The sequence below is a fragment of the Chlamydotis macqueenii genome, chromosome 13 (genome assembly GCF_036417535.1).
Source record: "Chlamydotis macqueenii isolate bChlMac1 chromosome 13, bChlMac1.mat, whole genome shotgun sequence".
NCBI classification, from domain to species: Eukaryota; Metazoa; Chordata; class Aves; order Otidiformes; family Otididae; genus Chlamydotis; species Chlamydotis macqueenii.
In genome coordinates this window covers 15,082,102-15,531,441 of record NC_141568.1, presented here as the reverse complement: position 1 = coordinate 15,531,441, position 449,340 = coordinate 15,082,102, and the positions used below count along the sequence as shown (strand labels likewise).

The following is a 449,340-nucleotide window of genomic DNA, read 5'->3' as shown; positions in this document are numbered from 1 at the left end:
TGGCCCGTGGGCAGACAGGCCGCTGCGGGTGGTTTGCACTTGGAGTGTGTAGGATTCTTGATTCTTACCCCAGAAATCAGCATCTGAGGGGGTTTGCTGGCGTGGTGGCGGTGAAGCTGTCGAAATGTACAGCATTCCTGTACGCTGGGAAGGGCTTGCTTGCCCAGGTGCCGTCTGCAGAGTGGCGTGGGGAACCTGTGTGAGAGGTAGCGCTTGCTGGGCAGGCTCTTCCATTAGGCTCTCCAGAGGTATTGCGTTGCCTTAGCCTTGTTGCGTCTTTTCCTAAGTTCCCATGTTTTTTTAGTCCTTGAGCGGATGCTGAAAGGCTTGAATAAAACTGGTGTTAGAGAAGAGGGACTTCATTGTTCATGTTTAATAATCTGAGGATCAAATTAAGGCAATCTGTTCAGGAATTATGTTTCCTGATTCAGGAGAGTGTGTTACAGTGATTTTCACATCTATCTTTGCTTGACTTAGTTTCTTCTTATTTTCCCTCTCTTGTTTTCTCTGTGCTGACTTCAGCGTCCAGATTTGATGTGCCTTGCTGGGCAGTCTCTTACTGTTATTTTGTGGCAAGGAGAGGAGGTTGTGTAAAACTTGCGCTGCATCTCTGAGCCTTGCTGCAAGACTGAATTCCTCCTTCCTGCTGTTGCATTCAAGCTGCCACCGATCATGTTGGTGTTCTGCAGCACCTCCACGCTCCAGCCTGTGCTGCTGTAGGACCTCTCGTGCACAAGGTTCCTCTCTTCATTCCAGCAAGGGCTTCGTCGTCTGAGCCAAGTTGGCTCTAGATCTGTCTGTCTGCATGGATGTGAGCTCTTCAGCTTTCAGATGGTGCAGGTACCAACATCCGAACTCCCAGGAGAGTTTGTGGCCGCTGTGTATTCCATCATTTAACCCTCCCTCTCCCTGCCCCAGGGTTTTCCCACTTCTCTTAACGCTGCCCGATCTCCGTCCTCAGGCAGCTGAGCGCATTAGTTCCTCTTGCCCATCAGAGAGTGAGGCTCGGCGAAATAAAAACCGACAAGGGGATGGCAGAGCGGCTGAGCTGAGGTGGAAGGAGAGGCGTGATTGCGGTTTGATCCTTTGCCCATTACTCAACCGCTTAAGCCCATCCTTGGAGAGATGATCAGCCTCAATTCCCAGCTCGCTCCCAGCTGGACACGCGCTGAGTGATAGCGATGGCTCTGGACAGAATCAGGACAGCGTTATCGAGGAAGTGAGAGCAAGCAGTGGCACTCATTTTCCAACATGAATTTTCCCTGCTCGTTTCTCATGGCGATGAAGGAAACCGTGCCGCACGGGGAGATGGGGAGTGTGCGCACTCAATTGCTTGAAACGCTTGTTTCTGGCACATTCTTGCAAGCGTTGTCTGACTGTAAAGGTACGGCACTGATATTGCTGACCTTGTCCTCCCAGCACACTTTAACCAGAATGGGTACGTTTTGTGAAGAAATCTGAAAAAACAAAGTAATTTCCATGTTTGTGGAGGGGGAAGTTGCTTGCAAGGGCAGAAGTCGTTCTTATTTCAAACAGAAGACTGAGCTGCTGCTGGTAACATCCAGCAAAACGTTCACAGCCTTCAGATTTGTCTTCCCAAATGATTTTGTTGTAATACTTGGTCAGGTTAACTTCCACCCATTTCAGGATGCTTTTCTGTTTCAAACTGCCTTTTCCTTAACTGATTGTTTGGATTTTTATTTAAAAAAACCCAGCATTCAGTCAGGGAACAGGCGCTGGGGAAGGAGGAGGTTAGTGTCATCAGGTGACTTCAAGCTGTCTCTAAAAAGCATTTGAAAATTTTCTTTGCACTTTAAACTTTCCTTAAGCATTATGATTGTAGCGTGCTTACAGCCCTCGTCAAGAGCAGCCTTTGCCTTTGAGGGAGGAAAAAAACCTTTAAATATGTGTAAATGCCTTAAAGCTTTAGGTGGGGTGTTTGGGCACTGTTTGTGCCTGCCATTTGGTTTTCTTCCTGGAGAGCTGTGTGCTGAATGTACAGAGCAGACACAAATGTTGGCAAATATTTTTGAGCAAGTGCTGGGGGTGGTGGGAGCTGCTGTTGCAATATGCTGCTGGTCTGAGGCTGCAATTTTTATTGAACTAAACTAAATGAGCTGGCAGCCGCTGTGCCTGTACAGCTGTCTGTGCTGATGCCTTCCCTCCACCCTGAAACGGATTTATTCACTGCATCGCTCATGCTCTAATGGGTTTTTGTCTTTCTTTAAAGAAAGAAGCCTGGGCTGGTGTAGAGTGCTCTGCGAGTGTCCCGTTGCATTAAAGGAAACAAAATTTCTGCTTGAACGCTTCCCTGCTGTACCAGCCAACATTTGCAGGCAGGAGTCAGGAGAAGCGGGAGCGGAGGGGATCTGCTCCTGCCCGTAATGTTTGTTGAGATGGCTCTGAGACTTCTCATCTCCCATCTGTCTCAGAGCTCTGCTGAATTCCTGATGTCAGGCTGGCTTCTGAGTTACAGCACAAAACAGAGTGCTGCTTTGCAGGTATGACACGCTACGCTGATTTACTCTGTTCAGAGACGTCACCTGCTCGGAATAAGGTATCTCCGTGAAGGGGAGTGGCAAATTATAATGAAAGAGGCACCGGAGAAAGGTGTTCACATTAATATTTATTGATTTGTCAGTCCTAGTAACAGCCCATCTTCCCACACCGATGCTTGACACCCGCTACAAGCAGAGCGGATCCCCGAGAGTCATCAGCCGTCCCAACTAGGGCGTGATCCATTTTGTGTGCGTGGAGAAAAGTCCTGCGCTGTCATCTTTGACTGTGGCACCGCTGGGGTTTCTTCCACACTACAAGTAGTTTTCCTTGCTTTTCCCGTAGTTGAACAGGTTTCACTTAGGCCTTTCTTCTAGTATAACCAGAGGCCGATTGATGTCCCTGAAGTTGTTGACGGGTTCTCCTGTGCCTCGTGGTCAGGCTTGCGGCAGGGTGCGTCCATGCTCGCCACGTGCTTCTGCCAGAGGTGACCCAAGCCACGCTTGGGGGAAAGGAGCGCGCCTGTGCTGTGAGCGCAGTGGATGCTTGCCAGGCAGCCGGGTGGTGGAAATAGTTCCTGCGTCTTTGGGAGGAGTTGGGGAAGACCCTTTTTGACCGAGATCAACTCCTTGCTGCTCTTCGTGAGACAACGTGCTCTCTTTCTGCCACTTGCTGCTCTGTTCCTAGCTGTGCACGTGTGACGGCTCCTGCCGTTGCCGGTTTTGCGGGAGACCTGAGCTCTGTGGGAGAAGGGCTCCCCGCTTCTTGGACAGGTACCCGGTGCAGGTCTCCTAAGCGGGGAGTGCCATCTTCTGAACTGCGCCAGTAGGTCCCTTCTCCACCATTGCTTCTGGCTCTCAGGTGTACCAGTTTAGGTGTCCAAAGCCCCTTCGTGCTTTTATCAGTCTCCCAAAACGAGATTTTAAAGGGCTGGGCGGACTTCTGAAATGTCCTGATGCCGAAATTTTAAGAACAACCGAAGTTTGAACCTGTGAAAACATTTTTCTAGTGCCTTATGCTCGTGAATGTTGTGCAATGGATGTAGCTGAGGTGGGACAGAGCAAGGAGCAACTTCAGCAGCGTGATTCCCTGTCCACTACAGCCATCTCCCTCTCCCCTCGCGGGGTCTCGGCAAGCAGACCCCAACAGATCATCCCTAGCAGCTCGGGGATGCTTTTAAATCCCCATTGAGATCTGGGGTTGTAGAAATGTGAAACTGTAAAACCTCGCACTGGGTGGTCTGCCTCTGAGGGGAACGGTGGTCTCACCTCTGCCGATTTTGGATTCAGAGGGGTTTAGGAGAGACGGGGCTGTTCTGATGGCCAGACCCCGTGGTGGAGGACGCGGACAGTTGTTCCCAAGCGCACAAGTCAGGGTGAGTTTGCTGCTCTCCACTGAGGCCATGTTGTTATGTATGCTGTATTTATATCATGCTTCATTTCATTTAATATTTTGGTTGGCCTAAATGTTGCTAGGTTTGTATATTAATAAAGAGGCATTTTAACTACTCCCGAATTTGGCAATTTGTTACACAAGAGCTGTGTGTGTCTTTCAGGATCCAACCCCCGCTCACAGAATCATAGAATCATAGAATGGTTTGGGTTGGAAGGGACCTTTAAAGCCCATCCAGTCCAACCCCCCTGCAAGGAGCAGGGACATCCCCAACCAGATCAGGTTGCTCAGAGCCTCGTCCAGCCTGGCCTTGAATGTTTCCAGGGATGGGGCCTCCACCACATCTCTGGACAACCTGGGCCAGTGTTCTATAACTCGCATTGTAAAAAAAATTTTCCTAACATCCAGTCTAAATCTACCTCACTCTATTTTAAAACCATTACCCCTCGTCCTATCGCAACAGGCCCTGCTGAACAGCCTCTCCCCATCTTTCCTGTAGGCCCCCTTGAGGTACTGGAGAGCCGCTATCAGGTCTCCCCGGAGCCTCCTCTTCTCCAGGCTGAACAGCCCCAACTCTCTCAGCCTGTCCTCATAGGAGAGGTGCTCCAGATGCTCATCTGGATGCATCCTGCGGGGATGCTGGGCCTGTTGCAGTGTCCAGCCTTTGGGCAGTGGAGGCTGGGACCTGGAGCAAGCCCTGGCCCTGCTGGGTCACCCCAGGCAAAGTGTGGGACCGGAGCCTTCTTTTTAGGGTCCAGGGAGGATCAGAAGGGCCATCCTGTATGAGACACAGGCGAGGATCTGGGCTGCCTAGCTGTATCCCAAATGGAGAGGAGAGGATCTTCCCTGACCCCACAAACCCTCCCGCTCCCTTTCCCTTCTCTCCTGACCCCACCAACACCGGCGCTTCGGGTGCAGGTGAAGGCACAGCGAGCAGGACTGCTGGAAGGAAAACACAGAGCGGTTCTGATGCATGGTTTTTATTGACTTTTAAAAAAAAACCCAAAAAGTTGTTTTAAGACAGTTGTGTGCAGAAGTACCCATGTACACAGAGGCTATGGGCGCGGCCACCCGCCTGCTCCTAGCCCTGGGTCGGAGCACGGGTGTCTCCCGGCGGGGCGGGAGGCGACGGGTGCTCGATCAGGCACCGCGTGGTGAAGACACCTCTGCCAGGTGGGCGAGCCTGGCGCCTCCTCCCTGCCTGCCCCCCGCCCGTAGCCTCTGCCTACATCTCCTGTACGTACAGTACAGTGGTGCTCATCGGCGCAGCATGCTCCTCGGGCGTGTGGCCGGCGGCCGCTCTGCCAGAGAAAACAGAAGTGGTTGCAAGTCCTAGCGGGACAGCTTAAATAAAAAATAATAATAATAACAACAATAATTAAAAAAAAAACAAAAAAAAAACAAAACAGAAAAGAGAGGGTAGGGGAAGGAAGTTAGCAAAAAAAAAAATACTGTCAGGGCAGCAAGGAGCCGCAAACGCGCTCTTTGCCGGATGCTGGCACCGTGCTGACAGCAGGTTTGGTACCCGGGTTTGGTACCCAGCGTCTCCGCTCACCCCGTGATTGTCTGGCCTGGCCTGGCCCTGCTCAGCTGGGACAGGAGCTGGTCCAGCCTCATCACGCTGGATTTGGCCTCTCCAGCCACCAACATGGTGGCCTGGATGCATCCCTGCCTTCCCCCAGCAGCACTTCCAGCTAAGATCCAGCCTGATGCAAGGAGGGAAGCGGGTACGACTGCCAAACAAATCGGCCAAGCCACTACCGCCGGCACGGGAGCGGGCGTAGCTTGGCGTAGCCGACAGGAGATGGTCAAGGCACTCATTGTTGCTCGTGGTTTTGTGGTTTTTATTTTTCTTCCCCTAAAAAAAACAACCCAGGAAGGTGGAGACCAGGGCTCGCTGCAACTTGCCTCTGCGTCCTGGGGTTCGGGGCTGGCCATGGCGGCACCACTTCTACCAAAACCCACCACAAAACTCAGGGGTTTTAAGCCCTGGGGAAAAAAAAGATCAGTTCCCCCAGACCAGGGGATTCTCAGTGCCTGCTCCAGGTGACCCAAACCCTCGTGTTTCACGATTGCAGAGAGAAACCTCAAAAGAAAAGAGAAGAAAACCCTGAAAAACAACCAAACCGAAGCAGAGAAACAGGTAAGAGGCTGCTACAGAAAAGCCAGATACAAAAGGGTAAAAAAAGCCTCTCCAAGTCCAAAAAACCCTGTGGTGATTGTTCCTCAAACAACTATTGCAACCAAGCGGCGCGGGCAGGGCTTCCCCAGCCAAGCTCCGGCCCCGCACCACGGGCTCTGCCATCACGCCAGGCACCCACCGCTGCCATGCATTGGCTTTTCCATGATTGCCTTTTTCTTGAGCTTTCCAGCATCTAAAAAAAAAAAAAAAAAACAAACCCCACCCGCTTGATTTGACCCAAAGACAGTGGTTTTAATTACACCTCAGGGGAGGCAGTTTCCTCCTGCACCTCCCCGTCCCGTGCCCCGGGGCGGCTTCTCCAGCCCGAAGAGCCCCGCGGGCACCGGCTGCACCGGACTGGTGTGAACCGAGCCCCGCTCTCAGAAACGGAGCAAAGACTTTGGGATTTCAGCTTCTCACCAGGGCTGTCTGTTCATAGCAACGCAAAAGCAAAAAGCACGCTTCATTCACCCGCTAAAGCTATCTCTAATCTGGTTTTTCCCAGCCCGAAAGTGAAGGGAAATCTCATCTCCTCCCCTCCAGCGGGGCTGGAGCCGCTGATGCATCCCGCATCCCTCGAGCATCCCGCAAGCACTCGCAGGGCCCAGCCAGAGGGACCGGGCTGCCACTTCCAGAGAATTCTTAGCTGCCTTTTGCCCGGTCACTCCCAAAATCCATCCTACCCTTCCTCAATCCTCAGGTAGAGGAAAGGGGATGCCCAGCCCCGAAGTCGGGCTTCCTCTCCATCCCCCAGCCCGGCGTCGGTCGGCTTCCCGCGGCTGCCGGCTGGGGTCTGCGTGCTTGCAACCACGCCAGGACCTGCCTGCACGCCGGGAGCCTTCCCCAGGGAAGTGACGGCAGCAGCTGCCCCAGGTGGGTAATAAAAAATTAATAATAATATCAAAATAAAGGAAGAAAGAAGCAGCTGGTTCCACTGGCGAGGCTGCGGCACCGGGGAGGGAGGAGCCGAGCCCTCAGCCACCACATCTCCCTCGGCCTGGGCACGATCCTTGGGTGCTCCCCAAAGTCACCTGGCTTCGGGGTTGGTTTGTTGGTTGGTTTTTGTTTGTGTTTTTTTCTGTCTTGTTTTAAAAAGAGCAGCATTTGGTTTGACTGTAAAGAGATGCAAGGCGGACGCCCCCGCCGCCCGGTCCGTCACTGATTGTGTTTACAAATCCTTTCTCAGCTGGGTTTCTTCATCATCGTCATCATAATATAATAATAATAATTAAAAAAAAAGCAAAAAGTCTCCTTTAGCTCTGAACCTGATTGGCTGCTGGAGGCACCAAATATCACCGTTGGCGGCTCCGTCGGTGGCGCGGGGCCACGCTGCCCACCTGGCGCTCATCCATCACCCGAGGCCACTGGGGAGACCCTCGCCCTCCATCCCCGCGGGACCCGGCCGGCGCAGGGCAGCCAGAGGAGGTGCAGCTCTCAGTTCCCCCGGTAAACCTCGATCTTGCTGGTTTTGGCCAGCATGTCGATGATGTGCGCCTCGAAGTCGGCATCGTGCACCCCCGTCTTCCGGAACTCCCCGGCGTAGCGGTTGTTCTCCCAGTAGTGGTGCCAGTTGCCCCGGCTGTCGGCGCCGAACCCGAAGACGTTCACCTGCAGCGGGGAGGAGCGGGGATGAGCCATCCACAGGACTGGAGACCCTCTTGGCTCAGCACCCACCGCGCTGCCGAGGGCGTTTCGCACCCTGCTGAAGGCGTACATCCCTCTGCACAGCTCCAAGGGTGCCCATCACCGTGGTGTCAGGCAACCCAAGTGAGTGAAACTGCTGTGGTTGGATCCAAAGAAACCCCCTCCCTCTTAACCCTACAAGGCTGAGGATCCCAGAACGCACCCCATGGCGGCCAGGACCCCGCAGCCCAGACGGGGACCCCGAGGAGCCATCACCCACCTCGTCGCAGACATGGAGGGCGAAGAAGAGCACCAGCATGCCGGTGGAGGGGTAGCGCCCGTGGTGCTCCGTCCAGCGATCGTGGATGTACTTGAAGAAGGCGGGGTTGTAGATCTGCACCTGGGAGGACAGACGGGATGGGATTAGCGCCGGAGCCCCAGCCGCGCTTCCTTCAGCATCGGCACGCCGGGAAGGAGCAGGAAGATGTGCACGGGGACCACAGGAGAAGATGGAGTGACGGGGCTGTGGCCAAACAGACGCCCATCGCAGAGGTAGGAATGAGCCCCTCCTTACCTTTTCTTTGTCCACCCGCAGAAACGGCTTCACGGGCGCGTACGTGCTGGGGAAAAACGCAGAGAGGCAGGTGAGATCGTGGGGGTCCCACAGCCCCCAACCCCAGCCTGAGCTGCTGAGGGACTGGGCATAGGGGGATGCTCCAGGACGGAGGAACCAATGGGCCCTCACCGCTCCCAGGGGAGCTGCCCGGTGCCCGCCGGGTACTTACAACCTGATCTGGCCGGTGGAGAGGGCACTGGCGATCCAGAGCAGGTCCAGGGTTTTGAAGGGCACCAGCACGAAGCTGACGTTGGCGGGCAGGTTCTTGGCACTCTCGGGGTACATGAAGTGGTGCGTGGTCCGACTGCCCACGTCACCCTCGAAACCCACCGTGGGGGCCTGGTTCATCCTGGGGAGAGAGCGGGGAAGGTGGCACACCCCTCCCAGCCACCCTGTCCCTTGTAGGTGGTACGGGCGTCCCCCATGCGCTGCTGAATGCTGCTGAGGAGCAGTTTCCCATCCCACAGATGCTGAGGGCACTGGGATAAGCGCCAGCCCAGGGGAGCTGGACCCACTCCCACCCATCCCAGCTCCCTGAGCGGGCGGGCAGCGCTTCCGGCAGCAGTCCCCTGCCCTCACCGCATGATGAAGTCGTGCCCGTCGATCTCCGGCCCATAGCCGGAGCCGCGCAGGTTGCCCGAGTTGCCGACCACGGCGCAGCGGCGGCAGTGGCGTGGGTCACGGGAGCGGTAGGGATCCTCGCCCGGCACGATCTGGAAGAGCTTGCTCAGGACCTCATGGGTGTTGTGGGACTTGAACTGGGGCTGCAGCATCTGCGGGGAGGAGGAGGGCAGGGGGCATCAGCCAGTGGCCCCCTCCTCACCGGCAGAGGTGAAAGCAGTGCCCCCCATGCCAGAGCAGGCTGCAGGGGGACCCATCCCCTCGCTCACCATCCACCACCTCTGGACATCGGGCGGCAGGTCCATGTTCTCCTTGGTCCACACCGGCGAGACGGAGCCGTCGTAGCGCCCGTCAAACCAGTCGGCTGCCCCGGCCTCCTCGGGCGGGCAGCGGCGGCAGGGGCAGCCCCGGGGGTACGGACCCCCCTTGCTGAGCCGCTGCATCCCCGCGTAGCCGGGCACCAGCTTCACCCGGTGAATGCCGCCCAGCCCGCCGGGGTCCAGGTAGGCGATGCTGTGGTGGGAGTAGGTGAAGAGCAGGGACATGACGAAGACAAGCAGGAAGGCAGTCGAGAGGAAGCAGAAGCGCAACGAGCACTTCATGGTCGGCAGGCGGCTGGGCCGGGGAGGGCGCCCGCTCCGGCATAGGGCTGGGGCATAGGGCGTGGGATGGTGTCAGCCGGCCGGCGAGGCTCCCTGTGGGTCCAAGAGCTTCAAATCACCGCGGCGGCGGGGGGATCACAGCCCACCCACCAGCCGCCACGCCGGGCTCCTACCTGCCGGGTTGCAGCTTTCCATCCGCGTGGTCCGGCCGTGGCGAGGGCCCCCGGCGGCTCCGCGTGCCGGGCAGAGAGCATCCGCGTGGTCCAGCCGTGGGGGTCCGGCACAGCTCGGCACACCGGCCTCATCCACGGCACCGCACCTCGGTGGCTCTTCCAGGTCCTGGCCCCGGCTGGCTCTCGGCCATAACAGCGCTCATCGTCTGCGGGCTTTAGCTGACCCGCTGGCACGCTGCCCTCGGCCACCGGCCCGGGGCCGCGGCCGTGAGGATACTGGCCTGCAGCGGGAAGGAGGGGACGGCAGGTTAGGGGACAGCAGAGCCGGGGGGCTGCACGGAGCGGGACGAGGGGCTGAGGACTCTGTTCCCCACCAAGCTTTGCAAAATTTGCCACCCAGCCCATCCCAGCACGGAGCTGTGGGGGGGATGAGCAGTCCCCAAAGTGGATGCGGGGAGAGCCGGGATGCCGGCAGCGCCGCGGGAGCTCCCAGGCTGTGCCCTCCCCATCGCTGCCAGACAAAGGCTCAGCCATGAACTCGCCTCCGGAGCCCAACCAGCGGCTCCTTCCTGCAGGCTCAATCCTCCTCCTCCACCAAACCGCCAGCGGCCCCTCCAAAACCCGCTTTACGGGCCACTGTGGAGGCAGCTGGGAAACAGCCGCTTTCGCAGCCCACGGGTGCCCTGGGCGGCGATGCCGGCGGCTGTCCCCCCATCCTGTGTGGCTGCGTCCCTCGGGGAAGGTCACCCGCTCACTCGTGATCCAGGCGGGTAAAAATAGCTGGGGCAGAGGTGCTGGCGCCTGCGCCCACGCCCGGGGAGGGACGGGAGGAGCAGCTGAGCCCCTCAAGCTGGGGGGGGCAAAAGCAGACCTCCCCACCTCCTCAGCTGGGGGGAAAAAAAAAAAAAAAAGGCTAAAAATCCTCTTTTCACACAGCTGCTGAGCTGGGGCAGGATCTATCAGGCTGGGGGGATGGAGATGTGACACCCTCCCACTTTTTGGGGAGGGGGATGCTGGGACAGGACCCCCCCGCAGCTCAGCCCTGGCCCCAATTAAAAAAAAAAAAAAAAAACCCAAACATCCTCCGGAAGATGCCAGCTTTCTTACCGGGGATGGAGGCTGCCGAGCCCCCCCCAAAAAAGCTCCTTGCCGGGATGGGGGCAGACCTGAGCACAGACCAAAAAACTCCCCGCCCCAGCCCATCGTGCTGCCAGGCAGGGATGGCCCCTGCCCAAACCATTAACCCACTGGCAAATATTTGTCCAGGCAGCGACCGGCAGCCAGAAAACGGGTGCACGTCCCAGGCGCGATCGTTGTCCCAGTCTTTTTTCCCGGCTTGGGGCGGCGGGGGGGGGCGTTTAACGCGCCTACGCAGCCCACGCACGGCCAGCGAGTGACCGCGCCGAGCTCCTTGGGTCGCTGCGGGCGGAAAAAGCGGGGGCGGTTGTGAAAGGGAGGGTTTGCATCCAGGGGAGGTTGAGATAAAGCCAGCAAAAAGCTATAAAATATCCCCCCACCACCACCCCCCCGCCAGATGCCCAACGCTGGAAGGTTTTTGGAGGTAAAAAGGTGATTTTTGGGGCTCTTTTTCGCAGCGACGTGGCCGAGCAGGATGGGCCGATCCCCCTTCCTTCCCCTGCTCCTGCCGCTCTCCATCCCACGCTCTGCATCCCACGGGGCTTGTTAAAGGCTGAAGGAAATCCGCTATCACGTGCCTGCAGTATTTTAGTTCCCGGTGAAAGGGGGGAAAAAAAAAAAAAAAAAAATCCCTTTCCGGCTCCCCAGCTCAGCTCGCTTCCCGCCTGCCGCTTCCCAGCCCCGCTGGCATCCGGAGCGCGTTTTGGGCGGCCCCATCCTGCAGCCTTGTTTCAGGCTGGCTTCAGCGAGCAGGATTACTACCGAAAAAAAAATTCATAAAACCGCTGAAATTGGCTTTTTTTTTCCATGGCCCAAGCGGCTGCCCAAGCTTGCGCCCCCCCAGCCCACCCGCCTCTGCTGTCAGCTCGCGTGAGCCAATTTCGTGGGTTATGCCGTCGCTGTGCCCTGACGGCAGCGAGGACCTGTAATGTCCTTCATCCTTTTAATTAATCATAATCAGCCAGCTCAGCCCGCTAACGGGGCCAGGCTAACGGGTTTCCCCCGCTTCGAACCCGCCTCGTACCCCCGGCTGATTCCAGCGTGTCCCCGTGGCTGGCATCTTGGAGGGGTTATTCCAGGCCCAGCCCTGGGACAGGGGCCAGGAAAGCGCTCGGGAGGCCAAATCCCCGTCGCGGAGCTGGGACGGGGCCAGCCAAGGCTGTTTCCTATGGGATTTGGGGGGGGCGCTCGGGAGGGGTCCCAGTAGTGGGAAAGCTCCAAAAGGGACGCTCCCACCCAGCAGCACCCCAAGCCCCTCGGCTCAACCGCGGCACAGCAGGGACCCCACGGGAAAAGGGGACCCCCCCCCCCCAGCTCCCGCGCTGCGGAGGCGTCAATGCGTCCAAGGACACACGAAGCGCGGGGCCAGCGAGCAGGCGGGGGGGCTGGCCCCGCACTCACCCTCCGTCACCGGCACCCCCCAAGCCTCCCCACCGCCACGGCAGATTTTACCGTCAGGGTCACGCTCGACGCCTCACCGGGGGGGGAAAAGCGCAGGACGGTTTCCCACGCCGCTGGCCGTGGGAAAGAGAGCAGGGGCGTGAGACCCCCTCCCGCCTCGCCGTCCCCTTCCCTGGGGTCCGGCCGCACCCAGGACGGGCGGCGGTGGAAACCCAAAAGCTGGTTGATGGGTGCTGCGACCCAAATCCACCCCCCTGCTTTCTCTCCCCCAGGACACAGCCTGAGCAGAGAACGGCAAGCTCAGTGTACGCTGTGGGGCGGGCCGGTAAAACCGCCCGGGGTTTGCTCCGCTTGCGGGCGGCGCCGAGAGGCCACTGAACTCGTTAGGAAAATTGCAGCTGCGAGATCCGATCATGGCAGGGAGGTTACGAAAGGCGCTGCCGGCCACTGATCCCAGCGCGGCCCAGTTACTGCCGGGGATCCCATTAAACATAAAACCAGAGCAGCTTCGCCGGCCAGGGAACTCAACTCTCCTCTCCACTAGCTGGGGCTCCGCTCCCTCGCTCAGGGAGAAGGGGGAGCGTTTGCGTTTCGTTAATTAACCCCGTTACTGCTGCCGATCACAAGTCCCTTGCCGGGGACGCGGCCGGCACCCGGACCGAAGCGACTGCCGCTTGTTCTGGTTTCCCGAGAGCGACTGCTGCAGGGGATCCTGTTTTAGAGCCCCAGCACTGAACTGTTATCTGGTAAAAAAATAATAATAATAAAAATTCTTATATCACACATGCACGTGTATATATAGAGAAATACATGATATATATTAATCCATGTGTGGTTTTGAGGGGATCTTTGGGACCTTCACTACAGAGCCAGGGCTCAAATCCCTCGCGGTCTCCGAAAAAGCTTTCAGGAGATGCCGACGGCAAAGAGCGACGCGGGACCCAGAGATCCGGCAGCCTCTGCGGCCGCGTGCCAAGCCCTCGGGGAGCCGGCGGGCTCCCGTAAATCACCATTCGCTGGGAAGCGCCAAAGCCGGCCGGGCCACCAGAGAGCAATTAGCAGTTTGCGCTCTTGCAAGAATTAAATGCGACGGGAAGAGACGAGAGCCACGAAGCTGCCGGGTCCTCAGCGCGGGCCAAGCCGGGCGGCATCCGGCGTGCCAAGAGCTGGAGGGGGGAAACCGTCGCTCCCCCGGTGCCGCCGCAGCCTTTCGCCGGAAAGCGCCAGTTCGGAGCTTGTTTGGGCGTGAAAATTCAAGCCCGAGTGGGTTCGGCGTGTGGCGGCCGGGGCTCTCCCCACCTGCCTCGGCGTCGGCGAGGCGTGGGCGGGCGAGCGGAGTGCGTCTCGCTGTTCTCGAGAACCGCCACCCGCTCCTCGGAGGGGAGGGAAAGGGAAGCGCTCTCGATAGGCAGCTCGATACGCGCTTGCCAGCTGGGGACAGACGGACAGACACGCGCACGGTGAGGGCTTGGGACGGTGGCCAAGGCAGCCACCCCGCCCCGGGCTTCGCCGCTTCGGACGCAACATCTGGCTCTGATAAAAGGGGAAGAGAAAAGGAAAACCAAACCGAAAGCGCTGAGCAACTTCCTCGGCTCCCGCTCACCGCCCTGGCCCGGATGTGGCCGGCGCTGCCGCGCAGGGTGGTGCTAGAAATGGGGGAACTCCCGATCGGGGGGCACAAAACCGTCTCCGCCGGCTTGCGGCCCACCCATCTTCCCAGAGCGAAGCCCAGCAAGTTTTGGGGGGGTTTGGTGCTATTTGGTTTCACCTAGCCATGTTTTTTTGGCTTGTTCACAGCAGGAGGGGACGCAGCCCTTCCTCCAGTCTGAGCTCACCCGCTGCCGGGGCACCGTCCTCCCCTCCCAAAAATTGCCCTGCTGGGATTGGGAGCCCTCGCTCCGGGGAAATATTTGGGAGTTTCGCAATAAATGCTCTGGCTCTGCGGACGGAGCCTAGGCAAAACCTCGCCTTCCCCCGCCACCGGCAGCACCCCAGCCCCTGGCACGCACGGGGACCCCAGACCCCAAAAGCTGGGATCTGGCACCGGAGCGGGGTGCAGCCGTCACAACAGCGGGGCAGGCGTTACGCCCCGTCGGGTCGGACGGCAGTCGGACCCCGCGCCAAGGCCCGCGCTGGCACGCCGCAGGCCCGGGCGCAGGCGAGGGCCGTTCCCTGCTCGGTGACACCGTTTCCTACCCCGACCCCCGCGGAGGCTCTTTGTGAAATCCCGGCTGCCGCTGCCCGGGCGAGGGGCGTCGTGTGACACGCAGCCATGTGTCACGCCGGGGACACTGGTGGGGACCGGGGGCACACGCAGCCGGGTCCCCTCTGCGGCCACTCCAGCTCTGCATCCCCCCCCCCCCCCACCGGGGGTCTGGAGCCCCACGGCATCACCTCGGGGGGGACGTGGCCGGAGAGGGGTGCGGGGAGCAGCCCCAGCCCCGACGCCCCGGCCAGGGGCAAGCGTCCTCCCCGGGGGCCGGCATCCAACCAGGGCTGCGGCCAGCGCACCCTCCCCGGGGGCCAGCACCGGGGGCCAGCGCATCCTCCGCGGGGGCCAGCATCCCGGGGCTGAATCCGGCGCATCGCGGGTGGATGCTCCCCGAGGCCAGCGCCCCGCACCGGGGCCAGTCCCCGGCCAGCCTCCCCCCCTGCCGCAGCCCGCGATCGCGCCCCCCCTGCCGCCCCCGGGCCCGCTCTCCCCCCCCGCCGCGGTACCTGGCTCGGCTCCGGCATGGCCCCTCCGCCGGCCGTACCCGGGCCCCGCCGCCGCCGCCGCCACCGCCCCCCGCGCCGCGCCCTCCGCGCCGTGCGGGGGGGGGTGGGGGGTGGGGGGCGGGCCCGGCAGCCTGGGAGATGTAGTCCTGGGCCACCCGGCGGGGCTTGTGGGACTTGTAGGAGGCGAGCGGGGGCGGTGCCGAGCCCACCCGGCCCGCTGGCATCCCCCGTACCCACCCCGGGACGTCCGCATCCCCCGCTGCCCACCCCCGGTGCCCACCCCGGCACTCACAGCGGCGCATCGGCAGCCACCCCCTCCCGGTGCCCACCCTCCGCACCCGGGCATCCCCCCGCCCCGCTGCAGAGCCCCTGCTGCTGAGGCCGGGCGGGCTCGTGACAGGGATGACTTAAAGCACTTGGGGGTGCGCGCCGCCGGCGGGACCCGTTTTGGGGCAGAAAAAAACGTCAAAACTCCCCTTCCCCCTTTGCAAGCCCCTCCCCGGGGAAGGGGGGGGGCTGCGGGGGAACAGCTCCGGGGTAGGGGCGCGCTGTGTCTTTAAGTAGGCCGCGCAGTGCACGCTGGGAGATGCAGTCACTTGCTGAGGAGCCGCCCGCAGCGGGGGCGGGGACTGGACTACATCTCCCAGCAGGCAGCGCGCCCGCCACGGTGGGGGCCGGGCAGGAGCGTGGGGAAGCGATGGCGGCAGAGTGGAGCGTCCTCCTCCTCACCTGTCAGCGCGGCGGCTGCGTCGCCGCCTTCCAGCGAGGCAAGCGGTGGGGCTGGCGCTCGCCCTCTCCCCGCGGCGGGGCGGGGGGTGCCAGCCCTCAGCGCCCGCGGCCTCTCGCTTGGCAGAGCTGGAGGCCCGGCGGCTGAGGGGCGGCCTGGGCCCGCGCCCCCCGCCGCTGCTCCTGGCCGTGGAGGACCCCTGGGCCCGGCTGGGCAGCGGCGGGGCCACGCTCAACGCTTTGCTGGTGGCGGCCGAGCACCTCAGCGCCCGGGCGGGCTGCACGGTGAGGGGCCCTGCCCTGGCTGCGGACTGGGTGGGGTGAGCGAGGTGGCAGCTTCGGGTGGGCCTGAGACGGGGTGAGGGGCGGCGGGGGGGGGTGGGTCGCTGTCCCGTCCCCCCTGAGCGTCACCTGCTCTGCCCTCCCAGGTGGTGACCGCCGACGTCCTGAGGGAAGCCCGGATCCTCATTCTGCACACGGTGAGAGCTGACCTGCAGCCTGGGGACCCCCCCCAAGCCCCACCACCAAGCCACCTCGCACCTTCTCCCTCCCCGTGACCCACCCTGTGCTCCCCGTCCCACCAGGGCCGCGACTTCTCCTTCGATGACTGCGGCCGGGCCTTCACCTGCCTGCCCGTGGAGGAGGCCGGTGCCCCGGCTGAAGCTCTGGTCTGCAACCTGGACAGCCTGCTGGCAACCATGACGCACCAGGTCCGTGTGGCCTGTGGGATGGGGCCCTGGGCTCGTGCCGAGCGCCTTCGAGGTGCCTTCAGCGGAGCGGGAAGGGTGCTGGGTGCCCTGCGAGGGCCAGGCCCCTTCCGTGCCGTCCCTGGGCACGGGGCCCTTCTCTCTGCAGCTCTGTGTGGGCTCTCCGCCTGGCGTGTGGGTCTGCAGCACCGACATGCTCCTCACCGTGCCCTCCGCACCAGGTGAGTGGGTGCCAGCCTTGCCTCCGGTTGCCGCTTCGGCTTGGGACAGGGCTCGGAGCTTGCGGTGGTGCAGCCGGTTCAGCCCGTGCTGTGCCCCCATGAGGGTGTGGATGCTCGGGCATTGCTGACCCTTGTGCAGTTGGGAGCATCCGTTGTCCGGCAGCGAGGTGGCCAAGGCTGGACGCTGCTGGCACTGCCTCTGCCATGGGCCCAGTTTTCAGGCAGTTGTGCCCAGTGCGGGTATGTTCACTGCCCCAGCGAGCACTAGTCTCTGTTTCTCTCCCCAGGGATCGACTGGGATGGCTTCCAGGGCATCAGAGTGATCGCGGTGCCTGGGAGCCAGGCCTACGCCAGGAACCACGGGGTCTACCTCACCAATGAGCAGGTCAGGAGCAGCTCCCCCTTCAAGGGGTGTCCCCCAGGGGGTCCTCACCCCTTTAATCCCTTGGGTGCTGAGGTCTCAGCCCTGCCGCAGCTGCTTGGCTTGGGGCGCCCTGAAGAGCTCATTGGAGCAGTCTCGCTCCCAGGGGCTGGTGCGCGACATCATCTACAAAGGCACAGAGGCCCAGATCCAGCAGTGTGCGAGGCCTGATGGCACCGTCCCGCTGGTACGGCACGACTCGGGCATCTGTGGTCCTGCCAGCTCTGTCCCTCATGTTGCCGTGGCCGTGGCCTCAGCCCCGCTGTGCCCTGGCAGGTCTGTGGGGTGGTTTTCTTCTCCTCTGATGCTGCTGAGCAGCTGCTGGCTACCCACGTCATCCCTCCTCTGGACGCCTGCACCTACATGGGGCTGGACTCAGGGGCACCACCCATCCAGGTGAGAGCCCCTCTGAGGGGCACGGGACCCCCTCACCCCACAGGTGTCACTGCTGTAGGGCCTGTTTGCTCCTCTGCTGCCAGACTGGGGCAGCAGAGGTTGCAGAAGACAAGCACCCTGGGAGCAGGGTGGGGGTCAGGGTGGCTGTACCGGCCAGCCTGGCCACCCTCAACAGGTCCCTTCTCTCCCCAGCTCTCCCTCTTCTTCGACATCGTGCTGTGCATGGCAGAGGGGATGACGGAGGAGGAGTTTGTGAAAGGTGGTGGTGACACCAGCGTGAGGAGCGCCCGTTCTGTGCTGTGGACAGCTCTCCATGCCTTCCCTCTCAGTATGGGTGAGTGATGCTGCAGCAGGCACAGGTGACACGACCCGTCCCTGAGCACCCTTCCCCTGCATGGGGAGAAGTGGGGTGGTCGGGGCCTGGCACCCGGCTGTTTCTCCCAGTTACTGTGGGTGCCCAGGTCTTCTCTCCCCACCCCTTTGGCTGGGGTTATTCAGCCTGGCCGCCCTTGGCTCGCATGGGTGTCAGACACACCCATGTTTGCCCTCGGTGACAGCTCTCCTGTCCCCCTGCAGCCTGCATCCCCGACGCGTCCTATGACTACATGACCACCTCTGCGAGCGACCACATCCGCAGCCTGACGCTCCTGCCCGGCTCTGCCAGCCACCTCCGCTTCTGCAAAACGGCTCATTCCCACGTGGACGTATGTCCTTCCGTCCCCAGCCTTGCTCTCGCACATTTTTTGGGGGTTGCTCCGGGCTGTGTGGCCAGACCCTGGTCCCACATGCCTCTGTGCCCTCTGCAGCAGCCCTCTCTCCTGGAGGACGGCTCTTCGGTCACCAACTGCCTGCTGGAAGGAGCCGTGCGGCTGGCGGCCGGCAGTGTCATCCAGCACTGTCACCTCCAGGTACGGCTGGGGTGGGGGTCACCCCGAGTTCTCAGTGCGCTGAATGGGCAGCAGGGTGAGGTGGCTCTGGCTGGGATGGGGGACCCACGGCTGTGACATTTGGGGTGCTTTTCCTCTTCAGGGCTGCCTTTGGGTTGGTGCTAGGGACCCTGGTGTCTGTCACCCTCCCCAGGCAAGGGGAGGAGGCTGGCACTGCTGGGCTGTCCCTCCCTGGGGACCAGGGCAGCTCCCTAGGGCCTCTCTCGTGGCTGTGAGCCCTGGAGGCTGTCGCCTGGCCTGAATTTCTGCAGTCAGTGTCCCTGCAGCCCTGTGACAAAACACAGTGTGTCCCTCTGGCATCTGGCTCCTGCTGGGCCCAGCTTGTCTCCCGGGATCATTGTCCCCTTTGGAGTTCAGGATCTGGCTGTGGTTTGGGGGTGCTCTGGGCCCAGCTGTCCCACTCAGGGCCCCACTGCCTCTTCCGCAGGGTCCCCTGGAGATTGGTCCTGGCTGCCTCCTCTCAGGCCTCGCCACAGGCTCCTCGCCAGCCCTGCAGAGCTGTCCCCTGCAGGACGTTGTCCTGCAGGGCCACCACGTCAGGCTGCGTGACCTGCCCTGCCGCGTCTTCACTCTCACCGGCCGCCTCGACGACTGGCAGGTATGGGGGCAGCGAGGTGGCGTGAGGCTCCCTGCGAAGCTGGGGCATAACCGTCCCCTCTGTCCCCCTGCAGAGCCCTGCCGACGAGGCCACCTACCTGAACGTGCCCTGGGCTGAGTTTTTCCATCGGACAGGCATACAGTAAGTGCCACGTGCTGGGCTGGGACAGGAGGCTTGGCTCCCCTCCTGGAAGGTGTCCTCGAGCCCCAGGGCTGCGCTGATGGGCCCCTCTTCCATCAGGGAAGGGGACCTGTGGGACGCCGAGACACCGCGGAGGAGCCGCTGCCTGCTCAGCGCCCGACTCTTCCCAGTGCTGCACGCCTGCGAGGCGCTGGGGCTGGAGGACGTGCTGTGGCTGCTGGCCCCGGCGGCGGTGGCCAGCGAGCGGCTGGCGCGCTGGCGGGCGGCCTGGCGCATGTCCTGGCAGGAGCTGCTGCCCTGCCTGGACAAGGCGGCCGAGCTGGACGCCCGCCGGGCCCTCTTCTTCCTGCAGGGCCAGCGCAAAGTGCGGCGGGTGCTGCTGGGGCGCCGGGACAGCAGCCTCCTGCCCCTTGCCCGCAGCGCCGTCCACGAGGGCTATCACGAGGCCATGCTGGGCACGCTGGACGAGGGTGAGCTGGACTCTCATCTCTGTGTATGGGGGCTGTTTGGTGCTCCCCACTCCTTCCAGTGACCCCCCCACAGCAAGAACCTCTGGGGCTGCACCCCCAGGGCGTCCGACAAGGCAGGGTGGGCACAAGCCAAGCAAGTCCCTCTGCCCTGGAGCCAGCTTGTCACAGAAGTGGGCTCATTTGAGGCAACCCACAGCCTGGCTGCAGCTTTGCGACATCCTTCTATTTTCTAGTTGCCTCCACGGCCAGCGATGCTGGCATTGCGGCACGGGCGCTCGCCTGCATCGCCGAGGTCCTGGGCTGCATGGCTCGAGGGGAAGGGGGCTTGCGGAGCGGGCCCGCTGCCAACAGGGAGTGGGCCTCGGCTTTCAGGCTCCTGGAGAGCGGGGACATCGCTGGCGGTGTGCGGGAGCTGGCTGCCGAGCGGCAGAAGTGGATGAGCAGGTGAGGCTGGGGCTGGAGAGCGGCAGCTACCCGGTCCCGGGCATCGGCACGCGGGGAGCTGCGGCGGCAGGCTCAGCATCTCTCCTTTCCCAGGCCGGCTCTGCTGGTGAGAGCGGCTCGGCATTACGAGGGGGCCGAGCAGATCCTCGTCTGGCAGGCGGTGATGTCCTCGTGCCAGTTTGTCACCGTGGGGCAGGCAGAGCTGCCACCCTTGGGGCACTGGGTGCAGGTGGTGTGTCCGGCTCGCCTGGACCTCTCCGGTGAGTGCATCCCCCCCGGACAGATGATCCGTGTCTCACCCTGTTGTCGCGGTGCTGTGGGGAGCTGATGGTGAGTCTCGGCAGGCGGTTGGAGCGACACCCCCCCCATCACATACGAGCACGGGGGGGCCGTGGTGGACGTGGCGGTGCTGGTGGATGGATGCCGGCCCATCGGTGCCCGGGTGCGGCGCATCGGTGAGCCAGAGCTGCGCCTCATCAGCCTCGGCGGGACGCCACGGAGCGAGGCGGTGGCGGAGCTGGTGTGCCGGGAGCTGGAGCACCTGCAGGATTACTGCCAGCCGCACGCACCGGGTGAGGTGTCACCAGCCGCACGGCCTGGCTCCGTACCCGCAGTGTCCTGACCCCGTGGTGCCAGGGTGGCCCTCTTTGGGAACGATGGGATGAGGGAGCGGGTAGCACAGACATCAACTTTGCTTTCTCTTTTTCTTTTCAGGAGCCTTGCTCAAAGCTGCCTTCATCTGCACCCAGGTCGTGCAGTTCCCCTCGCAGAAACCCCTCCGGGCCCAGCTGATGGAGAGCTTTGGGGGCGGCTTTGAGGTGCACACGTGGTCCAAGCTGCCCCACGGCTCTGGCCTCGGTAAGTCTGCAGGGAAAGGGCTGGGGAGTCCCTCACTGGTGCTGGAGAGTCCTTCCTGCTGCCAGCACTGGATGGGATGGGGTGGAATGGGCAGCACCCCTCACTTGCCCCCCCATCTCGCGCTCCCTGCAGGCACCAGCAGCATCCTGGCGGGAGCAGTGATGGCATCGCTGTACCGGGCGGCCGGGAAGGCTGCCAGCACCGAGTCCCTCATCCACGGCGTCCTGCATCTGGAGCAGCGGCTCACCACAGGTACTGGCTGGGGGGAGCAGCTGGCCCACGGGGTGGGGAGCCCGGTGGTGGCTGAGGACCCTCTGCCCTGCAGGCGGGGGTTGGCAGGACCAGGTGGGCGGCCTGGTGCCCGGCATCAAAATCGGGAGGTCGAAGGCACAGCTGCCGCTCAGGGTGGAGGTGGAGAAGATCCCGGTGCCTGAGGGTTTTACCCAGAGCCTCAACGATCACTTGCTGCTGGCGTACACGGGGAAGACGCGCCTGGCCCGCAACCTGCTCCAGGTAACGCCTGGGCGCCCCCGAGTGCCGCAGGCTCCGGCCTCTGCTTCCCCCCACAGCCTTTAGCCCCCATCCTCTTCCTCGGTGCAGAGCTTTGCCACCTGGATGGGAGCTGGCACCGAAGGCTGTGGGTGCTGCTGGAGCCGGGAGGATGGTGACAGGGACGTTCTGGCCTCTTGCAGGACGTGGTGAGGAACTGGTACGCCAGGCTGCCCTCCGCCGTGCAAAATGCCGACGCGCTGGTGAGCAACGCCGAGGAGTGTGCCCAGGCCTTGAGGCAAGGTGTGAGCCCCTGAAGAAACACAGACTTCCCTGGGGGAGAGTCTGTGTGGCCCTGGGGGGCAAAGGCTGCGGGGCTGCAGGCTCTTGCAGCTGCAGAAGCCTCAAATTCACCCCCCCAGGCCTGGCATATTGCTGGCAATGCCTGAAAACCAGCGCATTACAGGCAATGCCCCAAAATTCAGGCTTGAACGAAGATTTTGAGGAAGGGGAAGGGTTAGACACTCTGAGTCTGGTTGATTTTCCACGAGCCATCTGTGATGGGGCTGGGGGCTGTGCCCTAGCCTGTGTGGTGGATTCATTTGGCCTTTGGCTGCTGGGATGCTGCGGAGGGGAAGCTGGAGCATTAAAGCAAGCAAATTCTCCCCCTGTGGAGGATTAAAAATAAACGGCAGTGTGACAGGGCTGGGTTTGCTTGCGCGGCAGGCAGAGCTGGGAGGAACTGGGGAGATGAGAAAGCAGAATTTAGCTTGGGCTGAGCAGTAGAGGCTCAGGTTTCGGCTCCATGGGCAAGAAATAAAGGGAAATAGTTTGAAATACCCTCTCTCCTGCAGGTAACTTGCCGCTCCTCGGGAAGTGTCTGGACCGCTACTGGCAGCAGAAGAAATGCATGGCCCCTGGGTGTGAGCCCCTGGCCGTTGGGCGCATGATGGATGCTCTCCAGCCCTACGTCTACGGGCAGTGCTTGGCTGGGGCTGGCGGCGGCGGCTTCCTTTACGTCTTAACCAAAGCCCCTCGGCAGAAAGAGGCTTTGCACCAAGTTCTGGCAAAAACCGAGGTGAGATGTGAGCTCCCAGGCCGTTTGCAGTCGCAGGCGGCCTGCAGAAGCTTGCTTTATATAGCACAAGCACTAGGAGCATCCCACCCCACCATGAGTGGGATGAGATTGCTTGTTGTTCTCCTGCCCCAACCCATAACTTTTTGTGGTGGTTTTTGTTTGTTTGTTTTTCTCTTCTCTCTAGGGACTGGGCAACTTCAGCATCCACAGCATCGAAGTGGACACGGGCGGTTTCTCTGTAGAGGTAGTGGGATGCGATCCAAAGGATGGTGCTCACCCTGGAGAGGACATGGCTCTGTGAAGGCCCTGACCTGTTCCTGGCAGATATGCAGGGCAGGGGAGGGAGCAGCCAGATGCCTTCCAAAGCTGAGAAATCCCCGCTGCTTTAGAGGCAGCTCCTTCAGTTGACTCTAGGAGGTGCCTTAGGGCTTGATGTGGCCTTTTTTGTGCTGCTACTTGCCCCACAAGTCACAGAGGCTGGAGAAGCTGTGACAAGGTGGGCAGGCAAAACTGTCCCCAGAGGGTGGCCTTGCTGGAAGGACAGTCTGCTAGAGCCTCCAGGCTGATTTTGGGGTTTCACCCTGGCTTTCATTGTTCTCCAAAGGGGAAAGAATAGCATTTGTGATGCTGCCTGTTAGCCGGAGCCTTCCTGCTCTTGCAGCAGCAGGGGCCTGCGCTGCCCATTCACCATGGAACACTCCTGCACCAAGGATGCACCTGGATGTGGAATCAAGTCCCTGTCCTGTGCTGAGAGACCATTTCTGCAGTGAGTTACTAATCCCTGCAGTGTCTTTGAATAAAAAAAGACTTGTCCCAGTTTGTGTTTACGCCCCTCTGTCCCTATCAGGGCTTTTCCCTCCCCGTGGGATAGCAAGGGCCAGGCAGTGCAAGGGCAAAGCCCTTCCAGGGATGGGTAGGGCAGGACCTGCACGCAGGGGCTGCTCATCACCCCCACAGCCCTGGGTGCCAGGGGACAGCAGGAGACAGCGGGCTGGCACCTGGTGATATCTCGGGGGGGGTCTGTACTCACGCTGTGCCAAAGCCAGCTGGGGTTGGGGCAGGAAGGTCCTCTTGATGCCGTGGCGCAGGGTAGAAGAGCAGAAATGGCAAACAGCTCTCGTCCCTCATCTCTCCAGCCCCACAGACGCACCCAAAGCTGCTGCTCAGCCAGGCGAGGTTTATTTACAGCACAGCGGTACAGGGCACAGCAAGCCATCAGGGACACAGCCCCGCTTCCTACAGCAGCTTCCTAGGGATTTTCCAAGCACCCTCCCCACAAGGAAATAATTCCTTTCCCTTCCACAGAACAGTCTCTGTCTCCCAGGTCTCCCAGGCAAGCTCTAGGGCTCAGGATGTGTAGGACTGCAGTAGCTGACCCTTAAACTGGCAGCACAGAAAGAACAGGATTGTGGCCAGCAGCACGGGCAGCGTGCTCTGTGCAGACCTGTATTTAACACAGCACACAGCCCCCAAGTTCCCAGACCACCTGCGCTTTCCGCAGCACAGCGGAACAGGGCGCTAGCACAAGCTTGCCCTCAGACTAGCACAGGTCCTCAGAAATAGTGTCACACTGCTCTCAATGTGAGAGATTGCTGCCTTGTTTCTGCTCCCGCAAAAGGACAGCAGCTCTTCCCAGGCCCAGGAAAGCCCTTTGCTCCGAGGAACACGCGCAGAAGGGCAGACATCACCACATCCCCACACCTCTAACGGCTGGCCCCAGGGCAGGACGTGGGCAGGATCCAGAGCTGCAGCCTTCCTGCTTTCCTCCAGCGCGGCACTGACCCAAGCACCGACCAACTACAGGCGCAGCCGCTTTATGTCCTCGCTGCGGAAGTCGATACGGAGGGCCAGCACCTGCCGTACCTCGGCGGGAGTAAGGCGCCACGTGAGCGGGCCGGAGTTTGGGCCCCAGTAATCCAGGATCTCCGTCACCTGGAGAAAGAGGAGAGCTGTAGGCGACAACTCGGCACCGACCGCCCTCGCAGGTGAGTTCAGACTCTGGCTACAGTCACGGTACTCCCTGCCACTAACCCTCTGCAGGCAAACGTCCAGCAGGCATGGGGCAAACTTTGCAGCTTCTCCCTCCACCATAGGTGTGACAATGTCTGGATGAGCCCAGTTAAATCCATGTGGAGTCCAGCTGGGGCTCCCACACTCCCCCAGTAAAAGCAGACAAAGTGCAGCTCACCCTTTCCAGATTGAGGATGGTGGCCATCTGGGACAGCCGGGCAAACTTGTCGCGGATGGTCCAGGTGGTGACCGTGGTGAGATAGGCTATGAGAGACCTCAGCTCCTTGTCAAACTGCAGACCGCCAAGCTGTGGGGACCAAGGGAGCCCTGGTAACTCCAGGCAGGCCCAGGGGTTGTGCCCAGCACACAGTGAACAGAAGTTACAGGGGCAGGTCTCTGAGCAGGAGGGTGCCAGTTAGACCATTTATTGCAGGTTAAACTGACTTAGGCTTAGACCCACCTTAAAAGCCAGCCCCTCATAGATGCAAGCTCTTCCCAGCCCCATCACAAAAATACACTTTCTGTGCTAACACAAGGTTTCCCTGAGCTGGCCACCAGCGGTGGCAGAGCTTCTTTGAGGGTAATATTTGCCTCTGCCTTGCCCCATCCCTTTCCTGAGGGTTTCCTGGCAGAGCATCTCTCTTACCCTGCTGAAGGTGGATTTGAGCAGCACTTTCTCCAGTTCGATGGCTATGAGACTGGTCATAAGACCAGTGAGAGTGTCGTAAATCACTGGAGACAGTCCAGCCTGGAAGCAGAAACGCATGTCACTCTTGTCAGGAATAACTGAGCAGAAGTCCACAAAACCCAAGCCTATGAGAGCTTTCAAATAAAGATCCATCACTTGCAGGCTCAGTGAGTGCCGCAGAAGCGATGCAGGTATGTGGGGTGTGCAAGCAGGCTTTGAGAACTGTAGAAGAAGGGGGTGACTGGGTCTCTAAGAGCTCTGCAAGGCACCGGGGGACATCTCTGCCCACTGTTCCTGAGCAGGAGAAGAGCTGGGAGACGCCACGTGGAGTTCTGGCCAAAGCCTGGCGGGCTGCCACATCCCTCCCTCTCTCACCTTGAACTCTGTCATCTGCTGTTCCAGATTGACGATGAACTGCTGGACCCAGGGATCGTTAGCTTCATAGTCACTGAACTCCTCCTGACATTGAAACACATAAAAGGCTTGTTTATGTGGCCTGCCAGGAACAGCAGCAAATGGCCCAGAAGACAGGGAGGGAGGCCCCTCCTGGAGCAGCACTGCACCCCATTTTCTCGAGCTCCTCTCTAGCCAAATATCCCTTTCCAGGCTTGGATGCAGAGCAAGTTCTGGGTATTTTACTGTTGCTCTGTGCTGAGGAAAGAGCAGAGAACTGAGGGGAATGAGACAGCGGTTGGTCTGACTGTGCTGCTGAGCAGAGTGCAGAAGTACAGCTGGAAGCAGAGAACAGAGCCTTACCTCCTCAATGTTGTGGGAGACAGAGAGGAACAGGTTGATCCAGGGTTTCACCTGAGGTTTGATGGCTGTGCTGTTCAGCTCATTGAGACCTTCCTGAAGGGGACAGGAAGAAGGGAGGACACTGACTGAGCACAGCTAACATCCAGCGACACACAACCTTTACAGCCAGGCTGTCCCCAGTGCTGCCTCACACCCTCACTGCAAGCTGGGGAAACTGACCCACACAACTTGCCAGGAAACTGAACTCAGAAGTCCCAGATCCCACACTCTTCCAGTGCTGGAGGGCTTTGAGGACACCACAACAACAAGAAGCAGAAGGAAGTTGGCCCAGAAGCTGCCATTGTGCTGACTTGCAGCCTGAAAGGTCCTCGGCTTCCTCAGCCCTGCCCACACAGCTACAGGTTTCCTGGCAGGAGAGAAGCGTCCAGTTCACATCCCACCAGGGCAGGAAAGGATGCAAACACCAGCCTTTCCACTCAGTGCCAGCCAGGAGGACACCGTGATTGGACTCAGCTGATGCTGCCCACCTCCAGTGCAGCTCAGCTTGGTAGGAGAAGCTAAAAGGAGGAAAAAAGCTGTAACCACAGTGAGTTCCCTGCATTAATCATAACTCCAGCACGCGCCATCTCCCCCAAGCAGCAGGTTGTCAGCAAAGGCTGTTCTGTCCACTTGGATGCTACAGAACTCTCTGAAAGCCCTCTCCTGCCAGCCACCCCCATTTGGCTCAGCAAGACATCAAGAAAGCTCACCCAGCATGAAAACTATTCAGGTACCAACTCTGCCTGGCATTTGATAGAAGTTTTTAACTCAGAATGGCATTTCTGAACAGGCCCTGCTGGCAATTGCCCTTTTCCAAGGCAAATTCAATGTGCGTGTGACTCAGCCCGGGAGCTCGCTGCTCAGCCTCCTGACGGCTTTGCAGCCAGTTTTAATACCACACTAGCGCTGGACTGGAGTTTTACTCCTTACTGATGAGCTCTTTGGTTTCCATACTGACCACAAGTCTCAAGAGAGTTCACAGACAAAATGACCCTGAAGGCATCTGACTGCAGTGAACTGCAAAGCCAAATGAAAAATGATCTGGTTCCTCTGTGAAGTACAAAGTTGATGGCAAACTTGGGTCAAAATATTCTGTTTTGTTTGGCTTCTTTCCACAGGAGATAACAGGTCTTCCTGCTCTCCTCTCCCTGCCAGAAACCACTGTGAAATTTCAGGGCATCAGGCCCCAGCGTACCACACAAGACAGTGGATTTAGCCAGAGAGCCTTCTACCCCATGCCAGGAAATATTTCTTCTGTTTGGGAAAGGAGGGAACATGAGAGAAGAGCAGCTCTTTTCTACCTTCAGCATTGTCTACTGAGGCTCTGGACAACTTGATAACGTGCTGCACCACGAGGGACGATGGAGGAGATGGAAATGGTATTAACATTTCTTCTCCTGAAAATGCTGAACCAACTATGACTCTGTGCTGAGTGAGGACAAACGGAGCAACTTTCCTTCTGGCTCTGCAGCTGCTTCCAGTGCTTTTTACGCAGCCGCCAGCTGGTGCAGCTGCGCAAACGGGCTGGATGTGTTTCCATGCCTCAAAGCTTGACTGATTTGCTCCCTCCTGCACCCCCACCCAGCACTGCTGGAGTTAAATGTGGCCCAGGCCTTGCGCTGAAATTATTCCTGCCTGAGCTCTCCCTGAAGACACCGGACAGCCAGTGTTGGAGGCCAGCGGTTAACGCAGCGAGACACTCACCTGCAGCAGGTCACGAAATTTGTTGGAGATGGCGGCCATGTCAGAGAGGCAGCTGTCAATCTTGGCCTGCGCTTGCTCACCCCCGAAGCCTTGGCTAAGCAGTTTGCTGCAGTCGCTCTGCAGGGAAGAGATCCATGAGCAAGTTGCAAATTAATAACCCGGGCTGTTTCTATCCCTTCGTGTTGCTGAGCTCTGGCTGCCCAACCAGCACGCTTGCAGGCTAGAACAGACGCCGAACTCTTGCCCCCGTGCAGGGAGAGGCTGCTGGCTGCAGCTAGGGAGAGGACAGCAGGAAAGGAAGCCAGGGGCTATCTAGCCCATCACCAGAGAACCACAACCTCTCAATGATGCAGTGTTATTGCACTGGCTCCTGGCCTGTACCAGGTTGGTCAAGCTGGAGGAACTGGTATTTCCAGCTGCTGCTGACAGAGATTGCTCTGCCAGCTCAAAATTGCTTTCCTAAGGCTGGAAGACAAAGACCTCAGGAATTTGAACATAGTGAAGTCCAGAGGGTTTATTTGACCCCCCGCCAGGGAGGATATTACAAATCTGATTATAGAAAAAACAGTAAAGAATCCAAACCACACCTCCAAAGTCTTCTTTAGGGTCATGATGTTTTCACTGCAAACTTCCACATTGTTCAAGGTCACCTGGGAAAAAAAACAACAAAACAAAGCCAAGTGGAGTTCAGTAGAATCTCCCAGCACCTCAGCCCCAAGTCCACGATGCTGCAGCGAAGCCCCACTTGCAGGTGACTGGTGGAAGACAGGATGTACCCCCAACTTCCTGTGACAGTGCAATGAAGAACAACAGACCCGGAGTGGCAGAAGGTTTATACGCTATGTCCAGAGAAGCACAGGAGGCAAGAAGGCATTTGTATATAGGCAGGAGGAATCAGCACCCCTCCTGCCAGATGAGTAGCTGTTCTTCACTAAACAGGCTGTTCTCTACCTGCTGAAGCTGAACAAAGTGTCAGTATAAGGCTGGGGTTTGTGCAGACAGGGAAATGAGGCAAGCTGACAGGTGAATGAGGAATTCCAGCAGAACTGACATTTCAAGGACTTTACTTCAAGAAATGCAGAAACCTGTAACCAAGAATTTAATGAAATGGAAGAGTTCAGTCCCTCCCGTTCTGTTTGTCGCCTTCTCTCCTTGTACAAAGTCCCAAGGAGCCTCTTCAGCACTGGGTGCTCACAGCAACTTACAGAGAGAGAGACAAGGCAGGGTGAGCCAGCCCCTCTCCAGTACTCAGAGACTCTGCCCACAGGTCTGCTCAAACAGTGGGGCTGGCTGAGGGGAGGGAGCAGATCCAAAGTTGCTCTCCCAGTGAGATCTTTTCCAGAATGCAAGGCCTATAGAGTGTCTCACCACGGGGAAGGATGTGTTATCCTACAGAAGACAGGAGCGACAGCCCTTCACATGCTCTCCAAGGGGTCTCTAATGCCCACTGCCATGTTCTGGCCTGCTCAAGCACACAGGGAGTTGCAACACTGCTGTCAGGAGAAGGCAGCAGCAGGATCTTGCAGGCCGAGCAGAGCAGACAACCCTGCTCTAATGGAAACTCTCCAATCTGATAAGTAAAAATGAAGGAGCTGTGAGCTTGGGCTAGGAAACTTTTTGATCTAGATAAAAGTGTGGGTGAGATGCTCTCCAACCACCTTTTGTGCAGAGCCTGTGAAGAACAGGATTGATGGACACCTCCAAAGAGCACAGAATCTTCCCCAGTCTGCAGGGAATCATCACTGCAGCAGCCTAAGAGGCAGTCACAGGATCCTATCTGCGAAGGCCTGGTGTGAAAGCCCTACAAACACGAGGTAAGGCAGAAGCACCTACCAGACATCTTAAGTCAGGCCTGAATAGGTGTTCAGGTTCTCGGAATATGTGATAGTTGCACCAATCCTGTTCCCAAGAGCTCCCCGTTGTCTTTCCCCTCACCCCAACTCATTCTACACCAGAACAGCCACCAAACTCACCAGAAAGGACTGCTTGGCCTCGTCGGTGCTTTCGATGCCTTTGGTATCGAACTTGCCCTGCTGCAGGCTGCTGTGCATGATGTTCACGGCACTGGTCACCCCTCTCTGGAAGTCCTGGAAGGTCGTGGCCGGAAAGCCCTGCTTCAGCTTGTTGTACAGAACCTCCCTATGGTGCAAGCAGAAGATACCAGGGCTTAGAAGAAATACTGCAAGCCACAACAGAGTGGCTGTGTGACACAGGACAGCGCTCTGGCTGAGCTGTGACCTGAACAAGGTAAATGGAACTTCACAGGGACAAAAAAGGGCTGGCAAATATCTCCTGACAGTATCCAGAAAAACATAACCACTCAATTTTTGACCTTTCCCAAAAATCCTGCCTGCAGCTGTCTGCTGTCTTCAGTCACAGTTCCCTACTCCTATGTTGGGAAGAAAAACAGGAGCAGGACAATTTCTGCAGGCTCACCCCAAGTTCAAGTTACTAAGCAATCTCACAGGCAACCCAGAGAACAATTAGGGGTGACCGTGTGCCATCAAGCAAGGTAGCACTCCAATGCTACGTGGTGATTCAGTCTCAGAGGGATTTGGGGTCACGAGGTTCCTTTTTCTGTCTGTCCTGCAGGTGACCACCACTACTGTGAGAAAAGCATGCCTAGCTCCAGCTTCTCACCTGATGCTGCTTCCTATGAGCACCTTCCATGGAGAAAACAAATGCCGGTTCAAAGGCAAAGAACATGAGGAAGACCATCTGACAGCAAACTGTTTGCAGAATGTGAGACGGAGGCAAGTTACAAGGAACCTGGTCTATTTTCATTACCTGAAGTCAGACTCCAGCTCAGTGGTGGAGTGGTTGATCATGGCACAGAGACAATCTATGCTGGAGCTGGACAGAGCACGCCCGATGCACTTCTTCACTATATAAAACACGTCATCCACCATGCTGGAGGTGAGCTGGCCCTTCTCATAGCTATCCATGGCAACAGCCTGCAAAGAAAGCTCTCTCAGTGCCCTGAGCTCAGCGAGTGAAGGTGTCCTCTGAGAGCAGTGCTGTGAGACCAAAGTGCCAGCCTACCCACTTCACCCTGAGCTGAACTGTACCACGTGTGTACTGGCACCGCTCATCCTCGTTTTCAGTAGCCCACAGACCCAGAAGATCTGGCTCTGGAAGATACTCAGGAGCATGTTTGCAGTCAAAGTTCAGAAACAGCTGCTTGCTTTTCAAGGCCAAGGGAATCAAAAACCCTTCCCAACAACTGCAGACCTGCCATGTACTCATCTCCTTCCCTAGGGATGCTCAGCAGAGGACTGTGGAGCGCACACAGAGGTCTCAGCCACCGGCAGAGAGCGGAGGCTATTGCAAGCAGCAGTCTGAGCCCTACCTTGTTGACAGTCTCCCTCATGAAGTATTCTTCCATGGTGATGTAGTAGCCAATGAGCTCCTGCATGGTGCGGCTCAGCAGACAGTTGTTGAGGAGCTTGTCCAGGTATTTTTGATGCTCTACAGAACACAAAAGAGAATCATCTGCAGGGACCAGGTGCCAGAAAGCAGTTCCACCTAATCCCCTTGCTGCCTGTCTCATGAGCACCCAACAGACACACACCTGCAAAGCCCAACTCAGACTAAATCACAGGCCTCAACTGTGGAGCTGAAATTGCTGAGCTGACTTTTTCAGGTGACAGAAGTGACTTCCAGAGCTCCGTGGAGTACCAAAACCCTGAGTCTGTTTTCCCTGTGGCCTCCACCTTCAGGATCTGCACCTGCAGCGATCAAAGGGCCCTCCTTCTCTTTGGGGACCTTGTTTATTATGCTCTCTAGTCATTCCTAAGGTTGGTTTCCCTGTTAGAGGGAACAGCCAGTGCTGAAAACAGATTTGGTGAGGCCAGGCTACCCAATCCTCTTCCACAGAGTGCTCCCAAAGGGTCTTTACTGATCCTGTGTTGCCCTGCTCTGCTACTAACTCAGATTTATCTCCACTTCTGGCTGCAAGGAGCAGAGAGTCTGCAAGTCTTGGTATTCAAGGCGTTACCTTGCTTTACTTCCTCTGAGGCCATCGAGTCTCCCACCTCAAAATCAGATATTATTCGTCTCTTGATGAACCTCAAGTAGAGCTCACTGCGGGCATTCATCAGGGTGACTTCTGTTAAAATAGGGTCAAGTTCCCTGGAACGGACACAGCAAGAATCAAGGTAGCAAGACTACAAAAGGAGAGGCACTAATTTAACTGAGTTAAGTAGTGTGTTCTCTGTTGTCTTATTATGAGATCAATACTGCCCCTTTTCATCTGTGCCGTCGAGTGGCAAAGCTCAGCAGAATAACTGGTATATGCAAAGAATGGATATACAATCAAAGCGTCCTGAAAAAATCGTTACAGAGAAGCTTCTTATTCCCTTGTGGATGTGAGAACAACCACACTAAAATCACAGCAGTCAGGACTGTGAGACTCTAAGCAACCTGATATAACTCCAAAATGAGCCCCGTTTAGAGTGCAAGGTTGGACTAGAGACCTTTGGCAATCCTCTCCTACCTGTTTTGCTATGATTCTGTGAGCCCTATATGGCCAGTGCTAGAAATGTCTGGTCCCTGCCACCTCCATGTATGTGCTCTTGCCCACAGATTCATGTGTTTCTCTGAAAATGATGAAGAATCTGTTTAAGCTCAACAGCTCAGGAAACATGAGACAAAAAAAAGCATGTGACAATACAGAACACAGTATTCAGACTACAGATGACTATGAAAAAAAGGACTGTCACATCAGTAGCTTTTTTATCGGTGTGCTCAGAAGAACTTTACAAATCCTGCTCAAAGCCTTATGACACAGGAGTGGGACAAGGAACCATTAGCTTTACTTCACAGATGAAAAAGCAAAAGCTGAGAAAACCTGGGATGCACGCACTATTGCTCAGGTCAAATAGTAAGTGGATCTCTATATTATCGCTGAAATAATTAGTCTTGTAGGCTCACAGACAGATCTCGGGAACTTAAGTTTTCTTTCAAGGCATGTTTAGAAGTCATGCAATGCTAGAAGGGCACATTCAAATGGCCTTACTTAAGTGCTATGCAAATACTCCATTAGCAAGAAACTGACGTTACAGAGTTGCTGCAGCAGCAGTACAGATTAAATAAGACCCAAAGATTTATTCGTGATTGTGTCACAAATTATCTGCCCAGGGAGCTGCTCCATTTCATGGGCTCTGAGGTCTGTACTGTGACCATCAGAAGGCAGTGGGCACAGGCAATTAAAGTCTCAGTCCTTCGTGTGCAGTGATATTGTCAGCCAGCAATGTTTAGGGCCAAAGCTTGAAAGTAATGAGTAAGCAAAACAAAGCACCACCGCAGAAGCTGCCTTTATAAAAGGGCAGTGAAGGACATCTAACAATTGGATTTTATGCTTTAGTAGCCATAAAGCCTCTGGAAGACAGCGAGAGTTATCTAAATGCTAAGTAGTGTTAACAACAGCTCAAGAGTGGAAGGTTAGAGAGCAAAAAGAGGTTTTGTTTGTACCTTGGTTCAATCTTCTCTGCAGAAGAACTTCTCATCATGCTATTCTGAACTTGCTGGAACTGTAATTACAAAAAAAAAAGGAAGAGTCATCAAAGTCTTTGCTAGTGACTTGGAGTTAACAGCTGCTTCTTGTGCTGTAGCCTAAGGAGGTGCTTACTCAGGGAGGGCGACAGGAATGCTTTGCGGAAAGCACTGCCAGAGATGGGAACTGCATCAGGGAAGGCGCCCTGCAGAGCAAAGAATCCTGTGCTCATGGTCCATTTACCATGCTCACAATGAATTCTTCCCTCCAACAGAAGGGATAGCTACAAGCTGGACCCCTTCAGCCATCAGCGCAAATATAGAGTAAAGCAAGGTTTCTCTCAATACACAAGGTCAAACTTTGCCACCTCTATGGCAGCTGGAGCCCCACAGAGCTGGATGCAGGCTGCAGTTGGCTGCGTCAGGCTGCATCACACCCCTCTTACCTGCCTGTGATAGTCCCTCTCTTTGATGAACTTGTCCACCACCTTCTCCACCTGCCGGTCGCACTCCACTTGCAGATGCTTGATGAGGGTGTAGAGCCTCCCCGGCCCGTAGTAGGTCTCCACGATGGGCTGGTGGGTCTCCACAACGCGAGCAATCCCTGCAGGGAGAGGGGAAGCATAAGAAAGAGACTCGAGCAGGAGTTCCCATCCAATCTGGACCCAGAGCAGAGCTACAGAGAGAGATCCAGAGACAACACCTAAGAAGGGATCATTCAGTCCCCAGATAAACAGTTTAGACTGTCCAACCACTCTAGCACCTCACTGAAGGCCTGACATTACCAACCCTTGTTCCATGGCATCTTCTCTCTGCATATGACACCTTCCATCCTCTCTGCTGTTTATTGCAAGGCTGTAGTGCAAACCTCCTGGACTAGAAGCCATCTCTCTTCCTAAAGAGAGCTCCCGCCATGCAATGCATCTGCTGCCCTCCTACCCAGCAAGATACAAGGTATGAAGCTTCCACGGGAGAAAGCTGCACGAGCTAAATCTGGCAGGGGGCCTAACTCCCATCCAAATTCAGTCTCAGCTTTCAGCATTTACCAGGTTACAGAAGAGCACTGCTAGGAAAATCAGCCTAGGGAAAGTTCTGCTCTTATCTGTCATGCAGACGCCCAAGAGAGCAAGCATTAGTGAAGACAGCACCTCCTTGGAGAAAAAGCTCATCTCCAAGGAGGTATGTCTAAAATATTGCTTTCTCCTCACAAACTCTCTACTCCAAGAGTTAGCAATGCTTCCTCTCTTTGGACACGACTGCCAAGAAAGCCTCGGTAGCTCTAAGGACCTTCAATAGCAGCAAGGGTGCCAGGCTCGGAGAGTGACTTGGCAGTGGTGCAGCCTGGAATTATAGCAGGCTTAATAAAGAAGGCAGTTAATCACCATGGGATCTCAATTACTGTCTTTGGCGACATTCCCGCAGAGCATTCATATTCCCTCTCTCTCTTCCCTCTCTGCTTTCAAGCTCCTGTGGTCCTCCTTGAAGAGCAAGGCCTGGAGGCATCAACAGCTGCTCGGTCTTAAGGGATTCGACTTGTTTGTCTGGGGAGCTGCACGTCTGCAGAAACCTTCAGGGAGCAGCCATTTGTTTTGGGGATACAGAGAACAGGAACGCCTGGAGGCCAAGCCAACAAATCCTTTGCAAATGCACTTTGTGCCTTCGCAAGCTGTACGTAGGAAAGCTTGCTTACTGTAATGCCCTCTCCTGACTGGGAGGCTATTAGTTGTGTCCCTGTCCCATAGCTAGAAAGGGAAGGGAGCATTTTGTGATCTCCCGGAGCTAAAATTAAAAGTGTTTAAACTGATGGAGAATCTCATCACAGACTATTTTCAATCCATCAGCAAAGAGGAAAGGACAATTACCTTCGAAGAGAAGTGTAAGGGTGTCCGCAAAGATGACAGCAGCTCGACGGTCACTCATGTCTGTCCCCATCACCAGCTGTAGGTTCTCTTCTGCTTTGTTGGCCACCTGTGTGACAACAGGACCAGTTAGCTGGTAACACTCAACAATACTCTTCATCCCATAGAGTGGTCCTCCATCCTCTGCCCCGCAGGGCTTTTGCTGGCCTTCCCATTGCAAAAGCTATTGCTGTTGTTCTTCCATTGAACAGAGATCCTTTCCTCTCTTGTGGAAAACTCAAGGATCAAGGAGAGGCATGTTTCATAGAATCTCTTACCTGCTTGCAGAGGTACTCTGAGAACTTGCTCAGCCCCTCTTCATGTAAGCCTAGCAGAGGAAAGATCTTGAAGAACCGTTCCACCTGGGGCAGGTCTCCCTGCTTCATAGCTGTGTCGAATTTCTCTGTGACAATCGTCTTCAAGCGCTGCTCTGCCTCCTGCAGGAGCTTCAGGTTGGCATCAATTACACCCCCTGGCCAAAAGAACAGAAAAGTGACAGCACAATGTCAGTACCGTATCAAGAGCTACATTTTTTTCCCAGCAGAGAGACTAACACTGTGCAGCCCCAGGGTGAGAAGGCAGAAGACGCTGGAATTCCCCTACAGGCAAAGAAAGATAGGTAGGTGTGCGATCTACTGGAAAGGTGGCTGATCAGCATATCCTCACAAACAGTTCTTACCTTCCTTGCCCTGACGACTGAGCTCAATCACCGATTTGTCCAGAGACAGATAGCGATGGATATGAGCTGCGGCTTGTTCGTAATCCTCATTTCGCAGGGCTGTTTGAACTCCATCCATGCAGAACTTCAGGTCAAGGATGTCATCAGCTCTCTGAATGGCCTGATAGAGTCGATTCTGCAAGAAAGGCAACCAGTAAGGCTTCCTGCTGTGGGCTGGACCAGAGAAAGAGAATTATGAGGAGAAGCCAGCATGGGCAGGGGAAAAGGAAGAAACAGACTGAAGCAATCCTTCTCTACGTGATAAACAACTGCGTAAGCAGAAACACCAAACTACTTAAAAAGTCATAAGACTAATGACTCCAAAAGACAAACAGCATTTACCTGTCAAAACTCAGCTTGAACTTAGAAGCCATACCTCACTTCGACAAACAGGCAGAGACCAGAGAGACAACCAACACATTATCTGTTTTGATTTGAGCAGCTGTGCTGGGCGCTGGGACTCGATGCCTCTTAGCCTACCTCTGTACAAAGAACATGACAGCCTGGATTCCTGACCACTCCTGGGTGACGTGACCATCTCCACTGTCCTCAGCACTGCAGCAGTTGACGAAAGAGCCAGAACAAAGACTAACCTCAGCTTATTCACTGTATTCTACCAGGAGCTGCAGGGACAGAAGGGGATGCTGGAGAACTAGCCGCTACACAGAAAGCCCTAGGCATTATTTATTATTGTACTCTGCAACATCCAGGAGCCCAGCAACATCCCATTACCTAACAACACTAGAAAATACTAAAACAAAGAACAAAGCAGTTGCCAGCCCACCTGCCCACTGAAGAAAAGAGTGCATTTCTCTATCGCGCTGCGAGCACACAAGCAGACAGAACGTGGCTTGGTGGTGACAAGTCTCAAACGCCCCCTCAGTGCAGTTACCTTGGCAAGGTCAAGCTGGCGGACTTTACTGCTGACGTTCTCGGCCAGGTTACAAGTGAAGGTGATCATCCCCGCCAACTGCTGGGCATCGCCCTCGATGAGCTGCAAATTGGGGCTGGGAACACAAGCAAATTGAACGTGAGATGCAAATATTAAGTAGCTGGATCGTCTACAAGAGCAGGATGGTTCTTCCTCCAAACCCAGTTGCTCCTGTCAGCAACAGCATCTCTCATTTCATGCCTCTTTTGAGCAAAGCATCAAAACCAAACAGACTGCTTTGGAAGAAGCTGCACAGACAAACGGCTGTCTCACTACCAGCCAGGGTATAAACGAGGCACTGAGGCTTTAAGATACTCCCCACTTCTGAAGTGTAAGGTGAAGCCTGTGAACTTGTGCTCCAAGCTTCTACTAGACATGACAACACTTACAATGACTTCCCACACAGCCTGCACAAGCTCACCGTGAAGAGGCACTAATGTCTGTCCACACCTGTAAACAGCCTGACACAAGACATCTGATCCAAGCACTGATGCCAAAACCTGACAATATCTGGGGTGAGACCTTCAAAGAACTGCTCAGCCTACAGCAAAGCGGGTTGGTGACTGTGAGGATGGAGCAGTTCCCTCTGTTAATGCTGCTGGGAAGAACTGGGATGAGTTTCCAACTACTCCTCCCTACCACAAACTGATTTAAAGTCCAGTATTTTCTGAGAATGAATGTGCTTTCCTCACAACACTGAAAGGAATTTTCACATCACGCAGTAAGCGGAGAGGTACTGAACAGCGTGCAGAAGCAGAAAGATAGGGAGAGGGTGGGGATCACTAACCCCATGCGATGAAGTGCAACCATCTTGTTTTCTATAGTGCTTTGCTGTTCCAGGAGGGCATCCAGCTCTTCCTGCACAACTTTCTGAAAGAAAAGGACAAAGAAAGTCTTGTGTGCCTTCAGCTCTCCTCCAGGCCAGCAACTTATCACAGACCCTACATCCAAATCCAGGACACGCAGCTAGCAAGGCGTAAGTGCTTCCAAGAGTTCATATGACAACTAAATCCCTCCTCTCACCACAGCAGCGGGCCGGAGGGGGCTGGAGCACCGAACACCTCCGGGGTGCCGCGTCCCGGGCCCCCCCAGCCCGCCCCACCGAAGGCCACACCGCCTGATGGGCCCTCCCCCCACACACCTCCTCCTCACACAGCCGGCTGTAGGCGGCCTCCAGGTCTGACAGATCGGTGAGCGACTGAATCCGCTCCATGGAGAGGGCGGAGGCGGCCGAGCCGCCACCCTCTCCTCCCGGCGCCCTCGGGCCCGGCGCCGTGGCCGCCGCCATCTTGGGGTACAGCTGACGCGGTCGATACCGCCGTGAGGCCCGTCGGGGCTGCCCGCGGTGGTGCCTGAACATCTGCGGCCGCTCGGTTCAGCCTGACATCGCGGGAAACTCACGGTCCCCCGGCGCTCTAAGTAAAAACCGTCAGAATTTCATTTTTTTTCGGAGGTTCTTTGTACGGGGAAGGGCAGTCGTCGCCGTGTGATCATTCAGGCGCCGCTTAAGGCAGCCTTCCCCGCCACAGGGGGCGCGCACGCGCTGGGCCTCGCGGGAAGCCCCTGCGGAGAGGCGCGGGAGCTGATGGCGGAGCGGGCCGGCGGTGCCCCCGCCTAGGCAGGAGCAGCATCCGCCGCCATCCGCCTCCATCGGCGCGGTAAGGGCGGCCCTGCTGCGCCACGCCCGCCCTGCGGCGGCTCCTCGGCTGGGGCGGCGCGGTATGGGCCGCCATTTTGGCTGGGGGAGCGGCCGCGGGCCCCTGGGGGCCTGTGGAGGGGCGGCTGGGCCGGGCCGTTGATCCGTGGCCGGTTCCCGAAGCGGTTTCCCGGGGGGAACCCGCCCGGCGTGCGGGGCGGTGCTCGACTGCGGGCTCTGCGAGGGCCTCGGGGCGGCTGAGGGCCGGTTCCCCTGGCCTGCGGCCCGCAGCAGCCGGGGGAAGGGGTGCGGCGGTCTGTGCGCGGCTGGGATTCCTCCCGCGTCAGCCCCGGGAAAAGGAAGCGACTCCGGCGCTCGCTCCAAGCAGCTGTGGGTGGCTTGGCTCGTGTTAAATGGAACGGTGGGATCAGTGGGCTGTAACGGCGTAGGGCACCTCTAGAGGCATTCCCTAACTTTGGTTTCTGAACAGCTAAGACCGTTAGAGAAGTAATTAGCTGGAAGTCCTCATCGGTCGGGGGGCAGTAGGGAGCTCAGCCGATACTCGGCAGCCCGTTTGTGTTTGGGAGAGCTTTTTCCACCGTAATGTTAATAAATACCAAATTAATTCAGCCTCGTGGCAGTCAGTCTAATAATGTAAAGCGACGTGTGCAGGCAAACCAGAGGGCGGCAGTTCTTTCTGTGCTTTGGTTTTACAAAGTGTACGTTCTTGTTCTACTTGTTGCAGACTCAGTGGAGCTACGATAAGGTGAAGCGAACCTGTTGCCGACATGTTTCTCTACAACCTGACGTTGCAGCGTGCCACCGGCATTAGCTTCGCTATCCATGGCAATTTCTCAGGTAACTTTCCTCCTCCCTTGGCACTTCTTGGCTTGAGCCCTTTCGACTAGTAGAAGAAAAAAAAAGTGTTTGTTTTTTATTTGCTTTGATTGCTGAAGCTAGTCTGCTTCAGTATAGCGTTAGCGTTTTGCTCACGTATTACCGTCTGCTCTTGAATGTGTTACCTGAGCTGTTGTAACTTGTGGAAGGATCAAGACACATTTGGCTTGATTAGCTGTAGATTTAATTTGGTATCTTGTCCACTTCCTTGGTCTGTTAAAAGATGCTCAAACAGTAGCGGCACCCAGCGTGATGAATAAATTGCTTTGAATTCTTCCATAGTAATCATAAAACTCTTTGGCATTTAGTAGTCGTGAGGTTTTATCTTCTTTCTCATAGTGCTTTTTGAAATTGCACGTTCTGCTGTGTTGTTTATAACTCTTCTTCATGTTTTGGGTTTTTTAGGAACCAAACAACAAGAAATTGTTGTTTCCCGGGGCAAGATCCTGGAGCTGCTCCGCCCTGACCCCAACACAGGGAAGGTTCACACCCTGCTGACCGTGGAGGTGTTTGGAGTCATTCGCTCCCTCATGGCCTTTAGGCTGACAGGTGGCACTAAAGACTATATCGTCGTGGGCAGCGATTCGGGACGCATTGTTATTCTGGAGTACCAGCCCTCAAAGAACGTGTTTGAGAAGATTCATCAGGAGACCTTTGGCAAGAGTGGATGTCGCAGAATCGTGCCAGGCCAGTACTTGGCTGTAGACCCGAAAGGCCGTGCTGTCATGATCAGTAAGTTAGTTTATCAGCTTGTCAGCTTGTTTTATCTTTTTTTTTTTTTTTTTTTTTCCTTCTTCCCCTCCTGTCTCGGGGATATTTGTTTTGGAGCAAGTCTCTGCCAGGTGTAATTGGAAGTGTTTCCTCTGGGGCAGTTCGTTAGGCTATGAGGCATGTCGAGGAGAATGCAGGCATTCAGAATAGTTCCTTGATGCTGATGAAATTGCACGGATTAATTCTAATGGTGGGCCAAAACAATTTGGAAAGAGGCCAGCTTGCTTAGCAGTGCACAGGGCCCTGAAGTGTGATGTCTGGGAGAGAAGTTGGGATTGCAGATGTCCGTGCTCGAGCACAGTCAGTCACCTCCCGTAGCCTGAAATGATGGTATGAGTCCATGTCTCTTCTCTGAGATGTGTCTTGGAGACAGCTAGGTGCGTTTCTGATCAGGCTTCACAGGTAGAATTACAAGATTTACAGTGAGGTGTTACTTGGAACGTGAACTTCCGCAGTTTACTGCTGCCGGCTTTCTGCGATGCTGCTTTTCTGTACACTGAGAGCCAGGACTTGCAATGATAAGTAGTTTAACAGTGTTCATTATATCGGGAATAAAAGTAAGTAATATTGTTCCCTTTCTAGCAAGTCTTGCTTTCGTGGGTGAGAGGGTAGCACAGTCACAGTGTTTGTTCTGTTGTGGATGCTGTGTATTGGGCCAGAATACGTTTTTTTTAGTTAAAATATTTCTGAGGAAAGGTCTTTATTTGCCAAATTGCTTAAAATCGTAGAACATCTGGTTTGTTTTTCGTTCCCTGCAGTCTGTCATCTCTCGTGTGGTGGAATGAGTGAGTAGATCTGCCTGGAGCTGTTGTAGATGTATTGGGCTAGATGGATGTAGCCTGAAGGATCAGTCAGCTTTACGGAGCTGCAGTTGTCGTTTGTGTTTGTGGCCTGAACCATTAAAAATTAGACGTTCAAAGTTAATTGGTGGCGCAGAGATAAATATGAGTGGTGAACTTCAGCAGAAGTAATCTGACGTTGTCTGGCATAGTCTTCCATTGATATTGGACTGTAGGTGTGATCAGATTTGATCACCAAGTGACCTGCTTCAGGTGCCGTTGTCATTTCCTTGCAGGTGCGATTGAAAAGCAGAAGCTGGTGTACATCTTGAACAGAGACGCTGCTGCTCGTCTCACCATTTCCTCTCCGCTGGAAGCCCACAAGGCCAATACCTTGGTCTACCACGTGGTGGGAGTGGATGTAGGATTTGAAAACCCGATGTTTGCTTGTCTGGAAATGGATTATGAGGTGAGAAGAACTTGATCTCCCTTTGCTGTCTTTTGACCTTTGTCTGTCCTCTTCTGTTCTTAATTTGCCCGTGGAGGTGGGGAATGTTGTCTGCTTCTGTCTTGGTGGTCCCCAGATTCTTGCTGTTCAGCTGCAGAACTGCATATTTTCTTCCTCTGAACTTTTTTTGGTGCATCATCTAGCAAGTCTTCTTTTGGACTTGTGTTCTAATGTTGTTCAGAACTGCTTCCTGATGCATCAACATTGCTGGTCCTTTAATACTTTTCTCAAAAGACACCTTCATGCATTCTATTTTAGGAAGCTGACAATGATCCAACAGGAGAAGCAGCAGCCAACACGCAACAGACATTGACGTTTTATGAACTGGACTTGGGTTTGAACCATGTTGTTAGGAAATACAGTGAGCCCTTGGAGGAGCATGGCAACTTCCTTATAACAGGTACTGCCCACCTGGCTGCTCAGTCATTTTCCCGTAGATCTGCTTGGTTCCCGTTCCCCAGGGAAACAGAATCAATGTGCTTTACATCTTAGGAGTTGTTTCGATGGTAGTCTGAGCCATTAGTGTAAATTAATTGACCTTGGAGTCAGGTAATAAGTGGTGATTCACAGATGGAAATACGCAAGAATTCATAGATACAGCTGCGATTTGAAAGCGCTCCTCGTATCTCTTTTACATTATTCTGGATATTCTCTGGATTCCAAAGCTAAGAGAGAATAATTGAAATTAGCTGGTAGCAGGTGCAAAACCATGTATTTTTAGGTAATCCATAGGTGCTGTTGTACTCTCTTGCATGAGATTCCAGTAGCTAATATGCAGTCGGAAGGCAGTAGATGAATCCATGGACTAAAAGCCCACTCACAGGGATTGGATGCAAAGCCAGCCCTGAAACTGCTGAACTGCTGCAGATTCCTCTCTGAGCACAAAGGAAGCTAAGCTAGGAGAGCATCCTTGTATGCTTGCCCTGTTGTTGCATCTTCCATAGTCAGCTGACAGACACTGAATATTAGGCTGGATCTGACAGCTGTTCCTATTTTGATAGGAAATATATTAAAAAAAAATAAATGTTCTGTGGGCAGTCAGTCAAATCTGTAGTAAGGGCTTTCTTCGTCATTGTTTCTTTTTTGTGTTTCAGTTCCTGGGGGTTCTGATGGACCTAGCGGAGTGCTGATCTGTTCTGAAAACTATATTACTTATAAAAACTTTGGTGACCAGCCTGATATCAGATGCCCAATTCCCAGGAGACGGGTGAGAATTTTGGAATTACTACTGTTTTTTTTAAGATTATCTTCGTCAGTGGTAAATGAATGCTTGCTATTTGCCTTTCAAGGTTAAAGGCTTCAGGGAGGTTTTACGGTAAGAAAAAAAGCAGTTAAGTGTATTGGCCTATCATCTGCCGCCTTGGCTGGGGGTGGGCCTAGCCTGAAGTGATGAGCTTGGTTCATGTCTCTTCTCTGAGATTTATGCTGGAGATACTCCAGAGACTCTGATCAGGCACCGCTGTGGCAGTGCTGTTGGTGTACAATAGGATTACTTGGGATGGTGAATCATGGTTGCTTTCGTGTATGCAGGTGAACTTGACAGCTGCTCTGTTGCATCTAAGGCAGCTTCCTCCTCCTTTGGTGTTGCAAATTGTTGTGTGCTTTGACAGTGCTTTGAAGGCCTGCCAGGGTTCAGGTGCTCAAAACCAGCTGTGTGTGGGTTGCAGCCCTTACCTCTGTGTTTGGCTTTGATATGTGAGAGAGTTGTCTGGGGAGGGGCGCAAAAAAGATAGGAGGGGTAGTGTTTAGGCACAGTGTCTTAGAAATGTACCTTTTTGGGGGGCGGAGATGTACCAAGGGTAACTACAGGTGTAGTGGAGGGGATGTGCTTTGTGTTAAAAGCCTCCTCACATCCTGTCAGCTCTTAAGGCACCTGTGAAATGGAAATGCTTCAGTCAGTGAGATCACATCTGTGCTTGCCGGATAATTCCACCAATGACCCCCGCTTTCTTTCTTGATAGAATGACTTGGATGACCCAGAGAGAGGTATGATTTTTGTCTGCTCTGCTACACATAAGACCAAGTCCATGTTCTTCTTCCTGGCCCAGACAGAGCAGGGAGACATCTTCAAAATTACTCTAGAGACTGATGAAGACATGGTAAGCATCACGTGATGTGAAGAACAGCAAAAGCATTAATTGAGAAGAGACTTTATTCAAGTATTTGGTTCTCTGAAGTGATAAATACTTAATATTGTGGTTTTAGCTGTGTAATGACACGTGTTTTAGGTGACTTGTAATACAGTTGTACCCGCAGTTGCAACTGGTGTTTACTCATTTAGAGACACGGTGCAAGATTTGCAAAATCCTGAGTTGTGCTGCAGAGTCGCTCAGACATATTTCAGATGTTCTGCAGGCACTCCTTTCTTCAAAAGATGTAAAAGTGCGGTCCATGAACCTGCTAGAGGGTGCTCCAGAAACTAATTCTGGGGAGCTTAGTTTCTTTCTCTTGATCACAGTAGGTGCTCTCTATTTCATCTCTTAATTGAATGTTTACATGCTGCAAATCAATATTTTTGCAAATGGAGGTAGCTAGCTTGGTACAGCTGGTCCAGGAGTCGAAATAACAGACTTGAGGTGCTTGCTGTTGATTTTCCTAGTATTTTGCAATGAAGAGATCTCTACTGCAGTGAATCAGTTGGGTTTTTTGAGTAAAAGTTGAAAGTTGGTTCCTCCTTCCTCTAAGCATGTCAAATTTGATACAAGGGATGATTGCGTAGCATCTTTAAGTAGCTTAACATTGGTTTTGGATCTTTCACCAAGAGCTGTTGCAACCATATCAAATGCAGAAATTGGCTCAGAACAGTTAATTTTTCGCATGTTGGGGAATGGCTGGTGTTCAGTGAAGCAATTTTCTTCTTTCTTTTAGACGGCTTGCTATTTTCACAGCTGTTTTTGTCCAAACTGACTCAGTGTTACCAAAGCCAGAAGTCTTAAAATAAAAAACAGCCTGGCTTCTGTGTTCAAAATAGTCAGCAGGATTTTGTGATTTATAAACTACTGATGTGGTTAAGCCTGGTCTGCTGTCTTACTTTCTTTGAAGTGGATAGCTAGGCAGCTTTTTTTTTTTTTTTTTTAATTAAATCACATGTACAGCTCTAGTACTTTGCTAGCACAGTCGCATTGTCTTCTGCTTTCAGGTAACAGAGATTCGACTGAAGTACTTTGACACTGTTCCTGTCGCTGCTGCCATGTGTGTGCTGAAGACAGGGTTTCTCTTTGTGGCATCTGAATTTGGAAACCAGTGAGTAAACATTTTTACATCAGCATTGTTCCCTGGAAACAGACTTTCTGTTCAGGACTGCAAACTGACCCTTGAACTTACTGAACATAATAAAGACAACACCTCTGTTTTAATGGGGAAATTGATGCTTTGTTCACACAGCTTGAGCAGAACAATTGGTTTAGACTATGACTGAATGGGGGAATTTTCATGTTGTTTGACCCCAGGTTAGATATGATAGTGCTGAGAACAGCAGATTGCACTGTTGCAGTACATTTTGGAAGAACTGAGCATTTGCAGTTCATATAAGGTCCATCATACATCCAGATGAATTATGTTCTAGTTAGTTTGATAGTTTTCATTGAACTTCTGTGTGTTACGGCCCAAGTAGATAAGGATTGTTATCAGTAATTGTGATCCTTTCCCTAATGGGTATAAACTTGAGGGCTTTCTCAATTCATGTTTGGGGTTCTAGAATATTCTAAAGGTTCAAAGAAGACTTTGCACAACTTTGAACGTGGCTTAACACTGTCTGAGTGGGGGATTCGCAGGAATGGAGGGTTATACTCTTGCCTGACCACATCTGCAGTCAGCCACCTGAGGGAGCTCCAGCCAGTCTACTGGAGTGAATCTGAATGGGTTGTATAAACCAACCTCTTGAGGAAGCCATGTTCATTTGGGCTTTATTAAAACCAGGAAGTTAAATAAGTCTATCTTTCTGGCTTTATTTTTTTCTTCTGAAGTTTAACTTGATTGTTGTGATATTTAGGCTCACAATGACAAATAGGGAATGTGGTTTAAAATAGCGAGGTGAGAGCATTCCGGTAAAATAGATAACTGTGGAGTTGCAGTCTTAGCCATTGGCCTTGCTGGTGGCCTCAGCTGTCTTTTGGTGCTTTGGCTCTAACACAGGAATATCCAAAAGGTTCAAGGGTAAACAGAGAAAACACTGAAACTCTGTGATACTTGCCAGTGACAGCTACAAATGAGAAGATAGAAGGCTGTGGTGTGTTTTTTGTTTGGATTTTTTTTTTTTTTAAAGACCTCTGATTTAGTTTAAATGTTTTGTCACCAAGAAGACAATTCCTAAGGCTAAATTTTAATAGCTGGATGATGTAGGGAAGGATTTCTCTCTTCCCTGTTGCCTACTGAATATTTGGTAAAGGCTCTGGGAGCTTTGCACTGAACATGCTATTCCTCTTGCTTTCTGTCTCAAGTTACCTGTACCAGATAGCTCACCTGGGTGACGATGATGAGGAGCCAGAGTTCTCTTCTGCCATGCCTCTTGAGGAAGGAGATACATTCTTTTTTCAGCCACGACCTCTCAAGAACCTGGTGCTAGTAGATGAGTTGGACAGTTTGTCTCCTATTCTGTGTTGTCAGGTGCGTTGCCATCAGCAAGCTCCCATTCACCGTGTAAATAAGTCTTTCTCATTTACAGAGGAATTGATCGTAGATGCATTATTTTTCTTTGCTTTTCTGCGGAGTATTTGTGTGTAAGCAGAGTCACCGCCGCTACGTTATCCTAGGTTTCTAGAAATACTGCTCTATACTATATGCTGATAGAAAAGCAAGTCTGCTAAAGTCTCGGACAGCTGCCTGAGGCTGGTACCTGACTTTGCAACCTTTGATTCGTGTGGTGACAAATAGCTGTCTGGACACAGGGTGTCAGCCAGCAGTCCTCGCTGCTCCTCTGACTGTCAGACCAGCTCTCCACTCTGCGGAGAGTTTGGTTAAAACTTGACGTTACTTCAGGGCAGCGAGTGGTACGCCCTATGGCATCCTGACTGGTTTTAGTGTCTGAAAAAGACAATCTTAAAGCAGTAGTGTGGCATATATAGCTTGTTTTTACTTTCTCTTCCTGTGGATACTGTTTGACACTGTTTCTCCACGCAGATAGCGGATTTGGCCAATGAAGACACACCCCAGTTGTATGTGGCTTGTGGTCGGGGGCCCCGGTCGTCTCTGAGGGTTCTAAGACATGGACTTGAGGTGAGAATCACAGCACTTTAGAATAACAGCTTGAGAAGCGAGGACAGTGGGAGAAAATCCTTGAAATAAGGGTGCTGAAGTGAAGGGATTTTCCTTTGCAGTAGTTGGGAGAGCAAGCAACTTTCTCTAGGCTTGCTTCTCGGAAATTGAAGAGTTGTGCTGTTTACTCTTGCAGCCTAAAAGGCTTTTTTTTCAGTTGACTCCAGCCACCTGCATTTTTGTATCTTCTAACGTGTAGTGAGCTGGAAAATTTCCGGTGTCTCTGCCAACTGCTGCTGCTGATCTCTGCTGGGGGCGAGTGACCTTGTTTTAAAGCTGATCATCCAGAGCTCTTATGTCACTGTAGCATTGCTGAAAGTATTCTACCCTGTAGCACATCTGGCACGGGGAGGGCGCATCAGAATTGGGAATTACTAGCTTTCCTGCCCAGTTCTGGGAAAGCATAAAAACTGCTGGTGGTTTGGTGACATACTGGAGTAAGTCTAAATAAACATCTGTTTGCAAAAGAACTTTGTTCCTGTTTACTCTTAGGTATCTGAAATGGCCGTCTCAGAGCTGCCTGGTAACCCCAACGCTGTATGGACTGTGAGGAGGCATGTTGAAGGTATGCAGTATTTTCCAGAAGCACAGGGAAGTGCTAATGGGTTTTGGTGTGGGGTTTTTTTTTTGTTGTTGTTGTTTTTCTGTCCAAGGAGATAGGAAAGGTGCTGCATGATGGTTGTGTGCCATCCCTGAAAGTTGTGTTTTAAATCTGCAGCCACCTGTTTGTACTTAGAAGCCACTCTCTGGTCCCCTAGAACTGTCACATTTCCCTTTTGACAGAGAAGCACCTTCTTGCAGCTGCATTCATCACCCAGTATGCTGACAGCTGTTTGTTTGCAGCCTGAAGCTGCTGAACTTCTCATCCTTTCTCTCTTCTCATAAGTTCTTTCTCCAGCATCAGCAGGCAGTGATTATGCTTTTTGTTGGAGCATACTCACTATTCTTTATATGCGTGTTGACAACTGCAGTAATCAGCTCTTTGTGAGAGAGTGGGATTCAAATTATGGAACAAAGAAGATAAATCGACAACAGTGTCTGTATTTTATTGCTTCCCTCTATGCATATCTGCAAAGAAAACAGACTGTTTAGGCTAGGGCACACTCCCTGTTTGGAAACCCAGCAGTGTATAGGATGCTGCTGATTCCAGGAAGGTCAAGATTTGAAATTGGCAATGTGTACTGGATTGTGGACTTGGGTTTTTTTCCTGATTTGAAATAATGGGTTTGGCTTACTGAAGTACAGGAGGAAGTGTAATCCCTTGTCCTTGTCCTTCTTTTCTCTTGAGGGAGAGAGAAACACCTAAAAAGCCTGAATTGAATCTCTTCTGGGTACCGACAGTCTCCGTGATTATTTCTGCGGCAGTGCTTTGTATAAGTCCCGCAAAGACTTCCAGTAGGTTTTTGCACTGGATACAGAAGTGCCAGGTTGTTGCAGTGGAGACTTTAGCCTGCTGTGGTGGCATGGTATCTTGTTTTTAAGAAATCACAGAGTAGTGTGTCTTCCAGGGAGCCAGTCACCCTGTGAGAATTTCAGACATTGCTGTGGGATTTACCTTGCCATCTGAGACTTGCCATCAGTTCCTCTGCTCGTGTTCTGAGACCCACGTACTGTCTAAGCAGCATGGAAGGAGCTTTGAGCACAAAGTGCCTTCCTGTTCCCCAGAAATAAAAGGGTCAGAAGGAAAATATTTCCACAGTTCATAGCAAAAATATGTGCTTTTCTTAAGAAGCATTCCAGTTTGCTAGAGACAAACCTTTGCTCCTGCCTTCTGGAGGAGGAGTTGGTAATGTTTGCTCCCTGAGAGACAGAGGCTTCTGGCATCACCTTACAATTTAAAAACCTTTTCTCTTGGGGTTCCAGACGATGACTTTTACTTTTCAGGAGATGGAGGACCATTGCTAACCTACATGAAACAGACCAGTCTCACTGCCCCTTTTGTCCTCTTTCCAAGTTCTCCAGGTTCCAGCGTGGAGACCTCTATGATTTCAGAAAGGCTGTAATCTGTAGCTGTTGTGTACCATGCTGCTTTTTGAATATAGTTGAAAGTTATGTGAAACCAATCCAAGTTACAATTCTTTGAATTCAGAAACTGTTTTAGTGGGTTTAATGAGTTTTAATGAGAGAGACTGCCGAACCTTTTCAAACATTAATCTTGAAACTGCCCGAGTCCTGTTTTTTCGTAGTGTTTGCAGTGTCGGGCTGCCTGGCTCTGCCTCGATGCCATAGTGTGCAAGTGCTGCAAGGCCTCTGTAAGACATGTACAGGTTTGCAGCCTTCCAAGCAAATACTAACCTTGGCTGGTACGTGGTGATACACACTACCAATACCAAGCCTCTTTTTTTCTTCCACAGGTGGCTGGTGGTGGAGGTGCTGATCACCACAGGTGTGTACCTACTGCCAGGGGCTACTGTACCATCCCACAGGTTAACCACAGAGAATCTCAAAATCATGGGGCTATTTTTGTGCTAAGCTTTTCAGTAAATGATTTCTAGAACCTCTGGTGTAGTTGGAGATTGTTGCCTTTGGAGTTCAGTAGCTGAGGAGTTGAAAGCAACTCCCAATCCATCTTACAGTGTTTGGGGAACAAAATAAATGACTGTGTCTCTGCAGAATGGTCAGTTCTTGCTAGAATCAGAGGTGTGCGTTTCAGGGGTGCTTCCAGCTCCCTTGTAGACTGAGGGTCGGCTCCCAGCTGATTTGTACAGACCTCCAATTGCAGATCGAGTATGCTGGAAGAGCCTGTAGGTATTGCTGGTGTGGGATTCCCTGTGGTTATGGAGTGTGTCTGCCCATCAGACAGGAGCAAATGGGATTTGGACCGAACCCTCTTTTGCAGTTAAATATCGAGGTCTGGGGAGCTAGATGGCTGTGTGCTTTGCTGTGGAGATGGACGTGAGCTGAGACCTGACAGTCTGCGTTCCCTACCCAGTGCTCTTGCGTGAAAAGCAGTGTGCAGTGAGTCACAGCTGCGGAGTTTTCATGCAGTAGTAAACGGAAGCCCAGGAGGATGTACTATCATCCCATCGATATCTGTTCAGTGAGAATAATCCTGGATTTTGTGACTCCTCATCTGTTTTTTTCACTAACTCCTCTGAGCTACTGGTGACTGTGTTTGTATCAGTGCAAATTCAGATGCTGTGAAGCATGAAAAAACTGTATTGGGTGTGGACTGGTGTATATGAATGGAATTCTGATGGTCTAACTTGAACTGAATTCAGGACAAATAACAAAAAGGACAGTAGTGTAGGGTTCATGGACTGAAATGTGATGTTTTCATAACCGATCATGACGTGTGCATGAAGCTGCAGAAAACTTGTAATGAAGGCACAGGAGAATGAGTCCAGCTGTGGTTCTTCAGAGTCATTAAAATGTCTCTGTTACTCACTGAAAGGAGCTAACTGGAGCAATTAGAACAGTAATAAGCATCTCTGAAGTCTTGTGTCTGCACACAAAAGGATGTCAATATCTGTTCAGAACTCTGGGCAGCCTGATGTTATGCTTGGGATTCTGTGGAGCTAAGTGGCTATCTTTTCATATTAAAATCTATAGATCTTTTATTTTTCTAACCGAGAATTCTTCTCAGTGTGCCCCAGGGATTTAGTCCTCTTAATTTCAACTGGCTGCTGTATTTTCTAAACCAAAATTGTGGTGTTTGAATCTAGATGAATGCGTCTTGCTCGCTGACTTCATTCTGGTAAATCAAGCCCTTTATTTGAAAAGCTCCAGCAGAGAGGCATTAAGTAGCACTACTGGACTTCAAGCAAAAATGCACTTGTCACTAGTATTGACATAGACTTAACGGCACGCTCTAGTATAACTGTAAGCCAGTGAAAAGAGAAAGCTGAAAAAGTATTAAGAGGTAGGAATGAGTTTTCAGTTTTTGGAGGACTAAGGGAATCTGTTTTGCTTTCAAATGGGAGTTCTTTGTCCTGCTCCAAATCACATGGCTGAGCCTCCAGCTGGGACATGGTGGTTTATCATGAGAATGACAGTCCCCAGGGAGGAAGGCAGCAGCCCTCAAAAAGTTTGGAAATGATGGTCTTTGAAATGAAATTTTTAGAACATCCTGTCTACAGGATATTTATGAATTAAATGCTTAGCCTGTGAACTGCTAGAATCTCCGTTGAAAGCAATCGAGGAATACTTGTAGACTTCTGGTGTTTAAAAATTTGTGTAGGTTTGTAGGAGAAGTTGCTGTTCAGTGTAGAAAATAACCAATGTGTAGCGGTGTACGGCTTGCTGAACTCTTCCCATTTGCCGTTAACATTACAGGAATTCTCCTGTTAAGCCAAGTGTTTAAATAGTTGGCGTTACTGATCAGTTTCTGTGTGCAGGTTCAGTTCTGGTTTTCTCATTTCGCCAAGCAAACTCACTCCTGTTTGGGGTTTGGTTGGAGGTTGTAAACTGTGACCACATAATAGAGTAGTAACAGATTTTATGCCGCAGACCGGTACTGGAATTGCTTTAATTATACAAAGCTCTTCAGTTTGATCAGAGCTGTGGTCTGTATACCAGATGTTGGAGAGAAGAATGATGTTTCTTTTCACTTGCATATTTTCAGCCGTATGTAAGAACTTTCTGTTACAAACGTGACACAGCAGGTTTGGCAATGCCTCCCTCTAAACAGGGTGGATAAGAAAAGCAGCAGCATTTGTTTCAGTTAACCCAGTTCAGTTTCTTTAAGCTACCGCATGATATTTGCTGGTGTCTTGTATTCATCCCAGTGAGTTCTCAATTTTCTTTATTTCTACTTAAGAGAGTCGTTAGCCACTTCTCCATGTCTGCCGCATTTGCAGATTGTTGAGAAACTCTGCTCAAGTGCCAAAAGTGTGAGAGCTCTCTTACACCCTTGCCTCTGCTAATTGTCTTGTGCTGTGGTGCGTAAGTCTGAGCCTTGGGTTGAATTGGGTTAAAATGGGAAATTTTTTCTTTTTAAGAAATAGCCCTTGCATGACAACAGCAGCAGAAGTGGAGTTGCCTCTCTGAGGCAATCTTTGTTTCTCCACTGAGGTTCCTGGCTCCATTTCCCAACAGACTTCATTGTTTCTGTTGCTTTTGTTATTCTATTTTAATGAGGCAATCCTCTCCCCTGCTTCAATGCCTGAGCTTTCCACAGAATGAAAATGGACAGCAGTAAACTGGAGCATTCCCTTTACCCAGTCCTACTACTCTTGTTTCCCACAGTTTCCCTGGTTTTCCATTAGCAAAGCCCTTCCATGTCCAAGCTACTGGACTCTCCCAAACTGTCCCCTTTGGGAGAAGCCAGTACTAGAGATAGTTGCAATACTGTCACTTATCCAAGTAGAAGTAAAGGTCAATATTTAGTCTAGCTTAAAAATGTAAGTGTTTCTCATCCCAGGAAACTGCAGATGGCTGTGTGAATGCAAGCTAGTTGAGCTTGTGGATGAGGGTAGAGCAGGCTAGCCCTGAGCTCTGCTGTGCACCCTAATCGTTCTCTGCAGCCTTTTATTACGTGAATACTAGATAGAGAAGTGGTCCTCTAACCTTCTGTTTGTAGCGTCCGTAGTGCGGTTGCTGCGGATGGGTTCCCTGCATTCAGGTTGTTGGAGCAGAGCATTTAATTTGATTTCATCGGGCGTTAAATCTGGATTCAGCTCCTCGTGTGACGTGGGCTGAGCATCTTAAAGGCTTCTAGGCCTTGTGCTGTCTTTGAAGAAAGTAGGCAGGAGTCTTGCTTGCCAGAATTCAGCGTATCATGAATTGACTCTTATCTGGATCGTCATTTGATCCCTGGCTCAGTCTTGTGTTGTTTGGAGTCTAGCAGTGGCTGGCTTTTGGACAGTGTGTCCTAGAACGAACTTTCACAATACTGCCAGCAGATGTAATTATCACAGGAATTCTGCAGAAGAGTAACTACTAAACATCTGTCAACTGCTAGTTTTGCTGGGAAGTCTTGCATTTATTTAATCAGCACCATTTTCTCCCTTGTCTCCCTTGACCAGATGAATTTGATGCCTATATCATTGTGTCTTTCGTAAATGCCACGCTGGTGCTGTCTATCGGAGAGACTGTAGAAGAAGTGACTGACTCTGGATTCCTGGGTACTACACCCACCTTGTCCTGCTCGCTTCTTGGTGATGATGCTTTGGTACAGGTAATGGAAAGCTGCTTCTGACATGTCTGCTTGTGTCTGCCACTCTCTACTTGCTGCTTGGCTGTGGTTTTTACAGCAGTGCAACATATGTCATGTCTAAAGGTGTGGACTGGCAGAGAATGACACTTATTCAGCCTTTCCCTTTTTGTATCCTGCTGAGTGAAACTGGACCAGCTGAAGATGGTGCTAATCTTCTTCAGCATTTTCTCAGTAGCTCCTTGCTGCAGTTCAAAGGTGCGATGCTTCCAGCTGGCGAGTGGCCTCCTGCTAGTTCAGCCTTGCATAGCTAAGGGATCACCACTGCCAGGAGCGCTGCTTGCCTTTGGCTTTTTCTGTGTTGGAATCACCAGTGAGAGAGAAATTGTGAAGGGATGGTAAATACAGAATTAATGTGACTTTTTTTTTTTTTTTTCTTCTTTCTTTCAGGTTTATCCGGATGGGATCCGGCACATCCGAGCAGATAAGAGAGTAAATGAATGGAAGACACCAGGAAAGAAAACCATTGTAAAATGTGCTGTGAACCAAAGACAAGTAGTGATAGCACTGACTGGAGGAGAACTGGTTTACTTTGAGATGGACCCGGTATGTGTGTTAGTGTTGTGAATGAGTTTGGAAGAGCAAAGCAGAGTATGGGGCATGCCAGAGATTGATCCTTGATCAGACCTGAAGGAAAGGATTCTATAGTGAAGCATCCTTCTAGAACAGATAGATCAAGGCTATGCATATCTGGACTTGTGTGTATCTGAGATGATTTAGTGGCTAATTAAAGTGTCTGAAGCTCATAACTGAGGCTGCTGTGTACTTATCCTATTGCTATTCTGCTTGTTCCAACTGTGGCTGAAATAAGGCCTTAAAGAAATTATTTTTAAAAATACAAAAAATCCAAAGCACTAACTTAAAGAAAGAGAAAAAAAAAAAAAAAAAAAAGGTGAGGGGAAGGTGCAGAGAGACTTTTTGGTGCTGGTTTGCCCCATTGGCTAGTTTGTGAGTCTCTTGTGTTTCTTCTTTCCCAGTCAGGACAGCTGAATGAGTACACGGAGAGAAAGGAGATGTCGGCTGATGTTGTTTGCATGAGCCTGGCCAATGTTCCCCCTGGGGAGCAGCGCTCCCGGTTCCTTGCTGTTGGGCTGGTGGACAACACTGTCAGGATTATTTCCCTTGACCCTTCGGTGAGTAGCTGTTCTGTTTCTGCCTCTTCCATCAGCTTGAAGTGTTCAGAAGGATACTCCAGAGGTGGGCGGTGTCCATCCAAGCTGTCTTTCTGTATTGAGCTGGATGACCAGGAATGAATAACTCGCATGGCTTTTCTCTGCTGGTTTGGCTCTTGATGCTAACCTGTAACAGATTCTCTTGTTTTAGCTGGTCTCACCTGTGCCTGGAGGTTCAGCTGAGGAGATAAGAAAGCATTTTCTTTTTTTTGTTTTGCTTTAGAGTTTTACTTTTCCCCTATGTCACTGTTTATACCTGTATTAAAAGCAGACTCATTCTGCAAGCGGGTCAACAGCAAAGTAAAGTTATCATTCCTCTTCCTGCAACAGATGAGTGTTCAAAGGATGACTGAAGTAACCTAAACTTTGCTCAGATGTCTCCGTGCTAAAAAGCTGCAAACTGTGCTAGAACACTTTGGAAGTATTCAGTTTATCTTCTCCAAACCCCAGGACTGCAGCCGCTCCTGCTTGCCAAAATCCACAGAGCCAGCATCTATTGTGACTTTTTTCTGTGCTGAATACTTCTTTATGGAGACTTAAAAGGGCATCTTTGAGCTTCTTAGATGGAGCTTGAATCCCCTCTTGCCCTGCCAAGCCTTGCTGACTGGTGTGGTACCTCTTTTCTGTCTCCCACAGGATTGCTTACAGCCACTGAGTATGCAGGCCCTGCCTGCGCAACCCGAGTCACTGTGCATTGTGGAGATGGGTGGCACAGAGAAGCAGGACGAGCTGGGGGAGAGGGGCTCCATTGGCTTTCTGTACCTGAACATTGGACTGCAGGTGAGAGGTGCCTGCCTGGTTCTGACAGGCGTGTCTTAGTCAGCTTTCGCTTGAAAGATGGATTGCTGTGATAGCCTTGTCATCACGCGGCATGACACAAAGCCTGGCTGTTCCCTCTTTGTTACAACATGCCTAAGAACTATGACTGGGGAATTCACTGCGTGACTTAGCAGAGGTGCAAGTTTTCCCATACATTCCTGGACTTAAGACTAGTCAAACGTCAGCGTATTGTCCCAAACTTCATGTAGGACAAATTGTGATTTTCCCCTTCCAGAAAGAGGGCATATTCTAAAAATACTTACTGGGTGAAATGTTGTTGGGCAGTTCTTTAAAAACTGCCTGTAGGACAGAGTAGCAAAGAAACTGCCCACAGCTGCAGGCTCTGCTCTAATAACTCTGCTGTTGCAGAGCTTTTTGTTGCATCCAGTACTGAGTCTTTGATCTTTGACCAAAAAATGTTGTTTTGACCATTCAACATGTGGTAAAAATAACCAGAGCAGTCTAGGTTCTTCCACATGCCTCGAGTTTGAAGTCGCAGTGCCAGCTCTTCTTAAGTAGCATGAGTTTTTGGGTAAATACTTTGTACCAAGAGGGATTAGGATCTGGAATCAGCCCTCGGGTTTTTATTGTGCATGTGATGTACCAAACTTCTTGGTCTGTTCTTTGGGTTTTTTACTCAGGGGGCAGGGGGTGGGGTGTGTTTGTTTTACAGTAATTCCGTTCTGCCCCTCAGGAGTGTGCTTTTTTAGTATTAAGAGCCAGTTTAGATACAGCGTGATTCTAGAAGAGAATTGTACTGGAAGCTAGGAAAACAAACACCAAATTCCTCAGAAATTGCCTCTGTTGTTTTGAATAATGGCTGTAGCTCCTTATTTCTTATCTGCAATACTGATCTAACTTTCTGGTTTGCTAATGTCAAGAATGGTGTGCTGCTGCGAACTGTCCTGGATCCTGTTACTGGCGATCTTTCTGATACCAGGACCAGATACCTTGGCTCGCGACCTGTGAAGCTCTTCCGAGTTCGAATGCAAGGCCAAGAGGCGGTAAGTGAGGCGAGCTCTCAGAGGGGTGCAGATCCAGTCTCCAGATGCAGCATTCCAGTTTTCCTTATTGGTGGGCAGGGTGGGGAAGCATCCTTGCAGCACAGCAGGACCTTCTGGATGAGGGTGGGAAGTAGAATGACTTCATTATGGAGCTGCCTGGCTCGCAGCTTGCTCTTTCACAAATACCCTTGTTCTTATCGGTATTCCCCTTACTTTTAAGGAAGTAATGTATAGTCCTGCCCTACCCTCTTTGAATTAGGACTCATCTGACCCATCGGCTGCGTTTGCAGTGTGTCTGAAAAGCTCTGAGCAGATTCTTGGGCTTGGAGGCACTGAAAAACCTCATCTTACCTGCCTTAGCACACAGGGACGAGAAGAGCCCTGTGCAGAAATCTTAGCCCTTGACTGCTTGGTGCAGTGGATGGTCGTCATCTCCTGTGCGTGTTGAGAATGGCAGCTGTCCAGCCCCTGGCTGAGCCATGCATGGTTCAAAGGAAGTATTTGCAGGATTTGGCATAGAGGGAAGAAAGTGTTTCATCTGAAGTGCCATTTCCAGCCCTTCTTATGTGGCACTGGGGAGATCAGCCACCCCCTGCTTGACTCATTTTTGGATGACACCTTCAGAGTTGAGAAATCTTGCTGGTCAGCGTAGGGGGCTGAATCTGGGAATCTGAGCTCTGCTTTCGTGTTGTGGTACACTGGGTGAATCTCAGCTTGCTCCTGCCAGCTGTAACTTGGAGATGAGGTGCTTTGCAGCTCTAGCAGAGAATGCTTAGAGAATAAGCTGAGTACTTTTCTTCTTTGAGACCAGTCTTGGTTCCTTGTCTCTTAATACGGGGAGGAAAAACATCCTGGTTATGGCCAGTCAGTGATGGGCTTGGAGTAGCCAGTGAGTGTTTGGATGTAATCACAGCGTTTGTCACACAGGCAGAAAGTAAGGTTGCACTAGAGTTGATGTAGCCAAATTTATAAAGCTGAAGAGTTTAAAAGTCCATCTGCTTCCTTTGTTTCCGTTAACTTGATTAAAAATAGGCTACTGATTATTTTAAGTAAATTTAACTTAAAGTGCTACATTGTGACAAAGCAGTTAATACTTATTTTCAAAGACGTGTTCCCAGTAGAACCGGCTATTGTTTAAAAAAAAAAACCCAAAGAGGTTGAAGTATTTGTTGATCTTGGCTTTTACAGATAAGTGTTTATTGCACCTCAGTTTGAGTATTTGTTGTCTTGATAGTGCTTTAAAGTTCCTCTTTGTGCCATGCGCAATTTTCAGATAAAACTATCTCTTGAAAGCAGGCAGTATCTCCAAAGGTATGCTGTAAGCTGGATGGAGTCCACCCACAAGAATTCAGTTGTTCTAGTGGGTGAGAGTCCGGCACTACATTCATATTGCAAGAAGTGAGCTCGCCTCCATCCCCAGACCTAATAAATTTGTTGTCTGTCTTTCCCAGGTGCTGGCCATGTCAAGCCGTTCCTGGCTCAGTTATTCCTATCAGTCACGCTTCCACCTGACTCCCTTGTCTTACGAGACACTGGAGTTTGCCTCTGGTTTTGCTTCTGAGCAGTGCCCAGAGGGCATTGTAGCCATCTCCACAAACACACTGAGGTAAGAACTGGTGGGGGAAAACAAAGACCTGGTGAATTCTCACTAGGCGTTCAAAAGGAAAGAGGCAAAGTGTAAGGGGTTTTTGAGGTTATTTGATTAAGGATGACAATTTGTTAGAAACACTTGGATGGGTTTCAGAAAACAAACAGAATACAAGGATAGTTATGTTGTCAAAAAAAAATAGGATGTGCTTCTCCGTTTTGTACTTTCTTTAAATAATAAGTGTAATTCAAGTTTATCCTTACATTCTCCGATTCTTAGAGAGGAGGGAAGCTTTTCATAAATGCGACCCTGTTGTGTATTAGGATCTTGTGGTTTGTGATCTGAATTGGCTGCTTTGCAGAAAATAAGCCACGTTATTTAAGAAATCAGAGGCATGACAGGGATGTATTGCCTTTTTAAAGTTCAGTTTGGATATTAAAAAGATAAAATAATAGGGGAACACAAGTTCAGGAGCTCTGTTTTGTGCACTTGAACAGGCACTTTTTTCATATCTGTCCTCACTGAAGTATTACACCATTCACTGCTTTTAAAGGATTCATTCTTTCTGGAGAGACTTGTGGTTTTTAGCCACCAAATGCCAGCAGAACTGGCATTTCAGCTGGCAAGTCACAGGAAGAAAGACTTGGCATTGCGTTTTTTGTACTCTCTTGAACTGTGTCACGTTTAGATTCAGATGATGTGTTCCCCAAATGTGCGCTTTCCCTCTTCCATGTGCTCTTTGTTCCTCTTGGAATAGACTTGCTTCAGCACCACAGGAGCCTGTCCAAAAGGGACAGGCACTCGGAATGTACCCTGGGACAGTGAGAGCCCTCAAGTCAAGGACCCCGTGGTGGAGAGCACACCTATCCCACAGCATAAGCTCCCATTTAGGGCGCTAGTTTTGCCCTCCTCCCTGGAGCTGTTTGCTTGTTGCTGTCTGGCCTGAGAAAGGTGCCACTTGTCTCCAGCACTAGCTGGTATCACAGACATAAAGTTCAACTCCAGTTGCTCTCTTCAGTTGCTTTCAGACCTTGTTTAACACACGTCACGTCTTTGTCCCTCAGGATTTTGGCACTGGAGAAGCTGGGGGCAGTCTTCAACCAGGTTGCCTTCCCATTGCAGTACACACCCCGAAAATTTGTCATTCACCCAGAGAGCAACAACCTGATTATCATCGAGACAGACCACAACGCTTACACCGAGGCCACCAAGGCACAGAGGAAGCAGCAGATGGCCGAGGTAATTGGGGTGGAGGACAGGTACACACTGCCGTTCCCCAGAGGGGACTTCTGCAGCTGGAAGTCCTTCCTGCTCACTAGTTCCCAGCTGCCAAGTTTTTGTGCTCAGTGTGAATGCCGAGGCTGAAGGGAGCAAAGATCTGCCTCAAAATGCAAATTTAATCAGAATATACTACTTCCCAGTGCTCATTTCTTTGCATATTATTATGGCAGGCTTTAAGAACCATGTATTGGAGAACAGTCTTGCTTATGTAAGGCCATTCTCTGGGTTTTCTGTAGCTGCTTAAGGATGTTTGGATATCAGTGGGTTATTTTCTTCTCAATGTTGTTTCCAGAGTTGTTGATTTGGAGAAATAGCTCCCCTAGACATCTGCCTCTTGGGCAGAGCAGAGCTGGCGCTGCTGTGCTCTGAGCTGTAGAGGCTTCCTTGGGAATAAGCTCAGGTTGGGTGGAAGCTTTGGGATTTGGTGGCTTTTGTATCTTCGCAGGCAGTACCTTGCCCTGGAATCCCTGGGCTTAGGGGAAACGGGGAGGCTCTGTTCAACGTAGAGGACCAGCATGTCTGGAAAGGAAATCCACTGAGCTGTTGTTTTCTCCTGTCCTTTAATATGCCATAGGAAATGGTGGAGGCTGCGGGGGAAGATGAGAGGGAGCTGGCTGCAGAGATGGCTGCAGCCTTTCTGAACGAGAATCTTCCCGAGTCCATCTTTGGTGCTCCCAAGGCAGGCAACGGACAGTGGGCTTCTGTTATCAGGGTGATGAATCCCATCCAGGGAAATACGTTAGATCTGGTCCAGCTAGAGCAGAACGAAGCTGCCTTCAGGTAAGAAGCAGTGCCGGATGCAGCAAGAGTTTCTGCTTCTGATGAGTCTTACGTGGTTTTTTTTTCTTTTTTTTTCCTTATTTTGCTCAGCTGTTACTGCATTGAAGTCCAGATGCAGCGTGTTATCAATACTGGCTTGAAATTGCAGAAGTGATTCCCACACGCTTAAAGCTTTTGTCTTACCTTTCCTTTTCTTCCCACCCTGATGTGTCTGCATGTGACACTAAGAGCTGGTGCTCCAGCTGTGTTTGTTGAACCCCAGTGCTTAAAGAACAACACAGGGATGTACATGATAGATGAGAGAGCGAGGAACAAGAGAATGTGCTATCTCTCACTTCCCGTTCTCATCCAGATAAACTGGGCATAGATTAAATGGAAAGGAAGTGTTAGAGGGACTGGAGGGGAAAACCAACACAATAACCACGAAGAATAGCGAGTGCCTCAGCAGGTGAAGTGGGGTTAGGTCATGCTAGTCTGAAAGGCTGACTCTGTCCTGTTTTGTCCAGGATTCCCAGCCTAGTTCAGCTGGGCACCGGGAAGGAAATAACACTGGAAGATGAGTGAAGTTATATGTACCTGTCCAAATTGGAACAGCCTTTGAAAAACAACTTTCAGTAGAGCTTTGCATAATGCTAGGCAGTGTCCAGGCTGTGAAAGTGTAAAACCAAGGCTTTGGGCTTATGTGACAACTGGAGCACATCTTTTTATACGGGAAATGTGGAAGAATGAAGGAATTGGCCTTAAAGATTTCTGCAGGGAGGAAAAATGCCCTCTGAAAATGAAATGTTGGTGTTGGAAGGGCTGGCTCCCAAATCTCTGCCTGGCTGGATGCAGGTTCTGCTGTTGGGGAATCCAGTCCATGTGCGCAGCATTGGTTTGTGTCGCGATCACGCTGATCTCCTGGCGTGTCTTGTGTCTCCCCAGTGTGGCTGTGTGCCGGTTCTCCAACACTGGTGATGAGTGGTACGTGCTCGTGGGAGTCGCGAAGGACCTGATTCTGAACCCGCGCTCGGTTGCTGGGGGATTTGTCTACACGTACAAGCTGGTGAATAGCGGTGAGAAGCTGGAGTTTCTGCACAAGGTGAGAGGGATGACCGGGTCATACACAGGCAGAGTGTTGGAATAGCTGTCATTTCACCCTCGGTGCTGTAGTGGTAGTTGCAGTATTCAGTGAATCCTGGGCCAGATCGTCATGCTGATGTTAAAGACTGGAAGCAGCCTCAGAGAAAATAAGCTGCTGCCTCCAAAATCACTTGGGACATCTTTTGCAGAGCTGAGAATTGAACACAGATCTCCTGAGAGATCTGTGTCCCAGTCATTTGCCTTAGCTATAGTTTTATCCATGCAATTGGTAAATGGGAAAGGAGCAGGGGTTTTTATGGCCTCATTGGGGAAAGGAGAGAAACAGCTCTGTTTCGTTTTTGGAATATGAACTCGGAGAGCTGCTGCGAGTGCTTGTTTACAAGGCTAATTCATACTTGGGTCACTTGAGCCCTGGTGCTCAGGCTCTCCGTCCTTGGCTGGCCACGTGGAGCTGGTGTGAGCTGTCCTTTTTTTCTCTGATGCTGTTTTGGTTGCAAGTAGAAATAATTAGTCACTTAGTGACTGACTTGCTTGACAGGCCTCTGGGGCTTTAGCGAGAGTTTCACCAGAACTCTGAATACAAAATTGAAAACAATTTTAAAACAAAATTCTGTTCTCCTTCCCACATGCTTCCAGCATGGCTGAGATTTGAGCAGATGAGCACGTGGAAAGGAATGTTGTGGCTTATTCACTTCCTACGGTCCTGATGCAGTGAGTGGGTTCTGTCCTGGACCAGGGCCTTTTCTGGTGCTGCTGAACACCCACTTGGAAGTTGACAGAGCTGGTGATGTGAAATAACTTCTAGCCAGTGCAACCAAGCTCTCTATGTGTTCCCATTCTCTCCTGTGGCTGGTACTTTTGGATTGATGAGTGGTAGGAGATTTTTCAGCCCTGTCTGAGTAACTGGAATTGTGGGCACACTGTAATTGTTCAGATTTAACACTTCTTCAGTGGCAGCTTCAGAGCGTCTGTGGCAGATGGCTGAATTAGATTCATGCCTTTGTTTTAAAAACAATCTGGGTGGCTTTAGGCAAAGTATAAAGTCTTTCTGTTGGGTATAAATCAAAACTAAGATCTGAAGCAGCAAGATCCTTGTTTTCTGCTGCCTGCCCAGTGTGGGACTCTTACAGCAGTCCTACGCTTTGGTTAAGGTGCGCTGCCACACAGTGTGTTGTCTGTGTAGTACCCAGACTGTTAGCACCGTGTGTGATACGTGCTGCTGTCGAAAGGCGTACAGAGAACTGACCTTTTGCTCCTCACGTAGAAAAGATTGCAACTAGCCTTTTATGTTGGAAGCCTTGGCGCAGGCCAGTGAGCTTCAGCCAGACCGTCAGCTGAATCCATTCTGAAGCTTGGTGTAGGGTTAGCTCTGTTAATGGGGGTCTCACCATCTTCCTTTTCCCTCTCTAGACCCCTGTGGAGGAGGTTCCTGCAGCCATTGCTCCGTTCCAAGGTAGAGTCTTAATTGGAGTTGGAAAGCTCTTGCGTGTATATGACCTGGGCAAGAAGAAACTGCTTCGGAAGTGTGAGAATAAGGTACTGGCTTTTGTTCGTGACCAGAGCCGATAACTTGGAGTGAGTGATGCTTTGCAACAGGAGTGAAACAAGGGTTTAGCTGCTACTCCAGCCCAAGTGTGTCTGTGCCTTGCTGGTGTGCGCTGGTGCGCCTATCTAGAGGAGTGTTGGCAGCGCTGGCTGGACTGGGCTGTTGTGCTGCCCCTCTGCACCCTGAGCACACATTGCTTTCCCGTTGCCGTTCAGATAGCAGTGTTGCAGGTTCCTCTTTGTACCAGCTCAATGCAGGCTGCTAATGGACACATGCAAGAGTTTCACAGGCCTGTACAGACCATGCCTTTGGCCATCGGCTGCGAATGTGGGAGATCTTATCCGGATACGAAAGAGCAACTACTGGAAATGCATCCTTAGGCTAGGTGACCAGCATGCTGGGGACAGAAACTGGAGGGTGCATATGAGCACCTCTTCAGGTCCCCAGAATCTCAAAAATGGGATTTTCTACTTGTAGATGGTCCTTGCTGAGCATCTCTGGTGCTTTAGGAAAAGAAGTTGCAGAGCATGGTTTTCTAACTCTTAATTGCCTGCTCCCCCCTCTCTCGTGCAGGCTGCAGAAGCTGTGCTAGTTGCTCACTTCTGCACAAAGGAACTCCAGCAAGCTCACAGGCAAACTGGGAACTTGTAGGGGAACATATTTTTGTGTGTATTGGGTGGTTGGTTGGTTGTGAGTTTTGGGTTTTGTTTTTTTTTTTCCTAAAATATGACTCGCATGAAAAATTGAAGCTTTCCTTCTTGGTGGTCTCATGACCACAGTAGTGAGGGGATGCTGAAGCGATGCCTGCTTGCAGAACTGTCCCTGACATCCCAGTTCATAGGCTCACCAGCAGTGCCTGTTTCTCTGGATGTTACTCATATTCAGCAGGCTGAGAATGATGTGTGGTGGGTGCTAGGTTGCAAGGTCCTGTGTTGACAGCATATTTAGATTGGGTTATACTCCCCTGTTTGAAGCACTCGGGTTTTGTCCTTTCTCTCTCAAAAGCACATTGCCAACTACATCTGTGGGATCCAAACCATTGGACACAGAGTGATTGTTTCAGACGTTCAAGAGAGTTTCATCTGGGTGCGCTACAAAAGGAATGAGAACCAGCTCATCATCTTTGCTGATGACACTTATCCCCGGTGGGTCACTACAGCAACTCTCCTGGATTATGACACTGTGGCTGGAGCAGACAAATTTGGCAACATCTGCGTGGTGAGTGTGCCTCGGAGAAATCGGGGCTTTTTTGTATGCGACATTTTTCCTTAAAACATCCATGATTTGTTTTAAAAGAATGAGAATCTGTGCTTAGCTGGAGACAACGCCCTGTACCATTCACTTGTTTTTACAGTGTGACTAGCTGTCCTCATAGCAGTCGACTGCAGTTTGTCAGCTCGTTAATTAAAGCAAACGAGTTAAAGCATCAGCAGGTCAAAAAACACATTTCTGAAGCGTTCAATAACTTGTGTTGAAATTGCCCCAAAGCTTGCTGTGAATAATCCTTGCAGCAAAGCTTGTGACTGTGAAAGGGCCCATGAGAACTTGTGTCGGGGTTATCGCTCTTACTTTCCCTGGCTGAACCTCACTGCTGGCATTTCACTTTCTCTGTCACTTCCTCTCAGAAGTTGGCTTTGTCAGTGCTGACACTTCCCCACTTGGCTGCATTTCAGCAGGGGAGGAGGAGGTCTTTCTGCCAGAGCTTTGATCTCTTTCTGAAGCGTGCTCTGGTGCTTTGGAGTGCAGAGTTCAGCAAGTGTCAGCCACTGCGCCTGCAGGATTTGGCCAACACACGCAAATCAATCCTCTTTGGTTTTCCTTCCCCGCATCCATCAAACCATGTCCTTAGCGGGAACCACCTTCACGCTGTTTTGACCATACCTCCCAGGATGATCTGCGGGTGCCAGGCCAGGCGCAGGCCGGTCGTGAGGTCCCTGCCCGTGTTTGTGTGTGACAGGCCGTCGGTCCTGACAACACAGTTGTCATTTAACTCTGAAGGCCTTGCTGGAGGGGTGAATGGATGGTTTTCCTGTAACTGTAAAGTGATTCTTGTAGAGTCCACAAACGCAGCCTTTCAGAGAGCACAAGGATTCTCCAGAGATAATATACTGCTTCTCTGCAGCTTGTTGATTCTCTCTTCCTCTTTCAACGCAGGTGAGATTGCCTCCCAACACCAATGATGAGGTAGATGAGGATCCCACAGGCAACAAAGCTCTCTGGGACAGGGGGCTTCTTAATGGAGCATCGCAGAAGGTAATGCTTCATTGGAGGCACGTCATTATTGTGGGAAAAGAATATGCTGCTTTTCTGTGAAGTCCTCTGCAGCGTGGTCCAGGAGATGTTTTGGCAGTTCTGCTCCCACACATTCACCGTGCTGTGGGTGATCGGCTTTCGCTGTCACTGGGAGCCAAATTCAGTTTCTGACATGACGGCTGACGCCTGTTCAGTGATGTTTGATTGAAGCAGCACACTCGTTTTCTATTCCTGCCTTCCCTCATTACTTGCATCCCTTTGTCCAGCTCGAGAGCGTAATTCAGCGGCGTGCTGCGTTTTGCCAGCTGGTCAGAGGTGGAAGGCAGTTGCTCTTTAGAAAGGTGTTTCAGAGCTAGCAGGTGGCTCAACTTACGCGACTTTATTTTCACAAGACTTTTGATGCTTTTATATAAGCTAAAGGAAAAACATCTCTGCGGTTCACTTCCAGGCTGAAGTGATCATGAATTATCACGTGGGAGAGACAGTGCTTTCCTTGCAGAAGACCACGCTGATCCCGGGAGGCTCCGAGTCACTCGTCTATACCACCTTATCGGGAGGGATAGGGATCCTGGTCCCTTTTACTTCCCACGAGGTAAGCAAGCCCCGTCACTATGGTGCAGAGTTGCTACTTTTCTGTGCGCTGGTCCCCAGCCAGCGTTTTCATGTGCTGCATCCCTGGAGGGTAACTGGGGCTCTGCGCTGGTGAGGGGGTGACTGTGACCTTGGCTGCCGTGCGCAGGGCCGCTCTGTCAGAGCCTGGTGACGGCAGCGCTTCAGCCAGCACAGCAGCACCTGGCTGACGGCTGTCACCTTGCCTTGCCGGTCGCATTGACGTGTAGCCAACTGTTCTCTTATCCATTCTTCATCTTCCCAGGATCACGACTTCTTCCAGCATGTGGAAATGCACTTAAGGTCTGAGCACCCTCCTCTCTGTGGACGAGACCATCTCAGTTTCCGCTCCTACTACTTCCCAGTGAAGGTAGGGCTGAGTATTTAGGATCAGCTGGGTCATGGGGGTGCAAAGACTTGCTCTGGGACACAGAGCTGCTCCGAGGCGTGGCAGAAGCATGCTGTTGCTGTTCGGTGGGGAAGGCTGGGGCGACGTAAACTGCAGCTGGTGTAGCGACTGTAGCAGGAACTGACGCTGGCTCTCAAATAGCACTCTGTAAGGAGAGCAGTACTTGGCACTTAGGACTGTGTCTGTTTTGGTTTCTTAACCCTTGTATCAAGCCCTCTGAGGGTTGGCCTTGAGACCCAAGCCCAGAGCTGCTCTTGGTGTGCTTCTCTACTTCCCCCAGCATCTCCTTTTTCCGTCCAGAGAAGCAGCATTACGTAGCTGTTTGCGTGGCTGGGTCAGACTGCGTATTGCATGGGGGATACATTATTTCCACCAGCACTGGAAAGGGAAATCTCATAAGAAACGCTTGTTCCTGCCTATTTCTGCTTTTGAGGAGCTGTGTTTGAAGATGTCAGCTACTAAATGCTGTGACCAGAAGGGTCCAGAGTACTGGACCAGGGTGAGCATATGGTGACTACAATTGGAGTAACATGTGGAGTGCCAGTCAGAACGCTGCCCGAGCGCAGAGGGTGTTCTTGTTCTTGCTGAGCTTGGGGCTGATCTGCAGCGTGCACAGTCTCGGAGACATTTCACGTCTGACTGCAGATGCCCTTCACCCATCTCTCGGCAGCTTTCCGAGCACAGTGCTTGGACCCGGGTTGGCTCCGTCTTCCCTTCCCTTGTGCGGTTCTTCAGCTGCACCCAAGCTTTTGGGGTTTCTTCTTTGTTAACCAAGCTGGCCAGTACTTAATTTGATGCTAACTGCTGCTGTTCAGCAGATGACGTCACCGAGCATGGTCTTGTTTCCAGGACCGGATTAAGAAGCTTCTGGGAACAAACTGTTGCTGTTTTTCCCCATTTAGGCAGGGGTCAGTGCCTCTGTGTTGTGTCGATTCAGTGCTCTCCTCTTGCCCCTCCAGAATGTGATCGATGGGGACCTGTGTGAGCAGTTCAACTCCATGGAGCCTAACAAACAGAAAAATGTGGCCGAAGAACTGGACCGGACCCCGCCCGAGGTGTCCAAGAAGCTGGAAGACATCCGCACGCGCTACGCCTTCTGAGCGGCAGCTGGCAGGAGCAGAGCTTCTCGCTGGGCTCCTACGGACGGTCTTCCAAGCACAGTTGGGAGGAGGAATGTGTGCTTTTTTTTTTTTTTTCCCCTTTTTAAATATTGGTTTGCTCTTGGTTTATGTTTCAAGGTAACGTGACTCCAGTAAATGCAGTATCAGATATTAGGTCTCCCAACACATCCCGCTGCTCATGTGAAGGCTCCCGACAATTCTGGCTTCCAGCCGGAGAGATTCCCTCTCGGGGTGGGGGGGGTGCCCAAGGAAGGGCGCAGACTTGACCCCCTTTAGGACGGGGGAGCCCGAGGGTGTCTTGTGCTGGCCTTTTAGGGCAAATCCAACCGAGCTGTTGTAGGATGGATGAAGTGGGTTTTGCAATTTCCCAGCTTTTTGGAAAAGGAAATGGCTGCGGTGTGACTCAGGGTTACCAGGCTCCTCTCAGTAGTCAGTGGCGGGAAGCTCTGGGCTTCCACCAGCCCTGGGAGCAGCCAGAGGGAAGCCTGGCTGCGTGGAGGCCGTAACTGTCACACTTGTCTCAAATGTTTTCTTCTGAATTGCAAGGGGTTTTTGGACTCACCATTTCTGACTGTTTTCCCTGTAAATAGAGTTTTGTACACTGTTGGCTCTTGGGGGTGGGGAAGAGCGAGGCCTGAGTCTGGGACTTGATTTGTTTCATAATAACTTTGGCAAGAGCGGTGTCTCCAAGCTGACTGTGAGCAGCACATGAAGAATAAAAGCCTGTTTTTTAACTACTCTGCCTCTGGGGCTCCTCTCCTTTGCAGCAGCTGTTGCTGACCTGGCGGCAGCAGGAGGGGTGGAGGAGGAGTACCGAAACGTGCCCACCCTCAGCCCTGTGCCCTGCCTGCTTGCTGGAGCTGTGCTGCAGCCCCCATGTGTTGGCCTGTGGGCCCCTCTCTGCCCCCCTGCCCTGCCTGCAGCTGGCCCTGAGCCCGGCAGCGCGTGCTGCAGCCAGAGCTACTGCTCTCCAGCGCTGGTCTGGTCTGGTATGTGGAGAAAGGGGTCTTCTCCCCCAGCTACTGTTTCTCTAGCCCTTCCAGGGCGTGGCTGCAGCTCAAGCCTCCGTTCTGTTGCTCTCCGCAGCAGCGGCAGCTCTGGCAGGAGCAGCTGGCTGCCAGGACAGCTCGGGGAAGGTGTTGCTGCCCGCACGCTGGCTGTGAAGGCTCGCAGCCGGAGCTCACTGTGCAGCCCGTGCTTCCTGGCCTTGTCCCCAGCCTCAGCTTTGGTCCCCAGCTTATCCCCGCTGGTGGGTCTGTCCCAGCGGAGCTGGAGCCCTCCCTTTATCTGTTGTATCCTGTGAACGGCCTGGCCCCCTCCAAAAAGCCAGTGGCCCCTGGCCCTGTGATGCACTTGCACCGAACGGCTGGCATGTTCCTCCTCGTGTGCTGCGTGTGGTGAGGATGAACACGCACCCTCGTACCCTGTCCTTTTGCACCCTTCTTTCCACTCTCCCGCTTCAGCTTGTTCCTGCGGGACGCCACGGGCAGGGGCTTAACCCAGGGCTGCACCCTTCGGCTCTCCTGTGGCACCCAACCACCGCTGCTTGCCGCGGGGGTGAAGGGCTTTGTGCTCCCTGCCCGGCAGCGGCTGCCTCTAGCTGAACGTGGAGGGTGTGTCGTGATGTGGGGTGCTCATCCCCTGCTCCCTGCCTTCCCCATCCCCTTGTCCCCTCCCCTGCAGGGTGATGCCCACTCTGGAGCAGGGAGTGCTTCCAGGAGAGCTCCAGCAGAACTTCCTGTGGGGTGTGTTGGAAATCCCTACGGATGAAATCTCACCGGGGGAGCTCAAACTGGTTTGAAGGACAAGGTTTTGCCTCCTTGGCCAGGCCTGGGTAAATAAACTGCACAAGGGAAAGCCTGGGAGGGGAGTAGGTGGGCTGCACCGGGAGCCCCCAGACCCCCTTTGTCTGGGGGGTTCCAACCTGGGACCCCACCAGCCTCTGTGAGGTGGAGCTGCAGGGGGCCGGGCTCCTGCTGACGTGTGGGAGCAAAGCTCCCGGGGCCGGGGCTGTGCAGCGGGTGCTGTTTGCCTTGGGCTGGCACCAGCGGTGATTTCCAGCCCGGCGCAGCCAAGGAGGGCAAACCGCCTCCAGCACCGTGCTGCGTGCTTTCCCTTCGCCTCCTCGCCCCATCCCGCCTGCCAAGCTGATGACTACGTGGGCAGGGAATGCTATTAAATGGCTTCCTCTAACGCCTGCAGCGGGCAAAATCCCTGCAGGCACCGAAGCGAGGAGCTGGACCAGCTCCTTCCCCGGCTCGGGAAGATGCTGGAGCATCTTTCCTCCAGCCCGGAGCCGCGAGGACGGTGAGGGCTGTGCCCAGGAGCAGGCCGGGGCCGGGAGGAAGCTTGGCAGGAGACCGGCCGTGGCCCTGACACTGTGCCAGGGGAATCCCAGCGCGCTCTCTGTGCACGCAGAAGTGCATTCCTTCCCACGCGTTTCCCGGGGAGCACTGACCTGCTCTTTGATAGCCGGTTTCTCTCGCTGACCCCTCAGATGCCCGGCAGCCCCGAGCACAGAGGCAGCCGGCTCTCCCAAGGCCCTTTTTTGGGGTGGAGGGAGGACAGTGTCCTGACCCCCTCATCCCCTGCTGCTGGCAAGGGTTTGGCCCCAAAGCATCCAGAGGAACCAGCATGGGCTTGGGGCTGAGGGAGTGGGAGTTCTGCTGGAATGAGGGATCCCCAACACCCCCGGGGAGCATGCGGGCACCCCACTGGATTGGGTGAGCACCCCAGGGGCTGGCCTAGCGCCCTGAGGAGTGGGGTAGGGGGCCACTCAGGTGGGCTAGCTGAGCATCCCAAGGAACACTTGAGTGGGCTAGCTGAGCACCCTGGGGACACCCAAGGGGGCTAGCTGAGCAACACAGGGACGTACGGGTGGTCTGGGTGAGCACCCCGGGGACACTCAAGTGGGTTAACTGAGCACCCTGGGGACACCTGAGTGGGCTAACCAAGCACCCCGGGGACACTTGAGTGGGCTGGCTGAGCATCCCAAGGACACTCAAGTGGGCTAGCTGAGCACTCTAGGGACACCCGAGTGGCCTGGTTAAGCATTCCAGGGACACGTGGGTGGGCTGGCTGAGCACCCTGGGGACAGCTGAGTGACCAACTAAGCATCCTCGGGACAGGCGGGTGGGCTGGCTGAGCACCCCGGGGACACCCGAGTGGGCTGGCTGAGCACCCCGGGGACAGCTGAGTGGCCAGCCAAGCATCCCGGGGACACGCGGGTGGGCTGGCTGAACACCCCGGGGACTCCCGGCCGGGCCACCCGAGCACCCGCGGCGGGGCCGGGCCGGGCCGTGCGGGGCGGGCGCTCGGTCCCCGCTCCCCGCCCGGCCCCCGGCAGCCGCCCCGCCCGCTCCCCGCTCTGCCGCCCCCCCCACGCCCGCCTGCCGGGAAACGCGGGCCCGGCCCCGCCACCGCCGCCGCCGCCGCCGCCACCCGTGGGGGACACGCGTCCCGCAGCCGGCGGCCCCGCGCGCCGCGCCAGGTGGGTCCGCGGGCGCCTCGCGCGTGGGGGGCGCGGGGAGCGGGGCGTGGAGGGGGGACGCGGGCTGGTCACGCACGGCCCTGCGCGGGGACACGGCCCGGCCGCGTTTGCGTGGGGAGATGGCGCGGGGTTATGGCACACGAGATCCCTTCGCATGGGGACGCGGGGTGGGGACACGGCGTGGGGACACGGCGTGGGGACACAGCATGGCCCCCCTTTCCGTGGGGACACGGCGTGGGGACACAGGAGGGGTCCCTTTTGTGCTGGGACATGGCACGGCCCCTGCCACGCCGTGCTGGTACATAACACACCCCTCTTCGCGTGGGGGCGTGCTGTGGGGACACGGCGCAGGGACACATTGTGGCCCCTGCCCGTGGGGTGACAATGTGGGGACATGGTGCAGCCCCCTTCACATGGGCTTGGGGACACGACATGTCCCCCTCTGCGTGGGGACGCAGGGTGGGGGTGGCCTGGCGTCTTTGCCGGCCCCGTTTCCCAGCGCTCCTTCGCCGAGCTCCTGCTGAGGCCGCACAAACTCATTGCTGGGATAACAGTGCTGGGCTGTCCCCCTCCGCATCCCCCCTACCCCCGGAAATCCTCGGGGGCGGAGCTGGGGGAAGCCCTGACAGCCTGGGAGTGGAGGCCGTGCCTTCACAGCTCTAGGGCCACCCGCAGCCCCCCACGGCCACCCGGGTCTCCTGTGGGGCCCTCCCTGTCCCCCAGCCCCGGGGACATGGAGCGGGTGCCCTCCCTGGGGGCTGCAGCTGGGGTTCTCTCCCTCCCCCAACCCCCCCACCCCCCAGATCCCCTCTTGCAGTGCAGGGAGGGGGGGGTCCCATGCCCCTGCCCCTCGAAGCGCAGCCCTGTGATGACCCTGCAACCTGCCGCTCCCCCCCGCAGCCAGCCCACGAGGAGCAACCAGCCGGGACGGCCAGTGAGGGGGACTGACCCCCCATCCATGGCAGGGGGCAACAGCCTGGGGCTACTGGAGAGCAGCACCCACCCCTCATCCCCCCGCCACGTGCGCCGCCGCCCTACAGGCTCCCGGCGACCTCCGGCCATGTAGGTGCCACCTGGGGCCCCGCTGACGGCCGCCGTCACCATGCAGCAGGGCTACGCAGCCGTCCTGTGTGAGTCCAGTGTGGGGACAGCCTCGGTGGTCACCCCAATGGGTGTCCCCAGGGTGGGGCAGGGGGTGGCGGGGGGATGAGGGCACTGAGGCCTCTTTCTTTCGGCTGCCCAGGTGTCCTGGCTGTGCTGGGGCTGGACGCCGCCGCGCCGGGCGAATGCGAGCTCACCCGCCTGCTCCAGGACAAGCTGCAGTACGAGATGCGCCTGCGGTACATGGTAACCCCGGACTTGGGGGGAGTGAGGTGGGAGGGGGACACACGTGGCATTGCAGGGTCCAGGTTTGCTGTGGGGAGCACGTGGGACGGCAGCACCCACTGCCTCCACAGTGACCGGGTGCTGGCGGGATGTGTTTTGTTTTTTTTTTTTTTGTGTTTTTTTTTTTTTTTTCTTTTTTACTGGGGGAAACTTGTGCCAAACTGGTGCCAGAGCTGGTGCGTCTTCAGGGGTGTTGGCCACATCCAAGGGTTTTTTCCACCGGTTCTCTGGCATCATGCCAAGGCCAGCAGGGACGTCCCCGCCGCTTTGCTACCAGCCCCTGTGCTCCTCTCCACTTTTCCAGAAGCACTACTTCCCGCTCGACTACACCGTCCAGGTCCAGTACGAAGAGGTGCTGAGGCCGTCCAATGTCACCCGCCTGGTAAGACCATGGTGGGAGCTGCTCCAGAGACCTGTGCGGGGTTTGGGGGTCCACATGGGTCTCACCCAGGGCACCCTCTCTCCTACAGCGCAACGGGACAGTGTCGGAGGCGGCACTGCGGTACCTCTGGTTCCACGTCAGCTCCCAGGCCGTGCTGCGGATCCGCGAGGTGCTGCCGGAGAAGCACCCATCCTGGCGGTACACGCAGGAGCTGGGCCAGCTCTTCGACGCCCTGGGCAAGGAGTACAGCCGGTACCGGCAGGTGGGGAGACCCCCGGCCCGCGCTGGCCCCCAGCTCATGACACGCAGTGGGCGAAGATGTGACGCCTGTGCGCCTACAGGGCGCGTGGGACGAGTCACCTGTGGGTCTGGTGGGAGGGCTGGCGTGGGCAGGCTGCGGGGGGGGGGGTGGGGGGGGGGGGTGGGGGGGTGCAGAGGATGGCACCCTGCTGGGTGCGGGGCCGTGGGGCCGGGCTGCGGAGCGTTGCACATCTGGCATTGGTGGTTCAGTGGTAGAATTCTCGCCTGCCACGCGGGAGGCCCGGGTTCGATTCCCGGCCAATGCAACAGCACTTTTTCTTGCCCGCAACCCCCCGGGGGCCTGGGGAGGGGCAAAGGGACTGGAGCGGGGGTCCTGAAGAGGGTGACAACTTTTAAATTAAGCCCGGCGGCGGTACCTTGCTGCAGGCCCTGCCTCTCCTCCAGAGCCTCTGCAGCCTTGGTGGAAGTGCTGCAGCCCGGAAGCAGCTGCGTTTGAGTGCTGCGGGGGGGTGGGCTGTCACAGCTGGGTCTCCGGGGTGAACCCGAAGTGTGGCTGGGTTGTCCTGTGCCATGGGGCAGGTTGTAGAGCCCGTCTGAGGTCTTTCCGTTCTGTTGTTAACTCTGAAGGCTAATGACAACTCCCCCTTGCAGCAGGTGGTGTGGGAGGCAGCAGGAAGAGTCACTGCTATGGCTGGAGCCTCCATTTCTGGGGGGGGGTCCATAGCCGGCAGTGCCTGTCCCTGCTGCTGCCACCTTGCTGAGTGCCGGGCCGTGGGGCAGGGCTGTGGAGTGCCCCACATCTGGCATTGGTGGTTCAGTGGTAGAATTCTCGCCTGCCACGCGGGAGGCCCGGGTTCGATTCCCGGCCAATGCAGCAGCTGCAGCTTTTGCACCCGGGTGTTCTGAGGGGGAACTCAGGGGCTGCTGGGGCGCCCAAGGTTGCTCCCTTGGGCACCAGCACCCCTTGGTGACCCCCGTGGGGCTGTGGGAGGGAGCTGCCCAGGGGGCTTGGTGGCCGGTAGGGGCACTAGGGGGGTGTTTATGATTGTCCCTGACTGAGGGACAGTGGAGGACTCAGTTTGGTGGCTTTGAGGGTCCTGGCTTGGAGGCAGTATGTCACCCTGGCTCTCAGTGGCAGTGAGGGTCAGTGGATGGGCAGCAGTTAGGGTCCTTGGTGTGGTGGCAGTGAGGGGCCCTGGCCCAGGGCAATGGGGGCTACTGGGGGCTGGGAGGTGCTGCTGCACCTAAGAGGCGGCTGGGTTTGGGTGATGGGTGCGGGTGGGCTGTCACAGCTGGGTCTCCAGAGTGAACAGAAAGCATATCTGGATTGTCCTGTGCCATGGGGCAGGTTTTGCAGCCCCTCCATGGAGAGAGTGAGCTTTGCTTGGTCTTTTTGGCAGTGTTAACTCTGAAGGCTAATGACAACCCCCAATTTGCCAGAGGTGATGTGCGAGGCAGCATGAAGAGGTGCTTCCATCAGTTCTGATGCTGGGCTTCCCTCTCTCTGGAGGGGGGTTCACAGCCCTGTCCCTGCTGCTGCCACCCTGCTAGGTACAGGGCCGTGGGGCCGGGCTGTAGGGTGCCCTACAGCTGGCATTGGTGGTTCAGTGGTAGAATTCTCGCCTGCCACGCGGGAGGCCCGGGTTCGATTCCCGGCCAATGCAACAGCTGTCATGGCTTTTGCACCCTGGTGTCCCTTGGAGGGGACTTCGGGGGCTGCTGGGGCGCCCTTGGGGGGCCCAGGGTTGCTCCCTTGGGCACCCTGGGTACCCTCGGACCTGTCCGGGTGCCTCCATGTGGGTGCAGGATCCGGATGGGACCGTTCCTGACTCCGGGGGGCTGTTGCAGGGGAGCTTCCAGGGGGCTTGGTGGCAGTGAGTGTCCATCTCTTGGTGGGGTGAAGGTCCCTGTCCCAGGGCAGTGGGAGCTGAGAGGAGCCGCTGCAGCCAACAGGCAGCTGCTTTTGGGTGCTGGGTGTGGGTGGGCTGTCACAGCTGGGTCTCCAGGGTGAACCCGAAGCGTGGCTGGGTTGTCCTGTGCCATGGGGCAGGTTGTAGAGCCCCTCTGAGGTCTTTCCATTCTGTTGTTAACTCTGAAGGCTAATGACAACTCCTCCTTGCGGAGGTGGTGTGGGAGGCAGCAAAAAGAGGAGCTGCCATGGCTGGAGCCCACCTCTTTTGGGGGGGGGTCCACAGCCGGCAGTGCCTGACCCTGCTGCTGCCACCTTGCTGAGTGTGGGGCCGTGGGGCAGGGCTGTGGAGTGCCCCACATCTGGCATTGGTGGTTCAGTGGTAGAATTCTCGCCTGCCACGCGGGAGGCCCGGGTTCGATTCCCGGCCAATGCAGCAGCTGCAGCTTTTGCACCCTGGTGTCCCTTGTGGGGTGGGGGGGAGGCATCTTGGTGACTCCGGGTGTCACCTGCAGACCGACGTGGAGGCGGTGGTGGCCGACCTGGTGAAGCTACTGCACAGCGCAGGCACCGAGAGCCGGAGGAAGGCCGTGCGCCCCAAGGCGCTGCTGGACAACTGCCTCAAGGTCATGCGGATGCTCTACGGGGCACCCTGTAAGTGGGGATGGGGTGAGGGGGGAAGTACCGCGTGAGGGGGTCCCTTCCCACCCGGTGACACCTGTCCTCTCTGCCCAGGTCGGTGGGAGTCCACCTAACGCCGCAGAAGACCCCTAGCTCGACGCCTTCTCCTTGCCCTGGAGCCTGGGATGCTGCCTCTGCCCCCCGCCCCCAGCAGAGCCCCTTGAGGGCCGTCCCCCAGGAAGGTGCAAGGGGCAAATCCCTCCGGGACCAAACACCCACCCCCTCCGTCCAGGACTGTACTTGGCCATGGGGTCGGCCCCATCCGAAAAGCCAGGCAGGGGTGTGGGCTCTGGGGGGGGGCTCGGACGCAGCCCCCTGCAGCGGGGCGGAGGCCATCGCCCGCTTCCTCTCCGTTCGTGGTTTTTTTTTTTTTACTTTTCCCCTCAGCTTTCGTTAAACACCAGGTAATTCTCTAGCGCTCGGCTTCCAACCGGGTCCTGGGAGCTCCCAGCCTTACCCGAAATAAAGGAGCGGCAGAGAGACCCCCCCCTCCGGCTGCCTCATCCTTGCTTTGTGGAGCGATACTCGCCCCGACGCAGGGACCCCCCCACGCCCCCCCCCCACCCCGAGCCGTCGCCTCCCGAGCCGCCCCCATCAGCCCCGGCGAGAAAACATCTGGATTTGTTTGTTGTGCTTGGCGACGCCGTGCAGGCGGCTTGCCGGGGGCTGGGGCGGGGGGAGGAGGGGGTGTTGCTGGCCGGCTGCCTCCCTTCTTCCTATCCCAGTTAATTAACTTAATCAGCTATTACAGCCCTTAATCGGTCTGTTCCTGGCTGCGGACTGCTTGGGATTAAGAGTCCGTGAGAGCGTGCAGGTGAGGCTGCGGTGTGAGCGGATGCACTGCCGCCTTCCTCCTCCTTCTCCTCCTCACGCCTAGCGATCATTCACCTTTCTATAAAACCCTCACGGAGCTCGGATCAAGCCCACCAGCTGTGATCCACTGCTTGACAAACTGGAGGGACCCCCCCTCGCCCACCCCTGCTAGCATATGGGGTGGTCCAGGGTCTCACGTGGGGCTGCCCAAGCCCCCCCCCCCCGCCCCGGGACCAAGCTCCCACCTCCTGCTCCCTCAAGCGTGGGAACGGTCCCACCACGGTCCTCCGCAGTGGGAAAAAAAAAAAAAAACGAAGCTGCCCCAGCAAAATGACCCTGTCTGGGCTTCCCAGAGCAGCCCCACAGCGACCAGCTGGGCTTGGGGCGCGCCACAGCCCTGCGTTTCCAGCCCAAGTGCCCACTTGAGATGTTGTGACATTCTTGTTATTATTTTTCCGATCCCTCTTTCGAAGGATGGCTTCAAAAATGTCAACGGAGAGCGGAAATGCGCTCGCATGATGGGGAATGGGAGCCTGTTTGCAATATCTGGAGATGTCCCGTGAAATGGAGTAGGTGCAGGGAGGGTCAGCCCAGGGCCAGGTGCTACGGTCCCAAAAGATGTCCCTAGGGATGTGCTAGGGCTTGGAAGAGGCTCCTGCTGTGAAAGCCCCAGCTGCTGGAAAACGGAGAGCCTGCGCTGAAAAGAAAATTCCCATCAGCATCCTCGGGCCGGCTGGTTTCGGGGCAGCCAGGGTCAGCAGGGCAAGAGCTGGGCTTTGGTGAGGATGGCCCATTCCCACTGTTTCAGGGCTGTCTAGGGTGCCCCTGGGCCACCAACCAGCGTGGCTTGTGGCCGCAGAGCAGGGCCATGGATCCCTCTGTCCCCTGGCAGAGCCTTGCATCAGGATGCAGGACTGCACTTGGAGCATCCTTTCCTCTGCTTCCCCGGCCCAACGCAGCATCCCTGGGCAGGGAGGCGGCGACACCCAGCTCTCACCCCACAGAACCAGAACGAGCCTGGAAATAGCAACTGATTAATTTTACTGAGCTCTGTGGGTGGGCGCCGCTCTCACCAGGGCAGTCTCTGCCCTCTCCAGTCCCAGAAGGTGCCGTTGCTGGTGGCTGAGAGCCCGGCCAGCAGACGCAGGACGCCTTGCACGCTCTCCTCCACCGTCACCGGGCCCTCAAAAGCATGGGGGGAAAAAAAAATCAGCTAAAACCCCTTCCCAGCACCCCAGCCCCAGGAGCAGTGGGATGCCAGGCTCGGAGAAGCTGGAGATACCTCAGCAGCCATGGGATGCAGCTTTGCACAAATGAATCGTCCCTAATTTGGGTGCCCTAAGGATGGAGGTTGATTTTACGGTTCCTAATTAACAAGGGACTCCCTCTGCAAGGCAGCGTGGGGAGAAGCCACGGCTACGCTGCAAGCGGCTGCTGGGCTCCAGCTTCACCTGCCCCCCCTTGGCAGGAGCTGAGGAGAAGCCGAATTTGGGCTGACCGCGGCCCCGGGGTGCTGGGGAGGCCGAGCGCGGGGCCGGAGTGCCCTCTGCTGACACGGGATCGGGATGGGAAATGAAATCGTAAAACTGGGAGGGAACCGGATGGTTTAGGGGCAGAGCTTGGAACTGGTCCTTTGCTGCGGTGATGCGGGGTGGGGGGTGGGGGGTGGGCAAAGGAAGGAAGGGGTGTCTGTGGGAAGGGGTGTCCCAGGAAGGCGTGCCCCAGGAAGGGATGTCCTGGGAAGGGGTGTCTGTGGGACTTGCACCTCCCGCCACTCACCGTCCCCTGTCCCGAGGGAGGTGTCACACAGCCGGGGTCCACGGACACGCAGAGGATCCCGCTGCCCCCGTACTCCAGGGCCAGGCACTTGGTGAGCATGTTCAGCGCAGCCTGGGGACACAGCCACCACAGCCACTGTCACGGGTGGCACTGCCACGGCTGGGGGAGGTGACACCCCAGGTCCTCCCGTCTTCCCGGGGCTACCTTGCTGCAGCGGTAGCTGATGTCCTGCCTCTCCTCCCACGCTTCCACCACCTCGATGGAGCCCAGGACGCTGGAGATGTTGACGATGGCAGCTCTGCTGCAGCTCATCCCGTGCTGCTCTTTGGCCTCGGCCGCCTCCTTCAGCAGGGGCAGGAACGCCTGGGGGGAACAGGCATCATCATCCTCCTCCTCCTCCTCCTCTTCCTACCCTCTCCCAACCCCCAGCATTTGCAGAAGGGGTGCTGGTGGCCTGACCTGGCTGGTCTGCAGGGGCCCGATGGTGTTGGTGGCGTAGAGGAGGGTCATGTTCTCCGCTGTCTCGGTGGCCAGTGTGCTGCGGCGCGTGGCGCCGGCGTTGTTGATCAGGAGGTTGAGGCCAGCGCTTCCCACCTTCTCCCGCACTTTCCCGACCGCCACCTTGATGCTGTTGGGGTCTGTCACATCTGCGAGGGGACAGGAGGGCTTGGGAGGGGGTCACGTCCCAGGCAAGAAGCACCTGGCCATGGAGCGTCCTCCTGTTCCCAGCAGCGACCCAGCTGGGCTGAGCCGAACCGAGGGACTCGCCTGCTCGGGTGCCATTTTCCGGAGCCACCCACGGGTGCCATTAAACCGCGAGAGGCTTCGTCCCCAGCACCTACCTAGAGGCAGGACCACGACGTTGGGGCTGCCCAAAGCCACCTCGTTGATTGCCTGCACGGAGAAGGTTGGGGGTGTCAGCGGGGGTGGCCCTGCTCCACGCCGGAGCGGGAACCAGGCATCCCTGTGTGCTGCGGCTGACGGGTTTCGACAAGCCCGGGCAGGAGGGAGATTTGGGGCAAGATGCTGCTCTCTGCGCCTGGCTGAGGCCTCAGTGGCGGCAAAGCTCCCCTCTGCCGGCAGTGATGCCCCCGGTGTGAGGGCTGCCAGACCACACCACTGCCCTGCCCCCCCCCGCCACGCATCCATATATGAGATGCAAAATAATTAAATATATAAAAATATAGGTGTTTTTCCATGGCATTTGCAGCGTGGGATGTTGATGCTCAGCCCCCCAAAGCCAAATAGGGGACAGCGGCACCACGAGTCACTGCGTTTTCCAGCCCATCCCGGGGCGGACCTCCCCCCCCCCCGCCATCCCCACCCTGACACCTTCCCTACCTTCCCTTGGGGGTCCAGGCAAGCGGCGAAGATGTGCTGGGGGGGGCTGGCCTGCTCCAGCAAGCCCTTCAGCAGTCCCAGGCCAAGCCCCCCATCACAGGCGGTGAGCAGGACGCTGCCTGCCCCCAGCCCCTCCATCCCCAGCGCTCACCCCAGCCGGTTGCGCCGCCCCGGCAAGGTTTGGCAATGGGGCTCGGGTAATCCGGGAGGCGTGGGTGCGGGTGCTGCTGGGATGGGTGGAGGTGGTGGTGGTGGGTGGGGGGGGTGCACCCCCCTGTCCTGGAGGGGATGGGGCAGAGGGGGGATGCTCCTCTGCACCCCAGGGGTCACCCATCATCTTGACCATGGGGCTGTGTCCCCCCACAGCACCCACTGCCCCCACAGCCATGAGCACCCGAAAGCGGTGACGGGACCCTCCCACCAGTTCCCCCATTACTGGGGTGACCCCCAGGGTACCACACACCCACAGGGCCGCAGGTTATTAATTACAGTACAACCTTTATTAATACTGGAATCTTCACAGTGCATTCGTTACTCGTAGCAGTGACTATGGAAATCGGAGGGAAAGAGGGGAATTACCACAAAAAAAAAATTAGAAAATAAAATTAAAAGAAAAGAGGGAATGAAAGAAAGAGAAAGAAACCTGGTGGAGGGATGGGGAGGGGGGAAGCGGCGGCAGAGGCGGGAGCACGGAGGGGAAATAAATTAAAAAAAAAAAAAAAAAAAAAAAAGGACCAAGTTAACAACAGCACCAGAAAAGTTACTTCAGTCGAAAGACAGGTCGGTTTTTTTTTCTTTACCAAGGAATTTTTGTTTTCTGTACAAAATAAGAGACCCTCCCTCCCCCTCCCCTAAACCCAAACATTTGTCACTTGGCATCAGCGGTTCTGGGCAGGAGAAGGGGTGGGGGGCACTAAATCGTTATTCCTAAGGGGGAGGGAAAGGGGGGGGCTGCGATGCGACAGACAGCGGGGCAGCAGGGGGGGGCTATGTACAGCGGGGGGGCCGGGGGCGTTGTGCTTTCCTCCAGCCGCCGGCAGAAATCAGCTGCTTCGCTTTGGGGGGTCGGGGTGAAACCCCCCCATCCCCTGGACCCCCCCCACAGCAGGACCCTGCGCAGGGTCTGTGGGTGCTGAGGGAGAGCGAGGGGGTTTGCGGGGCCTGAGGGGGGTCCCCAGTGATCCCCAGGGTGGGGGCAAAGAGGAGGTTTGGCATCCTCTGCCGCTGCGTCCCGGTGCCCCTCCAAGTTGGAGGGGGCCGCAGTGCCTGTCCCTCCGCCGTCCCCCTCCATCCATGTGCGCCCCCCCCCATCCCCCACAACCCCCTCCCTGCTACTTCTGACCCCCAAAATGGGGCTGAGCCATGCCTGCCCCAAGCACAGCTGGGGGGGGGAGCTGGGAACAGGGTCCCTCTGCTCCTGGTGCTGCTCCTGCTGTGGCCCCCGCTGGCACCGTCCCCTCCCGCCGGGGCTGGGGACACCCAGCTGTGCCCGAGGAGGGAGAGGGGGAGAGGAAACACAGCGGAGGAAAAAAGAAAGGAGGAGAAAAAAGAGGAATGGAAGGGGAAGAAGAAGAGAAAAAGAGAAGAAAAAGGGAAGGAAAAAAGGGAAGGAAAAGGGAAGAGAAAGAGAAAGAAAGAGGAAGAGAAGAGGAAGAGAAGAGGAAGAGAAGAGGAAGAGAAGAGGAAGAGAAGAGGAAGAGAAGAGGAAGAGAAAGAGAAGAGAAAGAGAAGAAAGGAAAATAAGAGGAAAACAGAAGAAAAGAGAAGAAAAAGAAAAAAAGAAGAGGAAAAGAAGACAAGAAAGAGAAGAAAAAGAAAAAAAAGAGGAAAATAGAAGAAAAGAGAAGAAAAAAAAAAGAAGAGGAAAAGAAAAGAGAAGATAGACGAATAAGAAAAGAATAAGAGAAGAATGAGAAAGGAGAAGAGAGAAGAGAAGAGAAAGAGAAGAGAGAAGAGAAAAGAGAAGAGAAAAGAGAAGAGGAGGAGAAGAGGAGGAGAAGAGGAGGAGGAGGAGGAGGAGGAGGAGGAGGAGGAAAAAAGCCGAGGAGAGGCCAAGTGAAGGGAAGACTCAAGAAAAGGAAAGGGCTGGGAGGGAAGGAGGAGACAGAGGAGAAGAAAGCGGGGGCAGCAAGGGAGGGGCAGGGGCAGCAGGTGCCGGCGGGTGGGGGGCTCCCGGGAAGGTGCAGCGGGTGCCCCCGGGGGTCCGTCGGCCGCGGCGGGCGCATCCTCGCGGGCCAGGGTGTCATCACGATATCCGTGGGGCCGACCTGTCGTTGGTGACGGTCCTGCGCAGGCGCACCCCGCGCCGGATAGCCACCAGCATGTCTTCGGCCGGGGGGTCCATGGAGGCTGCCGGGGGGGGCGCGGGGGTCTCCTCGGTGGGGCCGGACCCCGCGAGGGCGGTGGGGAAGGGGAACTGGCCTTCCCCCAGCGCGTGGGCGCCGGCCACCAGCTCACCGATCTTCTCCACCAAGCTGTGTCGGTTGGCAGCCAACTGTTGGTCCTCCTCTTCCTCGGCAGAGAGGTGCTGGCCGGCCCCGGGGTAGACGGAGATCTCCATGGCGCTGCCGCCCCAGGCCGTGTTGGGAAGGCTCAGCCGCTTGGGCGAAGCTTTGGCAAAATCCAGGGGGTTCGGCGAGGCGTCGTCCGTGTAGAAGACGCACTCTTCGCTGCCCACCCGCGTGGGGCCGGTGTAGCCGGGGGAGTCGGGCACTGTGGGGGTCTTCACGGGGACGATGGGGGGTCGGATGGGGATGGGGCCAGCGTTGGAGAGGGTTCGGCGGACTGAGGGCTTGGTGGAAGGTGTGCGGCGGATGGTGGCCACTCCCGGGGTGGTGCCGGCCGGTAGGTTGGTGCCGGTGGGCAGCCCGGCGGTGGAGGCAGGACGCTTGGTCTGGATCATCCGCCGGTAGTTCTGGGCGATGTTGCTGTTGCGCGGGATGGTGGAGGACTTGTCGAAGTCGCTCTGGGGGTCACACTCCACGTCGCCGTTCACCGAGTAGCAGTCGTAGTCAGAGCCTGGGAAGGGGGGAGCGTGGTCAGCGCGGCCGGGCGGGTGGGCGGTCGGTGGCCCAGCTGGCACTGCCAAGCCAAACCGCCACCTTCACAATGCAATCATGACCAGCCCCAACCACCGCTGTCACAGCATGACTGCAACAAAATTCAACCGCCACCATTGCAATGCAATCCAAACTGGCCCCAACCATTGCTGGCACTACACCCTCACAATCAAACCCAACCATCACCATCAGAAGGGAACCAAAATCAAACCAAACCATCACCAGCAGAAGGCAACCACAATCAAGTCCAACCATCACATTGAGATCACAACTAAACCCAACTGTCACCCTTGCAACGCAATCACAACCAGCCCCTGCCATGGCCAACACAACATGGTCACAACCAAACTCAGCTAAGACCATCACAACTGGCCTCAACCATCACCACCACACGGTTGCAATCAAACCCAACCATCGCTACCGCAACCACCCCAACCACTGCCGTCACGCCGTGACCACAGTCAACCTCCACCTTCACCATCATGCTCACAATCAGCTCAGCCATCAGCACGCCAACACAATCGCAGCACAAGACTGTCCCTGTGGTTACCGGATCTTCAACCACTACGTCTGCCACCGTCACCCAACATCTCCACCTAACCACTGCACACAAACACGTCACCACGAGCCATCACCAACCACACCCCGCAAGATGCTACCTGTTATGACACTGCCCGGCACAACTGCAGCCATCAAGACCCAGCTAACGCCCAAATAACCAGGAGGTCCCATGGTGATCGCGTGGCACGATGCTTATGTCGCACACTGACCCCCCCAACACACATTGAATCTTTACCCCCTCAGTCCCTACGTGACGCGACCATGGCCCGATGCTGTAACACCCAGCACATGTAGACGTGCCCCAGGACCACAAAGGCCTCTGCCATCCCCTTTCCCACTCCAGGTGCCATTTCGGGTGGTCCCAGGTGCCCCCATGGGTACCTTGGGAAGGGATGGTGTCCTCGGAGCAGGAGGGGGTGGTGGTCTGCGTGCTGTAGCCGCTGGAGTACTGCAGCGAGTCCCGGCTGCTCTTCTGGTGCTCCAGGCTCAGCCCGCGGGTCAAGACCATGGCCAGGTCGCTGGCGGCAGGGGACACCTCCTCCCCATGCTGCGGGGGAAAGGGGGCAGCGTCAGCACCCAAATTCCTCTCTTGGGAGCCCCCCCCAAAAGCCCGTCACCTCCGTGCTCTCCCCGATGGAGCCGGTACCTTGGCAGCGATCGTAGCTGGTGACATCCGGGGCCTGGGAGCATCCTCGCTGCCGATGCCTGGGTACCCGCCAGCGGGCGAGCCCATCTCGGCTTCCCGCAGGTGCTCCACGCGGTCTTTGCGTCGCTGCAGGGTGGGCACCACCGGCTGGTCGTAGGGGCTGGCCTTGGACCAGTCCTGCAACGGGCAAGGCACGGGGTGACGCTGGGGACACCGGGACCAAGAACCAAAAGCGGGGCAGGTGCTAACGTCCCCCTCAAAGCCACGGGTGCTGCCGGGGATGCTCTGCCCCATGGTGGGGTGGGGCAGGATGGGGGCCTGGACGCCCACAAGGTGTGGGGGGAACCCACGTGTGAAATACAACCCGGGTGGGATGTGGGATGGGGAGCACCGGGGAGGGGAGGAGAGGAAGAGGAGGGTGCCGCTGATGAAGGCTTCACCTTTCTGCCCCCTGCCCGAGCCCCGGCGGCGGAGCAAGAACTAACCGAGGTGGGGGAGCTGCACTCGCTGACCGACTGGCAGGTTTCGGAGGCCTCCGAGGACGCCGAGCTGGAGGACTTCTGTCGCGCCACAGGCCGGAGGGGGAGAGAAGAGGCGGTTAGCAGGTGCAGCCAGTGCCGACCCGGCAGCCCCAGTCCTTCCCCCTCTTCACCCCCAGCCCCGTGGAGCCAAAAGCCATTTTGGGGAGCGAGGACAGGCTCCGCGGCGTTGGGATCTCCGGGGCCTCTCGCCACCGTGAGCAGCGCCGGGTTGGCGATGCTGGGTCAGCATGGGCACGCCAAGGGATGCGGGGCAAAGGGGAAGCTTCGCTCCGTGCTGCCTGCCAGGGAACTGGTACAAACCGGGTGTTACAGGGCTGGGACGATTGGGAAACACCCTGTTCTCCTGGAATGGGGTTGCGATACCTGTGTGATACCCCTGGTGGGGGGTTCACAGATGGGATTTCTCTGCACTGTGGCCCACGGTGACCTCGAGCAGGGCTGGCATCTCCCAGTATTCCCAATATTTATCTCCCGTGATGCCAACGCAGCTGGAAACATGCCTGGGGGTGGGTCCCATCACCTCTGCGCCGGACCCTTGTGTTGCACCCCGTAGCACCCACCCATTCTACAGAGGGAGAAACTGAGGCACGGGGTGGGGGTGGCACTGGGCCCCTCCGTACCTGGCTGGTGATGTCCGAGGGCATCGGGGAAGGTGGTTTGGAATAAGCGGCGTCCTGGGAGATGAAGCCGGAGTCGTGGGAGGAGACGCTGGAGAGGCGGGTGGTGGCGGCGGGGGGCTGCGCCAGGCTGCGGTAGCGATAGGTGGAACTGGGTGAGCAGGTCTGAGCCCCGCCGGGCCACGCCACGCCACCCTTGGCACTGCTAACGCTGCTGGGGACGCGGTGGGGGGGGACGGGGACACGCCGGCGGGGAGGACAAAGGAAGGAAAAAGAGAGTTTAAGATGGGGGTTCAAAGGTGGCGGGGTCCCCGGGTGGCAAGCCCAGCACCCTGCCCCACAGCCCAACCTGGGGAAACTGAGGCACGTGGTCCTTCCAGAGCGTCCCTTTCCCTTCCGGGGTCCCCCAATGGCAGAGGACAGGCTGAGGGACATGGCAAAGGTGGCATATTTGCCCCCAGACCCCCCTGCACAGCTCACATCGTCCCCAAAACCCAGGTGACGGGGCACGTGCCAGGCACCCATCCTGCCCCATAGCTCCACCAGCCCCAACCCCACACCCATCCCAGTTCTTCTGCTTTACTGGGGACCAGTCAGTTGTATGGACACGCGGAAGTGGATACGCACCTCGTGAGCATCCCCGAGGGCCGTAAGCATCATTAGCCCCCCCCAGGTTAACAGTAGCCCCCCAGGAGCCCACCCCACCCTACCTGCACATGCTGGACTTGCGGGAGCTGGAGCTGCTGGGCGAGGACGGGGGGGTCTGGTAGGACCAGCTGTAGTCAGAGCCCTTCAGGTCCTTGATCACCTGCAGGAAGGATGGGGTTTAAGTCCCCCAAAGATGCTCTCTCTCTCCCCTGCGCCCCCCTCCGCCCTCGCTGACCTGCTCGCTGGCGGGGGGCAGCTTGTGGGGCTCGGCGGTGAGCACCACCAGGTCCTCGATGATGCCTTGCAGGTGGGTGATCTCTCCCAGCATGGTGAGCTCCCCGTTCTGCGGCCAGACAAGGGGCAGCGTCAGCACCCGTAGGGCAGCAGCGACCCCCTCCTGCCCCAGATTGCCCCCCCCCAGCCCCGGCACTCACCACCACAGGCTGCAGGAAGGTGATGAAGGTGCAGAAGCGACCCCGCTCCTCAATGAGGGCTTTGCGGACCGCCTGCTTCTCCGTCTCCTCCAGCAGCAGGTACATGTCGTTGACGTCCTGCAGTGCGTTGTCCAGCTGGGGCTGCAAGTCCCCCTTCCCTGTGAGATGACAACTGTCAGTACCTGACAACCCCTCAGACACGCCCCCCCCCAATCTTCTGGGGGTCCCATGGCCAAGCCAAGGCCACCCCCAGGGTCCAGCTGGGAGATACCACCCCAGCACCCCATCCTCACATCCCAGCGGGTGCCATGGGGTCCCTCTGCCATGTCCGCACCCCAGGAGGGTCTAGGAGCACCCTCGCCCCAAGGCAGCCCTGGGGGCGCTCCTCTGCCACCCTGTCCCCTTCTCTGGCTTTTGGGACTGGGGGATCTGCTGGGATGCCACCGTGGTGGGGCCGGCATTGCCCTGGGATGTGGGGTGCAAGCTAAGCTAAAAGCAGGGCTTGGGGGGGGACGCAGGGATGGATGGACAGATGGACAGACAGACGGAGGGAGGCCACCCCGGGGAGACCAGGGGGGAGCAGATGAGGAAGCAGAGAGGGGATTTGGGGGGGGGGGGGGCAGCGGTTCACTTACCAAGTAGCTCTACAGGAAGGATGTGGAGGGGAGGGAAGAGAGAAGGAGACAGAGAAAACGTGTGAAAAGAGGCCGAGGGCCGGGGCGCGCGCCCCTGCCTTCCCGCCACCCCTCCTCGGGCCATGCCCGCATCCCCCTTTCGGCGGAGGCGGGGGCAGCGGGACCCCCCTGGCGCCCACCATCCCCGGGAGGCAGCCAGGATGCCTGCCCCGGCCGGCTGTGTCCCCTACCCCAGGAGACCCCCCCTCACCTTTGCGAGCCTTTTTCTGGAGCTTCAGGGTGTCGGAGGATTTCTTCTTGATCTCGTGGCGGGCTCGCTTGTACTCTGGGGGCACAGAAGTGCGGTCAGAGGGGATCCCCCCCCCCACCAAATGGCACAGCCCCCCCAGCTTGGACCTGGCCCACCCTGCCCGTACCTTTTGCGTGGTCCTTGTCCAGCTGGTTGGCGGTTTTCTTCCAGTCCTCAATCCGTTCCTGCAAAGGGTTTATCAGGCTCTCCATGAGGGCGCTGGAGCAGGGAGAGAGAGGCAGAGAGCGTGGGAGAGTGCCAGAGCTGGGGGGGGAGCCATGCCCCCCACCCTGGGTCCAGCTGACATCCAGCATCTCCTCCTTCAGTCAGGGAGGGCTGAGCCCAGCCAACTCGTGTCACCGATGCCCTGGGGTCGCTTACTTGGTGAACTGCCGGAGCTTGGCCTCGATGCTGCGGTGCCGCATGCACATGCGGGTCAGCGCGGAGCCGATGTCCCTGGTGGCACCTGAGGGGGGATAAAATGACGCCGATGAGGGGCAGGGGACACCCCCACAACAGTCCCTGCCCAGTCTGTATACTGGGACCAGGCTGGCTGGCGCTGGGGACGACCAGCGCTGGGACGTGCTGGGCTCTGGGGACACTTTGGGCCAGGGTTCCCCTGATAAATCCACTAAAGAAATAAACCGGCACCCACTGACTGACAAATAAAGCACCAAATATTCCTTCCTGCAGCTTCAAAATGAAAACCTGCTTCTGTTTTTTTCCCAGTTTGTCTGAAATTCTGCACTTTGGGGGCCAGGAAAGCGCGAGGTGAGGTACTGTGTAGCCTGCCAGGCACGGACCGAGAAACCAGGAGCAAATGGCTGCGGGACCGGCTTCCCTCCCCGGCTCCGTGCCAGGCGGCCGGCTGCGTCCCTCACCTCCAGGCACCATCCCGAGAGTTCAAAAAGGGAGTCAGAGCTCCCCGGGGGATGTTTGCCAGGAAGGGAAAGCAGGAGCGTCCCACTTGATGAAGCCGCTGTTAACTCTGAAGCCTAAGGATGGCCACACGGTGGCAGTGCTGCTGGCAAATCCCAAGGAAAGCAGCAATCCAGAATCCTGGGGTGCAGGCTAGGGAGATATTCTGCCTTTCCCTCCCCAAAAAAAGCCTCCAGAGACACCTCCCATCCTTTGCAGGAGGTTTGAGCACCCCCAACCCCCCAGCGCTGCGGAAACGGGGGAGCCCGTGGGCCGAGGGCCTTCTCCTCCTGCACCGGGGTATTCTCCTAATCCCACTCCTAATGCTCTTACCCCGGCTCCTGCTGCTCCTAATCTGATTCCCCCGCACGCTCACGCGCCGCGTGCGAGGCTGCCAGCTGGCCCCCGCCCAGTGCTCTGCCTCAGTTTCCCCACACACCCCCTCCCCAGCTCCATAAAAAAGCGGGGACATCCAGGGTGTCCCCAAGATGCCACTGCCTGGTGGAGGGCGACCCTGGTGACGCTGACTCCCGTGGTGCCGGTCCTGCCAGCATCCCCCCGCCGTGTCCCCGGACTCGTTTTTGGTGCCTGGGCTGGAGGGGAGCTGGGGGAGCCCTAATCCTCCTGGTGCAGTGGGCTACTGGGTTTGGAGGCAAAGCTGACCCGGGCTCAGGATGCCTCCTCCTCCTCCTCCTCCTCCCCACGCAGCTCCAGATGGCCTGGATACCGCCAGTCTGCAAACCAGCCCGGGACCATCTGCTTGGCAGAAGCCGAGCGGTGGGAAGTGGCTCCTCGCTGCCAATGGGCACCCGGAGAGGGTCCAGGGGGTCCAGGCCCCCCACCCCACAGCAGCACTGGGGGGGCCCCACCTGCAGCCTCAGCTCTTCGCATCGCCTCGCCGGCAGGTCGGGACACAAAACAATTGAGCGTGGGCTCCTGCATCTCCCTCCATCTAATTTGGACCCCCCTGGACCCTTCCAGGTCGGTGCAGGGGACGAGGGGCACTGGCAGGGTGGCTCAGCCCCACATCGGGGTGCAGGGGGCAGAGATGGGTGCAGGGGACCACAGCGTGGGACTGCACCGCCCCGAAATCTCCCCACAAGCCAATCAGCCCCACCCCAGCCACCTGGGCAGGGGACACCCCACGGGGGACACTCTCCACCCATGTCCCACCCCAACCCTGCACAGCCATGCCCCGGGACGCCCACCCCTGGGCGGGGAGGACCCTACCTCGGGTGTTGGTGGCCATGTCGGCCACTTTCTGGAAGGCATCCAGGAAGGCGACTGCGGCCAGCACCGTGGTCCTGGGGCGGAGAGAGTGAGGGGGGACCTCAGCAGGCGCTGGGCACCCTGGGACGTGCTTGTGGGGAGGGTGGGAGGGTCCCCCGTGTCACCCCCCCTGACCCCAGCCACTCACCTGAGCTGGGAGTGCAGCTTGGTGGCCTTCGAGTTGAAATCCTCCCAGATGGGGTAGGAGCTCTGCAAGGAGGGAAGGGGACAGTGACAGCCACAGCCCCTCGCCCCCCTGCAGCCCCTCCCCGGGCAGGAAAAATCCCCCCTTCACCCTTACAGAGAGACGGGGCAGCTCAGCGGCTGTGCCTGGCTAGGTGTGGCTTCTCTGATGGCTAATAAAGGCTGAGCACAACCCTTTTTCCCTTCTGGCTTTTTCCCTTTCCAGTCTGGCCACACAACCTCATAGACCATAGAGACCTCAAGATTTTGGGTGATCTCTTCCTCCAAGGGGTGAAGGCAGCTTATGGGGTTGGAAATTTGAGGGGAGGAAAGGAGCTGGCACACAGGCAAGCTGTGAGACCCCGGCCAGCAGCAGAGCAGAGCCCTCCAGTGCCCGCGGCCTCCCCCAAAGCAGCGATGCCCAAAACGACCATTGTTGGAGGGCTCCAGCGCCACAGCGGGTAGACCCAGTCCCCAGCTCCCCTGAGGATCAATGGGGCGGGCGGGGAGATCTGGGGTCCCCCCAGCCCTGAATGGGGCAGTTGTGGGGGGACAGGGACAGGTCACAGGTTCTTGGGAGGCCACTCCAGTGAGGCCATCCTGGCCAGGCCACCCAGACCAGTCCCAGAGCTGTCCCAGTGCCACTGTTCCAGTGAGGCCATCCCAGCGCTGTCCCAGTGAAGCCAGTCCCAGCAAGACCAGAGGTGTCTTGGAGAGGCCAGTCCCAGTAAGACCATCCTGGTGCCGTTCCAGCGAGGCCAGTCTCAGTAATGCCAGTTCCAGTGCCATCCCAGCAAGGCCAGTCCTGGTGCCATCTCAGCAAGGCTAATCCTGGTGCCATGACATGGTGAGGCCATCCCAGTACCACCGTCCCAGTGAGACCAGTCACAGTGTTGTCCTGGTGAGGCTAATCCCAGTGTCGTCTTGGTGAGGCCATCCCAGTGCCATCCTGGCACAGCAAGTCCCGGTGCCACTGTCCTGGTGAGGTCATCCTGGTGCCATCCCAGCGAGGCTGGCCCCAGCGCCACCGTCCCAGCAAAGCCATCCCAGTAAGGGCAGTCCTGATGCCACCACTTCAGCAAGGCCACGCTGGTGCTGTTGTCCCAGTGACGCCATCCCTGTGCCACCATCCTACGGCAGTGCTGGCAGCTTCCAAACCCCCCCCGGGGCGGCCACTGGACACCGGCGCCGGCTTTGCAGGATGTGGGTCACTGCACATCCCTGCCAGCCCAGCTTGGTGGCACCACTGGGGACAGAGTTCGCACCGAGGGGACACAGGACCAGCCCAGTGTTGCTTCTTGGGGACGGCAAAAGCCCCCATTTCCTCACGGGTCAGCAAAGAAGGGGTCTGAGGACACCACTCCATGTGCCACTTGTGGCTCAGGGCCGCGAGTCCCTGCCATCGCCGGAGGACAGGGCCACCATCCCCGGGCCACCTTCCCCCAGTCACCCCGGGCAGGGTGAGCGGATGCTCCCCCCAAACGAGGAGGCAAATGACGATGCCCCCAGCCCTCTGCAATGCCGGGTGGGAGGAGGAGGGGGATGAGGACAACAGGGACAAGGACATGCCAAGGTCACCCAGGGACATCGAGCACACTGGAAAAGAGGCAACGGGAACGAAGCCGGCTTGGGGCCGCCGCCGGCTCGGGGACTGCCACCAGGCTTCACTGCCCGAGTCCTCCCCGATGGAGGCCGAGGGGTGTCAGAAAGCCACCCGCCGCCGAAATGAGGTCCCTTTGCGCCCATGCCCAGCGCAGGGGTCCCGGCTGTGGGACCTTAAGCGCATCGCTGCCATTGAACGCCGTCAGCTCTTTGGGCAGGGGATCATTTTTCCCCGTCCCCCGGCGCCTGCGCCAGGCCACCCGTGAAGCCGGGAGATGGGGACAGGGACAGGGACTGTGCGCCCCAGGGGCCACTGGCGCTGGGCTGGGGCTGTGCAGCGTACAAGCCAAGCACGGTGGGGGATTCTTTTTTTCTTCTTTTTTCTTTTTTCTTTTTTTTCCCTCATCTTTCCCACCTACAAACAGCATGACAATGAATCCAGCCTGGTTTCCGGCGCACAACGCCACAGTGAGGGGCTCTGGGCCCAACCGCGTCCCGATGGGGCCAGGCGCATCGCTGTGCGGCCGCGCTGGCACCGGCCGGGGAGGTGACGGCTCAACCCCTCCGCAACCTCAGTGGGGGAATGGGGAAACTGAGGCACGGGCTGCCCCCCACCTCCACCCTGGGGGCGCGGGGCTCAGTGGGGATCCCAGACGGGGCTGGCTGGGCTGAAGGCATTTGGGGAGGGGGTGGTCACCCCAGCACCCTTCCCTGCCAGTCCTGGCCCCCACCGCCCTGGGGCTGGTGGCTCTGGGGATTTTCTCCGCTGAGGGCTTTTCTCCCAGCCCTGAGCTGGAGTCTGGCCCCGTGCGGAGCCACCATTGCCCCTTGAAGGGGTTAATCTCCTCAGCAAGGCTTTTTTTTTTTTTTTTTTTTTTTTATCCCCCCTCCCCTGCTTTGGCAATGACAGCATTGTCTGGACTGGGCTGCAGCAAGAAGAGAGGAAGAGGAGGAGGAGGAGGAAGAGAGCTTTTGCCTCCCAAAAAAAGACTGGGGTTAAACCCCAACACTGGAGCCGGCAGTGGGAATTTTGGCCCCCCCCTCCCTAGGATGAAGAAATCCAGCTGCTTGACTCCTCCCTGCTCAGCCCCCAGGCCAAAATTCCCCCCTCCTCCAGAATTTTTATTTATTTCTTTTTGAAATGAAAATAAACAAAAAAAAAGGGCTTTTTTTAAAGCAGGCCCCCATTCTGCTCCTGGGGAGGGTGGAGGCAATGTCCCCTCCCCGGGCTGGGAAATGGGACCTAGGAGCCCGGGGACCTTTTTGTTCCAAGTGGGTCCAGCAGAAATCCAGGCTGGGGAGCGGAGGGCGACAGGGGGCAACACGATGCCCGAAATGGGTGGTGATGCCCAGTGTGGGGCCAGCGGTACCCAAGGCGGGGCAGCGATTCCCGGTCTGTCACACCTGACATGGGGCTCGGGTACCCGGTGATGGATACGGGGCTGATGCGGGGTTGTGACACCCAGCATGGGGTCCAGTGTCCAACTACGGGGCTGATATGGGGCTCTGATGCCCGACGCAGGGCCCTAAAACCCGACGTAGGGCCCCGACACCCGATGTGGGGCTGATGTGGGGCTCCGATACCCGGTGATGGATACAGGGCTGCGATACTCAGCACGGGGTCCGATGCCCAACGTGGGGCCCCGATGGCTGGTATGGGGCTGATGTGGGGTGTCACCACCCAGTACCAGGCTCTGCTGGCCCATGTGGGGCCCCGACACCCGACATGGGGCTGGTAGGGGGCTCCGATCCCTGGTGACGGATATGGGGCTGATGTAGGGCTGCCATACCCAGCATGGGGTCCGATACCCAAGGCGAGCCCCCGATGCCCGGTATGGGGCTGATGTGGGGCCGTGACACCCAGAATGGGGTCCGCTGGCCAATTATGGGGTTGATGCGGGGCTCCGACACCCGAGGTGGGGCCGCGGTACCCAGCATGAGGCCGGGCAGCGGAACCGCGGGGCCCGATCCTGTGGCGACCGGGGTGGCGGGGGGGCACTGTCACGGCGGCGGGGGATGGGGATGGCGGGGGGGATCCCTACCTTCATGTCGTTGATGATGGCTTGGAAGAGGCCGCCGAGGGCTCCGCACTCCTTCTCCGCCGTCTCCATCGCGGCGCTGCGGCAGCCCGGGGCGGGCGGCGCCGCCGGGGGAGGCCGCGGCGTCGGGCCAGGCTCAGCGGCGGCGGGGGGCGGGGAGCGGCGGGGGGGCCGGGCGGAGCGCGGCGAGGGGCATCGCCCCCCCCTCCCCTCTTCTTCTTCCTCCTCCTCCTCCTCCTCCTCCTGAGCGGACCCGGCCGCCCCCCCGGGCCGCCCCCCCGAACGGCGGAGCGCGGAGAGCGGGGTCCCGAGCGGAGCGCGGCGGCGGGGGAGGGGGCGGAGCGGGGCGGGATCTGCGCGGCACATGCGCCGCCCGCCGCGGGGCCGGGGGCTGGGGGGGGGGGGGGGGGGGGGGGTCCGGGGGATGCTGCCGGGTTGGGGGGAAGCCCCGCTGGTGGGGAGGAGCCCCAAGGGATGCTCTCTGGGTGTGGGGGGGGACCCCACGCTGCGCGTTCTGCCGGGTCTGGGGTCGGCAGCGGGAGCGCTGTGGGGTGCTGGGGGGCAGCCCCCAGCTCTCTGGTTGGGGCCGCTTCCAGAGCAGGGCTCTGTGTAGCCAAGGGCTCGCCAAGGGCTGCTTGACCCCCTCCCAATTCCTGACCTGGGGAAGGCGCGCGCCAAGGTGTCCTGCGGGCAACCACCTCGGTGCGGGCCGAAGTTTTAACGTCCTCCGGCAGCTCCGAGACCTCTTACGGGGCCGTGGGAAACGCGTGGCCTGCCAGCAACGCACCCTTCCCCACAGCCATCCCCAGGCTCCCTCCCCAGCCTCCCGGGATCTGGAGGGGCTGGGCTGAGCCCCGACGCACCTCGCTGCACGGATGCTCAGCCATCAGGGCTCAGCCTGAGCCATCTATTGCCAGAAAAGCAGCCCTGATCCGCCGCCGGCGCTGCCCTTGCTGCTCCGGCCAGCGCTGGTCAAGAGCCACCCATAAGGAAACGATTACGGCTCGGTGCTCCGGCAGCCGGTTGGAATTTCTCCCCATAAACCCCATCCCTCGGCACGGAAAGAGGCCGCTCAGCAGCAGTGAGCCCAGCAGGAGCGATGGGCAAAGCCCTGGGATTTGTGGCAGCCCTGGCCCACGCCAGCCATGTCCCAGCAGGGGTTGGGGACAGGCAACAGGGACCCCCCCCAGCACCCCGAGCAGTCAGCGGGCTGGGGAAGCCACCGCTCACCCATCCTAAAGGGTTGGCTGTTAAAATTAACCCGCCGTGACCGGGTTTGGAAAGCCCTTTCCCGGGAATGACAGGAATGTCTTTATCCCGGCCAAAGCAGCGCCGGTGCAGGGCTGTTCGCGGAACCCGCTGCCAGAGCCTGGCTCGGCTGTAAACAGGCCAGGAGCCATAAAAACTCCACAAATTCCTCCAGCCCCCCTTTCCCTGGGATCAGGTGAGGGCCTGAAAGGCGGCAGGGATGCAACTGCAACCCCCCAAAACTGCGGTAGGCCCGCACGCGACGGCGGCGATGGTTCCTCGGTGCCACGGGACGGAGCGAAGGCAGCGCCTGCGGCTGCTCGGGGCCAGGAAAATGCCTGTCACTGCGCTGCGGTTTCGTGACCGTGGCCTGGAAGAATTTCGGTGGTGGGGTGTTTTTTTTTTTCGGAGCAGGCGGAGAAGCCATGCTCGCCGGCGAGCCAACGTGGCAGGGCTGGGCCAGCCCGGGGCTTGGGGTCGAGCAAGATGCTCCACACCATCCCCTGCCCTCGCTGGGTTTTCGGCTGCCCCCGGGACTGAATCTGCTGGGGCGGTGAGGACGGGAAACCCAGCTACCAGGAATGGGCTGCTCTGCATTGCTCGTTTATTTTATAGTGGGAAGCTTAACGTAGGAACAAAGAGCCGAGTCCGGGGCTGGGTGTGATGGGAGGCCTCTGCCACCCCCCGCGCCCCTGGTGCCGGCTGGGAGTTAAGGCTGCGCCAGCGTCAGTGCCAAGAGCTGGGGGCTCAGAGAGGGTGCGTGGATGCGGGGAGGGGGCCGAGTGCCACGCACAGGAGTGTGAGTCCCCAGGTGAGATGCTGCCGGCAGCCTCCAGCACGGCCTTGGAGCCAGAGTGCGGAAGCCAGGGTGGCGAGAGGTGGCTGACGGCCCCACGCGCTTGGTTTTCCAGGGTGAGAGGCCAGGGGTTGCTCCCGTCTTCCCTTCCCCTCCGGTCTCGCTGGCAGGAGGCTGGGCGCTCAGCTGACAGTCACGGGGAAGGCATTAGCAAAGTGAAGGGGAGTTTCCTTGCTAGAGAAGATGAGGTGCCTTCCCCCTGGCCCTCTCCTCCCACAACCCATCCCCACATCGCCCACCAGATAAGGCGGGCATGGGCACGGCCACGGGGTCCCCCACCATCCACAAGCCCCTCTCCCTCTGCCACAAAACCCACCGCATCCTCCGGTGGCCAGCAACCGGCGTCCCCTTCCCCTGGTCCGCGTCCCTTGGTCCCTGCCCCCAGTAACCGCGCGCACCCGCGGCCGCCGCGGGGGATGCTCAGAGGACCACTCGCCGGTCCAGCTGCTCTGCTCGCCCGGTTCGTTGGTGCCGCGCTTCCAGGTGCTTGTTTTGGACCTTCTCAAAGTGCTGCAGCAGCTCCGTGTAGTCGATGTTGGAGGCTGCCGTCCTCTTGAAGCCGGCACTCGCTTTGGTGCTGTCCCTGCGGGGTGGGAGCAGAAAAGTGAGGGTGGGAACGGGCAGGAGATGCTCGTGCCCCGGGCATCCATCGCAGGTAGCACCAAGGGCTTGTCCTGGAGCTGAGCCCAGCCCATCCTAGCGGTGCTGGTGCCCCATGAAACACCCCCAAAGACCCATTTCCCTCCCCCAAATACCTTTTTCCCTCCCCCAAAACATGAGATGGAGCCCACGAAATCCTAGGACAGGAAAGAGGGGACAAGGGACACCTGCCTCAGCACCCTGGCATCACACGGAAGGTTTAACCCCTCCAACACGAATGCTCCCACCCTGTCCCAACCCATTCTGGCTGAAAGCAGCAAGACTGGTTGGAAAAGGATGCCAGCGCCACATGCCTCAGTTTCTCTGCCTGGTTTTAGGAGCAAGCAAAAAATTTCCATGCGCTATAGCACAGAGGAAGGTTGGTGACAGCGGGGACAGCCTCAGGGGATGAGCACCCGCGGCCGGCGCCCCAGGGAGCACACAAATGGGGCTTTCAGCCCCATTTGTGTGCTCCCTGGGGCGCCGGCCGCGGGTGCTCATCCCCCAAAACTGTCCCCATGCGAAGGAGTGGACATCCACGGGATGCCCATCAGAGGACACGGGGGAACCCATGGGAAGATGGCAGGCGGCTCCGGAGGTCCCTACGTCCCCCCGGGGAGGGGGCAGCTGGGACTGGCCTGTTATGAAAGCCGGCTTCGGTGTTTGAAGGAATGTAGGTCAGAGTTAATCAGATGCTCAGGCCGTCTGACAGCTCCGGTTGCTCGAAAAAAAAACCCCGCTGCCGGGGGCTAGGGGAGGGGGAAAAAAGGCAGGGGGAAGAAGCACGTGCAGCCCCCCCCAGTTTAAATCAGTGCTGGGTTGTGGGTACGAGCTCAGCGCTGGAGGCCAGGAGGGATAAAAGCCAAGGAGCGGCGGCAGCGGGGGGTTAATTCAAAAACCTGCCCATTTCGGGAGCTCTTTTTGTTCCCAGGGCTTTGCAAAGGCAGACCCAGCTTTATCATCAGCCCGACCCTGCTCACTGGCCAAAGGGCTGGAGAACAAATCCCACCACTGGCATTTAACCAGGGGTGGGCAGCATCCCTGGGCACAGGGATTTCGGCTGGTCCCCAGGGCGATGCTGCCCCTGCACATCACTGCTCATGGCTCCCTGAAGGCTGGGGGTGGGGATGGAGAAGCAAACCCCAGGCGTGCATGGGTGACAGGGTCCTTTTGGGTGCCATGAAGGCCGTCTGGACTGGGGGACACACACATGCTTTGGGAGCACCCCCCGGCTGCCGACATCTCTCTCCGACATCTCACTCCGACATCTCTCTCCGTAAACCTCCTTCCCGGCTCTGCTCGTTTCCATAGCGACCCCACAAGTGAAATTTTCCATCCCGGATGCCAAATGCCTGTGGATGAGGCACAGCCCTCCCAGGGTTACCAAATATAGACACAAAACCCCCCCCGAGCCAACGCTCCCGGCCACGGGGCAAGGAGCAGCTGCGGCCGCAAACGAGCCGAGGAGCGAAAAAAAGAAGATGGGGCTGAGCCCAGGATGGTGGGGACGCTCGGCCGCGGGGGGACGGCTGGTCGGGCCCCGATGCCGGGGGTCCGTCCCCGCAGCACTTACGCGGTCTGCATGAGCTCAGGGTTGGGCACGCACTGCAGGCGGTGGGAGAGGAGCTGGAAGGCGCTGCTCTGGGGCAGCAGCATCAGCAGGCCATAGAGCGCCTTGATCAGGTAAGGGTTGTTCTTCACGTCCAGCAGCTGCAGGCGGAGATCTGGAAGAGGAGAGGAAGAGGATGGGGAGGCAGGTAAAATGCCATTTCGCCTCCAGCCTCAATAGCAGGTTCCTCCCAACCCAGCTGATGATCCTGGGGAGGCTGTAAGCACCAGCAGCCTCTCCCCTTGCATTAACTCATCCACCTTTGTGTCCCCAACACGCCAGAAGCCCCTCTTCTCACCACAGCCCCCAGCTGCCAGCCAGGGAAGTGGGGCAGAGGCTTCCCACGTCTCCCATCCCTCTCATCCCCGAGCCCGTCCATGCTGTCTGCCTGAGGACACACGTGCGACATGAGAGTGCTCCTCAGCTTCTGCAGAATTAGTAGAAATACCCTCCCCAGGGCATCACACGTCAGGAGGGCTGGGTGACACCCTCCTAGGGACTCTCTGGAGCAGAAGGGATCATCTTTGCTCAGCCCTGATGGTTACGTGTGCTGTGCCATGGCACGTTGCTCCGTGGAGGGAAAACCGCCTTCCTGCTCCATCCCTCGTGGTGCTCAGGGGTCGACGGGCCTTCCGGAGCCCCAAAGACAACGCAGGTCCCACCTGGGGCAGCCCAGGGGATGGAGCAAGAGGTCCCTGCCCCAGCACTTAACCTCCTGGTTGCCACTGGGACTTCTGGGGTCTCCCTGCGAAGGGACCCACACCCAGAGATGCTGCTCTACGCCTGTCCCCTAACCTGAAATTTGGAGATGAAGGGTGAGTGGGGTGGAGAACCCTCAAGGAAACGTTTGGGACTGTGGAAAACCACCTTGCATGGTGGGAAGGAAAGTCATCCTCAGGATGAAGCACATGGCACCAGGGGAGGAAGTGTGACCGAAGGCCACCCCACACTGCCATTGCCTGGCAGCTCGAACCCTCTTTCCTCAAACATGCCCCCAAATATTCCTCCAACTATTCCCCTAGATAGCCCTGGACCTATACAGTCCCCTCCTGAAGTCCTTTCCGAGACGTTTCTTAATGCCCAGCTTCACCTCCAAGGAGAAGGAGCCCAGGAGCAGCCAAACATCATTGCAAGAAACCCCCTGGCAGCCATGGGGGGTCATGTCCCAAAACCCCACCTTTTTTCTTGCTAAGGGCCCCAGCAGCGCCTGCAATGCCACCCCGCATTTCCAAGGGTGGCACGTGTGGCTCCCTGCAACTGTGCCCCTCCAGAGATACTCAGCGTGGCCCAGGCCCCCCCATATCCTTCCACAATCCCTTTGTTTGGTACCAGCTCCGCTCGCTCTCATAACCTATATTTGGGGGGCGAGTGGCTCCCTCAGCGCTGCCAGCGTGCCCGTCCCCGGTGGGCAGCTCCAGCGCTGGGCAAACCTCCTAGCAAGAAGTCTGATAACTTCTGCTCTATTTACTCGTGCGGCGGCTGCCACTTGCGATGGAGGAGCGGGGAGGAGGATGGGCCTGGGGTGGGGGAGCACCACGCGCCGCCCCTTCCCCTCGCGGGGTTTTCCTCCTTACATGTGAATATGGGGCACTCGATGAGCTGCACCAGCTTGTCCACCTCAGTGAGGAAATCCACGGTGACCTCCAGATCCCCGCTGGATGCGGCTGTTAAGGACGTTACCTTGGAAAAGGGTGGCCCTGCAGCAGCAGATGGTTTGCCCGGGTGATGCCCGGCGTGGACAGCGGCTCTGCCAAACCCTCCCGGCACCCGCAGCTCCCACGGGAAGCAAGCAGGCAGGGTGGGAAGGTCTGCGGGGAGGCCAAGGGATGACGGAAGGAAACAAGATAAGCAGGAAGGGATGGGGGAAAAAGCAGGCTGCCCAAAAAGCCAGCAGCTTGCCTAGCCAGAGAGCGGGCAGGAAGACGGTGCAAGGGAGGACGCTTGCTTTTATCCCCCTGGCCCACGGGGACGGCACAGAGGCGATGCCGAGCGCTCCCGTCCCCCAGGAGATATGCTGGTGTGAACTGGGAAGGGAATCCAAGTGCATTACTAAGCTTCTTCGTATGGAAAGCTACTCAGGGAGGCTTGGTGGTTGCCAGCAATGAAAATAATCATTCTGCTGCACACAGACGGTGGGCTGACTGGGAACCGCACCGCGCTGGGCGCTGCCTGCTCCTCATCGGGCCAGGAGGCCAAAGCCTTCATCTTCCTGGGAGGAAGAGGATGCTGAGGAGCCTCCCCTCTCGGGCAGGGGAAGGTCAGGGCTCAGCCAGCACACACTTTCCTCTTTTTACACCACAAAAAATAAGGATGACATAAGGGGAAGGGAACTGGCACGCACCCAGCACAGGCTGCCCGGCCCTCTCGTCGTGGCGATGCCGCCCTGGTAATGATGGGCTACAGGCAGGAGGCTGGGCTGGCCCACAGAGTGACCTTGGTGGCCACAGAGGGATCAGGGGCCAGCCTGGCCACCGGCCTCACAGAAAACCCCCAAAGGATACAATTTCTGGATGAGGTCGTAGGCGTGCTTGTAGTTCTGGGTAAGGAAGCAGAGGGACACAGTTGTCACAGGGTTGTGACACCAGGACCGGTACAGGCAGCAGAAGAGGTTACGGCTTTCCTGGGGAAAGAGGGAGCCATCAGGGCTGGGTCAACAGCGGGAGCAACGATGTGGCACAGAGAGCCCTGGGTCCCCAACTCCAACCCACCGGGCTGGCAAGTGCCACTGATACACGAAGGGACATTTGTGGACCCACCAAGTCAGCCTGGCTCTGAGGTGAGCCTGCCAGCCTCGGGAGATGGAGACGAGGCTGCCCAGGGTGGTGGGGTGGCCCTCTGGGGTGCTGCGTCCACCGCAGGATGAGCGGGTGGAGAATGGTGGCTGGCCCAGCCAAGGGGACACCACTGTATAGCTGACCTGTGTGAGGAGGAGGAGAAGTCTTCCTCGCTCTCCCTGCCTTGCTTGGGTGTTGCTGGTGCCAGTAGCAGCTGCTCGGCAAACCCTGTGGGCGTGTTCCTGGCAGGGACAGCTGAGGGACTGGGGGGCTCTGCTCCTGCTGTCACCTGTCCCCTAGCCCGTGTCAGGGTGGAGGGAAGGAGGCAGCAGCTGCTTGAGGGCTCGAGGAGCCCGTTCCCATGCAGGGGGAGAAAAGCAAGAACTGGACACGTCCTTCAAGCCTCCCTCAACTCCTGAAGAGAGGAAGATCAAAGAGGCCACCCTGGGCGCCCAAGCTCCAGTGCTGGGACCTGCCAGGTGGGGACTGAGCAGCAAGGTGGCTGCTAGGTCCCCACCTGGCACCCCCATTATGTCCCCCACAGCAGCTGAGCCCACTCCCGCTGCCCATACCGGGGTCTTCAGGTCCTTCAGTTGGTTCCTCAGCTGGAAGAGCTCAGAGGACGTCAGCAGGATGGTGTTCAGAGTGTGGACCATGGTAGAGGCGAACTTGAGGTCCTCTTCCCGAAGCAGGATGTCTGCCATGGAGTGGAAGATGTTTTCTGCGTTCAGAAGTAGACAAAGCTGCCTACGTACCACAGAGGAGAGAAACGAAGGGGAGAAGGATGGTTAACGCATGCAGCTGAGACCCCGACCCAAGCCTGTGCACCAGCTCCTTCCTGCAGAGAGGACCAGGGGTGAGAGATACGGGTGCACCAGAGGCTGGGTGAGTGTGGTGGCACCAGAAGGGAGATGCTGTGGGACAATACCAGGCTCTGCATTTGCAGGGTGCAGCTATTCACACCAGGGCAAGGCCAAAAAAAAATAGCTGGGCTAAGACACATCCCCGGCCGTGCTGCTCTGGGACCTCGCCAGCACTCACCACCGTGTCTTGCTGCCACCTCAAGCCTCCCAGCAACCTCCCTCAAGAGTTTTCAGCATCACTTTCCACCCTGACAACTGCAGGGAGGGTGCAGCAGCACCGTTACAGATGGCATGTGAGGGCCCAGTCAGACCAGTATCCCCCTGACGCCAGGGAACTGGGGGGGAGCGAGCGTGGCCACCGGGACAAACCACTCCCTCCTGGAGCTGTGCAACCCAGACCCTTGGAGCCAGAGGCTGCCTTTCCCTCTACAGCCTCCCTTCTTCCAGTAACCTGCCCCATTGCTCCTTGAACTCCTGGCTCCCAGGAAAGCCTGTGCGAGGGGCTCAGGAGCTCCAGCCGGTGAAGCTGGAAGATGCCTCTGCTCTCCTCAAAACACGGCACAGCCGGCGCCACGGCCCATGCTGATCCGCCTGGCTGGGCCCAGCAGGTCATGGCAGGAATGTTCTGCTTAACAAACCAGTCTCAAGGTTTTCAACATTTTAGACCAGAAACCAAAAACCAGATTTTTTTTTTTTTTTTTCTTCGGTGTTTGTTTGGATTTGGGGATTTCCTGTTTTTCTCCAGCCTCCTGCCTTCTTGAGCGGTTTGTCTGAGGACACCTGAAACGCTGCCCAGTGCCGGCTCAGCTCTCCGGTGCCCACACTGGGGAGACCCCGGGGAGCCCACCCAGCTCCCCAGCTTCTCCTGAAATGGGGATGCTCCCCAGCTCCCCACATCTCCCCCGCAGGCTGACGGGGAACCTCAGCACTGTGGGAGATGCTGGCATCCCCCAGAGCATCTCTGCTTTCCCCCAACTCCTACCACACACTGTTCCCCACCAGACAATCTCAGCTGGCAACCAACTCCCTCCATGGAGGCAGATCAGAAGGGTTTAGGAGGCAAAACAAGGAGCACTCGCTTTGGCGGCTGGGTGGGAGGTGCTCGCTAGCTGCTCGGCCAGGAGGTGGGAGGCACACCTAAACCACCCCCGGGGTCACATTTACACCTCCTGGGGTGAGGAAGAGGAAGGAAGCGAGTTTCCAGCTCTCATCCCAGCTCATACCAGTGTATGGCTATAGGAAGACATCAAAGACCATATCTTAAAGTCTGTTTTTTTTTAGGGATGCAAGAAGTGGATGGGGAAATGAAGAAATGGATTTTCCCTCCTAACACGTAGAGGAAGAAATCCCCCATCTTCCTCCCAAATCTGCCAAGCAACCCAGTCCCCTCCTGCCCAGCCCCGGCTCCTCTCCATCGGCAGCTCCCGCATCCCGCGAGGCCACTGCCGGACAATGAGATGCTCTGTGCGGGCTTTTACGTAACCCAACCCGGCAATCGCCCTGGACCGCGTTAAAATGGAACGGGCTGTGATAAATAAGCTCATTTATCCCAATTATTCTTACGTAACCGGCTGCATTCATGGGGATGAAAACGCTTCCCCGATTTTCTCGCTGCTTGGATGCGGGCTGGCTGGAGGAGGGAGAGCGATGGGAAAGCGAAGCGTTGAGGCAGGGAAGGGGAAGGCAGAGGCTTTGAGTTCAGCCTGACAGAGCCAAAAGCAAATCAATAGCTCAGCATTGCAGGCAGGATCCGGTCATCGCCAGCTGCAGCAAAGCGAGCCCAGCCTGGGCAAGTCCAAGCCCAGCCCAGGAGTGAGCTGGCTCCATCCCACACTTCTCCAGTAAGAGGGGATAACTGGATGCCCCATCCTTGCCCAGCTTCCTCCAGCAGCTGTGCTGGAGCTGGCACTGTGCACTTGGACCGTGAAGTGGGATGATTTACCACGCCCAAAGAGGGGACGGGTCCTCCAGGGACAGACACCGGGAGATTTTTACCCCCAGTGGCAAAGTGCCCCGTGTGCTGGTACCGGTTCTTCTGCGCCGCTGCCAGATGCTCGGGGCCGGTGAGAAGCCGGTTTTACACCTTCCAGGCAGCAAGGCTCCAAAAAGAGCTCAAATAAGCTCAGCCAAACCAAAAACAGTGCTGGCGAGCATCAAGGGTAATTCAGCGACCTCCGGAGCTGCCCTCATCCGCCCACGGCAGGGATGCCGGGTGGGTCCCCCCTCCACGGCTCCTCCATGGAAAAGGAGGGCTCTCGCTTTCCATAAATAGGAGCTCTGACATTTGGCTGGCTAACGCCGCGCTCCCAGCGAGCGGGGGGCTGAACGCGAGCCGCTTTCTAATTCCAGGCCTGGTTTTGATTAGCGGGGAAGGGTTGGGTTTGTTCCCCCTCCCTTCAGTGGCACTGGGAAACTGGAAGCCGTTGGGATGTTAAAGGAGCAGCCGCACGGAGCCTGTCCTCAGCCTGTCCCCTGCCTCGCTGCCCCATCAGGGTGCCCACCCCTCCAGCTGCCCCCAGGTAGGGGCTCTCTGGGAACCACCAGCAGAATGAGTTTGCCAGTGCTCAGCAGCTTCTCCCCATGCATCCAAAGACCCCAAACTCCCCTGCTGAAGCCCAAAAGCGATCCCCAAAGGAGGGGACGACTGGCCAACCATGCAGCTGCCAGCCTCCATGACAGCAGCCAGCAGCTGAGCCTGACTGCCAGCGCCAAGCGGCTGCCGGTGAGACGGGAGGGGTCCCCCGGAGCCGATCCCCTGGGAGGCTTCAATGGCACGAGGGGAACGCGCGGCTGGCTGGGAGGAGGCAGGGGACTGGGCTGCAGAGGGGACAGGTGGCTTCAAACCAACCAGGCAGCAGCCGAGATGCCGGAGGGGCGGCTGCGGAAAGGGATGGGGCAGAAGGGACAGCGAGCGGGAGCCATACACCCCATAAATATATACACAGATCCACCCATAAATATAAATACATACATCAGATGTATACACCCTGGATATATACATCCCATAAACACATATATATACACAACCCATCTGTGAAACTCCAAATCCCAGTTACTAACGGAGCTGGCTGCGGCTCACCCCCCCATCCACCTGCCTGCGCTTTGATGTGATGACGGAAGGAGCCGGCTAATCCCCTCCCGAAGCATCACCCCAGCAAGACGCCTCTCCCCGGGGCTCTCCCTGCATCCCCGCAGGTGACACGTGGGTCCCCTTGCCCACGGGGAGCTGGCGATCCCCCCGAGGACCTCTCAGCATGGGAGAGGAGGGGAAGAAGGGCCCCTGGGGAGGCAGCAGGCGCAGAGCATCACCACATCGCATCGCCCAGACGTTAGGCAGTCGTCGGCGCAGGCACATGGCGGCGATAATGAAGTGCGGCACTTAGGCCATTAAAATTTAACTCCTTAAATTAAAAGGGTTATTCAAGCCTTTCCAACGGAGCCAAGGAACGCGGCTGCGGGCAGATGGGAGGCAGTGCCTGCCTGCAGCATGGCGATGGGGCACATCCCCTGCTCGTTGCCTTGGATGCGGCCGAGTCGCGGAGGGGACCCAGCGGGTCACCTCCAGCCCCTGCTGTGGGGACAGGACCCTGCCCTCCCTCCAGCCTGAAGAACCCCTTGGCCAGACGACGCTGGCCAAGGGAAGAGCCAAGGTGATCACCACCAGCCTTGCATTGCCGGGCCACCTTGAGGTCCCCTTGCATCCCCGAGCTGCATCCCAGCTGCGCCCCATTCCCATTAAGCACCACAGCCCGATCTGGTGGCCACCGAGTCACCAGTGATGCGATGTCAATCGCAAGCAATTCCCATCACGCTAACGATCGGCGGGGCGGATGGGGTGGCCGAGTTTCGGGGACAAGCCGAAAGCCTCGGGGCAGGGAGCTGCTGTGGGGCCGCACGCAGGAGCCCAGGGAACGTCAGAGCGATGGGGCGGCTTCAGAGCCACATTTCCAATTAAGGCCAGGCCCTGGTGTCCCTCCCAGCCCTGTTGCTTTGACAGCTTGATGCCTGGAAACCCGGCTAATCTAAACATCATCCAAACATCAGCGTGGCAGGGAGCCGTGGAGCTCCCATCCCACCCGCTCACCCCTTTAACTGCTTCAACCCCAAGCCACCGTGCAGGAACAGGCGGCAAAGGGTCAGGGCAGCCCGATGCTTGCTTGAAGCGGGTGAAAATCTGTTTCTTTTTCATAAAATAATAATTAAAAGATGAAATCCAGCCCTGCTGTGGAGGAGACACCGTCCCCTCGGTTGGGATCTGCAGGGAGCCCTGGGGGGAGCACTCCTGGCCCCCTCCCCTTGCCCAGCCATGCTGAGCACCATCCCGCTGCGTTCAATTAAGCAGGTGCCTCTTCATTAAGCACCAGTGATTCACTTTATTAGCTTCGAGCAGACATGGGGCCCCAGCAGGGAGAGGATTGGTCCTTGTCCCACTTCCAGCAACTGGGACAGTGCCGGAGCTGGGAAAGGAGCTGGTCGAGGATGGGGAGAGCGATGCTCCGAGGGGCTCTGCCCCGCTTTTCAGCTTGCAAGGCCAGACCGCTGCGTCTGCCATGGCTATGAGGAGGGCAGAACCCCTCCATCCTTCCTCCCCACCCTCCTCTTCCTCCACTTCAGGCTTCACTTTTCTCCCCAAGGCTTTTTACCATCCTTCCTCCCAACTTCAGGCTCCCCGGGAGATGCCCCAGCTCAACCTGCCTGCCCAGGGGACCTGCAGCCCTGGCGATCCCCGTCCCCTTCCCCTTGAAATCCTCCTGCCAGAAAAAGCAGTATCCCCATCCCAGCCCAGCAGCTGGGATCCTTCAGGAATTTGCAGAGCACGCAGCCCCACAGATAAAATTAGGATGGAGGGGAGAGGGAGGAGAGAGCGGGGAAGGCAGGAGGGTGCTGTTTCTCCCATCCTTCCCCACCACAGCTGCAAAGAAAATCCCAGTCCTCCATTTTTCTCCCCGCCTTTGCTGAATCCAGGCTCTGGAGCCGCTCCTCCGGGCACGGGAAACCATGGCAACCCCGGCAGCTCCCACTTTCAAAATTCATAGCGTTTCATGTAAGGCTTCAGGAAGTTTAGGAGAAGTGGGGCTCCTTTTGCAGGAAGCACAGGCACGCTCCACCCCTCCATCTCCACTCTCCCACCCACCCATTCCCATCTCAAAGCAAGCCTCTGCCGGTACGCTTCCCTAATGAGCCTGGGTCCTCATCAAGAGACAAAGAGTACCTGGTGGGGTCTGTCTCCTGGGGATGGGCTCGCAGGCACCAAGATGGAGCGAGATACATGGTGGAGCATGAGGATCTGCTGGACATGGGAAGCTGTAAAGTACAACCCGTCCAAGGAGAGCTGAGGACAGCACGGACAAGTCCTTAGGAAGACCAGCTCTGGAGCCGGAAGCCGTCACGGCTCGCCCCAGGTGAGCAAAGAGCCTGCTCGAGCCAGGAAGACAATGTGAGCAAGAGCCGGACTCACATCTCCTTCTTCATGTGGCTTTTGGACTCTTCTTGATGTTCTGACGTTCAGGTCCTGCTCTTTGAGATGTCAGTCAACCAGGAACGGGCGCATTGGATCAAAGGGAGCCCATGAGCAGGAAGGACAAGAGTGTCCAGTTTAATGTGTGGCAAAGCCTGAACTTTCTTTTCAGCCTCAGCAGACCTGGTTTCTCGTGATGGTAATTGAGTTTCCACAGGAAACTCAGTGAAAGTCATGGACCAGAGACGGGCAGATCCTGGGAGATGTGCGGGACCCAGGGAGGAGATGTGAGGATCTTGGGAAGCTGGAGACAGCCCTGCAATGCCTTCGCTTGAAAAAGGGAAAGATGCAGAGTGTTTCACTGCAAACAAGAAAACCCTCCCATGAAGCGTCTGCTCGGCAGAAGCCATCAGCGTGACAACTGCTGAAGGAGCTGTGGTGCCAGCTCAGCACTGGGCTGGGGCCATCTCCTCCATAACGTGCTCCCCAGGGACCCCCAAGAGCAACAGAGGGGGAACCCTCAGAGGAGCACAGCACAAACGCACACTAGTATTTCAGACCAGCTTCAGATGGTGAAACAGCACCTCAGTCTTGCAGACCCTCAGCGCCTGGTTTCTGCTCCTCGTGATGCTCCCCTCAGACACCAGACCGTTGGGAGGACCCCGTCTCGCTTGGCAGGATGGCTTTGCCACTGCTCGCTTGCCTACCAAAGCTGCGAGCCCAGCCCACAGCTGGGCACTTCCACCTTGACTCATGATGAACCCAGCCTTGGTCCCACCTTGGACACTGGCTGACTAGAGAACAGCGTCCTTCGAAGAGATCACCTTCAGTTCATAAAGCAGATAGCCAACACCTCCAGGCACTTACACCATCAGCGAAATACCCACAGCTCCACACTGAACAGGAGGCAGAAACAGGACAGTACCAAGGAGAAGGAAGAGTTTCTTCAGAGGAAGTTTGAAGAAACTTCTTCAGTTTCTTCTGATCATCTTCAGCACAGAATATCCTCTAATATCCTCTGAGATGAGCCAGAAGCTAAAAGATAACTAAATTTGGAAACTTAATGGTCCACTCAGCCCAAGGTATCGCCCAAATCTTACGCATAACACAGACAAATGTGCCAACTCCTCCAAGGGGAAACCCACAGCCAGCAGCAGCCTCCAGTTGCCCCAGTTAGTGTGTCCCAAAAGTTTCCTCCAGGAAACCTTACAGCGACCCGTGGATAAATCTATCCTGCCCACGCAGACATTGATGACCTGCAAAGCTTATATGGTGCTGTAGAAACACCTGAGCATCTACAGGAGGCTCACCTGGAAAAAAAGGCAGCCCTCCTCCTCTAAACTCTCCAGAAAAGCAAAAAATAACCCCCCTGAGGCATCTCTTTTACAACTTTTAAACCTGCTGACGACTCGACAGCAAAACGGATGGCAAACACAATACTCGCCTTGCTGCCCAAGGGCTCTTGGGGCTTCAAGCCCCGGGCAGGAGGCACAGGCAGCAGTGTCACAGCGTGTGCCTGGCAGGGCTGGAACTCTGGCTCCACCACCACTTGCCTGCCAGAGCAGAAACCCGGGCTCCAGCCCACCTCCTCAGCTGAGGGGCACCACTCACGTTCAGCCCAGCCCTCCAGAGTCCGATCCCAGAGGTGGATCTACACTGGGCAGCGATGTTTTCAGGCAAGCATCCCCTGTTTTGAAGGGGAGGAAGGGCAGGGGCTGACTGAGGAGGGGGGGAGAAGCGTAAAACAGCAGCAGATCCTTTGAGACGTACGCTTCCCTTTCAGGCTGACAGCTGTGGCCTAATTTTCAAGAAAACTGACAAGCGCCTTATTTCTCCCCCTATAATTTCTCTTTGCTGCAAATAAAATAGGTTAAAGGAGCGGGCACAAAGCTGTGACAACAGGAGCTGGGAGAGGCTGATCCAGTTCGGGGCGTGCACAGCTTGCGGAGACATGGGAGCCGTGGTCCCTGAGCTTGCTCTTCCCCTTCCCTCCCCATCGCTTTGCTTTAAGATGAAGAAATAAAAGTGCTTTTGCTCCCAAAAGCGTGGCTAAGGAGCAGGTTGCTGTATTGGAGGTGGATGAGCCTTTGCATCGCCCCAGTAGGGACAAGTTGTATATCTGCCCTGTAGGGAAGGGATCCCAAGGGGGGATGCAGCCCGAGGAGCCTCGCTCCCTGTAACCCTCAAAGCCGGCAGATGCGGGAGAGGAGAGCGGCTGGATGCTCTCTGCAGCGCCAGCACCCTAAGAACACCCAGTGCTACGAGGGGACCTGCTCCAGGCGCAGCTGAGCACTCAGAGCAGCTCACGCACCAAAGGGAAGGAGCTCCAACCAGGGTGGCTTTTGCACAGCTCCACACTTTCAGCAGGGAGCGGAAAATGTCCCATCCCGGGAGCAGAGCGCCTGGCTGGACCCACAGATGGGAGTTATGGAGCCTGCAGCTGGGGTGAGCGCTTCCCAGGGCAGCATCCAGCCTTGAGCATCCACCTTTGATGGAAACCTGTGGCAAAACATGACTGTGGGAAGCACCGGAGCATCCTCACCCACCTGCTGCTTGTGTCTGCAATCGCTGGGCGGCACGTGAGGAGGGAGGGCTGCGCGCCTGTCGCCGGCAGAGAGCCATGGGCTGCAAGATGCTCGAAAGCAGCCAAGAACGGAAAAAAATCTCTTAATGAGAGGAGCAGGAGGCACAAGACTCAGCCCTGCCTTGAGGTTTTTAACTGAGCATGCCCTGCACCTTGGGGATAATCCCAGGCAAGGTCCCCTGTAAGAGAGGGGAAAAACGCCGTTGTTCAGCCTCTCTCAGACTCCCTGCCCTGGCTTTTCGCTCTGCAGAGATGAATAAACCGAGATGTCACATTTGCAAAGCAAGAGAAGGAAACACCATCAGAACACCCAAGCCCCAACCGACAGGATCAGACGGGTTAATTTAGCAGCTAACGGCCAAAACCACCCCCCTCACCTGCACGAACCGACCGTCTCGCCTCCCCATGACGAGGTCCTCACATTGTCAGCCACGCAAAGAAAATTTGGGAGACACCTTGGAAGCTGCTCATGCTGAAGCCCTGCTCCGGGGAACGTGACGGTTAGCAAGCACGGAAGCTGTGGGCTCCTCTCCCTGCTGCCCAGCCCACCTCGCTTTTCTGGAGCGCTCCTGTTGGGATCCCAGGGAAAGCACTGGGAGGGAGCAAATATTCCCCCCCCCCGGGAATCTGCCTTTTGAAGGAACTTGGCCATTTTGGGAGGATTTTCCTCCCCTACGCACACTTCCCCTTCCTCCCCTCCACCCTCTCGCTGACCTGAACTAGTCCCAGCCCACTCTGGCACTGCCGCTCACATGTGGTTCCCATTTTTCCACAGGAAAACCCATCAAATCCTTCCAGGGAGCTCCAAGTATGGCTGGTCCCGGAGCAGCTTTGACAGGTAGGACAGTGAGCGTATCCCCAGGGGCTGGTCCTCTCCCAGCTCCCATAGCTCAGTGGAGGTATCTCCCGTCCTTCCCTGATGGCTCCAGCCCCAGCAGGTATAATCCTCAGGCAGCAACCAGGCTCCTCCATCGTGAAGGTCATGCTGCTGATGGCTCCCAGCGCATTGCAACCCTAGGTCCAACCTCCAGGCCCAGGGGAAACTGGGTTTTTTCCCCACAGCTGAGGGTATCAGAGAGCCCAGCACAACGCCCCATAGCCTTGGTGAATTACTATCTGATTAAGCACATGCTCGCCTGGGCTTGCAGAGCCCATGTGAGAACTGGTGGCTGTTGGAGGTACAGTGAGGTTGCCAGCTCCCACCCCAAATTCACAGGAAAGCCCGAGAGGAGCACACAGGGCGATCACCACGCAGGGCTGGGGCAGTGGGAGATGCGTAAAAGCAGAGCCTGGTTGCCACCGCACCACTAAAGCACCGCTGCGGATCTCCGGGCATAGGGGATTCTCACAGCTGGCTGGTGGCAAAGCTGGGGAGAGGAGATTTTGGGGAGTGCGCAGGGGTTAAAGGAAAGCGCAGAGGAACGAGCCGGAGATGAGCAATGAGAAGCTCACAGACACCAGTGCCGGGGATGCTCACCGCCCTGCTCCATTGCCCTGTGCCCGGCCTGGGGCTCAGACAGGAGGAAGCCCTGCTTTCTGCTTTGCAAATGGGTGGAAAAAAAATAAATAAAAAGCTTTCTCTGGTTCCTCCTCGCTGCAAGGCACGAGGAGGGGGATGGAGAGTGCACAGTTCATTAAGGCAGAAGGGCAGGCGGCCAGCGAGCATCCTGGCAGGCAGAGCAGTGTATTTTCGCAGGGTCGCTGCCTCCCAGCACAGAAGCTTCCCTTGTAGCACTCACAGCTGTTTGGATTTTACCCGAGTTCATATCACAGCTTATCAAAGGGGCTGCATTTTTTTTTCCTTTTTCTTTTTTTTTTTGCACTTTGCTGAGTACAAGCCGAACGGTTCCCGCAAAAACAAACGCAGGTTTTGTTCTGCAATGCAGTGGCCCGGAGGGTGGGAGAGAGGAAGAGGCCACACGCGTCCCCCCCACCAGCCCCAGTTCAGTTACTGGTGGGGCAGAGGCATTTTTGGGGCACAGGTTTGACAATGGGAGCTGGAGGGGGCACGGTGGCATCAGCACACCTGAAGGAAGGAGGAGTGGGAGGGGGTTCCACATCCCAGCCCTGGGAGCCTCCAGCTCGTCAGGAGACCAAAGCAGGCTCATCGGGAAGCGTCGAGACATTTGGCCAAGCAAGTGTCACGTCCAGAGGAGCCCAAGAGTGTCCAGACCTGGGACAAGAGGAGGATTTTGGTTAGCCCCAGCTCTTGAGCATCCCTGGCGATGGGCTAGGAGGTGGACAGCGAGGCAGGAGGAAAGGAGGTTAAGGATGGGGTGGGGGGACCAGGATGGGGCAGGGGGACAGTGCATCGCCGCAGGATGATGGCGAAACACAGCTGGAGCTTGCGCCAATGATCCCCGGCGGCTTCCGCATCCCCCTGTCACCAAAGCAGACCCGCCTGCAGCGACACTCCCATCCCACTCCCTTCCCAGAGCCCTCCCCACTGGGATGCTGGCGGCCGCCCTTCCCTTCCCGCTTCCCTAGACAGCCCTGGGAATGCTAGGCAGGCCGAGCAGAAAGCGATTTAACATGCTTCTCACCGCCTGCCTGCCAAGAGCGTCGGATGTCTGTGCTCTGCAGGACGCACTGGCCCTCTGCTCGCCCCCCTCTCCAATTCCCCATCCCAGTTAGCAGGTTCAAACCCACTTTGCTTCTTTTTTCCTACTTTTTGGGGAGAAAGGGGTGTCGCGCAGTCAACCCCAGCCTCTCTCAGAGGCAGAAGGGTCCCCCCCCAGCCCAAAGAGAAGGGACCGGCCGCCTCAGCGCTATGCGAAGAGCATCACCATAAAGCCCTCCATGTACCCAACGTGAAGTGCTGGTGTTTGTCCCCAGCTCTGGACTCTCCGCTGGCTTCATCCAGGCAGGACTTTGAGACCTCAAGGAAAAGGCAGGATTTCCAGCCAGGTGAACTCTTCCCGTCTGCAGAAGTCATAAACCCATGACCTCATCACGAGACTTGGGATTTTCCAGCTCCCCAGCTAATGCCATAAATCAGCTGAATAACCTTATCTGCTCCAGCCTATATCTTCCAGAGCTGATGGAGAATCAGTCCACCCTCCTGGCCACCCCTCAATGGGGTTTAAGCATCCCTCAAAAAGCCAAGGACCATCCCCAGACGAAAGACCGAGCCCTGCTGCATGCATCTCACAGGAGATGGCTGAAAAGTCACCCCAGGGCCCCCTCCACGCAGCTTAACCTCAGAAAATGCCCCGTGAGAAGGTGCCAGGCAGCAGGAAGGTTTATTTAACGGCTCTATTAAACAAGCTGAGACAACCCCTGCACACAGGCCCCTGCCTGGAGAGCAAAGCGCTGACTCAGGCATCCTCTCGCGCCCCAGGGTGCCACTGCTCAGCGAGAAAATGGCCTCTCTGGGCTTAAAAGTTAAGCCTTTCACTTCAAAGCATCCACGCACACCACACATGGGGCTGTCTCCAGCCACTTGAGAACATCCCGTACCCCAGAGGGTTCATTTGCTGTCCTGGCAAGGTACAGGACATGAGTGCCTGAGCTGCTCCCTCTCAGAGAGCAGCAAAAAGCTAGCTGTTTGGGTACTAGGCTCGGCTTAGCAAGATAAATCGGTTCCCAGAGCTCAGACGGACCACAGGGACAGCACAGGGGCTGCACAACCAGCCCTGGGGAGGGATGAGAGGGGAGAAGACTGCTCCTTCCAAGGGCAAGCTGCTAGGGCAGCCAGCCCTGTTCCCAAACCATACTCTGAGCAGCAACACTGATGTCCCTGGGGTAGGGCTTAGCCTCTCACTTAATCTCCCCCACCCCACAGCGCTGGTATCAACAGGCAAGCATTAAATCCAGCCTGTAAATCTTGGTGTGAGCCGAAAACCACGGTGCCGCTCCATTGCCTGCCTCCTGACCGGCTGAGCAGCTCTCCCTCCACAGGGTTCCTGCCCGGAGGATGACCGTGCTGCTCCAAGGAGCCATGTGATGCTTTGGAAGCTTCTCTGCATTTTTCTGCTGCTCCAAGCCATCGTCCGGAGGCCAGCAGCTGAATGTGAATATTTGCTTCTTGCTTAAGGGCTCCGTTGACTCCAGGACGGCCACGTGCCAGCTAGGGCAGATAGCTCCCAGTTAGCGGGAAGGTTGGAAGGTCTCGGGTTTGCTCATCAAGGTGAGAGGTAACACTGAGCGACGGACGACGCTTGTGACTCCGACAGCCCTTTGGGAGCCACCTCTGAGTGGCAACATGCCTGGCTCGAAAGGAGAAAGCAGCGCTTTGAATCCTGAGCTTCAAAGGCAGAATAACTTTACTGGCTTCTAAAAAAATTCACGTGACTGTGAGAGAGACCGACCCCTAAAGGAAACTCTGCATCTGCTGTGAAGCAGGAAACCAATGCCAAGCCAAAAAAAGTCCTTGGAAGAGACCATGGGAACCGGTTTGCCACCTCTCCAGTTCCCCAAGGGAAGAGGGGTGGGCAGCATGAGACGGCTTTTCCCCCCAGGAGACAGCAATGGGCAGGTGACCATCCCGGCTTGCTCTGGAGGACTCTGGGTGATCTGTACCACTGGAGCCGCCTTGGCACATCCCTTCACAAGGAGAGTCCCTCTCCCAGGTGTTCATAAGGCATCTGAGCAGCTGTGAAGAGCCCTGAAGAGCCTTTTCCTGGATGTTTCTCTTCCCTTGTCCTCCTGCTGGGGTTCCTCCATGAGGTCTCCTTAGGTTATGGCATGGATGAGGCATCACACCATGGTTTGATCTGGTGATGCTGTGCTGGATCTCACCAGGGGAGGTGGCAGACCGAGAATGGCACCTCCAAGGACATCTCTTGGACGCACCAGCAGCACTGGCAGATGGACCATGTGCCAGTGCTGGGTTATCCCTCAGCCCAGTGGTCCCAGGCAAGGGAAAAGAAAATATGTGGGTTCTTCCTAATGAACATCAGAAGGTTTTAGAGCCATTTGCCTGTTATTTTAAAGACAGTTTGTGTTTCTGCTTAGCTCCACTCTGTCTTCTCCGGCAAACCATCTCGAGATACTCAGCTTGGGACCGGGGTCACCCATCACAGCCCCCACCTCTGCCCAGGAGGACTGTGGATGCTTCTCCCACCCACTTCCCCACGGTGAGCAGGCACCAGAGCAGCTCTGCATGACTCAGAGACCACATATCCCTACAGAGCACGAGACAGTCCCACTTCCACGGGCTCCTGTAGAGATCATTACTCAAACCGCGCTCCCCTCCTCAGGCACAGGATAACCTCTGCCTCCAGGACTTTGAGGAAGTTATCAGGAGAGACTAAAGTCCTTTCAGAGTTAGCAACCAGGCATGAACAACCCTAAGCTGGGCTAGAAAATAAATTACCTTGAACCGTAGACCCTCCGTCTGACCTCACGGACCTTCGAACTCGCCCACTGACAACGTGACGCGGAAAACTGCTGCACTGTGCTTTAGCAAATACCCTGGCCCCCCTTTCCTCTTCCCCTGAGCACTCATCCTTCGGCTGATAATCATTGCCTAAACTTAACAAGTCTATTTTCCCTGCTTTCCTGTTCCTGGGCCGGCCGGCAGCAGAAAGGGGTAATGGTGGTCCCACAGGGGAGGGGAAGACGATGGGCACAAAGAGAGCAAAGGGTGCCAGCGGTGAGGGAGGACCACGCTTTAGCACATGCTGTCCCAGTCTCTCAAGCATCCCTCTCGTGCTCTCCAGTATCTCCCAAGTCAAACATAAGGCTGGCTTCTCACCCCGCTGTGTGAAACAGCTGAGCTGGCTTGTGGACAGGGGAGGGATGTAACGTGGGAACGCGCATACGGCTTCAATTTGGAAGGCAGCTAAAAATAGCACCACGAGGCTCCCACATTCACTGGGGCTCTCCGACAAGAGATCAATCTTTTCCAGAGACTCCTGTAAAAGTTTTCCTCCTCTATTCCTGTCTTGCTGTCTCTGGAGGCAGCAGAGATGTAGTTAACACCAGCACTTCAGCCGCCATCAGTAGGTTTCAGAGTTAATCGCTAGTACCTGAGGGCACAGCTCACTTTTCCTAGAACAACCGCTTTGGCTTCAGACCTGCATCTACCCCACGTGAGCCACAATGTGACTTTTTTTTCGCTTTACCGGATTTTTTAGGGCATGAGTCACCATAAAGAGCCCTGGCTTGCGGAGCTGCCCTGAGCCGGTCCCACTGCACCGCTGGCTGGCTGCTGGGAAAGTTGGCCCCACCAGCCAAGGCTCATCCTGCCACAGCCAAAGGGAAAAATTTGAGGTCGCCATGACATGGGCGAGCTTTTAAATGTGACCCTGCCCAGGTTCACTATTGCTCTAATTACCCTGCTCCCTTAACGAGGAATACAGCCGCTTTTCCTGTCAAGGGCTGCTCAAACCAGGGGCTGCGCTGACCGGGAGAAGAGGAGGATGCTACGAGTGTGATATTGCCTCTTCCCTGTTCTTAGATCCCCATATAATTAAACCAACATTTCCAGACTCCTATCAGAAGTAAAAAAACATATGCTCAGCTAGAGTTTTTTTTTTTTTGCAAGGAGAAATAGTTTTTCAATGGGTATTTGGGATACGGCACCGTGTTGCAGCTCAAACAGCTGCTGCAACCCTGCCCTGCCCATGTTTCGTCTCGTTTTTGAAGCCGTATTTCATCCTGCAACCCGCCATGCTTTGTCCTGACACTCATCAGTCATGGGATGAAGCCAGTGGCAACTTTTTGGTGCACGCTCTCAGGCTGCCTGAAGACTCGGGCACAAACTGCTGCCCAAGCAGGTACAACTCAACACCCAGCTCGGCACAGCACACTTTGAGAGCTCTGCACGCTTTATTTTCCAATCACAGCGATGGGATCCCCCCATCAGTACCTCGTGCACTCCAGCTTCAGAGCAGCAGCTCTCTTCTCCCACAGGAGCATGGTTTGGGTTTCTTACTCTCCCTGTGTTCATTTGGATGCCACCTCCCTGAAAGCAAGGGAGGAAAATCCTGCCCACTCCTCCCACCACTCTGATTTCTCCAACCTTCTCCAACTCCCTCCAACCACCTCACTGATTTCTCCACCTTCCATCGACCATTAAGTTCATTATTTCCCAGTGAGCTGAGGAATTGGAGTCCCTTGCCCCAGATTTCATTGCATTAAGGACAATGTCCTGCCAGCTGCTGCAACACTTGGCTTTCCAGCCTCCGCCTCCACTCCTTAAAAAGCCAAAGGAAAACCTACCAACACTCAGCATTGAAACACGTGGCCTTGGGGGATGAGGCTTTCGCTGGGCGAGTATCTCGCCGAGCTGTGTAGTGGGATTCAATCGACTTGGCACACTGAGCGCAAGCTGGTCTTTATGCTCCGGCTGATCTCGTCGTTTCTTAACGAAATGGGCTGTGACAATGCCATTTAATAAGAAGCTACTTTCCCTCCGGGAATGGGAGCGAGAAATATGGTGCCTCCACATGTGAGAGGCAAATCCTGTTTGCTCTAGAACCGCCTGCCAGCAAGTGAGGGAGGCTCGTAAAGATGGTTTTGGCTCTGAGGGTGCCCAGGGTGCTCAACCCCCATCATCCCTATCCCACCCTGCCCGGAGGGTGCTCAGGAGCTTCGGGGAGGCTGGCGGGGTGCTCTGACCTGATAATGAAGGCTCCTCTGGTCTCCAGGAGTTTCCGTTCGCTGCTGAAGCGCTTGAGCAGGTTGATCATGAACTTGTAGAAGTAGGAGTTCATGGTGGGGGTGGAGGGTGAGCACTCCAAGCCTTTCGTACCTGGGGAGGCAGGGGAAGGGGAGAGCAAATTAGAGCAGCCGGGACCCTCCTGCCACAGCAGTCTCAATCAGAGAGCAGACACCGAAAGCACGGTCACAGCACTCAGCAGAGGTGAGCTGGGGCATCAAAACAAGGTTTCCGTGCCTCGTGTAACCACATCTGCTCAGTCCAAGCAGAGCCACCCCTGCCACAGCTCTCTCCATCCCAGGGGAAAGCGCCTTGCGGTGGTCCCAGTCCCTGAAGCTGCATGCAGGGATGAAATGGGCTTTTTGGGAGATCATTCCAGAGCCATTCAGCTTCAGTAGTTAGTAGCAGAAGGGTGCCCGAGGCTCTCGATCAACAGGCAATGCCATCTCAGATATGGCACATCCACTCATCTCAAAAAACAGATTGCTGGTGAGTTGAAGAGCCTTTAATCCAGCTCCACACGCCACAGATGTCCCGAGCCCAGCGTGCACGTAGCAGCAGACACACGTGCTCAGCCCGGGGTCACGACATGGCCACTGGTTGATGCTTGGTGACGTGATTTCTCCTGAGCAAGAGCCACTCGATGCAACAGTGTCACACACAACGTGGCCCAGGGCTAGCACAAAGTACTGTTCAAACCACAGCAGAGCTCCAGGCTTAGAGATTGTACCAAAATCTAGGTTTTTTTCCTTTGTTCTCTGAAAAAATCCTTTACAACAAAAGCAGCTGAAGGTTGGGAAAGGGAGACCGGCATGAAGGAGCCACTGTCCCTCCAGCCAGGAGCATCCCTGCTCCTGCAGTGCCTGCTGGATTGGGGCACAAACCCACTTGCTGCTTCTGCAGCAGCCGTGGTTTCTGCCCAGAAAACGAATGAGGCTTCGTTAGGAGGCAGCAGCTATCACAGATCACATTTATAAGTCTCAAAGGCAGAAAATTACGGGTAATGAGAGCGGCTGGACTCTCTGAGCAAGGAGGGTGTGGGAAGTGCCCTGGCTGGAGGGAAGGGTGAGGGTGTGAAAGCAGAGACAGGAGAGGTGGTGTGCTCAGGACAGCCTAGACGTGCTCCGACACACCCAGACCCAGTGAGCTCCAGGCTTGCGAGGCTCTTTCGTATTTTCTCCTTAGGCACTCCGCTTGCGGCCGGAGGTTTTCTAGCAGCACAGAGAAGGGATGCTCTGCACCCTCCTGTCACGCAGGGCACCTGGAGCTGGCAAGCCTCTGCTCACAGCCTCTGCTCACAGCCTCTGCCAAGCAGCCAGCATCCCTCTCTGCACTTCTCAGGGCCCTAAATTCACTCCTGATGGGCTCCTATTGCTCGTTTAACAGCAAATGGTGCTCCAGGTTGTAAGGGGCATGGGTTGCCGCCTCAGACGGCTCTCACTGCTGTGGCATCCACTTTGTAAGATGTCTTAACTTGGTCTGAGATTATTTGCAGGGTGGGTAGCCAGGGAGGGCTGGAAAAGGGGCATCTCCCAGCTCAGGGTACGCAGAGAGCAGTAGAAAAAATATCCCTTCAAACCCACAAGTGCAGGGAGCTGGCAGGTAAAGATTGCTTTTCCCACAGGGAAACTAGGGGGAGATGGTTTATTTAGCAGGACGGCGCTCAAAGCAAATGTTTGCAGAGAGAGTTTTAAAGATGAGCTTGCAAAAAGGGGAGCTCTCCCGCTTAATTTCTGCTACGAAAAGACTGTGTCTAACTGCGGTACGGAGGGAAGCTGGCACACATGAGTGCCCCAAAGGTTACTCCCCCCATCCTGAGAACACTCTGCATTTCCATCAGATCGTGAAAAAAACCCCGAAGAGTTTGATTTATGTAGGTTGTCTGCTTCCACCAAGACTCAGCAGAGCACGGAGCAACCAATTAAAGACACAATCAAGTCACCAAAGCCCAGGAAAGCTGATGGAAAAGCCACTGGGCTGTTTTCCACCCTGCCTGTCCTAGTGATACGCAGAGATGCAGACATAGACCCAGCCAAGGCAGCATCCCTGGGCTTGGGTTTAGCATCCAAGAGAACACACACAGCCAAAGAAAAAGGAAAATGAAATACAAGGTCATCTGGCCCAGAACCTGGTGTCTTCTGCCTCACTGGAGCCATGTGTTCACCCTCCCTCAGTGCATCTGAAACCCCAAACCAGGCTGTGAAGCAGGCACCTCCCAGAGCACAAGTGCTGGCCGCAGCATCGTGTTTCCCCTCAGCTGCAGGGAAGATGATCTGGGAAAAAAAAATAGGATCTAGCTGAGCCGATGAGCTCCAAAACAAAGGTACATTTGTTAGAAGCCAGGGAGTAGCCGGCATGAAAATACAGCCGTGCCCCACGTGTCGTCACTACAGCTGCTCAGCGCTGCTCAAAAACGGGTTGAGAAGAGACATGGTCTGGACAAGAGCAGATAGAAACTGTCTTTCAAAGCTGTAAAAGTGATATTTTTTGTCCATTTTGTCAGCTCCTGCCCAGTGCTCCCTCCACACAGCAAAGCCAGCTTCGTACCTTACCACTGCCTTGCACGCCTTCCAGTGACAGTCCAAACCATTACATATCCTAAAACATATCCCAAAGGAAAAACAGGAGGAGGCAGCAATTTTTCTCCTCCTTGAAAGGTCCAGTGCTTCTGTCACTGGGGTGCCAGCAGCAACGTGCACAGGACAAAGCCCAGGAGCCACGTGGCTGGGAACGTCGGCGCAAGACAGACCAGCCAGAAGCACCCTCAGATCGGTGCTCCTGACGTGGTGCAGCATCCCCTGCATCTCAAGACCGGTGACTTGGGAAAGACTCGCTGGGTCAGCTGCATATCCAAAAGCCAGAATTGCCTCAGAGACCAGATCTTGGCTGCAATCTGCAGGACAATCAACTTCCAGCCTCCAGCCCTGCCGTCTTCTTCCATCGACTTGATCTCAAACCTCTGATCCTCCTGGCCAGCCTGAAGGAATCCAGGCAGTGGGTCAGGGAACTGGGAGCAAGGAGGGACCAGGACACAGAGACGGCAAAAACGAGTCTTAGCCCTGTTTTTTTTTTTAAGGAGAGGAAAGCATGATGTGATGGTCTGCGTGTCCCAGGGAACATCATCCTTCGCCTCTGGGAGCATCAAGACCAAACTCAGAAGGGACCGTTTCTACATCCCTTGCCCACCTGGTGCCCAGCAGCTATGCCTGCGTGCCCCTAAGGAAGGTTTTTTTCTGCCACAGCACACTGTGCTGGAGCAGCCTTGCCAGAGTTCCCCAGGGGTAATGCCAGGGGTGAGAAATCAGAATGTAGGAGTCTCCCAGGCTGCAAAAGACTCGGCCAAATCTCAGCTGGAGTTTAAAAGGGCAATACTTCTTCCACGCAGGCAAAACATTTGCAAGAGCTCCCAATCCTCCAAACGTCCCATTTGCTCTGTGTTTACAGGATGTCTAGGAAGCGGCTGGCACCTTGTTTGCTATCGCATAACCCTTCCCGGCATAGCCTGGAGCTCAGCTCGCCGCCCCGCGGGTTACAGCTCAGCGGCATCCCTGGTTCGACAGAACCGTAGGAACAGCTTGTCAAGTGTTTCCACGAAGCACGAGAGACAAGCAGGGAGAAGTGTTAAGAAAACTGTGGCTTAATTAATTGAAGCTTGCACCTCTCCCCCTTCCCCCAAAGCGAGACTTTGCAGATCTGTAACCTGCCAGATCGGCTGTTAATGTACCCAAAGCGGGGCTGGTGGCACGTCACGGCTCTGCTGCCTTTTTTTTTTATCTGGCATGGAGGAGGGAGCTGGAAGGAGAAAGATGCATGTTCAGAGGAATGATGAAATTCAGCCCAAATATCAGCTATAATAGGAACAAATGGGAATTTGGGGCTCACGGGAACATCAGAGCAGCGAATCAAGAATTGGTAGAAACTGCCTGCGAAAGGCACATGGGAATTGCAGCTCCGTGGTTGAAATGAGTCTGCACCATCCAGCCAGCTTGGGCCCTTCTTAATGACTACAGCATCCTCCCGCATCCTGGGATGCTGGGCTAACAAATCCTTTCCTGAGGCAAGCTTCACAGCCTGCCGTAGGTAGGAGTGGCCTTCTTGCACTGCCTAAGCCAGCGCCAGCATCCGCCCCCCCACCCATGGGTGCTAGCTCAAGCGGAGTGCGGCGAACGCCTGCCAAAACCCTTGGTCCACCCCCAAGTCCTCACTGGCGGCCTGTGCCGTTCCCATCGCTTGCACGGCCACGCTATAAATCAACCGAGACAAGCAATTAGGGATCTATATTAAGGACCTTATAAATATATATTGTATGGCAGCCTGGAACATTTGGGCCCTCTGGCTGCTTGACGGGCTGAGCTGTCTCCAGACCTACAGTGGCCAAGGTGTCCCCAAATTCTTACGGAAGGGCCTAGCAGACTCCGACACGAACCTGGATTTTCCTGCCTTGTCCGCAAAGCGCTGAACTTCATCCTGGTAGAAAATGCAACTTCCACTAATTTACCATAATTGGTTTCAAACTGGTCTTAATTAAAACCGGTGCGGACTTGCTTAACTCCATTTAAACTAAATTTAAATAAGATTGGACCAGAATTGATTCCTTTCTGAAGCAAGCTAAAGCTGGGTAAGCTGTTTAAGGAGTATCCACAAGGGTATTTGCGGCGGTTTGGCTAAAATGATTTACTGCAATCCCTAATTGAAGCAATTTCAGCTCGGATATAGGGAGGTTGAGCTACGAGCTGGCGGGGCTGAGCATCCTTCCCACCCAAGTGCCTTCCCCAGGGCGTCACCTTTCCAGCTTGGCCCGGAGAGGGATCTCCCTCCGCTCCTTTGGGAGCAGTCGGGATAAACTCAGCGGCAGTTGGAGCTGGTCCGTGAGCCTTCAACCCGCGTGGGGTTCGGCTCGAACGCCGGCAGCGTGGGAGTCGGCGCTGCCAGATGGTGCTCGGCAAAATCCCGGGCGGCGACGTGGGAATCTGCGCGGCATCACCCCCCTCCTCAGCAGCCTTCCCCAGGATGTTTTGAATTTTAGCTTTTGCAAACACGGGGCGGTGAAGCCTCGCAGAGCAGGATAAAAATAGAGCCGTAAAAAAGGCAAATCCTTCCCCCACTCCCAAAAACCCAGCGCAGGGTGTAGCTGGAAACAGATGCAAACGTGTCAGCAGCTCAGCTGAGCTCTGCAAAACCTCCGCTCTCCCCTCTCCAGAGCACAAGATGCTGCTGAGGAAAAAAAAACCACCGAAATTACAGAATGCACAGCCACAGGCTGCACTCAGCCCGCTTTTGCAGGGCTGCCCAGACACTCAAATACTTCTCCCCTTCCTACCTGGCTAAAGAGCCATGGGTTTGCAACTCCCAAGACTTCAGCATCTCACCAGAAAGGGGGTCCCCCGATGGACTGGGGTACGTATTTTGATGCCAAATGAGGCTTTTGCTGCACCGATCCCCTGAATCCCCCAACTCAATGCAGGGTCTGTGCTTGTGCCTGCCTTGGAGGAAGGCAGCAGGCCACGATAATGCTGATGGGTTTCCTAGGAAAGTTAACAGTCTACTACTGGGTTGTTCTTCTTTGTTAAGGTAAATCAATAAGCAAAAATGCAGTGAAAGTATAGCTCAGACAACGTACAGGAGAAGAAAATACCCAGCAGCAGAGCTGCAAAACCAGGAGTGGTTAAAGTCGGCAGTGAGTTTAGAGCAGGCTGAGGCTACTGCACAGAGAGGTGAAGCACAGGGAAGATAACCTGCAAGCAGGAACGAGCAGCAACGGGCTTTGCCAGGCCATTTCAGCACCAATATCCATTTTGCTAGTTTAATTGTTTTCATCTCATTACTCACCCCACCCTCCAGATTCTTTGCAGCATCTTGGGGAAACGGAGGCAGCCCAGCAAAGTAACTACACAGGGGCGTTTGGCTAGGAGTGATCTTATCGACACCATTGACTTCTGCTTCAGATCCTACAGACCAGTAATCCCGGCTTTTATTCCAAAATGCCCAGCCCTTCCGGCCAGCCATGTGCTGTATTTGTCTCAGGAGGGATTGAAACCTGAAGGCACACCAGGTGAGCTATGGCTATGGTCTGGATGGTCTCTCCTGGGGTTTTCCATGGCATCCCAGCACCACCGTGGCAGAGCATTCAGGAAAAGAAACAAATCACCGTTTTCTTCTAACTCCCTTCCTCTCCAAGAGGCAGAAGAGCGCTTTTGAAAGTCAACCCTCCTGAACAGCACCATGCCAGTGGGGAAGGAGATGTCAGAGCCAGCAACCATCAGGAACCAGAAAACAGAGCTCAGAGCGCTCAGGAGCAACAGGTCTCTCCTCTCCTGCTTGCCTGGCTCCTTCACTCCCTGCTGCCACACTCCCGACCCTGTGAAAGCTGTTGGAAATCACCTCCTTCAAGAGCAAGTGGTTCATGGTGTGACGTCGGCTGTCTCCTTGCCTTCTGTGGAGGGGATGAGTATGAAGGGATTTCCCTTTTATCCTTGCCAGTTTAGCAAGTCTGAGCCATCTGCCAATGGGCCAACTTTTCTTTCCTACGTTTCAGGGACCCCCTGCACCCTACAGACTCTCGCCTGGTGTTTTCAGAGGCCGCCCTAACTGCCACCTTCGCAGATCCATGACTACACACGTGAAGTGATAGATAATGTAAAGGGAGCGGTTTGGCCCGCTAAGAACAAAATCCAGCAAAAAGATGTCGATAGGAAACGTCTATTACAGCACATCTCCAGTTCGGTCCAGGCTCGGGAGCACTGCATGTTCTCCAGTGGGGATACAGCAAGTCTGAACTCAAGAGACTATGTTTCTCAGGGACTTTTAGCAGTCTCCTCCCAGGTAATCCACCGACTCCTGGGATACCCAGGGACTGTCAATGGAAACCAGTTACCTTGAGCATGTTAGTGCACTCATGTATGGAGGCAGTCTCCCAGTAAACATCCTACAGTGTGAGGCGCTCCGAGGGTACGCCACTGCCCTTGCCATCTCCGGCAGGAAGCCGGGCAGGAGAGACCGGATCGAGTCAGAGAGGAAAGCGCCTCCTGTGAAACAAAGGGTCATAACCGCTTCTCCTTACAAAGCTACAGAGAAAGGAAGGAAGAGATGTGTGCAAGAGCTACCCTGCACAAGGTGGTAGATGGTATCGGCATCCTTTTGGAGGGGGCTTTCTCCTCCCATGCAAAGCAGAGCCAGAGACTACGCTGGAGGGCTGGTACCTATGCTATCACAGAATCACAGAATGGTTTGGGTTGGAAGGGACCTGTAAAGTTCATCCAGTCCAACTGCCCTGCAAGGAGCAGGGACATCTCCAACCAGATCAGGTTGCTCAGAGCCCCGTCCAGCCTGGCCTTGAATGTTTCCAGGGATGGGTCATCAACCACCTCTCTGGGCAACTTGTTCCATTGCTCCACCACCCTCAGTGCAAAAAAATTTCTTTCTTATATCTGGTCTGAATCTACACTCTTTTAGTTTAAAACCATTGCCCCACAACAGGCCCTACTAAAAAGTCTGTCCACATCTTTCTTATAAGCCCCCTTTAAGTCCTGGAAGGCCACTATAAGGTCTCCTCAGAGCCTTCTCTTCTCCAGGCTGAACAGCCCCAACTCTCTCAGCCTGTGCTCACAGGAGAGGTGCTACAGCCCTCTGATCAACTTCACTGCCCTCCTCTGGACTCGCTCAAACAAATCCACATCTTTCCTGCGCTGAGGGCTCCAGAACTGGATGCAGTACTACAGGTGGGGTCTCACGAGAGCGGAGTAGAGGGGCAGAATCACCTCCCTCGACCTGCTGGCCTTGGTGACAACCACTATTGGGTCATCTGCTACTCGTCTCAACCTCTACACCATTGGTAAAACACTCCCAAAGTAAAGCAGGCAGCTGGACTCCCATCACACAAACCAGACAGACATTTGCACCACGACTCCAAAGAGCTGGGAGCTCTTGAGCACAGCCCTGCAGACCTCGTCCCTGAGAAGTGGCCAAGGACAGACTCATGGAGGTCAGCACCCACCCACCCTCTCCCGAGGCAGTTGGAGCAAGTTGGGAGGAGAGATGTTGTGTTTCCCAGGCGGCGCTGGGCTGGCCCTGGTTCATTGTGTTTGGAGAAGGCGTCGAGGGCAGCTGACCTTACGTAACTGGAGAACAAAGCGGCTAAATAAAAACTGGAGCTGGGAACGGGCTGCGGAAGTGGGACATGGCTTTCCTGACTAATCAACCAGCATCTGAAGGAAACTGAACTCAATGGCAGGGAAACAACTGCATAAACACATCCTGAGGGAAGAAAGGGAGTGAGAGGAAGCACAGGGAAGACCATGGGGGCACCAGCCCCTTCTGCCTCCCCTCCTGCCCTCGCCACTCGGGTGGCAAAGCCTGGAGCCCCAGGATGGAAGGCGCAGTATGGAAATCTGCAAGCTAAAGAGTTTTAAGGCTGCCCATGCTCATTTACCTGCAAAGTCACCAACTGCACGCTCAGCCCCCTCCTCAAACAACCCTCCAACAAAAGGAGTCTTTTCCAAGAGCCTCTACTTTTCCAGGTGTAATGCAGGAGGGTCCTGGCCCAGCTATGACCCCTCATTTCCCCGGCAGACGATCCACTCTCAGCCCTGGGTGGTCAGAGCCAGAGGGGACAGAGCCCACGTTCTTCCACGCTAAAAGTCTGAGGCCAACGAAACGGCTCATTTTCCCCTCCCCAAAAATCATCTGCCTTTGGGTGGAAGCCAGCAACCCTGCAAAGCTCAGCTCCAAATAAATTTCCAAAGAAACAATTTTCCCATGTGCTACAAGGAAGAGCAAAGTAGGTGAGGAAGCCAGAGCCCATTAGGACCGGTGTGGGGTCATGTCACCCCATGCTGGGGCAACCAGAGCTTTGGCTCCAGCAGTTCTGCTCAACATCGGGAGAGCCAGACTCTTTTCAAATGTTACACTAGAATAAGCAAAGCCAAGTTACTCTTCCAGATAGCTAACAGAGGCCACAGCAGCCGTTAGGATCCACGCCATCCAGCCTGCTATTTTTAGATCACTCACAAGGAAGGAAACCTCAGACAACCATCAGCGTGCGCTGAACTGCAGCTCCTCAGCTGCTTGGCCAGCGCCACAGGAGCTGCTCCACCCAGGCGGTCTCACTTCTGACACCGGGAGGATGGATGAGGCTTACAGAGGGCTTGGAGAGGTCGCCAACATTGCAGCCCCCACCCTTCCATCACAAAGGCTATGGCTGTCAGCGTGAAACAGGTAGATCCGCAAAAAAAACCCCCCAAAAAAACCAACCCAGCCAAACAATCCAAAACTTGAGCTGGTGGCTGGTGTGGACCTTTAAGCCCAGGGAGTGGCAAGTGATCTGCAATCTTCAGAGAAAACAAAGCCTGGGGAGTGGAAAGCAAAGCCTCCCACTCCGGCGGTGATTTCGCAAGGCCCCGTGGCCGCATGCTGTGCAGGGAGAGGCAGTCTTGGCTTCGTGCTCGGGTTGAAATCCAAAGCTGCCGTGAAACGTGCTTTTGGCCAGGACGACCTGGCCAGGGGAGTACAACAGGGAGGCCCTTAAATAGCAGCGGCGGCAGAGAAGGGGCAGCCAAGCAACTGCAGAGGATGAGCCACAGACAAGGGAAGGTGGAAAAAACTTCCCGATGTGCTGGGATGACGAATGAATGAGAGGCTTTTTTTTTTTTTGTTGTTTTTATTCCCCAAGTCTCCAGAAAATAGGATTGTCCCTTTTCATCTCTCTTCTGAGGGCCTACCCAACACTCAGAGCATCGTAGCAGTTCATAGTCAATGTGGGCAGCCTCGAACAGGCAACACTGGCACAGACCGAACCCTCTGCAGAGCTATCCATGTTTTGGACACCTGGGCTCGCAGCCAGCATCCCATTCTGAGCTGCTTTTAGAGGCTCTGAGAACTTTCACAAGAGGAGAAGAGGCTGGCACCCAAGGTCTCGTAAAAAATTAGGACAATAATGACCTCCCTCCGCACCAGCCTCTGCAGAGTCCTAAATCCCCAAAACACGAGCTAGAGGAAAGAGCAACAAAAGTAAAAGTAGTGCCCTGGTCTGCACCGTGGCAGACTCTATTCCCAGGTGATGCTGGGTAAGGATGGATATATTGATTTATCACTGCAAGAGAGGCTTCTCCTTCTGCCCGAAATCCGATCAGTGCCGCTGAGCGTTGAGTGAGACCAGGGAGCAGGGAAGCACGGAGCTGTGGCACTCACCGGAGGAGGTCAGCTGGCCGGCCCTGGCCGGGACATGAAGCTCCACCAGGCTGGGTCGCATATCGGAGCCGTCGGAGGGACCGTGACCTTCCGTCTGTCCCGCCGGGGAGGAAGCAATCTCGGCCAGCACTTCCAGGTCCTTTAGGATAACCTGTGGAGAGAGGGACGGCATGGGGTGAGCATGCACAGGGGCAGAGGCAGCCAACAGGGCGAGCTTTCCTTTCCAAAACCACAGCCAGAGAGGGTGAGATGGGAAGCAAACACCGAATCCCAGTGCACCCAGAAAGGCATAGGGAAAAAGAGGACTACCTATGAAGTTCAAAGCAGAAATTTCAAATTATTGCACAGGGGATAGGGCAGGAAAGAGAAAAGAGGAGGAAAAAAACCCAAACAGTTTCTGCTCTATGAGTCCCAAGGGAGCATGTGAAATTAAATCTAATTTATTCAACCAGGAGCAGGGCTTGCTTCGCCTTCTTCCCACTTCGGGGAGATCTGGGCTTTGTGTCCCCACTTCCCGTTCATAACCGCAGATTTGGGACAACCCCAGCAAGAGCATGGGGATGCTCTCAGGGGCAAACATCAGCCTGCCTGCCCCCCTGCCCCCCTAGCTCATCCCGTTCCAGGCAGCACCCGAGAGCAGGCTCAGCTGGCTGCCTGCGCTCAGGACGTCGGGGCAGAGCTGCCATTCACATTTCACAGCTCTTTCCTTCCAGAAGCTGCCGAATTAGTCTATATATAGCATTTCTGGAGAAGTTATTACAGGGTGGGTTTTCTTTTTTTTTGTCCTCAACCCTTCTCATGTCTCAGGCTATTTTGGGTCCCTCTTCATTCAAATGTCCTTGGGTCTAGAGGTTTCATCAGCCATCCCCGGTGCTCTGAGCATAGCAGGGCTGTGCAGAGCAGAAAGGCTGCCAAAAGGGGCCAATTGCCACATCGAACCCAGCAGCATCCAGCACAGCACATCCCCCACCACCTCTTGCCCACCAGCACAGCATCCCAGGCTTTCCATGTGTCCCTGCAGGGCATCTTTTTGAAGAGCTGCAGTTATCTGGGAGTTTCAACTTCTGAGCTACCAAAAATACCCCTTATCCCTGGGAAAAAAAAGCCAATTATGTCTTTTTATGATCACGTAGAACTTGAAAATACGACCCCTGAAAATCAGAAAAAGGAGCTCAGGGTTTCTCTGCTGCAGATATCTTAAGTTGGGTTGGTGGGTTTTTGTGGGATTTTTTTTTGTAATAAGGGCTGATTTTTAAGCCCCTAGAAGCCATTGAGCAGGCAGCGAGGCGCCCAGGGGCTTTGCTGCAGAGCTGGCTGTGGGGAAGCAGCCTGCCACGGGCACCGCGAGGCTCCAGCACGCTTGGGAAGACCCTGTGCCTACAAATGTGATTAAGTCCCAGCACGTGGCTTCCCCAGGGAGTGAAAAAACATAAGACAACAACAACCTGTGCAATGAGGAGCTATGATGCTGCTGTCCCTGAAGAATATGGCACCTCAGTGATGCTGTCAAGGATGGGACCTTGTTGCCATCACCACCCTTCATCCCCTGCCAGGGCAGCAACAGAAAAGGCAGAGGAAAGACCTTGGCCCTCCCTCTCTGCCCGGCTTCGCAGGGCTCTCAGGCATTGGTGGCTCAGATAAAGCAACGCTGGTGGTGTTTTGTTTCAAGCAGAGCTCACAATGCCTGGTCTCCTGAAGCCCTAGGTAGATTCTCTGGTGGCTAATCATATAGCTCAGCTGAACTTGCAGCCTTTGAGCAGGGGAAAGCGTTAATTTGGGTCTCAAACTCTCACAGCTGGAGAAACAACACTCGTGGAGGTTTCTGAGTCTCACTGTCTTTGGCTAAAACTAGCAAAGAGACTGAGGGCTTGGCTACCAGGGCCAGCAGGTGAGTGAGAACCAGGACTCTTGTTCATGCTACTGATCCTGCCAAACTCAGCATGTGTGCCAGCACAACCAGGATGAGGTATCCTACCATGCCAAGGCCATATCAACAAATGGCTCATGTACCGCATGAACCAGCCACTTGTGATTGCCACCCTGCTGCATTTGCTGCTCCCATGATCCCCCCTTAGAGCCCACCCACCCAGCCGAACACTTGGGTTATCATCCAGCACAGACTTCACCAGCAGCTCCCGCAGTATCGGGAAATGGGACTGAGACCCTGGGCTGGCCAAAAGTCACCCCTGCTGCTTCCCAAAGCATTTAGAGACGTGTTTATCCAGTGAAGTGGGATCCTTGATCCAATCTCCCTGAGCCGTGTACTGAGCCCCATCTCTGAGATGCTGCTTGGGCTCAGGATGCCCCAGCCAGGGGGCACCACCGAGGACACGGCTGGACCTCTTGAGCTTCGGAGAGGTTAAGCAGTGTCTCCCCCAAGCCAGCCAAGCAGGTCAACAGGCAGGAGGTGCAAAAAGCAGCATGGGCTGGATTTTGCAAATGAAAAACATGGAGGAAATAAGCAGGAGGGATGGGTGCATGAGCACCTGGAGGAAGAGGAGGAGCCAGCGGCCGCAAAGACACAGGGCTTTCCAGCCGTGGGAAAGAGGCAGGGAGCGCCGGCTCCTGCTGCTTCTTCCCCGCATGCTCCGGAGTGGGTTCCCAGCCGGGGACAGAGGAGAGCCAGGAGCGCTTGGTATGCGCCGCACATCCCTGCGCTAAGCAAAGCTGGAGCCAGCGGCTGGCTTTGTGCGAGCGAGGAGGCTGTAAGAAAGCAATATCCTGCCATTGCCATGGCAACGGGCCGGCTGCGCCAGGAGCAAGCTGGTCCCATCCGTCAGGAGTTGAGCGGCTGTTGGACCCAACAGCGCTGGAGCAGCTGCTGGGCAAGGGCACGATCCTAATGGCCAGCCCGGAGGAGTAGCCACCAAGGACATTTTCCCGGCCCAGAAGGGATTGCTGTGAAGGTTTCCCAGCGGTGATGAGAAGTAGAGGGAGCGTGGGGCTGGTTAGCCAAACTGGAAGGAGCAGGGGAAGCAGCAGCATCATGGATGGGGAGACCTGGCCAATGTCACAAGCCAGGCCCAGCACAGGGACGAAGAGCAGCATGCATAGGTGTGAGCTCTTTGCAGGGCCAGGGGACAAGAAGCAGGTTATCAAGCTGTTATAAACCTATTTCTCCTCCCTGAGAATAAGCTGGATTTCTCCCCCTATTGCCTCCCGAGCATGGATTTTGAGGGCGCACGAAGCTGTCAGTGTCTCTGGCTTCTCCAGATCTAGGTCAGGTTAATTTGCTGCTTGTTCTGGTTGAACGGAGCAGAGACCAGCTCTGCCGGCAGCCGCGCAGGGGAAAAGCAGCCCCCACAAATAGCACATGGTGGATGGACGCACCTCCCACCTGCAAAGCATTGCCTTGATGATCCTAGGAAGGACTCTATCTCTGGCCAAAACACTGGGCTGGCCCTGGCCCATTGCAGAGGAAGGGGAGGTCACCCCAAATCTGCTGCAGACCCTTGGGGAGCGAGATTTAGCATCCTGCAGCTCACGCTGACAACCAGGACACCAGGACAGACTTGCAGCAGCGGCTCCTGGGCACGCACAACAGCAAGGATAGGCAGTGAGCTCCTGAAGATGCTGTCCACGCTGGTATTTATGAAAAAGTTAAAAAAAAAAAAAGTTAAAAGATGAAAATGCCTGCATGCAGCAGGGAGGTGCTGATGGGCAGCCTCAGATGTCCCAGGGCAGTGAAACAGGGCTCAGAACACCAGGATCAAGGTTATTCTCACCAAGGAGAACATGGGAATAGTGGAAGCAAGACACCACCAAGATGGAGAACAGGAAGGTTAAGGACTGCAAAGCACCGCTTCAAAGGGAAACAAGATCAGGGAGGCTGTGAAAAACCCCACGGCATTACCAGGACTGGCAAGGCAGGGGGGTGGAAGAGTGACCCAGTCAGGACCAGGAAAGCCGAGGATGGTGCTGGGTGCTTCCTCCCGCTCCATCACTTGGATGCAGTCCCTCAGAGGGCTTCATGGTTTTTTTTCCTTCCCCTCCCTCCAAACCCTTTAGCCATAGCAAGGGGAGGGGAGGCAAGCACGGGCGGGCAGTCCCAGAGCCAAGAGCGGCCGGCAGCGAGGCTGGCTGAGCCCCAGACACACACGGTGTGAAAAGCAAACTTGCGTCCCCCCCGCCTCCACCAGCTTTAAAGACAGAAAGAGAAAAGAAAAGCCACCATTAATCTTCCCACACCAATTTAACCAGACCTCTTTTCAGGTCCCCGGCACAGCAACTTTTATCCTCTGATCTTGCCAAGACCTTTCTTTTTCCCTTTACAGCCACCGGATTTCAGCCTGTGGCCGGGAGGGGATGGGGAGCAGAGGGAAGGCAGTGGGGCTGGGGGCTTCTCCAGGAGGCAGGACAGGTCCAGCCAGCGGGAGGGGGCTGCAGGAAGCCAGAGCTGCCCCGGAGCATCCCTGCAGGCCACGCCGCGAGGGGCTGAATGCCTGCAACCCCTTCAAAGTCAGCACCCAGAGTCCCGGTGTTTAGGACAAGCAAAGGGTTTGCTTTTATTTCCTACCTTTTCTCCCACCCAGCACCTCCCTCCGCACCCCAGGAAGCCAGGCACCCAAAGCCAAGCTCACCAAATCCTGCATCTACACCTTCATCCCATCCTGGGTCCAGCCCCAGCCAGCTCCTGAGGACAGGGATTGCCTGTCCTCTGCGGCAGACACGTTTTCTGTGGTTTTAGTTTGCTCCATGATTTCACCCAGGAACACTACAAGCATGGCCTTGAGCCCAGACTGCCAGTTTACCAGTAGTTGCTCAGTATATATATAAAATGTATAGCATACAGATACGTAAGCCATCCAATTATGGCTTACTGAGTGCTGAGCCAAGAAGCTCCCTGTGGATCACATTCCCCCAAGAAACTTCCTAACCTTGCACGAAGCAGTGCACAAACCATCCTTCAACCCGGTGCCCTCGCGATGCCCCGCGTCCTTGGAGAAAGCATCACCCCACCCTGCTTTAAGATTCTGCTCAGGGGCTGCTCCCACGTATGGCAAGCTGGGCTGACCACATTTTCCACCAGCCAGCTGAAATTATACACCTCTCTCTACACCCCATCATTTCAGTCTCATCCTCAGTGTAACTTCCCTCCTGAAAACGAGTAGCCTCGCTCCTTCCGTAACTTGTAGCTTTCAGCCTCTCTCCAGAGAAGCGCTACCACCAAAAAATTTAAAATAAAAGCCAGGCACACGTACATGAGAGTTCTCTTTGCAGTCTTTAGTTTACACCCTCTGCTTTGCACGGGGTCACGGTATTTTGGCCGTGGTGAATTAAAGGCCGGGAGCTGGAGCACAATGGCTCTAAAACCAACAGAGCAAAGCTCCAACCAAACTGCGCTAAGACAGCTATTCGCTTTGGCACAAGCTTTTGTTCAGCTTCATTGTACTGGGAATCGGGCGCGATGGGAGAAGTTCGCCAGGATTTAGCAGGACAGCAGAGCTCAGAGAGCAGGGCAGAGACCTGGGCTTCGAAACCCTGCGGTGCTGCAGTAGGACATGTAGGAGGGGTGTAGGAATTAACAGCAAAGGAGACACACGAATACCAGCACATCACCGAACCTGGGGTTCCTCCTCTCCTAGTTTAATACTGGAAACACAAGAGAGGGGCAAAACGTCTCAGCTTGTGGTGGAGAACTTGGCTTGAAGGTCACGCAGACATTCAAGTTCATCACCGTCTCCACAGGCAGGGGCAAGCCCACACTCAGCTAACCCTCTCTAAGAAAGCGGACGCTTCTAAGGATGCTCTAGGAGATACAGCTGCAAACAGCAAGCTAAGAAACCATCTGTATCTTCTCGCTGCATTCAAAGTCTTGCCTGGCCACTGCATAAACACAGGTAGGTTTTCACATCAGCAGAGCTGAGAGGAAGCTGGAGTCTATCCTGCTTCACATCAGACACCAGCTCTACCTCATGCGTCATTCCTGCATGAGTCAGACAAAAGTCCCAGCACAACTTCCAACCCCCAGCAAGATCAAGAGGAGCAGATAAGCAAACAGGAACACATTCAGCTGTAAAGAAAAAACTCCATTTTGGAGCCGGAGAAAGGAAAACAAAGCAAAGAAAGAAATCCAGCAGCATCACTGCTTCATGGTTTTCTCAGAGATGCCCTCACCACCTGTTGTGTCCACCTGAACTCAGCACCTGGGTCCAGCTGGGAATGACCCAGTGAACTGAACAGCTACAGCAGAAGCTGCCTTTGCACTAGGAGCTTGCAGAGGGAGATAACTCAAAGAATAGGTGGTCTTTTCAGCAGTGCCTACCAAGCAGTGGTGCTTTTAACCTGTGGGTGGAAAGGTCCAACCCACTGCTCCCAAAGGGCTCTTGGGCTTTGACTTTTCACATTTTCTAACATCAGCTCTTGAACCAGGTGTCAGTGCTGCGTGACTCGCACTGACAAAAGGAGAACTTTGTGCAGAAAAACCTGTTCCCAGCAGGATTCTGTCAGTCTTGAAGCTGTAAGGAAGTTTTTAAGTACATGAAATTTTAACCAAGGCTTTTAAAGATTGCCTTCAAAACCAGGTCTCAAATGCGGGACACGAAGCATCTCCCTGCCAGGGAAACACGGGAACCGGCACGAGGTGATGCAGTGCAGCAGTACAGCATCTGACAGCCAGGAATCCTTGTATCCTGACTTGTCTACATATCAAAGGGAATTGCTTGCTTCAGCTTCGCTCCAACTTCTCCGTACTGCCTTTCTGAATCTTAACTAGGTCTCTTGACCATTTCTTTACCGGCACAGGAGAACTAGGTAGGAAGCGGAACAGAAGAGAAGGCAGAGATGACTCAGGACACCACAGACGCATCACGAGATACTGGCCCTTGTTCAGCACGGTGGAGGTGGTGCAACACCTTGTGCTACTTAAACGATAAAAACAGGCACGACAACTTAAAGGACACAGATCCCGCTCGATCCAGCACAAGTCACTCCTCGCTTTGGACTTGATTATTTGTGGCACGTGCACAGAGAGACTTTGAGCAGCTCAGCAAGACCAGACCTCAAAAATAAGGTGCCTGAGCATGGTCTTTCACCCTGATGCAAAGCCCTGACTAGCACTGACCCTCCAAAGCCAGGTTCTCCTTTGGTGACGAGCTACTGAGAAACAACCGCTCCAGGACAGCTTCAGGGCGCATCAGGGGAGCGACAGCTAGCCTCCAAACCGTGCACAGGGGACAGGGGCTCTGCAGGCACTGCAAAAGGATGTCCAGCCTTGCTGGGATGAAAGATGGTACTGGCACTGCTGCCCAGCCAGGTTCCCTTGGATGTCGGAAAAAAAAAACCCTGAAGATGTGTGTACACCACACAATATGATATTACACCATACAACATGCGCAGCCCTACCTGGAAAGGGGAGGGAGATGCTTCCTCATCAGAGAATTGATGGGTTAAGCTCACACAGCCTCCACATTAACTTGGTGATCCCCAGCCAGTGAGCCAAGAGCTTCCGGGGATCCCAATCTGTTCCAGGACAGCATGAACGTGCACGCAGATACTGTACCGAGCAGGGAGTAATGGCCAAGAGAGCGCCCCGTGCCCCCTTCTCTAATAGGCACTGACATTGCAGGTTAGCTAGCTCTCACCGTCCTCATCGTTCCCAGAAATGCACAGCTCAAAAACCCCCTACTATTTCGGTCATTTCTATTTCCTCTGCAGAGAGCAGCAAATCTGGTTGGGAGCCAGCTGAGCAGTGGTGTTTAATGGATTGACTCGTCTATGGATTTCCTTAAAAAAAACCCCTCCAAACATTTAAATAAATAGAAGACAGGATTAAATAAATCAGCTTAAAATTACTTTTTAGCCATTCCCAGTTATGTCACATGGAGGAAATGCATCACCAGGGTCCTTTCTTCACTGCTTTTTTCAAATATTAATAAGCAGTGTAATTGCAACATGACTCACTGCGATCTCCTGCCAAACTGGAGAGACTATCTGCAAGATGCAGGCTTTCTAGAGCGTTGCAAAGGCAGATGCGTGCTTGGGGACTCTTCTGGAAAGGTTTGCGTCGTAAGCAGCAGGGTATGGAAAATGGCCAGGCAGTCGCTTGCCTTTGCAAATGCATGTCATTCCCTCGCTTGCTTATTCCCTTTCATCCTCTCTTAACCACCCCTTGCACATGGGATCTGTTGTGGGGTTGGGGTTTGATGCCCCGAGTCTGCAAGGCAAAGGAGATAGCATGATTTTTTTAAATTCTACGAGGAAAGTCTGGCCCAAAAAATCAGCCAGGAGCATTCGCAGCTCCAGACAATAGGTATCCACCTGATGGTAGAAGTGTTACCAGTGCCTGGGCCGGCTGTGTGCTGAAGCTGCAAGCCTCCTACCCAGGCGCTAGAAATGCTCTAGGGTGCAATGGAGAGGGGGAGAAGACAACAAAGATATCAAAATTGAGATGACTGGAACGAAAGAAGAGGGATGAGAAAGAAAGACAAGGAAAGGAGAAAATGGTGCAGCACCTTGGGAACAGAACAGCCTGGGAGATGAAGTCAGCACAGGGATGGTGAAGCGCAGGCAGGAGAGCAAAGGCAGAGCAAGCTGACTCACTCCTCGCTGCCTGGTTTTCTTTGCTCACTTCCAAGCCGAGTTGTTTCCAGCCAACTTGATGCCACTAGGCATCTACTGCAGCCCCACCAGGCAACACTGATGCTGCCCTGCAGTGGAGAGTGCTGCTTAACCACCTTGTGAATTAGATTTCACAGTGCTGGCTGGACACAATCCTCCTCGCATCTCTACAGAGTTGTCACAAGGTGCCCAAATACCCACTCCCCAAGGACCTGACCACAACCCAGCCCCATGGGGAAGACTGGGAACTGAAGACCCAGCTGTCTTCCTAGGTAGGTGAAAAGGATTTTTAGGAGTAGGCTTTGAGGAATTAGCTCTCAGAGATGAAGGTTTATATGGACAGACGGTCCCAAACATACCAGCCTGAGACGGCTGGGCTTTCAGCTGGGCAGTTACCTGCAGGCTCTGCATTGGGCCTTCTTCAGTTCAGCCAACACTGGTCAAGCCTCACAGAATTCCTCAGTTCAACCCCAAAATTCAAAGTCTGGCTAGATGTAGAGACAATGAGCTTCCAGGAAGACTTCGGCAACAACTGCAGCACTTACCTCATCTGATTCATCTGAGAGGGTCCGCAGCAAGATGGGGAAGAGGCTGTCGGTGTGTCGGAACATCTAGAACCAGAAAGACGGATGGCATCAGTCCTACAGGCCTGCTCATCCCCCACCATGGGACCCCTTGCCCTAGGAGAGGCTGCCGAAAGTCTCACCAGCATTTTCCACCTGAGCTGGCAGCTCTTCTCCCTTAAGCTACTGGGTATCCAGCAGGCAAAGCCTTCTCAGAAAGGCAAGTATACACTGGGTTGCAATGCTGCCAAAATAATCATAGCCAATTCAAAGGCAAGGAGCAAGCTGGGAGTGGACAAGCTCAGTCCCGTGGAGGAAGCAGAAGGTTGGCATGCAGAGTTCTCGACCTACCTTACGAGGAGTCTTGATGTACAAGTGGTAGAGCCATTTCAGGACCGCAATTCTGGTCATCATCCCAATGGACGTGTCATGAAGATGGCAGTCCAGCACCTGAACTATTCCATCCAGGTTCAGGGTCACCTGGATCCTCTCAGAGCTGCATGGAAAGGAGAGAAGCTGGTTCAGTGCTGTAATGTCCAACTCACTCGTCCCACGGCTGGGGAGGTCTACAACACACCAGAGGCTATAAACATCTCAGCCCAAACCCTAAGAAACCTCAACTGTCCCCTTGGCTTGGCCCTGCCCCACTGAGTCTGGCAATCCACATTTCTTATTCTGTGCATCCAGGTCTGCTCATGGCACACCCAAGAATTGTGCTCATGTCTTTGAGAGTTAGGAAGCCAGGAAGCAAGTTCAGGGCTTGTAAGCCTGCAGGGTCATGGCTGAGCATGGCCAGGTTTGCCCCTGTGGCACAGGTAGCTTCTGACTGGCATTACAAGATGGGGAAGCACAATGAGAGACACAGCAGCAGACCAAAAAACTTGCTCTGGAAGCAACAGAAATCTTCCAGGCTTCAAGGTTTACCACTTTTCTAAAACAGCTAGTAGCTATACATGAAAAGATATTGTGCTACATGAATCCAGTACCATGGCTATTTTGAAAACTGGTCCATATTGCAGTCATCAGGTTTAGGGTTTGAAGACTAAAGATCCACGAAATGCATTCAGAATTGAACTCAAGTTTGACCAGCTCAAATGTCTCCAGAGAATGTCAACCCACACGTCCTCAAAATCCACTTGTTGGGGCCACTCAGCCAGGCGAGGACATCCAGTTTCTGCTAATCCCAGCAGACTTGTGCTGAGGATTGCAGACGGTGCCCTGGCTGGCACCGTTTTTGGGATGTAGCTCTCTGCTACAAGGCTGCCTTGAGAACATCATCTTGTTTCCCAAAAGCCATCCCAAAAGATGAAGATAACTCTTGGTCATCAATCAGGAATGAAAGCAAACAAGTCCCTTAGTTCACCGAGACGCTGCCTCTTTTATAACACCGACAGTCCACAGATCCTTAGCAGTGAAAAATCCCCAGTTTTCCCCCAAATAGGTGTGACCTGCATTTAGCACAGACAGGAGACCCCAAAGGAGAAGAGGACAGCTTTTGTCCTGTTTGTGATCCTGAAGTCTACCTGATGGTTTCCCACACCCTCCCACGGCAAGGTGGGAAATCTGCCGCAGGAGACCAGGTTAAAGAGAGATGGTTGGACTTGAGATGGTGGTAGCAGACCTCCAAGAGGCAGCTGCACTGAAGAGCTAAGTCACTTCTGTCCTACCCAAGCTACTGAATTATTCAAGGCTGGACCAGACTCTTCACGATTTTTCTAGTGCGTGCAGAGCTGCTCTGCATCTCGTTTGATAAGAAATCCTAAGGGGCAGATTTCTCACGGTATAATTTGCAAGTAGAGCTGTAGCTTAATAGGATTTGATCTTCCCCAGGACACACGTTGTAAGGGCGAGACGAGGAGGCTGCAGCCCCTCACAGCCCTGCAGATATCTGACTGCTTGATCTGCCTCACGTAGCAGATGCTGGGGTCTGCAAATTGCATTTCGAGTTGGACTAAGTTTCGCTTTGATGTTACAAACAACAGCCGAGGGCCAAACGCTCAGATGTGCAGAACCGAGGGGAAGGAGGGACCCAGAGTACGGGGAGTTTGGGAGAGGAGATATCCAAGGGAGCAGCGTCTCAGGCCATTTAAGCCAGCCTGAATGAGCCCAGTATCTGGTTTTCCTGCAAAACCAGTTCCCGCGGCAGCAATGCAGCCTGCCACCCACCCAGTACACGGCTCCTGATGGAAGAGGAGCACAAATCTGTGACCCGATTACCTCTCCATGCCAAAATACATGTTGCCTGTGCAGGACAGGGAAAATAAAACCTCAGAGTAGCACGTATTTTCAAGGGGAAGCAGCTGAAAGGACAGCACAGAAAAGCAGTGTGTGAAGCTGGCCAGTTCAGAGGCCTCAACACTGTCACATCCTCCAGCTCTGCGCTGCTGCGAAGCAGGCGAGGAGGACACGGGGTGGCATTGTTAGAGGACGCTGGACTGCTGCCAGCATAGCCACAAGCCATTTCCAGCCCGGCTTGTACCAAAGCTGCTCGTGAAAACCCCTTCTGCAGTGATGCAGCAACCGCACAGGAGTGGGCAGTGGGCAGAGCCTGGGTGGCTCAAGCCAAAATCCATCCGAACTGACCCCAGAGGGCAGCTGTCAGTGCCAGGCTCACACCAAGTCAGCCAGCCCTGGCTGTGCCATTTACCACTGCCCTGCAGCTCCGCCGGGCTCAGCTCCTGCTAAAACGGATGGTGGCTGGGCAAACCTTCTCACCAGCTCTCCTCTCCCCGCATCTGGCCAGATAAACCTTTTAGGAGGGTTGCTGGCGGAGAAGCAGCTCGTTTATTCAGCACAAAACCAGGGCATCACCCTGAAAGGCAAGAGGTCTGATAAGCATGTGAAAGTGGGCTAAAATTCTCCCACCAACCACATTCCTCTGCCTCCAAGATGGAGCAGCACCAGATTCCCATGGGCTGCTGCCTTTCCGGGTGGGAAGGCAGCAGCCGAGCACGGCGAGCGCTGTGGCGGCTGCAGCTCCAAAGCGGGCTCACAGCTCGCTGCGGCTCTCCCTTAATCCCCAGGCAGCGCGGAGCAGGAGCAGCGGTAATGGCATTGCGTTAATGCGATCCTCTGGGCCTGCCACGCTGGCTCCCAGCGCCGGCATCTGCGGCAGGGCAGATGTCAGCTGCAATCGCTTCCATCTAACCCACTACCCCAGATTCTCCTCCAGAGGATGAATGTGGCCCTGGCGCCGCCTCCGCGGTTCGCCTGTGACGACAAGAACACGTTTTTAGGGCGAACTGAGCAACGATGGGAGCTGTACCAGGCTCTCACCTCTGGATACCAGTACCTTTTGCTCAAGCTGAGTGGTGAGGCAGGAAACCCACCCCGCAGCACCTTCCCCCATCTCAGAAAGCATCCTCCAGCATGGAAACAGAGCTCACTTTCCCACTGCATTCAACCCACAGCAATGCTTTTCACCCCATGTCCCTTATCAACTCATTTGGTCGGTTCTCCCCTTTCTTCAAGGGCTTCTGCCATCTATCTCTCCTCAGCGGTCGCCTTTTCTCTGCCAATGTCTGAGCTGTCATCTCCCTCCTGGCCTCCTGCCCGGCCCAGCTGCTTTCCTGACCCCATTTTCAGACAAGGTTAAGGTCTAGGCCAAGCTCTAGCCTTTAAGCAAGCCCAGTGATGCAGCCTTGCCAAGGGTGGAAATATCCAGGTTCTTTCATTGTGGTCCAAGTCACAAGGGCAGCTCCCATACGGGCTGGCAGCTGTGCTGCTCAACGGGCTCGAGCCAGCGGCCAGGAGCTAAATAGCTCCTCTCTGCTATCGGTCCCTTTTCTGTCCTCCATCGGTCTCATTTCGGCACTCTTCGCTTCCTTCTGCTTACTGCGGTTTCCAAGTACTGGAAGTGCCCACAGCACCAGCGGAAGCCGATCTCCCAGGGAAGCGATGAGGCTGAGGTCTAGGCAGAGGCACCAGTCCAACGAGCTGTAGATCACAGTGACAAAGGCTGGGTGCAGCGTGCCCAAGGTCCCCTGTCAGCTCACCCACCCATCGGCGCAGGGGGAGCAGTGAAGGCAGCCCATCTCCTTGCTCCAGGCTGGAGAGGGGGGCCAGAAGAGACTCCCCAAGAAGATATCTTGGATTCAAAAGCTGCAGCAAGGAAGACTCCACCAGACAAGCTGCTGGAGAACCAGACCCTAAAGCAGGCTTGGTGCACGAGCTCAAAGCAAGCCATTGTGTTGCGTTCGGCCAACCATCCTCTGAGTGCTGTAGGGCACTCAGCACCATCCCTGCCCTTCACGCAGGTGTTCACCACCTCGAACTCCCCAGCTCAGTGGCTGCACCCCCAAGGCACGGTGGGCTCTAGGCACGGGGCTATGGCAACTTCCAGCACGAGACAAGCAGCAGCAATTTTAGCTTTGTACTAAGCCTTAACTACCACATTTAAAAGTCTGATTTAAATGCAGTCTCGGGCCGTTTAGCCATGTGGCAGTCATTTCCGTTTCTGCAGAGCAGAAGCACCTTTACATGCCCAGTGTTGCTGAACACTACCCAAAATAAGAAACCTTTCTTGCATCAGGAAGGATCACAAAGGCTCTTCTGGAGCCCTCACATTCTTTATCTAGTTGGGTGAGGGATCGTTGTCCAACTGTCATGCATCTAACCCAGGCACCCCGGTCGAACGCTTGCCAGTGGAGCCTGACCACCGCCTGGCAGTATGATTAAGAAGTTGTCTCAAACCATGCAGGTCTTGTATTGAAACACTGATGCAGTTACAAGAGCCTAAAAGGCCCTTTCCAGTTGTTTTGGTCCAGCAACACAGGACAGACATCTGCATCTTCTCCTGCAGCAGCTCAGACTGACGGAAGGAAGCCTGGGCTCTGCTCCAGCCACCACGCTTCCACTTCCCCTTCCTGAGCTGGGCTCACACCAGCGATCGCAGCATCAGCAGGGTCAGCTAGGCCACAGGAAGGCTCCAGCACCTCTGAAACACGGTTCTGGTCCACTTCCAATGATGGTTTTTGCAGAAGCTGGAAGTGGGGACCCCCAACTGCATGGGGAGCCCTGCTCCCCCTCCAGCCCCGTGCAGCCAGGCTCTCCCGGGAGACAGTTTCTGTCTCAGCACAGACATGGTCCCCATTTCCTAGTGAACGCCACCAGGAAGCTGGCAACTATCCTGGGTGCATTCTGGACAGCCAACAGCACATTTTAGGAGCAGGAGGGGTGCGCATGTCAGTTTGCAGCCATAGGAATGTGCCCAGCATCCATCTATCGAGCATTCAGACCTCGTCATCTTCTTGGATGGCATCTTCATGGAAGACATCCCTCTGCAGACATTGGGCTGTGAGCTCCTCAGCCCCTGCTGACCGAGGTCCTCCTCCTTCATCCGCTGCTGCAGTGCTATCCCTTTGCAGACAGCCGTGTGGGGAGGGCAGGGGAAAGGGGCGTGAGAGCCGGACGCCTGGCGCTGGGCCACGCTCCATCAAGTGGAGCTCGCCGGGGGAGACTGAGGGAAGCAGGGAGGGGAGAATGAACAAAAACGCAAGCAAAGAGTGACTTCATCTTAAAAGGCAGCTGCAACTTCCTCCGTTTGCAGGCTTTCCAGCTTTTCAAAGCAACACAACGGTTTCCTGCGGTCCTGTCTTGACACCCAGTGGGCATTCAGCATGCAGGCAGCTGCCTGCTCCCTGGCATGAGTTATGGCTGCAACTGGCTACGGCTGCCAGCTCTCACCTTCCTTCATCTCCAGGGCTGAGCCAGATGGCCTGAGCAATAGCTGGAGCACTGGGCTCCTGTCAACCACATACAGCCCCCCAACCCTGCAACTAGTACCCCACAACGGGAGCCACAGCAAAAATCTTCCAGCTCCTGATGCTGAGCCAGCAGCGAGGTCACACAGGATGGGGAAACAGGCTTCAAGGCAGGTAAACCCCGGGATAAAGCCTGGCATCTCCTGTTTAAAAGAGCTTAGGAGGGCTCAAGAACACATCCCTCTGTAAAACTGGGTCTCTTAGAGATGCAAAGGGTCTTGCCTGTTGTTCCAGGTGGTTTTCTCCTGCACTTGGGGATCTGGCAGACCGTTTCAGATCCGGCAGCAATTTTCACGTTGGTTCTCGGTGACATTGTGACCAAGTCACTCCAGCTCTCCCTGCTTCTGTCCCCCTTCGGTCTTCAGTCCCTCTCTCCCCTAGGTGCAAGCTCTTCAGCACAGAGATGCAGTTACCACTTGTTCTCGTGGACTTAGCACCTGTCCCTTTCCTTCCCCTTCCCAGTTTCAGCCCTACGCACACCCACTTCTGCACCTGCTAAACTTTAAGGGCTGAACAGGCCCAGGATGCAGCGATCACTGGGAAGCTGGGGAAAACCGTTTAACAGTCATAAAACAAAATCTAGGCACAAATGAAAAGATCTGTACTTTCAAGAGAGGAAAAAAATCAAGGGTATCATTAAGACAGGGGGATACTGGGTTTTGCAGGAGTGCAAAAAAGGAACAGAAAAGTCCTGAACGTAAACCTGGAAGCTGACGCTTGCATTGCTCTGGGATGCGTTACGATGGGCATCACGCGTCAGCCTTGCTGGGAGGATGCACCTAGTTAAGTAACGCATCCTAGTTTGCAGACCACAAAATCTGGGCATCAGCACAATAAAAGTGTTGGAAATCACAAGCTCCAAGGAAAGCGACTGCAAGCAGCAGGAGGAAAGGAAAGACGCGTTACAAGAGCAGATGGATTTGTCCTCAGATTCACCAACAGCTGGATGGGAAGCAAGGTATTTGCAGGTGAGATGATTTAGATGAGATATTGGGAGAGATTGTGCCAGGCACGGAGCTGCTCTCTGCAGGCGCAGGGCTGACTAATGCCACGCAAGGCTGGCGGGGGAGAGGCTGGCAGCAGACACTGCGGAGACCCCTTGGCTTTCCGGCAGCTGGAGCTGGACGGCACCGTGCCGTGGTGGGCTGCCAGGACTGCAGCTCAGAGGGCTGTGGTGCCGAGCAGCAGGGTCAGAGCTCTCCAGGCTCTTCTGCCAGTCCCAGACGGTTCACGTATCACCTTCTCATGCGGCCTCTGTGCCTCTGGCAGACCAGCACACCGCTGTTCCTCTATTACCATTCCTCTGCAAAGGCAGGAGGGAACCAAATGCTTTCCATTTTGGCCAAGCTAGGACAGCCATAACCAAGACAACCACGCACCTTCTCCCTATCTTTTAGCTGGAGTGCCCAACCATGGGGGCTTGAAGACAGGTGAGGTGCAGAACTCCAAGTGCACAGACCCTCACTGCCTCACCAGACCTCCCTGGTGGGGAGGCCTCACCAGACCTCCCTGGGGGGCTTTGCAAGGTCTCCTGAGAGGGCAAACACCTCAGTTTACCAAACAGTCAAGACACTCTGGTGCAAAAGCATCAGAGAAAAGCAGTCAACTCCTACAGCATCCCCAGTCATCCACCCTACTGTGACCCAGGAGACCCCAACTGCTTTCCAGCCCAGACCATTCTTCTCCACAGCTTTGTCAGCATCTGTCAGTCATCGTTTGTACCCCGAGAAGCCTTCTCTTCTTGTCAAGCCCCTCTGAAGCAATAAACAGACCCTACCTGGTTACTGTGAAGACACTGCTGTTGCTGAAGTTGGAGTCACCAGACGCATCCAAAGAGCCTGGGAGCAGATAAAAAGGAGTCATAGTTAGTGGGACGGCAGGGAAGGCGGAGAGCAGAATGAGAGGCTGGAGAGCTGCATGACCTTCTGCAAAGACATCACCAGCCATCATCTAAGGGTGCGGGAACCCCAAGGATCCCTTCTGCCTGCAGTGAGCTTTCTACACTCCTTGTAAAGCTCCTCTCCACTGCTAAAGATACTGGATGGAACTGGTACAGGACTGCTCTTACCCGGCAAAACGCAGCCTGCACAGCTTCAGACCTCTGCCCCAAACTGGTTCTCCTCCTCTGTAATGGAACCTCAGATGCATCCTTCTAATAGTTTCAACCATTCTTGAAGAAGGAGCTCAGAACTGCAGAGCTGCCTTCCATCATCCAGATATCAATGCCAAGAGGTACCACAAAAGCACAGGTAAGGCTGAGTCCAACCCAGGACATCTCCACCTGGCCAGGTCTCCCACAGCACGACTCCAAGTGGAAGCCAAGCGACCTAAACAGCTCTCCAACCTCTGCTCTGTGCTAACACTCGGTCTTACAAGCACGGTGACAAAGCACAAGAGGATGAACTTGACTCTTCATGCCCCCTTGTGCCAACTGCCTCTACTCACACACAGAACAGCACTGCCACATCAGCACAAGGAGGGAGCAGAGCTGAGAGTTTGTGACGCAAAAGCACCACAGGTTTATCTGATCCTGCCTCCTTCAAGGTGCAAGCCAACCCCAAAGGGGTAGAAATTAAAGCAATTAAACTTTGTGTTGATGTTTTAAAGCTCTTCGGCAATAGATTTTAATAAAAGGAGGTATCCTCAGGACAAATGAGGAATAAAAAAAGAAAACATTTCGCTGCTGTGCTATAGCACTACATTTTTACTGTTCACCCCTTCCAAAACACATTGTTGCATTGGCCGGGAATCGAACCCGGGCCTCCCGCGTGGCAGGCGAGAATTCTCCCACTGAACCACCAATGCTGCCGTTTGTTATTCCCACATCCTGGTTGCCTGCTCCTCCTGGGGTCAACAAGCTGCAACCCACCTCCTGCCCCACGCAGCTCCTGGTCTCCCGAGTCAGCTGCTGTTGCAAAATAAAACCCTTCAGCCTTTTAATTCTCATCTTCTTGCTCTCTCTCATGGCAGGATTTTCCAAAAGCTGCTTGGGGACATGTTGCAGAAGAGCATGGGGCTGAACGTGCAGTCCCGGAAGAATAAAACTGATTACTCCAAGTGATTTAAATGTTACACATGTCACACGCCTGGACAACAAAGATGTGCCAGGAGTAGCACCTAGTCATCCCAGGACAAGGGCATCTAAGGGATGCTTGAAGGCTAAAGCCACTGCTGTTTCCAGGCATCAGTCCACCAGGACGCTCGCCATTTAATTTCTTCTCACTTGAACACTCTTCCACGTCTCCCATCCCGCTTGCAACCTTTTACCTTTTCTGTTCTGGAAATTTGAGGACTGGGACAATACCTGCACGATGGTCTCAAGAGCACTACGGATTTGGAAAGGACCCAAGATTCTTCTCCTTTCTGTTCTCTGTCCTTCCCCAACACAGACATCCTCCACGAATGTGCTGATGCTCTCCCAGGACTAACAGCTCTCCTTTGGGTGACGGTAGCTCCTCCCAAATGAGCAACTGTAGGACAAGTGGGCTATTCTCTTCCCATGTTGTGTAGTGAGACACTAAATGTTTAACTACACATGCTCTTTTTCAGGTCAACTTAATGACTAAGTTGAAGTAAAGTGTGGTGAGGGGACAGGGATGCCCACCAGGGAATGCAGCACTGCAGCACCACTTGGGGTCCAGGCCGGAGCATTGACCCTGCTACGCAGACAGCAAACGCGTCTTTCTGAGCTGAGGATCATCTGTGAAACAGGACTCCAGGGCTCAAAGAAAGCACAGTGGTCCCATGTGCCCTGAGCTGCCGAAGGACACCAAATCAACTCAAAAACTTCTCTTGAAGACCTCCCTTTGACCTTCCTCACAACTCTAATGGTTCAAATCAGTGGGGACTCACCGCTGGATGCTGCCTCTGGCTTAGAGAGGGACTCCTCTGAGGTGGGCTCTGCCGGTAGGGTCATCGACTGCTTGGCTTCATCCATTTCATCGTCCTCTGGGATGACCAGCTTCATCAGGCTCTGGTTACACACATTTGCTACCTCTTTGATGTCTGAGTGCAGCAGTATAAGGAACATGCTGTTGCACACACGGCCAGGTGCTACGTCTGGCCAGCCACGGAGAAGCCACTGCAGCCCCACCAAGGCTGTCCCAGCCCAGCTACTGCAGCCCCTCTCATGTCCAAAGGACCGGTGTGGGTTTTAGGACTTGGTGGGAGGACTTCTCCTGACCTCTCCAGCTGTACAGCTGGCCCTGCGCCTCAGGGACAGGAAACAGGTGCTTCCCTGTGGCATGCTGTAGCAGGAATGGGAGCAGCTCGGAGTTAGAAGGATACTCTTCTTGCGATCATCGTAGGAGAGACATGGCAGGACAGCAGTCAGGATCCCTGAGGAGTAAGGCAGCATCACCCGGCCAGCCAGCTGGATGAACTCCCTCATCCAGCACATGGCTGTCAGCTGGATCAGGTCATCTGGAAGACATGGGACAAGCAGAGGTGAGGGAAAGGACAGCACTGCCAGCTGAGGAAACTCCACATGCCAAAGACCACCTGCAAGCAGAGAGCTGCCTCTGCTCCATCCAGAGCTGCTAGTCCAGAGAAACCCTCGTCTGGCAAGTTTAGTCCCAGAGGAGCTAGACAAGACCCGAATCTGCAGTGATGTTGAGATTAAACACAATTATTAGATTTCAGAGTTAACCCAGTTTGATTCATAATCCATTTTTCCTCATTTACAAGTTTTCTGTCAAGCTTCTCAATGCATAAGGATATTTCCTCTGTCACACTGAAAGCAGGTGTGTATCTGGGTCAAGCATCACTCCTAGAGCTGAGGTTTTCTTAACCTCCCCAAGTTCCAAAAAAGGTAGCACTGCTGGGGCAGTCAGCCGATGCATGCCAGATTTTAGGCTTAAACAGCCTAAACTCATTGGGCATCAGTTTAATCAAAGCAAGCAGTCTTGATCTATTTCTATTTTTCTGTCTCACAAGAAGCCCACTCCCATTCAGCAACATTTAAGGAGCAGTTTGAGCTCAATAAGCACCCTAATCCACTGCCACCGCCTACACAGCGGACCTGCAGGAGCTACAGTGCAGCACTAACACAAAGCACCAGGCACCTGTGTTTAACTGTCTTGCTGATGCACCCAGTGCCATCAGAGATTAAAATAAGCCCCTAAGGAGATTCTTCTACATGTGCTGGATATCCACAGGTGCCCTTCACAGCCACGTTATTTTACTTTCAGGCACCTCTGCTTCGACAGGTTGCCAGACGTGTATTTGAGGCTGGGGGATCAGCAGTGCAAGAACAGTAGTGTCAACCGTGGGAATGCTGCGTGTCCCTCCCTTTCAGTGCTATTTGCAGGCATGATGACAAAGAAAAGGCAAGTGGGCAAGGTGTTGAACAGCCCACTGGAAAACTCCTGGCTTGAACCTATGGCTGGCACTGCAGACCTAGAGATGGATGCTACACCTCGGTGCTGTGCACTCACCCGCTGCCTGGCAGTGGATCACCAGGATATTGGCCATTTCTGCAAACTTGACACTGGAGGGATTCTTCTTGATCTCCTTGAGGAATTCCCCAAGAGCAACCTCACACCTGCAGAGAGGCAGAGCAGCTGGTTAGCGCTCAGTCACCTCGGACAGAAAAGTTATGGAGATCAGCCTCCTACATGCACGCATAGAAAGGATGCTGGTGGCACAGCAAGTGAGCCTCTGCACAGAGGAGCAGAGGGGCAGACGATCCCCAAAGCTTTCAGTGCTTGTTCCTTGACACGTGAATACTGGGAAACAAAGAAGCAGGGAGGATCCAGGAGGGCTGGGCAGCAGGACACACCCACGCCAGACTCATCACTTACTTGTGCCCTACAAAAACAGGCTCAGTCACTCTCTCCCAGTGCAAGAAGCCAAAACCCTCTGACCTGCCTGAGAACACCCAGCCACTCCTGTGCTTCAAAACACCGCTGTCTTGAGACCACCAATAACCTGAGGAGCAAGCTCGCAATGCTCACTTCTGTTCTCCACCCAGGAGATGCTGGGTTGGTGCTTTACCTCGCTGACAGAGGCTCGTGTGCTGGAAAGTCTGTTCACAGAGCTCACACCCTGTCGTAGAAGCATGCATGAGCCTCTGCGGCTCTGGTATTGGGTGTTGAGGGCTGGGAAGGCAACAGCTCAGCTGAGCCAAAGCAGGTTGATTCCCAGCACACACCATGGTGTCCTCCACAGCCACTCCAGCCACAACAAGCCAGGGGAAGGGAGGCCCTTGCTAAGGACACTTTGATCCATCAACCAAGCCAGTCGGATTGTTCCTTCTCCCACCACGTGCATGGGGTTTCACTGCAGTTGTACCAAAGAGTTGCAAACAAATGAAGAGGGTGAACAGACAAAGTGAGCAAGACACAGCCCTTGTACCCAGTCAGCCTCCACACTCACATTTTCCGTATCTCCTTGCTGTTGTCTCCCAGGATCTGGAAGAGGCCATCCAGGATTTCTGGCAGGTAATCCAAGAGGTTGATGTCAGGCACAGACTCTAAGACGAGGATCTAGCTCAAGGGAGGAATACGAAAGAAGAGGTGAGTTTTGGAGAAGCTAACTAACACCTTCAGCGCAAATCTGGTCCGACACTGAGGAATTCAGTGCTGAGCTGTGTGGGATAGGAGGGGAAGTACAATAGGACAGCATGAAGTTGCCCATCTCAGAAAGAAGCTGGGCTAGCACAGTAGGCAAGATATCAGCCTGCAGCATTGTCACATTTCCAATGACAGCTCTGTAAAACAGAGCAGGGATCAGGAACAACTGCCAAGAAGCATGAAGGCAGACCTGGGATGGCACACTGCATGGCTGAAAGGGAGAGCACAGAGGCGCGCATCTCTCCCCAGACCCTGCCAGGCACTGAGAGCTCCTGCCTCGCACAGAAAGTGTGTAGAGATACTTTGCCTCCTGGAGAGCAACACCCCTCCATCGCTGTTGGGTGATGGAAAGCAGTCTGGCACTGTCCCTGGGAGACTGTAACCTTTAGATGACAGTGTATCTATTTATACAAGCAGCACTTTGACTGTATTTTCTAACTTGGTGTGCGAATTCCTCTGAATTCCTGCAGAAGTGCAGTATAACGTTCCTGAGACTGCAACAGCAAGGTGACGGGGAGCTGGTATTTTAAAGAAGCAGATGAAAAACTCTGCTGGCTTAAAAAAACCTGCTCAAATAAATTCAGTATGCCTGTGCATACCTACCCAGGATATGATGAACTGGCGGGCATACTGGTTGTTGGAGTAAATCCTCTCACGCAGCAGTGGGATGAAGCCTATCAAGTCAAATTGGTTGCTCTCTGTCACGATGTCCTGCAAAGTTCAAACAGAGGGCGTCAAGGAGGGATAGCCACCATCACATGCCCAGACAGTCACCTCTACCCAGCCTTTTTTAAGGCACATGACAGGAAAAAGATGACAAGCAGTTGACACACAGGTCTGCAGCCTGGGAGACGTGGGGTGAAGGAATCACATGGTTTGTTCAGGTCATGAGCCAGTAATCCCCCTTGGGCAGGGACTAACGCTGAGCAGAACCCAGAGAGGAAGGCTCCTGCCTGCTGTGTGCCAGCCCTGCTGAACAGGAGGAGGAGGGGAGCTTCTCCAATTCATGTCTCAGTGGCGTGCTGCACACATGAGCAAGCACATGTGTCAGGGGTGGGTGAGTGCCATAGCTTTACTTTAAAGCTCTTCCTACACGCTTGGTGGATTTTGCTGCACGGCTAAGTCTCTCGCACTAGCGCAACGGAGCAGATCTCCCAGCAGGAAGGTTTGCAGCAGGCGATGTGGAGACTGTGTTAACTGCTGTGATAACGACGGGGAGCAAGGGCAGGACCTGGCAGGGAGCCACCCACCTCCGAATAGCAGAAACGGAACTGGGAGGTCTGTGAGAGTAAAAGTCTGTCTGCAGGCAAAACAGGAACAGGAACCAATCCTCCCACCCTGAAGCAGCAAAGTAGCTCCACTCACATTGCTACTCACTCAGGCAAGGAAAAAAAGCAGAGGAACAGCCCTTCTGCCGCCTGGGATGGGGCTGCAACCCTACTCAGACTAAAACCTTGCTTCCCCAGACACCCAGTTCCCAAGAGCTGAACGCACATGTGGCACTGCGATAATGTACCAGCCCCTCGATCCAGCTGCCTGAGATCACCACCAGCCCCTCAATCTAAAAGGCTATGGTTTGCGAGAGAAATAAATGATTTGACAGCAACCACAGGACTGAGCTGGGACGGTTTTAGCAGCTGCAGCCTCGGGGATCGACACATCCCCAGTGAGGGTATTCCTGCAGCCTGCACCAAGGATTCTTGCTCAGAGGGGGAAAAATACCTTGAGAAGTCGATCGAGGAGCTCAGAGCCACTTTTGACATTTGGGTCAGGATCAGCAGCAAGCTGTGAACAACAGAAACAAGAGCCATGGCAGCAGCAGGTTCCAGGTCCGCTCCTCGCTCTGCAGTGGAGCTCCCAGCAGCCTCACGGGACCATTGCTCTCCTTTGGCATTACATGGATGGACACAGATAAGTCCCTTTCTCTTCAGTTTCTTATTAGGCTCCAACAAATTCTCCTGAGAGACTTCCTAAGAGGGATATCAAACACCCATCACCTCCCCCAGCTACGCAGGTTTTCACGGACCAGCAGCCACGCTCTTAAGTGGCAGAGAAATACAGGTTTCCAGTGAAAAGCTCCAAAGACAGGCATATGTGGACAGGGTTTTGACCCTACAGACCTCACAAAGCTGTAGAGCTGCAGAGCCAGATCACCTGCAGCAGTTCTATCAGCCTCATTTCCTAATACCACTCAACAAGGAGCAGGAAAATACATCCTGGAGATGAGGACAGAGAGCAAGGCATCTTACAGTGAACTCCAGCACCCACAACACCAGCAGCCACTGTGCTGTTGCAGGAACTTCTCACTCAGTCCTTCAGAGCTGCCTAGGTCAAAGCGAATCAGTTTACTTGGAAAGACGACTGTGGACAACTTGGTTTGTTTGACCCAGAGAAGATGAGGACTAGAAAACAAGTCTTTCTTCTCTAGTGTGGGAAAGAAAAACACATGGAGGTGGAGAGGAAGCTTCTTACCTTGCTAAGGCCATCAAAGAGCACATTGAAGTGTGGGAGGACGGAGCCCCTGGCCACCTTGACAATGTTATAGAGGGCCTCACAAGCATAGTACCGCAGCCGACTATCGGCGTCATTGAAACACGTCAGCACTGGCTCAATCAGCTCCTTCAGGTAGAGCCCAGAGTCCTGGTGGACAGGAGGAGACTGGTTAGCTGAGGACCATGCCACAGCGAGAGAGAAGAGGTGGTGCTGCCCTGGAACATATCGCAAAAATTCAGGCCCATGATGGCTTAGTGTCCCTATACTGGACAGGATTTATTAATGAATTTTCAATTTTATTATTGAAATTATGGAATTACAAGCTGATAAATTGTTTCAGGGGAGTCTACACCAGCAAGTGAAGTGATTACTGCAGCTGTACTTAGCTGGTTTTGATTCCCAGAGACGCACAAGATATTTGGGCAGTTATTCACGACCTGCTCTGAGGCCCTTTCAAAACAAGAGGGGCTGCCTCCCGCTGCACACCGTTCATCTCTCCTAGAGAAATCCACAGAGAAACCTGTCCCTGCCTCTGTCTGCAGGCAGGAGATAAGGCAGGATCCCAGCAAAGTCAGCAGTCACCAGCCAGGATTTATCCTGCTTTGCCAGCTGGTTTTGGCGTAAACCCACTGGGGTTTCCAGGACAAGGGAGAACATCTCAGACACTGACAGACCAAGCCCACCCGTACTTTCAGTTAAGCAAAGCTGCCCTTTGTCTGTTGGGCTACTCTTTGTAAAGTCAAGAGCTAGAGAGCGTGGAGGAGCTGGTGATACAGGCTTCACAAAAAGACAGACAACTGGCAGCCCCCAAACCGCCTTCCCGCCCTGTTGTCTCCAGAAACACCAACTCAGCTGTGGTCTCAACTACCAGAAGAGGAGCAGCTTCAGCTTGCTTACGGATGATGAGCTATCACAGCTGATGGAGTTAAGCTGGACACATCTGTGAGATTAAGTGATTACAGGGCTCTCATTGCCAGACAAGATTCATTTTACACTGAAGTTTGTCCTCGTACACTGTGAAAGAGCTGTGCTAGGCTGACCTTGACTCTGCCCACAAGTAAAGGCAGCCATTAATGACACTGCTCTCCAGCCCAAAAGACTTTTGCTTAAGGATTCACCAGAACAGCAACTGTTTCACACAAACCCAGAGGTGGAGGCAGGAAGGTGGCTTGTTTTGAATTTAAAAACCCCTGCTCTGAGGAAACAGGCTGGCATTTCCCAAGAGTCTAGCAAAGGAGATGGTAAGAAAATCAACAACACGCAGACCAGCAGATTAAAAAGCTGAACTCCAACTTTTATCAGTGCCCCTCAAGGCTACCTAAAGCAACTCCTCCGCCCCCCAGAGCCAGCTGCACCGGCAGCTCTGGCAGCACGGAGTGCCTGTCCCCACGCTGGGCAGGCAGAGGAGGTGGGTTATGTACTAGGGCCAAGGGGAGAGCAGAGCACTGCTCATCCCGGGGAGGAGAGTTTTCCAAAGAGATTCTGCATTTTAACAAGCGGATGGAGACAGGAGCGCTGTTCAGAAGCCACCAGTGTAAAGGCATTAACGTAAAAGCCATCAGAACTGGTTGAACTGGGGGTGGGAGATGGAAGGGCTACACCTCTTCACAGCTCCGTTAACACAAATTAGTACTCAACCTGCTGAGTCTAGCCCAGCTGCCGGAGGCAGAGGATGGTCAGATGCACTTAAATCATGGCTACGGAGCTGCCAAGATGCGACCCAGCCCTGTGCCCAAAGGATGTGGCTGGGCACATTGGGGAAACTCAAACACAACCCAGCTGTATGCTGCAACGCAGGGAAGGAGCCAAGGAGCTGCGGTGCGGCCATCCCAAGTCTCCCCATCACGCTAACCCAGGAGAAGCTGCTGGTCTCCCACCATAATCCGCACAATCCAAAAATAAACCCCCCCCGCACTTACCTTGCCCAGGGCGATGGAGCAAGCGGCCAGGCCAATGAGTCCCCCTTTCCGGCTGTGGGGGTGCTGGGAGAGCGCAAACTCCTGCGACAGGATCTGGATCACGTGTTTGATTTGAGATGTGTTGTTCTGAGCCACAAATTCTCGTACTAGCCTGAGGAGGAAAAAAAAAAAAAAAAAGCACCCAGGGAGCTTTAGGTTCTGCCTGATACAAACATGCCAGAGCTAGTCTCCCCATAGCCATCAGAAACAGATTTTTGGCCATGACAAATGCCAGACAAAGCAGTACCAAAACAGAGAACGCTGAAGGAACCCACAAGTGAAACCAGAGGTCTCTCCTTCTCCCTGCTCACATCCAACAGCTGTCCTCCTGCTGCTCCCAGCCTGCAGCCTCCTACAAAATCCACGAACTCCCAGCCCAGAATGGGCTCTCAAGGGCCACCTCACCTTATTAGGGCTGCATGCTTGCAGACAAGAAGTCACCAGGTCTTCAGACAAACACCCTCTGGGTGTAACAAGGCAGGTTACAAGGATCTTTTACCCCTGACACAGCACAAGACGGCAGCAGAGAACTGCTCAGCACACACCAGATGTGCTCATAGCTCGGTAGGAAATTGTTGCTCACCAGACTCAGGCCCAGCGCCAAGATTTTGGACCTTTCCAGCCACCGGTGGATTGCTTCAGCTGGTATGCCGTATATCGTATGCACTCCTAGACAGCACAAACCTTAACAAAAACCAGACAAGGTTTCTGCATGCAATACCTGCCCCTCCTCAGAAACTTGCAGCTTGTCACCCAGAGATATTTCACACATTAGCTGCACTTACACGAAGAAACCTGTAACCCTGCTCAAGCCCACACAACCACTTCAAGGTCCCAGATCGCCTCACCAGCCCCTTCAGCACCAATAATCCCTGCAGCAGTGACTATCCAGCTGGGGAGACCCGGGCAGCTGTGCACACAAGAGCCCACAGCTGGAGCATTGGTGGTTCAGTGGTAGAATTCTCGCCTGCCACGCGGGAGGCCCGGGTTCGATTCCCGGCCAATGCAATGCTGTTTTTCTCCTTTTTTCCTTTGACTTGTATCCATAACACGGACCCATACATCCCAAAATCTCAGCCTGCATAAGGATCTTTACCTTAATCTTCTATGAAGAAAGCTTCCATTGCCTAACTCCAGGTAGCGTATTTTTTGGCACTATATTGAATCTCACGCTGCCCTCCCTAGACAAGTATCACCGGCCAGTCACCCACGTTGTAATCCAGCAAAATCATTACAGAAGATGTTTATGAACTTTTTCCTCCAAATGCCAGCTCTGTTATCACTCTGCTCTAAGCAAAACAGCTGCCCCCTTTCTCCCTGGGGGCACCACACAGCTCCAACTCGCTCTCTCCACTCGGAAGCCAAGTTCTCCAACAGCTACAGCCCACCTGCTCTGACAAACCACTGCTCTAGGGCAAACGGCTCGGATCTCCAGTCCCACCCCAGCAGCAGGGACACACTGAGTTCGAGCAGCACAGACCAATGGAGTGTCCCTTCTACTGCCTGGATTTAATGAACGGAGCTTTGTTTGAACAGAAGTAACTTTACAGGCTTCCTTGACGAGTTTAAAGCACTCAAGATTTAAGTAACGAGGCAAAAGGCACCCAATAGCAATGCACAAGCATTGGAGAATTTGCAGACAGCAGATTCTGCTCTCACATTACCGGCCAGAGTACAGGGAGGTACCTGAGCTGAGAGGCAGCAAGACCCTCCTCGCTCAATGCTGTAGACAGGGCAGAGACAGTGCTGGTGCCATTCTGTGATGGATTTAAGCTGATCTGAATCCACGCATCTGAGAAACGGTTGACCCTTGCCTTTATCTTCCTTATACTCTTCCCAAATTGGGTTTCCAGCTCAATCAGCTGAGCTGGCTGATCTCAAAATGAGACCTTGGTTGGCATAAGCCAAGTGTGAAACCCTCATCGCAGGGCAAAATGAGTTGGAGCAGAGCTGCTTGGGTAAGGAGCATCATCCTGCACGGCCCCGAAAGGGCAGGTACTGAAGCCTCCCTGCAGCTGGAGTTACAAGGACAGTGCAGTAGCCACAACTCACCCTTAAGAAATTATTCCCATGAAGAAGAGAGAAAATGAGTAAAAGGTAAACAACTTGAACAGAAGAAGGGGCTGGATGCATTGGTTTACACCTGAGCAAATACTCATCCCATCCTGAGAACCGTTTTTCTCTGCTGCCCAGGTACGCCCTGCACATTTGAGGCACGCGGTTCCCACCCTGCAATCCTCCCACATTCCCTGCCGAAGCCTGAGCAAAGCAGCTTCATCTCCACAATGCTGGCTGCTACAAGTGGCTGGCTGCTCCCCTCACAGGCCCACCACAGCCGCATCTCCCACCCAAAACTCACCCTCTGGCTTAGACTGTCGCTCCCAGCCCTGCGCTGGGCTGTCCCCTGAGAGATCTCCTCCACAAGCTCAGCTCTCAAGCAGTGGCCAGGGAGGACACAGCCCTCCCCAGGCAAAGCTGTGGACCAAAGCAGCACGAAGCACCCAGACCAGCACAGCCAGAGCTAGAAATTGTGCGGGGAACGCATACGGGCAACACTAGATGGGGCACAGCCATACCAGCAGACCTTTGCCCGGGATGCTCTGAAGGGAAGGCCTGAGCTCTGCTAAAACAAAGGTGATGCAGGAAGAAGCAAAGCCAACACCCAAAAGCCAGGGGTGACAGCAGGCGCTTCCCACCTCTGCAGCCGAAATGGAGCACGGGATGAGTGTGGGTGTGCCTTGGGGGAAAAGGCGGGATGGCAGCACGAGGTGATGAACCCAGGCTGGTGCGAGATGGGCCCTCTGTGACGGGCACAGCCCCAGTGCCAACCTGCTGCCCCTACCCACCACCCAGTGGGACCCTTGTGTCCCCCAGCCACAGTCAGGAGCCGGCCACCTCCACGAGCATCGCACGAGAGCAAGTGCTGCCTTTCCGACGTGTTTCTGAAGTTCTGCCGCTCAGGCGCGCGTTCCGCGCGGTGCCGTGCCATGGCAGCGGGCACCCACCCTCAGCCCGGGCTCTCTGCGAGGGGCTGGCGGGTACGACCCCCGCCCTGGGACAGGCGCCGGGAGCCGGCGGGGCCCCACTCATGCCCAGACGCGGACAGGCTCGCAGATGACGGGGATAAGAGACACGGAGCAGCTTTGGGTGAGAGCCCCTCCTGCCCGGGCACTGTCCCCTGACAGGGTCACCGCGCCACCCGAGGCCCCTCCCTGGGCCCCCAGAACCCTCCCTCCCCGGGGTGACTCCCTGCCCCGGACCCTCCGTGGCCGCCGGTGTGACCTCCTCCCATCACGCCCCCAGCTCCCACCGGGGAGCCGGACTCCTTCCCGCCCCCCAGCATCCGGTGCCGGCTCCCACCATCCCTCAAGCCCTCCCCGGGGCACCGAGCCGGCCTCCCCTCCCGTCAGCCCCGGTGCGCTGGGGCAGCCCGGAGCGACCCCGCCTGCGCCCCCCGCCCCTCCCACCGCTCACTTCTCGATCTCCAGGGCTGCCACCTTCCTCTTCTCGTACAGTTTGTCGTTCAGCGCCCGCACCACGCCGGGCGCCAGCGGCGCCAGGTCCCGCTCGGCGTTCATGGCCCCGCCGCCGCCACCGGCGGCCACGTGACCCCGCCCGGCCGGCTCACGTGACGACACCACCCCCCCCCTTCACCACGCTCCACAGCGCCCCCGCGCGGCCCGGAGGTCGCCCGCTTCCCTGAAGGCTGCACTGGGTTTATTCCAAACAGAGGCTCAGAGCACACCCCCCCACCCCCCACTTTAATTACCGCCCCAGTTCATTAAAACCATCCCACGGTGAAGGTCACTTGGGAGGGGGGAGGCCCCGGAGGTAGTAGACCCAGGAGACGCCCGACCCCCCCGGGCAGGTGACCACCATCTTGGTGGTGACAGGGGCCCCACCCGCATCCGCGCTGCCCTCAAAGGAGACAGTGATGCAGGCGGCCTTCTTGGCACGCAAACTCCCGGGGGCCCGGATGGTGAAGGCCGGGTGCTCCACTCTGTACTGGAAAGCCATGGTCTGCAGGAAGATGTTCTTGAAGGGGATGGTGGTGGTGCCGCCGGCTTTGATGGAGAAGGGTCCCTGCGGCTTGGGTGGGAGGGCGAGGCCAAAGAGGGGGATGCTGTACTCCCCGCCAAACGGGGAACAGAGCTGCAGCGTGGCCCTGGCCTCGCCCAGCTGGCAGGGTTCGTAGGTCACCTCCAGGCTCACCTCCGAGCCCTGCGGGCTGGCAGGGGCCACGCTGATGGTTTTCTCTGTCTGGAAGTCAGCACAGTTGGTCTGCAGAGAGGAAAGAGACAACAATGGGGAGATGGGTCACAAAAGCAAAGTCAGGACCTTGGGAAGAAACGGATCGTCCCCTGCCATAATGCTGGCTAGGATCCCTTTCCCTTGCCTGTTACTGCATCTGTCTCCCCACACCCTTGGTGAGCACCCATGATGAATGGCCACATGGGCTGCTGCCCAAAGGTGCCCAGCAGGGACAACCTCCCCTCAAACCCTGGGGGCCCCCAAACCCCAGGTCTGGCAGTAAGGTGGAAATCTGGGCATCACAGGACCTGCAAGAGCAGCTCCAACAAGTACAGCACAGAGCGGTCTGCAAGCGAGGAAAAGCCCAGCGTTGCTGGGAAGATGCCCAGGCTCACGTGGCCTTCCCAGCTACGCCAGGCCAAGCTAGAAGGGCCAGATCCCTCATCGGAGACGGGTTAAGCTGACCGGATGAGCTGTCTCCCAGTAAGAGCCCAGGGCAGGCTGGGGTCACCTGGAGGAGGTAGTCAGTCTTCTGCCGGGTGTAATTCATTATTTTGGTGGTGATAGTGTGACTAGAGCCCAGCGTGGTGCAGAAGTAGAGCGACTTCTCCGGCTTGCTCACAGCAGCTTTCAGGTGCAGGTCATAGTAGAAAGAGCCCAAGTCACTGCTCTGGAGCACAAGGCGCCCGGCGCTCTCACCCATTTTGAGGGGCTGGTACTCAAGGACAAGATCAGCCTGGGAAGAACAAAGGGAAAAGCCACAGGGTCAGGCAGAGACAGGGAAGTCTGTCCCTGCTATGCTCATGCAGTGCTGGAAGGCAGCCCAGCACCCTCCCTCGCTTCAACTCCTCCTTTCTGGGTCAGAGCCTTGCCACATGTAGAGGACAGTTCACTTAGGGGACCGTCCCCAACAGCTGAGAGCCCTCCAGCACTATCCCAGAAGCTTCCCACCCTAAAATGCCTCTGTACTCCCCAAGGACACACAACACCTATCAATCCAGGCTGCAAACACCCCGCCAGTGGCGTGAGGAATGTCCTGATGCCACTTGGAACTGAAAACACCCACACTAAATAATAAGCCTGCGGCACATTCCTGCCATGTGAGGCCTGATGGGACCATATCACAACAGGTAGCGTGGCAAACTCCATGAGTGCAGGGCGATTCCCACCAGGAATATTCTCAGACACTGTTTTGCCTCCAGATGATTAGCAACTGGGAGCTGCCACCCTTGGAAAGCAGCCCCAGATGGCATGTGTAGGGGATTACCCTTCAAGGGCACCCACTCCCAGAAAAGCTGCAGAGAGGGGAGAGCATAGTGGGCAAGCTTTGCTCGTACCTCTGACTGTGCAGGAACAGTGAAATGTGGGGGAACGTTGACATCAGGCACTTTACAATCTATGGCAAATGTCACCGGGACAGGCAGAGGGTTGTCCACCTTGACAGTAGAAGACACTCTCTGCCGAACAGCGGTGGTCATTTCAACAGTGCTGATGGGTCCTGAAGCAGTGGCCTTGAAAGTCACCATGTAGAACAAGTACTCCTTGGTCACCTCATTGAGGAAGGTCACCTGAATCAAAAGGGAAGCACTGGTCATTCTGCACATAAAAATACATCAGCTGTGCTAAGCCAGGCCAAAGAGTCTCCCAAGCTCAGCACCCTACTTCCAAGAATGGCCATAAGGAGCCACCTAGGTAGAGTGCAAGACTGGGGAAAGCATGTGTGGTGTTTTCCACTTTGTAGCCTCCCAATTGCCCATTGCTTTCAGCGCACTGATGTCCTGACTCACCTGTGCTTAGCAGCCCTCAGCAGGTCCCTCACAGAGCCTGACACACAAGTGGGGTGTGTGGAGAGATGCCTGCTGCTCACTACCCACCTAGGACACCTGCAATCCCACCAGTGGGCACGTGGAGGTATGAAAACAGGTGTGTAGCTTCTCAGTGAGCCAACAGCTCATTCAAGCGCCTCCTGTCCACACTTACCATTGTGTTAAAGACTCCTTCTTTGTAGGAGAGGAATGTGAGCTTGTAATCCTTCTTGGCAGAGCCTGGCACATCAATGTATTCCAGCCCCTGCAGCACAGAACGGCTTTCCAGGTTTTCTGGTTTGAGTACGTCCACTACCACAAGGAACCTGTGGGTGAGAAAGATTCAGTAAAGGTCAACAGGAAGGACTCCCATAGGATACCCACTGTGTGGGCGTACAACATAGCCCCTCTCATCCTCAGTGCCTCAGGTGGAGGCAGCCAGCTCTCATCCATCTTGGAGGAAAGCCCTCCAGGATGGGTCTGCACAGGCAGAACGTGGGTAGTGCGATCCCAGACACCTACGGCCAGAAATGGCCAAGGAGAGTGAAAAGCTTGCAGGAAGGAGCTTTCAGGCAGTGGGAAGCTCTTCCTCATGCCACTGCAGGGATTGCTGATGGGATGAGACTTCTTGAGCTGGACTCACCTCTGTGGTCTGTTCAGCCAGTTGGAGATGGGGATGAGCTCGGTGTAGGAAGTCCTACACGGTACTTGTCGGAAAATGGTCCCCGAACACTTTGGGGTCTCAGCAGTCCCTTGCAGGAGGTAGTGCAAGCCTGTCCCATCCGGCAATGGGAAGAAGACGGAGCCCTAGAGACAAGAAATAGGACAACTGAGCTCTCCTGCTCTCTGTCCTGACTGGTTACTGGCTCTCAGGCATACTCAGGTAGTGCCGTGTCTCAGACTGCCACCTGAACAGCTCTGAGCAAGTCCAGCTGGCAGAGCTGTGACTGCAGCCCTGTGTCCTGCGCAGGTGGGGATGGCAGCGTTGTACATACTTGGGCTGCCACAGCTACGGGACACGCAGGCAGCATGTCTGGGCAAAGCAAGGAAACACGGACCCTGAGATGTTAAAGTGATACTGAGCAAATGCAACCCTACAGGGCACAGATCGGCTCCACACCCTGGAGACTGAGCCCAGAAGCCTCTGGCCTCCACTCCTGCCCTGGCCTAAATTCTGGGGTGGTATAAGATCAGCTGGAGGGGGACAAGGGGCAGGTGTCTGACGCCTGCCTCCAGCACCCCAGAGCTGTTCTGAACTGAATCCCATGATTTAAGAGTTCATCCCTGGTGCATCTCAAATAGTGCCCATGGGAACAGAGGGCCAGTGACCCCACCTACCCAGGCTGAGACCTGCAGGAAGGGCTCTTTCCAAAGCTCCTGCATCACTGAGGGTGATGTCAAGAGAGATCTCTGCGTTGTTTCCCACCTGACTGCTCATGGCCAGAGGGGCACTGAGAAATGGCAGGGCGGCTTCGCCCCTCTTGCTCCCGGCACACTGCAAAAGGACCCCAGCAGGGCAGTGATGGCAGCTTGGGGGGCCTGCACAGCCCACAGGGCTGAGCATGGGGGTCTCTGAGCCCCTCTGGGCTGCACAGGCAGGGACCAGGAGCTGCACAGAACCAATTGCATTTCCTGAACCTTCAGACAACCTGGCTTTTTAAGTTAACTGCTCTAATACATTTAGTGGTCAGCCCAGACTTCGCATCTGAACTTTCCTTACACCTGGCCTCTAGCCACCAAGAAATCCAGCTTCCAACATAGAATCATGGCACAATTTCAGCTTGGGTGGGACTTCCAAAGGTCATCTCATCCAACCTCCTGCCCAAAGCTGGGTGAACTATGAGGGTCACACTATGAGGGTGAGCACATTGGCACAGCTCACGTACCTGATGTTTCTTGTTCTCAGAGCTCATGGTGAGGGGTTTGTAAGTTATTTTGTAGGGCTTGTTTTGTTGATGGGCCTCTAGATGGAAAAATTCAGGCCCCTTCCAGTGTTCTCCCTCAATGACAGGTCGCAAGGTCCAGGGCTCATTGCTTGGATTGGACAGGAGGATGGTCTGGCTGTGCTTCTCACGCACGTTGCATGCAAAAGCCAGTGTCTGCAACAGAGGAGCAAAGAGGCGGCTTGGTCATATGGAAGAACCCTTTCAACTCTCCTGGACTCAGACTAGCTCTATGCCAGGCCTTGGAGCACAGGGAGCACCTTTTCCTTGTCATATGCAAGACTCCCATTTGAGCCATAGCTTTTGGAGTAAATCAAGTTGTTCTCGGAGAAGGGAGAGGAACAAGTCTTTTGCATGCTGGGTGAAGGGAGCTGCCACCTCCCAAGGAAGGGAGAAGGAAAATCAGGAGTCCTGGAAGGAAATCTCCCCTGTGCAAGGACAAGACCTGCAGCCACACAGCCCCTTCGTGGGTAGGCTGAAGAGCAGCTCTGGGCTCTCTTTTGTGAGCAAGAGTCAACACCTCCCAGCTGCACCCTCCTGCAATGCCGTGAGGGCCAGAGTCCACACTCATCCCCGTGCCCCAGGAGCCGGATGCAGATGCCGTGCCCAGTGCCAGTGCTGAACGCCCTCCCCTGCCCCAAGAGGGAGGAAAAGTGGCTGCGGGTACAATATTGGGGGCAACAACTGGGGGGCTCTGCAGGGAGGGTCTCAGAAGAGCCCTACAGGGCATTCCCATGGCACGGGCTCAGAAATTTTGGGAATCCTGCCCAGCAGTTTTCTCAGCTCTCTGGGATACCTGGGCAGGACATCAGGAAGGAGCAAGTCTATGCATGTCAGTGCCCTCCAGTCCCTGTCCTGGGAGAGATGTGGTGCAAACGGTGGTGTAAGGAGGGGACCCATCCTGTCTCTGCCCCAGTTACCTCTTTGGTCGCAGGGGTCTCCATGCAGCATCCTGCCAGCGTAAGCCGGAGCGGCTGACTGCCCTGGATGAAGCACTGCAGGCCCTCGTACCTGATAGCATGGCTCAGCTTAGAGGGGTGGAAGGTCACAACAAAAGGGACATCCATTCCTGGGGAGATGTAACCCTTTCTGGGGCTGATGGAGAAATCTGGTTTGAAGCTCTCGATGTCCCAATTAAACCTTGGCAAGGAAAGCACAAGGACAGGAACGAAGGATTAGCAACTGAGAGGCTGTGAACACAGTGTGCTGTTTCTAAGTCCCTCATGGACTTTTCCACCAGATCTCCAGCACGATGCTGAGCCACCTGGCAACAAGACTTCAGGTTGGGCAGGACTCAGCTGCACCAATCTGTAAACAAGCTTTTGGTTGTATCCCTTGCTAGCTTCCAGGGCCTGACTACAGAACTCTCCACTGGGATGGAAAAGCAGAGGGGAACCATCTGGGCAAGCTACAGCTCCATCCAACCCTCACCCAAGCTCTCAGCCCTCAGAGAGGATGGGGTTTTGCATTACTTGACTCCTATGTCTCCTGTGTTCTGCATGATGATGCGCTGGGATGTGTAGCTTTGCTGCATCACTGCTCCAAAGCTGAGGTGTTTCTGGTCCAAGCTCACATGGATGCCCTGGCAGGAGCCCCGCACCATGAAGAGGGAGCACACCAGGCCTTTCCACTCCAGTATCACTTCTACGGTGAATGGCTGGATGCGGCACTTGGGGGAGAAGGTCACCTCCACTTTACAGGTATCTCCTTTCGGCTTCAGACTTAGTTCCTTCGTGGGGTTCAAGCAGAGAACCTGCCCAAAGAAATGAGTGGAGACTACATCTGGCAACTGAGCTGTGAATCCTCCAGAGTCTTCTAGTTCCTGTTCTGTCCCCATCAACATTGCCCCAGTCTTACTCATTCCCTGGTAGGCATTCCTAGGTACCAAAGGTGTTTTCCTGTGGTGTGTCCATCTGGCCATGGTGAACTGGACTACGTCTTCCAAAGTAATTTCACATGAGCTCCAAGAGAGCTGTAACTCTTGGTCTTTAAAGATTACCTTTCCATATCTAACATACATATGGCCGCATCCTAACTTATGTGTGTAAAACAGGTGAGAGGAGTTGTACCTTCTTCTCATTTCCAACTATTAAGGGATTCTGGACACCTAGCTCCAATGAGGAATTCACATTGCGAGCATCTGCTGGTAGAGCAGTCCTAGCAGCGAGGACAGGACAGCATACACACAGCCAGGACAGCACACAACTGTAATTAGCTACCAGCTTCCACCCAGAGCAGCTCTTAGCCACCTGCAACCATCCCTGCAGGCAGACCAAAGTGCTTTCCAGTAAAGGAAGGGGCCTTACCCCAGCTTCTTGCAGCTCTGGCGTGGTGGACATGAGATTGAGCTTAAAAGTGAGAGGGGCAGCACTGTTGTTTGCTATGGTGACAGTTTTCTTCACCGTCTGTCCAATAGAGAGGGCTCCCAGCTTCACCACCTTTCCTTGTGGTTCCACAACATCAACCTGAGACATAAGGGATTAGTATAAAGCAAAGGAAAGAAGGAGAAAGGGTTTGACAGCTAAAATATGGTAGGCTAAGGAAGAGATGAGGAAAATGAGAAAGCCACACCGCCTGTCTGCCAGTTTGGATTTCATCTCACCTTCATTTCTGTGCCCCTTCCTCGGACCTCAACAGCCTGCTGGCAAAGACCATTGATTTCAAAAGGAATGACCTCACGGTAAGACACAACCTCTCTGGGATAGAAAGTGATGGGCACATCCACTGTTCTTCCTGGACACAGGACGCACCCTGGGAAGTCCACCTTCAGGTATGACGTGCTGGTGAACAAGCAGTTCAAGCTGTCAGAAAGCAGAGCAAAGAGGAGCAGAGGTGTCACAAGGCTGTGTGTGCTCAGATGACAACATCAGGGCTACTTAGGGCTCTCCTGTCTCCCCTCCCTGCATCCTCAGGGGTCATGGGGACATGGAGCAGGCACTTGCTAAGTAAGCAAGAAGGAGTCTGTGGAGAAGGCCTACCTCACATCCTTGTCTGCCTTGTTCGTGATGACGAGGGTCTGACGGGTGGCTGGCATCCCAGCATGGTAAATGAAGCAGGCTCCAAAGTTGAGTCTGGTGGTGGAGAAGTGGACAGTGGGCACTACCACGGTGGCAAGAAACACGCAGGTAAATGTGGGACCTTTGCTGATCTGGGGAGCAGAAAGACAGCACGGGTCAGCTGAAGAGACAGGAACTACAACTGCAAACACCAGAGATGGCTGAGGAAGAGGATGGGGGACAGGTGACTGCAACCACAAGGAAAACCTGGTGCCAAAGGACCCCAGAATGGAAACAGAAGGTGGAAGGTTTGGCTGAGAGGGAAAGGGTTTTTGGAGAGTCATAGCCCTGCTTTGTACAGCCACGTGCCGAGCAGTGCGGTCACATGCTGACAGGACCTTCCCGAGCTGCGGGACCCGACTCAGCAGGGGCCTGGCAGGGAGAAACAGCTCCATCTCCATGCACACCTACGACCCCTCCGAATTAGGGACAGAAGGGGCCTGGGGGATATGTCCTGCCACAAAAAGTGCTTCACAAAGTGGTGCTGGATAAGCACTTATTAAAATATTCAGTTCAGAAGCTGTCAGGCTCTTTATTTCAGCAGCAGGAGCCTCTCTGCCTCATTCAGGCTCTTTAGTGATGGAGCTCACCCTTGGCTCTGGGCTCCTGCTGCCAAGCTGCTGCGTAGGGAAGGCGAAGGTCCGCTATGAAACACTGGTGTCTCACCTGCAGCGCCAGCTCTACATCCTTTAAAGAGCACATCTTCTGCGGGTGAAAAGCCAGCTGGGCCTCTGCCTTCCCCTCTGCCTGCACGGTGCCCATCTGAGGGGTGATGATAAGGACCTGCTTACGGGCTGCGGGGCCGCTCAGCTCCCACAAGAAGGTGAAGCTGAACTTGCTGTTATTGCGGATGCGGAAGATGCGCTTGATATTCTCATTTAGCTGTACCTGCGGGGAGAAGGCAGCGAGGAGTAGGGGTTGGAGCACATGCAAAGCGTCAGCTGGCCCAGCAAGTGCTCCTTCCTAGTGTGCTCCTGCACCTTCCACATTCAGCTAATGACCTGCGTGAAAGACCAATCTCCCTCCCTCTACAGATCTCTAAATGAAGAAAAATTTTCCCTCTTGCTTGTAACAGCAAAGCTCCTGATTAAGGCCCAATCTTGCAGGGCTTTGTGGGCCAAATGGTTCAGGGAACTGCTCACCTCCTTGAAATCAATGATGTTGATCTTGTGTGCACTGAGCTCAGTGACATGGCCGTCGCTGTCCTCACACCTGACAGACACATTCATGCTAGAGCTGGTGGCCTTGATATTCAAAGAAAGGGGCTGGGTCTTCCTCTTAACATCACACTTGAGGTTGAAGACCATTTCTCCTTCTAGTGTTGGTGTGAAGATGACTGTAACGGGAAGCCTGGGGAGAGAAGACGCTTTTTGCTCCGTTCACTGTTTCTTAGCTTTCTTGGCACCACATTGCCTGCTCTACGGGACAACAGCGGTGCAATGGCTGTGGTGAGACCCCATGCCTGGGAGAAACCAGGAGCAGCACTCTGCCCTTCCAGGACCTTCCACTATGGAGCAAATCCTGGTGAGAACTGTTTAGGGTATGATGATCCCATGCAATGAAGTGGCAGGGGAAACAACAACAAGGTAGGAAACCCCGAGTTAACGCTGACCTTACCGCCCTGCCCATGTGCTACAGGGCAGCACTGAGTTGAGACCTCACTTCTTTCCCAAACACTCAGCAGAGCATTTGGAGACCCCCAGTCTCTCTGATCTATAGGACAAGGGCAACATCCTCTTTGCAAAGAGGAACCATCCAGCTCCCGTGACAGCAGTACAACATGGGTGCCACCAAACTGCCTCTTTATAAGTTTTGTAGGTGATTTCTGGGTACGTGATCTGGGTTGTGATCAAACACAACCGAACCACAGAGACGTAAGGAATCACCACTTCTCAGGTGAGCCTGATACAGGATGCTCTCTTATCTGGCATTCTGTGGAAAGCCAATACTCAGCATCTTTTAAGCTACAGCAAAGCTGCCCAGAGCTAATGTGTTCTCCTTACACCCAGGGAGGCTGTGAGTGGGCACAGGGGCATCCATGGTGGCTCAGCAGACGAGCCAGTGACCTCTTATACTGCTTGAACTCATGATCATGTCTGATCACAACTCATGGCTGCAGTTTACATGAAAAGAGCATCCGTTTTCTGACAGGTGATCCTGCAAAACACAGCTAGTTGTGCAAGCCTGTTGCTGTCCTCCACGATGGGCTTAAACGCTGCTTGCTGTGTTGCTTGTGTGCTTTGCTGCTCTTGGTGACTTTGCGCAGACCACACATGGTGGGTTCTGTCATCAAAGGAACACAGAGAAGAGGGGAGACCTTGCACACTTAGGGCTGCTGGCTCAGGGGGTCACAGGGTTAATACCCCAAAACATGCTTTTGTCATCAAAACTAGATCCAATGCCTGAATTTCTCCAGCAAGGAGGCCTACATAAGACCAGGTTGTCGGGTAAACCCGACACAGCCACTTCATGGAGAAACCTCCATGGTGTTCCCATTAGGAAGGAACAAAACAAGGCAGATGTATGCTACTGCTGACAGTCACCTGGTGCCTGCGGAGGTGAGAAAGCCTCAAAGCAAAATGATGTTTGGCATGCAGGAGAGAGAACCTGGCCTGTGAGCCCTGTTACCTTGAAAGAGGAGCGATGCAGCCTTCCAGGGGCTCTATTTTCATGGAGGCGTTGCATCCCTCTGAGAAGAGAGAGCTTTCTCTGAAAGCAAAGCTGAAGGCTTCCTTCTCACTGTTGATCATATAGACAGTCTGCTTTACCTCATGCCCTGTGGAGAGGACAAAGCAGCTGCTGAAAACCTTTAGTTCCTCTGGCCACCAGACCACCACTGCCCACTGGCTGAGCCCAGCAGACAATTTGCAGCGAGGAGCATTGCCTGCAGCGTGGCACACTCAGGATGCCAACATGGAAATGTACTTTTGACCCCCTGGGCTTCCCTGCATGACCCCCAAATCCCCTCTTGGAACCAGCCCCAACCACATGCCATGTCCCTGACACATCCCTTCCCCTTCCTCTCCCCGGGTGCCAGGAGCTGGATACTGAGCTCACAAGAGCCCATTTCCATTACCAGCTTCCTTGTGGGAGCCTGCTGGAATAACAGGACTGCTGGGCCTCTGCAGAGGTATGCTTCTGAGTGTGTAAGATATAACCACGGCGCTCACCGATTAACAGCAAGTGGAAGTTCAGGTGGGATCTATCCAGAGTCACTAGCGGGTCAGTGGCGTTGCCCACCAACAAGAACGGGACTGAAATGCTCTGCTCAGGGATGGTAAAGACCCAGAATGATTCTGTGATGTCCAGGTGCCGGGGGATAAATTCAAACTTCATCTGTGGGAGAAAGAGGCAAGTGCAGGAAAGCTGCTGCCTTTGGCAGGGTAAGGGGAGGGAGGTGCAGTCTATACCACCAAGAAACCCCAAGAACCTCCACCTTATGTTTCTGTGAGCTCAGAGATAGGCTGCTGTGCCACTTACAGCCCTAAAGCATGGCAGATATGGGGTACTGGGTGAGAACAGGTTCATCTGCCAGTTCATTTACACTGTAGTCAAAGGTTTCTTCATGGTCTTGGCAAGCTCGCAGTGAAATGGGATGCCCAGTAAGCATGGATATAGCTGGTGTTAAACTGGCATACACCTGTACTGGAGCTACTTTCTTAATTTTCTGCACCCACCTCTGCTTTCTTCCCTGGCAGGATCTGACCTCTCCCTGTGAGGCAGAAGAAAGCCACCTGTTCTGGTGGGGCTGCAGGGTCTTGGCAAGTCCACTGGAAGGAATACGCAGAACTGGTTGGGTTCATAACCAGGAAGGTCCTGGGAACACAAAGCAAAAAGGATTATTAAGGTGGCACTGGGATGTTAATGACTCTGGCCTGTAGCAGACATCAGGCACTGCCAGTTCTGGACACCATCCGGAAGGAGTTATTTGGTACAGGGGAACAACACGGGGAGCACAAACATTTTGTCTGCTTTCTAGGGGCCCTGTTTATTTCCCAGGTGGCTAAATATCAATGGCTATCAACAAAGAAATTAGCAAGGATACAAACTCTTGCATGTTAAAATGGTGAGACCAAGTCAAAATGGCAAAATCAAGTCCAGTAAGACTCCTTTGGAAGACTGCACTCTCTGATGTGGTTACAGCCTCCACTGACCCAGTCTGACCAGTATCTCAAAGGATGTCCCAAGGATGTTTTTCAAAGGACAAAGGTTGTACTGGCCACATTGCACAGGCTGAGTATACATGATCTTCCCAGACTGACCCACACCTTATTGAAGAAAGGGACAAAGAACGAAAAATTGGTCAGCTGGTCTCCAGCAACCAGCTTGTTCCAGCCCCAAAACAGACTGGTGGCCGCGTGTCAGCATATCACAGATAAGATACGGGTGTGCCTTGGAAGAGTAGCTGGAGAGGTCTCTGGTTAAGAGGGGTGAGTAGGAGATCACCAACAGGAGAAGCCACATCCACACTCACCTGCTGTTCCTGCCGCACACTCCAATTGCTGCAAACTCAACCACTCTTGTGTTGACATCAAATGTTGTCCCCTTTGGTCCCTGCAACTCCGGGCTGCGTCTTTTTGCAGTGATGTAGTCAGAGTCTTCCAGTTCAAAGTGACAGTTTGACATCAGGCTTCTCCCCTTCACAGCCACCTCTGGGCCCTTCTGATTTGGTTTCAGGTTAGGAATACTAGGAACAAAGAGACTGGTATTAGCCAGACTAACGCAGACAGCCAGCTGCTTGCCTGTCTCCTTGCACAGCACAGTGTTGCATCCTCTCTCCCTGCAGGCATCGAGCAGCAAATGAAACAGAACTGTGCTCCCTGCCACAGAGGTGAAACAGGAGAAGCATGACCAGTTCTATGTCTAGAGACCAACTGCAGCACACAGGTTTCTGTGTAGGTAAGGAGGCCGTGCTTTTCTGACAAGGAAGCATAACTAGGAGAACCGTCTGGCCCCTTGACAGCCCTTCTGGATCTCGTTTCAGATTTTGCAACCCTCCAGGGCCTTAATATCTCATATGTCTTTTCCCAGTGTCTCCATACCTGCTTCTACCAAGTTGGATGATACTGCTTGTTTCTGCTGCCTCTCTGGGGCTGGCTGTCCCCAGATCCACACTCCCACCCACCCCAATCACAGCCAATACCACGACTATCCATCAGCAGCATGAGTTGAGAAGTGTCTGGAGGTCTCCTACCTGCAGAGCATACGGCTCTCAAAGTCTCCCACGTACACCGGGGAGAACTTCATCTGAAAAAGCTGCTCCTGGCTGGCAGGGATGGTGCCGCTTCGGGGCTCGATGGAGAACAGCGGGGTGGCACTGACTGTGTTCAGAGGAGAGACCTGCTCCAGAGCACGGCCCAGCTGGCTCGAACAACGGCTAGACTGGAGTTTCACAGAGGCACCAGAAGTGGAGGAGAGGAAATCCCCTGAGGTAAAGAAGAGGTTACAGCAGAACATCTTTCAAGGAGAAAGTCTCTGTTCCCAGCATCTGTCTCCTGCTGCAGGTGGACAGGAGGGAGCTGGAATGCACTTGGAGCATCTCTGGCCAAGTGCTTTCAGCAGGACTGCCCCCAGTGAAAGTGATCAGTTTGCTTCTTGCTTCTGTGTTACTGCTTGCTAAATCGTAATCCCAGAAAGTCCTGGGGACAGGTGTGAAAGTGAGAACAGACAGGAGGAAGAACCGAGGGTGGGGGCAGCAAATACAGTGAAAAGACCCAGCAGAGACCCAGAGAACCACTTGAATCAAAACACACCACTGAACATCTGTTAAAGATGCTTAGATGACAGAGAGGAAGGCTACACATTGGGAAATTAAATGTGCCCAGGACTGTAGCCATCCACTTCACTCCATGCTGTTAAACTCTCTCCATCCCCAGGACTGGGGAGCTAGATGCAAACTTCTCCAGCAAAACAGTTTCTGGCCAGTGTTCATTCCCAAACCATGCCAGGAACGAACAGCAGAGATGACTGTTACAGCATCTGGGAAATTTTCTGGGTGCTGTTTCACGTCCCAGTACAGCCAGCCTCAGCGAGCAGCATCAAGGACAGTGGTAAGTCCTGCTCCCCTGTGGCCTACAGAGCTGAATTTTGCTTGTTGTGCATGGTGGAGAGAAGGCTTTGGGGAACAGCCCTGCTCTGTCCTTCACACCCTTTCCTTCCTCTTTGTCTTGCTTTCACAACCGATGACCAGACAGCTCATGGCAGAGCCTGGCAGACTGTGAGCCAACGCCAGGACCCACAGGAAGGTGGGAGATGACATTCAGAATGCCAAGGACTGGATTGGGCTCTCCCATCTTTAGCATCAGACAAGCTGCCTCTGCTAGGAAATGCAGGAACTGGCAGCTCTCCTTGCTCCCGTTTCTGATGAGACCTCTTGGACACACAGCCCTGCTTCCCTGCAGAACCATGCTGCTCCCAAGGAGACCACATGCTCAGACACAACCGCGTTACCGCAGGTTCATGAGTCACTGCCCCACTGTTGAGCTGCGACGGTTGCTGCAAGCAGGGTCTCCGCCTGCAGCAAACACTCCAGTGCCTGAGCTGGGAGGGTTCGTTTTAGGCTGACTTTGCATTTGCCGTGGGCTGAGGAATCGCACACAATGACTGCAGGTCAGCTAATGTGTAAGAGCTCCTTGTTACACCATCGATTTTCCCAGCCTCAGAGACTTCCCAAAGGAGTGTCTTGACATCCTCCTTCCCAGTGCTGACCCCCTGCGTGGCTCTCCCCGGAGCCAGGCTCAGCTCCTGCACAGAGCAGAAGTGTCAGAAAGGTCTGAAAAGGCAGAGAAGGAGCAAGGAGAAAGTGTCCAGCTGCTGCCAGGAAGATGGTGATGAAAATAGAGGACTGGACAGGGATGAAGAGGCAATTTATGTTCTGGGGTGAACTGGCATGGTCTTCTCCCAAAGTCCTCAGCTACTGACTGAAACACCCTGGGCACACCCAGCTGCCACAGAGAGCTAGTGCCTTACCATCCAGACTGGGTGGGAGCAGCTCCCCAGTATGGCTCCCTGCCTTTTCATCCTCCACAGCTTCTGTCCAGGTGTATTCCAGGGCCACACTACCTGTATTGGACAGCTGGAAACTGAAAAGCAAGAAGGAGGAATAAAAAGTCCAATAAATAGAAAGCAAGAAGAGAAGAAACACTGGACAGTGGGCTCCTGGTACTCCTTTCTTTACGCTGAGTAGCTTCTTCCCCAGACAACTCTATCATATATAGATTGCTACCCCGGGCTGTCCCAAGACAAAGTATTTCAAAGTTTGGAAATTAAAGAGGAAAGTGCAGACACGGTGCCTGGGAGACTTAATCCAAGGGTCTTATTATCGTCTTTATGTCTCAGTTTGACATTACTTTGACTGCAAACTCATCCTCAAGCAGATGACGACAGGCAACACGCAATGAAAGCAAAACCATGGCTGTTCTCAGCAGAAAGGCACACCTCTCCTGGCATGTCTTGGCAGGATGGCAGCCACCATCTCCTGCTTGGCTTTATGTGCAGATAAGTCCAGAGAAGCTGCGGATGCCCCATCCCTGGAAGGGTTCAAGGCCAGGTTGGATGGAGCTTTGTGCGACCTGGTCTAGTGGAAGGTGTCCCTGCCCAGGGCAGGGGGGTTGGTACTAAACGATCTTTAAGGTCCCTTCCAACCCAAAGCATTCTATGATTCTACAATATATGGGCCTCAGCACCCAACTGGGACTGAATGTAAAGCCTTAGAGGAACTCAGGTCCACATGTGGCAGATCTCCTGATCCGCAGGACGTGTGGACGCTGAAACATCAGACTTAGCATTGCCCTCCAAGGCTGATCTGCCTGCTGGAGATTAGAAGAGATCTAGTAAATGGCTGAGCAAAGAGTACGTCTGTGTAACCTCTGCTGGCACAGGAGCATGAGTAGTAGGAAAGGCAGAGGCCACAGGAGAGCATAGCATGATACTGGGCAAGCAGACACCGCATGTGTAGCACTGGGTCAGCCCTGGGCAAAGGCAGCTCCCCCTCACTGGTCCCTGCCTAGCCTTCAGTACTCACGTGAATGTCCTCGTCTGGAAGAGCAAGGTCTCCTTGAACTGAATCATGTCCCTGTCCAGCTTGAACTCGGCATAGTCAACGACAGCACTCAGGCACAGCTCCACCTCACGGCTGCTCTTCTCCAGGACAGTGTGAGCTGGTTCTGCGTCTGTCTCAATCACCTCCAAACAGGAAAGAAGAAAATCACTGAGCAGAGCCCAGAAAGCCAGAATAAGCAGACAGTCCTTTGGGCTCACTAAATCAGCCACATAGTGGCTAGGAATGACCATTCCCATTTATTTCCTTGGAAAGATGACAAAATTTGATTCTGCCGTTATAGTATTTGTTTCTACCTACTAATCAAAGTAACCACCACTATGACTGTCCACCCATGGAGACTACAACTGGGTATTAGTCCCTATGTTTCAACCCTGTAGAGGGTCTGACCCTTTTCCTGGCCCCCTATAAATCTGGCAGGCCTCTAAATTAGGATGAAGTTCCCTTGCTGGAGCTCTGTGGACGGAGAACCCCAGGAATGAATAAACTTAGAAAGTACCTTTTCCTTCTCGTCTTAGGACAAAGTGCTTTCCAGATGTCATGTGTGGGGCAACAGCTATGCTAGTGAGCGCTGAGGACGGGCATTTTGGGATGGGAATGAACTCACTGGGAAAGTGTCTGACTGCTGATGCTCTGATGGGGAAGAAGTTTGGTTTACAGGTCTTACAATGGTTCAGAAACTAGGGAAGAACCATCACCCAAGATAACCGTGCTTGGCAACGATGACAGTAAAATCAAGAGTTTCTGGAGATGTTACTTCTCCAGACTCCTGCATGACTGCCATACAGTGCCTGGGCTGCCCCAAAATGAGATGGCTACCCCACATGATAGAGAGCACAACCAAAATCTCTGCTATCAGTGTAGACAGAGCTCAGAGCTCACCCACAACGTGCTGGTGGGCTAGCCAGCTCACACAGAAGAGCACTAATGTTGCTCTCCACCTTCAAAACAAGAGACAGAGCGCAGTGGATTTAACTCCTTTTTGGTGAAAAGGCACTGAACCAGATGAAGAGATTTTGACATCATAAAATGTGTTATCATAAGATGTGGCCTCTCATTCAACACAGGCTGCAAGACTTGAGCTTTTGGCAGAGGCCGAGAGTTTGCATGTGGCTAAAAGCCTCTGGTCCAAAAGACTTCCCCATCTTGTGTGAGCATATCAGGGCACTGTGCATCCACCTCCCCGCTAAAACACACTGCTGCTTAACCTCACAGATGGATCAAATGTTGGGAGGAAGCAGGAGCTGATTAGACAGCAGAGATGGTGATCTGCTGCCATTGTCAATTCTTTATCTGGAAGCTCAGATAGCTTTGCTATTGCGCTTCTTACCTTCTTCTTCACGGGCCATGTGGCTGCTGGGCCCCTCATGTCATCCACCCACTTGACAGTGCGCAGGCGGTCATCCCAGTCAGTAACCTGCTCTGGTGGCAGCTGGAAGGCGATCCTAACCACCTTACACTTTATAGGGTGCATTTTGAAGGTGACCGCGACATCCGATTTCAAGGTCACTGTGATGTCCTTAGCACAGCCAGCATGGAGGTGTCCCACCTAGGGAGAACCGGAGAGCCAAGAGCAAACTGGAATCACTGGCAAGGGCAGGACTGACAGCAAAGGGACTGATGTGCTGGGCAGATGTGCCAGGAATCTGCATCTTATTGTGTATTTATTTGAGGTTTGATAGGAAAAAAATACAAATAAAAGATGCCACCTTCCATGACATGGAGTCTTTTCTGCGGGGTCAACAGCCCTGCCCCAGCAAAGCCAGGGACTTTCACTCCTAACGTGGAGATGAAACGGGCTCTCACTGGTACGTGGTGACTCCCTGCTAGCTCCCAGGAATCTACTGGGAAGGGCTTGAGCAATGGGGAAAGGCAGAGCCGTCCAAGCTCACCTGGGGGGAGAAGTGGAACGGGGTGCCTGCCAGCCACTCAAACCGCATCGCCTCCACCCTGCTGCGGTTGGTGATCGTGAAGGTCATGGGGTAGGGTGTCCCGATGTGACAGTCCCCAAACTGGATGTGATCCACTCTGGCAGCTGTTAAGAATGACAGTATCTCAGTGTGCGGTGAGGTCCATCCGCCCCCTCACATGCACAAACACACATACATCCAACTGTTCCTCGCTTCAAGGATTCCTCCCTCCATGGCTTCCTCCTTCTGGGAGATGCAGTTCCCCATCCTACCCATTTCAGAGATATGCCCTGACATGGCCCTTAACACGTGTCTGCGCAGAGGGACGTGCCGTACAGCATGCACTGCCTCCGTGCACACAGCTGCTCACAGACCACTGGGTTCGGTGGGCACCAGCGCAGGCCTGGTTATATATAGAGGACACAAACTATCATACACAGGCTTCATCTCCATCGTACACCATGGGCTGGCAGACGTTCTTTCAGGGGTATTCAGCTGAACGCTGATATCTCTGACCCTTACCTGCCAGCCTGCACACTTCCCCCTTGGCAGAGGATTTTCTCTTGTGTTCTGAAGCGTGGCTGCTCTGCAGGCTACAAAAGGCAGCAAGATCTGTCCACTAAGGCTGGACCACACCTGCACTGGCACAGGGTGAGCAGAAATGTATCTTTCCCTGTTCCTTGCTCCATCTTGGCAGCCTCTCCTCTCTTACCCTCAATTAAGTCTTCCTCCAGAATGCTCTCAGTGTTCCCCTCCTTGCTGTCTGCCACTAGTCCACGGATGTTATCCAGCGTGAAGTCATCCTCATAGCCTTCACCCACTAGCTGAATGTTGGTCTCTTCATACGGGTTGTCTACTACTGTCAAGTGGATTGTCCCTTCCACACGTTGGGCCAGGATGGGTTTGAAAAGCACATCAAACTCTGCTGATTCCCCGTGATGCAGGACCAGGGAAGTGGTGTGGGGCTTCCTCTCTGCACAGCAATGGAAGTCAGAGACAAGTGACACAGCTGTACAGAGGAAATACTTCCATGGGGTATAAGAGGAACAAGAGGTTGAAATCCAGCTGCTTCCAAGCACAGGTTCTCCCACCAATGGTTCCAGACCCTCCTCCTATGTTCACAAGACTATGACACCACCATGCACATCACTGCTTAATCTCAGGTTAATGCCCAGCTCTCACTCAAACTGCATCCAGCCAGCTCCTGCCATACGTAAAGCTGAGTCAAAGAGTGGTTTTGGCTTTTGTTGGCTGGCTGTGGGCTCAAGGGTTGCCTCCATTCAGGCTGGTAACTCCCCACACGCAAAGACCTCAGACGGTCCACTGAAGTGGTAACAGTCTCCCACAACTCAACCCACCATGAGAGAAGAGAAAAACTTCCTACAATTTGCTAAGAGGAAACCCTGCAAAGAGTCCATATGAAAAACTAGGAGTACAGAGAGCCCCAGGAGAGAAACTATGTCTAACATCCGTCTGCTGCTTGGCCAAGCCAAGAGCAGGGCACACGTTTTCCCCATGTGGATGACCACACTTCATAGTTAATGAATTTACCTTCTCCAGGAGTGTCCTCCTTCACGCCTGCAGCTTGGTAGATGCAGTGTGTGGTGGGCCTGGCTTTCAAGAAGAAAACTCCCCCTTCATCCAACAGGTCTATCATCAACTGAGAAAAGGGAACACAGAGCACGACCACACTGGTGTGGGTACAGGATGGCACACAGATGGACACCGTACTGCTGCTGGTCCAGCACGGGAAACCCAGCACACTTCCCCGCTTCAAACACAGCTCTTGGCACAAAGTTTAAGTGAAATCAGACGGAAAAAAAAAGTGTTCAGAGGCATTGGGACTTAATTAAAATATAACCAAACAGGAGAGAGAGTACTAAAAGTAATGAGCAGAATGTAATTAAACTACAACTGAGTCTAATTAAAATGTAGTAAATTGGGATCAAATGCAATCTAATGGAACCAGGACATCACACGTGCCCACATGAGAACCAAAATGTGAGAAGAGAGACAGAGGGAAAAATATCCCACCAACTTTCTTGTGTTGTGGCTAACTGAAAAGGATAGGCTGGTTAGAAAAATCACATTTCCAAGAGGAACTCCCTTCCTGGAAAGTAGAAGTCAGTCATTTGCTTATAAAGAATTTGAGATCTGTTCCCAGGTCCACCATGTTTTCTGGGACCTTTCCTCCACGGGACAAGCACTTCTTCCTAGACCAGAGCATTCCCTGAGCAGATCCTCACCCGGACAGGTACGATGCCACTGTTTTGAAGGACCAGAGGGAGTTCTTCTGCATCGCCCAGCAACAGCTTCTTGAAGAGGAGCAGAGGGTTCCCTCTCTTATTGTGAAGGACGGGGCGCAGGACCGTCACCCGAGGCAGATTCCCATCTCCACTGATACTGAAGGTCAGCCTCTGTGCTTTAATTGCTGCAGGGCTGCAGGAGAGGCAGAAGAGAAGTCATTACGGCTGGTACTAACCCATTTCCCATTTGCCAAGCCATGTAGCGAGTGCCACCTCTGTGTTTTCCTTGGCTGGTGCTCCTGTACCCCACAACACAGCTCCCCCTCACCTCTCCCCTCTCAGTCAGATGAGAGCCATTCACAAGAGGAATCTGCTCTGAAGAGCCAGAGCCTTCCAGAATAACACTTGAAAAAGCATTTCACTTAATCAAATCATGCTGTACAGCAGGTAAATAATGAGGCAACCGATGAGAGATGGCAAATCCACTGGCTGTGGTGACATGAGGCATATGGAAAAGGCACAAACACAGCATGAGAACAGTACCAAAGCAAGAATGGAGAAGTAAATAAATAACACCGTCGGTAAAGATTATTTCCAAGGACACTAAACGAGGAATTGCTTATGAGGGCAGAAAGCTGACTTACCCTGTCCCAGTTCAGTGACTACAAGGTTGAGGAAGAGCAGGTCAGAGCCCTGGTACAAACACAGGTCCTAGGACAGAGGAACTGGGCTCCTCTTTTATAAGGGGTCCAATTGCTCCTCAACATAAAATGTCTTAATATACCCCAGGATCATCTCATTTTAACATAAATAAGGAGGAAATAATGCACGCTTGGCACTTGCTGGCACAGAAACCTCTCCATCTCACCCTTCATCCTCGTAAAGCTCCAGCTCAGGAGCTTTACCTAGTAGTTATTGCGTCCTAGATGATCTAATGCTAAGTACCCTACCTAGGGCTACTTAAGGACTTAGGGTTAACAAGAGGTCTACATCCTCCCAGAAGAGAGGCAGCAATCAGAAAGGTCACCCCCAAGATTTCCCAGGGTGAGTTACCTTGCCTGGACATCAAGGGAAGCCTCAAAAGTGCACTGGTAGTTCTGCATCGTTTGTGGAGTGAAGGTCACCGTAGCAAAGGCATGGGAGTGGCTGGGCACATGCATCCGAACGGGATCCACCTCGAAAATGTCGCTAATGCGGGTGTTAAGCTTGGGGGAACCCACAGAGCACTGTTAGGAGGAAACATCCCTCAATGTGATGCAGTCTTGTTCACATATACACAATGAGGAACAGCCCCAGACAGCATGTCTTCCATCCTGCTTCCCTGGACAGGCTCCTTCTGTCTCAGGAGGTGACTCCAAAGCAGTGCTGACCTTGCACAGGGAGCTCCCACAAAGCCCAGGAGTGCAAAAGCTTGCTTTGAGTGCTGGACAGCCAATCTAGCATACGTGGGAGGTGGGGACTGCATGGAAAACCTGGCAAATAATCTAGAATTGGCCTTTAAAGGGAAGGGAAAGACCAGGGAGCCTAATGAAATGGTCTGCTTTGAGCCCTGGCACATCAGTCTGGTAGAAGAGCCCCTTCAGTCTGCTTCCAAGAGATATTCAGAAAGGTTCAGGTCTCCCATCAAAGACCCAGAGGGGTGAGCCAAAACCTTGCTTGAGACACTGAATTCAACCCAACTGTCACCCCAGCATTGCTGCTCTCCCCTGTAATTTCATCTGCTCTGAGCTGGACCAGTCTGGGCAAGAGGAAGCAATGGATCTGGAGAACAAGGCAGGCCACCACACCACTGTTGCCTTTAAAGAGCAACAGTCACCACAAGGGCTCTTGTTCTTACCTTACTAGAGATGGGTTTGATGGAGAGGACCACATCACAGGGGACTTTGTCCACATTGCGGATCTTGAAGCGAGCTGTGGCCCGGTGCCCAACCAGAACATTGGTGAAGACAAACTTATTCTCATCTGTGATGAAGATGCCCTTGTCTCGCACTGTCTGCAGGATCTGGCAGAGGTTGATGTTGCTGCAGATTCGATGCTCCTCAAAGATGGACTCTATGTCGTCAACCACAAATGCTGTGAGCAGAACAGAGGGAGGGCTGAGGATGGAGAAGTCTCCCTGTTGAATTTATCTGGACCCTGATGGCCTCTCAGAGGGCTTAATAAGCCTTTTCTGCCCAGGTCACTGCAAAACTTGGGTGGCGAAGGTGGCTGTGAGGATGGAGCTCAGTCATCCTCAGTCTTAAAGGGCATTGCCTTCATTTTATCCTTCCATGCATCCCTTCCAGCATCTCCCCACTGGTGGACTTGAAAAGGATTGGAACCTCTGAGGATTTTACAACGGGCTTTAGGGTCAGGGTGCCTCTTTTTCCCAGCAGTAAGTCTGGGTGCTGATCAGCAGCAGGTCTGGCCATGGGACCGTGTGGATGGAGCATACCTGGGAGGCAGGACTCAGCAAACAGGGTATAGGGGATGCCAAGGGGATTGTCCTTGGGGTCTCTGTCGCTGATATCGATGGACAGATACTCCTTGCATGTCCCCAGTGGCTCTGCGTAGCAATCCACCGTGATCATCTGCTGGCCCCCAGGGGGGACGGTGCCAAAGCCAGGGTACACCGTGAACATGCCTAGAGTGAAGCGAGCCTGCAGAAAGAGCCCCAGGAGAGGCTGATATCTAATAGCCTTACCTTGAGCATCCCCAGCAAAGAGGATGTGATGGGGCCTGCTCCCCTCACTTGACCCCACAACTTCAGGTCTGAGCCACAGCATGGGACTGTCAGCAGGACTGAGCAGTTCCTGCCTCTGCTTGTGGCTGGAAGATGTCCCATCCCATGGTGACAAGGCCCCAGCTGGGCACAGCAGCATCCTCCCACTCAAGCTGCAGCAGCATGTGTTGGGGAACAGGAGCCACTCACCTGCATGAAGGGGTTTGCATCCTTTTGCAGCGAGTGCTTGCTTTGCCTGACAGAGGGAGCCATTCTGCTGAAGTTTTCACTCTCGTGGGAGCGGGCAGATTTCATTTGATGTGCACTGAGAGGAAAAAGCAGAAATGCCCATCATGCTGAGCTCTCCCTGCCTTTCTCTGATACCAAAGCTGGCCTTCCTCCTCATGGAGGAAAGCCTTCCTGCAAAGGCTTTCCTGGCAGCCTGTCACACACCAGCCATGCTGTGGTGCCTCCTCAGGCAGGCAGGCTGATGCAGGTCTTCTCTCACCTTTTCCTTGGCAATGGAGGTGCATCCTGGTCTGCTCGGTAGATGAGGAATTTAAAGTCAAGGATGCCTTTGTTCTCCAGCATGAAGGTGCAGGTTTTCCTGGTGCCATTCACCATGGCACCGAAGTTGATGAGCGAGGCAGGGTAAATGCTGTACTTGCTGAACACAGCTTTCGCCGACACCTTCACTGGGATGATGGCGATGGTCTCGCCTCCTTTGCTGACGCTGGGCTCAATCACCTGCAACCGGAGGAGGGGGTGGTAAATACAGCAGAGAGGCCAGCCTCTATCTCTGTTCACTGACCCCATCCCAGGTACCCATCAGCTCACTCTCTCCATTTAAATGCCTTCTCCAGAGCCAGATTCTCAGCTCCCCTTAGGAAGCATCACAAATAGTTTCTGAAAGACTTTGTCGTATGAGAGAGGATTCCCTAGCTAAAGCCTTCCAGAAAACACATGTCCTGCTAACGCTCCCAAGACACGGCATGGTAACACCACCTGGCCCAGGCAGCTCACCTGGCAGTGCAGGATGGGTTTGTCCTCAATATTCATTTCCATTTTGGGGTGGAAGAGCAGTTGGACCTGCACAGGGTGCTCAGAGACAGTCAGCATGCCCTTGTGCGGCTGGATGGTGAAGTGGGATGCCAAGTCAGGTATGTTGGTGTCTGCGGTTTCCAGCTTGAAACTGGGGAGAAAGGGAAGGAATGAAGAGCTCTGCAGTTAAAAGCGCAGGTGCCACCACCACAGCCAGGACTTTGCATAGGAACAAAAAGTAATAAAAGGGAAAGAGTCCAGCTATGCTTGGGAAATCCCAGATCTTCACACAGAGTACAGACAATCACGAGTGTTGCAAGCTAACCTCGACCCCGACTTTCTTCACTCCCTCCTTTAAAGAAACTCAAAGAGAAATGAGCTGACCCTCCAATGAAGGCAATGAATCTCAGCAGTGAGCGGTTTATATTTAAGGGTCTCTATTTCTGGTTCTGGCTGAGCTGTGAAGAACTGCTGCTGTGTGGCTGGATTCTTTACCAAAATACTTGCTATTAGAGAGCCTAGGTTTTGTATTTACCCAGACATGGCAGCCAGCATGGGAACAGGTCCTAGCCACGGACAGGATAGTGCCAGCCTGGGCAGATGGTGGCACCATGCATTCGCAGACCAGGCAGCTGGACTGACCTGTAAGCAATCTCGTACTTCCCTTTGTTCTTCAGAGTCAGCACTTGCTTCACTTCATCCAGGACCTTAAGAATTCCAAAATCCACACTGCCATCTATGCCTGCAGAAAACCCGCAGAGCAAGGTAAGAAATGGTGAGTATTTGTGAGCTGCTGCAGACCACACCAAGTGACAAGACAGGTATTTGGAGTTCTCAGGCGACACAAAACCCTTCTCAGCAAGCTTCTGTTCTTGGAAGTTTTCTCTAGCTACTTTGCTGCCCTTTTTGTTCTTACTCAGAGCATATCTGCAGGGTTTAGAAGCTAAGGAGCTCGGTTTCCATCTCCTTGCTTTCCAGCATAGAGCCAACAACTCTGTCTGCTGTGCTGAGCCTTCAGGAGTTGCCAACTGCTTGTTCAGAGCAGTGCCATTTCAAAGGTCCCAAATCAATCTGCACATCAAGTTGCACACCTCAAAGTTCAGAGGTGAGAGACTCGAGGCCTCTCTGTGCCCTGACAGTGCCTCACTCCTCGCAGCTTGTGGGATACGCGCGTTACGTATCCGTGCCATGCTTGCACGCTATCCCATCCCAAGCACTTTGGTTGCCCATCTGCCAATGCAACGCACCCAGAGTACTTTGTTTTGGGGGCATCCACTGACCTTTAGAAATGCTGATGCTCAAAGCAACATCATAGGCCTCTGCAATGATTTGGATGTTTTCAGTCTGAACAATCCCCAGGATGTCTTCTGCATCTGAAACCTGAGGCAGCAAGAAACAACCACTGCTTAGACCATTCTCCTAAATTCTTCTGGTAGACAACATACAAGTCTTTGTCTCTGCTGGCTGCTTCCCCCATGGCCTCCCCTGCTTCATGAGCATTGTGGACTCCCAAGCTTTCCTAACCTGTTCATCTCACGGGCTGACCTAGCAGGATTCTGCTGCAGTGGGAAACGCAAAAAGCCCAACTCTTCACTCCTGTAAGAAGCAGTGCTGCTGCTAAAGCAACCACAAGAAGCGTGAGGTGTCCCAGAGCAGGTGGCACTGGCAACCAACCCTCTCCTCTTAAGTCACTCAGTAGCCTCGCTGAAATGTGAAATGCAGCCCCTAAAACACGGGGAACAAAATCCCAGGGTGAGTTTGCTGCTCTATGTTAAAAGCCCCAGATGGACTCCAGGATGGACGCAGGGAGCATGCTGAAGTCTGGACAACGAAGCGGCAGCATTCAACCATGCACAGCAGCAAGATGTTGCAGCCTGGGCTCAGGACGCAGCCTCACAGCTCAGGTGTAAGCCCTGCAGAGGCGGTGGCTGGTTATCTGGGGTGATGGGGATGCTCAGGGATGCAGTGCGTGTTCTGGTGAACCCAGTTCGAGGCCGCACAAGTTGGGGTCATAGCACCCTTGTGTCTGTCAGGTCCATCTCGTCCTGACTCCATACTTGCCCCACAAAGCTCAGCTACAAGAGCCCCCTAGTAGTCAGTTAGTTTCCAAACTGTTATCCTTCACTGAGAGTCCCTTGCTAAGGGCATGGCCCCTCAGCAATGTGGGTAAGAAAGGAATCCCGTGAAGGCTCATCCTTTTGCCCTCTCTGCAGAGCACCCTTCAAGCACGGTCTCCATCCCTAAGAGCACAGGGCTGATCACTCTGCCCTGCCAGGGAGGGCACAGTCCCCCTCACCTCTAGTCGGACCATCTTCTTAATGCTGAGAGCCTTCGTGGCCTTGAAATACACATGCAGGTCAAACTCCGTGCGAGGACCAATGAGGCCCCTATCTTGCGACACGGAGAAGTCCTCGCCGAGGTTTTCCAGCCCACTGAGCCGCCAGGACACGGGCAGTGGGGTGCGATTTTGCAGGACCAGGGTCTTGCTGTCCCTCCTGCGGAGACAGGGAGATGCTCAGCACCGGCTCCTTGATGGTGATGCTAGCTTTGCAGTTGGATGCAACCTGAAGCAGCCCTATCCATGCGTCTGAAACCACACTTACATGTTTTCTGTGTCAAGTCTCAGAGCTGAGGTTCTCTGGGAGAGCTGGGTGCTACAAGTATTCAGCAGGATAAGGAGATAAGGAGAAGCAAACAGACTGCTCAGTGAACCAGCGGGCAAGATACAAATGCATCAGGATGCCCCAGCATTACTAGGGGGCTACAGAGCTTGTGGCTGTCATGGGATACCCAAGCCAGCAAGGAACGGTGGGCAAGGGACTGGGCTGGGAACTGCTGGGAGAAAGAGGGATGGTAGCCCAGCCTCCGATTTGAGCAGCCACACAGCCAGTGAGAAAGGCTGAAGGGGAGCTTGCTGAGACCTCTCATCCCCTGCAGCAGGATGACTGACCTGTGCAGCAGCAGTTTGTTGAAATGCACCTGCTTGGGGCTGACCCCCAGCTCCACCTGCACCCCCTGGCAGCACAGGCGGAAAACCACAGGCTCGGGGTTCTCCTTAACATGGCAGATGAGGTTGTCTTCCATGAGGCCAGCTGAAGTGGGGTACGCCCAGATGCTCAGCTCCTAGCCCCGCAAAAAGAAACACAGAGGAGCATTCAGTGAGCAGGAGGAACGGCTCCTGGGCACTTCTACTGGCACCTGTCCCATCTGCCCATCTCCTACCTGCTTCTCATTAGGTTTCAGCCTCATGCTGGGAGGGTCTAGAAGGAATGTGCTTGCTTTGAGATCATGCTCGAAGAAGAAATGCACCTCTGCTTCCAAGGGGGTGACATTGAGGATGGTTATCTTCTCACAGTTGCTGGGATGGTGCAACGCCTTGTACCTGTCCACAGAAGGGGAAAAGGCTGCACAGGAGACCCCGGGACCACTGCCTTTATCCCACATTGAGGAAAGCACTGTGTCCCAGCAGCGGCAGGCTGCACTGGAACACCACGGTCTAACAAGCAGGCTAAGAAAAAGGATTGCTTTCAGGGGCACGTTGCATGGCATGTGCCTTCATCCTTGCGTTACTTTGATGCCTGCCCCTATACTTGGTGCCTCCATCCCAGAGGTGTGATGATGCACAGGCCACGTAAAGACTGTTTTACAAAATACAAATTCAAAGGCGCCTGGAAAAATAAAAGTACGCCAGGCGCATGGGTTCTTCCCTCTTCTTTGTTGGGTTTCTATACCCTGCAGGATATAAAGAAATGCTTTTGAGAAAAGGTTTTAAAAATAGTTTAGCTTATCTCTTTCAAAAAAATCATGAGACTGTCTTGTATTTCATGGGTTAGCTGAAAGCCTGAGGGAAGGAAATGGAAAGGATTAATTCCAAAGAGGAATGCTAAATTTAACATATGACCCCTCTCTCAGGTGGGGAACAGAATTGGGAGTTAAAGAGTTAAAAAGGCAAACAAAAAGCAGAGAGCATTCATCAGCCTGGCTAAAGATCCTCTTTTGGTTTGTAAGTGTTTTGGCTTAATTTCCTTGGGTTGTCAAAATATCACTAGCTCTCCAGAGCTCCCACAAACATAAGAACTTCATTTCTAATATAAAAAAAAAAAAAAAAAAAAAAAAAAAGGCTCATGTTAAAAACAGAAATATGCCAGCAGCTACAATGACAACGTTTTTTTTTGGCAGACTTTATCCAGCAGTGAGGATCAGGAAAACGTAATTCCCATTTTTGTTCCTCTGCAGTCTCCCCTCACCACATAAACATTGATAGGTCAAATCATAAAGTCTTACAAATATTCCAGAATAATAAATGGTTTATAAATGAACCAGCAGAATAATTGCTCATTCAGTCTGTGGGTAGAGCTCAAAGCACTTTAAAAAAGCACCATAAAGTTCATTTCATAAGTGATGAAGCTAAGATGTGGAGGCCCTGGAGATCCCATCCCAACATCTCACTCCAAGCAGGCAGCGCATCAAGCTGCTCACTCAGGGCGGGGAGCACGTACCAGTCTCTTGACTTCCCACACAGCAGCGGTCCGAAGTGGAATACGCCCGTGTTCAAGACGTACTGCTTGAAGATGATGTCGTCATCCGCCTTGCTCTTCCTCTGGTGAGGAAACACCAGCCTGGGGAGAGAAACAGTGAATTAGGAGCTGTGAGATGCTCTACGTAGAAAACCTGGTCAGAAAGTCATAACTTTTATTGGTGGCTGAGGCACCAGTCCCAGCTCTGAGCAGGGGAAAAGATGCTGGGCTGCTCAGGCAGCATACTCTGCCCAAGCCAGAAGGTCACAAAGGTACAAGGGGCTCGGAGTTCAGGGGGGAGCAGTGCAGGAGGGTTCCCACAGACCAGCCTTACCGCGGGTCCTGGCTGATGGCGGGATACAGGCAGGTGCCCCTGCAGGTCAGCTGGTACAGACGGTTTGTCCCCAGGATCTCAAAATGCAGTGTCTGATCAAACTGGCCCAGCACCGTGGAGCTGAAGTGGACCCTCAGTTCCACCTTGCCATGGGCAGGCACTATCCACCGGCAGCTGCACAGCCTGGCAATTAAAGAAGAGGCTTCAGACATTGCTAACGAGCAAATGAGACAAGGAGGGAGGGGGGTCATGGACCTGCCATTCCATGGAGGCACCAGTAGAGTGGAACTGGGGACGATGGACCTCATTTGGCAAGACAGCTGTGAAGTAGAGGGATCACCTCCTCCCTCACAGCTCACCTGATGGATCTCCCTGGGGATGGGACCACGTCCGCACTGCTTTGGTCCACCTTGGGAGAACGTGTGGGTGCTCCCCTGCCTGGCCTCTGGAGACCTCTCCTGCCCCAGCCAGAGCTCCTTTTCTCCCTCACCACCTCCCGGCTGCCGGCAGCTTTCTCCTTCCTTGATCGGCCCCTGCCTGGGGTGACCTGCTCCTCTGAGGTCTTAGCACCAAAGGGAGAGAGAGAAGTGGGAGAGAGGTGAGACCTGCCCTGAGATATCCCCACCCTGGAAAGAAAGCTGGGGGTCTGATAACAAACAGGAGAGAGCATAAGTAACCAGCACCTACTGGTTTCATATCTGCACAGGGTCTTGGTCTTCCTTATTAGACTTGGTTTGCCTAAGACATCTCTCCCTGCCCAGGACCCCTCCTCACCCAGGATCCTCTCCTCAAGGAACATTGAGGAGTTTAGGTGATTCCCACCCCCCCCGCCTCATCTTACAGAACCACCCTGCAGAGCTGTCTCTTTTGGACAGACAGAAGGGATGCCTACAGACATGGGGCCCCATCACGCCTTCACTGCCCTTCCACAGTGATCCTTTTCCATCCCACCTGCCCGCCATGCCCCCTGCCCTGGCACCTCCACTGCAGGCACAACAGGGACATCCAGGAGACTTTCAGTATTCTTCTTTTCTTCCACAGTGGCACCTTCTGGCACAACAAAGGCAAAGTGCTTGAGGGCTTCTGCTGCAGGGGCCATCCGCTTCTCCGGGTAGTGGATCACGGAGTAAAAAGCAGCAGGGGGAATGGGAGGCCCTGACGGACCCAGTCCCAGGTCATCCAGGATCTAAAGCATAAGACAAAACTGTTTACAATCTTGTCACCTTCATCCTCACATTTTCTTAAATGTATGAGCTTTTGATGTTTGTTTTGTATTTATGTGGAGTATAGTGCTTTTTTTATACCCAGTGGGGTGGGCAGGCTCCAGAGCGGTGCCAGGACCTACAAGTGGGACCTAGAGAGAAATCTCTCCTGCAAGACTCAGCTGAAGGAAACAATGATCACGAGTTGCCCTGCCCTGGAACTGTTCGTAATGATTTCCAGACTAGGAAACTCTCTGAACAGACACGCTGCTTCAGAGAGCACCTGCTCTTTCCACTCATTCAAGGGATGGTGAGAACCTCCCCAGCCACAGGGCTGCTGTGAAGCCGTTGTGGAACAGTGACTCTGGGACAAGGCTCTGTGCCATTGTCCCCCGGTGGGACACAATGCAGCAGGACAGACCAGGACTGGCTCAGCACCTGAGCCTCGCAGGGCTTTACCTGTTCTGTCGCTGGCAGTTTGCCACTCTCCAGGATCTTCCTAGTCACATCTTCTGAGCTCAGCACCTGGATGTTCAAGGAGGGCACCCCAACATCCTGGCCTCTTGTTGACCCTTCTGCACCTTCCCCTTCCAGCTGAGATAACTTGCAGTCCTCAAGAGCCTTCAGTTTTTCCAGCCGCTCTTTCTCCCGGCGCTCTTTTTCTCTGTCCTTCCGGCTCCTCCGGCTGGATAAACGCTGGCGCTGGTCTTCTGCTTGGTGCTGCACCTCCTCTTGGTTCAGAGGGAAGAGCAGGACCCCCTGCACCCTGTCCCAGGATGACAAAATATGCACGACATCCTTCTGCGATACCTCATAGATCTTAAACCTCAGGGCCAAGTTCTTCTCGTTGTCACTCAGAGTCTTGGTTTTGGTTTCCCCCTGTTCTGGGTTTGAGGGCTGAACAACCATTGCCAGGCAGGCGTCCGTCAGGGGAACCTTGCTCTGCTTTTTCTTATCTTCCTTGTCACCTCCAACAGAGTCTGGGTGCTCCTTTACAGATCCCTTCTTGTCTACCCCTTCGGTGACATCCAACTGGTTGCTGGTGGACACGGTGGTGGTGGATGTGTTCGTATTCTGGGCAGGAGGAGCAGGGAAAAGCAGTGAGCATTTCTAAGCACCAACTCAAATGCTGTAGGGCAGTGATGATCTTTGGAAATGCACCTCAAGCCTTGTCCTAGACTCGTGCTAGGTACTTTACAAATTCCAATTTAGAAGGCAGCTGGTACCCAGTTTAGCTCAACTGAAATCAAACTCCCAAGTGCTAGACCGATGAGGAGTCCAGCAAACCAGATGAAGACTAGAACAGCTTCTCCAAACCTAATAGGGAACTTAAGACACCTCTGTACCCCTGTGCAGTCCTCTGGGCTCATTTCTGGTGTGCTGAGCATTGCCGTGGCTGGCTGATACTTTGGGAAGTCTGGTTGATAATGAATACCTAAGGCCTTGGGGTATCTCCTGCCAGACATGTAGGAAAAGACTCCACATCCCAAATGGATCATGGCTCAGAGGTGTAAGCCATGTGCAGAGTGGAGAGATATGCTGGCCTAAGGGCTTCATAGCGAATGTATGGAGTTATGCGAAACCACGACTCAAAAGCAGCACGATTCTAGAAGGGCAGCTCCTCAACAAACGCATGAGAGAACACGCCTGGTGAGGCAGCAGCACGATCAAACACCAGCTCTTGTTTCCCAGCACAGCCCCACATGTTACTCACAGCCAGGTACTGGTCCCTGGGACCAGCACCGCGTGTGGCTGCTAGCTTCTCATGGAATGGTACAGCTCAGCGAGAAGGTTCCCAGGGCTTTTACTCATCTCTATAAACACAATCACTCACCTGCCTGACTCCAGGTTGGCTTTTCTGCCCTGAAGCATTATCTTTGTCTTTTCTAAGCTCTCTTTTCCCCTGCTTAGATGATTTCTTCAGCTCTTCTTCCTCCTTCAAGTGTTCCAGCTCCTGCTGGTGCCTTTCCTCAAGCTCTTGAGCCAGCTGCTCCATCTCCCTGCAGCAAGCCAAAAAGAAAACATCACTACCAGAAATCTGGGCTCACTGCAATCCCAGCTGGTCCTGCACTTCATTCATTGACCCTGAGGCCTGGCAGAACCATTAGACCATCTCCATGGACTTCCCTCAAGCTGGGAAGGCTGGGAACATCCTAACCGAGGAAAGGTGCGAGGGGACCTCCAGGGCCAGTCAAAACTAGGCTTTGCTTTCATAAGGTCTAAATTGTGCTGCTTCTCCAGTAAGGTCCACCTGGGCACCTCCAGCGCACTGCCAAAGACTCATCCACCATCTCCCCGCACTGACACCTGAAGCACTCCTTTGATCTCCCAGTTTAAATCAGCTCACAAATCACTAACACCTACTTATCCCTGCACCAACACTTGGCTTATCCAGCTCTTCGCCCTGGGCATAGCCTGCTCCTTAGCAAGGATAATCAGAAAGCAAAGGCTGCAGTAACTCCCCTCCTGCAAAACAGGCTCTGAACAAACAGGTTTGCTTCTGGAATCCAGCTGTAACCATGGGAAACTTTTGCTGTCTGTCCTGGAAATCATGATTTGAAGCAGCCCTAGCGATCTCCTCCCAGAGTAACAAACTTTAGCCTGGGCTGAAAGAAATGCTGAAATGCATGCTCACTTTAAGCAGGTCCCCCTCCCAGTTCAACACTTGTCCTATGCATCCTCCTTAACAGGGCTTCTTTGCTGGATCAGAGCTTTCTCTCCAGGCTCTGCAGCTGAATGGGAGCCTAAGAGACACCAGCTTTTATGGCTAGCATTGCTCATTCATTGCTGGGAGATAGCACTGCAAGGACTTCACCTACAGCAGGACCTGTATCTAAATCAAGCCAGCACAGCTGTGCCTCACACCAACCCACACTACAACCCCTCTGGTTTGGTGAAGAAGTGGGATGAAGAAGATGGGAAACATCATTAACTTGAGATACAACTGCAGCGGCAAGGCAAGCACAGAGCCCAGCTCCCTGCAGCCATTGTCTAAGCCACAGGGCTCACCACTAAAATGGAGAGAAGATGTTCTCATCTCCCTAGAGGAAAGTTTTTCCTCTGTTAGGAACCAGGGAAGTGGCACTGGCCATCCTTGTGCTGCTTGTAATAGACACTTTTGGCCTTTTCTCTGTAACCCCTCTGAGCTCAACCAAGGTCTCTGGAGCAGGGAAATCCTTCAGGGACACTATCCTGGGGAGTTATCCATGGAAGGCTTACAGACCTCTTCTTCCTCTCACGCTGGACTTGTCGTATATTGTTATTAAATTGAGTTTTCTGCTCCTCAGTGAGGGCCTCATATTCGTCCTCATCCATCTCCGAGAGACACGCTTTCTCCCTCTTGGCAGCTTCTTCCCACTCCCATCCTTCAGCACAGACCAGAGGAGAAACAATTAGTGAGTGCAAGTTCTGAAGGAGCTGCGAGGATGCACAACTTCGTCCCAATCCAGCCTATCATCCTGCCAGGAGATACTGGGGAGCTCATATCCCTGCTCCAAAATTCAGATAATCCCCCAAACTACCGCCTGTCCGTGAGTTCCCATGCCTTGCCTGGCTCACGTGCACCAGCGTTGTGGACAGCTGGCCGGTGGTTACCGAGCCACAGCAGCTTGCACTTGTGCCCAAGCTTTAATGCTAGAGACTCAGGTGAGCCTTACAGCCTCAGCCCTGCTGTGTTTTAAGGAACCGTGAGCTGAGTGCTGGCTATGCTGAGGCAGAAGGTGGAAGGATTAATAAAAACATTTCTTACAAGCTCTGCTGGTGACACAGATACACATGGATAAGGCTGAGGGCTTGAGACAGAAGATTCGGAAGGTACAGAGATGAAGTCTCACCTTCTTGCTCTTTCCTGGCTGTCTCCCTGGCTTTCAAAGAAGCATAATCCTTGACCAGGTTCACAAAATAGATATGAGGCCGATTTCCGATAGCTTTGAGGAGGCAGAGGAGCGCAGATGCTGTGCTGCGTGCAAAGAGGGTCTCCAGGCCATCAAACACCACTCCCTGGTAGCAGTCACTCAACTGTGAGTAGAGTCAAAAAGGAAGAGAAAGTCAGCTACGGCACGCAGTGGCCTCTCAGTCAGTCAGTAAACTCAAATGTTTACTCGATGAACACCGGTCATCATCGTTCCAAGAGCATCAGCTCTGATCTTTCCCTGCACTCTGCCAGCTTTTAGCATCTGCAGCTTCAGCCAAGCATCCCTGCACGCAGCCCAGGACCTCTCCAACAGCAGATAAATATCCCCTCCTCTCCAGATTGTACCGCACTGCCTGTCTCTCTGTAGCAGGAACATATCCTTTGCCCCACCTCATGTACCTGCAGCCTTTCAGAGAGGATGGCCACCAGCAAGTCCTCAGGCAGCACACAGCTCATGAGGCCCAGCTCTCCCGCTGCGCTGTCGCTGATGCTCAGCCATCGCTGCGCAGGGAGGCAGGGAAGGGGTGAGACGAGATGAGAACTGGATAAGCCCTGCAACATTGAACACCACAAGAAAAACCAACCACTCTGGAACCCCCTGAACAATTCCAGCTGCTGGGTTCTCTCACTAGCAGGAAACTGGAACAAAATTGCGGGCCAGCAGCTCCAGGGGACAACCCTGGGGGTCACATCCTTTGGCCAGCAGAGACCCAAGCTTGCAAGCCCCTGGCACAGCACCCCACAGCTGTACCCTCCATCTGCAGCCACGTTAGCCAGGACTGCGCTTCGCCAACAAACTGCAAGACTCAGTTTTTCTGCTGGGTTTCGTTTCCACCCCACGCCATCCCCAGCCTGCCCAGCTGCATCTCTGCACTACACATCCCCACACCAGGCTCTGCGGGACACAGAGCCCCTTCACTTTTAATGGGGCCTGTAGTGATAGAACAAGGGGTAATGGTTTTAAAATAGAAGCAGGCAGATTCAGACAAGATAGAAGGAAGATTATTTTTTAAAAGCTGAGGGTGGTGGAACACTGGCCCAGGTTGCCCAGAGAGGCGGTGGATGCCCCATCCCTGGAAACATTCCAGGCCAGGTTGGACGGGGCTCTGAGCAACCTGATCTGGTTGGAGGTGTCCCTGCTCCTTGCAGGGGGGTTGGACTGGATGGGCTTTAAAGGTCCCTTCCAACCCAAACCATTCTGTGATTCTAAAACGCAACAGAAAGGTCTCATGCATTAACTGGTGCAGATCACGCTTCACCTGGGAGCCTGTCGGATCTGTTATAGGCTGTTTCTGAGACTGGGATGAGCGGCCATCCATCTTCCTCCTGCCCGCCACGGTGCCTGCCCGGCCCCGGGAACTGAGGGACCGCAGGCTGACTCTGTCCGCAGAGGTGGGCTGGCTCACGTCTGGGCTGCGCTTGGCCTCCGCACTCAACTGCAGGCCAAGGGAGACACCTGCGTTTTGACCTGCGGAGGGGACAGACGGCTCAGCGGGGCTGGCGATGGGCGCTGTGGGGAGCAAGCGGGCACCTTCCACCCCCACGGGCACAGCCTTGTGCCCTGCTAGGGACACAGCGCTTGTCCCCCAGCCTGCCAGGCACTAGCAACTCCGCTCTCCAGAAGCAGCTCCTGCCCTGCTTCCCTTAATAGCATGAGAAAGCACACCATCTGATACTGGATTTTAAAGCTAGAGAGCATTTAATGCACAGCCCTGTGTCCCTCCTAACAAATGTGCAGGCACGTGACATTGTTTCCACAATATCTCCCCTACAGATCCAGCCAAGGATTCATCCTCCAGGACTATCGTTTCCGTACCTTGCACCCATCCCGCATTCTCACATGGAGACTGTAACGCAGCCCTGTCCCAGCTATATCACCCATCTCTGCTGAAGCTAAGTTCTCTGTGTGGGATAACCCCACCCAAGACCCAGGCCCTTCTTCCTCCCACCAGCTTCCAACCCAGCCAGGTTCAAAGCAGAGCAATGCAAAACTTCCCTCACTAGAGCCAGGGTCTGGCCTCACTCTGCAGAGCTCGGAGCACCAGCTGCCCAATAAAATTTCCTAAAAGTCTCCGGTCTCACGCGGAGCATAGCACAACATGCACGAGCTGTGTGACCCGACAGCCTGTATAGGAAAATCTCTGGAGAAAAGAGCTCGTCTGCAGTGTTTCTCTCATCTGAAACTCCCCCGGGAGGTTATTCTTTCCTTCCTCTCATGTTTGTGAAGCCACGCTCAAAGCCAGTCCTCTAGTGCGTAATGAGCCACTTCAGAGGGCTTCTTCCTCGTTAAAGTGGGCAGCAGTTCTGCCTGATGGCCATGAGGAGCAAGCTGGATTCAGCTTTGAGGAACTATAAAAAACTAAGATACAGGTGTGCTTCACCACTCCTAGAAAAAGTAACACGTGCCAAGACACCCAGTGGCAGTAAAAGTGCCCCTGTTTAAGTCCTTGAAATAGAGATTTTTTTTTTTTTTTTTTTCCCAGTAACCAGAGATGTTTTATGAAATAGGTTTGCATTTCTACACGCCGCACCCACGTTCCCTAAGAAACCCCAGGGCTGTCAAGTTTCTTCTCTGGAGCAAGCGGAAGCGGATGGTCACGGCGGGTTTCTGAAGCGCTGGTCTGGGTCCAGCGTTTCTTCTTACCGGTCTCCTCCATCTTCTTGTGGCTCTGCTCGATGGCAGCCCTGACGCACAGCTCTCGGGCGCACAGTCCTGCTGAGCTGCTCCTGTCCGAGATGGCTTCTGTCACCACGGCATCAATGGATAAGCAGGCAGCACCATAGTATTTGGACAGGGCGACCGCTGCAGACGTCTTGCCTTGAGAGAGAGGAAGACTGCTGGGTGACACTTGCACGTGAGGCATTTTCAGGGACAAGCTCTGGAAAGCCCCCAAACAGGATTTCAAAGTTGCAAGGAAAGCAAGTGTCCCTTTAGGGGAGACCACAAGGGAGGTAGCTTGAGCATGATTAGAAGCTTTGAACTCTAGAGCCAGGTGGATCATCTCCACCTCGTGTACATCTGAGGACCTTGTCCCTCGTGGTGACCTCAACCCCGGGCCAGGACATTGTTTTGAGCCCTGTCCCACCACCATTCAGAACATTCACTAGCCTGTGCTGGTCAGTGCTGTCTCAGGCAATATCTGGGCACGGTTTGGGGGTCAGTATGGGCTAGGAACTGCCCCCACAAGGCAACAGGGACCCTAGGCAATGTGGTCCCATTAAATAAATGGGGACATGGCCACTATGGGGAAATGCGAGCCTAGCTGCACAGACACAAGATGAGCCACACCACTTTCACCAGCTAGGCAAAGGCCTGAGATCATTTCATGTATCAGCAGAGGTGTGGCTTACCTCGCTTCACTTCAGCTGGTCAACCAAGCACCATGGTCCACCAGGATGTGTCTCCTGCTTCCCCGCTTCCTTGCAGCTAAGGGCTGCGGCTCACTTACCCGTCAGTGGTGCTCCATGGACAATGACAACAATTCCTCTACGGTTTCGGGCTGTGAGCCCCTCTGCAGAGATATCGATGCCGAGGTGGCGGGCTATAGCCCTATAGACAGGGCTGTCATCCAGTTCTCCCACGGCCTTCTTGCTGCTGGCGGCACTTTGCCGATGCTCTGCTGTGCAGAACCGGGTAGAAAAGTCAGTCCCCTGCCTACCTGTGATCCTGATCATCCTCCCCATCCCCTCACATCCTGGGAGAGGAGACTGCTGGAACTAAGATCACACCCGAGGTTTCACCATGCTCTCCCTTTAGGCTTGTGCAGATCAGGGTCTGCCCTAGATGCTGCTGGAGGTGCCTGTTCAGAGTATAGCAAATGGGGTGGCAGAAAGAGGAAAGAACAAGCATCTGGCACTACCGAAAAGGACCGGGCCACATCTCCTTCCATGAACTGTCAACATGGTCCTCATGGGAGTTTGGTCTCAGATCCTGCTGAGTGAGGGGGGGGACAGGGAGAACTGGGCATTTTACACAGTCCCAAAGGCTCCATTTGGGGATCAAGTGATTATCCAAAAGCTGGATGCTTTAGGAGTATTACCATCAGGAAATCTGGCTGGGCTCTGAATTCACTGTAACAGCATCTACAGAGAATTCCCACCTTTGGCCCTTCGGAAGCCACCAACAGACACCTCAGCTTGCAATGTCATGTAGGACAGAGAGCACCCTGCCCTGCCTAGGAAAGGGAACAGCGTCATCCTGATGCCAGCAGCTCCTGGGGGCAAAGGTGCTCACTTGGCAAAGCTGGGGAAAACCTCCCTGTCCTCTCACGTGTCCTTGCCCCAGACTCTTCTCAGGATCCTACAGACTTGTTAGAGAAGAGCAGATTCAGGGCCTACAAGAGCGAAGACAGCACCAGGCTGCAGTGAAGTGATGGAGGTGACACTGAAGTCCTCCACTGAGGCCCTTTTGCCAGAATGGACATAAAATAGGGGAAGAGCTTTGGGTTACTACCTGTCCCGCGTCTTTTCTCAACGCCTTCCTCCTTTTCTCTGCATTCAGATTTCAAGTCCATCTTGTTGGACTGACTTTCATAAAAAATGGAGGCGGCAACGATCCCAGCAGAGCGTCTTCCTCTTTGATCTGACGGAGACTGGACATATTCAAAGTCTGCTGAGGCGGAAAGACACGGGCAGGGAGGAAGAAGGTGAACATGGCTAGGCATGTGCTCTTTGCTGTTCGCCACTTTGCATGGCCACACGCAAGAGACTGAAAATTTCCCAAGGAGGGAGATTCCCAAGGCACTGAGAAGCCTGTCAAGGCTGTTTCTGCCCTCAGGAGAATTTTGAGCTGGTGCTTTTGCTGCTGGGAAGGAACAAATATAAAGTAGCCGGAGGTATTAGACCTGGTCCTACTGGCTGAAGAACTCATCCAATACTACTCTTTGCGGTTCAGGGACACAAGGGGGCATCCTGATTATCTCCCCACTCCATGGCAGGCAGGCACTTGCTTTAGCTGCACTCAGGGCTGGTAGAGGATGTGTGTTACAAGCCACAGACTTTCACCTGGAAATTCCTCCACCAAGCTGGGGAATGGGTGGCTGCTAAAAGCATGGGCTTTCCAGGGAGCTTAGGGTGCCTGGGCTGGACGCCCTGCTGTGTCCGCACTCAGGAGAGCCAATGCCAAACCCTCACCGTTGTCCTGGCCTGCTTGTTCCCCAGTCTCGGACTTTGTCTGCTCATCCTGCAGTCTCTTCTGGTCCTGATAGTACTCCAGCACCTCTGGGGGCAGCTTCTCCCCTGGGGCACGCGGAGGCAGCAACAAGGTATTGTGGCAATCGTAATCCTTCAGCGTCCGCAGGATCTGTGCACACAGGGAAGAGAAACCATATACAAGGTGCGTTTCCTGACCTTCATCACATGAACAGACTCCCCAACCAACCTGTCTTCTCCCTCATTCCTTCCTCCCAGTGACATGAACTATCCAAGCCCCTCCACAGCCTGCCAGCAGAGCTGGCTGGCCCTGAAATGCCACCAGGCTTTGCCCTGGGGACTGTCTCCATCTCCCTGGCATGAGCCTGGGAATGCTGGAGTGCTATGAAGCTATGGGAGCATGCACACGGGGACCAGACCTTCCCTCTCACCTGCTCCTCAGCAAGGTACTGCTGGTCAAACTCCAGTGAGTAAAACTCGATGGGGAACTCGCACGGGTTCTTCACCACCACTGTCCCCTCCGCCCCGTGGCTGCATGGCAGCAGTGGTCCCAGCTCGAGCACCGAGGGGCTGAACTCAAGTTGTGGCTCCAGCCCATACCCCAACACCTGCAGCTGGAGGTGCTGGCTGCTCTGGCAAATGTTAATCTTCAGCTCGTCTCTGTAGAACTTCTGAAAAGAGAGAAGTGCAGAAAACTCCTCCATGAAGTCCCAGGTGACAGGGCCTCAAATTCAACCCTTTCCCCAAGGTCAGGGGTGTTATCAGGACCACTAAGGGAAACAGAAAAAAAATATTTACTTCTAGCTGGGGCTACAGCATCTGCATGCTGGCTCTGAGTAACTGGGATGAACCCTGGTGTGCAGTGTAACTGGATATTTGGGTACCAGATGGATCTAAAATGGTCTATCAGATGTTTCCACCCAGTCATGAGGGAATGCAATGCTCAAGAGAAAGGTCCTCAGGGTTATGTTGCCCAGACACAGTCCTGGCACTGCTGCACCAGGCAAACGTCAGCTGTATGAAGGAGGCAGATGAGCTCTCACTGGCTGGACATAAGGGTCATCTTCTCTGCTGAGTGCTTGGCTCTGGTCAAAGCCAGACACAAGATGGTTACAGCTCTACGAGCAACTAAAAGATCCCTGGGACTGTTCCCAGGCATGGAAGCACTTGTGTCCATGCTGTTACACACTGTTGGTTTCCAGGTCACGGCGGTCACATGCAAAGTGCCTTTGGCAATGCTCCATCATTTACGGCAACTCCCAGGCTGCCTGGGAACACGCAGGCAGGGCCAGAGCCACAGGGACTGCCACCAGCACACCACTACAGGTGACCATCCTGCCGTGCCCAGGAGGGTGTCTGGTGGCTGTTTGGTCTCCTGGTACCAGTAGCAGGGTTGGCCCAGATCAGCCCTTCCAGGGTTACCTCCTGCGAGCACGCCAGCTGCTGTGCACCAGGGCACTGCAGCCTGCAAATATGCCCACGCAAGGGGAAAGATGAGGAGAAACAGGCAGATTTCCTCCCACGTGCTGAGAGGTAGCCACACTCCAGTGCCCTGATGCTCTCCATGCCAGCTCCCCATAGGGGTTTCAAAGGCCCTCTCAGAAGGGTGTTCGGAAAAGGAAACTGAGGCACAGAGGGCATCAGGCTTGCAGAAAGCTCCAGGTGGAGGTAGACCTCATCTCCTCCTCACCGCACTGCCCTGCCAGACCTCCTGTGGGTGACACCCACCAATCTTACCTCTTCCGTGGGTGAAAACCTGACTTGCACATTGCATCGCTGTCCCGGAGCGAGGTCTCCAGCTGAGGGCAGCACCTTGAAGACACAGGGCTTGGCGTTCAACTCCTGGAGCAGCTTCTGATGCACACTTGCTGCCAAATGTTTGTCCACCTGAGCACAGAAACCAATCGTGTGAGGTCTCCTTGGTCTGTGAGAAGAGACCCTTGGTTCCTGCAGGGCTCAGATACTGTCATGGTGCTGAGAGCATCCACACCCAAACCAGCCATGGCCCCCACTGGCCTACAACTGGAGGGAAAATGCGTAGGCAGGGCAGGTAGACGGTTGCACTGTCCTCAGAGGAGGAGGAATGAGTGAAGATGGCACAGCAGAGAAGCATCAGTTAGTGAACAGGTCCAGGTGAATCAGATTTGCTCTGTATCCTCTGAAGCTTCCTCAAACAAGCTGCAGCCCAAGTGCTCAGGCAGCCACAGGGGCAGAAAAACCAAGAGAGGCAAAGAAAATCCAACCAAGAAGTTACACATTACACGTTGTCTGTGCTTTACCTTCTTAACAGGCTCATTCACGGTGATGAACCATTTACAGGGGACCTGAAGCTGATTGTGGAGCTGGACGGTTTCTTCCTGGCACTGTCCACACTGGACAGCAGAGAACTCCAGTGTGTCCCTGGAGAGGCAGAGGGACGGCACAGCAACGTTGGCACGGAGACGGATGTGAAGTGTGGGACCTCCTGCTACCTAGCAAAGGACAGAGTATCCAGACGAAAGCCCAGGTGACATCTGCTGCTGTCCCCAACCTGCCGCCTGCCCTGAAAGGTGGTGCAGGCACAGGGAGACGAGGAAGGATGTGGTACCTTGATGGGCAGGAGCACGTCCACCTCTCCCTGTGGAAGGTTGGCACTTTGTGGGTCAAAGCACACTTTGAACATCTCTGTCTCACAGTAGGGCAGGTACTTCACATGGTCCAACTTCACGCTGAAACCTTGAACAGGTGAAAATAAATCAGCTGAGATAGACAATTGACATGAACATGTCACAAGCATGTTAAAGCTATATGGGTGTCCTGACTGGCAGCTCTGTGAAGGACCCCTTTGCATCTCTGGAGAAGCCTGCCATTCCTCCTCCCTTGTCACCGCAGAAGGAGAAAGGGTTTTCACAGCCAGAGTCCAAGGTCCACATGGTAAAAAGGAAACACATCAGATCAGGATCTCCAGCAACTCCTTCTCATCAAGCATCCCAGGGCAGGATGCACAAACCTCTCCATGGGAGAATTTCCAGCTAAGACTCCCCCATGCCATGGTGCTCCCTGGAAAACAGCTTAGAGGAGACACCTGACCCCCCTTTCAGACACAGACAGGCTGTAAAGCACCGGGCAGAGGGTCACAAGGAGGAAAAAGCCATACAGACAAGCACTCAGAAAACTCCCCATGTCCAACAGCTTAAGCTAATCTGTCAGAGATAGCTCCTTCAAGTCCACATGAAGTCTCTCCAGCAATGATTACCTGTGTCACGCAGATCCTGTCCCTCGGTGTGGAAGGACACAGGGAACTGCCCAGTGTTGGTGACCTTCACAATGTGCGTGTGGATGTCACCAGGAATGACGTAGCCAAAGTCCAGGACATACTCAGGCAGCTGAGCCCTGAAAGGAGGAGTAAGGACAGTTCTTAAACCACAGCCTGGCTACATTTCCAAGTAGGTGGAAGATGCGAATAAAGTGGATATTTCTGCATCCACTGCTGTAAAAACTCAACTCCAGCCACTGAAACCCAAGGCCTGACCATCTGGTAATCAAAAAAAAAAAAAAAAAAAAAAAAATCACAGGCAGCATAGGCCATAGGTTTTATCAGCTAGCAATGGAACCTTAAAATAAAATTAGATTAAAATGGATACTGGTCATGGCTCCTCTGCTATGAAAAGTCATTGTAGACAAGTTCACTGGACCTCCACTGGTCTCGGTGGAACTGCTAAGCCAGGGGTACAGCCCAAACCTGAAATTGCTTCAGGACCTTGTAATAAGATTTGGCCCCACAGGAATCTTCACCACTCTGCAACCAGAAGCATCCCAAAACAGCACCAGCAAATGCAGTAATCAACAGCTACAAGACTCATGGGAAGGTCTTTCTCCAGAGCAATCCCACTAGAGAAAACACATAAACCATCTGTTTTGCAGAGCATCTTCTTCCTGAACTGGAGCCTACCGTGCCACATCACAAAGGAGCAAAGAGAAGGACCAAGTTACCTAGGCAAGCCCTGCAGCCCCATCAAGATCCAAGCCACGTTATTTAGGGTTTGTCAGGCTAATATCTGTGCAACTCCCTGCTCTTTTTGCTTAGTGTGATCTGTTTGTTTCCAAAGAATTGCCAGCTTTATGTTGCCTTTTTCAGAGCTGGTCAGCAGGGATAGTGTCTGTGCTGTCTGGGCAGGCTTGATGGTCTGCACTGGACCTGCTCCGCTCTAAGAGCGGAACCCAGCATGTGTGGGGAGTTGAGCACCTCCAAAGCTCAGGGGGGCACTGTGGAGGTGAGGACACGCCGCTGCTCACAGGGAGCATGTCAAATCCATCAGGATCAGATCCCTTCTGAAGTCCCCAGCTACTCCCAGCTCTGGAGGCAAAAGGAGCTCTCAGGAGCAGGGGTGCACCTCTGGGTGCCTGGAGATAGAGTTCAGAAGTCCCCACTAACTTGAGAAGCCTCTGACGAGCACACTGGTCAAAGGCAGTGTCCTCTGGGGCACGGGAGGAGAGAGCTTTCTGCTGCTCCAGGGCGTGTTCCTCTATCAGCACCTGCTCCATCTGCATCTGCAGCCGAGCGTCCAACTGAGGAAAGGAAAGACAGTGGCTGGTTAGCAAAGGTCCTTCTCGAGGCACAGGCTTGTCTCTGAAATAGGATCCCACCCTGCCCTTGTTGAGAGGGGTGATGGGGCCCTCCTGTCTCGCTGCTCAGTGTCTGTGACACCTCCTGCTCTCTTAGCCAGGACCTCATCTCACAGGAAATGAGCTCCGTCATCTTTGCCTGCCCAGTCACCGTTATAAAAGATGATCTGGTCAGACAAACAGACAGACAAGCCAGAAACCTTCCAGTGCTCCAAGTATTTTCCTGCCACCAGCCAGTGCCAAAGCAGCTTGGACAAAAGCTCTCTTGAAATGGGAACCACGATAAATTTGGTACCTCTTGGAGGCGAACACTGACAGCACAGTTCCAGGGCACAGGCCAGGCTGCTGCTGTTAAGCTCTGTAAGCCTGGCAGGGCTTGGGTTGTGAGCAACGAACACCCCAGCGATGACCTGCATCTCCACCGCAAAGTACCATGCATTCAGTGACTCGAGCATGGCCATCAGGATCTCTCCCCGGGGCCAGGAAGCTCCTGCATCTGCAGGAGGAACAACTCCCAGAGGTGGGCAGTCCCTTGGGCAACACTGAGCTGATTCATGATTGCAGGCAGGGAGGTCCCAGTGCCAGCAGGGTGCTGGGAAGCCCACTGTGGGGTACAAGGGGCCCAAATGACACAGGGGGAGCACCCTGTGCCAAACAGGGCAGCAGCTGATCTCACCACAGCGCCCGAGTCGTCCGTGGGTGGCTCTGTAGCTGCAGCGTCCCCCAGAACAACTGCTCCGTCTCTCTGGCTGTCATCTTCCATCTTTTCTTTCGCCTCTTTGAGGATCTTCTCATATTTTTCATTTCCTGAAGGAAGAAAACATCCAGAAGTAGAAGTCTGGGCACAGCACCATTCCCATTTAAGCTGGGACGCCCCACTCCCCTGACACTGACACTGGCCTCTCCCAGAAACACACTCCTCCAGCAATGTATGGAAAGTGGATGATGCTTTTTTTTCTATGAATCCTGGTGTTCACTCCCACCCATCTACCTCCCCACACAGCAGCACCTCATCCCCTGCAACGTGATGCAATCCAACCCTGCCAAAACCCCTGCCAGCCCGCAATGCTTTCCCGAGCATTTCTGTCTAGCCGTCATCTCCCAGGCCACCAGAGACACTGGTAAGCTCTGGAGGATGGCTCCTGGGGGCTTCAAGAGACTCGAGACGCAACCAGAGGGCTGAGTGTTGGTCTGACAGCCCTGAAACCTCCAGGCTCAGTGGAGGTGGGTGTAAGATGCCCTAGGGACGTATAACATAAGGGGGCCAAAAAAAAAAAAAACAACCCCAAAACAGAGGACCTTCCTGGGGAGCAGACAGGCAGTGCTTACCCTTGATGCTCCTGGGCAGGTCCAAGCAGATCGTAGGAAAGCTCCCCTCTCCTTTCAGGGAAATTTCTTCCCACTCCAGGTGACCCACTTGGATTTGGAAAGTCCTGCGGAAGACTCCAGGCATTCCCGGCAGGTAATAGATTTTCAGCACTTGCTCCGTGCCAGCTTCAACGTAACCCTGCAGAGTGCGGGAGAAGAGGGAGGGAATGCACCAAAGAAGGTTTGGTGGAGGGATGGCTCAGATGACAGCCATGCTGAGAAGAGAAGGCAGGTTCTCAAAGCTAATAAAGTACCAGACAACATCACCTTCTAGCTTTCTTATATCCAAAAGCTCACTTCTCCTACACCGGGATGCAGCGTCCTTCAGAGGGCTGTGTTCCCACGGCACAGCCTGCCCTCTGCTCCGCATGAGCACAGCTCTTCTGCTAACGATGTTTACTCTCTGCGAGCAAGAGCCAAACTGAGTAAACAAAAGCCCTTTTGCCAGCCACTGTGGAAGATGAGTGAAGTGTCGTGCTCTCAGCGGAGCTGGCAGCTCCTGTCATAGCACATCAGTGGTTTCCAGGCTGGTGTTGAGCGGCCTGGCCCCTTATTAATGACCCCAACCAAACACCTCCTGCCTGCGTGCGTGGCAACACTGAGGGTGCACGAGCCTATCCAGTCTCCCCATGACCTGCAAACATACATCTCTGGAAAAGCAGGAGGAGAGACTAGGATGGGATCCAGGGAAGGTGTTGCCAGGAAGGTCACCTCCTCTCTGGGCTTCCAGAAGAGCTGTCCAAGCCCCAGTCTGGGCTCACGCCAGCAGGTCAAGAGCAAATAGAAACACACTGCTCGGGGTGACAGGACATAGCCACAGCTTCTGCAGCTCGTCCTCTGCACACTGGGCTGGACCCTCAGCTCCCTGCTCCCCTCCACAGCGCAGGAGGAAGCTGGTGAGCGGGACGGATCCTGCCGCTTGGTCCCCCGAGCCCTCACTCCAGCGCACAACACAGCTGCAGCAAAGGCGAGCCCTGCCAAGCTGCCAGGGCCGATAATGCTGTCACAGCAGCCAACTGCGCGGGTCCAAGCGGAGCTGTGTCTTTGGAGGCTCACAGAAAGAGGGCATCAGCGTATCATCCCTTGTAGGAGACAGGCACAAAGAAACGTGGGAGCCATTTGGCTTCCTCTTCCTGTTGCAAAAGTGGACGTAGGTAGGAACATTGCTTCAGCTCAAGACATCCAAGCAGAACGGAAAAGCTGGGATGGTGGGATGCTGCAAACTCCCCTCCTTGCTATTCCACAGCCCTGCTCCTCCCCAGCCCCTCTCACTGCCCCACGGAGCTGCTGCAGAGCAGCAAAGCTGGAGGAGCGGGGCACCTGTACAGGGGCTGTTATAATTCTGGCAAAGGAGCTTCAGGCCCAAGCAAGGAAGTATTTAAGTCTCACCTGGTTAGTGCTGGCAGCGGTCAGGCAGGGTTTGTTATGGGCAGGGACGAGGAATATGTCCTGTCTGATCACACAGCCTGGGTAAGGTGACCCTCAGGAGAGCCTGCACTACACAGCCCCTGGGCCAGCACAGCCGGAGAGCTGGGGTCCAAAGAGCTCCCAAAAAGCCACCAGTGCCTCCCACCAGTAGTTCCTGTATGATAGCAGAGCCACACACCAGTAAAGGCCATTAAGGGAATCTATTAGGACCACGCTTGCTTGACCACACCTCTGCCCCTCAGCAGCAATTGCTTACAGCCCTGTCTCTCCTGATCTTTTTTTTTTGTTTGTTTGTTTGGGGTTTTTTTTGTTTGTTTGGTTGTTTTTTTCTTTTTTTTTTCCCTAGAACCCTTTTCTGCGCAGCCTGATTCAGGCCCAGTGTTAATCACTTGTGCCACTCACCGTGCTGGGCACGACCAGGGGCACGCCGGGCAGAGGGCTGTCTGCAGCGGCCGTGCTGGGGTTTAGCACCGCGTAAGTGAATCCCATCTTCCCGCTGTTCTGCAGGGTCACCTCTGCTTCCGCGACTTCATTAAACAGCTGAAGAGAAGACAAAGGAGCAGGAAGTTACCGACACCAGTCTGCTGCTGGGAATCTCCTTCCTCTTTCATTGGGATGAGAGCAAATGAACACAACGCAAGAGAAGCAGGGACTGCAGAGGAGATACAGGCACTCGACTCTCCCAGGTCAACCTGGGGAACCCACAGCCACAGGGTACCCCTTAGCCCCTCGTGGGAACCGATAGCAGCATGCAGGGGGGCAATACCAACCACACAAAGATCAGTAACAAAGAAACTAAAGAGGATACAAGCTCTCTGCACCTTAGGGTGTCCCCTAACAGCTCACTGAAACAAAGGAGGAGTCCAGGCACTTCAGAAAAGGCACTCGCATACAAGTCTTTGCAGTGACAGCAAAAAGGGAGATGGACAGTCCAATACATGGCCAACAGCTGGAAATATCTGTGGGGTTTTTAACTGAAAAGAAGTCAAGCAGGGATCATTCTGGGACATTCTCTCCAGCTACAGTGACTGGAAGCCCAAGATAATTCCCTTCCTGGTTTATTTTGTTGATTAATCAAGAGCATTAAAAGAGAGCATCTCTCTAGGCGTCAGGCTTTGGGAGCGGATCAGCAGATGGATGTCTTGGGGCATGTCCCTCCAGAGATCACCACTGGGATACTGCCTGTTCCAGGAGGCAGAGTTAATAATCTTGAAGAGGAGAAACTGCCAACTTTGGGGGAGCACAGGTGGAGATGGCCATCAAAAACCAGCTTGGACGCAAGACTTATCACTCAAAGGTTGGACTTCCAAGCCACATAGCTGACAAAGTAGCTAGGAAGAGGAGAGAGCTCTAGGTCTAGGTGGGCAACAACCCACCAGTGACGGTTTCAAGGACCTCTGCCAAGGGAAATCCATGGTACCTGCAGCCCATAGTCGATCTCTGTGATGTCTAGGAGGTAGTTGATGAGCGAAGCCTCCCCACTCAGCGCCATCTCATAGGTTGGGCCTCCCTCCACCCTGCACAGTGCCATGACGCGGGCGACAATGTTTGCATGGCCAAAGAAGATGAAGGTGACCTGCTGGCTCTCACCCGGCTGTAGCACACCGTACAGCGGCAAGATGTCAAAAACCTGGAGGCAGGGGAGAAGAGATCGAGATGTTGAGCATTGAAACGGATGCAGAAGAGCCATGGCTTGGAGCAAAGGACAGACACAGCTGCAGGGGCCTCTTCCCCAAACACAGGCAAAATCATCCTGGTCTCATCTCACACCCTCTCTGCTTTCCAGTGGATGGACCATGGGAAAAATATTCTCCCATACTCACTAATTAATGCATTCATTAAAACATGATATTAAAGTCATCTGAGAGGTCTCTTAGCAGCAAGAAATTCTCTCCACTGCAGAACCTGCCTTTAGAAACACCTTTTACTGCCTTTAGAGAAACATGAGACTTGGAGGTGAGAGCCCTTGGAGCCAGGGGGAGGACACCAGCCCAGCTCATCTGACTCCTGATGCTTTTCACTCTCTGATTTGCATGCTGCTCTCTCTCAAGGTGCTACAGCAAAATCTACTGCAGAAGTTTCCTATTGACCACTCGATTAGTGACAAGATGGATAATGCTGCACAGGTAACATCCTACGACATGTCCCACACAGCCTCTTCAATCACCAGTTCTTCAGCAGTGCTGTGGGATGTGCTTGGAGGGGTGCAAAGCCGCTCTGAGTGGTGCTGAGGGCCACCAGTGGGGGTGGCAGCTACGTAACTGCTTGCCACACTGGAAATGCAGAAGCAAGACACATTCCCACTTACCTCCTCTGCTCTTAAAGTGAGAGGCTCTGCCTCCATGAACTGCATCAATTCCTTGATCTTCACTGAACTCTGACTCTCCACAGCACCTTCCAGGTCTGCAGCACCTTCCAGCTCCACAGCAGGGGATGGTAGCAGCTGGAAAACAAACACCATGGGCTGCAGCAAGCAGCTGGCTGGTTGGGTGAGACCACTCTGCTGCTGCAGGCTCCACCACCTCATCGAGCCAGGAGCAACTGAGATGGGACCTAGGCGCAAATCAAGTAGGGCTATGTCCGTGCCACCAGCTGAGTGTGGGTCCAATCCCACCCACAGATGAGACACAGGCACTATCTGCACTTGCTACACGCAAGCTTGTACGAGGAAGCTGGGTACAACCAGCACTCAGTCCTGGTAGAGACCTCCAGAGCATTTCGCATCCTCACACCACCCTGGCTTCACTCACTCCTGCCCAAGGAACACACCAAGAATCCCACAGACGGACAGGTGAGGCTTTCCATGACAAAAAAAAAAAAGGAACATAGCTGCAAGTGATCCGATCAAAAACGGGAAAACAAGGACTTAGCAAGTGCACGGCACAACTATCCCACTTCAGAAGGTGTTTTGGTCTCATCTCAAGCGCTCATTAGTGCTGGAGAGCTGAGGATCTCTGCTGGGGCGTTCTTCTGAAACAACACCTTCCTGAAGAAGGCAGCTGAGATGCCAAGCCCCGTCTCAGGACACATGACAACAGGGCAGCACAAAAAGGGAGGTTGGCATGAGCATGGCCTTTTGGTGGCAAACTAGGGGAGTCAACGCAGGCAGCAAGCCTACAAGAGGATCTACCTTTGCCTCCAGGGAGTCATCTGCATCTGCTGGCTCTTGGAGAGGATCCCTCTCTACTCCCAGGGATTCAGCTGGCTCCTCCGCACGCCCGTCCCTGGAGCTGCTCTCTGCAGAAGCCGAGTGCTCCAACCAGGCTGCCTCCTCCTTCAGTGGCTGGCATTTGATGGAAGATTTAGGTGCTGGAGGGCTGAACCTGGAAAACGACATCACTTTGACCATGGACCTGCAGTGGGAGGGAGGGAAGCCTGCACGAGCGGCCCCTCAGCAGGGTGCGGCCCCTGGGTGGGCACCGCTGGTGTGAGCTCAGCGATGCTCCAGACCAGGATGGAGCAGGTCAATGCTTGGGGCTGTGTTTATCCTGAATGTTTCCCCTGACAATCACCCACAGGTCAGTACAAACAAGCGGCGACGCTGTAGCTTTCTCTACATACCATCAGGCAGGAGCCCGGACGGAGCCCACAGCCCACTGTGCCCTGACCGGACAGAGCCCAGCACCATGCAGGGGCACCCGCAACGCCCATCATGGGACGCCCTCGCAATGTGGAGACACACGCTGAACAATTCCAGGCAAAGACTCACAATTAAACAGCCCATTGATCCCCCTGAGCACCAAAGCAGCAGCGATGAGTACTTTGGGGAAGGAAGCTCTGGTCATTTTTCAATTGATACACAAACTGTTTGCGAACCAACTCGGCAAACGATTCAGCACAGCAGTTCAATGGCTCGTTTTACCAGCAGAGCCGAGTTTATAGTTTGACCAACAGCCATCAGTGAGAAGTAGATGGTTTAACGTTTTCAGACATTCCCAGGTGACTCAGATCACACTCCCTGATTTAAATCGCAGCAGGTGCTCACAGTAACTCTGCTCATATTTCTAATGCCACACAGACAGACACTCCAACCACGCCTGCCTGTCGCTCTGCCTATTTGCAAGTGCTCCCCATCGGCAAACAACGCAGATTTTTTTTTTTACAGCACCTAGGGTGCTTCATTCCCAGCTGGGAATTCGGTGCATTTCATGATGTGGTCCCAAAGGAACACTTGTCTTCAGCTTTATAGCTTATTATTTAAGGCTGGTTTTCATTTTGGATTAGAGGCTCTGCTCTTCACAACTCCCAAGAGGTCCCACCTGACTTGTCCTGCCTCCAACCACAGGGAAGAACAAGATTTGGCCCAAACGAGCTTCTACAAGCAGGGACTGATGAGCAGCAGTGCTGTCACCCCTCCTCAGCCCTCCCTCCTCCTGCTGCTGGGACCCCAAGCAAGACCTTGGCAATATCCACATGGAAGAACAAACCAGGACGGAGGCGATGAAGGCATTCACTTGCCCCTGCGGAGCATCGCCCATCTACAGTCCCATCTGCACAACCTTTGCACTTCTCAGCTGAGGCACCTTAATATGTGTCAGGGTGCACTGATGGGCAACGAAACTGCTCAGCACCTCCAGCAGCCGCTAACTTTGGCATCTGCATAAGGATGAAATAAATTCAGCTGTGACCATAGTGCTTTTGGGCAACCTGCAGCTGAACACTACCTGGTGACAAGGGAAATGCCTGCGGTCTAGGGGTACCAATCGGAGCACCTCAAAGCCCTCCAGCTACGCACCAGTCCATGCACCAGTTCAGCGCATGGGTCTGGCCATCATCGCGACGGCTGTCCCAGAACTGCTAGCTACAATCCATCCTAGCAGGAAAATGAAACCACGGCTCTTAGAGCCACTTGTGATAAATACAGCGGGTTAATAACAACTCCCGAGGAGAGGTAAATGTCCGAGATGGAAAATCCATAATAATTTATTAAATTACCTTTAGTTTTATAGAATGGTTTGAGGCAACTTCACAGGCTCACGATGCCTAGACAACAACAACAACATTTTTCACTCTAAAGTAGAAGCCCTCTGGGACTCAGTGCTGGGAGATGATGTGATTAGCAAGTCCTGCTGCAGAGAAGCAGAAAGCACAGCGAGGGACTTATTCCAGTGGGGGAAGTCAAAATGAGTAACAAGAAGCGTAACATGAAAAGGAAGGGAGCAAGGAACCCAAGGTGTCAGTGGAAAGTTGACTCCTCGGACAAGAAATCTTCCTGGTGCTGAAGGAAAGGGGGTTGTCTTAGAAAAAGAGAAGGAAGGGGAAGATAAGATGTTTAGCATGAACCCAGGCTTTAGGTAGCTCTTTCTCTGAAGGGAATCGGGACATTCTGGGCATTCTCCAGCACCTTCAGGCCAAGGTTGGGAATGCAAAGAGCAGAAAGCAGTTCCTGCACCTGCAGAGAGGATCCATCCCAAACCAGAGGGGCCAAAGGGCTGTGGAAGTGCCTCCACCAGCCCCATGGAACAGAGACAAGGAGCCTCCTGACATAAGCAGGTCAGCCTGGAGCTGGAGAGGCTGAAAGCAAGGTGAGATGCCCCTCTGGGTCTGTCTCACCCAACCTGGCCACCCCTCAGATAAGACAAAATGCATCCAGGAATTTAACAGTGGAGATGTAGCGGGAGCATGGGTGGGTTAACACCAGGGAGAGAGGAGTCCTTCCTGCTGGGGCCAGCACAGCCTTGTGTCACCCACTGTCCCCAACCTCTGAAACGTTAGGGAAAAAAAACCCTCAGCCTGTCTCCTGGCTTCTGAGCCTGCTAGGGACACAGCTTCACACCACTTCCCACACCCGCCTCTAAAAATAGAGGAGCTAGAAATCACACCACTTCTGCAAACTACATGCAAAGATTCATGCGGGATGACGTGACCCTGCCTGCTCAGGCTGTGCGAGAACCAGCAACATCAGGACAGTCACCCCAAAACTGAAACAGGAATGCCCGAGGTCCCTGCACCCCTTGCCAGCACCAAGGACATGCAACCAGAAGCCACCATCTCTTCACACTGAATGCAAGAGTTTCAACAGTGCTGAGACTGCTTCCCTAGCGCACGGCACCCACCCGCAGAGCATCCTTGCCCAGAACGCCAACGACCACTCGCTGGTGCACCCGTTAGGCACAGCATGGGGTAAAAACAAGCCTCCCAACAAAGCACAAGCTCTTCTCAGGTTATCACAGGGCAAAGCACTGGACACCACACACCCGTGAGGCATCTAAACTGGCTTACAGACCCCTACGATGTCCTTCTATTTCCCCTTTGGGCCACCAGATCCATATTAAAAAGGCACTTTGGAGCAAGCCACAGACAGCTCAAGGGTGTTTGCAACTGAAAGCAAAATAATGTAATACAGGAGCAAACCCAAAACCTTCCCAGTGCACCGGGTGGGAACACTGGGCTTGAGCTGGGCCACCTGGCCAGCAGCTGAGGAAGGCAGTGGTGATGGTGTGACCTCACCAATGGTGACTATTAAACAGCCCTGAGGATGACTGCTTTGCGAGGATAAATTCCTCTGCTGAGCTAAGGTTTGTCTGTTTGCTGAACCACCCATTGAAATTCAGACCAGGTAGCAGAGAGGCAGAGAAGAGAAACAGCACAGCTGCAGTGAGATCCCACACCTCCAACTTCGGCCTTGCACACGCTGGAAATGATTAAACTGGATTCGGCGTTCATCTGAATGCAGCGAATGGTCCTGGGGACATCCCACTGTGACCAAGAATTAATTAACTTGCAGTTAATATACAGTTTTAACGGCCACTCACTTGAGTCCAAAAAAATGTCAGTTTTGAGAGATGAGGGATAACTGATTGTTTTGTTTGAAAAGTAGAAATTGCGTAGGAAGGGATGCAGGGATGCTACTACTGAAAAGTGAAGTATTCCATGTTCCTGGGCAGAAACCAAAACTTTCCAGCATCTTTCAAGCATGAGCCACAGGATTTGACTTTGGAGTGCACCAAGAGTCCTCGGCTCCTGCTGAAGCCCACAGACCTCAACTGTACTATCACCTCTGATGAGAAGAGTCAGAAGAGAGTGTGAGGCCCCTCAAGCTCCTTCTGACACAGCTTATGCCTCTTGCAGAGTATTTCCACGGGATGTGGCTGGTCTGGTTTTGCCGGGCGCAGGTGCTAAAGCTCCTCAGCCACTTTGGTCCAGCTTCAGCTGGATCAGGGCCAGCCACCACTGGCACTGCAGGTCTTGGTGGAGATCACCCAGCAGTACTTGCCTCTCTTGACAAATTATAGCCCTGGGAGAAGTCTCCACTGACTTTACTGGAGTTACTCTGACTTGCACTGATTTTACAGACAGCAAAACATCACCCATTAAGTCTTCCTCACGCTTTGCACATCAGCCAGGTGATTTATAAGCATCAGGTGAGGTGGTATGAAGCTCTTGGTTCTCTATCAGACAGATAAATACTTCTGAACCAGACTCTGGCCAAAGGTCCCTCTGAACAAATCAGTAGCTCTAATGATAAATACAATTTATAGTCCTTGTTCAAAATTAAACTAGCCCCGACAGCTGTAATTCGGAGATGCTATTTAAAGTAATCAACATCAATTACAACCTTACCAGCTACTTCAAAAATGAGCTCTGCAAACAGACGACTGTATCGACTCCCATAACTGACAGCAAAGGAGGGGAGACGTGCTGCAGCTGTCTTTGTGCCTGGGATTTGGATATTCACCACTTTAAGACATCTTCACAGGGCCAAGCCTGAGAGCTTGGCAAACCACAAAGGGTACGGCTGCAAGGATTAAAAACATTAGGAAACAGTGGGGAGCCAAAAGAACTGGTTGAGCACAAGCTGAGAGCTGCAGGCTGGTCCTGGGTGCGCTAGACAGGCAAGCAGAAGGCTCCCAGCCATGGAAAGGGAGATAATCTTGACCTGTCTTCTCCTCAGTGTGAAGGCTACAGGAGACCAAAGCTGGATCTCAACAAGTTTGTGAAAGGCATGACCAGGACACAGCCTGAGATGGCAAGGAGCAGACTGGGTGGGCTTGGCAGGACAGCTTCACCCTACAAGAAGCCAAAAAGCAGCTCAAGCCTGAGCTGAGGCATCCTGGGGGTCAAGGACCAGCACGCACCCCTGTGCTCCAGGAGCCTTGTTGCACCCCGTAGCAGCATGCAAAAAGCTCGCAACCCCTGGTCAAGCAATCTCCAGAGCACAGTGTCTTGCAGCTGCACCACAGGAAAACCAAACCACAAGGACAAGCTCACAGTGTGGCTGTCACCCTCTCTGCTCACCAGAGAACATCACCGTGCCTCCGCAGTGCCAAGAGCAGAGCAAGGGAAAAGGACGGAGATGAAATGACAGAGCACATCCTCAAGTTCCGACCTAGAAGGAAACATCTCTGCTTGTTTCGACCGCTTCTGCTGAACCCCAGAAGGTGTCTCCACCGGCCCACGCTGATGCTGGCTGCCCAGCACGTCCTGGGTGGGCAGTGATGCCATAACCCAGCGCTCTCTCCCAACCGGACTCTGCAGTGGGTCACCGCTGGGAAAGGCAGGAGAAGGTAAAGCAGCAATGATGACAAACATAGAAGAAAAAAGAACAAACAAAAAAAGCTTCAGTTTAATACACTTCCTAGGGTTGCATCCCAAAATCAGATGCTGAAGCTTCACCCTGCTGAGTGCACCAGACATAACACCCCTGTCCTCATCACATCAGCAGAAATCACAGATTTAAGGCTGCACATGGTTTTACCCCGATTCATACGGCCAGTGTAAACCTCTGGTTAACACTGCTGCTGAGTTATCACTAAAGGTCACTTACACAGTACAACATAATTACCCCTCCTTCACCGACAGCAAGGCAGACACACTCCTGGGAAACTCGCTCCTGGGACGGAGCAAGGGATGAGCAAACAGGACTGACCTGGTCCAGGTGACACTGGGGACAGCTGGTGACAAGTGTGGACAAGCTGGTGTCATCTTGGGAAACGATCTCCCTGACTGGTACTCTCCTTGTCTGCCTTAAACCAGCTGGTAAACAGCAAGGGATCTGAAACCCACCCAAAACTCACGCTGTCCATCCATCATCCCAACCGCAGTCTCTCGAGGGGAAAGAACAGCTGTACAGGAGGACAAGCACCAGTTTCACTGTCTTGTGAGACTACAGCCCCACACAGGACAAAATCCATGTTCTCTGGAAGGGTTTGTTTCCTGTGAATCCCTGCCTTAGCAGCAGCCAGCTCAGGGCTAAAGACGAGATCAGCAAAAGCGCCGGGCTCTCCATCACCTCTGCACTAGGAAGTGCCTTGGACTAGAAGGAATCAGCACAAAAGTCCCCAGTGCAGATTTACACCTGAAAACATGTGAAGATTTGATATATGGATTAAAATTTGGCTTGAGCCCATACTCCTGAGTTTAAGGATTTCTCAGCTACTCTGTGAAGACAGGGATGCCTCAGCAAAGAGCACAGCGATACTGGAAACGACACTCTTGGGCAGAGCAATGTCAGTGTGTTCAGATGGATTTTCCCTTAAGGAAAGAGCTGTTTGATGCACAGCTTGCAGGAAGCAGGAAAAGAGTGAAGGGTGAGAAATAGCTGGAGAAATTAAGAGAAACAAGGTCTGTAAAATTATGTTACCTTACTCATCATTGCAACATACAGTGACAGCAGGTCAGCAAATAAACAGGAGTAAAGAGCCAACCCTGCCAGCCAGATTTCATCTGACGGCTTCCCTACCCGGTGCTCTGCCAGAGAGATGAAGTGGAAGCGACAGCAGCAGCTCCCGAATTGATGCTCTCACTCTGCCTCAGCCAGGATACGATAGCGAGCTGTTCCCATGAACCAAAAAAAAAGCAAGCAACATTCTGTTTCATAAACAACAAAGCTCTGCAGAGACCGAGCAGCAGCCCAGAAGGAATTAAAACGTGAGCCACGCATGCAGCACAGCCACAACGGCACTCACAGGGAGAAGGATGCTGTTCCCAGTGCAAGCGTACCCCGGGTTCCCACTGTGTGCCTTGAGTAATGAAGATGTCCAGAAAACAAAGAGAAGTCAGCCGCTCGCCCGCTGTTCACGCAGGCAATGCTTTCTCCTTTACCTCCTCACCTCTCCTCCCCTCAGCCCACTCCTCCAACACCCTGGGGCTGCTCCCCAGTCTACTGAGGCAAACGAAAGCTCTCGGGGTCCATCACCCTTGTGCAAAGGAGGAGGCTGAGCCTCAGAAAACGCAAGTGTCACAGTTAAAGTGACTCTCACGCAGCTGTTCTGGGCTCCAACCTCCATTGTGATGGCCCAGGTGTTCAACAGCGTAACTGGTGGGGCAGCAGAACAGGACTCAAACCTGCAGCTTTCCAGGAGATGAGCTGGGAAAAAAACATATGCTGGAAGGCACAGAGGTGGAGGGTGCATGGTGGGGGTCATTGTGCTGAAGGTGAAGGTAAAGAGATGTTTACAGACATGCTGCAAACGGAAGATCATCACCCCCCAACCTTCATCCTGATAAAGCATCACTGTACCACACCTAGTATCCAGGATTATGTCTCTAGTTTAGACTTGGTAACAACACATGCACACTTACTCCTGGCTCCAAACCCCTCCTTGGCGCTCACTGAATTTACTTTTCATCCTTTCTAGGGGGGAACAGGTCACAAGTTTCCTTAAATCTCCCTTGCTTCAGCTCCCTGGTGTCTCTGCCCACGAGTACAGAGCCTCTCCGTAAGCCACTCACGCCAGCCAGACTGCCACCCCAGAAGTGAAGCCTGCCGGGCACCCAGTCCTTTCTCCAGGAGACTCCATCTCTGAGAAATAAGAAGAAATAACTTCTCTGTTATACCCAGCAAACCGCTTCTCTGCCGTTGCCAAACTACACACAACGGCACATTTCCATCATGACTCAGCCCTCCTTTAAGTTATCCATGGGATTTAAGCAGGAAAAGTGGCACCCATGGGGCTCCCAAAGCCCAAAACGTACTGCCCCAAGGGGCACTGGAGGGTGGGAAAGGGGTATGGTCTACCACCACTCATCTGAGACCCCCCGACACCAGGGGCACGACGGATGTGCGCATTGCTGATGTATATTCTCGCTGCTGGTGTCGCTACCTCTCCCCTCTGCTGGCTGACAGAGCACTGCTGTCAAATTTTTGCCTTGCACTGTTTTTCACTGTCTACTTTTTTTTTCATTTCTTCCTTGTTATAAAAACAACAAAGCAAAAAACCCATCAAACATAACAGAATTGGCCTCTTTGGTCAGTAACAAGGCTGGGACCCAGCTCGCAGGGTCCCTGCAGCGCAGCCTGCCAGGGGACACGCAACGAGAGAGGGCAGAGGCACAAAAAATTAACGTTACAGAAAGACCCACTTGGGAAGAAAAAGGCTCCTTGCCTGTTCAAAACAAATTGGCAGCGAAAATCCCGGACGGAAAGGAAAGAGTAATTTTCTACACATTTATCTGAACAAATCTTTTCCCCAAAGAATCTACTGGCAATTCATCACACTGGATTTGGAGCCAAAAAGTTCCCACTCTCCAGAGACGTCAGATCGACACACGGATGGGGTTTGACATGTACCACAGAGGTGCAGAGCTCCCCGCTGATCCATCCTGGCACACGGATGTGTGCTCAGCAAGTGTTAGCTCTGTCCCAGGGAGGGAACATGTCTCGCATGAAGGGAAGAAAGAGGTGATGGGGGAACAGCAGCACTCAAAGTAAATGACAAGGCTTGGAGCCTTAATAGAGGATGAAAACTCTATAAAGAACAGCTAAGTTTGGGGATGAGCCTTTGTCTCAGATCTCTAAGAAAATCCTTGTATATCTGTTGGATTTAATGTCTTGCTTTTTATGGGAATTCCAAACAAAGCTTAGGAGCTGGATACTGCCCCTAGAAAGGAGGGCAAACTAATTCTTGCTGAAGAAACCTTTAAGGTAAGAAACGATGAAATATTTGAATTTGGGTCCTTATCTACTGTCTTCTGCTGGGTGATTCTGGAGATCCATTCCAATGCTGCAGAAACCATCTTGGTACAAAGGCTTAACTCAGCTTTGAGCTACCAAAGGTCCATGGGGTGAGGAGCAACGGTTCTCATTCTGTCTCTAACCACACAGGTCTAGAAGAGGAGTAACTATCAGAAATTTGTTTCAGTAGTGTCAGAGAATGGGCATGGGTTGGCTTGAGTTAGGCATGTCCAACGACACAGCAGTGGTTGGACTGTGTTGCTTATATGAAGCTCTGCTCAAAGGAACAGCAGTGACTAAAAAGCAAGGAGGAAAAAATGGGTGGAACAACTAGAAGGAAAAAAAGATCTAAGCACATGGAATCTTGTTCAGGCAAAGAAACATTTTTTTTCTTTCCTGGTCAAAATAAATGTGTGTGTCTGATTGACGCCAGGAGCCTCTGATGATGGGCTCCAGCAAGGCTAGATGTATGGACTGTTAAATTCTATTGATCTCACCTTCATGAGACCTGATGTTTGATTCCCTCGATGTCAGACTGAGTTAGTTTGATCTGATAATTTAGAATACCAACAGCGCTTAATGTGGACCAGAAATAATATCTGACACGCTGCCCTTCTGCCGGGCTCTTAATGAGCAATTTGAGGTGTTAATAGCTTGGAGACCATCTTCATTTCCAGCTCTGGCACGGAGGATCACATGGTGTCTGCTGAGGGACCCAGGGAGAGTACATTGCTGCTTAGTTAACATGCAGAGCAGAAAAGGGAGCTGTCGTAACATCCACAGCACTAACGAGCCAGCAAAGGGGCTATGCAAAGCCTTTGGAAGAGAGGCTGCTATCCTGCTGGATGCTCAGGACCCTCAACCGCTACGGAGGCAGTGGAGTTGGGTCACTCCGCATCCATCCCCTGGAAGAATGAGCACCTGCAGGCTCAGGTCCAGCAAAGCCAATTTAGGTGGAGACGAAGTAATTAAAAGCTGAAAACTGATTCAGCATTCACATTTCCAAAACCCTAAATTGATTCTAAAAAAAATAAGAGTAAAGGCAAACAGGAAACTGGCCAACAAGTGGCCCCAGAGGAAATTAATTCCACACAGGCTTCGCTGTAATGTGCTTGTTTCTCTGTTATCATAAAATACATGCATTGCTCTATCATCAAAATTAGATTTTTCCCTTTAGCTTGTAAGTAAACCCTAACTTAATTTACCAGGAGATGACAGGGGTCTCCAAGCAGAGCTCACAGCCCTGCTCCCCCTTCCCTGCCCACCTCCCTTCACCTGTTTTTGCAGACTTTCCTCTGCGTTTTAGGGTCTGTTCTTGAAAGCTGCCGTGCACCAAGAAGGGACACACTAAAGACTTCAGCTGTGAATGGGCCACCCCAGTCCCCACAACTTCTCCCCCAAGCCCTCCTCAGAGCAACAGCTAATTTCCAGTTCCAAAGAGGTTGTCTCCTCTAAGCCAGCTCTCAGTTCCACCAACAAAACTGTTTATTGATTATTTTTACTATTTGTAATAGCAGCACTTCAATGCACAACGGTTAGCTTTGCTCAGTTTCCTAGGGCATTATGGAAAAAACATTTCCTACTGTAATTAAAACTGTCCAGGCTAGACTTTTGTACTGTGCAGAGAGGCCACAGCTGGAAGAACTGCTAGAAATGTGTTTATACAAGTGCTCCAGCACGACTGCAAGATGGCTTTTGGGCTCAGAAACCACAGGCCAGCGCTGGATAGCCCGGCTCCCCGGGATGCTCAGGTAAGTCCTCCCCAACAGCACCTACAGCTGTACCTGAAGCCACAGCAGAATCTGCCGTTTTGCTGTAAAACACTAAATAATTGGTTCATCAACTTGACGTGCAGTTTAACAGATGAAAACTCACTTCACCAAGGTGGTGCTTGCCTCATGAAAGTCTGACAAAGCAGCCTTCTGCGCCAGCTTTCCTTCCCAAGGGAACCAGTTCAGAGGCTAGAGCAAAAGAGCAGCAAGAGACCAGGACAGCAGCACATGGTTCTGGTGGCAGTGCCTGTGAAGGTTCTTAGTTCGAGATGACAACAAATAGGGTTGGCAGGGAAGGAAAAGAGGTCACTTTATACCTCTGCTTGTCCAAGTGCCCAAGCGTGGCTTTGTAGCTCCAGAGATAAAGCAGGATTCTAGGTTATGGGCTATGTGAAAGGTCTTGGTAGTATCTTACAGCCCCAGATTGGCTGGAGAACATTGTCTCTTTCCCAGTATCAAACTGTTGGAGATCGCCTGTTCCCTAAGCATCTACCCTGACCAGAACTGGTAGGTGTTATTTCCACAAGGGAAAGTTGAAAGCAATTTGTCAGATCCCAGGCAAACATCCTTGGTCTTTGAAAAGTACAAACAGGACATCAGGAAGAAGACCTGCAAGAAGAGGACAAAAGGTGCACATACCTCATCTGGCTCATGTGGCTGTCTGTCAGGAGCAACCAGTGGTACCGGACAGGAAGGGGGCTGCAGTTGGTCATCTCAACGTAACGCTCACATTCAGTGTTGTTCAAGACGCAGCCAAAGTCCAGGGCTGTGGTCTGGATACAGAGATTTGGAAAGTAGACTTCTCCCCGAACAGTGACCTGCTCCTCATGAGGGTGCTCAAGAAACTGTATCTGCAGAGCCTTCTCTGCTACCCGTTTATTCAAATCCTCTTTATAAGCAGGATTAAATCTGATGAAGAGATGAAGTTCCTCTCCTATCTCCAGCTTAATGGGCTGCAAGGAGATGAAAAGTATTAACCACCAGTGTAATGAAGTCCCACGGTCTGATGGCATAAAACGTGTACATTTTCAAAGTGTGACCCCAGCGTGGGATTCTTCATTTTCTTTACAGTGTAAGCCTGACTGCAAGTGCCACAACACTCTGTCTGAGATATCTCTGGCTCACAGGTTTGTGCTTTGCATCAATACAAGAGGGAAATAAATATTGTTCTCCTGAGGTCTTGACCCACAAAAGCTATATGCTAAATAGAATCACAGATTGGTTTGTGTTGGAAGGGACCTTTAAAGCCCATCCAGTCCAACCCCCCTGCAAGGAGCAGGGACACCTCCAACCAGATCAGGTTGCTCAGAGCCCCATCCAACCTGGCCTTGAACGTTTCCAGGGATGGGGCATCCACCACTTCTCTGGGCAACCTGGGCCAGTGTCCCACCACCCTCACTGTAAAAAATTTTTTCCTTATATCTGGTCTGAATCTGCTTCCTTCTTATTTTAAAACTATTACCCCTCACCCTATCACAACGGGCCCTGCTGAAGAGTTTCTCCTCATCTTTCTTATCAGCCCTCTTTAGGTACTGGAAGGCTGCTATAAGGTGTCCCCAGAGCCTCCTCTTCTCCAGGCTGAACATAACACATAACCAAATCAGCACTCAGGCAAGCCACAGCCTTTTGGCCTGACAAGAACTCCTTTATCCTCACACTCAACACAAGTGCAACAGCATTGCATCCTCACCCTTGCAGGGGCTAGTCACCGGCATGGCACACAAGTGGCGGTCATAGCTACAACACTACTTCAGCAGAGTCTGTGTCCAACACCTGCTAACAGCAGGGCAGGCGCCAGGCTCCTCAGCCTTCCCAAAGGCAGAGCTGCCCTCAAGGACAGCAAGCAGCTCTTGAGGTTACCTGAGGATGGCTGCCGAAGAGCTGAGATGGCTTCCAAGAGACCCCTTTACCACATGACTTGCCCAGACCTAGTTGCCTTCTCCCTTCTCTTCATGACTTAGAGCCAGGATGTATTTCCCCAACTGAGATTATATTTTGTTTCCTTCAGCGGGTTGTTTCAAATCCGATTTAGCTCAGGCCAGCCTACTGCTGACTCTGAAGAACAGAGTTCTCTTCTGGAGGGCCTCCCAACAGCAATGCTCCACCACACTTCCTCTTCAAACCCCATCAGCAGGAAGGCCCACGGCCGCTCACCTGAACATCTGCAGGGAGGGGCTGCCGGTCCGCATCGCAGACGAAGAAGGGTTGCTCTAAGGCCAGGACCAGGCTGAGCGGCAGGGAGGAGACATTTTTTAAAGAAAGAGGCTTGTACTGAAGAGTTAGGACATCGCTGGGTTGCTACAAAAATAGAAGATAAGGGAAAAAAACAAGCTGAAGCGGCCATGGACCTCCTTCGCTTTCTGATGCATTTCAAATTTTTCAACTCCAGAAACGCATGCACGTCTACTTACTATTTTTATTAGTCTGTATCCTTCTAGAAGTTTTTTCCTCTATCAGATGCTTTTCATGTTTAGAAACTACCTAACGTGAGCTTTGAGCTTTTACATGCAAATATAGTCAGCTAGAAACCTCGACAGTAGCAAGGTGTCACCTGCTGCCCCTGCTACAGTGACAAGGTATCCGCAGCCTCAGAGCTAAGCTCAGTCTAAGCTATTTCTTCCTGTTTATGCATTACTCTGGGCTTCCTGCATGGTTTACATAAACTCGACAGTATTTGGGAAACCAGTTCTGGATATGTTGCTATCAAGCAGCTGCAGTGTCGTAGCACTCAATAAATCAGAGCATGTGGCATTAAGCGGACCACAGGCAGACATTAGGGAGAGCTGAAAAGCTTCTAATTAAATCTGAACCGCCTGCTCACAGGACTTTGTGCTTCTCTGGACGCCTGGGAGCGGGAGGAGAGACTTGAACACACAGAAATGAAATAATGAAATATCATCTCTTTTTCAGACACCTCACAGGAGAGGGAAAGCTGATGCAGGAGTCAGAATCTACAGACTAAAGGGCACTTGCTCTGCGTTGGTGTTACCATCACTACAGCTGCAGATCCTTTGAAGAAGGTGAGGCTTAGGAAAATGCAAAGAGCTGGCATCCATACCAATGCAGAGAAGGCAAAGAGATGAGAGATGACAGTATTTCCTCATCAGCCTGAGGAGCGGACAGCAATCTCAGTTTTTCTCAGCTTCCCTACAAGACTGGTGTTCAGAATTCACCACACCTTAGAGGATCCTCAAAAGCCTCCCCTGACATTGACTACAGAAACTGGTGTCTCTCTAGAAGTGGTCATGATCCTCCTTCAGTGGAGCAGCTGTAATCTCTCTTTTTACTTCAGCGAAGTGAAAAAAAACAGTCTCATCTCTAAAAACATCCTCACTGACTTTACAAAGCGCCTCAGGTGGGTGAGGAGGGGATTTAGCATCGCTCAGCTGCAGGGATCTGCTCTCCCACCTGCAGCCCCAGCATACGGGGCGGCTGTACAAAGCCCACACTGTTCCTGTGGGTCCCACACATCTCACCCTCTGCCCTTGGCTCAGCAGCTCAGTTCTGTCTCCACATGAAGAAGGGCAGAAATGTGAGACTGTCTGCAACCCCACAGGAGTGAAATAACGATCTCAGTGTTACCAGCAAAAGTCTGGTCCTGCTCAAATCAACAGCCAAAGCCTCATGGACTTGGAGAAGCTGTTTCACTTCATCCTCAAAGGAGCACACAAGCACACACACCCCACAGGCTTTCAGTCATCATCCACACTACAAAATGCCAGGATGCAATCCAGAGACTTACCTTCTCCACTCGGAAGGTGATTTCTCTGGCAGAGATCTGCAGAATGGGAGCAACAAACTCGCACGTGACGTCCACCTGCATTATCCGTGCCTTCCCCACCTTGCTCCCCACGATGGCGTCACACAGCAGCCGCCCCTTCACCACCTGTGTGCAAGAGTCGCACATAACCCCGTGGGTGCGAGCACGGCATCCGGGAATCACGCTGCATTTGTGCCATAAACGTAGTGTCACTGGTCTCCTCAATAGCCCCCTTTTCTTTTTATTCTGCATCCTACTTATCAATTGTAGTCCCTGGCACAAATGATTATCACTTTGATGTGCCCCATTGCTAAGCACAATCCTTACAGAAAGCTGTAGGAACCAATTAAAAAATATACAGCTGTATTAAGGGAAACAGGTGACAGAAGGGCCAATGCCAGCAAACCCTCCCTTGGAACCTTAGTGGAAAGGATCCATGGGAAAAATCCAAAGAGCCAGCCTGCCTTCAGGAAAAGAGGGGATCACTTGTTCCTAGGATGTACAGTGCCCTCCTGGAGCTGGTTTGAAAAGAAACCTCCCCAAGAAAGAGGTGTCTTGCACTTCACATGGAAACACTCTGCTTAAACCTCATGCTCTTACACTCAAGATTTTTCCTGATTTCTCATGGTTTCACTTCCCCAAATTCCTCCCTTCATTTCTCCCTCTTCCCTCCGGTACAACACCACAACTTAACTCCTCCTCAGAGCCTACAGCCTTCAAAATCATCTGTATTGCACGTGCGATGCAGAGAGTTTGGCTTCTGACCAATCTGAGGAGTATTCATTTCTCAAGACCCAAGCAAGGTGGAAAGCAAACTCCCAGGGCCTGGGCTTTGAATGCAGGAGCCAGGTGGCCAGACGTGCTCACAGATGCCCTTTCAGCTTTACATGGAAGACACTCACCAGTGCCCCTAGCATTTTATTTCCTTTCTGGTACCTTTTTCTCCTCTTCAGCTAAACCTTTGGCTCAGAACTGCACAGGGACAGTCCCATCACAGTCAGCTATGTGAGCAATCAAGTCTTCTTCAAGCTACCACTGAGGCAACTCTTTAAAACAACTTTCAAAACACTAATATCAGCAGGAGCTTAATGCAGATGTATTTCACATTTGCTTAGCCATCTGTGCCCAGCAGTCCTGGAGTCAGAGAATGCACACCAGTGTTAGCTGGCAGCTTCTCTGCAGAGTTGGATTCCCCCTGGAAAGAAGGGGCTGAGGAGGAGAACGCTCAGTGACCCTGCTGAAATCCCCCCGCTCTGAGCTGCCATCCAAGGATGCTGCAAGACCTGGCCGCCCTTGGGACACCGGGGCTGGCTGAGAAACCGGGGTAAGCTGTTATGGAAATATTGACAACAGTCATGCTGTCAATTATAATGATCCCTGGGAACAGTTTCCCACATGGAGAACGTCACTCCGATCATTAGAGCTGGCACACTGTGTTCATTTTTCTCCCCCAGGACTCAGTGCTAGACAAGCCCTCTGCCCATGTTTGTCTACAAAAGGAAAATAATGCTGCTCCCAGACACTCCCTCCCTTCACAGATGTTTTGTTTTACTCACAGCTTCCCCCAGATGTATTACTCTGCATTTTTTAATTTATTTTCTGCCAGTGCTCCTAGTCTAAGTATAACTTATTTTCTCCACCCTTCCTTTCTGCCTCAGCACCTGACACCTGGTAACCTGGCATTTGCCCCTGAAGTAGTTTCCACCAGTCCATATTTTGGTATCAGCAAGTTGAGTCTATGGTAGCTATAGAAACCCAAAAAAGCCTTAGCAACTGATGGTGGCCAGCAAGGAAAGCAGCCAGTGCTGCCATGGTAACTTGTGGCATTAAAACAGTTTCTAGAAAGCACTTGCTCATTTTCTCAGGCAAATGTCAAGGGGCTGCAGAAGAAGTCCCACTGGAGGTGATCTGGTGGGAAAGGTGGTCTGGTGGTCCCTTGTGAGGGACCTCACCTGGGGAGTGCTGGAGAAGCCTTCCAGCATCATCTCCATAGTCTTTCCTGGCGTCAGCTCCATCCTCAGCGGTTGAAGCTTGAACATGGGGCAGGCAGGTTTGGGACTCTGGGAGGAATCTTTGCCCTTGGTGCGACTGATGGGAGGGAGACGCTGGCAAAACGGGGCAAAACCTTCCGTTGTCCAATAGAGCTGATGGGTGCGTCGTCCTTTGTTTGTTATCTTGAAGCGGTAACAGCAGGGACCCAGGCTAGAAGAGAAGCAGAGACAGAAAATGTCATGAGAGCTGCCATTTCCCAGTAGTCACCCAGCTTCACCACCCCAACAGCCTTATCGGATGGCACACTCAGCAACAAAGCCACCTCTGAAGAGGCTGACCTAGCTCAAAGCTTCAGGAAAAGCCAGACCTTGGCTGTCCCTAAGTTTATCACCATCCAGCAGCCGGTCTGTTTGCATACAGCAAGGAAAAGCTTCATGAAGAACATCATCTCAGTTGTTGCAGACAGAGCAACACCAGCTTTTGGTGCTTAATAATCGGAGCACTTTCCTAAGGTGCTTCCTGCAGGTCTCGCTGCATCAGATGCTGAGCTGGCCTGTCCTGGCTGCAGGTGGATGGAGGGACAGCTTCGCTGCCATTTCACCCTCCCCTTGGGAGCTGCTGCCTCAGCTGGCTTCCTCCGAAGGTGCTGTTTGGGAGTCGCAGGGTTTATAGACTCATCTGGTGACCTGGATGCTGGGCTGGCCTGCTTGATGGGGGCCATGCCCTGGCACCCATGTTCTCCTCCTTCGCCCCCCCATCCCTAGGGAACAGCCAGGCCTCATGACCCCCAACATATCATCCTTTGCCTGAACAGCACAGCTGGTTTGTGTTTTAGGAAGACAGATGCACTGTGAGAACACAGGATCAACAGAAGTTTCCCCGATATGGACACAGCATCAAGCTGCTGAGGGAACAGAGCGACATCCAGAGATAAATAACTAGAGCTGGATATAAAAAAATTCATCTTCAATGGAAATTGATTCCTTCATGTGAAGAAACACTAACTGCAGACTAGTCTGCAGTAATTATTTCACCCTCTGTAAATCTGAGCATGACCAGGAGATTAATTGTTCCTGGAACAGTTATTGTCTTGTTGAAAGGTACAGAACACGTGGCTTACGAAATGCACATCTGCCGCCAGCAGCTAAATTCAAACACAGAAGTGACAATATAGAACAAACCAGTCTTTGAACCAGACAGTTAAAAATTATGTGTACAAGTTCAGCATGAAATTGTTTATGTTGTGCACAGCAGCAGATGAAAGCTTGGAGCAGCTCTGGGTAGATGCAGAATTTGTGGCTCTGGGAAAGCCCAGCTCAGAGACATCCCCTGGGTCCCACCTCAGCTCGCTCAGTGGCAGCTCTGAGCAACGGCACTGGCAACTCCAAACTGAGCCACGAGGTGAAAGGGGGCAGAGGACGACGGCATGAGTCACGTTGACATTGTCCCCTTCAGTGTGTAGCCAATTTGTGGCTGTGCAGAGCGCAGGACACGCTGGACAAGCGCCAGGCTCCCTGCAACAACCCTGCTTAGGTGGATGGCTTGTGAGAGCATATTTAAGATGCCAAAATCTTGGTACAACTTAAGGTACAACTAACCTGCTCTTTCTATCAAAAAATTTAGGAGTTAGAGCCCTGTGGACCCTCTTTGCAGCCAGGGAAAGGAACAGGCCACCTTGAGAAGAGTATTCTTGTCCCAAGAGGTCTCCAACACAAAGCAAACAGCTCTTTGGAAGGGCTTATTTTTCTCCCATTTATAAGTACATGCCTAGCTTCAGACACAAGCACTCGGATCAGTGAATCCCCTCCTTCGAGCTCAGCTCTTCTAATTAACACTCTGGATTTATGCCGCCCAACTTCAGCGGACTTCTCCTCCTCTCCCTTTGAGAGCTGGACCCGCGGCCACCCTCACTTGCCCGTGCCTCAGGGTGCCGCTGCAGCGCTGACGGACGAGACAGCACGGAAAACAAGCGGGAGAAACACGGAAAGAGCGAGTACGTCTAATAAAGAGCAGCCTGGCAGGGGAGCTGGGGAAGAGAAGTGAACTGAGGGATGATACAGGGCGAAGACAAATTCTGCTGCTCCGCCAGGACTCCTGGGAAGTGGGGAAATAAAACAGCACCATTAATTCAGCCGAGGAGCTGCTAACAAGCTATCACCAAGGTTTTCTGCCCTTGCGAGATGATACTCCACAGCGAGGGAAAAAGCAAGCAACCTTATTGCAAAGGGAAATGTGTTTATACTTGTAACATAGTATTTTCCAGCCAGAGGCTTCTGGGACCTGCTGTTTTGCTCCAAATCTTTATTTGATAAAGTGAGGAAATACACGTATTATAACTCAGGGCAATTCAGTGACAATTTAGCAACTGGTTTCCATTTTGGTGGCTTTTGAGGGTATCTAAATTTTCAAATGGCCGTAAAAACGTTTCTAAAGGAATTCCTGTGGCTTTGGTGAAGTGGAGCCAGGACCTTGAGCACTGAAGGAGAAGCTGAAGGACTACAGCAAAACTCCTCCTCGCTGAGCCCACAGGAGAAGCGGGAGCTGAGAGATGTCCTACCTGAAGTGGGGCCCCAAGTTGAGTTCCGGGGCAAGGGGTTTGTCAGTGACGATCGTGGTGCCGACGCCAACAGCCCAGACGGAGATGACGTGGGTACGGCTGTTCTCTATGAAGAGATTCACCTCGTCCTTGAATTTCTCAGTGTCATCCAAGTTTGCTATGACAGTCACGGACACCTCGGTCTCAGGGGGGATCACTCCTTTACTGGGTTCAATCCTCCAGTGCGAGGATTTGCCAGCCTGTAAGATAAGTTAAACACTAAGTTAGGATGGAAACCATGGACCCTGGTCTCTTGTGAGGTGCAGGAAAAAGAAGGCCTAAAGACATGAGGGTAAAAAGCATAAAGGCTTAATTTCCCTAAATCTAAGCTATGGTGTCTGGAGACAGCAACTATGCAGGAGCTTATACAACTGGTATTTTACCCTCCTCTACCAGATTCACTTCATCAACCCAGTTTTGCCCATCCCAAGAGACATTCATCCTCAGAAGAAGGTTATTCCCCCTCCAGCCTCTCTTTTGGAGCTTGTGCCCAAGGAAACTATTTATTTCTCCTGGCTTCCCAACAACAGTAGCCAGGGGTTTGCATAAAGGCTCAAGACCAGATGAAGCCAGGACTGCTCAAATCCCACCGCAGCCAGCCGCATGGCTGGGGGATGCTGCTGAGAGCCTGAAGAATAACTCTGCAAAACCAGTTGATCAAAACCTCAACAGCAAAGTCTTCCTTCCCAAGGGTTCAGCAGTGCTTCCCAACAGCCCCTGAAGGACTGAAGCACTCAGTTCCCACTGATCATCAGCTGCAGCAGGGTGTCCCACTGTCCTTGGCTTTGGAAAATTCAGCTACAAGTGTTTACAGCAGGGCAGTAAAGAAATAAACAGAAAGAGAACAGCAAGACGTGCCCTGTGGGCATGGCCCGGGCTTCACGAGCATCCTCTTCCTCTGGTTTTTCATGGACCTCCCTCTACAGATGTGGCAATAACTGTACTGGACCCCCAGGTCATCTAAAATGACATTCACAGGGAGCAAGCTTGCAGCAGACAGAAATGCATGCAGTGCTCCCTGGCCAGCACCAAACGCACTGGGACGCAGATGCATGGCTTCAAAGAGTCCATCACGGTGTCAGCGGTACACGCATCACAGTTCAGTGCTGTGGGGGACAACAGGCACTACTCACCCAAACCACCGCAATATTGTAAGAGAAGAGGTTTCTTCCTTTTTTTTTTTTTTTTTTAACAGAAAGCAATGATGTGCTTGGAGGCCTGACATGATCCAAGCAAGCGCTTGATCCAGGTGAAGTTAGCTCAGGTTTCCACCTGTCAAGCTGGCAGCACTGAGCTCCAACAGGACACCAGCCAGCCCAAGGGAGAGCAGCATCAGAAAACCACTCAGCACTTCAAAGTCACGGAAAGCATTTTAAATACCCCCGAAACAACCTCTGCTAATGAGGGTAAGACTGGCTGGAGGGCAGGGAAGCAATAACTGGCTGAGCATTCAGGGTCCCAGCAGCACGTGTAGGTGCCCCAGCACGGTAACTCCTCAGGCTGACTGCAGCCGGCATGGAGAGCGGGTCAGGTCCACGTGCCTGCATCCCGGGATAGAGCACGCCAAAGGCATCAAAATCATAGCAGGCACTGGCAGAATTAATAAACTCGGCTACATTTAATTTGTTCTCTAGAGCTGCGAGAGAAAAATCTTTAAAAAGGCACGATGAGGATGGGATGGAGGAAGGTAGTCGGCACAGGCTAAACACGGGCTCTGCTTCTCCATGAGGAGCAGGCCAGGCTTTTTCACTCCTACATCTTCCACATTTGTTATTACCTGCAACCTACTCTCCACTCTTCTGGTTTGAGACCTCAGACTGTTAGGGAATATTCTTACATTCCCTTTGAGGTCTCACTATTTATGATTTTGTTTTCTGCACCCTTGAGACTCCTTGGCTGCAAAGGAGGAGCTGCGCTCGAAAACCGGGCTGAACTCCGGGCATCTGGCTAGACTGGAAGATGGCAAACCAAGCAAAACCTGTCAGCAGAGCTCCACCTGCCTATGCAGAGAGACCACAGTCATTAAGCCTCCTGAAATCATAAAAAAAAAAAAAAGACTGACCTCACTGACCACAGAGGATCCCACCAACCCTCTTGTGTTGTCTCTGCGTCCCATGTGCAGCTGATCACCAGCCTCAGAGGCATCCATTGCGCTGCCATCAGCCAAGGACTATCCAGTCAACATGTTCATACCGAGCCGGTGGGTGTTAGGTTTTCACGGACATTAATGTACAACTTTTCCTCTGATTCATGCTGACATAGGGTAGCTCGCTTGAAAAGGAGACCTGATAGCTCTGCTCCAGAGGTGAATCTGAAAGTCTGCTATCTGACAAAGCTCATTTATCAAAGCTTGGCAACAAGCCGGGCAGTAAATTGTTCCCAAGAAACTATTACTGAGGAATAATGATAGGCTGTCTCGATGGAGCCAGACTGAATTTCCCAGGGTGACCCAGCACAGACCCACCACGCCCTGCCAGGCCAACGGCCCACTCCAGAGGAGCATGACTTGTATCGTGTCCTCATTCCTTCAGTAAGCATTTGGTGTGAGTCCAAGGGGCAGCACAGCACATCACCGAACAGGAGACCTGCCAGGACCAAAAGGCTCTGCCAGGCCAGATTCACTCAGGTTTCCAGGTCAGCTTCTGCCTCCACCCATCCAGGCTGTGTCCCAGAGACAGGAAATCTCTTGGAGCCACGATAAACCTTGCTCCTCACTTTGAAGACTAAGGTCTAACTCCTGATAACATCCCTGCTACTTGCCTATCTCTGAACACTCTGAAAAGTGATGCCATAGCTGTATGCATGGGATAGACAAAGACAGTGGCTGGTTTTATCCCTGTAGGAGCTTGCACTATTGGACGTCAGACTCCCTGAGTGCCAGGCAAGGGTAGGGATCAATCACTTAAGAAGTTCAATACTGAGATCATTAGCTTCTCCCAAGACAGATTCCCACTGTGAATAACAGCTGCCAGAATTTGGTTACAACGGGCATCTGAGTGATGGATGGATGGCTGCCCTGAGGGATGACTGAGGAACCACCACATGCAGCTCTCTTGAAGCTACGTAACGCTAAAGTCATCTGGTCATTCTGGCCTCACACAAGTGAAAGAGGAAGCAGGACTCAATAACCAAAATGCAGCTGTACCTCTTCCCAAGCCATAGCTCTAGTGAAGGAGCATCCACACTGTGTCCGGTGGACCCATCACTCCTCACAGAGGTTGCACACAAAGGAGAAATAAACCCCCATCCTACACCAGTTGTGCACAGAGCTCTGACCCAGGTGTTTTAGCAGTCCCAAGGTGGGGGACCCTGGGTTCCTCATTTAAAAACTGCCATTTCCAGTGGCAGAAAACAGCCCAGAAGCACCCTGAACCTCAGCAGGAGGTGAAGATCAGAGCTGGCTAGATGCTCCCACCAACAACCAGCCTCCTCCTGGCACCTCAGCAACACGATCTCCTCAGGAAAAGCATAGGGACCATCTTGGTTTAGCCTCTGCCCCAGCACACCATCAGAGGGATGCTTTACAAGACCAAAAGGCAGAGCCCCTAAAGCTGGTAAAAACATGAAAATCACAGTGTGGAACTCATTGCCACTGACAATGGAGCCTAATTTGTCACACTTGGTTCAGCTAATAGCAGACTGCTGAGTGAAGTAATGAAGCTTGTCTCCATCTGCACCCCGCTGCCCACAGCTCACCCCTCCAGATCCGATCTGCGCTCCCCGCTGCGCTGGGCAGACCAGTGCCACCACTCTGCGCATCAGGGTTCTCCAGCCAGGACACGGGCACGGCTTGGCTGGCTGCTGCCAGGTACGACGTTTAAAAGCCAAACTCCTCCTGCTTTTCCTTTGGGAAAAGCACTCCACTCTGGCTTGTAGGGACATAATTGCCTTGAAGACTTATACCCTTCCTTAGTTCAGTTGTCCAACAGGTGCAGCACAATATGACGAGCTTAGCTTCCCTAGATGAGCAGAGTAACGATTTATTTTATTATTGAAATACAAACATTTTGAAATGACACGAATTCATCTAAGATAGCTGATGTGATTTAAAAACCTCTTCCCTGTGGCCAGGTTTCGGGCACCTTTTCCAAGGTCTCCTCCAAACCTCTGCTCCCCGTTTTAAGAGCCACATGCCCTGGATCAAAGCCTGCGCAATCCTGGGAGGGGCACAGCCTCCCACCTTCCCCAGGTTTTGGTACAACTGGTCACCAGCACAAGACCGGCTGTTCCTGGCTGTGACCTCTGTTCATGACCGATGCTGTGAATTTCCAGACATGGTTGGCCACAATGAATGGTTCCCTTCAGCTCTGGTAAGACCAGACCCCAAACTGCACGGAAATCAAACTGGTACCACTATGTTAGCAAAACACAGCCTTTCAAAACCGAACCAATGGTTTAAGTCTAAAGGCGAGCTTTAGGAGCACCATGAGGCTCTGGTGGGACAGCTCTGGAAAGAGTTAAACCTGTGCATCTTATCTTCAAAAGCTCTGCTCATCTTGGAAGAGACCACATATTCAGCGCCAGCGCTGCCCGTACCTCGGGAAGTTAATTTAACACTCATTTCTAAATAGCATCGCAGATACCATTTGAAGGGCACGGCACTGTCTGCCTGTGTCTCACGACAAGCAAACACTGACAGGCTGGCTAATTATTCAGATGCCTGGGAAAAAAAAAAAAAAAAAAAATTATAGTAGATTTTAAAACCCCTCCCTTGCTAATTCAAGCCTGCTCCGACTTCAGTGAGAGCAGTTGGAGAGAGATACAAACAACACTGACATGCTCTTCAAAGCCTTCTCTCCCTGCAGCCTGCACCGTTTGCTCAGACAACAACAAAATTGCTCAGCAGCCAGCAGAAGAAACAGAATCACCAAAGCAGCACCCCTTGATCGGCACTGTTTTTAAGTTTATCTCCATGTTTTGCTGTCTCTCCATATGGCCACTTCTTTAATAAAGGGAGTGTCGCCAAAAGCTGGAGATAATAAGCAATGAAATTAGTAAATGAAGCAGATTTGCACTAACGAGGAGAGAAGCAAGTATGGGAACGGGAACTGCATTCTCTCCTTGCTCACACCAAATTTAACCAAAAGCCTTCATACACTGCTGGAAGATCAGCTGGCTTTTCTCCAAGTTACAGCTTTTTTTTTTTTTTTTTTTTTTTAATAAACAAAACTTGGGTCTCTTCTGCAATGTCAGCTCCAGTTGAATCTGATGGTAGCTCATCCCTGGGAAGCTGGAAGTGGATCCACTCGCCAGGCACCCTCCTGAAGACCACACCACATCAGCTGGAAAACGCCCAGCAGCGAGCTCCATCAGGAGCACAGGGCTTAGAATCAGGGAGGTCAAAGGAGACAGGACCCCAAATTAGGAAACAGAGCACCATCACAAGAAGAGAACGTCCCAAGAGAGGTTTTTCTCTCTCCTCCTTCATTAGAAGGCACCAGGAAACCATCGTTTGTCTCCCCGTGCTAGCACACAACAGACGCAGCGTGGTGGTTATGCAGGCAGAAGAAAGCTGCCACTGATTAACAAAAATTACACCCTAGGCCTGTCTTTTCTTTCCTGATCACACAGGCATGATATGCAGCTGCCTTCCGTGATGCCAAGAGATATCATTCTTCGCAGCCAAATAAAAGATCCCTGAGAAGACAGAGTGACAAAGAACAAGCAGGAAACGACCAAAGAAAGAAGCTTTTTCCTCTCTGCCTTTCTGCAGGGAGAGCAAACACTTCCATTAATCAATACAACTCTTTTGTACTTGTCAACACGGCAAAAAATCCGACACAGGGAAACAGGAAAAGAAGATGACAGCAGCAGCAAGGAGGAGAAAGCCACCTTTCCAGCAGGCTGCATCAGCCCCCAGCTAAGCTGCAGCAGCTCCTCCACCTTGACTTATTCCTCCAGTCTTTTCTACACAGGAAAAGGCAAACCTTCCCTTGCTGGATCCAGAGGATGCTCTAACAGGGCTGCCTGGCAGCTAGGAAAGCAATCCGACAAGGAAAAGTGCAGACAGACAAGATTCAGTGGATGAACACGGGATGACACGCTGGTCCCAAGGGTCACAGACCTGCAGACAGCTTGGCAAGCAGGGATAAGCCAACACAGGACTAGGGTACGAGTTCCTACACTCCTCTTCAAACTGAAAAAGCCTCATCACAATGCACATCTTCGATGTTTTCTCTATTTCCCTGTGGCAGCAGAGCTGCTCAGTGCTGCTCCCAGCAACCCACAGAACAGAACAGACTCAGCTCATCCCACAGAGAGTAGAGGAGAGCGGTACAGGGAAGCTGCGCACGAGGTAGGCAGTTCCTCACATCATGACCCCAAAGTGAAATTATCCATAAAAAAGTATCTCTGCTTGCTCAGATAATGCTCTTTTCTCCCATAAAGCAAGAAGAAAGGTTGACTTGACAGGATCAGCAATTTGCACGTGATGGTTAAGGATCCCACCAAGGTGGCAGCATGGCCATCTGCATTACAGCATTTTCCTCTCCTATTTCAAATGAGACACCACTCTTTTACTTCCTCTGTTGCTGCTCCTTAATTTAATCTCGTCCAGTCTGTTGAGCTGCCAGTCAGCGTGCTGTAACATTGCTGATCCAACGCTGCTGTGAAAATTTCAATCAATAGCTCTTTCTTTCAAGTGCGGACCGTGATCTATAAGCCTAACTGCAAACAGCCACGGTTTTGCGATTAGCCATCAAACGGGAGACAGGGAAATCACAGCTCACCATCCTGCAGCAGTCTCCAAACAGGAAATCAAAGCAGCAGCTTTGGCACCTCAGAGAACACAGGACTTGGGTTCAGGGGCACAGTGAATGAAGGATGCCCAAGTCCCCCACCAGCTAAGGGTTTTTGCATAAGGGCCAGCCGGAACCAGCTCTGCTCTCAGATGTACACGTGCAGTTCAACACCTGACTGCATCTCAAATCTTAGTTCCAAAATTATTCAATCCTCTCTTCTTCCCATCAGTAAACTGTCAGGCAGCTGAATGCAGCAAAGGACAAAACTTCAACTGAGGCAGCAAGACAGCACCAAAGCAGGCAGATGCTGGGGATAAGAGAGTAGCTCGAGCACATCTCGCTTCCCGCAGTGCTGCTGCCATCAGAGAGGCTTAGCATCATGGTGTTCAGAGTCTGAAGAGCCATTGTTGAAATGCCTGATCAAGCAGGTTCCCAGGACCTGCCTCCTTAACACCTCCATGATAGCAGCAGCCATCCCAAGAAGCTGAGATGCTCACCAAGAGGTAACTCACCCCCAGGGAGTCAGCAGGCAGGGACTACGGAACAGCAGAGCCCATCTGCACTGCAGGGAAAGAAACCATCCCTGAACAACCTCACATCATTGTTCTGTTTATTGTTTAGCCACAATATTTGCAGATATTGCAGTGAACCAGGATAGGATTTATTGCCCAATCTCATGAACTGAGCCAACGGAGAGGCAGATCTACCCCGGCAAGCCCCCTGGGTACACTGCAGGCTGCCCAGGGGAGGGAGGGAAGGTGTTACACCAGGACAGCAGTACCTGAACAGAGCTCTGTGGGTCAATACTGGGCACAAACATGCAAAAACCATCATTTATACACCAGTACCACCCATCCGAGAGGGGATCTGTGAGGGGCTTGAAAATGGGGTTGCATATAAAAATCAAGACACAGGCTGCTATGGACCAGACATTTTTATTGGAAAATAGCCCCACAGATACTTACCATCTCTGCCCAGAAGGATGCAAGGATGACACTCTGATTGGAGAGGCGGAGAGTTCGGGAAGCATCTTGTAGAACTTGGATACGGCCAAAATTTATCTTACTCGGATGAACGTAGACAACCGGTCCTTCTCCAGTGCTCACTAAATGGATTTTCTGCTCCATGAAGCAGGTAGGAAAGATCAAAAAGAATAGGGAAAGTTTTGAAAGATTTGACAGCTCTAAGGGTACTCCTAGACCGAGAGATAATTACAGCTGGTTGAAATTCTCAGTATTATAAGATTGAAACAGAAGGCCTGGAGCAAGTGTGGGATCTAGAGCGATTCCATCTGAAAGACCCAAGCTCCCTGTTTCCCATGTTTCCTATTTTCAAACTTGTATTCCCAGCTCCTCTATGTATTAGCTCTCATTCCTCTACACCCCGTGCCTGCTCCCACCCCTTTTACTGCTCAATCTTGCCCCAAATCACCCTCCCTGACTTCTGCTGCTGCACAGCCACACTTGGAGAGTAACTTCTTTAACATTCCCACAGCTACACCTGGGAAAATCAGCACAATTCAGCAGCAACACGGGCTCTTCAGAGTAGAGATTGTGTAAGTTGCCTTTGATTTGTGCTTATGTGTATTCCTGACATTATATGAATAACAGACATTAATTATTAATTACATCATTCAAGCAGTATTTTTTAATTTTGATGGTCTGAGACCCAAAAGTTTTGTTCCTGCAGCACTGGCACAGCCTATCAGAGGAGGAATGCAGCTCCCTTTGCTAAGCCACCTTCTCACATCATTAAAAACAACGAGAGTTTATCCAGTCTGGCTGAATGCCACTAGTTCTAAACACTCCAACTCTTAAACAGGATCTGAATGCATAAAACTCCCAACGCTGACAATATGCTGTATGATTCACTGGAGGGCACAGAGTATGATTTAACCACAAAAAGAAACCAGCCTCCACGATGCAAAACCTTTAATGAGGTCTGATTCAAGGCAATGGCATCGACAGCTGTCAGAACCGCTAGCCCAACTCAGTCAGAAGGAGCAGCATCCAGAAATGCTCATCCCTTGACAGGACACTGTGCAAGAGCAAGTCAGAAATCACGTACCAAGGCTGGTGCCTCGAAAATACGGAGCTGACGCCATGCATGATGACAGACCTTTTCTCCCTCCGGGAGAAGGCAGGCATGGAGAGCTGCCGTCTGGGTGATGCTGGCCAAAGCTCCCAGGAAGGCGGAGCTGGAGGCAAGAGCTGCGCCTCACCAGCTGGCTTTGCCTCCAGGTGACAGCAGTGCAGAAGCAGCAAAGGCAGGGCAGAACCCTTCGGAGGTGAGCAGAATAACATTTGGAGGATGCCCAGGCCAGCTGGCTTCAATTAGAATGTGTACTAACACGATTTATTCTCACAAAGGAAAGGGCTTATAAAAAACCAACCCCTTCATCTATAGTCTTCTAAAAGGGACAAGAAAAACCCCATTCAGCAGCGTTACAGGCAATGTGAGATACAGAGAAAGGCAGTAAAAGGAGACGGCAGCTTTGCTGTGGGTAATAGTGCCACACATACCCACACACCCCCAGCAGCACTGCTGGCTTTGTCGATGGATGTGTAATGTCACATCTGATCATTTAGGAATGAAGAGCATCTGTCCCTGGCAGACAGCCACAGTTTGAGCGACCGCTTATTTTGATAGCGGCCAGCTGCCAAACCCTCCGCCCGCAGCACAGGAGCTGCCTCGCTACCACTGACCCCAGGGTTGGGTTTCACCAGTTCATTAACGGGGAAGGCTGCATACACCAAACTGAAGCTGGCACGTAGTCACCTGCAAACAAAATCCAGGCAACAGACCCAGGGAGGGAGTCTACGCAACCTGGATGAAAGATCTGTATCACATTTCACCTAAACCAGTGTAAAGGCTTGCTGTCAATACCAGATGGCTTAACCTAAGACAAGAGCAAGCTCATTATTTTGCATTACTGGAATACACTGCAGCGACTTCCGAGGTCAGATTTGCACCATACGATCCACACGGGCAGGATTTGCCACCAGTGCAGGATGTACAACAACAAAGTTAGCTGTTCTGCTAGCCCAGAAAGCTCTGGATGAGTCAGCTCCTAGCTGAGCTACTGATACTGCACTCAAACTATAAGGCAGACCTATAGAAAATACAAAGAATCCAGCCTGACAGCCCAAAACTCCCGTCCGTGCTGTTGATACGCCCAGCGAGGTTTCCACCAGCACCCGCTGGGTGCCAGCAGCAATGGGGCACAAATGCTGCACGTGGAAGATCGACTAAACGGGCACACACCGTTGCTCAGTCTTGCGCTAGACATCTCTTTAGGGACAGCTGGGATTCTCCAGGCGAATCGCTCACCCTTTGGGCAAAAAAAATGAGAGATGCATCTCCAAATAAAAAAAGATTACGGTGAAGTTTGAAACTATAAACTGTTAGGCCAAGTGTTAAAGCCTTGCAAGAACACTGTAGTTAAACAAGCTAACAGTTAAACAGCTAGGTTATTCCAGAGGGCAGAAACTCTCCCTTTTTAAGAGAAGCATTTCTTATATTTATGAGCAACTGTTTTGTCAAACTTCAGCCTTCCCTGTAAAGCCCACATTGCCTGGCCTTCCTGTTGACTGGTTTACATGCACATCCACAACGGCCTGTGTTGAGACGTTCAGCGGCATCCAGGGGAGCAGGATCATTTCCATTCATTTTAATGAAAGTTTAAATCCCTTAGACCGCTTCCAAAATGTCAGTCTTCCTTTCCTTTACAGAAAGCTTAAGGTTCCCAGCAATCCTCTGGCATCCTCTTTCATGCTCAGAGAGATGACAAGACATTTTAAAACAGCTGCTTCAAAAGTTAATATCATTTTTAATTAAAGTTTAATTAAGTAAATTTGTTCTAGATTTCAGCTAGAAGCAGCCAGGACACTACATACAACATTCTCTTGTCTACATTTTGTTGTTGTTGCTGCTGTTGTGCATGCCTGAATGACAACATCAGCTTTCAGAAGGCTTTAGTTCAGGAATACTTTGTCTCATCCATTTCCAAGCTTGGTAGGAAAAAAAAAAAAGTCTCAGTGCTCCAGATGCAAGCGGTGTGGAGACTCATGCGTCTCTGGCTAGGGCTTTTGGCAAAGATGCTGTGGTGGTTTAGCCCGGATCACGACACAGTTTCTTACTCACCCTCCCCCTACCCAGCGGGACGGGAGAGAAATTGGGAAGAAAGGAAAACTCGTGGGTTGAGATAAAAAACAGTTTACTAAAAATACTAAACACTACAAAGCTAACAGGATATAAGGATATTAATATATACAAAATATACAAAATGAACAATGTACAATTTCTCACCACCCGATGTCCGAATGACCGACGCAGCCCGTCCTGAGCAGCAATCACAGGAACGACACCGAGCAGCAAGCAAAGGGGGAGAGCAAGCTAGCAAGGTAGAGGGAACGATGCCAGCAAGCAAGAGAGAAGAAAAGGGTGCCAAGGGTGCCCGCAAAGAATGCCCGACAAGAATGTCCGAACAGAATGCCCGAAAAGAATGCCCCCTCCCATGGCAACCCCCACTTATATACTGAGCATGACGTTTATGGCATGGAATACTCTCTTCGGCAGTTTGGATCAATTATTCTGTCTGTCTTTTGCCCAGCTTCCCGCATCTGCGCATTAACGAGACTTTAACGAAACTTGGAAAGCCAGACAGTGTCCTTGGTCTCATTAACAACAACTGGTATCATCAGAATGTTTTTATCAACATTCTTCACACACAAAATCCAAAACACGCTGGCTACTGAGAAGAAAATTAACTCCATCCCTGCTGAAACCAGGACAGATGCGATGGATATTTCTGAGACATGATGGGCCTGACTTTCGGCATGGTTTCTTACACGGCATTTGCTTCAGCGGGATTCAAGGATGCCCCTGTGTGTTCCTGAAAAGTCCTAATGAAGCAGCGGTTGCTGTTCATCTAATAACGCTGCAGAGTATGAGACCTAGGGGTTGTGCTGGGTTTCAGACTGGGCTTATCCCATCTCACATATCTGTAACGAAGTGCCATGTCAGACTCTTAGATTATCACCTGCCTAAGAAGATACCATCCTTCCTCTTCTCTAGGTGTTAGAGAAGGTGTCATTGCTTATGCCATGAATCCCTTCTTTCCTTGTCCACACTCATCACATATTACAAGCTCTTGTTTTCCCAGGAATGATCTCTGGAATTGGCAACCCTGCCTGCACACTTTACACCCCACCAAGATGAGTCACACAAAGGTCCACATCCCTGAGGACTCACCAGTGGGGAATCTTCACTCCCAAACACCGCGACATGAGCGACAGTGTCCTGCTCTCCCGTCACCTGGGCTTCCAGTGTAAACGGGACCTCCAGGGAGCTGCGAGGCTGGATGATCCCACACGGCGCAGGGCTGGAGTACCACACGGCAGCACCCTCCTTGTGTTCCTGCAAGGGACAGAATGAAATCCAACTTCAGAGTGACCTTTGAGGAAACTTTAAACTCCTTGACATCAACCACAACGGCAATTAACACTTTTTTTTTTTTAAATCCCTAGGAAAAAGAAGAAAGGCATAAGACGAGATGCGAGACTTGTACAGGCTTAGCATCCTCAGAGGGTCCAAAAGCTGCTACATCCACCAACACCCACTCTGATGCTGGCAGCCTCCTTGCAGCAGCTTTTCATGACCCCCTCAATTCTCCTGCATGAAAACACCCCAAAGACTAGAATATAAGCTGCTTCCTGAAGTTTATATTTAGATATAAGTCTTGAATATAAATCAGCAAGGTCTTATCCAAATCTCTTTTTTTTCCTAATCAACCCCTTGATAACATTTGAGGGCAGGATGTGGATGTGATGCCAAACCTGGGGAAGAACCCTGTAGCAGCCTGGAAGATTGCTGTCATTCACAAGGGTCAGCGTCTGCTCACAGGGGAACTTCAGAAAGCACCGTCCAAACGTCACGACGGGGTTGAGCACTTGCAGCGGAGGAACTACACATCTAGGCAAAGAGATGACCGAAAGGGAATTAGAGACACCGGGAGAATGCAGAATTTTTGTACTCCCTGAATAGCGTGAAATGGAGCATAACACATTTGTCACTGTCAAACAGACATTTAATACCCCTACAGCAATAAATCATCTTTAATTGTTTTATTCACATTTATTCAACACCCTCTTGTAAAGCAGGGGCAAATCCTGAGACTCAGCATCGCAGAGGATGCCAAGTGCCCAGGCAGAGCATGGTGCCCTGTCCCAGAGCTGTCTAATGGGCATCTTTGCCCCAGGAGGCTTGCAAGGACCCTCCCAATGGTCCCAATAAGGCATGAGCTCTGGGGGAGCCTTCCCACCAAGGACCAGTGCTCAAGAAGGCTCAGGGAACACAAGATTCCAGCGCCTCAATGAAAACAACTCCCTCTTCTCCCACACCCTTGTTGCCCTGCATGAAAACTCAGCCACTTGTCCCATTTCTGTACCTACTTGTGTCCTTCACCCCTACAGCTCCATACACTGTCTGTTCCCATTCACACTTCTTTTACAGAATTGCAGCCCCGGCACTGACTGGACACCTCTGCCTGGGAGAGGGAAATTGCATCCCTCCTGTAATTAAACTGACACCCACCGCAGCACAGCAGGATTGAATCTGGCTGCAGCAAGAACAACTTTTGGCTTAAGTCTGAAAACATTAAGGCTCAAAAGAACCAGAGGAAAGCAGAAAAACCTGAGCTCATCTTCCACATTAAGAATTATTTTCCCTTCTTAAGATGTTGCCTTTATTTTGCCTTCACCAGTCCCACCATAGGCCCCTTCCCCATCTGTACGCGCCTTTGCTCACTGGACCAGACACCAGCTTGCAGCAGGTTCCTTGCTGTGTCCCAAAAGAACAGTGTACTTTGGTCACAGCCCAGCAAAGACTTGCAGGAAGGAGGGGCAGCCCTCTCTTAAATGTGTTACACCTCAAGCACCAAAAGCCAGGCCAATAATGAATATAATTACTGTTCTCTGTAGAAAAAGGCTGCCTATTACGTCTGTCTGTTGAGCACAAGTGTTTCCCAACACGGGCTGCTTTCAAAGTACTGCTGGTCTCATATCTCACTGGGCAGAACTGGCTCATCAAGCAACACTTCTCGTTTGGAGCTGGAGCCAGCAAATGGCATGCAAGGCAGCGCGCGGGTGGCGGATGCATGAGGAGAGGCAGTGAGCTGCAAGGAAAGCGTCAATACCTGGCTGTGAGGAGCAATGCCAACACCTCCTTGCCAACACCATCCACGTCCACCACCAGTGCCAGCTCGTATTTCTTCACAGTGTTGGAACACAGGGTGATCTGGTGAAAGAGAATAGCATCAGATACTTCATCACTCCCAAAAGCCATCATCCATGTGTGATGTCCTCCAGTTCTTGTTCCACGGTAAGGAAAGGGAGGATTTTGCCCCAAATCTTCCGCCGGTCCATGTATAGAGCAGGGAATAATAAGTCTTCTGACAATATTTGCTTTGTTAAATACGCCGTGCAGTTATCAGGGCACATGTAAGAAAAATTAAAGTAAAATTAAACTAATGCTCTACTCATCACTTTACTAAAATTAAGGGACCAATTTTTAGTCTTGTCTACAGTAGCACAAATCCAGAGGAAATCTGTTGACTTCAACAGAATGAGTTCAGCTTTACAACAGGAAGCTGAGGGCAAAACGTGGCCAAGCAGATGCTGTGCGGTTCACGGCTGTCAGAGCTTTTTCAGCCCCCACTGGAGATCGCTGCAGTGAATGCAGCTCCTTCTGCTCAACAGGAGAGGAGAAATAACACAGGGAAGAAAAGCAAACCGCTTGATACAACATCATCTCTCTTTTTAACAGCCACCTTCTGTCCTCATCCTTCCTCTGCTCACTTTAAATCAAATAAATCACTCCAAGCAGCTCTCAAAAACACAAGAATGGCTTCTGTACTTGACTGTACAGTACAAGACCTTTAGCTTACGATTTTGGAAACAAAAGGATGCTCCTTCAGAAAAATCCCAGAGTAACCCAGCTAAAAAAAGTCTTATTCGTGTTATGCTGAAAGCTAGCAGTGCTAAAGCCCCCTCATACATCAGCGAAGCTTCAGCTCCACCTGCTGAAGCATGTATGGCTGGAATCTTCCCAAACCTGGATATCCAGGAGCCCCTGGGAGCGGATGGTCCCTCTGCAGGGCGTTATGGTAAATTCGGTTGGCTTGATGTGATCTCCAGATCCTTTTCTCCAGGATGGGTGAGCGTTGTCTGACATTTGAACAAAACTGGTAACACTGGGCTCTCCCGAGCCGTCTCCAGGAACACGAAGGTTGAAGGTCATGGGCACCAAGGAGGTGTTAGCGAGGCAACATGACAAGGTGTGAGGAAAGCCTAGGAAAGCGACAAAAACATGAACTTAGGCACCAATTATCCCATGAGTCCTAGTTATGATAAAACTGTGCTCAGAGTTCAGTTCTTTTCAATCTGAATTACAGCTAATTGAGAAGCTAAGCAAGGAATTAATCGGCATTTAAGTTTCCTTTTATGCTGATCACAGACTTTGTTTCCGTGATGGCCACTCTTGGCAATGCCAAACACCAGAAGTTTTTCTCTGAGAAGCTCTCTCACATGCCTCAAAACCAGCAGCAAGTATTTCTCACTCATGAGTGTGCACCCAGACAGACCATTTATTCTGAAAATTCAACCCATAAAATTCCCTGTTAACTCTGTGAACATTCCCACAGTCTTCAATCTATACAAGTACTGTATTGTCATCAAGAAGCTACAGTAAGGGAAAAGATGGCTGAAATTGGGAACTACAGCATGACACAAAGCACTCTAACGCAGTTTCTCTAGGCAGGATCCTTAAGGCATCTCCTGTTTTGGGATAACCAGACCAAGCATGTGACAATTCACAGCCCGCTTCACAGGAGGCAAGCCTGATGCTTGCTTAGAAATTAGCAGGAACCATGTCTCACCGTACCTAAAAATGGGGACATTGCATCCACGCTGCATGCTGGCTTTGATTTCTGCCTGCTAAGGTTTACATCACTTTAGCTTTGATCCTTGCCTTCCATAATGGAAAACGAGTGATACAACCAGTGGGGATGTTCTGCAGAGACAGGACATCAGCCCACAACCTGCCGTGGAGTGGACATCCAGTTTGGCTGGCCAGCTCTGCGAGTATGAGACATCCCACTGCCTGCTTAGCTTCTGTAATTTGAACACAGATAGGGAGGAAAACCAGCTGCCAACACAGCAGGTAGCTTCTCCACACCCACCAACAGCGTCCACTGCCCACCTCCAGCAATGACTCCAGCAGGAAGGGAGGTTTGTCCCTCCAGCACGAGGGACAAACACAGACTTCACCATCCCAAACGAGACCGGAGCCGCCCGACACAGACAACAGTCAGCAGCCAGTTAAAAAGCAAATATACAATAGCTGCCTTGGGCTGGAAAGGCCTTATTAATGAAATCAGATTAAGTAGGATGATTTTTCTACTACATAACCATATTTCTGCCCAGTACATTTCTTGTTATTTTATTTATTCAAAAGGAAACAAAGAAATGGCAGAGTGGTGACGTAGGGAGGGGAGGAAGCAGCTTAGGAAAGGTAATGAGTTTTCTTAAAAAGTCCATGAACAGCATGAAAACAGAGGCGTCCTGGGTACAGAATGATAATGGCCCTTCAATCAATCCACAATTGATTTCACATTTAAACTTCAGATCAAATCAGTAAAAAGCCTTTTGTGAGACTGAGATGGAGAACTGGAATCTGCATTTCAATGGAGAGGCTCTGGATGCTCAGCCAGCGGCTCTGTCAGCAGAGCTGGGCTTGCAGCGGGGAAGGAGAAGGAGCCCATGTCTCTGAGGACATCGGTGCCTGATGCAGAGCTACTGCTTGGGCATATTACCTAATATGTGATAATGAGGAGCCCTCACAGCACTAATTACTGTCTCATACTAAAGATCAGCTCAGTGTCCTTGCCTTGCAACAGAAACTTCCACTCAGAGCAGCTACAGGTTAGTACGTGGTTTGAAGTCCCTTCTCCTGCAGCCCCATCCCCTGGGCCCACCTGGACAAGGACTTTCACAGCCATTCTGCTGCCAAGGACTGGGAGGCTAGGGCTGAACAGACTATGAGCGACACCCCAAAGCTGTTATGGAGGAACACGAGTGATGGATGCTCTTAAGTTCAAGTGCTCTGGTTTGGTAACACACAGACCTCTCGACTTGTGGTCCAAGCCCAGGGCACACTCACCAAAGGAGACGTCACCGAAGTCGAGGGAAGGCACATTGAAATGAAAAGTCGGTCCGATGACGCAGCCCCTATGAGGACAAAGACAGGCAGAGGAGGCATTGGCTTGGTTGAAGAGAATTGCAAAGCTTTCAGCTTTCATTACTGCTGGACAAAAGCTGGTCTCAGAGCCACAGTGAGTTTCAAACCAGCCCATCACCCTTGTGCTCAGCACAGCATCCATGGGGACAGGAGGCAGCCAAAGCAAAGCAGCTGAGAGCTGCTGACGTGGCTTAGAGCACCATGTCAGGCAGGGGGCCAAGGGAATGCCCCCAAGTCACTGCTGGCCCGATGAAGGACCCTGAATAAGTGATGGCTTCGTGCCTCAGTTTCCCCATCTGTAACATGGACACAGAGGTGTACACACAAAAGTGGACTCATTGCAACTAGCCTTCCCAGCTGCAGGTTCCCTGCTTTGGTACTCCTTAACTGGAAATGGTGTTTCCACAGAGTATAGGAATGTCTTTCTCAGATGATCTTGATCCACACAATCATTATGCATACAGGATTTTGAGGCATGAACCCAGAGGAGCCCACTGAGAAATGCAGTTCTACACAGTAGACAGTTGAATCTTGGAGGAAAGTATCAGCTTGTCACCAGTGCACCAGCTAACACATCCAAGAGCAACACGTCTTCAACTACCAAACATGGGTGTCCTGAACCCACTGCTCCACCTCATCCATCCCTAAATCCAGCAGCCAGGCTCCAAACTCCTAAACTCACCAAGATCCACTGAAATCAGCACTCAGAGTTGCACAACATGCATTAATTTGATTGACATCAACCATGAAATAATGTCAGCTCTGACTTAGTTAAAATTCAAAGACCACAGTGAATGGTGCCTTCTAGTTTTATACACAGGACTGCCCCGTGTCTGTTCTGCACATGAACCGACCCCAGGATCCCGCAAGGAGGGACCTGAGTTCATCCAGCATCCCTTTCTAAACACCAAGAAACAAGCATTCGAGACCTTGTAAGGTTGGTTTCTAAGTAGAGGAAGGAATAATCACCTATGGTCTGGGCATCTTCTGACCACATAGTCAAAAAGCACTCAAAAACCTTCAGGAGTTTCAATCCGAAGCCGATTCTCAATTCTTGGAGCTGAATCAGTTCCTGAGGATAAGTCAGGTAGCAAATCCCTGCTGCTGCTCAAGTTCCATCTCCGAGGACCTCACATAATCAGGCCTAACCTCCCAAGCCCTAACAGCTTATTTTGGACAGAGCAAAGGGAGCAGACATGCTTTCTGTCACAGCACTTGCCAGGAGACGATGGAAAACTACCCCCAAACCAACCACGACCGGGGATCACACTGGGAAACTGCCAAGGATGAGCCTTGCCAGGCAAGTGAGGAAATAGCTGCTATTTCTGCTGAGTGCACCATATCTGTGCTCAAGTTAAACCTGAACGGCTGCCCAGAAGGCTCAGGCAAGGAGCCAACACAGAGCTCTGTGCGCCACAGCTGATAACAGTACAGCTTGCAAGAAAATTGGGGGAAAAGGCAGTGTTTTTGGCAAGAACTGTGTTTTACAGTAGCACTAAACAATGCATTTGTGAAGGGAGACCAGGGTCCTTGCAGAGCAGGAAGGAAAACACAAGGTGGGAGAGGAGCCCCTTGAACGCTCATCCCCGTTCCTTCCTTCACAGCCCAGTGTCCCGCCAGTCAGCTTGCCTCCGTTCAAAAGAACTGGGAGTTTTTCCTCCATGGAGGACTAAATCCAGCACTCAAAGCCTCCCAAAGAGGGAGGCTCAGCTTGACCTGGTAGGTGGACACCTCAGAGGAGTCTGAAAACAAGCACTTTGAGCTGTGGGGCTGGAGAACGAGAGATAAGGGATCCTCAAAACAAAGGCAAGGCAGGGGACATCTCAGGGAGCAGCGGAATGCAATGGGAATGACTGCTGAGGGACAGCTGTGTGGGAGCAGATGAGGATGCTGGAGTACCATCAGATGGGCTGCGTAGGAGCCACCATCCCGGAAGAGAGGAGTACAAGCAAGGGGAAGAAATGAAAGGAACGTCAATGTTCTTTCACTGGGCCATAAGGTCTGCAGGGAGCTCAGGGCTGTGCTGGCAGAACAGGGCCGAGTGGCCACAGAAAAGGGGAGGAACGTGCTGGCACGGGGAGCCAGGGTATCCATGGGGAAAAAGAATAACTTAATTTGGTTATTGGGAAACCGAAACACAACTATCCCACTGACAGCTCTTTCCTTCCTCAGGAGCAAGGCCATTGCGCGGCAGAGGCAGTGGGCACTATCCAAGAAAAACTGTATTTTACCTGTGACAAGTGCATCTCTACAAGCAAAACCTGCCCTTGCTCAAGGAGAAAGCTGCTTATGCAAGAAAATCCTGTGACCAATTTTGGGGGAGGGACAGAGAAGAATAAATTATTTGATTGTGAAATGTTCCCTCTTGATTTCCAAAAAAAGCAGCACTTTCCCTCCAAACACAAAGCCAACATAATTGTTTCTCTACTGAGGTCAACAGACCTACTCACCACTCTTGCAAAGGAATAACCTTGTTGTTGTTCTTCCTCCATTTCCCTTACCTTACCGATAAAATCGACTGCAGATTCCCTTCATTTCTTTCCTGGCTTGACCTAGTGCCTCCCAACAGCAGCAGCCCAGGAGGCACAGGCAGCCCCAAAGCTCCAGAGCTCCCAGCATCAGCTTTCCTGCCTACAATATGTTATCCCACCAGTCCACATGCTTCTGTGGTCCTGAGAAGTGACCTTTGCCTCTCCTGTCATCAGCTTTTTATTTTTTTTCCCCTTGCCCCCTTTGCTTGACAAGGATTATCTTCTGCAACAGCACCAGCCCATGGGATAATGCCCAAGTCCTTGTGACAGTACTCGCTGCAGAGCTCCTCATCACCCACATTAGCACTTTTCCGGCTGCAGAAAGGAGGTACCGTAGCAGGTGCTGCACAAGAGCCGGGAGGAGAGCTTGTCCCAACGCATTAGCATGCGAGATGATGTTGAGGCTGCTGCTACCCATTTTGTATGGATTATTAATAGAGGATTTTAAAAAACATTGCTTCTGGCTACAGAATCACACCAGGCTGCCCCATGCCTCAACCATCTCCAAAATCCTGTTTGGCTTACTATGTATTCAGGTGGAATGTCCCAGACCATCTACTGCCCAAAGCTGATCCCACCACACTGTTGGCCATGGCCCAAGGGGTAATGAGCTACCTGTGGGAAGGAGTCACTCCAGGCTCCTGGGTACCTAGACTGGGCAGCAGGCATCTTCACACCTTTCCTGGACAGCCTTCAGTCAAACTTTTTTTCCTCTGCTTCACCATAAAATGAGGTTGGTGGGAGATGATTACCTAGAGATGGCTATGCCCACTGAGCTCCTATGACCCTCCTCACCTGATAGTCAAGGTCACAGGCTCAGGGCATCCATTCACACTGAACCTGAATTCTTCTGTGAACTTCCCCAGGATGGTGGAACTGAAGGAGATCTGGATGACTTGGAACTCATCCGGCAAAATGACGCCCTCCCAGGGGAGAAAGGTGAAGCAGGAGCCCAGAGCTGTAGCTGGAGGGATCAAGTTGAAGGGAGCATCGATGGCCCCTTTGTTAAACAGGATCGCCTGCAGCAGCAAGAAAACAAAAAGGAAATACACCAGGAATCTTCCTTACGTAACACTATCTTGTTTCCTAATTAAACAATTGACACAGTGAAAGGCAGAAGATGCTGTGTGCTGCTGCTTGGCACTAGAACCAGCTTCAGAGGCACTCCCCAACTCTGCTACAGTACATAATTCAGGTTTCTTTTATTTCTTCTTTTATGTGATAGTTTCTTAGTCTTTGCTCAAGCAGACATGTCAGGAAAGGATGAGCATGATGCCTACAGCAGCTCCATCTGTTCCAAAGAATTTCTCTTTCCTAAATATTCACAGCCACCATCTAAGATTTTACCATTATTAGAATAAACTGTAAATTTAGAATCAAATCATATTCTGCTGAACACTCAAGAAATCTACTGCCTGGAACAAGCGACACAATCCTGCGGTATTTCTTCAGATTCATCTCTTTTCATGTTGGGCAAGGAATGCCCACAGCAGCCTGGGAGTACCAGCACGCTGTCGGTCACCAATAAACCTACCCAAAGTTGTAAAGTTTCTGCTTGCTGTACAGTGAAACCCTGCCATTTCCATGAACTTACCTATCTGCTTTGGATTTCCCTTCCCTAATTTTTGTCCTTGCAAACCTGTCAGAAAAATTGAGACAGAAGTAGAGAAATTTCCCTTATTTTATAATTTTGCAGCTGCTGTTGAAAACATCCACTCTGCAATGCTAAATTAAAAACTACTTTCTCCTCTCATGTGTTTTACACCTTAGTTACAAATTGCACTTTGGGATCCTACGCTGAGCTGAGGTTTGCCTCCAGTCCAACTGCTTACTACAGCACTAACAGTATCATCTCCTTATTCACATTTTCCTCAAGTAATGAAAATAATAAAATTGATATAGAGAGAACAAATAAAGTATCAGCATTAAAAATGCATAGAGAGCACAATATTTTGGTAAGAAAACACCTTAATGTGTCCTTCCCTGCCACAGTCAAGCTTTTCAAAGTGTCTGGCATGATGTATTGCCTCATTTTCTATCTCTTTCCGTTGCTCTACCTTATTTTTTTTTTGCAGAAAACTTGACACCATTGTTTGGGGAGGCAAATATGTAGAAAGTTCTTCTGCTTCATTTCCAGAAATGCGTTGCTCTTTATAGAGCCAGAGATGCACCAAGTCTGAAGTGTGGTGCTAGACGGGTCCAGCAAGGGAAAGCACGGCCAACTTCATTGCAAGGGACAGCTCTGAGACAGGAGGCTCAGCAGCTTTCCTCCGACTCCCAGGAATCGGTAGGATGCACTTAGCTGAAAGCTTTTTGCAAAGGACTTGAGTTTAAATACTGTAAATTTGTTCCAGCCACCTTTTAACAGCCAGAGTACAAAGGTGCATTGCATCTAGGGCTGAAAGAAAAGCCTCGGAATACTCATCTTTTTGACCCAGCGTTGATTTCATGTGTCTAAGGGTTTGTTGTTTTTTTTTCTTTTGCATGAAGCCTCCCAGCTGATCTCAAAGGGATATTGCCAAAAAGCAAGAATTCGGGCTTCATGAACAACATACACACCTTTCAGTCACCGTCAAAAGCATCCAGATCCTGTGAAACCCCCCAGATTTTATTATTATGTCTCCCTGCTTGCAACTGCCTGAGTTGCCAGAAATCCCACAGGTCCGCAAGGCTCATTGCTGTCCCGGAAGCCATCAGGATCCCCCCCAACCCCTGCCAACAACTACTGCTCACCTCGTAGCTATGGGCTGATCCAACAAAAACCTTCCCAATGTCCAGCTGGTCAAAGCTGAAGCGGAGCTGGGGCCCTATGCCTTCCCCTTTGATGCGCAGAGGTAGCCTGGTCTCACGGCCTGGGGAGAGATTTCCATTTCAGTACAATGATTCCCTCTGTTATACTGAATTTTCTAGGCTGCCTCAATGCTAGTCCCTGACTCTGGGCTGGATGGGATCAGCTCTAGATGCTCCAGGAGAAGATACAAGATCCTTCTCTTCCCTCAGGAGATATGTCTTCTAATTTCTAACCCACTCTCCTTAGGTTGTTTTCTAATTTAGCAACCAGTTTGCACCCTGAAAAAGTGACACTGAGTTTCTTCCCATGTGCTTAGATGAGCTTTGACATTCGTTCAGCGAAGGTACAAAGCTCACTAAACAGAACCGAAGACAAAAATACGCTGTCTATTCTGATGTAGTGGGAGACGACAGCACAGGAACTGAGAAAGGCTTTATGATCTCCAGAGAGGAGAAACACTCACCTGGACCCACCATGACACCAAGAGCTCAGCTTTGTAAAGACACCTTACCTGAAGAACACTGAGCAGTTATGGAAAACCAGCCTCCTCACATAAGCCACAAATGCAGTGCTAATATCCCTTGCTGCAAAGGTTACTGAGGTTGCAAGGCTTGTAGCTAAACCCTAAGGGGCTAATTTTCTTCCGTAGGTCTGCTAAGATGGCACAGTGCGGCATCTTTCCATTTGAAGGTTGTTCTGAACCACTGGAGCAGCCTCAAGTGCCTGAATCCCAGCTCGTGTTTTGGCTTGGGCTCCCCTCCCATCCCATTCTGCTCTGCACAGAAAGCGAGAAGCACAAGGAGAAGAAAGCCCCAAAAGTTGACACTACTTCACTGTAGCTTTCGTGCAAAAATATTCCTGTCCTTCAAGCTCCTTTTTTGCTATGAAGTGGCTACAGCCTCCTTGTCTTCAATCCCAAACCCACACCTGGAACTGTGGAGGGAGAGCTTAGACCTCAGTAGGAATAATGGCTTGGCACATCATGCAGGGCGTACGATTTGGCATTGCTGCCTTGCTTTCAAATAGAGGTGTTGGTGGCCCAAGAGCGCAGGACTTTGTTGCCAAAGTCCTTAACTTTTGCTGCTTTGACACTCAGTTTCTGGTTCATAGGACGCTTCCGTGCTTTGCGACTGTTTTTGAATGCCATTCTCATCTGGCCACGTCAATAAACAGTTTTACACAATGCAGGACACTTCTGTCACAAGGTAGGAGTGATCATCATTTGGGAATTTGCTGCTCCCTGCAAGGGTGGCTTCGCAAGGGGCTTTGCAAGGTGTAAGCCAGCACAGTTCTGTGTGCAGACAAACCTGAAAATTAATTTCAGGTGTCTGAGCCCCCCACTGCCTTCCTTCCGGCACTCCAGAGCTACAGCTTTATTTGCATAACTAAGAAAGTTCATTTTGAGCTTAAATATTTGCCAAGAGCAAATTTCAAACCATTTCTTAACTGCCAGCTTTGCAAGTTGCTCAGTGCTGATTAGCTCCGTACATCACCTGATCCAGGAGCATCTGCTCAGCAATTTAGGGAGGAATCTGCAAAAAAAAAAAAAAGTGGAGGCCAGCAAAGCCCCTTTCCAGCGGGGCAGGAGATCCAGCTGCACAATTCACAGCACTGCATTGGGGCAAAGCTTCCAGACGTTCCCAGCGAAGGGCGGGCACGCCATCTGCACATCCTACTCCGAAGGGATTTGTGACTGGCATGCAAATGCACGAGGAACACTGTCACACTCCTTAGAGGAATCAAGAAGCAAAATTAATTGACTCCCTAGTTAAAGACTGTTGTTTTCCTCTTTAAATTCCTTTTACACACAGGGACCCTGACGCTGGGACAGTTTCCATCCTGACAGTATAGTGAATCAGCTCTGTTTTGTAAGGAATGTGGGGTAGGTGCATCATTTAAATGACCTCATTGAGGTCCTCCTCCAAGGAGCCAGTGCAAGAGCAAAGCTCTCCCCAAGGCCCATCAGGGTCTTTCAAGAGCAGGCTCTTCTTCCTAAACACAGACCATCTGCCCAGCTCTGCTTCCTGTAACGCCCAGACCAGCTCAAGGGTTGCATGCAAGTTGTTGCCCTATTTCTCTGCAGTGAAAAAGCTCTCCTGGCACAACCCTTGGAGATCCCTGCAGCAAAGTGACGGACACCCCCATCACCAAAGCAAGAATCCCAGAGCCAGCAGCACAGCACCGAGCGAGGAATCCCTTGGGAGCAACTTTTTAAATCAATCTTTTCCTTCCACAGCTCTAACAACTGCAGCTGGTTGGGAGGAAGACAGTTTGTTAACACAAGCCCTGTGTAATTACTGTAGGTGGCATTTGCCAAGTAAACCCTGTGCAATTACTGTATAAATAAAAAGCTGTTTCATGACATTCGCATCCGTCAGCTTGGAGCAGTAAGGAAAGCAACAAAGCAGCTGGGTGAGTGATTTCAGCACCCTCCAGAGTGGGAGCCTGGCTGCGGAGGACTTGTGGGTCTTGCACCTCTTCCTCTTAGATGAGAAAAATCATCATGTTCCCTGGATGGAAATCTGACAGCTATCTCCCATCCTTGAAAAACACCTTAAGCAGCACCACGCAGAGGAAGGAGAAGGTAACTCGAACCACACAGCTTGCTGCAAGCATTCCCCACCCTGTGCTAGCACAGCAAAGGGATCACCTCTGTAAGAGCAAAGCTGGTGTTACTTGGGTGGGTCAAGGATAACCGCTCCCAGAAAAAGACTTGACAGCACTTCTGTAAGACACGACGAGCACAAAGCCTGTCTAGCAGACCGCTTGGGCTCCAGTTTCCAGGGAGGGCGTTCACCCTGCTGAGCACAGCAAGCTCCGTGCAATGCTACTCATAGGCACCATGGACTGGGAGCCACAAGGTGACAATGCCCATGGGGTGGCAGAAGCACGTGCTGGCCAGAGGTGGTCCTTTTGCAGACACCCTGCGCCCAGCAGGGCTCAGCCACCTACGGCCAAGGCAGCATCTGGGTAGCAGGAGGTGATACAGCATCTGGGAGCACATTTGTAACTCAGCCCTTACTGCCCGAGGAGTCTGATGATGCATCCATGTAATAAAGACTCATCTTAGAGGTAAACGGTCTATAGGGGCTTAGTCCTTGTCCACTAAAGCTGTTCTGTTGCGTAGCTCTTTGGCCTTTACAGACACCTCACTGCAGAGCAAATGCTGGCAAACTCATAGCATGAAAATTTATCCCTTCGCTGTCTTGGTTTTGCTGGGATCAGTGATCCAAGCTTCTAACCAGCACTGCCCTGCTGACAATCGACCCTTTCTAGCAACTACACAAGAACAGAGTGGGCTGGAAGACTTTGTGCCTCGGCTTTACTTTGGGTAACAGAAGCAGGAGAAAGGAGCTGTACCTGAGATGTCACAGTAGACCGTTTGTCGATAGACTCTGGCTTCTCGAGGTTCAAACATCACCTTAATTTCAGATGAAGAATTTGGCCAGATATCTCCCTCCTAAAACAGAAGCAGACAGCAAACCATTTATCTTCAAACGTTACAGTTCTTGTTTGCAATTACAGTCCTGCAGCCTATATTTAGAGCACCAGTGAAGAGCAAGGAGCAAGTAACATTTATCAACCAAATTTATAAGAGGGTTTGAAAGCAACCGCAAAAAATTTTTTAAGTCACTTACCTTTACTGGCACCTGATAGAGGCATTTTGTTAAATTAGGGCTGTAACGAAGCAACCAAACTCACTCACACTCCAGCAAATGAAGCAGAATCTCTTTAGAGGCACAAGCCAGCCTAAGGAAAAGGCACCTCTCTCCTGCACACCTTCATGTGTATCCCTGTATCGCTATGGCTACACGAACACTTCTCAGATCAGAATAGATTTAAAAATCAAATGGATTTTTCCATTCTTAGTTACGAAGGTGCTGCCTCTTACCCTTCACCTGTACACGTATCTAAGTACTTAACGTACTGCGGCCAGTCAGGGCACTCAGCACCCAGCAGAACAAGCCCTCCTGCCTGGGGATCAACAAAGAACAGACTCCTCTGTGACGGCTGCTTCTGCCCCGTGCCGTGAGCAGTCAGCCAGCACACAGGTTAGGAAAGACCTGAGGATGAGGTTGAGAGTTGGATGTGCCCTGTTTATCTCTGCAAGGTGCACACACTCCTCTCTCCCTGAACACAGCCTCAGACAGGAAGAGGTGAGATCTGCTTACAGCTCCACACCTCCTTCAATCAAAAATCAAACAAAACAGCTCCTTTCCTTGTCATGCTCAGAGATTTAAGTCTGGGCCATGCTACCAGTGCTTCTGCAACTGTGCTGCTTCCATGGGGTCTTCTCTCTTTGCTTCTCTCCCAAAGAGTCCTCGCACTGACACTGAGTCCCAGGGAGCCCTGTTGCTCACATCTGGAGGCATCCCTGATTTGTAAAGGCTCTCACTCACTCCTTGCAACTGTTTTAAACAAAGGCACCACTTGCATCCCCTCAACCCCTACCACTACCAGTGTCTCTTTGTGCATTTACTGACATAAATATGTGCACATCTGACAACTGTAATGGTCTACAAGGAATGAAAAATTTAGCTTATAGAAGGAGACAAAAAGAACAGAGTTATTTTTCTATCAACAAAGCGAGGCTTTGGTTTCACTTGCTGCTGGGTATCCTTAGTCCTTTGTCCAGAAGAGTCTTGAACTGACTGGAGCCTCCTGCACTCCTGTAGCATAAATATTAAATAACTAATACTTAGCGCTTATAGCTCAAAAGACAGTCCCCACAAAACTTGAAGAGCTATGACATGGTGAGTTATTGGCCCGCAGCTGCAAATAATTCACTAATGCACAGTCTGCTCACAGTCAACAGAACAGAGGGAAGAACAAGCAGAGAAAACTGTTTCTAACACCAACAAGCCAACACCACCACCACCACAAGAAGAAAACGGAAGTCTGAAAGTATAAAGTCACTTAGATTATTCTCAAAATCTAGAGCAAACACATTTGTCCGATCAAATGTACTTCGTGTTTCTATCCAGCAAGCAACTGGATGAAGATGAAACCTTATTATATGACAACACGCTTGCTTGAGGAAGCAAACTGGGGACATCAGCCTGCAACCTGCAGCCAGCGGGCCAGATATCAGAGCCTTTGGGTCCCACAGGGATGCTGCACGGTCTGAGCATCCACAGAGCCACCTTGGATTTGCAGGAATAAAAGCATCTGGGGTGCTCTGAACTACATAAGCTCTGCCACGACGCCTGGAGCTTGCCTATGCCAAGCTGCTGCGAAAAAACACTCAGATGATAGATTTCCCTGGTTTGGCTAATTAGACTCTAATAACTCACCAGTGCTTATCACCCAGCTGCTCGCTGTGTGTTTAACAAACCGAATTCAGTCTTCTCACCCTGGGCAGACCACCCCTGGGGAGGCAGGGATGCACTAGGCAGCTGCCTGGATCTGCTTTCAGCCCAACAGCTGAAAGCGCATCTCAGCTCATCGGTGTTCTGCGTTTCTCCTTAAAGGGTGCTACACGGGACGAGCTGCCCAGCGGAACCGTTCGATCCTCCAGCTGCTGTGATTCTCTCCCAGGGAGTCGCCAGGAGCCCTCGTTCAGCTCCCACACAGCAAATGCTGCCTTGCCGGCCTTACCAGCACCTACACACTCACTGCTGCTGTGCTGAGAATGGTGGCGATGCCTGAGGTCTTCATCTTACAGAGGGGCGTAAGGCAGAGGAAGACAGCACATCCTGAGCCTTAAAAACAAACATGCAGTAAAAAGGAGGGGAGTTCAGCAATGAGTGGGAGTGAAGAGTCTGTTTTCAGAATGGCCACCCAGATCACTTCAAGGAAAAGTCTCCATTTGCTCTGTAGAGCCCCATGCGCCAGACAGCAAACCATGGAGAACGTATTTGAACAAGACAGGACCAGTGAGGCTGAGGGTGAAAACAGGACTTGACTGCAGTTCTGCAATCAGGTGTACGAGGGCTGTGCACAGCTGGATTCCCAGGGGCACGCAGCTTTGGGTTTGTGCTGGCTGTCAGACAGATGATGCCTACCACAAACCGAGCATCCAAGTTGCTGGGACTGTGTTATTTTTCGCAAGACTTTGGGATCTATCTGAAAAAGCAGAGCGAGATTTTTACACCACAGCATTATTCAACGCAACACGGGCTGCTCTAAAGCAGAGCTCATACCAACAAGAATGAGATCTCAGAGCCAAACCATTCCTGGGAAACTCTGAGAGCATTCCTCCTTCCACCAAGGTGAGAAAACAAACTTATTTGAGCCTAATGCAGTAGTATCAGTCTTTCAGGTCAACTATCTAAGAAAGTACTGTTTTGCCGCCTGCTTCTGCTGGATCGCAGGCTGATGGCACTCACTGGGCTATTTTATGTGCCACAATCAGAGATATTGGCCCTGTGGACACTTCAGGGCAGTTTGGGTATTACTCAGAGGCTGACAGAGGCAATACATCTCCCATTAATGGAAGCAAATGTAATACAATTCATAAGCAAAAATGAAGCTAAGCAGGAAAGGAAGAAAATTAAAAAGAACCATTGGCCTGATGAATATGTATCTGCGAACAACGGTGCGCTGCTCTAGCTGAGCGAGTTTAGCTGACTTTGGGATTCAAAGAACTCCAAGGGCAGCACATCTGTGACAGAAATAAAACCGACATGGTCATCTTACCCCACTGCTTTGGAGCACAGTAACAGCAATTTATCACAGAGGCAGCGACAGGGACGGACTTGCCAGGGCAGGGGATCTAGGAAGGCAGTACAGAGCCAGGCAGGGACAAGAGTGGGAGCGGGATCAGAAACAGCCCGTGCTCCACGCTCATGACAGCTCTGTCTTGCTATGAGCTGCACCCACATCACCTGTTCTTGCTCTGGTCACCGCCATTTGAGCTTTGGGTGAACAGGACTAGGATGGCAACCGTATCTGTTCCCCCAGTAAGCTCTGGCAGTTGGATATACAGATAATCAGGCACGCCCGAGCCCCTAACGTGACTTGCCCAACAACAATCCCTCTGCAGTGGTGAATACACACAGAGAGACGTTGTGACTACAGCAGGGAGGTACTCTTCTCAGGAGATAGTGCCTCTTGCCACGAAACTGCCTTGTGCAATACCAAGTCTGCTTCCATATCCTTTCTCTCTCCTCCATGGGACCTGTCCCCATTCAACTCTTGTCCCCACCTAACCCCTGTCCCCAGTAGCCCATACACATCTGTAACACGCACCAGATAGCTAGACCCTGTCAGAGCCAGCAGCCATACCCTGCCTCTCACTGCTGCCAGGGCTTGCACCCAGCAGGACACCTCAGATCATCTCCTGGAGAGAAAGCCATGCCTGCCTTCACCTTTGCAGGAAAGGTGAAGGAAAAATTTGGAAACTTACTCACAAATGAAGGCAAGGCCTTATCAGAGAGCTGGCTGCCCCAGCTGGGACTCACTGTCCGTGGCACGCTCTGCACTCTGCTTATGGACACATGGGCACAGAAGGCGGGAGAGAAAAAATATCAGGGCTTTGCAACCTGCTCTGGCTGCCTGCTGGTCTCCATGTGGGATACGAGACATGGCTCATGGCACAGAAAGCCCCAGTTGTCCTGGCCTCCTCCCATTCCTGCATCACCATTGCTGTTGGAAGGGGAACCAGAGCTGGGTCAGTGCCTGCACGGCATTTGTCCGACACTAGACCTGGATCCTGGCCCAAGATAACCCAAATGGAACATCAAAACAGTGAACTTCCACTGCACCAAAAAATACAGCTTCAGCAAGAACCTGGGAGAACACCGCAAGTGTACATCTCCAAACAGTGACGGACTGGAAATGAGTCCCTGCAGGCGTTATTCAGAGCAGCCGAGCCCTCCGTGGGATGATTTGCTCCATGCTGCCGAGACCACAGTGATTGTTGCAATGTTGTGGGATCTCTCTGTACGCTGCACAATTAACCAGTGTGGGAGGGAGCCTAGAGCTTTGGGCTGATGTCATTTCTTCTTTTACAACCGAAATAGATGAGGGAGCAGCACGCAAACCCTGCTTGCCAGGGATGATGCCTTGCCATGCTCCAGGAAGCCATTCAGTGTTGCACCAAGATCCTGACAAGGGATGTATCTCCACACCTCTGAGGAGCTTCTGGATCCCAAGGAACAGCCAGATGAGACTCCTCTAAGGCACCAGAGGAAACAAGTCTACAGACTAGCAATAAACCCCATCCTTTCATATGCATCAGCACAGCTCTCTGGAATAATCCTAATGAAGCATTATTACTGGAACCTTGCACTCATATCCGCACTCCCAAGAAAACCGACACCAACAGTTCGTAGACACAGTCTCTTGAGCTCCTGATACGAAATCACCAATCTGCAGGATCCAACATGGAAACTTGTGGCAGTACATCCACAGATAGCTTCCCTATAGTGCCAGGGAAGCTGTAAGCCAGGCTGTTTGACTCCAAAGGCAGAGGGCAAGAAGAAATAATTAGCTAAAATTTATTTTACTCTTCCACGGCTAACACATATTCTTTAAAGACGTCATTATTCTGGGAAATTTGTCATTTCTCCCTTCGTTATTGCTGTACGTCAGACTATAAAACTAGAAAAATATTGTGAGTTATTTCTCCCGGGAAATTAAAGTAGGCTGTTGAAGAGGTTCCTCACATTCCTGCTACCTCACAGGGAAAAAAGATCTGCCGGTTAAAAGGATACGCTTCATTACCCACCCTTGCAGGCTACCGCCACACGTGTAAGAGCCTCGGGAGCAGCGGTCTGCCTGGGCTCGCATGCACTCTGTAGGATGCCAGTCGAGTTAGAGCACGGAAAACTACTGTGAATGCTAACCAGGACAGAAATAAAACATACACAGGGCTGTCAACATGGTATTGCAACACTTCTGGCTTAACGTCAGCCTCAGACAGGCTGCGACTGGCAGGTGCCATAAAATACAGACGGTAGATGTATGATGATACAGCACAAAATCCCCAGCTGTTGTACCCTGGCTTTGCCACAGCGTAAAGCAACGGGACACGGGAAGGGACAGCACACCATGACTCAGAGCTATGGATGCGATCTCTGTGCAAGAACCCACTGTAAATACTCACAGATCCCATGTTCCCCTTCCTCAGTCCCTAAATAGCGAGAATCTGCTAGACCTCCACCAGCCTGGATAAGAAAGAGCTGGTCTTCAGAAGCAGGGCACTCCCAACTGTTGGCCAAATCTCCTACTTTGTCTAGCAAAGGGGGAAGATGATCCATGGAAAGGAAATAACTGCTCAAAGCAGGCAGAAAACAAAAGATGGAGCTGGCAACAGCAGTACTGAAATGACACCCAAAGTGCATCCTGCTAGTTCAGAGCACTTGGGAGAGAGGCAGTGCCAAAGATAACATCTGCCTCTTCCCATAAATAACTGAACACACAGTGAGCTGCGGGATGGACCACAGCTCCCACTGGAGAGCCAAAAACTGAAGTGCTCTGTAGTAACCCCTCATCTGGATGGGGACCAGCTTGGTTCCTTTGCAGGAACACCACCTACCTCCTGGCCCAACAACACTAGCAGTTTCATAACCTGGACATCTTGAAGACTGGCTCCATCGGCTCATAATTAACACATGACACTGAGTCGTCGCTATCAGGCAATGACAAGACAGGGGTGACTCGTCAAGGTCAGTGCAATGCTAACAAATCCCTGTCCTCCCTTTCCTTTGGTTTCCATTTCCAAGGAGTCAGCTCCCACGTGTCTGCAGTGTGACTTACAGCTAAGCTGTGGTGGGGAGGATGCAGCAAAAAGCAAGCACTTTGTCCTTTGGTAGCCACCTGGGCTTCTATCACGGCTGCTTCTGCTGACGTATCATGTGTATTTGCAAAAATAAATTAAACCAAATTTGAGATGCACTCGGAAAGTCAGAGTTGCATAACAGCTTGTATCCCACAGGCTTGGATGGCTGCTCAAAATGTTCATGGTCACGTGGTGATTCCAAAATCACTGCCTCCTCTTTTTTGTTATTATTTTCATCAGCGACTTAACCCTATACAGACCAAAGTGACCTGTTGCAGCTTCTCCAGACAGCAACACCTGAAAACACCAGCAGCTAAGGGTCTACTTACACAGCAAAGCTTCTGCACAAACTCTGAAGCCACCCTCCCCAGAAAGCATTTCCAAGACTGCTAGCCCTCCACCATCTTCCTAACTTCTGGAAGCAACTGCTTCCTCCAGTCACTTGTCACAAGGGCTTAGTTATTTCTATAGGGTGCTCTCAGACACCACAGGTGATGGGTAGGAAGGGAGCAGCCACCTCCTTTGGCCAGAAGGCCTGTGAGGCAGCAAGGTCCCTGCTTTGGGAGGCCTCTCCAGCAGATTTCCATGGCAGAGCAAGAAGGGTGTCTGTCCAAGCTAAAGGTTATGGGGCCACCATTGGAGAGAAGGATATGGAAGTCAGTAGCAGGGGATTTTTAGACTCTACGTTTGATAAAGAGGAGGAAAAGCTTATTATAATTTGACATAAAGACACTCATATGTCATGGGGGAAGGAAGACATGAGCAAAACAGTGTGAAACTGATTGTTCCATAAATTATGGAATTAATGGAAATTGGAAGATTGATAGTGCTGGACAAAACAGAAGGGGAGAGACTCCTGTAGTAGCCCACTTACATTCAGTCCTGGAGCAAACTGTGTAACATCAACACAGCCATTTAGGAAAGGTTTCCATTCAAGACTTGAGGCCAGGCTGCACTTTATGTCCATCGATCACAGTGCAGAGCATGAGGACTCAGCACTGTGGACAGCCAGGCCTCTGCAGAGAAGTCACCTTAATGCACTTCAGGAGCTCAGGAGTGGGTTAAGCTACTTGTGGAGACATAGCCAGACTGTAACGAAGCAGGAGCCCTGGGCACACTCCAAAAACAGCTCTGATGCACCACAGGATGCTTTTAATGCTCAGGTGATCAGCTCTCCACAAGACGCCTACTGCTCTGACACAATCTTCACCAATTCTTCAATTCTTCAAAGTTACCTTCAGTCATGTCCATTATTTACTACCAGAGTGGTAAATTTGGTCATATGAACAATGTTCACAGAATCACAGAATTACAGAATTATTATCAAGATTGGAAAAGACCTAAAAGATCATCCAGTCCAACCATCACCAATACTTCTCAGCTAAATCATATCCCTCAACACAACATCCAAACGTTTCTTGAACACCCCCATGGTCGGTGACTCCACCACCTCCCTGGGCAGTGCATTCCAGTGCCTGACTACCCTTTCCGAGAAGTAATATTTCCTAATGTCCAGCCTGAATCTCCCCTGGCGCAGCTTGAAACCATTGCCTCTAGTTCTATCACTGTCTACACGAGAGAAAAGGCCGACCCCTAGCTCACTACAACCTCCCTTCAGGAAGTTATAGAGAGCTATAAGGTCTCCCCTGAGCCTCCTCTTCTCCAGACTGAACAATCCCAGCTCCCTCAGCCGCTCCTCATAAGGCCTGTGCTCCAGACCCCTCACCAGCTTCGTAGCCCTCCTCTGAACGCGTTCCAGGCCCTCAATGTCTTTCTTGCAGTGAGGGGCCCAAAACTGAACACAGTACTCGAGGTGCGGCCTCACCAGTGCCGAGTACAGGGGGACAATTACCTCCCTGTTCCTGCTAGTAACACTGTTTTTGATGCAAGCCAGGATGCCGTTGGCCTTCTTGGCCACCCGGGCACACCGTCGGCTCATGCTCAGCCGAGCATCAATCAGTACCCCCAGGTCCGTTTCCTCCACACAGTCCTCCAGCCACTCCGCCCCAAGCCTATAGCGCTGCCTGGGGTTGTTATTGGTCTCTTGGTCACATCATGCTACTGTCAGCTACAACGGTGTGACACTGCAGTTGTGCTGACACTGGTGGCTCTCAGCCTTCTATGGGCTGTAGGAGTAACCAAGAGAATATGATTTCCTACCTTAAAAAAATATACGTTCACCTATTTTAATAAGGTAAAAAAAAAAAAGAGGTTGGGCTTATTCTAGCCTTTGCTCGAAAGACGACAAGGGATTTTGCACTGCTCACACAGCAGGCATTCTTCATCTCAGACTACGAACATATTCAGAATCAAGGCACTGGCTGATTGAAGGATGCGTGGATTTGCTTGCATAAACAGAAAAGTAAAATATATTCTCTACCTATGTGCAACAGAAATGTAAAAGTCCATCCAAACCTGCCAGTCTTGGGTCCAGGCTCACAAATGACAGCAGAAGGGAGATTCAGACACAGTATCAGACAGGTTATGTGAAGGGATTGGTATTTCTGTGATTAAACTTGGGCTAAATTTGGCCTCCTTTCCACAGATGACCAGTTCATTCTTCAGGTCAAGATGCGACCTGACAATGCTCTAATATCCTTCCTTAATCCCCACGCAGTATGTGTAAGATGTGCCCTTGCGTATAATCATTGATACCTCTGAACACTCTAAGGATGCTTATTAAGTGACCTTAATTTCTTGCCCTTCCAGCAGCTCAGCTTTCGGCAGGCTCCCGCTGCCCATCAGGAGCCCACAGCCCAGAAATGCTTTTTGCAAGAAGCTCTCCCAGCGTCACCACAAACCTGGGGTTTTCTCTCAGGACATGGAGCCAGCTGATGCACGGATCTGCTGATTGACCTCATTCAGGGAGGAAGAGGAGGAGGAGGAAGGGAGGTTCTCAGCCATGTCTTACCACCGGCTCAATGGTGAAGATCTCATCGGAGAAGAGCATGGAGTCCCCCTGCACCTTTGCTCTCTGGTTCTGGAAGGTGCGGGAGAGCAGAGAAAGGCGTTCTCGCAGAGCGGGGCCCGCCACGCACTCCTTGAGGAAAGAATCCGTCTTGTCCTCTTCCTGCCTCTGCAGCCTGCGACACAGCCTGCAGCCAAGGGAGAGGCAAACCAAGTGGATAATTTAATAAGCAGCATATTTGCTGAGACTGCCGCACGAGCGCAGGGGCAGCAACGCAGCCGGGGAGGAACAGCTGGCAGCAGCAGCACAGCAAGGGGCCGGCCCTGAGCCGCGGGGTCCCACACCAATCAGATTATTACTGTTGTTTGCTGGCACAGCAGGCAGGTTTACTCCACACCTCCAAGAAGAGGTTTTTGAAAGCTAGTAGCCCTCAAGTGAGCCTCCTGGTCATCATCACCCGGCTAAATTCAAACACAATTAGAAAGGAAATACAGTCATGGACATCACTAGCTGCACACAGACAAAGCCCCAGGCAAACACTGTCACCAGCACCAAAAATACTCGCTTTGGCTAGCTCCCCGTGGAGCGCAACGGGAAATGTTTCTCCATGGCTGACCTACAGCGCTGTGCGTGAGGAGGGCTTCCAGCCACCAAGATGAGCAACCCTCAGCTCAGCCTCCATCAACAGACAATAATTCCACCATTACATCCCACAAAGTCCTGTAGGAGAAAGAACAAAACCCCTGGATAGACCTTCCAACGAACCAGGTCTTTTTAGGTCATATCCCAGTGTAGCATCCTGCACTGCCTTCTCCCTATGAAAGTCTTCCCTGCTCTGAGACCTCAAAAGCTTCTCCAACAGCAGGACAGTAGCCTTGGATCTATAACCACCGCTAAGACTTCCAAGTAAGGAAGAACAAGACATCCTGGTCAGAACAAGACAACCTGGCATTAAATGTAATTGGAAAAAAATTCAGATTGAAGTCTACTGTGGGGAAACCTGGTTGCTTCTGAGGGGAAAAAGGGGAAACATCACTCAGGGTCCAGACTGAGACAGGCGGGTGGAAAGAAATGGTAAAGGAATGGTCCAGGGAAGCACCAAGAGAAGGTCACAAGATTTTCTTTTAACACACTGTGCTTGCACAGAAGTCATACACTGTGTAATTAAAAACAGAGAACAGTGGAAAACCAGTTTTGGCCTTCAAGGCATTTCTGACCTAATTACGTTGAACTTTATTTGCTCAGAAGCCCTTAAAAAGTGCTCCAGTTCAAGGCAGTTTCCTGATCAGCTATAGGTTCAGACTAACTCCTACATACATCCAAGTCTGAAAAGTCACACAAGGATTCCCTAAATCACCGAAGCTTTTAAGTGTGATTTCCAATTCGCCTTCCTGGGCTGCAAGTGTTTCTCTGCTGTCTGAAATCAGAATTTCAAAGCTTCACCAATTACATCCTTTGAAGATCCTGCCCCATCTCTCACCACCACCAAGACACAGGCTGCTGAAGTCCAGATGCATTTCCAGGTCCTGTGCTGCCCCACCTTCCCCACAGAACCCTCCACCTCCAAACTTTCCCCAGCCTCTAAGAAAGGGCAGAAAAACCTTGTTGTGCTGGAAACCAGGACAACCAGGCAATTCAACACCCTACAGCAGAGTGGCCTCAACTTTTTGGGTCAACGAAGCTCTCTACCCTGCACATCACTGGAAAAGGAGCTTGACATCTTATCAAAGCTGGAGTGGAAGAAACTGCAGTGACTATTTAACTTCTGTTACCTGCAGCTACATTGAGTTCCAGATAGCGAGTCCTCACACTTTCCTCAGCCTCACGGATCCTCTGTAGCCCAGGGATCACTGGACCTCAGTGGTTTGTGCTCGCACAAAACATGAATTTGCGATCCAGTCATTGCAATCAAACTCGCTTCCCCAAAACATCATCCTCAGCTGAAGTATGGGTGAGACTGGAATGGGAAGCACTGAGCTCAAATATCTGAAGCTCAGTGACACATACCCTGACACTATGGAAGGTTTGCTTGTCCTGAACCATTCAGAAGCACCAGCACCCCTCTGAGGCCAGACATTAGTTTTACCCTTGAGCAGTGTATCTTACTGAAAAGAATCTTTCAAACAAACCTCAGCTTCTGCTCATCCTCCTCCTCCTGAGTAACAAAAGCCTTCCACTGGAAGTGGACTATGATTTCACTCCGATTGTGGATGACCACAGATCTGTGGTTTGTCAGCGTGACGTAGGTCTTCTCAATGGTCAAGGAGTTCCTGTCTAGCCTGATGTTGACATCTACAGCTGCTCCATAAAGGCTTGTGTGGGTATCTTCACCTGGAACAAAGCACAGGAGAGTCTTTGCTTGTCTCGCTTGCTGATGGAAATACAAGGAACAGAGCAAACCACAGGTAACAAAAGAAAGAGTTACTGTTCTTCGCATTATTAACAGTTCTGCAGATCAGTACATTTATCACATCCTGACAGCTGCGTGTGTACAGCGTGAGGATGTCTTGGACACCACCTTAAGCATCTTATTTCTGAGTGTGTTTGTAAAGATTTATCCCCAAAGTGACACTATTGACTCAGATTTTTCAGACGTGCCCATGGGTTGCCATCCCTCAGGTCACAGGGAATTCTGCGTCAAAGTCATTCAGGTGACGGAGGAGCCTCACCTCAGTCACGGCTTGCCCAGGGTTTCCTGCAGACCCGCCACCACTGTTGTATCTCTCCTGATCCCTTGCTGCTGAGAAGCAAAAATGCCTGGGGGCATGTGGGCAGAAAAGGGACACTGAGAAGACGTGAAGTCACAGCACATGGCAGGATGGGACACAGAAGAGAACTTCACTGCATTGTAAAAGCAGTGCCCTCACTTGCCATGGGTTTGTGAAGATGCGTCAAAATGAGATGGTGGGGCATGGCCCACACCAACCTGCCAATTACAGCCCTGCAAACTCACTTCTTCAGCCTGGATCCTGTTGTCCATGCCTGAGCACGCAAATCTACACTGAGCATTCCCAAGGTATTGAATGACTATAGCGAGGGCATCTTTGATTTCCACCCCAGACCTAGCTGAAGAGGAGAGTGTCCCTGGCTCTGTACATAAAATGAGAAACTACTGGAGTCTTGCTGGAGTACCTGCCAGCATTTCACCTTCCAGAATAGACTCCCAAAGTCTCCTTCCTTTGCAGAGCTTTCAAACCTCCCTTCTTCCCAACCAAATCACTTCTGGGAGTCATCTGAGACAAAACTTCAGTACCAAGCCTACTCTTCCTGTTGCAGGCGAGTGTTTCCCAGGTGAAATGCAAACACCAAACATCAGACACACTTTGGAGAAGGTTACAGCCACACTGATTCCCTAGAAATGGGATTTCTATGGAGCGCTGCTTAAAGCCTCAGAGCCAGCCCCAATGGACAAGTGCAGCAATCCAGCCATATCCTGGTGGGCATCCCTCCGCATCTCCTCACTACACGTTACTGCAAGGCAGCCAGCAGACAGAGCTGCTTTTAAAAGGTCAAAAACACAACAATACAAGAAGAGAGATGAGTATGTGCTAGATGGGCTCCTTAAATCCAAAGTCAGACACAACACAGCAGAATCGCATTCGTTCCTGGAAGAGAGCGCTCCCTCTTTGCAGAGGGCTGGGGAATGAAGCAAGAGTCACTCTTAAAAGAGTAGAGCACTACAGTCATTCATTCATCCCCACACATGGAGAACTCAGCCTTCGTGCCTGTATAACTCTCAATTTCTTCTCTCTTAAGGAAGTCTGCAGTGGCAGGGCTTTGTGGCTAGAGATGAGTTGTGTTGCGAGAAAAACAGCAATGTTTCTAATGACCGGACAATCTGCTTCTTATAATGGACAATTTAGCATATAAAAGTAACTGAGGTTCAGAAGAGTCAGAGGGAGCTACGCTTTACAAGCATTGCCTTTCCCCTCCACAGAATCCTTGGTGTACATTGTCAAGCAGAGGATCCAGGACCCAAGAAACCGGAGACATGCAGAGCACTTCAAGCGTGCACAACTCCAGTTCATGGATACACAACCTAATGCTCTACAACAATCAGGATTACGACGTCAGGAACTACCACAAAATAAACACCATGAAAGCTATTGTCATCTATCTAAACCCATGGCCAGGTGGGTCTTGAAAACCTGGGCACAGTTCTGACCTCCAAAGACAAGCTGAAGCATTTGAAACTAACTAGAGAAGAGCAGAAAGTACAATTGGAAAGTACGGAGCAGCCTCTGTATGAAGATTAAATCGGATTCCTAATCTAGAAATCACATGTGAGATAGACGGAAGAGGTTTGCAAAAGCCTGAATGGCCTGGGAAACATCAATAAGGAAAAAAATTGTCATGATTTGTCATAAAACAGGAACCCGGGGGCCTAAAACAACATTATTAGTCAGAAATTATACAAAAGTAGTAGCACTTTTCTAGGGAATATTCCTTTGGAACACACTGCCTCAGGAGGCTGTAGAGGCTAACAGCTATAAAACCCAGAGAGCAACTGGACAAATTCTTGGAAGAGAAAACCATCAAAAGCTATTAAACACATATGAGAATAAAGCCTCCAGCACAGAAAAACGCTAATTCCAGAGCCCACGGGGGAGAAAAAGCATATGCACTGCCTGTCGCTACACGCTCTGCTAAACACGTCCTATTGCTGCACTCCCGGAGAGGAGCCGGGGACGCAGCCATCCTCACGCTTCCAGCTATGAGCACCGAGGACTCTTTTGAAGGCTGGAGAGTTGGCTGGAGCACCTTCCACCACGAAGTATTGGGCATCGTGGTGAATATACAAACCCAGAAATCACACGTGCACAGTCAGGAGGAAGCAGCAGCTCTGTCTGCCAGGCAGATGAACTGACACAGAGAGCGGAGCTGTCAGGCGTGGCCAAGGGCAGCTGCAGACTTCAAGTCTTGGCTGCCAAATTAGATGTGACATTTCATTTAAAACTCTTGGTTGTTTAATACATAAGTTTTAAAAAAATGTCTGTACTGTAACAGTGATGTAGCACTAGGCATTGCACTTGACAGGGTAACATCCATGGTGTGCAGTTTGGGATGCTTTGCTGCCATGAAAACACATTTACTGAATTTGAACATATCTGCCCTCCCATTATTTACACAACATTATCTTATTACAGGCTGTCAGTTCTCTCACTCTTACACGCTTCTGATACATTTCCAATCGATTGCAGGACACATCACACTCTCTGCAACCCAAACAAAGCAATACCCAAACTCGAAATTAAAAGCTAGACTTTTTATACAGCGGTAGAGCAGATGCTGTGGGTTCTGCACTCCTGAATAACGCTCTTTGACGCAGCAGAAGCACCACTCATATTCCAGCATCCATCTACATGACTACAGATGCAGGTACCTCAACACATCATAACTTTTCACTATCTTGAAGCAAGAAAACTAGCATTGGGTCATCCTTCTGGGAGCCTATTCTGCAAGGAAAAAAAAAAGAAAAAGGAGCTTTCAGAAGAGCTAAAACATCTTTTGGAATTCTTCTAATGCTGTATGATTGTCCTGGTGCAAGAGGGAACAGTTCTTACAGCAGTACAAATTGTTCTTAAACAGAAAGACAAATTTTGTTCAGCCTGAAAGTACAGCTCAACGAATGGATGAGCAAACCCTTGAGTAAGATTTCAAAACAAATTTCAGTTTTTATGAAAAATGCTTTCCTAGTATTCAGCAGTAGTACTTCCCTTCATTGATTACTGCTCTAAATATTAGGAAGCTGGTAGCCAGATTGATTAGCCTGAATAGAAACAAAATACCCTGCTGCATTTAGTCTTCACTGAGAGGCATTCTTCCTTTATCCATCACCCACTCTTTGCTGAATTTGGATTTTAAATCTTTTCAGGAGCATGTGACAGTCAGATTTGGAGTACTGGGGTAGCATGGAAAGCAAGTTTAATTCCATTTGGCTGGTTTATCAGAAGAACGTGCCTTGCTCTCATCTCTTTTATGAACGCAGCTGAAGAGAGACAGGTCCTCCTGCTTTTTCACTGAAAATACAAACAAGCAATGAAAGCAGAGCACTTCACTCAGAAGGGTGTTATTGTACCTCCAGATTGATCTGCAATAAGTAATCCTTTTGCTCCTGCAAAAGAATCCGACCCAACCTCCTCATCACTGCTGGCACATCCTTGCTTTCCAAATAGCGTGCAAAGGACCGCTGTTACCACTTCACCACGGGAGAAGCGAGTCACCTCTCCAGGCTAAGTGATCTCTGGAAAGCTAGAGATGTCCTGTACAGCTGGGTCCAGGCCTCCCCACCATGTGCTTTTTGCTGCGTCTCCTGCAGAGCTATCACTAGATCAGGGTCAGGAGCATTTCTCTGAGCTGTTCAGTTGTTGGCAAGCTAACGGCATCACCTATGATGCACGCTGGTCTCCACCGACCTGAGAAAGACCATCTGTCAGCCCCAATCTTGCATTTCCAGCACTAGAGCAAAACGCAGAGCAGCGACAGTGATTTTTAAGTGTTCCTCCAAAGCAGCATTCATGAGCTACCCCAAGACATTGCAAGGAACCGTAAGACAATCGACGATGATGAGAAGGGAAATGGAAAGCAGTGCCCAGCCAGCAGTGGTCTCCTGGACAGGTTGCAGGCTCTTCGGACAGCTCTCTAGGACGTTAAAAGTGATCTCATTCTCAAATAGGCTCCTCATTGTGCATCCGTCTGTAAAGGAGCAAAGTATTCCCCATTGCCTTCTCTGCACCACGCTTAGGAAGATCTGTTTGCCTTGTTACAGGATGAAATACTCCGGCACAGAAATACCTGGGAGGCTTTGTTCCGCTCCGCGTGAAGGAGCCTTGCAGAATATATTGCAAAGGACAATGAAACCATCGGATGATGAAAGACAGCACTGCTGCATATCCAGGATGCTGCGGGCTATTTTTAATCATTATTGCTACTACAGCAATGATGCGCTGGGGTACCTGGCTGGCTGAAACATTGCTTTTGGCCCATGGGAAAAACAGTGCAGGAACCTTCTTTCTGATTGCCTGGCAAAGACATGCCCGATATACCACTTAATAAATCAATCACCCTTCAAGCTGCTCTTCTGCTTCTCAGCAGATGCTGATTGATCCACAGGGAAAGGAGGCTAATGAATGGCCGGCTCTGCCCTGAAAGGCATCCAGAGTTAACGACACTTAAGAACATATTAGTGATTTCCACTGACGGTAGGGCAGACGAGCTGCAGTCGAGGATGACCTGCAGTAAGAGATGAAAACCACATTCTTCCAGAAATCTTTCACATGCTAAAAACGGGATATGCAGTCACATGGAAGTCTGTTTCTGTGCATACCTGGGCATGAACAAAACAGCCAAAAGGAGATTTCTGACTTCCGAACGACCCTCCCAGCACACACGCCCCAGTCTGTGCTCGTTGCAGTCAGTGGTGGGGGTTGCTTTAGCAGGGTTTTTGTCAGGAGGGGTGTTACGTAGTTATGGAGCTATAAAACTGCAAAAGCCCCCAAGCACAAATGAAGCACAAACTTAATTCCCCTTCATCTACCCTCAAAGTGCTGGACCATCTGTCTTGAAACAGGAGGCCCTGGAGAGGGGGCAAAGGCCATACTCTGTTTGCAAGATGTAGAACAACCTTATCTAAAATAGTATTTAAAAATCATTATTGCAAGCAGTTCTAGAAAAGGGGAACAAAAATAGGAAACAGTTGTTACCTATTAGCTGTTCTGACATAAACAAACACTTTGGAAATCAATTAGACTCACCCATCAACCTAATTGATTTGGACTACAAAAGCTTTAAGCAATCAGTTGTATAAGTTATCAATTATTGGTCTATTGCAACGTTGCTACTGTTAAGATGCAAAGTCACCCTGTAATTGCACAAACTCCCATTTACACCTTTTTCTGCCTACAATATACGCCTCCCTCCACTCACCCAGTTCGCAGTTGCTTTGAAGCAGACGCGGGGGAACATAAAAATCTGACAGAAACCAGCCACACTGCTGAGAATTCTCACAAGTGAAGGAAGAAAAGCACAACCCGCACTGCCCACCTGCACCAAGCACAAAGAAAAATCCCTTTGCCAAGTTTTTTAATGCCTGATAGTCCAAGAAAAAACTAGAGAAGCCTCTTGTAACAGCTACAGCATGAGAGCCTGGCTTACACTTTAGGATAACAAGAGAAACAAGATCTTCTTTATAAACTCACAGAATAAAATAAGTTTCTAAACATCTGACAGTACTAAACAAATTTAAAAAACCAAACCTGCATCAATGCACTACAGCAAAGCTTTGAGTCAAAAGAGGCTGCTGCTTAGGAAACGGAAGATTTCCCCAACTCTTGGCACTTGTGAGAAGCTGCTGTAAATCTGTCTGGCCTTGAAGGAGCAGAGGGTTGCACGAAGATGAACAACCACAGAGGTGGAGCAGCAACGGCACACGGCAGTGGCTGTCAGAAGCTCGGGGTCTGCGGCATGAATTTAGCTCAAGGGGAACTTAAGGCTACTAACAGCAACATCAGAGCCCCTGTAAACATCTGCACAGGACTAAGATTAAAACCAGAAAACGGTCTTGGTATTCCCACCCTGGTGTCCTGCACAACACAGGGACGACTCACGGAAGCATCTAACGAGGTGGTGAGTTTGCAAAGTACAGCGCCTCTTCCGTTCTGGCTGAAATCAGTCCAAAAATTGAGAGCATCCACAGCAGCTTGGGTGATCTCAGGAATGTAAACTGCAACAGAACAAGGACTAAATCTCGGTTAAACCCTGCTGCCGATCCACATCCATCAGTGGATATACAAAGAATAAAAAAGAACAAGGAAAAGGCTTCATCTAGAGACCAAATCAATAGGATTTTCATTTCATTTTCAAACAAGTTCCTGGAGGCCATTGATCGCAATGCCAGCCTCGCAAGGCAGACGACAACACCCTTGGCAGAAAGGCAGTTCTTAAAGGAAAGAACAGAGCTACACAAAGGTGTTTGTGTTCTCCAAAGTCTACACAAAACCACAGATGAATGTCACAGCAAGGCAGTGCTTTTGTTCAGATGCTTTATACTTGTGGGTAGCTGAGACGTTCAGAGGTGCCGGCACATGCCGGCTACTGTCACTTGTTCACCTCAAACAGCAATAAACACCAGGGCTGGGATTTAATGAGCTTCCTGCAAGCGCACAGCGATCATAACACACCGCCAAGCCCTTGCATGGCTGGCCTCGTTTATCGAAGTAAGCCCATTCAGCTAAACCCAGCATCAATTTTACCTGAAGAAAGGGATTCAGCATCCCAACGTGTTTACATTCCCAGCTGGCACCCCCCATGCTGATCCACACAGGAGCTGAACACTCGCTAAGACGGCTGACAACTCCCCTTGGCCCATTTGCCACGCAGCGCAGCCTCTCCTACTGAACATCACCGCGCCCGAGACGCGCGGGCTCTGCTTCCCCTGCTGCCAGCCAAGCACACCCAGTTCTGTAGTTACCCAGCGTCTTCACCAAACCCAAATGGCTCTAATACATCACGTCAAACTCGCTGTCATTCCATGGGTGACTAAAGAGCTCCACGTCAGCTCCCTAATTAGTCGTTTTTAAATATGCCTTAATTTTTCCAGTGATCTCATGCCTCATTTCCCCTATTTGAGATGAAATGTCAGTGTTTCCTCAAGCTGGCAGTTATCACTCATGGCTCCAGAGGCTGCTGCTGCAGCGCAGAAAAGCTGTCTATGCTTCAACCGAGAAGGGCAGAGGCGTCTCAGGGCAGTGAGTTAGGACATCCCATGTAGGGTAGAAGATGTAGTGTCACCTCTGAAAGCGCCCTGTAACCCTGAGCAATCCTGCCACACCAAGTACTGTGGTTCCCATTCACTTTGAGATCTACCCAGGATTTTTTTTATTATTTTTCCTTCTTACTTTGCCCCAAGGAAATCACATCTATGCTACCAGTGCTTGTGCTGGCACAAAGGAAGGGGAAGGTCACAGATCTGCTAATCCCGCTCGCTCCAGACCCCGACAGGGCTAGCAGCCATAGAGGCCAGTCCGCGCAGCAGACACTGGTCAACCCAAACTGCACATCACGCCAGCTCTCTGGTGCTCAGTACCGAGATTCCCTGCAGTGATTCCCCTTCGTGCAGCCAGCCTAAGCACCTGGCTGCTGGCCACTTTTCAGGACTGAAGAGGACGATGGGGGAGACTAGAAGGGACATCTCCAGGAGGAGATGCCTCAGGCCAGGGCTTTCTTCTCCACGCTGCAGCCTAATGCCATGTATCACGAGGCTGATGTTTTGCAAGCAGCGATGGGGAGGAAACGATGCTGAGGATTCCATACTTTCAAGACCAGCTGGCAAAGCTCAGAGGCAGGGGAAGAAGGCAGCCAGACCCTTCCCTGGCCCAGGGCAGGGCAAGCTCAGCTCCACATCGTCTCCAGCTCTGCCATGTGTTGCACTGGGGAAACATTTAGCTGCTCTCTTCTCCCATATAGCAACAATGCAAGTTTGGCAGAGAGCAAGCTTTGCTCCCCAAGGCTCAGGAGGGGAGACATTACTTCATCCACTTCCTACAAGGACAGTAATTAACTCCATGCAGGAAAATTCATCCAGTCTGATTGACAACTATGGAGTCAGAGGTAGATATTGCCCACATCTTCTACCTGCCCTTGAAGTAATTAATCAAGGAGCTGAGGCTGAGCCCTCCCTGCCTTGCCCTGGGTGTGTGGAGTCACAAAGGATGCTCTGAGCCTGGGTCTGTGATCAACAGTAAAAAAAAAAAAAAAAAAAAAAGCTGATATTTGCTTTAGTAGAGCTTCTGCTCAGGAACTGTCAGCCATCCTGTAAGTTGTACAGGAAGTTGAGGGGAAATAGGGTATTAATCTGCCCAATACCCAGATGGTTCCTCAGCAGGCTTTTAGCACCAGGCTGGAGGCTTCCAGCGGGACTAAAACCACTGAGGCCTATTCCTGAGCCACATGTTGTCTCTTCTTCTGGGGAAGCTGCTTTCTGGGGCTCTGCATCAATGAGACAGAGGACAGTAATGGAGTAGATGTTCCTGCCTGAGGGCTGGCTTGTCTTGGAAGTGCTGTCTCCTAAAATTCACATACAAGCACTGGCTCTGATCTCCCCCCTCAAAGAGGGTGCAATCCTGCCCCCAGGCTTCTCCTTCTCTATTACAGTCTCACAGAGCCACCAAAGGAAAATGATCTGCATAATTACTCTTATTACTGATTGCAATAAAAGCATCTCAGTACAGAGTGTCTGTCAGCCACGCACAAGCTCAGTGGGGTTTTGCTAATTACTGAAGTTTCCTGTGCTGACAAAGGGATCCCAAGGGATGCAGCGACAGATGCGGAAAAAACCTGTAGAGGATTTTCAGTGCCACACAACCGATCTCCTAGACTAGAAGCACGTTGTAGCACCTTGCTGCAGAGTCCCGTGGGTACTGCAGGCACCCACATACAAGCACAGAATCTGGTCTTACACCTTGAAGATCACCCATCATACCACAGTAGGTACTTCTTGGAGACAGGAGTTTAAAGTGAGTCAGGATTTAGGGAGCTCTGAGCAGAGGAGTGATTCTCCTACAATTCTCAGCCTCTCTCCAGCACCTCCTGTCTCTGGTAGCCTTCTTGACTTGCATGGAGCATCTGCCATAGTTGTTGTTTCTGGGTGCTGTGGGACTGGTGTGTTTTGCACCTCTGGCACATTTCTGGGAAGCTGTCACACATCTCCCTGAGCAAAGCTCCTTCTCCCACGCCAAGCTTGTGCTATACTGTCAGGCTGCAATGAGCACCGGCTGCAGCAAACTGCGTTCGATGTACAAACAGCAGCACTCAGGGTAACCAGCTTGGACATCTCACTTGATAACTGCTTGAGAACTAGAAGAATAACTAAGCTTTATGAATACTGACTTGGCTGAGACTAGACTTAACTCCATAAACTTATATTCCCACATCCACATGAGGTGGGCTAAAAGCAATCTGGGAAGGGCCAAGCCACCAATAGGATTTTTAGTGGCACTGAGTGCTGAACCCTTGCCAAACCTGTATGCGTGCTTGGGATGCAGGCTTCAGAAACCCTTTCTGATACCACAATCTGATATTAAGGTGATGAATAGGGATGTGCTATAGCCCAGAACATCCCAAGTCACATTCATTTCTGTATGAGCCGGGATTTTTCGCACCCAGACACATGTAACATGCGGGAAATGGAGGAGTTTGGCTATATAAAGCACTGAAGGTCAAATTTTCATTGTAAATCATTATGCTCTTAGCAGCAAAGACATTTTCTTCACACTCATCTGTAAAGTTTGTAGCAGCAGGACTACCACCACATATACAGTCTATCCAGGGGACAGTACCCGTGTACTCCTAACCAGGACAGCCTAAAGGATGCACAATTCAAATCAACCAAATAACAAAGGGAAAACTGTGCCTTATTCATATTGAAGAGCTCCATGTTTGCTTAAGCAATGCTAAGGACAGATTGGACTGAAGTTCAGCAAGAATTAAAGCAATGCAACATGCACCTGATGCTGCCTAAGTCACACTAACAACCGTGTGAGAACTACTGCTGCTTGTGAGTAAGGCAATACAGATACACAGCAAAGCAAGGAAAACGCCTCCCAACATCCTAAACTGGTATTTTGCTCTTAGGGCTCCTGTTTTGTAATAAACAGTCTGTCAGTGGCTCTCAAAGAGCAAGCCAGCTGCTCTTTGTATGCAAGTCACAGGGAGTCTGACTTCGCGCAGGACAAATTAGCCAGAGCTTGCCGCGCGAGGCTGGGCGATATTGTCTGGTGCTCTGCACTACACCTGCAATAAGCAGCTTTTAAGATTGATTGATTAAATGTTTCGGTTTCACTTCGGCAATTAATCTCAGCAGCCTTTTACTTATTTGTACGCTTCAAAGCTAGAGAGATAAGCCCTTAATTATTCCCTTGCTCTCCTTCTTAATCCACGGTTTATTTAAAAATAATGGCAGTGCTGTACTGACAGGCAGGAGGGAATCCTGGGTTCATCTCCCAGGTAGCTGCACGTGTTCCTGGGAGGTGGCCCATCCTGGAGCAGGCAGACAGTTGGATCTCCATAGCCTATCCATGCAAATTGCTTTTGCAAAGATTAACCATGGAAGAACCAGGTGTTTCAGTACGAACAAGACTCAAGGTTTTCAAAGCAAGCCACTCAGATCCTGGCCCTGATTGTTCACTCAGTCTTTTCATTTGCAAAGTATAAACCCTACAGCCCTGACCTCTAGTGTAACTACTGATTTACCCCAGAGAAAGATCTAGCCCTCTGAATTTTATCCCATAGATACCACAATGAGGCACTTTTTGGTGTTTCTCTGTCTGAAAAGTCAGCAGTTCTTTCAATAAAGTGTTATCCAAACCCATGAGCTTCTCTCAGCGAGCATAAACCATTCTCTGTGAATGTGTCATTAACTGATAGATATTAAACAAGGCTGTAATAACTCCTAAGGCTACAAAGAGCATTTGGAAGATACAGGGGCAGTTGTATAACTTCTACAAAGTCAAAGCAATTAAAAAGCTCATTGCTGGGCTAAAGCAAACAGTATCACTAGGTTAGGACATCACACTTCCCAGGATTGACGTTCAGAATAGGGACAAACCAAACCTCTCTTTCAGGCAGGAGGAAATGCACACCAAATGCATTCACGCAACTGAGAAAGTGTCTTGTTCAGCATCACAGGATACCTATGCCAAAGGGTTTTAACATATCACACATTTTTCTGGAGTTTTCCCTACTTACTCTAAAAATTACTCATAAAAGTGACAGTATTTGTATGGCCTGATCGTGGCTTCTCGTACCCTAATATAAATTTTATACCTATCTCAGGAGGTAGCGAGTACTTCCTGTCAAATCCCTAGAGCCCTCAAGTCCTGGCTACATTAGTCCTGATGTTGCGAAGCATGGGACATGGATGGGGAGAGGGTAACATGGAAAAAATGGTCCGTGACAAGGTAATGGAGAAGAGTATAAAGGACAGAGGTGCGTACGAGACAGTGGGCGTTGGAGACAGTCTGAGACACATGCATTCCCCACGTTACGCTTCAAACATAGCAATAATAAAATTTTACACATGCATGTGCACACTGCAGTGGAGAATCAAAGTTTCTCCTTCCTCCAGCCAGCAGCTCCCAGCAAAACAGGATTCTAAAATCCCATTCCTGTTTGAGGGGATCTACTTTAACAACCCCCTAAACACTCAACTCTTTTCCACTTTTGAAGTAAAGCTGGGACAGGGGAGGCACACCTGGAGAGGGAATTAAGGTGGCTGGGACAACAGGGAATGATGGTAGATGACTGGCAGGGGGAGGTGCTGGGTGAAGGCAACCTTGCTCACGCTGGGGTGCACCAGGGACGGACCAGCACACAGGACCTACGGAACAAGGACAGACTCAGCCTTTGCGCCTTATCTGCTCATTTCTAAACCCTGAAAGCACTAAAAGGTTTTAGAAGTTGCCTGCAAAGCAAGATTAACATTATTCTGCTTAGAAAGGGCTCTGTTTTGAAGGACACAGAGCACACACCGAGCACTGCCCAGCACTTACCTGTGTCATAGTGAACTATCAGGGACCCAGAATGATCCCCCGTCTTCAGCGGGTGAAACTCCGCTGTGACTTGCATAGTGGCACCAATCCCAAGGGTCCCGATGGAGGGATCAACAGAGAAAGGGCTGCAACAGAGAGAGATGTCAGGATTACTGTGGGAGACTTGGGGACTATACTCCTTTGGCAGCCTAGTTCACTTCAGCTCACTTGTGCAAGCAAGGAGCAAACCAACCACAGTCAGCAGAAGAAAAAACACAACACACAGGATGAGAAACAGAGCTACTGACTCCCACTTCTGCAGAGATCCAGCCCTCAGAAGATCCTATGGTACAGAACAACCTCATCTCCCCCGTGCCCTGCATCCAGCTCTCTGCAGTGAGGCTCAGGAGTCTAACAGCAATACGACCAGAGATTGGTTTTTGGACAGCACAGAGATGGTAACAGCTATTTGCATGCACAACTCAATGCTGATTTCCTCAGGAACCTATAAACCTCATCTCAAGAGACACAAATGTCAAGGCAATACCTGTGCCAATGAGATTGCAGCCTAGAAATTAGACAGAGAACAGAAGTCTTTTTTGAAGACCAGAGAATAATTATGGTTTCATTTGCAGAATTCATATTTTTGCCTTGAAAACATCCTGGTTTAGCTCAAGAAAGGGCATGTTTTATCAGCATTCCAGTGAAAGCTGCTCTAAGAAGAAAAGGAACAATGGGAAAAATCTGAGTGCAAATCCAGATGAGTGATGCCATGATATGGAAACAGGACACAAAAGGAGATCCCATTTACAGGCTGGACAATTAAATCCCTAGCTAAATGAAGCTCCATTAACAGCAGCATATCAAGGCAAGTTTAACAGGAGGTTTTCTATGTTCTCACAAGCAACGCAACATGGGACTCTGGGTTGCAATCCAAGCTCGGTAACTGTTTGCTTGGCCCACCAGACAAATTCTGGGCAATGTGTTGGAAATAATTATGAAAACGTGTTGGTGTACTTTGGATTTAATGAGCAATTATGATTTGTCACCAGGTAAACAGCTCTTGGCTGACAGACACACAGCTCTGCTTTATGCTTTGGGATAAAGCAGGTTAAACACATTTCTGCACAACGGCAGCTGGGCTGCGTGGCTCCTGCACAGCCCCACTAAGAAAACAAAAGTTACTGGTTTCGCTGCTCTCCTGGTGGTCAATTTGTCACCTTAAACATGTTCTGGAGAGTTTTACCATGATTAGAGGATGCAATGCACACAAAAATAATGAGAACAGCTGGAGCCATGCACAAATTGAACTTTGTTCATGTAAGTAGCGACAGCTGATGAAATTGCTGGAGTTTCTGCTCATTAAGGAGATATCGATGCAATTAGAGGCCTGACCTGTTCCCATTACAACTCGTGAGAACACTGCTGCTGACTCTAATGGAAAACCATTGGGCTTGCAATGTTTACGTGCTGGACCTGAGACTTTAGAGACAGAGGGAAAGACAAGGCACCACCAGCCTCAGAACTGGATTGCTCTACGTGGCCGTACATCTGCCAGGACTGCTGCAGGTCTCCACTGGTACCTGGGTGGGATCATTCTCTGCTGTGGGAAAGGCACAGATTTTTTTTTTTTTTTGCCAGAAAAGCTGCTAGTTAAGGAAGGGGATTTCTGGCAACACTTGAACACTACCTCCCATCCCATAATCTTCCTACTCCTTCCCCATGTCTACTTACTCCTGCCCTTGGACGGCTGGGATGAGAATACCACTCCTGGAGGTGACCTCAGGGGATGCCTGAGAAAGAAGGTATCTCCATCTTTTCAAAGTATCAGAGGAGGATCCAACCAAGTTCAGGACTCAGTTCTCAGGACTGAGAAACCAAGCACAAATCAGTCACTGCACCTCCTAAACCCCACCCCATGCTGTACCCACAAGACAACTCTGTTACTGCTGTAGCAGGAGCTCATCCCTCACACAGACCTGGTTCTCCAAGACCTAGAAGTGCAAGCTCCACGGTTACACTTAACTCCTCTGAATTTCAGTCAACATTACTAAGCTGTTCCCTGCAGCCTACAGATAAGAAGAGATGCTAAGGAGACATCCCTGACACACTGTAATAGCCAAATGAAAACCACTGCTGAGAGATGAAGCTGACAGGCTAAACTTTGGCCTTTTATCCATTAATTGGGAGCTGTTCTTTAAGATAATTGTCGTCCTGTTAGATCTACCCTTTTAATGAAACACTACTGCTCCTGAAAGACAGAAAAGATAAGATTTGGAGGTTTTTTTAATAGCTTGTTTCTTCTGATATGTTTTTTAACTATGTACATTTGGATGCTTGCTTTTTTGTACAACATCTAAACTTTCACAGGTCCAGATCTCCCAAAGGTACCTCGCAAGCCCCAGCTTATATAAACTCACCTAGCCACATCAATTTAGGAGAAGCCTTCCCACCAGTACCTGCTGAGATCTTCCCTCTTATCACCCTTTAGAAAGAGATCAACACTAGATTTGTAAGCAACTTCATAATGCTAGATTTCGGTATTCACATCTTGCTTACTTTTTCCAGGCATCAGCTCGCCTTCTTTACAGAACTAGGCAAAAATTACATTCCACGAGGATATCAATGGCCAAATGATCCTGACAATTTTGAAATAAAACCCATGAGTGAACAAAGCTGGCAATTCTGTGACTCAGGCTCTCAAAACACCGCATCACCTTTTCTCCTGCAACCATGCATTTAGCCAATGCAGTGTGCAAGGAGGCTGCAACATCTTTCAAGTCCCATGCTATGCCTGCCTTCTACGACCAAAGTTTCTTTGGTCTACTGGTGCCTTAATTTGTATTATAAAATCATTTCAGTTTAGGAGAATCGATTTCATTAAAACCTACATCCAACCTCAAGGAAGGCAGTAAAATCTACTGGTGATTGAATTGTCTCATCTGTCCACTAAGACCTACTGCAAGAAAAACCCAACTATCACTTAATCAAAGCATATATTACTTTTTAGTAATGTTACAGCAGCCAAAGTCAAGAAGTGTAACTATTCCAGTAAACCCAGTCTGTCAGGTCAAAGCATCCAATTCTCCATCTCTGTGCTGGAAAATCCTGCACAGAGTCAGCATCCCACAGCTCGTTCTCTCCCTCGTCTCCGCTGCACGTAGGCTCTATTTTCTTCAATGGTCTCTGTACCCTACAATGTCTCCAACCCCATGCATCCATGTAATGTATGGGTACTCTAGGGAGGGATGTAAGGGGGTTCCAAACACTGTGTCTTGTAGGATCATCTCCTCCGCTTTCAGAGACTGGTGGGGACACTTCTAAACAGAGGTGCTCATCTCCAACTGATCCTTTCCAGCCCTGTAGCATGGCACAGCACAACGTCTGTAATGTCAGAAAAAGGCAGAACTGCAGAGATCTGCTTCCAGACACCATTTTCAACTCAAACATACTGGAATGACATTTACCTCCCTGAATATCATGGAGAAGAAACTCATTATCCAACCTTAACAACAAGAACGACAGGAAGAGACTTTCCTATATTTAAACAGTTATTATTTTTTATTACCAAGCTATGCAGTTACGAGCTGGGTATGGACATGCAGAGGGAGGACAGGCACAAAGCCAGGCTGCATAATGGTGAGTGCTTTGGCAGTTGTTTTTTTTCCCTTTATCAAAGGACTACCCTTATCAAAGAGTGGTCAAAATGTGGCAATGTTTTCTGGTAGATACCATAGCAAAGGAAAGCTCTGAACAAGGAACAGAAGAAGGATGCTGAACTGGCCCCATGGATTCACTTAAGAGCTCCTCCTTGGACTGAAATGCACAAGAGAAAATATCAAAGTCCTTGGATAAATGAGTAACAGGCAAGGAAGGTCATGATGAAGTGACCCAATGTAAGAGCTGAGCTCTCAGTACTGACTGAGAGGAAAGGTCAGGATGGGAGGTGGGCTGAGAAATGCACTGAAGGTGAAAGCAGGTAGGTTACGCTTGATGCCACAGAGAAGGAGATCCAGAGAAAGGAGGCAAAGAAGTGACACGAGCAGTGCACTGGGCTAGCAAATGGTGGCATTGCAGCTGGCTTGTGAACGGGCAAGATCCCTGAATCTGCTCAGGCCAGAAAACAGAAGTTGCAGCAACGAAGACAGAAGTTTCAATTGTGCAGACAGAGAATAAAGGACCAAGGGGAGCAGATGGGTCTATAAACTTCGATAGACCTCTCATTCCCTTCCATGCCACTAATCTTCCTCTCTCTCTCATCTGCATGTGTGCTTGTACCTATCAACACACAAATGCTATGGTGCGATATTAAGATTGGCTTTAGCACACTGACGCATTCTCACCTAGCAGAAGTTACGTACGCATTCAGCTCAACCTGCTTAAATTCTCCACTAAAGAACAGACCGCAACAGTCCCAAATCTCTGTCTGTACGGCTGGCACTGCCTTCCCCTAGCACCTGCGCTGTAACTCTTGGCTGCTGCATCTCATATTTACACTTTAAGCTCTCCAGGACAGGGAACATAACTCATTCATTTCCAAAGCACAGTTTTAAGTGTTCTGTAATAATAATTAATCAAGTTATTATGGAAGTAACTCAAAAGAATTAGTGACATGAAACTAAATCTTCACTGGCTCCGCTAATAACGATGCAGTCTTTGTTACAGCCTCTACAACAGGGAAATTAATCCCAAATCATTAGCAGGAAAATGGCCTCAGTTGTGAAAGCCTCTGTAAATATATTTGTTCAAAGACAATTGTCAGCTAATGATCTACTAGCCTGTGAAGCAGTGTATTGGTCTGCTTCTCAAATCAACTTGTCACACCAGCTGGGAGGCCAATTCTTTTCTCCTGGGGTTGCTAGAACCACAGGCCTCACCTGGGAGCTCTCAGTGGTAGGTATCCGAGCAGCTTCTCATAGCACAAGCAGCAAGGAACCAACCCTTGATCACTGCTATTAAGAGACTCAGTCATCAATGTGAAAGTTCAGAGATGCTGTAGAGGGTGCAGAGGCACACAGCAAGAGAAGAGTTGTGCAATGCAGTGACGACATGTCACGCAGTATGGTCCCCAGCACTGGCTGGAGTAACCACCCCGGCACACCACAGCCTCACCACATCGGGAAAACATGGTTGTTTAGGTCTTGGGATGCAAGAGGACATCCCAACCTGGTCAGTAAGAAGGAACACTCAAATTGAGTGAAGGATACAGAGGGAGCAGCCAGCACACTGGAGGGCTGCGCTGCTATTCGGAGGGATCACAACAGGCTGGAGAAATGGGCTGAAGTGAACTTCATGCAGTTCAGGGATAGAAAATGCAAAATCTTGGATTTGGAATGAAATAATCCCTAGCAGCACCCGACCAAACTTTGACACTGGTCTTGCTTTGAGCAGCGTGTTTGCTCAGATGACCTCCAGAAGTCCCTTCCAACCACAGTTATTCTATGATTCTGTCTTCTAAATCAACCCAACTCCATTTCACATATTCTCCAAGTTTCTCCTATTTCCTATACATCTGCGCATATGTGTTCAGGCAGATGGTAGACAGACAGGCATTAGAGGAACTCAACCTTTAAGAAAGTTCCCAACTAATAATTCATTATGACATTTCACTGAACACAAAGCAAAGAGAGCAGAAACACAGAAACTTTGGAGTATTTAACAAGAAATCTGAATGAAAGCGGGGGTGACTTAATTAGAATAAAATGCTGCTTATATTTAAAAATTTAAATCGTCTGCTTGAAATTTAAACTGGCTTTCAGAAGTTCCAGTGAAATGAAAGAGATGACAGACGCCCTCAGCTGACAAGGGAAATCATACCAGCTTTTGATCTCCATACACACGCAATGCGGTTATTCAGAACTCTACTTTTTTTGTGTAGTTTGAAATAAAACTTTTGTAATGCTTCCCATTTCTTTATTGCAAATCAAGGCTGAAATAGTTGGTTGCTGAAGTTCAGAAACTCTTAAGATTCATATCAAGAAAAATCCAACACATGCTGGACCACTCAAGAGTTGGTAAGTGTACTGCAAAAAGATGCTAGACATTTACTGAGCATTTATTTTGGTGCTGACAACTAGATCTGGAAATCCCAGAGGAATTTACAAGTTCCCAGTGATTTACAAGTTCCTGCCTACATATTTCCACAGTCAAAAGCAGCCACCTGCTTAAATAGCATCCTAGAAGCCTGCTTAAATAGCGTTGCCAGGCTTTCATGGAAGCTTCTCTTGGACTCTCACATTTCACAGGAAAAAAAAAAGTCTTCTTTTGAACCCTGTTTTCCTGGGAAAGAAATTGAGGCAACTCAGGTGCACCAAGTCAGACAGCAGGTCTTTGCTGCATTCGCAACCTCAGCTCCTACACCAAGACCTCTGGGACCAAGCAACTCTCAACTGACTACCAGCCAACTACATCTATTTCCTTGAAGATGTGGTCCCAAAAACACTACCCTTTCCAGTTCAGCAAACTGGAAAACCAGTGACTGTCTTCTGAGACCAACAGGAACAGCACAGGCTGTCCGCAACACAGCTCACGTCAGGCATTTGACTAGGGGACCACCGGCACGCCGTGCGCTTGTGGCCTCCCAGAGAATGGGTGTATCTGGGTGACTGTGGTATATAACCACTTCAGAAGGTGCTTACCATCAGGAGGTTGCAAGTTTGCTACTAACATATTCAGTATACTCCAGAAGATCTGGGAGAGATAAAGCTCTAGTAGAAAAGGCCGCCAAATCATGCACCACACTTGCTGCATCTTTTGCCTGTGCCCTCACTAGCATTCTAGTTTGGGGCTGTAGTGCAGTTTTGAGCCAGTTCCTGCCAACCTCCACTTAAGTGCTCATTCTTAAGAATATTTAGTCCCAGAGACCAGTCCAAACCTACTGGAAAACAAGGCTCCTGGACCACACAGTGTTATCGTCAGGGCCTCAGTCCCAGTCGCTTTAATCTGCGATCTCCAACTGCACTTGCTAATACAGACACAGCTGCTGATAAATTCTTAACTCTTTTACCAGCTCATAGCTTGCCCATTTCTTAACACTGCGTTTGGTCTACACGAACTGAGCTCCTAGAGCTTATGGTCTGCCACGCAATACCTTACACAGCCCAAGGGCAGTCAAGTTGCTCAGAGAACATTTGCTCTTTCAATTTAACAGAATCAGCCTGGCAAGATGCTGCACTGGAGACACCACTGGAATATAAGACTTCACTGCAGCTTGCAGAGCTTTATCAAAGGTGGCATCATGCTCAAAACACTGCAAGCAACAGCAAAACCCACACATCCTGCCCATTTCCAGCTACGGCTGCAATACAGCAGCCCAGATGCTCTGGTTCCTTTCTGTTACTGTTTACCAGCTACACCATCATGCGACAGCTTTGCACAAAAAAAAAAGAGGAGCTCCTTCACCTCTGAGTGCTGATGCAGTAGCGGGCCTCCCGATTCCCGATGTTGCGAACCAGCAGAGTTTTCTGGGTGCTGTATTTGACTGGACAGACGGAGAAGTTCAGCTGGTCAGGGAAGTCCAGGATCGCTCGGGCACCGATAGCCCGGATAGGCACAATGAACGTCTCCCTTTCCGTGATGCAGGTGAGCTGGTGGAAATAATCCTGCAGGGAAAGAAACCATCTCAGCACAGTGCATTTAGTAGCATCCCCATGGCAGAAGAAAAACTGCTGTTTTCTAGGACTCTAACAGCAGCATTCAATAGTGTAACAGCACTTTTTACCTTAATGACCTTTCATTCCTTAGCATGACTTGGACAAAGCTGTTAACTTGCAAAGAAGAAATAGTCCCATTGATTCACTTGTGTTCACAGCAAGCTGGCAGCACCAGACAAAATTACCTGATACTTTGATTCTGAGGCACCAAAATAGAGTAATTTCACGTAAGGGATTACAGCAGTAACAAGAACCCGCTTTGATCACCACCACAGACTACTGAAGGCACCACTAAGAACCCAGCTGTGCCACAGCACTGACTCCAATCCCAGCAATGCAGCGACCTCGTCGAAGCCTGGCAGGGGATGCTCAGGTACGTTTTCAAAAGGACTTCAGCACATGCACAATCAACAGCCAGTCTTTGGTGAAATACTTCACAAGCTGGACACAACCATTGTTTTAATGTCAGGTGAGCGTAGGGTACCTGTGTATTTCCTACCCCTTCCCACATCATTACAGGGACAAGGCTGGGGACATACACACCCTTAAAAAGCTATCTGATCCACCTCCTCACCCCAGAACTGTCTCAGCTCTTTATCCAAACTACTCTCGAGATGTTTGACAAGTACTTAAAAGCACCAACAATTCCAGCCCTGCCCTCAGCAGCCTATTCCAGCTCTACCCTAGACTTAAAGAGAGTTCTTCCTGTATCTAATCTCAATTTTCCCTTTACATCACATCCGAGCCTCGGGGGATACAGGCGCGAGCTTTGCTTTCTCTCTGCTGCATACTCTGGCATGATTGACGCCTTCATCACGTCTCTCTTGTAAGGTCTCCAGAATAAGTGCCTCGGTGCCTTGTCAGTGTGCCTACCTGAGGCAGGTGGTATCAGGAGCTGCTCATGGGAGACGCTCAGACATCCCTACCAGAGAAACCTCAACTCCGCTATTCCCAGCCACTGGCTTGTTCAGAAAAGAGCCAGACAGTCCCCCACAGCTGTCTGGCATTTAGCAGTAGGAAGGTGAATTAAGCCACCAAAATCATTTTACTGTAGAGCTGAGCATATCGATCTCCAGATGCACAGTGTAGTATCGCTGTGCCGGAATTGTCGCCTTGCCCCTCCTGAAATCAGTGGTAAAGCTGTTGCCACAGGGCCAGGAGCTATTACCTCCAGCAGCTCTCTTATTGACAAGTTGATAAAAGCTCTGCCTCTTATCACTCACTTGCTGTCCTGATCTTTTTTTCCCCTCGGTGCTTTTAACTCGTTTGAGATTGTCTGCTTGCTGCTTCAACAACTATGAAAAATGTGATTTAGGTATTGCACCCAGCAGCAAACTCCCTTAACCAGAACCAATTCAGATTCCTCTGTGCTTGGGATTTCCTGTTCCCATACTCATCCTCTCCCAGCCTGGCAAGGACGTAAGGCAGATCAACCACTCACTCAGCCGGGGGGGGTAAGGCTGCAGTGACAGACGCTGCCACATCCAAGATGTAGAAAGAATAAATAAAGATTTTTTTTTCTAGACATTGCAAATATTCACATTGGAAAACGCAGAAGGCCTTTTGCTTCTCATATTTGGAAAGTAAAGTATCAGGAAGGGAACTGGCAGCAAATGACCTACAGAACGGAGTATCACATTTCATCTTCAGCAAGTCTTTCTGAATTAGCAATTCTGTACTCAATCTTGCAGCCTAAGCCCTCTACAATAAAAGGTGCAGGCAGCCCATGCGAATTTAAAGCACCTATTATCTGGGTACTTCACATCCTGGACGGTTTAGATCCTAAGAAATTGCATTAGCAAATGAAGAATGCTATTCATTTTTTTTCCATTATTTTTGCCACATTACTGTAACAAAGGCATTGTAAATCCACCTGAAAGCTGTGTGCCTTATGAAGTCTTGGCGTGCCATATTTAGCTCTCTCTCCTTTACAGATGCCAGGTAGACAAAGGAGGATGCAGGGAGTTCAGATCAGCAGGGGGATAAAGAAAAAAGAGAAACTTCAACAATTGGAGGTATTTCAGGGAAGTAAGAGGAAATTATTTTCAAGTCATTGTCATTGCTAAGGAGTGAGTGGATCAACAGCAGTGTAAATAAGAGCCCAAGGAACAAATCCCCCCCAAAAGCAAGCACAGGCAGCCTTCCCAGTTCTGTGTCCCATGAGGGGCACTGGGCCTGCCTGCACAACACACAGGGAAAGGGACTCCTCCAGGTATGTGAAAGCAAGGCTCAGGCAACAAGGATTTGGCCTCCCAGAGACAACGATGGCCTTGAGAAAGAGAGCTGCCTCTTGCCATTCACACACACGCACATTGTGTGCCGAGCCCCTTCTCCAGGACACCCCAGGACATTGCATCCCGTACCAGGCTCGACTCAAAGCACTTCAGCGCTGACCCTTCAGCCACGGTCTACGATCCCACCAAAGTGGGACCTCGCACCCAGCTGAACGCAGGCCAGACAGGGGAAACCCAAGGAAAGCACGGTGCCAGACAGGAGTTGGCTGCTAATCCCGCTGTGAACCCAGGGTCCCTTAAGCTTTTGAATGCTGAATCATCCTCCCCTGGGAAGAGAAAGGCTGCAATGCTCCACTGCAGCACTGCCCTGTGTTATCAACTCTGCTAGGCACTTGCTTACAACCTAGGGGTACAGTTGAAACCAGTTTAAAATCTTGCTTGACTTTGCAACTGCAAGCCCGCAGTAAATTATTTAAAACCAGATTTCTAAATAAACATGCCTGGGTAAGAGAGGGGTTGCATCATTTTGATGCTTTCAAGATTGCTGTATTTAGACACAGCTTCAAGCCGTAGATTTTCATGAAAATACAACTTCATCCTTCATAAAATTCCCTCTCAATTTCAAGGAAAATACAGATGATTGGATAATGGTTCCTCTTCTCTTATTCCCCTTTGATAAGCAATGTTTACAAGCTCCGGCCTTCCAAGCATCACATTTATCATCATTCAAATGCAATACTGGCATTTGAATTTGCACCCATTGAAACTAAAGAATTGCCTGTCTCAGAGATGACATTCCAGGCTCCTTGCGAACGCAGGCTAATACTGATTTCTGCCACAGCGATACCAACCTTAACTGCCCAGTATGCCAGCAAGCTGACGTCAGTTTTGCTGCACAACCAGTCCGAAAGACTTCACTGAATTCCTTGCAGCAGACAATCGCAAAGAAGAGATCCTTGTAGAATGAGGTAACACAGCAGGTCAAACAGGGAAAGCTCCCTGCTGAAACCACGACACCATAAAGGCTGGAAAATAAGGGCCATTAAAAGAGAGGAGGGAGGCTGGAGGATGAAGATAGCTTCACATGAAAAGGAGTACTCGCTCTCCTGCCTCCCTCAGCTACCAATTCACAGGATGCTTTGACATCAGTGCCTTTGCTCCAGGTCCATTCTGCACAGGGCCATTTGCCTTGATCTTCTGCGCCTTTCCTCCTTCCAGGAGTCTTAAAAGTATCCTCGGAGTAGCTTCTGTGTGCTACAAAACATCTGACAGGGCTGGGCTGAATTTTAAAGGAGTTAATTTCAGTAATGCAATAAGTCATCGCCCTGTCATATTTCATATGAATCCATGAGCATTAATTCAGTCTCCACTGAGCATCAGGAATTAATTTTGCAAACCTTACAGACTGAGCTTGTATTGCCTGAAAATACTGTATTGCTACAGTGAAGGGAGCAAGAGAACCAAACAGAATAAGCTGTGCTATGTTTTTATATGCTTCTTGCTTCCCTCTTCCTTTAAGATAATCTATTAATAAGCCCAAAGGACACACAAATGTAAGCATTCCTGTCTGTTTATTTGCCAGTCAGCTCCACAATGGTTTCCAATCAGGTAGAGATTGTCGGACCGTAATGCAAGGACACCTGGGAACACAGCTGTGGCACGAGAACACCCGCTCTGTACAACCGGAGCTGTAAAACAGAAGTGTGCAAATCAGGAGCAGCAAGAGTAACTAATTAGAAATGCTGCCCAACAGAAAAATTAGCATTTCACATTTCCAATGCAAATGCCAAGAGACATGTCGGCTATTTATTCACTTTCTGACAGTCCAATCATGTCCCACATTCCCAAATGACTGCAAGACAATAGGAAACTGCGCAATTTTCGAGGCAGGGCTACATGGCACATGGCCTTCCAGCCACTAACATCTCACATGGTCCTTTTCCTTAGGGCTTAGCCACAGCTCTGCCCCCTCGAACCAGGAGTGACTTCGCTGAAGTCAGACTTACCCTGGAGAAGAACAGATTCAAAGCAAGAGAATTATACAAAGCAACTCCGTATCAGGAAGACTCCAGCCTTGACAGAGGGGTCTGTAGCTACATCCCAGTTCACTGGGTTATCCACAGCTCCTGTGGATCACGGAGCAGCAGAGAGGCAAACGGTTGATCAAAGGTAGCACTCCACAACTAACACACAGATATTCTTCATGCAAGCAACCGCAAGCGACTTCAGAGGACCATTTCCCAGAGCCTGCCTCTTTGCTAAGGGGTTTTCAAGGGGCTGTGCACCTCCTGATCGTGTTATTGATACATTTCTAGCTGAGCTACAGCGCTCTGGTACTTCGCTGACTCACGCTCTATCCAGTAGAAGACAAAATGTCTATTTGTACAAAATTCTGACTCTGCTGTATAAATAAATCCCCACGTGCTCCTCGCTGAGCAGCATGCATCCCTCTTCCGATGCCCTGCACAACCCCTGCAAGGAGCACGAAACCCAGTTCAGCAGAAACTGCTGGGGTGTCGCTGAAGCTGTGCAGAAGACCTCTCGCTGGCAGAGCTCCCCACGCCACACACTCACCAGTTCAAGGGCAAGGCAAGGGACAGCGTATTGATATTAGTGCTCCTGGGGACTATCTCACCCTACTTCTATTTGTGGTGATGCTCACATGCTACTCTGCTGCCTCTCTAAACTTCAAGAGCAGCACTTTGCCCTTCATGGGCACCAATTTACCTCTTCCACCCCAAAAATGAACACTAATTAATACTAATAAATCACATCTTGAAGGCACCAGTGAACTTTTCAAAGCCTGCCTCAGTGACATTATGCTCGTGTCACTCGGGTAGTTTGGAGAACTGCCCCAGGCCAACATAATTTTTACCCTAAATATTAATGATGTTAAATAATTTCTCAGTCCCTCCAAAGGAACAGATTATTCACAAGCATGGGGAGCTAGAGACGACAGGGCATTTCCTCCTTAGTTTTCTATATCCGTGCTGTTTGATGACAGGACAAAGCGTTAAACTAAACCTAAGCAGCAAATGGAAGATAAGAATACAGCTATGCCCAAAGAGGTCTTGCACCTCTGGCCTGGTGCAGAAACATCAGCTGGCTCAGAGGTAACCCCAAACCTTGCCTCTCCAACAAAGCCATGCAAAGAACAGTGCGAAGAGGCAGCACGATGCTGGTGGAAAGAGGCAGCCTGCCTGCCTTTGTTTCCCTCCAGTGCTTCCTCCCTTCCGTGCCACGTACTAAACCTTTCTATATGAACAAGCCTCCAGATAACAGCATCGACCCTTCACATCTCAGCCCTGACAATCAGATGTGCCAGGGCCACAGCACCGATCTTCAAACCTCCAAGCAAAAGCATTGCACGTTTGGCATGGAATAGGCGCCAGCTGACAGAGCAGCCACACCACAGACTCTGTGGTAACATCTCCGCCTGCAGATTATACCTGCCCCTTTACTCCTATACATGCTCTCTCAGGCAGATGTCTGTCATCCGCCGCGCACCAACCGCCTGCTGAGTTAAGGACATCCAGAGCGCAGCGTGCCTGTGCCGGGCTGGCTCCCGGCCACGTGCACAGCATTCCCTCTCCTCTAGACTCACAGCTGAATCGCAGGCAGATAAGTATCCTCAGGGACAGCACAGCTGCAGGGCTTGAAAACAGAGGGTATGAAAAAGCATCCTCTTTGCTCCAGTCCAGGGAGAAGCAGGGAAGTAGCTGCCAGGCGAGAAAGAGAAAAGCTCTCTGGATCTATTTGTTCTTCTAGTATTTTCCGTAATAATTAACGCCCTATCACTGAGTAGACAGAAGGTGAAACAGCTTATCGACACCCCTCTCTGCCATTTTCCTGCTGTTCCACATGCATCTTCTCTTGCAAGTGCACAAGAAAGCACAACGAGGGAAAGCACAGCCTGTCAGTCCCTGCTGCAGTGCCTAGCAGCACCACGTAACACCAAGATGTGCCTAGCTGCAGACTGCCTGACCACAGCCTAGAGCAGATCCCACAGGAGGTTCTCACACAAAAGTGACAACTTTAAACATAAAGTTCAGCTGTCTCACTACTGTGTCCAACACAGCATGCAGTAAGGTGACTCCAGTGTACAAAGGTGGTGGTCCTCATTCTGATCAGGCTCACTTCAGGTCCTCCAAATAACAGGTCACTTTTCAACAGACTTTTGTAATTATACTTAGTGGAGAAAACCCAGAATCATGCAGCAATGGCCAGATACTAGAAACCAACACCTTGAGAGGCCATCCCACCACAGACAGACTCTCTCATCCCTGAAGCCAACAGACATTACATTAAACGTTCCAGCACCGAAGGATAAAAACAAGTCTGAAACATGTAAGAGCCTCCAGCCTACGAGAGAATAATCTTCACCATGGGAAAAGAGTTCCCCTCAGTTCTAGATCTAGCGCAACCCCACTGAAACCAGGACAGTTCCTCAAAATCCACACCAGATGCCCTGTTCTGAATCCAGCCCTGCACATTCATCTTCCACTGAAGGCCCCAACCTCTTGAGACCTCCAGTCTCACCTTGTTCTCCTCAGGGGTGAAAACGATGCGGAAAGTTGAAGGCATGCCAGGTGCTACCTTATGGCACACAGCATCAGGGCCGATCAACTTGAAATAAGGTGAGCTCTCCAAGACGACCTTGACCAGCCGAGGAACCTGCAGGGAAGACATAAAACTATAATTTTGCCACTCAAACATGAGGAGAAGAGATCTGGCCATGTGCTGGTGACATCCTTCCTTAACCCCCTTTCCAAAGCACTTTTAGCTCTGGAGGTACACACATGTAATATGCAAGGATGAACTTGAATCCCTTTTGCCTGGGCAAAATAGCTCTAAGATAGAGGCAGCAGGGCAACGTCCTGCTGAGGAAGTACCACAAGCAGGTAAGACACCAGCAGTATGGAGATACAATTCACTTCCAGCATACTGGGCTTGAGTGAGGCAGTCAAGCTATGGTGCCACAGTCATCTGGGCAGACCAGCAAAGGAGACCACAGACACAGTGGCCTTACTGGGAATAAAAGCAAACTTGAAGAGCAAAAGGAGGAACATAGGAAGACAAAGAGACAACCCCAGAAACAAGGAGGTGGCTAAGAGAATTTAAAGGGAGCTGTAAAGAAGCAAGGGAGAAGCATGATAGTCTACCAGGAAAGGTTGATGCAGAAGACAAGAGCAGTCAACTTGCCAAAACAATGGAAAGCCAGACACGACCGCCCCCCCCCCCCACCCCAGCTGTGCCTATCAATTATGGGCTTCAAAGGCATTTTGTACCTTGAGAATCACGACCAGCACTGACTCGGCGTGCTTTCATTATTAAAAGCCAATCTCAGCTCTCCGGGGGCTCTTGCTGCCAGCCAGGCAGCTGCCAGCGCAGGCAAGCCAGATTCTGGGTATTCCTCCCCACACCCAGGAGTCCCCGCAGGCACCCTGCTGCAAGTTTCTGCCCCCTGGGATACCACAAGCACAGAGATAAACAGGCGTTTTCTAGCACACAGAGATCAACCCCTCAGCACCAAATCTCATCTCAAAGTCTAAACCAGGCAATTTTGACTGACAGGCAGCTTCACTGATAAACAATGAACTCACGCAAGGCTTGAGAAAAATGAAGATTCAGTCTGTATCACCCACCCAAGCCTGACAACCCACGGCCAAGGCAATCCTGAAATCTCCAAACGCCCTTTGCTGTCAGCAATGCCCTGGGGCAGCATGTTCCAGGAGCCAATCTCACGCTGCAGACCAACGTTTGGGTCACTAAGTCCCTTGGTAGATGAGCACACATGGCTAAGACCTTCAGCTAAAGTCACCCGTAACATTTCTGAGGGTGGTGAGGAGCAGTCTGAAGATAGAAAAGCAATTTTACAACACATGGGTAAGAGTAATAAGTATCTATCTTCTGCATTTTAACGATTAGAGTGTTCCTATTTGGAATATAGTTTGCTGTTACCTGGATTTTCATGGAGCAGACAAGCCTCAGTCAGTATGACTCAGAAGAAACCAGAGAGAAAATTTTGAGACAGAGCACATCGTTGCTTTTCTCCCGGACATTACCAAAAAACAACAAAATTAGAATAACAACTTCTCTTGGGATTATCATCTCTGCCTGCTTAAACATTCCAAGGATTTTCCTTTGAGCTGATCTTACTTTTACACCAGTGCTGTCCAGTGGGTGAGGTCTTACCAGCTTCAAAACTAATTCATTCTGGAAAAAGATGAACAGTTCACACACTGCCTCCCCTTTACAGGGCATACAAATCACAAGCTGCAGCTGTACAAGTTTATTGTTTTTCACTAGGAATGGCAGAAATGTTGATGCAGATGTTCTTTTCCACTTGAGGAAGGAGGAAGAGAGAAAATTAACTATTTGCCAATTGGCCGGTACTTGGCAAAGGCAAGCATTTTGAAGTGCCGCATGGATAACAGCAGCTGAAGCCAAAATGAAGCAGAGCAGTAGGAAAAGAGAAACTGAGGCACGGTTTAATCAGGAAAGAGGATACCTACAGCAAAGAGTGTCCAAAAATCAGTGTGCACCACACAAACTGTATCCCTTGGGTATGGGTATCCACGCTGCATCTTTCCAATATTCCAGACCAGGAATGCCACAGTACTGTCTAGGAGTAACGGAGTGACCACACCTGCATCCTTCCTTCCCAAAGGGTCTTCCATTTTCAGCCATGTCCCTGTCAAAACCTGTTATCTCAGGATATACTTTGACTTCTCTTGCTGTTCCTCCACCTGCAATATGCCCTGAGAGCTTTTTTCTTGTCCACCTGTTTGTTTTCCCCAACAGGGAGATTCGGAGAGGGGGTTAATTCACTTGCTCTTGTGTACACTTCCACCTTCCCATCCTGCCCTCCTCTCAGACATCTTACTCTTCAGTAAGAGTAAGTATCTTCAATTACACTTTTATTTTTCTGACCTTTCTCTACCTCCAGTCCTCTTGCTGTTACATGTCAAGAGAAACCCTTGCGTGTACAATGTTCTCTCCCAGAGCACTTAAACTCAGCTCCTTTCCTCCCTCCTCTCTTTTCCCACCAGCTTGCTCTTGGCACATGCCTCATTCGAGCAAATGTTTCCCCCTGCTGAAATTCAAAAGGTCTCAATTTTCCTCTTTACAGTGGAACAAAACTGCTGACATTTTTCAACTCTTCCCTCTCAACTCTCTTGGGAAATCTCAAAATAATCACAATTTTTTCAAGTAAAGGTGGAGGCCTTCAAGAGCACATTATTCTAGATGTTCTGTGGTTCTCCAAAGGGAAAGCAGAGAGTCTTAGAAAAATCTGAGCAGGACTGAAATAAGGCTTAGCAGGAGCCTAAAGTGGCACCTAAAGGCCTCCCACTGCTTCTGCTAAAACAGTCTGTTTCCACTGCTGTTTCAAAACAACTTTCCTGGAGTGATACCGCCACTAATTATAACTTATTCCAGCATAAAGAAGAGAAGACTGTGCTTTGACAGTGAGCTGCAGAGAGGCAGCTAAACAGGCTGCGAGAGGCAGAGATGTCCTGCCTGAAACCAAGATTAACCAAGGAGCCACCAGGACGTAGCGCGCACTCGAGGTAAAGCATGAGAGCAGATAAGAACTGCACAGCTCTCAACATTCCCATCAATCCAGGGCTTTCAAGGGGAAGGAGGTTGACTAGAAAAGCTCCCTTGGGTTAGATACCACCAACGCACAGCCAAAATCAGGGCGAGAATCCCTAGCATCTATTCTATGATGTTGCAAAACAAAAGGTGATGAGACATTTTATTCTGGACGTGCTGTGCTGCTGCAGAACTTGCTGTGCTGGATACTACGTGAATTGCACTGTTCTCCTCTTCCAGCAGTGTTCAACTTCCACATCTCAGCACTTACCTTATCATTGTTCCTCAGAATCAGTGGCACTTCATAGACCTTGCAGGGGACGTAGCTCTGAAATACCACCTCTGATGGGAAAGGCTGAAACAAGCTCTGTTCCAGGTCAACTGCTGAGAACTGGAGAAACAAGACAGCAGTGAGATGTCCAGGTAGAGACCGGTGACAAGCAGTGTTCCTCAGGGGTTGGTATTGGGACCAGCCCTGTTTAACACCTTTGTAGGTGACATGGACAGTGGGATAGAGTGCACACTCAGCAAGTTTGTTGACCACACCAAGCTGTGTGGTGCCATCAACATGCTGGAAGGGAGGGATGCCATCCAGAGGGACCTTGACAGGCTGGAGAGGTGGGCCTGGGCAAATCCCACAAAGTTCCACAAGGCCAAGTGCAAGGTCCTGCATATGGGTCAGGGCAATCCCAGCCACAAATACAGGCTGGGCAGAGACTGGATCAAGAGCAGCTCCGGGGAGAACATGGGAGTGTTGGTGGCAAGAAGCTCAGCATGAGTTGGCAATATGCGCTTGCAGCCCAGAAGGCCAACCGCATCCTGGGCTGCATCAAGAGGAGCGTAGTCAGCAGGTTGAGGGAGGTGATTCTGCCCCCCTACTCTGCCCTGGTGAGACCCCACCTGGAGTACTGTGTCCAGTTCTGGAGCCCTCAGCATAAGGACATGGACCTGTTGAAGAGGGTCCAGAGGAGGCCACAAAGATGGTCAGAGGGCTGTAGCACCTCTCCTATCAGGACAGGCTGAGAGAGTTGGGGCTGTTCAGTCTGGAAAAGAGAAGGCTCCAGGGAGACCTTATAGTGGCCTTCCTGTACCTAAAGGTGGCCTACTGGAAAGATAGGCAGAAACTCTTCAGCAGGGCCTGTTGTGATAGGATGAGGGGTAATGGTTTTAAAATAGAGGGAGGTAGATTCAGATTTGACATGAGGAAAAAAATTTTACACTGAGGGTGGTGGAACACTGGCAGAGGTTGCCCAGAGAGGTGGTGGATGCCTGGAAACATTCAAGGCCAGGATGGACAGGGCTCTGAGCAACCTGCTCCTTGCAGGGGGGCTGGACTAGATGGCCTTTACAAGTCCCTTCCAATCCAAACCATTCTGTGATACTATGAGATGTACAACTGCTGAGAGGAAGATTCATGAATGAGAACCCAACATTGATCTCCAGTGTAGTACAGTCTTTTGGTGAGTACATCTGCCCAGCTCACTCAGTGGAAACAGTAGCCCATCAGCTCATCCGTGTTCTGAGCTGATCAGAAGTTTCTGGACAACCTTAAGCAGGCTCAAGCTAAGAATCTCTTTCAGCAGGTGTTCCTCCAAGGGGTTTCCTTCTCAAAAACACAGGGCAGCACTTATCTCCAGCACATCCCTATGCTAATATGGTCACACAGGTCCAGAGCACTTACTGAAAGAGTCACGAGCACTCAAAAGAGCAAGCAAAACCCAAAAATTCACATGAGACTCCACAGGAGACAATTTGGGATCTTTACTCGGAGATCAAAGGATGAAGTCCCACATGGCCCCAGATATCTTTTTTTTCATATCAAGCCTAGAAACCAGTACAAGAAAGTATCCTGGAGGTAAGGGCAAAACACAAGTAATACACCAGTTAGGAAATACAAGTGAGGTGAATGCTGACTGGTGACAAGGTTCAGCTCTTTTCTCAGTGTTACTAGACAACTTGAGTGAGACTGGACTCTGTATCTCCTTTTTCCATGAGCTTTAAATGGATGCTTTATTGCAATCTATTATTGCTGGTTTATTTAATACCACTGCAGAAGCACGCCTGAAAATATACACAAACAGTAAATGTTTACAGAGGTATTACTTGGAGAAAATTCCTCCCTGCTTTGTCTCCCCTCTTCCAGCTGCAGTGTTCTCACTCTACAGACACAGGCAGGTCTCCTGCTCCTCGATAGAAATCACAGAGATGCTGAAGAAGCCAGTAGCTGCCAGTCATTTGTGCACTCATCTGATGCTTTCTCAGCCTCCTGTGCTGTCTAGGGCAATCTTTAATCAATTTGTTACAGGTCTCTTGCTGACAATTTTCCGCTCAACAGCCTACCTCGGCAATCTACCCGTTTAGATTGTGTCCTGTAAGAAAAGCAGGTTTAAACATACGTCTAAGTAAACATTGATCCAGATAAAGCACATCCACTCTGCTGAGGGAGATTCCCCCGTACATCTGGCAGGATCCTGCAGCCTGCAAATCTAACACCCTCTAAGGGTCCCACATGTTGTTCCAACCCACAGCATTAATGTTAAATCTTTAGTAGTTACCTACAGCCTACAAAGGCCAATGCTGCCACCGTTGAGGGAGTCATGACCCCAAGCATTTCACAGTGACTACACCAAAGCAGGAGGTGGTTATTTCAGAGGGACGATAAAAATTGGCAAACTCATGCCCTGGGGTCCTGCCCCAGTTTTCTCCCAGTATCGTGCTTTAGCAATGGTAGCTGAACTCCAGCAAAACCCACCAACTCCAGACAGGTTATTTATATTGGCTTAGCACAGATCAGGACTTCAACATCTCACTGGGGAAAAACATTCCACCTTTACCCCAGCAGAAGGACCTCCAGCCCCACCAGCAGTTTGAAAGGACAACAGGACCTAGTCACAGAGGTATTTAGATAAGCTGGAGGCAAGCCTGTCACAAGCATGCACCCTCTTCAAATGTCACAGCAAACAGCAAGGAAAAGGGCAGGAAAAGGCTACCTTTTGATGGGAGGCTTCGCTCATATCTAGAAGCCGGATAATCCGGGGCCGCCTCATCTCCCGACTGCTGGCCAGCCTCTGCTTGGTTGTAAGAGACATCTCCTTCAGGAAGGCAGAAGGAGTCAGCTGAAACGCAAAACACCAGCAAGAACTACAGAAATGCCTTCATTCAGAAAGGCTTTTCTTGTTCAAGTGCCACTGATGAATAATTTGTGATCACAGCTACCAGGACAGTCCTGGAAGTCCCGTAAGTTACCTGCTAAAATATTTAACATCAGTAAATTAATGATATAGAGCGGAATACACATGCTCTAACCAAGTGGCTCTGTCCCATTAGTTTCTCCTTCATGATTTGATGTGACATGTTTGGGGATTTCTGCTCTTCGGGCATTTGCTTCCTCTTTAGTTTTGCTGGATTGAGCTAGTGACCTTTGAAGAGAGTGGGGAGGAGTTACCAGCAATCCCCTAACTCCATCCTTGCACAGTGCTCACAACCAACACACACATGGAGATGTCACTGCTGAGTGAGTCAGGGGAAAGCAGAAAAGCAGCATTGTGCCAAGACCGACATAGAAAGGAATGGGTCCAAGTTTTAGTTATCTTTTTTTAATTAGCACTTGTTTTCTCTCTGTTCTGTCCTCACAGAACCATACAGGTATCTCCCTGACAGAGCCTCAGCACTCTCTTATCTCCCGTCAAGTGAGCTCCCGTCAGCAAAGCTCACATTTGGGGATGGGAAGGAGGAATGGCCCTGACTCCACCGCTGTTGGCAGGGCTGAATCTGTGCTCCAACACAGGATATGAAACATAATAACTGGTTTGGAACTGGGTCTATCTGGGACCAGCCATGTCTTTCAAGTCCTCAGGTGGAGTCTGAGCAGCCCAATACATGCCCAGCTGCCTGGAGGGCAGGTATGGTCAGAGCAGCCCTGGCAAGTACGCCTGCATGACAAGGAGGATGAAAAGAAGTGCACACTCATGTGTCAGCTATTCCAGTGCAATGCCCAGTACCTTCATTTAACGTGGCTCCAGCGGCACATTCAGGCAAGACCCTAGACTTTCCCTGAAGCAGCACACAGTCCAAACTCCACTGCACCATGATAGTCACCTCCAGCAGAAGCATGGCAGCAAAGAGATGGGGAGGTGGTGTCTAGCTTCACAGTGCTGCTAGATATAACAGGAGGGAAAGGCAGAGGAGGGACATGGGGGGAGTTTCCAGCCTTAACAGCTCCTACCTGGCCACAGCAGGTACTTACCGTAACAGACTCCCCTGCCTCTCTGACTAGCTTCAGATTCTGAGGTACTACCGCTTTGCTCTGGAATTCATCAGCTGTTTTGCAGGACTCCATGGACCAATGGAGCTTGCCAGCAGCCATGTCTCAGCTCACCTGGAAGAAGCACCAATGGGACCTTTAAAATCCAGAATGCCATTCATGGCAGACCCAAAGGATACATCTGTCTCTCCAGACTGCGGCACACTTCATAAGTGGAGAAGATAATCTCCCCCTCAAACCCCATTTCATTATTAGACCACAGTTCCGTGGCAGAGTTAAGATTCATAGAAGTAAAACCCCAGAACAAATATTCCCTGAGCCAACACAGCCTTTTGCTGTGCTGTTCCACGAGCCACACACTGGGGCCTGCTGGCATTTCTCACCTTCGCCCCCTTCCATTACATCTGGAACTCCATTTACTGGAATTAACCAAATCTCTATTACTCTACTAATATCCAAAGTATCCTTTACTACTCTTTAAGTTTTTTGGTGGGAACAAAAGGAAGGGCAATGTCACGTAGCTGCTTCACTCCGCAAGAGCAGCTGACCTGATGTGACTTTGTGCCTGACCCTACTGAGTGCTCGGAGTATTATGAACAACCTTAAACCCAGGGATTGCTGCTGCCCTGAGCATTAACAAGATCAGCCCACTTTCCCACTTGGCAAACCAAACGTCCACCCTTTGTGCAAGGAGCCTGGTGATGTTTCTAACTAATGGAGCATAGAGTTCAATACTCTGATTAAGAGCTATAGTTTCTCAAGGCTAATTTGGTTGTTTTAAGTTACAAAAATTATCCGGCAAATAGGACTCCTTCCAGGCATGAAATTACCACAGTGCCCAAGAGCATTTCTCCATGGAGAATGAGGGTCCTAATTTTCACTTATTAACACGCAAACTCAAGGCTCCCTACAGGTATTAGAGGCTGTAACAGCAGAAGTAAAAGTATGAAACCATTAAAGGAACATGAGCAATTAGCTCAAATACAAATGCAACATATGTGAAAGCAGGGCCACTTAAGACTATCCTAATGGCAGTTCTTCCCCAGCATCCTTATCCTGTAAGTAGCACGCATTAACAGGTCCGTGGGCCTTTCTTCTTCCCATCACCAGCCTGCCAGCCACCTCTCTTCATCTGTGTCACACAAGGTGGATGCACAAGAAAGGACTAAAAAATAATTTTTTTTTTTTAAATCCTGACATTGAGTAAAATCACAGATCATATTCCCTCCTGCTTCCATCCATTCCATACCTTTTTTTGTAGGGACTTGCTGTACACAGCAAGACATCTGTACAAAGATAACTGTTCCCTTCCCAAGTTTTACCCACATCCTGCAAGCAAGGCAATAACTTCATTCCCTTACTCCCCAAACAGCTACAGCATCATACATGTTCATGGTACTGGGCCCTTTACAGTGTTAGGAAACAACGTGGTTGCTGTTTCCTTTTGTTCTTGCAAGAAACAAAAGGGAGCACAGCAGCGTCCTCTGGACACGAGGACAGGCTGCAGCAAGAGCTAGGATTTAAAGCTGGAAATAAATTTCTCTTGAAAAATAGCTAATGGGGATGATACAACATTAATCTGGATTTCAATGTTTTATTATTGGGTCTTGAAGATAACTGGATTATTTGTTCCAGTCTTTTAAATGTAATTTTACTTCACTTGAAGTTAATCCTGCTCATCATGCCTTTCCAGAGGGTTTACAACCTTCACATCCCCCATTCCAGGCTTACAGCTTCCCCTACCCTCTAGCCCTGGAGTAAGACATTCCCACGGCTCCACTTCCCTGGAGCCTGCAGGGATCAGCTTCCCAGACCAGGAGGAAAGGAGCAGAACTAAAATCAGTCACATTTCCCTGTAAAGGCAGGACAAATAGAAACCACAACACAACATGCCTCCAGCTCACCATCCCTGTCTGGTGGGAGGAGATCCCTATCAGACTTGCTCTTAGAGCTGGTATATAGTTAAATCCTGCTCAGTATCACATAACTGCTGCATCCCTGCTTCAGCCCTCCTGCCAAAAAAACTGCCTCCTTCCTGCCTGGTGGACAGTTAATTCCTACCTTAGGACAGTTAATCCGTGCTTCTCTGGAAGGATTCACTTTGCATGGTGCCCAGTCTTGCATCCAGAATCACCATAGGCTATTTAGTGGCTGTGGACAGCCTGGAGGGACAGGAGACAGTCAGGGAACCGTTGGTGTGACCAGGTTCCCACCAGCACAGCAATAACTGTCACTGGGCTGGTGGCTTTTGAGAGTCCAGTGGAACCTGGAAGGCCACTGAGGACTTGGAGATCAGGCTGCCCAGCATCTCCTCTCCTCAACTGTCACACCCTTGCCAGGCAGAGCAGGAGGATTTTACCAGGACCTGAAGGAAGTAGAGAGTTCAAAGCTTAACATTAGCTAAAGTTTGCTCCTTTCTTTGCTGCTAAGCTCTTCCTGCTTTATACATGGGGAGACACTGCACTGCGCAGGCTTAGGGTGCTGTGCAGAGAAGCTTCTCAAAACAGCAGCACCTTATCCTGTAAGGTCCTGGAAAGGTCCACTAACCCAATAAAGAGATTTGTGGCTTTGGGATTTCTTCAGCTCTAGGCTGGAGACGATGCTTTCTGCCTTGAATTTTCTCAGTATCAGAATTGGTCAATTGGTCTCCACCCTGGTGGTTTGCATTGCCACTGAAACGCCTTGGTAAAGTTATAGCCTTGCAAATCACTGCAGTCCATCTATTTCTTAAATATCTCACTCCGCACTGAATGATTGCGGCAGTGTTAGAAAGCATGCCTTTGAGCAGCATTTGTTAATGTTCCCTGAGCTTCAGATAAATTAATTTGGACACTGCAGACAAGCTAATAATTTCTTTGTTTAAGGAGAAAAGAAAAAGTTTCCACGCTGACTTACAAAGCAATAATTTAATTTCTATTTTGCTCGTCCAGGGAAGACCCCAATCACATCAATGTGAAGGAGAGCAGGCAAACCACTGTGTTGCCACAGCTCTGACAACGCCTTTGGGGGTGTCCTCTGTTGCTGCACCTGGTAAATACCCATCTGATGAGCTTGTTCCAATTAACTGTGCACAGATACACACACACACCAGCCAAAGACACTCAACTTACAGGAGCATCTCAGCTGCCAGGGAGCTTCACGCATTTTCAGCACAGCATACGCTATAAACAAAAGCTTCTCAGGAGACTCTCAGCTACAAGCAAATCAAATTATCACACCTGCTTGGCAGGGAACAAGGAACCCTCAGTTTGAAAACCAACATTCATTATTTGGGGGTTTACAATCCAGTCAGGGAGGATCTGAGCTCTGAAAACTGGCTCTCCAGCCAGACAGCCTGTGGAAACTGGCTCCAAAACATCTCCCACACGGTATCCAGCCAGAAATCTGACTGGAAACGGGAGAGCTCAGGCAAAATCTCAGATGTGACACCCTTGGCGTGATGCTTCCCACCTCAGAAGGCAAACTTGGAGACAGATGTCAACGTGGGACCTATCAAGTCTCTCATGCTTGGCCCAAGATGCACTCACAGGGCTGCCACCTTGTGCTCCTTTCCCAACAGCTCCAGCACCTTACAAGCTATGTTAGAGCCTCACCTGCTCAGCACAGAAATGACTTGTGCCTGCTGCAGGCAAACAGCATATGTGCAGCCAAGTTTCATGCTCAGACGACTTGTCAGAGAAGCCCCAGGTGCTTAGCAAAGGCCATAGAGTATCTATCTTCACAGCACTGCACTCCAGAAGTGACAAGAAACCCAGACAGGGCTTGCAAGCACCTCAGCACCCCAATGCCAAACCTGATGCTGCTACCTCCATCTGCTCTCAACTCAGCACCCCAATGCCAAACCTGATGCTGCTACCTCCATCTGCTCTCAACTCAGCACCCCAATGCCAAACCTGATGCTGCTACGTCCATCTGCTCTCAACTACCTCAACAACCCTGCTCCCATGCTTGGCTGTGTTCCTGCTATTGAACTCCACCTATTTTTCCAGCCCAAAACCTTCCTGCCCTCCCAGACAGATGGAGGGGGCCAAAGCAGTTCCTTAGTCCTGCTTGTCAGCCCAGATAAGGTCACTTCCACATTTCCTAGCAATGCTGCATGGAGAAAGCAAGGGAGAAAAAGCCTGATCTGCAGGCTAGCAGCTAGGATGCTTGAGAGCTAAAGAAAAGCCTTGGCTGGGGGGCTCTGCTCCCTGGATTAAAGTCTTTTAGGTAATGACTAATGTGCAACACAAGTAGTCTCCGGAGGAAAAAAACAGAGACCAGGATCATCTTCAAAGTGAAGGGAAAAGATTTGTTTCATGATGTGGGCTCACAGCTACTACAGACTCCTTGCTTCAGGCTAGGCAGAAAAAAAACTCTGCACAGGATTGCTCTGCTCCCAGGTGAGTCGTTTTGACCATAAGCTACATTAGCAGTAAAGAGAAGCACCTTCACCTCTTCTCTTTAGGACAGCAATATCCACCTCTGAACACTACCTGGCTCATGATACAGGCTGGTCATACAGCCAAATATCTGTAGGCACAAGGCAGGGCTTCACACAAGCTCAGTCACGCCAGAGCCTGGAAAATTCAGAAGGCTCAACAGCACAAATATAGGCACAGAGGGGCCCTTCAGGGTCTGTGAGCTTGGCAGAGGCTGCACAGAAGAAAAAGTTGATGTGAGCACTTAGATATGGCCCTAAAGTATCCAAATCCCTTTGTGCGTATGTCCAACAACTTCCCTCTGTAAAATAAAACTAAACAGTTATCTGATGATATTGTGCTGAAAGAGACAGGAAATTAACAGTAAACAGCAAATTAGGGAAGTTTCATGTAAAGGCACAGCTTCATATCTAAACAGATCCTGTGGCTGTCACTACACCATGTGCCAGTACTCTTATTTCAAGAGACCCCAAGTCACTTTTGCTGAAGCAGCAGCACCAGTCTCCGAGCTGGTCTGATACCTACCCATCACCCCCCAGACTTTAAGGCTGGGCCTATATTGGCACACACTACACTATACCCAGCTTCTCTTGTAGGAGCACAGCCTAGTAGCTGGATCTCACTTCAGTGTACACAATAAATCCTCTTCTTCCTTCCGCAAAGATAAACCATCTCTCTCTGGAGTAATTGGCTAATTTGCCTTTCTATTACACTTTCCTGCAAGAGTGAGACAGGAGATCTGTCACAAGTGAGAATCAGGATGTTATTAAACAATTTTGTTCAGCTAAATCATCTTGCCCTGTTCAGGCTTAAGTAGCAAGTTCAGATTTCTTGACTAGAAATCACCTGCTTAGCTCTAATTACCATATAAACAGCATCTCAAGGAAGCCAGGAAAGGAGAAGCAGAGGTTTCAGGACTAATCTCTTGCCCCTCCAGCCCACTGCTAAGTGTCTGAGTGGTTTCTAAATCAACTCTTGCTATTCAGGAAGCCTCACCTGTCACTTTTATATTCCAGTCCCCCTGTATTTTAACACTTCAGTACTGTCATCCTGCAATTTATTACAAAAGCCCTACCATAGCTGAGTAGTTATACCATAGCCTAGTGTTATACCTTCCTGTTATTTCTTTTAATAAACTTCAGCTCTCAGCTGACAGTGAGGTGGACCAAGCTCCCTTCCAAGAGTCTGCTGGAGATTCCACAGCTCTACATGCTGTAATTTATAACTGTGGCTCCCGCCTTAAGTATTTACAGTGCTATTTTCCCTTTCCCAACTGTCTCTCCCAGCATTTGATCTCTGCTATCCCGGCTTTGCAACTTGCATCAACTCTCCCTTTTTATTTACTCTTTTTCTGGCATCTGGACATTTCATTTTGGTTCAGAATGAATCAGAGCTTCCATGCAGCTAGCAACTTTGGAATGGAAAAGCAGAAGCCAAAGGACTATTAAAGGATCCCCAGTTGGAGCTGACTCTGTAATGGTGAATCCAGAGCAGCAGGTTAGCAAAGCAGTACCACTCTTTAGTGGCTACTGTCAAGACCTCATCCAAAGCTCACGGAAATCACAGGAAGACTCCTATGGATGTCAGATTGTTTCCACACATGATATATCTTACTCCACAGCAAGTGCTCAGACCTGCCACTTACACTAGCCTGTAAAGGAAAGCCAAGATTAAATGAACAATTCTGTACTCCCTGGGGGCTTAAAGCATACGAACCTCTGCTCTGCTGACTTGCAGTGATTTGTTCCTCTACCATTTAACTACACACCCAAGCTGGAACAAAGGGCACTTCCAGAATCCCTAAAAGCCATCCTCTCACCCTTTCTGAACCATCTCTTAGCTTCTGCAGCATCAATTTGCAGTGCACAGCACAGGCTGCACAACGTTCACATCCTGAGCAGCTGCCTTCACCAGCCAGGACCCTGAGAGGTCAGGCATCAGTCAAGTTGTCTGAAGTGGTCCTGTGAAGCCAAGTCGGTTTAATCTCAATCTTCAAAACCTTCTCAGTGAAATAGTTAAATGCATTCATGCCCAATTCTCATAAAAGGAGTTTCAATCTCTGCAAGAACATAAACATTAATTGAATTCAAAGGTGGCAAACTGAAGACCCAGAACCGATGAAAAGCAGAGGCAGAATACCACTCCCCAGCCTCACCTCGGCTGGTTTCAGCCTCATACCCAATTATCCAGCACACACACATTACTGGCTGCCAAAACAGTAAAAATTCTGCATTTACTGGATTACTACTGCAATACTACAGCACTGGCTGTAACCCTGAGTCATTACAGAGAACACTTTGGCTTCACCAAGTTATTTCCCATCCTTCAGTCAAGGGATGGACAACCCGATACGAGCAATCTGCACCCTCCTGGAGTAGTCTAGCCTTTGCATTTTCCCTAGATGTATACAGGAATTGCTTCCCAGAAAATCACCCACAGATTTAAAACACAAGGAAAGTTAGGGTGAGTTAGCTTTGCAGTCACTTCTAGCTAGGCCATTTCTTGCATTTTTCATCACAAATCTTCACAGCATTTTACAGACACATGACACATTACAGACTGGGCAATACAGATTTAAAGCCAAAACATCCAAAAGCCCAGGTGTAAGACAAGGAGGACAACACCAGCAGTGGCGAGGCAGGCAGCCTCATCCCCTCCACATTTAACCCACAGCCTGGATGCGGCCACATCTGCATCCCACGGGAAGAAGTTTTGGAAGTTTCTCTTTGGAGAGCAAAGCTCGCTCCCTGTCCTGCTCCGAGGGGGAACAAGGGGCTCCAGCTCCCAGTCCTTGACACAGAAAATGCTGCAGCTTCCAGGTGCCTCTCAGTCAGCACCAGAGCCCCCACTTTGCTCCACCTACCCCCAAAAATCCTCCCCCACAAAAGCAATTTCCTTACAGGGGAGTGGATCCCACCGGAGGGTGAGCGCAACCAGCTGCCAGGAGAGGTTTGGCAGGACCGAGGCGGCCCTGCCCCAGGCGCACCCCTGCCTCTCTCCCCGCTCTCGCACAAGCGGTGTCCCCAACGCCGTAGTGTGGGGCAGGGGGGTCCCCCCTCCCCCGAGCTCCCCCACAGCCCCGGGTCTCTCCCAGCCCCTTCCCCCCGAGGCTGAACAGCCTGGGCACACCGGCACCCACAGCCGCCCTCCGTATTTCGGCCAGGGAGGGGACGCAGCCACCGTCACCCACCACCACCCCAGCACAGGGGTGGTCACCAGCATCCCCCACCTTTCCCAGTCCGAGGGGGCACGGGGACACTCACACGCTGGATCCCAGCTGCCAGCCGGGCTGTTGCCCTGGTTCCCATAGCAACAGGGCCTACGGGGCGGGGGGCCGGCCCAAACACCGCCATGGCGACAGCTGGGACAGGGAGGGGAGGCGGCGGCGGCGGCTTCGGAACAAGATGGCGGACAGGGAAGCAGAGGGGATTGGGACCGGTCAGCGCCCACCCGCGCCCCACAGAAGATGCAGCGGGGAGCTCCGACCCTGGGTGACAGAAACCGGCGGCAGCTCCCTCATTTTGGGGTCATGGACACTGGAGATGCCTTATCTCAACACAGTAACAGCAGCTCAGGGAAAGCACACAACAGCCACAGCAAGCGTGCAGTGACATTTCCTCCAACACTCCCTCCTAGCTTCAGCACGGCCACATCCCCGTGTGTTATCCCAAAACACAGCAGCAGTTAGAGAAATTCAAGGCAGAATCCAATGTGTTTGTCCCAGGTCTATCATAAGATAAAACAAGCTGGCATGCAGGACTGATCATGAAAAGAGCCACACAGCACCTGGAAACAGCCAGAATGTCAACATATCCTAAAAATCAAGTCCCACAGAGGTGCCAGCACTGCCCTCGGAAGGGACGACCTGCTCTTCTCTCCCACACACTTTGTGATAATTTGGACCCAGGTTCAACCAGCTCCCCCGCTTTGCCGGCACCTCGTAGCTCCCATCCTGCCCGTGGCAGGGCTCTCGGCACAGGCTGACACCCATGCACGACCCAGCACAACCGACCCTGTTGTTCTCAGGAAGCACCGCAGTAAACAAACCCTGATAAGCACAGCCTAACACACACAGGTCTTACCTCTCTACTGAGCCCAGGCTCCCCCTTACTCCCTCACCGAGGAGCTCCAGACAGGCTCCAAGTGCCATCACTCACCCATGGTCGCATGCAGGCTCTGACACAGGGCTAAGGGGAGGTCAGTGCTTGCTGAGTTTTGCTCAAATCTCTCATTTCAAGGCCAGAGACGCTTCTACAACAAAACAGAACTAGTTGTTTGGCTGTCAAGACCATGGTGGAAAACTGAAGTTGATGGCAAATGAGAGCACTTGCAAATCAGATATCTAGAGATTAATTCCTGCTTCATAGTGAATATCACTGGTATTCATTAAGAATCTGTCCGGGACACCTCAAACTCTGAGCCTTGGGCAAATGCCATGGGACTGCAAAGTGTGAAATAATTACCTCAAAAGAGCACGTCATCAATTCATCTTCCCCACGGTTCCTCTCGAACAGAAAGGCTTCTGCCTAAATAACTAGCCCTGAGAAGACCTGCACAGTCATTAACACACTTCCCCTGGGAGCGTGCGCCCTGTGTTCCTGGGTCACAGCAAGCCTTCAGGCAAGGCTCACCCTGGGCCACAGGAAAGGTACATGGTGGGATGTCTGATTCTCAGCATACAGTCTCTTCCAAGGACTGAGCAACAAAGTACAAATGCATGCAATAAAAAGTCACCCCTAGTAGGCAGCACATCACCCTCTGGTGCCTTCAGCATGAGCATGACCTGGGTTCATCCTCCTCCCACCATACTTGCACCTCAGTTATATGTTACCTATGGGTCAATTCATTTTTTCCTTGTTCCCTATACTGCTACAGAGACAAGCCAGCCATTAACCGGAAGAGGGAAACACAGGGCCCCAAGGTCAGGTAAGCAGGGCAAGATATGACCTGCAGCTCTTCCCAGACACTGCTTTCCTTCCATCAGCCTTGGATCAGCAGACAAAGGACAGCTTATTCACCCTCATTTTACCAGGCACTGTGATACGGATACCACAGCCTGGTTATTTCACTATTTTCTCATATAGATTAAGACCCATCAAGATCTTCTAGATATTGCACAAAGTTTAGGCAGATTTTTTTTCCTAGACAGGTTCAATCCAAAGTAAAGCAGAGTTCACAGTACAGAAGCCTGGGACAGGGGAGCTGAGACATGCTGGACAGTGAGAAACATATACTGAAACTTTTTCATGCACATGTCTTGACTCCAAAGCCTTTTTCTCCTTGGCTCCTCTTCCCACATCCAAATCCCATACATAAATCCCTTATTTCAGTCCCAGGCAAATCTCCATCTGCTATTGCCAGACCCTGGGCTGGACATACCCAAGCCCATCAACTGGAGGCCAACTACACCAGCACACACGGCACCACAGTTTATCACTGTGGAAATTCCAAATGACAGCACTGAAGAGGTCACCACCTGGTAGGAGCACACCAAGATGGTCTGCAGGAGCTAGATTCAGCCACCCAGGCTAGAGAAGCCCAGCACCCGGAGGGCCCCAGCTCTATCCTTGGCTCAGACAGGCTCTTCAGCCTCCCTGCAGCGCCCATCACTAGAGGGAGAGCCTGGGTAACCTTTGCAAAACCTGTTTCCAGCCCGGAAGGAGGTAAACTCCCTTTGCCCAGGCCTTACACACCCAGACAAAATCCTGGCAGGCAGCAGGGAATGGCTGATGCAGCCCTGTGAAATGGGAGCCTGGTGATCAAGCAGAAAGGGAGCAGTGCTCTCTGCAAAAGGCTGCTTTATTTCATTCTCTCAGCTTTTGCACACAAAGCCCTTGAGGCTCCGGCATTTTGCAAAACACACACATTCTGCCAAACCTGTTTAATTTCTGATGGCAGAGAAGGTGAACTCTGCAGATGATTACTTTTCCTAGCTAATAGGGACTTTGAAGGATAGGAATATATCGCATTCCCAGAGAGCCCAGTGGGAAGATGCCACTGCAGGTGTACACTACCATTTCCTTCACAATATCCAACTGGCACCATGAAGTTCAGCTTGGAACCATCAATCCCGATTCACACTTGGCTTTCAGTTGGCTGCTCATGTTTCTGACTCACAGGAGGACACATTTCAAGCAGAAATGTCCCAAGGAAGCAGAGAGGGGATCACGCTTGCGCACAGCTCAGCACAGAAGCCAGCTGACCACCTAAGCACTTCAGACAAGCGACCCTCCTCCATCCTAGCAGGGTCTGACCAAACCAGGCTGTTGGCCCTGCTCTCTTTAGAGGCACAAAATAACTTAGTTCATGCAGGGAGCTGCTCTACAGGGCTGAAAATCCTTCCCCTCATCCCCTGGGAAATGCTGTTTGCATTGTTCTTATCCTCCCGCAGAAACAAACAAGCACACAGCCAAGGGCAACAGGCAGGCATGTTGCATTATTAACCTCTCCTTTGCTGCAGTGCTAGAAGGATACAGAGCGCCATGAGCCAGCATCCCCCATGCTGCAGGCTCCGAGATGGGATCTGACAGCATGGGCACTGTCTAGCTTCTGAACACCAAAACCAGAGCCCCTGGGAGGGGCTGAAACAGGTACATCAGAAACATCTTTCCCATCATCATTGCTAGACTCACCGGATCAAACCCACAGAATAACTGGGCATGTTTGGTGTCTTGCAGAGGACAGAGCTGCAAAGGCAAGGGCTGCAATGACAATTCAGGGAGAGGCGGGAAGTGCTGACAGACACCTCACAGATAGCAGGATGCAGACAGGAGCATTCGCTACCCCTATTTTAACCCATGAAGGAAGAACTCCAGTGCTCAGTTAAAGAACGGATTGACTGCAACACTCAATCATTCTAGATGCTATCAAGAACATCTCCTACCAAATAACTGCAGTGAGATCAGTTACCAAACTGCAACCTCACAAAGTCCCAAATACACAGCCCATAGTTCTCTTTAGTCCAAGCAGGGTTCATAAGTGCTTTCCTCTGAGAAAGAGGGAAAATAATGTCGGCTCCTTTTAGCCATGTTTCCCCTGCCTTCCTCTGAGCAATGCAATCCCACATCTTAGGGGAGAACATTGATTTTTATTTATTTTTGGCAGCACACACCTCAATGCACAGCCTTGGGTTTGCTTTCTCCCTTTTTATTCCCACGATGGGAATCAATTTATTTTCCTCACATTTTGCTTAGTTTACATCTCACTTCCAAACCTTGAACTGCTTCTCTGCTCCTTTTCTAAACCAAGACAGTATTTCAAATGCCTACATTTTGGAGATTCTGACATTAGCTGTGCAGTCATCAAATTTGAAAAGAGTAAATTGTTTTTCTCCCACCGCTTTTTAAAACAAAGCAAAATCCTTGGCCTCAGCAAGTGTAATGCCTCCTAGGTTTTCTTTTCCCTTAATACTCTGAAACCACTTAATCCAGCCAGCTGTCTGTGTGAACACAAAAGAAAGTTTACAAGCTTCAAGAAGTTAATCACCGTTCAAGGGGAATCTCTAATATGGAGGTCAGCAAGGCAGTAACTGAGGCTGTGATTGCCAGGAGATAGTGCCACAGAAAGATGGGTAGATTTTGGATGGAGGTTCAGGCCTGAGTCAGCAAGGTACTGGCACAGCATCTCAGTCGAAACTGGAACGGGGACAGGTGTCAAGGGCACTGATGTCTATGCAGTTACAGGACAGTTCAATAGTTGTTCCTGAGGCTGAAACTACCTTAATCTCAACTCTCTTGGCCTTGTGTTTCCTGTGGCAGCCAAAAACCACCTAAGGCCCCATGATATTGAGGACAGAAACACGCTGCAGTACCACCACACTGTAGCACCAGGGCTTAGCAGTCTTTTACAGTTGCAGAGACAGAGCAGGGGTCAGTCTCTCCTCCCGCATATTCAGCTCTTCTCAGCGAGCAGTGTCCTGCCAGGGCATTCTCCATCCCTCTCAGTACCATGGGGCACCACAGGCTGTGGAGCATCAAGCCCTCCTCTCCTCCCACTGAGATACAGGACCTCCTTCAGAGCCTAAACACATAGCAGCTCAGTACTCCTTGGCAACACACACATTTAAAACCAGGGCAATACCTGAGCACCCACAGCCCAGCAAGATCCTCCCACGGTCAGCTCCAAGGACCACTCTAAATGCCACAAGTGGTCCTTCCCTCCAACTTCTCCAGGCCAAGGAAGAAACCCTCATGTGTTTAACCTGGTCCACAACAGCTTGGTTGGTATTTGCAGCTTCTGGCATCACTTGGCAGCTCCATTTGCAGTAGGACTGGTCTCCTCGGCTCCTGCTTTCACAGCAAGTCAGTCATCCATAGCCCCAGCAGGTCTAGTACCTCTCCTGCAGGGCACTTTCAAATACCAATATCTGGTTCTGTGATTTGAAGCAAGGGAGAGGAAGATTAGAAAAAGGAACAGCTCCAAAGTGGGACACAGGGAAGGGACAATCCCAGCCCATGACACAGATTTCAGCCTGAGCCCCCAGGAGCACCTGGCACAATCACAGCAGCTACAAAGCACCACAGGATGTTCAGAAGCAGTGCTGTGAAAGGAGTAGCTTGGTTTATTTATCACTTGTAAAACACTGAAGGGACAAGCTGGTCTCCTTGCCACTGCCAGGCCAGCTGGTGCAGCTCCCTCCAGCACACAGGGCTGCCCCAAGAGGTGCTGGGCCAGTCTGCAGGCACCAGTTCTGCTGTGCAAGAAAGTTAAACTGAAGCAGGCACCAAGAGAAAAAAATAATAATAAAAAAAAAAAAGCAAAGCTGAATGTGGCTTTATCTGCTCTGGGCAGTTGCCTTCACAGGCCCAATACAACCATGCAATAGCCACAATTGTTGAGTTTGAATTCAAGTAAAATCCTAAAGCAACTGTTGGTTTGCTTAAGAAGGGACTACTGGATTATCTTTTGTGTAGTCAAATATTGGACTGCATTTGTATCTGAAAGTCTTTTGCTAAAAAGGCTGAGAATTTTTGTTGAAAGAACAGCTACAGAGAGGCCATCTTGGGCTGGAATCTGAGTGAGGGCTTTCTGATTCTTAAACAGGGCACTGAGTGCATCCCTCTGCTCTGGTCTCTGCCGTGGAGGTACTGTCAAGACACTACAGCTTTCATGTGATTGAGGTCTCCATGCTGACTCTGAGCACATCACATTTTGGCAGTGGGAGCAGAGGGGCAGATTTTCATTTTCCACATAGAGGTTGTCCAAGCTGAACAAGCTCCTCAGGTTCTTCCTTTGAACCTCTTCTCAACCTTCACACATCCCAAGAACCACTGTGAACTCAAACCCAGCAACAAAACCAGCCCATCTCCTGCAGATTCTCCTTGAGAGAAACCTTCCTGCTCATGAAAGACCAGCTTTGTAATTAACATATGGCCTCAAAAGCAGAGGGGAAAACACTTCAAAACACAAAGCAGGAGTGAAGCTAGTTATGAAATTAGAGTGGTTGATCAGAACAGCTGATAGGTCTGTGTACAGAGAGGTAAAGGTCTGAAAGAATGAAACTGTCAAGACACCAATAACATATCATTTAAAACAGCTGGGGTTTTAGAAGACTGTAACCACAAAGAAAAATTTAAGAAGAGGAACACCAGTGGGCCCAGGAAGAGTCAGGTTTGTGTTTCTGCAACCCATCAGCACGGGCATCTCTGAGATGCACGGCTCAGAGCCGCAGGCCAGATCCACCTGATCCAGAATGGTCAGCCTCACTGCAGAGTTTTGGTTGCTCATTACTGGGTCTGTTACAAGAGCAGCTCAAGAGAGCGCAGGTTTGATTTGAGCACTCTCTATGCTGAAGATGAAAGCAAGGACCCAAGTACCCCATTTGTGACTTCCTTTCACATTGAAAAGTCTTCCCAGTACACTCTGGCACCTGGTCTCATTAAAAGAGAAGAGGGAACAGATGGAAATATAAAAAGAAGCTGTCAGCTGCCAACCACTGATCACATCCTGACTCCATTCCTCTCTCTACTGCAGCAGGAGCACAACTGGCTGCTCTTGGAAGGACAACAAGGCCAGCAGGAGACAAGGAGGATTTCAGGTGGGCAATAAACAGCAGGAACAGATGAAATCTTGTTAAATAAGAGCTTCTTTTGTCAGGAAGAAATTCATCTGCAATCAGGAAAGACAACACATGAGGCAAGCACCATGTCTAGGAACCCTCCTGTCCCTGCAAATAGTGAGAACTCACGTGTCAGCTGAAACAGCTGTAACATAAGATGGACCAAGGACGACACTAAAGGTCACAAATTTGGACTCATCTAATTACAGGCCCACCAGGGGTCAGGCAAGGTGTTTGCTCTCACACGGACTCAACTTTCCTACCTGCAAGGCAAGTCCAGCAATACTTGGGAAAAGGCAAAGTCACAAGGGCTAGCAACTGACTCACGTTCAATACAGTGCTGCAAATACTATGGAGAGGCTTATCCAACATCTGTCATTAGCCTCCCTCTAATGTCTGAGCAGCCCAGTGTTTTTAACAACATCTAGGATTAGCTTTCTTAGTGCAAAATTATATATTTTACCAGACTAACTTGATGGGAACAAAAAGTATTACTGACAAACCTTATCCATATTATTACAGCCCACTGGCTAGATCAGCATATCTTTAAAACATGCACCTGCAGCAGTCCTGAAAGGCAGGGAGAAAAGCATCTCAGGTTTGTGGATAGAACTGTGATGCAGAGGATACTGCACAGGAAAATTAAGGTGTAAGTTTATCATGCATCAGCTGTTCTCCAGCAACTGCCTACAAGCAAGGTCTTGTCCCATAGACGACACAAGGTGTCACACTCCACATTTTCTGTGGGGTTAGATGCTCAGCACATTTGCAGTCAGGTACAGCTGCCTGACTCCCGCTTGGTCACCCACCTAAAAACTTGGGAAAGGGAACTGGAAGGGCACTGAATGTCCAGCTGGTGTCTTCAGCCCCCAGCATCCTCCATCACTAAAGAAAAACAGAACAGGGCAAGTAAATTTATGCCCAGGCACCAGGAATTTATCTAAAGTCATCCATCAGCTGATCTTCTAATCAAAACCCAAATATTTACAGTTTCTCTTTAGCACAGCCACAAGGCAGATACCTTCTTTTAACTTTCCCTGGCTGCTGCTCCCATCTTTTTAATTAAGAACTGGATGCTAGTTTCTCCCAGCCAGGTTCACAATAACTTGCTGGGCTGAGTGCAGAAAGATGGCTTCGGTTTAATTTTCCTATGACTAGAAGGCAGAAGTTTCCAAACCTGCTTGGAAATTAGGGTTTTTTTTCCTGACTGGTCTCACCAGCACTGAGAACTTATTTTACAAATGATATCTCATTAAAGATACATTTGGGATGAACCACACTAGCTACATCAAACCTTCACAAGAAATAGCAGGGCTGCAAGGGGAACTGATGAATCTCCTTACGGAGAAGATCTGGGCAATTAGCCCAGCAATGAGACTGGCCAGGAAGCCAGCTTGTGAATAACACTTCTCCAGGAGCAAAAGCAGTGACAGCTTTGCAGGCTGACTCTGGAAGGCTCCAGCTGCTAACAGAGCACAGCTCCCTCCTCTGCTGGTTTGCAAACCCTCCCTCCCCAGGCAGAGGCAGCAGATTAGACAGCAAACCTCCCTTCAGACAGGACATTGGAATCTATAATGGCAGCTTCAGTCCCTGGGTTTAGCTTCGCTCCTCTCTACTGCTCAAAGCTTTTCTGCCTCGTTGGACACGCTGGTCCCTCCCTGCCCTGAACTCAGAGGACCCTGGGGAAGTCAGACCAGCCCCTCCATGCTTTCAGGCTTGCCCGGCTGCATCTCTGTGCAATCCACAGTCTCTGCACATAAGGGCTGCCCTTTTTAGTCTTGCTGGCAAAGTGAGCTGAAAAGCAGTCAAGGAGGAGCATTCACTTGGGAGAGCAGGATTTCTCCTTCCCCACCAGCAGCATTTGCAGGGCAGCAGACAAACTGGCTGACATTTGCAGAAAGCTCTGAAGCCACATAACCCTGTAAAAATGCCCATCATTAGTCCTGCTATTCTTCGCCCACAAAGCTTGTCTCTCTCCCACAAAAGCTACAAGAGAGCACAGCCCTTGCACACATCCTGTCTCCCTGGGAACTAATCCCACGCTCATCCTCCTTGACTTAACTGTCCATTTGAGCCCACAGAGAAATTTCAAGGCCTAGAGACACCTGGCATGAAATGAAAACAAAGGTCAGGTGCTACCTCTCCTGAGGATGTATGCCCACAGGAAACCCTCTCCCATTATGGCCATAATCCAGGTAAGCCTGAAACAGCTGCTCTTGAAGAGAGAAGCAACACAAGGAACTCCCCAGCACATCCCTCCCAAAGCCCTACCGAGTCCCCTGGCAGGGCAGGGGCTGCTGCCAGCATGGGCTATCTGCCTTCCCAAATTCCTCCCTCAACATTCCCACTTGCCCCAAGTCTATGTACAGGCCCATCTGTCAACTTCACAGCAACAGCAGTTGTCTTTCCAGTAAAATAAATTCATCTAGAACAGAAAAGGCAGCTAGCATCTGCTCCCTGGCAGAGCTTGCAGCAAACGGGAATATTGCTACATTTCTACGTGTTTTATAATGCTTTTTTGCTTCCTTTCACTCCTCAAGGCAGACTGCACAGGTCATCTGTGAGATCAGGCACAGAACCATGGAAAAATTCAAGTGGAACAGACTTTGGATGCCCCTGGTCCAACCCCTCCACACAAAATGGACAATTTCAAAGGTCAAACAGACTGTGCAGGGATGCATCCAGCAGTGTTAAATATCTCCCAGGATGGAGATGCCCCGCCTCTGGGTCACATAAGCCTTGATCTGCCTTTAAAGTTACCAGGGACACACATTTGTCCTCAACTACAGCACCAGCTCCAAGAGATACCGTGCGTTGTGATCCTGCAGCCTTTGTTCTGGAAGTTAACCTGAGCACACGCCTTCAAAGTCCTTGGCTCCTTGAAAAGAAGAAAGTCTCCTGTTTCGGGTGGGTTTTGTTTTTAAGCAGCCATCTGTTGAACTATTGTCTGAGACCAAAACGCCAGCTGCTTCATACCAAAGAGGAAAGCCAGTGTACAGCAGAAAGGCACTGAGGTTATCTGCCTTGTGCATACAAGTGCCAGAAGATGTGCAATGGACCAGTAATTCCATGGAAATAAAAGCAACCTTTTTTTAGCAGCCTTTATCTTTGGTCCTGCAAATGTAATAAGATACCTACCTTCTCTTCATGGTCTCTTGCAATCCAACAGCACCAAAGCCAGTTGTTAAGGCTGTAGCATAAACACTGCTGTATTCCTCTGTACATGTGATGCTACTAGGGAGCGGTGGGCAGAGAAGCTCCTGGTTACGTACCTGCCAGAGAAGCTGAGTGTTAAGATGGAAGATGGCTCTCAAAACTAAGAGCAACATATAGTCAGTAAAAGACTAGTTAGTGCCACTGTTTTAAGGAACTGCTACATCTTTAACTAGCAGCAGGAGACAGTACAGGGTGGATTATCTGTCATACTCCCATGACAAGCCTTTGCACTTGGCTCTGAAAAAGCCAGCTGCATCCAGCACACTGGTTAAGCAAAGCTTTACCACCATCTAGAGTGGCAACTCTGTGCTCCTTGGGGTGGGGAGGCAGATGATGGTGGTACTATTCATCCCTGTGGCCCACAGTACACAAAGGGAGTGAACATGTATACCATACCCTAAAGCTCAATAGCAAAAATAATTTTTCAAAAGGTTCTTAATTCAGCCCTGTTGCTACTGCAGAGTGAGGAGGTAACACTCGCCTTTAAATAAGGGCGATTACAACAAATTGGTGCAGACTTGTATCAGCTCCAGGTACACAGGTACTCGAAAGTGCTACTGTTTGCCCTGGCACCTTTTCAGTAAGAAGTGCACGAAGACACAAGCTTCCAGTGAGAGGAGGTGCAAAGGTCAGCATGTCAGTGATTCTTGCTGAACTAACTCTTGTAACAAAGTCAGGGGGAAAAGTTCGATTTTTTTTTTTTTTTTTAGCATATTGTGCTACATCTCTTTGTGCTTTTGCTCTTTCTTGGAAAAACTAAAGGTGATTGTTGGAGCAGTAGCACAGGAAGGGCACATGCCAAGCCCAAGTCACGGTTGCCTACATTATAGGAATCATAAGTTCTGGTCTCCCAAAGCCACCCAGAGCTCCCTGCAGTGGTAGGAAGGAGTTAATGTGAAGCACTGATGACTGTTCCACTTCCTATGAGCTGAATACAACCATAGCAAATCAGAGATGGACATCCAGACAGATAGTTGCTTATAGAGATCAAAGTGTTTCAGTCAGAAAATAGTAAAGAGGCCAGAGTCCAAAACAACCTGACAGAGCATGTGGTAAATGGGCTGATGGAAAGGAAAGAAAGAAAAGGGTTGCTGACGCACCCTTCACGAGAAGAAGAGTTGCTGAAGCCAAATGAGAGAGGAAAAGGCAGTCGGGTCAGCTGTAAGTGAACCCACCTCACAGGCTCAGAAAATCAGAGCCATAACACATACTGTGCACCAAGATTTGCTCAGCCAATATATGTCGAACACTCAATAAAACAGCAACTCTTTTTTCCACTGGATGAATACTCTTTTCTATCAGGATGTAATCAGGAGCCCAACTCTGATTTGGCTGGAATAGTCTTTCCTCTGATTAGGAACCTGGAAATCTCAGCTCAGCCACAAGTTTCTTGCTTGCCAGAAGATTGCTTATCACAGCCCAGCAGATTAAACACAACAGGCATTCACTGCAAAAATCAAGGTAACGGCAGAGATGCTGCCTATTCATACAGCTGCAGAGCTGAGGTAACTGAGGAAAGGATCATTCATTCACTGATTTCCTAAAACTGAAAGTATGCAACTGCTTTCCATCATTCATTTCCACTCAAATTTAAAAGACAGGGTGTTCATTTATTTCGGGAGTTGGGCAAAGTGATGGGGATTTGTCACCTCCACATTCAGGACTTGTCCACGTGTGACTTACACAACCACTGCAGTAACACAGTGCAAAAACAACAGCCTATCCTCACTCTTGACAACCAAGCCTAGGAGGGTACAGCTCATGGAAAAACAGGACCAAAACCTGAAACAAAGACCTGCCCAGGACATGGGGAAGAACAAGGTGGAAGACACAATGCTGGAAGCACTGGGTTCCCAAAGCTAATAGCAGCATGGATGCAACCTAGACGAAAGCTTTACATGTTGCATTCCCATTGAGTAATTAGTGGGAGATCTAGCTTTGTGTTTTTAAGGTTGTCCTGTATCTTGCTAGAGGGGTATGTAGACTACAGATGTGCAATAGAGGCTGTCTTCATTACTCTGCATTGGCAAAACAGAGCTGTATCCTAATAACAAAAAGCAGACCTGAGCTGAAAGCTAGGACCACTGTGAAAGCCAGAATCTGAAGTCCAGGACAGAAAAGCAGATGTCTCAGGTCTCCATCAAAAGGGGCTACTTCTAAAGTGCCTCCACCTTCTGGTCCGTAAAGCAGTAACCTGCAGACCAACCACATCTCAGAGTGTAAAACCTCCACTAGGAACACCACACAAGCCCCAGACGCCATCAGCACAGAGTTGGCTGAACTATTCACAGCCAGGGAATTAGCTAAACAGTTTAACTCATTTGCCTGCCTAATCTAGAGCACTTAAATACCGATATAGTGATCCAAGCTGCCAGAGGTATTTTAACCCTCGAGACCCCAGGATGCTAAACACTGGTTAAGAAAGCAATTTTAAATATACAAATCTAATTTCCTTCAGCGTTTAAGTCACTGTGAATGAACTGTTCATCCATCCTTGCCACCAGCTCTTGTCAGAAGGAGGATTCATTCAGCTCCATCTTGCATGCAATGCCTGCTTAAAATATTGAGCTGAATCAGGAGATCCTGTCCTGGAGGAACAGGTAACCCTGCCCTGAACCTCTGTGCATCACGCAGCATTAATTTATCTCTGCAAATTAACAGCCAGAAGCAGGACAGAAACAGAACAACTAATAAACTGGCATAAACTGATGGATTTTGAGGCCTGGTATCCACCTCCCAAAAGACATGTCTAAGGACATCTGGGCTAAAGGATTGCTCCTTCAAGTACAAGTAGTAATACAGTAAACCCTCTTTCTGCTGGATTTGGTCACCAGAGAGCTGTGCCAGCTGGCCAGAAGGGCACATATCCTAATTAAAGATAACATGTAAAAGCCCAAAGCAACAAAAAGAGAGATTCATTGGTGGCATCTGGCAAGTAACAAAAATAGAGAAGCTTTTGGTAACAATTCAGTGAAAGGAAAACTAAAGTTTACAGGCATCACTGCTGGAAGGCTCTTACAGAGGAGAGTTACATATTGTCAATTGGCAGATTTAAGCACTGTCTGGGAAATGTCAAACGCTGTCAAGATATGACAAAGCGCTTTGCAGCAAAGCCCCTAGCAAGGGGCTCGTGTGGGCTCATCTCTGGGAATGCAGGCTGATGGGTCATCAGCCCTGCCAACAGAAAACAGCTTATTAGCAGTTGGTACACAGAGTACAGTACCGTCAAAACAGAAGGTCAGCCCACTGCGACAGCCAGCACCTCCCTCTAGTACCTGCAGCTGCATTTGCAGGCCAGCCCTGCTGTCAGGAGTCCTCTCCGATGGGTCAGGTCAGCACTCACAGGCTTCCGAATTCCAGCTTTCCGGGAGCTGCACTCAGCCCATTTCAGGGGAGGAAAAACAAAAAAAAAAAAAAAACAAAACAAAACAAAAAAAAAAAAAAGATGAAGACATTAAGACATTCCTTAAATCCATTAGGAGACTTCCAGGAATTCTCCCACCTCAGGGAAAAAGAAATTAAAGGAACAATTTTGTTCAGTTGTTCTAACACAAAATCAGATCAACCACTGCAGCAGCAAGATAGCTATCACTAGAGCAGAGATCTTTAAAGCTCTGAAATCAATAGCCTTGCCTCTAGCTTCCAGCTGCATGGGATTGCTTTATACCACTTGACACAACACCCAAACCAAAACACCTCCTGTGAGTTATCAGTTTAACAGCATTAAGGTTGCCCACAGGATTAGCCATTGGCTTCTAACCTCCCCCTGCCTCGCCCCTTCGTTGGTACCTACAGCAAACCTCCAGGTCTGATTCAACCCTAGCATTAGGTTGATCTTATGAAATGGTAACTAAAGCAGCTTCAGGAAGAAGACCACAAAATCTTCCTTCCTTATTAGATTAAGCCCTCCTGTCTCTGATGGCAGGCCAAGAGGCTGTTGTGGGAGTCAAGCAGCAACCGAACAGCTCCAGAGTCCGGTCAGGGGACGAGGCAAAGCCTGGAGAAGAAGGCCAGTTGTGATGCACTTGGATCTGAAAACCACACCATCCCTTCAGAAGAGTCATCCCCCTCTGGCACTACAACTACAGGGGCTAAGACTCCAAGAGACACCTGTTATTTTTCCTGCCCTTGCATGGCACATGAATATTTAAGCAATAGACGCCTTTGCATCACCTCTGAGATAGGCAGTTGAGAGCTATCCTTTGAGGCAAAAGAAGGAGGAAGAGAGGAAATGCAGGACAATATACCTCCCAAAGAAGATTAAAGAATCAAGGCTTCATGAAACCAATCCATGATCTAGATGTTTTGTATCTGAACAGATGTTACTGTACTGGGAATGGCAAAACACTAAAATCCATTGCACAGGGAGAACAGAAAAGCTTTGGAGATGAGCACAAAGTACAGTGCTGTAAACTCTTTAAAAGCCAGCGGAGCACACCTCCTCCCGGGGGTGGCCAGCTCTAATTGCCACATTGCTTCCAGTAATGATAGGGGGAAGAGAGTCAGGACAGCTGCAAAAAGTAAATGAGACTTCTCAAAGCGGGAAAAAGGAAAGAAAATAACCAAGATCTTTTTACCATGCTATTTGTGACAAGAGCCATCGAAACATGAGAGTTGGTGATGGACAGCTGGGGAGAACAGTCAAACAGAATTCAACAAAACAGTTCAGATGACATGAAATCAGACTGAATATTAGCATTCATTAAAAAAATTACTTCGTGCTTTGCTTTACCCTAGCAGTACCTGTGTCACACGGTAAATATCCCGTTCTGCTGCCCAGATGCAGACCAAGAGCACTCCTTTCCCAAAGGCAACTGCCACAGGTCCAAGGCAAGGTGAGGATGGGACACCATCTCTTCCAGCCAGCGAATCTAGGGAAGAAGAGCTCCTTCCCAATCCAACACACTCACTTTCACAGGTGTTTTAGTGGCTGTGCTGCTTACAGACATGTATGGTAGGATGGGCAATTGCTCATGGGCTTGTCAGAGCCACTGCAGAAGCAAAATCCAAAGCTGTTAGCCTAACCTTTCTTCTGTTCTGGTTTCATAGAGGTAGTTCAAGTTTTGAAAATAACTCCACAGGACTCACCTTTTGTGTTAGTGATCTCATCTTCATTAGGCTTCGCCCTCTTTCTTCAGTAAAAAGGAAAGGGCAGGGGGAAGACTGAGCAAATCGTTTCCCTTCCACAGGGAGCACTTGCTCAGTCTTCCAGCACTGGGAGGCAAACTGCCTCTTGGTGCCAAGGCACAAGGTTCAGCACAGTCCTGCTAGCAAAGAGTTTGGCCCAGGTCTCCCTTCTTGATTCCTGCTTTCTAACAAGCATCCTATTGCTAAGCCAGGATTAAAAAAAAAAAAAGGGGCTTCCACATAGCTAAGGAGGGAGACCCAGGCTCCCACTCCCTCCTCCTGCCTTCCACAAGAGACCTAACACCCAGAAAAAATAAGATCCAGGAGTCATCAGACATAACATCTCATTTATTCCTTAGAGCTGCCCCTGTTCTTTCCCCCATATCATTATGGTCAAAATACACAGCAATTACAGTGCCCCCCCCTGCAGCTCCATTCTCCACGAGGTTCTGAAGGGCAGCTCTGAAGTAAACAGAGCCAACATCAAGACCTGCATCCCAAAGCTCAGTGGAAAGCAGGCAAGTCAAGACCTTGACAGAAAATCAGTCTTCCCCAACAAGCCACCTAGGACAGATTTCTGTGCCCTCTGCTTTGCAAAGGTCTGCAATGTCTGACAGCATAAATTCAACAAATCACTCCCTTTTGTTGCTTTACAGCACTCCTGTTGTGACAGCATTGCCTCCAAACTTCCTGTTTCCCCTACAGAACAAGGCTACCCCAGCACCTAAACATCAGACAACAGGTTTGCCTGATGCTTTACACTCAGGTACAGATCAAGCACCATTTATAGTGCTACTGGAAGCTGGTGGCTACAGTTCAGGTAGCTGTGCCTTTAGACAAATCCCTCCTCCAGGCACAACCTCATCCCACCTGCCATAGCCCCTCACACTCAGTCCCCTGATCCTGAAGGCACATTTTTAATTGCCCCCAAGTCCTAAACTCCAGGAGTTCCAAATCTCCCCTTTTCCAGACCTCCATTTGCCCGGCACTTTGCAGCTCCAAGCATTTGAAAATGTCATTATCCACTCAAATGTCTGCTTTACTGCCTGGACTGTGCTCCATCTCCCATATCCAAGGTGACACAGCTCTCCCCCTTCTTTTACTGCCCAAGCATCGCCACGTAACCAACCAGCAGTGGGCTCACATCTGTTTTAGAAAGCCCTCTCTTTCCCCTCAGCTTGCTAAAGCCACTTTTCTAGCTCCCCTAGAGAACAGTTCAGCCAGAAGCATGCAGCTTTGCTCATTTTCTTTTGGAAAGAAGTTGCATCCCAAATCCAGAGGTGATTCCTTTTCCACAGGGCCAGCTGTGCTGTGACAGTCCAGAACTAGATGTCTGTACCACACCAACACAGCAGGTATCTAGTATCCAACTAGGACTCCTAGCACACAGTAGTAACCGACAATTCTTAAATAAGCAGAGAATTCACATTTCTTCTTCACAAGGAGGGGTGTGCTTTTATACAACAGCTTTCCAGTCAGCTCACTACAGCAGATCAGTGGCCTACACTTAACTCATTTCCCAGTACTTGCTGGCAGATCATGCTGGGAACAGATTTCCTGAGTCAGAAAAATCAGAGTCAGGTAAGATTAATTTGCTTTTAACATCCGGCCTCAATTTTCCATTGCTGGTGAGGTGTTCAGGCAGCCCGCGTAATAACTCCTTGTGCAAGGACTGTGTGGTTAAAACCGATCGCAGGTTTAAGACGTCCCACTTGAACTCACAGATGGGTAAGCAGCAGAGGGTACCACCAATTTCCAGAGTTGTGGTTGACCTGGAAATGCCCATCAGGTATCAGACTCTGCAACAGACACCAAAGTAGCATAAAAGAGAATCTCTGCCCCAGAATAATCAGGAATTACGTTATCAGCATGAACTTGGGTGAAGACATCTAGTTTTTGGCCATTAACTACCTTATCTTCAAGGAGCACAAAAATTGAGCAGACCACCTTTAATCAAAAGGCCAAGACTAGAAAGGAATACCCTGACCACAGAGTGACCCTGGCTGTAGTGAGAGAATAAAAAAAGTCAGACGCATAACACCTCTTCCATTTAGGTTCCAGAAATCCTTGACAACGGAGAATTATTCCACTAACCAAGTGCTTTCCTACACAATAACTTGTGCCGCTTAGGGTGATGCAGCCGTGCATTTGAGTGTACACACATTCAGTGTGCACAGGCTTGCAGCTGGAAGCTTTACATCCTTCTCTCCATTGCTGTTGAAACATTTTGACTCCCCAACCCTAAACTCTGCTTCTGCAATAATTCCCCATACAGGCAACTACAATTTCAGGCATATCCCATGAGCTGCCGACAAAGTGATGCTGAAAGTGTGACTGTTCACAACTCAGTTCTTCCCTTAAACAATGGGATAGAGAGGAATGTGTGCAGATACTTCAGAAACGCACACAACCTAAATACAGAAGGACAGTATACGTGACATGGAAGTGAAGAGATAGAAGCAAGACCACTGGGTTTGCCAGCTGCCAAATCAACACCTGGTAATGACAAAAGTAAAGGAGATTCTAACTGCTTTTAAAATGTCAAGAAATAGCTGCTTACTTGCCTGATGTTTAGGGTGGAAAATCCCTTTATAAGATAAAATTAAACTTCATGATGTCCTGGTGACCCCGTTCAACCCATCTTCAAACAGATCATCTGAAAGATCTCAGCTACTTCACGTGCAAGACTGGACACCTGCAATCTCTCCCTGCCAGTGGTCCTGCTGCCTCTTCCAATCCATTACTCATCACTTTCAGATGCCTGCTGCTCACCAAGGTCAATTAAGGATGAAGGAAAAAAGGACAATGACAACAGTAACCAGAGTACGATATTAAATAACTGCCAGCAGAGCTCTGAAAGAGAAGTGACAGATAGCAGGAGATTACTGTACACGCTTCCACATTGCAAATGCAGGACGGACAGGGTAACTATCTGCTCCCCAGGCCTGGAAAACCCAATCCACTCAGCAGCAGCACTACTCACATCTGCAAGCTTCCTTCCCTAAGTTTTAAGAAAAGAGGAGCTTCACCTTGATCCAGATCCAGCCCACCTGCATTGTACTGCCATTCTGAGGTGTTCCCTCTGCTATGGAGCACTCTCAGTATCAAGGCACAAAACCAGAGATCACATACACATGCAAGGTTGGGTGCAGAGCATCCAGACATACTATTCCAAGCAAAACTGCAGAGCAAGAAAGTCTGTTTTATCCTCACCCAGCTTGCAAGAAGCATTAACAATACTTGCATTACCACTTTTCCTACTTAGACGAATCCTTGCCATCCCCACTGTCTGGTTCACTAAGAAGAAAATACTGGCTCTGGATCAGCCCTCTCCTTATTGTCTTTCTTCTCCAGCACCGCCACTTCCAGGTCAGACATCACTGCTCTCAATTCATGACTTGTTTTAAAAGTGGGTGGTTTTTTTTGTTTGTTTGGTTGGTTTTTTTTGCTGTTGTTGTTGTGGTTTTTTGTTTGTTTGGTTTGGTTTTTTTTTGGGGGGGGTGTTTGTGGGTGGGGAGGTTTTTTGTTTTGTTTTTTTGGGGGGTTTTTTTTTTTTTGTTTTTTTTTTGGGAGGGTTGTGGGTTTTTTTTGTTTTTGTTTGTTTGTTTGTTTTATTTTACATACTATATTTGCCATAGTGCTCTGTGCTTTGAGGCTTGTGTTTTCAAATTCTTCTTAGCAGTTACAGACACTAATCAAAAAAAAACAAAACAGAACAAAAAGCTCTCCTGATCATAATAAGAATAGCCAGGGCTTTCATGAGAAGTCTGATACAGAAAGTGAGGAAGATCTGAAAGACTTTTCTTCTGCAGTTCAGGCAGAGTCCTCAAAAATGACACAACAGAACTGCAGAGGGTCCCATCAAAACATGCAAAGCTCTAACTCATGGTTTGCTTTTTTTTTTTTAACCCTCAGCTTCATAGGAAGATCAGTCCCTTAGCCATGCCTGCCACACCTCCTCAACAGCAGCTTTCAGATCTATGTACCTCTTTCAAGGTACCTGGTTTGCCAGTGAGGCCCATCACAGCACCCTGCCCTGCTTCAGCAGCCAAAAATCAGCATATTGATTTGTCCCTGCTTATCACCCAAGGCTGTATTGTAAATGCCTGGGAAGACTTCTTGGTATAGACAGCTCCTCTGAAATTAATGCATCTTGCACTAACAGAGCCTAGGCCTTAATATTTCAGGAGGAACCAACATTTCATGTGTTGGTCCTGTTCCAAAAACTTCTGCTTCTTACATCACATGCACTAGAATCAAATAAAGCATTATGGTTTAGCTAATTTTTTCTGCTCCATATATCTCCACACGCAAAAGAAATAGGCTTCTGAATGTGAAATGGAATCTCTGAAGTTTCTGTAGAGCTTCACTTCCCAAAAAGCAAATATTTACATCCACTAGCACCAGCTGCCTCTTTTCTCCTCCATTTCATTTCCAGATGCATTGTTGGTGCATCTGCTCTATCAATTAAAACTGATTTACACAAGACAAAATCAAATCCTTAATACAACCCTTCAGTGGAAACGAGCAACATCTAAAATTGCACTTACATCTTCCAAAATTCCCATGTCCCATTTTCTCACCTTCACTGCTTGAAAAGTGTTTTGCTCTGCTCAAGTCCATAGGGCATTCCTATAACTGAAAATAAATAAATAAATAAATAAATAATTCAGCCTTATTCTCCTGACTTGCTCCTAGCTCCTGCCATCAGTGATTACCACAGTGGGGGTCAAGGGGAAAGCAGGTGTTGTTTCACTGTTTGTTTTCACGATCTCACCATTTTTTCAGGCTTATCTTTAGGAGAGCAAGGAGCAGTGATGTAGTTTGGCTCCTGCCCTGAGCCAACCTCACAGCGCTCAGCAAGGCATCAAACAGCACATGACTGGTAAAGCAAAGCAATACCACAGCGCTGAGGAGAAGCTTTGCCACCGTACAGCACCACCGCTGCAGGTGTCCTCCTTCCTCAGAAGAGCTATCAGCCTCTGACTTGAGGGTTTCCCTGTTGTCAACAATCCAGTGGAAGCTTCAGGTCAGGAGGGTTACTTACCAATCCCTGCCTTTCATTATCACAGCATCTAGGAGAACTTGACATCTTCCAGACACAGCTCAGACAGGCTTGAGGTGGGACAAGAAGAGCATACAGACAGCACAGCCTCAATTTGTACTCTCTGGAAACAAGACAAAAGCCCTCTGCAAACTACACAGGAGGTTCTGTCCACGTTTTCCCCAGTTCCTCGTACAGCTGAACACCTTTGAGACTCTGCTGGCTATTTTAACAGAACCTCGCCCTCTCAGTCTCTGCATCATAGATGCAGTCATTCCCTCTATCTTAATCCTAGCTTCAATTTAATCTCTGCTGCAAAAAGCCACAGAAGTGGAGGCCTCAAAACCTCATCTACTTTCAGGGGAAAGAATAAATATACAAGTTGGCTCTAAGAGCAGATGGTGTCTAAAGGAAATTATGATAATTAAGCTTCAGAGTCTTACATTTCCCAGGGACTACTTCACTCCAGCACCAGACCTCTAGGCCAGTGCAGCAGTTATTAAAATTATACGTTTCACCACATTTTATTAATTGCTAATTACTGCTTCATTACTTCCACTCATGCTCCTGAGACTGCTGCTCCCACCATTTCCTTCAGGAAGTGGTTCAGGTCACTTCAAAACTGCAAAGAGCGATGTGATGAGTAAAGTTAGTCATTGAAATGCAAACAGGTATTCTCAGCTGCTACACGTGCTCAGACCCAAAGCTGTTCTAAGGTCTGTCACATTTACTAAGAACACTTTTTAATCAGGATCACACTAAAGAACTCAGAAGAGGTCTCTAACCTCTGTTCTAGCTCCACTTCAGCAAACCCCACTGTCCCAGCATCCGGTCTCAGGAGCTGTGGCTGTACTGTCTGTCCCCTCCGTAACCCACTGAAGCTAGCCAGACTGAATTTCACATCTGAGGCTAATTTGCTTCCTATTCAAACTCCCCTTCAGAAGCCTGAGCAAGTACAATTAGAATCTGGTCTCAGTTTTCTCACACAGAGCAGTGACACCTCTAAGCAGAAGGTGCAGGAATTGGTAATTGGACAATATCCAGAGCTCTGAACAGGTTTCCAAGTCTGAAAACCATATTGAAGTACAGAAAACTCACAAAACTAGTTGCATAATTAAGAGTCAAGCCACCTATAAGAATATAAATTTATGAGCTTGTACTACCCTGTTTCATAATGGAAACAAAGCCAATTTAGGTTTTACTCAGTGCCAGTGCTATTAACTGTGCATCTTAGGCATAACTGTACTTCTCTATAAGTCTAAATTTCATTAACACCCTGAAATCAATTACTTTTTGATTTATAGTTGAGGCCATAGTACTGGCAGTTATTAAACACCCAGCCTACTCTGTTATTTCCATGCAGAGTGCAAGCTCACCCTAGTTGAAGACCAGCCTCTCCAGTGTTCCCACCAAGCAGAGGTAAGTTTTTGAACTGGATCTCCTCTCATTCCCAGTGTTAGCTGGATCCAGATCCCTTTCAGTTTGTGCTAACACTCAATGCCAGTTCCAAGAGATGCAGGGCTGCTCTGTGTTCTTCAGGTGTGACAGCAAGCCTGCGCTGCTGAACATCACCATGTCTACCAGCCAGGAATCCTACAGCCACCCCAGTCCTAGACTAATCCCAAACACATCCTGTGCCACTCATCTACTCCAGGCAGGGCTCTACATACCGTCCACACAGCTTGCGGCATGGTTTTCTCAAGCTACACAGCTCCGTACTTTCTATAAGCATGGCTGCAGTAATGAAGGCAGGCAGCCTCAGCTGCTCAGAAGGTTCTCGTGATTCAGATGTCCCCAGCAGCAGCAGCCATCCCACCCCAGACCCACACTCCTCCGCTGAACGCTCATCTGTCAGAGAGCATCATTATTTGAGGGAACGTGTAGCTATTCAGCAGCCACCTTGGAGCTGAGTTTAATTGTGACCCCAAGACAGATTTCATTACATTTCAACTCAACGACACAGAGTTGTGCTCTGTCACCAACCTGGGGCAGTCAACTGATTATGAAGCAAGTATTTAATCACCTTAACTCTCTAGAGACTTAAATTAAGGCACTTCACCACCACAGTCCCTTCATTCCTTAGTCTAATTGAGGTTTCATTACTGCCTGGCTACTGGGTCATTGTTTTGAGGCACAGGTATCTGACAGCTTAGGACCTGGGGGTACCTCCGCACGAGCCGTCATTTGTATCAGGCAGCATTCACCCATTCATCTCTTCGCTACACAGATAATGATCTCTGGCTTCAGCAACAAATAAGATTTCAATATTGATCCACTTCTCTCTGCTGTCCCCCAATTTAGAGAAATCAATTCGCCAGTAAGTGACAGTCACTTCTCCCTGCTGTCCCCCAATTTGGATAAATCAATTCTTTAACAAGCAACAGTCATCCTCATTCAGTAATGCACTATGAAGATGCACTTTAACAGACGTCTTCAAGTTTCCTACAGAGGAAAAAATACTGTTTTAATAAAAGGGGCCACTAACTGTGGTGCACTAGTTCAAACATGAGTTGTCTTACAGGTAAAATCTCATCTCCTCAGACTCTCTGGGAGACACTGAGAACCTTACGCAACACAGCAAAAGACAATTTGCTAAATATCTGTTCAGCCAGGGGGAGAGCCGATCTGCTTTGTGCTCAGTGATTTGGCTTAGCTTGCAACACCAACTAAACTCAAAAACTGGCAGGCATACTAGCATATTAAGATCTATCAAAACTCAAATAAGATTTATAATGAACGTAATACAGTGTATACATTTACTTTAAGGACTCAAGTAGTAACATAAGGAGTTTAAGGTCTGCAGCAGCAAAATTAAGACTTTCACATTTCCCTTTACTTTCTAACCTGCCATTTGCTTCAGGCACTGGTTTTATTCTGTTATATTGGGAATGCAAATGTTTCATAGAGCTGTTTACAAGTCTGAATACAATTCTGAGCATTTACATTTCCCTGTCATTCAGTAAAATCACATTAAACAATATTTCCACCCAAATCAACCTGACAATCCTCCTAATGGGCTCTTCCAACTCAGGCTCCCATTTCAAAGATCATTCACTTCCAAACTCCTCACATCCCCTGAAGTACATTTTGACATCAACAGTCAATGCTTACAGTCTAGAGCTTCACTAAAATCAAGTGAGACAACACTGCCCTGCGTTTCAGCTTACATACAACACCACTTGTAGTTTAAAAACTTCTCCAACAAATACCTACTAATTGTAAGAAAATTAAAGGAATTGGAAGAGTATTTCTTGTATCATCTCATACCTCTAGGACACAGAATGGTTCTCCCCAGCTCCCTAGAGTTCACTTGCAAAGCAGAAAAGCAATTAAAAAAACATTAGCGTTAATAATTGCAATCAAAATTAGTTAGCAAGCAATCTCAAGATGTATCAGACAGCCAAACCAAAGATAACCAGCTGGAACCCTTGTCAGTACAGCAGAGCCAACCCTGAGGAACAAGGCACACAGCTTTTTCTTAATACCATTCAGTGAAGGCAAGCACTTAGAATGAAAACATCCGGATAAGGATTAACAACAGACTTCGCACACAGAAGTACAGTGCGTAACAGCCGTGTCCTACCAGAGTGGCTGCCAAAGCCAGGAGAAACTGAAGATCCTTAAGACAAAGTCCTTGCTGTTAAAGTAGGTTACAGCAACTACACAAGGGGACAAAAATGGCAAAACTTGGTGAAAAGGCCAAGGGAACCGCATGCCTGCCTCCTGCACACTGCTTCGACCACGTTTGCACCTGAGGTCTCTCTTTGACCTGGTAAACAGCAAAGATAAAGACAGTTGAAGAAAGTGAGAACCAAACACCATCCCACTGAAGAGGCTGTTCCAACGCCCCTGCAGCCTTCACTCATTAAGGACAGACCCAAATGGCAAGATCAGGGAACCGTGGCTCGAAAAAATGAAATATTAAACCTCCCCAGACTTCTCCATCCTGTTCTTCCTCGCTTTGTTCCACATTTGGTAAAGAAACACGTGAATAGAAACATTTAAAACCTAAAATAAAATACTTTATTTTCTCCAAATAACAGTTATTTTCCTTTCCTTTCAAAAAAGGTATTTTAACACTCATTTGCAGACCAAATGAAAATACGTAATAGACATGTAAACCAACATCCCTTCATCCACTTAGAAAAATACAGCCATCCTTCAAAACAAAAGCACACACGGGATTAGTTACAATGCAAAACCTGCACGGCTGTACAGTCCTGGGGGTTTCCACACTTGCAAACATGAACACATCTGTGTGTGCAAGAAATGCTGCACACAATTGGTTAACCGTTTGTTCAGGTGGTCACGCCTCAAAGCCTTTTTTTTAAGAATTTTTAGCAAATCCCATCAGCTGTGTGTTATGTCAGCCTCTCCTGGCTGGTGGAAAAGCTCCTGCATTTAAATGTCTCCTAAAGGTTCTGCCTGTTTTAAGTGTCTACAGCCACCAGCTAATTCTTTTAGCAAATTTCATTCTTAAGACTTGAACTCAGCTTTGGACCCATAAGGAGTCACAAGGGAGGGCTCGACAGCAAGCCAGATAATTGCCTAAAGAGTAAGCAGTGACCAGGCATGGGCCAAGTGCATTTCTGGCACAAACAGCTCCATTTGACCCTCAGTCAAGTGACTGAATTGCACCAAGAGCTGGAACTATGGGTATCAGTATGGCATTCATGAAAAGAGTTGGATGAATGAGATGGAAAAACCATCACCAGACTTTGGCAAGGAAATGTTCATCTCAGTCTTCACTCCCTAAAGTGCTAAAAAAAAAAAAAAGACTGATATTCAAAGGCTACAAGCTGAAACTTAGAGGTTCTGGTTTAAAAAGTGGAAAATCAGGGCAAGTACTGATAAACAAACCAACTTCATACCACCCAAAATGGTAAGACAAGTTACACAGAATTTCCTCCACTTCACCATTAAGAACTAATACGCTGAAAGTCAACCATAAATTAAAGAGATGTCAAAAGACAGTTTTCAGGCACAGTAACAGGCTATAAGGCTCTGAGGCTTCAGCTTACTGGTCAACCCTTGCTTCCAGTCAATCAAGGACTTGATGCTATGCTGCATCCTCACGCACCTAACCCAGTGACCAGAACTCAAGGTGCATTTTTCTTTTCTCCTACTTTCTACCTGGGCAACGTTAACCCCTTTCTGGTAAGTCCTAAATTGTTTTTCTAATAGAATACAATTCTGCTACATATTCTACTTTTGCAACCAGTAATTTGATAGAACCAGCTTAAATTAAAATGAATAGGCACCAATTAGTACTCTTTTAATAGACTACTGGATTTCATACTATAAATCTCTATCTTTTTTAGAAATTAAATTGGAAAGCCAGTGGCAAGAACACATACAACCTGTGCACATCCAAATGCATGTAAATACAACACAAAATTAGTAAAATTAAGTAGCAAGTCTCTTAAATTTAATGGAATTCAACTTAAAAAAAAAAAAATCAGCATTTTCACTTGGTGGAGTACCCAATTTATTCCATCCTCATGCAACTGATTTCAAAGTGTTATGCTAGCTTAAAACCAAAGATGCAACAAGCTTCAGAAAAATAATGTAGCTCATAGCTAATCATTTGGCCTAGACATCGGTCCTTCATTGGAAGCCTGCAACAGCAGGGCTGCAAAACTAGAATTACCTCAGGGCTGCATGAATCTTGATCACATCATAACGTACATTCTCCACCCCCTCTATTTTCCTCAGTGCAAAACCTTAAGCTCCTAATTATGAAAACCAATACCCAGTTCATCTTTAAATCGGTAAAAAAAAAAAAACAACTTAAAAGCAGCCAGGATACTGAGACACTTCATCAGGTGTCACCCAAAATCAAATTGGCCAAAAACTGCCAGCCTCTATAAAGGCAGGAGTCATCAGCCCCTCTCCACAAAGGTTAATGCATTCTTCCCGTGCATCCTTACATATTCTAAAAGTCACAACAGAAATTAAGTGTCACTTCTCTCAAATAAATCTTCGGTCTAAAGACAGCTAGGACAATGCAGGATTCTTACCATTGAAAGGACAAGTGTCATTCCTAACTTTGAAACTCCTGCCATTACAAAAACAATAATTAAAAAAAAAAAAAGACTCTCCAAACCAAATCCTTTCTTTTTAACAGGAACTGCTGCTGTCAAAGCATTTCTCCTGTCATCTCCCCATGTCTGCCAACAAACAAAAAAGCTCCAGAGCAAACTGGACATCAGATTTCCTTCGGTTTAGAGATCTGGCTTTCCACAGAAGAGCCCGCACACATTTTGGGGCGGTTACTTCCAAACAGATTGTTTCCCCACTAACTCAGTATAGCGTATCTTGAAGTACACAGTCCTAACTCCCCCGAAGCTCTGTGACCATCTAAAATGTTTTCTCCTAAAAACAAATTAAAAAATGGAGACTGATGACACAGGGAGCGATGGGACAGAAGGAATCGCAAGTCTGCACAGTTTGTCATGTGTACAGAACAGACCAAGGAAAGCTTCAAAAAATAAACGTATTTTCTCTCACGGTCTGTCAGTAACCTCAAGATTTTACTTTACCTATAAAATAATAATTTTAAAATAACTGGACTAAAGTTGGTAAGAAAAAACTCAAGTTACCTAAGTACCTACTAGACGAGATGCTTCTGGCTACTCACGCCTCCATGGCAGAATATCACAGTGCAAGTGCACCCATGCACTTGAAATCTCTCATCTACCCCTGCTTTAAGAGACATCTCTTCAAATGCTTCGGCTCAGCGGGAGTTTGAAGCATTAATCACTTCTGAAACAGTGGCAGAAACACAGGGGTGTCTTTGGTGGACAATATCTTTACCCTGCTTTTTTGCTTCAGATAAAGATGGCTTTTACAGGTGATCTTTGATACTGACACCATCAACCATTCTTATTAAATATTTCTTCTCCCTTCTTTATTTTGGTTTTCAGTATCTCTTTTATTCCTCAATGAAGTTCATCTGTGGCCCTGCTCACACTCTTTACAGTGTTCAAAAAATTATTTACAGAAGCTATTCCTGCATCTATCTCCCAGGCTGTAGCCTCTGTTCCCTTCCTGGTCTGAAAGAGGAAGCATGACTCAGCTCACAGCAAAAAGAGTAAGTTCATTTAAATAAATTAAAACAGGCAGTGACCAATCCCACCAGCTTTTGTTTAGGCAGCTTCTATTTACATGCAACTGTAAAGAGCAAGATTTTTTTTTTTAGAAAATGTTATGCATTAGTCAGACCTGAGCTACCAACTCATTCACTTACCAAATTTTTAAATAAAAAAAAAAAAAAAGAACTGTTAAATGTATTAAACTCTGCCCTGATCAATGTGGCAAGAAAGCCTATTAAATGTGCAGCACCTTGAGACAATACAGTTTTTCAGCAGCATTTTTAATCCCTTACCAGTAATCAATTATCTTTCAAGCTCCCATATTATATAATTGGAAGGGCTTCCAGAAGGTGACTGGTAACTCATAAGGAGACTACATTTTCCCTCTAACTCGTCTTTCGACTTTTTTCTATGAGATCTTCCACATATCAACAGCAAAGTCATTTTTCCTTTAAACATAATTTCTCCCCCTGAGCAGGTTTTGCCACATAAACTGCAAACTTAAAACTCAATGTTAATATATACAAGTTAGACCTCAAAATTTAGCTCTCAAAGGAGCAATATGGAAAATAAAATTTGACTCCCTTAAAGGAACTGTCAGTTACCAATTTCATCATTTTTATCCTTAAGGGGAACCAACTGAAATCCTAATCGTACCTTCCCAAAGAAAGTTATTAGATATTTCTTCAGCTTAACTCTCCTGCAGTGGTACCCAAAGCATTTCTTGATACATAAATCCGTGTAGTATCATGGTTTTAGCCTGAAAACCATTTGCAGTTCCTCATTAATAGCTGCTGCTAAAGATGCAGGTCTTCACTTTCTCTCAGGAGTCTCAAGTTATTTTAAGGAGGACCCATAAGCTATTTAAAAATAACATAACAGCACATTCATTGATTGGCAGACAGAGTCATAAAAAAACCTGTCAGAAACCATGCAGCCTGCTGCTTTTCACATAAAGAAAATTAACACCAAATCGCATCTTTCCCTGGACATCTCTGCTGCTGCTTACAGGCACTCATTTTTAACCCAGCTGTTGTGAGACAGCTGCCTGCTCACAAGACACTCATTCTCTTACTTCAGGCTTACAAACTGGTGAGCATTCTGGCCCAAACGTTATGCTTTGGCTTCTACAAACCCTGGAAAAGTAGGCAGGTGTGTCAGAGCTTCCACGTTTTGCTCCACAGAAGAGGACTAATGTCACAAAACAGAGTCTCTCATGATCTGGCCTGAGGAAAACAGGTATAAAGCACCACATCACCTCTCATTGTGAAGGCCACAGTTCCAATCTAGATGGCACACTTAAATTTCATCACAGACAGCTGTGACAGAGGAGAAGCAGTCTCTCCACTTCAGCCACTGTCCCTCACAAGTGCCCCACACCCAAGATTAAGCCTCAGGTCAGGCCAATATGGTGCAAGTGGGATTGATACCTTAAAACATCCTCCCAGTGCTAACAATGTCACACCAGGGTTTGACAGGAACAGCATTTTTAACACCTTCTACCTGCCTGTGAAACAAGGTCTAGCAGCAGCAACTTGCTCAATTCTAGAATTATTCTAAAGTGAAATATTGCTAGGCATTTGCTGCTGCTTAGCTTGCACAATCAAGTGGAGCTGTCTCTTTGCAATGGCTGTGTTCAAATCCCACAAGAACTCCAGCAGCTTGCCCTGCAGGAGAACCTCCATCGGCACGAACTGCAGAACTTGCTGGGGAGAGTCTGTGTCTAGTAACGAGCTCATGAGTTTACTCAGGTGCTGCAGATATTCAGCAACTGGATTTGGAAGGCCTCGGTAACCAACACACAGCAAAGCGGCACTAGTCCTTAGTGGCTCAGGGGAGGTCGGGCAAGCGAACGTGATGCATCTGAAACAGCAGTGCAGTATAAAGACCAGCCCAGCTGTGAAGCGTGTAAAACAAGAGAGAATAGGCAAAATCAACGCGTCTCCCACTGTAAGCTGATTCAACGAATGCAGAACGCACTCCAAAAGCTGCTGCTGGTATCTTGGTTCTCCATCATAAAGCAAAGAGAAGCTGGAAGTCTGTGTGGCCGAATCCAGGAACTTTATTTCCATGCTGGGTTGGCTTTCGGTATCACAAAGGGATGGAAAGTCCACCACAAGGCACTTGAATTGGTCATTATGTCTTTCATTTAGGACTTCCTGATGATACCTGGAAAGATCAGACACTTCTGCCAACAGCAGCTCCCCAGGAAGAACTTCACATGAGTGACAAGACTGCAGCACTTCTCTGCTTTTCAGCCTCCCCCCCAACAATTCGTTCATAGCTTCATTAAGATTTTCCAAGACTTGACCATCACAAAATGGAGAACATTTTACCACTGGTAGTCGTTTTCCTTCCAAGACGTACCACAAGCTACACTCGAGGGTAGAAGACGATCCTTCCAAGATGCACGTTTTACCAGCATTATTTAAACTATGTTCTTCAGCCCAGTGATTAAAATAACCCTTGGCCACTTTATCATTCCATGTAAGGGTTTCCAGCATCTTCCTCTCATTGTATGTACTAAAATATTTGCTTCTTTGCCCAAACCATTTTGCATTCATGCTGCAACCAGTCTGAGATTTCTTGACAAGCCAGTTATTTCTGGCAATGGGTTTCATATGAAGTCTTTGCATGAAGAACTCTACCGCGCAGTCTCTTAACTTGTCCAGTTTTGCCTGCTCTGCTTCTTCCATGCACTCAAAGAGGTGGATGTTCTCAGAGATAGTCTCTAGCTGGCACTTATGGAAGAACATACAACACTCTTCATGCATTTTAAGAAAAGATTCTGGTAGCATATGGTGGGGAAAAAGTGCTTTGTTGACCATTTCTGTTCCAAAGTTCTGTATCATCTTTGAAAGCAGCGGATGAATGCTTTCTCTGCCCATATAACGAAGACAAACCACATAGGCCTCTGAGTTTCCAGCTTTGCTAGTGGCTGGCTTAAAGACATGGACCTCCTCAAAAGAGCAGTTTAGCAGAAAGAGAAGATTGGTAGAACAGTGTTCAAACAGCGTGAACATCTTCAAAACAAAGGACCCCCCGGTGCCCAGGATCATTAAAGCTGTGACTGCTTCACAGTAATGAAGGGGTGAAACGAGAGCCTCCTGTTCACCTGGATTTCCCTGGCAATCAAAGCTGCCATCAGCAGTTACCAAGTGAACTGTGGTCATATTACTTACAAAGTTCTGAAGTCCTGTTAGATGTTTCAATGTCATCACATCACCGGTGTTATCTGGGCCAAAGTACCACCAAGGCAAGGTATTTGCTATAAGACGGTCATCCATGATCATCATCAGGGTGTCGTTTGCTTCATGATACGGGTTTAGAGTATTAGCTACCCAATTCCAGTCGCAAGGGACACGGTGGGATTTCAAGTAGTGATTGAGGCTGGCTATAAAAGCTCCAGGTGCTTCACAGAGGTGGACAGAATTCAGCTCTCCATCCTGAAGAGCTTCTTCAGGGAGAAGAGGAAAACTGCACAGGATCTCATGAAACTTGCACCACGCCTGGGTACACAGCTCAGCATTCACAGATTTCTTCACATGAGGAATTATTTTCCCTGCTTTATTGGTAAATGAGGTGTGCTGATGCCATTCAACCAGGTTCTTATCACTCAGTTGATTCTTCACTTCATTCATTGAGTCCTTCAGAGCCAGGAGCGAGTGGAATTCCTTGTGATCGCACGTAAAAGCATGACTGGGATCTGGTAGCTGCCATTCATTATTTACTGGCTTAGTGTAACTAAATTTCTTCGCAAAGAGCTTCTCAATTTCAGAAAGTATTTCAGGACTGAACTTCTCAAGGTTTGCAGTCTTGTCAACATAAGGTTTCTTACATTTGTTCATTCTTGGATTGATTCACAACCTGGAGAACAGCAGGGGAGAAGAAAATGTCACTCCAATCACAAGTGTATAAGCAAAGGGGTTTTTTAACAAAAATTTCTCCAGCTTAAGCTCTGTTTTCTAGAATGAGAGAGAAATGCTTCACAGAACCACACACCAATGAGGAAAATAAGAGGAGGCTATCCTGAATAAGGCTATCTGGAAATCAGGAGGTTCACAGGCTCAATAACCCTTTACACTACTTACATAAAAAGCGAAGAAGAATTGGCTGCTGCTTTGGCTCTTCACTGACCTCTGAATAGTCTGCTCAGTATATAGGTCTAAACACTTAAATACAAATATCTCTGTCACAAAAGAGAACATATCACAGGCTACAAAAATTAACTAGATGTCCCAGAAATCTTTTCAGCTGATTATGGTAGTATTTATTAGAGAGCTTCTAGTATGGAGAGTGGGGAGCCTCAAGTAAAGGCCGCTTTCAGAGGGAGCAGAGCTCCTGTTTCCTCCTAACTCACACCTCTTCCACAAAACCATGCATGATGCTGGGAGAACCCCTCCACTGGCACCCCCCCAATAAAGACGCTTTAGCTGAAGAGATCCTGGCAAGAGGTTTAACACCAGCTTGCAAGAAAAACCCCTTTTCTGTGCTCAGCATTACAGCTCTCTGCCAGGCTACTGCAAATCCTTACACCTAGCCTTCCTTACTGGAAAAACAGTGATAAATCAAGTGAGAAGACACTTTCTTGCATCTATGGTCAATGCTAACTCGTGCTTCACATTAAAGAAGAAAGTAGTGCGAAGTGTTGTGCTCTGAGTGGATAAAGGCAGACTAACAGAGGCATGCTCAGCACAAAGCTAACGAGGCTGCTGCCATCTGCTCCAGCACAAAGCACACAAGGCAGAAGTTCGGTTCAGAAATCAGCCAGCCAGCAATCTGTTCAAAACTAATATGTTCATCTAAGCAAACTAATTTAATCAAAACTACCACGAGAGAGGAGATCCCTCAGCATATCATTTTGATCATCCCCCAAACCATCCCATTACCTCAGAAACAAAACATTATGATCTTAAGTATTACAAATGTTAATGAGTTAAAAATGAAAGAGTTTATAAACTTTGGAAACAAACAGGACAAAATGTGACCAAACCTAAACACCTTACACTTCCCCTTGAATCCATGTAGCATCTCAGCCCACAGCTCCACAACTGGCCCCTCTCATAACCATCAGCCCTCTGAGAAGCACATGGTTAAGTACATACAGGTGAAGTTTCATCCCTCATTTCCCCAATGCAATTGCCTTTTGATAAGCACAGTTAGTTTCATTTCCTTTTATGCAGCTGTATTTTGGCTGCAATCCTTTCTCAATACTGATGCTGGGGAGAAGGGGAAAATAGGGAAACACAGGAGAGCACTGTGCCCTAAACTAGTTTTACTGCATCTTTAAATACCAACTGTGAGCACAGCCTTTTAATTATGGCTCACACCAGCAAAACCGTGAAAAAACTATGATCCAAAGCACAAGAAAGCAGGCAGGCTGTCGCTTGCCATTTTTTTGTAATTATTTCCAGTCCCCATTGGCTTGGACTCGATACAAGCCCGCTGAAGGGCTTTGGGCTCCTCCCCACCCTGCAGCCTCTCACACATCCCAGCGCCGGGGAAGACCCGCCGCCCCGCACGCCAGCTCCCTCCTCTCGGATCGGCCCTACCCAGCAGCGAGCCCCGGCACACGCTGGGGGCTTACAGGGCCGCGGGGCCCCGAGGAAAGCCGCTCTTCCCTTCCCGCCCGCCGCCCCCTCCGCCACAGCGCGGCCCGGCCGCCTCTCTCCGCCCCGGCCTCTCGTAGAGCCGGAGCCGGCCGAGGCGCCTCCCCGCGCCGCCCGCTTGCTACGCGAAGCCGCACCTTCCGCGCGGCCTAGAGGAGCCTCCGCTCTTACCCAGCGGGCTGCTGCGGCGCGGCGGCAAGCGAGGCAGGCCCGGCCCCCTCACTCCGCGGCCCAGCCCCGCAGCCTCGCCCCAGCCGCTCCCGCCCCCGAGCCTGGACGGCTTCTACTTATTTTTTTTTAAATAAATACAGAACAATTTTCGGGAGCAAGTTTAAGTAGAGGGAGACCTGGAGTGCCACCCATCACTATTGTTATTGGGAGAGGGTCAAGCTCCGTTTTGCCCAAGTGAAGGCTGCTCTGGTAGGGGAGGAGACAGGTCACCTGTTCAAGGCCATTTCATTCACAGGAGCTAAAAAGTTGACTGCTTTTCACCAGAAAACCCTGCTCATTTGAGCTGCCTGGCATCTGCAGGGGTGGAGCAGAGGAGCAGCCTCCCAGTAACAGTGCAGCCCAAAAGAAATAAAAAAACATATACAGAGGTTACTCAGCTAGCACTTACCACACAATAATACAGGTTGTTCTGAGGAAAAAAACAGGAAGAAAGCTTTGTTGCTATCTGCTAGCAACCCATGGGAGAGGAAGAGCTGGGGCTCAGTGCCCTGCGTCCTGCATGACGACTTGGGATACCTGCCCTGCAGAGCCAGATGTAGCTGACGACAGAGCAGAGCCAAGCGCCATCATCTTCCACACCACATCTCAGCACATGCTCTCCGGGCTGGCCTCCATCTCCAGAGTCAGCAGTGACCCTGCTCAAGAGTTCGCTTTGGTCCCTGTAACCCACAAGCATTCACATAGCAGTTGCTTAAGAAAACCCTTGCGCATGATAACCCACTTTACTGCCCTTTCTAAATCCCCAGGAAACCTGTTATACCCAACTCGGGTTAGCAAGAGGTTTGAAATATTAATAGAGCAATAGCGAGCATCCACCCATTGCGGCATCCCTGGAAACACACATACACTTTGTAAACAGCAAAACAGCACCTAATCTGCAGGCAGAGGCAGGAAGGTTAAAGCAGATTAATTACTACAGCAGTCGGAGGGTACAAACTGCTCTCAAGGTTTTAAATGTTGCGGGGATTTTCCTATATACAGGTTAGGGAGTGAAGTGCTTGCCAGCCCTTTTGGGAACAAACAGCTGATGATGTAGCGTGAGTTAGCAGAAATCCTTCCAGTTTAATGCGAGGCTTCCTGCTATTGACTTCTGTGCTCTCACATATTTCTTGTTGATGAAGCTCAATCCAGCCCTAAACCAAAAGTAGTTTTAGCACAAAAAGTCAGTACTACATGTACGAGGGACTCCAGCACTGATACAACTAGGGAATATTTTGCTAGAAACTTAGTAATTGGTAGAAAATCAAAATAACATATAGGCAAGTGATATTTTCTCCTGCTGTAGATGCATTAGGGAACTTGCATATTAAAGTAATAACTGAATATATAAAATCTATAAACAGAAAAACTTCCTCCCTCCTTTTAAGCTACTCACTTGCTTTCTAAAGTGAAGGAATATTACTACAAAATAGAATCTTAAGAATAGAAAAAAAACCCTATGCAATCCGTAAACGTGAACACAAGACTAAAATTTATTCTTTAAAATCCTTGGAAAAAAATAGACTCTATTTTTAAAGATAAAACTGCCATATTAACCCCCAAAAAGTAGCATAACAAAAAGATGCTTACCAACTACCTCCCAAGAAAGAAGCTTTACCTCATGAGAAAGAGCCCAGCTGCAGATGGAAGGTTTGTATGTATGTCTGCAGTGCCCCTTCACCCTTTGATTGGCCTGTTTGAAAATCACTTTCCAATCAATCGACATCTTTGGCTACTTAAAGGCGGGAGGGAAAGAGGGGCAAATTAATTAAAGCAGGTAAGTAGTAGGTGAGGGAGGTAGCTGGGGGTTTTGTGGTTTCTCCAGTGCCTGTTGTGGTCTCTCTTTGTTTGTACAGGGTATGTGGTAATGTCATTGCTGAAATCTTCTCTCATATTAAGAGAATTTAAAGTTAATGGAAGTGTCCAAGATATGTTGTAGTCTAAAATGCTTTCTTCTTGTGTTTATAGTAAAAACCTGAACAGAGTTTTCCTTTAGTTTTGTCTTTCTCTCTGATGTCTCTAGTAATGCTGTAATGGTTCAGTTACCTTTCTTTTGTGATTCCTGTGTGCTCATACATGAGCCCCAAGACTTATGCTGACTGAGTTCTGTTATTTAAGTGTTGAGAGTTCATTCTTTTTAATCTTCTTTTTAAACACTTAAATCATCTCTCTACATACTCTTGAATTCTTAAGTATTTGGATAATACCAGTGCAAGGACAACTACAATTCCCAATGTGGAGGAAAGTGGGATGCGAGACTATTTGGCCGTACCCTGTTAGGCTTTTACTGTGGCTTGTAGCCTCCTTATGTCGCAATCTGATGGACTAGTGTCTATAAGGCTTTCCCAAAATACAGGGGAGAACAATTCATCACTGAGCATGCAACATTATGAGATTCCTAGCTAAAAGAAATCTAAGTCAATGGCATGCTTAAGAAAAACATGATGCTTTTTCTGAAATTAAACCTTTAACTCAGCTTGTGAGCTTCAGTTTCTTCATATGTTTTCCTAAATGTTTTCAAGTTAAAGCAGAAATTCATGTAGATACTCTACCTTATGCTAAATAATATCTTTTCTGTCTATGTGAGAAACTCAAAACAGGAACATAACACTTTCTTCCTGGATTAGCCTCACTTTTGTGGAACTAATCTTTTAATAGATAGCTGATCTTCTCTCCTTATTCCTGTTGGGTCATAAGATGTGTGCACAGCTGTAGCAGTGAAAGCCCTGAAGTATCTCTTTTTAAAGGTACATTGTGCAGTTAAGCATCAGAAATTAGAAATCTAATTAAGAACAAAGTAATCTTGTTTATGTCCTGGTTTTGGCTAAACCATCACACTGATATTTTTCATGGTTAAAATAGCAAAATGCAAAAATATAAGAGGTGAATAAAAGCTTTACAGGGATACTTTTAGCTAATAGCTTCCCCACAGGGATTTGCAAAGGCCAATGAGTTGCACAAATCCCAGCTACCTTCAGCCTTCCTGAGATCTCCAGAGGATCTTGCTGCATACTTATGTGTAGGTCTGGCTATGCCAGGGTGTTTTTAAAGCTCATTGTAGGCTGTTCTAGAGGAATATTTTGAATTAAAACTGAAAGGCCGCTATGGGGCTGCTGAAGGGCTCAGCTGTGACTTTTGTGCTGTGGTACTTAATAACCTGGGTCACCCAAGACCATGCCAAGAGGAAGCAGCCATCCAAGTGGGACTGTGAGGTTAATGATGCTGATTTGCCTAGAGCCAGTTGTGCATATAGCTGAGCCCTCTCCTGCTGTGCAGAGGTGGGACTGCTGTAGCTGTGGCTATCTTGCACCCTTTGAGCCCCATCTGGGGCTGTTTCTCATCTTCTGCAGGTCATGTGGCTCTCAGCTATATCAAGAAATGTATGTGGTGTATGAGGCTGGGAAGGTTGGTTGCACTTAATGCAGTGGTTTGCCATGACCTTGGGGACTTGTCCCTAAGGGCGCTTGTTCTGCTTCTGGCTTCCTAAAGTCAGGCAGGTCTGCCTTTCACTTTCCTTGCTGGAGAAATTGCAACCACATTCTGCTGTAGTGAAAGTGAATTGTGAGACTTCAATAAACAATGTCTCATGTCAGTGATTAGTGAAGTGATCTATAGTTGTCTAACCTTTGCTGCTTTAAGCAAAAATCACTGAAGTGGAAAGTAAAAGGAAAAATGTATAGACTGTTCAATATTGTGTCATTGTTGCACCACAAATGAGATCATGAGGAAGAACTGATCCTGTTGGGACAGTGTGCATCCCGATGGACCATGGCTACAAGTGGTATGTTCACCTACTGACATCCAGAAAGCAGTATTTTCCAAAAAGGAGTTTTGGGGAAATAAGAAGAGGAGACTGGTGAGTGGTCTGCCCTTAAGCTCCACTGTGTGAAAGTATTACCGATTATTGAGAGAAAACCAGATTGCAGAACAGAATAAACTGTGGTGTCAGGACGAAGTGTCTGTGTTCTTCCCATGGACAACTCTTATTCTTCCTATGGAGAAGCATACTTGGAGCTCCAGGCCAGAGGCTGGCTGTGATGCCAGGATATAAATTGTATTTACCTGTGTTGAATAGGGAAATATATCTATTTTCAAGAGTCATTTGTGATACATGTAACTGTGTAGTACCATTCAACTGTTTGAGAATTGTTTTCTTCTGTGTCAGGCCTGAAAGCATTTCTTCCTTCTTCCTTACAATTTTTAATTTTTAAGTTATTTGTATTTGTTGTAGGCCAGAGGGGTATCTGGCCTTGTACAGTCTCTAATCCACCAGGATCCAGGGTTTCTTTTCCACTTATCCTCACTAAAGTATTGTTGCAGCCTTCCACTGCGTTTTTCCCCTGAGCGCTCTGATTTTTCTGCCTGCCTCAAGGCACTCTCACAGCACACAGCCCATTCATTCATCCTGAGCCTGATGTACTGCTGATCCCTGGTTGTGCTGTTTCTATCCCTTCAGAAAGTACAACTCTCTTTCCTCAAAGAATTATTTTTTTCTTTATACCCTGTCTCTCCTGAGTTCTTCGGCACAGCGCTTTCGTTTCCACAAACTCCCAGAGCCACAACCCCAGTCTTATCCTTTAGTGTTTGATACAGCTTGTAGAGCTGGAACATGGAGAAGTTTGCTGATCTTAAGACAGCTCTGCTCTTCTCCTAATTTCTGTGGGATGATTTGTTCATGAATTTGGTCAAGTGGTTTTCTCTTCCTGCTTGAATCTTATAAAGCTGAGTTTTTACAAAGCTGGCATATGATTTATGAACACAGTGTCTGCTTCCCTGCCAGTGACCATCATACAATCCTTTACATTAACTGACTTCCACCCTAAAAGCCTATTTTCCTCACTGCTGTTACTGGAGGGCTAGTCAGGACTCCCCATTTTGCGTAGCTAGAAGCTTTTTCTGATGTCTAGCCTAACTGAAAAAGCATCTCCCTGGTGCCTGTCTTAAGTTTCTGTATCTCTCCTGCCTCCATGGCAATGTTTTCAGGCTGTCATCGGAGCATTGCTTAGTTTTCATTTTGCTCAGCTAACCACGGCAAGCTTTGTGAGCGCCTGGTTTTCTGTTCCTGTGGTCGTCCCGTTTCTGCATTCACTGTGGTTGGAGGTCTCTTGACGATGTATGACAAGCAGCACACACACCATATCAAGCAGAAATCTCTAGGGAGATCTATTAAAAAGGTCTGAGGGGAATAACTTTTCTGGTATGTAATTTGATTTTATATACCTTCCTTGTGGCTAGCAACACTCCTGTGGCTGTCTAGGTTAGCCAGAGTAAAAACAAATTGAGTTTCCCAAAGAATGAGTTCCTAAACTGCTGTGAAAATCCTGATTAGTGCTTAGAGTGCCTTTAGAAATGTTTTAATCAAACCTGGAATCTGTGCTTGAGGCAATAAGGAGAAAAGCAGAAATCTTTTAAAGCTTTATTCATTTCACCTTCCTCCAAAACACTGAGGCAGAATCCTGGCTTTACTAAACATGATAGAATTAGGAAAAATGCCTGCCAGACAGAGATAAAGGTGAGCGCTGCACCCATGAGGGCATGGTAATACCTGTAGGACTTTGGGGGGATGCTTTCTCCTGGACTAGGCTGGCCTAACTTGTCTCCACTGTGTAGACACCCTGTTAATCTTTCTGCTGCTCTGTTCCCTTTCCCAAAAGGGCGATGCGTAGTACACGTGAGAAGACTACAGGATAATTTGATGCTGTGATAATGTGAGCGCGCGGGGAAGTGGGAGACTTACCCTAAAGCATTAATTAAATGTTTTGATGAAATGCTTGCAAAATACTTCACAACACTTCTTTAGATAGAAATTGCTATAGGAATGTGAAGCGTTTGTTATAAAACTATTTCAGGTGATTGTATCTGCATCCTGTAGCAGTTGGAGTTGTAGCTACAGAAACAGGACTTGAAAAACACCTGAGCAAATAAGATCAGGATTATAGATATAATTTGCTGCAGACATGGACGTGCAGAAGGAAATGACTGAGATTCTTTCAGGACGGGTGACTGTCAGTACTCTTTATGCAATCTATTCAATAACTATTTTTGTAGATACATCTGCTTTGGAGTACTTGTACAGGAGCTGCAGCTTAATTAGTTTTTTTTCTTTCTCTCTACAGTGTTATTGGCATGAATGCCCTCAGGACTCAAATTAATATTTTCTAGTAGAGCTAACCTTTATCTAGTACTTCTCCAGCCAATGCGCCATTACAGGTTAAATAAAATCCAAGTCATTTTTTGTTGCTGTTAAGTAACAGGCACTGCAGAAAGATAGATAAAATGGTCCCTTTTCGATAATCCTGTTTTCCATGTAAATCCAAACTAGGGAGGAGATTGTCTTAGATGAGAACAAATTGGGAAGAGCTTTCAGGCTGTCTGATCTCTTGTCTGCTTTGCAGAAGAAGAATCAGATTAATGAACATAATCAGATTGAGGCTAAACAAGGGAACATATCTGGGGGGCATCAGAACTCTGCTGATTCCAAAGAACTGGATGGAAAATCAACGTTAAGGGCCTAACATTGTGCTCTTGGTTCATTTAATGGGAGCAAATAATGACTTTCAAAGAAGTTCTGAGGGCTGGCAAGAGAAGCGTGGGTTTCCAGAGGGCAAAAAGACTTGAACGAGCTGGGAAGTGGCTCTGAGACCCTGGCTTAAGGCAGATGTTGCTTGGGGTGACAGTGACTTGCAGAGTCCTTTGGCACCTTGACTTGTGTAGGAATGCAAGCAGTGAGGGGCGGCTTTGGACATGGGGTCTGATGCGGTTAAATCTACCTAAAACCATCTCTGCTATCAGCTTGCTGTGTTTCATATAGCAAAACGATGCTGCAGGGAGAGAGGAGACAGAGATGGCTAAGGTTCAGAAAGACAAGAATGAGAGAGAATGATAAAAGGGAAAAACACAGGGGAACATGGTGAAAACAGAATGAGAGGACATGAAAGGGGAAATAGCAGAGCACTATTACACCCTTAATGTTTATTTTTTTTTCATTGCCCACAGCAAACTGGGAGCAGCATGCACCATGCCAGCACGACGATGTACCACTGGTTCCTGAAATGGCAGCACTCCTACCTGCTCATCTTTGTAGAAGAGGCATTTAAAGTTTTCTAAAAGAAAGTAAATAAGAAGTGGAAATGTGAACACAAGGAAGAAAGGGAGAAGGTCAAGAACTTGAGGGGAAAGGGCACTTAAGATCTCTGTTCAGATCCTGTTTCTGTTTTTGCAATGACAATTGTCTTCCAGCAAATACCTGTTGTCAAGAGACCTTGATGCTTGAATCCTGCTCGTTATGGACTCGCAGCCTGTGCTGGAAACGAGGGGGATACTTCATATTTGAAAGCAGGAACCCGGAGTATTTCTCTCTCAAAATGCTCGGGTTTTTCTGGCTGCATTTATTACCTTGTTGGACTTTGAAGCTCTCTGAGAGAGTTTCCTGGGGCAACCGAGTGCATGTTTGATGTGGGGCCTTAAAGACCAACAAGTGAACATGAATAATAATAATAAATATTATTAATAGAATTATAATAAGTAATATCACGAGACCTGAAACTGGTGTATCCCAATTTTCAAAGTTTTTTTTTGTCTGGCTGATTTGTTTAGTAATTGACAAGCTCTGATTAAGGTTTTCTCCCTTCTTGGGATACTTAAATTCTATTTCCATGTGGCCTTTGTGGATCTAGTAAGCTGTGAGTGCCTGTTGTAGCTGTAGACTTCCACCTGGAGCATGTAAAGTCTCTACACATCACCGATTTTCATAATTTTTTTGGCAATCAATTGTCTGGGAAACCTCTAGGTCTCTAAAATGTGGTTCACATCAGCTATTAGGATGAGATGCTGTGGCACAGGCAGACCCACATGACAAGGTTGTTTTAAGCTTTATTTCCATGTAAAACAAAGCTAAAACTAGAGGGCAGATGGTGGGGCCCATGTTTTTGGTGGTTTTTTTTTGTCTTGCATGATGTAATTGGCTGAACAGAGGTTTAGCATATCTCAAGGCAGTATTTCCTTTTGAGGTGAATGAGGCAATTAAATGTGAATAAAAAAAAAATGGGGGGAGCTAATGGGATGCTGCCTCTGGTTGCCATGAAAGAATGGGAAGAGAATGATGTGAGAGATGGAAATGTCTTGTTGCTTGTCGCAGGAGTGGGTGATGCAGGTCATCTTGCAGAATCTGCATGCACCCAGTAAGCTCGTGCCATGCTCCCAGGAGTTTGAATTGCAAAGGGCAGGTGACGCCAGCTGCTAGCTGGTTCCCAGTTGACGCAAGAGCGTGCAAATCCATGCAGGTCTGTTGTCAGCTGCTCCTCTATGGGTGGCTGCTGAAAAGTTGTGCGTGTGCATGTGTGAACTTTCTGGGCTTAATCTGCATTGTAAAGTGTGTGTGTGTGCATGTAAGCTTTCTGCAGAGCTCTAGAGCATATGTGTCATGGGGGTGAGACCAGCAAAGCAGATGTCCTGAACATGCCCCTCCTACTCGGGGATTAGAAATGCTCAGGGGAAAGCAGAGCTGAGCTGGGATACACCTCCCTGACGCACCGCCGCAGCCGGCAGCAGCTTCTGCAGGTTCAATGGGCCTCCGCTCTTTGGTCAAATAAACCCTGCGGCTCCACTTCCAGCAACCATCCCCTTCTTTGGGTTAAGCAGAGAGGAGGAGGATGGCCTATGCTGAGGAAGACAGGTAAGGCTGTGAAATAGGGGATGCACAGACCTCCAGACTGGAAGGGGCTAGTGAAGTTGCATCACTTTTCCTCATCTTTTCTTCTTCCTACTGGGCACTCCATAAATGTCAGACAAAGGCTGCTCAGAAGTAAACATCTTATTATTAAAGAGGAATCTGGATATCTGCCTGTGTCAGGTGCTGGTATTATGAAATATGGCCACAGGCAGGTGACCTTGGGAGAGGTGATGGGCCAGAAGAGGCAAATGTGGTGTGGAGAGGCAGGCATCATAAATATGTATGGTGGTGTGCCCCTCTCTGAAACCTAGTGCTTCATCTGTTTATTGGGATATGTCTGCTTTTTACATGGATCTGCTTTCAACCAACCTAGAAGCACAATGAGGGTGGGTTTTTTCATGCCATAAAAGATCTGTCATCGGTGACAGTCCTGTGTTTTGCAACAGATGCGTTTCTCCCATGGATGACAGCAATCACAATAAAGGGGATTGTGTTTTCGGCTGATCCTGTGATTTAATCCAAAGCGATGCTACCGAGCACTATTATTAGGTGTGCATTGTTGGAGATGGAGTAGCTACGGGGGGCTTTGTGCTATGTGTGTTAATTCAGGCTGTCAAAAAGCTTGCACAGACCTTGGGCTCGTGCTATTCCAGGCTAAACATTGCTTTTGGTGACCTGTAGGTCAAACTCCCCCTCCGCTCCTGCTGAGCAGGTATCTCTGTCGTAATCAGAAATAATCCTTGCCAGCCGGTCCCTTTTGATGCTGTGCACCCAGATTTCTGAAAACTAAATATTGCAAGCAAAGTGCTGCAGATGAGTTTTGGCGTTGCTGTGCTCCCAGTGCTGGGAACAGCTCTGGCATGTCCAAAGCCTTTGGGATGGAGATGGCTCTGCAAGGCCCCCGCATGCCCGCTGAAGCTCCTTTTGGGCGAGGGGAGTTACACAGAACTGGATGCTTACTTCTTTGGATAAGAAATGCTTTAATGTCTTCTGTTTAGAAGGAAAAAAAAATTCCCTCAGACTCAGCACAGCTCAGTCAATCCCAATGTCTTCAGCAGACATGCGATCAGATTGATCCTACACTCCTAAATTTTCTGTGAATATGGGAATAATACCATTTTTAAATTTACTTTGCAAGGGTGTATGTACCTTTTAAAAAAAAAAAAATTACCAAAAAACAGGATTAGCAGCCAAGTGGAAGAGCAGGTCCTGGTGACCTCATTCTTTTCTCATGCCTGCCACAGGTACGTCAAAAGCTCGGGTATTACATTTAAATTACTCTGATTCCCTCTAACTTCTGAACAAGGATTACAGTTATTCTACAGAGAAACTGGGGGGAATCATTCACTGATGTATGTAAAGCACTTCTAAAGCTTTTCTCTGGGAGGAAGGGATCATAGTCAAGTGTAGGCTTCATTAATGTCACTTTTGTAGCTGTTGCTTCTTTCAGGACCTCATGGTACACTTGGAAAATTCAGCAATATGTCATGGTAAATAAACTCTGTTTCCAGACTTTTCCTTTGAAAAGTATTTCAGCTAAATGACTGTTTTAATTCATGAATATATAAGTTATTTCTTCTCATTGGATCACAAGTTTACGACATATTTAGATATTTTTGACATCATAGTTTGTATCTAGGAATTTACGTTTGATGTATCAGACATTGGACAGGAATTATAGCAGGAGCTGCATAGATAGGAGACGAAAGGCTCAGCAAAGGTACCTGTGCAATAACTACCTGCCTTGTCAGTGTAAAGAAAGGAAAACATAAAATTGAGATCTTTTATGTGAATGTCTGATACTCCCGTTAGAGGAACTGGTTGTACACTGACAGTTAAATCCTCTTCATCGATGGTGTGAGATCTGGAGCACAGAGAATCACTTTGAAAGCTTTTTTGTGTTTCCTCTGAGGCTGCAGACAGCAGAATTGCAATATGACTAAGGTTTGCACATCTGGAAAGAAGAGATTTGATTAAAAAAAAAAAAAAGGATTAATGAAGCAGCCAGTGACTGCCTGTCAGCATCTCCATTCAATTTTACATCACCTTCAACCTTGTAGTATCACATTCTCTCACCCCTTAGTAAGCAGGTCAGCTTTTCATACAGAGAAGCTGCTGCCCCTGCCTGTGTTGGTTCCCTCAGAGACGCAGTCCTCTACCATGTGCAGTCACTAATTCTGCTCATCACTGCTAACAACTGGGTTGCCACCAAGAAATGCTATCAGTATGCTTGTTTTTGAAGAGTTTCCAATCAACCTTGATATTAACTTCCCAGAAGATATCTGCATTATCCTATTGGGAGCAGGATTATGGGATTATTCTGCTATTGATTGTATTTCAAATCTGTGATTAATACATCTGATGAATACTGGACTGACAGGCTTAAAAATGGAAGTCCTCTCTCTTCCCATCAAACAGTTACACAACAGCCAGTGTAATGCCAGCTTCTATCCCACCTTCTAGCAATGTGCCTCAGCACCGGATAAGACATTTTTTGACAAAAGTATTTGAGGAGTCCCCCTCTTAAATCAGACAGCATAAAGCCCAGGAGCCCAAGTTCCTGGGTTGAATTTGTTTTGACATAGACTGATCTCGTTGGTCCTCTTGCCTAGGACTAAACTGCAGATGTGACCCACAGCCCACCCTGTGGGAGAGAAGATGAACACAGTCTCCGTGTTGAGCCTCCTCTACTGAAACCACAAGGTATCGAGAAGGTGGATGTTTTCAAGATGCATTACCACCCCCAGAAGAACACACTGGGAGCTGATGGCACTCAACACTTATGAAAACTGGGTTCTCGTCTCTGCAAGATGATGCTTGCCCCGTGTCCCAGTGCTCCACCTACTGCAGAGGACAGTGTCTCTTCCTTTGTCGGCACAGCATCCCAGCTGTGCTGTACGGGTGCCCTTGGACTTCCATCCTCTTGTATTTCTTGTATTTCCCCATCCCCCTGCTCACACATAGGCAGCAACTTCTCAGTAGCTGTGTTTTTGGGTTCCTTCAGTAACTCAGAAGAGACCAGAGCCCATCAGAAGCAGGAGTGGTTATGCCTTGTGACATTTTTGTGATCTAGATATCATTAGCTGTTCTTCCACTGTAGAATGAAACCAGCGAAAAGGATTCAAATGTTTTGCCTCTGGCCAGGAGTGAAATATGAGATTAAAAGTGAAACATCTTAAATAATAGCAGTGCAGCTCCTATTATTTTAGCCTTAATGATTTTTTTTTCCTTTGCACCTTTTCAGGACTTTTGTCCTTTGAAGCTTGTTCTCTTGATGGGTTGAAATACTCACTGGCCTGTTCTCCTTTTCCAGAAATAGCTATGAGGTGTATAAGGAAACAGCAGATTGGTTATGCGCCCGTACCATCCAGCGTCCGAAGATCGCCATCATCTGCGGATCTGGACTGGGAGGTCTGGCCGATGCGCTGGATAACAAGACAGTCTTTCCGTATGAGGACATTCCTCACTTCCCGCGGAGCACAGGTTAGCATGACCTGGGGCGTCAGGAAGCCATCCGTTGGCAAGTCAAGGTGCACTGCTTGGCATTGGTCTGCAAACCAGTCCCTCGGTGCTGAAATGTGTGTTCACCGTAAAAAAACCTACATGTTTCTCCTCTGTGATATTTATTTAACTTTTAGCTCCTGCTTTCGCAGTGGCCCCACTGTAATGCATAATCATCAACTAACAGATCCTTCAAGTCAAAGACCGTGAGAGCTGTAACTAAAATGACACCTTATTAATTTCCAGTTGCAGGGCATGTTGGCAGACTGGTGTTTGGGGAGCTGAGCGGACAGCCCTGCGTCTGTATGCAGGGACGTTTCCACTATTACGAGGGCTACTCTGTCAGCACGGTGAGTTCCTAAGAAAAGCATTCACGTAGGGGGAGAGATGTTGTAAAATACACCAAAGTGACTGCTTCCTTTGATATCTAGCTGCAGGAGGTTGGCTCTTGCAATGAATCTTGCTTAAATTTTAGATTTCTCCCCCCAAAAGAAGAGTTCAAACTGAGAAGTAGCTTCTGCTAGGTGAAGCTGATGCTATGCAGCCACAGAAAGTGGCTAGCCCTGCTATACCACGGAAGAAAATAATGTACCGTACAAGGCAGATGAATTTACATGCTTTAACTCAGTGATTTTAATAATGATTTAAGTCAGCAACTAGGAAACTTTCAGTGATAAGAATAATTTATTTTAATCTTTTGCATTTGTATAGTTCACAGCTTTTTCTCCTAGAAAAAAAAACCTCCCTGGCTAATGTAACTTCATGTACTCTCCCAGTTAACATAGAAGTATGTGAATATTTGTGTTTATGGTACCAAACATGCATGTATGTAGATTTCTGTTGGAAGACACCAATAATATTTATTTACTGGCTGATAGTGTTGTGTTCTTTATTTGGATTGCTTTCAGATTTTACTTGTGGCTCAGATCAGTTTGCATTTGGAAAGAAGCTGTAATACTTAGCACCACCCAACTTCTTGTAGGAAAAAAAAAACTATTTTAAATGCACTTGATACAAAAATAGGTTTATCAAGACATGTTTGTCTAATAAAATCAACCCATTTCTTAAAGAAGCGATATCCATAGTTAAGAAATTTTCTGCTCAGAGCTTCCTTAGCATTTTAGAGGTAGCAGATTTATCCTGATTCTTTCTTGATTCCTCAGTATCAAAATTCTTCTGTTTTTTTCAGTTCCCAATTGTTCCTTAACTTCGAATAAGCAGGTCACTGAAGTGAACTAACGTGAATAAAATGAAATGAATAAAGTAATCTCTATGCTTCTGTGATATGCATCGCTACTGTGAAAAGCTGGTTTATCAATTACACTCCAAGCCCATGTGCATAAGGAGTTACTTCAATCAGCACAGTGGTTTGATCTCCGCAGACCTTGGCAGCGAGGGAAAATTATCTGCATCTTCTTTTTGTACTGCATTTATTTGACCTTAGTGCAGCTGTAGAATATATGGGCTTGAATTTTAATGGTATTCATTTCAAGATTAGTTTTTAATATGTTTAAAAAACATTAAAATTCTTTCAGTTTAAATTAGAGGAAATCTAAAATTGGAGAAGAAGCTGTTTTGTCCCCTCGTAGCCTCATAGACCCTGCATGAGGTGTAAGCTGTCCACAAATTCAATACTACAAATGTAGTGGTAGTTGCTGTGTGTGAATTGCAATGCTTACTGCTTATATGCCTTTGGTTCTTGCAGGTCACCTTTCCCATCAGAGTGTTCTTTCTCTTGGGAGTGGAGACCTTGATTGTCACAAATGCTGCTGGGGGACTGAATCCCCACTTCCAAGTGGGGGACATCATGTTCATTAGAGATCACATCAGCACGTTTGGCTTGGGAGGGCAGAATCCGCTGCGTGGACCGAACGATGAGAGGTGAGATGGCATCCCCCCTCCCCGAACTGGGCAACGTAGGCATGCAAGAGCAGAACAACATTTCTGCTTTCTGATTTGGTGAAGGATTAGTGTTGCTGCCTTAAAGCAGCTCCATGGCAGGTTGTTTATTCTTTCAGCACACCTCCATCACTGGCTTCTGGTCCTGTCCCAATTCATCCCCTGCTATCCTACACTGGAGTTCAGGTGGTGCCATAGCTAAATACATCTTTCCTAGTCCCTGGCTGGCCCCTCAGCCCCCCATGTTATCAATTAATCCTTTTTTTCCTCCAGCTGCAGGCTAGGACTGCCAGTTGTGCCTGCTGGCAAATGTTTGCTGAGACGCAGAGTTTGGCTCCAGGTACCCATGAGGGAAAAGTTAAAGCAGGAGCTGCATGCACTGTGCCACCTGCCCTGCCTTCCCCAAACACCTTCCTTGGAGGTTGCTTGCTATTACAAGCCTGGAAGGAGTTTGTATGCAAACCTCCAGAAGGTTTTGTTTTGTAAAAGTAGGGTCCTGATCCTTCTCTTGACGTGGCCAGACATGCTGTCTGCTAAAGAGACCTGCTGCTGTCTCTTCTTGTCAGTCCCACTCTCTGCCAGTTCCTCTTAATTGAGTGAGCTGGTGATCTGCAGTATTTCCAGCTGGCATTTATCAAGGGCTGTTTCTGGTGTGATGGAACTGATATGATAGAGCTTGGGCAGTAAGCTGATAGTAGAGCAAAGATAAAACCTCAAAATCTCCTCATAACCACCCATGTATCCAGGTCATTAAACTGGGGTGCCTCTGTTAATGTCATGTATTCACTGAAGACATCAGTCTGAGAGGTGGTTGTCGTGGCAGCTTCTTGGGAGATCTCTAGATCTACAAGAGTGACCTTCTGCTGGTTGAACTGGGAAATCAGGTTTCCTATACTGGCTGTGTAAAGGATCCTTACCCTATGGATGGTGCACAGAAGGGCTTGTAACACATCCTCACCCCTGGACTGCAGTTGCCACTGGACATAGAGTTGCTTTGGGTGTGAGGTTAGACTAGATGACTTTGAGGTCCCTTCCAACTCAAATTAATAAATAATCCTAAAACCCTTTTAAGGCACCATCAGACTGGTAGGGTGGAAGGCAATCAGCACCAGCAAGGTCATAGCAATGAGAGGCAACATGCCAGATGGGCCAGTGTTAACAAAAAGAAGCCCCTTGGCTCTCAAATGGAGCTAAAAAGAACATGAGGACACATCTCCACTGGAGAGTCAGGGTGAGCAAAGGAGAGCACATCGGGTGTCAGGAAAGTCAACATGGAAACAGTAAAGATCCAGGGCTGTCAGACTTATGGCAGGAAAGAAAGGCTGGACTGTGATAAGGAGATAATAACAAGAATTATTTCCTAACCAAGCTGGGAGGAGAGAAGCCAGATGAAAGCCAGGTGTGTGAAGATAGAGGACAAGTAAAGGAGGTGGTGTAGGAGGTCGTAGTTTATGAGCAAAGAGTGGATTTTGATGATGAGGTGGTTGAATCTGTTGTTGAGTTGGTACCTTAATCTTGAAAAAGGACAGGTTTGCAGGGCAGGCATCTGAACTATCCTAGGACCTTTCAAAAAAGAAAGTCCTCGCTGAGAGTAAGGTGATCTTCCTGGCTTCCAGTTACAGTCAGTTCCTTCCAGACCTGGCTCCTGCTTCAGAAGAAATCTGAAAGGTGCTAGCAATGGCCTCAGGAGAAATAAACGCTGTTCCGTGATTCAAATGGCAAGAGGACAGTAACCATCTGAAGCAGAACACCTTTACATCTTCATAGGTATTGGTGTGGGTTGGAGGAAAGTGCTCAAAAGTACAGAAGCCACATGGAAAAGTGTTTAAAGCGCTCTGAACTTGAAGTAATCGCCCAGGAACAGGAGGAGAAACGCTGACCAAACAATAACTGCATCTGGACAACATTCAAAGGCAGTGTAGCTGTCTCATTGCCTCCCAAGAGCAGGTTCCTGGTGAAGGCTGCAGTGCTCTGGGAGGTGACTTTTGTTCTGCTGACCAAGGCATCAAAATGGGCCAAAGGTCTTTGTGAATCAGCTTCCAAAGTATTGCAGAGCTTTGGGTAAGCAAACTCCAAAAATTCAGCCCGGCTCAGCCACCAGGAAGGGTTTATCTGAGTACAACAGGAAAACTGGAGGCAATGAAGTGATGTGGAAAGGGCATATACTGCAAGAATTTGAGGATTCACTTTAATAAATTAGAGATCGACTTCTGCATTGCTGGCTTCAGGAAAGAGAAGCAATTTTCATGGTGATGAATACTTATTACCTTAGACCAGATGGGAAAGTTTGTTTTTATTTATATAGTGTGTTACTGTTTATAAATGTAAAATAAGCTGCCTGCTGCCCTAACCATTCAGCTGGAAGAACATGAAAACAAGCAGGAGCTTTAATAGCCCAGATGAGGGACCTGGTCCGCTCCTACTGAACTGAGTTGGTGAATATGGCTGGGAGTTTATTCTCCAGATTTCCTCAGTAGCAGCCAAGTCTTGGCCATCTACTTCTGCTCCCCTTCAGTCAATAGTAGGATTTGCTCAGTTAGGAACAGGACCGAGCTGTTTGCTTAAGATCCAAAGCAAACAAGAGACCCAACCTTGAAGGACAGGATGAAGTTTACCTAAAATATGACTCCGAAGCTCCAGCATATGCTACTCTCCCCTCGCTCTGCAAAGGAAGACACCTGGAATGGGTGGTGGACATCTAATGCTATCTGACACTCTGCTTGGTATCCAGTACCCATTCTGGCAGGTGCAATGTGAGACCTACAGGATGTGTGCATTCTCTGGATGGGCAGCTGAGGGGCAGGCAGAACCTACTGGGACATCTCAAGGGGGGCAACTGAATTGCACTTCTGGACTAGAAGAGTCTCCAAGCTTGTGCTGGCTGTGCTCTTATTGTGCCAGGAACCAAATGCAGAACTGTGTGTTCCTTCCTGGGGTTTATTTTCCATCTAGCAAGCTTTGTTCTCTGCCTTCCCAAGAAAGTAATTCCTTGAGACCCTTCAAACTGGTCTAATGTAGACAGTAAAGGGGAAAGACTCAAATATCCTGTGATTTGTCCAGTGCATCCAACTCTTTGTTTCAAGCATGTAGGTGTCAACGCAGGGATCGGACAGCCCTTGCTGTTGTTGTACAGGGCATCCCTGTGATTAGATCTAGCAGGAATGTCACAACGGCAAAAGTATCTGATGATGAGGCTGGGATGAGACAGACTGCATCCATGGCAGATCTGCCGTTAACATTTCCCTTCTCTCCAAAGGGTGAGCGTCACTGAACTCTGATGGAGGGAAGGTAGCGGTAGCAGTGTCAGCGTGGCTGTGCCCTTTATTGCCTTGCAGGTTTGGAGTGAGGTTTCCCTGCATGTCAGACGCTTACGAACAGGATCTGCTCAGCCTGGCGATGGAGAGCGCACAGGAGCTGGGCTTTCTGAGCTTCATCCGAGAAGGAGTGTACTGTCTGCTGGCCGGTCCCTGCTATGAAACCGTTGCCGAGTGCCGCATGCTGCAGGCGCTGGGGGCGGACGCTGTGGGTAAGCTGCCTGGGCTGGTAGGGTTGGTTGGGCACATGGATTAAGCTGTTAAATCTGCTCAAGGCTGACTTTCTTTGACTTTTGAAGTCTCCTGGGCCTAGAGAAATGAGTTCTGCTTAGTTCTGCAGTGACTCAGCGCAGCTCCTGGGATGGATCTGCAGAGAGGCTCTGTGCTTACGGCTGCCTGGGACAGGGATCCCAGCACAATGTCGGGTTCATTTCCCAAACACACATCTCCCATCCTCAGATGGCTCAACTTTGGCAGGACTGAGTGGGGCTCAATCAGCAATAAGGTCCTTTCCTATTATTTCTTTTTTAATTCTGATACTGTAAGGATTTTCACTATGCCTCATCCCTACAAAGCAGCCCTCCATAAGAGTTTTGGTTGTTTAGGGCTGGAAATTACAGATACCTTCCCACCTGTATACAAGGAAGGTAAGTGTCACAACCCATATGATTTCTCCTTGACCCCAGTGTCATTGAAGCCGCTCATGGAAGCCTGTTTATTAATATCTGCAGATTCACTGTGTGTGAGGACAGGAGCTCAGCTTCCCACAAAGCCCTTTTTCCTTCCCGATAGCTTTTTTAGCTGAGGCGGGGAAGAGCCAAATGACACAGCACATCAGTATTTCTCCTAGCAGGGCTGCAAGCAGTCTGACACGTCTTGGGGAGGGAGACGTAGCGCGCAGGAATCAAATGTGGGAGGTTTATTGTGCTGAGCAGGGTCGTAATTGTAGTGCTACAACTACTAGAGCCTTACGAGCATTACAGCCTTTAACTATTACATAGCTCAGACGTAGAGAGCTGTGGGAGAGGGACACAAGAGCAGATGCTGAAGGTAGGATCATGGTTTGCAGCCTTGGAGAGCTCTTGTTTTGGTGCAAATCCTGACTCATCCTGGTCCTTTCCTACTGTAGGCATGAGCACTGTCCCAGAAGTGATTGTAGCCAGACATTGTGGCCTCCGAGTCCTCGGGATCTCCCTTATCACCAACAAAGCGGTGATGAGCTACAACAGCCAAGAGAAAGCCAACCATGAGGAAGTGCTGCGCATCTCGGTGGTCCGGGCTGAAGCCCTGCAGAAATTGGTCACACATCTCCTTGGCAAGCTGGGGGAAAGCACAAACTCTCCCTGACCTTCAACCGTTTATCATTCATATTGCGACGCATGACCAATGCAAATGTTGGAGGAGAGCTGTTGGTGAGACTCCTTCTGCTGTCCTGATGTTTTTGAATAGACCTTTTGGTCTTTGTCCCTGGGTTTTAGCTGGACAGGTGCGGAGGTTTGCTTTGAATTTTGCCAGAGTGATCCCCTTGTTAGTAGCCAGTGACCAAAACAGTTTTCTGGCACTTAAGCAGGGTCTGGCCGATTCCCAAACCTGCGTGTCAGCAATGAGCCCCTCGGTACCATAAGCTCCAGCTCCCTCTTGTCCTGCTGCAGAGCGTTTGTTTCTTGCCTGTGGTGCTGCCTCTCTGCAGCACCCTCCTACCCTGAGCCTCTGCTCCCCCATTGCACCGAGCCCCTGCGCTGGAAACCAGGTCAAGAGCTGGTCGCAGGGTTGGTGCCTGCTGGCCATGCTTTGGTGGGACCTGAGCTGGAGCTGGTGGAAGCCCACAAAAAGACCCTGAGTTTTGTATGAGGACCTGGATATGTAAAATGGGCTAGGCTGAAGCTGAGATCTCTCTGGAACAAGCGATGTTGCAGAGCAGGCAGATTACAATTGATTTTACAGCTTTGAAAACCACTGCATCCTCATGCACGGGGTTGTGTTGCCTTACCACCCCTTAAGGTTTCGCCAGAAAGCCCTCTCTTTGCTCAGTTCTTGGCTCTTCAGGACCAGGCACAGAGCTCAGTAGCTGTTTGGTATAATGCAGCATGCCCCCATCACCCCTGCACACCTCTCCGCTCTGTTTCCAGCCTTGAATCGCTACTGCTCTGTTTTACAGGGGGCGAAAGTGCAGCTCTGCTAAAAGGCACAACTTATCCATGCACGGTGTAAAAGTGGCCAAGATGGAAACAGGATCTAGGTCCAGCTCTGCCTGGTTTTGTTCCTTCTGTTTCTGGATATCTCAGACGTCAGCAGCTTGAGCCACCTGAGTGGAGACAGGTTACCTCTTGGTGGTCCAAGATAGAGAGATCAGTCTGATCCAGTGTTTCACCCCAGCTTTGCTCTGCTGCAGTCCCCACAGCAGACGCTGGAGCACCAAATGGTTTGTGGGGTTCAGTGATGTGAAATTACAGTGGAAGTTACTTCGGAAAGGGTATGATACTTTTCTGACATTCCTGATCCTCTTTCATGAAAAAAAAATAAGCCTAGCAGTAAGTAAATGACAAAAAGGAGAGGCCACCATGCTCTCTTAGCAGTGTGCTGATGGTCTATCAAGGAAGGGTGACCGTTCACCAGAACGGTGCATTATTCATTGTTCCCCAAAGGTCAAGCTGAGCTGCAGATGCAGCTGGATGTGAAACAGTCACTGTAATTATTAGGTAACCTTTTCCCCTTCATTTATCTTGCAGCCCATCTATAAAGCCCATCACTGTCAAAGCTAAATGTTTTCAGTTGACACAGTGGTCTGAACTGAAGACACCTGCCTGGTCACAGAGAGCTCCCAATCTGCTTTCCTAAATTTAGCTGATCAGTTGCTTACCATTGATGCTTGCCCTCCTTTGCAGCCTTCAGCCTTCCATGACATTTCTCCAGCTCCAGGTGCAAAAGGACATTGTGGCCTGGTGAGTTTCACCCAGATGGGTGTTTACCTGAAGCCCATTGTGCTGCTGGTGTCAGCTGCTGTATTTTTCATGGTCTAGATGTTGCCACCAGGAGGAGCGGAGCTGTGCTGTGCATCTTCTCCATGAGAAGGTAGCACTTCAGGCATAGGAGAGATCTTGGGGTGGCCGCATTGTCCCCTTCTTTTCTCCTGGGCAGGGTTATTTGTGGTCAGTCCTGACCACAGCCTGGTCCTGAGGACTTCTGGAGGGGGAGGATTCGTTGCCTGCACACTACAGGGCGAGTCAATGGTCAGCAGCTCCTGGCACTTGGAGGAGTCCTCTGAGACAGCAGCTCTTTCCGTTTGGTGGGTCTGACTGTCTCGGAGACCAGCTTTGGTGATATGGAAAGAGAGAGACTCCAGCTCCTCCTCCCACAAGGCTGTTGCCTTTTCAGGTCTAGCAGGAGTGAAGTGCCTGTCAACAGCGGCAGCAAAAGCAGTGAAATACGAAAAGCATCAGATGTGCAGAGCAAGAAGGAATCACTTCTACCTGCTCCCTTTTCAGACTTGTCCCAGTATAGGCTTGTTACAGGGCAGAGAGAGAGCAGATCATTTCCCCTGCCTAGAAAATGGTGCTTCACATTCATCTAATTAATACTTGGTAAATACAAAGTCTCCGGAGTGCGGGAGGAAGACAGCTGTGCAGCTAGCTGTAGCTAGAGAGCAGCCGGGGTAGCTAAGGCTGGGATTTCAGCAAACTCCATTAATTAGGGTCAGACTGGACTGCGCTGTGAAGGAAAGAATCAAAAAAAAAAAAAAAATCCACCCTGCTGTTGTGCTGGTACCTCTTGAGCCAGCCTTGGGATGACAAGGAGCCTGGCAGCAGCACCTGCTTTCGGTGGGCTGGGCTGGCTCCTCTCTCCAGCTGTACCGGGTGCAGGGTGTGAGACCCAGACCATGTGCTTGTGTTCGAACACAACTTCAATACAACTTGAAATTTCATCTGAAAATGTACCACACAACTAAATCTTTGGCAAGTTATGAACATTTTAAAGATTTTTTTTTTTTTAATTTCTAACTAGCATTTGAACCCCTAAATGGTTGGGGACTCTTCTTTCTGCTATCCCAGGTTGGCTCGGATCGCTCAAACTCTGCAGGAACATCCCAATTGTTATCCCTGTCAATGAGGAGAGGGAAAATGCCCTGAGAACTTTGGAAGGGATCTTACTCATGCTTTGGGGGAGAGAGGGGGGGATATAATTAATGAGTGGTTTTGTCTGGTTTTGGAGATACTATTAATCCAGCAATTTTTTTTTTTCTTACTGCTGATGCAAGTGAGGGAAGATGTGTGGGGAAGAAACTGCAAGGAAATAAAATCTGCTGTGATCCTGAAAACAGTGGTTTTGTTTGCTTTGCCAGTACCATGGGTTAGAGAGGAGGGAGTTGCTTAGCTGTACCCCCTGCATTCAGCCCCCCAGGCTGGAGGACCAAAGCACCGGGGCTCAAAGCTCAGGGTAATCAGGACCAAGGTTTGACCAGTGCTTTGCACAGATATTTCTTACTGGTCCCGTGGGGCTGGGGAAAACTCAGATGAATAAATATCAAGGACCAAGAGACCTCAGCTAACTTTTGGGTAGCTGACAGCTATGGTGGGCTGCAGTGCTCTCAGTGTGGTAAGGCAGATACTAGAGGGAGGATATGGTTTCCTCAGTGCTGCTTGCAGGGTGTCCTATGCAACACGGCACACTGATGGCTTCTGCTGCTGAATCCCATGCCTTTTATTTTGTGCTCTTAGTGCCTTCTGGCAATGTCCATAGCTGAACTGAGCAGATTGTAACACAACCTTGGCTTGCTTTCACTCCTGTACTCTGTGTGACTTATCTACATCTGAAATTTAGGCTATTATGGTCATGAGGATAAAGTGGTAGATGTATGAAAAGCTAAAAGGAAAAAAAAAAAACCACAAAACCCCAGCAAGAAGAAAAAGAGAACCCTAAATTGTGTGACTGATCCATGGCAGGGGAGGACCCATCCTTTACCATCTCGCAACCTGGTTTCATGAGCCGCTCCGGCCAGACCTCTGTGCCACCCCTTTCCTTTTCCTTGCTCGTTCTAGAGGAATTTTTTTCAGGTCATGGAGTCTCATTGCTTCCAGTCCCCTGGGGAAGAGGGAGATGTTATATCGATGCCCTTGTGTGATTCATGAAAAAGCCTGATGTCAAGAGGAGAAAGCTCTGATACAGCCCTTGGCTGGACCATACCATGAGTTTTTAAGAAGAGATCTTTGGTGTTGCCTGAAAAACAGCCCGGCAGCCTCCTCAAACAGATCTAATCGTGTGCTCCATCCCGTTTGCTTTGCGAGGCTCGGTTTCCCAGACTCTTTCTTTTAAGTGAGGTTTGCCATTTGCACTCTTTTCTATATGAAAGTAAACCAAAAGGCTTTCTAAAAAGTGCATTATCTGTCTCAGCTCAGCAGCCGAGCATATGCTTTGCCTTCAAGTTCTCAAAATTGCCTTAGACGTTTCTCTTTACTGAAAACCTGCTGTTGAATTAAGGGATTTTTGCTGTGGTGGAGTTTGGGGGGGTGCTTTGCTGAGGAAGCATTTCCCCAGGGATGGCAGGGAGTGGGTTCAGGATGCTGTCAGAGCCCAAATTTTGCTCCAACTTGCAGCAACCTTGGGCCTTTATCAGCGGAGAGGCGGATGCCATGGAGCAGTGTGACCCAGAGCCATCCCTGCTGCAGGCTGGGGCTCTGCTCCCCGCAGAGGGAATGATGGACCAGCGCTGGGGACCCAATGCTCCCCTGTACCCCTTCTCCCCCCAGCCCAGGCACACGTGAGGGCACAACCCCAAACTCAGTCCTGTGGAGGCAGCGAGGGTCCACTCCCAGTCCCCAGGAAAACTTTGCTCTGGAGGGAGGAGGGTGGAAAAGCAATGGGCTCTGCTGGGGAAAATTGTGCCCCAGTAATGGGAAAAAAAAATGAACTTTTTTAGGGCTCATCTCCATGCAAGACTCCAGGAAACGTGAACTGAATACCTAGGACACTCCTGGGTGTCTCTGCATGTGCTTGAAGGCTGCATTGTGCGGCAGAGAGGAGGAGGAAGCCATCCTGCTGCTCTGTGTCCCGGCCTGGCTCTCCCCATGGGATGCTGGCGCAGCATTGTCCTTCCCATGCCTGCAGCCTGGCATCCTGCCCTACCCCAGCTCCTCATGCCATTAAAGCCAGGCTTAGGGCCACCTCCCAGTCCCCAAGCCTGCTCCCAAAAGGGCCGTGGGATCCATGATTTGGGACCAGCAGCTCATGTGCCCCTTCTCTCCCAACTGAGAGACAAAACCAAAAGGCACCAGCACCCAGCGGGGTGGGCAGTCCCCGATGATGCTCCCGCAGCTGCCTGCCACCAATTACGTCCCTGCTCCGCGTGCATCGGAACTTTCCTGCTTTCTTCTCATCTTTAATTAAGCACTTCTATCGGCTGAGCCTTCTCGCTGGATCTGATTTTTTTTTCCCTGTAGCCATGGCAACGCTTCCCCTGGGCAGTCTGCGCTGGAGCCAGTGACAAACCCCACGTGTGGCTGTTTGTTTGGGCCTGGAAATTTCCTTGCTGTTTGGGAAAACTTGGGAAAAGAAAATCCCCTGACAAGCTGGCGGGCAGCAAGGGGAGCCAGGGTGAGAAGCATCACTTTTTGGGCTGCGCATCACTCCCATCCCTCCAATGAGACCCCCTCCAGCAGGGATGGCAAAGCCTTGATCCAAGGGTTCCTTGTTTTTTCCTCTGAAAGATGGGCGCAGTGCCTGAGTTTTGCGTGCTCGCCCTGGCCATGGGTTGTGGGTGATGGTCCTGCTGCAGCCGTCGTGTGGTCCCTTGGTGACAGTGGCACTGTGGCTGCCTCCGTCCTGCTCATCCCACTGGGAACAGCGAGTCCTGAGCTGTGGAGCTGCCGTCAGGAGCCCAGAGAGGCAGGGGGACAGCGACGAGGCATACAGATGCAGTGACACAGAGCAGGGGTGCAGTGGCAGGGGTAGGGCTGGGCGACATGGGCAGGGCTGCGTGGCACAGGAAGGGATGCGGGGACTTGGGGATGGGATGGAGTGACAGGCAGGAGGAGGTGGCAGGCCATGGCGGGGTGACAAGGCAGAGCTAGGTGTCAGGATGCAGGTAGGTGACATGGGGCAGGGGTAGGTGGCACAGGGCAGGAGTAGGTGACAAGGGGCAGAGTAGGTGAGGGGGCAGGACTAGGTGACATGGGGCAGGGGTGGGTGATATTGGGCAGGAGTTGGTGGCACCAGACAGGGGGAAGTGCGTGGGACAGGGCAGGTGACACAGGACAGGGACAGGTGACATTGGGCAGGGCAGGTGACACAGAAGCGGGTTGGTGACATAGGGCAGGGACAAGTGGCAGGGCGCAGGCTGCCCTCCGAGGTGCCCAGTGTCCCGATCTCCGGGTGTCCCGGTCTCCCCGTGCCGGTGTCCGGGTGTCCGGTTGTCCCATCCCGGTTCCTCCCCCGCCCCGTGCCCGACCGGTGTCCCGGCACGGCGGCGCCCCCTGGCGGCGGCGGGCGGCGCTGGCGCTCGCGGGTATAAAAGGCGGCGACGGGCGGGCGGCGGCGGCAGCGGCGGCGGCGGCAGCGGCGGGAGATGGCCGGCCCGCAGCAGGCCCCGCACCTCCACCTGGCCGAGCTCACCGCCTCCCAGTTCCTCGACGTCTGGCGACACTTCGACGCGGACGGTCAGTCCCGGGGCGCGGGGGGACCCCCGCCGGCACCCCCCGCCCCTCACACGCACGGAACCCGACGGGGAGGGTACAGGGCTGAGCATCCCCGGGAGCGCGGGGCGGCGAGGGCGGGGGACAGACGATGGAGAGCCCCTGGGAAGCCGGAGAACCCCCGGGATGCAGCCCCGTCGGGGGGAGCTCCGGGATCCGGGAGACGATCGGGAGTCCCCGGCACCGGGACCTCCGCGCCTCGTTGAGCCCGGGAGTGCTCCGGGTTCCTTCGTGGGTCCTCCGGGTCCCCCGAGAGCTGGGGCTCGCTCAGGGCTGGTGTCACGCTGGCCAGGAGAGGTCCTGCCCTTCCCCGGGTGTCCCCTCCCAAAAAACCTTTGCTCGGTGCCCACCCTCTGCCCCCTCCATCCCCCTGCTCTCGCCGTGCCCCATCCTCCGCAGCTGGATTGCCTGGAGGGGTGGGAGGCAACGAAGCCACGAAGTCTGGCCCCAGGGCCACCCCCTTGCCCTGGAGGCGGGGGGGTGACAGAGGGGATGTCCCTTGCCCGGAGCCGAGTGAGGAATGTTCCCTCCGTGTCTGGCGCTGGATCCCTCTCCACCTGCTCCCCAGCCCCCAAAACCTCTCCCTGGGGATGCTCAGAGGGCATCTCAGAGGGCCACAGCTGGGCATGCCACCCCACTGCTGCCAGCCCCCAAAAGGAGGGGGGAGAATGCAAAAAGCAGCATCGTTTTGGTGGGAAAATAGTTTATTTCAGTGCTATGGTGTGGTGACGAAGGCTCAGCCCTCTGGGGAGGTCTTCTGTCCCTGGGAGGAGGTTTGGGGACCAAAACCCTCCTGGGGACTGCGTCACACAGCGTCCCCGGCTGTGCTGCTGCTGGAGCTGGAGCTCAGCCCGCACTGGGTGCCCTCCTGGCTGCACCATCAGGGTCCCCTCCTGCAACCCCCGCAGCGCTGGGGATGTGGGCACAGCTGTCCCTACCACCACTGGTTCTGGCGCCGGAGCAGCTGGGAGGGTTGGCCAAGGTGGGACAGTCGCATCCCCGTGGGAGCGGGCAGCTCCTGGTGTGGGTGTCCAGCCACCCTTGGACATGCTCCGTCATCTCCGAAACACAGGGGCGGGCACGGATCCAGCTTGGCCCGCGGCCCCGGGGAGATGGTGGCCTTGACGAGGACGATGCTCGGCCATAGCGGGTGGGAGCTGCAACAGCCCCGGCCACTCCCCTCTGCCCATGGGCACGGGGTAACGGAGGGACCCGGGGTTCATCCCTGTCTCCCCCAAGCTCTTCCCTGCCCTTCAGCCCCTCCAGTGGGCTTTTACCTGTTTCCCCCCACCCTGGAGATGTCCCCTCGAGTGTCTTCGATGTTCTGGCTTTGCCAGCCACAGCTCCGCAGCACGGGGAGGCTCCGGGGATGCTGGCACAGCCGTGGCTCTCCAAGTGGGATTTTCCATGCTGCTGTGCACCCCACCGCTGTGTGAACACGGATCAGACCTGCCCAAGCTGCTGCTCAGGGGAAACCAAGCTCACCGGCCACGGCTTTTCTTGGCATTCTTCTTTTTCCCAGCTCAAAACTCGTGCTGATTTTTTTTTTTCCCAACCGAATTCAAAGAAGCTTGAGGCTCTCCCGCACCCACAAAAGCAAAGCCCCTGGGAAGGGCAGCCCACACCAGCACCCTGCCACCACCTGAGCCCCTCGTCCCCTCCCAGGAGGGATGCTGCTCATCCATCGGGATGCAGCTGTCAGCGAGGAAGGTGCCCTGGGACTTCCCTGGGCACTTCCAGCCGGGATGTGGATGGGTTATTCCCAGCTTCTGTGTCGCGGCGGGGTGAAGACACTGCCCGGGAGCCCACGGGTGATGATGCCAAAGGCAGTACAGAGCAGGGTGCCGCAGTCCAAGCCTCCAGAGGCTGAATTGGGTGGGGGATTTTTTTGGGAAGGTGGATGCCCACAAAGAAGAGCCCTGGCTATCACTCAGTCAGGAAAGGGCCGCATCCCCCAGCTGTGCCCAGATGTTGGCGGGAGACGGGATTTCTGGCAGGGTGGTGGCAGCACTGCAGAGCAGTGTCCTTGCTGCCATCGCCTGGCGTTGGTCACCCCCTGGAAGCCACCGAGGGCCAAGGGAGCGACGCATGGTTAGGTCCTGGCCGGGAAGGGCTGTGGATACCCCGGCTTCTGCAGGAACCGCAGCTCAGCACAGAGAGCAGCAGCGAGGGGTTGTGGGGGTAGGCAGGACAGGGACCTTGCTGAGCCCCCCAGCCACCTCGGAGGCCAGCTGTGGGCTGACCCCATCCCGGGGCTGATCCTGTGCCCAGCGGGTGATGCTGCGCCGGGTGTTGTGTCTGCTCCCCGCGTGCCTTTGCAGTGGGTGGAGAGGAGACAATCCTGCCCGGGGGTGCTCAGGGGGGAGAGGGTTAAACCGCCCGGTTACAGCACCAGATGCAGAAAATGGAGCAAACACCAGGATAGGGACAAAGCCCCCTGCGCCCTACAAGCGGGTGCAGGGGACGAGCCTTGGGGTATGCCCCCTCTCTGGGCTACAACATGGGGTGAGCTCCGGCTCTCTGCAAATTTGGGCATCGCTGGGTTTGTGCAGCGCAGCATCGGCTGATGTTTCTTTGCTGCTGCAGTCGCCTCGCAGCCATGTCCCCGTGCAGAAGGGGACAGGCGCTGCGTGCCCTGGGAGCATCCCCTCCGTCACCTCCCACCCTCTGACACCAGAGGGGTCTCATTGCGGTTTTTTTTCTCCCTTCCCTAGGAAATGGCTACATCGAAGGCAAAGAGCTGGAAAACTTCTTCCAGGAGCTGGAAAGCGCGAGGAAGGGGGCGGGAGTGGTAAGGGCCTCTCCTGGTTTTGCTCCTTCCTTCCCCCATTCCCTCCTGCCCGAGGGTCCAGGCTCACGTCAGACGGTTTGGGAATGGCACCCACGAGCAGGATCAGGGCAGCTCCAGGAGGCAGGGAGGGGGACACCGACTCGAGGAGGGGGGTTAAATGCTTCCATCCCCTCTCCTTGCCGGCAGGACTCCAAGAACGACAACTTGGGTGACAAGATGAAGGAGTTCATGCACAAGTACGACAAAAATGCAGACGGCAAAATCGAGATGGCGGAGGTGAGCGGTGCTGGCCCTGCGGACCCCCCTGACACTTGTGTTCCCCCCCCCGACGCTCGTGCTCCCCCCTGACACTCATGTTGCCCGCAGCTGGCCCAGATCCTGCCCACGGAGGAGAATTTCCTGCTGTGTTTTCGCCAGCACGTGGGCTCCAGCTCAGAGTTCATGGAGGTGAGCGGGGCGGGCTGTGCTGGGGTTCCCTGCGGGGTTTGGTCTGTGATGCCCGGCTCCTCTGTGGAGAAACAACCAGGAGCTGGCATATCCCGAACCTCCCCAGTCTCCCCCTGTAAGGATTTAACTCGGCAGTGGGAGGTGGTGCTGGTTTAGGGGCAGAGCGGGAGTGCGTTGAGTTTTCCCAGTCCTCAGTGCCCCTTGGGCACCTCTCAGGGCAGCCGGGCACCGCGTCCCGGTCTCCGGATGAGGCAAGCTGTGGGGATTGGGAGCTGTTTCTGTAAATTCCCGCTCCGGGGTGAGCCCGAGGGATGTGCTAAAGGAGACAACGCTGCTCCAGGCCACCCCAAAACCCCGCCATTGCCCTGGTACGGGGTGAATCCCTCTGCAGGGTGGGAGAGAAATTGCCGATGGGGACCAAAACGTGGCGGGGGGCGGAGGGGGACGTGCAGCGTCCCGGGGAGGGGAGAGCTTGTGCTTGGAAAATGAAGCCAAGGCAGAGATGATGGCTGGAAGAGGAGCTCCCCGTGGCATGGGGTGGGGGGTAAGTGGGTGCTATTGTTTAATTGGGGGATGCAATCAAATATTAAAGCCTGGCCTGGCACGCTGGGGGTACACGCATGTCAGGGATGGGGGGGAAATGTGGGACGCAAGCTTGCGCTAACATTCGCGGCAACCCCTTCGCAGGCTTGGCGCAGGTACGACACAGACCGCAGCGGCTACATCGAAGCCAACGAGCTCAAGGTGGGCTGCGGGCAGGGGGTGGGCTGAGGCGGGACCCTGGGAGAGCCGGGGACGGGAACGGCCAGCAAAGCCCTCTCCTTCCAGGGCTTCTTGTCGGACCTGCTGAAGAAGGCGAACCGGCCCTACGACGAGCCCAAGCTGCAGGAGTACACGCAGACCATCGTAAGCGGGATCTCCGGGCTGCTCCTGGGGGTCTCTGGGGGTCTCGCCGCCCCCCCCGGCGGGTGGGAGGGAGGGGAGGGAGAGGTGATGGGTGACCGGGTGCTGCTTGCCTCCCCACAGCTGCGGATGTTCGACATGAATGGCGACGGGAAGCTGGGCCTCTCGGAGATGTCCCGGTAAGGTCACCGGCGGCGAGAAGGAAGCGGTGGGGAGGGAAAGACATCCCAAAACTCTAGGAATAGTCTGCTCCAGCTTCTGAGGAAAATGGTTTTCCTCGTTAATTTGCTCAGGTTTCTGAGCAAAAAGTTATTTTGATTTTTAAAACGTCTTTTCCTGGGTGGTTCCCCCTCATCCCTGCCCTTCGTGTTTTTCAGACTTTTGCCTGTGCAGGAAAACTTCCTTCTGAAGTTTCAGGTAAAATAAAAATAATAATAAAAAAAAAAAAAGCCCACCCCATTCCTGTTCCCCGCTTGCGCCTCCGTCCCCTCTCTCACGCCCCGGCATCCCTTGCTGCTGCGCAGGGGATGAAGCTGTCCTCGGAGGAGTTCAACGCCATCTTCGCCTTCTACGACAAGGTAGGGAGCCGGCTCGCGGGAAACTGCCCCGAATAAAATAAAAGAAACCCCAAAACGAGGGGTTTGGGGTTGGGTTTCCCTGCTCTGGTGTGGGGTGCGAGCGCTGGGTTTAGCCCCAGTTGTGGTGGGTAAATGGGGGGGTGCCCGTGCCCGGGTTGGGGTGGCTGACGTCCCTCCTCCGTTATCCAGGACGGCAGCGGCTTCATCGACGAGAACGAGCTGGACGCGCTTTTGAAAGACCTGTACGAGAAGAATAAGAAAGTAAGCGGGGGGTGGGGGGGGAAATAAGTGGGGGACAGAGCCGGGGTGCCCCCCACCCCGTCCCTGTGCCGCCTTCCCGCTCCAGCAGCATCTTCCACCCGCTGCGTCCGTGCTCCTTGGGGAGACACTGGTCCAAATCCAGCCCCGTGTCCTCATGGAGGGGGGGTGTCCCAAGCAGTTTGGGGGTGCTCCCCAAGTCGAAACGGGGTACCCAGCGTGCCCCCCCCCCCCCCCCCCCCAATTCTTGCAGGAGATGAGCATCCAGCAGCTCACCAACTACAGGAAGAGCATCATGAACCTCTCTGACGGGGGCAAACTCTACCGCAAAGAACTGGAGATCGTGCTCTGCAACGAGCCCCCTGTGTAGGAGCGCCCTTCCTCCGACGCCCGTGTTCTTCCTCCTCCTCCTCCTCCCCAAAAATGAGCGGAATAGGGGAGAGCCCAACAGCGCGGCACCGGTGGGGGGGCGCGGGGTGGGGGCGATGGGGCTCAGTGCCCATCACCCCCACCCCGCGCCCCCCCACCGGTGCTCCCCCAGCCGCTCTAGGTCATTAAAATCCCACTTTGGGGGAAAAAAATAATTTTTTTTTTTTCTTACCCCATCCGCCTGGTTGGTTTAATTATAATTTATTTTTTAATTTGGGGAGGGAGCGTTTTCGTTCAGTCTCTTCTTGAGTTTTTCTTGTTTACCAAAGAACAGTTTACAAATAAATTCGAGTACTAGGAGAGCCGAGCTCCTCTTTCCCCACGCTGGGATGGGAGAGGTGGGACCCCCCCTCTCCCAGTTTAGCAAACCAGTCCCAGGGTGGGAACACTGGTGCCACCTTTCTAAGGGGAGGGGGGGGGGGGCATGGTGGTGGGGTGAGTGTGGTGCTGGGGGGAAGTGTAGGGGGGACAGCTTCTGTACTGACCAGTATGGCCCAGTATAGCCCAGTATGGTGCAATATAGTCCTGCATGGCCATGTACAGTATGGCCCAGTACAACCCTGTACAGCCCAGTATGGCTCAGTACAGCCCAGCATGGTGCAATGCAGTCCTATATGGTCATGTATAGCCCAGTATGGCCCCGTACAACCATGTCCAGCCCAGTATGGCCCAGTACAGCCCAGTATGGCTCAGTACAGCCCAATATGGCTCGGTACAGACCAGTGTGGTGCAATACAATCCTGTACAGCCCAGTATGGTTCAGTATGGCCCCGTACAACCCTGTACAGCCCAGTATGGCTCAGTACAGCCCAGCATGGTGCAGTACAGCCCAGTATGGCCCAGTACAACCCTGTACAGCCCAGTATTGCTCAGTACAACCATGTCCAGCCCAGTATGGTGCAGTACAGTTATACATGGCCCAGTGCAGCCCTGTACGGCCCAGTAAGGTGCAGTACAGTCCTGTAAGACCCAGTACAGCCCAGTATGGCCCGGTACAGCCCCATGTGACCCCATATGGTGCTGTACAGTCCTACACGACTCAGCACAGTGCTGTAGAGCCTAGTGCCATGCAGTATAGTCCAGCATGTCCCAGTACAGCCCAGTATAGCCCAATAAGGCCCCATATGGTGCTATACAGTCTTACACAGCTCAGCACAGCGCTGCACAGCCTAGTGCCATGAAGTACAGCTCAGCACGTCCCAGTACAGCCCTGCATGTCCCAGTACAGCCCAGTGCCGCCCAGCGCAGCGCGGGACCGCGCTGTCGGCGCGGCTGCAGCGAGACCTCCCGGCCGCCAGGGGGCGGGTATCAGCGGGGGCGGGGGGGGGTCCGGCGCGGGGGCGGCGCATGCGCGGGGCGGGGCGCGAGGCCGGGGGCCGCGGTGTGAGGTGCGCGCTCGCCAGCCCGCTCGCCGCCGCCGCCGCCATGGCTCTGCTGCACACCCGCCGGCTCCTAGCTGCTCCGCGCTTCGCCGCCGCCGCCACCCGCGCTAGGTGAGGGCTGCGGGGCGGCTCGTCCCCCGGGGTCGCCCTTTGGTACCGGCGGAGGAGGTTTCCCCGTGCCAGGCGCCCCTGTGAAGCGAGGCGAGGCGGGGCGGGGCGGGGGGCTGCGGGGAGGACACCTGTCCCTTCACGGAGCCTGTAGGCGCTGCCGGTGACGTCGCGGTACGGTGGGCGGGTGATAGGGGGGTTGCCGCGGCGACGGCGCGCGGATTGGCTGGGGCACACGGCGGGTCGGGGGGCGCGCGGCGGCTCTTCGCCCTCTGATTGGCTGCGGCCGGGCCCGGCGACCCCCAGCTCGCAGCCTGCCCTTGAGGAACCGACGTGGAGGGCACGCGGAGGGGCGGCACCGGCCGGGCACCGTGCGGCGGGGCCGGGGGGGCTCCCGTGCGCCCAGAAATGGGGCTCGGGGAGGCTCTGCGCACCGCGAAATGGGGCCCGAGGGGACTCTTGTTCCCCGAGAAACGGGGCCGGGGTGGTGCTGGTGCTGTGCAACGGGGCCCCGCGTGCTGTGAATTGGGGCTGGGGTGCTGCTGCCGGTGTGCCGTGGGGTCAGGGGGACCCCGCGCACCGTGAAATGGGGCTGGGGCAGTGCCGCCCGCGCTGGAGCCCTGCCCTCGGCTCTGCAAAACCCGGCCTGAGCGGGACGGGAGCGAGGGCGTTGCTGAGAGGACCGGTTCTGCGCCGGCAGCTCTGGGCTCTGCTGTCTCTGAACCTGGCAGAGGGGCGGCTGGAAGGACACGGGGTGCAGCCGGAGCCCTGCGAAGAGCCGGGAGCAGCTCCCCAAAGTAGGGCTGAGCTGCAGGGCGCTGGCAGGGAACACCAGCATGACCAGGAGCGTGCAGAGAGATCTGGGCCAAGGCCTTTCTGCTCTCCGGGGCCTTCAGACTCCTGGCCCACACTGGCTTGAGAAGCTTTAAGAAGCAGCTCCCAGCCCTTGTCAGTGCAGGAAAGCAGTGGGGTTTTTTGTTTCCTCATTCCAGCACATAAAGAAAGTTATTAGGTGTTGATTAACTCTGTTCTGTCCAGTATGGCCCCTCGCTGCCTTGTGAGACAAATGCTCCCAGCCCCTGCTGCTCCTGAGGCAGCCTTCTGGCTCTTCTCCGCAGGAGGAGCAGTTATCTGGAACTTCTGCTTTCTGCCCTTGGACTGTACCAGGCCTGTGAAGGATGTGCAAGCCCACTGACAACAGCTCTGCTTTCTCAAGCTTGTTATACAGCAAACTATCAATTACCAAGTTGAATTTAGGTCACCTAAAAAAGATACAGACCATCCCTTTTGTAAGTAAAGAGCCTTTGTGCACAGCCCCAAGTTGTTCCCGAAGTGGCTCATTAACAGTGACAGAGGATGCCAGGCAGTGATTAGCAGTTTTCTGTTTCCTTATCTTCAGGAACTTCACACAGTGCTGGGAGCTGTTAGCATTGCTCTGTGATGGGAATGGTCTTTCTGAAATCAGGCCAGAGGTGAAGAGATAAGAAATGGTTAAAATGGCTCCCTTGCCACACAAATGCTAGTTAAGGCGATAACTCAGTCTCCGGTCTGCTGCTCTGATGTATCACGAGACAGGGATTTTAAATGCTTTTCCTGGTGGGAAGCTTACCGCAGCTGACTGGGCAAGGAATTTTCAGGCTTGAAAGGACTGTAGTAGCCAGCAGCCTGTTGGCATTGTTCTTGTGTAAATATTTGCTTTAGCTCTGGTTGCCTTTGGGCCCTCGGCTCTGCTCTGGCTTGAAGAACGGCTGTAGGGGCTTTGGCAGAGGTTTTGAAATCCAGTATTTTAGGTGGCTGTACCTCAGGGAACGTGGATTGGCCTCTTCACAATGGAGGCCTTCACTGGATTTGCAAATGCTTGCTTACCTAGAGGAAGACTTGCTTTCTGGGCTTGGCTTGAGTCCATCCAGCAGGCTCTCAGGTCTCTGCAGGTCGGGCCATGAATTCCACATACTTTTTTAAAGGGTATTGCTGGCTTACACAGTTCCTGGAGTGTTTTCCTACCCTCTCTCTGTTCCATCTGCCACACTGCGCTTGCAGCCGTGCATTAAACTGGTTCTGAAGACCAGCCTGGCTGAAGACCAGCCTGGCTGAAGAGTACGGAGATGAGTACCAGCTCTGCTCAGCATCTGGCTCTGACTCAGGCCACCTGTGTTCAAGTCCCGTAGCTGGAGAACGTGCGTTCTTTGGCTTACATCAGGTATCCCTCAAGTCCAGCCCCAGCTTAAACTTGTCTTCATTTAGTTTTCCACGCTGAAATACCTCGGTCTGGCAGAGAAGATGTGCAGTTTATAACTTTGACCTTTATTCTGGACCAATGCACTTTGAATTGCTCAAGATAAAATGTAACGCAGTGCAGAGACAACAATGCTGCGGTAACAGAGGGGTAGCAGTGCGTCAGGACTTGTGGCCTCAGATCCCTGGTAGATCTCTTGTCCCAGACTCTCACCTGGAAAGCTTTGTTTCTGTGATCTCTTGGGTATCCTGATGCGTTTGGACAACTAAGCCTGGGCTTTTTTCTCCTGTCTCCCTGCAAGCTCACCTCCCTGGAAACAGTAGAGGAGTCTTTCTTTGGCCTTCACCCCAAAACCTTCAGGCAGAGAACGGGAAAATCAGTTCTAAACCTACCCTTCGCTGCCTTAAGCCGATGGAAAGGCTGGCTCAGAACAGAAGTAGGAAAGTACTTAACTCTCTGGGGTGCTGCAGCTTGGGTACAGGCCTGCAGGATCAGCATGAATTGCAGCAGCAGAGTATTAGAGCCCAGTGACCTGCTCAAGTGTTTGCAGCATTGGGACCTAAATATCCAAGACACTGTAAGCTGCTTGCTGAAAAGCCCAGCAGAAAGAAGGTGCCATCACCATCCCCACAGCAGCAGCTCTTTAAAATAAATATCTGGGCTCCTGCAGCCATCAATACCAAAATCTCAGACCAGGTAAACTGCAGAGAGACACGCTCCTGTGCAAAGTGTATTTCTCTCTTTCCCACCCCCTCCATCGCCAGGAAGCTGTCAGGAGAGGTTTTCCAAAGCAGAATCATGTGCTGCCTGAACCTGCAGTCAGTTTTTGTCCAGACAGCCCCCTCGGCGTGGCCTGCTCGGGTTGGCTCCCCAGGCTGCTCCCTGCCCGTCGGCTGCAGCCCGGGTCCCTCTCTGCAGGGTGCGTGTTTCTGGCAGGACTGACTCATCCTCCTGAGCTGATCCTGCACCTAACCAGAGAGGTGGTTAAGACTTGTTAGTGGTCTAGAAAATGGTGAGCACATCTTCCATTTTTAAACTACTCTACGTGTTTGCTGCCCTTTTTCACAGAGCCTGTCAAGAGGAGAAACTGAGGTTTTTTATTTGGAAATACTGTATGGGTGGGACGAGCAGTTAACTCTAAAGAGGGCAAATGATGTTTGGGGCTCTGATGAGATGCAATCTACGCGCACGTGCTAGTGCAAAGTATGTTTATGTAGTGACTAAACTGGGTCTAAATGGACCCAAAACGGGAACAGAGTGGAGGGAGAAGATGATTTTGTTCTGCTAATCTGCAGCGAGCATTAGAGCTTCCTTAACTTGCCTGGCCCTGCTGCCTTCAGATGTGCCGACTCTGTCACCACACCGAGCACTCGCAGGAGGTCTGGGTGGCCCGGCGCGGCTCCAGGCTGCCTGCATTCCCTGGGGCAGGATCCAGCCCCGGGACAGCATTCCCGAGTTGGGAAAGGTTGTTATCTTCACATGAGGCAGCCCTCCCTGAGCTGCAAAGCTTTGTAAAGCTGATACCTGGGAGCTGTGCGCTTCTTCTTTAGCAATCAAGACTGAATCCTGCCCCAGAGGAGATAAACCCAATCTACTGTGCTGCATGCTTTGTCCCCTACCAAGCTGTCAGTCAAGATGCTCAGAGCTGCCTGGAGTCATCGTCTTTAGCAATCTACCTTCAGGAGGGGGCTGTTACAGCCGCCAGGCAGGTTAAAAACCACCACACCTCTTCTCTTGCGCTGTTTACAAGCCTGAAAAGTCTGGACGTGGGACTGGGCAGAGGCTGCGGCCAAAGAGAGAATAACGAGTTCTTTTTATAGCATGGTCTGCTCTGCCCTTGACATTAAGAGAGCCTCTTCCGTCTTCAGGATGTCCTGCCAGCAGGGCAGAGGCAGGTGGTTTGTTGAGGGAGTGGGGCACAAAGCTCCTCCTGATGCAGGGAGGTTTTGTGTTTGACTGCAAGGGAAGGGGCCTTTGCCTCGGAGCCTGTCACTTGTCACACCGGGAAGAAAGTGTCCTCTGCAATTTCCGGGAAAACAGCATTTGGCTACAACATCCCTCTTCACGTGAGGCAGAGTTTGTAGGGCAGGGAAAGGAAATATCTTCATTAGGTCAGCAAACGTTACGGGAAAGGCAGATTAGTCTTCACGCACAGGAGCCCTTCCAGGAGTTTGGAAGAGGCTCCATCTTCATGCTTTGTGCCAAGATTCCCTGGAGGAGACTAACCTACGCGATCCTGCCTGTAGGCTGGGGAGAGACAGCAGCTGGTCAGAGCTTAAGAGCTGAAGGCTTGTTTCCTGGCACGTTTCAAGTGTCAGCACGTAAGGAAAGCAGGGCCATTTCTGTGCATTAATGGTTTGGAGGGCGTCAGTTGTCTTCACCCACGGTGAACCAAGGCTCTTTGCCTATTCTGCAATGTAAAATGCAGTGCCAGATCATGGGGTTGTTACGTTTGCGGTTTTTTTTTTTCCCCCTGGATAATTCTCTTGGCACTGCTTTACCTTTTCCAGTGGTTTAAAGACAAGATTTCCCTTGAGGTTTTCTCTCTACCCATGTTGGTGAACGTCGCTGCCCACTTCGCAAGCCTAATTCTTAGCTGCTTTTCTTCCCCTTCAGCTCATGGTGGTCCCATGTGGAGATGGGTCCCCCCGACCCCATCCTGGGTGTGACAGAAGCTTTCAAGCGCGACACCAACTCCAAGAAGATGAACCTGGGTGTGGGGGCATACCGGGATGACAATGGGAAGCCATACGTCCTCAGCTGTGTTCGCAAGGTGAGCCTGGGGCTGGCTGCTGGGCAGAGCAGGGTCCAGGTGTAGAGCACCCTGGGGCATCAGGGAGGGGGAAAGCCTTCAGGCAAGGTTTGCCTTTTGGTCCTTAGAATAAGCTTTGTGTTTAACAGAGCAGGACAGTGTTCCTGGATGTCTTCCTTAGCAGTGCTAATGGTTCTGAGACACCACAGAGCCGGTTGTTAAGTAGTGAGGGATAACACAGGGAATACGTGTCCTGTTCCTGTTCCAATCCGGGTAAATCCAATTCGTTGCTGACTTCCATGAGCCCTCCAGCCCAGCTGCCCTCTGAACTTCAGGCTGTTTCTTGAATAGGCTGATGGTCCCTGGTCCAGCCCATATGGGAGGAAAGAGCTGACATTGTCCCCTTAATGGAGTAGTTTTAGAAATTCTGCTGAGGCATCGTTACCAGTTTCTCCATAAGCCAGTCTAAAACTCCAGCCCAGGGAGCTGCGTGTGGAGACTGCCCTTGAGGGCATTACAGAGCCTTTCAGGGCTGTAAGCATAGAAATAGGCCGTTAAATAGCTGGCAGCTGACATACATACTGACTGGCTGGTCTCCTTGGTGTAGGGAGGATGTATTGTGTATGTTTCTTATCAATGTGGGGTTTAAAGCCATGCCTTGCCCTAACTTTCCCTGTGTCAGCACGTACTGCAGCTGGGTCATAACCGGGGAGCCTGGGCGGTGTTGCAGGAAAGGTTTCCTGGTGTGAATGCTTCAAAATTGGCCGATGTTTCTGGATTTTTTTTAACCTGCTCCATCTAGTTCAATAACACTCCCAGCATGACACGGCCCTGCAAAGGGCTTGCTGCCCTACCTGCTTTTGAGATGTCTCCCTACGTAGAGACAATCTTTCCAGTAACAGGCAAGTCTCACAATCCTGCGGGACAATTCCTGCTTGGGCAAAGCAGCGTGTATCCTTGTGCAGCAGCAGCTTGTAACGGGCTGGAAGCGGTGCTCTCCTTTGGCGTCAGGTTTCCTGGCTCTGCTATACCGACTCTGGCACCCACTGAGGGCTCTGGTAGCCACAGGGCACCTTGCCCTGTGGTAAAAGCAGTGTGTCACCTGAAATGTTTACTGCTGCCCTGGCTTTGAATGAGTCCTGATCTCTGAAGGGAAACTCCTGTAAACCAACCTTTGCCCCTCTTGAGTGAGCGAATGCAAAGAGAAGCAACCTTCCTCCACCATCTTCTCCACAGTGATGCCTTCCTTGCTGAATGTGTGTCCTCCTTCCCAGGCGGAGGCCATGATAGCATCCAAGAAGATGGACAAGGAATACCTGCCTATCGCGGGGCTAGCGGATTTCACCCGGGCATCCGCAGAACTGGCTCTGGGTGAAAACAACGAAGCTTTCAAGAGCGGCCGGGTAAGGAGTGGGCTGGGAAGCTGGGGGTGGGCAGCGCTGTCTGACGCATAGCTGGTACGTGGGTGCCCAGGGACTGGCAGGGGTACTCATGCCTCTGAGTTGCAGGCTGGCCAGGCCCAAGGATAACGGCTTCCTCTGAAAGCTGGGGTGAAACAGCCCTCCCTGAGGAGGGGATTTCACCTTGCCAGTGGTCCCAGCTCCCTGCCCTGCAACTGGAGTTGCTGACCCACATGATCCTCTCCAGCCCCATGTCCCTGTTTTGCTGTGCTTCTGCCAATCCTGACGTGGTGACTGGGCTTCCCTTGTATCATACCGTGGCTGCTCAGACTCATTTATCTGTTTCTTGCCTTGCAGTATGTCACTGTGCAGGGTATTTCTGGAACTGGATCTCTGCGAATTGGAGCCAACTTTTTGGTAAGTCCTGGGCTAGTAGGGGAAAGAAAGGACAACTTTTGACCAGAGCTGAATCTTTGGGTTTTTCTAACTGCTTGAATCTGTTCAGCCTCTTTGAATGCTCTGTATTTCTCTTGATCAGCAACGGTTCTTCAAGTCTAGCCGTGATGTGTATCTACCTAAACCATCCTGGGGCAATCACACACCCATTTTCCGTGATGCTGGCCTGCAACTTCAAGCTTACCGCTACTACGACCCCAAGACATGCAGCCTTGACTTCTCTGGAGCCATGGATGACATTTCCGTGAGTTGCCTTTCATGCCTGGAAGCAAGGAGGTGATGCAGGGAGACAGTGATCATCTTGCTTTAGCCTAAATATGATGCCTGAAGGCACCAAATGAAGGCTGGAAGCCTTGCAGAGCTTGTTTATGCTGTCTAGGGCAAGAATCCCATCTCAGCTGCTGAGGAGGGTGCTCAGATGTCATTAATAATTAATTCACTGTACCGTCTTCCTTAGAAAATTCCAGAGAAGAGTATCATCCTCTTGCATGCTTGTGCTCACAACCCCACTGGGGTGGATCCCCGGCAGGAGCAATGGAAGGAGCTGGCAGCTGTGGTGAAGGTGAGCAGTAAAGTGTCCCAGGGGTACTGTGCTGTTCCCAGGAAAAGCACATCTCTGGGCTTTTATGGGTGGTATCTGGTCTTCACTGCGCTAAAGGTTACTCCCTTGCCTGCAGCCAGGATGAGTGTCATATTCCTGAAGACAGGAGCCAGACAAGTGCACCCATAAAGCTTCTAGCTGACTGTTGGGCTTCCTGCTGGCACCTTCTCAGGAAGCTGAGGAAGGGAGGCCTGAAAGGAGAGTAGCAGGGTTGAAAGAGTGAGCTGTGAAGCTGGAGAGGGTCTCCCGGTGCTGGTGTATTAAAAACACTGGAAGATCTTTCACATGCCTTCTGACTCCTTGCAAGTTTCGGCTGGAAACAGATAGGGGCAGGTTGTTCCTTACTCCTTCTCCTCCCTGCCGCTCTCCCAAGCTGTAGCCAGTTAAATTTGGCTTGGGGATGCCTGGCCTTAGCTATGTCTTGAAAATTGGTAGCTATCAAAGTGGCCTACAGATGGCTGCGGGTCTCTGAAGGCAGTGGGGCCGGGTTATCTGCCTGGAGGCATTGGAAGGGCTGGCACCTGCCCAGAGGGTTCCCAGGTGGATTTCCTGGAAACTGATAATACAGCAGACACTGAAAGAAAATAATTTATTACTGCTGAATCCAATTCTGCCTCCCGGGCCAGACCGCACATCCCATAAATGCCCTGGGAGGGTCTTGACCTGCTGTTTTGATGTGTGGTGGGTAGCTGTGGTTTTGGGGCTGCCTTCCCTGTGGCAAACAAAGGGGAATGGCTGTACTTCTGGAGGACCAGAGTCGCACTTTAGCAGGCCACTGCCTGCATGGCTCTTTTCAGCCTGCTGCCCTGCTCCCTGGAGGGGTGTTCGGCTCCTGTGACACTATCTCCCCTCTTTGCTGGCAGAAACGAAACCTCCTTGTGTACTTCGACATGGCCTACCAGGGCTTTGCCAGCGGGGACATCAACCGGGATGCCTGGGCTGTGCGGCATTTCATCGAGCAGGGCATCAACGTCCTCTTGTCACAGTCCTACGCCAAGAACATGGGGCTGTACGGTGAGTAGAGCAAGTGGTGTGGAAAGGGTTTCATCCAGGCTGCTGGAGGGACCCCGCTGCCTCCGGGGTTTAGCAGCCAGCTTGTTTCTGCTGCTGTGTTCATCCTGCAGTACTGATCCAGAGAACAGGGCTCCACTAGAGCTGTTCTGGTCCTGGCTGGTCAAGTCCTGCCCCAGCCCTGGCTGTCCAAGGGCAGAGGCTGAGACCTGACTGCCCCTCTTTCAGGAGAGCGTGCGGGTGCATTCACGGTGATTTGCAGTGATGCGGAGGAAGCCAAGAGGGTGGAATCACAGCTGAAGATCCTCATCCGCCCCATGTACTCTAACCCACCCCTGAACGGAGCCCGCATCGCCTCTGTCATCCTGAACACCCCTGACCTTCGGAAGGAGTGGTAAGAGGGAACCCCTAATGCTCCAGACAGCGAGATGAGGTCTCTCTGTGGGAGCCCTGTGCTGTGCTTTACTGCCTGCTGCTGTCATGGGCACCTCATAGCTTCAGGGGTACAGTCAGAACCACACACCACCCCTTTCCTCTGGAGAAATCCCTGGTGATGTCCTGGCATTGGCTGGTATCGGTCCAGCCAGACACAAACACATTTCCCTTGTGTTACAAAGGCAGAAAACACTGTAAAGAAGGAGATAAAGCTCCCCTAGGATTGGGGGCTGCAGGAGCTGCCTGTCCAAGGAATGCAAAAGACTGACTGAGGCGTTGTAACCACGTAGTATGTCTCAGATGGGGGAAGTGGATGTGTAAGCCTCCTGGGAATAAGAGCCAGGAATGTAACCTGCATGCCCTAAGCCTGCTTCCTGGCGTCAGCCCATGCTGCTCTCCCAACCCCTCTGTGTCGAGCCCCTGCCAGCAGCTGGCCTGGCAGAACAAAGGCTGGCAGTGTGTTACGGCCTCACCGGGAGTGGTGTTCCTTTGGCAGGCTGATGCTTGTGCCTGATCCAGGGCCCAGCGGAGACGTCTCCTAGCTGTGCTGCCTTGGAGCAGGGGACGTCTGCCTGTGCTGGGAGGCATCCCTGCACTCTGTTTATCTGCAGATACTATTTTATCTGGGTTTGGGCAGTGCTGCCATGGGGCCTCCAACTCACCCCTAGCTTTCAGAAGTGAGAGATGCTGATACTCTGGTAGTAGTGTCCAAAAACTACGGAATAAATAAATAGCAGTCACCTTCAGATACTAGGACAAAGACGCAGCTCCCCAGCTGGAGCTATAGGTTCACGCTCTCTGGTCTTTGCTCATCTGCTTCCCCCATGTTTTTGGGATACTAGAGAGCTGATTCCCAGTAGTGGGGGAGCGGAGCAGTGTTGGTGCATCCCAGTCCTGCTCTGAGCAGTTCCTGGCTTGGCTTCTCAGGCTTGTGGAGGTGAAGGGCATGGCCGACCGGATCATCAGCATGCGGACTCAGCTGGTGTCCAACCTCAAGAAAGAGGGATCCTCCCACAACTGGCAGCACATCACTGACCAAATCGGCATGTTCTGCTTCACGGGGCTGAAGCCTGAGCAGGTAAACACAGTTTACGACACCTCAGGGTGTCGTTTGTGGTCCTTGTCAGTAAGACCTAGACTGCAGGTGCCAAAATGAGCCCTCGTAGGCAGTTCTCCCTCCAGGAGGAACATCCTCCAAGCCTTCAGCACTAGAGCATTGTGGGGACCCAAGTCTTGATCTGTTCCTTCTGTGGTTGTGGAGGTTGAAAGCAGATGTAGCCTGCTTATCTGTCAAAGGAAGCAGTCACTTGGTGCTGCTCTGAGGTGACCTCAAGTGAGGTGACTCTCCCAGCTGAACATCTGCAGCGTTTGTGTGCTGCCCAAGAGCCGAGCAGCATTTCCTGGTTTACAAGGTTCACTGCTCGGTAGTGGGATGCCATGTCTGCTGGCTCCCAGTCTTCTTTCAGTTCAGGCAAATCTGGGTAAATTTGCACTCTGCTAACAGAGTTAGAGGTTGGCCTGAGGTTTGAACTCTCCTCTTTCACCCCAGGTGGAACGGCTGATCAAGGAGTTCTCCATCTACATGACAAAGGACGGACGAATCTCTGTGGCGGGAGTTACATCGGGCAATGTAGGTTACCTGGCTCATGCCATCCATCAAGTCACAAAGTAAAGACAGAGGTGTGCTCTGGAGCTGGTGGCCTTCCCTTCCCCACCGGTCGAAGATGGGGAGGGAAAGGAAACAAGCAGAATACTTCCAACCACAGCACTTGACGCCGCTGCTGAATGTATCTTGTAGATAAGTTGTTGTAGAAGCCTAGTCAAAACCACCCTGTGTGGTGGAGCAGGGACATCATTGCTGGCTCCCGCTCGTCACAGCCATTCTCCTCTGCTGTCCATCCTTTGTCCATCAGCCCCAGCACCCATCTGCGCTGGAAGAAGCAAATGCTTAGCACTGCCATCCTACCAATGTAGGCACCAAAGGCTTCCCAATGCTCATTTCTTCATGAGAAGGCTTTGTGGGGCTGTTGGTCGCTGGCCCAAGCAGCAGCGGGTGGGGAGCTGGGTGGGCTGCATGGGAGGGGCTGCTCAGATGCACCCCTGCCACCTCCTCAGCTGGTCCCTGCTGCCAGCAGGCTCTGTCCTCCTTCCCCCTCCCAGCCCAGGGCTGGGCAGTGCTGAAGCTGCCCTCCGACAACCAGCTCTGAGGTCTTCTCACTTCTAAAATCTGCTCCAGTGTTGGCTTTGCTCTTTCCATCTGGGAATCTTTCAGGTGTAATTCACAGTGGCACTGGTGTGTAGGGCAGACCCCTGTCCCTTGTCTAAACCTGCCTGTTTCTCCTGACTTCACTCCCATGCCCTGAGGCGAAACAATTTCTCGCCCCACCCTCCCAGCCCCCAGTAAGAACCTCCCCTGGAAACTGCTCTCTGTTGGCCTCTGTCTGTCCCCGTTCCTGTACCAACCCCAGCAGCCCAGCCCTGTACCCCCAGCAGCCCTCCCTGCGAAGCAGAGTCTATGTGTGTGTCCCAAAGCCATGAGCCGAGGAGTGGGCCCTGCTGTGTCCACCCTCACGTGGGGGTGCAGGGTCTCCCTCTCATCTGCTCTGTTCAGCCAAATTTCAAACAACACCAGAAAACAGGGAAGATTCTGCGGGAAGTCTGAGAGCTGAGGACTCAAAAAAACATTCTGTCCGTTTAAACTGAGTGTCCCTGAGGCTCTGTGACTCACTGGACTCTGAATTTTAATCCAAATAAACTGGCGCACAGCTCTGTCAAGCTGAGGGCTTCCTCTTGTCATCACACAGCTGGATCCTGTCCCTTCCACGCACCAAATATTCACTGTTGGGGATGTGCCAGCACAGTGGATCTGGTATGGCCAGTGAAACCCCAGTCACTGGAGGATTTCCACATAGAGAGAGGGCAGTTTCCACCCGTGTGCCCCAAGAGCACTGTGCTGAGCCTGCCCCAGGTGGGAGTCGGTGTCAGGGAGCTGAAATTGAATCTCACGGGGTTGAAAGCAGGTGTTGCTGGGGACAGCAAGAGTTCCCAAAGGCCATCTGCCCCCTGCCTTGGCACTGGAAAACAGGGTTTCTCCTCACAGCAAGGAAAGCTGCTTCTCTAGGCAGACCTGGAGGGGTGCCTCAGCGTGGGCTCTCTCCAGCCGCTGGCACCTTTCCCCTTTGCAGCCGTACCAGGGCATCTAGCAGAGTAGTCCTGGTTCCTCCCCAGAGCAGCCGTGTTCTGGGAGCTGGGATGGGCCCGTCTAGGGCTCGCTGCCACCGCGCTTGCCGCCGGCTGAGGAGGCCTGGAGCCTCCGGCCGCTCCCGACACGGTTTGTATGTAAACGGTGACCGCTGTTGACACTGCCCGATGCCCGCAGCCGCTGCTTGCTCCCGGTTTGTGCAATGAACCGCTTTCCGTGGGTGCTGCCCCTGGGCTCTGCGGGTTCTCATGCCGCCGTCCGCGGTTCTGCGTGCCTCCAGCGCTGCCCTCGGGTCGCAGCGAGCCCTTTTACCTCGCGTGGGGCTTTCTGTGCCCCTTCCCCTTTATAGTAACAGCGGGGCCGAAGCCGGGGAGCCCCTCGCCGCTGCTCCCCGGGGATGGGCATCGCTTTCCCGGCAGTGAAATCCGGAGAGGGGTGGGCGGTGGGCGGACTACAACCCCCGGCGTGCAGCGGGCAGGGCGGGGCCGCCGCCGCGCCGCCGCCGAGCCCAGCGGGGCCGGGGCCGGGGCCGGGGCCGGGCTCCGCACCGAGCGGTGAGTGGGGCAGGGGCACGGGGGGACGCGGGGTGGGGGCCGCGTCGCATACTCCGAGGGGTATCCCCCCCCCGCCCCCCGCAAACAACAGGGTCACCGTCACCGTCCCCGCGCCTGGCTTCGCCTGGGGCGGGGCCCACGCGGGTCCGTGGGGGCTGTCGAGTCACCCTCGGAGAAGCGCCCGCTCTCAGGGTCTGTGGTTGTCACCGGCTTGGTGGCTTTGCCTGGGATGAGAGGACAGCCCGGCACCCTGCCGCATCCTCCTCCGGCCGTGGGAGAAGCATCCACCCTCTCCGCGACCAGCCAAACCCGACCCACTCGTGCCAGCAGACCCACCGGCCTGGGGACCTGGGACCCTTCCCCCGGGGGAGGGCGCTGCCTTTCTTCCCCTCCGCAGACCTGCGGGATTTTTCGCCTTCCCCAGAAATCCCCGGAAAGGATTTGCAGCACAGGCGTGAGGTTTAAATAGCCTGGAAGCAGAGGGTGGGCTGGTCAGGGAGAGACCCTGGAGACATCTTCTAGGAAAAAAAAAAAAAAAAAGATATTTCCCTGGAAAAGAGATTTCCCTTGGCTGTGCAGGTCCCCGCGAAGCCCTGCCAGGTTGTGAGGGTTGGTCTCCTTCAGTTTGGAGGCACCCGGATGAGATCCGGGCTGTCCAACCCCCGAGGGCTGCGGAGCAGGAAACACCAGGTCTTCAGGTTCAAAAGGTTCTGAGACATCTCGTGCTGGTGGTCACGCTGGGTGTGCACTGGAAGGGGCCAATCCTGCTCTTCCCGGTGACACACGGCGTTTCTGCTACGTGCGCGGGTCCTACCCCTTGAGCCCAGCCTTGACCTTTACCCAGGAGCACATGCACGGCGGCTCTTGCAGAGCTTGCAGGAATTGGGGTGGGAAATCAGGAAGCGTAGCCGTGACGCTGGGTCTCGTGCCCGCAGAAAGGCAAGTCCTGCCGTCAGGCTGTGGGTCCCCAGCCCCACAGCCGCGGCTCAGTTCCCCATCCGTCCCACGGCAGCAGTGTCCTCGCCCTGGCCGGGCGGGACGCGAGGCGAGTTCTCCTGCTGTGTCTCTGCTGGCGTGAGGACGCCTGTGTGCTGTGACAAGCTGAGACCGAGGGAACTAATTTCCTCTGTGTGCCCCATCTGTGCCCAGGTTGTCCCTTGTTAATGTACCTTAATTAACACTTACCCTGTCCTTCTTCATCCTCTTCTAGGAGCGGCGAAGTGCCTGACCCCTGCGCTGCTGCGGTCCCAGCCTGACTGTTCGCTGCCCTCCCTGCCTGATGGCACCAGCGCTGGCAGGGGACCCTCCTCGAGGCGGCCGCCTGAGCCCGGTGCAGGAGCGCTAGTGGGACGGGATGGCGGCGTGTGCCACCCTAGGAGGGACAATGGCTCAGGGCACCGGCAGTATCAACAGTGACTACAAGGACTGGGAGTGGAGCGCCGATGCTGGGGAACGGGCGAGGCTCCTGCAGAGCCCCAGCGTGGAGACGGTGCCGAAGAGCGGAGAGAGCCAAGGAAATGGTCTGGGGGCCACATCAGCTTTGGGAGCCGTCTTCATCGTGGTCAATGCTGCCCTCGGGGCTGGGCTGCTCAACTTCCCTGCCGCCTTCAGCATGGCTGGCGGCGTGGCTGCGGGCATCGGGCTGCAGATGGTGAGAGGGTGGGGAAGGGACAGTCCCCTGTCCCACTCTGAGAGGGGGCGTGGGGGGGACGTGTGGAAGCCCAGAAGGGACTCAGGGAGGACCTTGCTCCTGTTGGGTGAAGTGCCCCAGAGATGCTCAGTATGTTCAGGGTGGCTGGCCGGGGTGGCTTTGGGGACCTCGTCATGCTGTTGCCTCATTGTCCCCTCCCTGTCTCTTCCCCACCCCAGTGCATGTTGATCTTCATCATCGGAGGCTTGGTCATCCTGGCATACTGCTCACAGGCCAGCAACGAGCGGACCTACCAGGAGGTTGTGTGGGCCGTCTGCGGGAAGGTGCCTGGCGTGCTGTGTGAGGTGGCCATCGCTGTCTACACCTTTGGCACCTGCATTGCTTTCCTCATCATCATCGGAGACCAGGAGGATAAGAGTAAGTGTGTCCCACTGGAGAGAAAAAAAAAACAGTTGCTGTCCCTTCGGCTGGAAGGGGACAACCTGACCACCCTGGTTGTCCCCACAGTCATTGCTGCTCTGGTGACGGAGCCCGAGGAAGCTGGAAGCAGCCACTGGTACATGGACCGCAAGTTCACCATCAGCATCACCGCCTTCCTCCTCATCCTGCCCCTCTCCATCCCCAAGGAGATCGGCTTCCAAAAATATGCCAGGTGGGTGGGGAGAGCCCTCCAGGGCTGGGAGCCATGGTTCTAGCGCTGGATCTGCCCATTTGTCCCTGAGGAGTTGGACATCTCCTCTTCCGCCTTTCCTTCCCTTGATTTCCCCATCTCGGAAGCAGAGAAGCTGCTGAACACCATGTGGCCAAGGTGTCGTAGTCCAGGGCTTGCGTCCTTCCCTTCTGCCTGCCGGAAGAACTGTGGAGAGCCACTTTCAACTGTGTTGTCCTCTCTCTTTGCAGTTGGCCATCCAGCAGAAAGGAGAGCCAGTAAGGGTCCCCGGGCCAGGTGGTCCGCAGGTCATCCTAGTGTAACCTGGCTGCTGGAGCTGGACCAGGGCTACCAAGGAGTGTCACTTCTTTAACACTGAACCTCTTTCTCCTGCCCAAAACAGCCCGTCCCCTTGCTGGCAGGTCTGCCGCTCACAGTGGCACGGGACAGCCCTCGAGCGCTGATTGTGTTGGCATCTGCTCTGGGGACAGTGGGTGACAGTGCCTGGCATATTCCTGCGGGAAGGGAGAGAGGGGTGGTCCTGATAGGAAGGATTGGGGTGACCTGGGCTGTGCAGGGCGGCAGATGGGGCTGGAAGAGGCTGGGAGGAGACTCTCCAAAGAGCGGGAAGGCAGCACACTGACTTCTCCTGTCCCCTCTTGCAGCTCCCTAAGCGTGATTGGCACCTGGTACGTCACGGCAGTCATTATCATCAAGTACATCTGGCCTGACAAGGAGCTGGTGCCTGTGGAGATCCCCACCAGGTGAGGGCAAGAGACCCGCTGCTGACGGTGGCCATCACAGCGCTGCCGAGCCAGGCAGGGGTGCAGGAGCAAGGGCTGCAAAGGCTGGGGTCAAATCCTACACGAGTCCCGTTCCTGGGCCTGGGGAAGGTGCAGCTTGCTGCCAGAAGCTCCCAAGTGGCTGCATCTCTGCATGTTCCAGAGGAGCAGGTGGTGAAGGAGAGGAAAAAGACCTCTTCGAGGTCCCCATGGCTCCATCACAGGTTTTGAGGAGCACTGATTGACTTTTAGCTCCGATACAGCCGGGCCCAGAGCTCCCTGTGCAGTGCTTGCGCTCACCCAGCAGCAAGGGCTGTGTCTGTTTTAGGGTGATTTTGGTTATTTCCTTGGCCAGCACAGCCCCTATGGCTTGTCCCCTCCATCATGGTTAGGGGACATTTATGGACCCAGTGCGGGCAGTGGGAATTTTAGGGCAGAGCAACGTTTAGACCAGTTTTTGGCACTGCCCAAGTAGATTCTTATTTTTTTACTGATACTTTTGTTTTTTTAAGTCCTCAATTTTGGCCAGTTCTGTCTTAGTGAAAGGCCCTGGTCTTCAGGGAGTGCTGGGTCGCAGGAAAACCTCGCTCCATGCAAAGGCATCACCCTGGGTGGGGAGGACATGGTAGCTGCGGGGCGGGGCAGGTCAGCAGAGGAGTGAGCCGATCGCTGAGCACCCCCGAGGCACTGGGTGGGGGGTGTGGGGGGCCCTGGTCTGACCGGTTGGTGTTTCGCTCCTGCCAGCCCCTCCACCTGGACGGCCGTCTTCAATGCCGTGCCCACCATCTGCTTTGGGTTCCAGGTAAGGCCACGAGCCCGGCGCTCCCCTTCGCACCCTGCAGCCGCTTGGGTGGGGGATCGGCGTGGTCCAGGGATGCTCCCCTGGGCGTTCAGCCAAAACCTTCCCCCTGTGCTCACCGCACAGCTTTGCGAGGGGGCTGAAGCCAGTTTAACATCTCACCACCCTTGGATGGACATAAATCAATTTTACCCCAGCTGGGAAGTGCAGGGCAGCCTGTCCCCACCTTTTTTTCTTCAGTGACAAACCTGGAGGATCACGAAATCACGACAAACCCAGGGATATCACGCGTGAGATCCCGCGTGGCTCCCTGAGACTCCGACTCAGCCCATCGCGTGTCCCTGCTCTCTCTCCTTGTCCCCGGCAGTGCCACGTGAGCAGCGTGCCCGTCTTTAACAGCATGAAGCAGCCAGAGGTGAAGACCTGGGGGGCGGTAGTGACGGCGGCCATGGTGATCGCTCTCTTTGTCTACACGGGCACTGGTAAGCGAGGGGGAGCCTTGTGAGTGTGGCACGGTCCTCGCAGGGGCTGTGAGCTTCTGGAGGGCAGGGACCCTCTAGTCAGCAGAGGGACAGAGCGGGAAGGGAGGGGAGTCCACCTAACCCCTGCTGCAATGTGCCCTGTGCCATATCCTTCCAAGTCTGGTCCCTCAAACGCATGTTCAGGAGGCTCGTCCCTGTTCCCCGCTGACTGCTCCCTTCCTGGCAGGCGTCTGTGGCTTCCTGACTTTTGGGGCCGGCGTGGAGCAGGACGTCTTGCTGTCCTACCCCTCCAACGATATCCCCGTTGCCCTCGCCCGGGCCTTCATCATCCTCTGCGTGCTGACATCCTACCCCATCCTGCACTTCTGCGGCCGGTGAGCGCTGGGAGGAGGCAGGGGCTTGTGTGGACAGGAGGGGCAGCATGGGGAAACCCCCCTGCCCTGGGTCTTTGTGAACAGGGCTGTGTTGGAGGGTCTCTGGCTCCGCTACACCGGGGTGACAGTGGAGGAGGACGTGGTTCGGGAGCGGAGGAGGCGTCTGCTTCAGACCGTCAGCTGGTTCCTCCTGACTCTCCTCCTGGCTCTCTTCATCCCTGACATTGGCAAAGTCATCTCTGTCATTGGGGGCTTGGCTGCCTGCTTCATCTTTGTATTCCCAGGTAGGGCATCCCGGGGTGCTCAGGGGCTGGTGGGATGGAGAATGTGGGAACCAGAATGTCTTTAGAGACGGACTGAAGTGTGGTATGAGGTCAGTTGGCAGCCTGACTGTTGACTGGACTCTCTGCTCTGTAACAGGAAGAGCAGCTCCAGGTGTCTGCTCAGTCCTCATCTGGGTTTAATTTGCCTCCTCTCCCTTTCAGGGCTCTGCCTGATCCAAGCCAAGCTCTCTGAGATCCAAGAAACCAGGGCAATCAGGTAACCGAAATGTGCTTCCCCTCTCCCTGCTTCCCTTGCGGATGTTGGTATGAAGTTTCCCTCTACACATGTCCTGTCTTCCTGTATCCACAGCTGGTGGGCCCAGGTCAGCTACGGGGTGTTCATGGTCACCCTTGGAGCCTTCATCTTTGGGCAGACCACTGCCAACGCCATCTTCGTGGATCTCACAGCCTGACTCCTCCTCTGGGCTGGACCGCACTGCTGCTGCTGTGGGGATGCAGATTTCCCCTAGGACCAAAGGGAAGCGGGACGAAGAACACGTTGGCGTGTTGGGAAGATCCAAGAGGAGCATTGTAATCTAGGGATTGGCTGAAAGAGCCCTGCGGTGGTTTGTATCTCGTTGTCTTAGTGCACCAGGCAGTCAGGCTTGTCCTCTCAGCCCTGACTCCCTGGTGAAGCCAGAGCATCACTACAAGGGGACCTGCAGTCCAGGTCAAGCTGTTTCTGCCCCTCCGGGGAAGACATCACTACCTTGGACATCACCCAGGGGTGGCGGCTGGGATTTGTGAAGGCATGCTGCTCTCACCCGTGTACCCCTGTGCTGGTGGAGCTCCTCTCCACCATTTAAATTCCTTTTTCTCCCAACACTGGAGGGAGACAGTGTGTCTTGCATAAAGGGAACCAGTAATCCTGTTTGTCAGACAGGGCGACATCCCCGTATTCCTCTTCTGTGTCAGTGTTTGGTTTGAACTCTCCCGTGGCTCACCTCACCAGTCTCCTGCCCTTACTCTGACATCTCCCTCTGCCCAAGCTGCACTTTCCGTTACAAAGCGGGACTGTCGCCTTCAGCCTGACTTTTTTTCTTTTTTTTTTTGGAGGATCAGGATGAGTCTGTGGTAGGGACACGCCGGTGCAGTGTTTCCCCTGCCAGGGGTTGCTCACTCCCTAGAGAAGGTGCTGTGGCTGCATCAGCCTACTGCAGACACTACACTAGAGAAAGCTCTTCTCCAGATTTCCAATCTTGTTCTTCCAGAAGGTGCCCAGGGAATGGGACCGGGTCAGATGTAGGTTTTTAGGGATGTTTTGGGGATAAAGCAGTCAGTATTAATCCATTTTATATTGTTCCCTTGGCCGTTTACACTCTTTGTGGCTGGTGTTGCTCTGGGCTGTCCTTGCATCGCCTCTCTGAGAGATAGTTTCATTTCTGCTTTTGCCGAATTGAGCAGTGCCCCCAGCTGCAGATTTGGTTCGGGGGAGTTAAACCTCAACAGCAAACTTGTTCAGTCTTTGAGTTCCCTTGTTCCTTGTTTAGCTTCTAAAACGCTGGGGCATGGTGAGATTCATGTGTATCTGTCACTGCAGCTGTGATGAGGGTCCAGCCCAGCTTTGTACACCAGCTGGCTTTGCTCCTCCTGCATCTTCTGGAAGCAGCCCAGGCTGTCGTGGTGGGAAGGTGAACCATGGCGTGCTTCTGTACTTCTCACCACGGCTCTCTCCCTCTGCAACTGGCAGCAGTGGGTGGGAGGACAGCATGTAGGCACGTCCCCAACATGGAGACATTTGATCTCTCCCTACTAATGCTTGCTGCCTATAAACGCGGACCTCCCCACCACTCCTCAGGCTGAGACAGGGAGACCCAGATGGAGAAAGAGGAAGAAAAGCCTCAAGCACAGCATGAATGTTTTGTGGGACCCTGTGAAGGCATGTGTCCTTCCTGCCTCTCCCAGGGTACCTCCAACCTCCCTGCCCTCAACTTTGACAAAACCAGGCTCCATCAAACCCCCCATGCACGTGGCACCAGCTGCCTCCCGAGCCCCTTTGCTTGGCTCCTGCCTGAGAGCTGGTGCTGAGGCTTGGAGGACTCCTTGGCATAAAGAAAAGGGTGCCCACCCCGACAGCACCCAGCCCTGCAAAGTGTTCCTCCAGGACCTGGGGAGCACAGAGCCACCTCCCATGGAGCCCAGCAGGGATCGGGATGCTCAAGGCTCAGCAGATGCCAACGCTGAGATGCCTTTCAGTGCCTGTCCCCCATCGAGATGGGGAGGAGTTTGAAACTTGGTGGCTTTTTGGGGCTTTCCCAAAGGCGAGGTCTCATGGCTGAAGCAGAGGCCGACATGGCGTCCCATGGCTTTGTCCCCTGGGGAACCACTGGGCTCCCTCAGTTACCCCCGAGTTTGAGAGCAGGGAGGGGTACAGAGGTGCTGTGGCCGTTTCTCTGTTCGCCTTATCGCTCCCCAGACTGTTTACAAACACCGGCCTTTTAAAATGTATTTTCTACGTGCAGAAAGCGGAGGGACCTCGGCTCAATAAAAGTGACGTTCTGGTGCATGTTCCACATGGGTAGCAGGTCGCTTCTGTGGGGCCTGAGAAGGATGATGCTGCCGGGTGGGGAGCCTGGCTCCCCACGCTGTGGGGTGGACGGCGTGGGGCCGGGGGTGGGTTTGGGAGCTCACCCCATGGTGGCTAGCAGCAGAGCAGGGTCCCCTTGCAAAGGCAAGGCTCCATCGCCTTCTTCAGGCCCTCACAGCCCGGGGTTGCCCTCCCAGGGGAGGTCCTGGGGGTCCCCGTCCCGGTGCTGGCACCCTCAGCGCTGGAAGGCGGGTGTGGGGCCGTGCAGCGGTTTCGGGGTGCGGGGTGGCGGCCCTGGCCCTGGGGAGCTGAGAGATGGTTCCAAGAGCTTCCTCTCCGGGACCGAAACCGGCGAGCTGTGAGCGTGCAAATGGAGGGAAGATTTCGGGGCAAAATGGCCCCGGGCAGGAGGTTTCTGCCCTGCAGCGCAGGGGACGCGATGCGCAGGCCTAGCGCCGCCATGTTGTCGCGATGCAGCGCCTCGGGCCACACCACTGCCTGCGAGAGCGGGGGGTGGAAACGCGGTGCCCGGGGCCGTACCACCGCACTGCGAGAGCGGGGGGAGCGCGGTGCCTGGGGTCATACCACTGCACTTGCGGGGGAGGCGGACCGCACCACTCGGGGAGGGGCGCCCCCCTTCCGTGACTCCGCGCGCCCGTTGGCGCTTCCCCGCCACTTCCCCTTCCCGCCCCGCCCCAGCGCCGCGCCTCGCGCTCATTGGTCGGTCATGGATTGGTCGCTGATGCGCATGCGTAGACGAGAGGCCTACTGATTGGCCGAAACGGTAGGAAGGACTCCGACCTCTCTCGACCAATGGGAGCGTGGCGCTCGCTCCGCGCGGAGGGCCGGGAAAGGGCGGGGGGAGGACGGCGGAACGTCACCCGGAGGTCGCGCCGCGTTGATTGGGCAGGCCGCGCGCGGCCCAGCGCTCTGATTGGGGGAGCGCCGCGCCAGGGGGGGCGGGAGGCTGGGCGGGCGCCCCGCGCCCCCGCCGCCCCCCCCCCCCGCTGGCGTGCCGCGAGGGGACGGGGGAGGGGAAAGGCCGCGACGTGAGCGCGCGACCCCGTCCGCCATTTTGTAGCGAAACGGCGGAGGCGAGAGGATAAAAGCGCGAACGGCCCCAGCCAGGCGCCCCGTTCCGGTCTTCCTCTACGCCCTCTGAGGTGAGCGTCGCCCGTCGCAGTCCCGGCTGCCCCGCGGGTGGGCTGTGCGGGGAGGAAGAGAAACAGCAGTAGCAGCACCGGGGCGGCGGCAGTCGCAGCCGCGGTACTGGCGGCGGCGGTGGTGGTGTAGGCCGCGATGGGGCCGGGCGGGGGGTGGTGGGGCCGGTAGAGGGAACCCGACCGGCCCTACCGCTTGCAGGGGTGCGTGTGGGGCAGCCCGCGGGGCCCCCGCGGCCTGGGCTGGCCTGCGCCGCTCCCCGCCCCGGCCCTCACCTCTTCGCTGCCGCCCGTGTCTTCAGCCGGCGTCCGATCGACAGGAGGAGCAGTAGCAGAGCCAACTTTGAAGGCTTTTGCCCCAAGCCAGGCGGTGCGGGCAAGTCATGGCTCGGGGCCGGAGACGCGAGTGTGTTCGGGTCCGTGGGTTGCCGCCTGCAGCTCTCGGTGCGGGGAGGAAGGCTCCGGCGGCGGCAGGCTGCACGGTGATCGCTTCGAGATGGCACGGAAGTCTTCGTCTTTTGAGTTGTTTTCGTTTCTCTTCCCTGTCCGCTTTTGTAGCGTTGGTCGTGACAGGTGGAACTCTGAGGGACTCTGAAAGCAGCCAGTGCTGGGTCCACCCCTGATCTGGGCTCGGTGGCCTCTCTAGAACATGGGCACTGGTGTGACTTACCCGAAGGAAACAAGTAACCTGTAAGCAGTGAGCTGTAGTGAATAAACCGGTGATAGAACCTTCCTGCAGACCACATAGAAAAAGTGCTGCTCAGCACTGTCCTCCAGTTAAGAACATGCTGCCCGGTAAAATGGACTTGCTTATATTGAAACTAGAAATAGAAACACTTGGCTGTTTTGACTGGTGCTGTATTGTTAGAAATAGCTCCTTTGCAATAGTTCTCGGAGTTGGAGTGGTACCATGTTCTCCTTATACAATAAGGTTAGTGAGCAGTCATAGTTTAATTTCAACAAACTACAAGCAATTTGGACTGTATTTACAACAGTGGTGAGATAATACTGAAAAATACAAAGCTAGACACTTAGGCTGCTTATATCTCATAAGCTCAGTCTGTTTCTGAATCCCACTTGTTGGAAGGAAACATCTGTTCTCAGTGGAACACTTTTTTAAGCAGGTAACAAAATAGGTATGACACCTGACAAGTCACTCTTAGTGCGCGCACCTTAAGTGTTTCCTGTTTCTAAGGTAACTACATTGGCTAAAATTACAGGCAGGATGAGTCTGTGTGAGGTGACTGTCTTACAAATAGGAAGCAAACTTAATTGATCATAGACTTGTTGTCCTTTCCAGGCTTGTTATTGTCTTGTTTATTCTGTGCTTATACTTGTAGGTTTGCTGTTAGCTGTTGATCCTCTTGGCCTGGTGTCTCCAAACCAAACTCATAGCAAGCTTGCTGTCAACTTGTCTCTCCTCTTTAGAGAAATACCTAATCCTGTTTATCCTTCTAGCATAGTGCTCCTAGATATTTAATTTATTTAAATTGATACTGAAATAGTTACTATTGGTGTCCAGTTGAGTAAGTGGAAGAGAAACTGTGCAAACATAGCTTAGGAGTGGACAGTGACGTTTTGTGACCCCGTGGTTGGTCATTGCTAAATCGTGTTGGCATTTCTTATCACTGAGAATCATGGCTGAGGGCATCACTATTTTAGCCAGATTTCTCTTTTGTTCTATAACCATCCCTACTACATGAATACTGCAGTTCTCCTTTGCCTTTTGAAATAGCATTTAGCTGTTCTAAAACGCTTTTCAGGTGGGAAAACAGCAGAAAGCCTTTGAGAATGGGTCCCTGAATTTCCTCAACTTCTCTCCAACGGAGACTTTATCCTGCAGTGTTTGGCTGAAGGGAAAGTAGGAAGTGAGAGTTGCTTGGGTTTTTTTCGTAAACAGTCCTAGTTGAGATGTGAAAGTGCCTGAAGCAGCCATGTCATGATTATTGCAGTCCTGGCATGTTTGAGGTAGGTTCCAAACCTGAAACTGAACTGGCCTTAGTGTGTGAGAGCAAACATATGTGCTTAGTTCAGCTGCTCTCTGTGAACTGAAGTTACCGTGTCTAATCAGCATCGTGGCTTCCAGTTGACTGGAATTGTGTGTCATTTTCCAGTATATGGAATGTTCAGGTGGCTTTTCTGTGTATAAACACCTAAATTTGAACCAGTCAAATTAATCAGTAGCTTATTTTAGTGTTGAAGTAACTTAAACTGTAAGATTTTTCTCTCCTTAGATGGCAATATGAGAGATGTCCTGAAGTATAACTTAACTATGGTATGATTCAAAACCTGCTTCTCCCCCTTGGAGTGCCTGTCGTGTGGGGCTTCCGAGAGGCGTGCTGCTCTTCCATATATTCTGTTTGTGTGTGGGTTCGAGAAGAGGGTAAGAGACCGTGTTCTGAAGAGGAAGTTTAGCAGTGGTGCTTTTAGCATGTTTTATGTGATGGTTTTGACAGGACTTTAGAACCTAATCGCCAAACACATTGCTGTTTCTGTCACTCGAGCTGCGCTATCCTCCACATGCAGTACACGTGGCTCGAAATCTTTACACTTCTTGAAACACAGTGGGAGTAGTTACGTATGCAAAATACTAGAAAAACCCAAAGTTCAGCTTAGAGTACTTTTGAAATTACTTCTTTTTGTAAGGCAGTTCATGAATTTCTGGAAGATTTCAGGTCTGTCATCTTCAGCAGCACGGCTTAGTTCCTGCTAGTGATCTGCTTCAGGTTAGTAGTGTTCTTGTCAAACCCGACCACTGGTTACTTACTGGCCCTCTCTATTTTGTGATTTTTGGGGTTTTGCCTAAAATTGTGTCATTTATCTTTTAATAACCCAATAGAACTCTGCTGTTGAAAGGAATCTACTGAAATAGATGACAAATGTTTTGTTGATGGCCCGATGATTTCCTTAGAAAGTGTTGATGCTACTGCAGATTTCAATAAATATTTTCTACTTCTTAAAAATCAGCTGTATTGCACAGTATAAAATCTTAATCTTTTAAGAGCTCCTGTGTCTCTTAGCATAATGCATTACTGTATCATAGTAACTGTAATTGAAAGTTGCTAATTTTGTCAGAAAATTTAATTTTTTTTTTTTTCTAAGCTCCTTCTGGCTGAGGCCTGATTTTTTTTCTAAACCTTTAAAGATGGCAGGTTTGCCCCATGGATTGAAAGCTTCTTGAATTGTTGAGGCCAGTGTAGGGAGATTCATTCCCACTAAGAATATATGCGTCTAAAAATAAAGTCTGCTTTGCATAGCATTCATAACTTTCTTAATCGGTGCTGTAGAAATTGAATTTTAGCCTTGCATTGAATGACCAGAGAGGTGCCTGTGCACTTCTCCCTTCTGGACAGGGCTCCCTTAATTACTCTGGGTTTTATGTACTACTGTAAGTTATGTTGCACCATTTGAAACTCTGAAATGCTGTTAGTCTGGTGCTTGTGAGAGCTGTCAGGTTTTTTTCTATGTATCAGGATACATACTGTGCAACCGTATATTTAGAACATACATAGGAAGCAGTTCCCTTCAGCTATTGTGTTCTGTCTTTGAGGTGCGATATCCGCTCAGGCTCTTGTTCTGCTTCCTTGAGAGGGAAAAATCCCATTTTGACTCCAGTTTGGGTTCTCTGGTGGCACTGCCAGATTTTACGGTTAGAAAGTGGCAAAGCTTGTTGTGCTTCTGTGCAGTTAAAAGTGTGTTGAGATGGTAGTCTGGGCTTTTCTTGGGAGAAAACAGTGATGCAAATAGTGGAGTGGAATGGTCAGTGTCGGTGCTCTGCAGGGTGTTGTGTGGCAGCAGGGAGGATCAAATTTATGACTGAGCCCAACTCCAGAGTTCTAGTACCTAAAAGCTTGATTTTGGGGTGGAGTAGGTGTGATTGCTGTGCTGTTTGTATTGGTCCCAGGAACAATACCCAGAGAAATGTGAGTTTCCTTCCTAGAGGCCTGAAAGGCAAAATCTGAAACTTCTGTTGTTGCCTTAAAAATGAGCAAGTTGGAGTTTTGGTTTGTATCCTGTAGTTGAGTTTTGAGTTGTTCAGGCTGGTTGTTGGAATCTGGTGCTCTCATGGGGACTGAATTCCCGTTGATAGCTGCTTGTGGTGGCTTTTGTAGGTGTCAGTACTGTGCCATGGTCTTCTGTCTGCTTGATTTTTAACAGACCTTTTTCAGAAGATTTACGTTGCTCCCGTATGTTACACCTTGCAAGTAAGAACATCTTGAAAAGGGTACACTTGCTGTGCCCAGTGATGTTTGCTGGATTATTCCAGAAGGGGAATGAAGTTATTTTAAAAAGTAACAATAGAATACTGTGCTACTGAGAAATCTTTAACTTTTTTTGCCTGTTCCCCTTCCTACAAAGCTGTTTCAATCATGGGGCTTTTATGAATGAATGTACCCAAACATGTACCAACATGTGCCAGATGTACCCAAAAGAAAAAAATGAACATTTTCTGTAATTATTCTTTCTGCAATTTTAAACATATGCTGAAATGCTTTCATAGCACAACTACCTTGTCATTGAAGAATGATTTCAGTATTACTGCTTGAAAATTTCTTTTTCATGAGATGTAAGTTTTCTTGTGTGAGTAAGATCTTCTAGAGTTTGTAAGAGTACACAGGGTTTTCTGTGGCATAATGAAAGTCTGGAAGTCAGTTGATTATTTTACTTCCCTTACAAATAGTTTACCCATGGTTTTATCTAATCTAATGAACTTTTGCAAAGAGGAGAATGATATTTGTCACCTGTGATAGGATTTGTTGCTCCTGATGTTTTAAAGTGTAGGCAGATGTTAAATAAGCTGTGTAGTTCTAAGCGCGAGGGAAAACATTTATGCAAAGAGAGAGAGAGGGGGAAGAGTTGTGGTTCTACCCAGCAGAGCCTTTCCAGCTTGCCTTGATTCTGTTCCTGTTCAGTTCTCGCAGAAGCACGGCCAGCCTGTCACGCCGTGCTGCTGCAGGGGTTGTGTTCTGAACTGGTTTGCTCTAAGCCTTACACGTGCCAAGTTCGCACATCACCTGTGTGATCCATCTCAATGATCAGGCAGAAATCGTGTACTGGTGGGGTTGGCCATGTAGCCAAGACAGTAAAGCAATAGTTTTTGTTTTGAAAAAGGCTTCTTCAGACTCTTGGCACGAAGCCTAGTGACCTTTGTGTTTTGATCAAGCTTCAAAACAGTGACTCTCCGGCTTGATTCCACCTCTGATAAATTACAGTGCTGCTTCTCAGAGCTTACAGCTTCCTTTGAGACTTCTCAGACTGTGGGTTATGCAGGACTTGCTTTGGGATGCGTTTTTATCACATTGGCAGTCTAATTGAACAGACGAGGTGTCAAGTGCCAAGTTTTCTGTTGTCATAGAAATTTATTAAGCTGGCAAGCTCTGCTGTTGTAGCTCACTGGAAAGCTGTTTCAGTATAAGCCAAATGTTAGGGTTAGTTTATTGCAGTTCTTTGTGTGTTGCTCATTCACAATGTCTTGTTTTGGTGCCTGCAGTTGAGCGCAATACTATTTTCATAGCAGTGAGGCAAAATATTGCATACGTGGTTAAAAACACTTTTTTTTGGTATAAACTTGTGATTGATGCTTGGAATGATTCTGACCTCTGGTTGTTGCTGTGTAGTATCTAATTCGTTATGCATCTTGTTTTCTTCTTTCTCACAGTACTGAAAGGGTAGTCATTCTTCTGACTGAGCTGTGTGCTGGCTCGTTCAGGCTGGCAAAATGCAGAAGTGAATACATGTGGTCAGGTAGAATGAAAACAACTAAGCTTGTGTTGTGAAAACTTAATACTAGTTCTTTTTCCTTGTGGACATAGTTAGTCAAGTGGTTTATTTAAGTTAAGCTATCAAACCTGTCTGTATTATCAATTTCTTTGTTAAACTTTATTTTTCTTGTTTGCCAAGCTAGCTTGTAAGCAAAAATATAAGAGGAGAAGCTCTAAGGCATAATGCTGAATTCTTTTAGGATTTAACTTTCCACCCTGTAGCATTCTGGTGGAAGCAGAAAATACAGAGAAACCACTAACTGTTTTTGACGTTGTATAAACAGCTTAAAATTTTGAGTTTTTTTAAAAACTAAAAAACTTATTTTAAGTTGCCTGATTCTATGACAAGATAACAGCAGTGCCTAAAACATAGCTGTGTAGTTGCTACAGAACTTAAGCCTAATGCAATATTGTCTTTCAGGTGCCATGTTTCAGAACAGAGGAAGACAACTGAGAAAGAAGAGCTGAGGAAAGTAACACAGAACCAGATACAGGCTAACTGGGGGAAAAAAAATTAACCTGTCTCTGAGGTGACTAAAGGGGAATAATGGTGATTTTGCGCCGGGCTCGGCCGCCTGCTTCCGCCCCAACCAGCAATGAATCTTGACTCGCTCTCGCTGGCCTTGTCTCAAATCAGCTACCTGGTGGACAATTTAACCAAGAAAAACTACCGAGCCAGCCAGCAGGAAATACAGCATGTAAGTAAAACAACGATGCTGCAAAGGAAACTTTGGAAAGAGAAAGTGGGAGCGTCAAATGGAGTTTTTCTTGCCATCTGAATTGTACTCTGTGGTGCTCTCGTGTGCGTTGCTATGCGCTGTTTTCCATGGTGTTGAGAATCACAGCTCGTGTCTCTGATACTCCTGTTGATTTCGTCTGTCAGGATCATGGAACGTGGCAGCTCAGAGCTGAGACCAATATTAACTTTGTAGTTGAATAACAGGAATAACTGTTGCTCTTGGAGTGTGGTATGCAAAGCTTTCTTAACTCCTTCAGGTTAAATCTCTCAACTTTTAGACATTCTATAGAACACTGATTAGGAGAAGGAGGGGAACACATACATTAGCTGTTCAGTGTTGTTGCACTGAAAGCGTGAGTACCTGGTTACTTACCTCTGAATGCTTTCACTTACCTTGGATGGAAGTTTTTTGCTCCTTGTATCATTTGATGAAGTGTGGCTTGATAATGAAGCCAAACTGACTTTCTTGGCCCTGGGTTTTCAGAAGGCAGGCAGGGTAACTGCAGATTGAAACTCAAATATCTAAGATCTGGGCAAGAATTCTGGTTTAACTGCCCCTTTTAAAAATAGCTCTGACTAGCCGGATGGACTGAAAAGCATTATCCACAGAGGAGTGCTTAGGAGGAAGTGAATGTTACGGAGCCAGTTTTAGAAACTGTTTTAGTTCAGTTCCCAGCAGACTGCTTGGCCACTTAATTTTTATTTTTTTTCTTACACTAGTGCAGTCCTGCAGTGATTTGAATCAGATTAGGAGGCCAGAGGGCTTAAGCAGAGTGAGTTTCTGGTAACAGATGACTTCTTTAAAAATGTGTTCATTACTTATCTTGAGGTGAGAGGGTGTAATTTCAGCAGAATTCACTGCTTAAAATTATTTTGTAAGCAATGAAATGGAATTAATCTCTTGTAACTTTAAAAAAGTTTCTATGTTTTTGCAATTTCAGTATTTGCAAGAGACTCATCTGAGATCACGCTGTCCTTTCAATCACTGTTGGTTTCAACAGACAATTTTTGCAGCAAGGTGTGACTGAAGTATGACTTGCAGATCTGTCATGAACACTTACGTAAAGGATGATAAACATTTGTTTGTTTTGGGAGAAGATATCGCTGATCTGCAATTTAGTTGGAATATAGATCTCTAAAATGGGGACAGATTATTCCTTATTCTTCATGGCAAGCCTGTGAGATTCACTGTGAGATGCTGGAAACCCCTCTGTGGAAATGACTGTTTTGTGTATGTTTGTTATTAGACAGATCTGGGTTTCAAGACTAAATTCCCAAAGTCTCAGTGATCCCTTGTCTTTTTTTTTTAAACTTCCTGGTATTACTCTACTTTTGTGGTTGCTAGTACAATTTTTCCCTAGATAGCTGAAGAGATGATATGTGCATGCTTTAACTGTTTGTCTCACCATACACTTCTTGATGTAAATTTTTGGCATAATTCACTCAATTTTTACAAAGCTTGTATCTAAGCATACAGAGTATGTGGAAAAACATACTTGGAGCTGTTATTGTCACAACTGACCAAAATGACACTTGCATTTAAATACATCACTTGCAAGCATAAGTGGCAAAGCTTGAGGAACTGATTTCTACTTAAACATGCATTTGGTAGTCATTTAACATAGGTGCTACTTTAAGACTGCTTTAGAAATACAATGTATGTTAAAAAAGTAACTTTTTATGCATTTGTCAGAGAGACAAATTCTAAAGAATGGCTTCCTCTGAAAAGAGGTTTTGTGGTCTCCTTTTCCTGAAGTACTGATAAGAAGAGCCTGGTTGGAGAGGAGGGAAGGGCTTTGCGAACAGATTCATCTAGGAAAGCAAAATTGTCTGGATTTGGAAAAGCAGAGTTATTTTTGATCTAATACTGTATTTGCCTAAACAAAATCCAACTTGTGTCTGTATGATAAATCCAAATATGGGTGGCTCAAACTTTATCCGGAGTCACAGACTGGTTGAGGTTGGAAGGGACCTCTCGAGGTCATCTGGTCCGACCTCCTGCGCAAACACAGTCACCCAGAGCCGGTAGCCCAGGACTGTGTCCCGACAGCTTAAGAGTATCTCCATGGGTGGAGTCTGGGCAGCCTGTGCCAGTGCTTGGCCATCTTCATGGTAAAAAAAAAAATAATTAAAAAAACAGTCAGTCTTTACAGATTATTTTATGACTGAGTACACTGTCTTGTAAATGTGCATGAAGACTGCCAATACAAAGGTTTCTTTCAGCTCTTTCTATGGGAGAGCTAGCAATTCTCATTCCCTGTTTCCTGGAAAAGCTTTTGTGTGAATGTAGTTAGAGTTGAAAGATGCTACACTGCACTTGTAGCCTTCTCTTCCCCTCCTCTCCATGTGTTGAATTTCCAAATTAACCTCGTGAAGTTACTTTGATGCAAGGAAGCAATCTAATTATGATGCAGAGAGGTATATCATGTAGTTTTCTTCTGTATCCATCTGCTTTGATAAATTCATCTTGGTCCCTAGCAGATTGATTGAGCTTCATGCCAGTCTTGTTACCACATCTAAATCTGTGTATTTCACGGGGATTGCCTGAACGACTTGCCTGTTTTCTGAAGCCTGAGCTAACTAGTAGAATTTGCTGTCAGTGCAATTTTGCTGCCTTTTGCACCAATCTGAGCATCTTCCTACCTAATCATGGAGGATGGCTGTCAGCATAACAGGAGTGGGCTGTTTGCTCTGGACTGACATACCACGAGCATTTATATTCTAGCCTCTGGTCAAGAAGCAGAGCTATATCTGACTCAGATGTTTCTTTCCAGCAGAACAAAGCTTGGCAGCCACTGGAATAAGCAGGCTGTGAGGGAAAGGGAAGCATAGTGTCAGATAACGGTAGAAGAATTGAGATGAGAACAATCACAAACAGCAGAGCTGGAGCAGACACTGCCTAAAGCAATGCTGTTTGTCTTTTTGCACAAAGAAACTACCAGCCAACAAGGATATTTATGACAGGGTGAAGCAGTGGGCTTGGTGGAGGCACTCAGAGCAGAGGCAGAGCTGCTGGTTTGTACTGGCACGTTGTGTCTGTCCTGCAGCTAGAAAGGGGGAAACAATGGCCAAAGTTTTGCCAATAGATGAAGGTTGGATTTAATGTTAGCTGCTACTGTTTGGACAAAAGAAGCAAGCTAATGGTGATTAAGTGACTTCAAATTTCTGCCAGTGTGGATTTTATTAAAAACAAGTATTGCTGTCTGGTTAGATACAGTTTAAAGAACTGAATAAGCACTGAAACAACCTGAAGGTATCCTTCAAACAACAAGCTGCTGAGCTGATCTATAGCCAGGAGTTAAACTGAAGGCAAATGATGGGGGATGCTAACAGAAATGTAACAGTGTTGTTAAGATTTAGTAATGAACGGTAGGTGTTGCAGATTAACAAATGCAGATCACCTATTTATGACTGAGGTATAGAATTCAGTTGAATGAACTCTAATGATGGGGAAAGACTTGGTAAAAGGTTTCAGCTGAAGATGTTCAGTATGTGGTATTTGATTTTTAAAGCTTGCTGATGAGCAAGTTTGAGAAGAACTTTCTTCTTTAGGTGGTAGGAACCACTTCCTGTATAGTATTCCTTTTATGTCTTAAAAGACCCTGGAGTAATGGCAGTCAGCTCAGTCATGACCAGGAGACAACATAGAAGCTGCCTGCAAGATGAGTGAAGATACTATATGGTGGTTTGTGTCTGGGATAAATTCCTGCTACATAGGCATAGCACAGAGGTGCAAGCTGTCCCAAGGATGTCCTCATGTGGAGTTGGGCATTGTACCTGTGGGGAAGAAAACGAGAAAAAGTGAGGCCATGGCACTGTGTGGATTCTGGGCTGCTTTGGTGGCAGAGAAGCTTGATATCATCCTCTAGGTGATTTGAAAACCCCTTTTTACTTTAGTTTTTTAAGAGTACTACCCATGAAATGCATAACTTCTGTGTCAATGACTTGTGTCTAGATTTCTTCTTGATCTCTCAGTTTATACTTTTTATTTGCAAAGAGGGTTGATGACATGGTTTCTAAGTTACTGGTAAAAAAAGGAACATTCTTAGCAGTTTTGTTAAAACTATAGATGACTTAACCACTAGAAGTACTGCTGTATTCACAGTACTAGACCCAGATCTTGCTCTGTAATGATTATTTGCTACCAGGTTGTTTTTTGGATTCTTTTTCTTTCAGATTGTGAATAGGCACGGTCCCGAGGCAGACAGGCATTTACTACGCTGTCTATTCTCGCACGTGGATTTCAGTGGCGATGGTAAAAGCAGTGGAAAAGATTTTCATCAGGTACAATTTGCATTGAGACATCTGCTTGTTTGTTTTGGTTGTTCAAAATCCACAATAGGATTTGATCCATTGTAAGCACAAAGGCAGGTTAGAGGTAGTAGCTTCAAGCAAACTTCTGGTATATGGCCTTCCAGTTGCAAGCACGTTTTGCTAGTCCTCAAGTCAGAAGATGACAAATCGTTGGTGTCTGACTCTTAGAATCCCTTGATCTGGAAAAACAGAGCGGTTGTACTGAAGCTTTCTGTCACGTGCAGTGCTCTATTGTGAAAGCCTTTCTTTGTCTTCTAAAACTTTGTCCAAATCCACTAACTGGCACTTCTGGTGCTGGCTATGTCCATTCTCCAGGAGCGTTTTCATCCTTAAGCATGGCATCATTTGCCACAAACTTTTTTAGCTCATAAACAAGAATCAGATATTCTTAGATTGTGTATTGAAATGTATGAGGATGCTTAAAGAAAATGAAACATTGCACGCATGATGGAGACTTTCTCAGTCTTAAAAACTAAATCTAAAGAAAACTTCAATAACAAGCTAGTTAACATTAGAGAGAATTTGGGTGGTTACAAGACTTAAGCACCTTATCTTTGTTTAGTTTTACTGCACACAGTGAACAGTAGAAGTTTTGTTTTATTGTCCTGTTACCAAATAATATGAAAGTTCAAGTTATCTTGGCTTTTTTCAGACTCAATTTCTGATCCAGGAGTGTGCGTCGCTGATTACAAAACCAAACTTTATCTCGACGCTGTCCTACGCCATTGACAATCCATTGCACTATCAGAAGGTTTGTATGCTTCTTGAAGGGTATCCCCATATCAGAAACTCCTGTGAATCGGTCTGTAGGAAACCAGCTGGTTTTCACTTGTGTTTTTCCTGTGGGAGTTTTTTAATGGCTAAGATTGGTTTTACTGAATTCTTCAAATATTGAGCTTGCCCAGAAACTGGGGGTTGTTTTGTTAATCTGAAGAAATTACTCCATCACTCAGAATGACTGCAAACTAATTTTAAAGCTTAGTCTAACGTTAGTTCTCTATGGCTTGTTTGTGGCAAGCAGAACCAAAATAAATCATCAGTGTTCCTGTTCTTTCAATATGAAAGCCATGACAGGGATTTAGTTGTGAAAGAGTGGGATATGTGGAAGAAACTTTAAGTCTAGATGTATCCAAAAATAGTTCCAAAGATGCTTTGTTGAGCCATATAAGCTTTGTGTTAACTTACAGCAGAATAGTTACTAGTATTCCTGTCCTGCAAATGGACTCTAGATAGCCTGCCACATTACGAATGAGACTAATCATGTAACAACTTCCATTTAACTCTTCTTACCTGTTTCAGAGTCTAAAGCCTTCACCCCATTTATTTGCCCAATTGAGTAAAGTCATCAAATTAAGTAAAGTTCAAGAGGTAGGTTAACATTTATTTAAAAATATTTTTATGCTTTTTGACTATGCTTCTTAGAAAGGATGATGTCCTCTTACTATGACATTTGTTCTTGTTTGTAGGTGATTTTTGGTCTCGCTTTACTGAACTCTTTCAGCTCAGATCTGCGAGGTTTTGGTAAGTGAAGCGTCCAGTACTGCTGCTGGGACACCTTTTTTCTTTTTAAGCAGTGGACTTTGTAGATGGATGGATGTGTGCCTGCGTGACCTGAGTAATGCAAGACTGTGCAATCAGTAGCACTATTGAAGTCTTAATACCATTTTGAGAGGGGCAGTAGATAGAACAGTCATCTTCTCTTATACGAAGTTTAAGGTCCCTTCCATGAATGAATTGCTAGATAGTGAATCAAATTGAGGTACTGTTATACCTTGCCTTTTAGTTGTTCATTAATATTTGAGTTCCGAGGTATGGATTGTGACACCTTTTTTAATTATTTAAATATTTTTATTTATTTTCTATTTATTTGTTTTATTTATTTAAATATTTTTTATTTAAATCTGAATTGTTGTGGCTTGTGGTAAACAAACTCAGATTAGGAGAATGGTGCCTAGCTAAAAAGTCTTCATATAAAAAAGAAATTTCGGGTTTTGACTCCAGCCTCTTTTGTTTTCAAAAGCTGCCCAGTTTATCAAACAGAAACTCCCGGATCTTTTGCGCTCTTACATTGACGCGGACGTCAGTGGAAATCAAGAAGGTGGCTTCCAAGATATTGCAATAGAGGTCCTGCACCTTCTCCTCTCCCATCTCCTTTTTGGGCAGAAGGGAGCCTTTGGGGTAGGACAGGAACAGATTGACGCTTTCCTCAAAACATTACGTAGAGGTAAGTGTGGTGGTGTTCTGGAAGCCTGACTAAATTCAGACTTTGAAATGGATTTTTCTAACTTATTGTCAGTGCAGACTGCTGCTGAAACGGTGGGGAGCTTGGTGAGGTAGAGCTCAGTAAATTTTCATAACGCTAAACTGACAGGAAAATATCACTGTTGTGGCATCTGGCTGTAATGTACTGCTTTGCTTTCCAAGAGTGGTAATGTGATCTCATGCTTGGGTTTTTAAAGGTTGTGATAAATATACATTAAGTAGAGGGTATTCCAATCTGTTCTTGCTTGTGTGGGATGGTGTTTGTGGATTTAACTGAAGCAACTCAGTACACTGTAGCTGGAACTCCCTACGGTGTGAGGAACACACATTACGATCTATGAGGAAACACTAGCACAGTGAGGGAAGTGCTTTTGAATAGAACTCTGGTTCATGTCCTGGAAGCTACCGTGGCCCTTGTGTGACAGCAGGGGACGTTATTGATGTGGTGGTCTGTTCTGGAACAACAGTGCTGAAAGCCCAATCAGAATAAGGAGGATTTAGACTCAAAGTGAATCTGAGTTTAACTCAACCCACTCCTTGGTTCTACACAGACCTAGAGGAAGGCACCTTTTGTACAAGATCAAAATATTTGTTCTATTTGTTTAAGTGTAACCTCTTCATTAGTTCATACTTTAATAGAGATAAGCGTATTAGCTTCTGTAATTCCCCTCTCTTTGCTTTGGGAAATTGGGAGCTCTTCTCTGAACGGTCCTGAAGGGTATGGAGACATGTGCATCATCTTAAAGATGATACTGTCTCAGGAAGAGCCACCTGTAAGATGTCTTTGCTGCTTGCCACTGTGAGCAGAACTCCCATCCAACCATCTGATCCTGTCTCTACTATGTCTCCCTTAAACTTTGCTTCCATGAAAGGAAGAAGAGACTATTCTCTCTTTCCATGCCCAAGTGCCTGGTTTAGATTTGCCAGACTTGAACTCAATAGCAGCTCCTTTGTTTCTTAATGCTTCCTGATTTGGAGGAGAGGCTTTTGCTGTACTGCTGTATTGTTTCCTACCCTGTGCTTTTTTTGGATGACTGCCGTTAGTGACAATCTGTAGTTCTAAACGTACCACCAGTGCAGCTGCTAGCCCTTTGGTACAGCTGCAGTGAACCTGTATGAATCTAGCCGATTCTACATTCTTCTTTTCTAGGAATATCCAAGTGCCAGTAGAGAACTGGGAGGTGGGATGGAGGGATGTTGCGTGGGTGCCCACTTGATTTCTGCAGCAGCAGGGAAACTAGCACAGGAGTCAAGTTATTTATTTTGAAGAGTCACTTGCATGCAACTGGCTCTTGGTTTTTTTTCACGCTTTTTTGTTACTTTTGCCTTTAGATTTTCCCCAGGAGCGTTGCCCTGTGGTGCTTGCACCACTCCTATACCCTGAAAAACGGGACATTCTAATGGACAGGATCCTGCCTGATTCTGGAGGGATAGCCAAAACAATGATGGAGAGTTCTCTGGCAGATTTCATGCAAGAAGTTGGCTATGGCTTTTGTACAAGGTTTGTAGGAAAATGTAATTTTCAAGCAATTGGATGGCAGTGGTTTTCTTTCTTGTTTCGTGAAGCAAAAGATGAACACTTGGAGTACTAAAATAACTAGAACTTCATTAAGTATTATGAGTTAATTTTGTTTTGACTCCTGTTTTATATTTTGCTTTCTTCTCATGTGTGTAGCATGTCTGATGAGGTGGTGTAGGATTTTGGGACGGTAAGAAGTGCTAGGTAAAGGTATTCAGATTCCTTGTGAAGGTTTTATAAGAATTTGACCATCACCCATTTTTGAAGTAAAAGCAAAATGGCTAGGTAGGCATAAATTCCAGCTAGATCTTTGGAAGAATGTTGCTCTTGTGACAGACTCCTATTAGCTCACCATCTGTATAAAATAGATTACAGAACTACTGAAGGCAATAGATTCACTTGAGGAGAGTTGCCCAGCAGCAGCTTTCTGTTTGTATTGGGTTTTGATCAGTGTGGTACACAGTATAACTGAGATCACTTGTAGCTGTAGAATCTAATAATGATTGTGAATTGCAAGAGTATCTTGACAACTACATCAGTCTCTGCTCGCTTAGGCTTATTTTGGTAAAAATACAACTGTCTTAAGCTCGCCCTGGGTTTGTGTATATATTGGTAGAGATTCATTGTCCACCTCTTCAGTAGCGTTCCTCATTCTTGCTCTCTGCCCCCAGTCTGAGATGTCAGCTGGGCAGCTCTGTTGACTTGCTGGAGCCGTGTGAAAGGGGCTGTCATCCGTAGAGCTGTGTGGCTTTGCAGGAGTGCTGTCAGCAGGCCTGAAGATCTTTGCTTATAGCACTAGCACAAGTGTTGCATTACATGGGCCTTTTGTTTATATACAGATGTGAATTTAAATAGCTACTAGAAAAGTGGAAGGAGAGGCTAAATTTTAGTCAGAAGCTCTCTATTGAAGAGTTAATTTGAATATATTACAGGTTTATTTCCTGCTGTATATCTGCTATCTGCACAAATCCAGCTCAATTTTTGAATGCAGTTTTTTAAGGATTTAGGATAGCCCTCTAATACTGGTAAGGATAACAGAAGCCTCCAAGGATGTGGCTGGTCTTGAAGGGGGACTTAATCTTAGCTCTCAGTATGAACCTAATGTTTTTTTTTTTTTAAAGGAAGATTCACGTAGGAAGCATAAGCTAAAAGAAGTAAATGATTCTGTATTTTAAAGGAAAAACTATTGACTACTTTGGGGAGTTGATAAAATCTCAAAGATAGAAACATAAGTTTCTGTTTAAACAGTGAAGTAAGGAAACACAGCGTAAACGAGTTGGAAGATACTGAAAATTTTCTTTGTTGACATGTACCTGTTAATAAAACAGTTTGATCTATACTGATGCTGTATAAATCTTAACTTGTTGGCCTAATTATAGTGTTCACAAAGTTAAATAAGAATTGCAAAAGAGGCCTTCAGTTCTAAAATTGGAACTTAAGCATCTGCTCATTGTTTGCTCTTTTGCTCCTTGAAGGTTTTTGCTAGTGACCTCTGATCAGAGACACGACTTGCGTTGGGCTAGAAGGCATACCTTCACAGCTCACCCTTTGAACAGTGCATGTAATTCAGAAACGTGCATTCTCAAAGCCTTGATTTCACTTTTAGCTAGCAGAAAACTTTAGTCTCTGAAGCTCTGTGTCACAGGTCAATACATGGAAGTGCTTTTAATGGAAAACAGTGCTAAGCCTACTTTGTGCTTTTACTGTGACAGCATAGCCTGTGAAACATCTCATTGTTGCTTAAGTAGACCTAGCTTTGAACTGAGTACCTGGCACTGTGTGTTCCGTGGAAATAATTGCATGGACTTGCTACTGAATTTCTCTTCTTGCTTGTCCTAGAATTTTTTATGGTGGATCATTTGACTAACAACTTGAGTAAATGGTCATCTTCTACAGTTAGCAATTAGTTATCCCAACAGTCTGTGCCGTCCCAGCTGTACTCACAGATCTGGTTTTGGTCTATCTGTCTTATGTTGTGCCACAGTGAAACCTGCTTTAGTACTAAGGTCTCTTGTTTTGTTGCATCTTAGTGTCGAGGAATGTCGCAACATTATCATGCAGTTTGGTGTTCGGGAAGTCACGGCTGCCCAGGTTGCCAGAGTTTTGGGGATGATGGCTCGAACTCATTCAGGGTTGACGGATGGTATTCCATTACAAGTGAGTGGCCTACTGGTGTGAGGGTTACATACATATTTTAATCAGCAGAAAATAAAGAATTAAAATGCTAGCCTCTAGTTTAAGAATTGCTTTTATTACTCAACACTTCTAACTCTTCTGCCATAAATGTCTGTAATACATTTCTTGAATGAAAGATTCTCAGAAGTACACAACTGGTGGTGCTACTGGTCTGAGCTTCTGCTTTCCTTCATACTGCAGGGAGTTTAATAGCTAGTGGCTTTTGAGACTGCTTTATTTTTAGCTAGTATTTGATGGAGTGTGTTTAACTTGCAGTCTATTTCGGCACCTGGCAGTGGGATTTGGAGTGACGGGAAAGATAAAAGTGATGGAGCACAAGCCCATACCTGGAATGTGGAGGTCTTAATTGATGTTCTTAAAGAGCTGGTAAGTTTGTGAACATCTTGGTCTTTTCTGCAGAATATCTGAAAGAAGAGCCTGAGTCTGAGTATAAAGCTTGTTAAGCCCTGGCAGCCAGAATGGCTTTGAATCTCATTAATGTAATTGTGCTGCTGTATTTAGATGATTGATGCTGTTTTCCTTCATGAAGAAGAATATTTTGAGGAGTTGTGGAAAATGAAAGCGGCCTGAATGGTTAACTTGAATGCAATTTGAGATTTATTCCACACTGCTCCTGTGTACTCCAGCATGTGTTCTCTGAAGATTTTTGTGTTTGAAGAACTTTCTTCTGACAGTGTAAAGTTTTGTGCATCAGACACCTTGTTCTGAAAACTTCTCATTGTGGGCATTAATGATGAAAATGAAACAAAATATTTATGTTGCTACTCACTTCAAAACTCTGCATGCTTGTTGTGTGCAATGACACTTCAGAAATAAAGTTTTTTCCGCCACTTTAAAAGCAGCAATTTTTGTAACTAACACAGTGAAACATCAGTACAATTTCCTTTGCCTGCCTTATATTGGGTGATTTTTTTACTGTATGTTCCCTCTAATCTATGCAGGAATCACTATTTTTGGGGTTTTTTGGTCTTTTTTTTGTTTAAATCTTGGTACTTACAACTAAGGAAGTCTTTGATGCTCGCCTATCTCAGAGATGAGCAGTCTGTGTTCCACAATGGCCGTAGTTATCTCCAAGCTCCCTCATCCCAATGGTTTCACACTATGCTGAAAATCTAGTAGGTGCTTTGCAAGTACTTGCAGTGTACATTCTTCAAAAGGAAGAGCAAATTCTGCTTGCCAGCGGCTTAGACCCTGGAGGGCAAATGGAAGCCTGCCAAAGGAATGAGTTAGCATGCTGAGAAAGGAGCTATGTGTTTGGATTTTTTTTTTAAAGACTTGTTAATGAAATGTTTGGAAGGATGGACAGCTACTGCCTGTAGTGTTGGGGGAAGTGCAGTCTCACAGGCTAGTTTCAAACATTAGCTTTTGCATCAAGTTCTCACAGCTATCTAAAGCTTAGGGTTTTTTTTTTAAACAAAAGCCTGGCTTTCAACTGGGTGGTTGTCAAGCTGGATAAAGTACTGATGAAGAGGGGGTTCTTACAGGACAGTACTGAAGACTGTAATGTTCAAGGCTGACTACTCTTATTTTTCTGGTTGCAGAACCCTAGTCTGGACTTCAAAGTAGTAACCTATGAATTGGACCATCCAGGATTTCAGATTCGTGACAGCAAGGGCCTGCATATTGTGGTGTTTGGCATCCAGAGAGGGCTGGGCATGGAAGTTTTCCCAGTTAATGCCATATACAGACCTTGGAAGCATGCAGAGGGCCAGGTAGGTTTATCAGTGTTTCTGCTGTATCTGTACAACGCTTGTGAAATTCCTGAATTTCTTGAAAGGCAAATGTGGATTGGTAATGTGGCTTTTTAGACAAGCCACATTTGAGAAGTTGGCCTGTAAGTCATAGACCTCGGATATATTCCTGAAGTACGGTCTGTTAATTGAACAGTGTCTGCATTGTTTGGGAGGAGATGGTCACTTGCTATATACAGGTGTGACAACACCTTGTTTTTGCAGAGTTCTGCTGTGTAATGCAGCTCAGCATAGAACTGTTGCTGCGTGGCTGTGCTGTGAGGTTTTTACCTGGTTACACAAAAAGGCTACAGCTTTGTGCAGACAAGTACTGTCAGCACAGCTGTATCTGTCACTGTCAGAAATTGTGGGAGGAGAAATGTGATGTTCAGGCTTATGGAAAACACATTGATAGTAAATCTTGGTTAATCTCTACTGGTTTTTTTTAATTATTTGTATCGTTCTCAGGAATGTGTGAGTTGATAAAGTGGAAGGAACCTGAAACTCTAAGCATCCGAATTATTTTTTGTCTTTTATTCCAGCTCTCCTTCATTCAACATTCCCTCATAAACCCTGACATCTTCTGTTTTGCTGACTACCCTTGTCATACTGTTGCCACAGACATCTTGAAAGCACCACCAGAGGATGACAATCGAGAAATTGCCACATGGTAAACCTGCTCTCAACTGCTTTTCATACCTACAGTTAGAGTAAGATTGTTTGTCTAGTCAAATGTGGCTTTATCTTCATGCAACCAGATTTATTTGTAGCTGTGTGTACATCCCGGTAGATCAGCCATTAGTATTTGTTCCATGTTTGTTTGAAAGTTCTCATGTTACCAGAACTTCCTACATACTTCCGTACTATCTGAAAACTGCCAGTTCTTTCTTTTATTGGAGTCTTCTCGTTGGAGAATTTCTGCTAATGTATTTTGGCAGATAACTGAGATCTGAGAGGAGGGGATGGAGGAGGCAGGAATTTAAATCTGTCTCCCAGGATGACTTTAGAGAAGCTTGCTCCACTTGTATGAAATAAGTCCTGGGATTTAAATAGCAAATTTTTATAGCTATTGCTGAGTTACTGCATAGAAGGTGGCTAGTGTGACTTTCTGAGCTGACCTTTTTACATCCCTTCTTTTGCTATAGCTGTGTAGCTGACTTCAGTGAAGATACTTGCTTCAATTGCCGCTGTATGGCCCAAAGTAGGAATTTGGAGGATGGGGAATATGGGTAAAGTAGGAGAAAGCAGCAATGGTTACCTGTCTGGAAAGCAGACGAAAGAAGTAGAGTATCTTCACTAAGTTTCACAGGCGGAGACTTTCAGGTGTAGAAAAACAATGTATTCTATTTCTGGAAGTATGTTTCAAGTTAAATTACTTAAGTGACCCACCTCAAGCTGAAATTTTTTCAACAGCAGCTTTCAATTCTCCCTCTTCCTTAACAGAATAAGAAGCTCTTAAATGCGTTTATAAGAAAAGCTTGATTTATTTTTTTCACGGTTAAGAACGTTCTTCTCCGCTTAATTGTATGAGAGTTGCGGTGTCAGATTGGCTTACAGTTGTTGCTGCAAAATGCTTGAATCCTGGATCCTGTAATCTAACTACTGTGTAACTTTTGTGGGGGCTTGTCTATTTGGTTTTTTTTCTTTTGTTAGGAAGAGCCTGGACTTGATTGAATCTCTGTTACGATTGGCAGAAGTGGGACAGTATGAGCAGGTTAAGCAGCTCTTCAGTTTTCCTATCAAGCATTGCCCAGATATGTTGGTATTGGCCTTACTGCAGATCAACACGTCGTGGCATACCTTGCGCCATGAACTCATCTCCACGCTCATGCCAATCTTCCTCGGCAACCATCCCAACTCTGCTATCATCTTGCACTATGCGTGGCATGGACAGGTAAGTATTTTCACTGGAGCATGCCTGTAGTTTGTGTAACTGAAAGTTTCTTAAATAGATTAAACAGTTAGAACAACAGTGCTTGTATTGTACTATGAGTAGCTTCCTCCCCATCTTGAAGCAAACTGTTGTGATTTGATTTTCTTTGGGGAGGTATATTCAGAACAAAGAAATGTTCACTGAGAAGATATTCCTAGAAAAGTAGAGACACCAAAGTTAAGTTTGACTCTTTGTTTAAAACTAAAAGGTTAAAAAAGTTACCAAAGTTTGATTTTTTTTTTTTTAAAAAACAATAAGAACACAGACCTCATAAGAGCAACACCCCCCCTCAGCTTCTCAGCCTCACACGTTTAAAGTGTAGGAACTTGAAGCAGTAAGAGGTGAGATTTGAACCAAAATAATCTCCATTGTACTTGCTAAAAAATGGAGGCTATTCTAGGTATGAGGAAACTGCTTATATCGTAAGTTTTAAGTCTAGAGTGTTTTCTGAAAACTTAGGACTGGCTGCTGACCTTTTTCAGGGAGAGCTTACGTGTAGAGACGGGGTAAATATGTATGCAAATCCTGTGCTTTTAATGGGCAAACAAGTAAACTGTTATGAATTTGCCTTTTGGTATTACCTTCATCATTGTGTCCACTGGTAGTGAAGCAAATAGGAGTCAAAAGAAGAAACTTAAGGCAGAGGAAGCCTGTGGGGTGAGAGGGAATCTGCATTAGGAAGTGTCTTACCCTGTTCAATGAAGTAGAGTTAATGATAAAAAACTTGACCTCTGAGGTCTCAGTCCACATTCACTGCAAAATTATGGCTATTTGCTTGCTGAAGTGCTAAGAATGTTTTGTATTTTTCCTGACAAAAGTCTTTAAATTGAAGAATGGAGGAGGGTAGGATAGAAGCAATGTGCTTTTTGCCTAAGGTCTTGAAATGGCAGAATATACAATTTTTTTTTTTTTGCAGGGTAGGCTTCAGAATAAAGTACAAAATGATGGCTGCCATGTGACATGGTGCCACTCCACAACTTGATGTTTCACTTCCCCAGATGAGAGAGCGTTTAAGCAAAACCCTTACTGCCAGCAAAATCTTAGTTGTGTTGTATGTAGTTCAAGATTGCCCCTATGTGAGCAAGGAGCTGGATACTGTGCTTTCCGTGTTAAGGTGTGACATTGCAGTTTTCACTTCAGGACATCATGTCAGGCATAACATTTTGTAAATGATTTGCATATTCCAAAAGCAATTTCTCTGCAATTGAGAGGAGTTAGACCTGTACAGTGGTAGGAAAGAGATGGAGATGTACATACCAGTCGTAGTCATTCTACATCCTTCAGTTTTAGCTCCTTGATAATTTCTTATTGCACAAAAAGCCCAACTCAGAAGCTAAGTTCTGAAGCTAAAGAGTAAGTACGTTTGCAAGTTAAGCTTTAGAGGTAGAATCCTCCTGAGTGTTCACATAGTTCATCCTTTTCCTTGAGGCATGAGGTACAATCCTAATTTAATTCTCCTTAGGGTCAGTCTCCTTCGATTCGTCAGCTTATCATGCATGCAATGGCAGAATGGTACATGAGAGGGGAGCAGTATGACCAGGCAAAACTGTCACGTATTCTTGATGTGGCGCAAGACTTGAAGGTGAGTTTTGCAAAACACTGCCATTATTTTCCATGTGTTGTCTTATGCAGGTTTGCTCATCTTTTAACAAAGGCTAAGCTTAACTTACATGTGACTAATTCAGTAAGGATTACTTTATTTAAGCATGTCTGAATTCAGTTGTTGCTGCTGTACCTCATCATAAAACAAAACAAAAAACCCAGCCTGTATTTGTGTGACTTTAAGCGCTCTTCAGCTGAGTTGTGGTATCTGACCACAGGTGCTTTCTAGCCTGTCCAGTTGTGAACCTGAGACGTTTTACTTGATGTGTGCAGTGGAGCTGGTTATTGTGGCTTAGCTGACAAGTAACTTGGGAAGCAATATAATAGAACTGTTTGCTATGTGAATGCGCTGTAAATCTAGGAAGAGCTTTGCCTGTTTTGACCTTGAATACCATTGAAATGAGAGTGTAGAAAATATCCTTCAGATATTTGTGTGAAGGTGGCATTGCTAAGCTGAAGGGCATGTGGATTTCTTAATACTGCTGCTTTTCAGTTGTTCACATATTCACAAAAGAGACTGGAAGTTGCGGCTGACTTCTTTGAGGCCTTTATTGCTTCCTAAAGTTAGATGCGAAATAATTGGGTGTCTCGAAGTGCAAGAGCACCAGCTGCTGCTTGAAGTCAGTGTTGTTGTAGCAGTTATGGTGTTCAAAGAGGAACACTTTGAGTAGGTGCATTCAAAGTGGCTCTGAAGGAGTTGAGGTCTGTTTGCAGGGGTATGCTAAGCTCTCCTGATTAATTTTGTTGCAGTGTCAACTTGGTAGCTCTCAGTCAGTTGCTGGTGGATTTTCATATAGAGGAATTTAACTGTCAGCACAAGGTCACTTCAAAGAAGGCAGGATCGTGATTTCAAATGAGACCTCTTGCTTATTTGTGTCATGAACAAGCTATAAGTAACTGAAGCAGATAGTACTAATCTTTTTGTTGACCCAGAAAGCATAGCAGCATGTGGTAGCAAGACTTCTTTACTAAAAAGTATATGAGGATTAAAAAAGAAAGGAGAAAGGATATCCATGTGTCTTCACTAGTAGTCTTCTGATTTTTTTTCTTTAGGCCTTGTCAATGCTGCTAAATGGTACGCCATTTGCCTTTGTTATTGACCTTGCTGCACTTGCCTCTCGACGGGAATACCTCAAACTTGACAAATGGCTCACAGATAAAATTCGGGAGCATGGGGTAAAGCAGGATTTTTCTTTTTATTTCTGCACTCTTATCAGTGGCTAACTTAAGTCACTTTAACAATTTTATAAGTAGCTTTAAAGTTGTGGAAAGTGTCCATGGTCTGATAGTTCAACGCTTTCACTGAACTATAATAGCTTAGTGCAATTCTTTCCATGGTGCAATTGCCAAGTTTGAAATAGTGGCTTGGATGCAACTTGGGGAGATTAAGATAACGTTTTTCCCTCAGGAGCCCTTCATCCAGGCCTGTATGACTTTCTTAAAGAGAAGATGTCCATCTATCCTTGGTGGCCTTGCTCCAGAAAAAGATCAGCCCAAAAGTGCTCAGCTTCCTCCAGAAACCTTGGCAACTATGTTGGCATGTCTGCAAGCTTGTGCTGGGTAAGGATTATATTGCATACGCTGAATGTGTAATCTGTTTGCAACTTGTTTGCTGTCACATGGTCACAGCTGGTTTGGAATTTCACATGCAGAATGAGGTTAATGAGAGTATATAAGCTTGCAGGGACAGATTCAGTAGTATGTTTAATTTTGCACTGAAACTTCTGTCACAAGAGTTTTAAAATGTTCTTGTAATTATAATCGAACTGGTTAGGTGATTTTGGTAAATGGGGGGGATGGCTGGTTGGTCAGATGCTGAGTTGCTAACAACTAGATCCGATGCTGTAACTTGGCCAAAAAAGAAAAAAGGCCATAACTGCGGAATGGGACAGTATCTTGGAAAACAGTGACTGTATAAAGGATTTTGTGATTGTGTTAAGCAGATGCATCTGTGTGTGGTCGCTGCCCTAGCAGGAAGGGCTAATGCAATCCTTATGTGTAAAGAGAAGTGGTAAGTGGTGATTGTAATGTAATTGAGACTGGAACTAGACATGTGTAACTTAATTTGAGATACTCTCAAAGTAGTTAAAGGATGGAAAAATGTCCAAGATCTTCTGCAGATCAGATTGTTTAGCTAAAGTCCAGAAGAAAAAAGTGTGGGTCCTGGAGAGCTTGTTTTACGTGCTTGAGGGAGGGGTAGTCTACGGAAAGGCTGATGGAAACTGAAATTGGACAATTTTCAAATACTGTGTTCACGTTTAGCAAAAATGACAATGTTGTAAAATACTTGTGGTGTCACTTCTTAATGTTGTCAGATCAAGATAGTATTTAGCTGCAGCAGTATTTCAAAGATAACTAGATGTAGCATAGTGTGACATACAAGCTGGAGATGGTGCTAGTTTTGGTGTTAAATTTTGACACTAAGAGGCTGACATGTCCGAGTGCATGTTACCTGATCTAAGGCTTATATCGTGTTCCTTGGCTTAGTCAGTGTTGTCATGAAAGATACCAGAAACATCTTTAAAGGTACCCAGGATGATTCACTGCTCTCATGTAGATACTGGGAAATTAGTATCAACATAGAAGTCTCATGGTGGGTATTTGAACTAAAGGGAATTTGAGGTACCTGTAAGATTTTTAGGAGAAAGCAGTCTCCTGATTTCTACTGGGGCCCGTGCAATTAAACTTCAAAATGCTGTTCAAATATTGTTTCTGAAATACAATGCTCTAGCACACCTCTTGGACTGAAAAGATGGCTGTTATTTTTCAACTCAGTGTGTCTTCTGAGACTATAGTTAACAAATTAACTTACATTCATTATTTTGCATGCTACTGTGTCTGGATTTTAGAGGTTTAATAGTTAACTGTAGACTTGACTTCCATCTAATGTCACTGTGTTCTGAATCTTAATGTGTTACCAGGTTTTATTTATTCAATTAATTCCAAAAGCCACTAGTTCTCTACTGGCACAATTCTCTCAGCTTTTGGTTTCTTTTTATAGCTACTTGTATTCCCTTTTATGCAGGAATGTGACCTACTTGCAGTCATTTTCCATTAGTTTATTCTCTCTGAGCTTTAAAAAGAAAATGCTTGGGTTTCTTTCATGAAGCAATTGCTTTGATTAGCTTAGGTTTCAGTCACAAATGGAGGCCGGCGTAAAGACTAGAAGATTAAAATCACAGTAAATATTAAATACATCTGGGAGAGTAGTTCCACTTCACTAGCTGAAATCTGCCATCTCCTATACCTGTTCATTTAGGAGCCTGCTCTGTAATTAGGCTGTAGTTATTTCTTGACCTGTTGTGTGTCCAGGGAGACACTTAGCCACCAGGACCCTGTGTGTTCTGAGACTCTTATTTTTGGTGCAACTTGTTTATCCCTGGTGTGCAGTGCAGTTGTGGCATCATGTAGTGGTGAGCCTTCAAAAAGAAGTAAGTGTTGCTTTTATTAGTGAGTGTTTTTAAAATGAAGTCAGGGTGATTGCAGGCACCACAGGCTGACCAAGGATATGATTTAGTAACAAACTCCTTATGAGATGTTGTCCTCTCAAGGAGCTGCAGTGAGTTGAGAAGAGGCAGCAGTGCCTCCTCCATGCAGTCATGTCCAGCACAGTCCCAGTGTGTCACTATGGGCAATGGTCATTCCTTGGCAGTCCCTGCCTCGAAGGGAAGAGGCTTCTGACTACCCAGAGGAATGGAAAGGCCTTCCCTTGCTTTATAAAACTGGGTAAAGAAAAAAAAAGAATGCAAGAGATATGAACTTGTTGTTATTCTAGCAAGCTTGGGGCTTCCCTTAGCTGACAGTTTTGTTCTTCTAGAGCTGACTGACTGTGGTCCCTGGCTCTCCTCCTTACTTGTGTTTCAAAGTTCTCCTTCCTGCAGTTTTCCCCTAGTTGTCTTCTGGGAATGGCACTGATTAGGTTAGATGCCCTAATATTTTTTTTACGTAGAACTTGAAAATATGAACATTTTCTTTAAGATCTAGTTATCAAATCTTACCCACATATCATTTGCCTCAAATGCAGGAAGGTTCTTGTTAAAACCTGCAGTTTTGTACTATCTAAAAATATTATGAGGCTTGCATCTTGATACAATGGTGTGTCTTACGATGTGATTAAAAAGTTAACTTTCAGCCTGTCTAGATGGCAGGACGTAGCACTAGTGGTTTGCTCCAAAGCACAAATTGCCTAACTGGTCACTGTAAGTATCAAACTCTGGGACTGCAAGCCTGTCTTAGTCTTCTTTGTGGGCTGCCATATTATCTATCTACAGCAGATGGGAATTTGTTTTACTAAAGCGTGCTATAGTATTTAAGCATAAAGACCACAAATTAACTACTGAAAAAAGATTGGGGATGGTAACCATGTGTGAACTTGGCTCTTCAGTCCCCAGACCTGTTCCCTTGATAGCCATAGTGATGTGAGATCTTGGAATGCCTCCTGTATCTAAAAAAAACCTGTGCTGCCTGTTAATTGGTCATACATACATTTAAACATTGAGATTTCTGACACTGTGGCACTGGGACAAATACATATTGTCGATACTGAGCCTACTGCGTGCTGTGCTTAGAGTTCTGTCTGGTTGTGCTTTCTCAAAACAGAAATCTCTTTGGGTTTTTTCGAGGTTTCTGATTGCTTTTTGATATACACCCACCAAGCCACTTTTAAAGTCTTTGACACCAGGCCCTGGTGAGAGGATGCTAAAGCATGTAAAGGAGTCAGCTTGTGAAACAGTTGATAAATGTTTGTTACCCTGTATGGAAACTTGCTCACCTGTGGTGTCTCCCCAGATTCCTGTCTTGGGTGAGCTTTTACCCACACTACGTACACTACTGTAGTGGATCACAGGCTTTGGACAACTGAAAGCCCGTAACTGTGTAGCCTGTAACAGGGTGCTTACCAAGCTGAAGGTTGATCTGCACTTTGTTTTCCTGCCTTAACAGTCAGGATGGTTCCTCTTTTTTTTTTTTTTTTCATTTTCCCCTCATCTCAACAGCTGTGCAGTAAAAGCTTGTGAAAACTGAGTTAAAATTAGAAACCTCCAGACAAAGTTCACAAAGCAACAAAGCTGTGTTGGTATCGTTGGACTATCACAGGAAGGAATCTGCTGCTTTAGCTGTCCTTGTGAAAAACGTAGAACTAAAGTTCAGGAAAGCTGTAAACAATTTGCTGTATTTTCCAAAAGGAAAATGTTAGTGTTGTGTTAGTATGTTTGTGGTTAGGTGTGTCAGCAGCAGAGCTGACTTTCCTTCCGGTTTGGGAACCTGGCAGTCAGATGTGGAATACTTTGGAAAGAGGTACTGACTGCTCTTGATTGTGCAATGACTTTAGCCTAGGTTTGAGTTTTCTGTTAGTTTTTTATTGTAATTCCTTGAATAGTTGAAGTTTCCTGTCTCTATTTTGGTTAAATGTTGGTGTGTGAAGCATGTCTTTCAGTCTGTAGACAGATGAATCACTTTAGTGAGTCAGGTGGTGATATTTACCTCTCATCCATTTTGGTTTTGAATGCGTAGCCTACGCTGTAGTCATGTTGTATCTTGTCTTTTGGAGAGACCTTGTATATAACAAGATTCAGAATAGTGGAGTCTGGGGACAGAAAGGAGCCTTGAGGACCAGATTGGAACAAGAGATCATAGCATCAGCTACTGTGTGTTTTCATTCACGAGGCTGAGCTGTACATAGCAAATAACATGGACAACAGCAGGCAAAGATTGTTGTGGATAGTCTGGTCTTCCAAGGACTGTTGGAGCCATCTAGGTACATATCCCAGCTTTCTGTAAGTCATTACTTGCTGGGATAACTGTAAAGCAGTATTTGAATTCTTTAAAATGAAGGAATATTCTATTGGAGATGAATTTGTAGAACTACAGTTTAAAATTTTCTATTTAAGTATAGCCATTTCTCTTGGGACATGCTCTAATGCAGGTTTTGTAAATAACAAAATGTGGGGTTGTTTTGCAACTTCTATTTGTGAAATGTGGCCCCAATTTCTGTTGGAACACCAAGTAAGTTAGGGCCCTTTGTTTCATCAATGCTGTGTGGCTCACTGTCCTACTTCTGTTCTAGGAGTGTTTCTCAGGAGCTGTCAGAGACGATCCTCACCATGGTAGCGAACTGCAGTAATGTCATGAACAAGGCTAGGCAGCCACCACCTGGAGTCATGCCAAAAGGACGCCCGCCCAGTGCTAGCAGCTTGGATGCCATCTCTCCTGTACAGGTAGACAAATTTGCTGCATTTTTTAGAATGCGGTGTTGATTTAGCATTAGTTCTGCTGCACTATTTGAGCTCTTTCAGCAGGACTAAGTACAACATCATCTGGCTCCCTTAGCTTTTGTGTTTGCATGTCAAGATAACTTATAACTACAGAATAATGCCTGAGGGTCATAGTTCAGAATTGTCTTTCGCTTCACAAATGTTTAAGAAGTAACTGAGATATAGCAGAATGGGAGCACTGAAAAGGGATAGAGATTTGGTTTATTTAAAATAACAGAGGGTTTCTTTAAAGTGCTAAAATTTACAAAGACTTTTTTGAGAATTAAGCACTGCCTTTGAACCTGATGTGTCTTGTTTGTAGCTTCACGGGCCAAGCAACAGTGCTAGAGCGTAAGGACTTGTTATAACTGGGGCTCTTCAGCTCTCAACTGAACTGCTCTTTTAAAAACAAGGTACATTTAAGTTACTCCGTGCCACTCATCATCCCTTCCTACTCTGGGAGCAACACATTGCAGACAGATCTTGCTTCTAGCAATTGCATTCAATGGCAATTTTAAAATTGTGACGACTCTTTCACATTAAATAGTGGCAATTCAGCATTTAATGTCTAGAGCATCAGTAGATGATGTAAATTAAACACAGAGAGCAGTTTCCTTGTAAGTTGTTGCTGTATTGAAGTTGCTCATCAAATGTACCAAATACCTTGGCAACCTGCTGCAGATAACTGATGTGAACAAACAGAGCAGCAGATGCTAGTCTGTAGCCATGCTGTCTTTTGGGTAGTTAAGTTTTCGTCTGTTCCTAGCCAGGAGCTCTTAATTTATTGCTTTGTCAGCTGGTATTGTGCCTTCCCTCCTACTCATCACCCAGGTCTTAATGCTTTTTGTTGAAGACTGCATTCTGGTATTTAGCTGTGAAAAGTGGGCACAACAGGATCCTTCAGACAGTCAAAAATACTCTGTAAGCTTGATGTGAAATAGCCTCTGTAAGTCTTGGGGGAGGTCTGAGGTCACAGATAGCAGAGCATAAACTGCTCTGGTATAAAAATCTGTGCACTGCTTCTTAGAAGCATTTACTGTTGTGTTGCACTTAATTAGAAACACTCAGCCTTTCTGTAAAACCTCTGGCAGAATAAGATTTTAAGGGATTATAGAAGAAAAAGTGAAACACATTTTGTAGACAAACTGATCTTTTGGGGTGATCTGAATGACTTCAGAATTTAAAGTAACCATGCAGGAAAACTCTTTTTAGGAATGTTTTTATATGTAGCTGCCTTTATACAAAACCTGCCAGAAGTCAACTTGATTTTGGTTTATGGATGTCTGTATAATCTTCCTTTCTTCATTCAGATCGACTCGCTTGCAGGAATGGCGTCTCTTAGTTTAGGTGGCTCGGCTGCTCCTCATACTCAGAGCATGCAAGGCTTCCCTCCAAACCTGGGCTCTGCATTCAGTACTCCTCAGTCACCAGCAAAAGCATTCCCCCCTCTCTCCACCCAGAACCAGACAACAGGTTTCAGTGGCATCGGAGGACTCTCTTCACAGCTTCCAGGTACTGCTGTCCGTGTGGAGTGGTTTGTATTTTTGATGTATCGGAGCTAAGGCACTGTTACTGCCACGGTTGGAAGTACTGGACAACCAGCTGTGTGTCATGTGGGAGGGAATTATACAGTCGTCACTGCTGAAACAGCAGTTCAGAATGCTGCAACTGCAATAGGTAGAAAGTTTGAGAGTCAAGAGGGTGAGCATTTTGACAGATTTTTAGGAGCATTATTTTAGGCTGGGGCATAGGTGAGGAATTGCTTGAGATAAATAAAACTACTTGGTATTGGATAGTTATGAGGCTACATAGCTCTGAGTTCTTGGAAATGGCAAGTACTGAGAGCGATAAGTGCGTGCCGTGAAGGGTGCAACTGAGATGACCAGTTGTTTGCTTTTCAGTAGGTGGTCTTACTACGGGTAGTCTGACTGGCATAGGAACTGGAGCCCTGGGCCTTCCTGCGGTGAACAATGACCCATTCGTGCAAAGGAAGCTGAGCACATCTGGACTGAACCAGCCTACATTCCAGCAGAGTAAGATGAAACCTTGTAAGTGGTAGTGTTGTCTGTGGCTGTGAAGTATGACTGTGGTCTGCAGTTAATCTGCATTTCCTTCAGGGGAGGCTTTTGGATCTGTAGGTGGTAAATGTTAGAAAGGTGGCTATAGTATTATACCATAAGTCTGAAAAAGATGCTTAGAGACTTCTACACTAAAAGCTTGCCAAGTAGCCCGGGGAGGGGATTGAAAAAAAAAAAACTTATCATAGAAATGTTATGGATTTGCATGAACAGTGTGTTTGTGTCCTTTTTTTGTTGTGCTGTGTTTTGAACAAAAACCTGCTCTTTGCAGAGAATTGTATGCATCTGGTAAGAGGGTGGGTTTTGTTCTATTTAACACAATGAAACAAAGCTACCTTGGTAAGGTCCTGTTGCAGCAGAGAACTTGACAGATCAAGCAGTGAATTTGGCTGCAATGTTGGAAAGAAATAAGACTAACATCAGTTGGTGGGAATGTGCCTTTTGGAAGGAATAATTTGATCCCTAGCACTGAGTCGTTATCCTTAACTTATTTATGCTTCTGAAGTATGCCCACAATCAAAAGCTTCAGCAATCAAATGTCGCCTTTAGGAAGCATAGGCATGTACTAAACCTTCCACATTGCTTTTATTACGTATGTCTCCTTCGATAGCTCCACCATAAACGTAAAGCTACTGATATCTACAGATGTGTGGTGAAGGCAGCTGTACCTTATTTTTTTGGGCTTGAGCATTCAGTATGAACTTGCGTGAAGCTCACTGGCTGGCCTGAAAGTTTGTGTGAAAGTTTGTCTGCATGTTAGTGTTGTGTAGCATGCTTTATTCTGGTCTGTTTTGCATTCATTTAGTTTAGGTGTCAGTTGATGTTAGCTTGGGATGCAATGGTTTCTAGGAATAAACAGTATGAGGTTAATTCTATCTTAGGATTCAGTTCTTTTGCATAAATATAACATACTGAAACAGATTTTTAAATAACAGGTCCTGTCTGCTAGAAGGGTTAAATATCCTGCTTTCCAGGAGAACTAGTCAGTTCTGTATTGGTTGATGGGGGAGTTGAAAAGGACTAGATGAATTCCTGACTATCTGAAGTTGTTCTGAGCATGATACCTGTTCCCTTTTTTAACAGCTGACTTATCTCAGGTGTGGCCAGAGGCTAATCAGCAATTTAGCAAAGAAATAGATGATGAGGCAAACAGCTACTTCCAGCGTATTTACAACCATCCGCCGCATCCGACCATGTCTGTAGATGAGGTGAGTTCCCTTCTGTAGTGGTTGCATCAGCTGTCCAGAGATTTGCTATGAAGCTAAGAGTAGTTACTCCTTCATGTGTTAGTTTGGTGGAGAATAATAAGGGGCTTGTAGCACTGCTTTTTTCCTTGGTTGTGGTTAACAAGAAAGCATGCTGCCTTAGAAGAGTAATCTTGAAGCTGAACATGACATTTGGCTTTGCTGTGAACTGAAGACTTGAGATGTCTAATAAACACTCATGAAATGATTCTAAGTGGAAAGAGTTCAATGTGGAGTGCAAGCTTGTGTATTCAAAATAAGTACTAAAGTGTGCACTGTCTGTATAAATTATACTTATCTTGAATACCTTTGTTTTTAAAGTATCTAAAAATGACTCTAACTTCTAAATATAAAAGGTGTCCTAAGTTCTATGTTCTGTGCTTTGATAATTATTTTGGTTAGTCTCTGTGAGAGTAATTATCAGTCTGATGTATTTACTCTTTGAAGTACTTCAAATTTGTTTTAATATATTTGTGTGGTTATAAATTATGGAAGACACTGAACATTAATTTTTATTTTTCTAATTTAAAGTCATGGAGTAGGCAGTCACAAAAAAGTTTTGTGTGAGGATAGTTACTTAAAAGAAAGAGGAGAAAACTGAAGTCTGAAGAGGAAGCTTCTTGTAGTGATGTAGTGTCTACTGGCTAAAATGGGATGTTCTCAAAGCAGTTACTTTGCAGCGTAGCTTGTGGTAGTGTAATTTACCGTATGAGGTGCAAGTGCTCTTGAAACCTGAAGATGCAGAAGGGCTGAAATAACGCAAATCTCTTGGTAACAATTTCCAATTTCTTTGCAGGTCTTGGAAATGCTGCAGAGGTTTAAGGACTCCAACATTAAACGGGAACGAGAAGTGTTTAACTGTATGCTGAGGAACTTGTTTGAGGAATACCGTTTCTTTCCCCAGTACCCAGATAAAGAGCTGCACATAACAGCCTGCCTCTTCGGTGGGATAATAGAGAAAGGACTGGTTACTTATATGGCATTGGGCCTGGCCCTGCGCTATGTTCTTGAAGCCTTACGAAAGCCTTTTGCGTCCAAAATGTACTATTTTGGTATTGCTGCACTAGATAGATTTAAAAATAGGTAAGTCTGAGTTTTTTGTAATACTCGTAACAGTGCATGTAGTGTCTTGTTAACCTTGAACCTGCTGTAATTCCACAGTACAAGATTGCTTATATGTGTTAGAAATGTACACATCTCAGCCTCAGGATTGCTTGAGTGATATGCTGAACTGGAAGAAAATGTGCTAATGTGTTAGTTAAAGGGTAACCTTTTTTAAATCGAAGTGTTCACTGTGGTACCTGTGTAAATGTGGGACAAACTGAGATGGTGAAACTATGGAACTTTGTTTCTAAATATAATTCAGTGAAGTGTTGAGTCGGATGAAATTGTTGGCTTGTTAGAAATTAGGTGAATGTAGTTATTACTTACAGCATTCTAATGGAGTGCTATTTGCACTATTAATTACTGACAGACTGACTAGGATCTAAGCTCTAGGACTTTGGTTTTACACAGAAACTACAAGTGTAGCAAAAAGTATCTCAGAAAAAAAAAAAAGCTTTGAGAAAGCTTTTAGTGGATTGCAGATAGAGGAAACTCTCCAGACAGGCTGCAATAGTAGGCAAGATTGTACACCCATGGGAAAAAATCTCCATTTTGGAAGAAGATACTTGAACTTGAAAACTACTAGAAAACTTCCTGGAATTATTTAATAGCTAGAAATGTGTGGACTTGAAGTGGGGACTCATGAGCAAGGAACATGTTATCTTCTTTCCTTATTTTCCTTTTATAGTTCATCTGACCTGTAGTATTTAATCTGTAATAAAGGCTGTTGCTCACAGCATTTGTAGTTGGCTGTTGTGTTGTGGAGTTAGCTGAACAGAATAAATGGAGATACTTAAGGCTGACACACTTAAGACTCAGCCACCTTTTTACTCTTAAGAACCATTTTAAGCAGAACCTAAAGATTTTACTCTCCGTAAGTAGTAACAGCATCCAACATTCCTAAGAAGAACTGTAATAATTGGTGTGCATAGGTGAAGGTGAAGCTTCTTTGTTAGGGGCAGTCTATGCTGTTTAAAACACATCAAGCCAGACCAGAAACTACTTGTCCAATAATTTTATTGCATACACTGAGTACAAATGCAATTGTGTGCTCAGTCAGAAGTATCAAGATGTAGGATGAGTTGCTATGAATAAACTTCGTGTTTTGCAGTTACACAAATTTGTTTCAAATGGGTTTTGCCACAAAAAGCACTTTGTAGAAAATACCTTGTTTATAGCACAGCTGCTGTAAGGAGTCCAGAAGTAATTCTGTGATGCTGTATGGGAATGACATACCAGTGTTGTATTTGTATTTCTCTAATACTGTTCTTGATCTGGGCTTATGCTTTTGACTAATGCATATTTTGTCTGACAGATTGAAGGACTATCCCCAGTATTGTCAGCACTTGGCTTCTATTAGTCACTTTATACAATTCCCGCATCATTTACAGGAGGTGAGTGTGTTCATATTAGTACACTGGCTTTCTATGATTTTAAATTATTTTGAGCAAATTCCTGTTTTCCTTTGGAAAAATAGTCTGAGCTGTCATAACTTTAAAGACCATAGATACAAGAAAAGGTGTTTGATTCTGTGTAAGTTTTGCCATGGGATGGGATAGGCAGGTGAAGGTGGTCATCTCGTACCTCTTCTGTTTCCATAAATCTGTTTGGGTTGCTTCTGTTGAAATAACTGCGTGAGTATAACTGCATGATCAACTAGGACACATGGCTGTGCTCAAAGATTTTCAAGTCCTTCAGTGGATTCACGTTACAGTCCTTTAAGGATTTTGTTTTCTTCTAAAATACAGGACATTTAACTGGGTTTGTACAGTTTCATACTCAGACCTGCTAAAATAATCTAGATAAAGGTGAGAAAATTTCATTCCTGAAGGTCTGATCAGAGTAGTGGGAATACCCAGTAGTACAAAGCAATGTTGACCATATGGTGTTTGCCTCAAAGGTGCTTTCATTGGTAGACATACGGAAAAGCTGGTCCCAGTGGCTAATAAAGAAAAATGTCCACCTCTAAAGTGAGGGTAGAGAGGCCATCAACCCAAAGCTACGAAGTCAAATAGCAGTCTCTGTTTCACTAACGGGTTTCAGACTGTATCCCTTAAATGACAGCGTGTTGTCTGATGTTACCAATTTCTGGGTAAATGTGTTACTGTGGGGAAGGAACTATCTTTCTATTGGAGAACTACTTCAGAGGATGTAAAATCATAATGTTGGACACTTTAAAACTGTAGTTTTGCTTATTAGTTGTGGACTTCAGACTTTACCATTTCTATGTAGCTGCAGGAGTTCTTAGGGAAGCCTGCAGGCATGGGGGTTTGTGTAGTGCTCTAAAATTTTAAGGATGTTGAGTCTCTTGACACTTGACATCAACCTGTTGATGTCAGAGGAAGAGCCTAAGGCTCCTCTCCAGTAAGTAAGTAAATAGTGACAAGATATGCTTTATAAGGGTATTCACTTGTAGTTTGCAGATTCTGTTAATGGTGTTAGTGTCAAGTTTTTTAAAGGTTGTTGGCAAAGCTTTATACTGCTCATGCTAAAACTCAGCCCATAGTTCTGTTGCAGTGGGTGAAATTTTGTGTGTGCTTGTGTACCCTGTTCCAGTACATAGAATATGGACAGCAATCCAGAGATCCTCCTGTGAAGATGCAGGGTTCAATCACCACCCCTGGAAGTATTGCACTTGCCCAGGCTCAGGCCCAGGCCCAAGTTCCAGCAAAAGCTCCTCTTGCTGGCCAAGTGAGCACTATAGTAACCACCTCAACCACCACCACTGTTGCAAAAACCATTACAATCACCCGACCAACTGGAGTCAGCTTCAAGAAAGATGTGCCGGTAAGCATTTTGTGACTCCAGTGTCCTTACTGGAGAAGCAAAGGAGTTAAGTTCAGCTGGTCTGGATTGAGCGCATGGAGACAAAGCCCCATTTAATTTCTATTCTGCAAGTCTTCAAACTGTGATCTATATTTTATGTCTACAGCATATAACCTTTTGAAATATTACCAACGTTTTGGTAGAGAAAGCATTTTTTATCATGAAACTATAGAATTACTGTAGTGTCCAGTAGAAGTGTGTTTATTGAGGCTTTAGTTATCAAGACAATTACAGAATTGTCATTTCTGTTAATGACTTACAGGAGGACTCTTGAAATAGTTGGCAGCTGCTGTTCTACTTGGGGCTTGAGAACACTTACTGCACACTAAATCACTTTTAACCTAGCAGATGTAACTCTTAGGTTTTTCAAATCTTTAGTCACTTACGTAAGCATCTCTGAACTCCTAGTCAGAATTTAGAAGGCTGACAGATTGATAGTGTTGGCTATTCCACAGGAAGTGCTGGGGTGGACTTGGTCCCACGTGTACACTGAGGATGCCTAGAGCTGTTACAGTGCATCAGTTCTATAGTAAAGTTGAGCCTGTCTTGTTTCATGGTACTACCTTTGTAGAGCTCTCTTCAAAGAAGCTCCTTGAATTAAAGGAAGTGAAAGCCAAAGGTAACTGAAAGTTGTGAACAGGTTTTGGGGGACAGTTCATAGTGTAGCTATGAATGTTTCACACCTGATTGTCATGTAGATAGTTGTTATTTTGAGGCATTTATAGTGCCCAGTTTTAAACTCAAGTCATTATTGATATTTAAAACGTTATCTCCTTTTCCCTTAATTGCAGCATACCAGGTGCTAAAACCCTTGAGTTTAGATCTGCAGCTGTAAGGACTTGGGTCACATTCTACTGACTTACATTTCATGCTTTCTCAGAAATGAAGCTCTGGGATTTCTCCTTCCCAATTCAGTGCTGAAGGGCTCCTGGAGACTCGCTACTGTATTAAGCTCACTGTTATACTGTTGTTTTTTTCCAGGCTAACGGTGTATGCAGGCTGTTAGCCTCATGGGAGCTATTGCAGTGGCACCTATTATACATGAATGTAAATGGTAGAAGTTTTTTGTACAGCAGCATTCTGCTGAGTATTGATCATTGTAAGGTAAAAAAATCACTTTGCTTCATTAGAGTGCTGCTGAAAATGAATTTGAGACAGTAGATGCCACCTGACAAAGCTCCATTCTTTTTTCGCTTGATAGAACAGAGCGAGTTTCTCTGGATGTTGCCACTAGGTGTTGTCTGTTGTTAACTTCTTGTTCTCCCTCCAGCCTTCCATTAATACTACCAACATTGATACGCTGTTAGTAGCAACAGACCAAACTGAGAGAATTGTGGAGCCACCAGAGAATGTCCAGGAAAAAATTGCTTTCATCTTCAATAATCTGTCTCAGTCAAATATGACACAGAAGGCAAGTATGGAAGAACACTAGTAAAATTCATTTATATATGTATTTCTGGAAATCCATTCTAAAGTGGTGAGTGATGATGTTTCTGCAGAAATTCCAACTTGCAAATTAAAGGGGAGCACACTTTGAAGAAATACTAGTTTTCAACATGTTCTATTTGAACCTCTTTTAAGACACAATTCTTCAGGGAAAGGAGAGGCAGGTGAAAGAAAGCTATTCTTAGTATTGCTTTCTCCTGCAAGCTTCCTTGTTTCCCTGTAGCCAAGTCCTTTGTACTAAAGTAGTATAGGTCTGTGATGCTTTGTTTTCAGGAAAGCACTTCCAGTAGATGCCTGGAATAATTACTTGATAGTCCTTTCTGGTTTTATAATTTGAAAGGACTGAAAAATACTAATGGAAGTTTCGGGGGGGGGGTGGAACAAAACAAAACAGTTATACAAGTTTAACAACCATTCACATCATAAATGGTACATTTCATACTGCAAGGTTAAGCTGATGGACTCTTTTATTTCAAGCTGAAATTCAGGGAATTTTTTCTGAACTAATAGAAAACTGCAGTTCTGCTGCCACCTATGCCGTCCGTCTTGAGGACAGACGGCTTTAATGTAAGATGCTGACATTTATTTTGCAGTTATCTAGTAAAAAGCTGAGAAGTAGGGGAGAGGTAAACTGCTATGCCTTGCTCACTTTATAATTAAGTTGCTACTGGTTGACGAGATCTTTGGATAATGAGACACTGACTTCAAAGCTATTTAAAAAAAACCAAAAAAAAACCCCATGAACTTTGGTGTTAAAAGCAATTTACTGCATATGGCTATGTTGGTCTGATCTGACCCTAGAAGTTTGTGGTCATCTTCTCATATCTTCTGTGGTGTGTTTTCTTTGATATGGAGGCAGGTTGAAGAATTGAAGGAAACAGTGAAAGAAGAGTTCATGCCTTGGGTATCACAGTATCTTGTGATGAAGAGAGTCAGTATTGAGCCTAACTTTCACAGCTTATATTCAAACTTCCTTGACACACTTAAGAATCCAGAGTTTAATAAAATGGTTCTGAATGAAACCTACAGAAATATCAAGGTAAGTTGCAAAAGTTGTCAAGTACTTAGGTATAAACATTTAGGAGTGTGCCATTCTCATTATGCTATTTGCTTACAAGGCTACTGATCCTAAAATATGGAATATCATTTAAAAATCTACTTGCTAGCTTACAATTAAACTAACAGGTTACATCTATGAATACTAAGATTCTTCTGGTTTTGTTCAGGAGTGCACCAAGTCTTAATTTGAATTGAATAATGAGAGGGCAAATGGGCATTTGAATTCATTTGTGTAGGTGAACTCTAAATTTGTGTGAGGCTTGCAAATTATAACCGAGGGGAAAATTGCTTATGCTCTAGTTCTTTTGTGCAGGGAAAGTATAAAGATAAGAAAACCACACACTCTTTACCACTTTGGTCAAAGAAGAATAAAGGGGAAGGGGAGGGTTTAGAAAGTGGCAATGTACCATTCACTAAAAGGCTAAGATAATGTGAAGGGGAGGAGGAGGGAGAAGCAGTAGCCCAGAAGAGATGAGTGAATGAAACAAGTTTGACAAACAAGCACTATTTTTAAACCTGTTGGTGGAATTTTCTGACCACCATGGGTTACGCTGTAGTGCAAAAGAATCTCCTGGCTGTTTAGAGCATAACTGACCTTGTTCTGTACAGCTGATGCTCCTCTGAAGCTAAGGAACAGAACTAACAGCAGAGTACTGTGACATGATTTAAGTCTTGAAATAAGAATTAAATGTGAATCGGAGCTTTCAGGTCTGTGGTGAAGCATTAAGAGGAAGCATTGCCTTCACAAGTTATACATTACTAAGTGAATAGTTTTAATAGTCTTGGCAGAGTAACTGGTAACGTCTGGAAAAGTGTAATCTTCTTTCTGATCCTCTTGAAAGAATGGAATTTTGAAACATGTACAAAGCAGACTTATGGGACGCTGCCTTGAAGAGAATGCTGATCTTGAATATCTCTGTAATGTGACAGAAGCTCAGAACTTCATGTGCTGAAATTTTACGTCTCGCGTCAGTTCAGCTGTTGAATTTGGTTTTGAGTCTGGTTATCTTCCAGTTGTTGCTCGAGTTGCTGTCTTTGTTAGGTGCTACTGACATCGGATAAAGCTGCGGCCAACTTCTCAGACCGTTCCTTGTTAAAGAATCTTGGTCACTGGCTAGGAATGATTACGCTGGCTAAAAATAAGCCCATCTTGCACACAGTGAGTGTCTGTCTCTACAGATTTGTTTGGCATGAATTGTTATGCTGTTAATGCAGTAGCATAGGCTATTTGGGAAGATTTATCACCTTCCTGGTGCCTCTCTTTCATGTCCCAAGTACGAAGTATGATTCCAGACTTGTAAATAATTTTTTAATCAGAGAAGTTAAGTAGTTTAATTCATTTGTTTTGGCCAGAACTTATCCCATGTAAAAATGTATATTTGTAAATCTTTGTTCAAAAAGTAACTGCTGCTTAGCAGTCTGTGGAATTCAAGGACAGTCTTTACTCAACTTTGCCAATATGTTGTATAAGGAAATAGCGTGTAAGTGGAATTCTTGCAGTGCGCTTGCTGTTTTCTCCACCCTCTTCCCCTTTTCAATTGTTGATGGTGTTTTTCAGGATTTGGATGTGAAATCGCTACTGCTGGAAGCATACGTTAAGGGACAGCAGGAATTGCTTTATGTAGTGCCATTTGTTGCCAAAGTCTTAGAATCCAGTGTCAGGAGTGTGGTAAGTGGCTTTGTGCTAACAGAGTTGTCATTCAAGCGGCAAAAGAAGTCTTACAGAATGTAATTAGCTTTTTTCACAAAGTGGAAACTGATTGAATTTCACAGAGAGAAAGAAAAGGGATTTAAGGGCTTCAAGTGAAGTTCAGTTTTGAGGGAAAGTACATGGCCTCTGTGTTTTTTGCAGTCCAAATAGGTGGTGTTAGCTGAACTGTACTGTGGTATCCTTGAGCAGAACTCAATTGAGAAATGGGAAGGGTACCATAGAAGGGGTTCTGGCATCTTTATTGTTTGATTTTATACTTTTTTATTCCCTCTGCCTCCCTTTGACCCTGATCAGCTCTTGTCAGTTTGGCTTGACATAGAACTGGTCCCTCAGAAGGACCAAGTCATTGTTTCCAGTTTAATGTTCAACTAGCTTCCTAATCTATTTCCAGTCAAACAGAGTGCTGAATTCAACCCTAATTGCAGCTGTACAAACTTTTCCGCAGCTGTATGCACACATAAATGTTCATGTTTCAAAAATTTCCGGTTATAAGTTAACCAAATGATTCAATAAGTTTGTATAACACTGCTCTCTCTCTCTTGTAGGTCTTCAGGCCTCCAAACCCGTGGACAATGGCCATTATGAATGTGTTAGCTGAGCTACATCAAGAACATGATCTAAAAGTAAACTTCTGTTTTTCTTTTCTATACCTACTGAGTGTGAGGTTTTCTTGACATACCAGTCAAGAAGGATGTTGTGAAGGACCAAATTTCACTTCTTGCTGCTTTAGCGTGGGGAGAATTGGGTATTGCTTTGTTTGGTAGAACTTGGATGAAATTCTTCTGTGAGGTCAGCATGCAAGATATTTGTCTAATCCTCAGTCACTAGCCAAGTCTCTAAAAGGCACGGGGTTAGAATGGGAAACTTGGGAATCGAGCAGCCCAGTAAACATTTCGGGTATTTTCCTTGTGACGTAACCTAAACTGGAATTGTTGTACAGTTGAATCTGAAGTTTGAGATTGAGGTGCTCTGCAAGAATCTTGCACTAGACATCAATGAGCTGAAACCTGGAAGTCTCCTGAAAGATAAGGATCGTCTGAAAAATCTGGATGAGCAGCTGTCTGCTCCAAAGAAGGATGTGAAGCAGCCAGAAGAGCTACCACCCATCACAACAACTAGTAAGTACATTTCATATAGATTCCAGAAACTATACAAGTCTAAGCCAGAAAATGTGAAACTACATACTCTGTAGCATTGGTGAATGCTTGGGAGCACTTGGATAGTTTTGTAATAGAAGTAGGTGTATAGAGTCTGAAGAAGGGAAGGGAATAGAAGCCATCCTGAGGGCTAGTTCTGCATGTGCTCTGTGTAGCCACTCCTTAGAAAGGAGTGAAGCAGGATGGATCTGTTAACAAGACATCAGAAGCTAAACTGTCATAAAAAACAGCACTGCTAAAAATGTACTGAAGCTAGCTTGGTACTAACCATTGGGAAAATGGAGAATAAAAATGGTTTAAGTTGAGGAGGCTTCGTGGTAAAACTGAAAAACTTCTTTGTCACCTGCTGGTTTAAGTGAGAAATATAAACTTCCATTATAAGCACTTGCTTTTCAGTAATGGTTCAATACAAACGTTCTTGTTTTCTATAGCTGCTTCTACAACTCCAGCTACCAGCACCACTTGTACAGCCACGGTTCCTCCACAGCCCCAGTACAGTTATCACGACATCAACGTCTATTCATTAGGAGGCTTGGCTCCACATATTACCTTAAATCCAACGGTGAGTTTTAGGGTTCATTTAGTTTGCTAAAAGAATTCTTACCACCAGTGTTGCCACAGATCTCAGCTGGTGGGAGCAGCATTTTGTAAGTTGAAGTTATTGGAGAGTCACTTCTAAAGAGTAACAGGGAGGGTGAGTGCTAACAAGTAATCAAATTGAGAACTTTAGGGGTGGTTAGTAGTTATATTAGCAAAGAAAATTTCACGTGGTCAAGTGATCTTTTACTGTGACATTTACATCAGTATCCAATTTATTTCTGGCAATAAGTGTCAGTTGGGGTAGTTGCTGTCAGGACTTAAGCTTCAAAGGAGCTTCTGTGCTTCTTAAGAGCAACTTAGCTTTTTAAGTTAGTGTTTGTGTTGTGCTCTGCTGCAGCTTTGGAAGGAAAATGGTCAGATGTCCCAGTTTCAGAATTATCAAACAGATGTTGTGATAGGTGCCAGGACTGCTGCACTATAGACGGCCTATGACAGAAAGCTGAAAAGTTGTTCCGAAAATGTGAATGTCTAGGGTAGATGGGATTCTAGTTTGTTATTCTCGCTTAACTTTCCTAATCCTCCTCCAGATTCCGCTGTTTCAAGCCCACCCGCAGCTGAAGCAGTGTGTGCGGCAGGCGATAGAGCGAGCAGTGCAAGAGCTTGTCCATCCAGTGGTCGATCGGTCCATTAAGATTGCCATGACTACTTGTGAGCAGATAGTCAGGAAGGACTTTGCGCTGGATTCAGAGGAGTCACGGATGCGTGTGGCCGCACACCATATGATGCGGAACCTGACTGCTGGGATGGCCATGATTACCTGCAGGGAACCTTTGCTGATGAGCATAGCTACCAACTTGAAAAATAGTTTTGCTACCGCACTGAGGGTAAGAGTCACATAATTTGAAGTTTATTTCCAGCTTATAGGCCCTGTAGATGTCCAGCATTAGCAAATCAGTTCTCCACACTGTAGGCTTGTCGATTAATTACATGCCTTAACTAGGGTGGAGATCAATTTAGTGGACAAGTCTCTGCATTCTTGTGGAGCTACAGTGAAAAAAAACAACTGTCCTGAAATAGCAGCTCATGTCTAACAGCATTTAGCCTGTATGGTGGATCTTACTGTGTTGTACACAAACTTCCTGGCTGCCTTTTTATATTGCCCTAATGTTCTCTCCAGTTTGATTGCACCACAGAAACCTTGAAGTGCTTATCTTTCTGCGGGTTTTGAGGTAGAAAAGGTAGAGTGGGGAGAACTGAATTGATTCTGGGACTTTCTAGCGATGTCTTGGATTGTCTCAGCAAGCATGTATGTTTTAGGCAGGTTTTATTTACGTGTGCTGTTAACAGGTAGGTATTTAAGCATGTTCTGCATAGCTTCTTAATTGATGGGGTTTTCTAGAAGATGTTTTCAGGTCTCTTGATGAATGAACAAAGCTGGAGCCACAGTGCTAACTTCCTTTTCTTGGCTAAGTGGAACACAGTTTGTGAACTGCTGGCCTGAACAGCAGCTGCTGCCCAAAAACTTGCTGTGCTTGACATCGGTGTCAGAACAGAGTATAAGGATCTTGGAAAGATTAAGACATCGCTATCCTTTCAGGGATTAAAAAAAATGTTAAAGGACTGCCTACCTCTTGCTTAAGGGCAGGTCCCTATTTCCTTTCTGTTGGGCAGTGACAATGCAGAGGCTTTTTTGCAGTGGGGTTGCTCTTGCATGGTAGCTGGCTCAAGTGGGCAGGTGTTAGCGGTCTGAAGGGAGTAAAAAATGTTGGTAAGAATTGCCACTGCAGGTGTGGGATGGGTAGTCCGTGGTGTAACTCTAGGACTTAAACACTGTTGACCCTTTATATACAGAACTTCAAGTAACTTGATTGCTGAGATGAAGAGCAGGAAAAGCATACAAGTGAATCTTACTAATCTATCTTAAACACAAGGATGGGAGCAGATGGTTTTAGTATTGCGTTTTAGTGTGTGAGCTGAGCCAGTGACTGCTTTTAGCAGCTGTGCTAAGAGTTTGGGTGTCAAGCTAGTAACCATAACAGAAAGCAGTTGTCCTCTTTGTAAGAGGGGCACAAGTATTTCTCTGGTTTGCAGTCTTGCTGTGTTTCATCAAATGTGACTACAGTTCAGACTGGGAGGTGGTTGGCGAAATGCTGGTTTTCTTTTGGTGGTGTGAGAAGGTAGAGATGTGGAACTCAACCTGGGGAGGTAGGGTGAACACAGACCAGTGCTACAGCTGTGTATGTCTATCAGGCATGATGTGCTGCGGAGGAGTGCGTATAGGCAGAAGTAATTCAACTTTTGTGGAAGGCTTTTGTGATACATGCTAGTGTATCATGATGTTTGTAAAAATATCATGAATTGTATGAAAACAACACGCCAAGGTTTTGTTTATCCCTGAAGATGTATGAAATTGATACAGGGCCAGTCGTAATCAAGGGGCTTTTCTTAAGGGTTAATTATACAAAATATTGTGTCACAGAAGAAGATGCTGTGCAAGACATCAAAAACATCTGGCTTATTGTATAAAGTGGATTAACAAGCAAGAATATTTATTTTATTTGAAAAGAAGCAGTGTAGTTTTCAGAGATTGATGAAAAAGCAGTAGATCTTAATGGACAAGGAGATCCAAGTAGATTGGACTGTTTGCATTTATATGTGTACTCCATTTCCAGTGGGAGTTGCTGCTTTGCACCCTGGAAAATAAGTCCCATCTGTTCAGAATTCTCTTAAAGCAGGCTTCAGAAGGAAAGAAGAAAATCTGTATCAGAAAGGGAACCCACTGAAAAAGGCTTAGGACTACTGTTTTGCATTTAGTGGTGCACCTTTATATCTTCTGATTGCAACCTGGGAAATAGAAAAATTTCTAGGCTGTGATGCGAGGCTTGCTTGTCCTGTATTAGCATCTGTTGTATGTGCATCAGTCTAGAGCAGGGCTTTATTTCTATGCCCTGGAGATAGGTTAGTGGAGAAGATGAAGAACCTCCTGCTGTTTTGTTCCGTGTTGAAAGTCTTTACTGTCATCTTGCCTACATGTTTTATTCAAAGCTATGCAAAATTAAATTTATTATTGTATGTCCTATGCAAAGAGATGCATTCCTTTTTATTGCTGGTGTTCTGCATAGGCAGCGGTGCAGATTTTAAGGCTAGTAATGTACAGGGAAAATTCACAGCCTTCACTGATTATTGTGATTTTCAATAGGCAGCCTCCCCACAACAGAGGGACATGATGGAGCAGGCAGCTGCCCAGTTAGCGCAGGATAACTGTGAGCTAGCATGCTGCTTTATCCAGAAGACAGCTGTGGAGAAGGCAGGCCCCGAGATGGACAAGAGACTCGCAACTGTAAGTATGGGACTTCTGTCTTTTGAAAGCATTATATGTGCTCGTATACATCCAGACTCACTGTCTAAAATTCATTGTGGTGTTTGGTTTTTTTTTTTTCCCCAGGAATTTGAGCTCAGAAAACATGCTAGACAAGAGGGTCGTCGGTACTGTGATCCTGTCGTTTTAACCTACCAGGCTGAGCGGATGCCAGAACAGATCAGGTTAAAGGTGAGGATGTTCACTGAGCTACATTCTGACCCTGCTCTTTTTCCCCTTCCTGTTAATGAAAAGTGGATGGTGCGGCTTCAGCTGCACAATCCTATATATTCTTAGTCTTGTCTAACAGTGCAACTGCTATTAGCTTGATTGATTGCTAATGGAAACACATAAATGTGTTTTTCTAAAAGGTGTGTTTGTGTCATTCTGGTCAATTCCTTGAGGGCATTAAAAGTCCTGTCTCCTCTTCTGTGCTGTTGCTTTCCCTGAAAGATGACTAGTCTGTTTTGTTGTCTTGTCTCCTTTATATTTGCTTCCCTTAAAGGACATACTGTGTGCTCTCAGCAGAGCATTAGTTTTTTGCATCAGTCACACATGAAGCTGATATTCAGTTATTCCTGTTTCTGGGAATGTGAGTTGCAGTTGTAGAACAAAATCCTGTTAGGAGGTGTGGCAGGAGAGACAGGACCTCAGTGCAGAGCAGCTGAATCCTACTTCTTGATATCTAGGCCACTCTGTTTAAGAATGTGACTGAGCAGCTACCTCTTACACAAACTGCCCTCATTTCTTACTGCCAGGGTGCTTAACAATCAGGTTAATGCTTGTTCTTTTCATTGCAAAGGTTGGAGGTGTGGACCCAAAACAGCTGGCTGTTTATGAAGAGTTTGCACGCAATGTCCCTGGCTTCTTGCCTACCAATGACTTAACTCAGCCTACAGGATTCTTGGCTCAGCCTATGAAGGTAGAGATTTCTGAATTAATCGACTTGAGAGTACTGTTGCCCTTTTGGTGAACGTTGCAGAACTTATGTCCTTTCCTAGAAGACCAGTAAGGATTGGGCATTTATTTGTATTGCTTGGGAATAGTGGTTGAAAGATGCGTCAGTTTTAAAGTCAAACTAATGGCAGCATAAAACTTACATCCAATCTTAGCCATTTATAACCCAAATTGGGACAAGATCTGCAAGTTATTATTACTACATGTAGTTTTTGTAGTGGTGAAACATTTTATTCGAACCTCAGGTTACTTTTGGAAAAGACTGTGGAGGGCAGGCATGGATTTTGAGATAATGAACAGGTTTTTGTATGCATACTTAGTCTCAAGGACTGCTAGAATTGTTCACTAGTTATTGCCACAGCTTAATTTTCTCTTATTGTGTATTTAAAATGCTAGTGTAACTAACCACAGTACTGTAGAGGTCTAAATTTTGGATGCTGTAATTTCTGAGGCAGAAGAGACAATGAGTATTTGAGTTTTGCAAACACAATCCCTGAAAAAAAACTCACTTTCACTTTCTCTTAAGCAGCAAGCTTGGGCTACAGATGATGTAGCACAAATCTATGACAAATGTATGACAGAACTGGAGCAGCATCTGCAGTCCATTCCACACACCCTGGCCATGAATCCTCAAGCTCAAGCGTTGCGCAGCCTCTTGGAGGCTGTGGTAGTGGCTCGTAACTCCCGTGATGCTATTGCTGCACTTGGACTGCTGCAAAAGGTGAGTGTTAACAACTCTTCTCCTGTAACAACTTGCCTGGAGTTTATTGGATTGTCTTGCTGGTGACTGTGTATCTTCATGCATCCTGTGGAAGTTCCTTGGTGGAAAATACTGAAGTGCTTTCTTTGGAAATTTAGTAAATACAATTGGAAGAGGGCCGTGGGTGTTCACTTGGTGTATTGTACACACAGTGGCCAGGCTGCTATGGAAAGAAGTAGTTACAGAATCCTGGGACTTAGGGGAGTTTGGTTCAGAAATGTCAAGTAGAGAGCTGTTGCACTCCAGAACAGCCTTTGATTTCGGAATGACTTGAAGGCTAAGAAGGCTGGAGCACCTCTCCTTTGGGGACAGACAGTTGGGGTTGTTCAGCCTGGAGAAGAGGAGGCTCTGGGGAGACCTTATAGCAGCCTTCCAGGGCCTAAAGGGGGCTCTTACAAGAAAGGCAAGGAGAAACTTTTTTATCAGGGCCTGTTGTGACAGGATATGGGGTAATGGTTTTAAACTAAAAGAGTGTAGCTTTAAATCGGACATTAGGAAGAAATTTTTTTACAATGAGGGTGCTGAAGCACTGGCACAGGTTGCCCAGGGAGGTGGTTGATGCTCCATCCCTGGAAACATTCAAGGCCAGGTTGGACGGGGCTCTGAGCAACCTGATCTGGTTGGATATGTCCCGGCTCCTTGCAGGGGGGTTGGACTGGATGGGCTTTAAGGGTCCCTTCCAACCTAAGTGATTCTGAGATTCTGGTGCAGTTCTGGATTTATAGTGGCACACTTGTGCATTGTATTTTGCAGTAACTGCTAAATGAGTATGCATGGTGTTTACCTGGCAGATGGCCAAGCATCCATCCAGCTGCTTGCTCATTGCCCTCTCTCACAGGACAGGGAGAAAATTGAGGGAAGGCAAGATGACTTGTTCATTGAGATTATGACAGTTTAGTAGGGAAAGCAAAAGCTGTGTGGACAAAGATAGAAAGGAAAAAAAAAGAAAAAAACTACTTCCCATCAGCAAGCAGATGTTTAGCCACTCCTCAGAAAGCAGGGCTTCAGTGCCTGTAACAGTTGCTTTGAAAGGCAAACATCATAACCGTGAATGTCCCCTTTCATCCTCTGTTCCCTGAGCTTTTATTGCTGATGTCATACGGTGTGGAATATCCCTTTATTCAGTTTGGCCCGAGCCTACTTGCTGCAGGCGGGGAGACAGAGTGGGGAAGAGAAAGTCTTGATGTGGAAGCACTGCTCAGCAATTGGCGAAACACTGGTGTGTTGTCAGCACTGTTTCAGCACAAATCCAAAGCACAGCACCAGATGGGCTGCTATGAGGAAAATTAACTCCATTTCAGGCAGAACTAGTAGGCTATACCGGGTGGGGAGTTTTGCAGTGAGCTCTGTGAGCTGAGCTGGCATCAGTGCCTCTGCAGTAGTGCAGAGTGTAGTGACAGATGTGGAGAAAAACCCACTTGAGTGCAGTGGAAGGATACAGAGCTGTCTGCATGAGGATCCAAGCACAGTGGCAAAAGAAAAGTAACTGGAAGCCGGATGGAGGCTCTTTGTTCTTGACTGATAGTGCTTGTACCTGTTAAAGGACCTGGTCCTGACTAGGCCTCCGCCAGCTAAATTGTGCTGCCCCGAAAAGACTTGTCTCCCATTTGCTGTAGACTAGCACAGATGCATCTGAGTGCTGTAGCTCTTTGTCTAAAGAACCTGATAGCTGACCTCTGGCAGGTTCTGTAAATCTTTTCATGTAGTTTTTCATGAGCTGTATGCAGAATTCCCCCTGAGGAGGCATTGACTTACAGAAGCTGCAGCACAAACTAATATGATCTTTCATACTATTTACTGCATATATCAAGCCAGTGGGGCACAGTGAGACCGTAGGCTTGTTGTGGTACTCCATCTGTGTACAGTGAATGTGTAGGTGCTGTAGTAGCTGGTAAAATCTCACCTAGAGATTACCAGGGCGTTAGCACAATAACTCAATTGTCTTTTCCATGTCTGCCAAGTCTTCTGTTACTAACTCTTGCTGATCTAATTTGCAGAAGATTTGGAAGAGGACTTGTTTTTTCCCTCTGCTAACAGGTTGCATCTGTTCTAGGCTGTAGAGGGCTTGCTGGATGCCACCAGTGGGGCAGATGCCGACCTCCTGCTTCGCTATCGTGAGTGTCATCTGCTTGTGCTGAAGGCTCTGCAGGATGGCCGCGCATATGGATCTCCATGGTGTAATAAACAAATCACTAGGTCAGTTATGAGACAATAGAAACACTGATGTAGCTTTTGTCATTTTTTGGGACTTACTGTGATATTCTGAATCACTTGCCTGTTAATATTTTGCATTGCTGCAGTTTGGACAGACAAAATAACTACCTTTTTTTTGTTAAAAGTAATTAGATCTTCTGATAATGCTGCTTCATCCTAAAACATGATAGGAGTCTTTAATGGAATTAAGCTTTGGAGGTGCTCTGGTTTTTTTTCCTCTCATTTTATAGAGGATGTCTCTACATGCTGTCACAAACTAGATGACATGGCATATACCTGCAGCGGAAGCCCTAGTGCTTTCAGTTAGGCAGATGTACCCCTTCGTCCTCAGAAGAGAGGCTTCTTATGCTGAATAAACTGAAGCTCTTGAAGTTGTGACCAGTGATGCAGGGCAAAAACTACTTGAGGCTGATGACTGTTCCTGAACTCAAACATTGCCTTAGAGAATACTCCAGATTAGGCTGCTTTTGGAGCTGAGTCATGAATGACAGTGAATGGCACAATTTCTAAACTGTTAGATGTGAGTTGCTTCGCTTAAACTATTGTTTAAGTACACTTGCTAAAAGTCATCCAATTCTTCAGGTGCCTGATTGAATGCAGAGATGAGTACAAGTACAACGTGGAAGCTGTGGAGCTGCTAATCCGCAACCACCTTGTTAACATGCAGCAGTATGACCTTCACTTGGCTCAGGTAAAGGAAACCTGCTCTTTCAGAGGAGAACCAGTTATGGCCAGGCCGCTGTAAGACTTGTGATTGAACTTTAATTGCCCCTTTCATCTTGGCAGTCAATGGAGAATGGCTTGAACTACATGGCTGTGGCATTTGCAATGCAGTTGGTAAAGATCCTGTTGGTGGATGAGAGAAGTGTCGCCCACATAACAGAGGCAGATCTTTTTCACACAATTGAGACACTCATGAGGATTAATGCTCATTCCAGAGGAAACGCCCCGGAAGGGTGAGATGGAAATACTGTGCAATATATGACTTCTCTTGTGCTCATTTATGATTTGAAATGTTATATAGGCAATGTCTCATATTCAATCATACAGCTTTAAACTTTATGTAGGGCTGCGGTCTTAATGTTAAACTGTCACTAATGTAACTGTGCTGATTTCATGTCAAAATAGAGGCAGCTGCAGCGTAACATCAAACTGAATGCTTGAGCAGGAAAATCTACACATTGCGCTCCAAAATGCTATGGTGCTGTGAGAAACTTGCTTGAATTCCTGCTTTATCTCAAACTTAGACAGTATTCTTACCTGTTTGAATTTTAAATATCTAGATATTAATGTGGTTATCTGTTAAATCACAAGCAATTAATCAAATTAGACAATCCTTTCTGTTTCTTTAGACAGTTTTCTGTTTAGAATCTATAAAGCAATCATCCACCAAACTCACATGGCTTTGTGTACCCACCAGCAGATAATTGGGCAGTGAATGTTGCCACAGCATCTGGAAATACCTGTGGCACTTGCAGGCCTCCTATTATTAAGGTGGAAGCAATTGCTGCTGAGTTTAAGACTTGGATTGGAGCTTGGAGAACTCTGGGTTGCTGTGAGAGTCACTAGCAGCTGGCTCGTGGTGATGGCAGTGGCTGCCACTACCAACGCAACTGATAGGGGAAGGTCCCAAAACAAAAGTCCTTTTGTCTGCAGTTGTTGTGGGTAGACTGTCTTTGCTGTACGACTTGATTTTCGCTGCAGCCAAATTTAGTGCCCCAGTCATGCTGTTTAGCATTGGCATCTCACGATCTCAGGGAATTTTAGGGCTTCTGAAGTCTGCAAAGGGAAGTTATTTTCTAGTACTGATGGTGCTTTGTTGCAGCACACTGCTGTATGAATTGGAGTGGAACTTCAAAGCTTGTGTGACTTCATTGTTCATTCTTTCATCATAGATGTATCTGCTTTCATGACTTAATTCTGCTATTCCAGTGAGGACTGGAAGATATGAAGATTTAGTATAAGAAATAACTTGCTTTCTTGCAACTATATTTGAGCTTCCAGTTCCCACACCTTCTAGAGGAGGAGAAATTCTAACCCAGCTCTTGCTCTGCTCTGTTGCATTAGATTACCCCAGCTGATGGAAGTGGTCCGATCAAACTATGAAGCAATGATTGACCGTGCTCATGGAGGTCCCAATTTCATGATGCATTCAGGAATTTCCCAAGCCTCTGAGTACGATGATCCACCGGGTCTGAGGGAGAAGGCAGAGTACCTGCTGAGGGAGTGGGTGAACCTCTACCATTCAGCTGCTGCAGGCCGTGACAGTACCAAAGCATTCTCTGCGTTTGTTGGACAGGTAGAGCTTTTGGAAAGAAAGGTGCTTTTTATTCAACATAAGTAGGGTGTGATGCCCTCCATTTTATAGCAGTGTTATAACCCATGTTAGGCGTACTTTTGAAACTTTCAGGTGTATGGCAGTTGACTATCAGAATTTTGTTTGTTTTTGATGGTAAAGTTCTGTACAAACCCCCACCCTTCACCAAATCGTGTTCTTAAGATACTGTAGCAACAAGCTGTCAGTTCAGACCGTGAGTTTTGGGGTAAGTGCTGGGAAAAGAACTTCAGCCGAGATAGCTGTTGGGAGTAGTTTTGACATGCTCCGTGTGATGAAGCTTGACTGGTGTTGCTCCTTATGGGTAACAGTAAAAGCTCTGACAGTCTACAGAACAAAATTGCTAATAGAGATGTAGGGGAATTGTTTCAGACCACATGAACAATAGAATCCTTTTTTAACTGGAGTCAGAATTGTTTGAGACCATGTGAACAAGGGAATCCTTTTGCTATCTAGAGTCATTAGTGCGGAAAAATTGCAACTTCATTAGCTGAAGTGGTGCCTAAATTTAAAGAGCCTCCAGCATTTTACTCATGGGCACCTTAACAGGTTTGAGCATCACACATCTGCCTTCCAGGTGTGTTTGAGAAGGGAGATGCCCTCAGTAGTCCAACATGTGTGGACTCCACATATAACTGCAGTTGTCTTCCTAAAACTGCGTTCCTGGCAGCTACTTGACTGCAGCTGCAAGGAAGCCCCTAACTCAGTCTGTTTGCAGTGTGTTCTCTTTAAATTTCTGTCTTAATACCACAGAAATGCTACAGACTTTGCAGCTACTAACAAAAAAAAAAATCAAGCTATGAAGTATGCATAAAGATCTTGACTTGATGCAGTGATTTTTTTCATGTGACTTTAGTGGCCTTGTGTACTGGCTTGTAGCCAGCTTTCTGTTGGTCTGACTTTTACTGCATAGCCTCTTTTTTGAATGTTTTTTGTGGGTCTTGTGTTAAACTCGCTTCTTAAAAACTTAGCTCTTTGTGTGTTTTCATACCTTAAAGTATGCTTGTAAAGCATACTCAGTATAGTATACTCATAATGCTCACTGCACTTTTCTGCATCACTTTTATCATACTTGTTTGCTTACCTTTTGTACATATTTGATCAGATTTGAAATAGCAATTGAAATACATCTAAGTGTAGCATTTATATGTAATTTTTTCTTTACAGGCTTTAGCTATGGGTGTTAAAGGAGTATTTTGTAATAACTGCATTAAACAAGGTTCTGTTACTGAACTTAAGCAGCCAAAATGATGGTCATTTAAATTAAATGTTGCTTCCTTTCCACTAAGCTATAAGACAAGAAGGAGCATAAAACTTTGACAACAGATACATTAATTCCTCTTTTTAAAAAGTTTCTCTAGAAATACTAGAAGTTCTCCAAGAGTTAGCAATTATGCTGTTTATACGGCACCATGTCTGTGCAGTAGTTTAGGAGATGCTTTATTCAAAACCCAGAGGCTTGCAGTGTAATTTGTTTCATTTTGATGGCTTTAATACTGTGAGTAACAAATAAAGGAAGTCTTTTTTTATTTGTATGTTACTAAAAACAACCCCCCAGTGCAAAACAAACGAAGCAGCCCACTCAGTCTCTCTCTGCATGTAATGTTCCTGTAAGGAAAATTTACTCTCTAAATGCAGTTGCTTCTACAGAATGTTGCTACAAAGTAGTGATGGTTCCTGAGCTAGCAGCTGATGTCTGCCTTTCCCAGAGCTTCTGTACCCTGGTGTGGGCTCTTAAAGGCCTGACAGACTGAACTGCTACCACCTCTTCCTGTCTTTCATGCAACGTTGAGTGCTGGTGGCAGAACTGATACTGAAACAGGCTCCTCAGCTATGCTGATGGTTGAAAAGAGTTGGGATCAAAATATCTGTGCTAAAATTGTGTTGCCACCCTCAAGTTGCCTTGAAAATTCCTATCTTGGGGAAAAGTAGCAGACAGTGCTTGCTACCCATCTCTCTTGAGAGTGTGGTAAAAACCAGTTGTGCCAGGCAAAGTGAGTGCTTTTTGAAGTGTGTATTGTTTGAAATAAATTGTAAAGTGAACTTTCTGTGGTTATGGTTCTGAGGCTTTTTTCCTTTCCCGGATAGATGCACCAGCAAGGAATCCTGAAAACGGATGACCTGATCACCCGCTTTTTCCGTCTTTGCACCGAAATGTGTGTTGAAATCAGCTATCGTGCTCAGGCTGAGCAACAGCATAATCCTGCTGCCAACCCCACTATGATTCGAGCCAAGTGCTACCACAATCTGGATGCTTTTGTGCGACTTATTGCATTGCTAGTGAAGCACTCTGGGGAGGCAACCAACACAGTTACAAAGATCAACCTCCTGAATAAGGTTGGGAATGCTTTTTACACTCATTGCAGTTAAAGTGCGTAACTGGGTGTACCTTTGATAAACGTGAAATGTAGCCCTTTATGCAGGCTACTGCTGAAGTATCAGAGGACTTCAGCGGGTTGGTCACTGAAATGATTAAACTGCTGAGCAGAGCATCAAGATGCCAAGTGGCATTCTTGTTCACAAAGATTTCATATCAAACCAACCTGAAACCCACCTTTGTGCCTTGAAATGACATGTCAACGGCTGTTTTGAGGCATTAGAAAATGTATAGTGAGAAAGTACAGTGGCTGGGAGTTGCTAATACAGATTATAATGTTAATTTACATAACACTTCCAATAACTAGAATTTTTTGTTAAAATGTACAGATATTTTTTTACTGATTGTTAAATAATTATTAATGAGCTGAGTAGCAAAGTAATTCTTGCTGCCACCACTGAAATGTCTTGATCTCTTTAGGTTCTTGGTATTGTGGTGGGAGTTCTTCTGCAAGACCATGATGTTCGACAGAGTGAGTTTCAGCAGCTTCCTTACCATCGCATTTTTATCATGTTGCTGTTGGAATTAAATGCTCCTGAGCACGTGCTGGAGACCATCAACTTCCAGACACTCACAGCTTTCTGGTATGTATTTGAGATTGGTAACAATCGTCATCCTTTCCTGGTAGCATCAAGACTTTTCATCTGAAGGCTGTCTCACTGTTCCTTTTTGGTGGCTTAATCAAAAAAGCCATTATTATTTGGAATAACTGTTCTAGACTGTCCACTTGTTTGTTTTAAGGAAGATGAGTAGTAAAACCCAAGATGCTAAAATGCCTTGCTTTTAGGGCTGTGTATGTTTTCCCTCAATGTTATGAGAAGCAGTCTTATTGCTGTGCACTTCTAACCTGCTCTAACTTTTCTTTCAGTAACACATTTCACATCCTGAGGCCTACAAAAGCTCCAGGTTTTGTTTATGCCTGGCTGGAACTGATCTCCCATCGGATATTTATTGCAAGAATGCTGGCACATACACCACAGCAGAAGGTGTGGCTGCAGTTTATCTCTTCTGAATTAAAAAGCTCACACGGATGCTTATCTGGTGTGGTGCTGTTTCACATCTCTTGAAGTGCACTAGTGGCATGGCTGTTCTGTTTTTGTTGTCTTCCATATTCACAGTAACCTAACTGCATGGAGGAGAGCCTCTGTCAATAAAGTATGGTATAGAGGGTGAATTGAGTTTGATAAACATGCCTTTGTCAAAGTCAGGAAGAGCTGTAGTCTAGACGAAATACTGTCGACTCAGTATGGCATGTTAGTGTTCTGGAAACATCCATAGCCTATGACGCCCAGCTGAGGCCCTTGAAATGAGTTGTGCTGCACTCACTGCTAGAGCTAGCAGTAGGTCATAACTTTGATCCAGGTTTATGTGAAGAGCAATCTAATTATAGTTTTGAAATTAAGATAACTGCTCTTTGTTGCATGGTTTCCACCTGCTGTTTTTTTCTTGACAGGGTTGGCCTATGTATGCCCAGTTATTGATCGATCTTTTCAAGTACTTGGCTCCTTTCCTTAGAAATGTGGAACTCACCAAACCTATGCAAATTCTTTACAAGGTAAAAAAAAATGTCAGCTAACAGATGCTATTTCCAACCAAAAATGCCTGAAATTAGAGGTGTTCTGTGAAAAAAATAGGATTTACTTTTCTTTTAGAATGTGTATCTTGGAGTTAAATACAGATCTGGTGTGGGACAGAAACAGGCTACCTTCACAGATTCATTTCTTCCTGTTAATGTTAACCACATGACGTAGAAGGAGGCTCTGCAAGCTCTTGGGCAGTTTCAACAGCTACACACTTCTCATATTGTATTTTATTTCACAGGGCACTCTACGTGTGTTGCTGGTCTTGTTGCATGATTTCCCAGAATTTCTTTGTGACTACCACTATGGGTTCTGTGATGTGATCCCACCTAACTGTATTCAGCTAAGGAATCTGATCCTGAGTGCCTTCCCACGGAACATGAGGCTTCCAGACCCTTTCACCCCCAATCTAAAGGTAGGACTTACTTTCATGTGCTTGATAATGGGAAACTTTAATGCTCAGAATACCTTTATCTAGTTTCTCGGTGAAGACTGTGGGATTTTGGGAACAGTTTAACTGATACTTGAATTAATGCCACCATTTAGGAGTTAACAGATAATTCCAAACTTAGACGACATAGTCAGCAGGTAGCAGAATGGCATTTTTTAAAGCAGGTAGGTTTCAGTTATGTTTGTAATGTTCAATGTTTGACAGCTTCCATACAGAGCAGGGTACAGTCCTTGTCCTGTGTGAAATCTGTTGCAGTTGGAAGCATAAAGCTTGCCTCTGGTCTGTAGGGCTTCACTGGCTCCCATAGATACTTAGCTTGCTTGCAAGGTCTGTGCAGGTTCAGCCTGAAAGGACAGGCAGAGACGTGCGTTGGAGAACTGCATCGAGAACCTAGCTCCCCAGATCTGACTGGCACACGGTGTTGGAGCAAGGGCATCTTTGTCATTTGATGGTCTCATTTGTCTCTGAAAAAGACTATTTAAGCAGTCTTTGTGGCTTTGCTGCTTGAAAGTTCAGCCAACAGTTCTTGTCTGGTTTGTTCAGCTCATGCTGAATTGCGTAGTTTGTGCTCCACAGGATGCGTGGTGACTGGGGTTCAGGTCACTAATTGTTGAAGACCTGGTGTCCGAGCGCTCTCTAATTGTAAATACTTTTTCATGGGAAACACAGATGCCATCTTATCTTGAAAATGATAAACCAGCATTCTGAAGCAAGCCTCTTGCATAATAGGGAGAGACTTGAGAAGTGTTAATGTTATCTAATTAAATCTTTGGGCACATGCCAGTCTCCTCATTGTGGAATGATTAGAAGCAAACTTTCTCACACTGCTGAAGCATTGTCCTGTTAATTCTTCCTTGCCTTCCTTGCAGGGTGATGGGAACAAAGCTGCAATACTCATTCAGTCAGCACTTCTTGAGACTGAAGAAGGCTGTTCTTGACTTGTAGGATGTTTGTACTTTTTCAAACTCCAAACTGTCTTCAGTGTAGATAGGGAGACTTCAAAGGCGGTGACTGAATTCCCCTACAGCCTTTGCTCTTGAATTCTTTTATCCTCTACTCTCAATTCTTTGAGACAGTCACCTAATAATTTTGCACATTACAGACAAAGTTTTTTCTGAAGTCTGCAAAATCCTAGTGTCTCTTTTTCATTCCTGGTAGGAAAACGTGATCAACAACAGTAGTTGATGTAATATTACTTAGATCTGCTTTTGCCGTTTGTTCCCTTAGAGATTGCTTACGGTTTAGCTGACTGGGTTTTCTCTCAACAGGTGGACATGTTAAGTGAGATTAATATTGCACCACGGATACTCACAAATTTCACTGGAGTGATGCCACCTCAGTTCAAGAAAGACTTGGATTCCTATCTCAAAACCCGTTCTCCAGTCACCTTTTTGTCTGACTTGCGCAGCAACCTACAAGTAAGTGGCTGGTTTCTGTTTCAGTAGTGTGGGACAAATGATCTCACTGGATGAGTCACCCTCCTTTCTTGCAGGAATTTTGTTGGTGTGTAGCAAGCATGTGTTCCAGGCAGTAGAAAAGCCTGTGAAAATGCACACTTCTCTCAGTAATTCTTCCACTACTCCTAGTTTAAGTGTGTTTTAAGTGGTTTCAGCCAGGTGGAATTTAAGGAAAGAGGAATGTTGACTTTTACAACCCTGAAATGATCTAATTTAAAAGCAGTTGGTTTTATCTACATGAGCTGCCAAATGCTTACAGTGAAAATGTAAGGTTATGTAAAAGTTTGACTCTCCTGTTTGCATGCCTCTAGTGCACAACCTTGCAAATCTTTAGAATGTAGTCAGAGCTGATCATCAAACTTGCTTTTTTGTCCTCAGCCATTGGGTGATGAAGAGTCTTGTGGCTTCCATCACATGGCTAAAGCACTGTTTTATTCAGGCATTGTCTGAGATTCAACAGGTTTCATTGAACTTTATTGCAGGTTTTTTTGTTTTTTTTTTTTACAATCTGATTAAGTTTCGACTCCAAATAGAGTCATTGTTAGAAATCTGCAATGTATGCTAATGCTTTAAGGGCAAAAAAAAAAGGCAAAATTAGCTAAAGCCCTGTTCAGAATTGTTAGCCAAGAACATTTCCTACATCACCTGGCTTGGCTTGCAACAGACTGAATTTGGGTTTTTTCAGAAAATCGCTCAGACTGAAGCATTCACACAGGTGGTGTGTGTTTCAGCCAGCCAGCCTCTGGCACTGGTCATGCATTCAGACTGCCTTTACCTGATTTTTATTTTAGGTAGGGAGAACAAAAATTGCCTGTTGGGTCTGTCAGCACTTTGCTTATGCTTTTGAATATATGTGTATAACTGCTAGATTTCAAAAAGGTAAATGCCAAATTGAATTTGTGGATATCTGAGGGCGTTGTTGCCTGTATAACCAGGAAGATACTTGGATGCTGCTGTTGTACATGCTGTACCTCCCATCGCTGAAGGTATATAGGACGCTAATGCTTTTCCTATCTTTGCTATTAGGTATCAAATGAACCTGGCAACCGCTACAACATCCAGCTGATTAATGCCCTGGTGCTCTACGTAGGTACTCAAGCTATTGCGCACATTCACAACAAAGGCAGCACACCCTCTATGAGCACCATCACCCACTCAGCTCACATGGACATCTTCCAGAATTTGGCAGTAGACCTGGACACTGAAGGTGAGCTGGAAACACTTCTAGTTCATGCAGTGTCCAATTTAACAGCAGATTGTTTGAGCTTTGAGAAATACAGAAGATCATTTCATGTAGCTGCTAGTGAATTCACAGTAAGTAATGCTCCTTTTGAATATTAAACTCTGAATACAGGAGCAATATTAAAACCAAGTGTTCAAGGTATGCAAGGGAATGAGAAATAAGCTTAATGAAGAGGAATTGAATTCTTGCTGCCCCATCGGCTTGGGTTGATAAGACTTTTTCATATCTTCACTTGTTTGTTTCTTGTACCTTCATAAGGCAGGCTCACAAACCTTGATCTTAAGCAATATGAGTTACTGCTCTGTTCCTTTCTGCATGTGCATAAGGAAAACTGTATGTACTCACTGTTCCTCTTCTGCAGGCCGGTACCTTTTCTTGAACGCAATTGCCAATCAGCTGCGATATCCCAACAGTCACACCCACTACTTCAGTTGCACCATGCTGTACCTGTTTGCAGAGGCCAACACTGAGGCTATCCAGGAGCAGATCACTAGGTGAGGGGGAAGGCATTTAACTTGCCAACGTTCAGCTTTTCACTTTCCTTCCTTGTGTATTTCAGATCTTTGAGCTCTAACTGGTTTTACTTTTGGATTTCAGGGTTCTCTTGGAACGACTGATTGTAAATAGGCCTCATCCCTGGGGTCTCCTTATTACCTTCATTGAGCTGATAAAAAATCCAGCGTTTAAATTCTGGAACCATGAGTTTGTTCACTGCGCTCCAGAAATTGAGAAGTGAGTATAACATAACCACAGAAATAACTAAAACAATACATCTGAAGGAGGGGCTGAGTCGCACCTTGAGTCCTTGGTGCTCCACACTGGAAGCACCGTTTGCTGCCGTAACTGCACCTAACGCTGCTTTGCTTCTGTGTCCAGGTTGTTCCAGTCAGTTGCACAGTGCTGCATGGGGCAGAAGCAGGCCCAGCAAGTAATGGAAGGGACTGGTGCCAGTTAGATGAGCTGCATCTTGTGTTGTAAGCGTGCCAGCCTGGAGGTCCCCGTCCCATCGACTGAGAGAAGACTCTGTAAGGCTCCTCCTGACCTTCCCAGCCCCCTTGATTGGGTAGACGCAACAGACCCTGGGTGAAAGTCTATGTGGGCACGTTCCAAAGTTTGAAACAAATTTTTGACTTTTGGCCAAAATTCAGAAGATGCTGTGAATATCATTTTGAACTAATGTAAATACAAGGAACAGAAACGTTTGTCTGGACTTTTGGGTTTGTGCAAATTGTGTAAAAGGCAGGTGGGTAACTGGTGCCTGTCCAGCTTGTAATAAAGGGGCAGCTGCTGATGCCAAGCACTTGTCTGGGGCAGACCTCCTTGTCCTGACATTCCCAGACTCCCAAAGAATATTGAAAAGCCAGTTATAATATTATGTAACTTATTTTTCTTTATGTGGATGGGGGACCTTTAAATCACTAAGTTGTTTTACAAAAAAAAGGTGGATTTGTTTGGAATATGGGAATACTATGGAGTAGGGGAGAGGTGAGGGAGGGGTTAAGGTTCAGCGTTGCTTTTCCCCCACCCTCATCAAATGCTGACAGACAGCAAGTGGAGTGGCAGTCAGAATGCCTCCTGTCTGTTGGAGAAGACACACCTCAGGCCCTTTGGGAGAGGGTCAGCTGTTTTTAGTAAAGAAACCAGAGACCAGGCCTATAGCTTTTTTTTTTTTTTTGAACACTTGTAAATTTTGGAAGGTGGGGGGTTAAATCTAGACCTTTTCCCATCTCCCCCACCCTGTGACCACACAGTATAAGTTTGTAAAAAAAAAAAAAAAACCAAAAGAAAAAACGAAAGAAAAAAAAACATGAAACAAAAAAAAAACCCAAAGGACCAATACAGCCCATTTTGTAAGGATTTTGAATGTTTTGTAAAGTATTGGTCCATGTGTTGTATTTTGTAGCCTTTCTAGTTCTTGGGCTTTAGTTCTCCCACTTCTTGTATGTATGCATACTGTAGTTACACATTAAAGTCATGACATGCAGCACGTGCCACTGTGCTTATTCTCTCCAGTTCCACCCTGGCCTGGCCAGTTGACACCTTTCAAAGTCTGTTCCACCGGTCCAAAAGCTGCAGTTTTCCAGTGTGTTTTGGGCACTGCCTATTGAAAGCAACTGGGCTCGTTTCCTAGCTTGAGGTCAGAGGGGAGAATTGTTATGACTCGAGAGGGCTTGCCTTGAAGTGCAAAAGGAAAGGACAGTTCCGTGGAGATAGAAATGTCTTGGTTCCAAGTTCATGAGCAGAGTTTGTCTCTGACAAAGCTGTCCTAGGAAGGAGACCCCTTGCAGTGGAAGGGTATGGAGCATAGGCAGCTTCATTTCTCATGACTTGCGCCCTGCTGTGATATTCTCTTCAGCGAGGATCTGTGCAGGATTGCTGGGTAGCTGTAATAAGGATAGGTGACTGCAGTGTTGCTAACCCTGCAGACTCCTTCAGCCTGTGCCTTACAACCTAGCAGATACTAGGAAATACAGCTTCATTGCTTTCTCTTACAAACTAGTAACTTTATCTGAAAAGCTAGTTGACTGCTGTTCTATGGATGGGCAGAGGTCAGGATTTCCTGCTCAGGTTTAAGGAGATGCGTACCCAGCTGTGCCTTTGCCGCAGAGAGCAAACTAGA

The 449,340-nt window shown here is 50.4% G+C and overlaps 15 protein-coding genes and 10 non-coding genes across 40 annotated transcripts; 17 read left to right on the top strand and 8 right to left on the bottom strand.

The window, feature by feature from the left end:
- Nucleotides 1–6,944: 6,944 nt before the first annotated feature.
- Nucleotides 6,945–9,746, bottom strand: ST3GAL2 (ST3 beta-galactoside alpha-2,3-sialyltransferase 2). Its single transcript, XM_086758270.1, has 7 exons — nt 9,706–9,746; nt 9,200–9,625; nt 8,889–9,082; nt 8,479–8,658; nt 8,268–8,313; nt 7,974–8,093; nt 6,945–7,678 (listed from the first exon to the last, which is right to left on the bottom strand). Exons 2-7 carry the CDS (start codon nt 9,530–9,532, stop codon nt 7,505–7,507), a joined length of 1,047 nt encoding a protein of 348 aa, XP_086614396.1. The 5' UTR covers nt 9,533–9,625; nt 9,706–9,746; the 3' UTR covers nt 6,945–7,504.
- A 5,912-nt stretch (nt 9,747–15,658) lies between these two features.
- On the top strand, nt 15,659–23,273 carry FCSK (fucose kinase). The gene is made up of 23 exons (XM_086758297.1): nt 15,659–15,728; nt 15,815–15,972; nt 16,116–16,166; nt 16,272–16,397; nt 16,543–16,615; nt 16,903–17,000; nt 17,143–17,223; nt 17,313–17,432; nt 17,625–17,766; nt 18,009–18,136; nt 18,239–18,340; nt 18,807–18,977; nt 19,051–19,118; nt 19,218–19,588; nt 19,822–20,032; nt 20,126–20,292; nt 20,377–20,604; nt 20,747–20,890; nt 21,023–21,142; nt 21,216–21,403; nt 21,583–21,682; nt 22,234–22,457; nt 22,642–23,273. Exons 1-23 carry the CDS (start codon nt 15,659–15,661, stop codon nt 22,756–22,758), a joined length of 3,258 nt encoding a protein of 1,085 aa, XP_086614423.1. The 3' UTR covers nt 22,759–23,273.
- A 341-nt stretch (nt 23,274–23,614) lies between these two features.
- COG4 (component of oligomeric golgi complex 4) lies at nt 23,615–37,982 on the bottom strand. Its single transcript, XM_086758241.1, has 19 exons — nt 37,836–37,982; nt 37,482–37,564; nt 36,656–36,770; nt 35,725–35,899; nt 35,324–35,517; nt 35,010–35,115; nt 33,594–33,751; nt 33,127–33,185; nt 31,652–31,785; nt 31,004–31,122; nt 30,442–30,608; nt 29,628–29,793; nt 28,242–28,304; nt 27,655–27,771; nt 25,912–26,004; nt 25,531–25,614; nt 25,114–25,215; nt 24,646–24,774; nt 23,615–24,389 (listed from the first exon to the last, which is right to left on the bottom strand). The coding sequence occupies exons 1-19, from the start codon at nt 37,980–37,982 to the stop codon at nt 24,255–24,257; spliced, it is 2,346 nt and encodes a 781-aa protein (XP_086614367.1). The 3' UTR covers nt 23,615–24,254.
- A 245-nt stretch (nt 37,983–38,227) lies between these two features.
- On the top strand, nt 38,228–67,094 carry SF3B3 (splicing factor 3b subunit 3). Of its 3 annotated transcripts, none has more exons than XM_086758238.1 (26): nt 38,228–38,352; nt 39,076–39,188; nt 39,633–39,959; nt 41,074–41,246; nt 41,544–41,685; nt 42,380–42,492; nt 43,247–43,384; nt 44,425–44,528; nt 45,725–45,890; nt 46,404–46,499; nt 47,031–47,103; nt 52,505–52,656; nt 53,083–53,238; nt 53,670–53,825; nt 54,501–54,644; nt 55,565–55,687; nt 57,139–57,293; nt 58,340–58,514; nt 59,131–59,336; nt 60,261–60,417; nt 61,830–61,955; nt 62,971–63,183; nt 64,120–64,218; nt 64,667–64,810; nt 65,093–65,197; nt 66,196–67,094. In XM_086758238.1, exons 2-26 carry the CDS (start codon nt 39,119–39,121, stop codon nt 66,334–66,336), a joined length of 3,654 nt encoding a protein of 1,217 aa, XP_086614364.1. In that variant the 5' UTR covers nt 38,228–38,352; nt 39,076–39,118; the 3' UTR covers nt 66,337–67,094. The 3 variants fall into 3 exon arrangements, with proteins under 3 accessions (XP_086614364.1, XP_086614365.1, XP_086614366.1); XM_086758239.1 differs by lacking the exon at nt 38,228–38,352 and adding an exon at nt 38,396–38,413; XM_086758240.1 differs by lacking the exon at nt 38,228–38,352 and adding an exon at nt 38,582–38,720.
- LOC147599135 (small nucleolar RNA SNORD111) lies at nt 40,314–40,395 on the top strand. The gene has a single exon (XR_015260077.1). It is a non-coding gene; the product is annotated as a small nucleolar RNA SNORD111 (small nucleolar RNA).
- LOC147599134 (small nucleolar RNA SNORD111) lies at nt 42,663–42,742 on the top strand. The gene has a single exon (XR_015260076.1). It is a non-coding gene; the product is annotated as a small nucleolar RNA SNORD111 (small nucleolar RNA).
- A 2,630-nt stretch (nt 67,095–69,724) lies between the features above and the next one.
- IL34 (interleukin 34) lies at nt 69,725–74,956 on the top strand. Of its 2 annotated transcripts, none has more exons than XM_086758137.1 (7): nt 69,725–69,847; nt 70,748–70,977; nt 71,091–71,194; nt 71,538–71,615; nt 71,704–71,877; nt 74,301–74,439; nt 74,521–74,956. In XM_086758137.1, exons 2-7 carry the CDS (start codon nt 70,950–70,952, stop codon nt 74,538–74,540), a joined length of 543 nt encoding a protein of 180 aa, XP_086614263.1. In that variant the 5' UTR covers nt 69,725–69,847; nt 70,748–70,949; the 3' UTR covers nt 74,541–74,956. The 2 variants fall into 2 exon arrangements, with proteins under 2 accessions (XP_086614263.1, XP_086614264.1); XM_086758138.1 differs by having other exon boundaries at nt 69,780–69,847; nt 70,651–70,977.
- Nucleotides 72,111–72,181, top strand: TRNAG-GCC (transfer RNA glycine (anticodon GCC)). The gene has a single exon. It is a non-coding gene; the product is annotated as a tRNA-Gly (tRNA).
- Nucleotides 72,680–72,750, top strand: TRNAG-GCC (transfer RNA glycine (anticodon GCC)). The gene has a single exon. It is a non-coding gene; the product is annotated as a tRNA-Gly (tRNA).
- On the top strand, nt 73,470–73,540 carry TRNAG-GCC (transfer RNA glycine (anticodon GCC)). Its single transcript has one exon. It is a non-coding gene; the product is annotated as a tRNA-Gly (tRNA).
- On the top strand, nt 74,151–74,221 carry TRNAG-GCC (transfer RNA glycine (anticodon GCC)). The gene has a single exon. It is a non-coding gene; the product is annotated as a tRNA-Gly (tRNA).
- A 1,349-nt stretch (nt 74,957–76,305) lies between the features above and the next one.
- Nucleotides 76,306–78,552, bottom strand: LOC147599128 (uncharacterized). Its single transcript, XM_086758116.1, has 6 exons — nt 78,400–78,552; nt 77,901–77,952; nt 77,518–77,705; nt 77,263–77,421; nt 77,059–77,169; nt 76,306–76,462 (listed from the first exon to the last, which is right to left on the bottom strand). Exons 1-6 carry the CDS (start codon nt 78,535–78,537, stop codon nt 76,349–76,351), a joined length of 762 nt encoding a protein of 253 aa, XP_086614242.1. The 5' UTR covers nt 78,538–78,552; the 3' UTR covers nt 76,306–76,348.
- Nucleotides 78,553–80,422: 1,870 nt separating this feature from the next.
- On the bottom strand, nt 80,423–92,025 carry MTSS2 (MTSS I-BAR domain containing 2). 3 transcript variants are annotated; one of them, XM_086758114.1, is made up of 14 exons: nt 91,845–92,025; nt 88,166–88,227; nt 87,979–88,052; nt 86,212–86,296; nt 85,958–86,049; nt 85,792–85,866; nt 84,907–85,064; nt 84,708–84,815; nt 84,535–84,632; nt 83,828–84,035; nt 83,151–83,225; nt 82,666–82,842; nt 82,401–82,566; nt 80,423–81,417 (listed from the first exon to the last, which is right to left on the bottom strand). In XM_086758114.1, the coding sequence occupies exons 1-14, from the start codon at nt 91,911–91,913 to the stop codon at nt 80,645–80,647; spliced, it is 2,220 nt and encodes a 739-aa protein (XP_086614240.1). In that variant the 5' UTR covers nt 91,914–92,025; the 3' UTR covers nt 80,423–80,644. The 3 variants fall into 3 exon arrangements, with proteins under 3 accessions (XP_086614240.1, XP_086614241.1, XP_086614239.1); XM_086758115.1 differs by having other exon boundaries at nt 83,828–83,954; XM_086758113.1 differs by having other exon boundaries at nt 83,828–84,038; nt 91,845–92,024.
- Nucleotides 92,026–93,676: 1,651 nt separating this feature from the next.
- Nucleotides 93,677–155,167, bottom strand: VAC14 (VAC14 component of PIKFYVE complex). Of its 3 annotated transcripts, XM_086757794.1 has the most exons (19): nt 155,045–155,167; nt 151,532–151,682; nt 149,592–149,759; nt 148,842–148,904; nt 147,723–147,830; nt 146,923–147,032; nt 145,983–146,089; nt 144,835–144,969; nt 144,400–144,552; nt 142,325–142,385; nt 135,137–135,281; nt 134,768–134,833; nt 125,664–125,814; nt 115,439–115,571; nt 99,540–99,714; nt 98,695–98,813; nt 97,768–97,847; nt 96,158–96,308; nt 93,677–94,528 (listed from the first exon to the last, which is right to left on the bottom strand). In XM_086757794.1, exons 1-19 carry the CDS (start codon nt 155,146–155,148, stop codon nt 94,366–94,368), a joined length of 2,343 nt encoding a protein of 780 aa, XP_086613920.1. In that variant the 5' UTR covers nt 155,149–155,167; the 3' UTR covers nt 93,677–94,365. The 3 variants fall into 3 exon arrangements, 2 of the variants coding, with proteins under 2 accessions (XP_086613920.1, XP_086613921.1); XR_015259970.1 differs by lacking the exons at nt 93,677–94,528; nt 96,158–96,308; nt 97,768–97,847; nt 98,695–98,813 and adding an exon at nt 105,043–105,618 and having other exon boundaries at nt 99,684–99,714; XM_086757795.1 differs by lacking the exons at nt 93,677–94,528; nt 96,158–96,308; nt 97,768–97,847; nt 98,695–98,813; nt 99,540–99,714 and adding exons at nt 105,054–105,134; nt 105,289–105,618.
- On the bottom strand, nt 143,282–143,352 carry TRNAG-GCC (transfer RNA glycine (anticodon GCC)). The gene has a single exon. It is a non-coding gene; the product is annotated as a tRNA-Gly (tRNA).
- TRNAG-GCC (transfer RNA glycine (anticodon GCC)) lies at nt 152,508–152,578 on the top strand. Its single transcript has one exon. It is a non-coding gene; the product is annotated as a tRNA-Gly (tRNA).
- A 103-nt stretch (nt 155,168–155,270) lies between the features above and the next one.
- On the bottom strand, nt 155,271–307,103 carry HYDIN (HYDIN axonemal central pair apparatus protein). Its single transcript, XM_086757793.1, has 85 exons — nt 306,999–307,103; nt 294,360–294,491; nt 293,104–293,229; nt 290,385–290,504; nt 287,057–287,191; nt 280,033–280,232; nt 272,653–272,777; nt 260,236–260,437; nt 258,110–258,293; nt 248,835–248,934; nt 245,417–245,535; nt 243,479–243,702; nt 240,075–240,142; nt 237,969–238,204; nt 237,052–237,152; nt 235,694–235,829; nt 235,110–235,274; nt 230,822–230,974; nt 223,078–223,316; nt 220,481–220,730; nt 218,511–218,654; nt 216,923–217,066; nt 215,408–215,721; nt 204,231–204,423; nt 203,409–203,543; nt 202,521–202,730; nt 201,503–201,640; nt 199,634–199,811; nt 198,981–199,111; nt 198,114–198,247; nt 196,935–197,071; nt 196,287–196,414; nt 195,979–196,170; nt 195,437–195,586; nt 194,131–194,370; nt 193,682–193,850; nt 192,999–193,160; nt 191,998–192,165; nt 191,193–191,366; nt 189,808–190,016; nt 188,948–189,100; nt 188,469–188,652; nt 187,859–188,000; nt 186,470–186,635; nt 185,095–185,709; nt 184,413–184,619; nt 183,793–183,995; nt 183,434–183,616; nt 183,082–183,201; nt 181,805–181,964; nt 181,533–181,705; nt 180,879–181,077; nt 179,863–179,962; nt 179,225–179,324; nt 178,565–178,733; nt 178,050–178,288; nt 177,752–177,866; nt 177,275–177,479; nt 176,678–176,913; nt 175,894–176,045; nt 174,841–175,033; nt 174,146–174,254; nt 173,307–173,603; nt 172,577–172,719; nt 172,015–172,233; nt 170,649–170,809; nt 169,595–169,707; nt 167,820–168,051; nt 167,100–167,312; nt 166,303–166,441; nt 165,796–165,961; nt 165,254–165,401; nt 163,768–163,975; nt 163,292–163,513; nt 162,548–162,717; nt 162,172–162,370; nt 161,876–162,034; nt 161,042–161,322; nt 160,490–160,709; nt 159,513–159,725; nt 158,270–158,433; nt 157,802–157,952; nt 157,159–157,389; nt 156,333–156,557; nt 155,271–155,851 (listed from the first exon to the last, which is right to left on the bottom strand). Exons 2-85 carry the CDS (start codon nt 294,477–294,479, stop codon nt 155,375–155,377), a joined length of 15,327 nt encoding a protein of 5,108 aa, XP_086613919.1. The 5' UTR covers nt 294,480–294,491; nt 306,999–307,103; the 3' UTR covers nt 155,271–155,374.
- A 19,139-nt stretch (nt 307,104–326,242) lies between these two features.
- CMTR2 (cap methyltransferase 2) lies at nt 326,243–335,110 on the bottom strand. Its single transcript, XM_086758290.1, has 2 exons — nt 335,083–335,110; nt 326,243–333,203 (listed from the first exon to the last, which is right to left on the bottom strand). The coding sequence occupies exon 2, from the start codon at nt 333,182–333,184 to the stop codon at nt 330,893–330,895; it is 2,292 nt and encodes a 763-aa protein (XP_086614416.1). The 5' UTR covers nt 333,185–333,203; nt 335,083–335,110; the 3' UTR covers nt 326,243–330,892.
- An 8,696-nt stretch (nt 335,111–343,806) lies between these two features.
- PNP (purine nucleoside phosphorylase) lies at nt 343,807–353,887 on the top strand. Its single transcript, XM_086758357.1, has 6 exons — nt 343,807–343,829; nt 347,140–347,309; nt 347,574–347,677; nt 349,033–349,208; nt 352,562–352,752; nt 353,670–353,887. Exons 1-6 carry the CDS (start codon nt 343,807–343,809, stop codon nt 353,885–353,887), a joined length of 882 nt encoding a protein of 293 aa, XP_086614483.1.
- Nucleotides 353,888–360,057: 6,170 nt separating this feature from the next.
- On the top strand, nt 360,058–365,933 carry CALB2 (calbindin 2). Its single transcript, XM_086758023.1, has 12 exons — nt 360,058–360,189; nt 362,940–363,016; nt 363,203–363,292; nt 363,383–363,463; nt 364,151–364,207; nt 364,292–364,369; nt 364,490–364,545; nt 364,744–364,783; nt 364,891–364,944; nt 365,134–365,205; nt 365,456–365,649; nt 365,729–365,933. Exons 1-11 carry the CDS (start codon nt 360,099–360,101, stop codon nt 365,570–365,572), a joined length of 813 nt encoding a protein of 270 aa, XP_086614149.1. The 5' UTR covers nt 360,058–360,098; the 3' UTR covers nt 365,573–365,649; nt 365,729–365,933.
- A 1,045-nt stretch (nt 365,934–366,978) lies between these two features.
- GOT2 (glutamic-oxaloacetic transaminase 2) lies at nt 366,979–378,787 on the top strand. Its single transcript, XM_086757895.1, has 10 exons — nt 366,979–367,124; nt 371,974–372,130; nt 373,384–373,512; nt 373,867–373,926; nt 374,048–374,209; nt 374,423–374,527; nt 375,430–375,580; nt 375,806–375,971; nt 376,940–377,090; nt 377,562–378,787. Exons 1-10 carry the CDS (start codon nt 366,979–366,981, stop codon nt 377,682–377,684), a joined length of 1,350 nt encoding a protein of 449 aa, XP_086614021.1. The 3' UTR covers nt 377,685–378,787.
- A 960-nt stretch (nt 378,788–379,747) lies between these two features.
- Nucleotides 379,748–387,341, top strand: SLC38A7 (solute carrier family 38 member 7). The gene is made up of 11 exons (XM_086757894.1): nt 379,748–379,768; nt 380,979–381,419; nt 381,638–381,836; nt 381,927–382,071; nt 382,734–382,832; nt 383,595–383,652; nt 384,017–384,131; nt 384,358–384,505; nt 384,590–384,789; nt 384,991–385,045; nt 385,139–387,341. The coding sequence occupies exons 2-11, from the start codon at nt 381,123–381,125 to the stop codon at nt 385,239–385,241; spliced, it is 1,419 nt and encodes a 472-aa protein (XP_086614020.1). The 5' UTR covers nt 379,748–379,768; nt 380,979–381,122; the 3' UTR covers nt 385,242–387,341.
- Nucleotides 387,342–388,341: 1,000 nt separating this feature from the next.
- Nucleotides 388,342–447,922, top strand: CNOT1 (CCR4-NOT transcription complex subunit 1). Of its 9 annotated transcripts, none has more exons than XM_086758420.1 (49): nt 388,342–388,518; nt 394,699–394,975; nt 399,193–399,300; nt 399,983–400,081; nt 400,630–400,698; nt 400,797–400,851; nt 401,351–401,554; nt 402,925–403,093; nt 405,142–405,268; nt 405,563–405,673; nt 406,849–407,019; nt 407,580–407,707; nt 408,691–408,931; nt 410,433–410,552; nt 411,626–411,748; nt 411,981–412,132; nt 416,637–416,787; nt 418,134–418,335; nt 418,728–418,871; nt 419,985–420,109; nt 420,942–421,228; nt 422,565–422,643; nt 423,806–424,036; nt 425,346–425,486; nt 426,381–426,560; nt 427,623–427,739; nt 428,139–428,249; nt 428,837–428,914; nt 429,232–429,409; nt 429,880–430,010; nt 430,576–430,872; nt 433,188–433,328; nt 433,434–433,538; nt 434,149–434,268; nt 434,830–435,024; nt 437,117–437,259; nt 437,860–437,968; nt 438,064–438,233; nt 439,345–439,597; nt 441,701–441,949; nt 442,410–442,573; nt 442,858–442,975; nt 443,443–443,544; nt 443,811–443,984; nt 445,289–445,438; nt 446,504–446,684; nt 447,082–447,214; nt 447,318–447,452; nt 447,597–447,922. In XM_086758420.1, exons 2-49 carry the CDS (start codon nt 394,874–394,876, stop codon nt 447,673–447,675), a joined length of 7,152 nt encoding a protein of 2,383 aa, XP_086614546.1. In that variant the 5' UTR covers nt 388,342–388,518; nt 394,699–394,873; the 3' UTR covers nt 447,676–447,922. The 9 variants fall into 9 exon arrangements, with proteins under 9 accessions (XP_086614546.1, XP_086614547.1, XP_086614545.1 ...); XM_086758421.1 differs by having other exon boundaries at nt 418,725–418,856; XM_086758419.1 differs by having other exon boundaries at nt 418,725–418,871; nt 434,833–435,024.
- On the top strand, nt 417,109–417,244 carry LOC147599124 (small nucleolar RNA SNORA50). Its single transcript, XR_015260078.1, has one exon. It is a non-coding gene; the product is annotated as a small nucleolar RNA SNORA50 (small nucleolar RNA).
- LOC147599123 (small nucleolar RNA SNORA46) lies at nt 427,081–427,219 on the top strand. Its single transcript, XR_015260075.1, has one exon. It is a non-coding gene; the product is annotated as a small nucleolar RNA SNORA46 (small nucleolar RNA).
- Nucleotides 447,923–449,340: the final 1,418 nt, after the last annotated feature.

Coding starts and splice junctions, on each gene's coding strand:
- HYDIN (XM_086757793.1), bottom strand. CDS start 294,479: ATGGCTGCTGGCAAGCTCCATTGGTCCATGGAGTCCTGCAAAACAGCT. Junction 198,248..198,980: donor CGGACGACTCGGGCGCTGTG/GTGAGATCAGCT, acceptor TCCTTTCCTCAG/TTGGACGCTCGGCTGCAGAT. Junction 185,710..186,469: donor GCCAACCTGGAGTCAGGCAG/GTGAGTGATTGT, acceptor CCTCCTGCCCAG/AATACGAACACATCCACCAC.
- CALB2 (XM_086758023.1), top strand. CDS start 360,099: ATGGCCGGCCCGCAGCAGGCCCCGCACCTCCACCTGGCCGAGCTCACC. Junction 364,546..364,743: donor GGCCTCTCGGAGATGTCCCG/GTAAGGTCACCG, acceptor CGTGTTTTTCAG/ACTTTTGCCTGTGCAGGAAA. Junction 364,784..364,890: donor ACTTCCTTCTGAAGTTTCAG/GTAAAATAAAAA, acceptor GCTGCTGCGCAG/GGGATGAAGCTGTCCTCGGA.
- LOC147599128 (XM_086758116.1), bottom strand. CDS start 78,537: ATGGAGGGGCTGGGGGCAGGCAGCGTCCTGCTCACCGCCTGTGATGGG. Junction 77,706..77,900: donor CGTCGTGGTCCTGCCTCTAG/GTAGGTGCTGGG, acceptor GTCCCCTCGCAG/ATGTGACAGACCCCAACAGC. Junction 76,463..77,058: donor CTCCCTCGGGACAGGGGACG/GTGAGTGGCGGG, acceptor CATGCTTTTGAG/GGCCCGGTGACGGTGGAGGA.
- ST3GAL2 (XM_086758270.1), bottom strand. CDS start 9,532: ATGAAGTGCTCGTTGCGCTTCTGCTTCCTCTCGACTGCCTTCCTGCTT. Junction 8,659..8,888: donor GGGCACGACTTCATCATGCG/GTGAGGGCAGGG, acceptor CTCTCTCCCCAG/GATGAACCAGGCCCCCACGG. Junction 7,679..7,973: donor CCCTCCATGTCTGCGACGAG/GTGGGTGATGGC, acceptor TCCCCGCTGCAG/GTGAACGTCTTCGGGTTCGG.
- IL34 (XM_086758137.1), top strand. CDS start 70,950: ATGCAGCAGGGCTACGCAGCCGTCCTGT. Junction 70,978..71,090: donor GGGCTACGCAGCCGTCCTGT/GTGAGTCCAGTG, acceptor TCGGCTGCCCAG/GTGTCCTGGCTGTGCTGGGG. Junction 71,195..71,537: donor AGATGCGCCTGCGGTACATG/GTAACCCCGGAC, acceptor CCACTTTTCCAG/AAGCACTACTTCCCGCTCGA.
- COG4 (XM_086758241.1), bottom strand. CDS start 37,982: ATGGCGGCGGCCACGGCGCCGGGCCCGAGGGCGCCGGGAGGAGAGGGT. Junction 24,775..25,113: donor TCAAATCCACCTTCAGCAGG/GTAAGAGAGATG, acceptor TGGTCCCCACAG/CTTGGCGGTCTGCAGTTTGA. Junction 24,390..24,645: donor CCATCCTCAATCTGGAAAGG/GTGAGCTGCACT, acceptor CTCTTTCTCCAG/GTGACGGAGATCCTGGATTA.
- CMTR2 (XM_086758290.1), bottom strand. CDS start 333,184: ATGAACAAATGTAAGAAACCTTATGTTGACAAGACTGCAAACCTTGAG.
- VAC14 (XM_086757794.1), bottom strand. CDS start 155,148: ATGAACGCCGAGCGGGACCTGGCGCCGCTGGCGCCCGGCGTGGTGCGG. Junction 97,848..98,694: donor TACGACCTCATCCAGAAATT/GTATCCTTTGGG, acceptor AGCCGCATCCAG/CGGGGATCTGGAGGTCACCG. Junction 96,309..97,767: donor CGAGTGCCCCATATTCACAT/GTAAGGAGGAAA, acceptor CTCCTCTTCCAG/ATCTCCGCCTGCAGCTGCTG.
- MTSS2 (XM_086758113.1), bottom strand. CDS start 91,913: ATGGAGACGGCGGAGAAGGAGTGCGGAGCCCTCGGCGGCCTCTTCCAA. Junction 88,053..88,165: donor AAGCTGCACTCCCAGCTCAG/GTGAGTGGCTGG, acceptor TCTCCGCCCCAG/GACCACGGTGCTGGCCGCAG. Junction 84,039..84,534: donor CGCAAGTCCAGCATGTGCAG/GTAGGGTGGGGT, acceptor CCGCGTCCCCAG/CAGCGTTAGCAGTGCCAAGG.
- SLC38A7 (XM_086757894.1), top strand. CDS start 381,123: ATGGCGGCGTGTGCCACCCTAGGAGGGACAATGGCTCAGGGCACCGGC. Junction 384,132..384,357: donor CTTTGTCTACACGGGCACTG/GTAAGCGAGGGG, acceptor CCTTCCTGGCAG/GCGTCTGTGGCTTCCTGACT. Junction 384,506..384,589: donor ATCCTGCACTTCTGCGGCCG/GTGAGCGCTGGG, acceptor CTTTGTGAACAG/GGCTGTGTTGGAGGGTCTCT.
- SF3B3 (XM_086758238.1), top strand. CDS start 39,119: ATGTTTCTCTACAACCTGACGTTGCAGCGTGCCACCGGCATTAGCTTC. Junction 46,500..47,030: donor TTCTAAGACATGGACTTGAG/GTGAGAATCACA, acceptor GTTTACTCTTAG/GTATCTGAAATGGCCGTCTC. Junction 63,184..64,119: donor AATTTGGCAACATCTGCGTG/GTGAGTGTGCCT, acceptor CTTTCAACGCAG/GTGAGATTGCCTCCCAACAC.
- CNOT1 (XM_086758418.1), top strand. CDS start 394,874: ATGAATCTTGACTCGCTCTCGCTGGCCTTGTCTCAAATCAGCTACCTG. Junction 420,110..420,941: donor CGACCATGTCTGTAGATGAG/GTGAGTTCCCTT, acceptor ATTTCTTTGCAG/GTCTTGGAAATGCTGCAGAG. Junction 424,037..425,345: donor GCTTCAAGAAAGATGTGCCG/GTAAGCATTTTG, acceptor TTCTCCCTCCAG/CCTTCCATTAATACTACCAA.
- PNP (XM_086758357.1), top strand. CDS start 343,807: ATGGCCTATGCTGAGGAAGACAG. Junction 343,830..347,139: donor GCCTATGCTGAGGAAGACAG/GTAAGGCTGTGA, acceptor CTCCTTTTCCAG/AAATAGCTATGAGGTGTATA. Junction 349,209..352,561: donor CGTGGACCGAACGATGAGAG/GTGAGATGGCAT, acceptor ATTGCCTTGCAG/GTTTGGAGTGAGGTTTCCCT.
- GOT2 (XM_086757895.1), top strand. CDS start 366,979: ATGCGCGGGGCGGGGCGCGAGGCCGGGGGCCGCGGTGTGAGGTGCGCG. Junction 374,210..374,422: donor GAGCCATGGATGACATTTCC/GTGAGTTGCCTT, acceptor CGTCTTCCTTAG/AAAATTCCAGAGAAGAGTAT. Junction 377,091..377,561: donor CGGGGCTGAAGCCTGAGCAG/GTAAACACAGTT, acceptor CTTTCACCCCAG/GTGGAACGGCTGATCAAGGA.
- FCSK (XM_086758297.1), top strand. CDS start 15,659: ATGGCGGCAGAGTGGAGCGTCCTCCTCCTCACCTGTCAGCGCGGCGGC. Junction 18,341..18,806: donor TCCAGCACTGTCACCTCCAG/GTACGGCTGGGG, acceptor CCTCTTCCGCAG/GGTCCCCTGGAGATTGGTCC. Junction 20,033..20,125: donor CGGCAGAAGTGGATGAGCAG/GTGAGGCTGGGG, acceptor CTCCTTTCCCAG/GCCGGCTCTGCTGGTGAGAG.